At 29.4% G+C, this 576716-nt stretch overlaps 4 protein-coding genes, 3 long non-coding RNA genes and 1 pseudogene across 15 annotated transcripts; 3 read left to right on the forward strand and 5 right to left on the reverse strand.

The window, feature by feature from the left end:
• The first annotated feature begins 87923 nt into the window (after positions 1 to 87923).
• On the forward strand, positions 87924 to 346741 carry LOC121129225 (octopamine receptor beta-2R). 8 transcript variants are annotated; one of them, XM_071893259.1, is made up of 9 exons: positions 87934 to 88105; positions 269980 to 270124; positions 292232 to 293060; positions 302534 to 302710; positions 304389 to 304752; positions 311440 to 311577; positions 329931 to 330045; positions 335286 to 335495; positions 346527 to 346741. In XM_071893259.1, exons 3-9 carry the CDS (start codon positions 292335 to 292337, stop codon positions 346603 to 346605), a joined length of 1809 nt encoding a protein of 602 aa, XP_071749360.1. In that variant the 5' UTR covers positions 87934 to 88105; positions 269980 to 270124; positions 292232 to 292334; the 3' UTR covers positions 346606 to 346741. The 8 variants fall into 8 exon arrangements, 7 of the variants coding, with proteins under 7 accessions (XP_040580863.1, XP_040580865.1, XP_071749360.1 ...); XM_040724929.2 differs by lacking the exon at positions 269980 to 270124 and having other exon boundaries at positions 87924 to 88105; positions 335286 to 335500; XR_011783470.1 differs by lacking the exon at positions 269980 to 270124 and having other exon boundaries at positions 335286 to 335633.
• A 9346-nt stretch (positions 346742 to 356087) lies between these two features.
• LOC121129490 (transient receptor potential cation channel subfamily A member 1 homolog) lies at positions 356088 to 397272 on the reverse strand. The gene is made up of 20 exons (XM_071893422.1): positions 397082 to 397272; positions 396150 to 396373; positions 382931 to 383076; positions 380770 to 380942; positions 375458 to 375676; positions 374091 to 374279; positions 373710 to 373994; positions 372387 to 372583; positions 369868 to 370090; positions 369639 to 369811; positions 368321 to 368560; positions 368048 to 368261; positions 366376 to 366575; positions 366126 to 366318; positions 363658 to 363687; positions 363456 to 363584; positions 363209 to 363394; positions 362883 to 363155; positions 356890 to 357048; positions 356088 to 356760 (listed from the first exon to the last, which is right to left on the reverse strand). The coding sequence occupies exons 1-20, from the start codon at positions 397172 to 397174 to the stop codon at positions 356575 to 356577; spliced, it is 3732 nt and encodes a 1243-aa protein (XP_071749523.1). The 5' UTR covers positions 397175 to 397272; the 3' UTR covers positions 356088 to 356574.
• Positions 397273 to 404883: 7611 nt separating this feature from the next.
• Positions 404884 to 407042, reverse strand: LOC121129567 (uncharacterized). The gene is made up of 4 exons (XM_040725288.2): positions 406233 to 407042; positions 405903 to 405974; positions 405418 to 405836; positions 404884 to 405309 (listed from the first exon to the last, which is right to left on the reverse strand). The coding sequence occupies exons 3-4, from the start codon at positions 405668 to 405670 to the stop codon at positions 405110 to 405112; spliced, it is 453 nt and encodes a 150-aa protein (XP_040581222.1). The 5' UTR covers positions 405671 to 405836; positions 405903 to 405974; positions 406233 to 407042; the 3' UTR covers positions 404884 to 405109.
• Positions 407043 to 471048: 64006 nt separating this feature from the next.
• Positions 471049 to 473089, reverse strand: LOC121129238 (uncharacterized). The gene is made up of 2 exons (XM_040724947.2): positions 472113 to 473089; positions 471049 to 472050 (listed from the first exon to the last, which is right to left on the reverse strand). The coding sequence occupies exons 1-2, from the start codon at positions 472987 to 472989 to the stop codon at positions 471449 to 471451; spliced, it is 1479 nt and encodes a 492-aa protein (XP_040580881.1). The 5' UTR covers positions 472990 to 473089; the 3' UTR covers positions 471049 to 471448.
• A 63160-nt stretch (positions 473090 to 536249) lies between these two features.
• LOC139907236 (histone-lysine N-methyltransferase SETMAR-like) lies at positions 536250 to 537202 on the forward strand (annotated as a pseudogene).
• Positions 537203 to 543250: 6048 nt separating this feature from the next.
• Positions 543251 to 551688, reverse strand: LOC121129710 (uncharacterized). The gene is made up of 3 exons (XR_005868492.2): positions 551497 to 551688; positions 544194 to 544361; positions 543251 to 544132 (listed from the first exon to the last, which is right to left on the reverse strand). It is a non-coding gene; the product is annotated as an uncharacterized lncRNA (long non-coding RNA).
• A 1622-nt stretch (positions 551689 to 553310) lies between these two features.
• On the forward strand, positions 553311 to 558952 carry LOC139907135 (uncharacterized). Of its 2 annotated transcripts, XR_011783483.1 has the most exons (3): positions 553311 to 555553; positions 555617 to 555952; positions 556818 to 558952. It is a non-coding gene; the product is annotated as an uncharacterized lncRNA (long non-coding RNA). The 2 variants fall into 2 exon arrangements; XR_011783482.1 differs by lacking the exon at positions 556818 to 558952 and having other exon boundaries at positions 555617 to 556244.
• Positions 558953 to 561491: 2539 nt separating this feature from the next.
• On the reverse strand, positions 561492 to 562750 carry LOC139907136 (uncharacterized). The gene is made up of 2 exons (XR_011783484.1): positions 562714 to 562750; positions 561492 to 562658 (listed from the first exon to the last, which is right to left on the reverse strand). It is a non-coding gene; the product is annotated as an uncharacterized lncRNA (long non-coding RNA).
• Between the last annotated feature and the right edge of the window lie 13966 nt (positions 562751 to 576716).

Here is a 576716-nt window from a genome sequence, read left to right on the forward strand (position 1 = left end):
CTGCAGGCCTTCACCTAGACATACGTCTAAAACATGTCTTCGAACGATTTGCATCAGGGCTGGGGGGGAAGTGTCACAAAAAAGAGTGGAAAAAAATAATTGAAAATAGTCTTGCAACGGAGGAGATGGCTTTATTTCTTTCTTGGTGTCAAAAGTGGACAGTATGTTGTAAAACCTCGAGATCTTTTGCATGACCTCTCATGGAGTTGAAGTGATTATTATCTTTATATCCTCTGGATCCAGTTTGACATTTTTGACAGAGCTCTTCTTCCTCTCCAACGTTTCGGACTTGCTGACGGCGTAGATGATGGTCATAGAGACAGGCAACTACTTGGATAGTGGGAATGGAATTTCGTTGATCATGTTCAAGTGTCATTTTCCCAACTTGTACGTAAGATAGAGAGGTCAGATTTATTTTATTTTTTAATTATTTTTTTATGATTTAAGGCATATTAATTTTTACTTTCATTAATTATTTTATTTAGGAAGTGTTCAGATTTCATGACTACCCAGTAGGTTCATCTATTAAAATCACAAATGTTATAATAGCAATTTATAACATCCAAATAGTCTATGAAAAAATTCAGTAACGATTAAAAAACTTCATCTACTTAACATTCCATTAGTGAAAATTATTTTTTAACAGTGAACTGGTGAACTTGGGAAAAGTTTACACACAAAAGTAAATACATTTTTTACAATATATACAGTCGATATACAAGGTGCAGAAGCAAATTTTTCTGTTCAGCAAAAAGCAAAATATTATAACCATATTAAAAATATTGATATTAACATAAGTTGTTGACGAATGTATTCGATTTGGCCTCTTTTCGAAGCTATGACAGCCTTAATATTGTGCCTGAAGCTAATAGATGCATCAGTCCTTGGAGTTTGTGGAGGCCGTCCACACATTTGTGATACCCTAGATGCTACTATCCCAAAAGAAAACAATAGGTTTTAAGTTTGTAGATGACAGAGGCCACATGTCCTCCGGCCAGAAATCTGTAAATTTTTGGGCCCATAAATTCACTTCCTTGAGGTTTGGACGTCCCATTGCTATCGTTTTTGGCTGGTTAGAGTATATTATGTCTTTTTGGACGTCGAGCAATTTGAATACACAATGCTTTTTTCCCTCATGTTCACTCATTTGGTGGCCAATTTTAAGCAAAAACTACATCAAAGCAAAGCTTGTTTATGATGCAATCATATGATTAAAAATAATCATGCAATATCTTTCTTCAAAAAATTCATCAAAATGTTATAAAATAAACGGAAAATTTTTGCAACTGAACTCTGTAGAGTCCACATAAAATTTTTATAACTTTTTCATCAATTTGGTACTTGTAAAGTCAATGAATATGCTATAAATACTTCTATGAGCTTAAGGCATTGCTAAAAATTATATAGTCTTTTCATCTTAGTAGTGGTAGCTTGCAAGATATAACAAAATACCATCATAGTAAAATATATCAAAATTTCATATTTCATAATGTATTTCTATATTTAACAAATTTTGAAGACAAAACAAGTATGTTTTTTTTTTGATGAGATTGGGTGTGATACACATAGTAACAAGTTACATTAAATTCAAAGCCATTACTTCTAATAAGTGATGTACGTTGTTTAATATTATTTGTAAGAATTAGAGATTGCTTGATATAATTCAAGAAATTGAGAAAATCCCAGTGCACTAACAAAGGCGTCTAGAAAGAGTTAAATTTATTCTTTATTCAGTCGAGTTAACAAAATTCCCCTTGTCATACTTTCCAGGGAAAAAATGAATGAAAGTCTCCGTTGGTACTTTTTTAATATCTACATATTTAATCAAATAAACATGCATACCAAAAAAAAATGCGCATATTAAAATTGACAGACCTTGAAAAAGAGACCTTTTAGTAATAAAAGTTTATTATACATAAAAATAGTTCTGTAGTCCTATGGGAAAACCTTACTGCTACTTAAAGCAAAAATGATTTTGCAATCGATTTTACCACTCTAAGAATACTTTATACAGAGAAAGGGCAGCCTTCTTTTCCTTATTTTTTTTTTTTTACTTTTCTTTATTTTCCTTATATTACAATATGCATGAAATTGATTAAAAAAATGAAACAAAAGCATTGCATAATAAATGTCTCAAGGAATAAAATAATTTTTTCATTCATAATTGTTCCAATGAAATGAAATAATTATTATTTTATTTCATTTAAATGCTACTGATACTAGGAATAGATTTATTAATTAAGCGACTCCTATTGGGATTGAAAGGATCTTTTAAGATTTTGTTACAATTATAATTATCTTATTGGAGTAAATATAATTATATAAACTTTATACCAAAATTGTTTCTAGCTATCCTAACAAATTATAGCCTGTAATACGTTAATCCAATATTTCTTGCCCTAGAAACTTAAAATAAGTTCTATTTTTAACAGGAAGTTTGTGTTTTTCTGGCTAACCAAGTGCTTCTTTGTAAGTTATTTTTTAACAACATCTACTTATACATAATTTAGTGTATTTTCCCCCTTGAAAGATATAGATAAAAGAATAAAATATTGTTTGAAAACTACATGTCTTTTGAATATATTCATTTTTCTGAATTGGAGAATATGTCTAGTACCTTTCAAAAATTGACAACAAAAAGACCTTTTCTGTAAAAGTCTAATAAATTATTCCTTTCTATTCACATTGATAAAAATCATGGGTTGTCCTAAAGCAAGGGATATAACTTCTTGTGTTTTTTATAAGTAGCTTAAAAACTATTATTATAAAAGTTATTAGTGGGTACGAATCTTTGAAAATCAAAATAAACTGAGACTCATATTCTGATTTTTTTTTAGGTTTAAATTCTTCAGACTTTTTAAGTTTAGTAGATATATAATTATTTATTTGACAATTATGGTGATCATCGGATTTTTATTAAATGAGATAAAAGTGTTTAACTAACCCGTTAATGGAAAAAATAAACTGTCTTGTAGTATTGAAGTACAAGATACATCATTTTTTTAAACATTAAAATTATATTATCACTCGTTTTACTAATTTTCCAGTTCATTAAGGAGAGGTTGAGCGTTGACTTTTGCTGCATATCCTCTTGACTTATGCTATGACAAACTCTATCTTGAAAGCCTCTCTCTTATTTTCTGACAGTCAGACAAACTGATGGAAGGGGCTCAGCCTCTTCTTATAACGCCTCCTTATCTCAGCCTCAAATAATTTCAACAGGGCTGATACGATAGCAAAAGTAGAAGAGATCGATGAAAGTCTCGATGTTAGTACAAAAAAATGGACACATCTTCTTTTTCAGGAGTATTTTAGTTCTTGTTGGTAAATGATAAAAGTACGTCGGTTCGTTAGAGGGAAAATAATTGAATATATTATTGCGAATCTTTAAATGCCCTTTGAAAATGACGAGAGGGCTACTATTGTAGCACTTGATTTTAAGAAGGCATTTGACACTACTTCACATCGCCATTTAATATAAACTTTGAAAGCTAAACGTTTTGGAGTTATAATGGACGGGCATTAGTGACAATGCTTGTCAAATCTGAAACCAGGTAGGGTAATTGTACGAATGATAGGTTTTTTAACGTTGGCAGAGGATATAATTTGGGAGGCCCTGTTGCAGGGACTCTGTTTATTATTTTGATAGATCCTGTTTTTAGGGCTATAGTGAATAACAGAATTATGCAAAAGACCAGGGTACGTGAAGGAGAATCAATATATGCCTATGCTGATGATACTATAGCCATGATCAATGCTGCAAGAGTCCTCCCCATTGCTTCAATAATAAAAATCTTTCAGACCTTGTCTTGGTTTGAAAAACTCTCGGGTCTGGAAATCAATAAAGATAGGACAGAAATCGTCTCAAAAAACAATACTATTTTTGAAACTTTTTGTCATTTGGTGAAAACTGACATCAGCGTTTTAGGAGTAACAATTGGTAACAAAGCTTCTTCAATCAAAAAGCAACTATTTGAAAAAAGATTGACTTCTTCACCAAAAGTATAAAACATCTAGGCTTTCACCGATGGGAGCATAAAGACGTTTGGAATACATATATAACGTCTAAAGTTATTCATATTATTAAAGTAACAGGTTTTGACGAAAGGGTATGCCAAAAAGTCGAGGGTTACATAAAATCCTTATTACATCTCGAGAAGAAGATAAATATTTCTTGCAAACGAATATATATCCCAAAGGCACTTGGAGGATTGGTGATTTTTGAGTTTTTAGTGGTTGTAGGAAGGCACATCAGCCAGAGTGAATTTTGAAGTATATAAAAAATTCATGAGTGGAACTTAACACCCCTCTCGAGGTCTTGGGACAAGATCATGCTAATGATAGTCTACAACCAATCATGCAGCATCTTATGAGTTGCAAAATTTTTGAGTTCTCTTCTTTGTGATGATCAATGGACTCCACATAAACTTGAGTTATCTCTCGGTCAAAATGTACCTCTGAGAGGCTCAAAATTACAGATTCCTGAGTCTTTGCATGACATTCAAAATGTTAACAACGATGGGGACATTGGAAAATGTAACGAACTTTTGGCTAAGATGCAGTATAAGAAAATCTTTCTTGTTATGAAGATGAATCCCAAAAAAATTACAACTGAACAAAGAATGTAACTTTAGATATGGTCTTTCCTTTTTGAAAGTAGATGTCAGTCATTGTGGAGAAGATCTAAAATCCAATTAATTGAGAGTATTGAGAGACGAAAAGGTCAAAATGAGGCTGGAAAGCAAATTAGTCGAGGCTTTACGAACCGCATTTTGTCTCCAGTTTTACTTACAGAGTCTGTACAGGTAGACTTGAAGTGTCTTCTATTAAGACACTTCAGGATTGGTATTTTTTCTCTAAGGTGGATAAGGAGACTATATCTCACATTTTAGATGATTGCATAGCTCTCTGGTCAGCTTTTAACGTCGTTGCAAAGGAGGTGTAATAATCTTTTGGAGGGAAAATTCTGTGTGACAACTTTTTCGCTCTGACTTCTTCAAAAAAAAGATCCTACATCATGCCGCTATAACGAAAGTATAATATTACCTTTATTCACTTAAAGCAATTAATGATGCCACAAATGTTCCGTTGGAAAACATTGTTAAAGACTATATTAGATTACTACTTCTTGTTAAAAAAAATTTTTCTTTTTTTGCCACGCGTTTATTAAGGATTATTGACTGTTTTTTATATTATTAATGTTTTTATTTTGTTTGTTTGTTAAAGTTGTACCGAAATAAATGGTTAATAAAAATAAAAGATCAATAAAGTACCTAAATCAATTCTCATTATATCATAAAAATGCTCTTGTGTGGACGTTTAAAACAGCCAAGAGCGTTCTTATCATCTTTTCCCCGGATTCTGAGCTCATTAAGATGCTTCTTTTTAACTAATATCCTTTCTATTTATGAATCTCCTCTTCTTTACGTCTCTATTCTTCTATTTTGATTATAGAATAGCATCTTAAATTTGCATCCGTCAAGATGGCGTCACTGAATTCCTCACCATACCCCGGAACAAGTTATGGATAATATGTATTTAAATTTTAGGTATATTAGGAACTACAATTGTCCAATGCCTCATATATTATCCCTTTGTTCCATGAATTATGATTTTAAGCCTTTTTAGCTGGACTTTACTATTTTATTTCATTATCCCAAAGAGAAATGGGTTTATATATGTATGTACGAGGTGTGGTCAGAAAGTAAAGTGACTATTCAATTTTTGCAGAGAAGGTACATTTTGTATCCTCGATATTTTCATTTTTTATGTTAATACACTTGTCACAAACATATATTTACTGTTTCAGATATAAAATATATTTAGTTTGTTTGTAAGAGTTATAACGATGGAAATAATTTTAGTAGAAATTATGTACATCTACACACTTAAAATCAAGACAGTATCATACGTTGAAACTGTTCTGAGTAAAAAAAAATGTGTACATGTTTTACAAACTCTTCCAAGATGAACGAGAAGATGGTGATGACGAGCCTCGCTCTGGACGCCCAAACTCGTAAACAGCATATGAAAACGTTGAAAATTGTTTTTTCAGAATCGCCGAATCTTAATTAGGGAAGTTGCTGAGAATATTGACATATCGGTTGTCTTGTGGCATATTTTTTTTCCATTTTTTTTGGGAATGTTACCGAAGTTTTTTTCTGGAACTGCTTAATTTTGAACAAAAGCATCGCTCATGAGCTGTTGACAGACGTCAATGATGATTTTGATTTGCTCAAAGGGATCATAACGGAGGAGGAGTCATGTTAATATGATTATGATATCAAAAACAAAGCCAACTGTTCCAATTGAAGAGCCCAGGTGAGCCAAGACCAAAATTAACGAAAAACAAAATACTTCTAACCGTTATATCTCCCACAAACAAACTAAATATATTATATAGGTGAAAAATTCAATATACATTCTTGGCTAGTGTACTAAGATAAAAAGGCGAGCATTTAAAACGTACCTTGTCAAAAATATTTCCAAAGTAACCTTACTTTTTGAACTCACCTCCTATATATTAAGCTAAATTACAAAATAAATATTTTTTAATTAATATAATACGCCTTGAGCTTCATACCAATATACAAGTGACTTTATTAAGAGACCAAAATTCAGGAGAATGGCATACAATCTCCAACAATTGGCCGATGACAAAGTATCTTATGATGACGGTAGGAAAATGGATTTATCTGATATCACTAACATCATCAAGGCTCCCAAAGAATTTGTTGCAAAGGGTTTTCTTACCAAATAAGTTAAATGATATTTTGTGCCTCTTTTATCGTTCTATTTTAGCTCCCAAAAAAATTTATCTCAATATACAAAACCATCAGCTTATGCTAATTGTACTCAGATAATTAAAGACTTATCAGTATATTGGGATTGTCATGTGAAAAGATGATACAGTTTGTTATCCCATTAAGTGTCTGAATTTGCTCAGAACAACTGATAATCCATGTCACCTACTACATCTTAAGAATGGAGTAATAGTTATATTTGTAAAAAAATGCTATAAATCAAGGGCAAGTGTCAATCAACTTTTCAGGTATAGCATTCAAGCTACCAGTTTCGCAGAATCTGCTAAGTGAGAGAAAGTTTTATTCTCAGAATTCAAATAATTCCCTCCAATACTCATTTACCTTTTAAAATATTACAATTATTTGTGAAAACCTGATTCGTTATAGCCTAAACCAATGCTCTAGGTATAGAATTTCAGGTAGTCTACCAAAATTACGAGGTGTTTTATATAATGAGGCCTACAAAAATTTCTTTAAATACATTTTTATTCTAAATAAACCAATGTTTCATTGAGCCCTTCAACGCGGGCACCCTTTGCAAGTCATTAAAAAATATAAATATATTATCAAATTAGGGAACACTGAATCCATGGATCAATTTTACTAGTTATTAGTATAACATGAAAATAATGCTGGTTGATGTAAAGGCGTATGTTGAAAAAAAGAAGGATATTACTTAGTACTGGAAGAAACAATTGGTGGCAATGGATTCTTCCACTCCCGAGATTAATGGTTGCCATAAAAACATTATATTGGATAATTATATCAACATCAAATGTATTTATTTTATTGTAATATTGATATCAAACAATTTTTGTTGGCTGTATGAAATCCATTTGCGGGCCGGACTTGGTTCATGGATTGCCTATTGAGAGTCCTTTGTCTTTATATAAAATTTGGGCATTAAAAAGTACAACAGTGTTCTAAGAGTGCCACTGTGCTAAGTAGTTGGGAGTACATTATTAATGAAATCGTCCTCAATATTGATAAGGAATCTACTTTACAAAAGATTCTTTTTGGGATATAAATACATGAAAACCAATTATTATATATTTTTTAATCAAGATTTAGTAAATATTTTTGCATATTCACAACTTTATAGCCAATGACGTCATTAAATATCTGCTCAGTTATAGACTACTATCATATTCTCTACTGTTCAAACCTTATTATATAATTTTTTTTACACCATCAGGGTTGCAAAAGGAATTTTTTTCTAAGGTCAGAAATCTAAACGTTTTATCTTAACCATTTTACCAAATAGTATTTTTTTTATTTACATTAATCTGTAAAAGAATAGATATGAGAAATATAAATCAACCAATAAAATAGATAATAATTATATTGAAATATAATTTTTTTATTTAGTTCCCTAATATATGTAAATATAAATATTTAAAATCATACATTATACGTAAAATAATAAATTCCCTGGAATTACATTTTGATACAATAAAAATCATTGTGGTTAATTTTAGTTCCCCTGAGTACGATTACTTCGAATATATCTTGTTATTTCATTAGAATATGACTCTTCATTTTTTTACTATGCTATACCTCCCGCTTATTAAACCCCGATCTGTCTTCCTTTAAAGATTTTGTCAATGATTTATAATACTATCTTGGGGAGCAGAAGAATCATGCATTCTGTTATGGTGAAAAACATTATTTTGGCTAAAAAATTTCATTGGTAAACTCATGTGAACTTTGTACAGTCATAATGCTATAATATTTGCAAATTTGTAATTTTATATCTACACCACGTGGTATTAAAAGTAATTCTTCCAGTTTGGAATAATATTTGAAATCCCAAAAAGTTATTTTTGAGCAAAATATACTATATAAATATAATTCAAAATCAAATTAGATATAAGTTTAAAAGTTTTTTTACAGTTAACTTAAAGAAAATTATTTAATTTATCATTAAAACTTATGCATTTGCCCTTTAATAATAAATTATTAACTTTAGTTCGTGTTTGTAGAAGATCGTGATGTAAGTTTCTTTAAAATAATTAATTAATATGAAATATTATTCCTCGAATGACCTTTCAATACTAATGTGAATAATTAATAAAGTTGTTAGAGTCCAGTATATTTACACACGCCGTCAAATTGATTTGGAATCGCATAATTCAAATAGTTGCATTCAGAGTCAAGATCGCAAAATATTATTTCAAACTATATATTACAATTAATTGACTCTTACATGTTTGTAGATTTAATTAAATTTTTCATGTTGATTTATTTAAAATTTAATTTCTAGAGTATGATTCGTATAGTTTCTTGAGGTTGAAATTGTAATATTTAAGATCCCGGCATCGAATCTGAAGTTATTTTTATATTCTCAACTCCAAAAATTAAATATATATATATTCTAAAACTCTTCAAATTTGTTTTTTCTTTTTAAACATATGAAAAATGATATTATTCCCAGTCTCCAAGGTACAAACTAACTAACTATATAAATAATTTTGATTTTGGACATTGGATATTCCTGTTACAAGAGCCATTTAGCTTAGTTACTATTGGGTTACCGTAAGATCAATTAAAGAATGTAAATTTTAATCTTATGATTTATAATTTTATTCTTTTCAATTTCTCATACCTGTTTTCTATGTCACATAATACAATATACTAGTAATACTGAGCGATCCTCTCTGACGTCAAAGTGTGGTAAGATTGGGGATGAACCATTGCTCACGATCCGAGCTCGTAACGTCTATCCTGACAATTACTGAGGGGTTTTTCTACAAAGTTTATAATATGATGATATTGTTTTCATTGTAGCTAACCAATGTTTGGTTCTATTTCATTGAAAGTGATGCCAAATGAAAGCTTGTCAAATTTTCTCGAGTATGAAAGTGAAAAAATTAATATTTGTAAAATTTTAACTATTTTTAATGCACTAACATAGAAACAATATTATTTAAAAAATCGACTCATAAGTTATGATGTCGCTTTACGTATATTCTCACTTGTTCAATGTGGTTGTCTTGAAACTGTCAAATTTGTTCCTTTGGTACTCTACAACTTTAGTCAGCAACTCATTTATTATGGCTCAGTTTTGATTCGAGTCTCAAAGTCATTCATCAGTTTCATTTCACTACAGCCACATCATTGGTCAATTTTACTTACCTAATAAACTTCTGTGCATTCTTGTAGCTGTCATTATCCTCCCAGGTGGCTGCAGGAGTAAAAAGTCAGTCTCACTTCCCTCCAAAAGCATGAAACGAAACTAAGCCTCTAGTACAACAATGTCTGAGAGAACTGTAGTTGCATTGATAACAGGAAACACTCTCTTGCCTTTTCTTTAACTCTCATGTATCTTTATTTCTAATATCTTAACTTTGAGCTTAATTGTTCATGTTGCTATGTAAACTGAACAAGATGAATGGAACTAGTTTTTCAGTCAAATAAGAGCGAGGGTTGTTTATTTTCTTGAGAAAATTAGTTTCTCAGCTCAAAGTCATGCAGCTTTATTATACAATGTTTTTCTTAAGCTGGAGCAAAATTACTTGTAGTTTATCATAAAGTTGTCTTTGTATACTATGGCAAGCAACTTGTTAATCATCTTCACTTTAAAAAATAATGTCATTGCTGTGTTGTAGTTCCTTGAATGAGATATGAATCTTAAAACAGTAAATGTTCCTGGCCATCCAATGATATTATTGAATGGTACCTGGCGTGGCCCAATAAATACTACAAAAATTGTCCTCAGGATCATACAAACCTCTGCACTTCTCTATATTATACTCTAAAATGCTTACATTGCGATTGTGCTGTCATCTTCTTAACTTTGCCAAAGCAGAAACAATTGATAAAAACACCTTTATTTCTAGTTTTCCTTCAAATATATTATATTAGTATTATATTTGTTGACTCTGTTTCTTGCATTGGTATTAAAATATATAGCTCCGATGTTGTCTGTGAGATCATATGGTTTTATAATCTCCAACGTACTATTGGAGTCAAGTGGAATTTTCTATGAAGGGTACAACAAGAAGTTACCCTTCCTCCCAAGACTTTCCACTGTGTTAGTTTCACAAAGATCATCCTTGATAAGTTTTCCACCCAAGTAAAGTATGAAATAATAACGTATTTTCCTTGAAGTCATTCATATAACTTTGGCAATTGTTATAGCGAATATTAATTCTATTTATTCTAGTATTGGAGGCTGATATAATAAAGTAATCAATATCTGCGATTGATGTCTTTAAAACAGTAGACATCATGGCTGTAGTCTGTTTGTCAAATAGTAACAACTGATTTGCAGTGCTACAAAATTATTACTCGGTAAAAACTGAATATGGAATGGGTAAGCGCATTGTAATTGGTTGTGATGAACATTCCAGTGTTTTCTTTATGTATTCTAAGTCTTCACTATTACAAAAGCTTTGACTGTTGTCTTACTCTTCATCACTTTAAATTTATCTATCTTCTGTTACATCATAGTTCATTTATGATAACATTCTAATTTATCTTTGTTTCCGAAAGCTTATTTCAGACTAAGCTTCTTCTTAAACATTTAGTCATGACCTGACCTATATACCATGCAAGTAGTCATCGACTTTAATAGGGAGTTTGCATTGTCATTTAAATATTTATTTATGTCATATCATTATACAGTTGTACTAAGAGCAACATTTTTGAGATAAAATTACATATCATGTGATGTTATTCATTACTAGTAAAAAAATGTACGGTTGTCAATTAAAAATTGTTAAATTTATCAGTAATATTGATTTGTTTACTTCTATATAAAGAAATTTTATTGCCTTTCATTTGATGCCACTTACACTTCAAAGACACCTACCTTTGGCTAGCTATAATGAAAACAAAAACATTATATCTCAAATTTTACAACCTTTAAAAAAAGTCAACAATGAAGCTCTTGAGGTAGCCATATCCAATGTCCAAAATCAAAGTATTTTTTTATTTAGTTAGTTTAGACCTTAAAGAATAGAAATAATATCCGTTTTCATACATTTAAAAAAAAAGTCAAATTTTAATGAGATGGATTTCGAAGAAATGTTTAAAATCCATCCGAATCCTTGAGTAAATACATGTGACTATGGTGACTCCTGGCTCACTTGTCAAAATAATTATTACTTTAAAAGAATTAAGTTTATCAAATTACTCAAAATTATATTATTTTGATCCTGGAAAGTGGATATTAAATTTATGAGAATTGTGATCTAAGTTATGGTTCATGAAGGAAGTCAAACAGTGTTAGGCTTGTTTACTGAAACTTTATGTTGTTAAGACATATTCAACTTTCTCAAACTGTAATTTAATACATACCATATAATAACAAAATGTACATAAGGGGCTGCAATGGACGTCCTGAGGAAGTGGGCAAAAAGGGATGTAGACCCTCATGTCCCTCACAAATGTAAGCCTGAAGACGTACCAGGGTCTACAGGGGAAAATAGAGTATAGAAGCAGAAGTCAAATTTAATTTAGAGAGTATTGGGGAGAGGCAAACTTCTAGGGACATGTACACTACAGGCGGGGGGGGGGGGTATGTTAATCGATGAGAAAAAAAAAAAATTTGGAAACCAAATGACCTTAATTCATATTTTAAGGGAGGTACCAGCAGTCAAAATCAAATTTTCTGAAATAATAATCCACCTCCCCTATAATACGATCCATATAATAATAGAAATCTGTGAATGAAGGCTCTAGTTGGCCCGCTACACATGGTGTAGAAGAACTAATAACTTATTACAATGGCATAAGAGAAGTTAATAAATGCATTTGTCATATTTTTATGGGAAAAAAGTATTAATTCGATTTTAATAGTTAAAAAAATAAATACCAACACGAAAAATTCAGGCCTGTTAAATTCATGAATCACAGTTTTTATGAAATTACACCATTTCATAATCAAAGTAATCACAGGCCTCTTTTTTACGCATTGGTATAGATTCGATTAATTAAATCTAACTAACACTCTTTTCTCCCTAAAAATAGGACGTATCTATTTGACAAATGGTATTTTGAACTTATCTTATGTTATTGTAATAGATCTATTGTAATTTTAAGGAAAAGTAGGAGGGTTCACTCATTTACTCTCTCATTTTGTTTTTTGAAAAAAATATTATATTGATAAGTTATCATTTATTTTGATAATGAAGTTTTATTGTTTAATAGATCTTGTTAATATAAACAATAGAAGCAAAATATTTAATTTTTGAAAACACAATCAATAATACTGTTTGGAAATAAACTCACGATTTCTAATACATCTTTGATATATATTTGAATTCTAGAAGGCTAAAAAAACATATCAAAATTTATTTTGTTTTCAAATATTATTTTGCATAGACTATAAAATAAATATATTTATGTAATTATAAGTTAAGGATTTAAAGATCAGGCTTAGAACCATTTATAGGTGTCTTCTAATAATTAAATTTGTTTAGAATTCCAAAATGTCGTAACCAAATGATATATATCTTCAATCATCATAAATCATATGAAAATATAGTTAACAAAACATAAATGCTGTGCATTTCAAAAGTCTTTTAAAACCTGTTCAATTGTATTTTTGAAAGGCTAAAAGGTCCTAAATGGCTTTATTACATAAATATAAAACAGTATTGAAATCAGAAAACACTGAATTTTATACTTAAACAAGAGATAATTAATTAATTAATAATAAAATTTCAACAAAATTAATACTAAAAATAGATGTGTGTCTGTACTCTCTTAATAATAAGTATAGAAATTCTTAGTGTCAATGATGGCTTCTAGGTGGATGAGTTTCTTACATTCTTGGTGTCAAAAGTGGCCTCTCCAGCCTCACAAGGTTCTTTCCACCCACTTTTTTTATAGCTCACTGGATATGCTGGTGTGAAACCCCAGATTTCTTGTAGGTACCCTTTTAGACTTGTGGGGATTGGCATGGGCTGTTATGTTTAGCCCCTCTGGGTCCTGGAGAAGCACATGCTTCGAGTACGTAAATGGAAATTCGTACATAGCGTTAAAGTGTCATTTTATTGACTTATACGTAAGATCGAGAGCTCAGTTTTTTTTTGTTACTAATTATTTATGCTTATTATTTCGAAGTATAAATTAATTTTCATTACTCAACCTTCATTTATTATTGAATTAGTAAGTTTTCAGATTCGAATAGACGACCCAGTAGATCACATAGAAAAAAATATGGAGATAAAATATTAAAACAGCTACTTTGATATACGCTGGCAAGGTCACTACCCAAATTATCAAACAGCTGGATAGCAGTCCCTTTACAGTTTAAAATACAGTAATGGGTTAGAAACGAAGGAGTAACAATTTGAATAATCTTAGCACAAAATGGCCGGTAAAATTTGATCCTGAGACCACAAAAATGCGTTTGTAGAAAATCTAGAAATTTCCATGCCCAGAAGAAGTCAGAGTGTCGCACCACCGTGCTCAATTATATCAAAGCCGCCATTTTTAAGTTGTTGATATTTTTAGAAAAGTACTTCCCATCTAAAAGCTCTCATATTGTGTGGTATTTATTTAACTTTATTCAAATGCAAGATTTCTTTGACGTCCATTTAGATCAAAATTACATTGATACGGTTAGATTTCCAGTCTGTTCGTGGCATAAAAACTGTCAGAAATTCTGATTTAGAAACCAAAAGGGGTTAAATCATTGAGGGGTGGAAAAAACTACATTGATACGTTAAGACTTCCAGTCCGTTCGAGGTAGTTAAATGTTAAATTTAACATTTACCTAAGGGCAAGATAAATAATGATCCCACAGTCAGTAAGATAGATGATATCAAGATCAAAATAAAAAAAGTAGTCCATAAGTGCCTTTCTCTGAAATATGTATGCATAAATTTTTATTGATATATTTCACTTTTATTTTAGGAAATATTTTTTTTCAAATAAAAGAATATTGCCCATAAAGCAACGTTAGATTATTCAATATCTCATGCTTTATTTAAATAATCCATTGTGGTAAAATAAACGTTGTATGTACAGTTGAAAGAAATGTTTTGATAGCGCGAAAGAAAATCTAATCTAATAAGAAATATTTATTGGATCGTCTCACATTATTTAGAGTCAGTTCAATGACAAATCATAAAATATAATACTACGTTGAACAATATATACTATAGTACATTTTATTGAAATGTGACTTGATTGATCTTTTGATTGATTTCAATGTGTTTGTGAAAACTTACAATTTTTTTTTTATTAGTTTCTATATTTTACTTCATATGCTACATTTAGTAAGTTTACTGATCAATCCAAAGTTATTAAGTATTCAAAAAATATATATTTGTAAATGCCTATGTAAGTATCTTATTTACTAGTCAAAGCTGATGATATTTTCCAAAAACAAAACACTATCAAGGCCTTTTTTTACATAATGAATCAACAGAAAAATGTTAATTTTTTTGGATGAAAATGAATAGTCAAAATACATTCACCTCCGTCTCAAATGTAAAACTTTTTTAAACGTCTTGCATTTTTCCTATTTGATATAATATCGATATTCAACCATATAATGTATAGTAAAAAATAAGCGCCTGATAACCAAAAACATGAACCAACACAGAGCTATCTATGTGTGGAAAATCACCATCATAAATCTCAAAAGTACTGGGCAGTAACCCCTCTACTTTGTACCAGGTGACTGCAAAAGGGACATTAAAATCTTCCACATGGTACAAATGTAAGGCAAAATAATTGATTGAGACTCTATTGAAAGCCGAAGAGACAAGGTGACCGTAAATGACCTTGCTCGTGAATTTGAAAACAGCCAGACTACCATGTACCGCTGGCTGAATCAATACTTAATCATTAACGCCCACAAAAGAACTCCTTGTAGGGGTGTGAAGCCTCTGGATCGAGCAGACTCTTGGAATTCTGAACTTTGTTATTTTTGGACATCTCAAAAGGAAGCTTTGAGGAATTCTATTCACAACAAAGGACTTACTGAAAGCCGCCATTATCACTGTATGACCCACCGTAGCTCCGAACTTTTTAAATTACTGTTCCGTAAAGGTTTACGCCAGGCTGGAACAAGTCATTCCGGCAAAATGTGTCTATTTTTATTGAGAATGTAAAGATGAATTAAACTTCGCAATTTATGATATTTTTTAAATATTTTGTAACCTTCAAGAAGAGTTGCATTTCAAACGGAGTATCCCAATATTAAATTTTTCAGTAAATCTTATCTGGTATAAAATAAAAATCACTGCAACTATAAATCTTGGTTCATTTGGCAAGAATATTTTTTTATTGAGCCGCTTATTTCGGTGAATACATTTATTTAAGTTTAATATATGTAGATTTCTTATTGGATCAGTCCCGTTTATATATGTCTATACATCATATTTTTATTAAGTGAATCGTGTATAATAAAGAGTCCTTTGTAAGTCTCTTTTTTTAATTTTCCGTTAATTCACTTCTTTGTCTAACAGTATTTTTCCCCTTTAATGTTTAGACAGACCCACATTATATATTTTAGAAAAATGAAACTTTATTTTCCGATAAAATTTGTAATATATGATATTATCTATAATTATAATAGTAATTTTTTTTTCCTTGGGTTGAGATGGTACAACCAAAAAATTGAAATAAACTCTCTGATCCGCAAATCCCCCAGTTGTTTCTGTTTTATTAGATTTCCAGTATATGGTATTGTAATTTTATTTATTAAGAAGATATGCATACTCATCATACAAAATTTTGTTTCCCGCCTTTTTGTGTCTTTATATTTTCTATTATATTTTAAAGTTACAATATATTAATCATAAAAACTTTAGTTCTAACTGCAATTGAATCTATAAAACAAATAAAAATCTTGCTAAAATTCCCGACAAATCTATAGTTAAACGAATAGAGATTTTTCTTTAATGTTCCTTCAATTGGCTAAATGGAGTTGCACTGATTAGTTATAAGTAAACTTTGTACTTTTACACTTACTAAACTAGGAATCTTTCGGTGAAATCACTATACATAAAGTGATTTCTTTCTCGGGAATCAACTTGGCACAAACATACACACAATGAAATTCAATTTCATTGAACTACAATGATTTTTTTTGAATTATTAATATATATTAATTGGCTGTACCTTTCTTTAGAAGAAAAAAAGTCGCCTATTATTTATTAAAGTTATAAGTATTAATGTATAAACTGGGAAAAGTTCATAAAATCTAAATTTAAAAAATTAATATTTTCTATACATTTGGTATAAAAATATATATTGCTATTGTTAAAAAAAATATTATTAAGGATTCAAGGGTTTAACATCCTCAATATGTTTTTAAATTCACATATATGTATTTCTTAATAATTCATTAACATATTTGCTTGAATGATAGACTTTATATTCAAATTTATGGAATGCATTAGGATTCATACTTTTTAACTATCGAATGGAACGTAAATTTAATTTAAGATACTTATATTGTCAATTTCAAACATAAAATCTATCAATTTTTTAATCTTTTATTGTGACAATGAATTTTTAAGTTCAATTTGTGCTAAACTTAAAAGGTTAATAAGATATTTATTTAATCATTGTTGATATTCAATATTGTTATGGATACAACTGTAAGGCATAAGTTGAACTTTCATGTTATCAAACATAAGAATTATCTCTTTTTTGATCCAATATGCAAGTATTAAGTTCCCATGTTGAATCATTAAAAAAAGTAATAACTCATATTATACTTGTACTTTTTTTTGTATACTGGTTTATTTTATTGCAGACCGAGTGATAATAAATTTATACAGTTTCCGTTTTAAACTTGAAAGAATATTAAGTAAATTAGTAAAAATATATAACATTTTTTTGTGATTTAACAAAGCAAGCGGGTGTGAGTAAAGTAAATAATATATAATGAGTCAGGCACTAAAATAAGAAAGGCATGGGACTTCTACTGATCTGATTATGTTGATAAATTAATGGTAGGAAATCTTTTATTATCTATGCATTCCAACTTTATATTTCCATCAACTGCCGGGTCTCTCATCAACTTCTTGCATTGTTTTTTTCGATACACCTCAACACATATTTTGTTATACTACAAGAACGAAGACTTAGTTTAAAGATTGCAGCATAGAGGATCCCCTGTACTTGGGATATGAGGCTCTTAATCTTACATTCTCGAGTAGATAACACTTGAGTACTGAATAATTAAGTGTGCTCATTGTGAGTGGAAAATTAATATTTGTTAAGACACTATTTTCTTTATTAATAAAGCAAAGTTCTTCTGTTTATTGACGCCTAACAACTCCGAAAAAATGATAAAAACAACCCCTAACGCATTAATTAAAAAAAATGATAAACACAAGGACAGTTGCACCACTAAATAGTTTAATTAACATTTCAAATTTTTAAGTTATAAAAAAATTTATCAACCACATTATTTATAAGATTTTGATGAAAATTTTGTGTCTGTATAATTTTTGCAAGTATCTCCCCGTCTTGTTATACCTTAAAATTTCTTACAATTTACTACACGCATGACACAGTGTGATCTATATCACTTATTTTCTCTATGGCATATTTTTATTCCTTCATCATTTACTTTCATTACTGACCAAAATCAGTTTTTACTTATTTAATCTTGACATCTTAATAAAACAATAACAATGGTATGGCGGTGGGAGCTTTTGTGTTTTAGACATAAAATTAAGCATCAATCAGGAAAATATAAAGTTGTCAAAAATGGTTTCCAACGTATTTGTGACTTCATACATTCCCTGTAGAATTTTTTTCAACTTCACTAAGATTTCTGTCATCCAGGGAATACTTAACTGTTATTTTTATCCATCTAAAACTTTGTTCTTTAAATCTACGTATACCAGTCTAATAAAAGTTACAAAACACAATGAACAACTACGTTTGTATTTTAAAGGTCCTTTGCCATCCACTAGAAATAATAAATACATACTCAATATGGTAAATGAATATTTCCGTTTTCTATTTGTATATATTTTTGTCAAAGTATCCTCTCATACCTAGTATCATATAAACCCATACTGAAGTGTTTGAAATAACTTATCATATTTACACTAATCGAGATAAGGTGGTCATGCCTAAAAATACAATTGAATTAACATCTGTAAAAGCAGTAGCGATGAATCATTCTTCTCTTTATAACCAAACTGGTAAATGACAAGCGAAAAAGTACAATCCAGTAATATGAAAATAGATTCAACTTGCTCAAATGACAAATGGATTGTCAATTAGTCAATGGAAATTATTATTTTACGATGTTTTCCATTTTGTTCACTCCTTTGTACCTCTTGCCAATTAAACATCTCACGTACGGATGTTTTATAGCCAGCAGAAATTCTTAACCTGGTCCTGTACAGATGAAAAGAGATGTCAGATTTAGCAAAAAACAACCCACTGGTAGATGAGGTCAAGCTTAATAAGAATAATTCTAAATATGCCGATATGAAACTCCCCAGTGAACATAATTCGTCGTTTCCCTGAAATATGCAGTTCTTACGGAACTTAAGGTTGAAAGAAGTAATAATTAAAAAATTTATGAGTTCCGATCAATTTTTTTCTCGGTGCCTTATATTTATACAAGTATTTTTAACATTTTAATTGATATTTACGTTTGAAAAATAGATGGAATAGTGTTAAAAATTATACAACCTTTAATTGACGTAATGTTTCATTGTTTATAATTTTAATAAATGTGCGTTATTTTTGGGGTATATATTTTATACCCACTTCACACATCATTTTATAAAAAGGATAATCACCAAAGGAAACTTAAAGATTTTAAGATTTTGGGTCTAAGTATAATATAATATACCATGATCACTGATCACGGATGACTCTCCTTTTCTCTATTTAATATACCAAGCGTTCTCCTTCTTCTCTTCAGATGACAACAGGGATACCTCAAATTAAGAGCATCTTATTCTTTCAACAGGGATATCTTAATTAAATAACATTCAAATTCCTTAAATAAATTTATATTTAAATGGAGTACATCATTAATACAATATATAAAAAGTGTATCTTCGCAGTAATATCCCAAACTGAGGTTAAGGCTGAATATACATGGATAAAGTTTACCCTCTTATGACAGCCAAAAGTAACTAAATGAAAAACTGTGTAAATCTAGGTTAGTGCTTCTAGTGAGATTTAAAAATACTATAAATATTACTTTTATGGATTGTTTTAATTGTATTTGGTATTTAGTATAAAATTAATAAATAGTTGGTCGATTAACAAATGCCAGTTCAACGATCGTATAGCTTTTGATATATAAGTAGGATAACGTAGTATTGGTTAGAGATAAAGTACTTCTTTTAAATATTATTTTTAGTATTTCTGTCTTGTATTAATATATATAAACATTTTTTACTATTAACCAAGCATCTAACATTTAACTGATAATTTTTTTTCCATGATTACCTAATTTTGATTATTCATTCATTATAATTTTTTTGATATGTTGCACTAAGCGTCACAAACACATTCACTGCTAAATTGTAGTTGTTTAGATACAGAATTCTGCAGTTCAAAAGTATAAAGGCACGCTCAAAAATGAGTCTTCCACAGATAAATAAAAATTTTGTGCTTTATTAATATAATTTATTTTCACTATTTGAAGTCCATTTATGCAGTTTGGTGGCTCCTTGTGTTTTAGCTTTCATCAGAAAAATGAATATGAATTATATGTCAAGTAGTATAAATATTAATTATTTTATTACTTCAAAAGCACTTGCTCATTTTTATTGTAATTATGATCTTAAATATATTTTAATAATATAATTACTCAAAAATTGTAAACATGTTAAAACCCTCACAAATATTTTTTAATTCACTCATAATTTTACAAAACATAAGTAATCTTTTTTGTATTCTATATAGGAAGGGAAGATACTATCGTACTAATACACTGTGTGGTTATTGATATGGATTAAAATAATATTTAATGGACGATAACCATGCAGAGAAAACAAATACATTATTATTATGTAGACCAATAGAACCACCGAAGATGTGTTGCACAGTTATAAGTCTATGTTCTTGTTGGACTAAGAGTAGAATTAAGGATCACCATCCGAGTAATTACAGCAAATATCATTGCTTGATATGGAGTGGAGTGTAAGTTTACTTCCTTCATTTCATCTAATTTCATGAAACGTCATAACAGCTTATCTGCTCTCCACCGAAACAATCTTCAAACTTTGAGGGTGACCATGGTAATTTTCCAAATATTTTTCTTAAGGGTAGGACGAATAATATTATTCTCATCTATTGGTTGCTAAGGAATTTTAAAAGGGGTTTTTCCATTTACTAGGCGTATAACTGTTTACTTGACAGTGTTATGTAGTTTACTCAAATTTAATTATGCATTAGTTGAACTGTTGACTTCATATATATTTAAAAAAAAAAACACTCACCAGTATTTATTCTTATTTTTAAATTTTAGTACTTTTGTTTGGTTGCCTTTTTGGTACATTTATATAAAATGGTTATATTATTTTGAATCAGTATAATGCTCAATTTATTTTTTAAATATATTTCCTTTGAAACAGAAAAAAATTTTGTTTGATAATTTGAAAAATTCTTATCAAAAAATGAATTCAAATGAATTTGACATTTGAATGACTATTGATGATTTTCATAGGTTACCAATTTATGAAAAAAATTTTTTTTTACAATTAAAAATTGCATTTAGCCAAAGGGAAAAAGTTGTGGCCAAAATATTATATTTTTTGTAAAATGAAAATAGTGATATTTATTGTCATTATTTGAGTAACCTAAATTATAGTCATTCATTATACAAAAACATAATAGATAAATAGTAACTTTGGTATTTAATTATTAATGTTCTTCTCACTGGTAAGATAGACTAGTACACATTAAATAACAGTAAATTACATTTACTTCACCTGACCTAAGAATCTTCTTTAAAATCTACATACATGAAGTATATTTCCTTCCCTAGGAACGATCCGGGTACAAACCTAAGCACAATGAGTTTATAAGAATAATTTTTCCAGATTGTGCTGTCCATTGAGTTATGTCGTTTATTAGGGGTTTTACAATATTACTTGTGAGTTTACCATTCTACTATGAGGAAAACTATTTTAACCTCATCTGTAAATTTCACTTAAATAATCTCAAGTCGTAAAATATTATTTTTGAATACAAATTTGCACTTTCTACCATGAAAATTGTTTTCGAACTAGTTTTAGATCTTTTGTTGTACGTACGAGTAAATGACAAAAAAAATGCGTGCTATCCGATACAGAGTGTTATTTTGTTAATTATTTCTACATTAATGAATTAATTTAGGAGAAAACGGATCGAACCATTTTTGAAGATGGGTTATTCATTTATTTTTCTATTGATACTTAAGTGCTCTATTTGCGTTTATATTGACAATTTTTTGCACATTATTGTTTAAAATAACTTAAATTTTATACAAAATGTAGTAAAAAAAAAAATTCCAATATATGGCTTGATTAATGTGTCTATAGTGTTGTATGAGGGCAAATGCTTTACACCGGATGTATTAATTTTTTTTTTTTTTTTGGTTTGAAACAGTAAGTTTAATGTCAAAGATGCATCACGCTTGAAAAGTAAATTGTCAAAATGTGGATAAAATAATGGAAATCATGTGTCCAACTGTTATGTAAGACCTGATTTGATTAAAAAGGAGATATACAAATTTTGGAAAAAGAACAAGGATATCCATAAAAAATAATGAATTCTTTTTCTGCTCCTGTTTCTAATTTTTTTTATTATAAGGACCATTTTTAGACAAAGTCCAATCAAAATTTCCTAGATACAATGTTTAAGAGCCAGTTAAACGTGCATATGTACAAACAGATATATGTTATAACCCCTATTTCCTTTAAATGAATATACTTGAATGGATACATGGGTCTAAGAGGGCTTTCAAATTACTTTCATACTTTCTTATCAATATATATTAATTTACATACTTTATGTATCGCAAAAATATTAAATCTTTTTATGAGATAACTATTAACACTAATGTCCTCTTCTCTTTTTTTTGAGTTTTTTATTTTCAATTTTTTTTTAAATGGGTAAAAATACTCTGCATTTGTGCTATGAAAATCGTTTTAGTTTTGATGGATTCTATTTTATCTTACTTTTAAAAAGCATATTAATGCATTTTTACACTAAAATTACTAGTATAGCACTTTTTTTAAGCTGTATTAAACGGAGTTGGTTAACATAGACAAAAAAAACTGTCTTCTATTGTATATTTAAACATAAAATCAATTAGTTGTTTTCGCCACAAATTGCATAAACATATGGCTCAGGACATGTAATAATTATCTCTATAGATGGAGAATAATAAAAATTAAAACATGCTATAAAATTGCCACACTTTTGATAGCTAATACCTTTGTACTGAGTATTGCAATATCACAAATTTCTTGGCAAAGATTGAGTTTTGAATTATAAAAATATCATATTAATTGATATAATATATGTTACAGTAAAAATAAGTCGTTCTTAAAAAAAAAGGTCTTTAACTCTAAATATTAGTTATGGTCCAATATTATTATTTTTTGAAAAAAAAAAATATATATATATATCATACTACGACTAAAAATGGGTTCAGTACATGTTGGCTATATCCTTTTTGTTCAAAATAAACTCGAGGCCAATACTGAAATGGAGTTGCATTGATTAAGTATAAGTCAACATTATATTATTACATTTACTCCATCTGATCTTGAAATCTTCTTTGAAGTTCAGATATATGGAATATATTTTTTTTCTATGAACGACCGGGGCCAACCTAATCACATTGAGTTCAAAAAGAAGAATCATCTCCCGAATGCGTTTTCCAGTAAGCTACGTCGTGGCATCGTTAAACTTAGTCCTGTTTGGTTTGTTCTATAAAAGTTCGTTTAGAGTTATATCGAAACATATCACTTAGTTACTTTAAGAGCATGTTTCCAAACGTCATAAAAAGTTAGTATAAAACAAAACAAACCTGAGCTCTCTAGCTTATGTACACGTAGAGAATGTTCACAACAAATTTCACTAGGTGTACTTAAAGCAATTGGGCATCTCCCTCTCCGATGTCAGCAAGTACGAAACGATGGAGATGAAGAAATGCTATTTCAAAAAAGCCATACTGGACCTGAAGGTGTTAATAAAACAGCCTAGGCCATTCTGCTCAAGTGCATGAGGGCCCGTGCAAGAGATATCGGAAATTAACACCAGACTATTAAGAGAGCTATCAAAAAAAGTGAGGAGAAAGAGACATTTGAGGGTGAGAGGCCACTTTTGATACCAGCAATGAAAGAAAACCATCTTTATAGTCAAAAGAATCTTTTGAGTTCTTTTACATTTTTTTTTTTACACTTTGGTTCCCTTACAGACTTACAACTTGTCGACTACATCCTTTCAGTATATGTCAAGGGGAAGGCCTAGAGTGTCCGTCACCCACGTACTGAGGCCTTAAAATCCATTTTTTGCCAGCACTAGGACGCCATGACAAAGGAATATATCCACAGTGACTGACATGCCTTCCTAGGAAATCTGGAAGCCATCATCGTCTCTAAAGCCGGCTACATTAATGATTAAGAGAGCTCAGACATACATATTTATTTATTTTATTCATTTTGCTGAAATTCAATTCTTTATTTATAAATTACATCCTGCTAAATTTTAAAATTCTATGTGGTCATATTTTAATGGACCACTCGGTATTTTTTTACTTAAATGAATATTTTTTTTTTGCATTTTATAAAAAACTCCTTTAATTGTATAAAAATTGTCCATTTACGATTATCTCAGGTGTCAGTTCTTGTCACAAAATGATTAGTTCTTCGTTTAGACTTTGGCAATGTGAGATACATATCAAAAGCTATGCATATTATTGGCATCAATCAAGAGAAGAAAAAAGTTTGAGCACTTAAAGAATAAACGATTAATTTTTATTTGTATTAGTCTTCAATCTCTAAAGATCAAGAAGAACTATGAACTACAATCTTATTTCATTTTTTTGTTCATTTATCATAAAGTAAACGTTCAATAATTATTTTCTTGACTTAATAAATTAATTTTTATAAGACTACTTGATTATTAATCTTAAAGAACAAAATTAATGACGATTGTCTGCGGATATACATTATTATAATTATAATTGTATTATATATATAGATTATCTATCAGAACTTTTTAGTGGCAGCTAATAAACGCATTGACATAGACAAGAAGTACTCCGATATTGATCCTCAATTCTACTATGACTCCAACAAAGACTTACACTTATAATTCCACCACAAATCATCATTCTTTTATGACCATACATATTTTATACGTAAATTTTCTCTCTCAAAAATTAAAGTATAATGCTAACTACTAACGATAGGAAAATAAAAACACTATTTCTAATCCAACTATACAAATTATCGCAAGCTAATGAATGCTCATAATTTTTCAATTCTATGAATAATATAGTCAACCATTTGATATTGAAAAGATCCATACTCGTAGGGAAAGGCCTTTTTCACATATCTAATCATAAAATAAAACTGCATTATATAGTGTAAAATTTCAATATCTCTCAATGTATATAAATTTTGTAAATAGATAATTGAAATATATTAATACTTGATGCAGAGATGCATAAAGTTATTCTCAACCAAAAGAATCAAAAGATATATTTGAAAAGTTTGTTTTAAAGATGGGAAGTGGGATTCTCAATTTTGAATATCTTTCCTCCTATAATTGTCTTATGTATGTATGGTCTAAACATTTGAATAAAATGGACATGCTTATCGTTTGATTTATTTGATACACATTATAATATACAATAAACATGCCTCGAATGAAATGATTAAATTATGCAAAGGAGTGTAACATTATTTACATAAAATGTATGCATAAAGGTAGAAAATTGCAATGAAGTCCTTATTTTTCTTATTTCTTACTCATTCTTTTTTTTTTATGCAGTGGAAACAAAATGATCGACGAAACCTTCAAATTTATCAATTAACTACATGTGAGTGTGCCATGAAAAAGGGGGAGTAACTCGGACAATTTGTTGGAGAGGGATCTTATATATTAATAAAGGTAATTTATACTGTTAAAGCAAAATTTGTCCAGATGTCGATCCAAAATAAATCCAAGAAACGCAAGAATAAGCCACTAGTACAATATTGAGTGAAATTTACAATTATAAGGACTGTTGTAAAATTAGTTGCAATTAAATAGTTCGTATTTCCTAGTTATGGAAAAGTTTGAAAACAACCATAATACAATCATATAGTTTAGAATTGGGCAGTGAATTATGTTTCGTTAAATATTTTGACACTTGAAAAAGCGCATACTGTATTTCTTCCGTTTTCCAACTATTCCTGTCTAGCCTTTTTATTAACCAACAAATATCAAACAATTAACTGAGTGTATAATACCGCTTGGATCTATTTGACCTATATGTACTTTTTTTTGTATTCATCTTAAAAAATGGGTTACATTCCTTAGCAAAGCAAAGTCAAAGTTGATTACATAAATCTTGATTAATCGATCGAAACGCAAAAGAACAAAGAAATTTGCTTGATAATAGAAGTAGTTGAGTAAAAGCTAGGCCAATGGGGAATGTCCTAGTACTTGGGTTCACTAATCTAAATTTGAAATGTAATTTAAAGTATTGAAATAGTCAGCTCCAACAAAAACCATAAATATTTGAGACTGTTATAGCATTTATAGACTGTAAACCAACACTAAGAGCTGGGCCCACTAGGTTGGTACTGCGTGGCCAAGTTTAAGGAAACCCAATATTATATAATAAAATTCATTTAAAAAACAATTAATTTAGTATATATAGTTTCTCTTTCTATCTCAATATCTTCTTCATCTTATGTTTTTTTTTAAAGTCATTATTGACCTATTATTTCTTCTCATTATATGTAAATATATTTTGCCATAACTTTTTGAATAAAAATCATTAAACAAATTTTTACCTCAAAAATATAAAAAAAACGTACTGCATTGCTAAATATTTTAATTATACATTTTTAATAGGCATAAAGCTACGGGGGGAAAAAAAAAAGGTTAAAAACATTTTTTTATAAAATTGTGTTTTGATGATTAAAAGATAAAAGCAAAAACCATTCATAAATTTGTTTCTTTTGATAATACAGCCTTTTTGAAGACATCAAACAAAAGGTTATGAAAAGTTCCAGTTTAATTTATAAATCTATAGTTAAATTTTGTTTGAAAAACACGAAAGAAACTTGAAAATTAAATTTTATTAAAATTGAGAGGAAGGTAATTTTTGATAAAAAAATGATTGTTGCCATAAATTGAGTTATGAAATAATAAATGTTCTCTGTAAAATTAAAAGATGCCAATTGACAATTGTTTTTGCAAAAATCATAATAATAAGAAAGGTGATGGGGAGAAAGTATATTTTGTTGAAGTTTACAACATATATTTCCATGTGTATTAAACAAACTTTTTCCCTTTTTCCGTTTGTACAAAAATTCTTGTTTTAGATTTTATTATATTTTAGTGAATTTCTGAAGAGACAACCATACCTTAATATTTTTTTAAACATGGGGAATCGAGCTTGTTTTAAGAAAAAAATCAACTTATTTTTGGAGAAAAAAAACTTCACCTTCAGAGCCCAGGAATATCGTGTGATCAGAATTAAACATAGTCTTCGTTAAGTAACAAAGTATTCTATACCTCAATTTTTATTATTATATAAATCATAAAAATTACGTTCCTTTATTTCTTGTTAGTAAATTATTGTAGTTTTTTTTATGAGTTAACAATTAACACGTAGCTATTACATTAATATATTGAGCGTATTTATATATTCAGTAATACATAGAGGTGTGAATATAAATATTCCCGTTGAGCGTAGTATCCACGCGAAGAAGGATGAGATAAAAAAATAGAAACCTTGAGAGCAGTGTTCACTTTGTCAAGCCTGATGAGACTAAATCATTTGGTCAGCATAACTTTTTTTTTGTGACAAAGACGTGACGAAAATATAACAAAAATCTTGAAGAAGATAAAACTCTGACAAAGGCGAAATCTGACGAAACTCTGACAAAGATGTAACTCTGACGAAAACGAGACGAGACAAGTAAAAGGCCAGACGAAATTGAAAATAGCTGACAAAGTTATCACTGCTACGAATACAACGGAAAAGGAACACCATCGCCAAATAATGAGAATTTCAGTAAAAAAAAAAAAAAAATTTCACAGATTTATAAATGGTTTACTAAAGCCTAAAATTGAACGGATTTTGAATATTTTACTTTTTAACTTCAACAAATGCTATTTTATAATTATGCCTCTTGAGCCTGAGCCCCCTATTCTGGATGCTAACTGCCTTTGTTAGCCCAGTTGTAAGTCAAGTGTATCATATCTAGAATAGTTTTCTTATAGTATAACGTTCATAAGAAAAAAAAACACAGTGAATTGACGCTGTGCTCTGAGCCAACTACGTACCCCGCTAGTATATTGCACAACCTGTGGGGAGAAAAATATGTGGAGTCTCGAATAAAGGCTTCATTTGGTAATTATAATGATTGGCAGTAAGTTATGAACCTACTCCGGGCCATAGTTACATAATTTTTTTGTACTTTAAGCCCTATTTTTCAAGCATAATGAATTACTATGAAAATATAAATTGAAATTGAAAAATCGTTTCCCAAGCAGAAAAGACTCCAAATAAGACGAAAATCCGACAGAAATCTTTACGAAGACAAGACGAAATAAAAGATAACTATTACGAAACAATGACGATGCCTGAAAAAGTCAATATTATGACGTAGAGGAAACTCTGACAATGACAAAGGATGACGAAGACTAATGACTGACGAATACTTTTGGCCAACGAAGACGAGACGAGAAAAGACTACGAAGATAGAAAGGCGAGACGAGACTAAATAGCTGACGAAGTAACACGGCTTCAGATACATCATATATGTTGGCATGCAAGAATTAATGAAGGGAAGGAAATAAAAAGTAACTGCCCAGAGTTATTAGAAGTTGATAACAAACAAGCATTGCTATATTAATATAAAGTATATGTACTCTGTTTTCCTTTATTAAATATACTTCCGCATCCAGTAAAAGCTGACCATGTTTCTTTGAAAAAAATTCTTAATATATTTGCTAATTAATTTTCCAATTATCTATTTTCTAAAGATTATGTTAATGTAGTAAATAAAAAAATAGAACATATTAATTTGATACACGGTAAGGCTGTTTATAAATTTTATCGACTAAAACTTTTGTACATAGACCTATAAACTCACAAAATGTACAAATTTAAATTTAGCAGACCCATAAAATTTGAATAGGGAATTTAGATTCTCAGTTGAAACAAACAATATGGAAACATCAAATTTATATGAACTTTATAGTATAAAGTTACGAAAAAGTCCCAATGAAAGACTAAAATATCAATAAGAATATTGTAAAATATTTGGTTGAACAAATGATGAAGTAATTCAGTTAAAAGCATAAATTTGGAGACAAGAAAGTGTGTTTTACACGATAAATATATGAAAGTGGTCCGAAGCGTTTCCAACCTCAACGTGAAGATAGCAGAACTCATAAATAAAAGCTAATCACATCTACTAAGCATTTGTTTATAGTTACTCACCAATGCTTTAGCCATTTTGAAAGTGTGTTTTTATGTAATTGTCGTTTAAGGAAGTTGATGTGATTGTTTTTGTGAAAATGGAAAAAATCGAGTAACAAGCTAAGATTAAATAAATAGAAGACAATAAAGGCTTGTTGGGAATAAAACGGGTTACAGAGATGGAAACATCCCTGGGAGAAGTCTGTAGAGTTACAAGGAAATTAAGCTGAAATATTAAGTGAAAAAATCAGAAAAAATGTCTTGTATCTTTTTTAGGTCGGAAACTTTTTAGATCCCCTAGTATGATCCAAATATTTTTTCTTTATTAAATGAGTTTATATTATAATGGAAAAATAAGACTTTAGAGTAATTTAAAATAAAAGTTTTTGTAATTTATTTATTCAACTAAGAAAAATTTTAATATAAAAAAAACAAAACATTTCTTTATTTTCTTGGATGACAATGAAAGTAGCAAAATAGAATTAACTCACAATATTTATTTTTTAACACTTTGAAGGCATGGAAATATCTTTATATGTTATTTTTTAAAGTTTTAATATTGTTAATAGAAAAAACTACTGTTAAAATAAATCAAAAAAAATGAGGAATTGAGAATCTCTTCATAAACTTATCATATAAATCTGATTAATTTATAGAAATATATATTAAATATATATTTTAATTATATTTTTAGTATCAAATTACTTGGGAAAGTAATTCCAGAACCTCATTGATACAAACAATTCAAAAATTAAAATAAATGTGCTGTGTCACGATAAAAACTTTTATGAATAAAAATTAAGAAAATGGAAAAATCTTAATTTTATTTGTACTTCATATTTACTAACAACCCAGTATTTCATGAATATATTTGAGTCATTTAAAGGCCTTGTATTCAAATTTATGGAATGAATAATTATTCCCACATAATTTGAACTATTTTTATTATCATTATTTGATGGAACAAAGACAGATATTTAGCAAATATGGCCTTTCCAATAATATCTGTACATTTCTCATTCTTTAATTATGAAACTCAACCTTGGATACATTAAGTGCAGTTTATGGCGCCTTAAAAGAGCTCATTATAATAAATTGTCGTAATAAATTAACGACAATTAGTCGGAGAAAAAAAAAATCAATATTGATAAAAATAATCTTGCATTTGTGTTGATAGGCTATACACATATATTGAAATATCTACGTGTTATTTTTTTCATAGATATAAAGTTCTACGAACGAAAAATAAGGTGTGGATTGTGAGGTAAATAATGTTGATAATAAATTCCATTTTTGGCATGTTACTCAGCTTGTAGAAGTAATATTGACAAGTAGTTGGTTTTTACAAAGTTCAAAGCACTATGCAAATTTTGTCATTATTTTCATACTTTATCAATTATAATTTTTTACTCCTTAACACAAAGAATCAATTGCTAATAATATCAATAGTGTATATTAATGCTAGGTAGTCCAATGAAATCTAAATAATTAATGAAGGTTAAGTGTTTGAAATTAGTCCATATTTCGATATATTAAAGCACAAACAATTAGTGAAAAAATAAAATCAACATGAGCTCTTTACCTTATGTACAAGTGGAAAAAATGCCACCTGAATGTGTTTGATGAATTTCTATTCGCACAGTCCAAGCAGTTGGGCATCTCTGAAACCACCGTCTACGCCGTTAGCAAGTCCAAAATGTTTTTAAGAGGAAGTAGGACCCTGTCAAAAAAGTGTAACTGGACCTTGAGGAGTTAAAAACAGCCCAGGCCAATCCTCACAAGTCCATGAGGGTCCATACAAGAGACATCGGTGTTTCACACCAGACTATCCAGAGATCTGAAAAAAATTGGGTGGATAGAGCTTGTTGAGGAAGCCACATTTGACACAATCAATGAAAGAAACCCAGCTTTTCCGTTTCAAAGCTCTTTTGAGTTATTTTGAACTCTTTTTTCATACTTGTAGCCCACCTACAGCCCTAAGGCTACCCCTGTTGACTGCAATGTTTTACTCTATGGAAGGCCTGCAGTTTCTGCCATTAAAACACAGAGCCTTTCAAAGATACTGCCAGACAGCACATGATAACAGGGGACTACATTTGCAGTAGAGGCCAGGCCCTCTGCCGCCTTATGTTAACTATAATTGCCGCCAAGGGCGGAATCATATTAATGATTAAGAGAGCTTAGATACATTTCTATTTTTCATATACGAATTGTAAATTTCAAAGTACTCAGATTTTAATGGACCGCTAAGCTAAATTAATAAAAAATTTATTTAGTAAAATGAAATATTATTCGTGATTCTCTTTTAATTTATAATAATTTCACTATTTAATATTCATGTGATTTTCTCTTTCGACAACAAACTATGTGAAAAAATATCACTTGTATTCGTTTTTATAAATGTTTTAAAATTACACCAATTAGCGGGAGTCTACTTTTTAACTGCTACTCTTTGAACTCAATCCTTAATATGTCACAAATTACTCAACCAATCAAATCCATTGAACTCTTAAGTTAACCAAAAATAGTTATACTTTTACAAAATTTAAGGCTTGTAGACTTTTAACTAGAATTTATAAAGAAAACTAACAACTATTAAAAAAATACTTACAGGCTGAAAATTCATAGCATGAGTCACTGCTTAGGATTGTGTTTACTCAACATCCATAAAGAAAAGTAGCCTTACCACAACTAAAATGTGGATATTCCTATAAAGCTCTAAAGTACAAGCTAACATTCAACAAAAATTATGCTATTGTACAAAATTCTACATCTAGTCTTTTTCTAAAAGTTATGGGATGTTATTGGCCTGTGTTCTGGTTAGCAGACTTAAGTTTTAGTAAAACTATAAAAAATTTGGAGAAGATTAGCTAATATCTACGTTGGCACATTTAGATTGAAGATATTAGAATGTTTTCAATTCATTGCATAACATCAACAATACATTAAAATGGATAACAAATCTAAATAATTGATATTTTCTTTCAATATAGGTTTTAATCTGATAGAGTTAGATACCATCTTTTATAATCTACTTTTATTGACTACTTGTACGATCTTTTTGTCATTTTTGATTTTTGAATCATTGCAATCCTTCATTTCCCTCTTTGTAGAATCATTTACAAAAGATAGGTTTTCAATGATTGATTTTATATCAATATGACCCCTGTATAATTTCCATTTCGATACGAGTTGCTTAAAAAAATCTGAGCTAATGCTGATATTGGAAATAATGCCTAACTATCTGCCCCACTAAAATCTGACAAATTTGTTGTATTTTCATTTGGTAGCACATCGGTCAATAAGTCACAACTCTAGATAGGAAAACTACATTTTTTTGCCAAAATTCATTTAATTCATCAATTTTTTCATTCTTTTAGAACGATACAATCATTCTAAAGTTTCTTTAGCTCTTCAGAAATCACGGGAGTAGAACGATTTATCGAGGCCTTCAAAATATGCTTCAGTTTCGACAATCACTTCCTCATCTGAGCCAAATCTCTTTCCACAGAGCATCTTTTTGAGTTTTGCGAAGAGCCAGTAGTCCCTGGGGGGCCAGATCTGGAGAATACGGTGGGTGCAGTAGTAATTCAAAAAACAATTCGACCAATTTGGCTGTTTTTTTTATTGATTTGTGACACGGAGCATTGTTTTAGTGATAGAACACCAATTTTTCATCAAATAAGGTATTTTCTGGTTAATTTCGGCCTTCAAACTACCCAACAAACCGATAGAATAGTTGTTGTTTTTTTTTTCATGCTCCAGGTAGTCAATGTATAAAATTCCATCGAAATCCCAAAATACAGAGGCCTTCCCAGCCGATGTTTTAGTCTTTTGATGCCTTGGAAGGCATTCTCCGTCTACACACATTCCAGCAGACTGCTGTTTTCATTTGGGAATGAAGCGGTGAATCTATGTTTCATTCATTGTAATGTACCGACACAATAACTCCTTCTTATTTCGCGTTAATATCTCCCAACAGCTCTTTGAATCATCTAATACCTGTTGATTTTGCTTTGGTGTGAGCAAACACGGCACCTATTTGGAAAACAGCTTTTTTATACCCAAATTTTAGTGTATGATGGTGTAAACACTACCTCTTGATAACTTCAGAGTGTCAGTTATTTCTTACAAATTCACTTTGCGATTGCCCATGATGATTTGTAGGATTTGTTCAATGTTTTCTCGAATAACCGCCTTATTATCGGTGTCCGTATAACCAACGTTCGAAATCGGCAAACCATCGTCTGACGGTTGTTATCTATGGGGCAGAGTCCGGATAACATTTTTCAAGCCAAGCTTGGACTTGAACGGTATTTTTTCATATCAAAAAGCAATGATAAATCAGCACACGAAATTGCTTTAAATCTATCGTTTTTAAGAATCACAAAATTAGCGTCATTTAAACCACTCTAACTTGATGAATAATAAACCAATCGTCATGAAATTTTGGCAGTAACCTTTTGAACGTTTTTACTTCCAAATAATTATTTGTTAGTAGCGCCATCTAGTAGTTAGGTCTGTGACTTATGGAATCTATTTGTTATGGTTTGATATTTCAATTTTTTTCTAAAAGTTAAGCCACTGTTACACTCTCTTCAACAAATGTTGAATAGATATGCAAGCCACTGATAGTTTCCCAGTGTTTAATGCTGCTATGTGATATCCTTGACCAAACATTTTTGAATAATTAAATAAGTTACATGTAGTCTTTGAAATTATTTGTCTCAGTAAGTCAATGTTTTTTGTTCCTATAGTGCAGGAAGATCAAACATTTTTATTTCTCTAATTCATGAAACAAGTATGCGTAATTTTTCTTCTAATCCATTTAGACCCTTTATTTAAATCCTAAATTCTCATTCACTTTTCTGAATTTTTGTTACTACTTTCACAAATATATTCTTTGATCTAAAAAGTAAATGTAATTTTTTTTCTTCCACTCTTTAACAAAATTATTTTGTTTTTCAGATTTTCCCTGTTCAGCATAATTTCCTAGCAATTACTGGTGAATAATTTATGGTTTCTTTTAGTTTAAAAAAAAACGCAAACCTCTTTTGTAAACTGATCTTCCATCAACGGAATTTTAAAATAATTTTTATAGTTATTGAGGGATATACCTTTTTTTGTAATCTATTTTTAGTGATTGTTGGTATTCTTGCTTTAGCCTAGAAACTTGGAATTAAATTAGGCTACTTTACATTCACCTTTTTCGTTAACTGGAGAGAAGTTATCAACTTTAAGGCATTTATTGCTAGCTAAATAACATCAGAAAACTACTTCAAAGATTAATGATTTTGATCCCCTTTAGATAAACATGATATTCAATAGGACACTCTAACAAAATTTATTATGGCTTAGCACATCAATTTCATTTTTAAACTATTGGTCAGATCACCAATGCTAAAAATCCTTTTTTATTGAAAAAATATTACACATAACTGCGAAAAATGATTTTTTTGCGTTTAAACACGAATTATAAGCGTGCCAAGTCAATATATTTGTCCATTTCATAAAATTCCATATTTAGGCTCAGTATATCAAACATTATGACTATGCAAATGGCCAGAAATATATAAAAAGTTTTTAGTGGAGGGCTTACCATTGCACTCCGTGAGGCATTAAAAAACAACAACATTTGTTGACATCAAATATCTACTTTGGATTATGTAAATTTGGCTGCCTTGTTGAGCAAACTTAAATCTGATTTTTTCTTTACCTAAGGATACCTTGTATCCTAGGTTGATTAATCCAGCTATTATGATGCCACTTTAACATAGGCTATTCTACGGGAATTGAAAAAAATTTCCGTTAAATGTATTGGTAAATCCTGCAACATTGTGGTGGCTGCAATTCAAAAGCAAGGTGGATATATTTAATAAGTTAAACTATTTCTTATATACATATATTCGATAATGATATATAAATAAACCTATATTATAAAGAAGAAGAAAAAAATAACATAATAATAATTTTTGTACAAATTTTTAATTAGGGCTTTATATACAATAATATGTGTGCACGTGTATTGTACAAATACATGTGTCCTTTAGTGATAAACTTCCATAAAGAAACTGGAATGACCTCTAGTTTTTTAATCTTTAATTTGTTTTTAAAGTTAAGTTTTATATTTTTTTTTAAACAACAACACCTCAATAGTGGAAAATTAATAGATTTAGGACGGAATGGTGTATTTTATTAATATCATAACCTTATTCATATACAGGGTAGGGTAGCAAAACGTGGTCTGTTAATTAATGTTTATTTCTCATTACTAAAAATAAGTTGAGTGATTAATTTTTAAATTATGTTTCCACATACTTTTTTACATACACAAACTATACTAATCATTTAGTCATTTCATCATCATGAGCAAGCAACAAGAAAAAATGTAGTGCACCTGAGATCTCATAGAAGCTGGAATTGAGTTGATGAAGATTACAAACATTGATAAGTGTTCTAGGAACCTGGTTTTTAAGTTGTCCAAGATGTAAAAAAAACGAAGAAGACCTTTCCAAGATGTTGGGAAGTGGAGGGTATAATTTAAAGAAGGATACGAAGTTTTTGTGAAGTTTGGAGAAGAAATAAAGGAAGATCTCACTAAGTCGATGAATTGCCTCATCAACAACTTCTCTGTGGCTCCTAAGACTATCAGGAGGCCTATAAAGCACAACTTGGGATTAATTTCTTTCAAAAGGACCCCATGCCATTTTCTGACAGAGTGCATTAAATCCAGGAGGCTCGAGAGGTGCAATTGAATCTTCACAGCGTTCAAGGTAAATGGGTCAGTTGAGGAAAGTTTCTTGGAAAAAGAGATTTCACAGTGGATCAATTCCACTGCCGCTCGAACGACTGTTGGCTTGCAGAAACCAAAGAAGACGTCCAAGGAGTTTACAACACCAAATATCCGCCCCAAAAAATGGTCTTCGGTGCTGTGGCCTCTAATAGAAAGACGATTCCTTTTTTTCTTCTTCAAGGCTGGACAGAAAATCGGCCAGGAGGCATATAATGACATGGCTCGATACTAGTCCAAAGAGATATAAAACCTCTTCCTCACCATATATGTATTTCTATATGGGGAACTTTGCAGGGGGAAACCAACAGGACCTCACATCCAAATGTGGACTCACTGAAGTCCTCCATTTTGGTTGCATGGTACAACTTGTCAATGTAGTTTGTCATCAACTCCTGCATGGCCTTCAGATGACGTGTAAAGGCTGTGATTGATAATAAAAGTGGCTATATTGAGTAATAAAAGCTTAGCAAAGCCTTTTCTACCATTTTTTGTAAACATAATTGCTTGCTGTTATTCAAAACACCAAATTAATTATGCATTTCTAAATCCATTGAGTTTACTAAGACTTTGCCATAGATTTGGTTTGATATTTTTTTCTTTTTGATGGGTAAAACATTATCATAAACTTTACATCATATGGGATAGATTCTGGAAAAGTAAAGAAGGTTTTGAGAATCTTCTTTTGGGTCTATTTATTATTATTATGAATGTTCCTTAAATCTAGTTTTTTAGTTTTGGCCAAGTTCCGTATTTTACTCGGTTCTATGTTTATTTTTGATTTTAGAAATGATTATCATCCTTAAGTTCTTGTTTGAGCCTTTTCAATGTTTATATATTTCTATGAATTTTTAGTTTTTTCTGTGTTTTATGTTTTAAAGACATAAAACTAGGATGGTGGACTTTTCTCAGGAGAAAATTTTAAACCATAATGTTTATTTATAATTTATATTAGCAATCCCTTTTATTTTTTCATACTTTATGTTTGTTCAATATATTTTTTTGTCCCATAATTAAAAAAATTTAATGATATATAATCCTTATATAGTTGAAATATCGATTAAATTAAAAGAAACTGTTAGTGAATTTTTTCATAATAAAAATGAGATAACCATTATGAAATTTTTTTGTAACTTTTTTTATAATGTATTTTACTTTTGTTTTAAATATATCAAAAATCAAAGATTCATAAAATATCTCATTAATTCATCTTTAAATATAGATTTCAATTAACTTAATGGTAAATCTTGCACAAAAACATATACTTAGAGTTGGTTTACTAATGGGTGCCCATCTCAAAAAGACACATATAGGGTACGTATCTAAAAGTCAATCCAATATTTTTTGACAAAACCTTTCAACCTTTGAAGTAAGTAAATTACTAGAAGTTGAAGAGTCACCCTTCTGATGACATAAGACACAGAACAGAAAAACACTTAAATAGAATAAGATAAGGCAGACCAAAATGCTTCTTTCAGTGCTCAAATTAAATTAATTTCAGCCATTGTCCATGAAATAAACTATTTTGGACGAGGGATCTTAATAATAACAATCATTGATGATAGGATTTAAGTGCAGGATTGGATTTCGTGGATATGGAGGATTCCTGCATTGGTAAATATTCTTTAGCTAATGACTCTATTCAATATTTATTTTTATCTTATTCTCATTTTTCTGGAGTAGGATGGCCAATTGAGTTGTCTTTTGAAAACTTTGATGGTTTCACATTACACAGTTTATTTTCTAACATTTTTTTATAGAAATATTAAGCTCTCATAGACTTGAACTATACATTTGCGTAAAAAACGATATCAACCTTAAATAAAGAATCAATGTTCTTCTCTTAATACTGTGTATTTTTGCTTGAAGATTTCGATTTATGATAAAAAAAGATATATAATGCGCACTATAAATTATAGGTTAAAATATTCCATTATTCATACTCCGTATAAACTAATTTAAGAACAAATCATGTTTATTATTTTTGAAGATTAAAGTTATATAATACATTTTATCACATCTGCTTCTGGATGGAAAATAAGAAAAGAAGAAGAGAATCTATATTGAAAATACAATTTTCACAGCTTTAAGAGTGTTGGTGAACTCTTAAACTTTTTCAAAATTGTTGAATATTTTCAGTCATCGTTTTTTACCAAAATGCATATTTTTAGCCTATGAGAGCTTTACATTTCCTAAAAAGAAGTTAAATAAGGGGACTATTTTACTTCCATTCATAGCCTCAATGGAAGACCCTTTATCAACGTTATTCGAACGAATTACGTGCCTAACTCAAAGTTAGAAAGGCGAGTCAGACTTATTTAATCGAAAGAAGGATGAAGAACTCTTACCAAAATTTAAATATTACGAATGTATTATTAAGTTGTGACTACTTAATATGATTATTATATTATGTATTATGATAATATTTACAAATACTCAAATTTACTCCTTTCACATAATGTTTAACAATTAGTATTAGTCAGGCTATGATGAATTCATAATCATATGCTCATATTTGACGTGTAGTAAACAAATTATCAATCATGTTTATCTCTAAAAGGAATACTTTGTAACCGTCGTAGAGCGATACTCAAAATTCAATGGATTCCTCCAATATCTTATTAAACAGTTTGTTCTTTTTTCTGTATTCTAAATGTAGACAAGGATGCTATGGAGTCTTTTTGGTCTGAGTCTCTCTAACTCATCATCATGGGAGGTCGGGATAATCAACTTTATGTCGTTTACTCTAGTCACTTTTTTTTAATATGAAATTGTATGCTCTTGGAGCAAGAATTTTTATACGGAAAGTTCAATTTGCTCTACGAAAAACATATTCATTTATTTTTCTTGGGAATCTTAAAAATAACTTTCAATTTTTAAATTAATGTTTCTATCTTTAGTGATTAAGTGTAATTAAAATGCTATTTAATGTACGTATCTTTGATTTTCAAAGTGTTCAGATTTTAATGGACTGTTCTACTAGTTTTCTTATGTTCTATTCGTTGTTTGTTTATGCTCCATTCTGTTCATTGTAAATACATCACAGGTCTTAAATCCACAACTTTTTTTCAATAATTTTCTATATTTTACATATCATTCTATATCTACAGGGTTTCAGAAGCAAAACGTGGATTGAATAACTGATTCTAGAAAAATGTCAATAATTTTATTTTTTGATATTTAATTTTGAAATTTTTTTATCAAAACATTGAGACACGATCCTTGTGAACATGATCATCCCATATGGCCGCCCTCAGCACAAATCACAACCTCCACACAAAGGGGGAAAGCCTTTGAAGAGTTGATGATGAACTTCTCGGACTAGTTGTTCCACTACTTTACAATGTCGGCCTTCAGGGAGTCCACGTTCGGGGGAGATGTCATTTAAGTCACCTTCTCCAATGTGCCCTTAGAGCAAAATCCAACTGGTTCAAATCCGGCAAAGATGATGGCCTTATATCCTTGGCCCAAAAATCAGCCATGTTGTCGGCGCAGAACTTCTGGCATTTGGACGATGTGTGTGAGGGTGCACCATCTTGGGTCCACACATAGTTGTCCTCTTGGTAGGTGGCCTTGAACCATGGCAGTAACGTGAATCTCAGCACCTTGTAGTAGGCTTCATGGCCAATTTTCTCCCAATCCTGAAAAAAGAAGGGAGGCATCTACTTGCCGTCGGACGCCACGACCCTAAAGACCATTGTTTGGGCCAGATTTTTTGTATGAAAAAACTTTTTCTCCTCTTCTGGTGATCCTTCAAGCCAACGGTTGTTCCGACGGCTGTAGACTTGGTCCACGTTCAAAATCTTCGCGTCAGAGAAATTGTTTACTGTGGATCCATTGGCCTTGATCTACGCACAAACTTTCTTGCACCTCTGCAGTCTCCTTTTCTTCAGAGTGAACATGTGGCGTGGGGCCCTTGTTTAAGAGGACAACCCCAAGTCCTCCTTCACAACCTCCTGATTGTCCCCTTGTCTAAGTCAAACTCTTTAGAGAGGTGATTCAGGGATTTTGTGGGGTCCTCCTTGATCTTCTTCTTCAGGTCCCCCAGAAACTCAAAATCCCTTTTCAAGTTGTGTCCCCGGCTTCCTTCTTTCCTTGAAAGGTCTTTTCCATCCTTTTTCATCTTGGCCACCTTGAAAATGAGGCTCCTGGAGCACTTCACAATGTCCATAATCTCTGCCACCTCAATTTTGTCATACATCCAGAAGGTCTGCATTTTGCTTCTTGCTCACTCATGATGAAAGATTTGAGAAATTTTTAATATTTTTTACATATGCAGAAAGGGCAGGAGATTCGGAATATGCTGAAAAAAATCACACAAATTTTCAATTTTAATTGCATAATTAGCATTTATTAACAGTCAGTCCACGTTATGCTTCCAAACCCTGTATAGTAAGTATTGTTTCATACTTATTTGTCAAGTTTACATAGGCCTTACCCATTGTCAAATTTAAATTCTTCTGAGTTAAACTGACTTAATATTTGTTTTGTGCTGTTATCTGTATATATATATAAAATCATTTTTTTGTTTGTTTCCTTTACTGTAAGACCTCAGAGAATAAAATTTGGCATGGGCGCTTCATTTGAACTTAGTAAAGGTTAGGACGGGGATTCTAAATTTAGGGACTTATACAATAATCAAAATAAAAAAGTTGATCTTTGGAGCTCAAGGAGACTAGATAAAAAGTGAAGTAAAAATGACTAGCACCTAACAAAAAAAATATACCATCAAGAATTTTCTTTAAATTTGTTCAAAATCAAAGAAGTTCTGGTCAAAAAAAGAAATCAGTTAAAATTGCCTTTTTTTAGGTAAAAAAATATCGATTTCCAATTGAATTTGTAGATAAAATAAAGTTTGCTGAAATTTTCCTGGAAAATCATTTGTATATAATTTTGACAAACATGTTATAATTTCATTTTAAACTAATTTTAATTTGCAATTTTTTTCTCTTTGTCACATCAAACGCCAAATATCAGTTTTTATAAAGAAATGCAACGAAACGATAAATTTTGATATAAAATTTTAGACTTCAACAATACAACGAAAGTATTTTCAATTTCCGGAACATTTTATAACAAAATTTTTGCAATATTTAAAAAAAAAACCCGACTTATTGAAGTTTTTTTTCTCAACATTATTATCCATTACTTTTTATTTTTGCAAGAATGCAAAATATTTTTGAAGAGATGTGTTCTTCTTTAATATTGCAAAAAAAATTGTTTTCTACTTTTTTTTGCAAAATTAGTGCCAAAAAGTGCTTTGTATTTTTATTTGCAATTTTTGATTTTGCAATTTTTGACAGAATTAAAAGATGGTCTTCTCATCTGTACAAATATTGTCATGGATATTTGCTAGTATGTTAGTAAAAGTTTTTGCAACATTTTTCAAATTCATAATAATACATTATTATACAGCGTGCCCGCACTGAACATTAAGAAAGAATAATGTTGCCCATTGTCAATCTAACTTCCTGTGCACTCCTTGGTCCGAAAACCCCATAACTAGTATTTATATTAGTTTCATTCATGTTCCTTCATATTGTCATTGTATTTAACCAACACATCATTATTATATATTTTACGTCTATAGGTTTTTTTGTCAAAATCTGTATTTGAATTTGTTATTTTAATACATTGAAATATTAAACAAATAATATTTTAAAAATGTTGCCTGTTACAAATAACCCTTTCCCCCAGGGAAAAAAATATATACCACTTAAAATATAAAAAAAAACATAATATCCATTGAGACACATTTTTTTTTTTAATATAAAACATGGAATAGTTTTCTAAACTATAAAGTATGACATTCACTTTTTCTATGAATTACAGTATGTCAAGAAATTGATGTTCACTTTAAAAATAAGTTCAAAAATGAAAAGGGGAAAAAATAAAAGCACGTGAGCTTAGAGACTTTAAAAAATCTGTATTGACCCCAAATTTAAGATAAGGAAGCAAACTTTATGCATTTTTTAAAATTGAAATTTACACATGACTATTAAAAAATATGATGTCACAGAATGGTGAAAAAGTACTCCTTAAGCACCCAAAGCAGGTCCGAAACATTTGAAAGTTTGCAAAACCCTGAATCTCCAGGGAAAGCCTCAAGAACATGGGTAGACGTAGAAGGTAGAAAAAACTTTCGACAGTTACAATAATAACCATTGCAAAAAGTCTTACGAAAAAAGGAGAATCTTTGAGAAAATTAGCAATCAGACTGACGTCAGACGGGCATTCAGTGTCACATCAGAATATCTACAAGCTCATAAATGAATTATTGAACGTATTGCCGTACATACTTCAAATGTAGCCGAAACTCATGGAGATTCAGAAGAAAAACCCAACTTTTTATTTGTGGTGTATTGAAAAAGTGGTCAAAAAAATGACTGGAGAAGAGTTATTTTCTCTGATAAGTGCACCTTTGAACTGTTTCGCCATCCCAATCATCAAATTGATCATGTTTGGGCTCGCAAGAAGGAAGATGTTGTGCCAACTCCGAATGTGAAGTTTCCCTTGAAAATTCACGTTTCGGTTCTTATGAACTACCGGCCTCTTACTGAACTTCATATAATACCTCGAACACAAACTATGACGTCTTTACACTATGTGTAAACCATATACGAAAAGTGTTTCACCACTGCAATGAAAGGATCTGAAAAATCCAAACGGTTCTGATACGAAAAATGTCAAGAGATATTTCCCGGCAAGACAAAGCTCCAGCTCATAACTCTCGCGTGGCTCAATTATGACTTCAGGCAAACTTGAACTCATTTTGGGCAAAGGTTACATGGCCTAGTAACAGTCTGAAATGTCTCCGATAGAAAATCATTGTTCAAAATAAGATCAATAAATTACTGCCTGCAACCACTGAATAAACTCTCGTCTAAAATTCATAATTTTCTTATCTAGCAAATTTCAGATAAGCGTTTGGTTTGAGATGAGATTGCATAAAGGCCGAACACATTAAAAAAATTGTAAAACTTAAGAGGGTTATATTGGGATATAAAATTATGCCGCAATGATAAATTTATTTTCATAAATGTGTGTTTGAAAAAAAAACAAGACATTTATTTCCTGACATCTTGTTTGAATAGCGTATAAGAGTCAAAATTAAAGTGTTGTTTAACCATTTATCACCCTAAAAAAGAAATATCTCAAGTTTTGAACAAAATACAGACGCTGTACATAATTTTTTAAAAACAAAAAGTCCTTTCCACATTAGTTTGTTCTTTTAATTTGGTAATACTGTTTGAGATAAAAAATGACATTAAACATTTCTGATGAAATACTCCCTAGACTAGGTCTTTGAGAAAAATAAAGAGAAAATCCGTCTTAGATTCTTCTCTTAGAGATAAATAGTATTCCTTCAACAAAATTTAAATATCAAAATGTGTTCCTCAGTGTCAGAATTAAATATATTAACTTTTAAGTCAATTTTTATATACTCTTTGGGTGGTATGGGATTTAATACCTAAGAAGCTTATTCTTTGTCTTTTCATTCCTTGTAATTTCATTCCCAGTAAATTCATTACTGTAAAATTCATCCCCGGACATTTCATTCCAACTTTGAAGAGGGTTATGTTTTGACATCGTACAGTTTATGTTTCTAAGCCACTTAGTAATTTTTGTGTAGGGCTATAGAGGGAGGGATTGGCAGTTGGCACTGCAAATGAGAGATGATTCATCAATGACAAGTGTTGGATAAGAATGATTTATGGTGTTTAATCTTTGGATAAAAAGAAGAAGTGTAATGCCGATATTTACTTATTTTTTTAAAGGTATAAAAAGTATTCACGGATCGGAATTCCGTTCTACCTCAATATTAAGATTTATGCCCTACACAAAAACAACCACGTAGTTTAGAAACATAAATCGTATGACGTCACTATATATCCCTCCAGTCATTCTATATCAAATCAGGCAAGGCCTTACACCAAATATCTCAGATTTTCTTCATTTTTAGATATGCTTTACAACTTATTGTTTAAACTCCCCTGCCAAAATCTTAAGTGTTTACGACAAAGCTTTCCCGAGTAATTGACTCTATAGTTTAAGCATATTCCCCAAATATGGAGGATCACATAAAGATCCGAAAACTATTCAAGTAATATTTAGAGAAGTAGTGATAGAAAAAAAAAAATTCCACTTTTTATCAGTTTTTGATGTAGAATTTAAAAAAAAAACAAAAAACATTATAACACCCATAAATGAAGACATTACCTTCAAAATTTAGCATTTCTGTTTCAGTGACCGCACCCTCCTCTGCGGTCCAAAACCCGCTTTTTTTTCTTTTTTTTTTGAAAAATTTACTTTCTATATTCTCTATACTAACTATATGGAAAGTTTAGTTCTTGTGAAATACAAATTTGATAGAGAATTAAAAATTTTAGACCAGGGTGTAATCTACTAAAAAAATTATTTTTATGAGACAAAAGCAAATAAATTTTGCAAGGTTTCAGAGAAACATAATTTTTTTGTTGAATAATATGTAGGAATAAATTACTCGTAAAGTGTATCACTTTATTGTATACTTAGTATATATTTTACATTCAGAATTAGTCAGATATTTATAAGCATATCAGTTAATATTGTCTATTACTGTATAATAATATATAAATTTACTGTAAAATCAAGTTCTAGTAGTTAGTCTCTTAGTCTCCATTAGTCAGTATAAATCAAGATTCATAAATTAATGGTGTTTGAATGAGTTACAGGGATATCAGTTATAATACCTTAATACATTTTACAGTATGCCTTTCCTTCATCTCACAGGAATCAGTGTCTAATCTGCTGTCAAAAAAGAGAACACAACAACAATGAAAAAAATCAATTGGCTTAAATTTGGTAAAATATTCCGTAAAACTGATAAAAAATGTTCACGAACAAAAATGAATGTTTCTATGTAATATGATAGATTTTTTTCAAATTTTTAGTAAGAAACATTCTGAGATTGAGATTGGATATTCAAAATTTTGCACTTTGGCTGATTTGGCTTGAAATCATCCCCTCTTCAAAGCGCGAATAAAATTTCCGGGGATGAATTTCGGAATGAAATTGTAAGAAATGAATAGACACTTAATGAATTTACTGGGAATGTAATTAACGGTCACTATTTTTTGATCGTGTTCAAATTCCACATACGTCAAACTTTCTCCTTGTATCTCAAATTGGACAGTAGGAATTTTTCCTAGCTCAAGTGGAGGATCGTCCAGCGACAAATTTGTTGATCTTAATTCCCGATAATGTTTACCCGGAACAACAGTAATTTCTGATGATTAGGCAACCTATAATAACCTTCAGAACGAGTCAGATATGCCACACTCTACTCTTAAACATAAAACCAGCTTTGTGGATCTCATCCACAGATCATTTATTTTCTTCGACTATCGTCGATAATGAAAGCCAATAAAGGTTCACCTATATTTAATGTTTATAAAATATAAAAATGATCATTCTAAGTAAAATTAATTATTTTTATTTAAAAGGATTAAAATTATAAAAACAACTGAATAGTACAAAGAAAACAAAATCAACTTAATGGAATAAATAAATATGGTGTTGATTCTGTCAGGTCTTTTACAGATATTTACAATCAAGATAGCAAATTCTTCACTAGAAACTAAACACTAGAAACGAGCCTCAGAAATTGTATCAATATGGTCCTCATGTCCTCGATTCCATTTGGATTGATAGACCGATGCAAAATACGTGTTAAGACAAATAAGTTATGTCAATATCATCTAAGATGAGTAGACTTTCATTATTTGGTATCGACCCAGTTCCATTGCTACTAAAATTTACTCTCTTTTTTTGATATATGAGAAAAAACGTTTCATATTACAGTGAGAAAGCTTTGATAGTAGCTAAATCAAATTTTTAAGCTTATTTTGTCAGTCAGTTGCACTACATTCATTTCATATTTTTTTTGTAGGTAAGTAGATTATCTTGACATGTAGACCGTATGTATCCCAATTTTAAAGAGAAAAGTGGTGGAAATTAAAATATTTAGATATTGTTAAATTATTTACTACCTACTTGTTCGTTTACAGTAGAGTTGGAGAAAGAGAGAACCAGATCCACAAATATTGCCCAGGGAGTGAGTTGTTCATTGAATTTTTGTTCGAGGAAAATAATAAGTCTAGAAGTTCTCGAAAAAGTTAAGATCCCTCTCCTCCTAAACCCTTAATATATTCTTCCCGTCGTTACGTTTAGCAAATTTATTTCCTTTTTTTTATTATGATTTACATTCACTCCCCAAATTAAAGAATCTAATGAATATTTGATTATTTTTATTCCACTGTTATTACTATGATTAGCTCAATAAATCAATCCATTCTTAAGAGGAACAATATCAGTATATAATACATGTATGTTTGTGTACAATCAAGCATTTGTTAAAAGTGATTAACGTTCTTTTCATATACCTATATGTTATTTTTTGTTGATGTAAGGTATATATTTAGTCATTGATTACTGAGATGAGAAACATTGAGGAATATTTTTTATTTCTTTACTTTATATGTCTTTAGTCAGAGACTTATTGCTTTCTCCCATTTACTCGAATTGCAAATTCATTTACTTACCTAATACCTGGTCTGAAAAGTTCAAGGCTTCACACATAGATGGCCCGGTTTTTTTTTAATTTTCCTCATTTTCAGCTATTATTAACCTTTAAAAGACAGGACTAAATGTTTTATGACAATTTTATACTTATTGTGAGAGTTAGTGCGCTAAGTGTGACCCTTCTTTTGTTAATTGAAAAAGCTTGAAAGCTTGAAAAGTATTATAAGGACTCCGCTCTATAAAGTGAAAAATTAATGGAAAATAATGATGATTTAAAAAAAGCTAATTTTGAACGAAAACAAAAACTTGTTTTCTTTTTTTGTCAGCGCTGGATTTTTTAGCCCAGCGCTGTTAAATAAAATTAATATGTTTAGTAAAATAAAAACATTCATTTTATTAGATTTTCTTTTTTTAATGTTTATCTACGTGACAATCAAAACAGTTCTTTCATGACAGTCGGATTCAACTATTTCCATTATTTTATCTGCATTTCAACAATTGACCTTGCAGAGCGAGTTGCGTCTTTGTAATCAAAATCACCCAAAAGGAAACGATGAAACCATGATTGGTTGTAATAGTATAAGAACCATATACACTACTTACACTTTCAGCCGCTTGGCTTTCATATTCGCCTTGTTCGAAGGTAAATGCATAATATGGCATGTTTTCTCGTTCCTGATGTAAATCTTTGACGCGCGCTCAAAGGATATACAAAAATCATGACAAAACTATATAATTTTTTTTAATAGTAAAACATCTTATATTTTGAACTCCACCGAGCATTTACGGATCGCCTGTATAAAAAACTAGAAACACATTACTAAATCCATTTATTGTAAATATAATAAAGGTTTTTTTTTCTGCATCTATTATATAATTCCCCTTTACGACTTTGAAAATTTATAAAATGATGCAACATTACAATTATGTAATTATTAGAATATTTCACCTCTTTAGCTTCTAAATAAATAAATGTTTTGTTTTTTTAGTTTCTTTTTACCCAGTTATACTAACAACCTATAAAAACGGTGCTTAATATTGGAGGGCTAACTTATTAAATACTACCTGGGTCCAATTGATCCATTAATTAAAATTGAGTGTTTGTCTTTCTCATCTATTGCACCCTCCTATCTTGAACTAAAAAGTTACTCCTTCTTATATATAATCATTTAATCAAATCTAACTGCAGTTTTATTTTTGATTGTATTTATCACTATCGATGACAAATCTTATATATCCGTTAAATTAAAATCTAATTTGTAAAAGTTTTAATGACTTCGATTAAAAATGGTTTAATGTACGAATAAATCATTAACATGGCATGATCAAAAATTACATATAATCAGAGACATTGTTTCAAAAGGATATCGAAAAGTATTGGTGATAAAATCCAATCACTGTTGCGGGCCACCCTACTAGTGGAGCCATGGGAGGTATGAATCCTCACTTCTTTTTAATGTATTTAGTAACGACGATATTTTTCAAAATAGCTATTATTGATACAAAATTCTTTTTTTTGTCTAAGACAAGTTTAAAAATATAAGAACTAATATGTATTGCATTACTGACAACTACCATGAACCAACACAAAAGCAGACAATAACAAATTTTAATAGTGTTTTATTAATATTTTAGTTCTGATTTGAACTATAAATCATTGCATAAAATTTTCATGATGGTTTACTTTTGTGCCGTAATTATTTATCGTTATATATTTACTCAAAAAATAGATGTGTCGCAAAAAATGACATGGTTTATTGGACGTCTATTTAATATAATTTTTTCTGCGATTAAGAACGTTCATTAATGTTTAATACAATAAATTAGTACTTAAAATGAAAGAACTCTTTATTATTTTGAAATCCTTGATATATCACTGATATTTCCCCGCCAGGGGTCCGTCAATTAATTCTAACGGAATATTAAAAGTAATTGTTCTTTTAAAACAAATTGAAAATCAGAAGATTGATCATATCTAACCAAAAGAAGTACAGAAATGTATAAAATGTATTCTTTGATAAAATAATATAAGCATCATTAAATACAATTCTGGAGGTCCTTGATACTGATGATCATACGAAGTTGAAAACTTTCTTTTTTTTGATATAAATTATCTTTTTTTTAGAAATTGAAAGTTGATTATAAATAAACTGGAATCAATAAATTATTCTAAATCATGCCTGAAGTGTTATATTTTATGATTTTGTTAATATTGACCAATTTACTTCTAACGATAAATATACTTTCGTTCTAAAGAAAAGTATAGTCTAAATAAGTCAGAATTAATTTCATTATATTATGGAAGGGGATTCTGACCGCATAGAGATGTACACTGTACACTTTTAGTGATAATTAATCTAGATGCCATCAGAGAAAATAATTTATATATAGCTTCATCAATCTAAAATATACATTACTAATATGGAAAATACTCGTTGTGGTATTTTAATGGAAATTTGATACCCTTCGGCAATTTTGATTTATTTTTGTAAAAATATATTTTTGCCTCTTATTATCCACTTTCTAACTCTGTTTACATTTGATTTGGACCCTCCAAATTATTATAATTTATATTACTTTAACCACTCGCAATAACATTAAATACTAAGTTTGGATACTTATTTGATTTAATTTGGAGGAAAGTACAGGGTTTCTGATCGTTTGAATATCTAAATAATAGTTTAGGCTATAATTTGGTTTTATTCAAAATGAAAAATAAGATTTTATTCTTATTTATTACTGTAGCAATTAAACATTATTTAAAATTTTAAAATTCACCAACATACCTTTAAAATTGAAATTTCTTAATGGCTTTACAAATAGAGAATCTTTTTAAAAAATATCATTTTCAATTAGCTATACATAGAGTTTCTAAAAACCTCTTTCAAAACTAAAACTGTAGAAGCATAACTTTATATCAATATATATAGCTGAATATTAATTTAACAGATAACCCAAAAAAACGAGCACCCTACAAATACACTGAAATAAAAATTATGAAGAATTGACCTTTAGTTGATCTTTGATTTTTTTAAATGCCTTTAAACCTTTACTTTATAAACTTAAAATATTATATAACTATTGATTAAAGAATAAAAGATCTGTAATGATTACAGCATTCTGGAGTTTTTTTTTATTACTTTGACAGTTGATTAAAATCAAGTATTCAAGCCGGAAAAATTAATTTTAAGGAAGGGGGGGGGGCGTAAGTGGCCAATTTTTTCACCAACAATAATACTACTAAGATATGCAATCATTAGAAAAGTCGGATTAAAATTAAATTTGCACATCTTCATAACAATAAAACATTAATAACACTGACAACAGTAAAAATGTCACATTATACAGATAATTTGGTTTTTCTGTGTTAATCTCAGAAATTTTAGAAAAAGGCCATAATCTTTTTCGTTATTTTCTGCTATTTTTAAACCTCTTTTACAAAATTGGAGCATCGTAAGATTTATAAAAATGCATCTTATTTCTTTGAATATAAATTTATAGTCAATACATTTCAGTATGCTCAAAACACATTAAATCTTATTATATTGTAATCTTTAATTATTTTGATAAAGCCTTGCTAAGGATTTATTTGTATAATTTCGATTTTTAATTGAGATTTAATTAATTTGATTAACTTTTTGACCCAAAAAATGGTTGCTTTGTTTTTTTTCTTTTTAAGACATAAAAACAATGCTTATACGTACGAAATTCTGAATTGACGAAATGGTAAATTTATCTATCATTTCATGAATTAAAGTAAACTATGGACACCCAAAACTAAAATAAAAAGAAATAAATCCATGAATAATTACCTGTATACATAGTATATATTCAGCCTGAGAACCTCAATAAAGATCCTGTATTCTCTAACTTCCATACATCAATACTTTAATCCTCAGTAGTCACATTGTATATACCGACTTAGATACCCAAAATCTTTATCTACGATAGTCCTCAGTATTTTTTCACCGTCTATCTAAAAACTCTGTTCGTTTATACTAATCTATTATAAATTGAAAGCACTTTCTATTGTAGTGATTCCATTAAATAGAAAAGTTCCAAACAGATCCATAAATTGAATAAGTCTGTTTTATGCGAATTCAAGTTCTGTAGACTAGGAGAAAGGGAAAATACTCAATAAAGGGAAAGTTGAGCTGCCTATAATTTCCAAAAAAATTAATGTTTTTAGTAAACAGTACCAGGACACCTTACTGAATTATGTATCACCTGTTTGCATTGTTGAAGGAGTTTGTGTGCTACTTCTCCAACTCAAAGGACTACCAATAGTACAAAGAAGGATAAATGAGCCATTTATCAACAAATCAGATGAATCCAGCAATTTCATACATGAAGAAGACGAAATGCTGGAGATTTGCAATTGACAGCAGTTTTATTAGAATGTTCGAAACCTCAACTCTGCTGTTATTTTAGATAAAGTCATGGCAGAATACCAAAATAGTACAGGTACAGCGTTCAAATCCCACTTGTCATTTCCTACATCCTATCTTTGTGCAGAAGTTGTTTTTATGCTGTGACAGCCACCAAATGAAGGCTAACCAGAAAACTGGAATTATAAACACACTTTTTGAGTATTTGTCTGCCATTATCCTCCGATGGAACTATTTGAAACAAGTAAACAAGCTCATGGTTCCCCTTATTGATTTAGAATTACAGTAGTCTTTGAGGTCATAATACCGTTATTTTGTTGAAGCAATGTCCTTATAGAGTTATTGTTGCTTTATATAATAATTATATTGTAATTTTGGAACAATTTGCTAATAAAGTTCAATGTGAATGCTTTCACATTTATTATTATTATCATTTCAAACGCCGACCCCCAAGGTCTGCAGTAAAACTGTCAAGCGTTGTTAGAAAAATGTTGGGTATCACTCACTAAAGTGATAATGTTTTTTGTAAAAATTGCAACAATTGTTAATAAAGATTCTTGGTTTACGCCCTTGAGGTGATTCGGTATAGGATTTATCATTCCTTCAAAAAATTAAGCAACGTTGAAGAAGATTGTCCGACGGTATTAATATTTTTTGAAGAGGTAAACACTTTAAATTGAGGAATTTTACATCAGTTTTGATCTAATTTATTAGTTTGTCTCAGGGGCGTTGCTTGTTTTTATTTGTGGGTAGAGGGCAATGGATTACATCCGATACACCTGGAAACGCGTATGTTCAAGAAATTGTTATTAACTTCTCAAAATGTCTAAATAGCTAAAAAGAAGCAGCTATTGTTATATATTTTTGTTCAGGATTTGTAAGTCAGTTTTTGACTCTAACTTCCTGAAAAGAGCTTCAAATTGCTTTATTTCTATGCTCAAACGCCTTAATACGTCCTCAAAGTGCTATATTTGATGATTAAAAGATGAATTTCTAATTGAATACACAAAATTTGGATTTTTTGGGGAAAATATGGTCATTTTAAGCCATTTTTGACTCTAACTTCCTTAAAAAAAGCTTCAAATTGTGTTATTTATTTGCTCAAACGCATAATTTACATATTGTGAACCATTCTGAAGAACATAAATATGTAATAGCTCCAGAATATTTTTTTTTACTTCCTCTAAATCCTTTATTGAAAAGGATGAACTGAAGAAGATGAACTATCCTCGGAAATATATTTGTATTAGATCCAAAGCCAGGATTATTTATCTTTGTGATTAAGAAGTAGTTTGTCAAAAATAGTATTGGTACTGTTGAGTCTTGGTTGGATATTCTAATTTTACCCTATAATGTTTATTTGTGTTTTTTTAGTAACAAAATTCTTCCTTAAATTTTTTATTGTTTTAATTTTGTATGTACATTATGAACAATAACAATAAAGACCTTATTAAAAAAACTATCATCGAATTTGTATGCACGGACGCAGACCAGTGTAAATCAAAAAAATTCTGGGATATCCAAAGAGTACATTCTACGACGTTTTCAACCACTGAAAGGAGGAGGGGTATATAATAGAAAAGCCTACAGGAACCAGAGTTATAAAAACGTGCTTCCATATTCCTCGTCGCTCTCAAATGGTCTTTGAAGTCAGCTCCTTGTACTCAAATTAATGTTCTTGTCAAAAAGCTCAAAATAAGCCGTGAAACAGTATCCAGGACCTTAAACACTGACCTGAGGATGAAATCATACCGCCTCTACAAAAGACAAATCCTTACGGACAAAATGAAAGCCAACTTGAACAATTTGAAGTACCATGGTAACTGAATTAATTGGAAGAGACACAAAAGACTGTCGACAGATCCCACAACATCCAGAAGGACAGATGGTTGGCCAGAGAGAGAATTAATGTCCCTCACGTCACTAAAACCAAGTTTTCATCACCAATTTAAGGATAAACAGGGACTAGTAGTCATTAAAGGAAAGGACTCAAATTGAAATGCCAAAGAAATACTCGTGAATGCATCTCAAACATTATAATCGGGTGATGATATATATATAAAAAAAGAAGAGAATAAAAACATTATTTCAATAATATCCCATAATAAAAATTCCATTGACACACCTTCTAAAGCAAAGAAGATTTTCCAATACTTAAACTTGTTGTCCATCCCAGACATGCTAGTCCCGTGCACACTTGCATAGACAAAGTATCAACCATCTATTTCCGAAATCACATATACCCTTTGTTTCCATTGCGAAATTCAAAACAACACATCCGTCAAGGGGAGTTATAGTCCTCATCATAGGCACCCTAAATCTAAGCCTGGTGTACTCTGATCCTATGGGAAACGTTGTCACTGTAGACGTGAACTTCCTTGATAAAATATCCAGAATATTTGATCAATTAAACAACAATTGGTGTTCCTTTCTTGAATCTATAAAGGCAAAAATATACCTCACACCCAGAATATAGGATCATCTTGCTTGGTGATTAAAATATCACAAGAAGTCTTGCACGAGACGCAAAAATTACGGGAGATCTTCCAATAGAAAAAATGTAGCTGACCTTGAGACTGTGATTTCCAAACATCTTCTGGACGACTTGGCCCTTAAAGGTCGACCTCAAAACCTTTTGGTCCTCTATTCGGAAAGCCTAAAACAAGATAGACTTTACTATATTTTCACTTCACAAACTACAGCAAACAGCTAAAGTATTTCAAAGCGCTCTCTTCATATTTGTCAAATCCCTTTCCTATTATGAGAAGGTTCTTAAGAGTAAAACAAAGCACCAAAACGTTCGGGAAACTTATCGACACCCATCTGGAAAAGTTTTCTAACCTCTTCATGGGTCACTGAGAGTTATCGCAGATACGGGGCTTATTCAAGGAAAGGGTTAAGGAAGGCTACGGAGTAACATCAAAAGAGAGGGACTGGCTTTTTTTGATGTCTCCAGAAACTGATGAAGAAATGAAAATAAACACACTCTTTTCTGGGTTTCTTTTTTAATATTTGCAGAAATAAATACCACGGAGTCCAGTTAAACAGATCAATAATACCAGAATATATCGAAGAAAAAATGCATGCATTCGGTCTGCTACGTTAGTCATGTCACAATTATTGACAATTCTATTTTTTTATTCTTTAGTGTTCTTCTTCCCCTGTGTTTTTTTTTAATCATAATTAAATGATCTATTTTATGCTGGGGAGGGGGGATGATGGGGAAGAAAGGAAAAGAAATATATTAATTCTATCATTACTCCTCAATCATAAATAATGCAGGGAACACTTTAGTACTAGACTGTGTATTATATTTGATACTTGCCAAAAAATTCAAGAAGATGCTCCAATTTTTTTCAATGATAAATTGTATGATGTATTTAAATTTCACTCTATCAGGTTCTATGTAGCCATCAGTAATAGTTTTTATCTACTTTCGTACCAATTTTTGTGTAAAGTAAAATATAGTTTGGTAATGAAGATTTTTTATTTTATTTTTTAAATTTTTCTGAGAAAAATGAGTTATTCAGCATGGTGAGAGGAAAAGTTTAATAAATATAAAGCACCCCTTCACATTCAATAGAAACCACTTCTTATACTTGTGGTAAGTTTTTGTAAATTTTACTTTGTTGGACTTTAACTATTCGTATCTTCAGGAAACTTAGCTAAAATTATAAACTGTTGCAACCTTTCCAAGTCTTCTCACTTTCAAAAACACTTTTAAATGGATTTAAAAAATAGCTAAAAATCAAACGAGCTAAATTATTTATAAAATAAAATTATTTTTTTAAAATAGGTTAACAATTTAGAAAGGAAAAAATGAAAGCAAATTGGGAGCATCACAATATTTAAGAGACATTGCAGTATTTTTTCTACACTTTTTTGTCATTCTAGTCTTTAATATTGTGCAAATATATGCAAATATTTAGTACTTATGTAACAAAAAGTTTTATTATTTTTTTGTATCTAAAATGTGAGAAAGATCAACCCAATTGGAAAGCTGTACCTGAACGAGTTTAAGTATTTGCTTATACCAATTGATATTTATATCAGTTTAAAAATAGTATAACGGCGCAGAATGTTTCAGTTACATCATACAGTCTAAATACACGACAATTGCCAGAATTATTAAGCGTCTACAATCTTTACTTTAATAATATAAGGTTAGAAAAAAAAACAATTTTTCATTTTCTGCCCTTTTTTAAGTTAAGTTTATCTTATTTATAATTGGTCACATTAGATGATACGATAAAGTGTTGTAAAGGTGTTAGTGTATACAACACCTGCCTATAGCCAACACGTATTGCGATACATATATTGCCACAATAGAGTTTGCAACAAGTTATCGAAATGAACGGGGTATACTTGTCTAAGATTGGATTGTTGTAAAACTTCTTATAAAGTATTGAAATAAAGCGAAAATACAAAATTAATTTTTCCCTTACGAATTGTTTATTAGCTTATTTAATATAGAAGATTGCTCCAAAATCTATCATCAGAGTAAAAACTCCATTTTAATGCGAACACTCATACGTGGTTACTCTATACTAATATAATATATCCTCAAGAATTCATTTCTAAGGGTAACAGATTCAGAAAATATAAATTGCCAACCACAAAAAGCACTTAAATTAAGGAATTCTAAGAATATACAACCTTAACATACATCACCTATTGCTACACACCATCGTTGCTACACTGTTATGTCTTGGAACAAGTAGACATGTAGTTTTAAGATATTAAGCATACACTCAAATATGGCTTATGGCAAATATCTCAATATCCAGACAATTTTTTTTTCATAAATGTACATCCTCAGAAATAAAAAATAATATTTATAATTAATTCCATTATTTATAAAATATTTAGATCATTACGATACTAATATAATAAATAAAAACAAATAACACCCATTAATTAATATTCATTAATACCATTCCGTCCCAATTTTGGTACATATTGGTTTAGGATGGATACAGACTACTTAATTAATTATATCATTCTGAAAATCAATTTTAATAAAAGTCACAGTATTAAAAATTGATGTATTGAATTTTTACGGACTAAGTAAATGTTTGGCAACACAAAATATTAAAATTTGAGAGTACATAATATATATAATATATGCAAGTAATTTCAACCAAATATAGAGTGCTTTTACTTTTTTTTTATGTATCATGATAAAAAAATAAATTCAGTAGAAATTCCGTAGGTTATAACACCAAATGGGATAACAACCGTCCAAATGAAAATGTCCCGCAATCTGGTAAGATTTATAAACATAATGAACTGATCAATGAATATGTCACCAAGAATGATTACAGAAATTATTCCATAAGATTTTAGAATGAAAATATATAGGCTTATACTCTGTTACGTAATAACTTAAACTCCCATAAAAAGAAACGCTGATCCTTTAATTTTGTTTTCGATAAGGGGGAAAATAATTACCAATCGTATATCAAACTTATTCCGGCAAGATTCTGCGCGAAGCTACGGTAGAAATGAAACTCAAATATGATTTCTATCATATTTATATGTTGAAATTTTTTACAAAAAAAATATTTTTTTTGTAATATGGCCCAAAAAAATATGACCCCTTCTACTCCAGATATGAAATCAATGTATTATTCTTGAGGAGAAGCTAAATTAACTTACCACTGAAATCAATGTATTATTCTTATCAAATTAACTTACCTCTGAAATCAATGTATTATTCTTGAGGAGAAGCTAAATTAACTTACCTCTGAAATCAATGTATTATTCTTGAGGAGAAGCTAAATTAACTTACCTCTGAAATTAATGATATTCTAAAGGTACTAATTATTAGAGAATGGAAACAAATTTCTAAAATAATTATTAATGATTCCTGTAAATCGTTAAATTTTCGATTAGAGTCTTTAAATCAAAATAAAGGAGGATACGTTGAACAATCCATCAATATTATATATAAATTAGATAAAATGTTTTCCGTTCCTAATTGGCTCCATCTTGAAATTAAATAAGTAAAATCCAATAGAAAGCTGTTTTATTATTTAACTTAAGTTTTGTATCAAAATTTGTTGAAATAAGTAGGCAAAAAATTAAAATCACTTTTTGGTGACATAAAATGGCTAAGTTTCTATAAATAAAAATATACTTTCATACGTTTAATACTGTTTTAATTGAAAAATATTGAATAAAAAGAATAGATTTACAATTTTGAATTAAATCTATTTTACACATGTACCAGGTTATAAAAAAGGTTTCGATATTGATAATCAATTCCTTTGCTAACCATCATTAAAAGTATTTAATATGACAGCTTGATTCTGTGAACGGATAATCAGACTGGATAATGGTTACTGTTCATGAATGAACGCATATAATCAGAAAAATTTAGTTAATAAAACCTAATCAATTTTATTTCCAATATATAATTAAGATTATTGACTAATCAACGAAAAAAATGAATGCAATAGAACGAATGGATTTAATAACTACAATTAAAGAAAACCAAAAATAATTCAATAATACAATACGAAAAATGAAATATAATTAAATATAAAACTTGAATATTAAAAATGAATAAAAAGATAGAAGTGAATAAATGGATTCAATTAACTCATCAGAAGTGTTAACGTTTATATAAAGCACTGCTTCTCTATGTTAGTATAAATATTACTCAATAGTAATGTTGTATTGGGCCTTATTTAGGAAATAAGACAGCGCTCCTGTCCACTCACTCACAATTGATAACTCGTGAAGTAATAATGGATGTTTTTCCGATTTTTAGTTATTCACCTTATAATACAATATATTATTTTATACCAAGGGGCCCATTAGCGGCAATTATGGGTTCCAGGTGGCGGAAAAAGACCTAGAACCCAATGCAGATGCACTCCTCTGTCATGGGGTTACAGTAATGTCGGACAGTGGCATTGAGAGCTTCGTTGTTTGGATGAAGGAAACTGTAAGTTGGCATCAGAGCTGTAAGAGGGGGGATAAAAAAGAGTTCAAAAGATCTCAAAAGACTAATTGAAAAGATGGAATGGAGGGGATGGGCTTCTTTCATTGCTGGTGTCAAAAGTGGCCACTTTTTGATAGCACAATGGACAGTCTGGTAGGAAACCCCGATATCTCTTGCATGTCAATCATTCAGGGGATTGGCCTGTGTTTTTTTTTAACTCCTCCGGGTCAAGTTTGGCCTTTTCGACAGCGCCTACCTTCCTGTCCAGTTTTTCATACTTGCTGACAGCATAAACGGTGGTCCTTGAAACGACCAATTGATTTTTGTGTATTAATGGAATTTCGTTGATCACGTTCATGTGTCATTTTTTCGACTTGTAAGTAACCTAAGGAGTTTGAGTTTGTTGATTTTGTAGCTTAATTATTATGGTTTAATATGAACGAAATTCAAACACTCAAACTTCATAAGTAATATAATTAGTAAGTGATCAGATTTCAATGGACCACCCGGTAATGAAGAAACTGCTTTTAAAACATTTATGATATTTCGTATTTAACTTAATGAACTTTAACATTTTAAAGGAAAAATTGAAAGACCAACATTTGAGAGAAGCGATCCTAAGACTGGATCCAACGCAATAAATAATTTCAATTATAAAAATACTCAATAACTACTACCGATTACGTGATATTTTTCCCCATTTTTTTTTTCGAAAGTTATGTCACTGAGTGTTTATAAGCACAGTTAACTTCATCAAATAACAATATAATAAATTAGTATTTAATACAAACATTTATAATGGGACTATATCGACTCCGTTGTGCAAAACTAAATAAAATTTTTGATGTAATCTGGGGTTAAGTTTATTTCATATTCCTTAATCTAAGTATATCATTATGAGACATAGTTTTGACATAAATCAAATTTTTTTACATTCTTTTTGCAGATGGTACAAAAAAGAACGTTTTAAATTATATTTAATGATCCACATCTTAAGACATTTTATTTTTTTGTTACGATTTTTTTATCTTTAAATACAATAAAACTTTTTTATTTCATACTAGTTAATCGCCTTATTAATACATTGAATATGTTTTAAAAATTTCTTAAATACATTCCATATACCCGATATATACTATTCGATTCAGGTTTACTCTCAAATTTGATCATAAATTTAATCAATTGATCAAATATAGTCACGTAAAAAACAAGATATGTTCCTTCACATTTATTTATAATTTATAAAAATACTATACTACTCAAGTAATATTTAACATTTCTATAGAAAAATTATGAAATTCATGATTCACATTTAATCATGTTTGTTCCTATAGGAATACCTTGTAAAACATTTAGACTTTTTTTTTGATGAAATTCTTAAAACATAAAATACTGAAGAAAGGAAAATTATAAAAATTAAAAGGTTATTCATAAATTTAGAATGAATTTAATTAAATATTTTCTGGCTGTAGAAATATTTTATTAATTACATATATTAAATAGATTTTGAAAGGATATTTTAAAAAAGACAGTGTTAATCATTTATTTAATAATGTTTTGATATTTCATTTTTTTATCTTGAACGAAAATGTTGAAATAAACTTTCATTCTTAAGTTTGATTATATTTAATAGGTCTTGGATGAAAATAATACTATAGTGAAAAAGACCCAGGCTTTTTGTAGTTGCTGCCTGAATATTATTATTTATCTGTGCACTGATTAAGTAAAAATAAAAATTATAATATTGCATTTACTCCATCTGACTTTAACACATTCTTTGAAGTCAATAATTTATATTTCCTTCTCCCAGAATAATCGGGCTTTAATAGCACTTTGAGTTCAAGAGATCAATTTCTCTCAAGTGCGTTGTTTTTTGAGCTGTATCGTTTCATCTACATAAATATATGTTATTTTATTTTCTCTATCATTGTTAAGGAATTAAAATTTACGTACTATAAAGTCTTACAATGATTATATTTGCTCATAAATGACGGATTTTAATGCTGAGGAGCATGTTGTACTCGAAGTATCATTGAAGATTGACATAGGAGAAATTCCTACATATATCATTGCCAAATACAAAGTTGGGCTTATATTTATTTGCTTCATCCTAAAGCTACCCGTAGCTCTTCCAACCATTCATCAAATTATCAGGGTGACCAAATGAATTTTGCTTTGTCTTGAAATAATTGTGAATAGTATTATTCTCATCGATAATAATGCACCTTCGAATTTATGTAAGTTATTTTTTGGTGATGAGCTGAAGCAGCACGGACTTTGAAAGACTTCATTCGAAATTGGATGAGAGTTATAATCTGGAGAGAGATTAAGCTGCGAATCATATTCTGTCTTGGAAGAATCCATAGAACCAAGAACATAACCTTACAGCTATAGGTTTATTATTTTCTTTCCCGAGACGGAGTTGGCAATATGCATAAGAAATTTGGAAGTTGGGTTCCCTTAGTTATTATAATAATACAAAGTTTTCCGATTTATCTTTTTTTTAATTTATATATTTCAATGCGAGTTCACTTTATCTTGGCCGCAATGTATTTTTTTAATGTCGTCTACATATCGGGGTTTAGTTGGAAAAAACTTTTTATTTTTATGAAAAATACAAAATTATAAATTCAAAGGTCTAATAATTTATATTTATAAAATGACAATATTCAATATTTCAAAGAGATATTACAGTCAATTATAGGCTTTGAATTCAAATTTCTGGGATATATATAGATATCCAAGAGTATTAATTATAGTTTAAATCCTCTGTTTTATCTATTTGACTTAATTTGGCCACAATATTGTCTTATAAATATAATTCATTAATTTTGTAATTCTATAAATGCCATGGTGAGTTTTGGTTACTTTAAATATAATTTGCATTGCCTCCAAAGAATTCATCAGAATCATTTGTTCATTGAAATAAACTATAATTGGATGGAAAATGAATTCCATGTTCATTTTTAAGAAAAAATATTCTAGCTTCTTTTGTGGTAGACATGCTACAAATATGCTTTTATTACAATGCCTCAGTACTATTAATTATGACTTAATTCATCTATATTTATAGGTATATGCGACTAAGAGGAGATTGATATGAATCACAATGGACGTAACTACTGTTCTTCTGTGCAAATAAAATATTATTAATTTTAGCCGGCAATTAGTGTTTTAAACATTAGTTTGATTCATTTTTTAATAATTCCAATAGACATTTTACACACAAAAAAAGCTTTGACGCCCCAAACATATATGAAAGCGTTTTCGTTTTTTTATGTTCAATCTTATTTAGCAATCTCGTTTGAAGTATCCGACTTTTGTATGCCTGAAAAGCTATACAGCCTCATTTAGTGACCTCACTAGTTTATGTATGTATACTGTATAATCCTGGTACTACCTTATGATTGAAACGCTGAACGGAATGTGGAACGAGAATGAAAATAATGGCTGAACCTTGAACGCAAACAAAAAACCAAAAACAATTGTACAGAGCGCAAAAATAGTGGAACGCTTACAAGCCAATTATCTTAGTACACTTATTTATATATACAAAAAAAAATGATGTGAAAGGTGAAAAAACAAAAAAGATTCAAGCTTGGACTGTTGAACTATCGTTCGCTCAACTTTTTATATTATTGTCCAAAAAAAAAAATTAACGATTTTTTTTCTCTGTCTCTCAACCTTACAAAGCCATGTCGGGGGTACCAAGTATTAAGGGAACCAGCAATTTACTAAACCCTCCGATTAATAAATATGAAAATAATTCCGACCATCATTGCTCTCTGTCTTAACAATATAATGTTATAACTCAACCGATCATCATAATAAATACCAATAAGGAGGGAGAATATTTCAAATAATCTTACTTTCTTTACTTCTTTTGCTTTATATGAAGTATTCATTTGTTAGTACGAAAATTAATTTTAATAAAAAATATTTTTAGGCCACCATGGGCATAAAAACCAATATATTTTTGCCAGAAACATTTTTTGTGCTTTAAAAACCTACATGAAAACTAACAACAAAATCCATTCATTACTTTTTGCATAAATCCCAATCACACACACACAGATGATAATAACAAGGGTCTTAATTTAGTAGTACCATATAGTTCACTCCTGTTGTCTCTTTGCAACCTCGTACAAAATTGTCCACTCTATTTATTGCACACCCATTTCTTCTTTTTTATTGTTATTATCAGCCTTCCTTTCATAAGAAAAAATAAACAAAACGAAGGTAAGTATGCATGTGCTAGTATATCTGTAAACACGTCCTTAGAATTTTCTGCCAACTTAATTTAGGAACACTTTACTTTGACTTAATCTAAGAAATAATAATTGAACAGCTGTCGTGTTTAGTTAAAACTCAGCAAATAGCTTAGCTTGTATTTTATTTATTTACACTTTTGAAAGAATGGAGTGAAAAAATGACGTTGGTCCTCCCCCCCCCCATTTTTTTTAATGAACCCCTCTTTTACAATAATCACATGTGGAAATAAAATTTTTGCATGATTATTCCAGGTACCTAAAATTCCATAAATGTATGTACATATATGAAATAATGAATTGACTTAAGATGAGATATTATTTGCGCCTTAATAAATCTTTATAAAGTGTTGTACATGCTGTAGCCTAAAATATTTTGAATTCTTGTGCCATAAGATATTTAGACCCAGGACTTATTGACCCATGTGTTATATATAAATACTTTCATATACACACATAATATCAACAAGATCATAACAGCAATCACTACAAACGATAGACGCAATAACACTACAGTACATAAAAATGGTTTTTTTTAGATATGATTAATACAAAAATTATTTGAATGATGAAGCTTCTTTTTGTTGGTTAACCATAGTTGAAATTGTTAACCATATTGTATTTAAATTTGTATATAAAGTCAAGTAGGAAAATAAACGCATAAAGTTCTATGTGCTCTTCATTAATTTAGTTATCAATTTAAAATTTAGATATAAATTATAAAATAAATATAATGAGTTAAAAATAAATACACTCCTTAAAGATATAAACTAATTTATAATATAAAATATATCCATTCTTTTTTTTATTAAAGTAATAAAATATATATCTGAAATTAATTATTCAAAATTAAATCTTAAATCTGAAAAAACTTTTTGTGATGGCCATATCACTGAAACATTCCAATGGTCAATAACCATCCATTGACAAAAGTAAGAAAGATTTAGTCTATTTGACAAGATTAATACTAAAAAAACAAAACACTTAATGCAATTTATTGAAAAATGTCCTATTGAACAAAAGAGTACAAACGATATCCTTACGCCTTAGAATTATAGTGATAAGCATTTTAACCAAATAATAAATGCTTTGCTCTTATCATTTTTTGGTCCAATGTCTGACATTACAAGTTGATGGTCTGGAGTTGTCAAATAAATGCTTTAGTCACGGTCAGTTATTGTTCGAATGATCAAAATTGTTTGTGGGAATGATTTATATATCCTAACAAAAGATAAAATAACTAAAAATATTGTTACTAGATAAATTTGGTAGCATCTGCGTTTTTTAACTATGGAATTTTTTTTAGAATTATATATTAAAAAATTTCTGGATTTTGTAGGAATAATTATAACTTTTAAATATATACTTAAATTCAAATTTGGAAAAAATATTCATTGTTGAAAAATTTAAATTGGGTAAAAAGCTTTCGGACTATGAACAAATGTATTGCTTTGGGATAACTTACGACCTCGAGTGAGTGGCCTCAAAATTTAATAGCATAATACTATCTATGTTAGAGCACACTATTAAAATGTTATTAGATGAAAATATATTTATCAGCCGGTATGTAAAAAGAAATAGAAAATATAAGTGGTTACCATGATAATTTGAAGAACCTTCAGGAGAAGAGCTACAAAGGTGTAATGACTTGTCATTAAATTAGCTTTGAACAGTAATGAGACGATAGACATATGCAAAAAAAAATCACAAGGTATCTATCAATGATATAGGCAAGAGGAAATACTCTTATGTCGATCTTTCATTCTACTCAAAGTCTAGCAAGGATGTATGAATATAACTCCACAACAAATGTTCATAATACTTTTCGTCTTTAACTAACTAATGGTTATTTTATAATCATCTCTTGTTTTCTCTGTATCAATAAAAAATAATATTTATGTTAAAAAGAAAAAAAGAGACTCTGGAATAATCTAAAATGCAAAATAAAGACGATAATGATCAAGAAACAATATGTAAGGTCATTATTTGATCTGTATCTCACTCATAAGTAGTCGTACCTGAGATACCGGGTCGCCTTTGGAGTGTATGATATAAAAAAAAGAGTCCCCCCTGCAAGGGCCTACAACAAAAAGAAAACGCTCACTCAAGTCTCTCGTGTCTACAAGCAACTTCAATTGATTTGGTCTATAATATCTAATAGATTTATTCACTATCTAGGGCAAGGCCGACCCAAGAAGAAAACATTTATGGTTATAACGACGTGGCTCTTCAGTTCAGTGTTGGATCCAAATCTATTACAAAATTGTAAAACATGATTACCAGGTCTAATTTTGAGTATGTTTAACTCCACACAAATATAGCCTACGCTTTGTTTAAGTAATTTAGTTTTTTTAAATCCGTTTTTTGATTCTTCAATTGTATTATTTGTTGATTAGATGATTGTTTCAATAATTTGTCAAATTCTGTTTTTTAAGTGAGGATTTTTAATCCTTTTCTCGCTTCCATTTTTTCTTTTTATAAACTGTAGTGTCAACTTTTTTCTTTTACGTTTCTAATACTCTTACTATATAATAATAATGGATCATTCCAAAAACAAATATGTTTAAAGAAACAAGACAATTTGAAACGGGATTCAGAGGAGAGTAGCTTTGATGTCACGACACTTTATTACAACAGCTGCAATCACCTATTTATGAAAGAAAATAAAGGCACACCCCATTATGTATCTAACACTGATATAGACAGTACGATTTCAATCCTCAATTCAACTCTGGGTCCAACAAGGACATAAACTTGTAACTCCGCAACCAACCCTATTAGTTACTTTTCATCCTTCCCCACTAGTGATTATTTTAAACTAATTGCTCTCCCTTCAAAAATAAAAGAATAACGATGACAATAGATGAAAACAATAATGTAATTGAAAATGGGACAGCTTTTTGTAGCTGCTACCTGAATATAATTTTATTACAAATTTCTACCCAGGTCATCTCATTATTACTTTTCTTCTAGGGCAATAAAATTTTCTAGCTCAATACTACAATGTGTAAAAACAAACATATTCGGTCATAATCGATGAAGAGTAAGGCTAAGAACTTCTGTATTGAGAACCAACATAGCAGTAATTTATACCATATTATAGTAGATTGTACTTTTTTTATCTATGGTTATATTAAAAAATCTTTCCAGGTTTTTTAAGACTGAGAGTGTTATCTTCAAATTTCGAACTTTTATAACCCTTATCTATCCATCGTAATGTTTTCCTAGTGCACAAAGTTGGTCTAGAAGAGAGATGAAAAGTGGTTGAGAGGTAAATATAGAAATAAACGAGAGTTACCTGTGTTACTGAATAATGACTACAGGTCTACTATTATATAACAATATCTTATCATTTATCCTGTTTCTTTTTTTTTCTAATGTTTAATACAAACTGTAAATAGTGATAAATTAACCCTCTTCGCCTGTATGTGACTAATTCGTCATACGATAAAAAAAAATATATATCAAGAATTAATAAAGAAATAGAGTTTAGAAACAGAACTTGTACGTTTTAAATTAGTGTTGCATACCACTTTTCAGTCAAAACAAAACTTTGGTTGTGCAATTACGTGAATTTTCGTTCACCTTGACATCTGTTTGATTTAACTGTAAAGTAACCCCTAGTTCGTAATAGAAGTTAAGATTTAGAACCAACTCCATAAATATACCTTGAAAGCTATGTAAAATGACAAAAAAAAAAACTCCATTTAAAAATTACAGGTTTAACACACAATTAACATTTCAATTGAGCCTGTCAAGACAAAAACAAGCTTGATTGATATTTTTCAAAAAATTGTATTGTTTAATTTGTATTTTGACAAATAATAGTTATTTCTATTAAAAAACTATCCACATTAACACTACTTATGTTCTGCAAATTGCAATCAAACATGCAAGAATTCATTGTGAGAATAAAATTGTTATTAATTGATTAATTTAATTTGAAAAGCCATATATAGGCCATATTCAATATGATCAATAAATAAAGATTTTAAACTATATAAACGGAAAATAATGACAATTAGTACACTGTTTCATATAAAATGTATTCTGTGGAAAATAGAATAAAAATATTTTACAATAGATTTGGTTGCATTATTTTACCGTAAGTTCCCCAAGATATATCTTGTACCCTCCCCTATCCGTTTTGCTATTTTTTCTCCAAAGCTAGGAGAGAATGTCGATATTGACGTTGCCACCTACGTCATTGTAAAAGAAACTTCCAAAAACAAAGCAGATAACAATTAAGAAAGATCATTGAAGTAAAGCTGAAGGGCATTGTATTGCCTTTTAACATCCCAAAAATTCATGTTGAATATCAGGGGACATTAAAATGCAGTGGAAACGGGTTGCAGCAAGACTTTTCGTTAAAAGGGTCTAAGCTATGTAAGTAAAGTTTCAATACCAGCTTTAGAGTGTGCGTTAGGCCTTTTTATTCAAACACAATACAAGTCGGTTTTTTGCATTCTGAAACAGATAAAGAGAAACTTTATGAGTATCCGTGTCTCAAGGGCCTCTGTAAAGTCAGCGGAGTTCGAAATGGAGGATGAACCCCGAAATGGCTTACCCTCCTTCCAATCAAGGGTCAAGTTTTAATGCTTTGCTTCAATAAGGTGTAAAAACAACGCTTGTATTGTTTTATATTTAACCATAATCTCTCTAACTATTTTAGAGAGACAGTTAAGCTCATTAATTATCACACGTCTATTTTTAATGGGTTAAAAAGTTAGTGGGAAAAATTGATAGTTAAATATAAAATTCAAGCAAACAAGACAGTTGCTCCTTATTGAAATCTATAACGAGGAAAAAAATCCTTTTCCCGTAAGGGACATCACCAGAACCAATCAGGTTTATTTATTACAAGATATCCAGGACTCAATATTAAACCTAGTTCTTCTCCTACTAGGAAATGATGAACCTTTGAACTTCAATCCCAGGAATAATAATAAGGACAAGTTCCTCAAAGAACATAGCAAAACATTTTTAGTCAACTTCATATTTTTTATATTATGTTTTAGAGCCACAAAGACAGTTCTTTTAAAGAAATGAGATGTTACACAACAAGAACTCTCTGTTCATATGTACATCGCTTTAGAGAGCCTATGAAGTAAGGTAATCCGTGGAGCATTAACAGGGGTCAGTATCACAAGGATCTGACACAAATTGTCAAGAAAAGACTGAATAGACTCAGACTCAATATGAAGTTGACACAGCTGGACGTATTATTAGTTATGAGGAATCCGTTCACTGACTCACACCAAAAATGGTTGTATCGTGGAGATCTTGTATGAATGATGCAAATTGGAGGTGGTTTTGTCTTTCAATCTTTTTACTCCCCAAATATAATTGGAATGGTTGAACGTATCATTCTTAAGCCTCTCTGAGTGCCTGATTGTAACATCACATAAGCACCACAAGGCTTTTAAAATGGAGTTCTTATTTGCAAAAATCCAAACAATGAAAGTTGGTTAAATACAAATATCACAGCCCTACAGGCTTTATTATCCTAGTAAATGAAAACCCTAAAATATTTCAAAGATTTTATGTTCCCCCTCGAAAAGCTAGATTTCCCCAGTACTTGTAAGTTAATAATTCTTGATGGTTATCTCAAGTCGGACTTTAAAACTTGTCTACGACTGTCTAGCTCCCCTTTATTTTCGTCTTCTCGTTTACATTATATTTAATAACGTCAGTGTATATGAGAGTGTAAGGTGATGATAATTGTCTCTAAAGTATGTAAACTCATATTTATATTTTGAATTTACAAGGAAATGTAGGAGAAGATTAGAAATTAGAAATCCATGTAATATTAGAAACCAAAAAGAAAAGCAGGTGACATAATTAATTCCAATTATGCATATTCAATTTTGTTTACTCATATAACCAAGATGTTCTTCTCCTGCAATATTTTACTGCATATAGTTAATCATCCAAATTTTGTCATGTTTATGAACATTTACAATTAAAAAGTAATTCCATCGGGCATTTCCATCACTTTGTCATTGGAGTCTCAAAGTAAAGAAATCACTTGAGGGGATGAATATATTTTTTGTACAAAACTACAGACACTCGACAGCAATCAATGACTTCAGTGTTGATGGTCCTTTAGATGGTCTTTTTTGGGTCGTCCTTATCTCAATAGTTTGAGAGATGTTACGAAAACGGACAATAAAACGATTACAAGTGTTGGTGTAAAAAGGACTACCAACTTTCTTGGCTCTGACTGAAGGTTTTCATTACCGATGGAAAATCATATTACAAGCCGCTGATATCCTTAAACAACATTTTTCAATTATGTGCATGTCACTTGTATCATCATCATCTGAACAGATAGTAAGAGTAATAATATTCTTTTTTACTAATATCGATGTATCCAATTGAGAGCTTTGGCATCTGAAACCATAATTCACAATAGCGATTTCTTAAAATAAAAAAAATCCTATCGTTAACTGTGATTCTGAAAGAGTTTTCAGTGAGACGTCGGACATAAATCTCTCAGAAAGGTGCCGTTGGACAGAGATTCCAGTCCAATTTATTTTGATAATTAAATGAAACATTTAATGATTAAGCGTTGGAGATTTACCATGAGGATAGTTAACTGATTTAATAAGTCATACAAGTACTATTATTATTCACTTAATTATTATTTATCGTATTTTTCACATTTTTAGGTACTTAAATTTGGTTATCGGAACCATTGTCTATGATGATAAATTAAGATATGATCACTTAAGAAGTTGACCGCTGTAATAGGTTTCATATACTTAAAATTAAAGTAATTATTTACTAATATTACTAGATTTAGAAGGTATGGGGTTAATCTGCTATCTTCAGGATAAATCCCAATGTTTCATTTGATTATTGGAGGTTACCTGGATTGAATTCTAATTTTCTTGAATAAACATTATGACAAAAGTGGATAATTCTTCACAACATTTTTTTTCCTTTTACATTGCATCTTTTTTTTTATCCGTATGATGAATTTAGTATATGACGGAGTTAATGTTTTTGGTGCATTAGTCAATTGTTTAGATTACCTGAATTGTAAAAAAAATTATGCAATTCATGATCATGTGTTTGTATTTTAGAAGTAATCAGGACAGAGCATTGCTATTTTAAATACGGCATACCTTCCCAATTAATGATATAAGCACGATCCAAAAAATTACTATTTAAATGACCAACCACAACTAGAATCATCGTCGAGTCTTTAGTTTCCTTTAATTTAATAAAAATATCCTAATCCCTCATATGATTAATAGATCTTTCATTACACTTCTTTACATTGAGACTCCATTGACTGGATAATGGAAAAGTGAGACTAAATTACTTTTCAAATGTTATGCAATGTAATGTAATGGAGTCCAATGTTGCAGAAGACAAGCATCTTTACTATATAAGTAGTGAAATTGGAAATATGTATCATAACTTGAATTAATTACGCTACTTATATACTGTTATAAATTATTCTCGTGAATTCGATTTTTAATGTGTAGTTATACTTTAACCCCATAATCAGAAATACAGGATGTCAAAAACCTACAAAAATCTTCTAAACTCATTATATTTTACCTAATCAGCGGTTAAAGAATATTAATCAATTTACTTATCCTTCAAAGTTATTATAAAAATATAATGTATTAATAAATTTTGAATGAAAATAATATTGAATATTTTTCAATTTATTTTATTTCAACCCAATTTTTTATTATAAAGTGCATAAAATTAGTGAGTATAAACTATCAAATTAATTTTGAATCTATTTTTACTGGTTTAGTAGACAATTTTATTTATGCTTATATTTAACACTCGTAAATATGTGACATAAATATTAATTTAAGTAACGTGTTAAGAATTGTGTTATTTTGATCATATTTGATAGACATTTCTTGGATTGAAAATTTGCATGTGCTTTTGAAAGAACCAAAGTAACCCTGATTTTTTGTTTCGGGAGTTTAACTTGTTAGTCCTTGTCGGACTCAAATTTGAATTGAAGATATAAATTTGAATAATTTTTGACTATGGTCTTCCTATATACAGAGTGGAAATTATGTTTCCTTACTTTCCAACATTCTCAGGACTGCTCACAGATAATCTAACAAAACGTTATGACAACTAAGACTATGACAACTCTCTTCCTAAAAAGTTCTTCAAATTCTTCAAAATTTCTTCAAATTTTTTGCATTACCAAGTTAATTTTCAATTATTTTTTTAACATACAGGCGGCGCATATAATATTCATCACTACATATACTATATTACATTAACTATAAATGAATGTAAATTAGACGTTTTAATGACTTTATTGAATTGTAATTTGAAATTATATTTATGAAATTACACAAAAATAGAAGTAGATTTGTTTCATTTATATGAAATATACCAGATGATGATTCAAAAATTAGAATACTATTCGAGCATGTCTAGCTTATTACATCAAATTAGACAATTTTGTACTCGACGTCATTTAAAAGAGCTGACATAAGCTAAAATTTGATGTTTGTTTTGTTTTTATACGTTAAAAAATGTCCGAGCAACAAGCAAATCGGTAAAGGAAGTGTCATCTACTCTGCACAAAAGTGGATGCTGTTTTGAACAGGATAAATTATCGCTTCTTCGCTGAATCAAAAACTCAGGCCGAGGGAACCTCACATAACATCCAGCTAAAGGTCTGGTTTTTGGTGTCGTGGCGTCCGACGACAGCAAGATGCCTCCATACTTCTTCAAGGCGAACGAAAAGCCAATACGAACGTCTAATACAAATTATCATGTATTGCCATGGTTGAAGATCAAGTTCCTCAGGGAAAATTAACTATTCGTTTATCCAAGACCACCCCTGGCACACACGTCCAAGAAGGTACATCTTTTTTGGCTTGCAGACTTCTAGTCTTTGTCCTCATCTGACGTGAAACCCCTGGACTTCGTTGTATGGTGTATATTGGAGGGCAAGACTAAAAAGTCTTCTCACACTAAGGACGATACCCTGAAGCCCTTGATCACAGAGGAGTGGAATAACTTGTCCTTGGACTTCATCAAGGCTAGTTGTGCTTCTGTTCGTCCCCATATTGAAGCGATAATTCAGAATGGAGGGAGATATATTGCATAAAAAGTTTAGGAAACTGTTGAGTCAGAAACTATTGCTTTGAAAATTTTACCGAAAAAATTGCACAAAATAACAATATGGAGAAATAAACAACTTTTATTTTTTGAGTCCTCACCGTGTATATATATATATATACATTATGTAAATAAATTCATGGGTTGTTGTTGTTGTAACTTGATATTTATTTAGTTTTTTATTGTGTTCGCCCATCAGATATTCGTTTAACTATCTGCAATATTTTTAATTTTTTTTCTTTTACTCGAAAAATGTATCAAACCCTACAAAAGTGTAAAAATAATCAAAAAATTATCAAAAAGTTTAAAAAACCTGTATGGATTCAAAAAATGAATTGTCTATTCGTTATGAACACATCAAGTATAAATACAACCGCATTTTGAAATAAAAAGATTATATATTTTACGAACATAATTACTCTTGCCTCAAGTAAAATGTTAAAAATACCCAAAACTTGTCAAAATTATTGGTTTTAATGAAATATGATAGTAGTTCAATGGGGAAGGGTACCTAAATGCCCTTAAATTTATAATGAGATTGAGACAAAAATGGTAAAAGATTAAGTAGTTTTAAAATGGGTAATGCAACTCTTTATTTTATTGAAATAATGGGCTTCAGCGTGAAAAGAAATACAAGAAAAAATAAATTAATACGTTACCCTTCTCCAAAACTTTTTTGTTGAATGTCGTTACACGAAGAAAAGATGATCCACTGGAGAAATAATGTAAGTATTTTTAGTTGTTTTTTTTCAAACTTTGAAGTTTAAAGATGAGAAGAACAGACAAACTTTAATATTTCTTTTTAGAATTTCCTCCAGGTGTTCTTGAACACAGTTATCTCCAATTGAAAGTCCATTATTTTTAAACTCTTAGATATTTTAAACACTGTCCATGTTTTTCTGATGATACCACTATATTGGATTTTTTTTTTTTTTTTTCAGGGTTGATTTCTAGACTTGAATTACACCAAAATTATTTTAAAAAAACCAATCATTGTTTGATTAAGAGATTTGAATGTTTCTAGTCGAATTTTCTTGAAGATCATCTTCAAATGGTCTGCCTAGCAAAAAGTCAAATCTTTCCGGTCTTGATAAAAATTGTTAGTCCTAGGACCGGTTTTTATCAGTAATGATGATTACTAACTCTGTAATGATGGAGTTACTAACTATGTCCTTTCAGTAGTTCAAAATAACTAATGAGACAAAATATCTCCTTGTTAAAGTAGGAGTTCTGTGGCTAGATTTTATTAAAATATGTTCTAGATATCATTTATTATATTTCTTCGTTTTTATATTATTAAATCCTACCCATGACTGAAGAATACATCTTATTTTCTAACAGGATCACTATAAAAACTTAAGTGTTTCTTCGCTTGTTAATACGCTTGAATAATCAAAATAGGAAGATAAAATTCTTAAGGGCACTAATAACTTGCTGGTTACCAATTTATGCTTCTAAAAAAATGTATGATAACGACTATTTTAACAACTCAATATCAATTGATTATGATTTCTTTCTAATAAATGAGTAATTTACTTAATAATTAATATCACTTTCGAAGGGAAAATGAGAGCACTTTGTTATGTTATTTAGGTGAGTACAAAGACTAGAGAAATCAACTTTGCCAACATTCATATGAATTGGTCGGATCAAGTGGTCAATACACAAAATAAAAATAAAACGGAGCATACATCTTCTTATTAAATACCAGGTCTATTATTTAAAGTTGTACTTTGATATCCATATTTCAGTACTGTCTGAGATCTACCTTGAGTAGCACCAACCATCCCAATGATCAACTTGCTCGAATCCTTTTTTATACTTATTGGCTAGTGCAAACATTGAAATGCTACAAATTTTTGTAAATCTTCTTCATATAATAATCTCCTTGTACCAAACAAATCTCAATTACTGTCTTTTGGTACGGTCTTAGATTACGATCCAGGGCTTCAAATAAAAGTCCTTACATCGTCATATATAACCTTATACACGTGTTTCTTTAATCAATGACGTAAGTTAAATTGTCTAAAATATTTCAAAAAGCTTGCAACTATAATTTCTAATAAGATTTAAATTTTCATTGAAGTAAGTAAGAAGATTCAAAGTTTTTTGATTTATTCTCCGCACGATCTATGTGAAGAAAATGTTTATTCATCATTAACAATTGATGTAATCCAAAGTCATTTTACTTAATCAACGAATCACTCCATTTCACTACATTCCTTCCCAAAGGATTAGTACTCCAGAAAATACTGGTTGAGAGTTATTTTGCACCTTCTGCGTATACAAAAATTTTTAACTCCACTTTCAGCATCAAGACTACTTCATTACTGAAAGCAAGGAATAGAGGGGAATAAATTGTAAATGACATTTTTGTATTTTGGATACAATCAAACATTGAAAAATAAATTTATTATGGATTAAGATATAAAACGTGTATGTAATGCTAGAAAATTATATATATATATATATACAAGTATAAATTATCATTATAAGGGTACATTGATTGTTAAAACTAATACTAATAAAGCAATGATGAAAAATAACCCCTTCCCCCCCCCAAAAAAAAAAAAAAATCAAGTTTTCAAATAGTCCAACGCAGATTACCAATGTTTTCTTTTGTTCTACTAGCAATCAGCTGGCGCAGCTCGTACAATATACATCACACACCCATTTTGTGCGTGAACTTTTATATGCGAGGTGAGTAGGGAAGAAGAAAAGAAAGAAAGAAAATACTCATCACCTGTGTGCAAATGTAGCGTCCAAACAATAACTCCGACGGAGTTATACCACAGGCAAGAGGTGGAACTCTATAAGCAAAAAGGTTATCTTCAAATTACGCTTTTGGGTTTTTCTTTGCAAAGTTCTTAATAATTCACAATTTTCTTTCTAGCTGCCATTGAAATGTATATGATATGAAGGAGAAAAGCAATAGACTACCTCTATTTAAATGTCTTGGACATGAAAATGTTATTTGCAAACTCTGGGCCATAGTCTTTGGAAATCCATAATGTGAAAAGCAAAATAAGGAAAATAATACATATCAAATACAAGAGAATAACTCCCGAGCGTACTGTCCAAGAGCTAGGGCAATTCCATGGCTGGAGTTACTGTGTCCCCAACATTGTTTTATGTTTACTATTTTTCTAAAAAAATGTCTCCATTTGGATCATAGACGGAAAAATACTTTCTTTAGTTTTACTATCTATTATAATTTTTATTTATTCATTAGAATAGAGATGACTGTTAATATCGAGGAGGAAATATTTTTCGTCCTGTTTGATAAGAACAAAATAAGCCTTAAGCTTATCCGACATATAACAATATAAAACAACAGGTACAAGTATCTGATAATATTATTCAACGGTTCTTGGCTGATGTTTGGGCTATAAAGTTGTACCTTCGTAAACATAATTTATAGATGCAGATGGTCCTGAAACGTAAGATGCACTTACTGAAATTTCCATATCATGTATAATAAGATCTAGTCTGTTAGATTAAGGGATTGGACTGGGCACTGAATCATCATGCTATGATGGTGTACGTGTTGACTCCATGTTTGGATATTCAATCAAGTTCTTCTTCTTGTTAAAAACGTCATCAAATTAGCTCTACAAAAATAGATGTCATCCCAATTGTTGATTGGCTCCCTCCATATCATGGTTACTGCAAAATGCATTGAAAATTTCTTTTTCTTAAGCCAATCCCATGATCCATTCGAACAACTTAAATATTTTTGCTATGGAACCAATGGCTTACCTTGATTCCCTAAATCACAACCAAAGTATAGCTTATGTATTTTCATTAAATCGGACGTAATACTTTGTCCCTCTGTTTTAGTTAAAAAATCAATGTCAAAAACGCTGTTAGATACACTCAAAATTATTTCAGATGAAAGTTCTATATTGACCTGTGTTATTAGCTCTATTGTTCAATGGAGTGTATTTTGAATAAAAAACTCCAATTTTACAATAGTAATTTTCTTTTTTAACCTTAGAACTCGGTTATAAAACTCTAATACTTATGGACTAATCATGAAAATGCAGTGATCACTTTAATAAATACAAACAATAGTTACAATGTCTATCAATTTAGTGAAGAACAGCAATGTGGCTCTTTTAGAGTGTTTTATTTTTTTGATAATATAAGAGACACACAAATCGAATTAATAGCTATAAGAAAATTGGAAATGAGGATTTAAATTTAGTGGATGTATAATTGTCCTTTAAGACTGTCTAACACAAACCTAACGAAACAAAACAAAAATGGAGCTGATACTATTTATAAGTTTCATATAGATGAGAAGTTTGTTTTTTAAGTCATTTATAATTAAGGTCACGAAAGAATTCAATTAAAATTAATATATTTGTTAAGGTAGAATTTAAAGTGGAGTTAAATGTTGGATAATTAGTACAGTTTCAATAAGTAGCTGTGAATAGTTGATTTGAACTTTGTATGTCTTAGTGGGTCTTTTATTTGATTATTCATGCTCTATTCAATGAAATCACTGCTTAGTTCTCATAGGAGTATACTACGATTCTATAAAATAATTGGAGTGACTGATGTATACTTCAACAATGATGTAGGAGTCACTATCCCAGGCCTTTATCTTATAATTTATCTCTAAAATGAGTTATCCTTTTTTTAAATGAGCCAAAAGCAAAGGATTGAGACATTGATTTTCTAGAATAAGGAGGATAACCCTGAACATTAAGAAAATATTTTCTCCTTGGATATTCAAATGGAGAGATATATACTTCATTGGAACAGTAGTAGATTCAAATCCATATATTCCAACATCTATGAAAATCCCCGAGAATCCAGAATTACTGAGCCACTTAATTCAAAATCTTCCTTTTCATAGTATAAATTATTTTTACTCCACGAGATATTGTGTCAATTCAAAACTTTCTAGTTGCTTTTTTCTTACAAAAAAGTAAAGATAAAAAATCTATACCTAAAAATATTTTCTGTAGTCTTCTCTGTACAATAAAGATAGTAATTTTTTTGTCTTTTTCATTGAGATTGCTATCGAACAATATTTCAATTTTCTATATTATTAGAATGGAGTTGAGAAAAAAATATGTATTAAAATTTATTGTTTTCTTGTTTGAATTTAAATTTAAAAGTAGTTTTTAATATCACATAAAAACTAAAGAATGAATATTTTAATAGTTTGATCTTTTTTTTTTTTTTTTTTGATAAGTGTGGGGTAAATGCAGTATAAAACATATTTTCGAATGTGGGTATGAAGATAAATACTTTGGAATTAAGAAAACTACCCATAATATAAAAACTGTACTATTGATAAAAATAGTTTAGAGGACCTGAAAAATATGTACTACTACACCTTTTAATTTTTTTAAAGCCTATATATGTTTTAACCTTATTTAATTTGATAATTGCAGAGAAGCAATTATTATGTTGTAATATTTAATTTAACTCTTTACTATGAATGGGGAAAAGTTATGACAAAATCAAAAAATACACAAATTAAATTATTGGCATTTCTTTGATTACTGAGTATAAATAAACAATCATTTGATCATAACATTTGTCCAATAGTATCATTATGATCCAATCAAAAGACTATCACAATCATTACGTCACATACATTGATATACTTTATAACAACATTTCGTAATAACTCATAATCCCATTAAACAAAAGCAACTTTATTTTAAATTGCGTTGTTCAATGCTTATAATTACAAAATAGCAGATTTTTGTAGTAATTTTGTAACATGATTTGATTACTTAATTTTTATGATTACTGGATACCGAATCAATCAGACTAAAATCTATTGAATGTTTATGAAAAAAATGACATTTAATAATTTTAAAAATCAGCAAGTATACTTCCCCCCCCCCCTTGCTGTTAAGTTAGGCCTAGTCGCTAAGTAAATATTTCTTATTTTTTTAGTTTCTTTAAACTATTCTTTAGCCTAAGTCATTATTTTGTTGTGATATCTAGGACCTTCATTATTCATCCCTGGACGATAGACTAAAAGAGAAAAAGAAGATATCCTCCAGCTTTGCAAAACGTTAGACACTAAAACTTTTGTTAGAGGCGATTGTAAAGAACTGGTAATTCTTTTCATAAGTGAAGAAAAGGATAAAGATTTCGACAGTTCCTCTGACCTGGTGCCTTACACAAAGCAAGGGTTGATGTCTAAGCTTTTTTATGCTATTAAGATAAATCTGCTCATCAAAAAAATTAATCAAGAATGACCTAAGGTATTAGTGACTTGACATCAGCAGAAACACAATCGCTTTGGACATTTTTTTGTTTTTGGTTACCTGTCCTGCTGGTGTACATCTCCACTTCCTTCAGCAGCCCGTTTGAATGATTTCAAACCAGTCAATAACTTGATCAGTTATATGAAGATCAATAAAACTTTTGTAGATACATAAATCAAGGTATTATTGGCACATTTGTGGTATTAAACTGAAGAAGTCATACCATTATAATTATTTTTTGATCAAGTTAGAAGTTACATCTAAAGATACATATATGGTATCGAAATTACTGACTTTAAGATAAATACTCTGCAACAAGATATTATCTTCCAAATCAAAGAAACAGAAACCAAAAAAAGTAGTTGGTGTTTAAAAATTGACGAATGATCTATGTATTTATGCGTGTAAAGTAGTTCCTAATTTGATTATGATTTTAAGTTTATGTTATTATATAAAGATGATAATTATTAAAAAAGAAAATAAATAAAAAAGAAAAACTATTACTATTTTTCTTCTTCTTTTCTGAACTGAAGTGTTATTTATTTAATAAACGGTCTAGGTGCGATCAACTATTGCTTGATTTAATCAAGGAGAGTGAAGTGAAAAAAAAAAAAGAAGTATAAAACAAGATAATCTTTATTTGATCAAAGAAATAAGTTACTCTTCAACATGTTTTTCGTAAACCCCATTATGAAATAGTTTCGCCCCATACATGTTTAGAAATTACGGTTGTGCTTGAGGTAAACAAAAACCAAATTTGCTAAAATTTTGTATTCGTCTTCTACTTACCTAGCTGCAGTACTAAAATTAGCAAGCTGATTCTAATAATGTCTGGTTAACTGCATCCTCCCAGTGTTTATTTTCCTTAGAGACTGAAAAAACATCTTAATATCTTCTGTGAATAAACTTTTCAGTTTAATCTTTTAAGTTAATTTTTAATTTATTATTAATTTTCATTTTTTAAGGATAATACTTCATTGGATTCTAAGTGAATAACAAATTTTTCTAAATAGTTACACAATTCAACATAATTACACTTTTATTGTCACAAGATCGATTTATAATAAATTAATAAAGTTTAAAACTATGATTTTAAATATGACCTTATTTTTTCTCTATTAACCTAGTGGCCTTCAGAAAAAGCCAATATATTTTCGGATATTTTAAAATTCAAAGCTTTTTTTAACCCTTGTCTAATATTTTTTACACGCCTAGATTATAAAAAAGCTTCCTATTCCTTTAACTCTACATTTTATTTCCAATACTTTTAAATATGCTCTTTAAACACTCAATCAGATTAGTCTTAATTATTTTTTTCTCTTGATCCTGCCTAGAGTAGAATTTGCTCGTATATTGTGCAATTTTAATGATGGTTTTGTGAATTTGATTAATTGTTTTGCTATAAAGTCGTTCTTTTTAAAATATTTGAAGTAAACAATATTAATGGTTTTTGAAAAGGCAAGACTTTTGTTTAGTTATTTGTTATGAATTATATCTCAATTCAAATGGTGAATGTACCAATAGAAAAATGAAATAGTGGCTATGAACTGTATTGGTGATAGGCTCCAAAGAATATCCATTTTTACTGCATTATCACTCCAGGTGGGGCCCTAATCTATTAATTTCGACCGCTTAAGGTTTCATGAAACTTCTCCCTCCCTAAACATATTTTATCTCTTCTATTAAGAACAACTCTTTCATCGATTCGATTCCCACACAATTTCAAAAACCTATATATTTACAGAATACCTGCATACTTAGTTTTAAGAATTCATATTAAGTCGGAGAACGTGAACGAGGAACATGTATGCCTATATACTCAAGGAACACCATGTTTGAATACTCCTAAGCCTTTCTTCACTATTTCAAGGGGACAACCCTTGATATTTGTTATAATCTCTTATAAATTGAAACACCTTTTGTTATAGTGATCTCACCAATGAGAAAAGTGCCAAACAGTTTTTATAAAAAGGATAAGTATATTACGAGGAACTCTAGTATTTAAATTTTAGTGAGTTTAATACTATATATGTGCCCTCATTAATTCTATAAATCTTATGTGACTCTTTTCTAAATGAAAATAATTTTCAAATCAATATCTAATGGATTTAAGTGTCTCACACTGTCTTTACACTCTAAATTTAATCCATCTACTTGACTCAGTTTTAACATTATAATTGTTTAACTTCATTAAAATTAATCTAAGACGCCTTATTTCCTAAATATACTAAATATCTATCGGGTTTCCTTCATTTAAGCCAAAAATAATGGAATTTCAAATGTCTCTTAAAAATTATCTAACTAAAGCTTATACCGATCAATTTCTTGTATAATTTTTTCTAACAGCATGATGAAAATGAATTTACGTACAATCATTCATATAATTTGTGATTATGTATGGTTGGTGTTCATTCAGATTAAGAAAATCGTATTGTAATTGAACTGAATAAAATTATTAATTAAATTATGGTAATTTTGTACAGAATCAATGGTAATTGTGCCTTAACCAATTTTTTTTTGTAACTTTTTGCTTTAAAATCATTTTTCATAAGGTATAGTTTGCATTAATATTTAAATCAATGAGATTTATACGTCATTTTGTTATATTTGGTTAATATTGATGTTCCTTTGGAATTTTTAATCAAAATATGTAATGTGTATCACAATAAAATGTATTAAAGTGTTTTTTTTTCTAAATAAGATAGAATATTCTCCTAAATCTCAATATATAGAATCAACGTAGCTCATGGAAGACACACTTGGGAGAAGTCTCTTGAACTTATTGTGCGTAGGTTAGCAACCAGGTGATTCCAAGAAAAAGAAATATACTTGATGTATATGAACTTCTCACAAGATTTCTAGGTTATATGAAGTTATCGTAACACTATAATTTTTACTACTACTTAATTTGTGCACCTCCATCTAACCAATTAAAGGAACATAGAAAAGAAACTCAATTCAAACAAGAGACAAATCAGTAAGAAAATAAGTATAAAACAATACAAAAATTAAAACACGACAACGATTCGAATCGAATAATTGATCATCACTTCTCTGTTAGTAATTTTCATTTGACATGATGCATTATTCATACTAGAAAAGACTCAGGGATTGACAAACATGCATAGTATGAGGTAGTTAATAATTCTATCATTATTTCAACAGAAAACAAACATTTAATGTATTTTATAATAATAAATATTACATATTCTATTATTTTAACAAGAACTAAGCTATAAAGACATATAAACTTCATTTATTTATATGTAAAGGTGAAATATACTAGAGCATAAATTATTATGGCAAAATGTCCTGAGTCAAAATTAGGGGGCACTGAATAAATTAACAAATTTGGCGAGAAACGGTATCTCTTTTATATAATTAGATGCTTACATTTTCTTTATCAATTCTTATTTGTTTTATCTAATAGAATGGCAGTTTTATGGTTAAGCTTTAAAATTATTTAAATTGAAATATACTATATTTTTTGGGGTATTTAGAAAATAACCTTTGCCTAATGGTGAAAGAACCGAATATGATTTAATAATTTTTTTATATTATTCATATTAACTTCAAATCAATGGACTAAGCACTATTTTAATATTATTATATTTCTTGGTAGTTAACATAGTTTATATATTTAAAACAATAAGCCGAACAAAATCACATTTTATAACCAGACCAAAGAAGCAATCAATGTTGTGGATCCAATTGCAAGTTCTTACAACGTAACAGGAAACAGTTGACAATTCACTGTAACAATTTTCTTTGCACAATTAAATATTACTTGCATCGATTCTTGGTTTGTATAAATCCAAAAACCACAAAACCAAAAGAAGCGTACAAAAGTTTAGAAATGATGTGTTTTGTAATTTTTTGAAATGCCATCTTGGAGGAAGAGAATAAAATATAAATAATCATTTTAATATTCAAGATGGTTCTTCATTATTATTCAATGAAAAGTCAAGGGATTTATATTCCTTGGTAAAATAAAAGAAAATATATGTTTTGTCTCCCCAAGAGTTATAGACAGGCAGACAAAATTACTTTTTATATTTTTAAGAAACAAGGTATAAGTATTTTTAAGTGTTTAAAGTGTAGCAAAGATTCTATCTAATCTAAAAATTTGAAAGAAAAATATATAATGATCTTCTTTTTTTTAAGATGTTTTCCATTTAATAACTATTTCACAGCACTACAATTAAACGTCAATTAATAACAAATTAAATAGTTAAAGGAATTACGTTATAAAAAAATAGATAAACATTTTAGTTTAAAATGAGACCAGTTCTTTCGCTCCTTTTTGTATAAAGTATACATTTAACAATATTGAAAAATAATTCAAAATATACATAAGAAAAAGAAAACTGACAAAAATATTTGAAAAAAATGGACACGAAAACTTAAAAAGCTTTGAAAAATAATCATAAAAAAAATTTCAAAATTTCCACACCTATAACCTAATTGAAGAATGATGATGCTTTCTAAAAATACTAACTATACGTTTTAAATTTTTCATAAGATGTTTTGATTCACAGGGTATGAACCTCACTTTGTCAAAGTCAAATTCCTTTAACTTACCATAGTCTCTCGGTATTTTGATACTAATAGCCACAAATCTTACTGTGACATCTATTAAAATGGCTCTAAAAAATTTCTAACAGATCGGCTCTCTAAAAGTAAATTTTTTTAAATAAGCCTCATAATTTAAAACTCTAAAGTAAAGTCCGTTGGTTTTGGTATGCAAATTCATTCTCACAGTTTATCCTGTAAGAATAATGGCAGATGGGTAACTTAACTTTGTATATATGAGACCTTTCATATTTTAAAATAATGACACTTTTGATAGTGTCTCCAACTGGCCATCTTCAATGGCCATTCAGACCTATCATATTTCTTATAGTTCTTTAAATTTACTTCATCACGTCTTGTAATAAATCCTATTTTACACATGGGCTAATACTGCTCCAATATTGTTAGCGGTATTTAGCTCTACAAGGATCATATTCTTATACCCAAAAAATATCCGACTACCCCGAATAGTTCCTTGATCAATCTTAAAATTTAAAAATATAGTCTTTTCTTCATCCTTATCAGTATGAATATTATGAAATTGGAAATTGTCTAGAGATAAATTATTCGTACCCCATTGTATATAGTGATCATTTTTATATCTCGAATTATCTTTATTCAGAACTCTGGACCTTCAAGAATGTTTTTAAGTGGTCTTATTATTTATCAACTTGAACATGAGTTTGAAATATGGCCGTAGAGGCAGAAACAGATCTTTTTTCATAATAAAGTTGATCATAAATAGTCTATAATTTACAGTCTACAAAATATAACATTTTTTTCCCAACTACTAGTTAAGTTATAAATTCACAGCTATAAATATCATAGTCAACAAGTGTTAAATTTATCCATTTAAGTATGTAACACACACTAAGGGCAAATTAAGTTTTATATTGCTAAAATATCCAACTAATATTGGGGTCTCTCAACACAAAGGACTCAAACAAACTTTGTTATTCTTTTAGAACAGTTACTTATATCATATAACACTTTTAAAAATCTGTGTTTGTATTGACAACACTTTAAGATTCAATTTGATATACATTTTTTTTTTAAATAACTCGTTAATTAAAGAGTTTTTGAGTTATAATTAAAAAAAATATAAAATGTTTCTCAAAAAAAAACAACTTTAATTTAAAAAATAAATATTTAAGGGCTATCTGTTAATCTGATAAAGTACGAAGCCAAAAATAGAATAAAATTGACACTTAGACGTGAAGAATAAGATTTTTATCGCAGGGATATTTTTTTTATGTCTAAAAAAAAATAGTTTAAAACTTAAAGAAAGACCGATCTTGTTTTGAACAAGACTACTATTTTGTAGAAAAAGTGTACAAATTCGAGACAAATTCAAAATTCAGACAATACAGAAAATCATAAATTTAAGGGGTTATACACAAATGTCATAGGCAGGAGAAAATTTATCTAATAAACGGTTTATAAATTCTTGTTGTGATAAAAGTAAAATGAAAAAAACCTGTCGTTTTTATTTTGTTTTAGCTGAAAATATTTGTATGTTGGAATGGATTAACCATATGGAGCTGTCAAATAGAAGGACTTTTTTTATAGATTAATATTTTGGAAGGAATTATACTAATTTTCACACCTTTATCAAAAACCCAGTTTTTGAAATATTTTATCGTAAATCAGTAAGTCAGCCAGGTTGAGCGATTCGAGAAAAAAAAGTTTGAAACACGAACATTGAACCTTTGGCAGCCCATTCTCTCAACTTTTTTACTGTTTTGGATGTTTTCCTAGTGTATAATAGTTGGTTTTCATACACAAAAAGGCTGGTGTCTTCTGGCGTTAGCTTATAAACGTTGAAGGTAATCACAAATGATTTCATTTATTTTGCTTATAAAATCCCCCGGGTAGGAAAACTTCGTTTTTTTCTTTCTACTGTGCATACAACTGATCTGCGACATGTGCCATTTTGTATAATTTTTTAAAATGGGCTGGCTCTAATTGGAGTTGGATTTTGAAAACAGTGCCTTCCGGATGAAACCTTTGGCTAAAAAAAAAAATACAATTTTTTTCTAGAAATCAATCATTTCATCTTTCAATACTGACTGTGTATATGCACCTCATTTCCGAATAATTAGAAAAACCCAGAAACTTCCCGCTATTTGAAGGAAAACATAAGTAAAGAATACAACTTTTAATGGTAGAATGTGGGTCTTTGAGATGATTTTCTATCAGAGGTGTCATGCACGATGCTTTTATTTCGTCAAGTGCCAAGCTGAAGTAGTCATAGTATGTCTTATTTTGGGTTTTACTTTAGACTCGAATTTGGCGTTTAGCCTTGGAAAACCATACCAAAGGTTGTAAAATATAAAATTTATGAAGTTTAACTAGCAATACACTGATGGTTGATGTTGATTTTCTCCTTCTCTATATTTTACCGTTCGGGGTCACTAATTTAGAGATATATATTTCTACTCAAAAAATATATTATAATGTAAATTAGTATTGACCTATTTATCTTAAAGAAATACATGATTCTTTATCGATAAAGAGCTCAACCGTGAAACAATAAAAGCCGATACACATGAATGATAACTTCGGTTCTACCAAAAAAATCGATTTTGTAAAAGAATATGTATACGTATTCTATGGCCAATAACATTGACAAAACATGTGACTAAACCGATTTTAACCTCATATTAAAGACCAATAAAACATCTTATTTTATAGTTCTTGAAAAGTTCATTTTAAATACTTTATAATCTAACAAAAAGAAAGTATTTATCTGAATATAGCCTTCTCTTGAAGACGACGAAAATTGCATTTTAAGTCATAAAAAAATCAATAACAATTTAAAGGAGCAAATATTAGAAATTATAATTTTAAATACCAAAATAACCTGATAAATTAAATAAATGGTTTAAAAATTAATTATTATCCTTGGTTTTCTTAACTTCTTCCATAAACTTGCCTTTATTAAATATTAGATCGTTTAAAGTAATTTTGTAAACAATTATATGAGGAATTTCTATATTTTTTAATAATAGATTGTTTTTTTGAGGATATACATATATGCATGCAACTATATTTTGAATAACCATTTATTTAAAAAAATTAATGTTATTTGCTGACAGTGAGAACATAATTATTTTTTTTTTAAATAATTAAATTAAATATAATTCCTCTCCATATTCTAGCTTCTATTGCACGTCTTCTCAATACAATAGATACGTGTCTTGAAAGGATAGAAAATGTAGAAAAAAATGTGACAAATGTTTTATTTGCAGATGATAGATATGTAATCCAGGGGGCAAAAATAATCCCACTTATGTCCCAAAGCTTTGCAAAATTCTTGAGGATTTTTGAAAAGAACCGGACTGAAAGTATATAATTGTTCATCACAAATTATTACTAATTTGTCGATAATAAAACAGACAATAAAGGTCTTCAATAAATATGAAAAATCGTTTTTTGGAAGTTTGATCTCCATCGACGATACTAATACTGAGAATATAAAAAGGTTCGTGGCAAGATCGATATTGCATTTTATACTTCCATCAAAGCAAAAAAAGGGCAATACTCCGTGAATTTCGGTGGATATCAATTTTGTGTGCTGCCAATGAAAATGAAGGAAAAAAGAAATGAAATATTCGTCGTCTTATACTGACGTAAAGACATGGCATATAAAAAAACACTTCTAAACTTTTGTTTCAGCTGTCGTTTAGTCGCGTAATGAAATCTTGTTATTAAAACTAACAGGTATAAAATAAAAAATAAATGAGTTTTTTTTTCCCCCATTCTTTATAGTTTCTCATTTATAGGAAAATTACATTTCAGATCCCCGGAAATCAATTTTTATTCTTTGAAATGCAGGAAAAATTCAGGATAACATACAACAGAATGACTACTTTTCAATTTAAGTAATTTTTTTGGCGGAGACAAAACAATTAAATTAGTATTAGTCGTACTTTTGTGAAATATTCAAAAAGTTTTTCATGTTCCTACGTAGGAAGGTGATATTATAATCAAATACATACTTTTAATGCATATGTTTGTTTGTTATATATGTTTCGTTGAGCACGTAGTATATCAATTGCAATACAGGAATCTACAAAAAAAAAAGTATATCTCGAGTAAATCTTTATTAATATAATTCACTTTTTATTAATTGAATTATGTACATGAAGGGAACTAATATTTTTTTAAATACAATTTATTTTACAAACAACTCTATTCTAGACTCTATATTATAAATCATCGAAAATGATTACTTCTTAAAAGATTTGAAGAACGGAGCTCGACCTAGAGGGAAATCAATAGTTTATTGATTTACAAACATTTTCGTTTCATTTAATATTTATAAATTAAATTTATAAGTTTCTTTTTGTCAAAAAAAAAAAAATTTAAAATATCATAATAATTTAAAATAAAAACACACAATATTAACAAAATTTGGAATTACGTAAGGAACACTGAAAGATGGTTAACCTATTAGAAGAACTTGTATTTATTGAATGACTTTAACTAACTGAAAACATTGGATTAAGAAAAGGCCACTAAGTATTGAGATTTTAAAAACTTAAATATGTCGCCTGTTAACACAGAAGCAAATTAAGATGATTGAGAAACACAAAAAATTTCACTTAAAGTAGCAAAACTATTCCTTGAAGGATATAAATAGTTTTTAATTGAATTTTTATCCTAGTAACACTATATGTGAATTTTTTTCAGATAATTCCAACTTCTGACCCAAAGTGACGTCGTTGTACAGTAACACAGCTGTTAATAAATGCTCTATATTCTAATATCAAATATATTTATTAGTCATGGGATGATTTTATAAAATATCTTGATGTCGATTCCGATGAATCAAGACAAAATTCCATATACCAATTCGAATTAATTAATATTTTAAATAATAATTAAAAAATACTATTTTTCAATTGAGGGCATCTACTGGATCATATAATATAGAAGGGGATTGTTTTTTCAATGACAGTATAATTGCATAGTTAATAATTAGAATGACCAATCTAGTAATTACATAATGCATTTACAGCTTGTATAATTTTCTTATACACTTTGTAACTAGTACAAACATCAAAATTTGTACACAATATAAAATAAATATAAAATTTCTCGAGTTTTTGATTTTTTATTTCAATACTGTTTTTGTGTAAGCTCACTGCACACATTCTAATTTCAAGGAATGAAATTTACTCTAGACATGATGAATATTTATTGAAGACATAATTTGTATATTGTATCATTTATCTGTAATTATACAACAACCAATCAAATTATAAGAACAACTATCTCAATATATTAAAAATTAAACCCGTTATAGCAAGATCTAGTATTGACTTTTTTGGTTACATGTTTTAGTACATACACAAACGCACACATATTTGTTAAAAGCCATGGCAATCATAAAAAAAAAATTCTTTCAACTTATTGATTTTTTATAACGATATAATAATTATAATGTACTCAAAACCAAAAATACGTAGATAAAAAAGTAAGTCTACAAAATACTGAACTAATATTGAACACAAAGTAAAAATATATTTATTTGAAATACACTCACTTACAGAGTAATACTCAAAGAGGAGCGCGAGAAACTCGCCCGGACTCGACTTTCGCAAATTGTATAGTAATAGAAAAAATATATATTGCAGTTTTTTTTAGTAAACATTTGTCATTGCCTCAGGGAGGAGCGCTTTTGATTGCTTCAATTACAATTGTCAAAAAACTCTTAATTTTACAGACATAATAGTGAAACGTGTGTCGTTTATTTTATAGATCGTTATGAATTAGTTTTTGAGAAAGAGTAGTGATGGAAAATAAATGAGAATAAGGTAGGTATTTTCATAAATATTTAATATAATCTAATATTATATGTACATATATTATAATGCAAAATTATTTGGCTCAATTATTGAAACGATATATATTAAAAAAAATATTTAAGACACATTTTTATATTTAAATAGACTGTCCATCTCAAAATACTGCAAATAAATGCCTTTTGCAAGATTCAATGAGATGCGTATGGGATCAAAGCCCCTTTATATCCATATTTTGCCTACATGATTACGTTTTAAGTGACTCAAAGCCCTGCCAATAAAAATATATTCCCTACGTACACCATTTATTAAGATAGGACGAAAATTGTAACGAGTTGTGCTATTTTTAAAAAAATCAAATTATACTCCTAAGGTCTCTGCAAAAACAATTATTATTGAGTGATTATTATGTTTGTAAATGATTTTATTGAGTGTTGATAGTTAACATTTAGTTACATATACTAATAATTCTTCATTACGTGGTTAGAAAACGGCATAAAAAATCAATATCAATTACTATGGTAGAATTTTTTTTTTTTTAAATTAATCTTAAGAAACAAGATGAAATTTGTGACTAAAAAAGTATTTTTTTCGATAAAAACTTTAACGAAACATGGATCATTTAAAAAAAATTCTGCGTAACAAAAATGTGCTCATTAATGTTGAAGAAGTGCACTGGGATATATGTATAGAACAACAGCTGATATTACATTATTATCAATGCGTATATCTTAAATTGAAAAAAAGATTATTGGAAAAGCAAAATAACGACTTTAACTTTAGTAATTAATAAAATTCACCAAACCTTTATTAAAAATTGCAAAATTTAAAAAACTATTTCCAGGAAATACATTTTTATAATCTCAAGTACTATATTTGTAGCAATTTCATAAAATATGGGTTACAGAAAATCCCAGTACACAAACAAAGGTTAAAAATGTTCGATAGTGATATTTAAAAGTAATTTTTATTTGTGATGTTGAATATGGAAATGTAAGTGTTAGTATACATTGTCCTTGAGTATTAGTTGGAGTTGTACGTAGTTGAAGAATAGTCAAATATAGTCATATTTTCGGTTTGCATTCATGATGTAACTTTGTAGAACATTTACAAAATATTATCTAACTAAATATGTTAAAACACTATGATAAATCTTATAATTTGCTTTGAAACTTCCAAAGAGATACCCAAATGCTATGATGCTCAACAAACTGCACAAAAACAAGTAATTGTGTTGTTAATCATTCATAAAATATAAGTATACTTGTTATATATATGAATTTGTTTTTTATATAACTTGGTTCGAAAATTGATATGTTTCATATCAATTGAGTAGAGAAACTTATTTTTTGGGTAGTTTTATTGTTAAAAATAAGTTTACACCGTGTGTACAAACATATTTAATGAAATATATTATTTGAAATAATTTATGATTGATTGTTCATACACTTTATACGCCATTCTTCATATCAGTATATGAAGAATTTATATACTTAAACTGTCAGGTATTCTAAGGAGTCTTTATAATTACCAAGTCAAAAAAATCTTAATAACTACAAGACTATAATTAAACAAATATGTAGAAGATTGTATCTTATATTTTAAATTATGAAACACATTCAAAAAATGTAGGTAACAGTTAGGGGTGGTACGATACGGAGTTTATTATAATCAAATATGAAATATTTTGATTCTATAAAATTTGGGTTATTTTTATAAAATAATAGATTTAGATAGTTATAAAAGATTTTAATCCATAAACTTCCTATAATATAAGGAATTATTTATTTAAGCAAAAAGAGATAATGACTAACAAATTTATAAAATACATCACCGTTAACAAAAAAATCCAGTAGTTTGGTGAAAGGATAATTTTATTAAATTTGCCAATGTTTCCAAGTTAGTTTCACGATATCTCGCTACTATATGTGCATCAGTATCAAGCAAAATACGTTTTTCGAAGGCTTGCGATATTGTGACTGCTAATTGGCTTTGTTTATTAACAGAAAATTTAAAAAAAGCTCATTTTTTTACAAAAAAAAAAAAAAAAAAAAATTGTTAAATAATAGTGTTAAATAACCTATGTATATTTGAAATCAGCTCTTTTTTTTTAAAGAAAAGTTAAGTTTATTTGTTCAAAAAATAAACGATCTAAATAACACTTGAAAAACTACATTTATCTTATTAAAAAAACAATTTTACAAAATACTGTACCGAATGGTGTATCGTTCTATCCCTAGTAATTGTATATTAGGACTCTGTTCCATTTCAATTTTTACAGGTTCAGTCTTAATAAATTTTGTCTTCACCGTTTGGGTTCATTATTAATGTAGAATTTTTTATCCCGCTATATCAATCAAACTTTTTGATTTGACTGTATGAATCATATTTTTCCTAGGTCTCAGTAAATAAACCAATTTTTTTCTCATCTTAGTTTTGCAAACTGCATTAAAGAGAATGAATAGTACACTGATTCATAATATTTTATATCATGAATCCTTTTTAAAATAGGTAGGTAAAAGGTAATGTAATATTTGGACTTGGTTTAGTATCGACTTTTACTGGTTCAGTCTTGGTGAATTTATGTTGACCGTTGGGGTCCATTATTTCTTTAGAAAATTTAATCTCAGACCGTGGTTTAAAATTATTTTTTTTCAAAAAAGGGACAAACTTTTTGATTTCATTTTATAGATCACACTTTTTCCCAAGTCTCACCCTATTAACCAACTTTCTTCTCTTCCCAGTTTTACGAGTTGCTTTAAATGTTGAACAATTTAACCTTCATAACCATGCCCTACTCAATTAAACGAGTTATTTTACGAAAAAAAGATTTATAAATTGAAGGTAATATTCCATTACCTATATTTACAATTTTCAAACACACATGACGTCATTTATAATACTAATGGTCTAGTCCAAATCTTAAATGAGATTGATCAAAATTGATTTCTCTTGTGGCATCGATCTAAGCCAAAGTTTTCTCTAAGACCAATCTAAAAATATTTTTTCTATAAAACCGATCCACGTCAAATTTATGTTAAGTACCTAAATATATCTACCCACCAAAAATTAAAACGGTCAGAGACCTGTGTCCAGGACGTACAAACTAAAACTTATCACAAAGAAACATATAAGCAATTTGATTTTTTTATTTATTTGTGTATTGATAAATGATGACTTTTGACTAAGTTTTTGCAAAAATATAACTGTACCTTTGCAAACCATTCTTTAGAATTGTATAGTATAAATGAAAATTTTATATATCAATGGATATGTACTATGAATAAGATTCAAATATAGAATGATCACTCAATTTGAGTTGTATTTTGTTTAGATAAAATATTAATGTCCAAAAAGGTATTTTCTATAGACTAATGTAACATATATATAACATTATATATTATATAAAATTAAATATATAGATGATACAGGCTATTGAAAATATTTATCAATTTTCTAAATTGATTCTCAATATTGAGTAAAAATATACAGACTTAATATTCAATATTATTTCGTTTAAATTTTAATATTTTAACATATTTTTGTATATCAACAAATGAAAAAAAGGCTTATTCTATCTATATGTACATAAATAATTATACATTTTTACTAGAAATAAGTAATTGAATGCTTGTTAGTAGATATATAATCCATATCAGATAAATATGTTTCGGGTCTTCTTGGCTCAAAAACCATCTTTTTTAAAAATACAAAGAAATGATCCTGAACACTTCATTACAGTTTATATGGTTATAAAAGATGTTTACAAATAACGGGACGTCAAAATAGCGTCCTCATACTTGTTGGTAGTGGTATCTCTATTATCCTACCATGTTAATCAGTTGTATCTTTTTGCTCCCCTATTTTTTTCAGTTGTCAACCTGTAGTGTTCATAAAATGCTGTTATTATTATAATTCCTGTGGACTGAAATTCCATTTCTACTATATAAAATCTATCATGAGTCTATATAAAACCTGATAGAATATTATGCGTGTATGCACATAACAGAAAAAAAGTAGCCCTAGGGTTTTGTTGCAGAGTTTCAATTGTAAGTGGTGATTGGACTCAGCGTAGAATTGAGGACTGACATTGGAAGAATGATTGACTTTGTCGCAATTTATTTCCTACTCCAATTATCCCTCGCAAGAGCTGCTTAGAGCTGATATTATGAAACTTCATGACATCTAAACATCCTTTCTCTAAAACATTAATCAAATTGTCAGGGTTACCATGTTTTTTTTAACATTTTAAAAATGTTTCCAATTAGCATCTGTTGTCATCTCTCTCTAAATAATTGTTTACCAGTTTTGTCTTAAACTTACTTTTCGGACGGCATTGTTGTTAGCTGTTTTTTATATAACTTATTTTCTCTAAATCTGTGTTTTACATGTTGATTTATTGAATTAGAATTACTTCTTCTTGTTAAGCTTTGAACAATTAGCAACAATTACTACATAGAACTTCTGTAGTTGGTAAATTGACTAAGTTTACATCTTTTTTTTCTGTTTTTTTTTTTGGTTGAAAGGTTGCAAAAATCAATTAAAATAACGATGCAATCAATATTTACTAATATAACAATAAAATTACTAAGCATTCAGCTACCAGTAACTTATAGTTTTTATACTAAATTAAATTAAAAACAGAAACCAGCATCATTTTGACGTCCTAAATTATTGTAAAATAAAACTAAGACATCAAAGCCATAAATCTTAACGATTATCCTAATTAAAGTAAAAAAAATATAACTTTATGAGTGGACAAACACAAAATCATACTAGATATTGCATAATATTTTGTTACCAGTTTGTAGTTTTATACTCTACGAGCATACATAACCTAAGTTTATATAAAAGAGTCTTATACCTACATACAACTACACAGATTTAAAAAAAAGATGTAAACATTAGTTTGAAATCGAAGACTTGAAAATGTTATAACACATGTTTAGTAGTTATAAAGAATGATTTCTTCATTTTTAAATGTTAATTTTTTTTTAAACTTCAAAAGTGGAAGAAAAATACTTCCCTGGGTATTGAAAAATTCTTGAAAATATTCTTAATATTAATGTGGAATTCAAGTCCAAAATTTTGCAGTTCTTCGTTGAATTAGTTTTTTTTTTTAGGACAAGAAACAAATTTTTGAGTTTGATTGATTTCGAGTTGTTTTATATACCATCTATAATAATACGTAATTATCCAACCCAAAGAGTTCTTAAAAACCTCCTATAAAATAATGTCATTTTTTTTTTTTTTCAAAAAAGGGAAATAATTTACGAACAAATCTGACAAGCCAGTCAGCCCTTTTTTTGGGGGATTCATTATATTGTCTATTTGAAATAGTTATTATCATATTATAATGAATAAAAGAATAATATCAAATGTCAGAGATCTCTTAATTGTTTTATTTTAACTGTTCTTCTTTTTTACTGTAGATTAAATTTTTCAATTACAATTTATACAAATAATCTTAAACATATTTACAATTTATACAAATAATCTTAAAAATATATTTACAATTTATACAAATTATCTTAAAAATATTTACACTTTATACAGATAATCTTAAAAATATTTACAATTTTCAAAAACAGGAATACATATATATCATAACAAAAATTTTAACTCCTTAGATTCTTAAGTAAAATATGAAGAAAAAAAAACAGGTACAACTTTGATTTTACAAAGCAAGCGCGTGTGTGTAAAATATATAACATATAATTAATCAGACAATCAAAGAAGACAAACGAAGTGTATTAAAGAAGGGTCATCATATTAATGTAATTTACCAATGGTTTTACAATTAAAGGAGTGGAATTACTGCTGCTCTGTTTATGTTGATAAATTGATAGTAGGATATCTGTTATTAATTATACAATCCAACTTCATATTTTCATCCACTGCCGGATCCATCATCAACTTATTGCATTGGATGTCACGAGTTGAATCTCGAAACATACTTCCGTGGACCACACGGAATGGGACTAAGTTTAAACCTTGCACCATAGAAGATACCCTGTACTTTTGATATGAGGCCCTTACTATTCTCTGAGTCCACGTATTTAGGGATGTAGCGATGAGCCAATTATACTTTCAAGGAATATTACACAAGATATCTCGTTTTTTATCTATATTCTTCTTATAAGAGTATTTTGTTTTTTTTGGGGGGATGTACTATGATGAGATCGATAAAATGTGACAAGTAAATGTACTATAAAATATAGTCAATTTCCAGCGGTATTAAATTAGAATTACTCGGATCTTTCTTGACAACAAAGAAACATTCATACTATAGTTTTTAGTATAATAGAAAAATTTCCTAGTAGAACCCATATAATACCAGAAAATTTATATACGTATTATACAACCGGGGTTTTTTAGGATCAAAACTAGTATTTGTAGCTTTTTTATAGCAATTTTGAATGAATTAACCTTAATTTTTTGAGAATATAGGAACTTGTCATAATCTTCTTATTATAACACTAGTTTTTATGTTGTATAAATATGTATATAAGTTTTTTTTATGGTCTAATTGACCCATTGGTATTATAGGCTATTTTTGATCATTAAAATAATTTTAAATACAATTTAACAATAAGGAAATGGAAAATCTGTGTTAAATATAATATCAAGAAGCAAAAAAAAAAAAAAATCTCTCAGTCATAGTTGCCTGGGTTGAATATCGAAATTAGACAAACAATGAAATTTAAAAATGAGTCAAATAGACCTAGATTATATTTTATTAATTAAACTTTAGTATCCAAAAGTATAGTAATTACCCCCAACCGAGGCACTTTGGAAACCACTAAATTTCTCCTGGTTCAGACGTATACTTAAGAAGATTTTTGGGTGTCACAATATAAGTGAGACTCACGCAACAAAAGAGTGCCAAATTAAGTGAAAGGGCCTTCATAGGGCCAACTGAAATTGTTCAAGTCGTCAAAAAAAAAATAGAGACCACATGGTCAAACATGGGTTGAGCTTGCTATTCTAGCATGCTTTCAGTCCTCCCTCTTTTGGGTACAAACGAACCGATAAATTATTATACACGTTCCGACTAAATCTATAAATCGACCGGATTGACCTCATTGCGATAGTTATAGAGCAGGTTTTCGCCCCTAGAGTTTCTAACTCTCAGAATTAAAAAAATAAAAACAAATTCTCAAAAATTATTATATTTTTTTTTTTTTTTTAAATCACCTCCAGCCTCAATTTTAGTATTTATACTTGTCAACAACGCAAGCTGGCTTTCTCCACTTGATCCCTTGTCAATTACTTGAATTCCTTCTCGATTCCAATTATACATTCGTCTTTGGGGTTACAGGTAGTTTGATTTGTTTGTTGTTCGATTGTGCTCCACACACAAAAAAACTATAAGTTTCAATCTGGCAAATTTGGAGGCTAAAAGTATGCCAAGATGAAGTAATCGAAATTGTCTTGGAGCCATTTGATACTTTTTTTGGGTTTGGCAAGTACCTGAGACCCGTTGCCACATTTAATTCCTTCCCTTGGTAATCATCTCGATTCAGAGCTTCCATTTGATCCAGGTTGGCATAAGCTGCATGTTGAGCCTGAGGTGTAGGGGGAACACATGAGGAGGAAAGACGTAGGAATTTCATAGCTAACCCGCCTAAACACCACAATTTGGGCTTGGAACTTCCCCTGAATGACGACGGGCAAATATTTACCACTAAAAGCCAACCAATTGTTGTTTTGTTTGTTCACCTTTTGGTAATAGCAATAGTTTTTCTTGTCTTTGAAACCCCCAAGCATGCCTGAATGAAGTGGGTGATTGAAGAAGTTTTCGGAGTGCTTTAAACACGTTTTCTTGGTATTTTTTTTTTTTTAATCTGGCCCTTTCTCATCTTGTATAAGTAGTAACAAAGGTTTTCGTGAATTCAGAGGCGGATCAGCGACTCTGACTGGTTACCTTCCTCGCATCTTCATTAAATATTTGCTGGATTCTTGTGACTAATTTAGGGGTCGAACACTTTAACTTTGACATTTCATCTCATCCCATATTATTGTTGCCTCAAAATCATCTATAGAGCCCCCCAAATTCCCTCCTAACCTTACAAAAAAACGTATCACTAAGTCTCAGAGTTCATGTTGTCACTCCCGACGAAAATTACAAGAAGGCTCCGTCCCATTTCCAAATATTTAGGAAAACAAGTTTGTCATTGATTCTATTTTTTCCCAACTATATATTTATGCCATGAATAATCATATATAATGAGGATCTGAATTGACACATAAAACAAAAAAAAAAAAGTAAATCAAATTCTTAAAAAAAATATTTAAATATATTTTTTTATAATTCGGTAAATTAGTATCAATATGTATCAAAAAAAATAAATGCATCCTTAATAATTTGGAAATAATTATAATTCATTGGCGTTCTAGGAGATCCGAATTTGGCATAAATGCTTCTTACTTTTTTGTTAATAAAATTAATTTCAAAAAAAGGAAAAAATATACCAATGATAGATACTCCGTTTGTTTATTCTTCTTCTAATAGGCACATGAGTTGGTCTTCCTAAGGTGTTTAAAGCAGTAATCTGAAATACTTTCAATAGCTTTAATTAAATTGAGTAAGATTTTTCTAAAATTAGTATAAATATTAATATCAAATATGCATCCCTTGCAACATAGGCAAATTTTGCTACGCCATTACTTTCTGAGTTTTTTACAATTTATGAGGTTTGAAATAATTTTTTAATGCGTTCATAGATCCAACCCAACGATAAATAAGAACAATGGACATAAAAGGGGGAGTTGCAGATCTCTTTATGTATCCAACATGTCACTATTTGAGACAAAGTTTTGCCTTGGATTGAGATTGTTTGTTTCTGATTACTTTCACTTTGAAAATTATGAAATTATATTTGCAACACAAACTTTCTACCTTTGTAGCCTACAAAGATTAACATTTCATATACTGTCAATAAATCTTGATATTTATTTTAATCAAATCCTCCATTTTTTTTGTGTCTATACTCTACGCCAAATTGTCATTTTGATCATCACTCTCAAAAATAACAAATTTATTGGACTTGTCAAAAGCAGATCTATGTATTAAAATTTATTTTGTACTTACAAGGCATTTTCTCTGATTCAGAAAAAAATTCAGTGAATCTTTAACCAATATTTCACACTTTTGTATTATAATTACATATTTCAATGCAAAAATAACACCGAATCATGTATATTTTAAAAAAAAATCACTTGGAAAGGGACATCAGTCTTTTTATTTTCTTCTACTATTGACATTGCGCGTTAGAAAACTATAAAAGTATTGGTTTTTTTTATGAACCTTTCAGATCCTAAAATTGGAAATGAGCAGCGTTATCTAGAAATATAATCTCTATTTATGATCTGGACTATTATTTTTTATTCAATAGTGGAATTATTTTTCCCAATGAAAAGAGCGGCAAACGTAGAGTTCTTTCCAACTCTGTGGGACTTATGAATGAATTTATTGTCCAACTCTGAAGAACATACGGATACAATCTTTGATGAATATTTAAATTAGTTGATTGACCTAAAACATGATAAGTTTTATATCTAAAATATAGGATGAAAAAAGATTTACTGCCTAATTTGAAATATTTTCGTGTTGTTTATTTGTTAATTATCCCAATAAGGACTTTAGCAAATTGTACATTATAGTTATTCATGCTTTTACGAGTTGCCCAGCACTCCAGATTTTCAAACATTTTATAACACTGATCATAGCAGGAATTACATAAGAAAATCAAACACCATTCATTTTATTTAGTGTCTCATTAAAAATTCAAAGTCCTGCTACAAAAACAGTAGCTATGGATTTTGTCGTATCAAGCTGTAAAAGATTGATTGCAGAGAAGTTGGTAGTTGTGGAGACTATCAAAGTAAAAGTAATCAGAGTTTTTGTGATTACACCCAAAGCCCAATATTCAGCCTTCCCTGTTTATATTCCAAGGGGGTATACGTCTTCATGGAACTCTGCGGGGATATAATACATATTTACCCCTCATTTTCGGATAAAAACTTAAATTTTTTGCACTGAATAATACATCATTTTAAAAAAATTATAACAATTCCAGATTTATAGAATAATTATTGTAGTTAATTTATCCTTTTATTTAAAATGTTATGGAACGACTATTTATTCTTTTGCTATGTGTTTGGCTTTTTTTTTTGTATGTATATAAAGTTATTGTCAATTTTTTTTAGAGGGAACCTTTTGCTCAGAATGAATTAATAAATAAAATCCTATACTGAAAGCTATTTCAAGACGTGTGTCTTTGGTTCAGATAATTAATTTTAAAATAAAATTTATATGGATATATCAATTTTTTTGTATGTTCCTTCTCTAAATACATAAAGTCAGTGTAAAATAAATCAAAATTACACCCGGTAGGCTACAAAAATTGAAATTTAGCTGACTGGTGTTATGAATTCATTGGTGTAAAATAGTTGACGTTAGGGTGACTATATGTACCAAGGAAGTACAGGTATAAGGATTTGTATGGAACTAAGGAGGGTTGAAGATATAATAAGTAGATTCTCTTTCTATATATTTTTAGCTTATTTCTAAAAGACGCAAATAAGAAATATATTCTTAATTAAATTACTATCTGTTTTCCTTTCTGAAGCTCCACGTCGGTTCCCTACATGAACAATACATGTAAACGAGTGATCCCTTTGATAATTTATTATCTGGAGTTATATGTTCGTTTTTTTGTGAAAAAAAAAAATCTTTTAATTATATAACTAGAATCACTCTCATTTATTCCAAGTATTTTTTTACAAATGAGCAATTTACAAACTTGAAAAAGTAAATCTGGACTACCTTTAACTGCATCCGGATCTAGTAGAGGTTTGAAATGTTATTTGCAAGTTCTTATAATACAAAGAACAAATTCATCAAATGTGGTTGACTGTTTCGCCCATAGTTTGCTCAATACCAGGACTATAGGATTTGCAACCCTTAACCACGTCTACGGGGAAGACTTTTTTCCAGTTTTTGATGATAGAATTATTCTCGAAGAAGCAATACATGGGGTAGTTAGATGACCAGATGTTTGAGTGTCACAATAATATTTTCTCTTCCTGAAATTAGTTTTGGTCTTACGGTACTTGTTGAAACAGGAACTAAAAACCATTGGTCTCAGCTCTCTTACAAGGTATTACCTGGAAACACAAGGAATTCATAGTAACTCTTGGCACACACCCCTCTCCTTTGGGTCAAAGAAGATGTGGGAATGACACTACCATTTATCCTAACGAACCTAAGGGTCAAGATACAACCCCAAAACATGATTTTAAAGAGGTGGGGGATATTAGTTATCTATATGGCCAACCATTTTTCGTTTTAGAGGATATGGGATCTGTCCACTGTCAATTGTTTCTCATCCAAATATAAGATAATTCAGTTACTATGAGATTTCGAATTATTCAGCAATTTTCTTCTTTGGGCAGCTGGATGGCAACACATTCAATATTTTCTAGCACATAATAGAGGTTAGATGACCACTAAAAAAGTATGTATGTTGTTATGTTTAGAGGATTGTCATGATGGAGAAACACGATCATTCATCAATTGGTTATAGAAATCCAAATTGTTGCATTTAATTCAGATATGGTATTTTGTACCAACTTTTTTACCGGTTATGGAAGATTAAAAATTTTACGATCGTTTTAAATCATAAATTTATATGGTAATTAAGAATATTGACATGTAAGAGTTGAAATCAGATACAGTTTATGTAATAACAACGGATTCAAATGGTACTCCATAGCATAATACAGTATTGAGAGTATAAACATTTCTCATATTCTTTGAAAAAATGTATCACAGAAAAAAAAAAAAGTATGCCAGATAGGGTACATCCTTTTTTTTAACTGCATATATACATAAAAGGTCTACTAATGATAAATCAAAAATTGACTATTAAATTAATATATTTCCAATGGAAACGCCGTAGCTTATGGACTATACAGTCGGGGAAAATTCTTCTCCTGACTTCCATCTGCGTAGATTTGCGCCAAGGTGAGTCCTAGTGGAATATATATACTTTATATATATGGACTTCATACAAGATTCCTAGGTTAATTTGAGTAATTGTAATGCTACAATGTTTACTTATACTTCATTAGTGCAACTCCATCTAACCAATTAAAGGAACATACAAAAAAAAAATAATATTTCCAACTTTGAAACCGATTTATATTTTGGTTATTTAGTAAAATAGTTAACACGTGATATTTATATATATGAAGGCGATATTTAAGTAATATCATAAAAAAGTTATCCTACAAAATGACCATGTTTTAAAAATTTATTTGGTTTTGAACGAATGTGAAAGAAAAAAAGTACGATTGTTCTTGAAACTTACACTTTTTTTCGACCAATTAAGGGCAGTTTTTTTTATGTTTCTATAAATTGAATAGTCATTCAATGTTGAATATTAGCAATTGTGTATTGAATGTCTTAAAGAATTAAAAAAATATTTTATTAATTAATATTCTGATGAGATAAAATAAATAGACCAAGTAAAAACAAATTATTTGTCATTCCCATTTTGACATTTTAATACACTGCATCATTTTTCTTGTATGATAATCTGGAAAAATCTATTTTAAAATGTGATTAGTTAGGGTTCTAAAATAGCCTACACCGATAATACAAATGTCATATGAAAAAACTATATTGTTCCCATAATGGCAGCAAAAGAATAAAATACCAAAAGAAAGGTTCAGTTTAACAAATATAAAAAATCAAAAAAAATCGTATCCCTTTACAATTTTCTAACAAAAGTATAAAAAAAATTCTAAAAAAATAACAAATTAATTTTTTTCTAATTCCTTAATTCGATTTTTAAACAAAAGTTTCACATATATATGTTTTTTTAAATGAAACTCCTTTTTAAGTACAATTTTTTTAGGAAAAGTTAATTTTTGTCTATAACATACTTATTTCTTAGATTAATAGTGATTTTAATTGTTTTATAACTGTAAATGTTAAATAGATTGTAATATAAAAATAATAAAGTAATGTTCTTATTTTATATTGTTGTGTATTTATAAATAATTTATCGGCCCTAAAAACTTGACGTCTCAATGAGCCCCTTCCAAAAGCTTAAGGACTTAAAAGGCATAAATCAAATAATCCTTGCCTAATGACGTTATTATCCATTTGTCTCAGATATTTGAAGTTATTAACATCCAAAGCTAATTATAAATAATTTAGCTACGTCTTAAAAAAAAAATATCAAACCGTTGCCGTAGATGAATGATACTTCAAGTTTTACTAAACAAATCCAATTGTTAAACTGGCCTAATTTGGCACGTTTATTTAATATTTGTGATTGAAACAAATATATATTAAACCGAACCCGTATATCAAATGTATTATTTAAGGAGAATGTGTCAAACTGCAAGTTGTTTAACATTTACAATATCCCTATCAGTATGTGTGTGTATTAATTACTATGATATTGTATCAGTACAACCTTTAAATAGGTATTTAGAATATTCAATAGCACAAACGAGTAATGGTGTATTGCATTTTATTCTTTTGAAACTATATTTTATCACCAGTATTTTTCAGCATATTTCTATAAAATTATATAATTTTTTTTAATTCATAATTTATCCTGACAATGCCAATGACAATTATTTGTTTATTTAGTCATTTTCAATCGACCCTTAGTTAATTTAATGTACTGTTTTTCTTAAAATTTGTTCTTTTGAATACTTCAATTCTTCTTCTTTTCAAATTGAAGACAGATACAAAAAATTAATGTTGTAACTATTATTTAACATGCAAACTCATCAAAACTTATGAGTGCTAATTGGATTTCTTAAATTTGCAATAAATTATGAATATTTCATTGTCATTTTTATCAGATATATACATTTAATATTGTTACTATTAAAATAACAAATTATATCTTTTTGAAATACTAAACTCCAGTTGCTAAGATTATATTCAAATTAAAGTATATTTTTCAACACGTTATATATTAGTAAAATTATTTTAATCATTTTGATTGATGTTTACGGCTACAAAAGAGATGGAATAGTTTCCAAAAAAATTCAAAATTTAGTTGATTTTATTTGATGTAATCTTTTAAATGCTTTTTTTTTTTTTTAATGTTCCTTTAATTAGTTTGATGAAGTTGCACTGATTAAGTATATATACACATTATAGAAATACATTTACGCCATCTAACCTAGGAATTTTTGTTTGAAATCCGTATACAAGAAATATAGGAGAAAGTGACAATCCTTGTTACGAAGGAGACATGTTTACTGCCAATAACTTTAAAATGTAAAGTTATCTAACCACCCTGTTCTTATGAAATTGAATGACTTCCGTTATTTATCAAAGCAACATAAAATCCAGCTTGCCTAATGCCTACAGTTATAAATTTTTTTTTATAAGACTGAAATTTTTGACACAAAAAAGTAACATTTCATGTATGTATTTGTTGATATATATTTCTATTGTCATAGTCTGGCATGTTGTTCAATTAGTCAACATGTTTGTCATATAATATATCATTAGTTTCAATATTCAGTTCACATCATTTATTCTAATTCCAACATTATGGAGGAGTCTTGTTACACCCAATTTTTTTTATAAATACTATATATACATATATATATTTTTTTTTTAGCAATTTCATGTTACACATTAATTATTTATCACATTAAATAGTAAAGAAAATGTTTGTTTAATTTTATTATTAACTATGCTTTGTTTCTGTAAATATTATATTTGTTTATCTTATATATGTAATTATAAGTATATACTTTATGCTGACAAACTATAATAAAAAGTAAAATAGATGCTTGAATATAAAATATGGCAGTTTTTACATGTTTCCTTTTGTTGTGTCATGTTTATTCCCACCCTGTATCATGTCTCCTCCTACCCTGCATTATGTCTTCTCCTATCCTGTATCCTGTCTCTTCCTGGTGTATCAAGTATCGTAATTTTGGTCAGTTTGGAAAACACCAATAAATGCCTATAAATTATTGCACTATATCAAAAATGCTTTGGAATGATTTGTCTTTGATAACTACCAATATCATGTTGCCCGGGCGAAGAATTATCTTTTAAATTGTGAAACTTATGACAGTTTTTTTTTTTTTTATGAGTTCAAGGGAACAATTTCTTGTGAGCGTATTGTCTATGGGCTTTAGCGATTCCATTGTTTATTTTTGTAAATAAATACATTATTTTTTGGTATTTTTTTAATCCCAAATCACTGCGTTATAAAAATAATGCTCTGTAACGGATGATTAAAATTGCAATTTTTATATTTATTCAGAATTGATTTATTTGTAAATAATACCTTATGCATTTTGTCCTTTATTCCAAGGGGGTATTAGACGTACCTAGTAATTTACATTTTCCATTTTTATTAAAGATACGTTTTTGTTCAACAATAATCACGTATCTTAAATAAACAGGGCTAATACAATTCAAGAGGCTTAAAAAGATTGAAATGACTGTAAGACAATAGAATGGCATGATAAGTATCAAGCCAACTCAATATATGTTTTTTTTATTATTTTAACTGGAAAAATTTTATGTGCAAAAAAAAAGATACACCTGAAAACAGGAAAGTTTAATATCAAAATAAACTGCACAATACTTAACGCTATGTTTGTCATCAATCGTCTACTCCTATATCTCAAATCATTTAGCGAATTAAAAAAATATAAATCCAGTTTCATAAAAATAATTATTCATCTGTAAATGTATTTAATTGAAATGATTTGGTATAGAAATAGACGTATTATACCCTTAAATCAAACAAAGTATTATGTCATTAAAATTGCAATACAGAAAATTGTAATGAATGAATTAAAGTAAATAAAATAAAGTTTAATCAAATAATTTTTCAAAAAATATAAGTCTGATAATATGAAATAATAAGATGTTCAGGATAGTCTATTTAAGTTTGAACAGATATTTTGTAGGTCATGTTTTTCTTGGACTTAAGTACCACTTGAGTGAAAAACTAAATTAATTTAGTCCATCAATTGATGTTTGGCATTCCAACAGCTAATGATTCAAGTATCAACAGTTTAATCATGGCAATCGCCTATAATATTCTTCAAAATATGATTTCTGTTTACAGTTAAGGGCAGGAAGAGATCTAAATGTCTTTAAAAACTCATGGATACTTCAAAATCAAGTGTGTACAGCATTAAATATCACTTTAACCCTCGGTTGCATGCTTAAAGTCCTTATCCATCCCCACTTAAGATTGAAGTCTCCAAATATCTTTTCTTTTTTAAATTTTTGCTCCATTTTCTATATCAATAGAGTAGTTTACAAATAATTTGTAATATCGAAATTAATTATAATTTTATTTTGTTAATATTATTTATATACTAAAACTATAACTATGATAAAAGTGATTGAAAAGAAATTAGCTACATCTTATTTTATAATAAACTTGTCTTTTTCCTAATAAACTATTTATTTAAAAATAATATATCCCTTAAGGTCTACAAATTTTTATATTCCTTTCTCAAACTGCTATTTTAGATTATGAATTTACATGTATAAATATAATAATATATGTAAAAAAACAGGTTATTTTAGAAAAGTAGCAATATGTTTGTCTCACAAATTGACAAAAATAACTCTATCAAAAGACTAAAAGCAAATATATTTAGTAAATTAACCAAATCTTGATTAAAAATTGCAAATTATAAAACTAACTTTATAATAATTATTATAACAAAAAAACTGGGTATAATATCACTGGGTAGTTCAGAAACATACTTTTAATTTATGTGACTGAAATATAATTTAAACGTAAATACAGGCAGTATATTAGATGTAGGGTAAAGAAACCCTTAGTTAATTAACAAAGGGTTAATTAATGCTCTCAGTAATAACTGCAAAGAATAACTTAAGATTAAAAAAAAAAAAACTGACATTAGGGAATGAAGCATTAGGGCAACTAAGGGCTAACATGACATAAATATGTAATTTGAAGTCAATAAAGCGCCGGCTAAGAAGGGTAGGCGATTATGAAATCTTTGAAGACACAGTGTGTCACATTTGCAAGTAAACTTTCAGACACTTCAAGAAGATCGTCAAGACCAAAGGCAGCTATTCTATGGACTAAATCTTTCCACAATTTGCATTGTAATAAAAGTTTTTTCCTGTAGGGTTTCATTTTTGCCAAAATTATTTAGACTTCCCTTTGATATAACTGCTTCTAATTGGAAGAAACTGGTGATTTAATTTGTAAATCAAATACATGCGAGCTCTAATATATCTACATATTGTTACATAATTCAAGTCGTTAATTTTTTTTCTATGGAGTAATTTAAACTATTTCAATGCGTGTTTATCAATTTGATGATGTCCATTAAATTTTTTTATTGGACGTTTAATGTGTACGTATATATGTATTGAAGTCAATTGGTCTATACTAAAGTTTTATAGACTTTGAGTTCTCATGTTTTATATTTGAAAATTGCTTATAATCAAATTTGTACATCTAATTAGTCCATTTAAGTTTTTATGTACATAAAACAACTATCAAATCAAATATTACTTTTTAAAACATGATATCCATAATTACGACATTCAATTATTTACTTACAATTTTAAAAAAATCAATTGGGTAGGATATGTATGTTTAAAAATGAATTACCAGAGAACTACGTCATAAAATACAAATATAATAAAAAACCTGTTTTCTATGTTTGAAAAAATGCCCTTTTACGAAACTTATTCGTATATAATACATATAAAATTGAAGAAAACAATACTTTATGGATATATGAATTACTTATATTTCACTCTCCTCTAATATTTAGTCAGTATAAATTACAACATAGTTTCAATTACCGTAAAAAACATGAAAATTAATATTTTTTGAGCTTTATATTTGACTTTATGGATCATATGCAAGTTTGGCTCGTCAGCAAAAAAATCATTTTGAATAACTATATTATAATTCAAGTTTTGGTTACATTTGTATTCTTAAAAAATGAATTATTACAGTCAATTTTTAACAACAAACAATTCTGATAATTAATATGTTGTACACTTATCATTTATTTGAAAATTGTTCGACATAGATCTGTGTTTTTACTCACCACATATACAAAATAATCAACATAAAATAATCGTTGAGTACAAAATCCAAATTTCCCTTTCAAGCCCATTTAATTTCGTGTTTCCATGCGTGAATTCAATACTTTTTCCTCACAGGAACAGATAGACCAAGAGCTCAATACAACATAGAGTAGTTAAGCATGAATAAAAAAACAGGTATGTAAAAAGTATGGGAAATTCTTTTACCTTTATGTACGTATAAATGATTTTTCTCCTAAATCTTTTCTTTGAAGCCCAAGGGGATTTTTTCCCTTCTCTATTTTATAAAATCTAGTGTACGTTTTTGAATAAAAGGAAGGATATTTGTTTGGCTCAATTTTCCTCAAGCACAGTTATTGTTGCTATTTGCTGACAAGTCTTATTATATATATATATATTTATCAAATAAAACATACCCAATGTACTTTATAAATAAATTTATTAAAAAATCCAATTCAATAATTGAAATCCTTACGAAATGTATTACATGTAGTGGTATTTCTATATTGTAAGAATCCGTTTTTTTTCACTTTTACATGAATTTTTAATACAAACATTTACTTTAAACTGGACACGAATATATAAATTATTGTAATCAATATAAAGTTTTGTAATAAAACAAAGAACAAAACAAATAGTTTAATGCAGTCTAGATTGTAAAAGCTATGATTTAAAATATTATTATAAAGTATACAAGTTTAGAGTATTCTACCTGTATTTAATTCAACGTTTTTTATATTAAGAGCATATTATCGAGTGGTAAAATGGTCGTATTTTTTTTCATATCTGAAAAAGCTAAGGTGTCAGAAATGAGAACAAGCTTAAAAGTATCAATAAACTTTGATAATTTTTACATTGTGTGATATATATTTCTAAGATATTAATTTATGAAATTACAGTCATACAAATTTCAAATTATTTATATACCATATATGACATTGGGAAGCCTCCAAGCTACATAAAGAAGGTAATTCAGGTCCTCTTCTATCAATATTGGTGTGACTCACATAAAAAAGATCAAAGTATGAAACATACACATACTATGCTGAATAAGCCGAAGTCGAAATGTATCAAGATTGGAAGAGAAAAATTGAGACTCATTGTACAAACCTACCATGGACATGGACCTTTTCTAAAACAACAAAGCAAGGGGAAGGACATAAGCTCAACGTGCAATGTCTCTATGGAGGAATTACAAAGTGCAGATCATCTCATTAATAGATGCCCTGCTCTATCTTACGAGAGACATTAATTCATGAATGAGGAAAACAGAGACATTCATTTATTAAAAGTTCGTAAATAAATAAAAAATATTTAACAAAATTTTAGTGTAAGCTAGGTTTAAAATCTGCTGCAGTAGCACAAATACTCCTTTCTGTTATCATGTTAGTTACCTTACATTTGAAAAAATTTATTTTTTGTATAAATGGCAAGCAGTAATAAATATTTAACTAACTAATGACATGCATATTTTTAAAAAAATCAAAAAGTTTATAATTTAAATATTCTATCTTGAAATATTGTTTGAACAAAATGCATTAATGTCAATCAAGATACCTTGAACATTTATTGTTAAGATATGTATTTTTTTTTATAATTAATGATCATTTAACTGGGGAGGAAGAGTTGCACTGATTAAGTACTAGTAAACATTATAGTATAAAAGTTACTTTATATGACTTTATTTGACTTATTTTATCCTTAAATAAGACTTAGAATGATTTTTATTTTGTTAATAGTTGTCTACTCATATATCAACATTTGATGTTGTAAAAAACAACAACTAAAAAACTATATTCGATACAACTATTGCAAGAATGACAGGGCTTATAATCAGTAATTACAAATTCGTGACTAATTTTTCGGCTAAAATATTCAAATCAAATCAATATTCACTCTTTATGAAAGTACTAGGCAAGTAATTTACGTTGAGGTCCCTTGTTTTTGTTTTTAAAGTTTTGTAATGAAACAATATATATAATTTAGTGTCATTATTTAAAATATTATTCTAAAAACCCCTTTAAAATATGCAAAGGAATCATAACCAACGCTCAAATTATTTTTCTAAACTGATTTTAAGTACCATTTTAAATTTTCAAAACCTAAAGGTCCATGTGCGCTTGCACTTCTACTAAACCTGACTCTTGATTCAATTTTTTTTTTTAATTTAAAAAAGAAAAAAAACTAAAACTATATAGAAAACAACAATAGGATTTCATTTTTTCTGAAAAAAACCTTACAGTATCAACCCTTTATTTTATAAATATACACTCCAATTAGTTTGATTTATGTTGTAGCATAATTCATTAATAGCCATTTGTGAAACTTTTACAAAAAATAAATTAAATATCTATATACAGTCAAATCAATCAAACTTACTTTTCAGGGCATTAAAATACATTTTCATGAAGTAGTAAATAATATTTAACAAATATAGGTTGGCATGTTGGTATATAAAGTTATTTTTATGAATGGAAACACACTTAAAAGATGTATATCTTAATGTATGTAGGATTAAATATGTATCTTCAGAGTTTAGGGGATTTCAATATTTGAATATAGCATAAATATGTAGATAAGATTAGAAGAGACAGTGTCTTCCAACCTGCTATTTCATGGATTATGAACCATTTTTTACAAACTTGGTATAGATACATATATACACGTTCAAAAAAACAAACAATATATATATAAATGATGTTGTACATAATTTTTTTTTTAAATCCTTTAAGATTGACATGGATCTAAATATTTTTTTTGCAAAAAATATGTACATATTATGATTGAAATTAAAATATCTTTATATGGCAAATACATTAAACAACACACATTTTATTCATATTTTAAAACTAGAATGATCCTAACTTATTCATACTCTAAATGACCAAAGTGTTAAAAATGACTCCTAACCATTAAATAATTTTCCGTACTTAATTGTATAGATTTTTTTATACTTATATTTTTATATCATAAAATGATCAGTTACACATACAATTCAGAACTAATATTTACTTAAACAGCGTCTTAACCAGCCTCTTTATTCCCCCTACTTCACAATCCATTTCTCATTAGGGAATTCATAAATTTTAATTACAAACATATAAATTTAAGCAAAATTATGGCTGAAAGGTCTCTGTTATTTATTTTTTTATGTCTAATGATAGTGTACTACAGTAACTTGGAGTGTGACTTTCTTTAATTCTTGTTTATCTTTTGGAACTAGAGGCATGTGGAATTTTAGCTCTTTTAATATTTTATCTTTAAATAGTATAATATTATTTTTTTATTCAATTAATCTTAATAATATAAATTTATAGTGTCGTCAAAAAAAAATTATAATGTAGTTAAAAAGTTATAACTTTTTATGTTTTACAATAAAGTCTATAAAACATTCATTATTCCAAGCCAATTTCAGTTACAAAGTAGGTACTCATCAATTTTGATAAGATTACATGTGCTATATAAAATAACTACTTACACTTACAGCAGAAGCAACTTTCTTTTAAAATAAAAAAGAGGAAAAATAAAATAACGACTTAAAAGTGAATAAGTTAATCAAATTCATTTAATATTTATTATAAATTATACAAAGGTATGACTAATTCCTATAAAAGAAATTATCTTAACAAAAGCAAAAAGTTGTATTTATAAAAACAGAGATGGGCGTTTTGAGAACGAACTAAATCGATAATATGTGTTTAACTAGAATTGTTAACATTTTTATGAAAGGAATCTCAAATAACTAAAGAAGGGGTTTCCCTTAAAAGATACTAAAAATGTTCGTTTGAGCCACTTTAAAATATATTTGTTAATCCTACTTCTCTAATTAGTACCAGGTCACCATTTTTTTACAGCTTTATTTGTACTTCCAGATATTATATAAAACTCTTTCTTTTTTACCTTCCCAATTACTATCATGGTCTACACATGTAACATATAAGTAAAAAAAACCAAACAAATACCGTGTGGTCCATTAAAGTCTAAAGACTTTTACTTTTAGACTTCAATATGATATAATTAATTAATTAAGAATAAAATTGCAACAAAATTAATACTGTAAGTAGATGCATGTCTGAGCTCTTTTAATAATGAATGTAGCTGCTGTTAAGGAGAACCATGGCTTCCAGGCACGAGAAGAAAGCCTAGCAGCCGCTGTGGATGTAGTTTTCCGTGCAGGTCTTCTCCTCGACCTGTATATTCAAAAGATGTAGTCCAGGAGATTGGTATCTGGTATCAGGGCTGACAAAGGGAAAAAATTGTTAAAAAAGACTTCAAAAGAACTCCAAAAATTCATTCAAGACTAATCCAAAAAAGTCTTGAAATTGAAGAGATAGATATCTTTTATTACTGGTTTTTAAAAGTGCCTTTTCTACCCTTAAAAGGCTTTTTCCACCCACTTCTTTGATAGCTCGCTGAACAGTCTGGCGTACAACTCCGAGATCTCTTTCATTGGTCCTGATGAATTTGAAAGGACTGCCTCGGCTATTTTCTGTAACTCTTTCGGGTCTATTAAAAAAAAAAGAAAAAAGATATTTAAATAAGTTATTACATTTGTGTGTTTATAATATTTTGGGCTAAGCTCTCCCTTCCCATTCCCCATCAAAATCAAATGGTGGAACAATGCTACATGCAATGGAATATTTTAATTGAATTAAAAATGACACTATATCCATTGAAAAAAATGTTTTCGGCCGTTATTATGTTCCCTTTTAAATAAGCCCCTAAATTTAATTACACTAAATCGGACAATTCCTCCCGCCACAGAGAATATGTATGCTAGATTAATTTACCATAATGCCTGGACGCATTGATAAAGTTATAGTTTTAAAATAGTTTATACTAATTTTAAAGTATTTTTGATTTGCGAGTACCTCTAATATACTTATTAAGTTCGTAGTTCAAGGTAGAACTGTGTTAAAAGGATTTATGCGTGTATTTAAGAGTGCATTAATTTTATCATTAAGTTCCAAACATGTTTTGATAAATATTCATTGTTTTATTAATCCTATATAACTACATACTGTATTTGATACCTAGTATGAAAGAGGTAGGCAGGCCGAGAACACTTGCAGCTCTTTATGTCCTTGTCTCAATTACTCATAGCTGGATTTGACTGAAGGACGTCACAAATTTAATAAGACATGCATACATGTATAAAATTTCTGCTTTTTATTTATATAAGGTCAAACGTTTTATAAATCAAATTTTAAGATCATTTGCAGTATTTGACAGGTTGTCAAATATTGCAATTTTTTTCATTTTCAGAAGCAATGGCAGCTGTTGAAAAAAATGAATTAATTATAATTTAGAAAATTAGACATACTATACAATTGAGTATATAAACATCTACAGACCTCGTTTAAATATCACTGACTGGTATTTATTATAATTTAATTCTTATGACCTGTGAAGAGTAAACATATAAATTAATAGAAAGAAACAATACAAAATTTAATTGCAACACTTGTCAGTCTTTGTGTTTAGTGTTGAAATACCTCAAGTTTCTTCTCGATAAGTCAGTTCCAAATTTTGATGAGGACAGCAAAATAACCCACATTTTATATGAGAAGGAAATGAAAAGTTGAAGAAGGAAACCTCTTTTCAATTATTTACGAATGTAAGAAAGTATGTCACGTGGTAAATTGGACTTTAGAGCTCGTGGAGACTTCGTTTCAAACATTGATCTCCAAGACTGATTGGGTAGTTATGTGCCTTCCCATAAATATAAATAATGTTTAACAAATTGCAACGTTTCTATTACTCTGCACATTCATATAAGTATAGGATCTGTTCAGTCTTTGACAAAATGGTTAAGAAAAAACTTAATATTTTGGAAAAAGCTTAGGGAAAAGGGAAACTTTGCGTTGTATATAGATATACTCAATGGTAAATCCGCTGTATAGTCCCCTCTACAGCTTTGCGTGAGAAATTTAGGTCAGTTTTATATTTTACTGAGTGGTCCATTAAAATCTGAACACTTTGAATTTTAAAGATCAACAAGATGTAGTTTATGTATTAAATATATAATTTCAACAAAATTAATACAAAAATGGATTGGTGTCTTAGTTCTCTTAATCAATATACAACCGCCCTTGCCGACAATGAGTGCTCCAGGCGGCGGCGGCGATGAAAGGCCTGGCACCTGCTGCAAATGTAGGTATCTATTATGGCGTCCCAGTTCTAGCTGACAGTGGTTTTGAGGGCCTCAGTTTTCGGATGAAGGACACTGCACGCCTTCCCCTCGATATGTAATCAAAAGTAGTCAAGGGGCTTTGTATCAAGACTGAAGGGGGCCAAAAGTGTCAAAAAGAGTTCAAAAACTCAAACAGACTAATTCAAAAGAGTCTTGCAAAGGAGAAAATGTTGTCTTTCATTGGGGGTGTCGAAAGTGGACTCTACACCCTTACATGGCACTTTTCACCTACTTTTTTATCGCTCTCTGGACAATCTGGTGTGAAGCCACGATATTTCTTGCATGAACCCTCATGGACTTGAAGGGATTAGCCTTGGGTTTTTTATTTAACTTTTCCAGATCCAATTTAACCTTTTTTAAAAAAGCTTTCTTCCTCTCCAATGCTTCGTACTTGTGAAGGTGTAAAGTGTGGTCCTGCATTATGATCAACTGATTAGAGTACTAGAATTCAAATTCGTTGATCATGTTCAAGTATCATTTTCTTAATTTGTAATTAAGCTAGACAGCTCCAGTTTTTTTTTTGTAACTAATTAGTTATGCTTTAAACATGATTTAATTTCAATCACCCAACCTTCATAAACCATTGATTTTGTAAGTGTACATATTTCATAGAACCACTTGGTATATACAACTAATCAGTTTTCAATTATATTAAATTCATTTAAATTATATATACATACCTATATATATTCAAAAGTGTGTTTTAAGCACCTGTTGAAAAGTATGCAACTTTATAATTGTTAAAGTAAATAATTACTGATTAAAAATAAAGAAAATATAATAATAATAATTTTTATTATTCAATGTACAGAAAACATTTTTTAAAACTAACAAAATTATTATAAAAATATTGCTTTTCAAAAAATTTACTTGCACTTTTAAAAACCAATTTAGTCAATATTTTTATACACAAAATCTTCATTTTTTTATAAAATGTAATGGAAATTTTGTAGATCATTAAATAATTGAGAAAAAACGAATATTACAAATTTTCCCAGTCTTTTTTATTATTAAAAATCTCCAGAAAGTTTATTTTATATCTTATTATATCTATAAGTTTTTTCAAAGATTAAGAAAATAATATATTTAAAAAAATAAAAAAAGTATACATGGTAATATATCATTTTAATTTACAAATGGTATTTACATTTAGCATTTATACAATAATTAATAATTCATAGACCCTACATGTATATTATAAACAATTATATTTACAAAATAAATAAATAGATTGATATTGACTGCAATATAACTTTATTTGTTAAATTAAAGTTTTTGTATTACTTTTTCATATTAAATGAATGCTAAATGGATTATAACAAATATTTAGCACAGGAACGTTCAATACAAAAATGTTCAAATACTTTTTTAACATAACCTTTTTTGTTTGAAACTGTATTTCTAATAACTATTTTGGCTATGTCAAATTAAAATTTTGAAGCAATTATAAAAAGAAATAGAACGGCGATCATACAAGAATAAACACATCAATTTCTTATTCCTTTGATTTGCTTATTTAGGCCATTGCCCCTATAAAATTTTAAATAACGTGTTATACATAAAATAAAAAAAATACTTGTTCTATAGGTATAATAATTAAAAGTGTAGAAGAAGAAGTTCCAATGTGACATTTTGACGAAAATGAATTTTTTGAAGTTTTTTGTATGTATTCATTAAGCTCCAAATAGTTTTATTTCAAAATTGAAATAACAAAAGGTTGAAGTGGACAGATTTACATATACACACCTAGCATTTTTGTTGTGAAAAATGTTCCTATGGTACTTCATAGTCATTTATCTCAAAACTGGTACTATATAACATTGGTAGAAAAAATTTTTACGAAACTTTTCGATAAAAAAATCATTATTTTAACGGAAAACAGTAAAATCAGCTTTCAAAGATTGAGAATTCATTTAAAATAGTATTCTTATTATAAATTTGTGTTCTTTTACTTTTTTCAGGTAAGACAGCTGTATTTGTTTATAAAATTAATAACTTCAAAAGCCTCTACAGCTTCTAAACATTTATCAATATGTATTCGACTCATAATGTCTCAACTCATGTTGTCCCTCTCCACAGTTCGATAATAGTAAGTTAAATAATCAGTCTACATACATATTTTATGGCCAGGTAAAGTATTGATTTGTTTATCATTTCCTAAATAATTCGCTATATGAAAAGGCACAACTTTAAAAAGTACATGACCGTTGTAGAGTATGGCAAAAATATATATATAGTTTTTCCAAGTTTTTCTTTTTTTTCAACATGTTCATTACAATTAAATCAACAATTAAATGGCAAATGAATAAAATTTAATGTGATATAAATTTCACACATAAAAGGCAAAGTAATTTATTTAACAACCGGTTATGTTGAAAATATAATTAGGGATTACAAAAAAAAAAAATATTTTAACTATGAATAAATGTGGCATGTTTAATTTTCATAAGCAATGGTTTTTATTAAATATTCATAGAAAAAAATATTACTTTGACTGTGTGTCATCTTTAAACAACCTTTGACCGTCTTCATTAAATCTTTGCAACATTCCAAGAAGAACATTTACATGATTATCAAAGCCCTGGGATTTTTTTTTTGTCTAACAACTCAACATGTTTTCATAGTAGTCGACAGCTAATTATTTGTTCATCAACTTTGTTCAAAGAAAAATTGTACAAAATAACTCTTAACCTCTCAAACTTTGCATAATAAAGATTGATAAATAATAACGGTTAATATTAAGGAATAAATGTTGATATTAAGAGTCTTTGACTCTGAACGTAATATTAATGTATTTGTATCGGTTGCGAAATTAACATTAGCAAATGAAATGTTGAAGATCAAAAGAGTCTTTAATCTAAGAATATATCTAAATAGAATTTTTAGTTTAAAATAATAAGACTTGTCCACACCGTTTAAAACAATAAATGATCTTTTTTACAAAGAATCTCATAGCTAACTTCCAATAATGAAAATCACATGAGAATGACTCATAAAAGGCGGGGACAATGAGACAGAACAATAAATAAATATATTTTTTAGACTACTGAGTTTTCCATTTAAATTCAAATACTTCTAAAACATAATCCAAATACTTGTACTTCAAACTTAAATAAAGTACTTTTACTGGACTGATGTACATTTAAATGATAGTCTATGCCCTTGCCTCCATTGGATTATTTTTTTAAATCAGGTTTATTTTATACATTTGTTAAATCCAACTATTAATTGAATTAATATATTTGTATTTAACTCTACTTTTGGAAATAAAGCTTCTTTCTTAGATTAAGCATTTCGATCACCATTTTTTAACAGGGGGACCACATGCAATTTCTTGCAAGCGAGTGCATTTCATACTACCTACAAAAATTAGTTAATAACAATAATACAACAAAAATGTACAACTTAATGTATGTATCATTAGCCTAAATTGTGTTGTATGGCAAGTCTGGCACGTAGTATCTTAAGAATGTGATAATACATTAACACTGTTTGTTTTTAACGGGGATTGGTAGTGACCTTCTTTTTTCATGCTTCGCCTTAACATCAACCAGCATTACCTCCAAGCTGAGTTATTCAATGGTAAAATTGATCAAACAATAAATTTTAGCCTTCCTGGTTTGATTGTCAATTTATATTTATTATAGATAAAAGTATGTCTCCTCTGAGATGAAGGTTGTGAAAAATAAATATCCTACTTAACCCACGTATGAGCACTTTAATTATATAATAATGATTGCAACAACTAGCCTGGATGCCAAATAGATCATAATTCACGAGAAGTTACAGTCATTAGAGTTGTAATATGTATATTTTTTAACTGTCAAACGTCAATCATTTTGATGATTTACTGTCCAATTAAAATTATGCCTTATGTTATGTATGGCCCGAGAGATGATATCTTTTTATTTTATTTTGTTCTACAATTTATTTATTAGAATCCCTGATCTACAGAGTCATAAAATACAATTGAAAATCACTTGAAGCTGAAACTTCATCAATGATAATGCTTCAGGTATAATGAATCATCTACTTCAATCATTTTGTAATTAAAAAATGGTCATTTATTGATCTACAGCTGGAAGATATTTAAAACATTTGTGACCTCTCAACAAAAGAGTATAGGGGAATGATTTCACCCCAATTGAGTTTTGTTCACATTGTATATTTTGACAAATAATTGTCAATTTCTAGAACAAAATAAACTCTTTCAAACCACCAGCTATGGCACTTGGAGTAATCAAAAAATTGATTGTGATAATAAAAGAGTAACCAATTAGTAGTGTTTATTTGAAAAGCCATATCAGGTTTAATATAAGTCTCCGAAATCCAATAAAGGCATAAACAATAGTTGAAATTCTTAAGTATCGTAATTCATCTATAAGGATCGGGATCTTTCAAGGAAAAAGAGTGCAAAAAACATATGGTTAAATAAATATAGCACTTTGTTTATTTTTGGAGAATAAAATGAATTACTATTATTAAAAGGAAAACCTTTTATATTTAAAACTACATTAAAGCAGAGAATTAATTACAATTCTTTTTAAATGTATATATATTTATTTATAATGCATTTTTAAAATATGCTTATTCTTATTTCAAGGATAAAAGTTAACACCACGACGACAAAGAAAAAAAAATGCAGGAACACACACAGCAACCGTGATTTACGTTCCTAATGACACAAATCCCTTCTTTACTTTTTTCTTTTTTTGGTATTATTTTATATTGACAAACTAAAGATAAAATTACGGAATAATTTTTGTACGTACAGTATATATGCAATATTTTTATTTTGCATTCTATATTCTTAAATATTCATTTATGTGCACATTTGAGCAGAAGTCAATAATATATGATATGTTGATAGGTTTTTCTAAGTAATAAATCAATTATTTGTCGATTTTTTATTTATGTATATTCAATTTATTCCTGCAAAACAATCGTTGAGCATATGGTGATTAAAATAATCGACTAGTTATTCAGTGAGATATCATTGTTTGGAGTCAACCAGTTACTGGGGAACAAGTTAACATACTGTAGACTTGAGACACAGGCAAATAAAAATATGGATATAAACATTTTTTTTATGTAATCTATTGTGAGTAGAAAGAAAGGATAATCCATTTTAAAGGTTAAAATTGTTTGGTATGAGCATCATGAATCAAATAATTCATGTACATTTTCGTTTTTGATTAAATTTATTTTAATACCGAGTGGTTCCTTGAAATCTGAACATTTACTAATTCACTAATTATTGAAGGTTAATAGATTTTGGGGGTATGGGTGGGGAATTAATTCATATTAAGCATAACCGATTAGTTACAAAATAAACAATTCTGAGCTCTCTAACTTACATGCAAGTCAAGAAAATGCCACTTGAACTTGATCGTCGAGTTCCTATTTGCGGAATCCAAGAAAGTTGGGAGTCTCCAGAACCACCGTCTACGCTTTCGTGTTTTCACATCAGATTGTTCAGAGATCTATCAAAAAAGTGTGTCAAATGAGCGTTATGACAGTGGAGAAGCCACTTTTGACACCATTGATAAAATAAAACCATCTCTTCTGACTGAGTCTTTTGAGTCTTGTTAACATATTGGCCCATACAGCCATGATGCCAACTCCTTCGACACAACCTTTGGGTGCATGATGGAGGGGGGGGGGGTCTCAAGTCTCTATCATTCAAATACTGTGACCCAAAAAGATACTGTCCGTCAGTTCTTGAACCCGACGATATAGGACTATTTCTGCAGCAGGTGCCAGTCCTTCTGCACCGACTGGAAGCCATCATTACTGCTACAGGCGGCTACAATAATAATTCAGAGAGCTCAGACACACATATATTTGTGGTATTAGTTTTGTTAAAATTATATTTATAAATTATTTCTTCTTGAAATTTAAAGCTCAAATTGTTCAGATTTTAATGACCACTCGGTAATATTAATAGACTTTTTTCTATTATTAATTAGGTATAGTCGCTAACACTCCGCCAGTGAAGAAATATCAACATTAAAATTGTTTTTTATATGTGGCTTAAGTACTATCGACAAAAGTATTAATTTAACTAGTTCCTATAACCCCGTCTTCTCTTACATATCTGATGTTATATCGTAATTAGGACCTCTTTCAATAATAAATTCAATAAAAAATAGGTAGACCAACAGCTTTTTTTCCAATCTTCTTCACACACTCCTTATATCAGTAGCTTCTCAATCGGATCGTCTCTGGCGGGGATGATGGTTATCAGATTGGGTCACTATGTTGCTCACCCAATCGGTATAGTTTCTTCAGTTATGCCCTCTTTAGTATTCATCGATGGAGCCGTCGGTGCGACTATGTTTGTGTGGAGGATGATACTGGCCATTGACTTCTTTCGGAGTCATATTGTATTGTCTAGTGGGTTCAAATTAGGGCTGTAGTGTGCCCCATCGACTTGGATCAGAGGTCCAACTTTTTGCTGTTTTCACAAAGAAACTTCTGTTTGGTGCTTTTCGTATGGCTAGGAGTCCCATCTTGCTTGATGCCATAAACTTTGTCTAGACCAAACTATGATATAGTTCTTGAACAGAGAGACTCTTTTTGAGCTGAGTTTTACCCTGAGAGTGACTTGCAATGTAGAAAAACAAACACAGACTCAACAGTTTATGAAGCCATTCCAATCTTTGAAATAAGTTCAAATAATTTTGAGTTAAAACAGTTAACAGGAGCGTCGTAATTTCCATGCAACACCCTGAATCTTACTTATGTTTGCATGAATATACTAAATGACCTATTGAGTAACTTTGTATCGAACTTCTTTTTTCTTCAAAAATTAAATTTGTTAAGATGAAAGAACATACTTCCATTTATAAAATACGTTTAAATGTCCTTAAAAAATGAAATGTATTCATCATCCATGAAAAAAACTTCTCAGGTAATCTTATTTCAGTATCAAAGAACAACAAATGTACATTGATATGGTGTTTATATCAGCAAAGTTAAAAAAGCTTTCAGAAATGATTTATTTTCAATAATAATTCCTTTATATTTAAATAGAAAAAACAACTGTTTTATTTCCTATTGTTTGCAAAGCTGAATGAATGTTTCATCATATAGTTTATAAATAAATAAATTAAGGTCATATACTCTATATTATGCATATTTATACTTTTTGCAGCTATCCTTGACATATTCCTATTTAAAGAAATACCTTGAAAAAGATATCCCTAAAGAAAGCAACCTACCCAGGACAAAAAATATCTATGTATTATAAGTGGTGTATTTATTTCAGATAGGACAATTCTCTAAATAATAATATGTAATGGAAATTGTATAAATAAGATATTTAATTTTTTTTTAAATGGACAAAAAATGGTATTTAATATATAACTTAAAATCTATCATGTCCCCGTTATCATCCTTGAAGAACATAGTACATTCTAAAACGCCCTCTATATTCTATAGTTATAACAAATATTTAATATAATTACATATATTAGTTTGCCAATTGATTACGTTCACTAAAATCTCTTGTATTATTATGTACAATAGTTGCTGTTTGACATTATTTTTTGATTTAAGCTTAATTAAAGTAATTATCGTGCTGTAAGTAAGCATTGGATGTATATAGCTACAACATAGTAAATATAGTTTAATGATGACATCGCATATGTTGACGTCATTATGCAATTGTGATTTAGCATGTTATTTCGTACGTGTCAGAGGCGTCCTTAATTTTTAGACAAAACCAGACAGGATGACAAAATCAAGGAATTGATAACCCTAATGAAAAAATAAAAAAATAGCATACTTTTTGTAAATGGATCTATTATGTAAAATAAAACTATTTGAATGAGATAAGCAATTATTAGTTTACATATTTGTAGAGGTACTATAGTTTTTACGTCCCGTCCAGTTGTGTCTCTAAACGATTAACAAAAAAAACTGTTAATGAAACAAATTTACACAAATAAAGTCATTCATTAAAAATATTAACATATGATGTCAACAAAAATTGATTTCATTCAGCTTAAAATAGGAGAGGATTAATTGGAAATTGGCACTAATTTTTTTTCTTAAAGTGCTTAAAAGATGCTCTTGTATCCGAAAAATATGGCTACAATTGATTTTGATTTTAATATGCCCCCCTCCCTCCAAATTAAATGTATAAAAATGGAATGTTTATTAGAAAAGTAAATATTTTAATGGAGCCTAGATTAAGAGTAACGAAAAACTATTCTTCTTCATGAAAGATACATTCTAGGATCTGTCAACACGACTGAAATTGGGGACTGATGGTTTTGTTATATCTAAGCTGATTTAAATTAAGTAACGTAGATGAATTTGGCCTAAAGTTTCATTGTACGAATTCAAGTACTATATTGAAGTAGAACCTTTCGATATAAATAGAGGACAATGTATTATTGAAACGTTGTTCAATGACTAAAAAGTGGGGTCTTAATACTATCAGTAGCATTTAACAGCGATTTCTTACCCGCTAGTTTTAATTATTAGGTTTTATTACGCAGCCAATGAACATTTGATTTTTTTTTAAAGTTTAGTTATTATTCCATGTCTTCTTTCGTAAAAATGGCGTATCAACAATAAAAAGGGGATTATATTTACAATCTCCTTTGGGCCGGTGTTAGTGCTTAGAAAGCTGTGGAGGCAAATAAGAAGAATCAAAACTTTTGCTGCAACAATATGGCTGATTTATAGCTTCATTCCATGTTGTCCTCCTAAAGCTATTACATCAACACCCACTATTTCTGATTCAAATTTGATGCCATGCTGACAGCATGGCATGCCCTCTACTTGGCATTCAACGTCAAGAGCTGTCAATCAGTTCATTGGCATGACGAGGCTGTTATTGCTTGTAAAAGAGGAGATATTGAATAAAAAATAAGGATAAAAAGAGTATTTAAATCATAACAAATATGTATTGGTTTTGAGTTGTATTTTTATGATTCTATCAATCTCTCATCCAAATTGGAATACCCCAAGCTCCCTTCATGACAGTGTAGTGAACCATGGACACAAGCTTCGTTGTCAAAAGCTGTCAATCTGTTCAATGAGGTTCTGAGGCTGTTGTTGCTTGAAAGGAGAACAAATGAAATAAAAATATCGCTAAATGTACTATTTAAATATATCACATATTCGTTTTAAGTTGTGATCAATTGATTCCATAAAGAAACATATTTTTGTAATTTACTCACGCTAATGCAAGTTTAAGTGGCCACTCTCTATTAAATTATCCAGGGATGTTGCATTTTTTATCTTAAAGTAAAGATTAATATATTTTTTTTTTTCATTACTTGTTTATCCTTTTATTATAATAATCGATTTAGCTAAAATGTTCTACACAAATATGAGTGGACACGTTGTTTTAAAAAAAATTGAACCTTTTTTTTGGTGATTAAAATATTTAAATAGGATCTATAATTTGTAAATTTGGTTTTAAAATCCATTTACACTAAAGGGATTATTTGTTAAAAAATAATTTTGATATAAATGCTTAAAGTAACCATGGAATTAAAATGGATGAATCAATTAAATTCGTATCCTTGACTTATTTTGAAAAGTAGTAGAATTAGAGGGACAAAGTCAATTTTTGCAAATCCTTAGAAATAAGTATCAATCTTATTCATATATTTTAGGAATATTTTGTATTACTTTAAAAAAATAATGACAAATATTTTTTAAGTCGTCAATGCTGTTACAAAATATTAATGAGGCAATATATATTCAAACCCATAACAAAATCAGAGTTTGCTATCAAGTTTGATGTAGTTATGTATACAAATATATCTAAAAATATTGAATGCTATAGGTACTTGATTTTTTTTCCTAATATTTATACAGCAAATAATTTATAAAAATTAGAATTAACTAAAATTCTATGTTGAAGATGTATTTAAAAAAATTAAATCAAATCTTCTGAATTATTCATTTTCTAATGCCAAGGAACGAGCACATTGTGTAGCTTGGCTTGTCTAATACGAGGAAAAGTACATTTCCCCGTAAAAAAAACCAAAAAAAAACCAGAGTGAACACCAATATCATGTATTGTTAGCTGATTTTTTATGAGTCTTTCCCATTCCAAAGATACCAGGTCCCTTAAATTCTTGAAAAAGGTTTTTTCCATGATTTTTATGAATAATATCCACGGTTGTTCCACATTCGCAAGTGTGTGTCGCTTTCCAAAGAACGCGTTGTGTTGAAGCAAGTGAAGGGGAAAAGTAGTCGATTTATCCCCTTATAAGATAAGATCCAAGTATAATATATTCATAGAATGTACTTTATGTTATCACAAATCCCCATTCCATGTTGGGATACTTCGTTATATTAACCAAAACTTTTTATAATAAATTTTTGTGATTATGTCCACAAAAGATTTAAGCCCACAATCTCGTCTATTTCTTGGTCCCTTTAATGCTAAAATGTAATTGTGATGAAAAAGATAAAAGGAGGGAATAGGAACAAGCGTTTTGTAGGTATTATTCTGATATATTTTTCAAGAGCATTCTATTCCCTTTGTCATACTCATATTTCAAGATAGGCATAAAAACTAATAGTAGCTGTTCCTACTAATGTTAAAAAATGGCTTAGTATTAGTTTTTACCTATTGAAAACCTATCGCAATAACAGCTACAAAACGCTTGTTCCTATTTACTACTTCAATTGCTGTCTGAATATTCCAGAAAACGTTAAAAAAATACTTTTTGCTCTGGGCCTGTCTTTTTATTTAGAATAGGTCCAATTGTCAAGGTTAAACTATCACCCTTTTTGGAGACTAGAATAATTCGTCTAGCAGCTTCTGGCTCATGCCCCTTCTTTTCCTTAATATTTCCCATTTTATGTAAATATAAGACAATTTGCATGTCATCTATATCTTTCCCCAATCTCATCTGGACCAGAAGCTTTATTGTCTTTAAATTTTTTCCTAATGTATTCAGATAATATCCCGTTAGAGAATATAAAGGTTAATTTCCTTTTAGTGAAATTACTTCTGATCCCACCAATAAGTTCTGGAAGGTTTACAAAATGGCACAGCACTGTCCTATTGCTTTTTAAAGTTTTAGCTCCCTACTCTATTCTCTTTATTAATAAGACTGTGTTATTATTTTGTAGGTAAGGTTTTCAATCTTTTTAAGGGGATTATTTTCTATTTTAGCCCTTGCTTCTAAGTCGGAGATTTCTATACCACGAAAAAAGTGAAAACTCAGAAGTTATATTTCGTTGAATAAGTGAATCCATGTTCAAAGTACGTTCCAAAATATCGTTAAAATTATTCACCACTTTTCTTTTTTCACTAATGTAGCTTCTTGCAGTAATATGTATTGTGTGTTCAAGGGGAAAACATTTTTTTTTTCATAGAAAATGAAGAATTAAAATTATTTGCTATACTAGTTTTCATTTCTTAACGCATTTTTCATCATCGACCCACCACAAATGGAGTTTCTGGGGATTTGAAGAAGTTTCAAATACAAAACTAACACCTATTATCTTGTGATTGGTCAATGGTTCAGAACGGTAAAAGGCATACTTTATATTTTTATAGATGTATTTTGACGCAAGTGTTAAATCAATTTGTAACATTAATCGGCCTCCTTTTGATGAAAAATTATCACTGAGGCTAAAATTGGCTGTTAAGTCAATCAAATTTAATTCTTATATAAGTTTCTCTAGATTTTTTTATTTTGATATGAACAGCTGACAAAATGTAGGTCAACATTAAGTCTCCTACGAGTAAGTGTAGTAAATTATTATCTTTACAATTTTTAATGATGGCCTTGAAGAATGTTTGTCTATTTATATTAGGACCATCAGCATTAATTGATTCAAATTTAACCTGTTCAGTGAATATTAAAATTTTATTCCAGTCACTTGCACTTGAGTAAGAATTGGTACATGTGGGATCACCGAGAGATTTAGAAACCAAGGACAGAACTTTTCTATTTAAACCCGAACTAGTAATAAAATAGTTAAACTGTCTTAGAAGACAGAAGGCGTAATTATCCTTACATGACGAGGATGCTTTAGCTTTCATGTCCTCAAGACATATATCACCTAGATAAACTGATGATAATCTTTTCACTAAAGCATGGCGTTTAATTGATTATTTCCCCCTCTAGTATTTAGCAACAGGATCTTTGCAATACTCATGTTCTTTTTAGTATTGCAATTATTACATGTACTATTTTGTTCGTTTCTTTCATTTGATAATCAGTCATTTTATGAGTTAAATAGTTCCTCTTCTTCTTCTTTTCGTTTGAAGTATGAAGGTTTGAAATTGGATTGCTGCTTGAATCAAGTCTGTTCCTTTTTGTTTAATGATTGAGATCTGGTTCGAGCCAAGGAAACCACATGCTCCTTTAGAGAAGGTTTTTTCTAGCTTAATAAGGTCTTGAATAATCGTCGATAATTTAAGGCTATCAACATGCAAGCTAACCTTCGCATCAACACATTCTGATTCCTCCTTATCCTGTCCATTTGAAATATATTCTGAGATCTCGTTTATAAGCGAATTTTCATAGCTTGTTTTTGTTAAAGATTATTCAATATTATCATCAACAGTGTCACTTTTCTTGATTCTCATTATCAACTAACTGTAACGCCGAAGTAAGACTATCAGTTTTTGCTCAGTCTTTGGTGAACAAGATTTTATCTGCTTGTCCGGATCTTCTGAGTCTTGATATAATCCAAGACTTATAGTTGCCAACAATTTTTGTTTTTTCCTTGGAAGCAGACCTTCCATGTCCAAACATATAACAATTTCCACATTGCTGTATCTGCCCAGTGAATTTTCATGGTTCAAAGATGGTTTCCGTTACATTGACTATGAAATTCAAACTTTTAGAATTCCAATGCTGAAATTTTGACTCATTAAAAATTGATATTTTTTCAAATATGACTTTTCAATATTGAACGAATTTATAATGCGAAAAGAGTTGCCCTTACAAAAAGGTTCAAGCAAAGATCATAACACCGCCTCACACATTTTTCCATTGCTGTAGATTAGTTTTTTGTCGAAGATGTCCATCTCTAGTAAGGATGAGTTTCCGGCAATCCAACGCAACTTTGAACTGATTGTTATTTTTGCCTCTAAGATCAATCTCAACCGGTAATATAATATCCTTCGTAATTCTCTCTGTTATGTGTTTAATATGTCCTTTCTGGTTTTTATCTTCCTGTATATTCGTCTATGTATTATAAGTACTGAGTTTTACGTATTATAAATAGTGTCGTCTTTTGTAAATATATTAGAGTATAATTAGAAGACACAGTGTTACATTATTCCTCCACGTGAATTCTTCTCCTCATGTCTCTTGGTCATCCTGGATCTCTCCTATTATAAATAAGCTTGCGTCTCTCCCTCGTCAAGACGCAACACTCTCCATACGATTTTTTTTCTCGACTTATAATGTGAGGACAATTATCTCTGTCCCAATTAATTCTGTGCACTTTACTTGAGTTGATTTTCAAAACCTCTGTTGCAATTAACGCCCGAAGGCCTGGATGCATTTGGTTTTTACTTCACATACATGTTTTATCCATTCCCTGAGTAAATAGACAGGAGTTTTCCCCTTTTTTATAGTTATTAACTCTACCATCTGATATATATTCAAAAGACAATCGTAAGTCCTTATTTAAATTTGAGTTGACAGCTCCACTGTATGTCATTAAATGTTGATTAGTTTCATTATTTATATTATTTTCCTTTAGGTTTGTGTTTAATTGTCTTCAATTTATTTGCCGTAACATTATTGCCAAAAGGGTTATAAAGTCATCAAAGGATAATTCTGTCAGGATTCTCGCTTTATAATTACTAAATATACTAACATATACATATAACATCGACAACGATGAAGATGGAGATAAAAAAAAAAAAAGGTGACAATATATAAATATTATCTGTTCACCTATAAAGAGTAGTAATGCAGAGAATTAATACTCGAGGTGATAAAAGGGAATCAAATAGAATAGGATGATCAAAGCAAAAAAAATCCCTTTCCATGATCCTTATTGATTTTAAAACGGACTTTCGAAGCGAAGACGATGATCCGTCCAAATACTGTAGCTTTATTAAATAGGATGGGTCTTTGTATATGGGATGTACTGTTAGACAAGAAGTTAGTTCCACTTTCAAAAAATAATCACGAAGGAGCAGCAAAAAACACGTTTGCAGTAATCAAATTCAGAAACACTTTTTTCTTAATTTTGTAATTTAACCTGGAAACATAGTTCAATATTACTCAATTTTATTAAATTATTCTTTTAATATTCATGTTGATGTAAAATTAAAAAAAGAAATAATTTTATCCGTACAACACCTTTAAAATTAAATAATTATTCTATAAAAAAACCCGCCACAAATACAACACTGTTTGTCATAAATAGTGTAATTCTATGATCATCTTATGGAATTATAAATGAATACTTGTATTTCCATCTATCAAGTTTTAGCACTGAAATATTATTATTATGCTCCAATCAAGGTCACAAAGATGGGAACATAGAATTATAATGTCTTGAGAATTTAAGGGCTGTTGGCACGGTGATGTTTTATGTTATAAATTTGCACATTCTACAAAAAATATACATTTTGGAAACGGCTTCTTGAGGTGTGCAATCTGACGTCATTTATGGGCTATAACAGTATAGACGGAAATTTTTCAAGATGATGATAACTCGTAGTAAATATTTTCTAAAAGTTTATAATATGATTTGTTTTTGGAATAAAATATGTTTGGAAAAAAAATCTATTATATTTCCAATAGATAGCTTTAGAAATTGTATTTTGCGATGTATAAGTGCTATCAGTTCTTTGATTGTTAGACTCAGTAAATTTGAGCCGTCGTCAAACATAAACAACATCAAAAAGAGAAAATAAGTCATATTTAACAGTTTTTCTTCGAAAAAGGTAAAAACCGCAAGCTAGGCGGCTTAAAATGTGAATTATGGTTTTGATACTTAAACAGCCGATTCCAAGCAATATTTGTTCTATTGATTCTGTTCCAGTAATTTTTATGTTAAAGAATTGTCGAAAGTGTGGATAAAATAATTGAAATTGTCCAGTCTGACCATTATGTAAACACTATTTCGATTGACAAGGAGATAATATTATTGGACAAAAATCTATTAAATATAAGGAATTCATTTTTACTACATTCAATATGAATATTTTGAATAAGCAAATAAATTGTTATTATATTTGTTATATTATATTTAATGATATCTATATATAATATAACAAAACAGCTCAAGATACATATATGTTGATAATAGTTAATATTGATACCAGAAATATTCGTATATATATTTAAATCCCTTTTTTGATCAAAGATTATTTTTTCTAAACTAAAGGAATACATATATATTTTTAAACTCCTATGAAACTCTACGTAGTAAGATTCTTTCGCTATGAGTATAAATAACATTTTATTTCCAGTCGCCATTTTTCTTTTTCAGTTATTATATAAGGTTCTAAATAAATACAACAACATTTTTTTACCCACTTGGATGAAGCAGTTTTCTTCCACGTGTGGACGCGATACTTTTTAAATGTCACATGAAAACATTCCTTGTCTTGTTAAAAATGCTGCCAAGTGGACCATACCTTAAAGGACAAAGATACGAAGGAAAATTTGGTCTCCTAATGTAGATGTACTATTTTTATCGTCAAAGTTTGCTTTATCCAAAATGATGTACAAACAAGCATTTTTGAAGTTAATTAAAGCAAGTAACATTGAGTTCTTTTCAAAATAGACTGAAATAATCTTTCATTTTAAGCACTAATTAAAAAATTGAATACTTTTTGTAATAACACCAAGATTAAAAGAACAAAAACATTATTGATTTATTATAGTTTTACTCATTGTGAGACTGAAAACATAATATCAAATCTGTACACCATTAATTTACATCAGTTTATTAAACGGCAAGTTGATAACATGGGCACTATATAACTCTCTTAATATTATTTTTCTTAAAACCAGTTTGCTTTAGGATATTTGTTTTTCAAATCATTTTGACTCTAGAATAAATCTCAATATATAAATAAATGAGATTTATAGGTCGTTTATGTTATTTTTTTGCTTAAAATTTATGTTTTTTTGGCATTTTTAATAAATATATGTAATGTGAAATAGTAGAAAACACATTAAAATATTATTTTCTCTAAGAAAAATAATGGAATCATGGCCAAAAATATCATTTTATGCACCAACATAATCTCCACCTGTAATGAATTAGAACCAATACAAAATAGGTAATATAATTAGTTGATAAGTAAAATAAAAATAAATAAACACCGCACAGTTTCGAATAAAAGAATTGCTAATCACTTCTTCGTAGCTAATTATCATTACACATGATGAATTATTCATAAAAGAAATAATATGCAGCAAAATGCTAATTTAATACTTATTATAACAAAAAACCAAACATTAAATGGATTTTATAGTAATATTCATTACATATTTTGGTTACAAAAACTTAAAAGAAACATCAATTTCGACCAAAAATAAAAAATAACGACGTATAAATCTGATTTATTTAATATCAAGGCAAATTGCTTTAAGGTAAAATTACCAGGACCCGATTAAAAGACACTAATGATAAATCATTTTCCTTTCATTTGTGTTTGATTATGAAATGTTCAAGTTTATGGGCGCTCAAGTCATAATGTAAGTTTAAATTACCATTTTTCTAGATAAATTATATTTTTATCACATTGTTACATTATCTCAAAAAAAAAACCAGGAGGGAACAACATACTCATAATCAGTTGTAAGCTGTTTCTCAATTATTCTGTCACCCATCACCATGAGATAGCCTTCTGTGTCCATATGGTCACTCAAAATTTTTGAAACCACTTATAAACCATTCTAATCGACAGTGTAGAGCCACCATAATGTTTATTAAGCTTTTTGTCAAACAACCTTTGTATAGATCAATTAATAGTGTTTCATCTAATTTTCTAAAGCAGTTATCATTATTTTTTCGTTGATGTGGATACTTTATAGACAGATTAACTATCTCCACATCAACGAAAGAATAATGATAACTGCTTCAGAAAAAAATTAGATAAAACACATGACAGGTTGCCAAGAAAAGAAAACACACAACCTAAGAATGCTTTGGATTTACATGTTTAAAAATAGCAAGGAGTTAATAGTCTCAAAACGAAACAATATTTTTATATACCAAGTAAAATGTGAAAAAATATCTATATACATATTTTTGATCATAACATTATATGCATATGTTCTACATACATAGATATGCAAAAAGTTTTTATATCTACAAGTCTGTAATTCATCTTACATTTGCACAAATGACTCAATCAATCCTTTACATAGTTACATATATATACATACAATGTGGGGAGGGGGAGAAGCAAGATATTGATTGTTTTTTCGTAATGCACTTATTATGTATTGTATATTTATTACCATATAAATTCAATGCCTGGAGTTTGTTTGACATAGATATGTTAAAATTTAACACACTATACCTACACATACAAGTATATTTGCTATTGTTTGAATTTATTTAAAGATTATGTTTGTAATGGATTTATTGTATTTACAAACAACTCTTCTGTTCTGTTTTTTAAATTGAATTTTAGTTAGTTTAATAGAAAATTAGGATAAATTAAAATTTTAAAGAATTAATAATTAGTGTAAGGAGTGGGAACATAAGCTTTACAATAGTATTGAATTACTATTTTATCGCAGTTATTGTTAATTACAATGTTTTTATTTCTCAACCAAACGATAGCCGAAACAAAAGTAAACATGTTTTTTTACATTCCATATCTCAAAGTATAATAATGTCGGAGGAACAACAAAAAAATCAATGCGTCTGAAATCTCGTTTGGACCAGAGTAAGTGCCGAGAAGGCTGCAAAGACAATTTGCATCTCCATCGAGACTACCTGCAGCATCAGGAAGTCAATTACTGCCAAGAATAATCAAAAATTCTGGAGCAAAAAAACACTGCCTTTTGGCCTGTTTCCATATGTCTCTTCTATTGCCCTTCCCTCAACTCCCTGAAATTTGCAGTTTGGGGTGTCTTTCAAAAGAATATCTGCCGTTCTCCTCATCCAAATTTTGATGCCATCATAAAAATGTTGTACGCTATGTGTACGGCCTTCATCCTCCAGAGATCTGTTCACCGGCGTGGCGATGCTATTATTAGTTATGAAAAAAGGCATACTGAATAAAAACTAAATATGTTATTTAAAAATATCATATATGCAATGGTTTGGTTTGATTTTTCTATTATGTTTTTCTGAATTAACTCATACTATTGGCAATTTTGGGTCCCCACTCTGACAATAATAATTTTTGATAAATAAATAATTATACTTTTGATCATATTTGATATTTTAATTTCCAATTCTAGAAACCCAGTTAAAACACTTGCTTTGGATAAAAAAATATGCTTGATTTGAAATGTATCTATATATATTTATAAAGAATGCAATAATAAATCCAGCATTTTTTGCAACTATCTTCTTTGTACTGATTGTAACAATGTCGTAAATTTATTCTCATTGAGTAAGATTTTAGTTATTTTTTAATTTTTTCAAATGATAGCAAAGTAATTAATAGTTTAAATGAAGTCAGTTATATGAAAACAATAGAAAACTGAATGTATTATTACATAATTAATCATCGTCAAACTTTTATCCCACAAAAATAGTTTTTTTTAAAACATATCTCATAGAAAAATTGTTTCAAAATATATTTTGACAATAAATTCCATTATAATATACAGTTTTATGTCTATGTGATATTTTGTGTAGTACCTCTTCCCAGTTTTCCCGCATATTTTGGTATATTTTTTTGAATTATGTAATTTGTAAGATGGAAAATGGTATACAATAAATGTCAATTTATTTATTCGTATAGAGTTGTATATCAAATTTGAGGTATTATTATTTGAACAGCTTTTAATGTTGAATGTTAGGGAAATGAGAATAATTTGATTGCTGAAAAGACATTAAACAGTCATTTGTAAGTTTTATATTAGTATACGATGCTTTTTAACCATTTTCATGCAATAAGTACTCAGTAAAGTTAGAAACAATTCCTAGATAAAGTTTATATAAATATATATTACTCAAATATGAGGATTACATTTAAAAATGAATATTTGTAAAAATCCCTGGGGCACCAATAGGAGCCGGCTAATTAATTCACCTATCGCCATTATCAGTAGCATTTAGATTTAAGTAAAATATTTTATTTGTATACATATTTGTTAATAAATTATTTGATTCAATCTTTAAAAATATTAAATTCAAATACGTTCATATGTATTTACGTAAACAAAACTTCAGGAAAAAATATCATAAATACTTAAATAATTTCTATTATTTATAAAAAATTATAGAAGCAATATGGATATTGCCCAATATTCCATCTGAAACAATCAAATTTTGCCTTTCTCTTACACATTTGATCTTTGCAACGTCTTAAATGAGGGTTATAACCATAAAAAAAGACCATTGTCTCCATTCAAGCATTTGCTATATGCTTCTCTAAATAATAAATAGAAACCAAATAAATATGATTGATGAATTATGAACAAAATAGATATACATTTGTTCTAGGTTTCATGGATTCAATAGTCTTTGTTTAATCACTTGGTTTATAGTTTTGGTCTAAACTAACAACATTTTGTCTCTTATTTTTTAGTTAAATGTTGTAAATATATTTTTTTGAGGTTGAGTGTCATATTGTTGTAACTCAAAAATTACAAATATAGGGGGTTATTGTAGTGAAAATGATAAAAAAAATAATATATACTAATATAATACCAATACTCTCAAGTAATTTATCCCATTTCATAAAAATCTTCAATGAAATTAGTAAAATAATCTAGTAGAAAACAAATGAATAAAAAATATCAAAATTATACGACTAAAACAAGTAGAATGGAGACAAAAAACGCAACATTTTTGCATGGATAGGGTCGCCGTCTGTCAGCGCTCTCTACTATCCTACTTTTACAGCTCGAGAGAGCTAAATCAATCCCGTGATTTTTTGTAGGAACACTCGAATTTGAAGTGAGCCGAATAAAAGAATACCAGTCACGAATTTATCATTTATTCCTGCTATGTTCAGTAATATAAATTTTTTCAATTTATGTAATAAAGGGCAGGTCACAAAAGCATGAATAACTGTGTTAAACAATTTTCCAGTCCTTGAAGGAGCATTGAAGACTATACATCCTGAAGATATTTGAAAATGCAAAGTAAATCATTTTCCATCCTTAACTTTAGAAATTGAAACAACGATTCTGTTCTTCCATGATATGGGCAGGTCCAATACTTTTAAGAACTTGTCGTAGATTTTTTTTGCTTCCTCCTTCTAATTTAATGCAAAATATCCTCTCAAATGCCAGGGATTGGTGGGCATCATGTGATTTTTTGCGGCTCTTTTTTGTGGATTAAACAAATTCCCACAGTTGAGCATGTATTCATTGCTCAAATCGTGAAAGAAGATAATAAATACCCTTCGATAAGCCTTACTATTCCAACTATTTTGGTTCTATGAGGTTTTTAAAATGAAACTTCTTTTTACAGTTCTGTTGCCCCACATCAATGGTTGAGGTGGATGAAAATGACGGTGCTCCTTTCCAAATAATCCTTGGAAATAATCTTGGACTAAAGATGGAGATAATTCTACCAAGTCATCATTTATCATTTATAAAATCAGTTCCCAGCATAACTCATGTGTGTACCGGGTGTGAGGAAAAAGTAGCACGCCACTCAGTCTTTGGATGTCTTGAAAGGTCAATTAGCAGCTTTTGATAGACTTTGGGCAGTATTTTTGTGAGCATAGATAATTTTTAGTTTGAGGGAAATAGATCCTATGAAATAACTTATTCAGGCATCAATGATAAGCCAAATAAAATTGTATAGTTTATACACGAATATTTTACCTAAAATATTTGCAAGAATCATCTATTTGATTTTATTGTCCTGTGTTGATTAAATTTACCAAACCTTTATTAAGTATAATGTGTTATCACTTGAAATAAAACATTAAAATCAATAACCTTCAATTCATTTTGAGACACAAGATCCTAAAAAGTGCCAGTTTAAATGGCTGTTAGAAACTTTTAAATATTGTGATCTCAAATTTAAACAGATTTTTCTAGTTTTTTTAAATACCTTGATCCTAATTCAGGATGGATATTGAACACAGCATAAGTAGTGATTAAGTGTTCCTTTTCACTCGAAATTAGTAAACTTTCATGAAATTTTGTTCCCATATTTTCATATGAATAAATAGAATAATTATTTATGTACAATGTGTAGAAACGTAACTTTAGTTTTCAAAAAAGCAATAAAATAACAAAGTTTTTTTTTTGGTTTTAAACTTTAAACATTTATTCTTAAAGTTTTTTAAATCATATTAGATATGTGACTTCTCCCATTATTCATTCACTAAGAAAGCTGAACTAAAAAAAAGTTGTTTATTTTCTCTCGGTAAGTAACTTTTAATAAACCTTTTACAGCCTCATCTAAGAACATAAGTGGTTATATTTTTTTTCAACTTTGTTCATGTATACACAAGGGTGTTCACAGGAGATACCCAAAAAAATGACTTTTTGCAATTAGCTAAAAACGTAAAATTTGAATTTTTTTCCAAAAACTTAATATTGGAAATGTTTTAAAACCAATCAATTTTAATTTTTTTTCTAAAAATTAAATATTTGAAGTATAATTGGTCAAATTTTTTTCAAAAACATTTTTAATGTTTATTCTATTTTTTGTGAAAAGCTATAAATATTTGAAATTTTTTGTCTAAGATATGAATTTGAAAAAGATAATTTTATTTAGAATTCCACAAACCAAGCCCCCAAAAAAAAATTTATATAAAAGGTTTTTCAATAGAGACGCTCCTTTTACCTTTATAAGTTTCGAAAACGATGTCATATCTGTTATTGTTTGTTTGACTGCTGTGCTCAAAAATAAATGTAGTTTCATCATGGAGCAGTACAAACTCGAGCAACGCTTGCAAATTATTAAAATTTATTACAAAAGGGGTTGAGTCTTTGATCCAAACTTAAAGAGCGTTAACGCCAATTTATGGTCAACGTAATCGACCTGCAAAATCAACAATTGAACGTTGGTGAAAAAAATTGAATCCATATACACACTACATAATGTTCCTGTGCCAGTGAGACAAAGAAATGCACAAAGTGTAAAAAATTTTGCTGCAGCAAGTACATCAATTCAAGATGTCCCAAATTTGTCTCTTACGCGCCGTTCTCAATCGTTGGGCATCTCTGTGACATCGTTGTGGCGAATTTTGCGGAAAGATCTTGGCCTACACCCGTATAAGATCAGTTGACACAAGAACTGAAGCCGCTTGACCACTTCAAACATCGGGAATTCGTAAAATGGGCTGAAGGAAAATTCGAAAATGATCCTGATTTTCAAGATAAAATCACATTTTCAGCGATGAGACACATTTTTGACTCAATGAGTTTGTGAACAAGCAAAATATGCGCTATTGGGCCGGAAAAAACCCACATATGATTCATGAGGCGCCATTACATCCACAAAAATTATTGTTTGGTGTGGATTGCATGCTGGCGGTGTAATTGGGCCGTACTTTTTCGTCAACGATGACAATCGCCACGTTACTGTGAATGGAAATCGTTACCGCGCCATGATAACCGATTTTTTGGCCTGAATTGGAAGATATTGACGTGGACGATATGTGGTTTCAATACACAATTCACTTTACACACAGCAAATGTTACAATCGATTTATTGAAGATAAGATTTATTTATTTGGTGAGCGTCTTTTCTCCAGAAAAGGACCAGTCAATTGGCTGCCTCGCTCGTGCGATTTAACGCCTCTAAACTATTTTATTTGGAGTCACGTGAAAGCTTTGGTCTACACCAATAATCCATCTACGTTAGAAAAGCTCAGAACAAATATTCAACGTGAAATTGCTACAGTTTAAGGCAACTTATGCGGAAAAGTAGTCGAAAATTGGGTTTAACTATTGGACTTCGTAAAACGTAAACGTAGTGGACATTCAAACGAAATCGAATTTGATTCATAAATTAACTTAAATTTATTTTAACGGCAAATAAATAAATCGTCGATATCTCTCAAACCGTTTTCATTTTATTTAATATAAAATGTGAGCGCTGTTAATGAAAAACCCTCTATATATTTAATTCTACGGATGCCCTTGATCCATCTTGAATATTACAAGTATTTTTAACTTTATATTAGGTAAATATGATGTATTGAAGACTACGTATCAAACTTTAAATGTTGAATTATTATTACTTTTATATATATATATATCTTAAATTAAATAATTTAAGTACGATTTTTATAAATAATAAATCAAAACCTCTTAAATAGAGAAAACAATACTTATCTTCACCTAATTGACCATTAAAAAAAAGCAACGTCTAATAAAATGCAATTATCATTATTTTAAATGACCACTTTGTTCGCAAATATTGTATTTTTGCTAAAAACATATATATGTAGGTATGCATTAAATCCGTTGCTCATCTTTTTCAACTTTTTGTGCATTTTTTCTCTCAATAATCAGCGTGAAAAAATTGATCTATGTATTATGTTACGCTATTATTTTAATAGATAAATTGTACCATATATTAATTGATGAACCAATGAGCAATTTAGCCAATGATCAATTAATTGGCCAAATTTACAAATTTTATATTAAATACTAAATAGCTTTTAACAAGCCCAGTAAACATCAAAAATAATTATAACAAATAATTAAGAGTGGAGTTACAAATCGTGGGTCGGTGCATCAATGAAGGAATCACAAATATTAAAGTAGTACTATGATAAATTGAATTCCTCTCTCAACCTCCTTTATTTTCCGGGATTGGAGAAGTGAAGGATACGCTTTCAAGATTCCATGTGAATGGGATTCAAGTATATCCTCGTACTTTTACAAAATGTTATATTTGAAACTGAAACAATGGCATTCTTTATAAGTGCATTTGGATCGAAAAATGAGTGGCATGGAGATAAAGATAATTTAAACTAACTTTCAATGATATACAATTAATCCTGAGGATTATAGACTCAAAAAGAAGATTTGTGGAATTCTTTGGACCCAAACTATTTTAGCTCCATAAAATCAATAAAATAGATATTTGAAATGATTAGACAGCTGAAAAATTGAATAATTCTAGGAGAGACAAATTTGATACTTAGATGTACTTTTAATTTGATACATGCTAAGGTTATGATTCAGCCATTAATGTTGTCTCCAAATTACAACCAAAATGAAGATAGGAGGAGTCGAAGGAAAATACTTTGAACTTGATCATCCATCTTGCAAGATTTTCAAATTCAGATTACGAGTTCCAAGAAAGACGACGGGATAAAAATTCATTCGAGAAATACTTCCAGACCTCATGAGGGAAAAAGCAGACTCCCTACTTGGGAGTAAGATACCAGGATTGGAACAATGAAGAGATCAGTTTAAGATGATAAGAGAATTTTAATGTTTCCAATAATACATAATAATATATTTGCATTTGTAGAAAAAACTCAAATGCGCACTATTATCTTATTTTTATAACTTATTTGTTATTATTTATAAAGGCATGACGATATGAAATTGATATTGAATGTAAACAATATTATGATAATGTTGCCTCCTGCAAATACACCCCCTATAAAAAGTGATATCATTAAAAAAAGAAAATGAACAAAAATCCTTGGAGATGCAATTTTTTTATCTTTTTTAAACTATACATGAAATAACTTTCTGTGATATGAGCTAAAATATTATTTGTTACTATGTAATAAGAATAATTTATAAAAGTCTAAAGAAAAGTGTTGTTTTTTGTCATTTTCATCCTCAAATTGAAAATACATTGAGTTTAGAAGAAGATACAGAATTATAAAACCCCTTTTTAATCATAAAAAACACTTTAACATAAGTTTTATAAATCTTGCTTTTAATTTGGGGAGTGTTTCAATGGTAAAAAATGACTGAAGCATAACAGTCACGAATTAATTTATAATTTGAAAAATATTTCAGAATTCAAATTTCTGAGAGAAAAACAAAAAACGGTATGAGATTCTGCGGTTAAATATAAATTATTTTTTTTGTGTTGAATTCATTTGTACAGAATGAGTATTCCTCTTTATTATTTGATCTATCGTTATGAAAAATAAATACAAATGATTATTAAATAAATCTGCTTCTTTATTTACATCTTTTCAATTTATATAAATATATTGCTTTAAATTACTAGAAATCCACATGAGAGACTTTGTTTTCATCCCTTTTCAGCTTATTAGACCTACAACTTGACTTCTAAGAATAATTAAAGCAATTTAAAAAAATAGTTTTGTGATTTCTGAACATTCCAAACTATAATTATTTAAAAAAAGTATTAATTTTGACTTTAAAATGTATTTTGTATTCCAATAACCATGACACACTGTATCGGTATGATAGGGAATTATTCTATCATAAAATTACTCAAACCATGTTCCATTTTTTTAAAATTTATTTAGATAGGTTGTACTTTTAGAAATATATGAATAACGTATTTCAAATTTATCGATTATAAATCCCGATATTTTCCTTTGAATCTGCATTTTATCCTCTATATTTTTAAGTATTCATTAACACTAAGCCTGATTATCATAATTTTCATTATTTGTTTTGATATTGCCTTGTTTAATACTTATTCGTAGATTTAGCAACTTTTAATTCAGTTTTTCTAATCGTTCCGAGAAGTAGTCAATCTATAACAAATAATATTATTAAAACAAAAACACATTTAATTTATTTAGATTTCTATTATTCATAAAAGTTTTTTAACTGCTATTTACGAGAGTACAAAATGGTCCGAAAAGAAAAAAAATTATAAATATTTTATATGACGTAACAATTTAAATCGTTCAACTTTTTATGATGTAATTAAATACGTTTAAATTAGGTGTTTCTTTTTTCACCAGTTCCAATAACTGCGTTACAAAAGAGATGTTCACTACGAAAGTGTTAAGTGTCCTATTGCTGTCCATAATAACTCAATAGATAATTTAGCAGAATGAAACTTGATTAACTTTAGTTAGTGTTTAGATATACATATTCACTTTACAATTACATATTTACACAAAACAAGTTTCATATGCTATATTTTGTTCTCCATCTTTATGAAAAACAGGTGAAGTTTTTTAATGAGCATATACGGGAAAACATAGCTTCAATATTTTAAATCTCTGTATTTCTTTAACTTTTTTGTTCATCCTAAAATAAATTTTTATTAAAATATATTAAAGGGATTGTTTCTTTTGTTTTTTGTTTTACAAAAGGGTGCATAATTTAGTAAACATCATGCCTTATAAGTTGTGTATGATTAGTTAATAACGTACTTAGTTAATTGACAACTACGCAAAGGTCTTAAAAGTGTTAGTTTTTCATAAATAAATCCAGTTCCATATACCTGATAAAAAAGTGTACAAGGGTACATACTAACATACAGAAAAAATAATTTTCAGAATTCTATTGTCTTTTTTACGTTTTTGATGAAGTAGTCATTTGGGACACAAAAAATTCTTTTTAAAAAAATATGCAATTTTAAGGCTGCCGTGGTGTTGAAAGGCAAAAAATTGTTACCAAAACCATATCTAGGACCTAAGAACCTTGAGAGTGCAACATGGAAATTTTCTGTCTCATTAAAATTAATTTTTTGCGCTAATTAAGGTTTCAGGTGACATTTCAAGCCATGTTCCAATACATGTGTTTTTTTTCTTGGCATTGTTTTGATTTGATCACAATGGGACGAAAAGTAAGTGAACAGGAATAAAAAAGGGAAATGATTTTGGATCCTCTCAACGTGGATGCTAAACCAAAAACAATTTCAGACATTGTTGGTGTGACCGTGAAGATAGTCCAGAATATCAGGATGGCCCAAGAGAATGGGAAATAAATCAAAAGGGAAGCAGAAATTGAAAAAAATGGTTTGAAGCGATATGAAATATTACTCAAGTCCCTTGAGGTCAAGATCAAGGAAGATTCAAAAGCATCAATGTGCACTTGGCTGACGAGTTCAACGTTGACAAGATCACTATCAGGAGTGCAATTAATGATGATTTGGACCTTAACAGCTTCCTCAGGATTCAAAAAGATCTCATCACCAAAAAAAATGAAGGCATTATGGGATGAGAGAAGGAAAAAAGTCCTTAATTACTCATCCGTCGACTGTGAAGATCTCACCAACAAGAAGATCTTCTCAGTTGACCAAGTTTTGAAACGCAGAAACGACATATTCATTGCAGCATCACCTGAGGGTGTACAGGGTACCTTCAGGACAAAACATCCGGACCAAATAATGTGCTTGGGAGTCGTGGCATCGGATGGGAAGAAAATGAATACCTTCTTCTTCTCTTCTAGTTATGACCTCTCAATTCCCTCGACTTCCGTGTGTAAAGCATCTGAGAAAGTAAGGTTGAGAAGACATCCCACAAATTAAGCCGGCATGAAGAAGCAATGGGCCTACATGTCTGTCAATTACATTGCGGCAACCTCTGCAAAGTTTTCAACCTAGTGTGGAGTTTGGGAAGGAGGATGGAGGCGGCTATATTGAATAATACTTGCTAAGATTGATTGCTAAAAGTTTTTTCAGTCACATTTTTCATTATACTTTTTTAATAAAAAGTTAAAAAGGTTTTTGTTTTGCTTCTGGAAAATTTCCCTGTTGCACTCTGTACATGAAAAATTTCAGCAAAATCCATTCCTCGGTTTGGCTGTGAAACCTGAACACACACACACAGACATTTACATTTAATATACGGATTAATGTATGTAAATTAGTGTTTCGAAAAAGATCCTATTATTACTTATTAATGATTCAAAATAATATTTATAAGTTAATAAACATTATATGTTGTTGATATGTTTAACATATATTATATGAAATATACATTTAAAAAAGGAGTCGGAAAATTGGAAGAAGAAATGTGCATACACTGAATATTTATGTATATTTTTTTCAAATTGGCAGTGGCTATGTATGGCTGTTTGATCTTTTTGTTGTTGTTTTTTTTCTATTTTATTGAGTCAAGTCAATCTTTAACGACTCATGTTGACACAACACTAAATATATCATAATAGACAACATTAATAAATGATAAACCTTGTATTTACTGTCAAATATGATGAACAGTTATACAAAAAGTATAGCTAGATATAACACACACATCACTATATTATGTATTTTGTTATAAAGGTGCTATATGATATTCATTATCATCCTTTCGTTAGTAAACTAATTCCATAAAAATATTTTAAACTACATTTCATCACGATAACTTGATATATATGCTTCAAAAATGTCCAGTCTAGGTAAATATAACGATTTTATTTTTGTAATAATGTCCTTTTTAGGAATTATTTTTACTGTATTATAATTAAGATTTTTTGAATTCAAAATTTTTCTTCGCTTCGTAGATCCTTCTATTGTTTTTCAATTTTCATCCAATTGAGGAGTATGCGTTGCTACTTGAGTAATATATGCTGCAATTCTATGTATTATACACAAATTCATCACTATTATTTAGTATCTAATTATTTCACTAGAATATAAATCAAAAAATAAATAATAATATTTTTATTATTTCTTATTGATACCCAAGAATAACAATCTTATTAAGATTCATTAAAAAAGATATTGGATTTTTCATTCATTTCTTGAACTCAAATACATACATATATAAGCATATATTGCGTATTTTAATTGACATTCACAAGTGTGAATGAGATGATATAGCTAAGAAAAAAAAATATTTTTTTTTTTTAGCTTATATAGCCTGTGTATTAAGTAATAGTACTTATTTATTTTTGGGTTTATTTTGTATTTTAAGAGCTCTTATGTACTTATATAGACAAAGCCACAACATTTTTTTTTATTCACAATAAGTTCTTTCAAGATGTCTTATTTTTTTATATCATTATTTCTAATCTGTAAGTTACCTACATTTATAGTCTCCATTATTTTGTTATTTAATTAAAATCTTGTTAAAAATATTTTTTACTGCTATGTGCCAAAAGTATATTACTTGAAAATGTATTAGAAATAAGTATGATACTATTAAAAAATATGCTTATGCATTTTGACCAAGTGCATCAAAAATCCTTATTATCACATGAATTATATTAATAAAGTAAAAAATATATAACTGTATTTTATGCATCGGAAAAAATGTGCAAATTAAATATTTTGAAGAAATACATTTTCTTCTGTGTACCCAAAATTCAATGCTTGACAATTCTGTGGCACCTATTTTAAAATTTTTGGGTCGAAATTATACATTTTTTGGTCTATTATACCGTTTTAAATATTATAGTATGATTCAGAAACAGTACTTTTTTTATTTTTTAAGTACTCAGTACTTTAAGTATGAAAATATTTTGCACTTTATTTTAATTACTCTTTATTTTGGTCTTAAATTGACATAATGATTTACTTTTTCCTAGATTTATCTTCTTTTTTTTTCATCAACTATCACTTCACTGATATTTTCTATTTGATGTTTGATACAAAGGAAGGAACAAAGAAAGGTCAAAAATTTAAACCCCAAAATGCAGTTTTTTCAAATTAAAAAGTACTTTATTTAACAAACAATAAGATTTTTTCTTAAATAGTTTTTCTCCTTAACTACTCATCCAATTTTAATTAAAACCAATACCAAATGAAAGCTGAATAATAAAAAAAATGACTCTCTATAATTGTCTTTGGCATCAATAAAGGCCTTAACTCAGTTTTGGAAGCAGGACTTGATTGTGGTCACCTTATGTAGATTCCGGAATTCCTCCCAGATTTTTGAGATCAGCTAAGATTTTGTATTGTAGTAGGGTCTCTTGGTTTGTTCTTTAACTGTGCCCTACATAAATAAATCCATGGGGTTAAAGTCCGGTGAGCTTTGAGGCCAACCACTGTGTTGAAAAAATTTAAAAAAATGACTACAAAGTCAATATTTTCTTTGCATTGTAGGATACAATATCTTGCTGTAACCGCTACTTGTTGTATAAGAGGCAGCTTGTCGAATGAAAACTTTGCACAAAATTCCCAAGTATATACTATATTAATCAAATTTCGTTTTGAGGGTTTGCCAACTTTGTAAAATAAGAAAACGATTAATAGATAAAAAATCCCTATTAAAATTAATAAAAACTAATATTGACTTTTGAAAGTTTTTACATAGGTTGTAATTTATATTTATGTTTTATTAATGATAAAACAAATAGTTAATAGCAATATTGGCTCGATTGATTCTAAAAAAAATTTCCTTGAAGATCAATACATTTTTGCATATGCTGAAACCAGTTTTGAAAGCATTTTGTTTTCATATTGATTAAGGAAGGTCCAAAACATGGGCTTTTATTGCAACAGTGGCTTCTTCTGCTTTTGAAAAACGCTGACCACAAAATTTAGCTTAAATATATAAAAATAGAAAAAAAGTCTTAGGAGGCTACAACAGGGCTATACAGCGGATGGCCCAAAAAGCTCTTTCATCAAGACGAAGTGCGAACACATTTATTTTCATGCTGAAGGATGATTTGCCTATTTTTCCTTTTTTCGGAATTAACTTGCAGGTACTATTTTCATGACCTATTCTGAATAATCTTGTCTACGTTGCTTTCAAACCACTGAAGCTACGTGATCTGACAAAGTGAATAAACAGAAAACCATTTTTTTAAATATGCTTCTCATACGCAAAAGTTTTGTAGGATTAGGCTCAGCTTGAAAGACCCATTTAGTTGATTGCTGTTTTAATTAAGGCTCTGTAAGTATTATAAACAATTTTGTATTCATCCCTAATAGTTTTTTTCAGCATTTCTTGACACTAATAGCACTGAGCCTCATTTCATAATTTGTCATATAATGTGAGAACCAACCTGAACAAATCTTCTTCATAGCTAAATTTTAATGCAAAATCCTGTAAATTTGGTCATATTCATCTCCAAAGATGCCTCGATCTCGTGTAAAGTCACATGACGATTTTGGTTTAAAATCACATGCAATAGCATTGATGTATTCTTGCAAAAAACAATTTGGGCGACCTTTACGAAAATCGTGGTAGAGCAAACTCCTGCCTCGCTTGTATTTTTAACCCATTTTTGTATTGGACTATAGGATGGTACATGACCCTTATATTAGGTCTTAAGTTTATTTATGCACTATTGCCTTGATAAACAATGTTGAAAATCATGAAAAATGATTGCACAAAATGTTCACAAGTAAATTTCATTTTTTTACTTAGAAATTTTTTAAATCATTAAAAAATATTTAAATAACAAATTGTTATTATAAAGATGATACTTGTAAATACCTAGTATCAACAAGATACAACAGATGGAGCTTACAAGGCAATGTTTTTTTGAAGCCAGAAATATAAGTAGCGACCTATTTCTTTGACAAAATTAATTAAATAAGCAATTGAGCTGTATTTTAAGCTACACCCACATACCCTCAGGCAATTGTGTTGATAAAAAAAGTTATATATTTTTTTAAGCCATAAATAATTAAATAGACTAAGGCTCTTATAATTAAATAAAAGTTTATGAGGGAAGCATTTGAACTCAAATTGATATACATTGAGTTAATAATAATAATATTAGAATATAACATGAACCAAGGCCTCAATATTACTCTTTATCGTAGATTTTTATTATTTTGGATATTCACAATATTTACACTCATTTTACACTGTGTGTTTGTTCTAAAATAACTTTTATAATTTTTTAGAGAATAAATATGATTTAAATACTATGAACGATTGTTTTAATTAATAGTTTCAGTTTCTAATTAAATCTAATGAAAAATAAATAATCTTATACAAAACCTTGACTTCTATTAAATGACATTAGATGAATCTTTGTCAAAAGACGTGACAACAATGGACTGTGCAATAGAAGTTGAAAGGGCATTTACAAAATTTTAGGTGAATCAGAATTAGAGATAAGGAAAAACATTTTTGATTGATATACATGACTCCTCTTTCCCTTATACTAACATAATAACCTGCTTATTAGATCTCCAACAAGGTCTACCGGTTTTCATTTTCCCCTTTCCTTATTTGTCGATTTTGATATTAACGTATATCTTCATTTTATACGTGGATAAAATGTATTAAAAGTCATTCATTAATTAATGTATATTATTTATATTCAAAAAAAGGGAAAGGAAGGATTGTAATAGTAAATAAACTCAAATTCTCATTTGTTTGACATAAAAAAAACTATTAATTATTTTTATGTCATACCTTCTGCTTAAGTGTGTTTAAACCCATTACGAAAATATTATAAAATATTTTATTTCAAATGTTAATTTGAGAAGAATAAAATGTAATTAAAGTAAATATTGCAAGCTTGTAGCATCAAATATATTGCACTGTCTCAGTTGGTTTTGTTTTTGCTCTCATACATATCTTAATTAATAATGTTACCATTTAAATCAAGTATAAATACCGCAATGTAAAATGAAAAAACTTTTGCTCCTGTTTTATGTATAATACTGGGAACACTTTTTTTTGTGTAAGTGTTCTAGAGACTAAAGTACCCATCAAACTTTCCATTATATTATTTTTTTTTTTCCAATAAAGATGTTGTATTTTTTCATTCATAAGGAGAAAATATATATGAATTAATATAAGTGTGGAGTAGTTATATATGAGTGTATTCATGGAAAAAGGGAGATTAACAATGAGGATTTGTCGAAGAGATATATTTTCTATGATAAAGCCAAATTTGTATCTAAGACGACGCTTAGTTACTCTGGGCAAGGCCGAGTACTACCAGTAGAAAATATATAAACAATCAGTCGAAATTAAATTAAATTCAAAGTGAATCCGCTGTTATAGAACTCATCGAAGGTAGTGTTAAAATTATAGATGTCCTCGACGAAGATATGAATGAACACACTTATAAATTATAAGGACAGTCTTATGATAATTGAACTGCCGTTGATTTTTCATATACTAAGGAATACTGACTCTATTCAATAAACATATTGCCGATATTGTCAAGGGTGAATGTAATATTCTGGACTTGAGTCGTTTTTAACTTTCTCAAAGTAGATGCAACAACGTATAATTAAAATTTTGTGACTCTTGACAATATATCAACCAATTTTTAGAAACTTGAAAAAAAAGGGATTCAAAAATATATATTGAACTACAAATTTATTAACTTTAATTAAAGGTACAGGCAAAATTGCAATGGATTTTGATTCAACGTCGTAAGATGCCCAAAATATCAAGTTATAAAAATAATCATCTTTAGTTATGGATTGGTGTAAAACTATAATACATTTTTTTTTTAAAGTTAAAAAAAGTATTATAAATAATTTCTAAAATGATTCATTATTATAATCAATAAAGTAATTGTATACTCTACAAATAATTTATTGACTTTTGGTTGTTATCTTTGAAAAAGTAACACACCCACAAATATATTTTATTCTAAAAATAGAGAAATAAATTTCAATATTCTTATCGCATTTATCTAGTAAATTTATCAATCTCAATAAAAATGCAATTCAATCAACTGAGTATCTTTTAAAGAATTTGTTATATATCAATAATTTGGGACAAATTCTATTCATTCAAATCCATCTATGTGCAAAAATAAACCTTATGTTTTTATTAGAAAGGATCAGACTCTTGAAAAGAACACAAAATTGAACGTCGTTCTATGCAATGTGTATTCAATGAACGGAACAGATTTTTCTATTTTTACATTCAACGCTCAACGTTAAAAATGAGATTTTAGCGTTCTGTTACAATAGGACTTACAAAAAATTCAATAAATTATTTTTCTTAAATTATTATCTGATGGATCTGATTAAGCAAAGAAGAACACTTCGGTGACTTATTTTTGTGGCAGTGGTACAGGGAACTGAAGGGCAACTTTTCAAAGGATTATATAGAAATCTATAAACTGGAAAAATTATCCTCGATTCAGTTGAGTTGTCCTGCCCCTTTGAGTAGTTGGACTTCGCCCAGGGTAATACTTTATCCTTGAGGGCGTCCTGTTACTTTTAGGCCCCTATTTTCTGCCCTTTCGGGAACCAATATAGAGTCATCCTCTTCCCGTCTGATGTCAAGATTCCCAGCATGATATTCGAACCTCATCAACCGCGCAAGTGAGATAGCAGTAGTTCCTGGTGTTTCTTGACTAGTAGACGGTCCAGTTTTTCTTGTCTTGTTGCTGTGCTGGGTGGAATAAATCAGCTATTCTTTGACTTTTGCCCTCTATCTCGACAATGAATGAACCGACTTTAGTATGTTCTAGTTCATTTGAACACTAATATTCACCAATTTTTTTTTTTTAAACTATTGAAACCTAGTTCTCAAATGAGGTCTCCCTAAAATTGGATCTAGCGATTTGGTGTCGCACAGCGTATATGGTACTACCTTATGATTTGAACTAGGAACGGAACGCAAGTAATTGTTCAACATTGTCCTGAACGAAAAAAAAATGAATGGAACGTCAAAATTGCGGAAGGCTTTCAAGCCTGGAAAGGATAAATGTTTATAACCCATATTCACCCACTAACGTCCAATTGAATTGAACTATATTTTTAATTAGTTTGTTTCGATTATTGTAGGCGTGTATCCTATCACACAACTTTCCTTCCGCGGTTCATTTTGAAATTAATTCCTTCAGACGAACATTCGTGAATTACTTTACGTTCATCCTTAGATTTTTTTAAACAAAACAACGACCACCCTATCAACTTTCGTCAACATAGAATGGGCTTATAAAAAGATCTTAATTTTAAGGTACAAGAAATGTCGTTACTTGATCATGTTTCCTTATTACAGAGTTATACAGTAATTAATGGTACCCTCAGCCCTCTAGAGGGACAAAATATTCACGTTGCCAATTAAAATTTGACAACATAGCTCAAACTCGAGGAATAAATTATTCTCTTGAAGTGAGTGTGTGTATGTTCCTACACCGGTCGCTCCTAGAGAAGGAAATATGCATTATGTATGTGGTTTTTTAAGACAATTCCTATGTGAGATGGAGTAATTGTAATTCTATAATGTTTACTTAAACTTAATCTGTACAACTCCATTTGCCCAATTAGATGAACATTAAAAGAAGAACAAAAAAGGGCATAGTTTTATTCCTTGCTTTTAGCTTTGATCCTTCAATAAAATATATTTTTGAGACGAACAACTAAGTTGCGAAGAAAATTGAGACAAAAATGAAAGCCGTTTAAAATATTTTTTCTCTTCAGATGCACGTAGAGCAAAAACATTTTCTTTTACTTTTCAATATATATGCCTAATTCATAATTTTGTTATAGTTTTTGGAATAATCCTGAAAAATATTTGAAAAATGAAGTTTTAGGGAGAAATATTTAAAAAAGTTATTATTTTTCTTTTTTTAAATTACAAATATTATTTTTTCTTGTAAATTAGTAAATGCAAAAACTCTTAAATTTAGGGAGGGCTAAGTGTCATGCAAGCCACTCATGCAGATGCACTTGCAACTTTATGCACAAAAAAAAAAGATTTTAGCTTGCTTTTTTATTGACTGATTCCAAAGAAATCATAACAAGGATTATTTTTTAATATTTAGATTCTACATTCTACATCTTATGAATAATAATATACTTCTGTCTTTCCATTAAATGAAGACAAAACAATATTTTTTGATATTTATGCCCCTTAAGACACTGTTCTGAGCATAGTTTACTTTTTCCCCGAAGTGATTATTACTAATTTCCTGAATATGAAACTTTTAGAAAAAATATATACCTTACAGCATTATGAAATAAAAAATAATTTGCCTATCCTAATAAGTAATTTTACTTGATCTCAATTAGTGTAAAAGTAATTACTTTTATACAGGCATTTACATCTTAATATTATAATATAAAACTTATACTTTATAATAAATAATATCTTGTCTAATTATAGTTTAACACAGATTACAAAATATTTTTTTCTTCCCATGCATCAGATCATAAGTAAAACCATTATTTTTGCCAAGTAGATTTTTTGTATAGGTTGTAAACCTTAAAATTATCATAAAACTTGAATAATAATGGAATTGAAAAACATTCCAAAGACGCTCTGCTACATACAGCATAAAAAAGGTAGCCTATGTTTAATACACCAGTACGACTTGTAAAAGCAATCAAACAAAATTATTATATTATTTATTAAAATAAATTTCCTATAAATTATATTAAGTTCATAATCAGTTATTTGATAAGAAACCATATTACGATCAAGGTCGGCAGATTTCATCTAGTATAATATAAAAACGATTAATGTATTTTAAAATTATTGATGCATATGTACGTTTTTATTACTCACACTTTACCAGACTTTAAAGTTTCACTGATGGATATAACTTTTTAGCTATTTTTGAAAAGATAAAAAGTACTGAAGTAAATATTCAAATAAAGGAAAAGTTGTTTCAAATCCTCAAAATTTTATTTTTATTTTATAAACACGATGCTAGATAATATTCTGTATATTACATTAAATTTATATTCATGAATAAAGGAAGAGTGGTATAACCTTTAAATAATCATTCAAATTTCAAACTTTGAGAAGTTCATTATTTATTTTTGTCACAAAATTCCAAAAATCTAAATTTGCGAAGAAAATTGAAAAAAAAACACAACCTTATACTACTAATTTTGAAAAGAAAAGTAGAAAAAAGCATTTACGTTATTGCAAAAAGAAACACAAACCTTGAAAAACCTTTTTGTATTTGCAAAACCAAAAAAAGTTATGCAGAATAATAATGTCTTAAAAGTAAACCTCAGCTTCAAGTGTGTTTTTCCATATATCGCAAAAATTAGGGAATGAAATCTTTAGTAAACTGAAAATAATATAAGGACTAAAAAAAGTATATGATATACCTTTATGCCTAAAAAGTATCGTTTTATGGCATTTTTGCTTAAAAATGGACGTTTGAATAGATAAATTAAACAGAAAATGACATATATTTCAATTAAACATGAGTTTTTACGTGTCAAATTCAGATGCAAATGAATCTTTAAACATTTGTTTTACAAAATTTATTTTATCTGCGAATGCAATATTCCATTGGTAATCCATTTTTTTGGACCTGAAAAAAAAAATCAATGTTTCACAAATTTGCTTTTTTTAACCATAACTTTTTCATTTGGAACAAATTAAGGATATTAATTTTATAAAGTTGTCTTTTGAGATGCCGGTCATTTTTTGTTTGATAATTAAACACCCTATCAAGTCTCCTTGAGCTCCAGAAAATATTTTTTTGTTTTTGGGTTAAAATAAGTCCCCCTTTTTTTATTCCTCCAAGAAAATTGGGACTCTCGCCTTATCCTCACCAGGTTCAAAGGAGGCACCCTAACTAAGTTTCAGCTTCGTAGGTCTTACAGTGGTTGATCCCTACAAACACCCCAAACTCTTTTTTATATATACAGATAATTAAGATGTATGAAATTATATAAGCATATCTTTTTATTTTATATATACGACTATATATATATATATAATAAGTAATGATGAGGTAAGTTAATTCAAAGTTGTGCCAAATGCATCATAAAAGGTAAAGTGAGAATTGATGTCGGTCCGAAATATATATATATGTATTTGAAGTATTGGGTCAAAGGAGTTGGTAAATTATAAGAGATAATAATAAAAAAAGATAAAAAATAAAAAACCTCACTGCACATTAATGAATTATAGATAATTTTACACTAAATATTGCCTTTTAAGTGTATTTTTAGCTTTTGATTGATTAAGAACAATTTCATGTCAAGGCTAAACATAGAAAGTTACAACAAATAATGATATATTGATTTTGTCTTGTAGATATTATTCTTTCTAGATATTTATTAATATAGGTTTGATAAGGACCTATATGGTGAAAAAGTTGCAGAATCTCTCTCAAATTCTTTATGACGAGTACAAACCATATTGGCCGATAATTTTATCAATATCTCATAATAGTAGAAACAATTGATAGTAGGAATCCTTACTTTTTTTATTATCTGGTAGTTCCTTCAAAAACATCAATAAAATCTCATTTGCTCTAAAAAATAAGTTTGGGTTTGATTATTACAAAATCAAATGTGTCACAAAAACGTTTCTCAATTAATGAGGTTAGTGATAAAAATCAAGCCGACTAGCTACAAATATGAAGACTACCTATTTAAAATATGAAGTCGACTCAGTAATTTTGGAATTTGAAAAACGCCATAATCATTTAAGTCGATTAAAAAAATCATTAACTCAAGTAGAATCGAACCCAGTGGAGAAAACGTGGCAAAAACAAATATCTTTTGAATTTAATTTTTAATTCCAGTAGTACTTGTATAAATTATCTTTTATCGATAAAACCCTAATTATTCATGATACAAGTAAATTCTTTCCGTTTAAAACCGATTAAAAACCAAGGGCTAATCACTTTTCAGACAATCACCTACAAATATGGTGGTTGAAATTGTACTTTATCAAGACTGAATAATCATATTTAAATGTAAACACTTATTGAAAATATAATTAAAGTTTTCCAAAGACTAAACAAATTTTTATGTAAACTTTTTCTCATTTCATTCTCAAAAGATGGCTCAAAACTATAAAAATGGTAATAGCGGACAAAAAATACTTTTAAAAAAATTTGTGGACTAGTATGATTGTTCAAGTCGACAGATCTCTTTTTTTTATATATATTTCTCACTTTGTTGAGAAAAGTAAAATTATAATGAAAGGATTTATGTTACACAACATGTTTGTCATAACATTATTTAAAATTGTATTTGCAGTTATTTGTATACCCCTAATTATAAATAATCTTTCTGCTGATTAACTTGATCATAAAATACACACATAAATACTATTATATTCATGATATCTGTCTAGACAAATATTTTTGCTCATTCTATTTAGATAGAAAAAATGACACATTTTCTCTGATTTAAAAAATTATATTGTTTCTGCTAATGTAAAAACACTTAAGATTATAGTGAACAAGTATTAATCAATGGTAAACTTTTTTGACTGTAGAAAAATACACTTTTTTTCTTTAATTACTGTCAAAACATATAAATGATTAATTATGAATTAAGATTTGCAAAGAGACGATTCCAAAAAAAATCTCAATGCCGATTCTCAAAGGATTTTGTTAAAAATTTCCTATGCTGATTCTTAAATATTTGTAATATTAGTTAAGAATTAACATTTTGATACAGATTTGTAATAATTACAATTAAAAATCGCCTTCCTTTTTTTTAATAAAATAAAATAATTTAAAATAAATAAAGGAAGTGAAATTTCTGCCAGCGAGCTTTTTCTGAGACAAATGTTCTAGGGCGAGCATCCCCACAACAAAATTCCAATTTTTGTTTTTGTCAAATATTGTTATTTTGGGGGAATAAGTTTTGTAAAAGGATCTAGTTTGAGAGCGTTCTTTACCGAACTTATTTTAAGATTTGAATTAGTTTGGTCTATTAAAACTCATAACAACCCCTTTACAAAACATTTTCTCTTAAATTATCAATATTTGCATCACTGCATGTGTTTAAAACACTGTTGTTCACGTTTTACTGGTGTTCAATTTGTTTCTTCTCATTTTTTATCATAAATTAATTTATTACAATATTTATAAAATAATAAGGCTCAAGTAATAAATTCACATGGTCTTTTTTTATGTCTTGACGGATGTATTCACTATATTTATTTTCATAACTTAGAAAAGTAATAAATAGTTCAATACTAGTTAAATAAGAATCATAATCCCAAATTTAATATTATTTCCCAAATGACAATTCTGATTCAAGAAAAAACACCCTTTTCTCCGATTCCAATTAATTGTCCCGTCACTAATAGAGGTTTTAAAATTAATATCTTTGCTTATATAATTTGATTATATATGCTGCAATAACACTCTCTATTTGTAAGAAGATAGACATAATCAATTCTGCTCTTAGTCCGTCATTAACTTACACTTACAATTCCTGTAAAAGTTATCACTGTTAGGGTTATGTTGGTCCTTATTTAGGACCAAGGACTGCAATCCAGTCCAGTCCCTCTTGTCAGCCCTTAAAGGTGGTAAAATCGATCCCGCGTCACGTCAATGAGGGTGTTTTTGTCCTTTAAATTATTCACTTATTTAATAATAAATTATAACCTAACTAATAATATAATATGTTCGTATTATATTGAGATATGTGCCATAATCTGAATACATATTTTATATATTATATTTGGATTAATAAACCATCGATATTTGTATCAAAAATTCCTTAGACCCATTATTAAATTCCGAGTTTGAGAACTGATGGTCTTTAAGACCGATAAGACAGAATGAATAAGGACTGAAACAACACTTATCAGTGATAACTTTTTTTTTTAAAGAATATGTTGGTTAAGAAGGAAATCTTGTATTTCATATTATCAAAAATAGCAAAAAATACTATAATTTTATCTATTGGTTAGTTTATTTTGCTTTTAGATGAATAATCTAAAAAATTTTGAGAACTTATACAAAGGTTTCGAACATTTGGTGAGTCATAAATTACTAATTCATGACCTAAATATATTTTTTTAAATATATTTTAACATTTCCACAATTTTAAAATGTTTCCCTGCTGTTCAAATCTCTTCCCGTTTGGTATTTACCATTAGCATTTGATCATTTCTCCACATACATGTAAGTCGTAAATAATTTCGTCATAGGAAATTTAACTGCAAAATAAATATATTTGACAAAAATATCCCATAATTTACTATTGAGACGGAAAAAAAACCTGATACGGATGGAATATATTAAATATAATTTATTTTTAAATTGTATCTATGAAAATATTCCAATTTTACCAAAAAAAATATTATGCTTATTATTAGAACTGTGTTATTTGTATATTCATAAGTATGTAAAGAATGAGGACTCTCTTACAAAACAATTATTTCTCAAATGAAATACTTTAAAAAAAATTATTATTTTATTCTAACTTAAAATAAACATAAAAAAACATTCGTGTATTTGTCAATAGAAAAAAGTATTTTAATGGATAGATTTTCTCTAAATGAGTTTACTGTACATTGTACACAAGAAAGAAAATCCTTTGTTAAAGTTTAAAATACACTAAATCTTACTTTTTGTTTGTCTCAAATATTAAATCTAGATTACTGCATCTGTTATGCGTATACACTAGTGTGATTCTTTTTTTATTATCTTACAAATAAAACCCCTTTATATTACAGAATATTTTAATTTAAATGTCATAAATGAGGTCATTTTTTAAAATATGTGAAAAAAATCCCCCTCTTTGTAGATTTTAAAATTCATTTTTATTAGAACTCCTTGATCTATGAAATGAATTTGTATTGTAACATAACAACTCTTTCTGATGATGAGAATGATTCATATTAATGAATGCAATCATGATGTTATTTGTTGTATGAGTGTCTCTATACTTACAAAAAAAGTATTTTCGTAATCAAATCAAATAATAAGTGTAATCATCAACACTATTTATATACATTAATTAAAATGTTCTGATTTATTTACATAAATGTACACATAACCTTATTAATTTTTTTTTTAAATCCTAAGGCTATGACAAACTACTAATTATATATTATGTATATTTAATGAAAAAAAAACTTTGAAAAAGGTGAAAAACTTATAATTGTATAGCGGGTGGTGCATTGAAATCTGAATACTTACTAATTCAATAAATAATAAAGGGTGATATATGAAATTAATTCATATTTTGGTATATTAAAACATAAACAATTAATTACAACAAAATAAAACAAACCTGAACCCTCTAGCTTACTTGTAAGTATAGAAATTGACACATGTAATTCGACAAACTTCCGTTCACCCAATCCAATCAGTTGGGAGTATCCAGGACCACCATCTACGCCATCAGCAAGTACAAAACGTTGGAGAAGATGAAAGCCTCTGTCAAAAAGGACAAACTGGACCTGAAGAGTGTATTAAAAAAGACCAAAGAAATCATCTCAAGTCAATGAAGCCCCATGCGAGAGATCTTGGGGTATCACATCAGGCTGTCCAGAGTGTTATCAAAAAAGTGGGCGGAAGGAGCCTTGTTAAGGTTGATAGGTCCCTTTTGGCTGCACCCATGAAAGAAACTCATCTTCTCTGTTCTTAACTTATTTTAATCATTTAATAAATATTAAGTGAGGGTTAGACTTATGTATGGGGGGTCGCCCCCCCATTTCGCAGATATATTAGATAATGAATTGACTATCAGTCTTCAAAACTGACAACGCAAAACTCCTTTGAATTAGTGTTTTAGTTATTTTCAACTCCTTTTTGTCACTTTTGCCTCCCTACAACCCTGATACTCCACCTACATGGTACATCTTTGACAAATTATGAGTCAATGATTAAAGGGGTAAATAAAAATGAATATTTAACGTAGTATAAAATACCACTGGAAAATTTATGAAATAATTATCAAAATAAAAATAAACATCCAAGCTCTTTTAACCGCTCTGGTAATCGATCAATAAGTTCCAAAAGAACTGAGCCACTTTTTCCAAATTTTTCTTGGTGTTCTTCAGATTGATTTGCAGACTTGCACTGATATGTATCAAATGAAAGTAAATAACATAATGGAGAATGGAGGCACCAGACTTTTATGGGCGTATTCCTAATCCATTGCTTACATCCATATTTGCCAAAATATTCTATCATACTCTCATTGAGATCAAGGATTTTGTCTTATTTTGTGCATTTTATCAGATTTTTTTTAGTTGATTGTTGTATGTAAAGTGAAGACAACGAAGTATTGTATCAAATCTGTCTCCGGAAAGAGCTATGTATATAAATGCATTCCTTACATCACTTTCCTAATGCCAATACATTCTTCTATGTGGTAGATAATTGTATCAGAAGTTCTGATGGTGCAAATATACCCTTTCAACTTATTCTTCATCTTCTTCAAAAGGGCCAAAACTTTTTCAACAGTCAAGCTGCGTCTAAAAAAAATATATTTGTTATTTGAACAATAATAATGGCATCCCTTCAATCAGTTAAATAAAATAACTATGTGCAAGAATATGCTAAGTCTAAGTCATGTATGTAATTATTTAAAATCAAATTGTACTTCATAGCTTTCGAACCTACCCTATATAGTAGGCAGTACTTTAAACCTCAGAATTTATGTTCTATTATACCCAAAGCAAACTGACCAAATTGACATTATGTACGTTCAACTAAAACTTTAAGAGTCTGGAGAATTTTGTAGCCCTATGTTAATTTAAATACCAGTTATTACTCACTTAAAAATTATATGTCCTTTTGTGTGCTGTTAACGGTCGTGTATTACCTATGGCTCCCACTGATTCTTTAAAGCAATGATGTATTGTCCTCTGGTTTAAAACGAGCTAAGAACTTGTTGGTATTGCATCATGTGTAATTTCATCAAAATTAATCTAAAATTATAGTTGCAGGAGTTTGCTCCTTCAACATAGCATATATAGTAGTTCAGGCGTTAATGGGACTAATAACTCCGTATCCAATCTTCTGTTTTACATTTTACCATTCATTTTTCAGGTTGCCTCTACAAAAAGTATTGTGTTTGTCCATTTTCATATGCATATATAATAATTAACAATTACTGAGGTCAAGGCATGAATACGGTTTTGTGACGTCAACATTTGTGAATTTTGACCATCTTTGAGGTTTAAACAATTCTTTCAGAATAAAACCTCTTTTTTCCTTTAGTTTAAGAAAAATTATTTCTGTTTGGGTGTTAAGGTGGTGTTGACAAATATTATGATTTAAATAATTACGCTTGATCTTACATCTTTCTATTTAGGGTTTATATATCAGACCCTAATTATGTGCTAAAATATAATATTACTTCATTTTATATTTTTATATACATGGCTTTGCCTGCAAGGCGATAGTTGCAAGAATCAAATATGTGTATTGAAAATTTCTTACATTTCTTGTTCCAAATCGATCTAAAACCAAAAAATAATCTAAAGTTCAATGTGATTTTCAATATCTTTATATTTAATTTAATTTAAATATGGCTGATTTTCTGTGGCATAAATTAATATTTAATATAGATATTTAGTCCTATTTTATTGTTAAATACATTTGATAAAGTTTTATTAAGATTTTTAGGGAAATTTACATTTAATTAAATACTTATATTAAATCTATGTCTCTAAACTAACAAAAGTTGAGTTATTTTGATAACGGCAATCACAAATGTCTTTATTTTATCGTAATTTAGAGTTTTACAAGTTTTTAAAACATAACTTGTTTTTTTTTCTCCATCAATTAAAAACGTTGATGTAGGCCTTTTATAAATAGTTGATATATTTTCGTCATAAAACAATAGATTTTTGATTATTCATAATAAACTTTATTGTTATCAAAGTGGTAAATCTTGGAGTATTGATCAAACAATAAAATAAGGATGTGAAATATTTACATTAATTTCTTTTAATGTATTTTTTGTACAAATATTGTAACTTTTATAAGCAACTTTATACAAGTTATATTAATGTATTAAGCAATATAATTAATGATGTAATTTATGACTTCTAAATAAAAGTGACTAATTATAAGTAAATAATTTTTTGTAACTATTGGTTTCGAGTGGGGAAAAAATTACAATCATTAGCGTTTATAAAAATGAGAATTACATATTAATTTGTTTAACTTTAATAGATTTGCTAAAATTTATAGGCATTACACCCCTTAAAACAAGTAAATATTTATAACTTCATCATTTTTTTAGTCATATGGAGTTGTACTGATTAAGTATAAGTATACAGTTTTGTATTACAACTACTCCATCTAACCTAGGAATCTTCTTTGATGTGCATATACATAAAGTATATTTCCTTCTATAGGAACGAATTGAGTTCAAGAGAACAATTTATCTCAAGCACGTTTTCCATTGAGCTACGTCGTCCCACTAATTGTTTGCACTTATACAAATTTAATCTCTTATATCACACATGTCCTTAAATCTACCACTCTAATCTTTTTTTTCCTTAAGTTAAATATTGATTTTGTTATGTTTTGGAAATAGTTTTATGAAAATGAGGCTATATTTTATTTCAAATATTCAAGTTTGAAAAATAGGGTAAAGGTCAACCATTGTTTTTGTTAGGGAATAAAAAAAATGTTACAAAGAGATTTTATTTATAACTCAAAAGATTAATTATATGCAACTATCATCCGTGTTTTGACAAACTACAGTCTAAAAAAAAGGGATTTTAAGACAATTTTTGGTCAAATTCATTATGAAATGTATCTAAGGACTTAAAAATAAATTGAGTTGGAGATCTCAAATAATTTTTTTAGTTTCTCCAATAGTTTAATGGAAATTTTTTTTATTCAAATGAAAAAAAAAAAAAAAAAAAAAAAATACAACAAATTATTTTTTTTTATATTACACCTTAATATTTCATGTACATAAATTGGTGAATTTTAAGTTTTCTATTCAAATTTCTTGGATAATTGAGTTATTTAAGAAAGGTATCTAAATATTTACACCTTTATTTCATTTGTAGTACTTGATTTGGTATAATAATGATGATATAATTTGAAGATAAATTTTCACTGCTTTATGTGTAATTTGTAGAATTTTCTACGAATTAATTTCTGAATAGAAATTAAATATAACTAATTCGTCGAAAAATAAAAAAATATAATTATTTCGTCGAAGAATAAAAATACAATCTTTACTTAATTTTAAGAAATATCATTTTAACTTGCTTTCCAGTTGACAGGCCATTAAAACATGATACTTTCAGTAAGTGTATGTTATGTAAAGAACATTTTTATTGACGTCATAAATTGCATCCTAATTGAAGAATACGTCAGTTTGGGTGCTCAAAGTTAATATATTTATACAACAAAAATGTACAAATTTCTATAAACCTTTCTAAAACTTTACCATATGTAAATTATGTTTAAATATAATTTGTATGTACTAAAATTGGCTAGACTTATATTATTGTTTTTTCATAAATTAAAGATGTATAAATTTGAATAACAAATATTTTATTCTTTCCATTCTAAGCGTAATTGTATGTTCATTATGTAAGATACAACAATGATATAATAATATATTTTGAATACATTATAGGTTCAGATTAAAAAAATAAAACTAAGCAATAGATAAATAAAAAATCAATTGGGATTTTATTTGTGGGTCCTATTTTGATATCGAATAAATCTTTATTTCCCTTCAAATTTATAAAAAAGGGATTTTATTAATACTGACGAGCTAATCAGATACTGAATTGTATTATTCTTTAAGTTTAATTTATGTATAAGTATATTATTTTGTGTTGCCTACTTTTAAACGTAGAATTATATCAGTCCATCAAATGAGAGATCATAAATAAATATAATCAATACTTATCATACAAAAATAAGAATATTGTTGAATATGACTGAAGATTTGTATGAAAAAAATTGTAATAAAGATAATTTGGAAAGACGTAAAAATTACAAGAATCTGTAAGACATCATAAATTAGCTTCTTTAGAGATGAATTAGTTCAGTATTAGAAACCTGAATCCAAATTGTATCATTCTATTTATGTACATATATCTTAAACAGGTTTTTTTTCAAGTAATTCAAAACAGATTGTAAAGGAACCTAAATAGATTTATTGATTTGATAAAGTATTTGTCGTCAATACAATACAAAGTTTAATTTAGCTAAAACTTTATACAAAATTTACTTTTTCTGACGATTTAATTATCTATATTAAGTATACTATATTTTAAGGTGAGGTAATTTTCTTCTATATATATAAATTATTTATTTAGTTATTAAAGCAATAAACGTAGATGAATGTGGGGAGGGTCAATTATCCCTCAATTATGAAAAAACTATAAATAGATATTTTACAAAAAAAATCAAATATAATATCTGACACAACTTTTTTAAACATCAAGAAAATTGAATAAAATTATCAGGAATTGCAAAGTACACTATTGAGCAAAACATATTGCATTAAAATACCTGCTATTGAAAAAAATAAGGCAAATTACTATCAAATTGCGTGGTTATAAAGATTGAAAGTTCCAGTATCGGATTGAAATGTATGTACTTCACATCGACGAATTGGTTTAAAACTTTTGAATATACTAGATAAATAAATGCATTAACGTCCATTATACCTTTTTTATGATACAGATTTCCCCATTTGCAATTTATTTTCTAACGAATTGTGTGATTAAACGAAGCAAGGTATTAAAAGAATTTAGACTGGGGGAAAAATTTTAGAATTTATCTACGTCATTTGCTTTGACTTCAAAATAATTCCCCCCCCCCCATTTAACTCATGAAAATATAGAATTTCTATGGAGATCCTTCAACACTTTTAGATTTCTGTGCACACTTGCAGAAAGTTGTTTTTTTCACAATGTGATAATTTATTTTCATTTCGTTCTTTAAAAAAAACTCTTTAAGAAAAAAGTATGCTTGTTTTTATAAATCTCACCTAGGAACGTTTCTTCTTTAGAAAAAATTATCAAAAAAAGTTAATTAAAAAAATTAAAGCAGGTCACAAATATTTGGCCAAAACTTAAGTGTCACCCTCATCCCCCCAAAAAAAAAAAAAAACTCATCTACACATATGGTAACAATCCTCATTTAAACAGGTGCAAATATCAAAAATTGCTAGCAAATTCGACTTTCTAACAAAATTACACTTTTTTGTCTGTTCTCGAACTAAAAAGGCTTTTTTGAAAAGAGATCTTTATTTTAAATCAAGGTTCAGACTTTTTCATTTCAAATAAGATATTTTGAAACTTTGTAGAGTTATTATTTTTTGATATTATGAGCTTATGATTAAAAAAACTATAAATTTCCTTAATAAAACAATAAAGATTATTAGAGTTTGTAATAGGATAAAGGCGTTAAAAATGAATTTTAGAGTCTTTAAACCTTAGGTTTTGGAATAAATTCATATAATTGAATCTACCATACCAAAACACTTCAATTAGTGTAAACTACCATGTACTTTTGGAGCTTTTCTTAAATAATTTGAAACAAATATATGTATAATGTTTAAGACTATTATATTTAAATGTTTAAATTACCTTTACTCAGTTAAGCCCATTCTGATTTTGAAATATTTTTGATATTGATTATTATAATTTATTAAATATGAATCATCTGTATAACAGACTTCTGAGTATTTATTAAACTAATTTATTACTCTATTAAATCACCAAAAAAATGGAACCATAAGGTGAGTTAAAAATAAAGCAATCCAGAACAAAAATCAAGAAAGGAAGAAATTTTATTTAATATATTATTAAACAGATCTAATTGTAATATTTTACAATTTTATAAAAGTACAACTTTCACTCATTAATTTAAGCCATAAAAATATCTTTTTTCAAAGCAGTAATATAAGTATATTTTTGTGAAATATACGTAAAGGAGGCAGACGGAAAAAAAGGGAGTGGAGGCCAGTCTATTGTAAAATAAAAGGGAGAGAAGGCGCTTAACCAGGAGTCTTTATGGCAAATATTTCACCTATTCTTCTTCTTCTCGTCACTCACATAGACTCTTTGTCCTCACTCCTTACCTTATATAGTAGATAAACATACATTTATAATGACAATATTACTGCAAGCGAGGCAGTCGTCAACATAGCTAAAGATAAAAAACTATTTGTTAGTTGACCAGTCCTAGCAAAGTCTGGTTCTTAGACAAGAACCCCCTCAAAAATTTTCAGTACGTCTATCTGCTGGAATACGAGAGCCTCTAGGCAAGTTGGAATTCTTCTTTCACAAAACTTCACTGCATACATAATTATGTTTTCAATTTTGCAATTTTCAAAGCCTCATGGTGACTGAGAGATGTTGGAATAACCCATTCAGAGTCGTAACTTTAGCTATACCTACCAACTTTTCTCAAACATATTAATCTTAAATTGACTAAAGTATGATCATTTCAAATTTTGTTTAATTGACTATCAATTCATACTACTTCAAACGCATTTGCTACGCCTCTAAATTATTTATAAGAATAATTTGTTAATAGAAATTGAAGATAATTCTGGGAAATATAACCATGTATAAAATCTTGACTCAGTTTTTAGACAAAAAACTTTATAGCCTGTTTTAAAAACATATCAATGCCCTTGTCAAAATATTTATAAGATTTTTTAGATTTTTTTGTCAGCAAATAGATTAAGAGTAATAATAGTTTGAAATATACCCAGATGTTAAAGTTTACATCAACAATTGCATTAACTTTATTTATAAGAATATTTACTAACTTGTATTTCAAGCCCCTTGTGTAATGATTTATTCCTGTTATAAATTTAATTCTATACTTTAATACTCAAGACCTTTCGACAAATGAATAAATATGGGTTAAATAATGATAAAGTTGGAGGATCATGCGTTTTTGTGTAACTGCAACCGTAATTCAGATTTTTTTAATGTCTAAAGCTGTTATCATTATTAATTTATTCTTAAAGAGAGTGGAATAAATAAAAAGTATTCACAAGTAACAAAGAATATTACTTGAAATATTTGCAGAGTTCTAAATCAAAGTTATGATTGGATTCTGAGTAGAATTGAAGATCGTTATTAATGTAGCTCCAGCTAAATTTGCTAAATTTGGAGTGAGATTTGTGTTTTTCTCTCTCTTATCATAGCTGCTGGAGGGTAATCTAATGAAATACTAAAGAAGCAAGGCTGCTCTTTTCCGAAACATTTTTCAAATTGACAGGGAGACCACATTAATTCTTTGTTCATTTTTTTAGCATACATGCAACTTATATTCTTTTAATTTGTGTAAATGAAAAACATTTCCTTTATATCTATGATTGTTAGAGATGTGCAAACTGTCGAAATTCACACAATAATAATTTCCTAATTTGCATGATATAATTATTTTTATTAATTATTCCTCATTACAACTATAAATCAACTAGCTCAACGACCGCGTATGCTTGAATGGGTTCATGGTCTAAGTTAAAATCCTTCTCACCACAAAAGATGTCATTTTTTGTCATTTATAATATGTACGAGTATAAGTATGTATAACATATTACAAAGTTATACATTTGTAAGTTTACACACCATAAAAATACTGAAACTACGAAGGGAAATTGCATTGGAGACATTTAAAAAATAATTAGTTTTGAATATATCTCTATTTTATTTTTTACCACTTTTTTAATTTATCTAAATTCATAACATGAAATCTAAGACATAACATCTGCGACCTCAATTAAATATGAATCCTAAGTGATATAATTAGTCATTTTCAACATTTTACAAATTAATGTACTTAGAGAATAGTTGTAGTTATATTAAGTAAACATTTATTATCTAATAAATAATATGATGTATGTATATTTATTATGTGAGTTACTGGGTGGTTCATTGAATTAAAACAATTACTAATTCAATAATCAATGAAGATTGAGGGATTGGAATTAATTCATATTTCAGTATTTTAAAGCATAAAGGATTAGTTAGAAAAAAAAAATATATATAGCTCTCCAGCTTACGTACAATTATAGAAAATGCCAATGAATGTGATCGATGATTTTCCATTCACGTACTCCAAGTAGCTAAGCGTCTCCGGGACCACGATCAACCCCATCAGCAAGTCTGTAACGTTTGAGAGGAAGAATTGTAAAAAGGCCAAACTGAACCCAGAAAAATTAAAGAAAAACTGCCCAGGTCAATCTCCTCAGTCCAGGACGGTCTATGCAGGAGATCTTGGGGTTTCAAACCAGACTATCAAGAGAGTTATCAAAAGAGTTTATGGAAGGAACCTTGTGAGGTTGAAGAGGCCACTTTTGACACCAGTAATAAAATAAAGCCACTTTCTCCGTTGCAGGAATTTTTTAAACAAGTTTTTTCAGTTCTTTTGAACTCTTTTTTGACAATTTTGGCCCTTTATACTCTGGATTCCAGCTCTTTACAACATTTTGTGGATTAATGTCAGAGGCCTACATCTGAAGAAGGTGCCAGGCCTTCCACCGTCCTGTGGAAGCCATCATTGCCACTAATGAGGGCTACATTATTGATTAAGAGAGCTCACACTCACATCAGTTTTTAGTATTAATTTTGTTGAAATTAAATTGATAATTAATATATTATTATCTTGTTAAAGTTTAAAATTCAAAGTGTGTAGATTTTAATGGACCACTCGGTAATATAGTGTTTTTTATTTATTATGCTAGTAAATAGGACAAAACAGAGTTTGAAATATGCTCTTGGAATTGATAGTTTTTGTAAATATAAGGTATGCTTCTGATACATTTAATCGAGATATCTTGGGTAGTTTTACCCTTTGCTTAGGGTGACCTTAGAAATAAATGTTTTACTTTTACTGGTCTCATCCATGGAACTTTAGACATCTGGTATTAAAAATTCCTCAGATATCAGAGTAAAATAGAGCCCAAATATAATGTTTATAACATTTTCAATATGTATCCCTCATATGTTTTCAATCCACATTTTAATTATAATAATTTTTTTAAATAAAATCTTTAATTTTATAGTGTTCAAGAAAAAACTCATTACTAACATAACATACTGTATAATTAGATTATTTACAAAGAATTACCAAAAAATTATATCTCAATACAAATTATACATTAAGAACTTTAAGTGCAATTAAGTACTTCCCATAAAGAAGGATTTTACTCAAGTGGGGGACAAAATGAAAACTATAGACGTCGATAGATGTCAATATATCTACATGGTTGATCTTATTTAGTGCTACAAACTGTATTATTTTCAAACTTCAAAAACATTTGTGCAAAATCACAAAGGAGGACAACAATACACCATTGATTCTACTATGAATAAACAAAACATTCAGACAATGCCTCAACTTCAGTGAGATTTGTCTTCAGAAGAAAACATCCAGTAGGAATCATGGGCGTTTTGGCCAGTATAGACGAAGTCTGCCCTCTCTTTTGGCGTAGTTTCAGGAGCGGTTCAATGCAGATGCTTAGATCGAACTTTTGGATAAGAAAGTAGTACTTTGGGCTATAAAAAGTCGGAGAAAAGATTTTTTACTGAATACTGAGCTCTGTGGCATTGCACCGCCAAGACACTGTCTTCCCTAAACGACAACGTTCCAGACTTTTGGGATCTCAATATGTGGTTGCCCTACTCTTGGTACACAAACCACTTTGACTGTACAGTCTAGGCACGTCTGGAGAAGATTGTTTGTGCTACTTCTCACCGGAGTGTCTAGTCACTCCTAAGCTTCCATCAAAAAGGATTGGACAAAGCTCGAGTCTGACTACATAGTCAAAGTATACAAGGGATTTAGGCCTCGTATTGATGCATTTTTTAAAGCTGAGGAATGACATATTAAATCATAGTTGTGCTGAGTACTACTTTAAGAAGATCTTGTAAAATAAATTTCCTCACAAAACCTTTTGTTTAAATTTTACTCTAGAAAATAAAATAAAAAATGTACTATAAGATAAAATCAACGTTGTAGACTTCAATGTTGTTAAATTTATTTTGGACTTTAATTAGTATTAAAAGGTGGCACCGTTTTATATATTTTTGCTCTTTATTGAAATATTGGTGGAGAAAAAATTCGTAATTTTCCCTAAAATTTTTATACAAATAAAATTACAATGTAGGTATATATAGCTTTTGATATTCAATCAATTAGAATATATGTAACATAATTGTTATATTACCAAATAATTTATCTACCAAATTTTTTTTCTTTAGTTGATTTTTTTCCCCAGCAGTACTAAAAATTATTTGTGCCCTTCATTTAAATTATGTTTAGAATATAAACCTTAGCAAATGATGGTTTATATCCAATTTTAGTCAAAAGCTTGCTCAAAAGGCTCTGAATGTCATTTAAATATTATAATTTTTAGAATAGGAATATACTTGACCCTATTTATATGCTTTTGGAAAGAAAAGAGCGAATGTTTTTTTTTAAATACGAAATAAGAACCACCTTAACCTGGAGATAGGTTTGTTTTTATGGTAAACACGATCAAAATCTTAAGTATTTGTACTTATGCTATTATGTAATGTAGTGAATACAAAAGAAGTCATGTTTTTTTCCTACCTATTAAAGTTTTATGAAAATTTTTGGAACCGTTAGTCCTACAAGTTCAAATTTAATTGGTTACTGCAATACGATGGTTACTTGGTTATATGATTTTTACTTGATATTATCTCAGTTGATTATCCCTTTTTTTCGACAAATCTATTTAGTGGCGTACTGGAAGTGAGGTAAGAGTTTATGAATCCTCCTTTGACATATTGTAGGGGACGCAAAATAGAAAAAAAGTATAAAACTTTACAAACACACTAATTGTAGTAGATACTATTAATGTCTTTGAAGTCCATAAACATAGTGTATATATATTTTTTTTGGTAGAAGCGACAAAGCATCCACTCTAACATATTGAGCTTATAAAATAATGTCCTTCTGTCGCGTTGTCTATGCAGCTAGATCCCTTCATTGAATTATCATAAAGTTAAACGAATAAAAATGAACTTAAACTAACTTTATTATTATTTATTTCAGGTAAGCAAGATTTGCAGCCCCAGATTCATCTTACATTCTTCATTTCCATTCAGGGGATTTTGGGAATTGACTGTTATTTGATTGATTAGTGTAAACAGATTCTGGCAGGGACAGCTACGAAGAAGTTCTTATTTTTTGTGCACGATCTAAACGAGAAATGATATAAATATTTCTAAAAATTTTATGGTTACAATATAAGTATTTCTTTCAATATCATTCATCTTATAAAAGATAAATTATATTCTATCATAACCATGGTACAATATTTTCTTCTCATATTTTATTTTTCAATATAAAAGTTTTAAAAACATTTGGATTCAATAAACGGAGAGTATTTAAATTTAATTTCTATTAAGGTACTAATCCATAGATCCAATCCAACAGCAGATTTTTTTGTGTTATTACCCAATTTTGTTAAAAAGATAGAATATTATTAGATGCACTTTTGGCTTTGCAGCTAAAATTATACACAACATTTCTGCTGTAGTAATAGTGTTAATTCTAGGAATTATTAGTAAATTTTGTAATTTTAATAAAAGTTTGGCAAATTTAATTTTAGTTTATTTCAAGTTTCTTTTTTGGAATTGGTGAGGTGTACAAATTGTCACTTCGTAAAATAAGCTGTTATTTCATTCATTTATAATTCGTTGAAGGTAATCAATAGTGTATTTAAATTTGTATCCACAATGTGACTTTTGAAGGATTTTTTTTTAGTTCAGAGTAATTCAAAAACTTTAAATTCAAAAAAAAAAAAAAAAAAAGACAATTTTAAAATTTTTTAGTTTCATGGACGTAAGAGCCTTTTCACCTTATTAAAAGAAAAACTGTAAAACATATCATATTTTCTGTTTGACACTGTCCATATTGTACACACACTCATATAATACTTAGTAAAAACAATCACAAAACTCTCTCTATTGTAGCTAGGCCATTTAGTGTCTATTATAATGGTAAAAGTATATTTCACAAAAGACGTCACACTACAAAATTGCATATGTAAAGTAGAAAATAGACAGATGACAATTGCAAAATTGTCTAAATTGCACAGAATTGGTTTGAATTACACCTACAAAAATTTAACACAGACTGGTATGCAATTTTTAAGGCTCCTTTTTTGGTCAGATAAATTTCTATAGAGTATGTAAAAGTAAACATTTTATTCATTCATTACCCCGCCTGACCTAGGAATAATATATGAAGTCAATTTAATTAACGTTTATTTCTAACCTAAGAACAACCAAGTGTCAAATTTATAAAAGTAGTGTTTGAAAGAATAATTTATCCTGAACCATTAAACTACAAACCTCCATCCAAAAAGTGTTATCAAGTCCGACAAGATCACAATCTGCACGGACAAAAGATCGTTTTGTATGTTTTTTAATAAAAGAATACATTATTAATATCGTTAATTTTTTTAACTTAAAAGCTGTTGAAAGATCTATTAAAATTGAAATTTTATTTTTACTCTTGTTTCCTCAAAATAAATATGATTTTTTCTCGCGAGAGGGGTAGGAGGAGTAAGTTCATCAAATTAATCTAAATTGAACATTTACTACATCTTCATAAGAACCTTATTACCTACGAGTTAATGGTCCTATAAACAAACAATAACATTTGATGGGGATTTCCAAAATATTTAAAATTATTTAAGGAATTTACCATTATATATATTAAATAATATAAGCTTAAAAATGATCAGCAATAAAGAATTTGAAAGATGAGATCAACCGTCCAATCTCCGCTCCTATCCCCATAAATTAAAATAATAAGGAGATGATCTTATTATGGGAATATTTATTTTTATTGGAATATTAAACGGGATTTTGAAAATATAATTGACCTTATGAAGGAATGTAAATAATTCATTAATTGGCTTTATTATTTATAATTTAGTTATCTCTTTAGATGTTGCATGTGATTTTTGTGATGTTAAAAATTTGTTTTATTATAGAGTCGACCTGTTAAGACTTTTTTTTTAAGAAAACAAAATTAGCTACTTTTATATCAAATACCAATCATTTAAGTGAAGGCTCATCTTGAAATGTTAAACTAAAAATTCAAAATGAAATAGTAGACTCTAAAAAATCTAAGTACTTAGTTTCTAAGTAATGAAAATCATCTTAACTAGGGTTTGGAAGTCACTCTAATGATAATTGTTAGTACTTAACAGACATTGGAAAGTTCAAAATTATTAGTAAATTATCCAAATATAAGATGTTGCGTGTAATAGAAAAATCTCTCTGACACAACTTTGGAGTGAAGTGTTATACTCATTTAAATAATGTACAATTTAAAAAGTCCAACTGATACAAACTGTTGTATATGTCTTAATCTCAAATTATAATGTGTTTTAGTGGCATAAACTGATACTTTTATGAACGTACATGATTGTTTACATCTTTTAAGCGTACCAATAATTTTTTTCCATTCAGTAAATTGAAACGGATGTCAAGAAGAACTGAAATGCGCACACATGAACCCCCAAGTTTTTGTACAGACTAAAAAGTTGTGGCCTTTTTTGATGCAACACTTACTAAAAAATAAAAGAAACCTTTTCTCTACCACTTTCGTTTTGTTTCTAAGCTCTTCTTTATATATTCGTGATATATATATTTCTTTATTGTATGACGAATTAGTCACATATGGGTGTAAAGGGTTATACGCAAAAAAATAAAAAAAAGTGTATTTCAAGTATGACATCAATCATTTACTAAAGAAATAAAAACATAAAGTTTTTACATATGTTTTCTGTAATAAAAATAACAAAGTTAGAATAAATATCAGCTGAGCTTTTTACTTAAATAATAAATTACATTATATTTTTTTCGGAAAAAAATAGATACATATTTTTGTAGGAGGAGCTTAAATTAGGAAAGATTCAATTTTCATTTTATTTGGTGATGGGGAGTGGTGGGAATTGTGACTCTGGACTAAGGGTTGACATAAATTTATTGTCATTTAATTTAAAGGCTTATTTATAAAAATGTTTTAAATGTAATTATTACCACTTGCTTTTATTATTTAAATGATATATTATATGTTCCAATTCGACCAATAATGTTTATGTAAAAACATTATTGACGAATAATATTAATCGTAGCGCAATGGTAAAATGAAAAGATTGCTGACATCGTAAAATTATAATGGAATCACGTAGCTAATGGTCAACATACTCTGGAGAAATTATTCTCTTGAACTCAATGTGCGTAGGTTTGCAAACTTGCTATTAATTTGTTTGTTGTCCTTAAATTGAATTGACGTATAAATTACTCTTTATTCGTATCTTTTTTTTTTACTAAATAGTGTTGGGATTCAATTAAAATTTTCGAGTTTGGTCATGTTTTTGTGTTCAAGTTTGATTCCATTTTTGACAATTTTTTCATTCTATACAATGAGTTTTTTTTTTTTTTTTAATATGTGTACTCTATTTTTAATAAGAACGACCCATCTAAATGTAATTTTTACTTTGAAAAAGGATACTTAAAATTAAAAAAAGTAATCATTTTACCAATAACAGATATTACAACATTATTTATATTCTGTTGAAATTTGAGTCTTAAATAATAAATAATAAAGAATCTCCTTTATGTCAAAGAACTTTTTTTTATTCTATTTAAGCACTTCACACATAAAAAAATGAAAAAGTCATTTTTGATAATAAGTGCATTTCGTTATATTTTCTCAATGCAAAGGATATAATTTCGACATTCATTTATTATTTAAAAAACATGTGAATATATTAACTAGATGTGTCCTCTACTAAAATTAATAAAAACTATTTATTTTTTTTAATCAAAAGGGTAATTCAGTTCAGCTTTAAAGAGTACATAACATATAACGAGAAAGGGTTATTTCTTTACATGTGTTTGCTTATGTATAAACTATTAACTTTTTTTGTATATATTTAAAAAAAAATATTAGTTTTCATAACAATTTGAAAGAGAGGAGATCAGCTTTGTTGTCACAAGACCATTTACAAACAGCGTATGAGAGAGGGGAAAATTGAACTCAAATCCCATACTGTATTTAGTAAGGACATTATCAGGAATTACTTTAATGTCGATCCTCAATCTTACATACTTTTAGTCCAACTAGGACTTCCACTTTTAACTTCCTGATAAATTATCTGCGTTAAGGCCGAGTACCACCTTAAAGTTTTCTGTTATAATCTTGTATTTCTATTCACTTTGATAATATACATTTGTAATTCATCATTGAAGAGCTATCAATTATCTTAAAAAGACTTAAGTTATATTTTTTTAAATATTTGTAATAAAAAAAGAATTTCTTAACTTTTAAAACTTTCAACTCTGAAGTTTTTAATAAAAAGGTTCAAAATACCTTTTTATAATTAACATTGAAAAAAAAAATAAAGTACTTAACCCTTCGCTTGTGAACTGGGATTTTATAAATTTGATTCAAATCTGTCAAAAATAACTAATATTGGCAGTGGATTAATTTCCTTTTAAAACATTTTTAAAAATGCAACTTAATGGTCTTGTAAAAATACAATAACTTCGAATATTTCGTAAATTTTGCAATTTTTAATCAAGGTTTGGTGAATTTGATTAATTTGTTGGGCAATTGTTCTTTTGTCCTTTCTTTATCCTAAGCTAATTTTTACTCTGCCTTATCATTCGGTTGGCATACAAAATGAAAGAATGGATAGAAAATTAAATATGAAGATATATCTTAGAAAAAATCAAAGAGTTGATAGAAAATTAAATAAATATCAAAATAAAAAGTAACAAAAATTGAACTATTTTATATTTTCCTAGATATTTAAATCCGAACTGGTGGAATCCTCATTATCACTTTCCTAATGGACTTCATCTTCCTAAATTATAAAATTGTATGCATAGTGGGGAAATCAAAAATAATGACAACATCAATCTTTGCTAAGATTATAATACCGAAAAAAGTGATCGAATAAACTCCCCCACCCATGAATTCGAAAATAAATAATTAAGTTCTAACTTAATGAAAAAAAAATATAGGTAAAATAAATAAATTTAATTGAATTTCAATTTACAAAATTAATTTAAATGGACCATCTGGATATCACCATATATGTACTAAATATTCCCATTCTATAAAAAGAAATATGATTGTAAAATTGATTAGAAGTATGAGTCAAGAGTAAGAGATTGAAAATTGTTTAGAAATATAAAGTAAATTATTAAAAAACATCGATAGTTGATTCCATTGCACAAGAGTTTGGAGGTATTTGATAAACATAGGATCTATATTTCTATAAATTGTATGAAGATACATTCTTAATAGTTGTTGGTGTCTGTTGTGGTTGCCTTTATTTAGCTATAAAGTAATCATTCCTCAATAAAATTATCTTCACTCTCGTAGGAAGAAATTTTTAGAAACTTTCTTTAAACCTTTTTGAAATTACTGTTATGCAAAGAACACTATTTAAGTTGATAATTCGTCACTACGTATATAAGAGTAATTCATGAATGAAATATATTCATATTCTCTAGAAAGATCTTGATCCAAAACATATCACCTCTTCCCTTTTATCCGTAATTCAGTCCTTGGCCAGTAAAGAGACAGATTCCGAGGGTTGAACTTCTTTGACATTACTATCTAAATGAGGATAATAGCCTGACAAAACTCTTTCCAAAGAAACAGGAAAATTGAGGCAAAGAGACAAATAAGTGAATTCCTCTTTGTAAACGAACGTTTCTCATAAGTACATGGGAGGGATTCCCAAATATAAAGTCGTTTGATAGAATAATTAATTAAATCACTACTCATTATCTGATGAAACCAAGGAGTTTTTTTAGCCACGTAGGAATCACGTGTCAAGGATCATAGAACAGTTGACATTTTCCTAACGGATACTATGATGAGTTGAAGTGGAGCACCGCTAGATACTTACCATTATCCCTTGAGTTAGATTAAAAATCTAGAAAGAGGAACAAACAGTTCATTAATGATCAGATATTGAAAAAATCCATTGTATTGATATCTCACTCTATTTCTTCCACAGACAGAGTCAGTCAGAGGCACAGATATGAATCCCTTAACCCCGTCTTCTCCTTTAAGTGAAGGATCATCTGCGAATCAAGCGATCTTTCCATTATAAGAGATGAGATTTACCGCATGAGTTCTGAAGAGGCGATATCCCTTGAATATGAAGTTGAAGAGATGATCTTAAGGGGGTGTGGATTGGATATCCGAATGGGAAAAGATTATTTCCTAAGAAACGGGAACAATAGATCGATGCGGATGTCTACATCGGAATGCTTCGTATGAAAGATCCATCCAAATCACTGTGACTGAATTTGTCTTTTCACGTAGTTCCAACATTTTTCTTCTCTTCTCTCACCTCGCTTTCTCTCCTGAGTAATTCGTATTTTGTACAAAATGATGAAGAAGGTTTCATGAATGAATTAAATGCCAGATATTGATAGCATCCTAGTCTAACTAGGCGAGTGACGTACAAAAGTTTTGCAATCAGGTAAAAGGCAGAGTTTATCCAACAAAAATTGAAAAAGGGAAATAGGGCAATAGAAATTAGGCAAAGTAAACCTATGGTGTCATAGTTCTACTTTGCTCGATGCTCCACCAAATATTGACCTAAAATTTCATAGAATGTTTCGTAAGTAAAATAATTTTAATCTGTTTTATTAGGATAAAAGAAATAAATGGATGTTTATTAACACAGGATTCAACTAGATTTATCTTATCAATTTAAAATTTAACTATTTCATTTACTTTACTGTTTTTACCTTTTCACAAAGTTTTTCTAGCGATCAGAAAACTCTATAAGTAAGTAAAGTGATTGACACTGGCCCAGTAAGACAAGAAATTACATGCAAAAGTTTAAAAAAGTACTCAATTATGTCACATAGTCTCCTCCGGCTCAGATAACTCTTCACTCGCTCAGGAAAAAAGGGAAAGCTAGGGAAAGCTCTAATGAGATCTCTCAAACGCTGAATTGGGTTTTTTTCTGCTCCAGGTCCTTGACTTGATGCTGATTTGTGTCCTTGTCTCCCGTGGAGGTCCTGATGACACATATTTATCGAGCTTAAAAGATTCATCCCGGATCTCACAATCCCACTGAAAGATGGTTGCACGACTAGGTAAGGAATTAGGGTAGACAATTATGGGGTTGGTGTGGATCTCCATCTTATGCAACGAATGGAAAGACATTTGCAAATGAATTATAAATCCATTGTGTATTTAATCACTGAATAGCAATTGAATGTTTTATCACCATAAATTTAATGATAAACTCGATTCTAGTGAAATTTTGTAGAAATTATACTCGTATTTGACACTAAATGTCATAGCATGTAAGAGTCACTCCTTTGACGCCTGGGCGTAAAAATTCAACGCCCGACCCATAAATAAATAAAACCTTCAAATAAACCTGTCTCAATCATTTCGGGGCTGGCAAATATAAAAATAAGCAAATATAATTTTCATATTATTTTAAAAGTATTTTATAGTTTTATACAGAACTAGATCATGACCAATTTGTGCATTATGAATTTGCAAAACAATTAATCATTATTTAAAATATTCATTAAATAATGTATAGAAAATATATTTATACTGTCTATACACAATTTACATAAATACAAATCTCATTGTTATGTAAAGCCAATTGCAAATAATTTAATTTCACTAGTGTTTAATCCAGCATTAAGCTGTTTAATTTATTCAATACTAAATATAAAGTGAATGGTGCTGAATAAAATCGATCACTCAATAAAATTATCTTATGCAAGAGTTATTACTTGGGTTGTATGGATCCTTAATATGGGGACTTAAAGTTGTTTTGTCTCTGTTGTCGTTTTTAGAAAAGCCCCATGAATTTAAATGCAACTTCCATAAGGTATATGGCAAAATTACCTAAACCATTGAATTGAAAAAGATTTTGTGTATGAATTTTCCCGAACGAAACATTATCTGAATTCTCAAGCAGTACAAGTAGAAAGATAATCAGACTTTTATATATTTTTGTGATTTTATTCTTGGAATAAAATCTGACAATCGCCATTTCTGGCTTCCATCATGGCCTCAGTCCTAAACATGAAGTCATTACAGATCTTTTCCACGTATTCTTCCTACATGTCAGCACACTCATCTTAATTGTTCTGCTTTAGTAGGCCACAAAAAATTTAAGTTTAATATTTCCATTTTAAATCTGTTTTATCCTATTGGTAAAAGTAAAAGAAATATTTTGATATCTATCTCATGCCTCTAACTTCAATGTTTAGGAAGTTCTGGGTAATTTATCTTTGGAATATTATTAAGTTTTTTTACTGTTTATGTAATAGCCGACAGCAAAAATTTGTGATCTAATATGATACTGTAATAAAAAAACAAAATTTTCATCAAGAAAAATGAATGAAAATTTTAAGAATTAAGGAATATAGCATTTTGAAAAAAATGTTACTTTTAAAAACCTGCTATGGAATTGTATAATTAGTTAATTAGCTACAGCTGATAAATGATAATAATTGAAAAAAAAAAAGTTAAACAATTACGACAAAGTACTTTTGTGTTGTCCAATAACAAAGATTTAAGGTAGTAATCTTTGGTTTAAATTTATGTAATTTGAGGAGACAGATTAATTGAAAAATTATACCGTTAACTAGATGAATGAAAAAATTAACGTCTTTTTTACCTTTTATTTCATCCATAACACCCCATTTATAATTTTGAAGGCTATCTTGATGTGACTTATTTTCCAGCGAATGGTGCGATTAAAAGAAGGAACGTAGTGATTTTTTTATTGGGTGAAAGATTTTAGAAGTTATCAAGGCCATAAGATTTGAAATCAAGTTTGTTTCCCTCCATTTAACCAATACATTGATATGGGGGATCCTCCAAAGACTTCTGGACTTCAGTGCACGCCTACTGCAAGTATTTTTCGCACCGTACGTTCGCATTATTTATCAAAATTACCCTTCCCATGTGAGATGACATAGGTATTCATGTCGATGGTGCCCGGATACCATAATCAGGAGGGTTGCAATCTGATGAGAACGGAGGTCACATTGACCATAACCTGTAACCTTGTCTAAACACCACTTTTCAGTTGTTGTTGTTTTTTTTGCCTTGTGACTGATAAGGTTCTTCCCAAGGGGCTTGTTGTTTTTCTTAAGCCTTTTAATCTTGGTGTTTAAGAACCTAGCAGTAGGGGACTAAGCGGGAAATCTCATCACAGTTCATTCTTGTGTCAAGAAGCACTGCCACATCAATTTTTTTGGCCTCCATCTCAGTTGTACTGATCTTAATAAAGAAAGTTGTTTCACAAGATTTTTTTGTCTTTATTACTCTCCAAGTGAATGGTAGAAAAAAATGTTAAAATTGTTTTTGTAAGTCAATTGAATTTAAAAAAAAGTTTCATTCACGATTTGCTTGGACACGCTATACATAGCAAAGTTTACTATTTAAGTTCATTCTGACTAAATAAAATTTAGGAAGAAGGGGTTCAAAATTTTTAACATCGTCTTCTATCAATATAAACTAATAACTTTTCTAAGTAATAAATACTTTAATTAGACATAAATCAAGAATAATGAAAAACGTTTCTCTTGCATTAGAGGTACTTTAATTTTCATTTAGCTAATTGGTATATAAAAGTAAATATGATAATATTTGTGAAATTTTCTTGTCTCTGGTCATTTTCTCAAAAGGGCCCTTCAAGGATGAGCGGGCAATCTGCAAAGAATTTGATGAAAACAACAAACAATATCCCATAATTTCAGTACCTGCAGCTCCCTGAAGTATATGCCTCAAGAAATTAGCCAGGATGTTGAGTCCATAATGGCTAGGAAATCATTGTACGACGAGCTTTATATGGTCTTAGGGGAGCTACTGATCTCGAGTGAGTGACCTCAAAGGTTTTTATTAACTTGCATTGATATTATTATTTAGAGCATAATATAAAAATGTAAATCCCACGAGGAGTTTTGCTCTGACTGTTCTAAACGAGTTTGTGTGGACAAAGTTGTCCGAGAGGAGAGAAGAAGACTATCTTTAAAGGTTTGAGGGATAGGCTTCTAGGATTTATTCACCAAGCGTCGGATTAATAAACAGATCATCTCATCTCCCTTTTTTCATTCTTTTCATAAGAAAAAATTTATTGAGCCAAAATGTTGTATCAAAATTAAGTCTTTTTTTTTAAAATAATTAATACTATTCATTTCTTTACATTATTAATCATTCAATATTCTATAAGTTATTTTGTGATATTTTATCTTTTTAAATTGACTGTGATTGTGGATGGTTTCATATTAAAAAATAATTTTGATAATGATTACATGTAGAGGGTGATTTAAAATTTGAAATATTTTTAAAAACCAATATCATATACGGGGCATACGCCATTACCAATTATAAAAGTAATTATCAATATACTTACTTTTAAATTTAGTATTTTTTATCATTCCTATATTAATTGCGGCTTAATAACTCTAAGATGCCTGAGGTATAATGATGATGACGTAATTATTCCATGACAATTTTTTTGTGTAAAATTAGGATGTATTCCTCAGTTTTTGGGATGGCATCATATGGGATTGCAAAATTTTAAGACCGACGCATTTCTATTTATTAGACTATATTAATTTCTTTAAGATTTGTACTTAGTTCAGTTAGCTCTGTTTTGGTCTTGGTATTTTTGAATACTCATTAAATCATTTACTTATTTTAGACAGTTGTATATGTTTATTACGTAATAAAATATTTAAATTTCTTAACATTTTTGAGGATTGCTTATACTAAAAATGCAAATATGCAAAATGAAAGAGAAATTATTTTTCATTTTGAAAGGAACCTATTATGGGAAAGCTTTCTATTATGTTTTTTGTTCTTTCTCTTTCAATGAGTGTGGTTTTTTTTTATAATGTTTGACATAAAAATAGAAAATGTGACCATCTTGAAAAGAATGGAAACTATCATTTATTTATGAAAAAGAAACATTTACATTATAATATTTACAAACATAAATATATATCTTCAAAATACTCTAAAAATAAAAATATCAAGGATGTTCCTATTACTTTCATAAGTGACTCTTCATTTATAGACAATACACATTATTTGCACACAACAACAGTACAAAAATAACCTTGAATAAAGCTATTCTTAAAATTTGAGTGCTTTGCATTAGAAACAAAAACAATGGCTTTGTGCCAATTTTTCTTAATATGTAATAAAGGAATATATTTAATTTTAACCTTACGTAACTTCACTCCAATTCTTTTTGATAGTATTTCTTCCGGGGGGTTTAACAACCCCGATATTAGAATTAATATGTATCATTATTTACACATTGTAGTTGTTACTTTTGATACAATTAGATTTAGTGTGGAAATAAATATTATTTAAAATACATTATACCTGTGAATTCATAATAAAACGGACCAGACAATAGTTCTGAACTGAAAGGTACGAACTATACGATGAATAATTTATATATTTATTATCCAAAAGTATTATATCAATACATATAATTATGTATAATAATATGAAGGATAAATAATCTTAAATAGAATCACTGTAAGCAGGAATAACGACTTCTTGGTAGGGGCAGAATTTGCTACAGGTTATTTTGATCTAGGCCTGTGACATGTCAGGCAACTTTGGATTGATAAAACCCTATCCATCTTTTACATTTGGGTATCGGATTTTGCACACACTTGGGACTTTACTTGCAACCAGATCCTATAGTATAGGGGATTCCGATTTCGTGATTTTGAGGGGGGGGGGGGAGTGTTCCCGATACAACTGAGCTGAAGGTTCACATTTTCACCATTTTTGCTGTTTTTTGGTCTCATAAAGAGACACAACCAGTGCTTTGACATGTTCAACCTTAAGAAATTGACGTCAATGGTCATCTTTGTCATGGAGAGATCTGATGATTGATAATGTCAAGAGTTCTTGTTCAAAATTTGACAGTTTCAGTAGTTTATTTTCTAATTTTCATTTTCACCCTTATCCTGGCTCTCTTTGATTCGGTATACAATTACTTTTGAACCATATTTGGTATTATTTACTACTTTTGGGGGCATTCCAGTGGCAAGCAAGGGAGGAATCTTTCCCTTATGTCGTTCCTATAGTATGTTAATAATCTCTAATATTTTGAATTTAACGTTAACAAAAAGAGGAGACGCAAACCTCTCTTTTGAAGGAAAAAATTATTAAATTGTTCTTTTGCATGCGCTGAGATATAAGTTTTTTATATAAATGTCTTATAGTATTTGCATGACTTTGTATTATAGAAGTTGGATAAAAGAAAAATCTATATTGTAGACTGTAGAAAATTGATTATTTCTAAATTATAATCACAAATATTTATTTTATAGAGCTCTTATTGTCCTTCTTCCTCTTTTTTTACATTCATTGTTTGGGTAAATAAACGATAATAGTTCATACAAACCTTCATTATAACTTATATAACTAGTTCAAAAAATTTGTTAATAGTTTTGAAATAATAATAATGTACCTATGCAAAAAAATAGTACAATGGAAGGGATGATGAATTAAGAGCTGACATCAAAGATAAAATAGAATATGATGCACACATGATAAGAGAAGGATTTTTTAGTCTCCGGAGTTAATTCGGAATTATTGGAGGTTTAAACAAAGATTTGGGAAAAATGTGGTGATTTGATGTAAAAAAATATGATATTTATTAATCATCACACAAGCAATAAAAGTTTTGACTTTATCAAAAATGATTTGTATTCTATAAATCAGATGTATTTGACACAATTTTTACAAATCTGTCAATTTTCAAATATATTCATATTGTCTATTTTGAGTAATTAATTAAGTTTGATCAAACATTTGTCTTAAAAATACAATATAATACAAATAATTAAATTCAACAGAGATTTCTCTTTAAAGAACATTAATAACAATAGAAGGTCTAGTTCAGTCATTCATTTCTACTTTATGATCCAGAGATTGCTCGAGGAGGATATATGAAATAACATTTCCAACTCCATTGTTTATCTTTTTACTTTTTAATTTCATTTTGAAAACGAAATAGTTTATTAAAAAGGAATTTGCCTTGAGCAATTTTTGTATTAAAAAAATTAAATTAAATCTTTTTTGTAGCTAAATTAAACATTTCAAAAGCAAATACTCTTTTGTGTATAAAAGGTCAATTATTTAGGCTTCTAATTAAATCCTTTCAATTAAAAAAATCGTTTGTAAAAAAAACATAGTATTTCTTTTACATTAGAAGCCTTAGGGGTTTTTACATTTATTTTGTACTTTTTCATGATTGGATGATTTCACAAGAAATTTATAAAAATAATAAAAAAAATCTTAATAATTTTTTATTTTCTTGTAGAAATCTGGGTTGTTTTTTTAACTCAAAATTATAGAGTGGGTCAAAAAGATTCTTAGAACCAATTAGATACGAAAAAAAAATTACAGATTTCTAATTAACGCGTCAAGTACTGTTATAAGTAGATATGAAAAATAAAAGATTTTATGTTATATTGTCTTATGTTATGTGTATGTAATTTTGTGATCCTTTCAAATATTATTTTTTTAAAGTATCTAATCAATGTCTTTAAAAAAAACAATACTTACAGATACAACCTTTGCAGAAGAAAAGGAAAAGATCGGACTATGTCTTATGGTACTATTTATTTAAAAACCTATAACCTAAACTTGTAAGAGGTAAGGAGGTATTGATGCCTCCACATTTATTCTCAAAGGATGAAGTTGATTCTAAAGAGGAATACCATATTTGAATCCTTTGGATTATTTTTTTAGAGCAAAATGGAGCCTAAAGGACCCACCAGAATAATTTCATTAATTTAAAAACTTCAATTATCAGAATATTGACTTTTGTTGATTCTGCAGAAATTGTCGGAACATGAAGAAGCTTCCAACCTTGTCCTAAAGTATGTGTGGCCATAGATGTTGAACAATTTGAGATATAAGTTTTAAAAATTGTAGTTGTTGATAACTTGAATAAAAATTTGTGACATAATTTCTAATTTTTCCTTAATCTCGCTCAGAAAATATTTAGCACAAACTGAACTTTTTTGTTCTTAAAAAATTTACTTAACTTTAAAAAATTATGTTTTTATTTGGCTACTACTATTAACACTTTTTTTGATGAACTCATCCCAAGAAACCAATTTTGTATACGGAATTTTTTTTAATGTTCCTTTATTAGGTTAAATGGAGTTGTACTGATTGAGCATAATTAACATTATTGTATTACTATCACTCCATCTAATATAAAAATTTTATCTTTGTAGTATATATACATTATGTTTTAAAGTTTTACATAAGAGTTGCTTAGCTGTCATGACATTGTAATAGATCCGCTGCAAGCAGCCGTCAGAGGAAACACATCAATACATAGTCTCTACTCTCTACATGGCAAGGGCATATTTAATTATTGATTTTCAACAAGCTGCGATAGTCAAAGCCTATAATGGTTCACTCCTAGTTAATATTTGTAAAATATAAAATATCATTGATTTTAAAATTCACGTTTACAAACAGGTTATACGTTTTAATACATATTAGGTAAGAATATTAAAATTAAAAAAAATAATGTAATTTAACACTTTAATTAACTTGCAGATATGAAATTTCCTGTGTATTAATGGAGCTTATCATAGTATTATCTTTAAAAAATATATGTATAGATATTAAATTTATTTTATGCCTTTAGAAAATTTATCAGGTTATATTTTTATGCCTTTCTAATGCCTTTTCCCTAAGAATAATGATAGCATAAAAGTAGATATTTTTGTTATATAAATATTTATAAAATCATTTAAAAATTTAGTTCCTGATCAAATGTTCCGGTATTCTGAAAGTACAAATGATTAATTCAATGAATGCTTATATCAAACATAATCACCTTCATTTGAAATAAAAGTTTTAAGTACCGAATTATAAAAAAATGTGTTTATTTAAGTAAATTTTAGAATTTTACACGTAATTTTCAATTTATTTGGGTCTTTTACTTTACTTTCTTCTTTATCAATCAAAGATCTTAGTGCTAAAATTTGGAAGACAATTGAAAATTTATGCAAATTTATTCTAAAGTTATTTTTTAGCGCTTTTACCTTTGAAATTTAGGTTTCATTTTATTTTGCAATGTTTAAAACATTAAGTAACTTTAGTCACTGATTTCATAAAAAGTTAATGATATCTTGGTATTAATATCTATTTTTTTGTAGAGTTTACAGGAATTTCTAAATTTTTAATACTTATGAATTATTATCCCAAAAAATTTTGTATGTATATATTGGAAAGGAGGAAATTGGGAAACATTACAACTTTTTTTTGCAATTGGCTAAATTGTACAGAGCTAATTTTACTTAGTCCTACAAAGTTTAACACAAGAAAGGTTCATATTTATGCAATTCTTAATGTTTCTTTAATTGGCATTATAATTATTCTATCTGAACTACGAATTGTCTTCAAGTTCCATAAACATAAAATATATTTCCTTTTTTGAGGAACAACCATGAATCAAACCCACGCACATTTAGTTAAAAAACCAATTTGTCTTGAGTTTGTGTTCGTTACTGATCTATGTCACTCTTTTACATTATTGAATACATTTAGAGTGTTTACCTCTCATTAATTTTTCCTGAAATTGCATTTAAATACAACTCCTGAAATGCTATAACTGTTTCTGTCATCAGATACGGCTGCAACAGTCTCAGGAGAGATTAATAATAGCTAAATAATAGAGTTTTGTTAAAAATTAAGAAAGTTAGACTAAATAATATTTTTAATGGAATCAATGAATGGTTTAACATCAATGAACCATACAACATTAAATTGTAAAGTATTATAGATCTGAAATATATTTTATATTCACTTCAATTCACTGTGCATTTGGTCCCTATCTCAAAAAACCCTTTTCAAGATTTTACTATGCATACATATGAGATACATTCTATATCCAAAAGTGTGCGTAATCAAGTGCTATTGGGCCAATTAAAGCTTCATAGAGCCTTTATTTCAATTTGTATTTTCCATTGCAATGGATCTTAGATTATAGAACAATCTTTCTTCAAAATGTATCAAATTTCATACGCTTTATTATAATTTGAGAACGTCAATAAAAAAGAATAAAAAAGCAACGGGTCGCAGACATTGTGAACTGGTCAGATAACCTTATCCTTAAAGTCATGATGCTTATTAACAAACGCCAGAGTCTCCCCAGAACGACAAGAAGTGGAGAACACGACAGAAGACTTCGTGAATGGGGGGCTCAGGGTGGAGACCAATCAGTACCAGGAGGTGATGAAAGAGTTCTTGAAGCCCTGGTTGGATACCAACTACCTCAAAATAATTACTGTTGGTAACAAGACTCAGAACCTTGTCATAGGGTTATAACAGCTCCAGTTATCTGCAAAGAAAAGCTCACTGAGTGGCTCCCATATTTACTGGACTGTTTCTTACTAGACCATGGGATATGGGGTGTACTGGAAAGCAAGGCCTGCAATATCCCCCACACAGTTTTGATTAATTGAAGGTCTTGCTTGTGATTTGCTGGGATGATAAGTCAAATAACTAGGTCATCAAGGTGTGTAAGACCTTTGGGTCTATACTGGAGACCAAAATGGCAGTAGACAGAGGACATTTAAAGAAAAATTGATTATATTGTAAGGTATCATCATTTTAAGTACTAATCTTGTTTATATGTTGTTCTTGAGAAAGCTTCTTATATTTTAATATCAAAAAAAGGTAAAATTTCCTTACTTATACTGTATACGTAAATATATACAGGTAATGAATAATATAGGGTGTTTGTATGACTTTTTGTATTTTTATATTTTGTATAGAGTGTTACAATATCTCACATTTATCTGTAGTGAATGGGTTCTAATTGATAAAATCAAAACATAACAAGCAACAATATTTTATATTAATTAATAATAGCAGTTTATTATTTTATTAAAATATAATTATGTGGATAAAGCTGTATTGGTGCTCAGAAAAAAAGGAACGTAAAAATTTAGTAATTTATATATGAGATGTAGCAAATGTATAATATAATAAACTATTCCAAGGATATTTTTTGAATCTTTGGGTTTGACAGATACTCTGAAGAAGTGTGGATGGGTTTGAATTTTGACACAATATTTTCTTTGTTGTAATATATAAAAAAATATTATTATCTTTATTACATGTGTTGATGATTTATTTAATGTCTCCCAGACTTTAGAAAAGTACATATTACGACATTAAACAAAATCATACATTTAAAAAATAAAATATCTGCAACATTATAACTTAAAAAAGCTATTCTATTGTTTGCCTGAGTTTTCATAGACTCAATATATAAGACATGGGCTGATACGTCCCGGGCTTCACATAGATATGACATTAGTTTTTTTTTTAAATTCACCTTAACACAGCAATCAAAATTTTATGACAATCTGTTCTTAAGTTTGCAAAGTTATTGGGCTAGTACTAAATGTAAAGCTACTTTTTTATTTAAAAACAAAATGGCGCAAAATAACAACCTGTTTTAATTTGATAATTTTCTTTGATATGGAAAAATTACAGTTAAAGATATGCAGGGGCTTGAAAAGTTATATGGGGACTTTGCTTTATAAGGGAATAAAAAAAAATAATATTGATAATTTAAAAAAATCCAATTTTAAAGGAAAAAAATGTGCTTTCTTTGTTATATCTAGAATTAAACAGACCCTGTGTGTTACTAATACTAAAATATCTCTTGTACACATGTTAGGAAAAAACCTAGATTTATATGTCATATTCAATTTATGTAGTCCTTGAAAATATTCCTGAAATATTGCATTTCAGTAGTCTTAAATTTTGTTCAATTTTCAATAGGCAACAAATAATTTCATATATTTTATTATTTTAATCGTGAGAAAAATGGATTTATAGATCATGGGATTTTCAAATGTATAGATATGCTGGTATGCTTATATTGGATTAAATACTTAGCTTAATCAACATAGTTTCAAAATGAAAGAATTGTGAAACTGTCATTCATTTGTAACATAAACTATATGTATTATCCATTAAAATTTTAGGGGGGCTTCAAAAAACTGTCAGGGTTTAAAAAAAGAAAAAAAGGTGGCTTTCGAATGCTTACGAGGCATTTTCTCCAAATTGGAAAACAATACGAAAATATTCTTTTAAAAATTGAATCTATAAATAACTAGAAATTATTTATATATTTATTTGAATCTTTCAAGACAGAATAACAAATCACTTCAATTTTGAAACAAAGAATTTCGTAAAAGATAATATTTTGTCCCATATATTTACTATAAGATCGATTTATAAATATATAAAAAAATTTAAAAGAAAGAGGAAGTCAAATAAGAGGCGGTAAAATTTAAAAAAACATTAAGTTTCCAAGAATGTTCTTGTTGAGAGTTATTTATTTCGAAAATAATATTAATTTTTCTTCAAAAATAATAAAAACCACTTCCAAAATGTATATTTCAAGGTTATATTAATATTATTTTTCTTTGATTGTTACTCAATTGATAAGAGACAAAGTAATAAATTCTGCTTAGGCCTTTAATTCCTTCTCTCTTTAATCATAAGTGATGCATAAAATATGTTGTACTAGTTTGTAAAAATAAAAGAAACCGAAAAATAAACATGGTAATCGTGATAAATCAAAGTATGTTTGGAAAAGAGGAGCTATGTTATTTTTATGAGATCAGCTGGAAATAGCCACGAGAGGAAGAAAATAACTATAAATGCCTCCCCGTATACAGTAAGGACATATACGTTATAATGACTCTGATATCAATATTGAATTTTACTGTGAATTCAGTCAGTTTGTAAACATATAAATTCCCAAAAAGTTATCAATTTTCTCTCCGTCACAAGCAATGATAATAACTTTATTCTTAGATGTTCCCTCTTTATAATTAAAATCTATGATTACAGCTTTAAAAAAAAATAAAAATCATTACTCAGATTGTCATTTTTTTCTGTTGGTCTTTATTTGGGATTAATATACTTTCAAATTTAAAAACATAAAGGACAAAGACACAAACAAAATGAAACATGCAAAAATGAATATTAAACAGATTCATAATCTCCCCTGTAAAAATGACAACTATACTTGATATTTTAAAAATTTGAAAACTCATCCTGTGTCCTTTTCTTTTTCCTTGACCATTGAATGTACAAAATTTTATGTAATTTTGTAAGCTTGTACTCAAAAAAGTAATCTAAAACTGAAAGAAAGTCTTTATATATTATATTTAAATTTTCCCCCTAGAAATGATTGGTAATCTCCATTAAACAGATAAAAGGGCATTTTCCACGTTTGTCCTTATAAAATTTAGTTCCAACTTCCAAGATAAATTATAGTAAATAATATGTACTATTGTTTCATGAAAAATAGTTTAAAGTAACTTGTTCAATATTTGAGATAGCTAGAAAAAATTAATACAAAATAATGAATGTAACTCAAGAAATTTATGTTGAAAATGGGGGGGAAATGTGTGGGAACAAGGAATAACATGTTGTTTTTATTTAACAACTGGTGTCTTAAAAAGTCTTTGGAAAGTACAGACCTACATTATTAAAACTTTAACAATAGGACGACTCACCTTTAAGGTACAAAAAATATAATAATTTCTTACATTACATATTTAACAAATAATGTTAACATTTAAATCACTTACAAATGTTAAAGGCACGGTAAATTTAATTCTCAAGCTCATAGTTGTTACTAAAATCAGACAAACTATTATCTTAATACCTACAATTTGGATATCTCGCAACAATATAAATGATTTTTTTTTTGCAGGCTATAAAGAATAAATATTTGCAAAAAAAAATCCAACTTTTTACATTATTTCTTTACTTATAAGCTTATATAATAATTCTTATTTTTTTCTTCGAAATGATAATTCTCAAATAATAAAAAAATTACAAATCGCTATACAAAGTAACGTTTTATATACATGCAATAAAAGACGTAAAATACAGTGAGCCACATTTTAAAGAAAAAAATTAAAATCAAATAAGAATATCTATAAAATGCTTGCATATTTATGTATATAATAGAGAAACGGTTGATGAACAGCAAACAAGGAGTTAAAATGTAGGTATGAGACCCGTAAATAATAAAACAATCTAGAATGATTTTTGTTTAAATTTATTCCATGTTACATTTTTTTTTTAAATATCCTAAATTTCATTCAAAAAATTCATCTGATAATACCTTGGAGGTACTGAAAGTATTACTTAACGTAGAAAATAATTGATTGTCACTGTGGAATGATAAGAAAATTATAGTATGTGTTTCAACAGCCATATACGGGCCGAAAAATGCTTCAGATATCAAATAAACACATAAAACTATATTTTAAATCATTATTTATCTCCACTTATCCCTCAAATTTGAATACAAAATAAATAATTGGCCGAAATATGTCCATGAAATCTAGGACTTAATGTATAAATGATAAAAAACAAATTTCAAACAATTTTGATTTTTTTTTTTTAAATTTTTGTGCTCCCCACATAAATTTAATACATCTAATATTTAAAAAAAATACACATACAATCATTTTTAATAGTTGAGCCATTACAAATAATGTTTTTTGAAATTATATATGTATATGTTAATAGAAGAAAGTTTATATGTCTGTATGGTTGTAAAGAAATTTTTGGATGTGCATTTAATATCTTATAACTGGCATACTGGATTGGTATTGTGTACTCACATCTCCTTAACTAAATTGCATTATTTTTTTTTCATGTTATAATAATTTCTTTTAATTATTTTAATTCCAAATCACACAGTCATTTGAAAACGTTTAAGATCATTTATGATATGTTGTTATTTTTAGCAGAATATAAATAAATTTCAGAAATAAAACAAAATATGACTAATTTTGCCAAATGACGTGAATTAGTGCAGATACATATTTTGCAACCTTTCGAATAAAATTAAACTGTGTTTTTTTTTTGTTTTTTTTTGGCACAAACTATTGGAATGTCTTGAAACAATCAACTTCAACTTTGAACATCAGAAAAGGTAGCTTTTTACAATTATTTGAAGAATATCAATTAGACCTAATACATGTGTGCACGTCTAAAACTGAAAACTATGAAATTTTTTAAAAATAGTCAAATAATTTTGTAATTTTTAAAGTGGTCCACCATAATATATTTAACATGAAAGATGAGAGTCTGAGACACAATTATATTCAATGTCTACAAGCTTGAGAGCTTGTCGAGGGATTCTCTTGTAGACCGTAAGGCCAAGATCTTTCTTAACTATCCGGTCCATGGTCCTTCTGCTAACGTTGAACTCCCTGGAGAGGCCACTGACGGTGACCTTGCCTCTCTTGTCCTCGACATACTTTTTCACAGCAGCAACCATTTTGTCCGGCCTTCGAGGCCTTGACTTAGATCTTGAAGTCGCCTCAGGAGTCCCTTTGGCTACTACGCTGTAAAAGGTGGTGCTGCTGCAGCTCAGAACCTTGGCAATTTCAGTAGGAGTTTTTCCCCGCGCGGAAAGTTCCAAAATTGCGACTCGACATCTCTTATTGGCTGTTGTTTCACTGTTGCTATTTAGATTTTACTGGAGTTTTGATTATAACTAGTCAAGACCCTTGCCTCGAAGTATAAATCGGTTTCAACTCAATAAAATCACGAATATGTGCATGGCGTAAAATTTAAAGGAGTGTTCTGTTTTAGACCTGCAAATCTGTATGCAATCACAAACTTCTCATGCAAGCGTCTTGAGGCAGATGTTTATAAACACACTTGCTCGACCAAGTATAACATGATACGTACTATACTTGTATAATATGAGTTTATAAACGTCAAGAAAACGATTATTATGGAATAAGGTGAAATGTTAGAGGTTGCCTTATACTTTTGCATATAACTGTAGTCGGACTTTTCAGTATTAACAGGCCCCAGCCCCTTCTTCTGTCTCTTTACATTTTTGTGTATAAGAAATCATAATTATATATTTAGTATGTAAATAAAAGTAATTTGCCTCTCCCATGCATTGTAAATTTTAAACTCTGACTTTGGTTGAGGACACCGTCCACACAGAAACGTTTTTCTGCAAAAAAAAGCATAACATTTATTCGTTTTGGTATTGCATTTACTTGAGAACGTTATTTTATTTTCCCTACTTTTACAAGTTCCTACTTACAAATTATATAAATTAAGAATAGGAGTAAATTTTTACACGCCAAATCTACTCATTTTCCCATTAGATTCAACAATTTTAACGGGCTCAGATTATTCAGATTTCTTAATGATGAAACTGCAAACATTTTGAGTCCTAATTAAAGAACTACAGCATTGCTTTAAAACGTGTTGGTTGTGGTAGGGCCAAAGTTTAGTATAAGGAGAGAGCAGAGGTCGTTGGTGCAGGGGTCAACATGACGTTATTCAATTTGTAGTATCATTCTACGAGCTGTAATTTGTATTTTTCGTTTCATTATCACTTATTAATGTTGCGTAGGATATGGTTCTTTCAAGGTGGTGAGTGTAAACCCTATCCTAAGCTGTGGTAAATTTTTTGAATTTACAGCCTCGGAGTACTTTTTAATGTTCGACTAATAACTTTTTTTATTTTTATTTTATGATAATAAATTCATTTGCTTTTATTTTAATAGTTAAATATTAGTTATTCATTATATATCATATTTTGTTTTGTTTTGAAAAATATGTTATTAGCTGGAAAGCCAATTGATGCACTCACTCATATTGAGAGATATGCATAATTTATGTCCCAAGGGACTGTAAAAGTAAAAAAGATAGAAAATGTACGTGGTTACACTAACAATTTAAAAAAAGTTTGGGAGGTTGCAGTTCTGCTGTCATGCCGTTGTATTAGATTAGCTGTAAGCAGTCGGGAAAGAAGGAAATAAACACAAATTTTTCTCCATATATAGCAAGGACATATAGGCTAGAATAGTTCCAATGTCGATCCTCAATTTTATATTTACATTTGTTTGGTTTCTACTATTGTCAAAAAAAAAAGCTCAATATTGTCGACTCATGATAAAATATTATAAAGCACTATGATAAAAATAATATATGATATAATGTAGAAGAATTGAATGAGATAATATGAATTGAATTAGTTGAAATATTAAGGAGGGAATTGTGATTTAAAATATTGATTTCCGTCTTATTGGTATAAATTTATCGACTCCATCTCTGACCGTAGACCGTAAATGTCTCGTGTTCTTCTATTGTTTTCTCTCTCCCGTCCTTTATAGTCATTCTATTGTTTGAAACTGTCCAGCTCCTGTTCCACATTATCAATTCTCTTGTTGGTTTATTCTATTTTCTGAGTGAGTGCTTCTAATTTGTTATTCAGAGACTCAAACTTCTTGTCAATAGACGTTAATTTTTCCATTTGTTCATCGATAGTGTACATAGACTGAAGAGAATCAGAGGTATCCCTGTTTCTTTTTTTCTTACCAATGACCCTGATGATAACAAGATGATTTTATTGATAACCGAAATAGATAAAAAAGAATATAGAAGATTGACAGTTCTTAGAGTTAATTGCAGGTAGATTTGAAGAATTGCGCGTCACATGAGTGCAAGGAGGAGTTCTTACGTTTGACACAGTTTGGCTCTCCGTTGCAGGTGACTCAATATATTTTTTTACTTAGAATGATTTTTTTTTCACTTCAGTCTTAACCCTTTATAGTTTTTTGAATTAACAGAAATATTTGTTGAAATAAAATGATATAGTGATTTTTATTTAATACGAATTACTAATAAATAATTACCTATTCAGTTTGTTTTGTGATCAAAATCGTACTAAATATAAAAAATACTTAATGACATGGTTGTTTTAGATGTAAAACAAAATTGGCAATTGTCACAAATCAATATTTTCCCTTATGCAAGCAAATATAACTTTTTATATTAATTGCTACTTTTTATGCGTAAATATTACAACAAATATAAGTGTATATCTAATTATTTTCCTAATTTGTATAATTATTTTATGAACATTATTATTTTTGTTAAGCTTTTACTTTTAGAAATTAATTAATGAAAATTAATTTTAAATTATAAAACAATGTCATAAAAATAGAAGATAGTCAAAAATGCTAATGAATGTAATAACATTCTGTAAAATAAAGAGAACAGCTCATGATTTGTTTTCTTTTCAAAGGCTTGCAAATATAAATTATTGGGATTTGATGCTATTGTAGGATTTTCTTGTTGATCAATTGAAAAGTATTGGCGTAAAGTTTTCTTTTGTAGATACATCGTAGCCTTATTTTCAAAAAAAAAAAAAATACCTATGGAATAGTGGACAATAGAAACGTTGGAGTATGAGTAATTCAAAGTGGTTTAGAAGATTGAATGGGAGTAAAAGTACATGGGAAAGAATAATAAAGGTGGATATGAAACTCTCGTTCGAAACTAAAAAGTATTAAGGATCTTTGGAAAGCACGGTATGAGGTAACTGATCCAATGAAGATGGAGAGTGGCGGGCAATATACAATTGGAATAGTTACAAAATGATGGTCCTATTTTGATAAACATAAACGCATTTTTAAAAAAAAATGGGTTGTTAGTTTGTACCAAAAGATCAGTGAATGTATTTTCCATTCACTAAAAAGTTTTTTCAATGAAAAGGATCAACAACCCCAAAACTCCAACTACCTCATCTAATTTGAGGCTTATCCTAAAATTCAGGAAGAGATTGGGGATCAACAAATGTGCCAAATTGATTTTTTTTAATATTGAAAGCTTTCTGATTTTTCATTAAATATATTGCGTAAATTATAGGCTCATCAAAATTTGCTGCCTACAAATAAACGTATGAACAAGAACAGTAGACGTATTATTAGGTTATGTGAAGTGATGGAAGAGGATGATGTTCATTTTTTCTCGAAGTTTCGATATTCCAAAAGTGGAAGAATGATAAATGATAACATTTGGTAATCGATTATGAGGGAGATATCTACTTAATGAGATATAATGTTAGTACAGTGAAATTAGGGTCTATAATGATCGACTATTATCGATCGACAAGAACCCCAAAGCTTTGAAGGAGAGTTTTATTGACTATGAATTGTCTATTTTAAGTGATAAACTAGTTTTAGATATGTAAATACTTTGCCATTTTAAAGCTTATGTTATTTAAAATATCTGTACGTTGGTTACTTTAATACTTGTTGGGTTGTTAGTTAGAGAAGGTGGTTGTACTCCTGTTACTTATATGGGTTTACTTTGAGTATAATAAACCGGCCAAACTCCGGCTAAGAAAAAAAAACAAGGACCCCACTTTATCAAGGATTATTCAAAATCATTCATTAGATCATCAATGTTATCCACAGCATCAATATAAGCCATATTTTATATTGAAACAACTTCTTTAGAACTCAATTACTCAGAAAAATGTTATTTTTGAGTGTATTATGATAATATATTAATCAAATGTTCATAAGTGAAAACAAAACTATATTATTATTTTTTTATTTCAAAATGGGGCATCTTTCTCATGCTCTTCATTAGGCTCCTGTCTATTTTCTCCTTCACTAAGTCCAAAAAGGATAGAGTCCTAATTTTGTGAAGAAAATCGCTCACAAGACTCCTTGCAAAGCTTGGCCATCCTTTTTAAGCTTCTTCATAAATCAGACGACGATCCTGAGAATTTCTGCTACCTTGATATGGGCGTCGAGCAAGTCAGGTTTATTTTTTCGGTGAACCTCCATCACGCTCTCGATAGTAATACAAATGTTGCAGTAATATAAAAAGTTAAAAAAATTGAATTATAGAATAAGCTCATGTAACATAAAATAATTTAAAATAAGTGATACTAGTTCTAAACTAGTTTAAATCCTACTACATGATTCGTTGACACACTTTGTACACAGTGTGACATCAGCATATAGATCGATAAAATGTTTAGAATCATAAAAATAATTCATAATCAACAATATTTACAAATCAGGGTTTTTTTTCTATTTATGTGGACTTTATATTTCAAAACCTAAATACAAATTCAAAACTATAATATATAGATTAAATAGTTGATAAAATATGACAAGAATTCATTAAGTTTGATGAAGGTGTTATTACATAATTACGACACAAAAACACAAGGCATATAATTTATTAATTATCCATTAAATATTCTTAATTTTATCAAATGACCAGATAATATCTGATAGTTCTTACGGTTTCTTCTGGATGAAAGGCCAGTCAAAATTATAAAGAAAGAGATTGTTCATGTGAAAGGTACTGCACAATTTCTTGATCATTAGTATAGATCTACACTTGTACAATGACAGAAATCACGACTATGTACAATATGTTCATGACCATTAGGACATTCCTTCAATCTCAAAACCCATTGTAAAAAGGGATTCGATTATATGCGTCGTTTTGTATTCACAATACGCATTCCAATCTTATCGAATCTCTTTAGCACTTCGTGGGATCTTAAGAGGAGTTTGTTTAGACTAATATGTATGCAAAAGTTGTTGTTTCTTCCTACAAAAGGATAAATAAGACTTTAGTGACTAAGTTATCTTTTTTAAGGTCAAATTTGTGTGTAAGCAGCGACATTACAAGCCCATTCCACATCGTTTTTGCTGATTTGCAATATTCCCTCAAAGACTCAGCGGTCATATGTACGAAGTGAACCACTTTTGGGGGATCCCAAAACAGAGGTATTAAAGTCTTACAGAAAGAGCAAGAATGAAATCGAACGGTTTCTTAAAATCCCCAACCTCTAGAGTCCCGAGTGTTTCCTTCTATTCATTTAGTCAATTGCGTATTGTATATTTTTTGAAACATCAGTTGTAAGTTTTTATGTAGAAAAAAACCTATTGATGGGCAGCTATTTTATATTCGGTATTGTTTACATTTGTTTAGCAACAATAACTGAAAGAATTTTACATGATATATTTGGAATTGTTACTACTCGGCATGGACTAATATCAGTTCTATCTCCCTTGATAGGAATTTAAACAAGTTTTCCCTTTGTAACTGATTTCACTTTTTTACTACGTGTTTTAGATTTTTTAAATTCTTACATACCGCAATTATAAAATCTATAACAATGTACTTCTTTATATTTTCTTTTTTTAGTATGACGAGTACACTTGATTGTATTGTTATTTTTTTTTTTTTTTAGATCAAGTGTAAGACAGTCCTAACATACACTGATGAATGACTGTATGTTGTATATTCACAAATGACTTATTTTATTTAATTAAGTAATGTATATAAGGATGGGTTGCTTGTTTTTAGGGAACCGGGTATATTCGATTATTTTAATAGCTGCAAGTAATTTGTAATTACATACATTGGAGGAAAGGTATGTTTATTTTCTCAACACTATGAAAAGTTCAGTGATTATTTTTTTATATTTTGTTTTGGCTATCCTTTTTACATAAACAGACTATAGTAATCATTTAGGTATTTCATTATCATGAGCAAGCAAAAGCTAAAAGGCAGAGCATCTCAGATCTCCTAGATGCCGGAGTTGATGTGATAAAGATTAAGGACATTGTAAAGTGTTATAAGGGCATGGTGTTTAACTTGACCCAGATGAAAAATTAAAAAAAAATGAAGAAGACCTTTCCAGATTTCCAGGAATTGGATGGCACAATCAATTTAAGGAGGGATAGAAGTTTTTTTAAGTTTGGAGAAGAATATAAAGGAGGATCCCAATAATTCCATGAATCGTCTCGCCAACAAATTCTCAGTGGTTCATAGGACCGTCAGGAGGGGTCAAGAGGATCAAGAAAATCCTAACATAGATTAAGGGAAATTGGTCAATTGTAAAAAAAAATTGGTCAACAAAATTTTCACAGTTGACCAATTATACAACCACCGGAACGACCGTTGGCTTGCAGAAACAACAATAGAGGTCCAAGGGTTTATACACCAAATATATGGTGCAAACAATGGTGTTCGGTTTTATGGCCTCTGATGAAAAGAAGATGCCTTTTTCCCGAAGCCGGACAGATGTTCGCCGATGAGGCCTATTATAAGGTGCCTAGGTACACCATCTTGCCATGGCTGAAAACCAACTCTCTGGAGGGTAACTACGTGTGAACTCAGGACTTCACCCCCACTCACACGTACAACAAGTCCCAAAACTTCTGTGTAGATAACATGGCTCAATTCTGGCCCAAAGATATGTAGCCCCTTCCTCACCATATTTGAACCCACAGGACTTTTCTATATGTGGCACTTTTGAGAGGGAAACCAACTGGACCTCACATTCAAATATGGACTTACTAAGTCCCCCTATAGCGGCTGCATGCGACACCCTGTCAGATGATTTTGTCATCAACTCTTGTAGGGCCTTCAGGTGACGTGTAAAGACTGTGCTTGATAAATAAGGTGGCCAATTGAGTCAAAATTGTATTGCAAAAAACTTTGTCTGCATTTTTTGATAACAATATGTTTTTGCCTATTATTGAAAGTATAAAATTATTGATTAATTTCAAAATCCATTTTTTGAGTCCACGTTTTGCTGCTCTAACCTGTATACATATAACATTAGTTAAACTTAATATTTTGGTTGTTCAGAGTAATGTATTAATTCAACTTAGTAATGCACTTTAGACAATTGTTAGTAAAAAGACTCCCTTACAGGGAGCCATTGTCTAATCCAGTTTTTGAAAAATTACAACAATGAAAAGTTGCGTAATAATAAAACATTAATATATGACGTACAGCTCCTCAATTTTGATTTGGTTTCCAGTGCATCTAGTGATAAAGGAGAGCGCAGGAAAGAAAAGATTGGGCGTTCCATGTATGATGTCAACGATGACTCATCTTTTGTGTACATAAGTACTGCTATCAACAAGAAGAGACTAAAAAATTCCTCATAAATATATAAAAAAATATATGGGTATAAATTAGTGCTTCCAAATAAATAGAAATCCAAATGCCGTTTTTGCAATTTATATTTTTTACATTGATTTTCCGCGTACGAGTCCAAAATCACAAGTGGACAAATCTGGACCTATCCTGATTTGTCATACATTTTGAGAAATATTATATTATTTCTCAATTTAAGAATCTATGGCTTCACAATTCAAAATATTAAATTCATTGTTTCAAAAAATAGTTATATATTTTGCTTTATAAATGAGTTGACTATTTATGGGAAACAATTATTTAACTATTTTTTTTTTTTTTAAATTAACATATTTATTGTACATTATGTTAATTTAATTTTATTGAACATTGTGTCCTTCAATATGAACATTTGACATGTAAAAAATTATTATAATATTGGACAAGTGCGATTTTTATTTTCTTTTCTTTTCAGAAATACATTTATTCATAAATAACGTATTTTGACATGAAACTATTACTAACATGCAAAAACAAGCTGTGATATATATATAATTAGGATAAAAGTCCTGAAAAATGTATAATGAAAAAATAGACAAACACTCTCCCCGAAATAAAAAATAAAATTTTTCATGAAATATGATATTTTCCTAACAAATGTTTCGATTTTTACATATATTTATTTCTACACAAATGTTTGTCTAGTTACACTAAAAAAATGAATCATTTTCTATTGTCGACATAGAAAATATTACCCGGTGAATAAATATTGGTGAGGAATTAGGTTCATACCTTTATTCGATGCAGCTAAATATGTATACATTTATTTGTTAGTCATTTGTGTTATTTACCTTGTGTATTTTTTCAAAGAATCCTAATATCCTATTATCAAAGCATTAGTGAGCAGCACTTGAAAGAGTATGGGAATCATGTTTACAATTTGGACTATAACACCACGAGATTGATAAAATGGTTCATATTCCTTTAAATATACATTTTATCTTATATTAAAAAAAATAGCTTAGATTCTATGCCTTAGATTGATAGATTGATGTTCATGTTGTTAACAAAACTTATGTATATGTCACGGTGGAGCCAAAAAAAGCCATCATAGGCAATTTAATGAACTCCAGGAGGACCATATCGGGCATCATTAAGTCCTTAAACGTCAGCAAGACCACAGTATGTCAGTTCAGAAATTGTTTGGATGATGGAAACAACCTTAAGGACACCCCCAAGAGTGGAAGATCCACCAAAGTTAAGCCTGAAGACATCATGGAGACCTTTTAGGTCAACCCAACGATGAATATGTCAGAGTACACCAAAACGAAAAAGGTGCATCGGTCTACTGTGGACAAGGACATCCGAAAGGCTGGAAGAAAGTCTCTTAGAAAAATCGAGAGGCTAATCCTGTCCCAATGTAAAACGAATTCCGTCTTCAGCGATATCAACAACTCTTGAATGATCCGAAGCACACCTGCAACTTGGTAATTTTGATTATGATCAGGTGGTATGCTTTGGAAAGGCTGACAAAAACAATGGCACAGTCGCCTAGACAAAACATCCGGCCTCTGTGATAATGTGTGGGATGGAGGCATCAATTAGAGAAAAAATACATCCCATTTGATTTTTTTGTTGGATACTGGTTACCCGCGGCCGACAACGAGATGGTGTTGAACAAATGTGTGGTTTTACAATTACTTACTACGGTGCAAAATGAGACCTGTATACAACACGATCTGAACTCTCTTATAAAATTAAAATTAATTATTTCATTATTTATATAATATAAATTCATAAGGGGGATGGAGATGTGTGGTCATCAGTGCCTTATATTGAGTTATATATAATGCAAAATAGTCCTTTTTGTGAACTAGATAACTATGATTATCAGAACTATATAAAATGAACATGCGTATAGTTTGTTAGAAATACAAAGTCGTCTAAAAAACAACACAATAACAAAAAAAAACAAAAAAAATGAGCGCCCAATTGTTCAAAGCGGGAGTGTGCACAAAACGGCAAAAGTTTTTTTGTTATAAATCGACACGCTAGCTTTAGTATCCTGCATGGCTTGAGTTATTAAATGTCGACAAACATACTAAAATATATACAATCTTTACTTTATTAAAATAGAAAATAACTTAAAAACAAATCATCAGTGTTTCGCTCCTTTTTACATCAACACACTTAGGTACTCAATATATAAATGTTATTTCCTCACAAATGAAATAATAAGGACTAGGGATTGAAGAAATAAATATAAATAGTTTAGGTTCTACACAACGCCAATTACAAAATTTGCAAATTCAAATGTTAAGAATATATAGCCCCAAAAAATTTAAATTATCTTTTCTTTTTAATATGTAAGACTAACCCTACACCCACTCTTTGTTAAAGCTCATCATAAAATCACTTACATTGGTTTTTATACATAATTTCAGTATTTGACGCGCTGAGCCTACATATGCTTCTTGATAACCTGATCTAAAGTCTATTCATTATTTTTTTTATATGTACTCTGTTTTTTGGATATGACTAAGTTACACTCGCTCGTTGTTAAAAATGAAACCAGTTTTAAATATTTTGTAACAATTCACACATTTGTAAACTAGAGATGACTGCTCGGAGTAGTGACACACATACAATATGCAGTCATTAGAGCAGGTTTGACATGTAATGCTTATCTCCATTTACAAAAAAGGAACATTTATTTTCCATATTTACAAAATGAGAATTTATATTTGCATTAATGCACTTTTTGTAAAATAAAACTATCCTAATTATCCTAATGATAAGTTTTAAGTACTTTGATTACAGGTTTAAGTCTATTTTTGAAAGTAACAGAAATAAAGTTGGACGAGAATATAAGCCAAATAATAAAACAATATAGCTCAATTAGCGTATGTGCAAAATTCATAAGTAATTTTGCACATATTAAAGACTATTTTTCTTGGAAAAAATATTAAGTAATTACACTTAATGTAATAAATTTTGTTTGCATTTTTATGGTACAATATATAGGCATTGTTCATAAATATAAATTATACTTACCCAATAATTGTGTTTTGCAAAATAAAATAAATTATACATTATTTTCCTAAAATCTAATAATTATATATTCATAGTTGAATAGGCTCTACTCATAGATAACATATGAGTGCATTATAGATGTTGTGGTGCAGATAATTTTCCTTACATTTGACTAATTTTGTCATGAGAACAAATTTTTTGTACTGCTCTGAGTATCTACCTATATTAGAAATTGTATGTTCATACTTTCAGAACTAAATATACATGAAAAATGCTAATATATAATTTTGCATACAGATTTTATTAATCTAGAGGATTCGAATTAAATTTGATTATGTTATTATTGTAATTAAAATTTTTGTAACTTTAACTCAATCAATTCTCGTATATATATCTTAAATATGAGGAAATTAGCATTTTGAAAAATATTTGATTAGTGATATATCGTAAATCAAAGTAATGGGAAGTTTAATACATCATCATATAGCTAAATTTATATAAATTTTTTATAAGAAAAAAAAGTAATTTTTCAAGGTTTATTGCCTTTGATTTTTTTTTTTTTTTTTGAAATTTTAATCATTTTTAGATAAAACGCACAAAAATCTTTGAAAAAGTGTAATAAGGAAAATTTATTAAATTAGGGGACATGGCGTGATTAATAGAAATCATACCTTCATTTATTGTGTAAAATACAAACATAACGTTTCATTAAATAAAAAACGTATAGAATATACTTTACAAATAAATTAATTATTTTCATAATTATAGTAGCAGCCATGAAAAATTTGTTGTATTATTAGCATTATAATTACTATAATGAATTCATAATCTCAATTAGTAATTGGCAAAAAGAATATTTCAATTTGTAGAATATAAAATTATAAATTAATATCAAACACGACATTTTCTGTGTGGAGTAAGACATTTTCCAGATTAATAGTGTTTATTGCTGTACTAGATAAATAACAATAATATTTCAAAAACTTTTTTATAAAACCTGCATCATTATTATCTGAATTAAATAATTATTCAGAAACTATTGACATATCACTAAAAAATTGGATACAGAATAAATATACACTACAGTATCTGGATTCATCAGGACACCAGGAAAGTTACAAAGGGTTTATTATTTGGTTATAAATATTTAATATAATAATTTTTTATTGTATCTCTTGGACTTGCACTACTTTATCTAGGTGTGTCTGAAGGAGGTAGTTTGTTCTACTTCTTACAAGAGTGTTCAGTCTTAAGATGCTTAAATCAAGAAAGAGTCGACCAATCTCAAGTCTGATAACATAGTCAATGTCTGCAAGGGATTAGGCCCTGTATTGAGGAATCATTTTCTGAAGGGCGGCATATTGAATGAAAGACGCGTCAAACCCTATTTTTAGATGATTTTTTAAAATTAATATCGTCACAAAAACTTTCGTTTAAATTTACTCTTGAAAAATTGAAAAAAATATATATGTTACAATAGATACGATCACTTGCATAGGGAAAGTAATTAGGCGGAGAAAAAAATATAAGCCCAATTTCGTACGTTTATTTAAAAAAAGTACATTAGGTATGTATTAACTTTGGGGTGTCAAAACTTATTTATTGCTGTCATTATAAAATAAACTATTACTAAGTATTTTCTTCATTTAAAAAATATTGAGACTCTTTCAATATAAAATATTTAAGGACCGATGTACCTCCAAAAGAAAAATAAGTTACTTTCTTTTCAGAAGGGCCGCATTTGTATTTCTTTTATGCCTAATTGGAGTCACAGGATATTTCAATTGATGGCAAAACTTACTCAAAATATAAAATATTAATAGCATATACGAGTTGATAAATAGTCGAAAAAATGAGTATTTGATTCATTCCCTATTTTGTAAATTTGACAACTGAAAAAGGTTTTCTTTATGATTTAGATCTGGAGACTAATTAGGCATTTTTTGATCTTAATGTAATAATTCTTTAGATACTTCAATGTTTCTGTATCTTTTGGGCGATTAATGTACAAAAAGGCCTATTTACGACTCATTTTCGGTATTTTCAACAGAGGGAATTAATAATTTATATTCTCACCATTAATTTTAATCTACAAATAAAATTATAAGGCGTTTTTTTCTTTGTTAGTGAACAAACTTACTATTTTGACTAAAATTCAAATTTTATAATTTAATTTTGCATTAATTATATTATCTCTTTTTATCTTATGTGATTAACTATAATAACTAAAGATAATGAAAAACACAGAAAAATATATTTTTTTACTTAACACAAGTGCTTTAAGTATTGACAAATTTCCAATAAGGATAAAAGAACCCGATGTTTAATGAAAATATTGAGAATGAATTATCCTCATCAGCAAAAAATAAAAACGAGAGTAGGAATTATACTCATAATATCTAAACAGTGACTCCTAGGGACACAACCAACATACACCTTAGACCATTCAAAAAACATCTCTTTAATATTTTTCTTTTTCATTACTCCAAATATTGAACAAATCACATTGAAAATAATTAGTTTAAATTTTTTTTCAAGATATGAGGAGAATTGAGTATCCCTTGATTAAGACTGACTTGCAAACTTAGATAGGACTATTGACATTGGCAGGTGTCTATTGATTATGTGGTCCGGCTACTCCTAGTTTTTGGGACACCGAGAGTAGTAGAACAATGTTTATGCCTACAATAACCTTTAAAGACTTCCAGACAATGATATTAATTTTGCATCTTCCTAAACGACTATAAAACAAGCTTTTTATGTACAAATATGTAAAAAATTAAATGTATAAAGCCAAAACTAAGATTGATATGTAGTGTTCAACATTTGATAGTTTATTTATATATTTTCAAATCTTGAATTTAAAATAAATACGGTGTTTATAAGTAAATATTTAAGAACGGCCCATTATGAACCGTGAGACATATGTGTGACCACACACGGAGTAAATTAAGTTTCACTTTTTTGTTTACTGCGTGTCTATTTTCTTTAAAAAATTGAGGCTTTTTTGCTTCACATATTGAATATTATTTGAATAATATTTATATTTAAAAATATTTACAGTTCTTTCAAATTCTTAAAGTTATGAATGTTTTTCTTCAAACATTGATCAAACAAAAGAAAATTTATATTTCTATAATTGCATCGTTATTTGTTTTTAAGAATATATAGTATGATATAAAAACTATTTTTATAATGTAGATTTATGCATTTGTTATACACCAAATACAATATTTTTGCAACTTTTTTTAAAGAAATAACTTTGGGAATAAAGTTGTACCAAAATTTTGTGATACTGTTTGTATTCCTTTTATTCTAAGGTTCGAAAAAAAAAAAAACTCAATGAAAGTATTTTTATTTTTGTCACTATGATATATGCACAGATATGTAAATTATTTTTTGTATACTCTGGAGTGATTTTCCATCCCTCTAGATCATTCGGTGATCTTAATTGTTTGAAGAATGTTTAGAAGGAGAGGGGATTAGCTGCCACGACGTTTATTGGATCAGCAGCAAGCAGTCCTGAGAGGTAGGAAATAATTGCAAATCCTACTTTTAATAAAGCAAGGAATATAGGCAACAATAGTTCAGTTGTCGATCGTCAAATCTACTCCAAGACTAACAAGGACTTGCACTCACTACTCCCAAGCCATCCCCCATTTGTCTTAATCAAACACACATTATTTTATACTTATATGTTATGTATTCAAGAATGGAATATTAATGATAACAAATTTGAAATATAAAATATCTTGTTCAGATTGCCAACTAAAAAAGGATGTTCCCCCCTTTGAGTACATATTTCATACACTTTTGTAAATATATGTGTAAATTTAATATAATAAATTAATGTTAATTATTTAATATCCCGTCAGGATATTTATAAACTTTTAACAACATACTGTATTCGTATATATATTGCAAAACATTTTATTTCACTTCTAGATAAAAAAAAGTTGAACCTTTGGAAAAGCAAAATCGTATTATCTTTATTATATATTTTGTACACTTACTTCACATCTAATTATCTTCTTTTAAAGTTTTACTTCGTTTATATAATAATATTGAAGGCAATAGAAGATGTTTATAACAACTAGTTTAAATTTATTATTTGTATTGAATGTTTATGTTACTGGGGAACTTGATGGCGGCAAAGTTTTATCATAACCATCGTACCGCTTTTTTTAAATTGTGAAACTGATAGTTCTTCTTTATTGACTTTCTTTACATTAAAATGTACATTAGTTTAATTTTAAGTCATAATATTGTAATTTTATAAAATTACAATATTGAATCATTATTAAAAACCAAATTTTGGCTTCATTTTTGTATGAGCGATATTTTTTGAACTTCCTTAAAATAAAGATTTTAAATATATTGGAATGAATATAATTTTTTATTAAAAGTAACTTACAGATAGTTTACAGCTCATGTTAATACAAAATTGAATTATTTTCTACATGAAACACCTCTAAAATTAGAGGTGTACCCTCTCGAAAAAACACGTGTTTTAGTACTTTTTGATGTGACAAAATATTTGCAAGCTTGGTCATACATTAGAAATTTAAATTTTTAAGTTCAGTTATCTGTTATTTACATATTTTCAATACTTTCAATAATTATATATAGCATAAAAATAGTCAATTTTCTCTTGTTTAAGATTCTAAAACTCATGTAATAAATATTATAATTATGTATTTGTGGGATTTAAAGTAACTGATGCATTTGTTTGATCTCTCTCATTGAGACAAACAAAAATTTACACTGAATTAATATGTTTTTGAATAATACCATATAGGGTACAGAGTGGAGACCTAAACTTGTAATTTTAAATTAGCATCATTACCTAACCAAAGGTCCGATGAAACCAAAATAAACAAGTTATTACTTTTGGCCTACCTTCGTGTGTCTTTTTTCTAGCCCTGATCTCAAATTCCTGTAATTTGTAGTTTTGGGCGTTCTGGAGAAAAATATCCGCCCTTCTCTTCTCCAAATTTGTATTCACACCATACCCCCATTACGGGCATAGCCCTCATCGTCAAAAGCTGCCAATCAGTTCGCCGGCCAGTCAAGATTGCTATTAATTGTGAAGAAGGGAATATAGCTAAGCAAAGTATTGAAACATATCAAAAATTGATTTTGAGTCGTCTTTTCTTGATTCTAAAAAAATTATGTTCTTGTAATTTATTCAAGCAACTGTGACACTTTGTAAATTACAAATCAGTCTTATTAATATTCCTATGATATTAGAGTGGTAACTTTCTACAAGGATCCATAGCAGTGATAATACCGATTTATGTTCGTTAGGAAGTACCCATTCCACCCAAGATAATATGATTTAGTCATGCCTGATATTTCAATTTATAAGATGTCTTTAATAAAAAAAATAATTTAAAGTATTATTAAGCAAAATGGTTTTCTTTATGGTCGCTTCAAAAGGCTACCATCACTCATTTTTTTGCAAAATAGAAAATACAATGCACTTGAACGTTGACCTCATAGTAATTAATGCGCTTTAATGATTTAATTTTTTAGGAAAGCAAATATTTTCAGAATAATACATATATATATATACAAGTACACATATATAAAAAAAGACATTAACCATCTTTCATTATATATATTAAATAATTTTTTTTAAATGAGCATCATGAAAAAAAAGTCTTATGGGTAAACACTAGATTGGTCCTTTAAATATATTTTGTTTTTTTATGGGTAAGAGAAAATTTGCAGTTTAAGTTATGTTTATCAATGTTTAAAAATTGCGCATTAATGTAGAAGTTTCTCCTTTTTACTTTGACCTTTTAGAAAAAAGTAATATATTAACTTTTAAAAATTCAATATATAGCAATAATTTTAAAAAAAATAATAATTTATAAAAATCTTTATTAGGTTTTACTTGATTACCTCCAGAGTATTTTTTATCAAAAATAGGAAAAATATATTATTGTTGTACCGTTTATAACACGCGCTTGTCATTTTTTTGTTCTTTATGTATTACCTAAGATTTCTACGTTTTTAAAAATAGTCTTTGAAAGTGAGAAATAGGATTTTTTAATCCTATTATAAATTTGAAGTCAACATTTTTTCATTTGATAATATTTTTTTAAGGAACCACAAAAGTAAGCGCCCACATAAATACAGTAAAATTGGACTATAATTCTGAATGGGATTATTTGCAGTTAAACGAATTCATCCTGGGTTATTTCTTAAGTATACCAAGTTTTTTGTCATGGCAATATCATTGTGGACATTGATGTGTATCAGCTATATTTCTCAAATAAAGTAATTATTGTCGGTGTATGATACAACATGACAACAAACAATACTGGTTTTATATTTTATAAATCGTTTTGAAATGCCAATATGTTTTAATACTATACTTATTCTTATAAAATCTAATTATGTATTTTTATCTTCGTTTTAGGTAAGAAATTTTATATGGACTATTTCATTGAAAGCTTACTTAATTTTAAAATACTCATATGGTATTTCAAAAAACTACTAAATATTTGAATATATATGAGTTGAATATATGTTAAGTTCGAATCTTTATTTAAGGTAAACATTTTTGATTTCCAAAGGACACTTGGCCTACCAAGAGTCGTTTTTTATTGGGGGGTTGGGGGTGGGGACGTATTTTTATGAATTTATAAAAAATACTTTGACAGAATGTAGTAAAAATACATGTTTCTGCAAGATCTAACTTTATGAATATGTACTTTTGAGGAGAAGAGTTGAAGTCAAGAGGTCAAATAATGTAACGACTTAACTCCATGGACAATGCGATAAGAAGAAATTATTATTCTCTTGAACTCAATGTGGATAGATTATTGGTTCAGTCGTTCCTAGATAGGAAATATACTAGATTTATTTGGACTTCAAAATAGATTTCTTATACAGATTGAGTAAATATAACACTATAATGTTTATTTATACTTTATCAATGTAACTCCATCTGACCAATTAAAGAAACATTAAAAAAGTTGTCACGTAACGAGGGAATACTATAATAAAATTTTATTATCTTTCTGTTGGTTTGTTTTTAGGACTGACGGGTAAATAGTATCTACAAAATGCTAATATTCTAGCTTTTATTTTTAATAAAAAAATATTTCTTTGATTATCATAAAAAAGAAACAAATGGTTTTACTATACGAATACCAAATGTTATCTTGTTGAGACTCCAAAGTCGTGTTGTTAAGATTTTTTTAAAATATGGTTTTGTTTTTTATCGATACTATATATTTATAAAAATATTGCTTATAAGGGGATAACAAAATTCCAGAGAATGGTGGCGAAGAATTCGTATATGTAATATAAGGGGGACTTAATGCAATACCAGAGTTCAATATCAGGGAAGTTCTTCTCTGGCAAAAAGGTTAAGCAATGATGATGTTTTATCTGTTTTATGATGGTAAGAATATCTAACACCCACTATCAAAAAAATATTTTCATGCAAAGTTAGTCATGTAGATGTCAGTCATGTTGGGAGTTGACAAGAATCAAATTGTATAAGAAGAAAAACTCTTCTTTCATTAAGTTAAAATAAAATTGTCAACTATTGCCGTGTAGTTGAATGCTAAAGGGGAGTGGAAAAATATCAGGACATAAAAAAAATTACCGTCAAAATAAAAGTATATTTATCTAACGTCACGTTTTATTATACCTATAAATTATACCCTAATTTGTATTAAAATATGTTATTACTGCATTATAAATTCTTTTGTATACATAATACTTTAAGCATAACATTTGCAAGGATCAGATATTTTTTCTTCATCTATCGTACATATATCGTCCTTATACATTTAATAAGGATATTCAGACTATATTAATGTTATTTGATTCAAATATTATACTATACAAATCAAATTTTGGGACGCCTGCTGGCGTAAACTTACCTTTAGTTATCAATAATTAAGCCATATACCGAGTGGTCCTTAAAAAATCTTAACATTTTTAATTTAAATTTCAACAAGATATAATTTTTGAATTAACAATAGAATTTCAACAGCAATAATATTATAAATATATGTGTGTATGAGCTCTATTAATCATAAATGTAGCAGCCCTTCACAAAAATGAAGGCTTCCAGGTGGTGGAAGGCCTGGCACCTGCTACAGATATAGTCCTCTGTCCTGGCGTACTAATACTTGCTGATAGTGGTTTTTTAGGGCCTTGACATTGGCATGGCGGCCACTTCTGGCCTTCCTCTCGACATTTATCCAAATTGTAAAGTCTTGGGGTTTGGCATCAGTGCTATTAGGGGGGCAAAAGGGATCAATAAGATTTCAACAGAACTACAGAGACTCATTCAAAATAGTTTTGTAACGGAGAAGATGAGTTTATATCACTGCTGGTGCCAAAAGGGGCCTCTACACCCTCAAAAGTATATTTCCACCCACTTTTTGTAAATATCTCTGGACAATTTGAAATGCAACCCCGGACTTGGAAGGATTGGCTTGGCCTATTTTAAATAACTCATGCGTGTTTAGTTTGGTCTTTTTAATGGATCCCTTCTTTCTCACCAACGTTTTGGACTTGTTTACGTTATAAACGGTAGTTCTAGAGACTCCCATCCGATTAAAGGGCTCAAATGGAAATTGGTTGCCTACGTGCAAGTGTTATTTTCTCAACATGTTCATAGGCTACTTCTTTTTTTGTGTTTTGTATCTAATTGTATATGATTTTCTATATCGAAATATGAACTAATTTAAATACTCAACCTTCATTTACTATTGGTATGTGTTGCAATTTCAATTAACCACCAGATCACACAAAAATGAGATTTAAAATTTTTAATTTCATAAAGTTTGCAAGTTTTTAGGGTTTAATTTCGATTCAATGCCACATTTCATAATGAAATAACTAAAAAGATGGAAATTAAGGTAATTATAATGATGAAAAACATTTTACGATGTTAAATATAAATATTTTGAAGTTATATCATATGCATTCCCAATCAAAAAGTGTCTCATCACATAAAAATCAAATCTTTGTTACTCTTATTTTGAAGGTGATATTTTGTTAAATTGTAAAAAAAGGTGTCTGTGGAAAAAAGTTTGATTATTTTAAGTTTAACTTTTTGTTTTCTACAGAATATGTTATGAAAATGCAATGCGAGGTAGTGTAAACATGTTTCGAAGTTAAATATAATTAAGAAGTAATAAATATTTTAGAGGCAGCAAAAGTTAATATGAATAAGTTTATTTTGATTATTTACATCTAATCGTTAAATACTATTTATATACATGAGATATGAAACAATTATAAATTTAAATTATCCTCACTCTAAATATTAGTTTTTTATTACAATTATTCAAAAATAACGATTTAATCATATATAATTTCGAAACATTTTCTTAAATGTAGCTTTTTATAACAATGCCTTGAGATACAAGTTATTCAACTTACCAATTTTTTAGCATTGAAAAATTTAAGAATAGTTATGGAACGTTTAACACATATAAATAACCTTGTATAAATCACTATGGTTCGATGAGCCGGTACTACATTACTCCTTCTCTTAAATGCATGTTATCTCTGGGGAAAAATCTACTCATAGCTATACAACTTTTTTTTTTTTTTTGGGGGAAGGGCGGCCGGGGGAAGGATAAATTTGTCCTTTATCAAATATAGCAAGAATATAAACTTCTTACTATGTAATTACGTAGTTCCTATGTACAGGGGGGGGGGGCAAAAATGTGTATATTAATATAATGAAGTTTTCAAAAAGAAAAATTTATTTTCCAATCTTAAAGAAAAACGATGTAACTTGCAAATAAATAAACAGGTAAAGTTAATAGCTGAAAATTTTCCATTCTCTAAGAGAAAATAGCAGCCCAAAGTTATACTGGAGTTAAGGAGTGCCCTCTTTTAAACGTATGAAAAACATCAACAGAGATCTTTATGTTCTTGAGTGTATCTAGGGGTGTTGTTTCTAAAGAGGTGTGTAGACGCTAACTAACAAAAGAGAATCTAGAATGACATAGGGTATGAGAAAGAAGTTGTGAATGAATAAGATATTTAATATAATATATACACAAACGATTATTTTACTACTCTGACATTCACAATCATGTCAGGATATTTATAGTAAGGAAAATATAAGTATTAAATGTCATAAATAAAAAATACATATAAATAATAATAATATTTAAAAGAAGAAGGAGGAAGGAGATACATATCATCAAGAAGAGTAAGTACATTAAACCATATCCGTGCAGTTGATTCACAAGGTACTGCCTAAGGAAAAGTTTGTAGATAAGCTCCAACCACATGCAAGTGTGGACAAACCATCTAAAACCATTTATGTTCAAAAGCACGCCCAGAGAATACCTTCGACCATTTACACTATCTCTACACACATACCATTCTCCCAATATGTGTACTTGAGAAAGGAGAAATATAGTTGTAAACCACATTTACCCTTAAATAAAAAGATGAACAGGAGAGTAGGTCATGTAGGAATGAAAAAAATCCAGTGTATTCAAGCATACTGTGATCTCTCAATCGGATACGCAACTAATATCTTTCAAGGGCAAGAGTTTAATATCATCCTCAACATGTAACAAACAGTTCTGCTCTACATTTTGGAGAAGTTTAATATTCTTCCTTTAAAAAAAAGGATACTTCAATATCGTGTCTGACGATTTTACTAGATACAAACTACCTAAAGAGGACACAGAATTACCTAGACAATAGTAGAGAAGTCATGGAGGGATAGGATATATTAATAAATTCTATATATGTCAAACAATTTTCATATTACTTTGGCATTAACAATCATAACATATATATAGTAATAAATTTAGAAGCATTCAATGTCATAACTGTTACTCGCGTATTAAGTAATGATAACAACAATTATTTAAAAGAAGGAAAAAGAGATCCATAGGAGCAAGAAGCGTAAATATATGAAAACCACACTTTCTTACATTTGTAAGACAGATATGGAGTTAAAAAGAAGCCTGGAAGTCACAAGTCAAGATAATTGATGTTGAGACAGCAAAAGAGATTGTAGAGGCCAATGCTTTTAAGTCTTTGCACTTTTATCCAAAAAGATATGTTCTTTGCTAATTCCACCTTATAGGATACAGGAGAAGCCTTTGCTGACTGACAAAATTAATTAATACCATGTTTAACTGTTGCAACTATTTAAGGCAAAAAAGAAAATATCTGGCCTTCAATTGTGGCTGCCATACTCCCAGGACCAAATATTTTCCGATTATGCCATTTTGGAGCATTTTCCAAACAATAGGGAGGCCTAAACGCTTACTATACAGCTCCCAGAGCCCATAAACAGATGCATCAAAGCTTAGGGGGACGATTTTAAAGTCCCATGTCAAGGCATTAAAAAATATATTGAATATTAACCAGTAGAAATGTTATTATACCATTGTGTAGCTGAGTTGAAATCATGAACTGTGAAAATATTTAGTCTAATTTTATGTTCTTCGAAGTCAAAGAGTTCTTTAAATTTATAAAAAAAATTATTTATATTTTGTCGAATTATATCAATTGTTGAGTCATTTTTAAATGACGGGGTAAGCATCCAAATTATTCTTTGATCTGAGGCTTAAATTTGTGAAGTTAAATATGTAATTTTGTTGGGTAGATTGGTTCTCATTATAAGCCAAATTTACAGTCTTGGTTCATAATAGTTTTTATCAATTCTACAAATGGATTTAATGAAATATCCACAAAAATTTTGGAGCAAACAATATGAGATAGTTGTGCTAGTCCAATATCTTTATGGGATTTAGGTCTTATCATGGCCTCACTATAATAATTATAAAATAAAACATTATTTCATTTATCCTCTTCTAAAATAGGATGGACTTTATATGATATTCCAAAATCTTTTCCAAAAATAAATATTTTTGTTGAGAAAGACCCGAATTGTATTTATACCCATGATTTCCACCATTTTTCTAAATGTACAGCTTCCATCTTTAAAATCATCTTCAGGCTTCTAGAACCCTAAAGATAAAATACAAGTCTTATTTCTATTCACAGTTTATCCTTTTTCTTGAAATCTTCCGAAAATTATTCAGTAGGGCTTGTATTCTTTTAATTATCCAAGACTCAGAATTTGATTCTACAGTTAAAGATACATCATCGGCATCAAAATCAATAACATGTTGAGATCCCTCAAAGCTAGCAAACAAGCTTATTTACCTCTTTTTAACCCTTCAAAAAAGTTCTCGGATTGTATCAATGAAAATTAGTGGAGCTGAGGGGTATCCTTGACAAAAACTCTTTTGTAAATTGATTGGCTTCCTCTCTTGTTCATCTAATGAAATTGTTGAAGTGCTGTTACAAAAAAAAACCTATTTACAACGAAAAAAACCAGTAAAAATATATTTTTTGAAAAATATAAGAATTTGCTTATGTGTAATAGAATCAAAAACTTTACAAAAAATGTATCGCTATAATCACTCTAAACTTTTTCCTCCTTTCCTCTCTATCAATTGTAGTTTGAATATTTTGAAAGACATTGCAAATCTCCCTATACTTCAAAAATCAGGTTTGTTCAATCCATTTTTTTATGGAGAATTGGTTCTATTGGTTCGGCCAATACTCCAGAGAGAATATTATAAGATAAATAATTGGTCTCTAATGAGTATAATATGTCCCATCTCCCTTCTTCTAAATAAATTCAATTCTTCCTTTGTCTTTGATTTGCGTAATCGTCCAATTTTTCCATAGAACCTCAACTTTTTAAAAGATACAGAATGACTTCATCGCTAAAATTTGAAAATACTTTTCCCAAGACTTCATCTGTACCAAAGGCATTATCATCTTTATACTACTTTTCTATAAAGTTAGAAATAATATATTTAGAGAAGATATAATACCCTCCAACAGTAGAAATTACCTCTATTTATGAGACCTTTTTTTGTACCTAACCTTGCAGATTGGGGAAAAATAAAAATCCAACAGCCTGTCAATTTTTGAGGCTTATAAAAATTATTAAATTTTAAACAATTAGTTTATAAACCAAATGTATTCATCACTTTAGACAAGTTATCAAATGCTTCTCCTGCATCAAAAAGTCAAAAAAAAGGTAGGTACACTCCTTGATTTGGGCTGCCACTATAATGCTTACTCATGGAAACTGTAAACAGATAGACTCTGGCGCTATTTCTTTAAAAATACAGTTTAATATTTCTCTAATTATAGAAGAACATAATTATTCTGAGATTCCACCTCTTACAGTTTTTTCATTGTTATGGAAGCTGTAATCAGCTATTAAACTGGATTTGTTATCTTCAAATTGCAAAGACAACTATGCTGCATCTCTTGCAAATAAGTATTTACAGATTTATCCAAATTTTATTGCAAAAATTTATCATTGATGGTAAGAAAAGATTTAGGATGCCTCATATAACCTTCAAAAGTTGCAATTTGTGTGGTTCAAGAAACTGAAAGAGTTATCGTTCAAACTATTTTAATAGATAAAACCTCTAATTTTTATTTCAATTTAATTCATCTTTCAATTGCAAGCAAAGAATTAAAAAAGATTAGTAAAAACCATAATTAGGTTGGTAATACTCTTGATGAATACATGTTTAATGGAAATCAAAACGGATAATCACATGTTTATATAGATCTACAGTTGGCATCAACGTATTCCAGGATCAATCTTTTTCATCAATGGATAGTCAATGAGCTAAAATTACAATCGGAATCAGTGAGGAAGACAAATGAAAAGGCAGTTTTATTCAGAGGACAATACACATAATAATTTTATTAAGTACATTAAAACTAAACTTTCATTTGCGTTAAATATAGTTTATAAATTATAAGCAGTACTTATTATATAATCGTTAATCATAATATTTTAAAGATTAATTTGTTTATGGAGGAACCATTTAGAAAAATATTACGTTATGTATAAAAAGTTTAATACCTTAATTTCAACATATTACTTTTCCAGTACAGTTTACATTTACTTCTTCTTTTTTATAAATCATTTAATTCTTTTGGCAGACTTTTTTCCCTTCTTGTTCTTTATAAATAGTTATGTAAATTGTGTGTATTTTTTAGCTGGACCGCTTGTTTGAAATTGATCATCTGAAAAATGAATTTTCTTTTCTAACACTTGCCATTATTATTAATTCCTGAGTAGTATCTTTCCTAAATAGATTCAATTATATTCAAAATCTGATGGAACATTCGTGCGTGCTCATAAAAGACGGAGTGTAACCCTTAAGATTTGTAGTGGAGTTATAATTGTAAGTCTTTGTTAGACTCACACTAGAATTGGGGATCGACATCGATGTAATTCTTGTTAATTTCCCTGTTGATTTCCTTCTGATATTCCTTATTTTATTGTACAACCTTTTCTTCAAAATCAGTGGTTAGTCCTCAAATTCTTTCAAATATGATATCAATATTCAACTGTTGTTGGGAATTGGGAATTGGTTAAAGCTTATAAAGACATAGTTTGAATTTAATTGATCAAAATTCATTAGATTAATTATGAGACTCTTACGATCTCTAGAAGACAAAAAAGTAACATCGTGGACAACATAATTTAGAGGGGGGTAACTTGTTATTTCTATTTCATATGCTCAAGCCTCTTTCATTTATTATTTTGAATAAATTATGAAGCAATAAAAAATAGTTTTGCCCCTTCAAATGTTTTGCAATTCAAGTTCTCTGCACGACTTTACACATTAATTATATTACATCAATTTTTAAATGCATTTCTAAAACGTGAAATAATTTGGTTATAAATAAAACTAAATTGGGGTTTTCATTCTACTAGTTTATAAAGTTTATTTTATGCATTAATAAAAGTTATATATATTTTTTGTAACTAACAACATAAAAACATTATTTTGTTGGATTATTCTAGGAATTAACTCTTTTTGCCTCTATTAATTTTTTTGACCAACTTAGGGTTAATTTATTTAGAGCAGAATAGTAATTAAATGAAAAAAGGAAGTTTAATTAAAATAATCGTATAATGAATGACTGTAAGCTTTAAAATATTTATATTCTTTATCTGTTTTTATTTTTTTAATTAATGAGAAAAATACAATTATTAAAAAGTTAACACAATACCTTAAGATATTCAATCAAGGATTGGTTAAATTCAATTACTTTATTCATTCAATAACGATAATAATAAGTCTGTATTTGTAAACTGGGATATTTTACAGCCGATATTGATAAAAAATGATTTTTCTTCTATTAGTTTATATTTTTAGGTATAATACTTTTCAATATGCACTTAAAAATAAAGTTATATATTATATTCAATTCTTTTTTTAATCAAAGATTTTTATTCAAAATTTGTTCTTCCTTTTGATTCTTCGGATTATTAGAAAAACATAATCTTGCAAATAATTATTATATATAACATACAAGTTACCTTATACTTACACCTTACATTACTATATGACTAACAAATTACATTTCTTTTAAATAAGGATTTTTTTTGGATGTCTTATATTCATACAGATTTTTTTTACCATATTGTTTGAGATTCACTAGTAAAAAAATAATGATGTAATTTAAAAAATCTTATTAAATTTAAATAGCTCAATTTTTTTAAATGTTTAACATGCATATGATGACGTTTTATTTTTGGGGCTTTCTTTTTTCCAAAGTTAACTAACTGTTTTATAAAAAGGATCCTCAATGACAAAGGGGTAATATAAATATTGAAAAGATAGCCTTTAGTTAAACAAAAATAGAAAATGGAAATATAAAATAAATCATATTCAATCAAAACTAGCTGTCACCTTGCGTAAAAAGTACCAAAGCTTACCGCAGTCATACAATGACTGAATATCTCTGTTTTAAAATCTTTTTTGGATTATCAAACAAATTAGTTTTTTTTTGTAACAAAAAAGTAACATATATAGAATGGAATAAGAACAGCTTTTTGAATAGCATTATACACATTTTTTTTTAAAATTATATGAAGAAATAAAAAGATGAGGGAATTGAACATTGTGTATAAGATTATATGTTTTACTATACAAATATGTTTTATTCAAACAAAATAAGATTCCATATAGTATCACAAATAAACTACTTATCAGAAACTATACAAATGTTGTTTTTTTACTCTATTGACGCATTACATACTTGAATTTTATTTATGTATGTATAGAACAAAACGATATTCCTCATAAGAATGTTTCAATGTAAATTGTTCAAAAGAAGATATTTATTATTTTTACTTAATCAAATACGAAACCATTTCTCGTGGATTAATATTTATTCGAATATTTTTGATAAGCGATAGGTTTTTTTTGTTCGCCCATGTTCGAATCGAATATACTTCAATATTACTATATTATTAACCATACAACCTCCATAAATTCACCTTTGAGTTCCGTAAATGTAAAAAAAAAGCTGTATGCATCATAAGAAATAAGTGAAAATGAGCGCATTGGGTTTGAAATTTAACTCTTTCTCATGACTTGTACATGTACACTCTTTGTACATGTTGTAACTTAACGATACGGGATCGGTCATTTTTTATTCCGAGATTTAGGAATGTTGTCTGGTCTTTCTGTCTCTTCTATCTCTTCTGTTTAGTGAAAGTATTTTGAATGTTTCAATGGATGCACATATTAATTCCTCTGTACTTTCTGAGATTTACTGTTTCTTTGGAGAACAATCAGTATCTCAAGATGATCTTTTTGTAACTGATCTTGACCTTGTATATAAGGTCATAGTTTCTACTATACTACGAAGGGGTTTCTTTTTCTTATTCTTATTCATTCGACTCTAATGAGATATCTTCCAATGATTATGTCGAATGATAGTGAAAACAATTTTCCTGGACTTATTTTTGCAATAGATATCTTGTTCAACGAATGAAATTAGTCCAAATTCACTATTTACCTCCTGTTTTCCGGATATCCAACATAGTTTGTTGTTATTCTGTTGCAAACAATACCTATTCTGTTTCAATTAGTTCCAATAAGTGATAGTCGATCATTCCTTCATTAACGAAAAATACAAAAAAAACAAAAAAACATTATTATTTTATGAGCTACGAGACGTATAATATGCAGAAATAGTTAATATTTTGTTATTTTTGAAGTCTTTCCATAGTTGTTAATTTTGAAGTCTTTCCATTGTTGTTTATCCTTGATGTAGAATGCACAATATCGAACTTATGCTGCATTATCATTAGTAAAACTGTATGAGTGCACTTTTTCTGAAATCATAATACAATATCTTATAAAAAACTTATTTTCTACCCAAAAATATATCTACAAGCCAACAAATGTGTTTTCTCACATACTTAACTGACAGTGAAGAAGTGTAATTTTAGTTTTGTACGCTTAATTTGTAAGCACTCAAGAAATTGGAAATGCAAAGATTCACAGCTAGTAGGGATCATTTTTTGAAACATTTGTCAGGTCTTTATAAGTATTTATGAAGATTCAACAATACGCTGTTGTTTTAAATATAAATACATATGTTTTAAATTAATTAAACCTTTGTACACAATAGGTTTTTAATAAAATTTAGTTTACACTCCTATCCCCCCCCCCCAATTCAATTTAAGTCATACTTAAAATAATTACCATTAGTGTTTTGATACACCAAGATCCAAATGGATATTTTAGCAATATATAACTGTATGTATTTGCTCTTAGTGGTCGTTACATATGATACAAACTATAATCATCAGTTAACAAATTAAAGCCTGTTTTTTCTAATGGGACGATTAAAATCGAACGCAAGAAACACTTTGGATTCTTGTGTATTACTAGCTTTAGAATGTGTATTACTTTTATAAGTAAAAAAATATATATATATCTATCTCAAGATACAGAAAACAAATATTTGAAAATATGACTTAAGCCTTAAAGATTTTTTTACACATTGTAGTAAAATAATTTATGATCAAATATAATCAAAAAATGAGAAGAAACAAATTGAACATAAAGAAACATGTTTCAAACTCATGCATTTGGAGAATCAATTGTTATTATAATGAACTATTGCACTAATGCTTTTTTAAATATAAAGGATTCTCCTCCTTATAGCATTAGCTCATTTTCTCCCTCCAAAATCACATACAAAGCTACCAATATTAAAATGTGTCTTAATTTAATAATACGATATGTCTAGCCCCTGCCTTCTTTTTGCCCTCTTACAAAAATCCCATGTATATTTAGTATGCTCCAACACGCGTTAATTTAATTTAAAAAATGTGATCTGATGTTAGTAAGATGTGGGAATCAGATATATAAGTGAAATATTCTGATCACTACCTTTTACATTATATAAGTTGTAGATCACTTCTAAATTATTATCAAGCCCAGCCTAACTTATACTAAATAAGACATCTCCTAATCCCATTTTACCAATTTCCTGTTATCATATTTATCATTGATGTAAATAAATTATAAAAATGTTTGAAGGGCAGGCCTTCATAGTGGAAGTATATAATAAATAAATAATTTACATAGAAGGTGAAGCAAAAACACATTTTATATAAAAGATATTAGAAGGATATTTCAGTCTCTAGTGTGGATTAACGCCTGAAGGAAGTAAAATATATGTTGCAGATAAATTTAACAGTACAAAGACTATACGTGTTTTAATATATGATGTATTTGGTTTTATGAAGCCAATGTATTTAATATGAAAATAGTTCACTGGACTTTAATCCTATCAGAAATGATTTATTGTAAGAAAATAAAAAGTTATGTGTTTTTTTAAGTATTCTACGTCACTCTTCCTAAATTAAATTTGTTTTTAATTTTGAACATGCGACGTTAAATTCTCATCAAATAAATGATGGGTTTGCTATTAACATCAATTATATTGTATGATAATTAAATTTACTATCGTAAAACTAAAGGCCATATTTATCATCTTAAGTATATATGTGCAATATAAATTGTTACTTCACTTTAAGATGGTTGAAAAAAAAAAAGCCTCATTCTATCTTTTAAATGTGAAATACAAAATTGTACGCAATAAAATTAACACAGGGTGAGGATTATACCTCTATATCTTAGCGACCCTGACTCTATGTTTAGAAAAGCGCGCTCATCAGATTCAGCTGACAAACTGTATAAGAAGAAATACAGACCTACTCTGACCAAGAAAATTATTGAGTTTTCAAAGATTCCCACTGTCTACGATTTTTCCAAGCCTTTCAAGGAGTCTGATGGGTCGAAATCACATACGAGGTAGACTCATGATCATTCAGAGAACAAAATAAACAAAAAACAGCACTTTATACTTCCTGGAGCCAAAGGGGTTAAGGAAATTAGACATCCTAGCTCCTCATATCGGGATCCCTTAGTTTACTATGTGCGGGGAGTTTTGAAAAGAGAGTATAATAAATATGCACATAGCAGTTTGGTATCCTTACGGGCTTTCATTTTCGAGGCAGTGACTAAAATGGACAACGACTTCAACACCAAGGCCATTGGGAGTGTGGGTAAATTTTTTTGAAGCCGTAGCTTAATGGATTGAGTGATTTACTTCCGTATGGTCCTCTATAAATAAGAGATAAATATATATGCCTCCTTAATTAACTTTGTGATAAACATTCTCCTAAAATTTTACAGATATTAAATCCTTACCCTGTAAATACAAAAATATTTGTTTGACACATGTCTTTTTTATAAATTTTAATAAGTTCTGCATTTGAAACAGTGCAAAAAATGTCTTATAGATTGTTTTTATGAAAATATCAGTATACCGGGTGGGCAATTGAAATCGGAAAACTTATTAATTCAATTATTACGGAAAGTTGAGTGATTGAAACTAATTCATTTTTTATATATGAAAGCATAAATAATTAGTTATAAAACATACAAAATCAAGCTCTCCAGTGAATGTCCAAATGACAATTCAACGTGATATTCCATTCGCACACTCCAAGCAGTTGGGCGTCTCCAACACCTCCGTCTTGGCTGTCCAAAAAACCGAAACGATGGATAAGAAGAAGGGCTTTGTCAAAAAAGACTATACTGGACGTGGAGGAGTAAAAAAAACAGTTCATACTAATCCCCTCATTTTTCATGAGGACTGATGCAAGCGATCCCGGTGTTTCTCACCAGACTTTCCCGAGAGCTTACAAAATAGCCTTGATTAACTCTTTTTTACACTTTTGGTCACCCCTTTAGCCCTGAAGTAAATATCCTCAACTACAATTTTTATGTATATGTCGAGAAAAAGGCTTGCAGTGTCAGTAATCCAAACATCGAGTACCTCAAAGACATTGTCAGTCAACACAGGGACGCCATGAAAGAGGACTAAATCTGCATCGGGTACCAGTCTTCTACCATCCTCTGGAAACTATCGTTGCTGCTAAGAGGGGCTACATAATGGGTTAAGTGAGCTGAGTCACAAAGCTTTTTATGGTTTTGAAATCATATTATTAATTAATAAATGATATCTTGTTAAAACTTAAAATTCAAAGTGTTCAGATATTAATAGAACACTCGGTATGAGTATATCCATGGATATTTTTTTTTTTGCATGCATATGTTTTGCATGCAATTTGAATAAAATATAGACGGGCAAATAACTTATAATTTGGAAACTTAAAATAGAGCCATAATATATTAATGCTTAACTTCCTTATAGAACCTCATAGAACTTAATCCTGTTTGATATCATACAAAAGTTCTTGCTATTTTTCGGTTTATTTGAATACTCCTTTAGTTGGTCGGATATTTTTGTTTCATATTTGTTTATATGGCCTAGTGTCACATTTGAGGGAATGAGTAAGAAATCCAAGAACGTCAAATGCATAATTATGCACTGTTATATGATATTTATATGATATTAAATAAATGAATATTAAAAAAAAATCATACTTTTTTCCAATTAATATGATAACTCCATGGCAATGAAAACAGTGCTTATATAACGGTCGAACTCGAGGATCTACATTATTCTATCTATAGGTCATTCAGAGCGTGTTAAAGACATAAAAATTACTTGAACAAAATCAGCCAATACCAAAATTGTGCCTAATTGGATGTTACAGCATTAGGACCATATACAGCTGCCTTGCGAGCGTTTTCCCCTTGTTTGAAGAGAAGCTGTAAAATATAGTGTATTTTCTTTTTGCTGATGTACATCTTGTTTGTGCACTCTAAAAACACGGATTAAAATAATTACAAAACTGTCTGTGAAGATTTTTATAGTATAAAATTTTATCTTTTTTTACGTCATTCATAGAAAAAAAGATCGCCTTGACACCACGCGATATACAAATTACAAAAGTCATCTATTGGAAAAATAATTGATTTCATTTTACAACTCCTATTATTAAAAAAATTAAATTAAAGTGTTATTTTTTTTATTGAATACTTTTATTCGTTCTTCAAATGACTTTTTTTTCTATTAAAAAGTTTTATTGAAAAAGTTTTGGGAAATTCAGTGACGATAGTTAATTTCAAACAGATTTATCGATCTTTCCCTTTTGTTATATATATATATATTGTGGGTTAGGTATATGTATATACCGACTTTCTTGCAGGTGTATGGATATAATATGTATATAGTAGTTATATACTAACCCTATTTGGCTGTGTATATTATTTCCATTTTTTATAAATCACTTTATATATAATAGATATACATACAAGGGGGTCCAGATACATTGGGCCACTTATTTTAAGGCATATAAAGAACAAACTACATGGGGCAGGACCACCTTGTATATATGGGAATGCCCCTTTATAAATTGATATTACCCCCCCCTCTGCGCTAAAAAGCCTTTGCTGCCAGAGGCAATCTTGAGACCAACTTCGACAAAGTTTTATGTTCTCATCCATGTATGGCGTGGTAAATGACATTTATGTATGAAATTTTTAAAATAGACAAAGAAATTTTTTAATCAAGGTTTAGTTAATTTAATTAATTAATTAATTATTCGCTTCAAAGTTGTTCTTTTGTCTGTATCGAAGATTCTACTATTTTTTCATTGTCAATACTGATACATTATATCAGTATTTAAAAATGGTCATATTGTATTAATTATTTTATCTTAAGGGATATCTGAAGGAGTGTTGTCTGTAGGGAGTGTGTGAGAATGAAAAAAAATTGACTGGACAAAAGAAATGAATAAAGTAGAAGAAAATTTTTGAAAAAGCAATTTTTTTATACAGAAAATTTATTTTTAAAGGATCTCAATTCGAAACAAAAAAACATTCTATACCTATGTGTAATATGTCCATTATTTTAATCCTTTATGATCGTATATGACTAATTCGGCATACTATAAAAAAAAATATAAATAAAGAACAAAACAAGAAAAACTTCGACATAGAATGAGGCTGATAGAGAAAAGGTTTTGTTTACGTTTTATGTTAGTGTTACATCAAAAAACGCAGGACTTTTCAGTCAAAACAAAAACTTTGCTGATACATTTACCTGCATTTCAGTTCTCTTTGACATGCGTTTCAGTTTACTGAATAGACAAAATTCCTGGTAAGCTAAATATTTTAAAACAACAAGGTACGTTTATAAAAGTATTCGTTTATACCACTAAAACACAATATAAGTTGAGATTAAGACAAATGGAATAGTTTTTTGGTGGGACTTTTTAGTAAATCTGCAGTACCAACTACCAATTTTTACTTTTATCAATGTACATTTTTCCAGACATAGGAAAAAAAATACAAATATTAACTATATATACCCTAATATTCAGATTTTAATAATTAAAAAAATATACTTTTTTTTAAATTTAATTCATGTGGTAAAGGGTTAATTGAGTCATTGATATAAATTTTATTTTTGTAGATTGTCATTACAGTTTAATAATGATATTTTGATCGAGGGTACGTGAATGAATGAACATAATTAGGCAAACATTTCTTCTAGAAATCGCGCGGAGTAAAAAAATTAAATTTTGAATTTTTTCCATAAAATTAGAGGAAAACATGCACCTTCCTAAATAGGACGTTACGGACCCCCCCTGATATAAGACCTTCCTCCTCATCAAAATTATTGGGTACTAATTTGATTCCCAAAATTTGTATAAGCTATAGAATATTTTTTTTTCTTTAAATAACAAAAATTTATTGTTCAAAAATGTTATGATTTATGTCATCTCGATATCTTTTTTCATAGTAGTATATTTAGAATTTTATCTGATATTTCTAGTGTAAAATGGATTAATTAGTTAAAAAAATGATTCAAAATTAAAATGACGTAATTATTATGTTCGTTCAACTGTTTATCATGAAACTTATTATGTTTTGTTATTTACCCAGTTTACTTAATGCATTATAAAAAGGATGTTCACTAGCTGATTGAAAAAAAGATTAAAAATGGCTTAAGAGGCGTTTGATTTTGTTTTTTGTTGTTCCCTGCAGGAAATATATTAGCTTATGGTTAACGCAAAAAAGGGACATTCTAATAAATGTATAACATTTCCTTAGGAGTATGTAGAACAATTTTTCCTTAAAGTTTATGAGAAATACGTTACCTGCTTTCTAATGTCCCGATCTTTCTTCTTCAATAGAAGAAGTATGTAAAATTATATACTTTGAGAGTAATTCATACCCACTACAACTTTTTACACATTATGTTCACATAAATAATGTAGATATAAGTTCCTATTCTTGAAAAACGAGAGAGAGAGAAACGGAACTGTAGGTATATTTAGTAGTGTTTTATGTTACAACATAAAATAAAACTAACGCGCATTAAAGATTTTTTGGTTAATACATATATTAATGTAGTCATATGACGCATGTAAATTTTTTTTTACATGAACTATTTCTCTTTTAAATATTTGATATATAAGCTTAGAAATCTGAAATGGCACAGACTGGTTTATTTCTTACTCGTATATTAAAAAATATTTGGTCTTACATTAAATACTGTTCGTTAGTCCTGCGTTAGTCCTTATTGAGAACCATGACTGCAGTCCAGTATAGTTTCGGTCTAATCCAGTTTACTACTGCATATCAGTCCTAAAACATTCAGTCCATGATGATGTCACTCAACTTTATTTCTTCTTTTTTTAATAAGTTCTAGTACTGACAAATCCAGTTCACTAGCGAAAAAATTAACATAGAATATAACTCTCACAAACAGCTTAGTATTACCATGTTCTCTTTAAAGCACATTCATGTTGAATTACTCATTTTTAAGATTATATCTTCAAACAAAAAAAAAAATTATAGCAATTTGAAAAAAAAAAGCTCTTATGTTAAAATAATTACGTGTGTTGATTAAACATTTCTTTAAGAAATGGCTTATGAGACTACTGTATAAAGAAGTTTGATAAACATAATAAGGACTCTGCACCTTCAATTTTAACAGTTTATAAGTGATTTCAAGATTTTCGGAGTGGCTATAGGGGCACAAGGGGCGCTAAATATTATCTACGCCCTGTTCAGATTACAACTCCAGAAACTGTTGATGAATTCCATGATATGGTGATGGATGGTAAAAGAGTGAAGGTGCGTGATATTACTAGTGGTGTGGGCATTTCAAGTTGAATCCCTATTTCCATTAATTTTGTGGTCAAAATTGCTGAGGTGTGAGGTGGTGAATTGTATTAATGGAAATGAACTGTTTTGTGGGAAAATCGTTGGTGTTTTTATTACACCTCGATTTTCCAACGGTTCAATAACGATAAATAATATGCCCCCTATAAGTTTTACCCTTTTCAAGATCATCGATGAGGATTATTCCTTGTGAATTCAAAACACAGTCGCCATAATCCTACCGGACGATTCATCGATTCAAACGAATGCCGATCAGAAAGAAATAGACAGATCTGGCTGAATGTTGGTGTGTGTTCTTCCAAGTGATGCAACTAACTAAAAATAAACTCGATTCAAACCAATAATGCCATCTCACAGACTTTGCACTGAATTCTTCAAACTACCTACATATATACTTCCTTTGATTTTATATTATTAAAGGACGCTCTGGCTCAATTGCGTTGTTTTGTCTGTGACCAAGTTTCCACGCTGTACAAGGGTACACTCAAAAATAACTCAGTATCAAAACAAATAAGCTTTGCTTGATAAATATTGATTTGTGTAAAAAAAGTTGAATTTATTCATTGATTCTGAAACGTTGATTTAATAATATTGGAAAGGATATTTTTTTGTTGTTTAGTATTATTTCGAGTGAAATCAATAGCATTATTTATTCATATTGTTATTGAAACAACAAGTACTTTTTTGTTCACACAGAATGTGAATAAGTACTAATTATATGGTCTCAGAGGAACTTTTATTATTCAAAAAAACTATAATATAAAAACATGCAATATTCACTCATATTTGTTTTTTTATATTTTCAAGGAGCCAATAAAAAAATTTGGTAAATATACAAAAAGATTTACTACTTTAATCATGAATATAACTAATCAGTTAGGGATCTATTCATTCCTAAAACTAATATTCATCGGGAAAGCTCAACTGAATCTGTATGAAAAATAAATTTAATGTACTTACATAAACGATGGTTCATTTAAACATTCGCAATCAGAGAAAACAAAAGTTAAAGGCTGATTGGACAACATGTTGATAGCGTCCCCAAAAACATCCCACTTCCTATTTTACCGTCTCACTAGGTAAAGCCCAGAATGCCCTCGTTATCTTAAATTTCAGGGATCTTGTTGTGCTGTTGGGATCTTCATCAGAAACCCGTTTAAAATTGACCAAGGCAAAATAATATACAAGGTTTAATTCCGGTCAGTTAGGAAGCCAATAACTTTGTGGGACGTACATTACATTCTCATACTCAAGTAAATCAAGTAATTTTTTGCTTGTGTGATAGGGTGCTCCGTTTTCCTGCCAGACCTAAGGTCGATCTTTCATGATACGGCTGATCAAAAGAAATACTTTGCCCTCAGAACCCTGATGCGGATCTTGGCTTTGACTTAGGCCTTGCTTAAAGATAAAGGTCGGCATAACGTGACCCGTGACTGCTAAAAACGGCAAGATCATAACAAGCAGTGGGTACTTTACTTTCATGATGCTAAAGACGTTATAAAGACTTTTTGCAACCCATCTATTGTTTCTTGTGTTATGCTTTTGGGTTTGACAGAAATTTTTCTCCTTTTAAGCAGAACTTCAGAAGATTAAGGCCGCTTCTAGGTCATAAAGCTTTTTGAAAATCCTCGTCAGTAGGTCCACACTATCTGATTCGATATGTTTTTCTGAAGTTTTGGACGAATCGAGTTGTACGACGGACCGTTTCAACCGAAAATGCGTTGTCTCTTTTACAATATAAAATTGCACAAAATCATAAATGTACGTAACATTTATGTTCCTGATTAAAAGAAGCCAGGAATTCATAATGATAAGAAAGCATAATGAGCAACCCCAAACTTACTCTCTATTAGTGTGTGCGTATATTAAAAATGGTTTTTAGGGGGGCAGGATGAAGCCAAAGTAAATTGAAAACATTTAATTGAAATACCCTTTAAAAAAGTCAACCATAGACTCAGAAAATATCAATCATTAATACAAATATCGATTTTTCTTCAAAAAAAGTGGTGGACTATTTGTTATTTAACTCAATTGCAAGCGTTAGCCAAAAATATCCAAAAACATGGTTTACAATAACCATTAGAATAATCGATTTTGTTTAGTACCAAAGGAAATTCCTATTTATATACAAATCCTTTCTGCTTTCTCAAAAATGACCTTGTTTGCTTTAAAAGACTTTATGCAATATCCATTCCTAACAGTATTTAAATTAAAATGCGTACCTATTCTGAGGGTACATTATATGAATTCAATGAACTATATGTTATTTAGCCCTTACTTTTCTTTTAAATATTTCTTAAAAAATAACAATTCGAGCATGACTCAGAATGATTTATTGGTTCCAGTTGATTAAATATCAAACTTTTAATGTCCTAGATAAAAATAATATTATCAAACAAAAGTTGTCATTGCATTATACACACCCTTTTGTTTTATATGCAACTCTTTTTTTAGATAGCACGCTTTTTTCTAATCGTTATATTTGATGTTTATCCCATATAACTTATTGTAAACAATTATATGTAGGAACTGTAAAGAAAATAAATAAATTCAACTAAAAAAATAGAGTGTCACAAACAAAAAACATGCAGCAACGCAGAGCTGCAATTCCAGAGCTATTCACGTGTAGAAAATAATTATCACATGTATTTTATGTGCTGAGTTGTAACCACTCTACTGTGAATGGGATGACCGGGATAGGCAGCACAAAAGCTTGCATAAGTTTATGGTCAAGCTCATGGCCAAAAGAATTGGTTGCTGTAGTTAATGGCAAGAGAGACAAGTTGACCGTCAATCGCGTGCATTTGACAGCACCCACATCACTATGCGCCACTAGGCGAAGGAAGGCCTATCCTGTAATGCATACAAGTGAACTTATCATCATAGTTTCAAAACTTTGGATGGAGTAAAGTGTGCAACCCGGTGTTAAATCATCCTCAACAATCTTAAAAAGTATGTCTCCTGGCCTCCTTACAGTTCTGACTGTCCTTCCTAGACTTTAGTTATGCACCTGGCTGAAATAGGGCATCAAGGCGAGAGATGGCTATATCGATTGCAAATGTAAAATAAGGGGTTCTTTGATTGAATTTACAAATTAAATTTTTTGATGATATTTTTTGAAAAATAACAAAATTTTGTCATTTTCAAAGTGTATCCTTTTAACTTTAACTTAATATGACGATAACCATCAATGACCTTTGAAATTGTGTTTCATGATTATCTAATTAATTTGTCTAAAAATCTTTTAATATATTTATGAATTTTTGATTATATCAAAATCTTCCAATCTAAATACATTTATTCTCTGTCGATAAAATCCTTCGGTTTGTTTAAGAAAAGCAATTAATTTTACAATTCTATCTGAATTAATTGCATATGTATAATATCTTAATGATCTATTGTTTTCAAAAAAGATAAAGTTCCGTACTAATTTAATGTATCCAACAACTATGGATGTTGCTAAAATTATATTAAACAGATAGCTAATAATGCGTGATACTAAAAAAAAATTAATAAATTTCATCTTCAAGTTAAGGCTTAAACTTAATTATAATAAACTTTTTAAGGTCCATGAATAATATTTTTCAATTTTTGGCCGTACTAAATGAATGATTTCATCAACAGAAGACACATGTTTTTTGATATGATCAGAAAATTGATTGTATCTAACCAAACAAAGTTCAAAAAATTATTATATCATTTTTTATACAAAGTAATAAATTCAATTTAAATGGGCCATGATGGAGATTGCAATATAAAGTTGGAACAATAATGAAATGGCAACTTCTGTCTGTATCATTATTTTTCTCCTGGAGATTAAAGGACGAATAAAAATCAACTGGAACCAATCAATCATTTTGAGTCACACCCGAGGTTTTATGTTTTATAGAATTGTCAATATAGAGCAATTTACTACCAATCGTATAAATGGCTTCTTTTAACAGAAAAGTATAAACTTAATAAGTAAGAATTCATTGTATTGTACTATAGAATTGGGTTTCTGACAGCAAATATATATATATGTATATTGTACATCTTTACTCATAATTATTCTAGATGCAATCCGGAAAAATAATTTATATATAGATACATCAATTCAAAAATATACATTACGAATATTAAAAATACTTGTTATGGTATTTGCATAGAAGTTTGATACCCTTCAGTAATATGTATAATTTTTCTGCAATATTTTTTTTTATTTGTTTATTCTCTTTCTTCATAAACAGTTTCCCTTTTTATCCTTAACTTAACTATGTCTACATATGATTTTGCCTCTCCAAATCACAGTAATTTATATTACCTTTTATATCATTGCTTTGATTGTGCTCCGAAAAGAGTACACTAATTTTTTATCGTTGGCACATGACTAAAGATACTGCCTTGTAGATATCACTGATATTTCAGAACAATGAGTTGTGAGTTCGGAAGTTAAGGATCTTAAAAAGAGTTGGACACACTTATTGCAAAAACGAAATTGTAAACTTAACTTGGTGTTATGAAATAAATAATAAACACCTGGTCCCTTGGAGCTTCCTTTAAAATTTGAGTAGGAATTTGTCTCATAACTATCAAAATACATATATTTAAATGTATGAATTTACTTCATTGAAGCAAGTATTTTATGTTTAAACCTTCTTTTTTGAATAAGCTTATTTTGTATTTCTACGACATAAATATATCCTACAAAAACACATACATTAGTTATCAACGAAAAGGATAAAATAATAGACGTTATTGATTGTGACACAGCATACGTAATGTGCAACACTAAAGAACAAAATAATCAATTTATTCAAATATATAAATATAATTTCTAGATATGTTAAAATTGAACCATTTAGTGTTCACTAATTAATTTAAATCAGGCATATGCAATAATTTAATAATACTATCATTGTGTGTGGCTCCCACTGATGTGATAAGAAAAAGTTTTCACCCATCCAATTTTATCTCGACTTCTCCTCCAAATCCCATTTAACTTATTGTCTCTTTTACTTAAAAAAAACTGCATATCCTCTTTCCGAAATCCAACAATTCTATATTTCCTGTATTTTGTAAAAACTTTTTTTCGGAAAAGTAAAAAAAAATCTAGAAACTTCTGGAGGTTTACAGTCAACATGTATTTTGATTTCTTTGTTCTGTTATCTTTTTCAGTCACTGATGACTAGAATATCCTCTACAACCTTCTAATTATCAATTTTAAATAATGGAAATCTGTTTTCAAAATGATAAATTTATATATTCTTGGGTCAAATCTTACTAATATTATCGTTTAAATCCTTTTACACTCAGCAGGCATCAATGTTAGCAAAATTTAGTATTTTCTTTTACTAGAAATTAAGATTTTAGAATATATTTAATATCATCAATTTGATATCAATGTGACTGTCTATTTATATATGGGTATATCCGGAAATCACGGCCAACCTGAAGGATGGATTTAAAAAAAAAAGTTATTCAAGTTTTTAAGCCTAAATGGATGGTTTTGGCCGCAAGGCCGTAGTGCCATTAAAAGAACATTTGTTTAAACGATAATTTTCATGATCAAACGACTACTTTATATAAAACATAAAATAATACCGTAAAATTCTAAGAATTATTTTTAGTTCTACTAAAAAAATGTTGAAGAACGATTAAAAAAAAAAGATTTTTGATCATAATATGGAAGTTGAAGTACAAACAGTTCAAGAGACTCTTTTTTTCTCTTTTTAAACTTATAATTTCTGCTAAAAAAAGTACAAGGATACACTTTAAAGATGAAGAGAGTATAACTATTTCTGTTTTTGTTTGGTTTTATATGAACAAGAACAGTTTATAATTAAATTTTAATTTGGTAATGTTCGATCAAGCATACTCTAGTAAGTATTAAAAGAGAGTTATGAATATTTTGTCATCTACTGAACATAATCATAAGAGAACTTTATACCTCTCTAACTTAAAAAAAAAAAAAAAGAAGAGTGCTGAATGAATTAAAGGTATATTTTATTTTATTTTTTGAGATATCTATGTTTAAGAATTTTGTTGGTTTAATGTATACAAATCAAATTATTCATAGTTTAATTCTTGGGACATTAATGTCCCTTATGTATCAAAGAAGTTTTTATGTCGTTGTATCAACTGAAATATTTTACAGTTGAATTATATAGAGATAATGGAGATTAAAAAATATATATTTCCAATTCAATGGTGGTTTTACTAGTCAACAAATCAGTACTTTTTTGATAAAGTGGATAGTCGAGGTGAAAAATATATAGATAATAAGGTAAATGCTTTAAATACGGAATTTATTATTGATATAGAGATTTCAAAATAAGAACTATGCAATGTAATTAGTTTAGAGCCCCTCTGGCAACAGTCACATTATTTTGAAAATTAAAGAAAAAAAAGCAAATAAGGGATTACCAATAAAAATACAACATTATTTAAGATTTTGAAATAAATACTGGATCAAATGAATTTATTTACATAATTCTTGATCACTTAGCTTTAAAAAATAGCAAAAACTTGCAAAAAATGTGTACATTTTGCTAGAAAAGATTAAGAAATAGAAGTTTAGTAATATGTACCTGTGTGTTTACAAAATCATAGTAATTGATTCCAATATATATTTTATAACTTTTTTTAATATTTTATTAAAGAAAATAGTAAAAAAACCATGATAGTTTATTCAAATTTATTACTCTGTTGTATACAAGGATATCCTTTAAAATTGTTTTGTCAAGTAGAATATGAAGTAAAAGTATTAAAATACATTATCAAAATGAATAATTAAACCTAGATTTTGATAAGATAAAAAAATACCACCAAAAGGACACCAATATCCCATAATATTCGTTAATCAACGGTAGAACCTACAACTTCTTAGTTAATGTAAATAATGTTAGTATGATCGCATAAACTTTAAAAAAAGAATCAACATTCAAAAGAAAACACATTTTTATATCATATGAATTTAATTGATTTATGAACATTTGCTACAGCATTTATTAGAGTAACGTTTACTCTTGTTGATAATTCCATCAATTTTAAAAGCTTCATCTGCTACGCTCAAGATGAAAACATTATCTTAGTTATTTTTTTTCTATTTTTTAAATCAATTGAATGTAAATGATGTATCTATCAATCAAATATTTCACAGTACATAAAATAAGTAGCACTTAGATATGAAATAAATAAAATGATTTAAAATATAGTTCTTATAAGAATTACTCAGATTAATGTAAATAATCTATAAACTGACAAAATATTTTACGTAATATAATTTAACATTATATAAAGGCATTAATATTTTGATTTATATAGTTATAAAATTAAAGAAATTACCTTTATATTTTTATTTAAACTTTAAATGTAACTTTTCTATGTATATAGATAGATAGACGATGACTTTTAACTATTTATACTGTCATAAACTAATATAAAAATAAGTATTACTTTATTTGATGACTACTAATTGCCTAATTACATTTTATATCAAACAATAGAAATTCAGTGTATGTTAATACTTTTTCATTTTCTAACATTCAGTTAATTTCATTTTTTTACGAATATATATGTACTATCATATTTAATAGTAATAGCTATAAAAAATTGTGCTTTCCTTTAGTAAATTTAACAGGAAATACTACATATAATCAGTATTACTAAAAAAATGAATAATTTTTCTACCATTTATATAAATGTGGTAATAAAAACCATTATTTTCATATAAATGGATTAGTAATGTATTTTTCGTGTTGTATATGTGCAATCAATTTATGACATTAGAATGATAAGATGTTGCATTAAAAAAGTTTTTCAGACAATTTTTGATTTTTTTGTCTTATGATTGTTAGAGTGCATGTCAAATATGGACACTAGTAAAGAAAAAATAGACAATATATTGCATATTTTTCTCGATAAAGAAAAAAATGCAATTCAGGGGGGTAAAAATTTGAATAGTGGTAATGGTCGTGATACTGTAACAGCCAATTACGCGTTATTTTAGTTTAGTCGATTTATTGCATTAGGCCAATTGTTAGAAATGTGGAAAAAATAATGAAAATTGTTGAGTTTGGCCGTCATTTAAGCACTGTTTTGATCAAAAAGGAGAAAACCATTTATAGAAAACAAACTTTTAAATTTACAAATATCCATTTAAAATAATAAATTTATTTTTAGAACACCTAACAAATTTTATTTGTAAGTTAATAGTTTAATATAGAAGTTTTAAAATAAAATTTAATTCTTTTGAAGATAAATTGTTATCAAAGAATTTATAATGTTCCCTAAAGAATAAAACATTTCCCAAACTCATTCTATATTCCTTATTTAACTTCATTGTCAAGATAGATAAATAAAAAGAAGGCAAGAATACAAATTTTTCATTCTTGGAAACCTCCCCAATTAATTCATTAACTTATTAAAATCTGGGAACCTAGCAAAATACCATTGAAAAAAGTTAGTTAAATGAAATTAGTTTGGGACAAAAGGGATTTTGTATTTCATTCCTTCTTATTTAACTAAGTATAGTTTATACATTATTGATTACATGGAACATACGACAATAAGGCATTGTAAAGGTGTGAGTATATAGTGCAAACAATTTTTTGGATAGTATTGCGCTTGACCTGTTCCATTGTGAATTATTGTGTGTTCATTATAGGGGTCTCAAAGGAAAAAATGGGTCATATATAAAAGTATCAGGGACCCAAACCAAATTGATTCATTTCTGAATTGGATTGTGACGGACGATCAAAATTGGATCACCTACCTCAATTTTAGCGAACAAAGATCGTGGTCGAAAGCCTACAAAGCGGACCAGACTTTGGCCAAGATAGAATGAACGGCCAGGAATGTCATGTTGTGTGTCCGGTAGGATTAGATGGGAATAATCCACTATGAGCTGCTTCCCTATGACCAAATGCTCAATTTCCCCCTCTACTGTGAAACACTCGACCGTTTGAAGCTGGCAATCGAACAAAAGCGGTCAGCCATGTTGAATAGAATAGTAATTTTGTTTCATCAAGACAATGCCGAGCCGAACATATCTTGGATGCAGCACCAGCAGCTGTGGGACCTCGGATGGGAAGTTCTTATCTATTCACCAAATTGGTCCAGGCCTGGCACCAAGTAACTATTAGCTGTTCTTGTATATGAACAAAACGCTTGGGGATACAAATTTGGCCTCAATAGAGGCCTGTGAAAATTGGTTGTCCGAGTTTATTACCAAAAGGAACAAGGGCTTCAAGTAATAGGGTAGCATGAAGTTGAATTCTGGTTGGTAACAAGTAATCAAACAGAACAGAGCATTTTTGGCTTAAATTGGATGAATGTAAAACTTCTTATAAATCATTGAAATAAAGAAAAACACAGATATGAATTGTTCACCAACCTTAATTTATATATTATGATAAGTTTAGAGTTTCCATAGAAGATGTAGCAAAAATATGAAACAAGAATGATATTTTTAGGATATTTTGGTCTCTAAAATAAAATTAAAATTGGTTTTAACTTGTGAAGCCTTTTGATTAAAAATGGTTAATATATAAAAAATATTTATACATACACCGCTTAGTTCTGATACTTTTATTTTGGTATTTCAATGAATTGATTTTGAGTTGTAACTATTTTGGTAAGATATAAATATTAATGAAAGAATAAAAATAATTAATTTATTTAATTTCCTTTTCAAAAATCATTTCCTCGTATACATGAGCGAATACACGATGGCGTAAAAAGGTTATACTACACTTTGTTTTGATATGATACCTACACTAAAAACAAAGAAAATTTCAGTAAAATAATTCTCGTGGCTTCTTTTTTTTTTTTTTTAAATTCACTTTTTTTACAAACATTTAGATTAAGCAAAAGGAAAGTGATTAAATAAAAAGAAAGGACGTACATAATTTTTTTAATATATTAAGAAAATAATTGTTAGATGCTTGTCAAATTAAGGAGTTATCCTATTAACTATTGCCCTTTTAAGAGTATTTATAAAACTACATCACCTTAATTATTTATCCATATACTAGAATGTATAAAGAAATGATACTAACGAATAATTGCATGATTACATATAACATCATTTATATTAAACAATTAACACTGTCAAAGAGTTCTTATAATCAAGTTTCAAGTCGTTGCTAAAATTTCCAAGTCCTTAAAAAAAACTAAAAAGGTAATATCATATTGAGTCAAAGTCCAGTTCGATTCCTTGAATTTTGTATCGAGCCTAGATTAAGTCCCAAGTAAATAAAAAAATATATATTTTAAAGAGTACTTTATTGTTGAAAAATTGAAATGACTTTAGTGTCCAAATATAGTTGCAAATCTTAGCTTCCAAGCTCAAGAGAAGTCTCACATTGTAGATACTATGAGCAAGTTGAACTGCAAGTTTTGAGTCAAACTTAAACTTTTTAAATCATTAAAAGTTGAGTATTTATTCACTCCAGAGACTAAAATGTTCTTATAATATCTTTTTTTTTTCTTCCACAAAATACAGTCTTAATTCTTTGTTTTTTTATTATATAATCATGGAACAGAGATAGAATTGTTGCTTCAGGGAATACTTTTCCATAAGATGTAGAAATAACTATGATACTAACTGGAATCATAAGAATTTCATTTTTTTTTCGCACTGTCCAAAAACCTAACAAATATTAGTGTTTTCAAATCATTTTGCTATAAATTTTGTTGATTAGCTTTAAAGTTACTTTAATCATTTTGTAGATACAAAATATACCTAGAATATACAATTAACCTATTATTACAAGAAAAATATTTTTTCCCTGTATTGAATACTATTTTAAATGTTCTAGAAATTTGATATTATCTTATATATAATTGTATTTCGTTTAAAAGGTATTAATTTCTTGAATACTTGAGTACTCAGAAATTCAAATAGTTACATATGGGTTAATATGTTATTTATATCATGTAATCAGTACATTTATCAGTTCTAATCATGATAATTGCATTTCATTTGAAGGTGATTAATTATAAGTTTGTTCATGGGTAAATATTTAATCTATTTTTATTTTGAAGTATTTAGAGAGAAAGAACAACATTATAAAAGCAAAAAAGAAAGAAAGCAAGAATATTGCTCATATAAATGTATGAAGGGAAAAAAAATCTTTTACAGTTTCAGACTTTCTCTTTTATTATTGCAACTTACTTTTTAAATGTCAATGTAAAGAGGCGAAAAAATAAAGTTATAGGAAGGCTTTGACCCTAAATAATTTTGATGCCTTGATAATTTCAATTTATTGACCCATCCCTTCTTCAGAAAAATTTATGCATTAGTTTGAGTAATAAATAAACAATCTTATTACATAGTCGACCTGAAATATTATTACGTCACGTCAAGGTCTCGTAACTATTAAGTTGGTCCAAGTGCACCTACTCTATCACCTTCTTACTTGTTTGCTACACGCCAGACAGTACTTCTTTAGAGGCGTAAAAATCGTCCATTTGGAGTAGATGTATGATCTTCTTGAACAAAAACCGATTTAATACTCCAGACGTATAAATTAGCCAGTTTCTTATTGATATTTTTTGTTCTCTATATCGTCTGTCAGTATCCGATGAACGGTTTTTGTGATAGACAAACGTTGGTTGCAACTTTTAAAGTGCTGAGATGAAGATTGGAGTTGATTAGAAGACGAGCATGAACTATGCTGTCGAGGCTCTGGGTCTCCCTTCCTGGTATATACTAGACGACCCTCTTCTTTTGGTTCAAAATATGCTTTAAAAGATATTAACTCAAAATCTCACCCAATTATGGGGTTCTTAAGAAAAAAAGGTATTATTTTTTTAAATAGGACTTTTTAATAGATTAAATTATTAAGTTAGAATGACTTTTTCCCTATCTAAATTAGATTAAACAATAAACCGCCAATTTCAACATAGAGGTCAAACAGGGCTTGTCCAAGAGCTGGAAAATATGTAACTGTCCAGCAATTGCAACTATTGCTCCCTCCAAAGTGAAACTGGGTGATTCAAATCAGGTCAATCGTGAGGGGAGTTAGACAATCTCACGACGGCCTATATTTATAAAGACAAAGACATCATTAGTAATATAAAAAAAACTTTGATCAGGCCTGAAAAGGAGCATCTGCTGTATTAAAACCGATAACTCGGTGATTGGTCTGGTAAATTATTAATTCTGGGTTGATTGTGGATGTAAAACATAAGAGTCATAAGGCAAGGCAGTAGCCATTTTAAGATGTCAGCTTCCCATACAAGTTACGATAAATTGATGAGTCGGTTGTTAGGAGGCTTTGATCCATGAAGGCTAGGTGAACGGTTAAGACGGGGATGATGGTGGTCCATTGCCTGTTATTTCTTATAATGTTTATATGTACCTCTTGGACATTTAATGTAACCGTGATTTGACAGGAAACTGTGGAAGCTGAGTCTTGCACACGGTTCAGTCAAGCCAATGATGAAATCCACAGCTGTTAAATAAAATTTATATAATTCTATGTCAAGAATATATGTGGTGTTCCTAGAAACTCACTTGTTCCAACACCGGATGTACTTGTTTATATAGATTAAGATATTGTTTTTTTCCTCAACAATAAAATAAAACAGGGGAAATTTACGAATAAAAAATATTGACAATAATTTCTTTCAATTAACTTCTACACATAATGTTTAACTTGAACATGATTTCCTCTTGCAAAAAAAAAACACTAAATTATATTCCTAACATAGAACTACGCAATATTTCCATATTTTTGAGGATATTTTGCAATTATAAATTAATGATGCAATAATATAAAGTGCTTACATAGAAACATGAATCATTTGAAAGTATACCCCAATTATTAAGATAAGCCTCTAAACGCATACATACATTCATTACACCACAGTTTCCAATAATGGAAAAATTATACATTGCAGAAAACATTTAGGAATACATTTTTAAGGTTCTTTATTAAACTTAAAAAAATTAATTAAAAAGTATTTCTCAAGCTACCTATATGAATGATAATAAAGGAAGAATAATTAATTTTTAATCATTAATTTTCATAACTGTAAAGATGATGAACGACCTCCAAACGTTAAAAATTCTTTTATTTTATTATTGATATGCTGATCTAAACGTCAAAAGAAATAAATTTTTGGGGTTAAACCAAACATCATTTAATAAAATGTTTCATTTTATTGGATTGCATCCCTAATATATACTATACATATGTGAGACAATATACGTAATTAAAAAGTTTTAATAATAAAAACAGTTTGGGTCGTTTACCTCTTTAAATATATCTTTTCAGCTTATTAGCAACAAAATGAATAATCTTAAGCAAGGCTTGTAAAAAAATAATTTTTGTAAAAATTGTTCCAAAAACATTATTATTATGATGTAATTCAAAAATCTAAACAAAAATATATCGGGCTTTTTTCAGAAAATGGGTATCTTATCTTAAAATTTCTCTCACAATTCAATCTTAGAAAGTTGTAGTTTTTTTCATTAGAAGTGTCGTATAATATCATTTCTAACAGACTGTATAAAAATATGCAAAACTGTAAATTTAATCAAAGTTTTTGTATGTATTTTGTAGGTGAAATTACTAGCCTTTGTGGAACATAACTTTTTGTAAAAAAATACAAGGAAGTTCAATGAACTAAAAAAAAATTAGTTTTGTAGAACTACACATAATTTGTCATTAGTATTTTTTTTTATGTTATCTCTCAAAAATGACTCTTTTTTATTAAAAAAAGTTTAATAATTATTTAGATGCTGTATGGATACTGCTATACGCAGTATAAATAAGTATTTTAAAAAATACAATCAATTATTAATTTGTTTCATGAAATAAAATAACACCCAAATGCCTTTTTTTCTCTTCTCCTTTATTGGAAATCCAAAAAGATAGATGAAATATTATCTGGCAGTTTTTTGTCAGTACAATCATGATATCCCTTTGAAAAAAAAAAAATCACATTTTACACACCTCTTTCTTTTTATATAATTGCATTTAGATTTGTTAAATATGGTATGGAATTACTCACTTCCTTTGGAATTAAATACTGCTAAATTTGAAAAAAAAAAAGATTTTGTTTAACAAAATATTATAATCATAAGAATATATAATTTTTAAAACAGTTCGAAACGGAACTGTGCCAGGAAAGAAATTTAAGATCGATCGGCCCATTGCCAAGAATGGAAGGGAAAAGTAAGGATAAGTTCAAAATTAATAAAAAATTATGGTAAAAAAATAATATTTGTAATCAAATGAGTTTATATTTGAATATTAGAACATAAATAATAATTATTATTTTTCCAATTTAAAAATTCTGTCTTAATATAATTTCTGTACTAAGAAAATAAAAGATAGATAACAACACCTTAATGAAGAAATATTACATATTAATGGAATTAGGCTTGACTTCAACTTGCGCTTAAAAGATTTGAAATTTGTACATAGAAAGCAAATTATTGACTAAGTCACCAATTTTTCATTTTTAACTAGTATAGGTTTGCCTGATGTTGCCAAGACATTCAGAAATTAAAATTGATTTCTAAATTCCTCTGCTTTATATTAAGAAAACATTATGAGTTATTTTTGTTGCATACTTCTATGTTTGCCAAAAAAAAAAAAAAAAATCCAGAACCGTTTCTGTAGCTTTAAAAAACTAAATAAAGTTAAATCAGTAAATTTGTTTTTTCACTTAGATGTGATTTCCGAACAAATACACCCACATACAGATAGATATTCACTTTTAAGATTTTAATTACATTCTGCAACTTTACATCCCTTTCATCCTTAGAAGCAATTTTTTTTGGTTTAAAATATTCGTACTTATAAGTTCCATGGATTAGGACCTTTATGTAACATTAATAAACATCCTTTTTTTAACATAATTAGTATGCTGAAGTAGAATTTTACATAAAAATTTTAATGAATTATATGACATGAGATAAAATGTATATAGACTAAAATTTACATAATTTAAATTACTAAAATGTTTAATTATTTCACTTTTTTTGCACTTGTAAACATAATTAAAATACAAAAAATACTTTTAAGAAGAAAAAACAATCGTAACGGCATTTGTTTTCAAGGCTCATTATATATATTTTTTTAATTTGATACACTCAAAATTATGATTTCATTCAAGAAAATAAATTATTGTAATATATTCACTACTTTAAACGATTTTTGGCTAATGTTGTTTCCTTTTTTCACTTTTTTTTCTATTTAGTAACAAATTGTACGGCTGTAATTTACTTAATAACTTATAAAATATCAAGATTATATAATTTAGTCAACTTTTGTTGAAAAAGATCAATTATACAAATTATTCCAAAAAAAGAAACTATTACAAAAATTTAAAAAAAACTACATTTAGTCTGATTGTACGTTACATGAGCATGCTTAACAGTTTCAAGAATGAAATATTGATAGTTTTTTTAAAAATGGAGAACATAAAATCCCATTTGACTAATGAAGGATCAACCTGAATACATCTTTGAAGTTTTACAGGAAATGAGTTCATAAAGGAAGTGAAATTTTTGGTGATGTTTCACTTTGGAGCAATCTCTATTACAACATTTAATTAAGTACATTCACTATTCATTTACTATATTTCAACAAAGTACTTACAACATTTAATAGTTTTAAGTTCGCATTAATTAACATCACTACGTCTTTAAAACTCTAACACTTTTGAAAACTTTTTTTTGTCAAATTCAATACTAAAATTTTTGAAAGCTGCTGAATAAATTTTTACATATTTCTCAAATTTGAAAAAAAAGGAAAAAATATTGAGCTTTTTGAGAAAATGGATATCTTACAATTATTATTGAATCAAGAGAAATAACTTTGAGCCTTAATAAGTCCTCGACAACTCAAAGTTAAAGAGTTGCTTTTAAAACTAAATAGGTAGTACACCATCATTACTAATAGATTGTAAAGTTTTCATAAAAAATATATGAAATATCAATTTAATTAGGCCTGTATGAAATAACTTACTTTTGTTGAACATTAATTTTTTTATAGAGTACAAGGAAGTTAAAAGAACTTTTTTATCTGCTACTACTCGTAAGTTACTGACTACATATGTTTGTAATTGGTATAAAATATTTACAAAACTTATAAGAAACTGTGTAATCCGTTATAACATTGAAATATTTTTTGGTTGTGTAGTAATAACAATTTTTTTGCTATGGGTACATATGTTTCCAGTCGGTATTAATTGGTTAAAAGCATGTTCAATCATTTGTGCGTTTTTTATGCACATATTTTCATCAGTGTTTTTTTTTTCGTGCAATATAATTTGGACGACATTTAAGTATATTTGCATCATAAATGCATTTAATTCTAGTCATATCTAAATATCATAACAGAACTATAGAAAACAATTCCGCTCCACTTAATATTCTTTTAATTAAATGATTACATACTTTAATTTATACAAATTGAGAAATGAATATAAAAATTTGTTATATTTCATCCTAATTAAAATTACCTTCAGTCAAAAGAAATTATATAATGAAGGAACACATCATCACTAATTAATTCCATTACCTCAATGTTCGTCAATAACCAAGAGTAACAATAAATGTTAAACTACATAGAATGGACACTTGAGAACGGAATCTTCCTATAATTAGTTATCTATTTACTCTCTTTGTTGTGTATGTTTGCTTTGAGTCTTAAAATAGAAGCCTGCAGAGAAGAACCTGTGCTGAAAAAACTTCTCCCGAAAAAAGCCCTACTGAAAAGAATAATGTTTTACGTAGAAATGAAAATTGACAAAGAAAATTATATAGGGTTTTCTCTGAGTTACAGCAAGCGACGGAAAGAAGACCACATGATCAAAATATTAATAGGTCAACTAATTGACAAATTTTTTGTCAGTTAGAGGTGCTGACCATACTTTTTTTTCAGTTATTACAACATGAACTAATATATATCAATATAAACATGATACACACAATTTATATTTCTCCCCCCTTCCTCTGACGTAAGAAAAACGCAGGAGATAAAAAAACAGAAATAGAGGGAGAGTTGATGAGCAAGCACTCATCCTTTCCTTTCATAAATTCCGTTTGATCGTAGATAAGCTATGTAAGCATAAGAATAAAAAACTATCATTTCGAAAACCAACAGTTGGTGTAAAGTATAAAAAAGTATATAGACAAAACAATTTTATAAAATATATTTTTTCCCACCATCCATCCTTTCCTATACCCAATCGTCCGTCCATCCTTCCGATCCAAACCGGATTCCCTTATCTGTGAAATATCCGGAGATACGGAGGATTACTCCATATATTTCTCTAAACTGCTTGGGATCTCCATCCCTCTGCACCGGATCAATTAGAGTATTGAGAAGACGCTTACAACCAAATTTTCAATTTTTCTGCAGTTTGTATGCCGGCTCAAGGCATTAAGTATACTTTAATACTACCCAATAACTTACGATACATGAGGTCACCCTTTTAATTGAAATTCCATTGGAATTAACAAGGATAATTCTGCAAAGAGAAGAAAACCTTGCCCACGTTATAAGTAGAGAACACAAAATGGACAAGCTGGAACCAAATGACATAAAATGATAAAGTGACGTCATCTGAGTTAGTCTAAAAAGTGACAGCAGTGAGTGAGAAAATCAAAGTGATATGACAAAGAATCTACACAAGCGAACTGAAAATTTTCGCCACTTTATTTTATAGCTTAAAGTTTTAAGATGCGCTCTTCCTACAATGTTCTTAATCAACATTATGCATATTTTTAATTTTTTTTGGAAATTATAATAGGTCACTCGACGGTCTAGAAGTTCTAACATTTTTTTCTTTCAAAAAACTATTATTTACCTTTTAAATCATTGAGTGCACTGCCAATGAATCAAAAATGAGCAGCGCCCATTTTTTCGCACGTGCAGATGTATTTGAATTTGACAACTCCTAATTATTGCAATTAAATTCAACATATTGCAAGTTCAAGTGTGCCGTTTGATTTGTGACAACTATAGTAATCCAAATGATTGGTTTCATTTAAATACGTGTGTCAATAAATTTTTATTTATCTATTGGTGTGCTCTAGAAAAAAAAGTTCCATTTACGAGATTTCGTGCTATATCATCCAATTAAGCTTAGCTTCAGGTTGTTTAAAGGTTTCTCAAGTAGTTGAACTTAGGCTTGATAGAGATTTTGAAATTTTTGATAATTTATTACATAAAAATATTAGAAAAACCTATTTCAGTTGGGAAAAATAATTTACAAATAATAAAAATTTATCTTCCAACATTATTTTTACACAAAAAGAAGCTTGCGGTGTCTCTGTGTGAACCCATATCAGAGTCTTTTTAAAGTGGCCATCTACATGAGAGACAAGCTTGTCAATCGAAAGCAGAAGAGAGTCACATATACAGCATGGGGGAAAAAAATTCTAGGATTTGTTGCAACAAATCTTCTACTGTCTATTTGTACACACTTTAAAATTATTATTTTTCTCTCAAATTTTTTGATATTATTTGAGTGCACTACCACTCTCGCTCAAGAATTTTGAAATGTGCTCAATTGAGCACTGTTTGGGAAGAAATTACTTAGAAATGTGCTGGACCTCAAGGCTAGTATCAACAAGCTATGGACCAACATGTCTGCCGATTTTGTTGTGGCAACCTGCACCAATTTCCAATCTTGTGTGGAGACTCTGATGAAGACTGGAGGGGGCCATATTGAATCATTTTTGCCAAGATTGATTGCTAAATGTTATTTTTATAAAATTTGTCATTATATTTTTTTTATAAAAAGTTATTAAGGTTATGGTTTTGCTTTTTGATCGTGGAAAATTTCCCTACCACACTCTGTAGTTCTGTATATTCGAACAAAATTAAAGTTGTTCCTTCTAAAAAGTATCATTTTTCACGCCCAAGGTTCCATCAAAAGTTGTACATTGTAAAATTACAGTGATTGTATTATTCAATTTTTATTTTACCGAATATTATTATTATTGAATACATAGATAAAACATTTTTTTTTTTTTAATGAATTGAAGTAAATTTTTCTAATATTTCACCTAAATAAAACAAATATATATATACATATATTTGAGGAAATAAAGTATAGACTAAATGTTACGAATACCTGAGGAAATGAAATGAAACAAAACGAAATTACTTTGGAAGGTGATCTAAGTTAAAAAAAACTAGGTTAATTAGTCCAAGTCACCCACGACAAGAAGTAAACAGAGAACTATGTTGAGTCAAGGTCGAGTCCAATTCCAAGTGGTTCCAAATTTAAAATAAGTTCATGAAGAATTATTCTAGTACTACAGCTTTGGTAACAGATATGAGCAAAAATGATGGAATAAGTAAAACTGTTATTTAAATTTGTAGTTTAAGGACTTCTTTTCAACAAATATATTATTACCAAATAAGTACATACCGGGCCGTGCAGAATTATTTACCGATTTTTGTTCAGAACATATTGCGGACAATAATGACATTTGAATGACTCGAGAGATAATTTATTCATACATTTTTAGAATAATAAAATAGTTTGTGATCAAATTTAATCAATGTAGCCACCATTTGACTCAATGACACTGGTCAGGCGACGTCTGAAGCTGACACAGACTTGCTGGATGTAATCGGCGTCCATGGAGACCCAGGCCTTGTTGACAGCAGCCTTTAAGGCATTTATGTTCTTGTGTCGTTTTTTGCAGGCCTTGGTCTCCACGTGCGACTAGATAGGGAAGTATAGTGGGTTCAGATCTGGGCTGTGAGGGGGCCAGTAGTCCTTTGCCAAATGTTCATGTTGCCCTTGAGCCACTCCTGAGCTTTCTTGGAAGCGTGGGCGGGTGCTCCATCTTGTTGAAAACCCCAAGGAGAGTTGCCGACTATGGATTTGATCCACGGAAGGACCTTGGACGCCAGAATCTTGACATAATCCTCCGCTGTTAATCTGAGCCAGTGGGGAACCATACCGGCTTCACGGCCTTCCCGTTGGATCTCCAAACAACTCCAAAGCTCACAACACGGTCATTTTGCCTGTTGAAAACAGGATCGCCCGTAAAAGTTTCTCATCTGAAAAAATGATGATGCGTTCAGATGAGCTCTTGATATCATTCAAGATTTTCTTGGCACGCTCAAGTCTAACTTCTCGCTGACGTTCAGTTAGCAGAGGGAATTCAGTACGCCTCAGGGACTTTCCTCCAGCCCTTTTCAATGCCCTTGAAACAGTTGATGTCGACGTTTCCATCTTTCAGGCCATGTCGGCAATGGACCTGTTGGGATTCCTCTTGAACACTGTCTTTACTTGCCTTGTTGAGACAGTGGGCTTCCTGCCAGCCCCAGGGGAATGCTTGAGATCACTCCCAGCCTCCAAGCGCTTGGAAACGTTGTAAATTGTCTTCAACGACGGCCCAACCTGTTCCTTAATGTTGTTATGAGGCACTCCCGCTCGGAGGAGGGCTGCAATTTCGATCTTCCTTGTTTCCTCATTGGACATGGACTCACCTGTGGAAGTTGTTACACTCTCACAAGAAGGATTTTTGTTTATTTTAACAGTAAAAATACGAAACAATCAGATTGGTTGCCACAAAACCTCTTAAAAAGTATATTTACATCATCGGTAAATAATTTTGTACGGCCCGGTATTATATTTATTTCTATATACGCAGATGGGGTCAGCTTAAACATATAGTGTGTTAGGAGAAGGATGATTGAAAAGTTGATAATAATTAATATTTTCCTTAATTTAACAAATTTCATATTAAGAATGTTGCACAAAATTAATTTATTTGTAATATAAATAAAAAATAAAAAATTCTTATCAACAAATGGAGTTCATCACTTGAATTGATGAATTGATTAGTTTTTGTATTTGTATTTATTCATCAAATTTAATTACAACACATTTGTTTTTAATTAACTACATAGGTAAAGTTTTATTTCTTTAATAAGAATGTTACTCGTTGTTAATTTGATTTTTTGATTAATTAAACTGTGTTTTAATAAATTTTACTCATTGAAGTTGAAAAATGTTACAAAAGTTTAATTATCGGCAAAAAAATATTCTAAGCCTAAGGCATATCTTGCATACTTTTAAAACCATTATACTTGCTTACATTTTATTTTTAAATTTGGTTTTATTTTAGTCATAGTTTGTATAGTTCCATGACAACAGACATATTATGAACGTATATTATTCTTAAAATTGAAACTTTTACTATTTACACACACCGGTTGCTCCATTGAAATTTAAACAGAGAAATCTTGCAAGTAATTTGAAGAAGAAAAATATTAATATTATCTGATAGCCTATCCGATATAGATAGTTTAATTATTGGGCATATTAAGAGAAGAAATTTTTGGTTGTAAAAATGCCCTCGAATTCCATGCGTTGTATCACAGTTGGATGGATCAAGGGTCATAATAATAGCACAGGGAACAAGTTTGCTGATGCTTTGGCTAAGGACGGTGTTGAAGGAGGTACACCCGTCTTTGTCCCCAATTCCGTGTGTCAGGCTAAGAAAGCTAATAGAAAAGATACTTTGAATGATTGGCGAAAGTGGTTGCCACCACTTTCAGCAGTTTATCGTCAAGCCATACATCGAAACAAAAGTTTATAAATACAAGAGACATCAAATCTCAAGTATAGTCGGTATGGTTAGTGGCCAGATACAACCTAATATACATATTTTTGAAATTGGTAAAACCCTGAGCCCAATTTGTCAACTCCGTGACGAAGATAAGGAAACACCATTTAATCTTATGTATGACTGTTGCCGTACAATGCAGGAAATAACTGAACTTGCTATGGAGTCTGTGGAAAAGAAAGGATCAATCGAGGAGTTACTTTGAAGGTTTTAAGGATTTTTAATTTATTGTATAATTATGATTTATTTTATTATAATAAAGTTAGAAACTCATAGATGTACCTTTACCAATTAATACCGGATTGAGTTCTGATGTGGTGGGGGGTTTCTCAGAGCTAAACAAACAACTTTTTAACTCATTTTTAATACCTGAATTTTATTTTCTAAAAATTTGATGATTGCATATAAAATGGAAAAAATATAAAAAGCAATATTTATTTTTTCAAAAAAAAATATAAATATATGTGAGTTACTTATTTTTCTCCATTCAAAAGTTGTCTCAGCCCTTTGTATAAGTGTAAAATTACTCAAAATTTCGAATCGAAAATTATCATTTACCTGATTTGATACGGAAAAAAAAGAGACAGATTTAAAAAATGATGGAAAAAAAAATTATTGAATAAATAAAATCATCAAAAAATGTAATTTCTTCTACAAAATAATATTCTCTATTTATTAATATCAATTTGTTACATCCGATAGATACATCATATATATCATTTAAAAAAACAATCCGTAGACCCATTTAAAACATTCCTCCAAAAAAAGTAGGAAAAATGACAATGAAATTTTTCTCATCTACAGTAGAACAATTTTTCATTTTTTACACAGAAAACACTCTATAGCTACACGATACCTAGTAAGAGTTTGTAAAAACTGGTAAGGAGTATGAAAAGTAAGAAATCAACAGCAGATAAAAAAACAAAGAACTATTTGTTGATTCATCAATACCTAAATAATAATACTCGATATATGAGGAAAAAAAAACTGACCACCACGTTGTTTTTTTTTTCCTTATACTTCTACCATTCCGCCTTTTAATCTATTAATTATTTTATATATTATCAAATTTGCAAATGAGTTTTTCTGAATGTAATTCCATACAAATTGAAATTATATTATATGCACCCACCAGACTTAAAAACTGCTGTTACTTTATTGTAAGTTTTGAACATGATACAATTTGTATTACTTTTTTTAAGCCTATTCGTCATAAAAAAATATTTTATTTAACTTCTTCTTACTATTGCAAAGCTACAGTAAACTTTGGAAACTTGAATTTCTCAAAGTTATGAGTTGTTTTTTTTTTTGCTCGACTTTATTTATTATAATCAATCAATTTTGTGAAAATCTAGAGTCTTTTGACTTAGTAGTTAAATTTTTAGATTGCAATTGAAATTGGTATACTAAAAATAGATCTATCAAGTATTAAATTTAATTCAAGTCATAAACGTGTACTGTGAAGGTCCATTCTCATTTTTTATGGGAAATATTGTGTTTGTAACTGGTTCCATGTCTAAAGTTGTAAACTATTTATCTTAGAGATTATTGGATAATTATATTGAGAAAACGGAAAAAGGTGCTTTAGAAGCCTACCCTAAGTTTTAAACCCCAAAATAAGGAGAGTCCAAAAAAGAAATCTAGTCCTGTAAAAAAGTTGGAAGAGAAGTGATCAAAGAAAATTAGTGCTTCTGAATATTTTAAAGACATTGGAGATATGAATAAAAGAATGAAATGTGATAAGGTCTTATACGTATATATCATTAATATTGTATCCCTTAATGAAAATTAAATTGCCAGTTATGGGAGGAGAAGAAAAATATTGAAATATAGGACATCTTAAGTTGATGCTGACATGGTGGCTCTAGTAAACATTAGATTTAAGGAAAACATTAACTTGCTTCCCATTAATAATAATTACAATTAAGTGTACCCCTATGCTACGCAGAGAGAAAAACATTCATCGAAAGGTGTACTTCTACTGAAATGAAAAGCTATTGAATAAAAGAGTGTGGAGCTGGACAAGGGTGCAAATTTTGTTATTTGTGATGTAAAAAATGAAGGAGATATGATAAGAACCGCAGTGCTTTATTGTCCAAATGTTGATCACCCGAGTATTTATTTTTTTTCAACAATATTGCCAATAAATATATATATGATCTCTCTAAACGAACGTCTGCAATTATAAAGTTTGATTTTAATCCTGTGAATGACATTATAAAGAACACAATGAATTATAAAAATGAAAATAATCGCAGTGCTGTTATCAAAATGAATGAATTGATTACTACTTTAAGAATGTGGGACGTTGCATATCACTTGGAGCCATTACCGCAGAACACATTTGAAATTAAATCTATAAAATAAGTTATAAAATAGGGAAGACATGACTGATTTTTGATGGTTTGAGATGCAATGTTAAACAATACTCGTTACTGCCGAGATTTTACTCTGACCTGTCTCTGAGTTGGAAATTATAATCAAACGATCTGGACATTTGTTTGAATCAGAAATAAGTGTTGCTCAGTACAATGAGTCTGAAAAAATACTTCAAAGATACATATCTTTTCTAAGAAATCATAGCTCCTTGATCCGAGAGAAGAAGACAAAACGCTATGCACATTTGGAAATCCTCATATGGCAAAAGGCCGGTTGTAAAAATATAAAAAAGTGTAGGATTTAAGTGCAGAAGACACTAGAGTGGTGATAATCTGATGCAAGTAAAATACTGGAACTGAATACTTTAAGGGGAAGAAAATTCTTCAGGGAATGGAGAATGTAAAGCAAAACAAGGAATTTTTGAACATTTTGTTCAGTTAATAAGGTAGGATCACTGAAGACCCAAAAGAAATTGATGCAACTCTGAAAGATTACTACAAAAACCTTTATAAGTTTTACATATTGTAATGACGTTACTCTGAGCCTAAAATGTAAGTACAAAACAGCAGATTTTTTTGAATATATAACTTATGTAAAGAGTATTGATCTAATACTGAATGAAAAAGACAAAATAATTATGGATACCAAAATTGGTACGGAGGAGATTTTGATTTATTTGATAAATTATAAAAAGAAGAATAAGTTCCTTGGAAATTCAGGATTTCCTATTCAGTTGTACATGACATTTAGGTAACTGCTGGCTCTGATACTGTGCAGGATATACATATGAGTAATGTTTTGAGAAATAACATCTTTCAAATTTTATGGAAGGTTTAATTATTTAATACCAAAAGGGAAAACAAATCCAGATATGTACAAAATCTTAAACCGATTATTCTTTTAAATAGTGGTAATAAAATAATGACAGGAATTGTCCCTGAAACATTAAAAATGGTTATAAGAAAAATTATACATGGAAATCAGTAAGGGTTTGGCCCTTGTAGGACGCAGTTAGGAGTGAGCAAGACTTTTTGGAGGAAAAATAAGCTATTGTGATAGAAATTGCAATTGAAAAAGCATTTGACTCCTTTTCACACATTATCAATTCATTGAAACGCAAGAATTTTGGATACGTTTTTATTTGGAATGTGGGGACATTGATTTTGAGAGCAAAACCTTGCATACATGGAAGTGGCAACTAAAACATTTCAAGATCTAACTTTTCTTGTAGACAAAGAGACCCTTTGTCTGCTAATATATCTTTATAATTACACAAGAAGAGTAACTTAATACAGTATATAATAATGAACGAATATGTGGGATATTTGTCGGAGACATAAATGTGAAGTGTTTGAAAGTTTAGGAAGAAAAAGTTGATTAAAAATGAATGCAAAAAAGACTGCGTTGATCGCTATAGGAAAGGAAAACAAAGAAAACAAATACCAAGTAAAAAAAAACTACTCAAACTATACTATTAAGTATTGAGTTTGGGAGAACAAGTAGCTTAAACTTTAAAGAAAGGGAAAGTAAAATAAAAAAACATATTTTCACTTTTAAAATTACCATTTGGATCGGCCTGGAAGAATATTTATATGGAATCAAATGATTGTGTCAAAGATAGGGCATTTAATTTTTTTGTTCTATACACTGAAGAAAAAGAAACAATCAAATGAAAAGGAATTTCATCTTCGATTGAAAAATTTAAAGCATAATAAAGGTTGATATGAAAAAAATATATATTTATGACCTTCATTACCAACATCAATCCAGTTATGTCGACATAATAAAACTATTTAAAATTAAGGGACGATTTAGGAATGTTATAGGTGCTGCCTATTTGAAGTTAGTCAACAAAGTTTTATGGGTTTGAAAGGAGCTGAACTTTTATTTCGAAATCCAAGAGTAATAAAATATCTTTGGAGAGCAAGGTCAGAGGAAACTAATCCAAACAGGATGGAGAGTGGAAGGTGATTTAATGTTGTAGGAGTTACAAAATGATTGTCTCATTTTGATAAAGTATACGCATTTACAAAAAATGAGTCGTTGGTTTATCCTGAAAGACCTGTGAATGTATTTTGATAGAGAGATTCAAGAACCACATAACTTCACATAGCTCATTGAGAAATTCAAGAACAGGTTGAGAATCAACCAAAAGTGTGCCAATATGATTTTAAAAAGTATTCAAAGCCTTTTGATTTCGCATTACATATGGTGTGAAAATTATAGGCTCTTAACAAATTTGCTGCTTTCAAAACAATGGTAGAAAAATAACGTTACAAGTTTTTTAGGGTGTTTATGGAAAAATAAGATGATGATATTCATTTATTCCTGAATTGTTCTTATTTACATAATGGAAGAATAAGACTAAGACAATATTTGGGAATTGTTGATAAGAAACTACTTTTTTTGTAGGAAATAATAAGATCTCATATTATTAAAAGGAAATTTGTGTCAACAATCTATAGAATATTATTGATTGACAAGAAAGCAATAGCTCTGGATCGAAATTTTATAGACTTTAAAGACTTTATTTTAAATTAAAAAACTATTTTGAAATATGTAATTACTTTTTTTTAACAATTATGTTACATTAATTATTTGTTTTGTTAGTTATTTTTAGTGCTTGTTTTGTTATTTGTTTTAGAAGTTAATTATGATCTTGTTACTTTTATGTGTTACTTTCAGGAAAATAAACTTCCCGAACTCCGGGCCCTGAAAAAAAATCTACCTACATATTTTGTAGTTATATATAGGCATAAGCAAATTAATTTTGGCAAAATCAATGATACATTTAAATATAAGTAATGATACAAACATCATTTTACGTATAAATGAATTTTGACTGTTTCATTGTTTATAATAGGTAAGAGTTATAAAAGTTAGGATAGCCTTTTTTTTAAAATTACAATTGCATTAATCAAGTGAAATATAATTTTTGTTTGCGGATGACTTTCGTATTTTAATATCACTTATAAATAAATCAAAACATAGTAATAATCATTGTTTTGTTTTGTAATTTACTCTATTGACCACTCTTATGCACATCTTCCTATCAACGTACTTAATCAATTGGTTAAAAATGTACGCCGTAAATATAACATTTTAATTAGATGATGAAAACAAGAACGAGTATTAATAATAAATAACTAGTTGTAAATTTAACATCATTTTTAAAATTATTCAAATTTTTATGGCAAACTTTTGACGCACAAAGTTTTTAAAATAACAATTTCCAACGCGTTTTATTCAATATGTACCCTCAATTCGGAATGATGGGGCAACAATACAGGGATAACAAAAAGCATAGCTGGCTTTGATGAAGTCCAAGGATATGTTGCCCACTCCTCTATGATCACGGCCTTCAGAGCATCAACATTTAGCTCAAATCGAGAGATTTGATCAATGGAAAATTATGGCTTCCTCGAAAAGTTAAATATATCATGAAGAATAAGGTGTATATATTAAGTTTTAATTGGATTTTTTTGTAATCCTTGATGTTACTCCGAATCAATTTTTAATCATTTCCATAATTTTTTTTACAGTTTTATTTCATTTTGAAATTAACATCCCGCTAGTCGGATAAGCCTAATTATTCATGTCTATATATTGTTTTCTTAGGAAAAATCTAACTGTTAACTAAAATCTATAGACAGTTTCAAATTTATACATTTGTTCAGGCAAGAGAGTAAAATATAGTTGAAAAAAGTAGAAGAACCTGACGTTTCCTGATAGTATTTCTTAATATAACAAGAGTATATTCAGAGTTGCTCTCTAGGATGTAATAAAAACTGTCTATCTTGGAGAATTAGATGAAGAAAGGAGTAGAAATTTATATTTACTAAGTAATTAGTAATTTTATTGTTAAAGCTTGGCGCTTCATGAAACTAAAACAAAAGTGTATCTATCTAGTTTATAATATTTCAATTATATTTAGTTGGTTTCTTTCTCTTTTTTTAGAGAAGTAGCAAGCAAAAGCTTAAAAGGCAATAATGGTCTTCTCCTTAATATATTTACCCTCTGTTAAGATGTAGCAAAGGTCCCATGTACAAGGAGAGGTGAAATTTGGGTGCTTCAGATATAATATTAGCCAACCTCCACATTATTTTCCATAATTATCACAATTAATAAAAATAATACAAGTATTTTTGATTGAAATTTGTAAAAGTAAATTTAAAATGAACATATCCAAATATATTTTTTTTATTTAAAAAAAAAAATTAATCTAATAATTAAATAATAAATATGTATCTTTATCAAATATTTCTTCTTACATCTAAATGATACTGATACTGGTGATAAGTTTAACTAACTAATTATCGAGGTCTCAGGGTTTTTTTACAACTTTTGTATGAATATCATCATCATACTTGATATATACATATATGTATATATAAACTTTATCAAAGAATGGTTTCTAATTGTTAAGTGAGTCATATTCTGAAAGTAGTAGCAGAAATCGTTAAAGGGTTTTTCTGTTATAATATTCTTATCGATACAGAGGCTTTATTTTGATATGTGTTTTGTAATAGTGTTTTCTAAAAGCTGACTACTAGCTATTTCCTTGCCTTTTACTCCGTTTTTGGATAAAATAGAGTAAGATATATTCAATCCTATATATATATATATACATATAAATACCCAATATGGCAATATTCGATCCTTCGTTTGTTCATCTCTTTATATTTTTAATCCTAACCAAGGGATAGTTCAAAGTCTCTTCGGAGTGTCCTGCTTCAACTTATCATATAAGATGTTAGTGAAATATGAACTGTTGTATGCTCCTAGACTCGACCTTTTCAAATGTTTAATGATACACATCTTCAATAATTACCATTCTATAATACTCAAGACTCTGTCTCTTCCATTTTATAATTGATATTACTGTGATAATAAAATGCTTTATAATTATGGAACCTGGGATCAGAAGAACTCTTGACAATTCAAATTATTCTCTAAGGATATAAACAAATCAGTGTTTTCTGATCTTATAGGAAATTAAATCCGACATTTCCTTTCTTAATATCCCATCATCACCTGTAGACGTCTTTATCGGGAGTCATTCATGGTCTAATAACTAATTTCATCATCATTCCATTAATATACATGTTAAAAGTTATGTTCGGTTTTTATAAACGGGATCATTAGATTGGGAGCCTTATGTTATATATATCTTCAAACGCAAAAAAGTGATTCAAATTCCAAGAGATCCGTTGGTATAAATATCTTTGACGTAGAAATGTTCAGCTTCTCCATTAATTAGGGTCAACAATTTAGATTCAGCGTTTTCTTGAACATGATTTACTTGTCATATATTTTATTTAACATGCAATATCACTTATAAATTCATTGTGGTGTGTTTATGTTTAATCTATTTTTAGTTTATTTGTGTTTATTAATGAGTAACTTAATTTGAACAGAAATATCATTTAACTATAAAACCTTTTTTTTTTGGAGAAATTAAATTAAAAAGATGTCTTCATATCTGTTTCAAAACTTTTTGAAACTAAAGTTTCTTAAAAATAAGTTAAATACTTTCAAATCTGTACAACATTCAACAACTTCTCAATGTATAACACTTGTTTCAAAAAGTTATATTTGATTGTATTTTTATGGCCTTTATTTCACAAAAATATATAGAAACATACATAACATCATAAAATATAAAATTAAGGGGGAATACGAAAATCATATATAAACAATCTAGGTTAAAATTTTCCTCCTCAATTAAAGCCCACCATCCTATTTGTATTCATTGGAAACATAAAATACCAAAATATAATTTCCATAAAAAATACATTGACAAACATTGATATAGCTTAAACAAATACGTATTGATTAAAATTACTTTCTAAAATCTAAAATTTCTAAGGGACATATACAACTTTTAAAAAAAGAACCAAAGCACGATTTTCCTCTCATTTTTTACTTTTCCAGAGTCTGTCTATTATAGTTTTTATTTTATGATGATATCTAACAGACCAAGAAGGAAAATATCGAGCCAAATATGAGGCGAAGTCCCAAATCCAAGGAATTTCCTCTAGGAATGCTTAAGGAAAAAGTGGCATATCTTGCTGCAGATGCAATAATTATCTTCCTAATTTCCCCTAACCGTAGTTCATTGCTGGATGTAATTCGATTTGTTATAAGAGCTTTAGAACTTATTAATGCATAATTTACCGCACAAATTTCGAGACTGGAATTTTTTTTTATAGGAATCCCAATCAAAATATGGGCGTTCATATGGTTTGAAGGGAAACCTTCCAAGCCCAACAACATAGCATTATACCTTAATAAATACAGCAGCTCCTACATTCCTAGACACCCCAGGAAAGCACATAGGACTGAATTGTAGATATTCCCGCAATCCTTTTGTTTTTCTTTATGCTATTATAGAAAGTACAACTACATAAAGTACTTACACCCAATAATGGCTTTCACTATCTGCCATAAGTCCACTTATTTAGCCAGAAGTGCAGTTATTGTAATTCAAAGAGGGAACCATACTTACTTTCTCAGTATAAGACTTTTATAATTAACAATATTTATCTAATATGATACAAGTTAATACTTATATTAGAAAAGGGTTGTGCCTATTTTGTTTTTTTGAAATGGGGTAGACACTCGTAATTGAGCTTCCGACTAGGGTATAACCGGAAATATAGCCTTGTATACATGCAAGTAAATTGCAATAACATATAACTATATCATAATTTACAAAAAACCTGATCGAAGTATATAGTAATGAATTAATGGAAAGAAGTATTGAACCTAATATACTGATGAGTGATGAGGCCCCAGGATGTGATTATTTGGATAAAGAGAATTGAGCATAAATACTATAAAAAAATTGTTAGTATGAGCAAGATATGAATGCTCTTATTAATTAGTCCTCTCTATTTTGAACATTTATAACGTATCAGGGAGTGAGTAGCATAGTATTGTATAGTCATCTCTGTCAGTAAGTATGTCGTCGATCATACCTATCTTATTTTTTGTGACATTCCCTCAGTTGTGGGTAATATGCTATCTGTAGAACATCAATTTTCAATCACACTCTCCTGTGTAACTGCGTGAAATGAACTTCCAGTGCTTGTTAACATCAGCTTTGATGCTGTCCATATTTGAATAATAATGGTAGCATTGAACTTTACTTGCTACCAAATAGAATAATCCAATGTATTGAGATCAGTGACTTGGAGAAGCTCAATTCCTAAAGCCAAAAGATTATTTTTTCTGTAACGCAATTATGCACAATTCTTGCTTTTTTCTCATTTAGATTTTGTGAAACAAAATGTAAGCTTTATATTATAACAGGTTTTAAATAATTAAATCAAAGAAACAAGGAGGAACAAAGGAAATAAGAAGAACATATAAAAAAACTTTAATTACCACCAAACCTTTAATTACATTACAAGTTTTGTATTTCTCAAATCGTTCATAAGTTTTCAATGTTTTAAGGGAGAGAAAATTGAGATTTAGTTTCTAAATGTCTTTTAGAAAATTACATTATAATATATCATAAAAATGATAAATTGTCGTTGAATTGTATTAAAAAGTCATTAATTTTTTCCAAATTAAAAAAGTTAATCTAAGATGGCAAGAGATAATGGTTCTATTATGATTCTAGAATTGAATAATGCATATTAAAAAAGTTAAAAAAGACAGTTCTTAATATTAGTTATCATAATATAGACTGTGCCTGGACCAAGGGCTATGACTAGAAATTTGCCAATTTTTAATAGAATGCTAAAAAATATGGGATTTATTTTTTTAATTACTAGGTGTGTCATTGGAAACTAGACATTTTGAATGTGGAATTTTAATTAGTTGTATTAGAGCAGCTACTTTTTGTATACTTTGTTCAGATGTTTGCATATGTGATGCCATTTCTAATCTTCAATGGAACTTCCATCGACTTTGACCATGACCTTGATTAACTGCTCGAAGCCTTGGCAGGTAGTAAAACTTTAATTTGGGCTCATGGAGTTGAAATGCTCATCAACAGAAGCTTTGTGAGTTTTTAATTTTGGTGTACTTGTCCGGCAAGACCAATGCCCTCGACGTGCGATTAGAAAGTAAAGTCAAGCAGCATGACATCTAAGGAGTATGGGCAAAACATTGTTTTTCGCCTTAATGAAATGTTGCTTTCCAGAAAGGATCGTTTTACCCTTTGTATGCCGGTGAGCTAGTTTCCATGTCAATACCCTTTAAGCCTTTATGACTTTGTAAATAGTATGTCTGCTTCTCTAACTCAAGTAGTTTTGATCTTTGTTCATCGCGAAATAGATCATTAATATCGATTCCTTTGTATTTATGTAAGGCCATTTTTTGATAGATTGTATTATAAATTGGGGGAGTGTCAATAAATACAGATTGGCAGCTGATGAGAGAAATTATAATTTTCTTATTCCTCTATTTTTATAAATATAATTTATTCAATTTCGAACCGGTTATAAAAAAAATAATTGATCAATAAACTTCTCATATTAAAATCATACTGTTTTTTTTTTGTACAAAATATCCAGAATTACATGGATGTCATTTTTAGTGGATCACCAAAACACAAAAAATAGAAAAATACTTTATTGTTTATAGCTTCATTTTTATGTCTATTAGACCTGTTCAAATTTTAAATTTTTTTTCAACCCCTTTAATATTTGACTTTTTCCCGTTCTTCAAGGTATATAGAAACTAAACTTATGAGTCATTTGGATTTTGGAGCGCGGCTAAGCCTTCCGCATGGGCCTTGAATTATTTTTTTTTGTATTTCCACTGACTCATCCTAATTACGTATCTCGCCTACCGCTCCGAACTTCCTGTCCCGATGATATATCTCAGTTGTTCACTAACATTCATATAAAGTAGAGCAACCAAAATAATACTGTTTATTAATTTGCTTGATGCGTGGCATTTATAAAGAAAATTACTGACAGAGTACCCAATAAATTAATTTGTCAAGTCTAAAACAAAGAAAAAATTCAGTGTTCAGATTGCACTCAAGGTTTCTTCGATGTATTTATTTGGATAGTATATAGATAAGTACGCGGATCATAAAACAAAGAAAAGTACTTTGAAGATATCATTTATGTGTATGTAACAAACAATTTATTCATGGGCACAAATAAAGGGGTAATAACATATTTATATAAATTGAAGCACAGTTTTTTGGCTTTGATTTGTGTTTTATTCTATTTTTGTATACATATACGCCAAGATAATAATAACGTAGAAGAACACCTAAATAGACAGGATAAAAAAATAAAAAACAAGCATTCCTAAATATCTGGGGTAAAATTTACTCATGGAAAGAGATAAAAGAAATTGAAGCACAGTTTATTGGATTTGATTTGATACCTATATCAATGCTATACGATAAGCCATTACAAAGCTAAAGTAAAAAGAATACAAAAAGTCCATTTTCTTCCGCCCTTTCTTAGAGCCACCGACAATAAATTTTCAAGGCCCATGCGGCAGGCTTAGCCGCGCTCCAAAATCAAAATGACTGGTAAATTTAGTTACCATATACCTTGGAGAACGGGAAAAAGTCAAATATTAAAGGGTTTGACAAAAAAAATAAAAGTTGAACAGGTCTAATGTACATTCAACTCAATACTTCATAGGCATATTTGAGTCAAGTAAAGGCGTTGAATGTGTTAATATACTCTAAGAATTTTAGGAGCAGCTTAACACCTTTATTTGATGTAAGAGACTTATAGTGGCCCCCTTATGGCTCATTAAAATTTAAAAGAAATATCAATTTTAATTATTTTATAGAAACAATCAATTTTGATTCTTTCGATTGCAATATGCAGTGCTTCAAAAGTATTAATAAGAAGAACTTGATAAAACAAATTGACGATAATTCGTCAGAAATACAAATATAGTCCCCATTCAACTTGGAAAATAAAAATCAGTCTATCTTGTTTAAATGCTCAACCCTCATGCTCATTTTTCTAATGTGATTTTTTAATATTGACACACTCTTTATTTCTTTTATTAAATAATTTTCAGTCTTTTAACAAATATCCTTCTTTTCAGAAAAAGTAATAATTTTTTGAAGCTATTTTTTCATTGTAATCCCTCTTTAGTCACGTTTCTAATTTTACTTGCAATTGAACTAAAACATGAAGATACCATATTTTACCAACTCGAAAATTAGTAAGACATTTTTTTTCAAATCTGATAACAACGCTTCTATTACATATATTATATTCCTTACAAACCAACATTTGAATGCAATGATTTTGAAAATAGAAATATAATATAGATAGATACAATATATTATATCAATGTCTTCAATACTGTAATCAATGTGTAGGAGCGGTACGCTCATATATAAAAAAGAATCAGCTGCATGCATAACTACTTTCCCTTTTCTTTTGTGTTTGGGATAAGAAATACGGTGCTGGGGGTTTCAATACATACAGTCTACATGGGACAAATGGAAATCATTTTTCTCTTTGGTTTCCTTTTCTATTTCTCTCTCTTTCTTAGTATGTCGATTTTCCTTTCTTTTCCCACTCCAACTAAGATGAGGGACAAAGAAAGAAAGGATGTCTTTCTTTTTATCAAAAAATAAAAATAAAATATGCAAAACCATCATGTGCTATGGGAAGAGAAAAGCTAATATATTTAGAAGATTAACGATTCCAGTCTATAGTAGTTTCAAGTTCTTAAAAGCATACAATTGTAAATTATTATTCAGCTTCAATAAATATGTTTTATAAGATGGGGTTTTTTTCTATTTTTTTCGAATTTCGATTACGGCTGGTTTGTAAAAGTTGTCATGTGACCAAATTTCATTGTCCTAAGATGTTATCTTTAGGTAGCAAATCTAGTTTAAATTTTGAAAGGATACAAATATAATTTATTTTTACTATGAAGGACATTGATCCATCCTATAAAAAACAATAAATATTTTTTTTTGTAAACTACAGTATGGTACAAAAAAAAAGAATAACATAAGAATTTTTTGATTTTTGCTTTCCGAAAATTTAAAAATAAAAATGCGTGCTATATGCGGATAATGAAATTTTTACAGTTTTCTTTTTTAACTCTTTTATAGGAAAAAAAAATTATGTAAAATTTATTTAATGCAAAATAACTCTAAGTGCCTTCTTAGTATCTATAAGTAAAAAGTTTTTGCCTTTTTACAAAGTTTTGATCCAAATGTGTTACCTAAAGATGACCTTTTTGCCAAATGCAATAATGCATAAGTATTTTTCATACCAAATGAAAACTTTCCATCACTACCCGTAATCGAAATTCGAAAAAAATGAAATCAAACCTCTCTAATATTAAAGCCTCCGCCAATAAACCGGGATATCATACAATCTGAAAATTGAGTTTACATTTCAGCCGCAAAACTTTTCAGTATTCTGCTATAACATAAAATCTTATCATATGCAATTTAAAATTTATCTTTATAGTCTTAAGGATTTATTCACATAATTAGCAATTTTGATAAAGATCTAGTGTCTTTAATGGACTGATTTGCTAAATAGTCGTTAATTTGGTTTTTCTTTCTAATTTATTGAATTTTACTTCTTCTTTTAATGCGACAACTGACGGGTACAATCGTCGTTAGAATAATGTAATATTGCAGATATTTTTTATGTAGTACATGCAACCTGATCAAGAAATGCAGAGAACTCATTAGGTAATGAATATTTCATAGAAATGTTTAACAAAAATAAATGTGGACTGAAGCCACCAATTAGTGTATTTATAAACAACAAATTTCTTCAGTTTTCCTTATTTGATACTATGTTTGAACAGTTCCTTGAGTTGGTAATAAAATTTGATGATCAAGAAAGCGAATTTTAATCGAGGATAGAATTTTCGACATCTATCTGGTTTTATTTCTTTTCTTTTAGTCATACCTTCGGTACAAATGTAGCATATGGTATTAATTGTTCAGGACGAGAGAAAATTATTTGCATTTTCATTATACACATATATGTTAAATTTTAGGATATTATTTTCCTTTCAATTAAATATACGTTCCTTTTTATTTTTAAATCTTATGAAAAGAGACACTTCTTGATATTTTGATTGTTCATTTTTTAAAGCTGTAAATATATATATCAAAAGTATCTCAACAACAATTATTTTCAAGAAGACGTATTCAAATAATAAAAGTGCAATTAATATCTTGGACAAAATTGTGAAACAAACAACTCTAATATCCCCAAGTATTTGTTGCTGTAATGTTGAAATACATGTTCACAATAGACTCCTAGCATTTCCATTTATTTAAAAATAAAGTGTGTTCTTTGCAATGATTTCACTTGTTCGGCTACCCATTCTGGATAATCACTATCAGGAGAGCTGGAAAAATCTTGAACATCAACAGAAAAAAATATTTTATTACGTTTTATTCTTTTAGTCTCTTCCTCAATGGGTTATTTTTTTTCTAGTGTACAACTATACCAAACAATGCTAATCTGCCATACTTCAAAAATAGTAAAAAGGCTTTATTTTCAACTTTGATGTTCACCTACAATGCATTTTGTGTCCGTATCTTGAAAGTCTTGTCGAGTAGCTTATGATTTAATATCAATTTTTTCAATACATATGAAGTTGCTTGATAAAACATTTGTGTTTGAAGTCAACTTTTTCAATGGGCATTAAGAAAGTTAAGTATTTCTTTGCAGATTTCACAATGCCTTGTTGCATTTGTTTTCATATGTCAATCTCTTCCTGAATGTGCTACAAAATCAATTTCAGAGCCTGAGGGCAGGCTGGAAGGCTTACCTTGTCATCTACGATCTTCTATAGTGACATGATTTCATAACTCAAAGGTTACCCTGCAGATCTAGCCTTTGACGTTTACATTGCAATAACTGAAAATACCACTAAACTCATATAACAGATTTGATGGTGTATTGTGTATTACTTTGTAGTAAATTAAAATAAAATTAAATAGTCAAATAATTATTTGTTTAGTGTATCAAATTTCATGCATAGTTATTATTACCATTTTAAGTTTCCTCAGGTCTTTACACACTACTTTAAAATATAAATGTTTCGTTATTGTTGTTGTGATTTTTCAAAATTTTGCAGATTTTTTTCCAATATGATGTATATTTTTAGAGTGTTCCTTCAAGAGTTCTAATTTTATATCAAACATGTTTAGTTTTGAATATATTAAATGGATCATTGAAATATACAATATGTGCTGGAAAGCTAGAATAGACCACCTCCGATTTTGCTATTATTTACACAAAGACTAGGATAAATGAGTCTCACATTTGAAATAATGGTAACGAAAGACAAGGAAATTTATAATGTATGCATGTGTTTTTTGTCCCCAAAATGGTAGGAAATTGTAATTACTTGTTTACACCAAAAAGTTTTTTGAACGTTGAGATGTTAATGTTCACACAATAATTCATAAATCAGACCTCTCAAGCCCATTCTAATGATACCATTTTGAGTAAGGTGGGTAGTATTTTTCATTTTTTTGAAAATCAAAAACAGTACTGTTTTTTTACTGTGTTTTTTCACGTAAATTTCAAAAAAGTAATTATCAAAAAGATGGAATAACTCTAAGATACATTCATTTCACTTTAAAATTTATTCCTTTCTTTCGATATTTTCCAGTGCTGGCTTTTATGACATCCTTTAAAGATATTCATAGTAAGGGAATGTATATTTATTGTCCTTGATGTGAAGAGCTCAAATATGAACAATTTTTATTCATTAAAACATTTTAACTAAGTTATTTCTGCACTTTAAAATATATCAATAAACAGTAATTTCAAGATTGTTTTGTTTGGAGAATACTTGGGAACATATACTTTTATTTATTAACCTCAAGATGCATATTTTTTGATGCCATAATTTATTAAAAAGACTATGTTACATTTGAATAAATTTAAAATTTTTATCTCTTTCTTTCAGAAATAATGACTCCAAGCAAGGCCTCTATAACATTCTATAATGTATTTAATTTTAGAAGGTTATAGAGGTCTTGCTTGGAGTCATTATTTAAAATCTCTTTCCTGCTGGTCTCTTGATTTCTAATTCTTCCATTTCTCTTCTTTTTTTTTGTAAGAAATACTGTTAAGAAGCTGCTGAAATCATTTTAAAAAACTCCGGACAACTTTTTGTGTAGGAGGGCCTTTTCAACTCCTTCATTGGTGTTGGGATATAATTCTTCAACTCGGAAGTTGTTAAGGATCCAACTGTTCTTCACCTTCTTATTGAACCAAGATGGATAATATACACGAATTATAAACTCAACTATGCATCGCAGATTTCAGTGCATACTTTGATACCCGAATTCTTAAAAATATGTTAACAGTGGTGATCCAGTGGTCGTGGTAAACAGGTTTGATCTTTAATAAAGTCATCCCTCCCTGATAGCACACACTATCATATAACTGTAATGTTAATCTAAAGACAAATATTGAATGACCTTATCACAAGGTTTGACTAGTGGTGGGTCAATAGAGATTCGTTAAAAATTTGAACTAATATCCAAGTCTTTAACCGAGTCTAGCAGATTTTGTGTTCGTGTAACCTCTCCCAAACAAATAATATTTTAAATCGCAGAACCTTTTCATTCCGAAAAGGATAACTGTTTAAAGTTTTGAAACTTATAACATGAAAAGTTCTTCAAAATAAATTACTTGCACACGCATAATAGATGTGGTAAGCCACTTAAACTCTTTTACAATGACCGAAAAATAACTTATTCTTTATTCAATTATAAAAATGAAGATATTAACATATCCACAAAGGATTTTTGTTTTTTCGAATATCTAACAAAATATAGTATCGTTAGTTGTAGTTATAAATTGCAGACAAATTAAATAATTGAGCAATATTTAATAAATTATCTTTAAAGAATTGTAACTATGAATGTTTGTAAGTTTGATTATTGAAAGTTTTTGACATTACTTCAATCTAATTGCATACATATTTTTATAATTATGCACTGTACTCAAAATGAAATGTGGCCTAGTAAAAATATAGCTTGCTCCATCACGAATATTTTTCGTCAAATAATATGAACAATTTATTCAAATTAATTCTTTGAAAGGGCTGCAAATTGCACTTAAGGTAACTCAAGGTCAACTTTAAACTTTTGAATTGTACATTCATGGATGTTAATTGAGATTGGTCATTTTGGGCTGAACGAAGTCTCATATAAAAAGCTCTGATCTGGGTGACCAATAAGTCTTAAGACAGCGACTTATATCTGTTAGACTTGTGTATATTTTTTTAATTATGTTGTTCCTTATAATTTATGGAACCTCTATCTTTGTTTTTTGTAAAAACAAATGTAGCTCTAAAATGTGTTTTTGAGCCTCTAACGACGATATTATAAACCGATGCTTACAATTATTTCGGTTCATTTGGAAGAAGAGACCTGCAGAGTCATTACCATGGACCTAAATGACAGCAATGTGTCTAAGTAATCGGTCAACTACACAATCAAAAGATAAAGTGGGACAAGGAGACCGAGAGTCTCGATAACAGGCACAAAAATGGTCGCCAAGATCCATGAACAACCTCAGGTTGATCGAGGCAATGAGGTCGAAGATCAAGCGCTAAAAGAGGTGCTCAATGAGAATGTATGAAGCTGGTTTGTCTCGATAAACCAAGTGTACTGTTGTAAAGAGGTTCTGAGGATGAAGTAGTATCGTCAACAAAAGGTGCAGCTTTTTAGCGAGGCCGCAATGGGCAAGAGACTGACCCTGGCGAAGCTGCTTCTGAAATTCCTTAAATGGTATACACACGTTTCAATCATTTGAAATGACGAGAAGATCTTCACCGTCCAGCTGGCTCACAATAGTCACAACAGCCGGGTGCTGGTAAGAGAATCGGTGACATTCCCATTTTCAAGTGCAGCATGATCAGAGGCCAAACTCCAAGCTTGGGGGATAAAAACATCCTTGATCTTAATTTCCAAGGGTGTGAAGGACAATCAACAAGTAAATTTATATTTTATAACATCACTGATCCAGGAACAGAACTGAGACGGGTCTTACTGCTTTCAGGAGGACGAAGCACCTTCACATACTGCGAAGTCTGTAGAAAAGTGGGCCAAACCACTTTTTAGTACTTTTGAAGTAAAGGGATATGGCCCCCTTGTTCCCCAGATCTCAACGTTATGGATTTTTCTATATATTACATTCTCAAGAGGGAAGTAAGTGTAACTTCTCCCCGCAGCATCGACGACTTGTAGGACACCATAGTGACTGCATGGGACAATTTGTTTGATGAGCCCACTAGAAAAAGCGTATAAAGCAGTTCCTTAGCTTTCGAGAGCTAAAGTTACATCGAGTAGTGACCATGTGGAATGAAATGCCACTCATTTGAAGGAAAATACAAGTTGATTGCAATGCTGTAAAAACATATATTGAGAGATATATATTTCTTCTCTATCTTTACTATTGATGTTGTCCTAAGACTTATGGGTCGCTTTGTATATTTGAAATCTTTAGTCAAAGCATTTGTGCCACTCAAATAATGCAGGATAAACTCATTTTGAAAATCCCATTGCTCATTTGGGCTTTCATTTTATTAATTTGTTCCTTAAAATTATTTTATTCCCTTTTTGGTGAAAACTAATCTTCCGTAAGATATTAGTGAGCGAAAGAACGATATTTTTTGCTTTCCTAAAATTTCATCATTTTGAAAATCAATACGTGTATTCCTGCTCATAAATCTTGAGCCTTTCTCCAAGTTCCACTAAATTGAGGTAAGCAAATGATTTGTCCTTGCGTTTCTCAATTCATATCAGAAATTTGAATTGATACAAAGCTATAGCTGAGTATGAAGTATGTCTATCACATTACTCCTTTTCTTGGTTTTGTTTAAGATTGTGTTGATGTTAACTCACTCCATGTCTACATAGGTGCAAAATAACAAAATATTTGAACTACATAAATGTTATAAACATCATCACAAAATATAATATCATGCTTATTTTTGATCTATGTACAAAGCATGATCCTTCATTAAAAACCTAATAATGTTTTTTTTTATTTTATGTTTTTTTCTTTTAAAATAGAGTTCACCTTTGAATAAAGAAAATAAATAAAAAAAGTATATCCTCATTTTATCAACTTTTTCAAGATTCCATGTACACAATATTTAACGGATATACTTTAACATTCTACAAAGTGCATGAAAATAATTATGAACAAGGTTTTTTTTTTCTGGAAACTAAAATAGTAAACTATCTAGAGTTGTATAAAAGATAACTAACCGGTATAAATTTAAAAAAAAACGATAAATGACAGGTTAACCCTGGCAAATGGAATACAATTTTCCAGGAAATCAGCTTAGAAGTCATTATGTTTGATTAAATTAACTGCAAGCTGTCGTGATTGGAAGAAATAACCACATATTCCACTCCATATCTAGCATTAAAAAAATAGACCCCAACGTAGATCGTCCATTCTCCTATAATTTTGTCCGTCATTTAAAAGGACTTGAATTTACTTTATATATCTTTAAATGCCTTTTTTGTGCAAATGGAGTTACACTTATTGCCAAACTTTATTTTATTACAATTACTCCATCTGACCAATGAATGATTTTTGAAGTCTATAAACCTACGTACATAATTTAAATCTATTTCTTTAGGAGCAACTATGAATTGTACTTATGTACATATCTCCTGAATGTGTTGTCCATTGACCTACGTCGCCTTTATTCTTATACATTATCTCTTCATAAATTTAAAAAATAGTATGATAAGAGCTCTAGAAAAGACTATTTTTGCCAACAAAAAAGGATATGTTGCACGCATTTTATTTCATATAACTCTGAAAAATTAAAATCAAAAATTATGCTTATTATAGTACTAAACGGTACAATAATATTCTTCCATGGATTATAAGAAAATGAAAGACAGTATGTATGGTAGTAAAATGGTGTTTTCTTGCACACTGAAGTAAAAACTCAAAAATTATATTAGCCTTATTTGGACCAGTGTCCTTTTAGAAGTACGCCAAAAAATCATTCACATAATTCATATTTATAGTCTAACTTTTATTAATCTTTGCATACTTTCTCAAAAGATAATATAGCACAATTAAGAATATAATTTGGTATATTAATATAGCATCAAGTTCAAATTAGAAGAAAAACTCAAAAGTCTATTCCCGTTTCTAAATTCAACTCCAGTGAAAAATGAAAAAACAACACTGGTCAATATAGGGTTAGGGCAATTTAGCTAATTTCCTATCACCTTCATCACCATATCTCAACTACTTGAACTATTGGGATGGAGCATATCACATAATAATGTATACCACGCACTTTTTAACAGCACAATCAAACTTTCAGATGTTTTTGACCTTATAAAAATATGGAATTCATCAATACTGACATTGCCAAGCAATAAATAATTTTTTTTGTAGATGCAATCATTAAATTATAATAACACAAAGTTGAAACTTTGATGAGGTCTAGTGAAAAACATAATCATGGTGCAACAGGGAAATTTTCTGCATTAAAGAAGCAAACCCAAAACCTTACTAACTTTTTATTAGAAAAAATTATAAAGAATGTTAATGAAAATACTTTTAGCAATCAGTATTGACAAGAATTATTCAATATAGCCGTTTCTAGCATCTATCACAGCCTCCACACAAGATTGAAACTTGGCGCAGGTTGCCACAATACAATCGGCCGACATGTTGGCACATTGCCTTTTGATGCTGTACTTAAGATCTTGCACAGTTATGAGCGATGTCTTCCCAACTTTGCGCTCTAAGACGCAGCACATACCGAAGTCGAAAGATTATGGCTGAGGTCATCATGAACTGCCCTCCTTATGGTGATCTCGTCTACTTGAACTCGTTAGCCAAGCGGGTTATTGATACTGGGTCCTGTGATAACATTAATTATGTAAATTTGTTGTTATTAATTTTCCCATTTGATAGCTGGTTCATAAAACACGTACAATTTTAAATTAAAATTTTTGGAAATAAAGATTGTCGAACTAATTACTGCCAAATTAATAAGATTATCTATTTTAAAATTTAAGACCTAATTTATGCAAGTCCACAAAATTTTACATTTTTTAAGAATTATGTAATCAAATATTTGTAGCACTTGATGCACTGATCGCGAATCTGTATCTAATTTTTTCCCCATCATATCTGGTTTTCAGGAATGTTGTTTTTGTTATTTTTTAATAATGTAAGCCTTTTTATAGGTTTGAGATAACTTTTTATGGTATTTTATAACATTTGGTCCAAAAAGAGAGAGAAATATTAACTGAAATTGTATTTTAGTTGACAAATTATTTCCAAATATGGTATTATTCTTTATTTCGTATATATTAGGAAATTTTCCATATTTTAAAAATGCCTACATTGAGTTTTGATCCTTAATACGGACATGAACTGTAGAAAATTGATAGCTGATGAAAAAAACATAGAGATAAGGAGTCTAAAACTTGCAGAAGTATGACTAAATTACGAAAAACGTGATTTTTATGGATCAAGAAATGACAACTCAAAATCAATTTGTGATATTTTAAATTCATTGTGTATTGCTTAACAAGAAATAACAGCTGCAACACGCCCGTCCAACAGATTGACTGCTCTTTACAATGAAGGCTGTACCGTCATTATGCCAGGCAAAACGAATCCAAATTTGGAGTTGATATGTGACCTAAACTGTTCAACAAGTCATCAAAAACTGCAAAGTCCATGATGTTGAGTTCAGGAGGACTATATGAGGGTCATTTGGAGTGAGGAAAAAAGTCCGCAATATTGCTGCTGTCGAAGTTTTGGTACTTTTTGGTCTGTATGGGCTGCAATATACTTGTTGATGTTATAGGCAATATGGCAGGAGATACCAACGGTCTATGCAGCTTTCTGATCATCAACACTAGCGCAAAGAGGATTGCACAATCCTTGAAATTTTTAATGTCACTCTTATATTTTTAGACATGGGATAAAAATAAAACTTTTTTCATTTTAACCTGTCGTTTGGTTCGGTTAATTTGACCTTGTGATTAAAAATAATGGGTAAAGGATCGTAATTGAAATCTCCAAACTATGTAGAGGGTATGAAATTAACAATGTACAAACATGCAGGCTAGAGCTTTAAATCCTGATTTTATTGTTTAAGTCATCTCGAAACATTTGACCAAAATAGAAAATGTACTTTTTTTAAAGAAAATTCATGTTAGTAGTGACATCTGATTTCAATGTTTAGCTGTAGTTTAGGGACAAACTTTTCTCACTATTTGAAGTAAAGCTTCAAAAATATCGAGTATGAAGGTAGTGGAGTTCAGAGATTCTACTTTATTTGATTCCAGTTGTTTTATAAATCTGATGTGTCAAAATGAAATCAGGGTGGTGTAAAAAATAATAAATTCAGAAAAAATGATTTTTCTGTTTCTAAATACTTAACTTTATAAAAAAGGATTTAATGATTTTTAAAAGACATAATGGACCCTTATATCCAAAAAATATTATCAATTGGTATTTTTTGATTATAAATAAGGCTTTGAGGTTTTTAAGATACTTATCATTTAAAAAAAAAAAAATACCTTTGAAGTTGCACTTTTTTAATTAAAACAATCTGTGTACTTTTGTCTTTTAAAAGTTAAAACTGCGGGTTTCATCCAACAAATCGCAAATAATTGTTAATACTATTTTAAAAGCAGAACTAAATACATAATTTTAATTTATTGATTGCTTTGTACAAAATTTATTTTGTGCATTCTTTTATGTTGATACGTAACATAACATATATTTTTATAAATAAACCGAAATAATTATTTTTGGGAATGCAGCTTTTTAAAAATCAAAACTTATTTAAGATGGCCCTTTAACCTAAAATTTTAACCACCCTTGCTCTAATTATTATTTATAAAAATACTTGCAATTTTATTTACTTTCTTAACCTTATCTTAAATTCAGAAACTTGCATTCCATTTCACCTCACATATTTCATTACATTTCAAATTTAAATTTAGTGACACATTTAATGCAAATAATGCTGCTTCACGTGTATGTTTTGTAAGCAGTAAATAATAATACGCATAGTATTTCCTTGAATTGGTATAAGGGATAGCTGGTGGTGAATTATATGCAGTAAAAGGATGTGCATGTATTAAAAATTCGGTCTATTGTATTCAAACACTTTCTAAATTAAATGCTCAAGAAATTGAGATAATATAGTTATTGTCAAAGAAAGAGAGAGAAATTAGTTCTATATACTTAAATATATGTTTCCAACAAATGTTGAATTACAATTTCCCCATATATTTTAACATTATACATAATATGGTATTTGATAAAAAAAAATATTCTCTAACAATCCTTATAGCAAATATATTATGTTTTTACGACCTATATTTTATTTCTAATGGAGGTGTTTTTAAAACATATGTTGGTGTTAATTAGTTTTTTTTACTTTAATTACCAAAATGTTTTTTTTTTTTTAAATAAGCATTATACGTGAAAAGCAGTACTTATTACAAAATTATCCAACAAAAATGTCATAGATAATTAAACAAAAATTACATTTCAACTCATACAAATGTTTAAAATAGAACAATTTAAAAAATTATATCAAAATACATAAAGTTTTTTTTATACAAATTAAAAAAAAATCCCGAATCTTGTTTTAGAGTCCCTGTTAAAAACTAAGATATCCAGTCTACTGCAATGTCTTTTAACGATTGATGCAATACTGTCCAATATCTGAACTTTTGCAATCTTTTTGGCGACCTATTTATCGTTGAGGTCATTGGTCCAAGTAGAAAACATAACAGAGTCGGTAGGTAGATGAATGCCTAGCTATCCTTCCATTTGTTCCATACTATAGACTAAAATCGAGAATAAAATTTTGATGTGACGATTATTAAACCCGAATTATGTTTTTCCATTTTTGTCCACCGCGGGGTTAACTACTTCAAAAATATTCATTTTGATGTTAAATGAAGAAAAAAAAACTTTTATTATATTATATTGATCAATATCTGGACCAATCTTTGTTTGCCAACCGAGATATTTTACCAAATGGTCAATTAAAATCTAAACACTTTCAATTTTAAACTTTGAGAAGTAATAATGAATTAATTAAAAATTTAACTGTTACCAAATTAAAAACACTTAATCATTAATTTAGCCGCCCTAAGCGGTAATTAGGGCTTCCCGGCGGTGGCAAAAGATCTGGTACCCACAGCGGATGTAGTCCTGTCTTCGCAGTGCTGGCTGACAGTGATATTGAAGTCATCGGTGTTTGGATGACGAACACTTCAGGCATTCCCTTCAACGTGCATCCAAAAGGTGTAGTCAAAGTAGTTGGCTCAAGGGTTGTAGGAGGGGGAGGGGAAAAAGTGTCAAAAAAGAGTTCAAATGAACAACTCATACAACAAATTCAAAAAGGTATTGGAACTGAAGAGATGGTTTCTTTCGTTGCTGGTGTTAAAAGTGGCCTTTCCCCCTTCACTAGACTCATTCCAGCCACTTTTTGAAAGCTCACTGGACAGTTTGGTGTGAAATCACGGGTTATCTTTCATAATCACTTATGCACTTGAGGGGATAGGCCTGGGTTGTTGTCCTTAACTCCTCTGGGTCTAGTTTGACCTTATTGGCACGCTAACAATGTAGACGTTGGTCTTGGAGACACTCAACTTCTTGGAGTATAGGAATGGAAATTCGTCAATCACAATTAAGTGTATTTTTTTCAACTTCTATTTAAGCAAGAGAGCTCTGGTTTGTTTGGTTTTCTAACTAATTGTTTATTTTTAATATTTCGAAATATGAATTAATTTCTAGTAATCAACCTTTATTAATTATTGAATTAGTAAGTATTTAGATTTCAACGAGCCAACCGGTACAGCCCGAGATTTATAATAATGATTCTTATTCCTTTGAATCTATATTTTTCAATATACTTTTAAATCATAAAATATAATAAACTCAATTCTTTATTGATCTTTATATTGACTTTTTCAAGATTCATTTTGGGATTTAGCAACTTTTAAATAAGATTTAGTCAATTTAATTTACTACATTGTTGTAAAATCATTTTTCTGTTTTGTCTGTAAATTTTTTGACTCTTTTTTTTTTATGTGAGGACTTGGAGGGGAACAATAGCTTTATAATTAAATTATTGAAGATATTTTTTTTTTGTATCTGACATGCAACCTTATCAAAAAGCTGATTTGTAATAATTTTTTATTCAAAATTCGGATAAATTAATAGATATTTCATTGAAATGTATATCAAAAATAATAATTTAATGTTAAAACCCCAAACTCATCTTCTTAAGATCATAATAAAATAATATTCTTTTTTTTGTGTGTCTTTTATTCCTAAGTACTTTAGCATTTTAACCAATAGAAAATGTATGGTATAATTTAAAAATGATAGAAAATTTATTTGATGTAGCTGTTATTACCTTTCTACTGTTACTTATGTACTTAAACTCTCTTTAATTTACAATTCTCTTTTTTTACTCAAGTCACTTACTGGCTAATGAAAAAGTTATTGATTAACAGAAAATTAAAGTTTTAAATTTCAAGTTTAAGAAAATGTATAAATTTTAATTTATTGATATATTTTTCGTAAACATAAATGATTATGTCCAAAACTAAAACAAAAATTTTCATTCTGAAATCAATAAATTAATAACAACATAGTAAATCAAATGTTTACTAAAAATGTATAATTTAAAAACACTCTGCATTTTTTCACTTCAAAAAAAGTTTCGATTTTAGATTATACAAACAGGGCACAAAAGTGGGTAGAAGAGGAGAAAGATTTGAAAAGTTTGAGGGATTATTTACTCTACAAAAATTGAAAAAAATATTAAATATTTGACTTCAATAGAGATATAATAATCTACTCCTTTTGTTTGGCAAGGTGAGTAAATGATAAATAATATTGTTTAAATAGTTTACAACCAGTGTACTTATAATTAATGGCAGGGCAAATCTTTTGCCTATAGTAATTGCAAATATGACCTATTCTCCTCCTATTTTGTATAGTTGTATGGTAATGCTGAAAACAATGTTGTCATAAGTTTATTTTTTGGATACAGGGGACTAAGCCTCCCAAATGTTTGAAAATGTTTTTTTTCATTTGAAACATTAATAATAGGTTGGACAAAAATTAATTTTTTATAATCATCTCGACTAGACCAAGTATGCTTATCTCTGTTCGATAACTTGTGCCATCTTTATAATGGACTTGGCCCTAATTGCAAAAAACTTGGACCAATTTGCAAAACAATTTTTGCAGGCGTCTTTACGGGCCAAATTCGTATCCCTATAGGCGTTGGCTATATATAATAACAGGTAGTAGTCACTTTGTGCTATTTTTGACTGTAGGGTTGATGCATAAACAATTTTGATCCGAGCTCCTGGAGCTTATGGCACATCATCAAAGATGTGTGCAGCCTGGCATTATGTCGATGACATCTTGTTGTCTCCTATTCACCAATGCTGGCCACTTCTAACGGTTGGTATATCCAATGTAGAGGTCAGAGTTGGGAGGGAAAAAATAACTGCTGGAACCACTGTTGTGCAGCACGAACCTAAGCCCCCGTATACATTGCAAATTTTCTTGGTCGCTTTTAACTCGTTTTCCCTTTCAGGTAGTGAAAATATAAAATATAGATAATTTATTTATTTGATACCTCCATACTTGAAGCACAATCATTCACGACTGAACCGGCTAAGCGCAATACTATACAACAAGCGTTTGTAGAATACCCTCACACCTTTTCAGTATTTCATCATATGATCCGATTTGGCAAATAATGAAAAAGATGTTTGTTGTTAAAAAAAACGCAGGGATAACAAAATAACTTTTTCACCAACCTGAAATATAGATATTATAAATACTAAATGTGTGAGATAAGTATTGGATGGTATTCTTTCAAAAACACATGGGTTTGTGGTCACAGATGCATAGATGAATAAGAACTCTGATACGAAAACAAATCAAGATATATATTTATTTCTACGTTCATATACAATTTGTGAATGAATGTAATTACACTTAATTGGCAAAAGAAATGATTTTTTGTACGATACATACATAGAGATACTCATTGTTCATTATATAAATGTAACATCATAAGGTACATCCCACACATTGTCTTCCTGGGAAGACAATTCCGTCAAAACTACTGGAGTATTAAATTAAATATGGGCTTTCTATTAGGAAAATAAAGGTAACATATATATATTATAGGGTAATGACTTTTTGAAATATCATTTTACAAAGTTATTTTCTGTATTTGTAATAGTAGAGTCATTTTCGAAAATGTAAAATATTCTACATATATTTTTTAGTAAAATTAAAACCAAACAAAAAAAACTTACGGATAAATCTCTTTTAAAGTCATTGATGAAATGTTAGTCTAACATTTTATTAATTTTAGATCCCTGACAAAAAAAAAATTTTATAATAGATTAAGTAATTTTATTCATAATTTTTTTTGTACAAATATCAGAAATATTTACTTGTGATTTCTATACAATTATTTTTTTATATAGATGTAAGTATAATATTATGAATATGTTTAGGAGTCTGTTCCAAAAGTAGGTTACGAATAGCTGTTCAAAAATAAAATGTAATATATCGTCGTCCCTTATGTACTAAATATTAGGTTGGAGAAAAAGTAATTTCGGATTTCTGCCCTTTTTAAAAAATAAGTATAGCTTGGTCACACCTAATAAAGCTTTTTAAAATTTATGAATCTATAATACAAACGTTTCTTTTTACAGTATTGAGCTTGCTTGGTTCAGTTGTGAATTATAGTGCTCGAGTTTGAAGGTATCAAGGGAAGAAATTAATTATATTTTACATTTTTACTATCTTAAATGAAAAATTGCGTCAAAAGCAATCAAAAAAAAAAGGATGGTTATGTTGCCGAACTTTTTTCGGTTCGTGTTGCACAACTGTGATTGGAGAAAAAAAATCCAACTCAACTTTGGCCTTTCCTGTGAATAACTCGACTGTTTGAAGCTTGCAATTGAACAAAAGTGGTCAGCGTTGGTGAATAGGAGACAACTCGATCTCATTAAGATCACACCTGATTACACTCTGGAAGCTTGGATGGGAAGTAATTCGTACTTGGCACCATGTACTACTACCTGTTTCTGTCTATGGCCAACGAGCTCTGAGATATAAATTTTGCCTCAATAGAGGGCTTTAAAAATTGGTTGTCCGAGTTTTTGACAATATGAACAAAGTATTCTAGGACAAGTCAACATTGAAGTTACATTTTCGTTGGCAACAAGTTATCGAACAGAATAAGACATACTTGACTTCAATCGAATGGCTGTAATACTTCTTATAAAGCATTAAAATAAGGCCAAAAATACAAAATTACTTTTTCCTAATCTAATATCTCAAAATGTTAAATTAATACTGTTCCTCTTGTAGCAAAGATAGCTCATCCATGAGATTCATTATACTTCATGGTTGTTTTGCAACAACTAATTTGAATTATTACAGGGTCTAATGATTTTGATTTTATTTACATTTATGTGATCATTAACTTTATTTTTTTATTCAAAACTATATTTTATAAAAGCTAACATCATAAACCCCCACCAAAAATAATTTAAGAATATAAGATTGTAAAAAAGTAATTACTCTAATTTGGATATCTATACGTATACAAAACTATTCCTATGAAATTAGTACAAGGTGTGAGTTTTTTTATATGTACATTAAGGAGCATTAACTAAGTAGATCATTCATTTATTAACTTTCCAGATATACCTTCATCAAGTACATTTACATTTCTTTCAAAATACACTCTATGTTTTCAATAAGAGGAAGCTTTATAACTTGGGAATTTGTAATTTTTTTTATTTATTTACAAGGGCAAGTTGATTGATGAAAGTATCTTTTAATAGATATATATTTATCTAAATAAATCTATTTAAGACATTCATCTTATTTTCTGTTGTAAATTTATGTACTTAATTAACGATAAATAATGAATGTGTATACGCACATTTGAATATAGGTACTGAAATATATATATTACTTCTACTTAAACTGGACATGAATAGAAATACCGCAAAATAAGACCTTAATGGGAACGCTACGTTTTCATCAAGTTGGTATTCATAGATAGATATTGCTCGTTTGAGTGTGAATTTCAGAAAATATATCCGACAAAAAAAGCTAAATTTCATAATGACATCCATCCTCTGAAACATTTCTTCAAATAGAAAAAAAAATTACATACGCGTGACTCTAAAATTGGTTTCAATGTGTTGATTGATAATTAGAAGCCTACTTGACATTTATATTTTGTGTGTACATGTATAGTTTAACCAACCTTTACTTTCCCTTTAAATACTAATGATAATGCTTTCCTGGGTTTTGTCAACACCCCAACACAAAAAATCAGACTATAAGTATGCTTGAACTTTGTAGCTCTTTAATTAAATGACAAATTTTTTTTTTCAGATATGAATACCGGGCAAATATGAATATAATATTTATTATGACCGTGGATTTTTTTTTTTTTTTTGGTATATCTAATGAAATAAATAAATATTGCTTAAACTCGATCATATTACTTTTTAGGGGGAAAAATCATTTTTGATGAGATCATGAGGAATTAAGAAGTAAAACATTATATTTGTAATATATTTAAGTTTTACTTGTGAATATTTACATTAGATCAATTTTTACTCTGGACTCAGTCGTTCCTTTTTTTAAATTGTAACACCCACTTTGTTGTATAAAAATTCCATCAATTAGAGCAAAAATGATGAGTTATAATGAAAAACTCATAGATAATATGAGAAACTAAAGATAAATCATAAATTTACGTTGAACGATGACCATTAAAGTTTTTGAAATAGTTCAAAACAAAATGATATATATGAAATATAAGTCGGGTTCAAATACCCCATAAAAATGATAGAGTTTTTAAGAAAACATTATTTACATATATATATATTTAAAATTATCTCGTTGTAGCTTTATAAGATACATAGGTCGTTTTATACTGTGAAAAAAAGCATTTCATTTTTTCTAAATTCATGCTGTTGATAGCTCATATTTATTTGATATGATATTACTGTTTTAATAGTAATCTATTTTTTTATGTCTATGCATAATGTACATAAATGAAGTTAGTTATCAGCACAGGAAATATAAGAATTAATTTCACAAATATTCAATGAGAGTGTATTATAATTATTTTTTTATTTGAAAAAAATATATAAATATCCTTATTACTTTGTCGTATCTTTTATTATTCAATGGGCCTGGGGTTCATTTTTAAGTATTTGGAGGCTTCTTAAATACTTTGTAACGTGTAAGTAGTGGTTTTAAACTTCATGGTGTAACTGCTTTTGTAATTTCACTACTTATGGTAGGGGATAGTTAAAATCCAACTCGCCTCCTTTCTTAACCCAGAAGTTAGTTTTTCTTATAAATGCTCATTTAATCAAATTTTAGTCCAGTTTTTGTTTTTATTTTGTCGATATAATTTAACAAGTATTTATACTTCTGATAATAAATTTTATATATTCGATGAATCTAGATGTAGTTTATACTATAGTGTCCAACACACTTCCGGCCCATGTGGTTTGACCTTCATGTCTTTCCAATTTATATAAAGTTACAACAATATTTCTGGAAATAACTTATAGTAAAACACAAATTACAGTTAGCGTACTTCATTCTGGAAAAAAGTTGTTCACAAACATATGTGCTTCCAAACAATAACATCATTAGTTTTTCGGGGTTACCGACCTCTTGATTATAAGGATGAGTCAAAATTGATGGTGGTAGGATTAGGTTATAACGGACTTTTGAGCACGGACACGTCACATTTCCTTACGTGGGATATTAACGACGCATATTTAATTGAAAGATATCTCAAATTGGTTGTTCCTGTTCTCAAAGAACATTGGATACATTAGGAAAAATGAGTTTGATTATGATTGTGTTTTTGTTTTTTATTTTGTGAGATCAATGCAAAGAAATTTCTTTTATTTCTGTATTAAGTCATGAAGCCTTTGAGCTTGAACGTTTTGGTCTCCTGGATATGGAAGATCAAAAGATAAACTTCTACATTAGTGGCCGGAGATTTTTTCTCACAACTATTTATTTCCTCGTGGCTAGAGGGGTGTCCATAGTGGAGGAACTTAACACTTCTTATTAGAAAAAAGGGTTCCCATATAAACAACATCAGTTCACTCTAAATCAAAATAATAACCTGTATAATCGAAATTTTAATGAGAAATGATAATGTTTAACATTTTTTGGAGAACCAACTGAGGGATTTTTGTACAATGAAGATATTATGATTACTATGATCCTTAATTTATATGTTTCCCCATTTATTGGAATAAGAAAGTTGTATATAATAAGTATAAAGAATCATATTTGATGAAGGGTACGATGAACATTGCAGTGTATCCACTTTTATTTGTCTTTGAAATACTTTTATGGGACAGCAAAGCAATGTTTCCCATTTATTTAATGATCACTTGCAAGAATTGCCTCCATTATACAGATAATCTATACAAAAAAGATTCCTTAGTTGACTGAATATTCAATAATAATGACAGTATTAAGAAGAACATTCATCATGCCTAAAATGAAGGGGGGGGGAAACAACAAAAAGATTGAATACGCCAAAAATCATCAAGAATTTGTTTTTTTATTGACTGGTGATTTTTCTGAAGCTAAATGAACTTTGTAAACTCAAAAAAGAAAGACGCATTCCATTTATCTTTATTAAGTTAACCTTTTGCTACTGAGAATGAGGATTTAGAACTCAACAATATATTTATATATATGAAGGTTTAGCAAGTACATTAATATCTAATGTTTTGAGTCTTTGTAACCTTGTTCAAAAATATTTTTAATAAAACTATTATGAAAGGCCAAAATTGTGTGGCATTAGACCAGTTCAAAAATATACTTTTTTTAATTTTGATATGTTTCCGTATTTTTTCTCATACTTTAAGATGTGAAAAGCTTGAAAATAATTGTTTATGGTTTTAAGTATGTCTTTTGCCCTGCCTCATCGGCCTTTATGTTTTTGCAAACTACCATATTCTATGATTTTGCGTATTTTTGGACAAAAAATATAAATAAAACATACCACTGAATGCCAAAAAAGACATTTAACTAAAATATAATAATTTTTAAGTAATAGTTTTTTTATGCATTTTATTATATGTATAAGTATCAAAATTGCCGAGTACAATGACGTTGAAGAGAAGCATCTAGGTACACTGACCCCAGTACTAGAATTCTCAATCAATGTTATTTTCTCTTATTTGTAGCCATTTTTTGCTGAAAAGATATTAAAAATATCAAAAGATATGAGGTATAATTACCTCAATTTCTTATTTTAAAATAACTTTTTTTATACCAACTTGAAAATCAGAGTGATATATACCTTTTTTATTATTTCACAAATGTTTCTTAGACATTGAAACATATCAAAATTCAAAAAAGTATATTTTTAAATAGGTCTTGTATGAAATCCCTTTTATATCATGAATGAGTATGTGTGGTATTCTGCGAAAGTTATAATAAGAAGGGATGTTTTTCTTCTTTTCAAAATTAATTTTCTTTACAGAGATCAAAATAAATTTTTTATCATTATGGCATTTTTTTTTGGTGCATTTGATGAAATTATTATATACTTACTTGCTGAAAATCATTCAAAATTTTAACAATATTATTTTTTGGGCGTAATTTCCAAATATTATGATAATCAACAATTAATTGAATATGCGTATTATTTAATAAAAGTTTTCATCAAAATATTTACTAAATTCAGTGTTATATCCTCCAAAAAAAAAAACTGAAGAAAGAACAATAAAAAATATTCTTGCACACACCAACAAATATCTTTTTTCGATATTTTGTAAATTGTTTTGGATACTACATCCCAGATATTTAAAAATGTACTCTACATTTTATCTTAGAAAGAAATAAAGAAAATGACTTTCATTTTTCCATGAAAAAACTTAATTTAATTGGTTTTTATATATATTTCTTCGTATGTATAGTTGTAGAATAAACACCCGAGTAACTATTAACGTTTTACTAGTGTACTTCTGTTGTATTGCTACGTTGTATCATATTTAAATATTCAAGATTATTTTTTATATCCTGTAGGATATAAATTTAAATACAAAATGAAAAACTATGTAAATGCTGAGCTTAACTGATTTTTTATACAAATTGAATACGTTACCATATTAAAAAGTTTTAACTTTTTTTCATACTTTTATTTATTTTGGAGGAATAAAATATTGCTTTTTTTTTGTATACCTTTAATATAGTAAAGCCATCAACGGAATTCTTAACAGAATTTATTAGATTATTGCAATATTGTGCTTTTTAATTTCTTGTAAAATAACATATAATTAAATCGTGAAAATGTTCTTAAAATGACGTTTAATAAAAATATATATGACTAATTTACATATATAATATTAAAATAAAATGTTATATATTTAAAAAAAAAAAACAATTATTAATACGTAAGTTATTATTCATATTTCTGCCTTGAAAGAAACAATTGGTTGCTAGCTCCATCCTATGTATCCTGTTGATAGCTTATTATTTAAAAATATCCAGTTTTAAATAACACTTAATTATTTACAAATGATTTGAATATAATTTCCATTAAAAAATAGTGAATATTGTGAATATTTTCGAGCCATCATTTTTAAAAAACTTTCAACGTAGGTTATTGGTGTCAGCAAATCCTGAATTTTTTTGAAAGAGGTGCATCACAAGTTTTATTGAATATTTAAACAGGTCACAAAACATGATTCTATTTATATGAGCCTAAAAAAAAATCAATCTTCTGTATGTGTCTTTCAATATTAGTCAAATTTAACTAAAGTTGATCGTGGGAGAAGCACATCAAAGCCAATGGTGGTTATTTTTTCAGTTTGATAAGTCACGTTGCTTTAATGATAGTAAACTAACATAAAACAGTTAATTTTGAATGATACACGCCTATTTGTCTGTCAAATACTTCCAATAAATCCGGAAAAAAAACCCCAGAAAAGGGGGAAATCATTCTTCATCATAACATTGCAAGTGCTCAAACGAAAAGTTCCTTAGCTCTTCAGTACATCAATACAATACATTTTTTAATTTTAATACGTTTCCACCTTTTTTTCATTGCTTGAACATATGAGAAGCTCGAAAATCTTTCTTTTTAGATACCCTCACCCCTTGGCCTTAAAATATTTCCAAAATGCTATTTTTGATTAATTTGAGTAGTTTTTGACAAAAAGTGTAGTTAAGACACACGATTAAATGCCAAACAGACATTAACAAAAATAATATTAAATTTGAATAATACCTTATATAAATTTTATTATTTAAGAATTAAGATTGCTCAGTACAATGAAAATAGAGAGATACATACATCTATTTGCACGGACTGCATTACTAAAAATGTGAACTTGTAACTATCCATATTTTTTAATCTGATTGGATATCCAAATTTTTGGGAAAAAGATAATAAAAAATTCCATAGATTATACACTTACCTCAATTTATTATTTTATAAGTAAAATTTATACTACCAATATAAAATAAGAATAATATAATCGTATCTTTTATAACTATTTCATATATTTTCTTAGACTTCTAAAACAGCGTAAAAATCACAAAAAAGGTATTATTTATATTATGCATTTATTTATTGAAGACATATTTTATCAAATTTTCAAATCGTTGCCTATTATATTTTACGCCTTGAAGTAAATACTCTCTCTGCTTCGGATTTTTAGTTATTTAGTTCCCATAGTCAATCATCATTTTTATTCATCTCTTTGTAATACCTGAATATTATGTATAATTTTTCTTTTGTTTCACGTAGTCTTAATCTCTTGACCATGATTCAATAGGTTCTTAACTCCTATTTGATCCTATATTTAGTATAGCTAAAGAAAAAGATGTAATTCTGGACCAATAAGATTATTTTTTTGTTAGTTTTTTCACTTATAATCTGAACTATAGGTTTGCCTAATCTAAAATTATCAGGCTTTTGAGTAGAATATAATATTAGGACTATATTCCTACTTTGATCATCATCTAAAGTATTGCTGAATAGAGGGACCATTACCAACTCCTGTGCCATACACAACATGTGGTTATGAAGCTTTTTCATGACTATCTCTGCTAGATGACTTTCTTTCTTCTTCTTTTTTTTGTACAAAAACATGTCTTGGTAAAATTTCAAGTCATTGACAGGAGCATCCGCTGCAAATCCTTAAGTAGTTTATATTAGTTTGTAAAACAAACTAAGGAATTTCTTCTTCCTATCCAGCTTTTTCATTGAATCTTTATCATATTTCATTTCCTCAATTAATAAAACTATCGTTTGGGAATATATATTCCTGGGCATCCATCTTGTTTGATGAATTGATCCTGGTTTCTTCCAGTGGTTACATAAAGGAGAAGTGAAATCACAGTGATTTCTACCATATTTTGATAATTAACTCATAGAGATGTGTATGATTTCAAAATTTTATCGATTTTCTTTAAGTAATTTGTCTTTTTTTTGCCATTATCCTTTAATAGTGAGGCTTTTTGGTTGTTCTTTATTCAGTTACCCCATTTGGGATTGAAGTGTTTGAACCATAGATTTTCTGCAGACATAACTTTACTTATCAACTTTTCCCCAAACTTTGTCTACAACTTAATTTAGTATATGCATACATGCAAGATATAATAGCTTTTGTCTAATATGTTTTTATATAACCTAAGCGGCTACAATATGAATTCCGCTATTACTGGAGGTGGTGTCAAAACACCAGATCATTTATCATATCCGTAATTTCCACATCTCGAAGAGATCTATTGATTCACCGGCATAGCATTCTCCTGTTGAGCTGCAAATCACTAGAGCTCAAAACAGTTTTCTTTCAGAATATCCGTGTTGGATTACCATTTTGGTATGTTAGTGTAGTGCAGCATATGGAGGAGGATCTCAAAAGAATCCCCACATGTATGTTTCATTAAATTCATGTCTAGAAATCATCATGTTTTGACGAGTAGTTGATGTAGTTACAAAGAAATTATATAAGTCTGCCCAGCCAGATTTTGTACAAGTACAAACAACACATGTTAATGTTCTGTCAGCTAGTCCTAAACGATCAATGGTATTGCATTATATATCACATTCTATAATTTTTTGAGAGAAAGTCATATGCAGTCTCAACCAAGAACCCTATTTACCAAGTCATTTCAAGAGTCTTAATTCTTAAATAATAACAAACAAGTATGTAGCTAAACTAGGTTATTATTAACTTAGTCCAATAACTATCTGTCTAAATTTTACGTTTTGAATAATAGAAGTCTAAGAAAATATAAAAGTTAAATCATTCTGATTTTCATATTAGTGAAATATAATAAGTGTAGGGGGCTCTGGGGGACCATTATTATTATCAAAATGGTGTTCGAAATAACTCAAAAGACTCATTCAAAAGATTCATGCAAGGAAGAAATGGGCTTCGTTCATATATGGCGTCGAAAGTGGCCTCTTCACGCACAGAAAGCTATTTTCACCTATTTTTTTAATCGCTCTCTGGACAATCTACCATGAAATCCAGACATCTCTTGCATGGGACATCATGGACTTAAGAAGATTATCCTGAGCTGTTTTCTTTAACTCATCCCAGTCCAAATCTTTTTTCCTCAGCAACGTTTTGGACTTGCTGACGGTGTAGACGGTGATCTAAACTCCTTGAAGTACGTGATTGGAAATATTTTTATAAAGTTCAAGTCTCACTTTCTTGACTATTACGTATGCAAAAGAACTCAGATTTGTTTTGTTTTTCCAACTAATTCTTGTTCCTTTAATATATTGAAATAGGACTTAATTTCAATCTCTCAACCATCATTATTTATGAAGTGTTCAGGCTGCAATGGACCACTTGGTATGTACTATACACTAATGATTAAATCAAATAAAAGATAATTAGATTTTTAATTTTTCAAAATACAGAAAGAAAAAAAATGGAAATTTTTTAAGTGTTCTATACATCATTATCTAAATGCCATAAAAGTTCCACTAAATATGTCTAAACGTATATGTTTTAAGATATGATACGTTTTTCAAGGTTTGTTAGGAGAGACGAGGTAGATTTAATCAGGACAGAGACAATCCCCAACTTTTCCCTCTCACTAAAGATAATTTATCAATGCAAAAATTTTAATGAATTAACATATGTTATTTCATACAAATTACACAATGGATGAATAAATTATTACTTTTTCCTTACTATAGAAAAAAATTGGCTAGGTTTAGTATTTTAAGATTTATTGTTTGATTAATTAATGATTTTCGATATTTTCTATAATCTTTTCCTTTCTTTGTTTTCTCATAAATAATATGAAGTCGTTCAAAATGCCTCTCAATGGAAAGATTGATATTATTAAAATAACAACATGACAATTTATGTATTTCCCATTAAATAATAGTACAGGGGGACTCGCTCATTACAGCTTTTGGGAAGAAGAAAAATCTGCGTTGTACGTTGACTTTTTTTGTATTGAAACTCTTAAAATGAGAAATATTTCTTTTTTTTGGAAAATAAATTTCGTTCCTAACATTGAGACCCTCAATGCCATTGTCAGCCAGCACTAGAACACATGACAGAGGACTTCATCTGTTGGGGGTGCCAGATTTTCCGTCGCCACCTGGAAGCCATCACTTTGAAACATAGTAACAAATGGATTCCAATGATATTCGCCCTATGGACTTTTTTTTAATAGATTTTTATTTTTTACCATTATTTTTCTCTGTAATAAATCAATTCAAAGAATCATGTATTATTGATGAATATATATTCTATGAAGTCATTTAATGTTAAAATAATTTTCGAATGTGTTTCTAATGACACTGCTGTTCCTTCATATTTGGGGTTCAAAGGTGCTTAATCTATAGCAGAGCTGTAGTACATGAGTCTGAACTTGTCTCAAGTCCTGATTCAAACAATATTTTTATGGACTTTTGTGGGACTCAGAAGAATTTGTATTCGAAAATAGGAAGACTAGGAAAGGTGAACATCGTTACCCTTGTCATCTTGTATCATTGTGAGGTTTATCATATGCATGAAAAAACTTCATATAATACTCACTTCTGATAGGTACATCTTTCTCTTCGCTATCCTTCACTATTGATTACAGTTTGACTGATAATTAAGATCTTATATTAATTATACAGTCTTAAAAATAAAATGAAACTTCTGATATTATATTCATCAACCGAAAAGCTGCTTACACATGATTTTAAAATATTTAAGTTTTTATAGGCTTATGGAGTTATAAGTAATAAGAGAAATAAACACTCACATCTAGATAAAAAAAAAAATATTTAATTTACATAGAGAAAAAGTGTTAGACATAATTCGTGCTTAGTAAAATGTACCATTTGTAATTAAGTAATAAAAACAAAAATAAACTACAAATTTGGTGACATTATCTGCACTGCCACACTTAATGGTCATTAGTTCCAAGTTAAATTCAGAAGTTTGGCAAAAATCTTTGTTATTTATTTTTCTTTAATTTACAAAGATAAAATTTTTTTTTTTAGTATTGATAGTTTGTTATTTCTCATATTCATTATATAGACATTATTTTTTGGTTTAAATATTTATATGGATGATTTTAATTTTTATATTCTTAGTCTTTAAACAAAGTTTATAAATTTCAATTTGTTAGAAACTTATCCGATTGTGAATGAGTTGTGAATAAAATTATTGTTTATGTCGGGATAATAATTAAAAATTTGCTTAATATTCATCCTGTTGTGACGTGACTGAGAGAAAGAGAGAGAAAGGCGTGTAGGAGAGTATATGTAACACTTTATATACAAGACCATACACCTAACAGGGACTCTCCTATCAGGATATTTATAGTTAACAAGTATAAACACATTTTAATACAAACGGTTTATGATAATACAAGAATTTAAGAGGTGGGAACGGAATTAGTTACAATAATAAAGAACACTGCCCCTTCAATCACCAAGCAACACCAAGCTGGTTATTAGAACAATAAATATATAAAAAAGAACATCTCTATCTGGAGCAACGACTCGTTGGGAGGTGATAATACAAATCCGCATTCTTGGAATCTTTTCATCCATACACGGGTCAGAACCTATGCCATTGCTACCCTGAGTATACAGCTCATCAACGGGAGATATCTTTTTTCCCCAACTACAGGATCGAAAGGAGGAAGCAGACACAGGTCGATCCAAAAATGGATAGTTGTCCCTAGTAGGGCACCAAACAGGTATGTAGCTTCATCTTCCAAGACACAAAACTCTAGTCACAACCATTTAAACTTCAAATACGAACGCCATCTATAAAAATTCCACCCAGGAACCTACAACAGAGAAGTAACACATGTGCATTTTTCAAAATCTCGAATTTAAATTTTAAGTTTGTTTCGTGGATTATAATCTCTACTTTGCTTAAACTATTTTTGTATATTTGATTTTTAATCCTAAACAACTCTCATAATTAATTTTTATTTTATTTCAAACATAATGTTTAAATCTGTGAAGACGTACATTTTTTCAAGACTTTGAAAAATGGTAGAGCCCTCCAAATGATGCAAAAAAAAATTGCTATTTTAATCATTTGTGCAAAATTACCCAAATTTTGATGCACCTTGTGTTTGTATAGCTTTAAAAAAAATACATCAACAGGACACCCAATGTGCAATACACATTGGATTTGATTCCATCCTTGTCGCCAGATATTGTGACGTTACCGAGAGAAAGAAAATAAAGGCATGCAGGAGACTTCAAGTATGTCTAACACTTTATTTACATAGTTATACTACCTGACTGTGACTCGCCTGTCAGGATATTTATGGGTAAAGAACATATAAGTACACTATAATACAAGAGACTGAGAGGGGGAAAGGACTTAGTGATAATAATACACAACCATCCTTTCAAGATTTTTAATGTCAATAAAAAGTCTTTTCGATATTAACGGGTCATAAAATTAAAAATACAATGACTATATATTATTCTAAAAAGCTAGCGAAATTTTTATAAAGATCTACCAGTATTCAATTTTCAATGAGCAAATAGATGAAATATAAAGTATGATTGTATTAAAAATATCCGTTTTATAGTTATAAAAAAAATTGGTCGGAATAAAATGAAATTTGGCTGATACAATCATTAGGTAATATTGAATTTTTGTGATGCAATAATTTTCGATGATTGCATCATACATTAGTATAAAAGGGCTCAGAAAACACTACAAGATGTTATTTGAAATTCAATATGGTGAGAGATCACTCTTTGGAGACCAGGGCCAAGGTTGTTGGCATGATAAAGGGCGAATCAAGCCAGAGAGACGTTATTGAAAGGTTACAGATTCCTCTCAGGACCATTGAGAATTGGTGTAAGAAAAGAAAGAATGGACAACCCTTGTAAATCAGAAGGGTCGAGGAAGGAAGAAAAAAATTAGCAAAGTTCCCAAACAGGTGATTTCAAAATCTTTGACCAAATAGAGGCAATCCACAAGGAAACTTGCAGCAAGATTGACTTCAAAGGGCTATCCAATATCCAAGTATATTTCCACATCTACCTGAGGTACTTTTTGAACTCTTCGCAATACTAACCTCGTCTGCACCCCAAACTTTCAGAAAACCAAAGGTAGGCCAAGTTTCAATTCTGTCGTGAGAGAAAACACTGAAACGCAGATGACTGGAAATGCGTCCTCTTCGGTGATGAAAGTCTGTTTGACCTATTTCATGCTCCAAATCACCAAACAGATCGGGTTTGGGTAAGATATAAGGGAGATGTGGAACCCAACCCACTAAAACTGTGAAATTTCCTCTGAAAATTCAGGTTTGGGCCGTTATCCGCTACCAGGTAGTGTCAGATCTTCATCTGATTTAACGAAACCAAACTGTAACATCCGAATACTACTTAACGGAGATCCTCAGCAAGTCTCTGTTGTCAGATTTGTCTCCTACTGAAGAATCTGGATCTCCTTTGAAGAGGAAAATTTTGTCTGACACATCAAAGAACCATTTTCCAGCAGGATGGTGCCCCTGCTCACCACTCCAAAAAGGCACAAAAGTGGTGTTCAGACAAATTAGATTCCTCCCAACAGTCCTGATTTGCCTCCCATTGAAAAGTTGTGAGCCTTGGTTCAGAGGGAACTCAATGAAAATACACCAACAACTTCAGAGGATTAATTTTAAAAAAACTGACAGAAGCTTGGGAAAAAATGTATCCAGATACTTTGAATAATCTGTAAGAAGGGATGCTAAAACACATGAAAACATGTATTAAGATTAAAGGTTGTCATATTGGGAAGTAAATAAAGTTTGTGCCAAAAAAAATTACTTGTTTAGGTTATTTCATGATTTTTTTTTTTTTTAAACATCAATTTTTGGACATACGGTATCACTATTAACTAAATATATATATATATTGTTACTAAAAGAGACCTTATATACCTTATATATATATTTTATCTTGTATGCTTACAGGGATTTAAACTTTAACTAGAAATTAATGAAACAACATCATTTCCTAAAAGATATTTTATCAAGTTTGTCCCTTCGAAAAGTTTTCATATACATTTAAAGGATATTTATGACTTTTTTTTTTTTTTGTTTGTTGCAAGAACATTTTTTAAACATATTAATGAATAGTTTGTCGTCATATGAAAAAAGTTATGAACTTAAAATAAAAAGATCACCATCAGCAATATGAAACGTAAGAACTTCAATTCAGTCAATGAGTGAATTAAAAATTTGTTGTAATCATCACTATGAATTTTAACCAAAAAATAATACCAGATTTTACAACATGATTTTCATTGCTCATTGAAAATAAATGCAAAAATAAATGTATTATTCTATAAATATTTTAACTTTGAAGAAAGTAGGAGAATAGGAAATGAAAAGGTAGAATAAGAATAGCGACTGACAAAAATGGAAGGTTGTGTGAGTATTTATTGAGGCTGATCATTCGATTGTTTTTGATAAATCCATACTGTAGAACTGACTGTAAATTAAACGTACGCTTATTGAGTTCAAGAGAATATTTTCCCCCAATTGCGTAGTCCAATGAGCTCCGTCGCTCAATATTTTTTTATTGGTCAGTTTTTGAAACTAAAGTATTAGCTTACGTTCTTAAATTCTTCTTTTTCTATAAATGTATAACTATTGGTGGTTAATCAAATAATTAAACATAACTAATTCTTTAACTATTCTGTAAAATACTTCAATTCAAAGTATAATTGAGGAGGTGTAAGTTGATACAAATATGTGACAATATATTTATTTTCTAAATTAATATTATTATAAGTATAGGTTTATTTGAAATATATATTTTTAGCTAAATTAAATTTTGTTTCAATTATACCAATAAATACTATTAATAATCACTACTGTGTCAAATTTCCCCATGGATGGTTTTAGTTGGTTTAAAAAATATCAACATTTAAATTTATAAATTGATATTTTTTTGGATAAAAAACTAAAAACTATATTAAACTATAACTAAATTTTGTTCCAACAGTTGTATAATGTTTTCAAATTTTTCAAACACAAAACTAAGATCTAAATACTATTTTTTCAATTGTATAGTGCATAAACTACCCCTTTTTTTACGCATACCAATGAAATATAGAATTATATTCAAAATTATTTTTCATCTACCATGACTTATAGAAAACATTTATTTACACAAATGAAATTAAAAAAATAGTTGTTAAGACTAAAATTGACCGAAAACAATGTAACTAATATATTATCATATGTGATACAAATGATATTATATTCAAATTTTATCTTTTGAAAAAATGTGTTATATCTGTGGAAAAGAATATGAACACAGTCAGTGAGCTAATTTATATCTGAAGAACACAAATGATAGATATAAAAAAATATATTTTACATTAACTTTATAAGGTTTTTACAAAACTGATATTTGTTCTGACTACTTATGTCAAAGTTATATTCACATTGTAAGTCAATAAATACTAACAAAAATCTATTATATGGTTTTAGTAACCTTTTTTTTATGAAAGAGTTAAGTGGAAATACAGTCAAATTTGAGTAAAGTAAACAATTATTTTGTAGATGAAAAATTGACCATATTTGAAGCTTTATGTTATCCGACATATATAGAAAAACAACAATTTTGTCAATACTTATGTAAATTATAAAGCAACCAGTGTTTGATTAAAATCTAGTTTTAAGTCCTGTTTTTGAAAGATCATAAAGGATTTTTAGCTAATCTGTCAACAAAAGTGTTTTTGGATGGTACCCATGGTATGTATCTGTATTGATTCAGATATAATTATATAATGAATTTAAAAAGGAACAAATAATTAAAAAGATTTACCTATAAAAAATGGAAAAATATCGTGAAAATTTGTTATTATCATGAATTAGAATGAAGTTGATGCCAAAAAAGGAAAAAAAAAAGATATCTTCCAGGTTTTTAAATTCATATTTTTTCTTATATGTACATTTATTATATTAAAGTTTGTTTGTATTTGTAAAAACATAATTGAAAGATGAAATGATATTTCTCAAATTGGAGTCCCAATTTATATATCTATTCTATGACAAAATATAATTGTAAATTCCTATGGCCAACTTATTCTGATTAACCTTTTCATAACGCCAAAAATAGGCCACATCAAAGTAGCAAACAATCATTGTAACATTGAAGTAGTTTAATAAATTGTATTTTTTAAAAAGACCATATCTGTTTTTAATATTGTTTTATAAATCAAATATATGTTTTAAACTACAATTAACATTCAACCTAGAAATTGAACTAAAAAACACAAAAATTTACTCATGTATGTTTATAAAATATTTTACCATATGTTTTTGAATTGTTCCATTCAATATGTAGATTAGATTTTATTTTTTTCAACCTTTTTGAAGTCAAAATCAAAATATTTAAATTTCTTATATCTTCAATTTTGATTTCAAAAAATATCTGAAATACACTAGTACTTGATCAACAGTAAAAAAAATCCCAACTCAAATGAATATGAAAATTTAGCAGACAAATTGTGTTGGCTTTTTTACCAGGGTGGGATTTCTAAGTTAAGTTACTTTTATTTCGAAATTTGGTCAATTTTATATACGTTTTTACATCATAAACTTATATTATGATATATATAGACTGAAAAAGAAAACTAAATTCGAGCTTGTGTGCCAATTTTTTTTTCAAATATTAGAGTGTCGGGTGACATGCCCTCGTTGATTTGACATGGAATGCTCCGATAGCTATTAAGCTATGCAATTTTCATACGAGTTATTTTATAAAAATGGTTTACCTCGAACTTATTTTTTCCCCTTTAAATATTATGTTATGGTGTAACTAAATCAATAATTTCATTAAGAAAAGAAAAAAATATAAAATAAATTAAGCATCTATTAGCTAACCAATTTATTTGAAGTTTAAGAGTAATATAGAAAATATATGAGATATTTAATTTGTTCAGATAAATAAAATTTAATATTTTATGGTTTCTGACAAGTAATGCTTATAATGATCTTATTATCAATCTTAAAATTATTCTTCATTAATTATTTTTTTATTTAAATTGTAGCTTAATCTAAATATTTATTGGGATTTAAGTGAATAAAAATTATCCTTTTGAAAATAAATTAAAAAACTTTGTGTAATAGTTGAGATTCATAAAATTAAGATTTCTTGTTATTGATATATTCGAAACTTTCTATCCTCCTATGTTAATAGAAAGATAAAAATTCTTATACCATCCAATATAAATCAACTACTGGAGTCTAATGCTTACTTTAGAGGCCCACAAAATGTTTTACGTCTTCCCTAAAAACTATTTACGAATCTGTGTTAAACAAAACTCTTTCCAATCTTTCCCTGTCCTATTCCAGAGGCATTTTATTATTGCATTATACGTCATTAGTTTTGTTGTATTCTGCACAAAGAAAAACAATCATCTTTAAAATGTTTCCTATAAAGTAAGCTCTCCACGATATTCTATAAATTGATGGACCTTAAATACTGTAGAATTAATACATAAATGTAACTTTATTATTTTTTTATTTTATTACTATCCTACAAATAAGTGACAAAAAAATATTTAAAAGGGTCTCCTCTTTCAAAAAATACAGCCTTTTGTCTGTTGAGGAAGGTCTCATAGCAGGCACTACCATCTCTTTGGCAATTTCGAATTAGGGAGGTGTTAAGTCCATCTTAATTTAGATCATGTTTCTTTCAGGCCCTTTCCTCCAAAATGGACCATATTCCCAAAGCCCTTCAAGTTTAAAATCCTTCCAAAGCTTTAAAAATTTATAGGTTGCTCTTATCACGTTTGATTTCGATATTATTATTCTGCTTTCTTTTGAAGAAAAGTTTATCTATTGATTTATTCCTAGCAAAACATGAATAAATGATATGCTATAAATTAAACGATATTAGCATACTTATTTATTTATAGAAATGCATAATTCAACGTTTCGCTGATATTTAAAGATATATAAATCTTTTATTCATACATTGAGAAAGGCAACATCAAATGCTTTAAATCGACTCTTGCTACAAAAGCTAATAATAATCTAATATACAGTAAGTAATAAAATATTTTATTGCGTAAATGTTTCATATTTACGTTTTACTTGAAGTTCTTTAAAAACTGTTGGATGTCATTTGAAAAAGGTGAAAGAAGTAGTATCAAATATGTAGATATAGTATACATGAGTCACTTTCTCACATTTATCTATATTTGTTTGTTTTATAGGGGATACCCATGAGAGTTGTAACACTTTTTACTATTTGATAAATATCTCAGTGTTATTTTGACTCTTAAAATGTTGAACTGCCCCTTTAGTCAGAACAGTTGCTACACATATTGCAAACGTACCTATTGTATTTAGCGTTACAATATAAAACATTTCTTCTCAATCAATAATTTTTTTTGTGATAATAAAATTTGCTAAATAATAAGATATTATTTTTAAAAAAACCATGAAAAACTGACTACATTAGTATTAAAAAATCGCCCTTAATCAGAAATAGTTTAAACTCATTATCTGGAATAAAGTAACACAAATATCATTTTTATGTATTTTTTATTCAATTGTACTGTAAATTATGATTATAATAAAAACTGTATCAATTCTCGAAAAGCCTCGACCTTTTGCAACTGTTTTGATTTATCTTTTATTAGAAAAATTCTCACTTTTTGTTATTTTTCTGGTGGTTTGATAAAAAAAATATATTTTTTCGTATTTCTCAAAAACATATAATATATTATTTATTTTTTCCAAGATATTTATCGAATATAATAAATTGTATTATTTACTTTTCACTATTTTGTTTTTTTAACAATATTTTGTAAAAAAAAACCTTAAAATATTCCATTATTAATTATTCTTATTTTATTATTCACCGTTTTTGGATAGATTTATTCAATTCTAATTTTTTTTTCTCAAAGGTTTTGGAATTAATAAATATTAATTTAATGTAAATAACTGATAAATTATAAACCTTAGTATTTGTTTGGTATTAAAATTTGAAAAAAATAGATTGTTGTAAAAAAAATTGATGTGATACAAATTTGAAAAATACTTGTATTGTTTATCAAAATACAATTATGGATTTAAAATATCTCGAAAGATTCATTTTTCTTGGAATTGAAACAATATAAAGTTTTTATTTGGCTGTTTAAAATCCCTTGTAACATATACACCTTAGTACATTAAGGGCAAGTAACGGATAGTTAAAAATAATTTTGAAAAGTCCATCATTAACTAACTTTTTTAATAAAAATAACTTTAATCATGTACCTTACTTATTTTTTAAGTAGAACCAATATGAGTCAGTTTTGTGACGAATTTTGTTTTTGAAAATATAATGTGTTATTAATATGTTTCATTTCTTGCTATGTTTAATTTCAATTTCCTAATTCTTCAACTGGGTTCATTCCTCGAACCATTTTCCTCCTCTAGTATACTGAAAAAACTATCGGATATGAATGTAATGCAAAATTTTGTTCCATATTTTGCACTTTTCTAATTTATCTTCTGTTGAATGTCAGTATCTGCATTGTTATAATTTCAAACAAATCTCTTTCAAGAATCAAGGATACACTTCTTCAGAGTATAAATTGCCCTCCCTGCTACAATAAATAAATCCAATGTTCCCTTCAACCTTCCCTACTGTAGTTGCTTATATTTATCCTGCATTAAAATGTAATTAATAAATATAAAATAATAAGTAACAAATCTAATATAATTTTGATCAATGAGGCAAATATTTATATATAGGGTTTCTCATTTCCTTCAGAGTGATATTGTTATCAAACAATAACAACCATAAAATATATATTTAACCATTTCTATAAAAATATGAGACTGTATATATCACCATTCTCAAAAAAACAGATATTACTTTTCAAATAAGGAACGTTTATGCTAAAATAGAACAATTTATAAATTATTTATCGGACACACAAATTATGTGAAAGTTTTTGGTTGATTCTTGGTCCATAATTTTATTTTGTTTTCCATATAGGAAACGTTCATTATGTGAGTTATTTGTTACTAATGTATTAGTGGTATTTCATGTATAGGCTATAAAAAGTAAAAAAGGAAAAAAAAATGTATAAGACTGTTGTTGTATTAAATAGCAAACCTTTGATTCTTTGTTCGGTATCATTTATTATCGTATCATTTGAAAAGCATAAATTGCACAAACTTTAAGTCAAGTGATTCTTCAATATTTATTCTGGTTTTATTTGATAATAATATAATTAAATTAAGTTCATATTATGAAATAATTAAATATAATATATTTTGGATGTTCAAAACGCTTTAAAATATTCCAAGAAAACAGGATCCCTGGCGATAAATCCTAATATCTATTCAATATTAATTTATTTATTTTCTCATGTTATGTTTTAACTACAAAATATGCCTTCAACTATAATTGTATTTTTCTTTCAGGCAAGTGAGTCTTTGATGATATGTCAAAGCTAATACTCGAATATATCTAGGATACCAACCAAATATCGAGCTAATATTAAATAAGATATTAGTGTGTGAAGACATGTACGGACTAATAGTTATACTAACCTTTATTGCTAGTATTAAACTGACTATAAGTGATTCTGTGACTCAATCAATTAATATTATAAGCTCAATAAAACCTCTAACAGAGCTCAATGACTCCATCAGAGACCCCAACTCAGTTATTAGGAACAACTCATCATTGGCATATAACACAGTCTATGAATCTGACACAGAAGGCAGCCCTGACGATGAAAGCCTTGATACTCTCTTCCTTGTACTCAAATCCGGGATTCTCATTCTCATCATTATTCTTGCTATATTCAACAATCTCTTAGTGGTTATTTCAGTATTTCGATATCATCGTCTTAGACATATCAACAACTATTTTCTAGTCAGTCTAGCAGTGGCAGATCTCCTCGTTGCATGCTTTGCAATGACTTTTAATGCCCTTGTTGAAATTACTGGGGAATGGAACTTTGGTTATATAATTTGTGATTTGTGGAACTCTTTGGATGTTCACTTCTCCACAGTCTCCACCCTTCATTTATGTTGTATCTCAGTGGATAGATACTTTGCCATTGTCAAACCTTTAAAATATACTTCATACATGACTGTTAAAGTTGCTGCAGTTATGATTGGAGTAGCCTGGACGGCGCCCACCTTAATATCATTTCTTCCAATATTTTTGGGATGGTACACAACTAAAGAACATCTTGAATGGAGGAAACAAAACCCAGATGAATGCATATTCAAAGTTAATCAGGTATAAAAATATTCATATATTATAAATATAAAATTATAATAAAAGAAAATGGTCTTTTATAAATATAAATAATTACATTTCTGAGCCATCACATTTTCTGTACCAGAGTTAGAACAAAAATAGTAGTATCTTAACAACATTAGTTAGCCTACATAGTATTAAAATAGTTTATGTGTGTGTCTAATGTTAGCCCTTCTTAAAAAAATATTGATAAAAAATTGCAAAAGGGGCCAGATACAGACTTTAGGCATTAAATAAAAGTTGTTTAGTATTCTGAGTTACTTACGTAAAGCCATGTTTAATTCTGATCAAACAAGATTCTTGGACTCTAAAGGACAAGTTTTTTTTTCACTTATCAGTTGTTGTTTTTTTTTTCATAAAACAAGATTGATTTCCTGTGTCTCAATTTTTTATTTATTTTGGATGTCGATTCTAAAATAGATTACAAAATTAAAAATCCAAAAAGCAAATTATTGTACAAACTAAAAAAGAGAAAACGTATAATACATACGAACTAAAATAGGGAATTAGGTAAATGAAGGAAGAAAAGGATCAGTTAGTTAGTCTTAGAATGTACCTTCATTATGGTAGAAAAAGAAACATGGCAAGCTATCAATAGCAATGACAATAAATAAATTACATGGTCAAACATTTTTTTTTTTAAACTGTATATTTACCAAAATAAGTATTTAGTTATGGTTAATTATATCTTGCATTTTCAAGAGTGTCAAAAGGGTTGCAGTTGGTACTATATTTACTTTAAAATGTAAAGAAAATAACAACAAAAATTTGTAAAAGGAGGTTTTACATTAAAAATAAACCTTTCATGTATTTATAATAAATCATTTTACTATAGAATTTTAACATAAAGAAACAAAATATAAATACAAATCTTTTTTGATTATTCATTTTGTATCTTTAAGATAGAGCGTTTGCACTTGTAATATGTTTAAATTAATTTTACTATTAGTATGAGCTGAGAATCTGTGTTAAAAAATATATAATTTTAAGATTACGCTCCTTTTGTCATCACTTTGTAGAAAACCAATGAGGTAAACCCAGTGTGGGATAAAATAGTTTTGGATTGGAAAAATGGGAAAAATAAAAGCTGAAAGGGATTTGTTCTTAAAATCCCAAATTACCTAAAAAATTTCTAGGTCTTTGGTCTTTTTGGATAAAGGATTAAAAGTTTCCAGATATTCTCGCCTTAGAGATCCCGGTAGAATTGTTCGGATTTTCCTGTTGACTGTTAACTTTTTTTGATGATTAACTTTTATTAATTTAAAAAAATACACCAAATTATTAGTTATCATTTGTTGTAAATAAAATTTAAATTTAAAAAAGTTAATTTTTCTGCATGCTCAAAAATCAATGAATTTCTTGTTGGCTCATAAGGGAGATTGAAAGCCATAACTTTTTATGTTATTTAAAGTCAACTTCCTCACCTCTCGATCTCTAATCTAATTTCAACTACTTCACTCATTAAAAAAAAATACTTGGAGCACTAAAAAAAAGGCTATTTTCAATTATTTTACTAGTCTGGTCCATATGAGATCAATCGGTCTTGAACTGTCTACAGTTCCTAACTGAGATTTGTATTCTTGCCATATGAATTGAAATATTTATTAACCAGTGCTTGAGTCAAGACTTGTGTCTTATAACGGACCCCGGACGATACAAATGATTTGAAACTGACTCAGAAAATATGTACTCGGTAGCAATCTCGATTAACATATTCAAGTTAAAGAATTTTTCAAGTATAATGGTAAAGAATCAATTGTACTAATTTTCTTTGTACAACAATACAACTATGTTTCCACATAATTACAAAATATAATTAATATAAACTTCAATCATAGTTAATACACGCGTTAACAAGGAGGGAGACAAGGAGGGGGGACTCTCGTACTTTTTAATTTATATTAATTCTATTTTTTGTTCATAAATTTAAAATAATCATTTTTTCCGAATCCTTGGTTTTATTACAATCAACAACATATTTATGTAAATTAAAAAAGGGAAGAAATTTTTTTTTTAATGTGGGGATATATTAGGTCGTTTAGTTGTCATTACATTTTATTTTAAATTTGAACTCTTGTATCCAATTGTATGGTAATTAAATCGAATAATCATTTATATCTAAACCTCATTTAAAATATTTGCAGACGGGCAGAAAAGTACCAGGCTTAACAATGAAAACACGTTTATCTGTTTTGTTTAAAGTTGCCTTTTTTTACTTGGTTTATGGAGTGGATTCCCATAATACTTTTCAAACCATTGCTAACTTAAACTGTATTTTTTTCAAAACAGGGAGCAGTGTAAAATTATAACACAAATTTTTTTATGGAAATAACAAAATATGTTCATGGAATTTTTACAACTGTCTTTCGAAGGTTGGTACTAACTGAAAATGAGGTGAAAAAAAATTTCCACCGCCTATTTGTGAAGCCCTCGACTTTTCAGCCCATGTGTTATACATAGAAAATATGGATATTGTTATCTTTACTTTTTTGCAGATATTTTGATTTGAATTATATATGAATTACAGTTAATTATGCAGGTGTATACACAATCAAACCCTTAATGAAGAACATTTATTTTACATTTATATAATAGACTGTATTTTATGCAGTAATTCACATAAGAATATCTTTAAACCACGGATGTAGAATGACCCCAATTCTAAAAATAACTAAGTTGCATAGAAATAAAATATTAAACTAACACTTTCAGTATTTGTAAGAGCACGACTAACATCATAAATACTAACTATTTTCTTAGAAATGAAATATGTAATCCCCACTAACTGAAAAATCACGAGTAATATCAAATAAACGTAGTGTCGTATATTTTCTAACATATGGTATAATTTATTAGAATGTGTTTGACAACTTTGAATTGAGTGACACTTTGTAATAAAAATGTATATTAAATTTTTGACCTTCAACAACTATTTGTAACAGTCTACGTTTGTATGTATCTGAAATTGCGCACAAAAAATTGTCGACGTTCCAATTAATTGAAACTTTTGAGCCATTCTCATTTGAGTAAAAAATAAATAAACAAAATAAAAATAATACAAAAACAAAAATATTTATATATTGTTTGATTCGTGATACTCTTATAATTTTCCAAAAAAAAATTAACATTAAAAGTTTATTGACTTCTTAATGGAAAAAAATTAAGCAATTATGTATACCGTGAAAGTAGGTGAAATAAAAATTCCATTAGGCCTGGTGGATCTTGTGTATCAGCAAATAGATGTCTAAAAATAGTTTAAAGATTCGGCGTTTCCCTTGAACATTTATATTTCAGCAGCAGGACCTGTAAATTAATAATACAGATGAACTATTAGTGGGGGGTTGGGGGAATTTAACAAATGAATTGAAAACAATAATCGAATTTATATCCAAAACTCATCTCAATTTTTCTCTCAATGAGAAATATCCTTGCTATTATTAATGAACAATAATCAATGTATAATTTTAAAAAAAGATATAAATTTAAAAAAATGCATCTTCACGGATTTTGGTTCCATATTGTATTTTTTTAAGTGATCCCATTATGAAATATTAAAACTATGTACATTGATTGTTTTATTCTTTCGATCCTGGAATATCATTACCAAGAAAGGAGTCAACTTTACTCCTTTATGAGGTCTGACAATTTTCCTCCCGAATAATATTTCTCCCTCACTATCTATTAGGATTAATTTATAAGGATCTAACGAAGAGTCTCGTTATTATAATTTTTCTCCGTAAAAATGGAAATGAATCTATTTCAGAACAAGATACAGAATCAGTAAAAACATTTGTACATAAGTTTTTATTAAATTTACTTCTGATTTGGGGACTGTTTTCAATGTAAAATATGACTCTGCAAAAATAATAGTTCCAAGTTACAATAATTCCAGATATTTCAGAATTCAGATGACAAAGATAAAAATTGAAATCAGTTTTGGATTCTGTGCTCAAATATAAATTACTTTTTCGGCTTGAATTCATTTGTACAAAATGAGTGTTCCCTTCTATAATTAGTGATGTTTATCTAAATTTGGACTATAAATCTTGTATACGAGCGGCAGGCTTCCTCTTCTTTTTCGTCTTTTTTTTACAATGTGTATTTATTATATGTATTGAGCACTCCCTGGCTCTGAGAGAATCGTATAAAAATTGTATTCTTCAATATTTTTACCATTTTCTAATTTTTTCTAATTGCATCATTTAAAATATTGTCCAAATTTCTAAGAATTTTCTCGAATATCGATACAATGCTGCTCATATTGAATATTTTTTCAAATATATCGGGTTTTCTATTTTGATACGATATGTCAGCTATCGTTTAGTCCCAACAAGTCCTTTTCTTCTTTCTACTTCGTGAATATGATTAGCCATTTCTGCATTGAAGTATTTCCTTATTATATTTCTAATTCTACTTTTTTTCAATGTTTTGACTGGGCATAGAGAAATAAATACATAAAGGGAAGAAGGTGAGCTACAGAGTGAGCAATTTACTCTACCGGAATAATTGAATATTCTCAAAAGAAATGACGTCATATGTGCTTTTGAAAAATATATTATACAATATTATTTGAATTTTATATAATGTATATTTCAAGTGGAGCAAAATGACCTTTGAATGAAGTTATGAATGCAATTTATTTAAATTATTGACATAATAAATACCTGGGTTTTTTTCATCATATTTCTTAAAGACTGGATAAAATTTGTAGTCTTAATCATCTTTCTAGATTCTGATTGATAAATCATTAGGAGCAGTTTAAAAATTAATCCAAATGTTAATTTATCTATTGATTTATTAAAAAAAATATCTTGAAATTAATTTAATAATTACACATAATAAATTTCTCGTATGTATGAAGTGCTTGTCCATATGTCTCATTTTAAGCCTAATTTCCTGGTCTTCGACAACTAAAAATGATGTCACGGATCTTTATTTTTTTTTACAAAAATATTTACCAAAGTAAAGTTTTGTATAAATATCCTTGATTCTAAAACTCGATCTACTGGACAAGGTTGTTATTTTGAATCAAAAGGATTGTATATTATGAAGAATAGAAAAACAATTTCAAGGATTGATATGGCTTTTCATATCCTACGTATAGGAACATATTTTACGTTAAAAAAGCATATATTGCCCTGACCTATCTTTAAACCATAAACTATTTGAACTTGAGTTAATGATTGTTTTTTCATCACGTATATTCAAAATATCAGAGTGGATTTTAATGTAGGATAAATATAAACAACTACTGTGGGATAGATCGAAAGGAAAATTGGATCTAACTTTTATTGCACCCAGGGCAGCTTATACTCTATTGCATTCTATCCTTGATTCTTCCAAAAGATTTGTGAATAATCAAAAACAAAGCAGGTGATTGTTTACAAGAGAAGATAGATGAAATTTTCAAAAATAGATCTTTTATTTGGCGAAAATTCACATCAGACAATCTTAATTGTTTGAGAAATTCTGATATAATGGAGGAGGACATTCAAAGGAAAATTGCAGCGGATAATAACCCCAGTCGAAGAACTAGGAAACTAAAGTTAAATAAAAAATAATCTCTTAAAAGTTAAAGTATAATTTATAATGACAAGGTTTAGACTAAAACCGAAGATATATTGTAATGTTTCAAAAAGATTTGCAGGGCAGGATGTGTGAGAAGAGTAATCGTTTCTAAATATAGTAAAAAGTCAACGGCTACTCTTTATTCTTATGAATAAATATTCAACTGCATTTAAATTAATTTTAATAATAACAAAACTCCTGTTCCTGATGAAATGGAAGTAAAATTTTATTCTAGATTTAAATATCATGAGAATTTCCTTATTTACTAAGTGGTGGTAAATCTATGAAAAGTTTTCTTAATCAATCAGTGAAGAAGGAATAATATTAATTCGAAAAAGGGAGAAAGGACTGAGAATGGTCATTGGGGGCCAATAACATTGCTAAACGAGACATATCAAATTATATTTGGTTTATTTTCTGATCTGATTCACCCAAATATTAAATAAGAAAAATGTTACTTTCAGAAAGATTTCCAAAAAGGAAGAAAAGTGTCAGTTGTGTTTCGAAATACACAAAGTGCGATTCATTCTGTATAAAGTAGGAAAAGATATGGTGCCCCTATCGCTGTTGATTTTTGTAAGCCATTGGATACGGTAAATTACCACTATATTCTACATATTACGAAGAAATTTCTTCGAAAGCGTTTTTACAACCGAAGAAAAAAAAGGATCTTAATGCTAATTAAAAGCTGTCTTCCTGGATGTTCTTTTGTTTGTTATGTCCATATAATAATTAGCTATAAAAATAAATCACAAGTTTGGTGGATTTGGTATTTAATTTGACACACCTATTTAATTTATCTTTACGCCGACGATTTGACATTTTTTTATAGAAGTCAACTCATCAACCCAATTTATTAGAAGGATTGAGTTAATTTTTTCATCTTTTTTAAATTAAGAAAAGTCTTGTACGGAAATTAATCAGAGAAAAACTAGTATTCTTCTATTAGGTAATATATTCCAGTTAAAGGATCAAAGTTTGTAGGTTGCACTATCAAATGAAAAACTAATGTATTGTATTTGAATATGAAAGTCTAGGAGAATTTTGTTCAAACTGGGTTACACTATCAACTACAATATATAAAATAATCTCTTTTCGACAAGGTTTGAATCTTATCCAATCATTATGTGTAGATTTGGTAATCAAAGAAGAAATCAAATAGCTTTTGTGTCTCTTTTAACACATATATTCACCCTTTTTAAATACTTCCAAAACATATTGATGATGAAGTAGTACTCATGTGGGAGATTTACTCAAAATATACATTAAAATATTTTTTGATACATCTAATAAACCAGAGTTTGAATGGAGATCAAAATGTGTGTCATTTTAGTATTTAGTCTTAAATTAGCTTGTTCTTAGTTGTAGATCTTGGCTAGGAAGTCTAATTTTAAGCTAGAACGTTGATATAACGCAATTTCTCATATAGTATTAATAATATATTATTTTAGGTTCCGTATTTATCTTTATACAAATTAACATGTATGATATGAGCGCATAAAGATGCATAAAAAAACGTTGAATATTACTTTCCTTATGATAATCACTCTGTTATTTTGGCTGTTTAAATAGTTTCTCAGCAAAAAGTGATCAGAGCATAATACTAAATGAGACACCGGCGTGAAGTCTCTCCAACGCACAGCTTGTTATATAATTATCCCGAATCTCCATTAAAATAAACAAAATGAAACTAGAAATTGAATTTGAACATATAATTTTCAATCTAATATTTACCTGGATCTGTAGGTAGCCTATGGAAACTAAGTCTTGAGGAAAACCTTGTTTCAAATTGGAGCAACCATTAGTATTAATTAACTACTAAAAATTTGGTATATAAGTATATTTTGTGAGCAATTAAAAAAGTGAATAGGAAATTTTAATTTAATAAATGAATTATCCATTCAAGTATATTTAAAATATGATAAAGAAAATATAATACTTCTTATATTAAGGGATAAAATACTTTATTGATTGACAATCTCCAATAATTTCAACATGCTGAAATAATATTCAAATCTGATCTAGTATTTTAAAGTTGGGTAATCAATTACTCTCCTTTATCTGAAAATAACATACCCTTTCATTAAGCTACTGTTGATAACAGTATACTAAAAATTATAATGCTGTACTACGTTATGTAGTATGCCAAACTATAAATAAAATTTCTATAGGGTAGTAGTGATAAAAGGCTTATTACTCATATTAATGTTAGAATTAGAGGTGAGAGTAATCCAATGTGATATATCTATAATATGAAGATCTTTCTATGTTTCTAAGACTTTATATTAATAAAGTAGTAAAAAACATAAATTGTTAATTTGAAATGGTATTTCTCTTGCTTTTTTATCATTTTGACCTAGATGTGTGCTGAAAGACAGCAAAAAACAAAGGTATCTTGAAAAAATTGTTATCAAAATAGTAAGAAGAAATAAGTAAGTGAAAGATTCCCGACGCAATTGTTGCACAACGGTAAACAGAAAAATTTCATATTTCGTCTATTATTTTAAATTATAGCTTAAATATTCATAAAATATTTTTTTCCTTTTTTTAATTGACATTTAAAAATACAATATGTATGAAATATAAAAAAAAATGATTCGAAATTTAAAAGAGTTTAATAACCACGAATTAAAATTCAACAAAGGAAGATTAATTATCAATCAAGTACTTTATACTATTTTGGATTAATGTAGAATGAAGATATTTTCACAACAAATATTTATCTTTTGGTCTTATGAATGTTGGTTCACAGATCCAACTGGATCCAGTCCTAGAAATTTTGAGGCAACAAATACATCCGGAGAGTGCTTCCAAGCAGTTATTGGTCGATCTTAGTATATATAGATCCTTTCTTCATTTTGGACAGTGCTGATTTGTTGAATAAATCAAGTCCCTCAAGTATGATCCTTATCCTAGTCCCACGAAAACCAATGTTCTTAATTGCTAGTTTATTCATTAGGTCCAAGGAAGTAACTGAATTAGAATACTATAGTGATTTTCTTAGTAAGACTTCCCACACGTACTTTAAGGAACGTAAAAGATGTTATATACCTTTTCAGAGCGAAAAATAGTTCGTATTGACAATGATATTAGTTAGCAAACTATAAATAAGTTATTGTATATAATATTTAATTTTTTTTATATTACCCATTTTACTAATAGAGATTTATAGACCGACAATGATCTAGCAATAGGATTGACATAATGAGCAATAACAAACTTAATATAGTCACTGTTCAAAAACTATGGAAATAAAGTGCACAAAAAGATGTCTGAAATCCAAGTTAAACATATTATCAACCAGTTAAGAAAATCATAACATTGTAAATGAATTGGGAGAAAAACAGTAGCCACTTGAAAAAGGTATTTTTTACGTTCCTCAAAGTACGACGTAGTAATGAGATAATAGATACTAAAATATTTATGTAATGGGTAATTTTTTGCAATTAATTTTGTTTTATATCGATAAGGAATAAGAAGGATAATTGCAAAAATATATATCATCCTTTCTAATGTATTAGTTAATTTATTGGATGCACTAAATTAATAATAAAGCTTAATGATATGAAAACACATTTTTAATATTTATAAAGGGTCTGATATAAAATAAAGCAGGATGTTGGAAATATATAGCCTATAAAAGATTGTAAAGGTCTTCCTTATTTTATTTGTTAGAAACATTTCGATGTTGAAATGTTTCATTCTTATAAATTTAATTGTTTAAACTCCAAAAATGGCCGATATTTACGATGCTAACAAGGTATCAATAATTAATTTTTTTAGAATTGAATTGAGGAAAAAATATTTGAAATAAATTACAGATCTTAAGCAAAAATTGATGCATTTTCAAAATAATACTAATATTTATTTCAATTTTTTGGCAGCCATATGCTTTCATTTCATCCGCACTAACGTTTTGGGCCCCTGTGGCAATCATGTTGTGTATGTATCATCGAATATATAAGGAGGCTCTTCGTCAAAAGGAATCAATAAGAAGATCCTCAGTTCCCTCGCAACAACATTTAATCATTGATTCGGACCGAGTTAGAACAAGATTTAATGTAAGTGTACAACAAAAATATTTGTTAACCTTCTTTTACTTTTCTGGGATATTTGTTGTCAAATTTTTTTTTTTTTTTATTACGTATATAATTTCTTATTCACACGCTTTTTTGGCTTTTTCTTCAACGGAAATTCTTAATAAATCTGCAATATTCTATTTTTAGTTTTCGTTTATATTTCTTGAATATTATGAGGGATTACACCATGCAACATCATTTCGGCATTTAGGCTGAAACACACATTTAATATTGTTATTTAAGCCGTAGAACACGCAAATGAAAAGTTGCTGGTTAGGTTGTGTAAATATATATTTGCAAAAATTTCTGCGTGGGAAAATTGAATCGTTTATCAGTTTATAACTATCAATTAATCAATTATTTTGAATATAAAGCATCCATAAACTTTTTTAATACCCTTACATCGAAATTATTGCTTATTTTATTTTTTAATTATTAGTTATAATCTTATAAACGATCTAATTCCCCCCCCCTCCCGGAATATTTCAGTAATCTATATTAATAACGCAATCTAATCAACTAATTATATTTAAATATTAAAAACTAAATTGACCAAAAATTTACCAAAATCAACCTTTTATAAAGGCAAATATTTTAATTTGAAATATAATATATATTCTATTACTTCAACTGGGATATTAAGCACTTGAAGAAAAAATAAAAAAAGTATTAGCTTCTAAGTAATATCTTTCATTTTACTCCATTTTTTGGTGGTTATATACATTTTTTATTATTAATTTTAATCGTGATAAAGTAATGAATAATTCACTTTTCAAATGCTGAAATGTTTGTATCAATTTATTATTTACTTTGACTATCATATATATAATTCTTTCATGTCAACATGTGGCACTTAATCGTAATTATGCCATAAAAACTTGATTCTTTAAAATAGGCTTTTAAGGCCAAGCCTTTGAAAGTTAAAAGTTTTAATGTTCATTTTCGTAATCTATGGCTTAAAAGCAATATTGAATGTTTTCTATTTCATAAATCCTTTTTAGTTTGATCAAATATTGCCTTTTTATCTAAATTAAAATTATATAAACTTGAACAAAAATTTTATCTTCAGTAATCAACGCTTCATCACAACGTCGAAAAGTTTATCGACAATTTTAGAAATATAGGTAAAGTATCAGTTACCTGATTTGCATTTGATTTGACTCACTTCTGGATTAACTCTAAGAAAGTGTTCACGTTGTGATTTATAAAAAAATTAACAAATGATGTTAATAATTTATTATGTCGTATTTTTACTGGAATCCAACGTTTTCTCTACTCATTGTTTTTATACAAAACTCCACCAAACAATACTTATAATTTCAATTATACCTTTACTCATGGTTTAATATACATACGTGATCCTTCACTAAGAAAAGCTAAAAAATGTGTTGAAAACATAACAAAGAAATATTTTATTTAAAAAAAAGAAACATACATTTAAAAATATGTAAAACTCTCATTTTATATTCATACACAAAGTATAAAAAAACAAAGTTAATTCTAGTGACACATCAAATTACGTTGATGTTGGTTTTTTTATGTATAATAAAGGTAATTATTAATTCATAAAATAACATCAAAAAATATCAAAAGTTAAAATCCCTTTCATAATTTATGTCAACATTATTAGCAACTATTAAATTTTTTCCCCGATATATAGGAGTTGCAGGCAAATGGTTTTAAATCCGGAACTGACTCTTCTGGTAACATTACTCTACATGAAATTCATTCAAATAACAACTATAATCGGTATCCTCCTAACCGTCTTGGTGTTCCTGCCTCTACATCATCCTATCGAATCAGCCCCTCAACAGAGGATGAGAGCCTTCCCTTGAACGTATCTAGCTCGACCAAGAAGGAAACCAAGTTTGTTGAAGGAAACTTTTCTATGACTCTAAGCAGATGTGCATCACCAACTCCATCTAGGAATTGTTCCTTAACTCCACCTGCTTCTAATAACCTTCTTTCAGTTATAAATGCAAAAGCAAGGAGAGTTTCCATGGCTCATAGTATCAACTCTGATGGTAAGTTAGATTCCTCCATCCTTTTAATTCCCCTTTGTTGCACAAATTTGTCAAATTTTTAGCAACGGCACAGTACAAACAACTTATTTAACTACATCGTATCTCAAATTAAATTAAGTTGGTTTGCATGGTGTTACATGTCATTTTTATAAATCCTTTACTAATTACTCTGATAATTATTGCTCAGATATCTGTAACTATATGTAAAAAGAATCAAATAGGGCCTTACTTAGCAAGTTTGAATCGAGACTCAAGATCAAATATGTATGAAGTAAGCGTAGATAGGTGTAAAAGAGATCAAAAACAGTTATAAGCCTAATATTATTGCAAAAAAATATTATAATGTATTTGGTGGTGATCCGTTCAATTTTGCATTTATCCTATATGTTACAAATTAAGAAAATACAGCTAAATAATATTTTTTAGGAATGTGTGGAAATAATCTACACCATTGATTGATGAGTATTATACATAGATTGAATAAATTCATTCCCATTGCCCCCATCAAGGTACTGACCTGACTAACAAACATGGTTACTGTAAATCATAAATATATAAAATAATTAAGAGATAAAGGCAATATATATCAAATTTCATAACTTGTTGGAATTGACTTCTTTGTACTGAGTGTTATAAAACCTTGAATTATTGACAAAGATTATACTTTGTAAAAAAAATATTTCTACATTTATTAATGTTTTCAAGGAACAATTTTTTTTTGGTCAAAAGCACAGAATAGGTACCCATACGAGACCGGCATTCAGTTTCACAAAAATGATATATTTTTGGAAGACAGGTTACACGTAAAATAACTTGTACAATATGTTTGTACAAGTTATATATTGTATGAGAAAAGTGTATTTATTAAGATGAGTAATAAACCCAAATGCACACATTTTACCTTGTTTAATAATTAAATACTTTTAACTAATTTATCTTATTATTGGGACGTCCACAAAAATTCTTAAAAACTCTGAGTGGCAGTTATTTATTTTTTTCTTTTGGGTATGATATCCACATAATAATTATCATCATATGACATGTATTAAAACGTAAGCAATGAATAAAAGTCTCAATAGACATGAATTAGTATGTATACTATGTATTAATTAACATGTATGGAAAAAACAATATTCATATCAAATCTAAACTCTGTTAATACAAAATAATGAAGTCTAGCAACACTATGATAGAGAAAACAAAGCTTTTAGATGACATTTTCAACATTTGTTTTTACGTTTATTGCTTGGCTACACATTCGGTGTCATACAGTGATGATGTCCGGAAAAAAGTACTATTATAGCCTCTCCCCTCCCCCTGTCTGTGATGGTCCAAAACTGGATACCCCTTTAGATTGTACGTCCTAAATTTTTACCCCCACCCCTTTTAATATTTGATATGACCCTCACTGAAATTGGTTGCAGTATTTTTATAATTAATAACCCACCAATTTAATTAAACGGGTTTCTTCTTCAAGTCTTGCCCTGCAATGATTCAAGAATAATCTGTTACTCATTGGGAGAGCCTTTCACTAGGTTGCACGCCTTATAAGCTTTTTTGTGACCTTCTTGCTTCTTTAAATAAGAATAAGCTCGATAATACACTTCCATCGATCATTAATACTGTTCCTCCTTATTCTTTGGATTCTTTTTTAAAATGGAATCTTTTTGGCATAAGTAAGAGTATAATAGCTGATAAGGTAACAAAATAACCTGTGAATCCTTTATTCTTTGGTTTTCATAGATTTTAAGCACCAGTGTTTCCAACTTAGAAAAGGTTTTGATATTGATCTAAGTAGTATGCATTTGTAAATAAAATATATTGATTATCTTGGAGACCGTTGATATACTTCATATTAAAAATTGAGCACCCCTCCCCCCCCTGCATCCTAAAAAAACTCTTTGAATCAGTAGCATTTCCTCTCCCGTCAACTAAACGTCATAAATGTATAATTCCTTGGCTAAAATAATAAATAAACTTGTTCATAAAATGTCAATTTTTATATGTGTTCCTAATTATCCCGAAAAATATAAAAATCCCTTATATATTCCAAAAGTTCTGGATTTGTGACTTACTAAGTATTTTTTATATTGTATTTAAACATCTAAATGAGTTAGCTTTTTTATAAAGTCTGTAATATATTTTTCCAGATTCTTTGTTTTGGTTATTTGTCGTAATCAGAGACAATGCCTATTCAATATAAAATTGTCGTAAAGTAATGACAAACAACTTCATAATAAGAATGTCTGAGAAAAAAAAATATTCAAGATTAGTGCATCTTTATAATATTTATGTGCAGTAATTAAGCTATCAATGCTAATTGAATGTGAATAAAATTTTGCTCTCCTTGGACTACAAAAGTAGAAAATTTACACTATAAATTTTATTTTAATGCTTTAATAACCAATATAGATCTCACCATATCAATCCAAGTGAAAAGTTTATCCACAGTAATCCCTTGAAAAGAAAATATATATTATATCAATTAATTCGAAGTCCATTCTTTGGCTATATAGAATTAGTATAATACTATAATGTTCCCTTATATTAAATTGGTACAATTCTATTGACTTATGAATTTTTTTTTATATATGTCTTCTTTCTGTTTAATGAACCATCGACTATAAACTTATACATGCATCTATGAAGTTTTTGAGATAAGAAACTTTTTATTCTTACTCAAATCGATCATTAGAAAACTATTGAACAAAGACTAATCACAATATAATCAAATATCTTAAATATTGTAAATAGTTTTTTGAAACCTTTTTACTGTAGGTATAATATTCATCAATTTAATTTGAATGAATATCATTCATGACTTTATCTCATCTTTACTTTACATTATGGTTGTCATTTTTCTAATGTTAATGATGCAAATGAAATTACTTAAAATGGTGATGTTTTAATGTTTTCTACTTTCTTTTGTAACGCGTCATTAATTGAGTAGAACTTACCTAAATGAATAACTTAACTTTAATGCACTAAAACGTTTTATATTAAGTAGAAATGTGCAAAAATATATATTAATATACCTTTCAAAAAAGATTACTCCAAAAACAGATAATAAACTATTTCATAAATAATTACGCATGAATAATTTTATCCACTGGGTTCCTGTTTACAGCGGTTTTTTCAAGATTTTAGACCGACGGTACAACTCCTTGGAATTCATTTACTTAATTATTTGATTATATAAATATCATTTATCTATATTATTATAAAACGTTATCTAACTCTACATTGAAGAATCAATTAAAGTTTTTACGATTCTAGTGATATGCGATTAATAAATATTTGCCTTATCTGCACAGAAGTTATGTATTTAAAATATAATTTCTGTTTTTGAAGAAAAGTATGAGTTGTTAAAATTAAAATGGCCCATATTTTTATACAAAAAAGTTAAATGAGTTCTAGAGATGTGGAGGAGTAGACGTTTTTCCTAAGGGTCGCACTGTGTATTTCACAATTATACAACCTCTAGCTCCATCAGAAATTAGTTCTTTCATGAATTACTATTTAATTTGTTTTATGTTATGTTGTTGGTAAGACAAGCTTATAATATTCCGATATTATCTGGGAAATAAGAAGCCTTAGTATGGACCTCTTTTGAGGAGAAAGAAACTTGTAAATTGTTTTTATTTGATAAGTTATCATTGTGATCATTGAACAGTTTTGTAAAACAATTGAAATAAAATTAACTGCAGAAGATTCACTAGTTTAACTTCATAGTCCCATATTTCCTAAAATCATAACTTTTTATATAAGTTACAGTACCCTTGATAAATTTGACTATACGCCATGCTTGATCTTTTTTCTCTTTTAATTTGAAACTGTATTAACAAAAAGTCGAAATTTAATCAACACAAACTTTTCACAATTACGGAATAACTTCAAAAAGCAAAGTGAAGCAAATGATCAATAATAAGAGTTGGACGAGAAGGGGTTTTGACATTTCTCAGATATTGGGACAATTATGAATATTAAGGCAGGTAAACGTACTCGGAGTCGATTTGTGAACTGAGCGATGAGGTGAATACACAAGGAAAAGCCGTAGTGTATTTCATTATAAGTTGTACTTCTTGCGGCATCATCCCTCAGTCCACATATTGACTTCAAGTCCACAACTCCAAACACCAAATACTCCATAATAGACAAACTTGCACCTTCTACCACTCAATCATACACATTTCGTTTATTTGTATGGGCCTCTGATGTGCTAATGGTTCGAATGTTTCAAAAAAGTTGAGATCCCTCTTATTTAACTCCAAAAATATATTGCTCACTTTGATAATTGGTATATTAAAGGTGTAATTTTTAATTATTTTATAAAAATTACTAAAATATAATTGTACAGACATCGCAACTTTTAACTGCATAAATCTTCTATATATTTAATACGAATGTCTGTGTATAAGTTTTTGTGTGAATTTGTCCAGGAATCACACCCAAACAAAGGAATGGATTTTGTATTTTTTCAAGGCTCAAAAGATGGTTCTGGTAACGATTTTTTTGGCTTTCAAGGCCATAGCGGCCTTTACATAGTATTTTTCTAAAAACAATTATTTTGACTAATATGGAGCTTTTTAATATAAATCAAAAATCAAGAACGTATAATTTGAAGATTTATTCTCTTTGCATATCAGTATGAATCTTTGTACACTTTTATAAATAGATATTCTAATAATTTGAGGCACAACAATTGATGCTGACAGAAATAAACTAAATAAAATATAAGGAATAAGTTCATTTTGAGGTATAAAAGTATTTTTTTGTACACAAAATATTTTTTTTTAAATGCATTCATTTTTTCATGGTTTTTGCTGTAACTGGTAAAATTTAATTTTTTTTTTTTTTATTAGTTGATATAAGTTCTTCTAAATTTAAAACTTAAGGGGTAATGTTTAAAATATCATCTTTTAGTATCATAAATAACAAAATCTTGCGAGGAAAAATTATTTGTAGACCTAAGAATCTACTTCAGCTAATTATCACTTTTCACCACTTGCTTTATTGCATATTTCGAGTTAAAAAAACTTTTGTTTTCAATGATCCAGAGATGGTTTGACTCAGAAATCCCAATATTTAACCAAACAAAACTTCATAGGGTTACAATTGTTTAATTATGTCAAATATTAACCAGTCTGTAATTTTTCCTATAATTGCATTTGAATGAAAAATTTACAACATTACTTTACAAAAATGTGGTTTCACAAATCTATTTCTACTGCTCAAAATTAGTTTTTATCCAAAATCTTGAAGAGAAGTTGACAAAAGGTATTTACATTTTTTTACAAAAACCTAAATCACATAAAACAGTTATATTGTAATTTTTGTGGCCGTAACTTTTTTTAATTTTTGCATGTTTCAACTGTCCCCTTCCTTCTGTACAATCAAAAGAACCACATTTAATAATTATATAGTGTTTTGAAGTCAAATTAATCTATTAAAAAATTGATATGGTGTTTTTTTTTTTTAATAATTCCATTTATTTCGTGACATACACGACAAAAAAAAATAGTAAAAACTCATTTGTACGTTAATTATTCATATAGGAAGTTAAATTATTTAAATAATTTACGATCATTTTCAGAGTAGTTTAAATACATTTTTACATTTATCAGAGATATACGCAAAATGAGCTCACTTTTTACCACACGAAATATTAAATGAAACTTAAAGAAATAGTTAGTAAGTCAATTATTTTTTGTTTATGCAAATGGTAAGGCAAGATTAATAAACAATATGTTTTTGGTTTATTCAAGAAATTATCGGAAATACTTAACAGACAATATCTTCAACTTGATATTTATGTAAGTATTGACAAAGACTTAAGAGTATTCTCCAGTTTGGTTCTAATTCTATATTTGGCACAGTACTGAAAGGTGAATAATGAGATATTTTTCGTCATTTTTTACCATTCAGATTTCAATGTAAGATATTTAATATTGTAATTTTATTACTACATAGGTAAAAAAAATACAGTGTAAGGTGTCTGAGAAGCATCCCAAACTTATTTTGCATCAAATGACGTTAAATAATATTTCTTTGTTATTATTAAATTTCACCAAATTAGATGGTATTTTTTCTTAATATTAATAATGGAGGAAACTGTTTTGAATTAATTCATCTTCAATTTCGAGAATCTGGATAATTGTGCAGTCTAGTGTTGTAACAATACAAGTATTTTGTACTAGTTTCATAGACAAAATTGTTATTACTATTTCAATTATTTTACAACAAAAAAACTAAAGAAGGATGTCGTTAATGGTATTCCACATCCACTTACATGGGCATTCGTAAAAACAACACAGTAAAAAAATAAACGAGTGAAAAACGAAGAAATATTTTTTGCATTTTTAACTAGTATTGAATAAATAGTAAATCTAATTTCATAACATAATTTACAAAGATACATAGATCATCAATAGTGTACATATTGTATCAACGGTATTTGGTCCATCAATATTATACGTATCTAATATTGTAGTAACCCGAAAAAGACATTAGAGAAAATATCATACCATTACCATGACCTACTTTATTCAGCACGATTGAGTCACGGAATGTAGTTGTACATATATGTGTATGTATTTAATCCAACTTGCACACTCCTATGTATCAATCAATTGAAATTATCTGTTAAATTATATGACATCCATTTCAGCCAATTGCATCTTTTTCCAGATTCTACAACATCGTCGAAAGTTCTTTGCAATAGAAAAAATCGAATAGAGTTATCAGAAAAAATGACATCCATCTTTGAAGGTGAAATAGCTTCACCCCTAGGTGTTTGGACCATTGGCCAAGGAGTTCTTGAGAGGCGTGAGTGTTGAATGTCATTTAGATAGCTTCTATTATTTTCAAATTCGTATTGAAAATAGTTTCTTAATGCTCGTAAATGTCCCATTAAATATTTTCTATTAGTTCTATAACATGTACATATTAACAACCATATCAATTTAATTCGGGAAAAAAATTTCAATTAAAAAAATATTTGTGTATATACTAATAAGAAAAAGGTGCCTTGGTGCATGTATTAAAAATAATAATGACCTACAGAGTGCGCGGGAAAAAATTACTTCTCAAATTGTTTTTTTTTATCTGGCAGCAAAAATGTAACGATGTGTCTTTATTTACAAAAAAAATATATTGGTGTCTGAAAGTTTTATTAAAATCTCACAAAAGATGAGTGATTAGTAAATAATCATTGAAACCATGAACGTCTTGACGTACAAAGAAATCAGAAGGCATTCCAAAGATTTTTGGTGGAATAAACTTCCGCTTCGTTTGGCAAATATTACATACCGAAAATACTGTATTATAAATAGAAAGTGAGATGATCAAGGAAAGGGCCGGTGGCATTAGTTCAGACTTGATCGATAGAATTCAGCCAAAAAGACTTTTAAGATGGTTGCTAACTATATTTCTGGCATAGTAATACAAAAACAAATTGCACTGATCGAGGTCGTTTTATTAGAGTAAACATTGATTTATTCAGACCAAGATCGTAAATACTACATTTTTGAAAATTCATCGATCTTTGGATGTCAAAAATCTTGGTGCACTTAACCCATTTTCTTATATGGGCTCCCACAAATAAGGTATAGGAGCCAAATCAAACCTTTACAGTGAATTTCCCATACATTTGTGGACATGGTAGGGAAACAAGTCCTTCGTTTGAGCAGAAGTGTGAGGAAATATTCAAGTTTTCAGTAATCTTTTTACCAGAAGCAAGTAGTTTATGTTACTGTAAAAAGTACAAATTAGTAATATTTCGTTCGAGAACATAACGGCTCTATGAGCTGGTTCTTCAAAGTGAACTACAGGATCTGCCTAAAAAGAGACAGATCAGAGCGTCTTCAGGGGGGGGGGGTGGAGGAGTAGGCTTGAGGGGATGAAGCACCCTTATAAAGGATTTGTTGCTCCACAGGATTATATATATATATATATTTTTAGGAGGGGGGAGGGCTTAATTTTTGAAATTTAAAAAAAAAAACACTCTAAAAATAATTATTTTTTGGAAAAAAAAATTCAAACATTAAATATTTAAAAAAAATTTTTTTTTCGCAATTTTCTAAAAAAAAATCAATTGTTAATAACAAAAAATCAACTTTTAGGAAAATAATTTCAAAAATGAAATTGTAAAATGAGATATTAAAAAATCTTTTTTTTTCAAATCACAGTTATACACAAAATATAATCCTTTTTAAAAAAATTTCAGGTAAAAAGTTTTCTGAAAAAAAAATTCAAGAATAAATAGGTGAAATAATATTTCAAAAATAAAATTTCAAATATTTAATTTTTTGGAAAAAAAATCACAAATCAAAAAATTCAATATTTGAAAATTTGTTTTCTAAACATTTCTTCAGTTATTCAAAGAAAATTTAATTTTTTAGAAAAAATGAATCAAAAATACAAAATAAAATAAGTTTTTGCAGAAATAATTGAAATATTAAATTTGTTGCTTAAATAATTGAAATATTAAATATTTTGCATAAATAATTCAAAAATACACAATGAAATTAATTATAAATAATGTAAGTATTAAATTTATTCGAAAAAAATATCAACACCAATATTTATTGTCAGAATAGTTACAATCCATTCCCTGTAGACACCCCTTTATGGACGCCTATGTAATTGTAATATATCTATTTAAGTAACAAAACAAGCCTAAAGAGATGTATGGAAGGCGAAAGAGGGCTCTCTAAAACAGGCCAAAATTTTTGTCAGTTGTACAAATCACGTCCAATTAAAAGAATAATCTGATTAAGATTATGTTCACAAGTATTAACCTTTCAAAAACAGAATAAGTAAAGAAAAAGGTAGTTTGTTCAAAGCCAGAAATAAAAAAATCACCCCTAGTACCAGGCTTAGGGAAAGAGGTTAGCTTAGGATAACTAACGCTTTCTTTAAAGTATATCACTTTTATTCTCATTCAAATTTAAATATGATAGTCGTATTAAATAAAAAGTTGTGTTATTAAACTAGATATTTTTAAGAGCGCACGCTGTATATGAACTAAAATATCTTCTTATACTAATCAATCATTAACTCACAGCTAACGAATTGTTTTTTTTTTCTGTTTTACATGTACATGTTTCATATATATTTTAAATAATTCACAAGAGTTTGAATTAAAACGTGATAAACTGTAATTTTATTTTTTTACCTTTAACAAAACATATTAAGTATTTGATTTGCATATTAATTATTCGTGAAACTGTACATATATATAGGATTTGTATGTATTTAAGAGAAGGATAAACATTGAGTTGTAAAAAATATGTTCAGCCGATATGTAAAAATAGAAAAATGGAAATTTGTCATGGTAACCTCTGACAATTTAAAGGTTGTTTTTTGAGGAGAGAATCTTCGTTGTGATGAAATTTTACTTGATTAGCTACAAACACCTAGGAGAGAAGTGGCGGTTCTTTACGGATGATTAGTTTGGCTTGTTCATTTATTTATGGCCATCCTCTTCAAGAAAAATAAAACAATGATGTATTTTCATATTATAGTAAAAATTAATATAATTCTACATGGAACATGTTATTTTTATCGTGTCCCAGAACATGTTTACAAAAAGAAACCGAAAAAAGGTCAGCCATCATTTCGTAGTTAGCTTAAAAAATCAAACATATCAAATACTATTTATCTCTTATATACTGCCATACAATCATTGTCACATTATTTATCTACAATTTCAAAAATAAATTACATACATATCACACACATATATATATATATATTAATCCAGCATTGTATTTTACTTTATTGTAACATTGGTTCGTAATACTATATTAAAATTGTAGTCGTATTTATATTTATATACAGGAATAACAAAATGGTCAATATAGACGACTAGGGAAAAATAAAAAATGTATTCCTATGTTTTTGAAAATGGTGCATAAGTATAGTATAACTTATTACATCCTTTATTTTTCAAATATAATAAATTATGAAATGCCCATGATGTATCAAGTGAGACGCAGGAAATGATAAATGACAACAAAACACACTGATTATTTTTGTATGGGTGAGGTAACGCCGTGGGAAATCACAACTATTAAATTCCTGAAGGGCTTTAAAAAAATATGAAAAATCAGAATAAATGGCCCACAGAGGTATTTATTCTTCTTGAAATAAAAATATAAGTATAATTTCACTGTATATATTATTTAATTTTGGAATTGGCTCAATGACCACTCCCCGGAATGTAAAAAATTAAAAGAAACCTTAAATGATCAAAAACAAAAGGATAATGATTTCAGGTTTCCAAAATGATAAAAACGCACTTTCTTATGTGGCCAAAATACAAAAAGTGTATCACCCGCGTATATGCTTATAATCTTCAACTCTATTTATTAATTGATACATAGAGTTGAAAGCTTTAGATATTCTAAATTCGGTAAGAAATATTGTTTTCATTTGTTTATCTTTTCATAACGATATTGTTATTGTAGTATGATTTATAATGAATAGGATGTAATGCAGGTGTCAAATGCAAATTTATGTTAGTAATTATTCACAAGGCTATAAAATTCAATTACCATGGATACAATCAACCCTCCGATCGTGAGTATGCTCCATGATTACCTCCTAAGGTTCTTCAAGCCAACCAAAAAAAACCTTCATCTAAGAGTAACACTAAATATTAATAATAAAGCAATTAAAGAGGGAGTTAGAAAAAGGCAGCCTTCATACGATCTCTGCAACACTTTAAAATGCAAAATAAAGTATAGAAGGATCCAGAAACAATATATAAGGTAATTATTCGATCAATACCTCACGCCTAAGCAGTCCTACTTGAGATACAGGGTAGCCTTAGGACTGTAATATTACAATGACTGCAACAAAAATAAAACGCTCACCCATGTTTTTCGTGACTGTGAATATCTAAATTTAATTTGGCAAAAGCCCATATTTTAATCCAACCATTTTTGAGTATTTTGTATTCGTAAGTCAAAGAGCTCCACCTTGTTGGAAATAGAGTTTTTGTTTTTCTAAAATTGTTATTCCAGTACCATTGGAAGGGGATTGTTTTGGGTTCTTAGCAATTTGTCACGAAACTTTTGAACTTTATCATTTGTCCAAATGTAATGAAGCGGTTCTGAAGGTTTTTACATCTCCATGTATCATATTACCATCTAGACCGCTATTTTAGATCACAGACTGCTGTTGACCGATTTTTTTATGCCTCAATATTGAAACTAATATATTTGGGTCTCAACCTATGGATCGATTCTCTCATCTGTCCTGATTTATGAGATATAAGAATGTGATGTAGTCAATAGATTTATTTATATCTTAAGTTAATGTGGCAAATTTCACAATTTTATAACACACATTAAGGCATCAACAATTAATACTTGGAATTATTCTGGACCGAATTTTTAATTCATCGATACAGACTCATTTTGTAAAGGAGAGAAGTATAGTTTTTAATAAGATACGAGTGAGACACAAGTAGAGTTTTTGATGTCATTTTAGTTTATTTCATAAAACTCAAGTATCAATTTACGGGTTTTAGTAGTGACACATCAATAACCTTAATAAATTGCACTTCCATGCAATAAGAAAGTAAAATGAAACTTTCTGATTTTAATAAATTGAAATTTCCTATGAATGAGCATTATTACAATGCAAATGAACATTTGAAGTATCAAACTTGTTTAAAGTTTTTTAAAAGTTATTACTTGATTGTTGTTATGTATTGATATTGTACTAATAAGATATAGAATCTCATAGGAGAAATGTTCCAACCTCAATTTCCAATAATGTAGGTTGGATTAAGGGCGGGAAACACCTTCTTGCCCATGATATTTTATATTCATTAGCCTTCAAGGTTTCTTTTATCCACTTTGGTGGAAACGCCGTACCGCCTGAACCAATGACACTGAGCATCATGGCATTGGTTGGGTGTTTCAAAACCCCGCGAATTTTACGTTTGGAGGGGCGGAGTGTCTTTGGAGTTTTTGGCAATGTACCAAAAGCTGTGTGAGTGGCTGACTTGGTCGACTGTGAAAATTTTCCTATTGGGTTTTCTTCAATTTATTATAGAGGATCTGCGATCGTTCCAGCCTCTTTTGTAAGTGTAAAGCCGTCAAACCCTAACCCCAAAAAAGATGCACCAGATAGCCGTTTCGTCAACCCTTAAGTCCTCGACCTTTTGGCAGATGTTGTCACAAAGGTTCGTGTCCTTGTTTGCCTTCACACTCCATATGAGACTTTATGTGGGGACCAATTTTTATCTTCCGGACCTGTGATAATCGACAAAGGATTCAGTTTCGTTGCTTCTTGCCGTTGTTTACAGTGGTCCTACCGCTCCCAAAGTTATGTGCAATCACGTAGGGATTGTCACCAGCTTTGAACACAGGGAAAGGAGTGTAGAAATTGTCGGCATAATAATTACGGTAGATTTCACGAAGGTGAATACATTTGTTAGAAGGCCAATACATGCAATGGCGAGTTTAAAAGGTTGTCAATTTGATTGATCGCAACCAGAGATGTTTTCTATTATATGTATGATGGACTTTGCCTACAATGGTCTTAACAAAATGAAGAAACTGATACAGGATATCTTGATAAATGACAAAAACGTCAAGGATCATGTAACGAGAGTAGAAACAATGTAAAGTCTTTGTATACAATTTGGAAATTCATGGGTGAGGGAAAAGTTTGAAATTGTCAAAAGAGGAGTCGAATATATTGGATATATTGTTAAGCTTTAGATTAGTTCCCCAAATCTACTGTGAATCCAACAAGGACTTATAATTATAACTCTGCAAAAAATCCTTAGGGTTACTCTCCGTCTTTTATGAGCACATACAATGTTCAATCAGGTTTTCAATTTAGTTGATTCTATATAGGAAAGGCAGTTCACTACTCAAAAGTTAAATAATAATGACAACTGCTAAGGAAAAGAAAATTCTTTTTTTTTTGCATAAAACAATTTTTTTTTAAACGAGCACGCAAAAAAATTCAGACAAAAAAACATCAGCATAACTCTACGCTATTTCTGAGTGGACAACTTTGTAGTTATACTTAATACTTTATTGTAAACACCATAGAAATAAAAAAAATAACGTTTATAGACAATAAAAAAGACTGTTCAGGTTGCCAATAACAAAAAAAACTCCAATATTTAAAAATGCTTATGTTTGACTAACTTTTAAAAATCCCAACATTGCCTTATTAATAAAGAAAAGTTTATAATTTAATATATGGAATATAAATGAAAATGATACCTTATAAAATGATATTCATGTCCAATTTTTTCCTTTGAGTCCATGAGGCAAATCGAATGGACTAAAAATTAATTAGCGACACATAAACTTTAATGGTTTTACTGAATAAACTCCTATTAATTGATTTGAGAATAAACTAACATCTGAAATGATATTTAGTTATTTAGTTTATTTTTTGACTAAAAGTTATAAATAGAAAGTTTAGTGTATTTAACTTGTTGTTGTGGAGTTCAAACAATTTTTCACTATCATAACACGGTAATTTAAGTGAGTAATGAGTTTTATACAAGATTATCTTTTAGCTTTCTATAACTTAAATCCATATATGTATGTATTTATTAAACTAATTAATGTATCACTTTATTTCAACGAAGTAAAATAACTTATGTCTATACATAAATTATTCCATTTTTAAGACCTGCAGAAAAAAAAATTATTTATATAATTCAAGTGTCAATTTGAAATAATTTACGAAAGCCAATTACATTTAACAAGGAAACTTTTAACAGGTGTCATTTTTTTGACATCAACTTGTACCGAGTGGTCCAATAAAAAAGCACTTTAAATTTTAAACTTCAACAAAATATAATTTAGTTATTAAAAATAAAATGCCATCAAAATTTATACTATAAATAAATAAATGTCTGAGCTCTCTTCATCATTAATGTAGCCTTTGGAGTTAAGGGTTGGCTTTTAGGCTGAAGAGGGGGCCAAGAGGATCAAAAAAGAGGTCAAAATAACTCTAAAACTTATTTTAAACTCCTAAAAAGGAGTCTTGCAACGGAGGAGATGGGTTTATGTCATTGCTATTGTCAAAAGTGGCCTCTTCTCCAAACATGTTTCTTTTCATCCACATTTTTGATAGCTCTTTAAACAGTCTTGTGTGGAATCCCGAGATATCTTGCATTAGACCTCATTTTCAACTCATGCGGGTCCAGTTTGGGCTTTTTCACATTGCCCTTCTTCCTCTCTATTGTTTCGGACTTGTTGATGGCGTAGACGGCAGTCCTGGAGACGCCCAACTGCTGGAAGGGTGCGAATCAAAATTTGTCGATCATGTTCAAGTGTCCTTTTCTTGACTTGTACGTAAGTTAAAGAGCACAGATTTGTTTTGTATTGTCACTAATTGTTCTCATGAAATAGGGAAACCCCCTTAAAATCGAGCCCAGTAGTGAAAAGGCGGCCAAAATGACCCCAGAAGTTGCCAAGAAGGCGATTGTGGACAATCCCACCATGTCCATGGTCTAATTTGCAAAAAACAAAATAAGTGGATCCCTCTACCGTATCCAAGGCGAACAAAGCCACCGGGGAAATTCCTAGAACTACGTGGAAAGACCATTAATTACTTGACAGCAGCATGAGCGTTGTTTATTTGTTTACAAAAAGGATGGAGGGAGGCAAAAGAACAAAACTCTCTGAATTCATGAGCCCATTGATCTCAATTCTTCAGAAATATCATACTTTCTTAAAAAAACTTTAAGCTGATTTTGAGATAAAACATAATTCCATATATGAAATATATACAGAGTGCGACAGGGAAATTTTCCACGATTATGTAGCAAAATCTTTTTATTAGAAAAGTATAATGAAAAATTTTATTAAAAAACTTTTAGCAATAAATCTTGTTAATAATTATTCAATCAGGCGCCTCCAGCCTTTATCAAAGCCTCCACATGGGGTAATAACTTAGCACAGGTTTCTACATTATAATCGTTGGACATGTTAGCACATTGCTTCTTGATGCTATCCTTGAGCTACTGCCATTTCTCTGCGATGTCTTACCAACCTTCCTCTTTAAGACACTCCATACACTGAAGTCGAGGGAATTTAGATTAGAAATGAAGGAGGGAAATAATTTCTTGTACCAGAAGTTAGCTAAGTATTTTATTATTCGGCTTGAAGAAGAAGCAATCCATTTTCTTTATATCAGAGGCCATGACTCCCAAACACATTTTTTGGACCGGATATTTTGTCCTTAAGGTGCATTGGACTACTTAAGGTGATGCTGCTATAAATCTTTCTTTTCTGCCTTTCAAAACCTGGTCGACTGTGAAGATATTCTTGTATGAGAAGATCTTCACAGTCGTAATCAGGTAATCATGAACTGTTCTCCAGATGGTGATTTCATCCATGTTGGCCTTGTCAGCCTAGCGATACATTGATGTTTATGGATCTTCCTTGATCTTGGCCTCTAGGGAATTCATAAATGTTTCATTTTACTTCAAACCATTTCCTCCAATTTCTGGCTTCCTTTTGACTCTTTTCCCATTCTTCTTCGCCACACTGATGTTCCGGACTGTCGTCACCATCATGCCCACAATATCTGAAATTATTTTTGGATCAACATCCATGTCAAAAAATTTCAAAACTCTTTGCCTTTTTGATTCTAGTTCACTCATATATTGCCGATTTTGATCAAATTAAAACAATTCACAAGAGAAGCAACAAATTTATCGGAACATTAAGATATCACCTGAACCCTTAATTTGTGCATAAAAAAAAATTATCACACGGAAAATTTCTTTTTGCACTCTGTAAAAAAACCATACCAAAAATGTTATTAAAGATAAAATATGTGATTTCACTATCCTTATAATCTAATTTCCTCTCATTGAATCTTAAATACCCCTAATTAAAAAAAACTAAACCAATGTAATAAATATCTACTATATACATTCTCTTTCATAGAATGAGTAGATTAGAGATAAATCAAAACCCTTGCCAACTAATTACAATCCAGAAATTCCCTCTTACAAAATATAAATTTTTCCCAAAAAGAATTTACAGTCAAAATGAGAAGGATATTAGATAAATAATGAATTTTTTTTTGAGAAATGTTGAAATTATTTATATAGGTACTTTTTAGAAAGAATCAATGTTTTGAAGCTATGCAGTGTCCATGGAATGGTAAATTACGCAATTTTATTTATTAAAAAAATAGATTTTTTTTATGAAAAATACTTTTCTGGGCCGGTACTTTAGCTTAAGGAGTAAATTCAGCCATGCCTATCTAATACACAATGTTAGATGGATATCATAAGGAAGATGTGAGATAAAAATATGTACTTATTTACTATAAATAACGTTCTAAATTTTTTTGTTGATCTTTAATAATAGATGAAGGACAAAAAAGTGGTGCGAAAATACTTTATTTGTCTTTTTGTACAAAAAATAAAAAATTTGGAGGAAAACTTTGTACATTATCATTTCTGAGAAATTGTTAATAGTATAATTAAAAAAGGGATTTATTATAAATGCTTTATTTTGACAAATATTATCCATATTTTAGATAAGAAGTTTATATTTCTATAAAACTTTGAAATTTACAACTTTGTACCCTCTATGTAATCCATTCACATTAGTTATTAAGGCTTTAACTTTTTATCCTTTCTTTCTTTTGACAGAGTAAACATTTTTAAGCCATAACATCTCAACATTTAGAAATGAAAAAGACTCTAATATACCAATACAAAATGTGTAGTATAAAAAGAAAAAACTTATTTTTTTCCATTGTAATGTGTATCATAGATTGTCAAAGTGCAATCAATTCATGCTTGATGGCGTTAGTAAGATTAGATTTTGTACTAACAAATCTTATGATACAGTTTCTTTATTAATTTAACTCAGTATTGTTTGAGTGAGCATTAAAGATATATAGCAATAAGGACAAAATACGCCATATTTTACAGTTTTTCCTCGATAAAGAGTCAAACAGAAGCTAGATGGCTGTAAATGTGAATAGTGTTGTTGGTTCTGATATTGTAACAGATAACTTCAGGTAACTTTAGTTTCGTCAATTCTGTTCTGGTAATTTTGATTTCAAAGATCCGTGACGCTGTTGAAGGCCAATAGCTGCAAATGTGAAAATAAGAACGAAAAAATCTAGTCTGACCCTCATGTAAGCAGTGCTTTAATTGCCAAAAAGATAAACATTAATTGTAAAAAATAAATTAAAGATGATTTATTTTTACTACACCTATAAGCAGAAATAATAAAGATTTATTTATTTTTCATCACATAGAACAAAGTGAAATATTTTTTTCTCTATTTAAGAAAAACCCTACAGGCTTTTTACTTTTTAATTAGCAAGCAATTTATGTTGGAAAAAATATCGTTTAATGAATCACTACTACATGAATAGAAACTTTTATTATTTACATACGTGTACCTATTTTGTTTTTATAGGAAGTAAATGTAGGTATTCTAAATAGTTTTTAACCTAAAAAACATATTATCAATTAAAATTTGTGTTTATATCGAATTTAAAAATTTATGTTTCTTTGAAAGAAACAAAAAAGTGTTTACACATTTTCTTCTGTACAAAAACCTTTATTCATTAGGTAACGAAAAATTAGTTTTTTTAATTTATTCGTAAAAGTATTAATCGTGGTGGCGTTTTTGTTAACTTAAGCCGAGTAAATAATGGTTGTCAAAAAAAAAAAAGAAGGAAATATGAAGCAACCAAACATACTTCGTAATTATGTTCCTTAAAAAACCACAAAAACCCGGAACTCGACAGTAATTAGTTCCAAAAATAATGCAATCAAATACATTTTTCCCATAAAAATGACTAAAACGAATTAATCCATTCGTAAAGATTTATTTTTTAACCTAACGTTGACAAATTTATACAAAGATTTCAAAAAAATATGTTGAGATGTAAATAATATAAAAAAACACATAATTAAAACAGTAAATGTAACCTCTACAGTACACCAACATTTATTAATTTTGTTTAGGCTGTAGAATACATTGAATCCTTTAACCAAAATAGATTTGGTTTTCAGAGGTGACTTTTATTTAAAAATCATTTTTTTAGAGTACAATTACGATTCAGAACCCTATTTTGACGTGATATAACAATATAAATGATAACACAGGTCAACATAGAATTATCATCAGAAATCCTTTTGTGGGTATCTTACAACAATTTTGACGTTGATTCCAAAACTGTTCTTTTTTATTTCTTCTAGTGCTTACAGTTTTTAAGATTAATATAATTTTGTCTTTTATAAATTTGCTAATTTATTCTTAGTACATCAATAATTTTGATAAAACCTACTTATATTTAAATGATATATTTCTAAATAACAATGGATCTGCGAGTCTTAAAATTTTCTCACATATGCCCTTGGTATTATTTTAACGTTTATTTTATTATAAAATATATTGTAGTACTTCTTAAACGTCTGTGGACTTCTCAAAGTTAAAGGAATACTTATGGGTATACAATCAGGATTAACAAAATTTCCTTCCCACTATGGATCATTACACAAAAATTAGTTGCATCTTAGATCTATATATTTACCAGAGACAAGCAGAGTCAAGTCTATCCCTTTAGTGGCTCTCAAAAGAATATTTCTACCACTTCTCCACATTAAACTTTGTTTAACGAAGAAATTTGTAAAAACAATGGGTAAAGTCAATTAATTTAAGATTTTTTTTTGGTAAGTCACTGTTTTTAGGAACTGCATTCAAGATAAGTTAAGAAATAAAGGTTAACAGCGCTCAAATTTTTTTTTTTTTTTAAATAAAACAAAAATGGTTTGAGTATCGACAATTTCTTTATTTGCCGTTAAAATACGTTCAAGTTAATTTATGAATAAAATTCGATGTTGTTTGAATGATCACCACGTGCACGTTTTACGAAGTCCAATCGTTGAATCCAATTTTTGACTACTTTTCCGCATAAATTGGCTGAAACTGCAGCAATTTCGCGTTGAATATTTGTTCTGAGCTCTTTTAACGTCGACGGATTATTGGTGTAGACCAGGGCTTTCACATGACCCCAAAGAAAATAGTCTAGAGGCGTTAAATCGCACGAGTGAGTCTGCCAAATAAAACGGGTCCATTTTTGGATAAGATGCTCACCAAACTTATTCTTCAATAAATCGATTGTAACATTTGCTGTGTGTGAAGTGTTGCTGGGTTGAAACCACATATCGTCCAAGTCCATATCTACCAATTCAGGCCAAAAAAAAATCGGTTTTCATGGTGCCGTAACAATTTCCATTCCCAGTAACGTGGCGATTGGCATCGTCAACGAAAAAGTACGGCCCAATGACACTGCCAGCATGCAATCCACGCCAAACAGTAATTGTTTGGGGATGTAATGGCATCTCATGAGTCACGTGTGGGGGGTTTCCGGCCCAATAGCGCATATTTTGCTTGTTAACAAAGCCATTGAGACAAAAATGTGCCTTATTGCTGAAGATGATTTTACGTTGAAAATCAGGATAATTTTCGAATTTTTGTTCACCCCATTTTACAAATTTCCTACATTTGAAGTGGTCAAGCGGCTTTAGTTCTTGTGTCAACTTGATCTTATACGGGTGTAGGCCAAAATCTTTTCGCAAAATTCGCCACAACGATGTCACAGATATGTCCAACGATTGAGAACGGCGCGTAAGAGACAAATTTGGGTCATCTTGAATTGATGCGCTTGCGGTAGCAATATTTTTTACACTTCGTGCATTTCTTTGTCTCACTGGCACAGGAACATTATGTAGCGTGTATGTGGATTCAAATTTTTTCACCAAATGTTGAATTGTTGATTTTGTAGGTCGATTACGTTGACCATAAATTGGCGTTAACGCTCTTAATGTTTGGATCAAAAACTCACCACTATAAATTTTAATAGTTTGCAAGCGTTGCTCGAGTGTGTACTACTCCATGATGAAACTACAGTTATTTTTGAGCACAGCTGTCAATGAAACAATAACAAATATCACTTTGTTATCGAAACCTATGAACGTAAAATGTGAGCGTCCCTATTAAAACCCCCTTTATATAAACTTATTAATAGTAGAATGTTTATTTTTTATTGATTAATATTACCTTTAATTTTTAACTATTTAGTCATTTAGTTCAAATTATGGCTCTGAATTGAAATTATACTCTTATACATGATTTAAAAATAGCTTTTTTGGCCAAATCAACTTAAATTTAATATTTTTATGCTCATTTTTATATTTTATGGATTAAACAACAATGAAACAAAATTCTGCTAAGTCACTTGAATTGGGTCCATTTCTAAAAATTTATTCGTCCTTTTCTGTCGAACTCCGAGTATGTCTAGATGCTCTCTGCCATTTGGAAAAATAATATGTGTAAATATTTAGTGTCCATACTTTAATTCCAAATATGAATTATGTTTGGTTTCAACTAAGTATTCGAGTATCAAATTATTAATAATATGCATGCTTCTAAATCTTAGGATCATAAAATGATTATCTGGTCAGTAGATGAACTAGTACCTAGTTTTGTTACATTTATATCGCATTGAATGCCCAAGAATACTTTTTTAAGTTCCTATAATATTGCCAATACATTCACATTAAGGGAAACATATATTTGCATTGATGTTAATATTAAAATATTCTGAAGTATCAAAAATAAAATGGTGATAGGATGTTGAAGTATTAATGTTAAATCTGAGACATGTAAATTTAATTTTGCTCTATTAATAATCAAACTGACTCAAAAAAAAATTTATACAATCATAAACTTTTTTAGAGGTTCAAATTAAGTAATATCATATTTTTCTTCTTTCTTTCTACATTTAAGTTTTAATACAATATTCTACCATTTTGTAATGATTAATCTGAACTGACTCAAAAACAGTGAATTGACTCCTATTTTTTGTCAAATTATTTTTTTATGCCGTTATTTATTGCACAAAAATATCAAAAATAAAAGTTAATGAATACATTAATAATGAACAAAAACAATAAATTTATTAAAGTTTGTTACAATAAATAAAAAACTATACCTGGATTTAAAAAAAAAGTAGTACTACTCGTGTGAGCCGTTCACATAATACAATGCATATACTCGAGGTTGTGTCAATTTATAAAAATATTCCGAGAAATTAATTATTAAAATTATATCAGAATAATAGTTTAAATAAAGAATAGCAAACGGACAAAACAAATAGGAATCTTAAAACATGTTCCGGAAAAGTACTTTTTAAAATTAATATCCCTCATTCTGACTTGGGCCACTTTCCTTGAGAAATGTAATCCTAATGATGTTTTCTTCACCATCATTGTCTGGAACTTTGCCACTGCCTTGGAGGCTATCCTCAAATCATTTTTTGCCTTTCAAGCAAGAAGCCGTGCAATAGTTGTTGTGTTGGTGCCATCTTAATATTTTGTATAAAGCACTAATTAATCTACAAAAAATTATAATATTTTTAGAAATTTAATTCAAAAGAACTCTGGCAGTAAAATTTTATCTTTAAAGAAAAAAAACATATTATTTGATATAGATGAGAAAGGATTATTATCAAAACTTTTCAATACTATAATAACTATCACAATAACCAATATACAATTACGTAATTTTTTTTTTACATGTATAGAAAAAAAAAGATAAAGGAATATTTATTTTCTTGTAAATTTCATAAGATTATCATTTCATTATAAATGCAAATTGTTATTGCATTTAAAATATAGAAAAAAGTATTATTTTGATTTTTTTTTAAAAACTATAATTTCATTTTCCTAATAAAATATTAATATTGAAAACTTGTTTTATAAATAATACTATTTTTTTTTAATTTTACAAATAACAGTTTATAAATATTTAGATGATAGTGAGGTTGGTCCTGAAAAAATTCCCAAATTTTTAATTTTTTTTTATACAAACTTTGGGCATTACTTTAATAAATATATTAATATTTAGCGTGAGCCAATAAAGTTTTTGTAAAAAGTAGAGGAAACTATAAGAAACACATTTTTGAATTTTGAATTTTTCTCTTTTATGATATACTTATATTTTGAATTAATTGTTAAATATATAATGATGAAAAATATTTATAAATATATATTTTTTAAATATGCCTACAGATTAAATAAATATTAACGTTCTTTTTAAATATCAGTCACTTTTCTTATAATAAGTGGTCGTTTTTATATTCTAACAGATTTATTTTACAATACCATAGAAAAATGTAAGATTTTTCAACTTATTTGGGTCATAAGTTTTGCCCTAATATAGGTAATATATAGAAGGTTTTTCTTCAAACTGTACACCACTATTACCCCAGAGAATAGCAATTTGAGCAATGCTTTATTTTTGTCTTTGTTCAATAAAGATTTATTTCTTTTGTAATTTCCCGAGTATCTTTTGAATTTCAATATGACAAAAATTAAAAATTTATCTAAATACTGTAGTTAATTAATTTTCATTTTACATTTAATCGAGACTAAACTAAAGGGTAACACAGCTGAGTACTTGAAGATCCTGCAAGACGTCCTGTTACCCTAGATGGATGAAAATTTTGCACTGAATATTGAGGTAATTGTGCAGGTCTGTCGAAAATAAATACTGGCAAAAAATAATTATAACAAATTAAACTAATTGTAATGTAGCTACTATTCTTGTTTTTTGTTTTTTTGTACAATTTATGAAAGTCAAATGATAATGTTACTCTATAATTTTTCCTTGTGACTGATATATTATTTTCTTAGTTTCGTAGAATTTACCTTGATAACTCAATCAAAAGGTTGAATTCATAAAGGGTTCGTAAGACGTCATAGAGTAATATTTGTGCTTAGACTGACGCCCTTGGCTGGCAATAGAGTTGTGGGTACGTCTTTAGACATGGAACACTTTGGACTTTGTTGAGAAAATACATTTTTTGAAAAATAATTAATGTTACTCTTCCCTTAGGCTCAATGCCAGCCTCTCCTCGATGGCAGGACACCTTGTAGGATTTTTCAATCGTGGACTCATTCATTCTCATGAATGCCTTCTGGAAATATCTTTTAGGCTTGAAATATTGCTTTGCCTGCTCCTACTAGTCTCCTGTTCTATTTGAATCCATTCGTTTTAGTCGAGTTGGTTGAGGTTAAGAGATGTCAGTGGTCATATTTCCTTATTCTAAAATATACTAGACTTTGAATTGTTGATAATGTACGTTTAATTGGGGTCGCACTGTTATAGGGAGCATGTCTTGAGTTATTATGTATTTGGCTTTACTTTCATGTGCCCACACTCATTATACATCTTCTTGATATTATAAATGATAGACTTAGAGATACAAAAGTAGCTGACAATACCAAAAAAAGTTACTCTCTACTTCAAATACGTGAAACAATCTTTCTCATTGTTCAATCAATTCAAAATTGCGTATTTATTGTATATTTTTGGGAAACCCTTTATTTAAAAAAAATACAATCAAAATAATTATATAATGTTGGAATAGTTAATATCAATTAAACATAACATACTTTCAACATTTCGTGTATAACTTTGGCCGAGCTTTCGAAAAGTAGTTTACTAATGTGTACTTTTTTGTCTTAATACACTGAGCAAAAAAACTACCATATGGTTTCCAACAATTGAATGTCAATATAAAATTAAATAGTATCATAATGCTAGCTTATACCAGTAAAAACGCTCTACAAAACAGCCAGATATATCAACTCTGTACTTTCATATGTCTATCTATACACCAACGAAATGTAAGTATTTACAAATTAAATTTTTATTTAATGGTGAAACTTTCTTCATGAATTAATTAGGCCATTGATAAAAAAATTATAGGTGGGTCATTCTACGTCAAGGGTACACACTTTTTTGTAATTTACGGGATGATCATCCCCGATTTTAATGATTTTGGGTGAGCTGGCTTTTCTAGATAAAATAAGAGACTGTATGAAATATTAGGGGTCTATGACTCACTTGGGCCATTCTTGACCCGTTGTACCGATTTGTTGGACCAGTGTTGTTCAGACGGCCATAATTAAGCTTCTGATTTGCTCGATTTAATAAAAAATACGTCAAAAGATGTACAAGAACGAAACTTTAGCTTATATTCAATCATAATTATTTTATTATTACAAGTAAAAGTTTGGGACTCTGGGGTGGCCTTCAATATGGTTCCCCTGCCAAGCAGCAAATCTGATTTTATTTTAATTGTAAAAGAACTTATCTTCTTATTTGTTTTCAAATATATCCCAAATTCAACGTGAGATCTTAACGGGATCACTTCCAACGAGAGCATTAAAGAGTATTAATGTAAAGCCACTTTTATATTATTAATATTATTGTTCTATATTTAAACTCATAATTTATATAATATACATATTTGCTGATGATTAATAACATAAATTAGGATTCCTATTTAAACGTTAATTAATTAAATATTTATGTATTTTATAAGATAACAATAAAAATATGACTTAATGGTTATGCTGTGAGGGAATGTACACTTGACGTGGACCAGCTACTGAACTAGACTAAAAAAAATTGTTTTCTTAATTTTGTCTACAAATAATATTATAAAAAGTAATAGTAAGTTTAATAGTTTTGTTTGCTTTAACATATTGTACCATGGAAATAGAAAACCAATTAATCGATATAAAAACTATAAATATCCAACAGAAAACATAATTGGAGGAAAAATCATTATTACCTAAGTATTTTCTAATGTCTTTCAAGACGTAAGTAATAACATGGATTAGATATAAAAATAATTGTACTCTTGTGTATAACTAACTACCCATTATTATAATATATGTATACCTAACAAGGAATAAAAATTGTTAACGTCTCTTGTGAAGGTCCGAATATTAATTTTAATTACATTTGTCACATTTTAACGATATATCAACTTTATTTTTCAACTGTCCTAAAAAATATTTAAATATTCTAGTCCTGCTTTGTAAAAACGCAACTTTTGTACAGCTTAATAAAAAAATAATGTTATTAACTTTATCATTTGTTATACAAATATATTAATACTTTGGGAATATAACAGTAAATTAATGGGTCTTTTTACGATGAATCATTCAATACTTTATTTATTAGTGTACTTGTACATAGATTTGATACCCAAAAATAAAAAATGTACATTGTACACCTTTAATGTACATTATGAACATATCATAACTAAAACTGTAAATCAATTTCTTACAGGTCTGAAGGAGAGAAATCGAAATTATTCATCCTGGAGAAAAGAACATAAAGCTTTTGTGACATTGGGGATTGTAATGGGTGCTTTCCTTCTATGCTGGGTCCCATTTTTTACATGGTAAGTATGAAAAATAAATATAAAGATTTAAATTATGTCTAGAATTGTATTGGTACTTGATATAACCCTTAACATTGGTCTCTGAAAAACGTTCCAAATTTTAAAACAAATGGTTTCGCCTTTCATATATTACAGTATATTATTTCAGTTCACCATTTAAATTAGTTAAAGAAACCCTTATTAATTTTTCATGAATGAGAATAGTTTGTTAATTTTTTTTTCATTGAGGCCAAATTAAAGAACTTGTTGTTCTTATAAAAGTTTATATGAAAATTGATAGTTTGATGTTGACATCACTGATTGATATTGTTGTATGTGAGGGCTTGTGCGTCTTATATAACACGTCCATAAAATTTAACAACAAATTTGAACCGATTTCAAAATTTTGGGACCTATCCATCCATAATGAGATCTATTATTTTAATTTGTCAAATATTTTGATGTTATTTCAAAATCATAACAACGATAAATGAGTATTTTTAATATCATTGATTTTTGAACAAGTTTTTTAAATATATACGTATATAAAAGTAAAACAACAATGCATTATTAAAAAGATATGTAGAATAATAACTTTTTGCAAAATAAAACAATTCAACTTTTGCTCTTGAATAACCCAAAAAAATATTTAAAGTACATATTATATTGATTAGTTATTTTATTGCATCAAAGTCTTATATTAAGTTGTTCAAACTAACAAATACAGTAATAATTTGTTTTGTTATACCTTATTCTTAATAATATAGTTTATTCTTTCATATTTTAAAACCAAGAATTACGAAATGAAAACTTTTCTATAAATGATAAAATACACATTTTTAATGCAATTTAGTTAGTTTGATAGCAATACATAGTGTCGTGATTGTAAAACCCCAGCTTTAGTCTTGGTATGATCAAGTTCAGTCCTAAAACTTATAAAATTCAGTTATAGACTACGTCACTAATCTTTATTTCTTGTTTTAAATATCAGTTATATTACTGACACTCCGTAGGACTGATGGTCTTAAAGACAGGTCCCAAGGACTGACAGAATCGGCTCTAATACTGAATTAGAACAACAAGAACTGGCACAATACTAATCACAATAGATTCAATTTATATGAAATGCATGCATGTGAAAAAAATAAAAAATAAAAAATTGGTAACCCTGACAAATTTTTCACAGCTGTCTTTTATTGGTTAGTACTAACTAAAAAACAAGTGAATTAAAAAAAATGTACTCAGCTCTCTTCTCTATGAATTCTTGTAATAAACAGCTTAATTCCTCATAATTATATTCTATTATGATTGATATCTTGCATCAATTCTATTATATTTTTTGTCAGTGTGAATTTTCCAAATATTTATCTAGATACAATGAACAAATGTGCATATAAGTACATATTTTAAATATATTCTAATTGTATATAAGTATAGTAATTCAAATGTAATACATGGGTGTGTTCATAATAAGTGTTTTGTTTTTTTTCACATATGCAACATTTCAGAAAAACACCTTTTTTTATATCATTCAACAAAAATGTGTCTACTTTCAAGCTAATTTTTTTTACATCAGGAACAACTCTGTTAGTAAGTGTGATAAGATATTAATATGCATTTGCATCAGCAAACACGCTAAGTAGGTACCGTTTTTCACAAGATAAAATCATTTTCAAACCAAAGACAAAAGCATTCATGGGTTAAATGGAGCATTATTTTATCTATATATATTTTATAAATAAGTTTATGGGCTGGAAATTAAAATGGTCCCTACATTACCCACATGCAAACATTTTCAATCGTGGAATTTTTGTTGATGAACATATAGGGTAAACTTTTTCAACGATGAGCAGGATGAAATCATTATTAAATTTATCACTAAATTCTCTATAGATTTATCGTTCTATTTTTCAAATAATTCCCTTTGGCTGCTACCATGACCTCAAACTGGTACCTAAACGCACTGCAGTACATGTAGTAGAATATCCCAGACACTGCGCCTCTTGCTGCTCGACGGAGGTCTTGAAGCCTTCCATATTTTGGCAAAGGGTAGCACAGGCTCTATTCTCAACTACAGTTTAAATGGCAGGGTCGAGGAGGGAACAGTAAGGGAGAAGGGTGCCACAACGGAAGATTTTGGTCTTTCTTTACCAGGTTGGCCTTGACTTCTGTTGAAAAAAGTTGCCCAGTTCGTCGGATAAGCCTGCACCAAACCCTGCACATATTTCAACACTGTCCAATGACTTACATTGAGAGCATTGGAATGTTGGTTCATCGACTTAGCCGGACTTATGGTGACCACGGTGCCTATGTTCAACATGATCCCGATTTTACGGCATTTACTACCAGGGGACATCTCAAGACTTTGATATGAATTAACCATGATTTTAATCTTGTACACAAGAATCTTGGTGTATCCTATGACATTCATAATCTACTTGGCACTCACCTGGGTGTAGTGAAAGTCAGAAACCATTCTCTTTTTGGCCTCCATTCTGACAAATGTAGATTTTTAAAAGTTTTTTTTAACCTAATAAAACTAACTTATGAGCACTAAGATTAAATAATGAGGATTTCTACATGCAGTCTGGAGGCAAACTTTGAAAAGAAAGCTAAGAATTCAGGAGCAAATTTAGGTCATTAAAGTATGTAAAAAAAATTATGTTGAAAATTCATTCACTTTTATCATGTTTGTATCTTCTTCTATAGAATTAAAATTTTACCCAATTTTAAATTTGTGTTGTCAACGAGATTATCTCCTTATCTCAACTAGGCTCACATCCAAAACCTGTTGATAACCCCTTTTTTAGACTGTTGATGATATATTAATTATAAATTACAATTAATCAAGACTTAGTCCATTTGTTCATACATAGTACCATCGCTAATCTCTTTTTTTATATATTATTCCTTGTTTGGAGTAGATATATAAATCATTAAAAACATTCCTTTAAATCTCAATGATTAATTAAGACTATATATTCATTAATATCTTAGGAACTAATTAAGTTTCTCAAAAGAAAAATTAGTTACAGAAAGTATATAATAATTTATATATTTACATAGAAGGTAGAGCAAAAAATAGGATACACACATGATAATACAGGAATATTTCGGGATGGGATTTGTGTAAGAAGGTGGGGGCTAGAAATATAGTAATACTGAATTGAGACCATTGTTAATATCAGCTGCCTTTTAGGGGAGAAAATGAATTATGGTTTCAAACAGGAGAACCTTCTACATTTAAAATATTCTTAGTGCAAGGAAAATATTATAATCATGTATAAATTTATTTGAATATATGTATATATTATTCATTATTTAATCAATTTACACTAAAGAAAGGCAAAAATTATTTTTTTAGTGGTAGATGTGAATACCCAACGACTCATTACATAATGAACAAAACAAAAAGAAAGAGGATATGCATCAACTTTTTTTCGTTTTATCATCGCTATATTTAGCATTTATTTACACATATTCCTTCTTTAGTAATATTTTTGTCTCTCTGATTCATAAATACCCCCAGGGAAGTAATGGAGTTTTCAAAAAAGCTATTTTTAATTACTAGCAAGAATTTTCTTCTTCTTGTAATTTTTCACCAATAATTTCTCAACTTCCCCCTTGTTTTAAAATATACCAATCTCTGATACATGTAAAAATACGACTCTTTCTTCAATTCCTACCAAGCCCTCACTGATGCAAAAATCAATACTGAGGGCTCAGATATCAATCAAATATATTTTTCTCTTTCAGTTACTTTTATTTTTATATGATGAAAGTTTTTTTCTTATTTTTTACATAAATACAAATATATTTTCGCCATTAATAAAAGCCTTAAAATAATCTTATATTTGTAATGTATATCTATATTTCCCATATATACATATTCTCATTTATAATATCATTTTCTTTTTGTGAATGAATGGAAATTTTAATTATAACCCATAATTTAAAATATTTTTACAAGAAGTGTTTTCTGCTTCTTTTTTTTTTTTTTAAATAAATGGCTACATAACATTGTTTAAAAAATATCTCTTAAGTAATTAAACTAGGAACCACTAGCCACAATTAGTGCATAGAGTAATTTTAAATTGGTTAACTAATTTGTGAGATATTAGAATTGATAAAAATAAAATTTTGATTGAATAGGGCCATTAATTTTCTTTCCCAAATTGTAAAATATATTTTTTAACAAAAAAAACTCTGATCTTTTGAACGGAAAATCAATTGTTATAATGTTTTAAAAATATCTTCATTTAGAAGGCAGCTTCCTTACCGTGAAATTTGAATCAAATAGAGCGAAAAAAATCAAAAGTGTTATCATTTTACCTACGACTAAAATATTATAGACCGCTGAATTTTAAAAAATAATATCAAAGTGTTCCAATGTTTTTTTTTTTTTCAATTGATTTTAACTTTTAATTTTTATCTAAATAGTTCCTTTATGTCGATGCATGGGTCTGAATTGAAACTACACTCTCAAATCCTGATTCTTTTTTAAATACTCTAGAGTTTTAAAATCAAATTCAATTTAACACTACTTGTATTTTAAGCACTTAAGAAAAAAATATAACTTAATGGGAAAATTTGTCAATAAAGAAGTCGTAATTATACAATGGATAATACAAAAGAATTTGATTAATTGAGCTTTTTTTTTTTTTGTACGTATTAACATTTTTCAAATTTTATAGTTTTTGTTGTATTCAACATATTTATCAAATATTTATTAAAAAATATTTTTTTTTGCATTCCTGACCTTGAGCCAACACTATAGCAGATAATAACAGTTTAAATATTGTGTCACCAATATTTTAGTCCTGATTTGAATTATAATCATGGAATCAATTTATATAAATTTGAACAGATGAGATGCAGCTAAATATCACATGTTTGCACAGCCTTCCGTTCCCGTTTCGAGGCTGTCATTACTGCTAATACTGGCTAAGCTCTTAAAATAAATTGATATAAACATTTAATATTTATCTCTGTTTATGTCTAACACGTCCGAGTACATTTGACTTCATTCAGATTTCACCAGTTCCCCTTATTTTTCGCAATTTTAAGCACTAAAATTGCTTGGATTTCCTGATTAAAAACCAACACAAATAGTTTTTTACCATAATTATATATATTATCAAAAATTGATCCGATTCGTCTAACATTATAATAAATTATTTATATTACACACATACTTCATTATTAATAACTTTATTCCTAAAATTTAAAAGATAATGAAGAACTTTTATTGTATTTTTCAGGTACCTAACAGTAGCTATTTGTGGAGATGAGCAGTGCCCGTGTCCTCGAATAGTTGTGAGTATCCTATTTTGGATTGGATATTTTAATTCGACTCTTAATCCAGTGATCTACGTGATGACAAACCGAGATTTCAAAGACGCTTTTTCGGACATATTACGCAAAACCTTTTGCTGGTTTCGATCGAGGAATGAACATTCTCAAAAGGAATGGTCCGGTATTAATACCCATTCTAATGTTGAATATGTTTGATAATAAGCACTCGCCCTCATACTTAAAGGAAATTACTTTTAGGATGGGATGCGAGTGGTTAAAGTAGTCTTTTTATTCGTATTCATATAGTCTAATGGGTATTAATGTAACTCTAATTATGTATTTTAACAAACTTTTAATATGTCATCCTCATAGAATTATGTTCATGGTGTAAAATATGAATTGATAGCAGTTCATTAAAAACTTAATTCTTTGTGTATTAAGCTCAAACTAAGTTGATAATTTTGTTTGTTTTTTCTTCTTTAAAAGTACTCATGTTTGATGGGATTTGTTCCTTGGATCTTCTAACATTGTAATTCGTAATTAATTGAAAAAGGAGCAGATGCAAAAATCTATGACAAAAATAGAGACTTACGTGCATTCATTAATATATTTAAAGCACATTGTTTGACACACTGATATAATTAACGATTTGCTACACCTTTGTGTCCTTTTTTTTTTTTTTTTTTTTGATTGGCACAAGGGATTCCTATATAGAATTCAATGCATTTCATTTCCTTGCTTAACTACATTTTTACATAGTAAGTTTTATTTGAGATGTGATTTATATAGAATAATTTTATATGATGTACTTTTTTTTTTGTAGCATAAAATTTACTTTTTGAAAGCCTCAAATTTGTTTTTAAACTACGATATTTAAGTTATTATTTAGTAGGAGTAGTAAAAATATTTTTATATAGCAATAATTACATAGTATACATTATATTATATATTTTTGACGATAAATAATCACTAATTATAGTATGATAATGATCTGAATTTAAGTAGCAGTTAGATTAAACGTAATGGTTTTTATACAGAACGGGTGCCAATAAAAAAATTGCACATGACGCATGAAATTTTCACTATATAATATTCTATATTACATACAAGTATATACTAATTTTTATATGATTTTCAAAAAAATAATAACTATTATAGGACATACCACATTCATTATTTTCTCAAGGTGCTTCTTGAATGGGGAAAACGTTTTTATTATTTAGCCAGAAATAACTTATCCCATCATTCCTTGACAGAGCCCTTGAAAGTATTGAAATTAAGGTTATCGTACACAACAGGTCTTCTTGGTCTTTCAATACAACCACGGGGTTAAGACAAAAATATTTTTGCAGGATCCTTTTTTTTTAATCAATCGTAGGGACAGTACAAATACCCCCAATACTACCCTGCAAAATTATCCTTGTATGTAGCTTTTGGCATATTCCAATGGTGCAGCATCATGGGTGTATTGTAGCTACATTTCCTGTAAAAAATGTACCATCTTACAAGAAAAGTATATTACTATCATGTAAATTCTTCGATTCACTGGATTAAAATTGATCAGACAAACATTCATATAGTTATTATATAATTGAGTCAATAGTCAGTGCGTTATCAGATCATAAAATCTGATCAAATAGATCAGCAGCCTTTCTACAGCTTCTATGATTCATTTTAATTTCGGCATTCTTCTTCACATTTTAGATTACGTCTATAAGCCCCACCCCCAATTGCCTATAGATATGTGTCTGCCCTTTGTTCCTGAACATTCTTTTTATAAGAAGTTTTGTTAACTGAGTAAGAAAGACACTCCAAAAATAAAACGTATATATTCAAATACGTTTTATGCTTACATTGTAAGCATTTAAAGGGTCATATTTAATACAATATTTAAATTTTGTATCACTTTTTAAACCATGCTGTCCCTTTTGTAGCCGTAAATATCAATTAAAATATTTATTTTGATTATAAGATATCCTTATTTTAATTTAATCCACAACTTGTGTGTAGGGTTTTCACAAGATGTAACTTGTTAATTTTAAAGTAAAAACATTGAAATTATATTTTCTATTTAAAAACTCTATTAAATATTTAAATCTTTATGCAAATTTAGGAAATCAAATTAGGACCCTTGATTTTTGATCAGGTTGCGTATAACATATATACAATGTTTCATTTTTGTGACTAATATTGTATGCCCCAGTCCTCACATTATAAAAAGAAGAATCTCAGAAAAAAAAGAACTAACTTAAAGCAAAGTTAAATTCAAAATTGTATAAACAGGAGTAGGCAAAAATATCCGGAAAATATTTTCAAGTAAGTTGAAATAATATTAGATGACATTTTAATATCATTCAACGTGATCACCTTCAACATTGATCAACAAATATAACGAGGCATACAGACAGAGTAGGCCTTTATTATATCTTTCTTGTTGAAGCAGGACATTTTTTCTTCACAGAGAGCTTCAGGGAATTCAAGTACCTATATCTTATTTCCCAGCTCTGACCAATACTAAAAATAATGCAGGACTGTTGGAAAGCCACTCATCAGATTTGATGACCACGTGGAAACTGGTTTTCGAGATAATGTTTGACAGTTTTGGCCATATGACAAGGCGCTAAATCTTGAATCCACATGAACATTGTACCTGGAGGGTACATATGTGGCTTACAGTAATGGCATCCCAACATTCTTAAGTAGGTCTGAGTACACTGAAGAGGTCAACTTGAGAGCATTTTTTAAAATATTAGCCAGCATTACATTCATGTTACTGGTGATCAAGCCAAACACCATTATCTTGGACGGGAACTTGGTCTTCATCACAGGAGGAAAATTACCTCTGTTTTCTTCTAGCCAGCGGTAATTCTTTGGGTTGTAATCAGCGTCAAAACGGGTGTTTGACTCATCACTGAATAGGTTTATGATGCTTGGATTTAATTTAGAAAAAATGACAGAGTATTTTGCCTCTCTGCTACCTGATGTCTTTCATCTTTGTGGTAAGAAAGTGACGCCTTTAGCTGATGTAGGACTTCAATTCAAGGTAGTTTTAATGACCCTAGTCACCGTCTCCTTACTAATAGACCTCCTCCGGCTATGAGTAGCCATTAAGATTTCAGGATTTGTTATGATGGACCTTTTGAGCCCAACAAGGAAGTGACCAGTAATTTTTTTGGATTTGTGTGAAACACACGAGGAATAATAAAGGCCCTTACCCGCTTTCAGACGTCATTGAACGTGCTTCAGGCATATTTTGTGTCTTTTATGATTGTCAATCTTGTAATTCCTCTACGTTTGTCCATTTGCTACTTCATGGTGAAACTGAACAGAATAAGTATAAAAACAAAAGTTGTTGTCTATGAACAGTACTTTCAGGTGAAGTTAGAGCATAGTAAGATTAATACACTAGATTAAAAAAAAGCAATTTGAAAAACGTTCAGATTCTGCCCATCCCTATAATGTAACAAACTATTTCAGGAGTAAAATAAGAAGTATTGGAGATAGAATGTAAATTCAAAGGAATAAGAAACATTTTTATAAATCCTGGGTGTATAATATCCCCATTCACTAACAAAGGTTTAATACCTTTCATACTTTCAAAAGTGCTTACAAGAATGAAGTTTTTTGTTTCTTTTTTGTTAAACTTTTTCTATTTATATACATATGTTTTTAATGGAAAAATTATATGGCATCTTATAGCCTTTTAGCCTAATTCATGCTTGTATATGTGTACAAAAATCACTGCACCCGTTTTGTCAATTTATATATATTTGTGAAAAAAGGAAGATAATTTTCCTTTCTAAAGAAATTAGTTACTTAACGGTCTAATTGTTACAAAGAGATTGAGGATCAAGTAAAGATATAAATAGTATTTATTTGTTTTAAACAACAATGTAAAAAGATATATTATTTTATTTTATCTGTCCTTGTGTTGTAATACCTACATATATTTTATGTAATATAAAAATACAATAAGGCTTAAGAAATAGTCATTTCTGATGTAATAAAAGATCTCAAAATTATTTTTATTTTAAAATGAAATCTGTTGTTTTTTTTTGTTACTATTATTTTATATTATTCAAAGATGCCATTTAAAGGCATGAATGAAGCACGAATTGTTCGTAATAAGCACTGTTTTTAGCATTTAAGTTAAATCAAATGAAATACTGTTTGAATTTGAATCCTAAATTTTTGTTAGATATATATAGGTACTTGGCCGGCCGTTATTTTTTACTCTTCTCTATTATGCAAACTTAAGAGGTCAAGAGTCCTTTTTTTTAATAATTACTGTTGAGAAATGAGGTAGAACAGATAATTTGCTAAGAAAAATATTATTCTGTTCGCCATCATGAGCACAAAGTATGAAAAGAAGATTGAGATAATAGCGCTCTTCCGATAAGGACCATCCCCAAAGGCCATCTGGGAGCAGGCTGGGACCTCAACGATGACTATTTTCAATGTCTCCGTGCGGTTGAAGGCCAGGGAGGACTTAAAACACTCTCAATGTGTAGGCAGGAAGCAGTTCATGTTAGTCAACCCCCAAAAGTCAGCCTTTAAGAAAAAGCTACATTCTTCAATTGCTGACATGGGCAAGCAGATAAACAACTCCCCATCAGCTGTTCTCAGGGCTTCAAACAAGGCAGGAGAAAAGACTTTGCGACGTAATATATGGTCTCTGTTGATATAAAAGCAGAGAAAAGTCTTTTTCTGAAGAGAAACCCTTTACCGTTCACCCTGTCTTCATCAGGCAGAATGATCGAGTACTGGCATTTGGGGATGTAGGACAGGAGTACACATAAGGATCCCCCACAAAATACCCTACTTCAGTTATGATATTAGGCCTGGTTGCAACTGGAAGGCCATAAATCCCGTTTGGTTACTTTTAGGATACAGGCTAAAAGCTGATGAGTATATCAAAACTATGGTCACCAAGGATCTTCCATGGATCAAATCCATCTTTGGCAATTCTCCATGAGTGTTCCAACAACACAAGCACCTCCCAGACAGCCCAGAAAATCCTAGAGTTTATCCAGCTCAACTTGCACTTCTGGTCAAAATACTTCTGGCTGCGACAGAGCCCACGCCTCAAGCCCCTAGACTATTCCATCTAGACGAACGTGTAGTCCAAGTCCTACAGGAGACACCAAAACAGCAACTGCCCCTAATAATTTATGTTAATGAGGCTTGGCTTCCATGAGTAGCAACTACATCCAGAGGGTCTACAGTAGCTTTTGGAGCTCACCTTCATTTCTGAGGCGGATACATTAATGAACCATGTTCTTTGGGGTTGAATGAAATATTTAATAGCTTTTAAACTTGTTTTCTAGTTCACCCAGGATCCTGCCATGGACTTCAACACTTTTAGTGTTCAAATTGGTTATTAATAACGGTTGGCCCGGTATGTTACAATGCCCTTAAAGTTATATTTTGGTGTCTTTTGATGCAATAAATATATAGGCCGTCAATACAACACAAATTGGGATAATTTTTCTAAAAAATGAGCCCAAAATTATATTTGTGTTTTGAATCGAATTAGCTATTATTTTTTTCATGAATCATTTGGAGACATCGAAGAATGTTCATAGAGATCGTAAAAATTATCAATATGTTCTAAAAAAAAGAATTCTACTTTAAAGGGCATATTGGAACTATAGAAAGTTTAATTTATTTAACGAAGGCTCCAAACTATAATTAATATTCCTAGAAGTAAATAAACCATGCTACAAATTATAATATGAAGCACATTATGTACCTAAAAATGGCAATTAAATAATGAGCCGTTTATACTTAAGGAGTAAAGTTTCTTTCTTTTATTCATATGTGTAGAAAAATGATTTTGGGTTGACACACCACATAACGTTGTTATAAAAAAATTAACCAAGAATCTGAAACTTTTATATTTATATCGGTAATAACATACTGGTCCATTTTTTACTTATTTGGAAAATGTTCAGCTCTCATAGACTAAAAATATGCACTTAGGTAAAACGGATCCTTGACAAAATTTGAACCATCAGGAAGAAATTTGGGAAATCACCCAACGCTGTTAAAGTTTCGAAAATTGACGGGTTTTTTAATAATTTGTCTTCTTCATTTATTATTTATTATATCAATTTGGTACATATAAATTTGATATAACATGTAATATATTTTCATGATCAAAAAAGGAAATAATTATTTTGTGTTTTTGAATAAACTTATGTCACTTCATGTTTGTATTTGTTTTTGAATAAGAGGTGGGTCTGAAAAGTTTCCGATCTCAAAGTGAAAGCACTGGTTAATAAAAATTAGTAACATCTATTTAGCATCTTTCGACAGTTACATAACAAAATTTCAGCTATCTTGGACGCGCAGTTGTAATGTTATTTGTAGTTTGAGTGAGTTGATGTGAGTCTTTTTGTGAAAATTGACAAAAATCCAGTATTGAGATGTCATTTATTTTTTTTTTTTGAAAGTGTGACCTTTAAATACATTCAAACCGTAGGAGACACATGAAGGCTTATTATGTTAAAGTTCATAAAGAAGTCAATCCAACTAGGAGTGATTGAGCCAAAAACATGTAGAATTTTATGAACTATTATTTTGTAGAGAAAAACGCCAAAAACTATTTAGACAGACTACAAAGTTGGTAACTTCACGAGTAGAAGTTTGTAGTGAAAAAGAAAAAAAAAATCAAGAAAAAAGGTAGGTTATCTTTATTAGGGCTGAAACTTTTCAGACACCCCTCGTAAACAAACATAAAATATTCTTTTGGAAAACATATCTGCCTAGCTTCAATATGTATACAAATAGGAAAAGATCAATTGAAATTCCAAATTGGGGTCGGAAATAAAATTTTCATACAAACGTAGAAGCTTAGGAAATAGTAATATTGTGGCAGACCTTATTTATTCTGTCCAATCCGGTCGAAAGGATAAGTCCTTACGACAGCTGTTACTTAGTAGGAATGTCAGTACTAGAACTGATTAAAAAAAAAAGTTGTTTGACGTCATCCAGGAACGAACTTTTTAAGTTTGAGGACTGAATTGGATGGGACTGAAGTATTCAGTCTTAAATAAAGATCAGCACAATATTAGTAAATTGGTAGTATCACAGAATACATAGATTTGAAGCAATGCATATAAATAGATTTTTTTATCAATTGACTTAAAAAAAATTGTTAGTAAAGTCAAACTTTCTCAAACATAGAAAAGGCTGCCGATACAGAATTTACATAACAATTGTAATACGTGTATTAAAAAGACATCCATTATTTTTTACAATAAATGATTTAATAATTATATTATTATAATTATAATAATTGTTTGAGCTTACGTCAAGGCTGGACATCAACATATATAAAATACGTTTATGGTCTTGACACTGTAACAGCCAATTACGCACAATTTTGATTTGGATATCATAGATTTACCACTCTCAGGAAGGTCAATTGTCGAAAATGTGGAAAAAATAATTGAAATCGTAGAGTTCGATCTTCATGTATGTACTGTTTTGATTGCCAAGAAGATAAACATTAATTGAGTTTTTTTTAATCGAGTAAAAATAATGGTTTTTTTTTTACTTAACGTATTTTAATATAACGGAAATTATTCATTTGAAAAATCAATCAGACTAAGTAAATTTATCCGATCTATAATATTGATCAATAACGTATAACGTAAATGTTTTAATAAAATTAATAATACATAACCTTGAAAGGACTTGTTAAAAAAATACCTCATTTTTAACTCAAATTCTTTATATCTCTGGCAACCATCCATGACTTTGGGTACAATGGCAACATTTGCCAGTTCAAATTCAAATGATTTTTTTTATATTACTTACTAATATAATCTATAACAAGCATATTTTGCGTCAATTTTTGGCAAGTCTGTCTTAAACAAGTTTAAGTAATTGAACCAAAATGCAATGATAACTCTGACAAATCCTTTTAAAAAGCTTTCTAATAAGATGTTAACCAGGTGCAAATAAATTATCCAATTACATTGAATGTAATAGCTCTTGGAATATAATCACTAAAATCCATTTTTAGTATTTATATGAGGTTGTTGAACGGATATTGCGAATATAATATTATTTTTGCCATGTTCAAAACAATATGCAACTTTTGACAGCCATTTCATGCAATAATGAATGGGACTTTAGCTCTGATAATAATTTAATATTGACAATATTTTGAATGAACCATCGATCGGTCAAGTTGACTCAGCTCTGAGATACGTTGAAACAGTATTTATGACTCATAACATAAAATAATAGGGTGCTACAAATCTCAGTGGAAAATGCATTGGGAAAATTACTTTCTTGAACTAAATAGATGTAGGTTAAACTCACGGTCTGAAAGGACCAAATAAATAACTGTTATATTATATAAATTGGCTTCAAAGACCATTCTTAGATCAGATGGAGTAAATGTATTACAATAATGTTTGTTTATACGTAATTGCTGCAACTACATATAACCAAAAAAACTAATTAAATAATAATCTCTATTGAATTAAGATATATATTATTGGCCTTGTTATCTTCTGTTAACTTGTAACTATCTCGATATTTATAATTAAAATAATATTCTCTACACACAAAAAAAAATTAGAAAAATAAACATTATTGCTGTTATTCCATTGAATATATTTTTCAAGATGCCCAAAAAGTGTGCAAAATTTATAATTATATTTTTATATTAAAGAAATATTTTATAATGTATTGAAGTTTTGAATTTCAGAAGAAAATTAATGAACATCAATACTGTTACTTCAAGGTTGAAAATTCAGGAAGTGTATCATAGCTCAGGATTAGGTGATTGTCTTAAGTGATGATTTGTTTCTTAGACCAAAATGGTTTAGAATACGGTCTACGACTTGGAAACAAAATTTAATAGTTATGGAATAATGGACCAATTTTTTTAGTCCCACGGTATGGACCAATAGTTTGTCTTACAGAATTATTCAAGTAAAACACATATGATACACTTTTTTTAAGCATGTCCATATATCCTTTTAATGCTCAAAAGTAATTTTAAATAATAGTCTATTTTTTAAAAAAAACATAGTTATACTAAAATTACACATTAAATTACATATGATATCATTTTGCAGATGTTTTTAGTCAAAAATATGTATGACATCTCAACAATTAATAAATAATGTCAATTGAAAGAGAATTTTCAATGAAACTAATCAAGATTGACTTTTGTATGATTTATCTATTGCTAATTTTTCATATTTTGTAATTTTTATAAATCAAATCATGTCTAATTCAAATTATTATAAGAGAAAAAAAAACATGTTACATATATTTGGCCGCTAGTAGTCTCTTTCGAGTTTCCCAAAAAAAACAAAAAAGAAGTTTACCTATTTTGTAGAATATTAGGAGTTCTTAGTCCCCAAATACCTCTAGACAACACAAACCTTTTCTCCAGATTCACTAACTCTCGATATAAAAGTAAATTAAATATTTATGTTTTACTTGATTTGTCTCATTTTTAATCAAAAGTCCTAAATCAAATTCCTTAGAAATCCAATTTTCCAAAAAAAAGTTTATGCTCATGGATCATAATTAGTTTATCTACAATATTAATTCTGTAAAAAATCCCACGCAAGTTTGAGAGTTAAAATAATAAAAGTATATTTTTCATTAGATATAAACAAAAAAAAACACAATTTTATCAATACTTTGGTTCTTAATTAGATATTAACATAGAAGTTCAAACTTTATTATCTGAAGTCAGCCATTTACATCCGAATTTTTTTTTTTTTTCAGCCAGCTTGTAAAAGGGTTTTTCGCTCATTATTTAATAATATAAACATAATTTAGACGACCAACTTTCTTTTTTATGTATATGTATTTTATGAAATTATCAAGATCTATAAATTGGTCATCTGAAGGTGGCCTTTACCTCCAATCTTCTTCAAAGTAGAAATTGATAGTTTTGGCTAGATAGTAAGTAACCATTTTAAGTTTCATCACGAGTATTTAAGGAGGGATACATATTTTGATTAGAGTTATAAATTGAAATAGAATTAACATATACTTTGTCATAGTATAAAAATGGTCAATTTGAAACTTAATATTGAATGTAATAAACTGAATTTTATTTTTGAAGTGGAAACTTTTGATAGATTGGATGTATTATAACCCAATAATATAAGACAAAATTAGTAATCACCAATGCCTAAAAGTAAATATTGGAGCTTATAATGGTGCAATTAGATAGTTTCTGAATATAACTTCTTTTATTTGTAATTTTGTTTGTCTCCTGATTTTATAACATAATAAATAGGGTACTAATCCTATTTTCAAAAAAATAAATCTAAAACAGTTCTCATAGGCTTTTCGTCATGTTAATATTTTTTCTTTTGAAGTTTTATAATAATCATATATTTAAAATAAAATATTTTCTACATAGTTTGGGATATTTACAAAACATATCATATATGAAAATTTGAGATATATTCGTGTAAATCCATTTTTTTTAACATCTATTTTTTTTTTCTCTTTTTCATCAAACGTGAATTTTCAATTTTTAAGACTTAATGCCACAAAAAAATAGATTTTGAACTTAAAATTTTAAACTCTAACAATACATTATAGTCTTTTCAATTTTCCAAATGTATTATTCCATAAATTTTGTAATATTTACAAAAATGAACTTTTTATCGTTTGTTATTTTTTCAAAGATATCATTTTCATATTTTTTGTTTGTTTTGCAAGTACGAAAAAATATTAGAAGCTGTATATTTTTCTCAACAATGCTAATAAATGCTATTTACTTTTTTTTGAAAAAACTTGTCAAAAAATATTTCCTGTAATGTTCTTCGCAATTTCAATTTGTCTATTTTTTGACAAAAATAAAAGATGGACATCTCATTCAGAAATTTTTTTCATTAATATATGTTGGTATGCTATTTGAAGTTTACGATAGATATTTTTTTTAAATTCAAAACAATACAATTCATATAAATATATAAAATACATACTTTTTATTATAATGCTTACCCGTACTGAAGGGATGTAAGCATAAAGAAGAACTAACAAAATTTAGTCAATGATTGATTGACCCATTGTAAATAACTTTGTAAATAAATTTATTAATGATGATATATAAAATATTTATGTATAATCAAGTGATAATTATTTTTTTCATTTTTTTAAATAATACAATTAAAAACAAACAACATTTTAAAATGTATTGTATTATATTACAGGCGTATACGGATATTTCAAAGCGATAATACACCCAAAAAAGTCAAGGTTAATTGGAGTTTCAATTTGAAGAAAAAATAACCATTCAAAATCAATGATTTCAAAATTTTGAAAATGATACAAAACTTTTGTAATGTTGTATTATGATGATATGTAATACAAATTATAATGATCTCTCATATTACACTTAATTAATGCATATATTTACGATATAATATTTCTTATTTGTTTTATTAAACACCCTAATCATATTAACTCTTTCCAAAACAATGAAAGGTGGAAAATTTCTCATCTTAATCCTGATGACTTTTTACATTTATTTTTAAAGTATTGTTGATCATTTATACTGAGAGCTCTAAACTAAAAACTTATGATAATTCAGATCAGAAGTATATACAATCCTAAAGTAGAGGAGGGGTGTTCATTTATTAAAATTTGCAAATTCAACTTTCTTAATAAATATATTTTTGTAAAAAAAAAAAAAAATATTGGATGCCTAAAAATAAAACTTCCATACCTCGAAAATTACTTTTTCAATCCTGAATACATATTTTGATTACCCCATTTTCACAAATAATAAGAAAAAACTCTCTACCTGCGTTTTGTTGCTGAACTCCAAAAGTTTCATTTTGTCCCTTTTTTTCCAGTCATAAAAAATTTTCATTTTGAACCCAACTAAATTGTAACCTGACAAACTATGTACTTTGGATACTCAAACGATCAGAAATACTGTACTGATATCCAAATTCAGACTAAGTTTTTATTGCCAATGACTAAAGTGGATAAATTACTGTTATGTTGAGTATTAAAATCAAATTCTATATTTGGACAACCGATTATGAAGGAAACTGTTTATTAGGTAAGAGAAGAGAAGAAAATCAGGAAATCAATATATGTGCATGCGTCTAAAACTGAACACTCTCAAATTTTTAAATTAGTTAAATAATTCTGCAATTTTTAAAGTGGTCGACGAATTAATTTATTTTTGCATGGAACATGAGAGTCTTAGACACATGTCTATTCAATATGGCCGCCCATGTTCTCCACTACCAACTCCAGCCTGCACCGGAAATTGCTATATAACTTGGCCAAGAAACCTTGGTCAAGGTTGGCTCAAGCATTACCTAGGGCAGACTTCAGCTGGTCCTTGGACTTGTATTGGACTCCTGCCAGCATCGCCTTTAAACGCCCGAAAACTGCGAAGTCAAGCGGCGAACAATCAGGCGAGTGAGGCCTTTTTCTTAAGCTTGTTGAGAAGAATCCTCGACCATGCGAGGTGTTTTTCCTTGACTACAGGCTCGAAGGATTGACAAGGGGTTCTCTTGTAGACCTTAAGACCAAGATCTTTCTTAACTAGCCGGTCAATGGTCCTTTTGCTGACGTTGAACTCCCTGGAGAGGCCACTGACGGTGAACTTGCCTCTCTTGTCCTCGACAGACTTTTCCATGGCAGCAACCATTTCGTCCAACCTTCGAGACCTTGACTTAGATATTGTGGTCGCCTTAGGAGTCCCTTTGGCTACCATGCTGTAAGCGGTGGTGCGGCTGCAGTTCAGAACCTTGACAATTTCAGTGGGAGTTTTTCCCTGCATGGAAAGTTCCAAAATTGCGACTCGACGTCTCTCCATAATATCGGCTGTTGTTTCACTGTTGCTATTTAGATTTTGCTGGAGTTTTGTTTATAACTAGTCAAGACCCTTGCCTCGAAGTATAAACCGGTTTCAACTCAATGAAATCACGAAAATGTTTTTGGAGGATATTAATATTGAAAATGTGACATTTTTTAACTCATTTATTCTCTCTGTATCCACACTGCAGCCAACTAATTCACTAAGACCATCATGTGTCTTAAGATAGTCGTCACAGTCCGATAAGATCCTAGTCTTCTCGATGTTGATGGAGAGACCCAATTTTTTTTTAAATCTTGAATGACTCCAAGGGGTTGGGAGAACTTTTTATTTATTGTATAAATATTTTTGGATGTTGCTATTCACAGAAAAGATTCTAAAATAGACATCTAACAATACATGTAAATATTAAATAAATTTAGAAAAAATTGACTTCCTCCAACGACAATGTGTTTTTGTGTTACACCCATATTTTGAGTAAACACATTAAACCCCTACAATTAATAATATTCAAACTCATATTAATTGATTCAATGATTTATAGTTCAAACCAGAAGTAAAATATTGGTGACAAAATAGAAAAATTGTTTTGTAATGTTTTAGTGTTGGCTCTTGGTAGTCATCAGGACAGGGTTTTTTTAGGTTTTGACCGAAATTTCAAAAAAAAACTTTTCTAGAGTGCTCTTGCATCCAAAAATTATGGCTAAAATTAAATTTGATCGTTAAACTATTTCCCCCTCCCCTCTTAAAGAATAAAAAACATTTTAGGTGGAGAAAAGATCGATTCTTTGAAGTTGGTATAATGAATATATGTCGTGCTTGAGAACCACAAATAGATCATCAGCGGCACAGAAATGGGCTGATCCACCTCTTTGTTAGATAATATATAGTAAGGGATATCATGGAAAATAAAAACAAATTAAGATAAATCTGAGCATACAAAAATTATCAATTTACCAAGTAAGATACGGTATATAAATAATTTTGTCCAGGACGCCTCAGGTCTTTTTGAACAGAAATGTTTATATATGACATAAAACTTATTTTCTTATGCAGAACATTACATAATTTTTTTTTACCATATCTATCCTGCGTGTACACGTTTATGTGTATATATATAAATGATATTGGGAGAAGATTTGCTCTCACAAAAATATAATTTATATATATATGTATATTGTAACATATATATACATTTAGACGTGTCCATGCACAATCGATGTAGTAACCTGCTTTTAGTTATTCAAAAAAACAAAAAATTCAAAATATTTGTTCGCAAAAGTTCCCTTTCTTTTACAACAAGAAAAGAATTTGCCTGAATCTTAGATTAATTCAAGATTAACAAAAATAAAAGGTTAGACCATCATGTAATCGGGTTTGCTAGAATTTTCAATTTGATGTAAAGTACCGACTGCTGGGCAAGACACACAGATTTTGACAAAACAGCCAACCAAACATATTCCGCAAAGTCACTTTTGCTACAATTTTCAATTTGATTTATTTTACTCACTGTTGGGTAAGACAGATAGATTTTGACAAACCACGCAACCAATCATACTCTATGACATTACTATTAAAAAGTGTGATGGAAGTCAAACATCAGTCGTACACGCGTTATGGTATAACTGTGTATCCATTGACCTTGGATTAATTAAAAGAATGAAGTTTATTATAGAGAGAGAGTGTCGCCGTGTCCTGTAATGCCTTCAACAAAAAGAAAACGTGGCTCTTTTGATTAAAATTGGATCAATATCTATTGCAAAACATGGTTGTAAGATCCAATTTCTAAAATATTAAACTCCACACAAATATTGCTTACTCTGCTCTTAACAAATTTAGTTTTTTTAAATCCATTTTGTGATTGTTTTTTTTTTTTTTTTCTTGATTAGATGATTATTTGACTAATTTGTGAAATTCTCTTGCTTTGATCATATTTTATTTATAATATGGAGTATTTATTCCTTTTACTAAGATACTACGGGGTATCGAGTTGTGAACACAACGCTTACGTAGGATAATTTGTATATATATTAGTAAAGTTTGTGTGTGTCTCCTTTTAGGTGCCAACATTATTGGACCTGGGAGGTTGAAACTATGCATGGGTGCATTTTTTGAAAAAAGGGAGGCTAAAACGGAGAACCCATTTATAAGAGGCCATCATTCTTTTCCCAAAATATAAACATTTCTTTTTGGAGCTCAAGGAGACAAGATAGGGAGTTGAGCTTTCACTTAAATGTGAATAGATATAATTTCTTAATTTGGGCAAAATCAAAACAGTTATGGACAAAAAAAAAATCGGTGAAAATTGCAGTTTTTTTTTTTTCAGGTGCTAAAAATTGAACTTTCAATGGAATATTGGATTCGTAAACCAAATAAAGTTTCAAGAAATGTGTCACAAGATTTGTTTGCATATAGATATGACACATAAAAATTGATACTTAACTGAGATATGAGTCATTTTCTGAATATTTTTTCAATTGTTGTCTGTTTTAATATTTCATGTTCAATTTTTAAGAAGAAATGCCGCAAAATGAGGTATTTTGGACATAAATAATAAATTGTAAATGTACAAAATAGTATTTTCAATTTTAGGATCACTTTATTTAATTTTTTTTGTAATATTTTTAAGAATAAACCAGTAATCAATGGTTATTTGTTTCATTTATAAATGTTGCTTTGTTATTTGAAGTTTATACCATAATTTCTTTTGTGTTTTTCGGTTATTATAATGCTCTCCCGCATGGAAGGTGTCTAATCATTAAGAAGAAATAACACTGACCATTGTTAATGTTATTTCCCCTTCCCTCCTTGCCCTGAGGAACACCCGCTAAGCCATTGCCAGTAGACTATAAAAAATTATTATGGATCCATTATTAAAAAGGTGTCTCACTCTCCAGATCAAAATCTCCGAATGAATGACCATTTAATCCACAAGGGAACAAGAAAATTAATTTTTCTAGATGCGATTCATTTATAGGGAGTCAGTCTTACAAGATAGGCTCAGCGTGGAATATAATGTGCATATGATCTGAATAAATAAATAGTATTTAGTATAAACTTAGATAAAGAACATCACGTCTCCCTTGGTGACCACGACGTTATTCAAAGACGAAAATACGTAATAGTTCCGGGATATTGCCGTAGACACTTTCAAACTCAGCGGCAATTAATTATCACCCCTTGCCATTCATAACATCCCATCCTGAACGTTGGTTTTGTTGACTTACAATCGAAGTGGTGCTCAGCAAAATAAAGTCTACGAGGACAAGGTTTGCACTTTTGACACAGCAATTCCTCCTGAAGCATTCGATCTTTTTGTAGATCTTGAGACCAAGAACAATTACGCTGTAACAAAAAGTTTACTCCTCAAAAAGTACTGATTGTCAGAAGAAGAAATAGTTCAAAGGCTCAGTGATTTGTTTTCAGGAGAAGCTCACAACTTCTCTGTCATACAAGCAACGTCATTGGCGAAATTATGGTCTGTACTGTTCATTCTTCTAAAAGGGCTCTATCTAGGATGAGTCATATTGAAGATGATGATGAGTTTGCAAAATTTTGTAACTGCCTCTCTTTATCTTCCCCCAAATCATCCTGTCTCATCAGTGGAGGACAGTTGCGAAGAGCCCAAAGTCAAAGGAGTGGCCAAAACGTCTAATGATCCACGTCCAAAAAAAAAAAAAAAAACTTATTTTTGTTCAAATAATTTTACATATTGCAAACATTTTTATCTCCACCTGCATTTTCTTTAACATGATCCCAAAAAAAACTCGTAATTCTGCAGTAATCTCTTTAAAACATATAAATATAAACAGATATCAGATTTACTTGGACTAGTTCCTGTGCTTTATGTCTTCCTGCTAATTATTCGTATTCCTATACTGCCCCTTTAGAGGGAAATCACATTTGTGGCTAAGTTAATTGGAAATTCGGTATGTTGAAAGCATTATTCCAATAAAAGCGATTGGCACAGGATTAAAATATATTCTAATGTCCCAGATTTTATCATTATCAACACTAATGGACCTAATAGGAAATCAACCTCCTTCTTTCAGGCTATTATTAATAGCCAAAAAAAGAGTACCTTTCTTTAATCTTAATTAGTGACCTTGATGTTGATATTGATAAGAAACCTTTCACACATCTGAATACCTAAGTATTAATGAAATTAATTCATCAGCTAAAACTGTCTGATGTGATGAGGATATCGAATGAGGAAAGGAATCCCTTTGGAGATGTGGTAAGCTGTCCTCGAGGATCGATCTTGTTCAGGTGTATTGTCGTTTTCTCTCTTTGACCAAAAAAGCTTAATATGCTTTTGAGCCTTATTCCCATCATAAAATGATAAATTTAGAATTCTTCACAATTAGGATCCCTAAGGGAATCATTGATCTAGAAGAATATAAACTACAACTAAGAAATAGACTCAGAATATAAACTACAACTAAGAAATAGACTCGGAATATAAACTACAACTTAGCAATAGACTCGGAATATAAACTACAACTTAGAAATAGACTCGGAATATAAACTACAACTTCAAAATAGGCTCAAAATATAAACTAGAACTAAGAAATAAACTCAGAATATCATACGACCCAGCTCTGTCATGCTAATGACATTATAATACTTTAATAAAACTAGTTCAGGACACAACTTTATTGTTCATAAATTTGTGAAAAAAAGAAGGAAGATAAATTACAGGCTAATGCTGAAGGAATAATGAATACTGGATCATTATTTATTCGAAACTTTTTGTATTTTAGTAATCACCGAAGAGGAAATGCTGAGGAAAATTGATACTGAAAATAACTATTATAAAAGATTTAAGGCTCTTTCATCAAGGAAAGGTCTTTCTGCCAGAAGAATCAATAAAATTGTTATTATGAATAACGCTTGCGCTACAAGTAGTTTCCCTAGACCCAAAAAAGTGTGGAATTGCACTGTGTTTTCTTATAAAAGTATTTCTGATTATATGAGGATATATTATAAAGATAACAAAGCAACTGGTCCAGATTATTATTCCGTATCTTCTTAGTACTCAAATGGAAAACAAAGGAAGACTTCCTGATGGACTGACTTGTTGTAGGATATGTCTCATTCCCAAAAAGAGAGATGGAACTAAGATTAGTCATTGGATACCTTTAAGGATTCTAAATTAATCTTATAAGATTGGAGCAGGAGTGGTGGCAAAACAAATTGAACAGATTTTAAATTAAATGTTGGGATCAGAGCAGAAAGGGTTCTTTAAAAAAAGACACATTTATGATATTTCAAGAAATATTTAGTCGGGTATTGAGTCAACAAAAAGAGGGAGGAAATGGAGCATTAACTGCATTAGATTTTAGCAATGCGTTTGATACAGTGTGTCATAATTTTATCCTTTCTTCAGTGAAGAAATACCTCCCAAAAATATTTTTCAATTCAATCCGAGCCCTTCTTTATAATGGGACTTCAAATATTATGTTAGATGGAGAATAGAGTGACCCAATAATGCTAGGTAAAAGCTGCAAACAAGGATGTCCGGTCTCTCCTTTACTTTTCATTACTGCAATGGAGTACTTAAATTACTCCATGGAACGCAAGTATGGAGCTTTCAAAATCTATTTAGGTGAAAAAACACACTTAATGGATTTATAAGCGGATGATGTTAGAAGAGAATTCTGAAAAACAACTGTCGAGGAGAATTGAAATACTTCGGTCCTATTTTGAAAAATTCTTAAGTAATTCAGGACTTAAAATTAATGTGGAAAAAACTTCTATTCTCCCCATAGGTCATTGGTTTCCTTTACCTACTGATAAAGTTGGTGGGTGCAAGGCTTTAAATAAAGTAAAGATCTTGCAATTTGAATTCCATATCTGAGAGCCATCCTTAGAGATGAGCGCCAGATCACCAATCGCACATGTGATGTGGGATATGCTCAGCTTATTAAAATATCTCATGTTCTTAAACATGTGGAGGTTAAAATGACAATTTATGTTGTATATGCTCTTTCCCGAGTTTATCAATCCCATCATGCGATTCAATAGCTCTACTTGCTCTGAAGAGCTGGGATGTGGTTCGGGTATCTGGTGTGTTCTTTGGGAGACGGGGAGATTCTTACAAACATTGTGGCATAATAACATTCAGAATGGAGGAATGGTAATACTGGATCTCCTGATTACAAATTTTTATTATGCGGTTCAGATCTATCAAATGATGTAATTATGAATTTCTCTAGTGAATGGGCAGCTGTTCATAGAATAATATGGACTAAAATACCTTTGTTTGACTCTAATAGCACTGTAGACATTATTTGCCAGCACTCTAGCACGAAACCTTTTTTTAAGAATTTAGATGATCGATTGGAATTACGCTTCGGATCTTATAAAATATTACCCGTCTTCCTCAATAAGTTATTAAAAAGCTTTTTAAGAAACAACATCAATATCTACAACAGACACTGTAAGAACATCGTAGACTGACCACTTGGGATTTTTTGTTGTAATATTTTGTAACATTATGAGGCCTTTTGACTATCATTTTATGATTACTTATGTTGTATAGTATATTTTCTGACTTTTGTTGAAATGTTTTTGTATAATTGTTGTATCTGTAAGATTTTAGATGTCTAAAGAGAAAATTAATTTTAAACTATAATGTTTATTTATAGTTTATTCTAAATACAAATTTTTCTTATATTAATTTTACAAATGTGTACAAATTTTTTTAGTGTGTGTGTGCATGTGTGAATAAACAAATATCTAGTTGAAGAAAAAAAAAATGGACAACCACCTTCATTTTTTTGGGAAACGACACAACCTACGTTTCATACATTCAAATGAAATTGCTAAGTGTTTTCATCTGAAAAAATGCCTTTAAGCCATTTTAATGAGGCAAAACATAAAGTCTTACACTCTATTGTTATCAAAGGAACGCCATGCTTTGCAAGGGCAAGACGAATTAATTACAAATAGTAATTATTTCTAAAGGATGAAGTAATAAAATTTCAAAGTTTTGAAATAATTTGGCCTTCAAACTCAACATTTTCCTCAACCATCCACATAGTTCAAAAATACAATGGAGGGTTTAGACTATGCAGAGACTATTGTTTTCTGTACAACATGTCAGACCTAGATCGTTATCCTCTTTCTAACTTGAGGGATTTTCCCTCCAATTTGTCTGGTGCCAAAAATCTTTCTAACCTAGATGTTTCTAGAGCATATAACCAAATCCCCATGGAAAAAGATTCCATTCACAAAACTGCAATAATTACAACAGTGGCCTGTAAGAATGTCTTTCGGTCTTAAAAACTCTGTCCAGACAGTTTAACGATTCTGGGGCAATGTCTTAGGCAATATTGCAGTAGTATTTTTCTATTTTTACTATATCCTTGTAGCTTCAGAAGGTATTGAAACACATCACGAACGCTTAAATATCATATTCCGTACGGGTCCTCTCTACAGAGAAGTCTGAGTTTATTATGAAGGAAATTCAATTTTTAGGCTACGTTATTTCAGAAAAGGCCTTCGACGTAATCCATATCATATTAAGACTCCCCAAAATACTCTGGTCCCTACATCTGTCATATCTTTACAAAAGTTACAAAAGCAATATTACTCTAGATTTACTATAAATCTAGCAACGTATATTCGGCCGTTAAATGATATACTAAAAAAAGACGTCCATTTCACATGGACTGAAGTTCATACAGAAGCTTTCAATAAGGTAAAATCATCACTCTCCGTAAAATCTCTCATAATTTTTAGAGTACTTTTGCTCTCACTACAGACATTATTTAATATCGGCATCGGTTGAAAATTATATTTTTTTGAAAATCTTAAATAGTTTTTTATAGATTTGCTTGTGCAAAATTTATAAGTTTTAACCCGACATTGGGAACATCTTTCTTTATTACTGCACAATACGAAAGTACTTTATCTCAATTTTTTATCCCACTTTTTTTCTCAAAAATTATCATTTATTGTCAGTAAAGTGTGGGAATATATTCATACACTACAGTTTCATATTATACAACTCAATTGCAGGTATTTAAAAGTATCATCTTTTGCACAATACTATATTCTGTAATTCATGAAAATTTCATTCAATTATCTTTATGTTTAAGAAATTTGGATTGTTTTATTGAAATATAATATTTTATTGGATTACAGATTTTGATGTAGGTTATAACATAAATAGTACGAAAAAAATGTTTGAAATTTTGATGATAAATTGCTCATAACTTCTTTATTTGTAAGGAAATCAGATTTCCTTATGACATAAAAACGAATTTGCTTCAATCTATTAGAAATGAAATTGTCTCTTTTTAGAAAATAAATGACCTTACACAAATCAAAATTTTTAAATGCATATACAAAAATAAATTACTCAAAAATATTCATAATTATATTCAAAAAGGGCAATTTGTAAAATTTTGCAACTCCTAACTTCTATCAATTTCAATAATAACATCTTTTTTATCCTTTTGAGTTTTCTCCCTCTCGTACAATGTACTGAAACTTAAGCGAAGGTGCGCCAATTCCTCATATACTTTTTTGAATTGTTCTTTCATTATTTTAAATTTCCCCATCAGCTCCTCTTGCTTCTTTGTGAGTTGCTCCAAGTCAGACTAAAAAAAATAATGACAGCATTATAAATAGATTTTTGCAGTCTTACCTTACAATAGTACATATATATAGATGTATATATCATTGATTTCTTCAAGTATATAAAAGTAAAATTATGTTTTATTTCTTACCATTCTGCGACCTGCCAATATAATTTGAGTAATGCGAGTAAGCGTTGGGTCTCCCCAGCCTTGTGATTGTTTGTTGGGATAAATTTTTTCCTTCCTTATTAAAAATTTACGCCTCAAACAGTCCGGTAATAATTTTTCCACATCCAAATTAAGAGTAACCTGTTTAATAATGATATATGCAATATAAACAAAGATGTTTGTTTTGTAAATTATATATATATATATATATATTGTATACAATAGTAAATACAATATTCATTAGATTAATTGGTTTTTTAAAATAAATTGGTAAAGAAAAATTTTAATGAATATATTCTCAACTTCATAAGATTATTTTAACATTATTGAACGTTTTCAATGACGTCACACATATTCGCCTAACTGAAGGAAATGTACAAATCGAATAATATCTTAGCAAGATTGAATAAGAAACTCCACAAAACCTCCTACAATCAAAGTACATCATGGGGTAAAAGAGTAATATAATGGTTCAAACGCACACTGTATTATACTATTATAAGAAATAAGGATACCTTTAATAAAGATGAGTTATACGGCAATAAAATGAACTGTGAGGAACAAAGATAATTGATGATATGTCTTTTGTCCAAGGGCACTTCATCTGCAGCTCTTAAATTGAAACGCATTCCAATCTCTACTTCTATTTCGTCTCCTAATATCTTAGAAAACTCTTTCATTGATTGGAGTCCTTAATTGTCATTGATATACATAACATGGAAAAAACTCAAATACATGATACTAAATACATTTATATGACTGAATTTTTCATGTAATTCTACACACTTCATCCTCACTACCAATTATATTATTACTTAAGAATCTCTCCTGTCATTGCAATCAAAGTAAAAAAACAAAAACATTATTGAATTATGAAATTTAAAGTGTTACTCTTTTCTAGATATCTTTATTAGCAAACTTAAACAACCTATTCAACTTTTGTATAACCTATAATCTACATATATGGGCAAATAATTCTTAGAAATTTTAACATGATAAACATGTTAATAACTTATTCGTGATCTTATAACTTTAGTAGACTTATATTAAAAAATGTAAATTTTGTATAACATATTTTAAAAGTTAGTGAGTCAAGACTCATTTTCTCAATTACTAAATGACTGTTGATCATATTTAAATATAACTCTCGCGAAGATTTAAGATCTCCACATCAATATTGAATAAATTAATTATCTATTACACTAAACGTGTATGATGTGACAAAACTAGATACATTTTTTTTTTCAGTATTTATAGACATTAAAGGATCGATCAAGTGTCTTATAAATTATAAAACATATTAATATGACATTAAAATTTAAAATTATTTTCTTATATTTAATTTTAAATGATGGTTTAATACACCCACATAAAAATGTATTTAATTATGTACTCCATTGATTTAAGTTTATATATAAATTTCGTCTTAATTATTTAGCCTAATTTATTCATTGGTTAATTTACTACACTTATTACAATGGCATACTTCTAAATATTTAGATACGTTGTAAAAACGTAAGATTTTGTTGACCAATTTTTATGGGTGTAAAATTTCTTCATAAGTGCCTTGCAATGAAGTCCATCGACATGGTGGATATTTATTTGTTCCAGAATACCGTAAAAGTTACAAGGCATGGAAGTCTAAAAAAAGTCACTGGTGTGCTTACTTTTCTTAGTGTGTACGTTTTGTTAATGAATATTTTCAGAAATTAAAAACAACAGGTATATAGTCTCAAAAGAGATATCTTTTACAAAAAGGACCTAAAGAATATTTTCCCTAATATTTTATAACTAATTGCAAAATACTTATACGTTCTGGAAATTCTTTACATTGAATATGATAACGAAGATCATTTTGATTGTTTTAAATTTGGGGCAAATTTTGAAATGTATGGGAAAAAATTAGTTTCGAAGGAAATGATGATATTTAAAAAGAAAAAAATATATTAAATCAAAACTAAAGAGTAAATTAAGATTTGAAATTCAAATGGGTTAGATTAAAAGGATTTTTTATTTCAATAGAAGTATTTATAATATTATTCAGCCTTAACAAAACTTTCACTTATCTAAATTTTATTGAACAATGTTATTATTAATATTCTTACTTACAATGATTTACTTATCAAATATTAAAGGCATAAGAATACCCTTTATCGTCTTCTCTTCCCTTTAATTTATGTATTCATCAACAAATCTTGTTAGTAGTTATTAACAAAATAATTACAAAGATAAGTAAATTTACTGTTCATCGTGACATAGTACAAAAAAATCACTGGTCAATTAGGTCATTCTTCCTAATTTAGCAATTATCATTAAAAAACTTCAAAATAATTGTTTACAGCATAACAAGAGCTAATTATAACTCGACCAATCAACGTTACGAATAGTGATAAGGGAAAATGAAAAAGAAATAGCGACAGCTGACAACAAAATCGAAAGTAAATTTTTCTGTTCGTAAAGTAACGCTGTAACTTATTTAAAATAGGTTGTTCCATATCATTTCAGGGAAACCCTCTGCCTTGTTTAAAACATACTAAAAATAAATTATCTAAGGGTAATTAATACATTATGACCTGTGATGAAAAACGTGTAAATACTTTGTATGTTAAAAATAAAGAAAGTGAAAATCAAATTGGTAACCCAGACAATTTGAAGAATATTTTGGAGAGAAAGAATAACGCTCATGACGTTTCATTAGATCAGCTTCAATCAGCTGTGACAAGGGATGAGGGGAGAAGGAAATAAGCAAAAATTATCAAGAATGACTCCACTGTCGATATTAAATTCTACTCCGATTCCAACAATGATTTACAAATATAACTCCTTAACAAATCCCCAAGTTTACTCTCTGTTTTCTATGAGCACACACCAATGTTCAATCAGGTTTTGAATAAAACTCAGTTAAAAAAAGAAGTTCACTGCTTAGAAGTTGAAAAACAATGACAACTTCAAATGAAAAGAATATTCATTCTTCAGATTACCAATTACAAAAAAAACGGGCCAGATAAAAGCTCACACGATTTACATCCCTAAGTATGACGATACTGGGCTTTCAAAAAGTCATGGAACATGACTTTAATGGCGCTGTGAGAGGTTTTGGTTAATTTTATGCAAAAGTTATGTTAACAAAAAAGAACAGCTCATTGTTTACTTTTTTTATGATTTATTTACTAAGTCTCTAGCATAAATATTTGCAAAAATGGAGTAAAAAATGTTTGCTTGTTTAGTCCGTGCCGGATTTAGCAATTCTGATATTGTAAAGACTTTTAATGTCGGCAGAACTACCGCTTGGAGGGTTAGTATTAAGGTACACAATGGTGAATACATCAAAGATCGTCATAGAAATGGAAGCTGACCAAATTAAAACCTGATACGCCAAGAAAAGATTTTTTGAAAAAATCGAAAGATTACTATGATGAACATGAAGAAGAAGCAGGCAGTGAGACGTTCCACAGTAGCCTATGCCATAAAAAGCTGATGGCTGATGAATATCTGATATATTAAACGGGCTATGTTCACTCAACAGCAATAGGAATTTTCGATATAATGGATTCAAAAAGCTTTAAAATGACCTCAGGTATCATGGCAACCTAAATTTTGTTCTTCTAGGATAAGAAAACATTTTTAGTGGATCCCGTGTACAATAGGCAAAATGATCGTGTCATATTTTTTGGAAAAATGAACTGATACCTCCATGAAGTGTTTACTGAAAAAATTCTACCCACGGCAGAGCCCCCACCTTAATCTCCTTGATTACAGTATCTAGTGGTAATTGAAAGCAATGCCTGTAGACAACGTCTCAGCAATATTGAGTCCCTTCAACAATCGGTTTACAAAGAGTAGCCATCAATGTCGAAACATTTCGTTTTCAACGTGTGCAAAGCGCTCTTGGATCGAGTGGAGCGTATGATTGAGGCCAAAGGTGCTCAAATACATGAATAATGTTATCTAATGAGTAATAAACAAGTTTCAATATATAAAAAAATATTTACTTTTATCTAAAGCCGCTATGTGTAATTAAATGTTCAAAGTTCATTATGTTTCCTATACTTTTTGACGGCTTGGTACTTTCAATACAAAATAACAACATTATTTAAGGTATAACCCAGCACTCGAAAAAAATGATCCATATAAAAATTGAGGATCACTATCATAAAATATTATACAGGATTCAAAAAAGTTCTTTTTTTTTATTACAATGCGTAGCAATCATGCTTTATAATTAGTATGAGGATGGGAGTGGTTTCATTCTAAAAATAAATTCTAAAATTGTCTTGAAAATAAAGTCAGTTACTAACATGTGTAAGTAGTGAAAAACATTTGTTTGTCGTCGAAAATAAATACTGCCAACAAAAAAAATGGTTTGGCAGAATATTTTAACAGATTAAATACATGTATATGACAATTAAATTCCTTTAATTACAGCAATTTTGGAGAATCAATCAATTACTTCAGTTTCTAATTTATAAAAAAAAGTATTTTTTCCAACTCGTTTTTATAATTTCAAATTAGCAAAATTCTTTGAATGCAAAATAACTTCACGAATAATGATGATATAGAGATAAAACTGGTACTATCACATTTTGTGTTAGTAACAGATTATAAATTAATCCAAATTAGTTAATTAAAATCGGATGTATTCCAGAAAACTCAAAATTATTAAGATCTATGGAAAATAGCAAAATTGAATTGCTTAATCTACTATTTATCCACAATCTAAAGAAAAAAAAATGTTTCTGTTTTAATTTTGCATCTTTCTTATTTTAAAATTATTCTTCTGAAATATTTGTTATAAAAAAACTATTCAAAGAGTTTTAAAATATCAAAGTTCGTTTAACTTTAAATGTGTACGACCATTATGAAAAAATTTAAACTTTTCTGATTAATAAAAATTTGTACTATTTATCTTTTAAAAATAAAAGAAGTTATTTTTTGGAATTTTAAAGGTTTTTTCCACTTAGTCAAGATCTTTATATGATTTTTATTGAATTTCTTACTCATTACTTCGAAAAAAAATACACCAAAATATTTAACTTCATGACAAATGACCAATAAATAAATAAGAAAAATTTTTATGCATGATATATCTCTTTGACATTTGTTTTTAGAATCACAAAAGCCAAAAAGACATATATTTAGTACATTTATAGCAACTGTTTTTTAAAGTCATAAATTACCAATATCAACGTTAAAAAAAATATTTCTAAGCTACTTATGAAAAGGTGAAATTATTATAACAATTACTGCTTATAATATTTTCTCACACGCTTTTATTCTTATCATATTATTGGATAAATAAAAGATGAATTTGTGTGTGGTAATAGTTTTTTCTTTTCCATTGTCTCCCATAGCATTGATATAAATTTTGTACCAATAGGGAATAAGTAAACTAAAATAAATAAGGCAAAGGCTGATATAAATGATATATTTTGAAATATATAATTTTATATTCAATAATATTATCAATATTTTGCTGCACTTTGTTTGTAAACAAATAAAAGTAAACCACCCAGATGCCTCATAAGCATTGTATAATCTATATAAGAAGTTTTATGAAATTTATTTTGAATTTTTAATAATATTTGTATTTTATAGGGTAGAAAAACGTGGACTATTAACTAATGTTTATTATATCATTACTATGAAAAGGTTTTGGTATTAGTTTTTGATACTCATTTTTCCCCGTCCTCTTTACATAAACAAACTAAACTAACAATTCATCATCGAAAGTGAGAAACAAGGAAAAAGGCAGGGGATCCCAGTTCTCCTAGATGCTGCAGTTGATTGTTCAGTTTTCTACGATCCTGGTTTTTAAGTTGGCCAATATGAAAAAAATAGAGAAGACCTCCTCAGGATGTCAAGGAGTGGAGGGCATAATTTAAAGAGGGAAGATTAAAATAAGTATTTTCTGCATACTTTTGTAGAAATTTAACATAGGTTATCATATTTATGAATCTTATTTGAATGTTGCATACCTGCATTGCAAGTCTTTGGAGAACTGCATTGTCTTGAACAGCCTTGATATCATCGACTGCTAATCCAACCAATAGATTCATAATAATGATTGGCATGATTATTAAAAACACTAGAAAGAATCCCTGAGTAAGATAACTATAGGGAAGTGAAGAACGTTTGAGAGTTTCTCCTGCATTGCGAACGTTATCATAAAATATGTCATCATATTCAAATTCTCCAATCATCATTACAATTGTTTTCATCATTGATTTGTCAATAGTGTTAAAGTTTTCCTAAATAATGAAATAATAATAAAAATAACAAGAGAGCAATTAAAATACTATACTTGTCCTCCAAGTAAAGTTTGAAATCCAAGGGAGAAGGCTACTATAAACAAACCACAAATTATGGAAAACTTAAGAAAAGTTTTTAGAACATCTGAGAACATAACAACATAAATTCCGAGTAGAGGAACTTTGCGTACATTTGAAAGCAAGTTTAGCCATGATAGAGTAACGATTACTGCTCCAATCTATAATAAAATTACAACCTATTTGTAGACTTGAAAATTAAAGGAAGTTAGATCCACTAACTTGCCATTGCCATCCTGAGCGAAGTCCTGTAATTTGCTGACATTCATCAAAGTCATACACCAATATAGAAGCTAAAATGTAACAAGTCCACTCAACTAAATTTTCAAAAGAGAAATAGGATAACCGTGCCTTAAGGAATAAGTACAGAGTAAATTAAACTTGGATGTAAATAAATTTGATATAAATCTATTATTATATTTACCCAAGACAAAATAGGACCGGCCAACTGATCCTACAGAAATAACAAGTATGTAATGTTAATGAACTACATGAGAGCTAGAATAGTAAATTCTAAGCACATGTAATATGTAAAAAAAAACCAGAAAAATGAGATGATAACTGTGACAATTTAAGAAATACTTATAAATATATAGGAGATTAATCTTCAGGACGTTTCATTAAACTAGCTACATGTAATTCTGAGAGGAAAAATAAAGTTATATACACAAATTAAACTCCATATCTAACAAGGAAATATACGGGTGTTACTCAGATGTCGATACAATCAGAGTCCAAGAAGGAATTACACTAATAACTCTCCAATAAATCTTATAGTTTTCGTCTCCACCTTTCAGGCAATCATACGTATTTATCTTATGTTTAGATGTTATCAGTAATATTAAGATTCGGTTCAGCTCCAATTATTTCTGTCTTAAGTAATTATTTCTAGACCGATTTTTCCGTTCAGATCGGGATCTGAAACAGAGGACTGATATTTTTTCGTCTCACTGTATGGACCGTTTTTTTGGTCTCATTCTACGGAACATTTTTTCAGTTTCATATATTATAAGAAACCGATTTTTTCTTTTTTCTAGATCCACCGTCATTGATGTTTTTATTACAGTGAACAAAGATCTTTCTTAGATTATAAACATCTTGACAACTTTGAAAATTAAAAGAGTATTTTATATGTTATACAAACAAATACTATATATATTTCAGAATAATTCCGAATCTATTCATCCATATAGGTATTACAATAAGAAAGTATAACCACAAAACTATAATATATATATATGAATAAAATTTCGATATATACAATTTTTTTAGATTTTTACAATTGCTGGGGCTGATGATCATTTTAATTCACTAAGACCGGATTAACGGAACTTCCATGTTCTCCTAGATTTAGAAACAAAGGAAAATACAGTGACATCGTAGGAATACACTTTTTAACTTGATCATCCATCTGAAGATATGCTTAAATTTGGATTTTTGTATTCTAGGAGAGACAACAAAATGAAAATTCAACCTAGTCATCTCTGTTTCAACTTCACGTGACTTCTTTGTACAATGTACAGTTTTCTTAATTTTAAAATACATAAGACGTTTTAAACAATTTATATGTAAAATTTAGTCCAAACCACATTTTAATTATACATTTTTTGGGGGACCGAACATTACCAAATATTTTCAATTTAGACTGTTTAAGATTGAATCTATCGATATTTTCCGGTCTAGACAGAACTTTTTTTACAGATTCTCATAACGCTTTCAAACATATACAAATTTAAAAGAATCACTCTTCTAATTGGCCTCGAGGAGATGATTCTGTGCTACATAAACACTATGTACCAATAAATTATATTTTTATACCATTTTTCTTATATCTTTTAACAAGACAGGAAAATCAAAATTTGTCTAATTTTAAATTCAACTGAATAGTTATTATAGGAAATATGTGTCTGTTTTTGTAACTTGATATCGTCTAGTTCGTTCGCCGAAAAATTCCCTGGAGAAAATTGACATACAGGAAAATTACCCGTTAATTGACTGCAAAAAATTGCCGTACTTTGTTCAAACTTCAAGATAAATATTAATAAGACACCATAAATTTGTATAGTATGATTTATGGCACATATCCAAACATATTAGTTTGTTTCATCCCCCCCAGGAAATACCTTTAAGTGTTATTATTATTATTGTAATTTAGGAGAGAGGGAATTTATAGCTGAGGCCCTCTTAAAATATGGTTGAATACTCTCTGCCCTTGGATTGGCCAGTGTGGTTTTTAAGGATCCAGAGTACCTCAAAGTACCCGTACAACCCGAGGGCTTGCAACAATGATTTGGTATTAAAGGGGTTCCTTGGATGTATTGGATGAATTGACAGTGGTTTTTACCAATACCACACTACCCCCGGGCCAAACCGAAGGGTATTCAAGCATATTTTAAACAGACATACCCTATTTATTCTTCCTCTCTCCTTATCAATCCTCTCGATCCATTTCTTAGAAGATTGGATTGAATTTTAAAAATTTCAAGGAAATTGTATTGCACTAATATTACTTACACTCGAAGGTACTTACTTGGGGGATGGAACAAAAAAATTTGTTTATATATTTGTGAAAATAATATTTAGCCAATTTACAATGTGTTATTATTCATCCATAAGTTTGAACAAAATACGGACAATCTTACACTGGCAATTTTCCCCAGGGCAGTTTTTTTAGTACCCTTCTAGTTATTTATCTAATCCTAAATTTTACATAGTCTTATAAAAATTCTTTTTTTTATATACTATGTAGTCAGATGGTCAAAATATTTAATAATAAAAAGTATTAATATCAGTTTGGAAAATAAAAAACTGTTTTGTTTGCCAACTACAAAATAATTATTACGTGGGAAAATGCTTAGAATTTACAACTCTGGTGATAGTTTTAGTGCGTACCTGGGTGAACAAAAATATTTCTTTGAGTATATGAACAGTACATAATAACATTATAACATATTGAGTTAAACTTGACAGGTAAACACGTTTCAATTTGCCTTCTGAAATGTCCTCTTTTGTAAGAAGACTACAAATATCAATGAGTGTTTCCGAACTGCTATTAGAAATTCCATTTGTTATTTTTTTCTTCAACCTTAATAATTGAATAAGAAAACCATTATTTATGCAAAATAATAAGACTTCTACTCACCCCTCATCTAGAGACGACTTCATTTTACCCAAATTGAAGATTTGAGCGATTGAATATGGAGCTGGGGTCTCCAGTATATAAAAAGTCAAGAAAAGTACAAACATTAAATATACTGAAAGGTTTAAGTAGTAAACATATCGACCAAATTTGTTCCACTTGAGTCTAACTAGAGCCATGCACAAGGGATGTCCCAGAAGGTCCTTAAAGTAAAATTATTGTTTTCATTTATATGTACACGGTACAAAGTTAAGAGGGCTGTCCCAGAAGTAACGGAGCCAAGAAAGAAAAGGCAAAAAACTTTTGTACAAAAATATTTATTTCTGAACAGGAACTTCCTTAAGTATATAAACTTAAAAAAAAATTAATTACAATTATGGAATTTTTGAAATTGTTTTGAAAAAAATTCCTAAAGTTATATTTTTTCTTGATTTTGAAAATTCACTAATCAATCAATTGAAGCCCCTTAACTGAACTGTTTTTGCACGTGCGTGAGAAAATGCGGTACCATTCTTGCACACAATTTTCTTATGTTCAAATTTTGAAATAATAAGTGATGTACTGCACTTTTTGAAGTGCCTATAATGTCTGCTAGCTCCCATACTTCCGTCGACGATCCATCAGCACTGCTTTACTGGATTTTTTTCACAAGTTCTGGAGTCATCATTTCATTTAGTCAATTACTTCGATGCCCTACCTCGTTTAAACACAGCTAGCCAAAGTATTACTTTTGTAACGAAGGTACAGACTCACTCAGAGTAGAATCCTATTCAGCTATTACATTGGTTGGGAGGAGGCATTTCAAATATAAGCCTCCCCAAATTTAACGATGACCAATTTTCTCCATTTTCACAAATTCACCAACAACTTTTATTATGGATGGCTGGCAAACAAATAATAAAAAGTGTGGCTCCTTCAAACTTGAAAAAATATGATTTATCAATTGTTTACTTTCTAATACCGCTCTTAGTCAGCCCGGGTCCTTTTGGGCCACCCTCGTTTCAATGTAAGATGTTGAGTTCCCTCCTTGGCATTTATCTGAATTTCAAACTTACGAAAAAAATCGGGAAAAATATTTCAAAGTAAATCATACATTTAATCGTTTCATAAAATAACAGGTTCCTTTATGCAATTAATTCAGTTCCAAGTTTAATAAGTACGTATTTTAAATACAAATTGAAAGACTTATGATACAGTGCAAATAATATTCGTCAAGAGCCAGTTTGAGGGAGGGATTAGAATTATTTTCTCATTCAATAAGTAGATTTGTCATAAATTTTAAATAATTTCTTAATAAAAAAAGGTCATTATTTTTATGTAAAAATAATTATGAATAAAGCAAATTTGAAATTTAATATTTACTCTAGATCCCACGCACGGTAAAACTGGCAAAAACAAAAAATTATGCCCTAGCAAAAAGGACCTACTAAAAACAACCAATGAATATTTAATTGTAACATCCCCTCTAAATAGAACAGACATTGATTCTATTTTGATATTTTACAGCTAGCTTAATGTATTATTTTTCTAAATATCAAGCACATTACTTAAACTACACATTATTTGTTATTTTTATTACCAGATTGCTAAACTTAAGAATTTATTACCGGGTATTTAACAGAAGACCAATTTCTCAAAAATGTATATGAAAGTAAAATAACTAATATCTGCTTACAACTCTTTTTTCTTTGACCATTAGCATAAGTGGATGATTATTTTTGATAATGTTTTTAGAGAAGCAATAAGGTACAGTGGTCGAAAGAAGGCGGCCATTGTCATCCCAAACCTCATCTAAGCCTTCCTTTGTTGATGTATCCATGTCATACATCTCATTATGTAAATGAATGTAGGTGTCGTCCAAAAGTTCATAATTAAACGTAATAGCAAATCTGATAAATAAAAATGTATCCTTATTGTAATTTCAAAATGCATCACAGAATGACTTTACCTCTCATCATCTGAGGATGAGGCTGAAAAGGTGTGCCGATTATTTTTGCTTTCTTCGATGATATTGTGAGATTGAAGATTCGTTGTGAGGCATCTATCAAAAACCAATTTTGCTAAATCAGGGAATTGTTTTATCAATAGTCGAAGAGGTGTTTCTCGCAATCCGGTCTGAAGAGATTGAAAGCTACTGTTCAATGCACCCATCCAATTATCGCTCTCAATGATAACCCTTGCAACTTCTCTTAAGATAGAAACATATATATATATATATTTTTAATACATTCGTAGGGGGAATGGGAGAGGGGTTAGTTGAGGCAAGGTGACACTCTTCAACTTATAGCAAGATTTTAGTGAATTGTGCTATAACACTTTTGTGAAATAATTCATTATTAGTGTTGCATTCGTTACACCTCTTTCAAGGTGGTTGGTCAACACACTCAGTACCGACCTGTGACACATTTTTTTTCTCAATTTTCACCCTCAGAATATTTTTTTTTTCATATTTATTGATTTTTTTAGAAACTCAAGTATTTGCTTTAGCTCTTAATCTTTTTGATTTATGAAATCAAATTATTTGAGGTTAGTTTAAGAGTAAAATTTATTTAGTTTGTTAATTATTATGTGTGCTAGCTGCTGCAACAAAAAAATGAAAAAATCATCAAAAAAATCGACTCCCAAGAAAAATTTTAAATTCTGGATTGATTCGATATAGCTCATAGACAACGTGTTCAAGAGAAATTATACTCTTGAAATCAGTGTGCGTAGGTTTGCGCCCGGTCATTCATAGAGAAAGAATTCTACTTTATGTATATGGACTTCACACAAGATTTCTTGATTATACGGAGTAATTGTAATACTATAAAGTTTACTTATACTTAATCAATGCAACTTCATTTCACTAATTAAAGGATCATTTTTTAAAAAATCTAGTAATTTAAAGTTCCAATTTCGATTACCATTTTAATCCGCTATTACTGAACAGTAATATATTTATGTTTTTAAGTTTTTTAATTATAGCTCTGGAATACTTTTACATTCGATTTAAATGGATAAACATAAGTTATAAATAAGATTCTTTCTTTGAATGTTTAAACTATTTGACAGACAAAAACATGGACTATACACCAACAGCATTTTATGTCCTTTGCGTCCTTTAATGGACACGCTCATACTAGTATATATACAGTTATTTTTTTCTTTTGGTACTAGTAGAAAGATACATTTTTAGAACAACAACGTGTCAATGGAAATATAAAAATATCTTTTCTTGGTAAGCATTGCTTCAAAGAGAAGAGAATGTATTGATTCTAAACGTATACCTTTTTCCGTGTGTAATAGCTAAAGTGAGAGCATTATGTCCGGCGCTGTTGGATTGCCATAATGATGCCCCATTTTTAATTAATAGCTTCGCAACATTTTCATGACCATAACGAGCACTTAAATGAAGAGGTGTCGTTTTATTTTTATCCCTTGCATCAATTGGGGCATTTGCCTAAGTGGATTTATAATATGACACTAAAATGCACTTAATATTCCTTTGAAGCTTACATTCAATAATAGATTGGCACACTTTGTTTGTCCATATGCTGCTGCACAGTCCAATGGAGTCCAAAGACAGTAATTTCTTGCCTCAATGTCAGCACCTGCTGCAATCAATGTTGATACAACTTTGGAGTGTCCAAAGATACAAGCTAAGTGAAGTGAAGTATGGGATTCGAAATCTGAGTCATTCACAGAAAATCGATCTCGTTTTAGAATATCCATAACAATTCTGCGGAAGAGACATGCGTTGTATTTACATTGAACACAAAGCCAATGCAATCATGTATTATCAAATAAAAGTATATTTTAAAGTTGACTTATTATAAATTTAAGAAATACCATATAATCAAAATATTGAAAGAAATAAGAAGTAAAAAAATGGTTCAATAACAGGTAAGATGCTTAATCTCATATCCATTTGCATTGTATAATTTGAAAGTTACAAACATAATTAAAATAACAGATTTTTTTTTTTAAATATCTGTTTGACATTTCCTCAATATCTAATTCTCACAATAGGACCTAAAAATTAGATTAATGATGCGCAGGTTGACTTTTAATCTATGTAACACTATACAATTTACTACATCTGATCTATTATGACTACGTTAATGCTGTGTTAGTCAACTATGATATTTTACTCCCTAAATTTAATAAAATCCTTTTTAATCCTATCAAATTACATTTTATCGCCATTACTTTTTGTTATACTGTTGAAGCATTAAATCAGATTATATGCATTTTTTTATTCATCTTGAGAATTCCCTTGTTTTGGATTGATTCTTAAATTAAAACATTTTTTATCCAGGTTTTATTGATTAATTAACTGTTTACCGAAAACCTCATTCATTTGTTTTTTTATTTCTTGGATTCTTCTTTTTTCGTTATTTCTTCTATTTCGTTCCTTAAACTCTCGTAAAGTAATGAAGAATTACTTTAAATATTTATTAAAAAAGAAGTTTAATGTTTTTATTATAAAAATAACAATTTAGATTTTGTTGAAACCCCAAACTCTTGTTGTTAAGATTATCTTAAATAATAATCTATTTTTTCTTTATCTATAATATTAAAAACACGTAATTTTTGTTTTTCATCACCCGTACCCCCTAATTAATGTCTGCGAATGTAAAATGGATGGAATAGAAAAAAAAATATAAGGATGAAGACTCCAAAATTAGAGTCTTAGAGTCTTCTTCAGGGTTTTCTATCCTCAGTTCTTAAAGATTGATAATTTTGTATATGGCACTAACCCAAAAGAACTGACAAAAAGCTACAATTTAATGTTTGTTCTGTTTTTGTTCGATCAAAAATGTCCAAGCAAAACGGCAAAGAGTGTGCAATCCCTTCTGTACAAAATTCGATCTCTCACAAGTAGATCTTCACAGTGGACACTGTTCTGCACAGGAGAAATAATTGCTTATTAGCTAAATCACGATCTCAGATCGAGGGAACTTTTAGCAGCAAACATTCAGCTCAGATCATGGTCCTCGGTGTAAGGCGTCCGACAGCAGCAAGATACCTTCTTACTTCTTCGAGGCCAACGAGCAAGTCAACACGAATGTCTACTACAAGATCCCCAAATACCATGTCTTACCATGGTTTCAGAGCACGTTCTCCAAGGACAACTATGTATTTACCCAAGATGGCGTCCTGGTACAAGTTCCAAGAAGGTGCAGCATTTCTGTAGGGAAAACATGACTGTCTTCTGGCCGGCAGACTTATTCTTTTCATCCTCACCCAACGTGAATCTCCGCAACTTCTCACCCAAATGTAGATGAACTGAAGCCCGTGATCACAGAGGAGTGAAAAAAGTTGTCTCCAGACTTCATCAAGGCCAGCTGTGCTTCTGTTTATCCCTGTAGTGAAACCATTATTCAGAAACGAGGTTAACATATTAAATATACAGCTTAGAAAATTGTTGAATTACCAACTTTTAGTTAAAAAGTTTGCCACAAAATTGCAAAAAATAGCAAGATGTAAAAGTGACAATGGCTTTTTTAAATTTTCTAATTTTTGAGTCCTTACCCCGTAATTTAAATGACATAATTATTAATAAAGTTCTACTGTTTATTACGGTATGTAATAGGTTTTATTTCTTTTTTTAACCAGTTCACTAATCCCGTTACGTTATAAAGAAGATGCTTATAAAGGAGCGTAAAAACTTTATAAAGAAACTTCATTATTTCTTGTCCTAAATCCATTTACAATACACTTTGATGAATTGATATTATACAATTGTTGAAGTATTTTTTACAAAATTATATTATATTTTTAGTTCTACATACGCTTTTAAGTAGAACTGAACTGTTTGTAAAAGACCTTATCACAGATTTGGACCCCCCACTCTTTACTGTTACATTATTTGTCTGATATTCTAGTTTATTACAATTAAAGCGTTCAAAAAGAACTCAGTGATGAACGAGATGATTTTCGTTAAAACTGCAAATTCAAAATAAACAACTTTAGTGTAAATGTCTTGACTAAAACTAAATCTACGCATCACTAATAAACATATAGATTTATACTTTTTTTGTCCTTCCTTGGCAGCTAAATGTAGTGGTGTTTGTTCATCATCATTCTTTTTGGCAATATCTGCTCCAAACTCAAGAAGAACATCAACAATTTCTTCATAACCTTTTAATGCAGCCACATGTAATGGAGAGTTATCAAAATGGTCTCCAAAGTTAACCAAATCGAATGATCGGCAATCTTGTAGTAAAGCCTTATTGAATTGAAAGAAATTATGATCATACACAAATTAATATATTGTCCAAAAAAGTTAAAATTGTACTTAGTAAGAAGTTTTTTACTCAAAATTTTAATTAATCTTTATCATTATATTTGGAGGAAGTTTATTCACCACTAGGACAGATTTAGCCTTCTATATTTGATCAATCATTTTTATAAAGTCATAATTTATCAGATTACTTTCTGTATTCATTTTTTGGGTAACGCTACTACATCACTTTATAAATAATTAATAAATTATGGAATTAATTATCGAGGTTTCATAGAATATTTTTATATTTTCTTATTATTAATATAAAAAATATTGAAGGAAAAGAAGTGGGAAATGTTTTATTTTGTGTAAATAGAACATTTTTCGTTTGTGAATAATTTATTAATCTAACCTTCAAATATTATACCTTTTACAGTCGACATAAGTTTCTGCAACATTAATTTTTTCCCCTGAACTGTGAAATAAAGTTGCACCACCTATGTTTAAGAAAAACATTTTAGTACAACAAGTGATTCATCTGACCTACAAAATTGAAGTGAATATATATACATTATCAAGGGTTTTATACTCTAAATTTGACAGAATTATCTTTTTATTTTAGAAAAGTAAGCTGATTATTTTTCCATAAATTTGTTATTTATAACTTTTCTATGAAAAAATACATTTATATAGTGATGTTGAAGATAAACAAACTTATTTGGGGCGTCAACAGACCCCTACATCCCAACTTCCCCTTCATATGACACTGTTTATCTAAATACATATTCTTCTCCAGTAACGACCATGAGTCGAACTTTTTGAAGCAGATTTCAGGAGCGTAACTTCTCCCTGCCACGTAGTTCAGTAATCTTTTAATATTATTTCATATTATAAATATACATTTACAACATAAAATGTTAAAAAAAGTGATCCATTTGTACATCCGTGCTTCTAGCGTCAAATGTAAGGGTAGACAAATTTTTACATAGCTTAAATATGATATATAATGTTAGAGTGGCTAAACATCCCAGGAAAGTACTTGCGTTAGGATTTGAAGGGACGTAACAAAGGGTTAATTAATCAAAAAACTTCTGACTATGTTTTTTATGAATTATTTATACATAGATACCATTAAAGTATTTGGATTGTTACTTTCAGCGGCCAAAAATATCGCTGACTTATCTGTTCTGTCAAGAGCGAATATATCTGCACCTCTTTCCAGTAACATACGTACAGCTTCTATATTCCCATCCATGGATGCCAACAGCAAAGGAGTATGATTATGTTTGTCTTTACGCTCAATAGACGCACCACACGTTAAAAGGTAATCTGTAATATCCACATTATTAAACTTACAGGACATCATTAAAGGAGTCTGATATTGCCCATTAAGACTATCAATATGAGCTCTTTCCTGAAAAATTCATTTGAAATATAATTGGCAAAATATACTCCCTTTTTTTTTTTTTTGGTTTGTGATCTCCCATACGCTCCATTCAAATGGCCTTACTTGTATCAGTACTTTGACAATATCGATATTTCCAATTTTGCATGCAATATGTAAAGCAGTTGATTTAGATGCGTTCGAATAGTTGACGTCAGATCCTTTTTTAATGAGATACTCCACTGTTTTGGTACAGCCACCTTCTACAGCCAGAAGTAACGGACTATTTCCATCACTATCATCCTCCAAAAGTAGCTATATAAATGAATTCGATTTATTTCATAACAAATCCCAAGAAAATTACCCCATTTGATTTTTCTCATATATTTTGATTTCAATTATTAATTATATAATCCTATTACACAGGGGAACAATTAAGAGAAGGAGGAATTAGTTACAAATGATTGAAATGAAGACAATAATGTAATGTATCTATGAGTGTAGAACCCATAACTGATCCGAGTATCTTTTTTCATCATTTTTATCCTAAAAATGTAAATATATTAACCTCGGAACAAGATACAGAATCTCAAAATATCACTTTTTAATCATAAACACTTTTACGTAAGTTTTATTAATCCTAATTTTAATTTGGGGATGGTGAAAAATGACTCAGAACAATAATAGAGTCGAATTATTATAATCCCAAATATTTCATAATTTAGATGACTGAGAGAAAAACTTAGATCAGTTTCGGATTTTGGCCTTAAAGATCTTTTTTTTTTTTTTCTGGGTTGAATTTATTTGTACAAAATGAGCGTTTCCCTGTATTATATAAATATCAAATTTCAAATCATTGTCTTTTTTTTAAAACATGATAAAATAAATGTTTTTATACGGGTATATTTGTAAAAGGAACTGTATTTCCTTCCTAGCTCAAATCTAAATTTCTTTAAAATTAAATATTCATAATGTTTATACTTGTAGGGGAGATTCAGAACTATATAATTGTTTCAATTTTATGAAATCGACAATGTTCAAAGGACAGATTATTAGGTCATAATCCCAAAACAAGCTAATATTAAAATATTTTCGTACAAAAAAATTACACTTTTTAACTTTACAGAAATAATTTCTTCCCTGAATTGGAACCCTTTTACGGTTAGAAATGCATACCCTCCACAGTTTGGAAATTTTAAAAATACTTTCATATTTATATCTCATAAAACAATGTCCAAATTGTAAAAAATAAAAAAAAATGATTTAGAATTTTTATTTAAAATTATACATGTTCAAGTTGATAGGGATTATTGATGACCCTCGATAAAAAGAATATGAACAATAAAGTATATATGCATAATAAATTCCTTCAAATTGGAAGTTTATTAAAGAAATCTAACAGGCAATGTGTTGTGGAATAACCCACCCACAAACATTTAGTAAATTATACATATTTTTTAACGTAGAAAGGTATAGGTTAACTTATATCTTACCATTTGAAGCTCTTCTTCCCCAAATTTATCAATTATGTCATTCACAATTAACTCCAAGATTTCAATTTTACCAACAGAAGATGCCTTATGAAGAACATTTTGATTATGCTCTCCGGAGCTTTGTATCCTCGCTCCTTTAGATAACAAAAGTCTCACAACATCGATATGTCCATATACACAAGCCAAATGGAGAGGAGTCAAGTTTTGCTGATCACGAATCTAAGAATATGAAAAATAATATTACACATTGCAATCATAGAAAATGAGTGGAATGAACTGAAGCTATCGAGAGGCTAATAGAAATTAATTGTTCATGACACGGTAAAAGTGATTTATTTTCATTTTGCATAATAGTTGGTCGTTTAGAAGAGCAATAAAGTTTTTTATTAAATATTTTAGGACTTTGATGTATAATTAATGTATGCAATTTCAATTTATCTAAATATAGGTTAGTATAATTGCAGAAAAAGGAATGTAGGCATGTTACTCACACAGAGGGTGTAGGGAAAACTATTCTGATCGACGTTATTTTTAAGTTTTCCTCAACTTCAATGTTTATATTGGGTATTATATAGTTAGTTATAAATTCTTTACACTACTCAGTATTATACAGATTTTGTCATCTTTAAAATTTTGAAATTAATTTGATTTAATCTATTAGTGTCGACGGATGTTTGAACACCTCAGTATTCAAACTAGTTCAAACATCAAATATATTTGTAGATGTATTTGCTTAAGATAACTTCCCAACAAATCATCAGTCTAACACTCTGTTTTCCATCAAAACACTCATACGTATCTACTCGAAACTTAGTTATTCTCTCCTCAGGAATGAAAGGATAATGATAATAATTTGAGAAAATAAAAAAAAATATACAGACATACAAACTTTGATTTATCATTATAAATCCTCTATATATAAAGTACTTTTAAAATTAACACTTGTAGCTTTATTCATAGGATTAAATAAAACAAGAAGCCAAGAAGGCTGCAGATACCATTGACAATATCCATCTGAACTGCCGAAATAAATTATTCAATTATAGCCCCATACATTCAAGAAGAACCCAAAGTAATGTTATAACATTATAGCTGACTTCTGGCCTGACTTAATGAGTCATTAAATAAGATATAAAAAATAGCTCTCAGTTGTTCAAAAGGAAAGGGGAAAAGATTGCATATTCCATGCAGGGGGAATTCCTTGTATCATGTAAATAAGAATTTATACTGACGTCACAGCATATTCATCATACATATATGTATATATATATTTAGGTTTGTCGTTAAAGTGATATATTTTAATGGACAGTTATGGCTAAACAGTTAAGTCTTTTAAATAGTTTTTACTATTTTGACATCAAGATATACGACATTAGTTCACCATTTTCCGTCATTTTAATGAAAGAAGGTGTTTTTTTTTCTTGTAAAATTTGATTGTTTCTCAAAATGGTGGAGATCCAAAATACTCACGTCACAAAACAACGCTCTATAAATCGAAAATGTTTCAGATATAAATATTATCCATATTTTATATTTATACTTGTTTTGTAAAATATGTTAGTATCTATTGAATGTGTAAGCACAAAATGCCCTACATAATATGTTTATTATTATATAGGCCTGATTATAATTAGTAATTACTGAATCAAACAATATCCATAAAATATAGCTCCTAATATATCCCAAATTCATATATTTATAAGGCTTTCCTTAAATAATTCATGTTTTTTTTTTGGCCAAGCTATATGGACATTGTACGTAGAAAATGCCTACGAAACGAAACATATAAATTATGTGTCAAAGATCATAAATTAATGCTTGACTTCGTTCCTGTTGTTCCCACATTGGATTAACCTAGCTTTGACTCAACTACATAACTTCTCCTGTAATCTACTATGTGAAGAAACAATAATTAGGAAATAATACGACAAATATTGGATGAATAATTTATTTCAGAGGCAGTCATTGAGGGATAATTGTATGCTAATATGACGTATAAAAAAAGTCGCGATGTTTTGAATATTTGTTATATATATTAATATTTAATGTCTGGTCATTTATCATCATTTTCTTAGCTTCCGTTTGAATGAAGAATGTGATTTTGTTATTTTATGAAATATTATTATTTCCCGTGACAGGGGGATTTGCCTCAAACACGTTCACTTCACATTTTTTTACCTCGAGTGCACTCGACCGTCAAGCATATTTGCCACCACCATAAATGCTTACCTTCAACATCTTTACCCTGCTACATACTTGTCACCCAGCAATTTCGGTTATAAAATAGATGGATGCATAGGACAACTTGTCAGAGGAGTATTTCATCAACTCCTGAATGGCCATTAGGCGACGTCTGTACTTGATTATGAAGGTGGTCATATTGAGTGAAAAAAGTCTTGAAAAAATTTTGTCTACGTGTTTTGTTAACATTATTTTTTTTATTTCTGTTATTGAAAATATATAATTATTGATGTATTTCTAATTCCATCTCTTGAGACCAAGTTTTGCTGCCTTTCCTGAATATTTATTTACTAACAACATTTTTTTAAACGACGAAGGAAATATGTTACTGAAATATATTTCAAAGGAGGTAAATCAATGAAAAATGTTTAAAAACCACCAGTTTTTTCTGTAGAAATTAATCTAAGCAAGCTGTAAATTAAAAGTATAATAACTTATTCAAAGTCAAACTTGAACTTTTTTGTATTAGCATGTAAAACAGGTTGAAGGTATACTCTTACAACTTAATTATAAAACCACTTATAATTCAGGATTTAGGAAGGTCCTTGACTTTTTGACTTTTACTTAATTACTCGAAACTGATTTTACCTACTCAACTAGAGATAAGTATCTTTTTTTTCATTATTTACTTTTGATTTTTTTAAATATTGTAGTTTTATGATATTAATTTCCAAACAAACGAAACAAAAACAAAGCTTCTAATTATTTATTTTACATTCAACCATCTGTAAAATATTTGATTGGAAAATATTTTAATATTAGCACATTTTTACAGTAAATCCACCTTAATTTTTGAATTTTAAGAATAAAATATCAAAAGGTTTTAATTAATATTTCAAATGTGTGTGTTTTTTTTTTTGTTGTTAGTTTTTTTTAAAGATAATAATTTTATCGATGAAAAACGCTTCATAGAAGCAATAAATGCAAAAAAATTTATGATCTATTTAAAGCATTTGCGGATACCAAATCATACTAATATATATTCACACACTCACTAATAGAGTTTCAGATGTTATTTTTTTTTTTTTTTCAATTTTACACATTTTCGTTTAATATGATAAAAAAGATGTTCTTGGTATGTTGTTAAGGGATTAATTACTTTATAGTTTTTCTAATAATAACTTTCAACTCTAATTGTGAATTAGTTTTTTTTCTAGTATCTCAAATATAAGTTTACAGAAATGATTGATTTTTTCCACTATAACTGGAATCACAATAAACTAAAAAATAAAACATCTGTCGGGGAGTTTAGAGACAAAAAAAATAATTGTTGAGTTATTTCTTGAATATTTGATTTCTTTACTTAGTTAAGTAATAGTTGAAACTTAACTACAATGTTTTTTTGTTTTTATTATATCATTAAAAATCATTCATATTTTTAATGATAATTAATTTTACATATTACAACACAATTATTACTATACTGTGAATGATTTCAGCTAATCTACAATAATTATAATTTAAAAAAAATCATATTTTAGCATTTAAATAATTAATTACAATTGAATAAGATCAACTATCTAATTCCAGAATCCGATATTCACAATGAGAGATGGAGAAGAAGACGAAAAAACTTGGATAGACGATATTTGACAACAGTGTGATTAAAAAAATATTATATGGGTAGTGGTTTGCCTCCACCTGAGAAGGAGTCCATGATATTAATGAAGATGGACACGCACCTTCGTACTCCGAGTGGAATATGTCCATTCGTATGCTTTACCAGTGGAACACTTCCTGGACCTTATAAACATTTTTTTCTATATTTTGAGATACTCCTCATATTATAAAAACGTGACAACAAACCAATTTAGCTGGGTCTACAATATTAACTGACCAATTTGTATAACTTTAGCTATTTACATGTCTATTGTAAGTTTTTTTATTTTGAAGAAGAAAAAAAAATTAATATAGTGTACGATAGAAACTTTTTTGCAAAAAAAACGTTTCTATGAAATTTTAAAAAGAACAAACCAAAAATGTAAATATATCAGCACAAGTCACAAACAATTATTAATCATTTGGGATGTAAGCGTACCAAAATCTTAACGTCTCGTCCAGTTTTGTATAAAAATTTAACCCTCCGTTAGTGAATTGGGATTTTATACGCCCCGAGATTTATGAAAAAGCTTCTTATTCCTTTGAATATATAAAGTATCGCCAATACGTTTCAGCATGCTCCTAAAACATTCAATTTGACGTTATGCAGTTCTGTATTTATCTTGTGATTTCTTGAATCCTTCATTTTTTTAATGTGAAGACAAAGACAAATTTACAATAGTAGCTACATAATTATAATATTGTAGATATTTTTTGATACACACAACCTCATCAAAAACTGATAAGTTATATAATGATTCCCCAAATTGGAATAAAGTACTGAATATTTTATGAACATTTTTATCATATATTTTCTATGTAAACATTATCAAATTATATCAAGTTAAAACTTCAAACTCATGTTATTAAGAATATTTATAAATAAAGATTTATTTTCTCGGGAATTGGGTCCTTCAGAAACTTTTTAAATATTACGTTTTTAGATTATATTTTCAATTGAGAGCCATATTTTGAAGTGAAAAAACTTTATATATGAAAAAAATATAAATCAATGGATAAAAGCCCTGAAGCATATGAAAGATTAATAAATTGTTATATTAACTTGATTACTTGTCCTAAAAATTGTGTCTACTCAAAACAAAAACAATTAATGGAATCATTTTATTTGTAAACTAATTTTTTTTTTTTCATTTTATTATACCTTTTATTAAAGTTTTACTTAACTGGAGTAGCTCAATACATATTCTTTATTGTAGTTGTAATCAAAGATATACCTTTTAAAGGATGTTCTAAAAATTGGAGAGCTTTTTATGAACCAATCAAAAGAACAAAACGGATTTTAAGTCCTGCCTTAGTAATCTATATATTTTTAAGCAAAAAAGTTAGTTACCAAGATTGACATTATACAAAAGAAAAAATTATAGTTCATTCTTTCAGTATCTCTCCTACTGTAAAATTTATTTGTTTATTACCTAATAATAATAATAAATAATTATTTGATGTATACACACCTCTATTTGAATATCTATACATTGAAGAAGTTCTCTAGTGGCTTGATAATTCCCTCTCATTGCCGCATAATGTAAAGGACTCAATCCATAACTATCCTTTTCATTGACTTTTGCTCCACTTAAAATAAGGTAAGATATGACGGACGGAGGCATAGGTAACTTGTCTATTTCATCTATGGAAGATAAGAAGTCCGTTTTATTGATTACAGTAGGGATAATACAATATTTATTATTTAATTATGTTAGAGAATATTGTAATGATTGAGAATCTGAGCAGCGCAAGTATTAATATACCATTACTATACCATCGATTTTCAAGTATTATGCATACTTCCGTATACTTTACTCAAAGCTGAGGTACGGTAATTCATGGTACTTATGCTATTAGACCATGAAAAATTGATACATAATTTAGGTTGGCCTCTAAATATGAGTCTTCTTGAGCTTTTCTTGGCATTAAGGGATCTAAAATATTTATATTGAGCATAAGGAATAATTTCATATGTACGTATATACATGCACATACATATACAAGCCTTTTCATTGAGAATAGATATTTTTACAAAAGAAAAAACACTGAGCTATACCAAAGTAATTTTGGGTTATGAAAAGGATCTCAATGAATAGAGACCGACAATAAATTGCGCAATGAATAGTGGCAAAATGCTATAAGAAGATAATGTGATTTGTAAATGTATAATAATGTGATTTGTAATGTAGTTCGTAAATGAATAATAATGTAATTAAAAACTTATTTGAGAAAGTATATACATATATGTATTCTACAATGGGTTGTCTCCATAACAAAGGTTTTTACTTCAACAACTTTTGAATATTTGTATTAGACTTTTATCAGTAAATTGCAATTGTATTTTAAGGCGGGATTTTAAATCCGTAAAATTTAAGGATAATGTATATTATAATTTATTTACCAGATTAATTCGGCAATTCACAAATCTTTTACTATTACATTTAGGGTTTTTTTTGTGAAATAAATCATTGAAACCAAGCAACTGCAGCTTGAACCACAACCTTTAAGCTGGCAAAGGCCTTGATGATGAACTCCTTTAGAATGGAAGCCCAAAGGGGTAACAGTCATATGTACTTGTTTATTAGACTCTCACCCAACGATGCCCCATAAAGTGTAGTCCAAGAGGCTCAGATTTTGTGAGCTAGTAGGCCACATTTTCTTTACCCAAGTCATTTCCCAAATGACTTAAGAGCAATTTTTCCCCCTTGGTAAAGGAGTTCGGGTTCACAACATCTTCCTCCTTGGAAACAAGGAGGAAAACGTGGACATAGGCTGGAAACTTGGTCCATCCTATGATTGGAACATCCTAAGGGCGATGTGCGATATAAAGTAGATTTGAGCATGTTCATAAAATCAATTATCTTCTTGGGCATTCGCCGCGCGCGGAGGGGCATAATAATATAGTAATACTTGTACGGCGTTGATGAGGACATCTCAAAGTTTTTAAACTGTTTCTTATACAGTTTTATCAGTTGAATCTGATGAGCAAAAGCATAGATCTCAGGGATGCCAAGACATTTAGGTATAAACTTCTTCCGGATTTAAAATCACCACCCATTTATATTTTTTACAATCAAATAATAATTTTCTAGGTATGGAGTGATTTATTTTCCCAGTTTTAGAAAAGGAAACGTGTTTTACACCAAATTTCAAATTGTCATATTTTCTAAGCCTGTGGTTCAATTTCAAAAACTAAAGTAATTCTTGGTATTAAGAAAAGTTTTATTTATAGCTTGTTTAAATAATAGCTCTTTTTGAGGTCATGACCTAATATTACGGCATTGAATATTAAATTCGACATCATAGATCCAATTTTATTTTCGTCGAATGGAATTTATTTTTTAAGCTTTAAGTGTAATTTACAAAATATGGAATAATAGCATGAAATCAAATAACCAGTTCTCAAGATCTGGAACAGCGCCTTAATCAAAATTTGTGTTGTTTTGAATGTCATCTACAGGATATTAACAAAAGGGTTTATTTGTTATGGGGCCTTTTTTTTCTTTTTTTTTTTTTTGAGATATTATGATCTGAAAAAGAATTGATGATGATACATACATATGCTTACATATCCAAAGGATAGGTTTTAACATTCATAATTGAATACTCAAAGACAATATAATAATTTACCTAATACATTGTTTAAAAGACAGTAGGCTTCTTCTTTATCATTAGTCTTTTTCACGCCAGCTTTGTTTAAGAACAGACTCGATCCTCTATAGGAAGAACTTCTTCTTGAACTGGTATAACTTTCTATTCCATTTAGTTTTTTAAATCTACATAGAAAAAATATACTACATCAATTATTATCAGTTCTAATACAGTTATTAAATTTAAGAACTTATTTATAATCGTAGAATCCTAGATCGATCAAAAAAAAGTACACCCTTTTTTGAAATACATTTGTCCACCATCTTATATTTTTCGATCCACAGTTTCAAACTGTGGTGTGGATCGAAATATCGGTATAAAAAAGTCATTAAAGACTATACTGAAAAATTAAATAATATCGGGCAGAGTCTCAACCGTAGTAACTATCATTTGACTAAGTTGTTTTTAAACTTTTTATTGTGTGTTTCACATGATAAAATATAAATATATCCAAGTAACACAATTATAATCAAACAGATTATAAATGGGGAAGGCATAACCTAAATATGACGTTCCTCCACTAAGGACTGTGACTATGATTGTTATATATCTATTTTATGTGTTATGTTGTATTAAATTAATTTATAATAAGAGTGTAGCAACAGAATTTCCAATGTTATATAATACTAGTTATGAAATAAATGGCTTTGAAGTTTTTAAAAATCCCCACAAATCGTATATGAGCTCATATAAAGTTCAGTTTTTGAATGTTCACTCCATTTCCACAATATAAATATATATGGACAAATTTCTGAATAAATTACTTATTGATTTTCACTAATCAATAATTAGAACAAAGGAACTTTTAGCGCCACAGCAGTGAACATAGGAACTTCTATTATTATAAATACATCAAGATCATGAAAAAAATATATTTATTGCATTTTGAAAAGCAAGCTGTCTTTAATCCTGTTTTTATTCATCATTTCCTATATTTTACCACTGAGACAAAAATAATATATTATCAGTTAAAAATATCAACAAAAATAGCAAGGTAATTTTCTTCATGTCAATCAAAAACAAAACATTTGGCAAACAAAGAAAAAAACATTGAGACACAGGAATGCAGAACCAAACGAGGGTTCAAGTGTTAATTTTATAAATGTTTTTTATGAAAGTTGACAGGTTTACTCATATTCCTTCACTTCTTTGATGTCTTTTCTTATTCCTGTCAAGTTGTCATAAAAAGTTAACAAAGTCAGGGAAAGTAAAAAAAAACAGGTGTTGAAGGGTTCATTCTCATAATGTTTGTTTTCAATGTTGACAGGTTTACTCATGACTAGTAACCATGGATCAGGAAGGCTTTATCATCTCCGAGCGTTGTATCCCTTATGGGGAGGAAGTCAAGATGGGAGTCTTTCAGCTTAATTTGGTAAAGTGTATCCTGATGATGAGAAGTGTAATGCCCGCTTCAGGAATTGCATTATCTTACGAACATTTGACAAGTTTTCCTGAGAATTACTGGGTGCGAAAATACCTTCTGCCACGTCCATTTCTTATGATTAAATCATCAAAAACGTCTTTAATGCTATAAAGTATATGTGGGCAGTAAACGAGTCATATGAAGCGCTACACAATCACTGATTGGCTTTCTATGAGACATAAGAACTTCTAGTTCTACATTGATGCTCATAGGAAAATATTTCATAACAAAGTTACTAGGTATGAGTCCGGAGGCGTGTCCACTTGATCATTTTTTAATTAAATTTTGAAATAAAACCACTTGGAAATTAAATAGAACATACCAACAACTTACAAAATGCAATAAACTCATTTTCGCCAAAATTTAATATAGGAACATGTTATAATATGCTCTTTATTAAAGGGATATACGAGTATCTATATATATATTTCTCTCTAAATTTCTAAATATAATTACATGTGTCAACATATAACTTTCATCAAATTTTTTTGAGTGTATCTTATAGCATTTTTGACGCTGATTTTCAAATCTGTTTTTATGTTTCTTCTAGTTCGTAAAGCTCTTAAGATAAATCTGATTTTTTTTTGCATTTTTTCCTTATTTACTAGTGGTAAATCAAATATTTGATAAAGACTCCTTATGTTGAAATGATATATTCTAAATTAAAAATTTATATACGAGTCCAAAAATTTGTACAGATATCTCCATGTTATTCTTTTAAAATACATGACATATAAAAAAATAAAAAATGTCGTGATGTCTTCTGTAGTGTAAAATAAATGTGGTTTTTGTGCCAAGAACAAGCACCTGATTCAATATCCAAACATAGAGTCAGCACGTACACTAAATATAATGATTCATTGCCACTTCCAACCGCTCCAGATGAATGGCTAGATTATATAAAAAGTCCTGAGAGAGCAATTTAAGTTTCTGGACCATTTGCAGATACAGATTACACTTACAAAAGTACAACTTTAGAATCCTAAGCTCCTCAGCCAAAAACAGTTGAATGATCATATTTGATACTTGTGACTGTGTAATGAAAAATCAAAACTTCTTTCTTCAAGACTAATGGAGAACATTTTACTGAAACAGAATGTTCAAGTTAGTCATCACAGATTTTTTGTTGGAGCAATCTGAATTTTTTTGGAATCAACAAGTCGTCTGCGTATAAAGTTAGAGTCAAGAATTTGTTTTATGTTTACAAAGGAATTGAATGTTAAATGTCGTTGAAAATCCACTTCCTGCATTCCCACATAGATTTCTTATTCAAAAACCTTTGTGAAGTGAGAGACGAACAAGGAATGTGATTTTACCAAGATAATTGCATAATGAAGAATCGCTACCATGGATTTTGGACTGAAAGTATGATGGCTTACCATTATTAGATGCTTTTTATCGTGACAATCCAGGCAAAATATACAAGAGGAAGATACATTCACAACATTTCTATTAAATAATATATAGTTGTTTTGTGCTCCGAAAATAAGTACATTTGCATAAAGTTTAATCTATGTCATACATAAATCTCAAAAGATTGATGAAATTTCAAGCCACTGAATTTCGACAAACTCAACGTGCTACAAAAAGAGGAAGTTAGAATTGAAATCAGCGCTAAAAATGTGTATAGGGAATTACTATGAAATTCTTCAAGATAAAAAAAAAGTTGACCTGTGCTATTATAAAATGTAGTTAATTTATATTTATACTATTTACTGAAATGTATTAATCCATGTTGCATGTAGATTGAAAAATGCATACATATGCATATATAGTGTTAAATAAATAACCTATTGTCTCTAATGGCTCATTGAAACAAGTGAATACAAGTTTTGACTAAGGATAACAATGAAAACATGCATTATTTAAGGGCGTGTCGAATTCTACTTTTCTACTTTTTCTAAACGGAAAAATGGCAAATTTCTTACTTATGACTTTTAGTTCTGCAAACGAAAAAGTTGCAAACCAAATGTTTTTTGAAAAGTTATAAATGTTACTTTAGAAGATTTGCTTTATGGAGAAGTTCCTTCATTTTGATATTAACGTCAGTAATAATCTTTCATCAGTTACACTGAACAATAAATAAACTTACAATTCTCGATTTAACACATAATTACATGGTTAAAATTTTCTGGACGCAAAAAAAAATCATAATTACAAATAAACACTATGGTTCTCCACAGTGGGTAATTCAGGATTTTTACTTTTTACTACAAAATTGAATTTTTGAATTTTTTTGTGAAAAGCTATGGATTTTGAAATATTTTTACAAAGAATTGAAATTCTTGTGAAGAACTGTAGATTTCTAAATTTTTTTTCAACCAATTTAATTTTTAGTAAATAGAATTGAATTTTTGAAAATCAAATTGTCAGAAACTTTAATTTTTGGATTTATTTTGTCAAAAATTTCCTCTTTCACATACTGATTCAAATGTTTTGGACGATAACTTAGCAGAATATCTAAATATACATAGGGTAACTATTATGAATAATGAGTGTGACTTTCTTTATTTATCATGATAGATAGTACCGAGGAAGAAGAAGTACCAGGACTTGTACATAAGCAAAAGGGAAAAAATAAACCCCAATTAACTGTAGCAAAGATATTTCTATATATGAAATAATATAAAATCTACACCTCTTCATTTTATTGTTAATGAAATATATTTTACGAATTCTGACTACTATATATTCAGAATCTTCATGGTTGACGATTTCATGAAAAATGTAAGGTTATGTTTGAACAGAAAAACAGACTGTCCAACAATTTTTGAATATGCAATAACACACACTTTTGAAAAAATTTCAAGGGTGGAGGTAAGAGAATAAAAGTTTGACTAGATGAAAGGGGAGTGGCAAAATTTTGTAAGGACATTTATTTTACAAGCTTATACTGAAAATAGTCCTTCGTACAACTCATTATGTGAGCCTCAGCTCTAATTATTGTCTGAATAAGAGGCATACACCCTAGCAGACCTTGACTATGTAGTCAAACTTGAGTTTGGCCAGGATTCTTCTGGATGGAAGCCTGGAGAGACTGGACAATGCTGTGATGTGTAGCATACACCCTCTCCTTCAGACGCGCCTTGACATAGTAATCGAAGGAGTTCTCATTTGGAGATGAGTTTGCCACAAGTTGAGGTCCCAAAAGTCCATAAAGATGTCTGACAGGAAGGCCCGAGTCTTAGCGGCACGATGTCGTAAAGCTCCGTCTTAAGGGTAAAAAAACTTATCCAGAATTTTGATGTAAGCATCTGTATTAAGCCGCTGCTTCTCTCCTACAAAATATAATGGTAGAGTACACCTGTACTGGCGAATTGATTTTTTTTCTGAATACATGTCTCACTGAAGTTGTTGATACATTGTCTGGATGTTTTGGTCTGATGTAGCGGATGTTTTGCTTATTCACTGTGACATCAACGGTGAAAGTTTTTCCATAAGAAAAACCAAAACTTTGTCTGAATATTTGTTGGCTTTGAGAAAATTTAGAATTTTGTTTCCTCATTCAAATCATTCTTAATGTTTAGATCTCTTCAGTGCTCGTGAAGGTAAATGTATACGATAATGCATTATAAAATCTCTATATTTTATATAGTTTAAGTTTTGAAAATGATATGGAGAGGAAGGGTAAGCATCTCCTATCCCTCACCAGCCTGGAATAGCCCCAATCCCAAAAAATGGCAATGTAAAAAAACTCAGCCATTGGATACCCTCGACGATTTTTTTATAAAAACAGAAGCATTTCTGATGTCTCAAGAAATATTTTATCTTCCTTGGATTCGTTTAGGTATACAAAAAAGTATGATGCACTCATTGCTATTGATTTTAGCAACATCTTCCACATTATTTTCCGTTTATTCATCCTCAAAGCTGTGAAGACATACTTACCAAGATGTTTTTTTACCCTATACGTGCTCTTCTTTATATTGGAACATCATCCATCTCCATCAATGGAATACAGAGTGAACCGACAGAGTAGGGAAAAAGTTGTAACAGGGCTGCCCAGTTTCTCCTCTCATGCTTGTTACAGCTATAGAATTAATGACTTCTACTGTATTAAATAAGTACAGGGTTTTAGTATCTTCCTCAGTGAGAAACTCCATTTAGTGGATTCGTATGCGGATGATATTAACTTCATGGTGGAGGGGAATTCAGAAGTTCAACTGGCGCAGAGAATACATCTCCTCCTTGCTTTCTTTAGTAAGTTCTCAGTGAAATCAGGATTTCAAATCAATGTGGAAAAGACCTCAATTATCCTTTTTGGCCAATTAAAATCGTTATCACTTATGGTTATCAACTCATGTGATTATTTTGGGGATAGTATAGAACTTTAAAGGACCCTGACCCTCCAATGGGGCACACTTACGTTGTTTTGCATAAAGATTTTGCTATGAATTGGGTAAATTTAACTTTTAACAAGGAGTCCATGGATATAATAACAAGCATGTTCAAATATAATTTATATTTTATCAGCTATTCCCTCAGTAGCTGAGAAAGTCATGAAAGAGGAAAAAGTTTGTCTGAAAATATTTTTCCATTACATTTATATTTCAGCCTTAAAAAAATCGTGCAAACAATATGGGGGGGGGGGGTGTCCTTATTGTCAAATATTCTGACAAATATAACTGCAAACATATTTGTTCATATTACAAAAAGGCCTCCATAAAAATGGAGAAGTTTTACCACGAAATCGTCAATCTACGACATTCTTAAGTTTGCTTCTGTTATCTCAAATTATTCCATCAGTGCGTTTTCTATTGAATGAGCAGTTGCCCAAAAAATCGTTTGTTCTAGAAATCCGAAATTTGACAATAGTAATATGATTGATATTATCCAGCAAAACTGACATTCAAGACACTCCTTCAAAAACCTTTCAGCACCTGAGGAGCTTAAGAGCATTGCTCCGGTTAAAAAAAACCTTTACAGTTCACGATCTGATACTTGATTCCTATTTTAATATTAGAAAATTATTTTTTGATCTTCAGAGAGGATCGAAAATACACTTACTTCTGATGTCATGGTAAATGATATTTCATTATGGTGTTGTGAAGTCTATGGAACCGGGAAGCATTTGTAAAAAAAAAAATGCATGTATCATGCCTAGAACTACGAGTGTCTTGGGAGAAAAAAATACTCTGTTCAATGAAAGGAATAATTAACAGGAGGAAAATATCTTCTCAGTTACAGATATCGAATGATATCATAAGTTATTATCATTTTTGACTGTCCCTCTCTGTAGATAGTCAATAAGTTTCTAGGGTTGAGTTTGAAGAAAAGCAGTCCAATGTTTTGAAAGCTACAATATTATTCGGCATCACTTCTAGTCAGTTAAATAATACTGAAGAAGAAAAGGCATTGACTGTCGTTATCATTATCATTTTATCATGAGACAGTTTGTAAAAGAAAAATTAAAGTCTGATTCTATGTTACTTATTGTAGAAGGATTGTGTTTTTGTTTTGCTTTCTTATTGTTGTTATCATTTTGTTTTTTCATATTCTTATACCTTTCAGAAAAGGTTTTTGTATACATTTCGTAGTCGGTTTTTATATTATCATAACGTATGTGCGAATATGGTTGGTTTTTTGATTTTTAGGTATTTAAAAGGAAATTAATTTTTAACTAATGTATTATTAATGTATATTAATGTTTAATTTAATGATGAATTATATCTTTACCAACGAAATTTTCACTTTCTGTATTATTTTTTGTTTTTATATTTATATAAATAATTATGAATAAATACATCTTGAGAAAAAAAAAGTGTTTATTATACCAATATATTTAAATGAAAATATTTGTGTAAAGGAGAAATCTATCTTTATTTTTATTAAAAAATTGCCAAATCGAAATTTGCAAAAAAAATGCCAAAAACTATTTTGCACTGACTATGCAAAAAAAATAACAGCACATTGGCATTGCAAAGAGTAACAAAAACCAACGAAGATTGTTGTCGTTCTTACAAAACAAAAACAGTTATGGAGATGATTTCCGTATAAAAAATAACCCTTGTTTACTTGTTCATTTTTGCAAATTTAATGTTCAAGAAATGAAAAATAATTTATAATTATTTTGTTGAGGTTTTAATATTATTTCTAAAATAGGAGGTTTTCTTCTTAAACATTGAAAGTTGAAGTTTGATAAAAAATATGAAAAAAATTGACATATAATAGCTAAACATATAAATTTGTTTGTCAAATTTATATGCAAAGAAATTTCCAGACAAATTTGTTCAATCTTTATTTCATCTACGAATTCAATATTCCCCTGGAAATCCATTTTATGTACCTGAAAATAAAAACGAAACTGCAATTTTGACTGATTTCTTATTTTACCCATAATTTTTTTGAATTTGATTTAATTTAGAAAACCTTCGTATTTGTATTGTTTTTTTGAACACCAGTAACTTTTTTATTTATAACTCAACCCGCCCATCAACACCCTTGTTCTTATAAAAGAGGCACCCCCGTTTTAACAAGCTCAAAAGAGGCATCCAAACAGTTCAACTGGATCCCAGGTTGTCAGTACCCAAAAATACACAACCACACATTGAATTTTATATATTTATAAAATATTAAGGAGAAGATAAAAAATATATCCTTGATAATGAATTCTTCAAAAATGAACCATATAAATACATTTATCTCGGAAATCAAATCAAAAAGACTATTTTTAACACTTATAATCACTTAGAAGGGGAGTTTTAATAAATGATTTAAACACAAATAAAGGACAAACAAACTCTATTATATACACACAGATTACAAATCTTGAGTATGAGGAGGCCTGTTTCTCCTTTTCCCCTCCTTGGCAACTCCCTCATGGCTAAGGTGTAATATACCTTAGACATTTATATTAAATTCACTTCTTTGCTAATGTTAAATAATAAAATTCTCGGATGATACTTACTTTACCCTCAATTATTTAGCAACAGTTTTTGTAAATGTCTCTATAGTGCGTCCAGAAAACTACAGACCTCCATTTTCAACGTTAATTAATATTACAAGATAAACAAATACAAAACTTTTCTATTACGTAGGCCCACTTCTTAGCTTTATCCATAAGTGGATTGAAATAAATCAAATATTTTAGATTTTGACTTCATTACAAAAATATTTTTAGAAATGGACAATGGACATTTATAAGGTAATTGTCATGAAGAAATTATCCCTTCGAGAAAAATTATTTGTCATTTTCAAAAAAAAATTAGATTAGATAATACCTAACTTCAACCTTCTTTTCTTGACATCTTTAAAATTATTCTTCAGCTCTCAAAATTTTTGATATTATCTCATAGGATGCAGAAACGTAAAAAAACACTAAATATTTAAACAAATGAGTGAAAATTTAAGCAATTTTATCGCTCTTCCAAAATGGCAAGCGTGCTCCCGCTCGTTTTTTAAAACAATGAGCGGGTTGCTCCTGCTTAAGAAAGTTCGCCTCACTAATACTTTTTTTTTACAGAGTCCTTTAATCTCTCAACATTTGCGTGTTGTATTTTAGAGGCCTGAGATTATACTTGCAACTATATACTAAAATCCAGGGAATTCCTATCTGGTTATTTGTGAGGCCAGGAGCTCTTGTCCCATATTTTGACTACAGCTTCAGTATTCAATTTTCTTGGACAACTACTCATTAGGGTTCTTCCAGTATCATCAACCTTATCCAGGCTCTCCCTTATAGGGTACACGGCTTTCTGTGTGCTATATTTTTCTCCAATAACTATTTTTGCAGAAATTCCAGTGGTAAGCAGTTCCAATCTTTCACCTTTGTTGTTCTTGGGAGTCTGATGTTTTTAACTTAATGAGAATAAAACGAAAAGACTCCGGCTTCTTTGTAGAAAGAAAAAGAAATCAAAATGTTGTATTCCATGCTAAGTTAATAAGATTAAAATATTGGTTCAACACTTTTACCAAAGCCGTTAAAAAAACGTGGTTTTTCCAAATTCACTATAAAAGCAAATGATATGAACAAATCCATTGTAATGCGTGGGTACAAAGAAATATTATTGAGCCTGAAAATGCTTATAAACGACAAGCAATTTTAATTGCACGAATTTTGTCCATTAGAAAATGAAAAAAAGCTGTATATGAGTTTTTTTCTATGTAATAATGCTTATTCTTTGTTAGACCGTTGCGATGGTAACATCTCCGCTTTATGTAAATTTATAAATCTAATTCTATTTTGTTGTACATTCTATTAAAAGTGTATAATTATATTGTTATATATGCTATTTTAGATGTATGAGTATGTATAGGGTAAGCACTATTTATCACATTGACATTGAGTTGACTTCAATACAAAATATCTTCATTGTTATTTAAGAATTTATTGATGTTTACCATAGTGCATACATACACTATAAAATAGTAGAGATATGCAAATATTTCAAAACTATACGTACATACGGCAAGGTACACAAGCACACAAAGGGGTATGTGTGCAACTACATCAGAAAATGATTTTATGTCTTACTTAATTTTATAGTTATTATTAAAAAAAATCATTTTTGTACATTTCATAGATTTAATAATACGAAAATCTTCCTCCTCTCCATGCATGGCTTGGTATATCTCAGATGAGAGGGATGGGTATCTGTTAATAAGGTGGTTTGCGCTTTATGCAAATATTGTACATTTATTTTTCCAATTACTCAGATGGGCCAAATATGGCCCATGATATCTCTAGGCTTAAACAAGTAAATTCATGTTTTGACACAAAAATTTGACACTTTTTTTTTTGGTTTCTTGAATATATGATGTGTATGTTTCATTCTTTGATCTTCCCCTTATCTTTTGGATCAAACATCGAAAAAAAGTCCCCCACCACCTTTTTTATGTTGCTTTGAGACACATCAACGCACAAACAATTTTGTCTTACAGTAACACTCTTTGAGTCTGCAAATTTATTTTCCTGAAATATCTGAATGGCCTTTGCACCAATCGAGATATATGTTTATTTTATATATTCCTATGTTTAATATTTCTTTAAACTTTTTTTATTGTATCACTTTTTGGTAACTGATTTAGAATAGGAGCAATTAACTTCAATACAAAATATATAGATACAAAAATACAATTGACATTACAGGTGCCCAAGGGTATTAATATTTCTCCAAAAAAATTTATTCAATATGGGCCCCTTGGGCAGTCTTTAAATGCAAAGTACTACTTCACAGCTGGCTTGCATCTTGTCGTCCAGATTATTGCAATTACCTTGACAATGGGTGCCTTCAGGTGATCCTTATTCAGCTTGAGAGTTTCTCCGCCGTACCCTACATTGCAAGAATGGAGATTGAGACCATGCAAAGAAGAAACCACTTTTCCTTTACAAAAAGTAGTGAAAATTATTCTTACTCCAAGGTTGAACCTCACTGACACTGTGAGTTGGGGCTCCATCCTACTGGAGTCATATTTAAGCTCCTTGGAGTTCAGACTCTATACTATTGAATTTAGAAACTCAAGATAAATTTGGCTGTTTATCTTGGCCCCACCAGAAATTTAAAAAAATGAATATTTTACCCATTTGAAGCAACAGCAGCCCTTATAATAGTTGAAACTGACTTCTGGGACCTTGTCACTCAGATTAATCTAAGAAGGACTCTTGCAGAGTATCCTGTATCTTTGGGAGTTAAATTTCCATTTGACATCAAAAAGTTTCTTTTTAGAGTAAATAACAATGACATCCGGGTAATTCGCTGACTAGTTAAGCAGTATCCTCATTTTTTTAGTATATCTTCTTTTCTTTTCTTTTTTGTCCTCAGACAAGAGCTGTTTTTGCTTTTTTCTGTAACTTATTAGCTTTGAGTCATAGTTCCAAACCTACAATCTTCCTACCAATATTGTACTACGTGGCTATCTTCATTATGGAGCGAAAAGATTATCACCAGATCTTGTTAGACACGGGCTTGATGAGAAAACGGTATTCACACTGTTCTTAGCCTTCCCTGGACTGGCTACCTTGCAACAGTTCGTGGCCCTTTCCTTATTTTTTATTTTTTTTGGTCTGCATATTGTGATTCTGCTAATATGGATGGCGTCCAAGGATAAAAACCAGAATTTAGTATGTTGATATTGGGTTATCCTTAAAAGTAATAGTACTTTTTAATCTCTCCGAAATAATCAAAGACAGGTGCTAACAGAAGTGTATGTATAATTAATTATTACATAAGTGTTGATCCTACTTTATCTTCACTTTCTACAAAAGTTACATCCCTAAACCTGTGAATCAGCAGATGTGTAAAAAACTTGTTCCTTAAAGTTATAAGTGTAAGTCCTCGTTGGACTAGGAGTCAAATTGAGGATCTACATCGGAGTAACTACAGCTTTTGTTTTTACTTGATACGGTAGGGTATTTTTGTATATGATTTTCTACTCATGGCCACTTGTACCTGATCTGATAAAACATCATGACAGATAAACGGCTCTCCAACCAAATACTTTTCAAATTGTCGGCATTACCACGTTCATTATCGGTTCTTGTATTTGTACATACCGGTAGGTCATGTTTTATACATGACTGTCAATATCTGAGTTTTCACATAATATGTTGAACGTTTACAATAAAATGTTCGAAGGCATATAAAGCAAAATAAAAAAATATTTATAAACTAACATTTGCAATCTCTATTTATTTATTTTTTCTTTAAATATTTGATATCAACTACGAAAATATGAAATTTTGTTTTATCTTCATAGAAAAAGGATTAGAAATACCCACTTCAGCTTTAACAATGACTTGAGTGTAGAGGTTGGGAATATTACATACATTTATGCAAATTAAAGAAAAAATATTATTATTGTGTTATTATAAATATATACATTATTATATATTAATTGTGATGATATTCTCACAAGTCTTCAATTTAAGAAATTGCTCCAGTTCAAAGAAGAACAACAATCGTGAGGTGATTGGAAAACAATCTTACAACGTAAATCCGAAAAAAATGTGCAAGTATAACAACTTTAAAATTTGGATTGAATTAATGGAACGGTTACTTATTTTTAAATTTTTTCGCTAAGCTGTGTTACAATTTCATTAATACAATTTATGTTTGAAATTATAGTACTTCTAGAATATGTTACTTAAACATATACAAGTTATAATTTTGGAACCTGAAAAATTCAATTTTTTTAAAATGAAGAAATTTATTAGTTAAAAAGAGTATGTTATAGAGAAATTTCCTGAAAAAATAAATTTTAAAATACGTTTGAAACTTTCGTGCTTCGAAATTTAATTTATCTTGGCATTTTCTAACTTACAAACACGAAACATAAAATAAATCGATGTACACAAAATCAAAATATTTTTGGATGATGAATTTATGATAACTAACTCTCCAATACTTAAGTTTAAAAAGATACCTTTCCAGTATTTTAAAACACCTCATTACATAAAATCATATTGCTACCATAAAATAGAAGAAACATTTATAATAAAATCCAAATCCATTTATATGTATTTGTAAAAAATTTGAGTATTGTAATATCCACCAAAAATAGATATGATTTTTAAAATGACTTTGAATTTTATAATGAAGTATCTTTTTGATACAATAAATAAATTTGTAGGCAAAGCCATTTCAATGATTAATTAATTATAGTTTCTAGAATATTCGAGAAGAACCTAGAGAAACTAAATATAGAATAATCAGGATAAACCAGGAACTTCTTTTTAAAAGTAGAAAAATGCAAAAAATTTACAGTCTAATTTGTTAAATTATTTTACTTTTTAATCGAAAAAAACCACATAATTATTCATAAAAATATCATTAGAACCTAGCTGCAAAGTGTAGGGGTGTAAGACCTCCATCACCGAGAATATTTACATTGGCTCCATGCCCAATTAGATATTCAAGAATCGGTAAATGTGCGTAGCGTGTAGCATAATGGAGACATGATATTTTGTTTTCATCCAAAATGTTAATTCTTTTAGCAATTTGATCTGTAGGAAAACCAGAAATTATTCCTTTGAGTCCAAATAGGTCACCTTCTCTAACAAGCTGAAATGTTAAAATAATTAAGTTTTAGAAATTAAAGAGTGATCCAGCCATGAGGCAGTCAACAGAAAAGCAAGCTAGAAAGATTGCTTTCTCAAAATGGAGTCAGAATAACATTTGTAGTCTTTGACGAATAAGTATCATCTATAAGCAAATAATACTGATTAATAGTTCAAAGCCTCCTCTAATTGCATATAAACTATCAAAATTTTATCTTCACAGTGAAATAATTAGAATTTAATTAATCTTATTTGAAAGACCATATCGGAACCAAATGAAGTTGCAGAAATCAAATGAATACTTTAAACTATAAACAACTTTTTTGAGTATCTCAACTGATCCCAGAAGTTAAAATAAAAACCCAGTTATTTAGAAAACTATCTCTATAAACTATTGGGCTATATGTAATTATGTTTGAATGAAAAAAATGCATTTATCAATTCTGTTTTCTTTATTTTGGTTCAAACTAGTTTTAATTTACCAAGTAAATAATTTTTACTTTATTAACTATTAACTTTAAAACAACAAAAAGTTGTTTTTTTTAAACCTCATTTAAAAATAATACATAAACTTTGGAAATAGACTGCAAAGCCCATCAAAAACAAAATTGATGAATAAATAAGTAATTTAAGTTAGCCTGAATATTTTCTTCTAAATTAGTTGACATAAGCATAGTGAAAATGCAGTAAATTAGTAATGGAATAAACTTACTTGAAATAAGGACCTTGTTTTTGGCTCTTCATCATAATCAATTTTACATACTAACAAATTTGGGTCATTTTTGATTGGAGACTCAGATAACATTTTCGGTCTTTGAATACAATTTAATGCCTTTTTTATTGAGTCAAACTTATAATTTTTTGGTAGAGAAAATAGTCTCTTTCCTAAGGGGATAATTGATTGTAACTGAAATAGCTTATATACATAATTATTATAACTTCTAGCGGGTCCTCGAAAAAAAAAGGGAGAGTAAACACATTTGTGTTATTATTTTTGGTTATAATAATTAATAAATAATGGACCCAACTCTTTATTCGACCTTTGTCATATGCTGAATAAAAAAGTACATTAATATTTAAGCTTATTGATATACAGATTATGACAGATGATCAAAAAAAGATTTTTGAGAATCTACAGAAATACTAATACTGGGTGGTCCATTCAAAACTTAACAGTTACTAATTCAATAATTAATTAAGTTGAGGGGTTAAAATCAATTTTTATTTCAATATATCAAAGCATAAGCAATTAATTATAAAACAAAACAAACCAGAGCTCTCTAGCTTACGTATAAGTCGAGAAAATGACACTTGAACGTGATCGACGAATTTTCATTCCCGCACTCCAAGCAGTTGGGCATCTCCAAGGCCACCTTCTACGCCGTCAACAATTCAGAAATGTTGGAGAGGAAGAAGGGCTCTCTCAAAAAGGCAAAACTGGATCTGTAGGAGTTTAAGAAAAAACCGAGGCCAATCCCCTCTTGCATGGTGACCATGCAAGATATTTTTGGGTCTCAAACCAGACTGTCCAGAGAATTATCAAATTAAATGGGTGGAATGTGAGGGGGGAGACCTCACTTTTGACACCAGCAATGAAACAAACCAAGGACCCCAAAGCCACTATCAGCCAGCACTGGAACACCATAATAGAGGACCACATCCGTAGCGAGATCCAGGCCTTCTCTTACCTACTGGAAGCCATCATTGCCGCTTAGGATAATTACTTCATGACTAAGTTTGCTCAGACTCACAGCTATTTACATTATTAATTTTTTTTTAAATTCTATTGTTAATTAATAAATTCTGTATTTTTGAAGTTTAAAATTCAAAATGCTCATATTTTAATGGACCACTCGTCATTTTCTTAAATATAACAGCAGTGGTGTATGAACATTTTTTACGTATTTGTAGTTTGCTTAGAGTTATATCGCACACCTAACTTGTAATATTATTTATGCGTAGTTTGTATACTTATTTGTTCAACATCGGCGCCATCTTGCAGATATTTATATTATTTTTACCTTGTCCAATAGGGACTGTTTAACGTCCTGCAAAGTTGTGTTAGCATACCCGATAACCTAATATCTCCAAAAAAAACTTAATAGGATTTGAAAAGATAATTTTGACTGGAACAATTATGAAATGTGAAAATTTCAAGCTCAAAGCAAAGTGTTTATCACAAGAAAATGATATCACAAAGTTATTTGAATCTTCCGAATTAAATTCAATTTCCTCTTGTTGTTTAAAATTTAAGATCCTTTGATATTTTTATAGGCTATACGATACCTAAAATAGTACTTATAACCCTAAGCTAATGGAAGATATCGTATGCTAGTGATCAAGCGGGGTTCTGCAGAGTTAAAAAAGTTATAATAAAAAATTCTCAATAAATACCGTTTCTTCAAAAAATTAGATGGAACGAATATTTTTAGATTCGGCTATATTCCCAAAAAAATAATTATGAAATGGGTTTAAAATCACTCTCTGAAGCCATAAAATCTGCTAAAGTTTTATATTTTTAAAACTACTACAATTGAAAAGTCTGACAAAACATTATAACATATTTAATTTCAAACATTGCTCTGTTTAATTACAAAACTAACAGTTGCTTTGTCCATAGCTATTTTTTTATAAATGTATGTATTTAAGTCCATTGCAAATCTATAACTTTCAGCAACAGATAAAAAGGCCCAAAATCAGTCTGTAGTAAGCTTATTGTTGAATTATTCTTCAACAGTAAGTATAACTTTTGATTTCTGTTCTAAAATCTCATTACCATTTTTTCCAAATATTTCTAGTGGTAGTAGGCCAACAAAAACTTCCTTGTATTATAATGATGAAAATAATGATGGGTACATTTTTGATTTATTTACTTTATATGTAAATAAGCTACATATTGAAGAATGACTAAATATTAAGTTTTTTAAAAGATTGATGTTGTCCAAAAGATGTCCATTGACAAAAAATGATACACTATTAACTACCTAAAACTAACTTACAAATCAATACTAAACTAAAACTTCAACTTTTTTCTGTTGGATACAAAGTCAAATTTAAATTTAGCAAGATATTTTATTTCCTGTCTCATACGAAAAACATACTATAGCCTAATAGAGGGGGTCAGAATCCGGGCGAGGGCAGTTGCAACATTTTTTTATTTTTGTCTCAATTAATATAAGCAAGTTTGACTCGCCAAAATGTAACGCAGCATATCATTAGTTGTAAGTTATGGTTTTATCTATTTATATAGTATTACAGCTGTTAGGTCTCCCTAAGATTTCTCTGAAATACAATTTATCAAATGTTGCTACTCTTCCCAAAGTCAAGGGGGGTTGCAACAATTTAAAAAAATCCAGTTGAGTTTTCAAATTAAAAACTTAAACAAATTATTATTTATTATGAATGAAAAACTATATTTTTCAAGGTGTTGAACTATTAATTTTCAAAGTATCATAGCTGATAAAGATATAATAAGATTTGCAGGCTAACCCATAAGTCTTAGGACAGTAACTACAACTTGATATTTCTCCTAGATGGGTGATTTTTTTTATTCATTATTTGCATATGATTCATGCAACCTCCATCTTTGTTTATTGTTAATCAAAATTATTTCTAAAACATGTTCTTGAGCCTCTAACTTTTTTGACACCCAGGTTGATCAAGGCAAAGTGGTCGATTATCATCTGGAAAAAAGACGCTCTCCATAGAAAAGATGGCTTTTGAGACTAGTGTGTCTCAATAATCAATGCATAGGGTGGTCAAACAGGACCTGAGGATGAAGCAGTATCATCTTCAAAAGCAGCAGTTTCAAAATGAGGCCACCATTACCAAGAGGCTGACGCAGGCATTAGTGTATCTGAAATTCCTCAATTATTGTACGTACGTTTGAATCATTTGGACTGACGAGAAGATCTTCACCGTGGAGCTGCCGTACAACAACCACAACGACGGGGTGCTACGCTCGTTCAGGGGCCAAAGGCAATCCTCGGTGATGGTCTGGACGGGCATTACCTCCTGCGGGATTAAGACACCCTTGATCTTCCTTCCTGAGGCTTTGAAAGTCAATCAATGTGTCTATCTGGACATGCTACAATCCCAAGTACTTCCTTGTATCCTGAAACAGGACTGGGAAGGGTTTTTTATTGCTTCCAGCAGGATGGAGCACCTTTACTTTCTGCAATATGTGTGTAAAAGTGGATGCCAGACCCCTTTCTAGCACTTTAGGAGCAAGAACATACCCCCCCCTTCTTCCTGAGAAGTCTAGATAACGGACTTTTCCATATAGTCCATTCTAGATAGGAAGATCAGTGTGACTTTCTACCACAGCATCGACGAATTGAAAGCCGCCGTAGTATTTGTATGTGACAACTTGTCGAAGGAAATCATTCATACAATTTGTAAAACAGTTTTGAAGTGTCTGAGAGCTGTAGCTGCCGCAAATGGTTGCCAGAATACCCAGGCACTACTTTCAAAGGTAATTTTACGCAAATTGCAATGATATAAAAAGATGTTTGAAGAAATAAATATTTTAGTACCTTCTTGGTTGTTAAAGTTGTACTCAGACTTAAGGGACACTCTGTATATTATGATGAATTAATTATGAGCATTGTAGATAAGAGAAACTTATTTTTTCAATCTTTCTCAGAGTCCTGCCCTGTCTAAAAAACATTCTTGTTATCAAGTTTATATATATGTACATATATTATATTAAAGAAGAAAAAAGTCTGCAAGGGAAATTACAACACTTGTTGCAACTGACTGCTATGTACAGAGCATTAAAATAACTTACCTTTTGTATCAATTTATAGCAAAATAATCCATAATTCGAATGGTATAATTTACAATAAGATTAATGAAAAATTGACTGCATCCTTATACAAATATTGTCCAAATGGAACAACGTAGTTCAATACAAAAAAATAATTTTTTTGAAATTAATGTCCTGATTTGCTTCGCGTTCTTCCAAGAGAAGAAATTATACTTATTTTATATTAAGGTGGGTTGTACTTTTTATTTTTTGAATATCAAAAACTGGTTGTGTTTTTCACATGGATTTCAAAAATATAGTTTCCAAAAAGATAAATAAAAATTTGAAAAATAGAGAAAAAGCGTTTTTTTTATATATTTTCAAGTGCTGGCTTTCTTTGTGTTCTTTATAGAAGTTCATATTAAGGGAATGTATCAGTATTGAAATTGATGTGAGAGTTCAAATATAAAGAAATTTTAATCAGTAAATAATTCTAACTTAGTTATTTTTGCACTTTAAAACAGATAAATAAGCAGTAATTTCAATACTGTTTTGTTTGGAGAATACTTGGGAAGATATACTTTTATTTATTAACCTCAAGATACATATATATTGATGCTATATTTTATTTGTTTGTTTATTTTGATTCTAAATATATATAATAAGAGAAAATAATATATCACAATCCAGAACAAATTATTAACAAATATTTAATTTCATTATATGATGAAAATATTTGAATCAATTAAATTTTTTAAACTTTTAACCGTATATTTAATCCGTAGACCAATATTGAATAACATCATCACAAAGTTTGATTATTAATGGGCCAATAGAGATTAGAGGAAAGTTTGAATTGATATCCAAGCCTGTAATCGAGTCTAGAAGATTTCCAAATGGTCGAGATGATTGATTTTCTGAGATAATTGGGCCATCAAGCTCAAGAATTTGTCACCGTAATAGAGATTTATTAGAATGCAGACTGCACACCAAACAGACCAGTTTTCTCCCAAAGTTCATTTCAGGTTTTCGCATAACTCCAGTTTATTTACACCAGTGTTTCATTTATTTATTCCCTTCCGATGGGATGACTGTTTTAGCAAACCCCCTCCCCTTTATCCATTTAAATATAAACTTTGTAATTTTGTGTTGCTTCCTTCACCAAATTAGTCAAGTCGATTCTTCCATCAAAAAGAATACAGAAGATTGGCTTTTTCTTCTCAAACTCATATTTCATCTCTTTCATCTACTTCTCTTGTATTCTTTTAAAAATTAAGACCCATTTAAGAACTTCAAAGACAATTCCTAGGTCAGATGTAGGAATTTTAATACTACAAGGTTTACTTACAATTACTCAGTTAAACTCCATCTGACCAATTAAAGGAACATTAAAAAATATATAAAATATAGTTCGTCTTTGCAACCCTTTCAGGTCTCCCCTACTATAAAAAATATAAGTTATTGTTCAAATTGCAGGAACACTCTTATTGCATAATATAAACTGGGTGCGGCTCATAAAGTGTTGGTAAAATGAAGTAAAGTTTCAACATACAGTAATTGATAATTTTTTAATAGTTACTGAAAATAGTATTAATATACATTTTACATTTTTACAAAATAATTATTTCTTATATTTTGGGCCTTCTCCTAAAACACATTTTTTCAAACGAGACCGGAGGTTATGAGAGTCACGAATTACTTTTCTGTATCAATTAAAGACCATTCATGCTAAATGGAGGCCCTCAGAGCTTCAACTTTGGATGACAAGTCAAAAAAGGCATTTTCTCCACAACACTTCAAAAATATTAATCCAGAGGATTCAATTCTCTTAATATTGAAGCCTATTTATCTTTATTCCATTATATGTTTTTTCTAATAACCTCCAAACAGTATCTTTGAGTGACTTTGGAGGTGTGACAGGGGGCTCCATTTTTTTTCCAAACATAATTTCCGTTAGGGTAAATCTTCTGGATCTTAGGAACATCCCGGAGTACAGCGACATACATCTCCGTATTGCACTTTGGATTGTTTATCGGAAAGAAATTTCTTTCTCATCATCCCTGGCATAGGCACTATTTTTTTTCAGGAGTACATTTAACAATCCACCCTTTTTCCAACCTCTTGGACCCAAAAATATATACTTTGAGCAACGCCAACGACCTCCTTGATCGTCTGAAAATGGACATGTGAGTGGAGGAAGTCAAGAACTGTTTTTGATTCGACATCTTTACAGATACTAATGAAGGTCAGAACCTGTATAGAAAGATCTAGAAGAGCTCTTTTATCGGCGCCCATTTCTTAATGTTTGATAAATAGATAATCCATTATAAAGACTACTAATGAATTATCGCTTTTTGAGCCCCACCCTGTATATGAAACATTGACACGAAATGTCTTATGAAATGTAGTTCCAAGCGATCGATTACAATACTCATTTAAAAAAAACACTTTGTTATGTAAATATAAGATACCAATCTATAATAAAAAAGTAGAAGCTTCCTTTTAAGTAGCAGCACACAAAGGGAAAACAAATAAAAGAAAAAGATACATTCACACAACTGTACATTTTTAATTAAGCATACAAAATGTTACTTACTCACTCTGTTTATTAGTGTTTAAGTGGTGAGTAGTACTTCAAACTAAGATAACGAAAGTTTAATGTTTTAAAGGATATAAATAGGCTATCATATTTGCATAGAAAAAATACAACTTTACGATTAAAAAAAGGAAAACGGTCGGTACAGTTGTTGTTATTTTTTAATATTATGATCATTCTTTGTTAGATCGTCGCGGAGGAAATATATTGATCAAAAATAATAATGAAATAATTGTCATCTTTGTTGCCAATAATGTTAAAAACCAGAGGTGCAAAAAGTCCTTATAAGGAAAGTCTAAAGTCTTTGCACACAATTCCAAGTCTTTGAATATTTTCATCTAGTCAAGTTCGAGTCCTTGAATATTATTATGGAATACAGTTTTTTTCTATTTTATGGAAAACTGATTTAAGTATTTTGTTGCAAAACTCAATAGCTATCAAATAATGTACCAGGCGCATCCATCAGATGAGAAGTTTAGGAACTACAATACCAAAAGGCAATAATTATGAACAAGATTTTTGATTAAATTCATTAGTAAAAGGAGCTCAAGGCTGGATTAAGTCAACCCTCTATAAGTGAATATCCTTTCTATTTTGGAAAAAAAATTCCAAAATTAAACTTCTAAAATATAAAAATTTTGGAAAAAAATTTCAATTATACAATTTGATAATAATAATTTCTCCAAAATCAAAATCTGTTCACAAAATTATTTTCCAAATCCACAGCTATTTAAAAAAAAAAACTTATACAGGAAAATTTTCATAATACACAGCTATTTACGAAAAATTAAAAATTTTTGTAAAATAATTTGAAAAATTAAATTTTTCCAAAAAATTTTAATTTAAAATTTTTCATAAATACGTAGATATTCACGGAAAATTATTTTTTTTAGAAAAAAAAATTTAAAAATCAAATCAAAAATTCCTTAATTTGGGGGGGGGGACTATTTTTTATAACATTTTAAATGTAATAAATAGTTAAATATCAGTAAAAAATAAATAAGAATGGAAATCGTAAGTTAAGTATTATTTTCTGATGCAGATTCCAATTCAAGAAAAAACACCCGATTCCCTAATAATCGTCCCATCACTACTGAAAAGCATTGTTGAAAAACGAGTTATTAAGAATATCAATCGTCCATGCTGTATAGATTAACTAAACAAACAAAAATTATTGTGGGGTGTTTTTTATTTCAAGCTGAATAGTAAAGATTTATATTAGGTATAGATAGTCAATATGAATGTGTAATCAATTGTATAAAATTAACCATTCCATTTTTTAGCTTAATTTTCGATAAAATTTCCAATCAATATTAGATTGATTCTTAGGAGATAAAAAAACATGTTCTACACAAAGAATAATATGATTTGACTCCATCATTTGACACATTTAAAAACTATTGACCACAAAAACGACCACAGCCCTCTACACACTTAGAGTAAACATCTTGAGAGTGCCCTGGGCAAAAGTTGATACATTCATCCAGTGATCCACCTCTACAGTAATTGAAATTAGTAGCAGCATCAGATAGTTCTTCAAGGGAGCTTTTTTGATTATTATTTGCATTATTGATTAGTAGGGGTTGTGCTGATTGACCTTTAATAAATTAAAAAAGAAGAATAAGGAATTGGCAATTTTACATTTTGAAGGTTATTGAAAGCGTTAAGAGAGAAGAAAAATAATGAAAAGTCTATTAGTCAGCACCTTCATTGGATCCCCCAGCATTAGGGGATTTTGATTTTGGGAGATTTGATGGTAAGTTTTGGGGGCGTGGAGGAAGTTTATTTTTGGGGTAATTCTTTGGAATTAAAAAGGAGGGCGCATGTTGAATTCCTTTATATTTTGTGGGATTCTTCTTGAGGAGTGATGCAGGAGAGTTGACAGGGTAGTCCTTTTGAGCAATACCAGGGATAGATCCAGAGGATATTTCTGATTCGTAATTATTATTGCCATTCATTTTGGAGTTATTGGGGGATTTTCTTCCTCCACGTTTTTCTGGATTTTCTTTTCCATTGGTGTTTTTTTTTCTAGGTGCTAATCCAAATTGAGCTGGATTTATTTTCTTCAAAATATCGATTGAATAAATGGGATAGTCAGCTTTTGGTTCTCCGGGAATGACTTTTCTAATTATAATATGTTACAATATATATTCATATTTAATACTCAGGCATAAATAATATATGTATTACCTTAGAGCATCCAGTTCATCTCTTCTGATTCGTAAACCTTGACTTATTCCCACGAAAAAAAAGAACAAATATCTACAAACATAAAAAAAATCAGATTATTAACAGTAAAAAGTTCAGGTGTATTGAGGATAAAAATATAATATCAATCAACAATTTTGTAAAAAAAAAAATAATTATAATATAGATCAACAAAAAAATCCCCTTCAAAAATATGAATGACTTAAAAAGGTGAGTTTTTTATTTCCTCAAGTAATCAAAATTAAAGTTATGAAAATCTAATACAATAAGATCAAATGTAATACGTATTATACTGAAGGATTTTGATATTACCGTCAAACACATATTCTTCTTTATAGAACCCATCGTATAAATTTTTAAAGGAATAGATCCAGCAACTTCAATATTTGAAGATCTCTTGAATACTAATCATTTATGCTAACAATAATACAAATGAGTATTATTTCATTGTAAATAAAAACGCTGTGTAACACCCAAAAAACAAAAATTACTTTTTTTGGGCATGCACCTTATTTTTCTCATTTACTTTTTTTTTTGGGTGTATACTATTCCAATATAAAAAATAACTTTCAGAAAAATAAACTTTGTAATACAGTTTTTAAGATGTAAAGTTGAATCCATGATTAAATCTTAAGAATACTGACTTAGGATGTGTTTCATGTATTTTTTTTCATGGAACAGAGTAGGAACGAGTAATTTGAAACTATTTAAAGGATGGAGATTATCTGGAACAAGTATATTCTTCAATAACTTGGCAATCCTGAGATCTATGTTAATAAAAGTGTGCTCATACGATTCAGCTGAAAAAACTATATAAAAATAAATAAAAAATCTTTAAGATGTTCTCTTAGAACGAAAGCTGTGGGGTCGTTATTGTGTGCTTTGGTGCTGGGCACAAGCTTAAGAAAATTATTGAGCTTAAAAAGCTGCCCAAATCAACTGTTTACGATGTTGCAAAGGCTCTCCAGGAGTCTAATGGTTTGGGAAGACCTCTATGGACGACTCATGATCGATTTAAGAGCAAAAAAAACGCGCTTCAGACTTCTTGAAGGTTTTTTGATTAAATAAAATATGCCCTACTATCTCGCATGATCTGAACCCCTTGTACTAACATGTGTGAGTGTTTAAGAGAGAGAGAACAATAAACGTGCATGTAATACTCTTGACTCCTTGCGGGCATCCAATGTCGAGGCAGTTACCAAAAAGTATAAGGAGTTTCTCGTCAAGGCTTGTGCTAGGATCAGAGGCAAGTTTGAGGCTGTAATTGAAGCTGGAGGTGAAGGGATTGAATGATTTACTTTACTATGGATCCTGTCATATAAGAGAAAAAGATTTGTTAATTACTGAATTAATTTTTGGAAATAAGTTTTAATATACATTATCCTTAAATTTTCCGAAATTAAAACCACCACTCTACATATACCTATAGCCAAAATTATTTGATTGTGTTATTAAGTCGAGTTGCTAGTTTTGAATCCAAGTCTTCACCTCTGATGATGAGCATAGATAATGGAACTCTAGGGCCAATGGACTATTGCCCCCACCCTCCCTCCACTTTTTGAAAAAACAATAATAATGAAATAGTTCATGTTGTGAGCAATATATGGAGTCCTTTTTATGAAACTATGTCAATCGAATTAGTAAATAAAAAATAAACGGATTAATTCTAATATTGTGTCGGTCCTTATTTCACCGGTCCAGTATTGTCTTAAGACAGGTCCTTAATACAATCGGTCCTTGGAACTTTTCTTAAAAAAGTTGATGGTGTATCAACCCAAATAAAATGAATCATAAATATATTAAGAGCATATATTTTTCAAAAATTATTCAATTTATCACAAAAGAATTTAAAGAAAGAAAAAAACTCCCCCATCATTTCATGAGGGATCAATTTTACTTTATTTAAGGTCTAAAAAGGCAGACTGTACTGAGCTGCAGTCCTCAGTAATGTTGCGTACCGAATTATATTGTATCATAAAGAGAAAGATAATTTGTTTAGCAATAAATGTGCAATTATTTTAATACATGGGTACATATATCTCATTTTACTAAATGAAACAACGATATTTTTATTTAAAATTACAAGAACCGATAGTTTAGGACCCGTTCTAAGGACAGGTCCTAAGATTATAACCTACACAACATTAATTAAAGCAGTTATCAGCCGATCTGAATATTTATCGTAAGTATTACACACCAACGAGTAATTTCTTGTCTTTGCGGATAATATGTGGTTTTATTTTTTACATTCATGTTCTGAGTATGAGTATAACCACGACCCACACTTAGAACTTATCTATCTACATTTTAAGACTTAAACTATGACTGATATGCTAATAAGTTGAATTGGAATAACAATATAATTATATCTGTGTAGGACCTGGATGTTTAAATCAAAGGTATGTTACTTAGTATTACTAGTTACTATGATTTTTAGCTAAGTAAATGTATACACGTTCGTGAAGGGCAACTCAATTTAAATTACTCTAATTAATTTTTATGTCTAGTAATTTTTTGAGCATCTACAAATTATTGCAAAGAAGTAAAGGTATAAAAATAAGCAAATCATGTATATTATTAAGCCACTTTATTCAAGTCATTGCATCTTTAACAAAGACCAAAGTCATCTGCCCATGTGGGCGTATGCTGTAAAATGTTATCATGGGATTAACATAACAATGGAATATATTTATTTTCTTGGCTGAATTGGTGTATTCTTATAATGAAATAGAGTATCAACGAGAAAAAACTTGGCAGATAATCTAATTTTTTCCCTCTTAGGTTATATTATAGAAGATATAGACTCTTGAACTTTAGGACTAAGTTATGCATGGAGCATCCAATTTGGAATAAGTTAACTAAGAATCAATGGAAAATAGCAAGAGTTTAATTTGAACACTATATGATCAAATTGAAATAAGTATGTACCTTCTACAAGATGACGTAATTTAATACAAAAGGATTTTTTGTATCTACGTATTAGATAAACATAAAAAAAAGGGCCTCTCATACTTAACAAAACATCATTTATTTTCTTCTTTTTGTTCTCCCTCTTAAATAATATCATTATGATTATGTTTTATTTGTTATGAGATAAAACTGTATCAGATATATATATTAGAAATTTGAAATCAATGGAATATTTTATTTTTTTTCTATTAATGCATCCTTCCCGTATCATATATAAATAAAATAAAAGTAAGAACAATTACATGAAAATTTTAACCTCATCATCAATGACGCACGTTAAATATAATTTTTTTTTTGTACAATACGAGGATATAGGGATGAAATTTTATAAAGTATAAAGCCGAATGGCTTTATACTTTATAAAAAGGAATTTTAAGGGTGCAAGATTATTTGTAGATTGGAATCTGACTATTGTTTTTTTTCCCTAAAACATTTATCATTATTATTTCATGGGACGATTCCAAAAATAAAATCTGGTGCCGATTCCGTTGTGATTCTAGTAAAAATTCCCGATGGCGATTCCAATTTTTTGATATTTTAAATAATAGTTAGAGAATACCATCTTGCTACATATAGATTTCTAAGAATTACAATTGATACAATAAATCACCTTCCTTTATTTAATGATAATATTATTTCCAATAAATAAAGGAAGTCAATTCTTCTGCCCGACGAGCTTTTCCCAGGGCGATTAATCCCTCGGCAAACTTTCTAAAGATACATTTTGCAAAGGTGAGATTTCCTAGATCAGTTAACAAAACTTATTCCCCCAAAATAGCAATAGATGCACCAACCCCATATGTTTAGAACACATTTTTTTTCTTCTCAGTGACTGAATATAGCTGAGAAAAGATGATATCTTGAGCCAGTTCTGATACATAATTATGTTTAAACATTATAAGGATTGCTTGAGAGACATTATAATGAAATCACGAAGGGAGTTTTTGGTTTTGTGTATCGCAGCAAATATAATAATTTGTACTTTGGAGATAAGTCTTTCAATTTTTCAACTTTTTCTATAATGTACGGACGTTACAATAAACCAATCTGAGGGACACAGTCTTATATGAATGTTTTTTCAGATTTTTTTTTCTACCATCCCCAGACCTGAAGTGATTTTGGGACATTCGTAGAATAAATGAAACACGATTTACAACTCTTCATGGCAATAATAACAAATACAAACCTGGGATTTGTATGTAAAAATACATTATATTCCTAATTTATACTTTAACCTTTTTTGACGTGTATCGGTAAACACATTTTTCAAAATGAACCTTCACACAGAATTAAGACTGGATTTAATATTTTGTTAGGAATGATTCCAATGGCATTGAAAGCGGGGATTGAAAACAGTTATTTTTACTTTTTAAATTGCGGTTTCAGACCATAAGTCATTTTTAATACGACAGAAATAAGTTATTCAACAGGGGCTTCCGTCAGATACATAGTAAAGGTAATCCCTCAATTTCTGACAAACTCACCCCTACTCTTCAACCGAGGGTTATATTTCAGTGGTTCGTTTGAACCTAATAAGTGAAGGGCATTCTCAATGATAGAGCTTCATATAAAGCACATATTTTCTTGTCTTCTTAAAGTGAAAAAAGGATGTTGTGCACAATTGAATTGGCATTGATATTGTGCATCTGTAAGTGTTTACTCCAGGAGTTGTTTTGGGAATTTGATGCTCTGTCAAATCTTACCTGTAGAGATAAATGATATACTCACGAGGGTTCTTTTTTATTCCCATGACTAGACTGTTTACGTTCAAACCCTTAGAGGTTGGAATAGTATAAACAATTGATGGACCACACTGTGAAGTGTAAACTTTGGGAGGAAATTGAACAAGTCATACCAGAAACCTTATAAATGTATGCCTTAAATTATATGAATTGCCCTGTTTATTTAACAAGTGTATATAGTCTCTATAAATAGTAAATGCATCAAAAAAGTAGGTACAGTGTTTGATATAAATTAATAGTTAAATCCATATGGAGCACTCCTCACAAGATTTCCTACTTATAAAATGATCATAAAAAAGTGTCATGGTAGAATAAATATTTTATGCTTTATTTATATTTTTAAAAGACAAAAGCTTTTTTTCTCGCTTTTTTGAAATATATATTTAGACGATATAAGTAAATATATTATTTTAATGAGGGTAAAGTTATACATTCTACTTTAGAACGTTAAATAAATTCGAAAGCCACGCAAATAAAACATTGAAAAATGTTCCTTTTTTCAAAAATATTTATCTAACTACTGTTGGACCTATTGGGGTTATAGGTAAACCAAGAAATGAGCTATGACGGGAATAGGTACTTCAAATTTACTAAATGTAAATAAATATCCCTGCATGAAACGGAATTATCCTCAGACCCCTACCTGACCCCCTCCCTTTTTTTTTTTTGTCTGGAAAGGTATCTGTAATAAATAAAAAAAGTCCTTATAAAGTGAATTTTTATTAGCATTAATTTCAATTTCTAGTTTGAAATCATGCACGCTACAATTCCTAATCCTGTATAGTAAGTTTAAGTGAAAAGAATTAAAACAATTGCATATGGGGGTGCAAGCTATCTATGCTATCACTTTAGCGCTCCCTCTTGAGCAAACGCGTGCACTTAAGCAGTTGATTTACTTGTGTTGGATAGCTTCTAAAACCTACAACTGTTAAAATTTTTGCTCATATGAGAGGGCTTATTCTTTAGTCAAAAAACAATCATTGTTTTATGGAGATCAGAGGGTAAGTTATAAATTACAAAGTGATTGGGGTCTAAAAAAAACAACTATTAGAATAACGACATGTTCTAAATTTAATCAAAAAGTGGGAAAAGTGTGTAGTGTTACAAGGAGACTATGTTGAAAAATCAAATCAAAATTCATACATTATGAACTTTTCAGACCACCCTCGTATGTGCTTAAGTACCTTCTTGCATGCCAAGAAAGCTTAATAATAAATTCATGTACATATAATTAAAAGAATCATGTTTTTGCGTTAGTAATAGTTGTTACATAGTTAATAGATTTTTTTCTTCAAATTAATGAATGAAATGCTATAAGAGGTTGAGTTTATAAAAAATTAAAATATTGTTCTGGAATTTTAATATAGGTCTATTAGAATATTAAAGAAGGACTTAATTTTGCTTCATGTTTGGTTTGTGTACAAAAGAAATAACGGATAGTTAAAGTTGTAACATTAAAAAATGCTGAAACAAGGGCGGACCATTTTTATTTTTAATTTGAGAAATGTTGAGCTCTAAGGGTCTCAATAATTTCCTTTCAGGGTAAAAACATCGTAAATTAATTTTGAACTGTTTTGAAAAATATTTAAAGGTATGTTTTCAAAGATTTGAAATTTACCAATTTAAAAAAAAAAAGTTTTGACATAAATATCAATTAAGTCGATGGTGTGTTAGAATAAATCTTTTAAAAACAATAAATTTAACTACACAAATTGGCAATAGAAAATAATTTAATAGTTTTTTTTATTAACGTTAGGTGGTAATTGGTCAAAAAGAGCAAAGACTGTATGAAAGCTTTGGTACATCCAGTAATTTCGAAATTGCTCTCCCTGAAACTAGTATGGCCTGTCGGTCAACCTTCTCCTTTCCTATTAGATCGAGAAGCATTGAATAATGAGAGAGAAGTTACTTTGGAAATCCTTCGAGATTGATTCTTGTTTGGTCTTCTGGAACTGGGCTCGTTTTCGTTGTATTGTTCAGTTCATTAATTTTTGCCCTATCACTTTAGTTGTTTTAGCTAATATGGCTTGGATCAAGAGTTTGCAAAAGTTCAGGAGTTTTTATGGTTTTTCTTCATCTCTGTATTTATTTGTGTTCATCTCCATAACCATTATCTCCATAATGAACATATTGAGAGTTGTTCATGAGGGTACTTGATGAAGGATCTTGCAAAAAAAAAAAAAATAGTTTGCCCACAAGTTTTGTCATTTCTGCTAGATGCCATTTGTTCCTTAACATAATATTCTATCATACAAGCAATAATTCCCTTCCTTCCTTTCTCTTACAGGAATAACAATAAATTTTCATCCTCTTTTACAAAGGATTTTCTATTAAGAGAATCAGCATGATATCTATCAAAGAGATCTTCAAGGGAGGAAACAAAGGCAGTATCTTTATCGAGTTCAGTTTTTGAAGTGCGTGTTCTTTTTCAGGAGTCTATTAATTTATATCAAACAGTGTACCTACTATTTTTATGCATTTGTTATTTATAGAGACTCTATACATTTGTCAAATAAACAGGGCAATTCATATAATTTAGGGCATACATTTATAAGGTGTATGTTATTACTTGTTCAATTTCCTATCAAAGTTTACACTTCACAGTGTCCATCAGTTGATTATACTATTCCAACCTCTAAGGATTTGAACGTAAACAGTCTAATCATAGGAATCAAAAAGAAACCTCGTGAGCATATTATTTATCTCTACAGGAAAGATTTGACAGAGCATCAAATTGCCAAAACAACTCATAGAGTAAACAGTTACAGACCTCCTAAATCACATTTTCACATTAAAGTAGATGTGATACATGTTTGGGAAACTTTAGTAAAATTGGATATTCTTCATAGGAAACTTCAAGTCCAAATTCATTCAAAAGTTTCGAGTACCAAGTTTACAAATTCGAAGAAAACTACATCTTAATTTCCACATGATTGGGAAACTCCATTAAAATTGGATATTGTTCATAAGAAACTTCAACTGTCAATTCACTTAAAGAGTACGATAGCAGATTTACATATTCCAAGAAAACTCCATAACAACTCATTTATTAGAATTGTTTGAAAACAATGAAGGGTCCTCCACTGAAAATACAAGTTAAGGATGGACCAGTCATACCCTTCAAGTGTTTAACTGGCAACAATATTTTGATACGCTACGAGGACATTCGAAACAAACTATAAATAAATAGAGAAGGAATCGGGACTCTTAAGCCACTTCAGTGAACGCACCTTTATAAGAAATGATAAATTTAATAAATTAACGACTTATGCAAAACCCAAGACATGAATTATCCTATTTTTAAAATTATTTTGGTTGATATATGTATATATGTCAAAATATATATTGAGGGGCGTGTTACCATATTTACTTGTATGTAACTAGTGTATATATTTCCTTCCTATGTACGCTCTCATATTATGATATATTCAGTTATACGTAGTCCTTGTAACAGGATAAATGTATTATTGTATTTTGTTTGTCTTTTAGAATTTTTACATATGAAAACATGATATGGGTAATTTTAATCATCTCCAAGTTATTCAACTAACTTTTCATGTTCTCTCCTACAAATGTATAAAGACATTTTTGTGTATACGTTATTAATTTTGATAGTATTCTTGGCATTCGCCGTTTTTAAACACTATCTGTAGATTTTAATTCCAAATAATCAGACTAGTAAGCGTTCTGCTATTTTGGCGTTCCGTTCAATTTTTCGTTCAGCGTTTACCCATTATTTTCGTTCCGTTCCGCATTCCATTTATTAAGTGGTATCAGGCTTGTGCAGTATACATACGTATACTAGCACACTTGCTAAATGAAGTTGTACAGTTTTTGAGGCATAAAAAGTCGGATACTCCAAATTAAGTTGAATGTAGAAAAACGAGAACGCTTTTATCTATGTCTGGAGTGCCAAAGTTTTTTTGTTTTTTTTTGTCAGAAATGTCAATGGGAATCATAAAAAAAAAAAAAAACTAAAGTTCAAAAGACTAATAGCCGACTAAAATAACAATCTTTTATTTTCACAAAAGTAGAATAACTATGCCCGTTGTTATTCATATCGATCTCCTCTTTATCCCATATCTAAATATAGATCCATTAAGTCATAATTAATTATTAAAATCTAGTATATATAAGTTATGAGCAACTCTTAATAGTACTGAGTCATTGTAATAAAATTGCATATTTGTAGCAAGTCCGCCCAAAAGGAAGTTAGAATAATTTTTCTCAAAATTGAACTTGAAATAAATTTTCAAACAAATTATAGTTTATTTCAACGAACGAATGATTTTGATCCTTGTAAGGCACCGCTAATTGTACTTAAAGCAGCCAAAATTCACCGCCACATTTATAAAATTAATAAATTATAATGCTAAGAAAATATGGGCCGAATTGAATCAAGTAGAGAAAACGGAGTTTTTAACCTACAGATCACAATCATGGGTATATCAATTTATCTCAGAAATTAGAATTCAATGCCTATAATTGACCGTACTATTTCTTTGAAATATTGCTTGTCATTAAACAAAAATAAATGATTGAACCTTTGTATATATGATTTGTGTATTTTTGATAAAAATAATATAGTTTTTTAAACTAAACCCTGACATGTAGGCGACATTGAAAAATTACATTGCAGCCAAGATTAATGGAAATACTATTACCCTTGTTTGGAGCCAGTAACGTTAAACATATTGTCTCACTCAAATATCCACTCACTGTGAAGTACTTTAAAGCCCTACGAAAAATTATAACAAAAAATAAAAACTAAGAGCGTGAGAATTCGTTTGATTGAGTAGAAGAGAAATTAAATTATTACTGCATAAAAGGGATATAAATAATAATCTTGTACTTTTAAGAGTGGTTAATTCACATTTACACGAATATTAATATCAGGGACGTCTGCAGGGGTGTAAGTTTTAGATACCTCCCCAATTTCAAAAATTGCCCCTGAGTTTGCATAGTTTCTAGGATACTTATCCCATAGACACCTACAACCCTTCCGAAATTACTATTATCTATTCGAACGGAACGCAAAAATATCATTTTTAGCGTTCAGCCTTCATCGTTCAAAAAACAAAAACGTTCTGTTCAGCGTTCCGTTCATTGAACGTACGTTTAATTGAACACCGTTCAATTTTGTGTTCCCTTCAAAAGCCTTCAAATAATTGTATTTGTGTCAGGTTCTTTGGAATATTTTTCAATCAACATAAAACAAGAACTAAAGATCACACAATCTAAAAAATATTTAAAAGCGAGTGTAAATAAGTTGTATGCTGTTGACTTGAAGATAAAAGTAAGAATGCCGTCGTAATTCATAGTTTATATCTGCAAGGAACGTTTTCTTTCATGATTTCTATTGCATTTCTGGATAATTTCTTTTATTTCGTTTTTAATACAAAATAATATACTTCTAAAAGAGTACAATCTTTGGTTTTTAACACACCTTGATGACAGGAGTGGAGTTTTTTAAGGATGTCTCTCTTACAAGCTAGAAGAATGATAAGTATCGAGCCATATAAGACTAAATCATTATCCAGCGTCAAAAAGTTAAGAATATTTTTTAACTGTTGTAAAAATAGTACCGCGGGTTTGATATTTAAGAAACCAACTTCAATCTTCTTCACTAATGTTTGATAATTTTCATCAGTCTCATCTTCCTTTGAAAGTTTTTTCAATGATTGGCTCAAAAAAACTCGATGTTTTGAATGTGTTAATTAAAATGTAACAAATCGGTATTCATATAATTTGCATATACGAAATGAATAAATGAAGAAAGACAAAAAAATTCTTGTTTTTCAAATTCAATTAGCTTATATAATATAATTTAACATATATCTACTAATTTTGAACTCGTCTGGAATAGGTTTATTATATTAATTGAAATAATATTAGTAAGATCCTAGAGACATCAAAATAATCAACAAATAATACTTTAATTTATTCTTAGGATTTGAAAGGGATAATCGATCAATAGAGTTCACACAATAATAAACATATTCTTGTACATTGTATTATATCTTGTCCTATCTGAGTCAAATCAACTCTGAGAAAAAAAGCCATGAGTAAAAAGTTAATCAAAAAGTTCCCCGTCTCGCATAATGTTCTTGGACTATGTAAAATACAATAAAAAAACTTTAAAATTTTTTTGTTAAATGTGTAAGTCTAGACAAAATATATATTTATTACTAAAGAAAATAAAGATTTAAATGCATACTTATTTAAAGATATTTTGTAGGAAAATGCAGCATGATTTATGGGAGTGAAGCTTTTAAATTTTTATTTTTTGTTAATTTCAAAAGAATACATATTCATATAATTATTACCATTTATATATTGTCTAAATATTTATAGTTAGTGACAAGAAAGTGGAGATAGTATCTAATGAATATTTAAGAAAGTATAATATGATAGAAGTTTCTATCAATCCTTTGTTACTTTACCTTGACCAGGTGGTTCATAGAAATCTGAACACTTAATAATTCAATAAGTAATGTAGTTTAAGTTATGAAAATTAATTCATATTTCCTTTTATTAAAGCATAAACAATTAGTTACAAGACAAAACAGACATGAGCTCTCTAGCTTACGTACAATTCGAGAAACTGACACTTAAACGTGATCGACGAACTTCCATTCGCGCACTCCAAACAAACTCCAGAGCCACCTTTTACGGCATCATCAAGTCTGAAACAATAGAAACGAAGATATCAAAAGACTGAACTAGATCTGGAGGTGTAAAAGAAAATATCCAAGGCCAATTCCATCAAGTCCGTGAGAGCCCATGCAAGAAATATCGGGGTTTCACACTAAACTGGCCAGAGAGCTATCAAAAAAGTGGGAGGAAAGATACTTTTGAGGGCGGAGGGGCTACTTTTGATACTAGAAATGAAAGAAAGAAATTTCCTCTTTTGCAAGACTCCATTGAATGAGTCTTTAGAATTCTTTTGAAATCTTTTTTTACACTTTTCAATTATATTATCAATGCTAAAGAAAAAAATTGCATATGATAGTTTTATTACTTATGCACTTTTTATCGATTCTACCCAATAACTTTTGACATTTGAAATAATGTTTCTACCTAGTTAAGGGATGATTTTGATAATGTTTCATATTTTATGTATACTTCATTTTATCATTCGCTAATATATTTTATAATAAATGAAATATACTGTTTTCAATATCTCATTTTTTTTTAAATTTATTTCTAGAACTAAATACATTTTTATAAACGATATACAAAACATAGAGTTTAACAGACTTGTATTATTTTAGTCATGATGATTGTATGAACTTGAATACAGTTCTATGTTTCTGCTGTTTATTTGTGAAAGATACCATGGAGTAGCTTGATATTACATTTTGTATTTCAGAGATTATTAATTATAGGTGAATGTTTTGAAATCTCACATGATATAAATCAACTAACTAATTTTATGCCTTCGTTTAGGCATCAGGAATTTAATACAGATGCCCTATCGATTGAACATAACATGAAGATAAAATTATAAAATGAAAATCTTGGATTGAATTTGTTTTTATTAAAACAATAAATTTTTTAGACGAAATATTATTATAATTATTGAAGATATCACGTGTATATTTTGAAAAATATAAGCGGAATGATTGTAATTTTTCGATTACAAATACTCCGTAGGAACCAAGTTAAGTAAATATTAATCTATCAATAGAATTTACTTGGTATACTATTTGTAATCCAAATAATTTTTTTATTAAAAAATAAAAATAATAGCAACGAATAAAAGCAAGAAAATGAACTTTTACAATTTTTCTCTTTTTTTCTCATGGATTTCAAATTACACTCTGAGCTGAAGTACGAGTCCTGTAATATTATCACAATAAGATAAATAATGGCATAGAAGAGTCCCACTTAAATATATAAATTTAAAAAATAATAATCAATAAACCATTATTTAATTATTGAAAATTATGATCGAACATTCAAAAATCACTGGTCTGGAGTACAGAAGATAGGAGTAGACCTGAGAAGATAATTATAGTCCGTCTTTGAAAAGATAATTAGTTTGAGTCCCTTGGACTCGGAGAGACTCCATAAATCCTTGACTGGACTTAGAATCCATAACGGGGAATAAATTGTGGAAGAGATATTGAAAGAATCATAGGGATGGGTATACAAGCATGACATAAGATGCAATCTATTCCTTCAGAAGATGGAGTTAGTAGCATGGATACCAGATAAGAATCTCTAGATTTGTGTTCCCAGCTGATGAGGGAGGCTTATCTTTCTAATTTCCTTGTCTATTTTATATTGGTGAATATCAAGCAGGAGGAGGGTGATTCCCTTGAATACTGTAACGGCACCTTACGAATTAAATATATTTTTAGCTTGCTCATGTCCTATTAATTCGCATCAATTTTAATCAAGTTGCGTGTGTTATATAATTTAATAGTTAAACATTCTAATTTTGATTAACAAGATATTTCAAATCAATTTATGTATATTAATTAACAATTGGAGCCTTTGTCAGCTTTGTATATCTCACCATTTCTGAAAAAAAGTTGTTATTTTTAGATAATTATACTGAACCAATATGAACATTTTATTTACAATGGTCTTGTATTAAATATTGTTGTGTCTTGCGGATAAAATAAATATGTATATATGTGCTGTTTTATCCAGAGGCTTTAAATGTAATTTTCCATAAATATAATCAGCAATTTTTGATACATGAAGAATGTGTGATGTAAAATTATATTTGTAATTTGTTAAAAGGTTTTCTAGTCTCTTGAATAAATCTGATTTTTTCCCTTTTTCGCTCCTTTTGAATTTGATTTTATCATTCAATGTCAGGTATATTTTGGTTTCCCAAAACCACGATCAAAAAGAAGCAAAATATTGAATATTTGATCATAACTCCTAGAATATTGATAAAAGTAAGACGAAAACTATAATATTAGAATAGTTGCAATATTAAAGTACACACTCATTTAGCAAATGGGAATTTTCCAAAGTACCAGTAAAGAAGCAGAGGTTAAAAGAATAATTACATTTTTGATAACTAAATATCTTTTATTTTTTTATTTGATTAAATCATAATCATACACAAATTTTTATTGTATGTCTAATGTAATGAGTTATAACATAAATCAATATTTAATTATTATTTTTTTAAAGCTCTTAATCAATTATTTCAATCATTATGAAGACATGATTAAGCTTGTTTCTTAATTATGCACATAATTATATTTATAAATATTTGAAGAGTCCAATACTATTTTTCTGCTATATTCAACTCCCAATTTATTTGAATATAGTTATTTTTTAATTATTAAATCAAAATAATGAAATTTGTTTATGAATCTTTTGTGAAATTTGATTTTTATACTTTTTTAGTAGTGAAACTATCATAAATGTACGCTTCGGTTACTTAATGTTAAAATGACAATATTTGAATGGATATTTTAGAAGTATACATAAGACCAATATATTTGTACTTTAAGACCAAAAGTTGTTGTGTTTTTTTTTCAAATTTGAACACATCCTTATTTTGACATGATATTTTTCGAAGAGCAAAATGAATCTAAAATTCTCAAAATTAACACTTATATTTTGCGACTATTACTTAATCATTAATTATTAACTTATTTAATATGATATGCCTTATAAAAACATACAGAAGGGACTCTTTAAAAAAATTGATAATGCCTCCCTAATATCGAAAAGATATTTTTTAAATAAAAATTAATTTGCGAGTCTCAAAATATGTGCAATTATTTCCCATTATTATTTTTCTTATTTTATATAAAATAAATATTAATAAAAGTTTAAAAAAAAAATTAAAAATGTCGTGACACTACGTTCAAAATGTCAGATTCACCATTCTTGAACTTGTTCTCGTGAATATAACTGTACAAACATTTATAATAGAATTAACTTTATATCAAAAAAATATAAGAACATGATATTATCGAAATCATTATAAGCATCATAGCTAGAAATAATTTCAAATAAATTAAATATTCACGGATAAATTGAATATTTAAATTGGTTTTTTTAAAGATGTTGAAAAATAGACACTTTTTATCAAAAGTTTTTTTAAGCAAAATTTATCAGTATATATGTTTGAATGTATGAAAAACAGTCAAAGGGTGCACTGTATAAATGTTAGTGGCGCCTAATATCATGTTATATGTCATACAGTAACACTTTCTAAAGAAATAAAGTTAGTATAATATACAAGGAGCATCAAATATAATTAATCAAATCTTACAGGCGTTAAGTTTAACACATATTTAAAAAGAAAAAAAGTACTTGATATAAAATTTTTGAAAAAATGAATCTGACTTAAAACGAGGTTAAGCAAACATCTAAAGTACTCCCTGGCTCATCAAATCATATTATTTATATTTTTAAGTTATTATTATTGAGGAGAGAACGTGTAAGTATTCAATGAGTAGCTACATGTTAATGTGCTTACGAAAATTTTCGAAGACATATCTTTATTTAATAATTTGATACAAACTTGAAAAATTATGTAAACATAATTAGATAGGTTCCTTTTGAACTTTTTATGAACAAAATTTCAAGACAAAATAAAATAATTACTTGTATAATTGTTATTATTTAAGATAATCATAGAAGAAATGTGGATATAGCAAAATTTTGCATCTGGAACACTCAAATTTCGCCTTTTCCTGACAGATTGGACCTTTGCAACATCTTAAGTCAGAGTTAAAAAGGATAAAACAGGGAACTTTGTAACCTCCGAAGCTTTCACTAGCTGATCCTCTTAAAAAACAGACGGAGAATGACTCATTATCCATGCTCCCCTATGTTTGAATAGGGTATATTGCACAATATGACAGAGGTTATTATAATAAGGCAGATATACAATTGTTCTAGCTCTCATAAATCACAAGGCTTCAACATCAGAAGCACTACTGACCGGTAAATAAGAAAATAATATTATTTAAAATAGTCCGAACGAAAGATAAACACAAATTAATTGCATGTAGATTAAAAAATTATACTTATCTGTAGTGGTATATTTTATGAACATAATAACAGAAATGGGAAATGGGAGCCATATTCCAGACTGTACATGATGTTATTTTAAAGAATATGTGATTCTCTAAGGAAAACATAAGTTTCAAGTCAGGAATGGGTGGGACATTAAAAATCTGATAAGTATCAGGAGGAGGATTGGTTTTATGAGACGATGACTGGGTAAAATGCAGAACCTGATGCTCATTATGGAATATATTTTTTAGGCTGATCTTTATCATCAATATCGTCATCGCCATAGTTGTCTTCATCTTTAAGTGGTTTTGGAGGGCATTTATCAGGAGTCAGAATCAAATCCTAAGAATAATTCGTCGTTTCTTCTTCTTTCGCTATGGTTACATTTAGTATAGGCCTAAGTTTTTTTAAATACAACTTGCATTTCCTTAATTCGAGTATAACCCTTTTGTTGTGTTTTTATCTGATTTCCAATCAATTCTTTCAGTTGTTAACCTTTAAGTTATGTTTTGGAACGTCATTCCTTTTGTTTTTTAATTGCGTAAATTTCAGGAATCTTTTTTCTCTCACTTTTCATCTTTTATCGATCTCGAATGTCATCTTTGATAAATTTAGTCTTCATTTCTGGTGCTCTTTAGTCTGTACTTGAATGCTGCTGTCATTGCAATATATTGTTTGTTTTCCATTACTTTCTATAATCTACCTTGTCGAAGTGATTATTATTTTTTTAATACTATAACTTCACAAAAATGAGGACTGCCATTCAAAAAAAATTACTGGACTAATTTCATCTAATGGTACACATTTTATTACTTTTAATCCGGAATGATATTTGTCCACGGAAACGGAGGAGAACAACAAGACATCTGATCTCCGAACAGAACAAGTTGAGATGGTTGGAAGAAGCAAAGGATATTCTAAATTTTCTCAAGGCCAACCAAATATTCAGGCAAAGTTTTGGTCTTTACTGATGAAAAAAACAACTACTAGATCACAACCAAACATCCAGACAATGTCTCAGCTTCAATGAGACATGTCTTCAGAACAATAATACAGTGGCCAAAAACATTGAAGTCTGACCACTAATTTCTGTGGGGAGGAAGAAGCGACTCAATACATATGCTTACTTCGAACTTTGTTTTCTCTCATGATGGAGTGCTACTAAGACCCAGGTATTCCTGAGAGACAATTATCTACTCTATTGGGCTTCTAAATTCGGCTGCTCTCCTTTCCCTGAGGGAAGTCCCTTCGACCACTCTATTTAAGCCCGTCTGGAGGAGAGGTGTGTGCTACGTATTACAGGAGTGTCCAGTCTCTAGAGGTTTCTATCAAGGAGTGGACCAAGCTCGAGTTTGAATATAAGGTCAAGGTCTGCAAGGGATATAGACCTCTTATTGAGGCAATTATTAGAGCTCGGAACTCACCAATGGAATTAGAGTTATGTTGAGCACTATTTTCAGAGGATTTTACTGAATAAATGTCCTCAGAAAACCTCTCGTTGAAATTTTATTCTTGAAAAATTGAAAAAAATACAATATGTATCATTAGATAAGATCAACTTTCTATATTATTATGTTGTTGATTAGGATAAGAAATGAAATTCCAGATCAATCCCACACTCCCTCCATCCCCATACACATGTCTGTCGATTCTAGTAAGTAATGATGTGTTGCTGATTATGCTTAACAAATAACAAAATTGATCCCCTCTCCAGTTTTTCTGAAACCTATATTAGGCCCACCTTGATTTTAAGTATTATATTAATGTAATTGACATACTATGCACTAATATAATCTAAACATTGATTCATTACAATTATGATTAATTAATGATTTAGGGTCATTTACTTAATTTGAACTCATCCTTGTGCAACTAAGCCTATAAAGTAGGCATGTTAAACACTTACAAAAACTGAATTTAAAAGTAATAATGAACGTTATGTGATGATGCCCTTTCTCCTGATTTCAGGGATGCCAATATTTCCTTTTCTACGTTTATTTAATTCGATAGTATTTTATTTTGGGATACAATATCGAATAGATGGTTAATTTGTCAGCTACATTAATGGGTGTTAAATGATACTTTAAACATTTCAGTATCTGGGCAAATTTCAAAAAATAATTTGCTTGAAAAAATAATAGAAATATATATCTATTATAATGTACATAATTCTTGAAATTTACAAAAAAATATATCTCGTTTTCAAGAGGAAAAAAATATTGAAAGCGCCCTCTATGTTGTTAACCTGTAAAGAGGTTTTGTGGAACATATAATATTTCCTCCGTTAAATATAAACTTCTTTTTCAATATTTCATAAATAATAACAGTACAATGTAACGCTAACAGACTATTTAATTTATTGAATAAAGTTTTTAAAAATTAACCTTACACTTTATAAATAAATAAATCATAAAATATTTATATTTCAGTTGTTTCATAGTAAATTACAAATAAAAAAGCGTATGAGTCTTCAAGTATTCCATTTATTACTATGAATGTCACTTTGATTATAAGAAAATTAAGATATTGTTTAGTCGATGAATACTTAAAATTCAATTTTAATAATTTTTTTCTTAAAATTTTCGATTATCAGTTCATAATTTTGTTTACTAATTTCTAATTTCGGAGAATTGTCCCCTCCATTTAGAAAGTCCAAATACGGAATGACCTAACCAATATAGCAATTTACTGTTTATTTGGCTGTCGACTGTCAATTTATATATTATTTTAATTTTTCCTTATCAGTATTTTGAATGTTTATTGGTTGAATTGGAATTTAGTTTTTGTAAAGCTATAAAAAATTTCCAACAATAAAAAAATAATTGTTTTTTAGAGGTGAATACCTGGCTAACTACTGGGTGTGACACTAAAATCTAAAGATTAGGTTATTGGCAAATTGAGAATTTATGGTGATTCTTCAAAGGAACAACATAAATAAAGTCAGGTACGCTGAACATTTCATAGTACTATGTAAAAATTTTAAGTGATTATCTTTTTTTAAGTTATGAAGAAAATAGTGTTTGAAAATGACACTCGCAGGAAATAAAATCTTGAGGCTCACTTCCTCCTATGGGTTAGGGCTAACTTAGGGGATGATAATGGGGTTCTGCAACAAGATGGTCCCCCTGCTCACACTTCTCAAAGGTGGTTGAACATTAACATCAATATTTGGCCAAAATAAGTATAGCCCCGTATTCAAAGGGCCTGTACCATAGGCATGAAAATATCCTGGCCTAATCGGTCCGTATATTTTTCTGCAATCCTCCTTACAGACAGACAAACTTAGGCAAGAACATGGCTCTATCTTTATTATATTTTCTTCATATCTTCTGCAAAGGGTTCAAAAGCTATAATTAACTTTGTAGCTCATGGATTACCTCTTCAATAATATTTTTTATTGCAGGTATTGTGTACTATTTTTCTAATACTCTGGACATTTTTATAAGCAAGGGCATAATTACTATTGTCTCTATTATCATAGTAATTTGATTTTTTGTATGCTTACTAAACGGTGGAGGGCCTCCCATTATAAACCTGTTAATAGAAATAATATACATAATTTATTATATTAATATCTCCACGATTATTATTATTCCGTTAATCATAGCCTTAATCTCATTGGCAAAGGTAATAAAATTCCATGTAAAGAGTGGCTTCAAATAGGAGGCAATAATCGATTATAGGGACGAAACTGGTTTTCAGTCCCGTATTAAAGACCAATATAAACCAACTACCCAATATAACCCAAATAATAATTAAAATGTCTCAAAAAGGTTAATATTAATTCTCTCATGAAGTGTGACCCCCTTCTATCATGGATATTTGTTTTCATTATTTTGTAGTAATTAATGGTTTATTGGAAAAATAATTTATATCGGTAGTAAAAAGGTAAAAGTAAAATAAACTAAGTAGTCGTGCAATTCAGAATCGAAGATTATTTAGTTAAAAATTAAACGTGGGGTTGCGTGTCTTTTCATTTTAATTTCTTCCGAGTTTATCTCAAATAAAAAATACATTTTCTGTGTATAGCTGTCTACTCAATCTACATGGCGTGTTTTTCTGTTTCTTCCATAAGAGAAATAAATATATAAACCATACAGTAAAATTAATAAATAATTTAATGTGTATATGCATATTTTAGTATTCTAAAAAAGATGTATATTTATTATACTGTGCGTGGAGAATTGCTTACAGAAAAATTATATTACGGAATATTGCTTGCAATTATACTATATTCATTATGATTTATCTACCAATTTGTTCCATCTCAAGATGTGTCTGACCTAATAAAATCAATTATCAATAGATGGATGACAGTTAAATATATTTTTCTATATCCTTGATCGCACTCCAGTCATGTAGGTTAACCAAGAAAAAAGAAAAAAGTTCAAGGGAAGAAAATTTCTGCATTTACAAATTGGAACAAAAAAACGCATCGCCATATAGTTGAAGTCCTGCACAACCCGTTGGCCTGGTGTGTAATTTGGAAACTTAGAAGAGTTATTTTCTTTTAGCTTATCTGCAGATAACTATCTACATATCTTTATTTGGGTCAGGCACCTTTTTAGATGGAGAAGGCTCGTAGAGTAATATCACAAGTATATCATTTCATCCATTATATTTTCATAGTTGACCTAAAATGTTATATTTGTACATTATCTTGCTCATGATGATATTCCATCTTGATTAAATAATACATATAATGATGGTGAAAAAAATTATGGAGACAAAATCCTTGTTGTTGTTTTTGTGGGACATAGAATTATTAGGCCTGATCAGTGCTGGGTTTAGTATTTAGTTGGGTTTAATACCTTGATATATATAAATATCTTTCGTTCTTTTCATTTAACTTCTAATATAAATCAATTTTCAATAGTTGCAATTTGTCCCTCATAAAACTGGACAATTCAAGACTTTCTAAAAATTTCTTCGTACAAGATTATTACAAAAACATGTTACTGGAAGAACTGAGATTGGTCAGTTTTATTGAAGTGAGTTTATGTTTTTGCCTCTGTTTGTTTGTTAGTCACTAGGATTTAAAGAGGTCCAGATCATAGTAATACAAAATGCATAATTGACCATAGCTTTGGAACAATTTTAGACTAATAACTCAATTTAATTTTAGGGGGAGGTGTCCCTCAACCAAGTCCCCTTTTTCCAACTCTAATATCAAATGACTTTTTTAGAAGGTAAAGTCAGGAACCCAAAAAAAATGCCCTGCTTAATTTTTTTTAGTCATACATGGTCGACACATTATTTTTAACACTTGATATTTTGCACATAATGACCGTTAGGTGGCAGTAAATTACTGTAGCATTTTTTCCCAAAAATTGAGTCAGTAGTTGAGAACAAGTGTGTATAATGGAATCTAACGACTTTAACCGATCCAACTAGTGGAAAAAAATAACAGCGGTTATGATGGTTCTTGCCGGTTTTAAGGACTGTGGTATCATGAAGGATGACTGCATAGTGAGTAACACAGTGAAAACCATCAGCCCATTTGTCATTTGTCCGAGATGTGGATGTCCAAGAACTTTGAGGACAATACCAGCCCACACACCTGGCCTCCCAGCAGCTCCGAATGCAATCCCTGTTACTTTTACGCAGTTGAACGGGACATAACCCGAACTTCGTGCAACACGGTTGCCGAGTTAAAGTAGCACATCATCGTGATTTTCAACAAGTTGCCCAGGTACCAGGTTGAGTGCGCCTGCAACAGGCTCAGGTCCAGGCTGGAGAAGGTCATCACAACTGAGAGTGCCTACTTTGCGTAGAATTCGAAGCCAGAAGTCACACCGTTCAAATAGTTTTTGAATTTTTTGATTTAATAAATTATTAAAAAATTTCAGGACTGTTTTGTAAACTTTTTCTAATGTGTCAAAAATATCGTATTAACCTTTTATAAGAGAATTACCTGTTGTTATTTTTTTATTATTATTATGTTTTATTTCATTCTTAGACTAAGCTCCTTTATTTAAAATAATATTATGTAAATCTATTTTTAAAATAAAATTTAAAAAAAAAAGGTAATTTAATTTTTTCCAACCATATATGAAATTATTTATATTTTTCAGAGATATTTCACAATTGACATCCCGTTTTTTCCTACATAAATAATCGAGGGGGGGTGTTATCCACCCTCCCCCCTTGAAACATTTTTACATGTATAACAAACATTGTATATTTTATGAGTAAGGATGAAAATTGTAGGTACATATGTTGGGCATGTTAAAAAAAACCAAAGATCAAAATGGTAACCCTGACAATTTCAAGAATATTTTGGAGGAGAACAGCTTAACTATGATTATGTTCAACTTCAAGCAGCTGTAACGAAGGGGAAGGGAGGACATAAACAAGGATATAGGCAAGAATTGGTACGATTTTGATGTTTCATTCTACTCTGAGTCCAATAAGGACATCATACAATTATAAATCTACATAAATTTCCAAGGAATTTTCAATCAGGTTTTGAATATAATTGAATGTAGTGGACAATGAAGTTAACTGATGAGGAGTTAATTAATAATGATAAGACCTCAAGAAAAGAGAATTTACAGATTACCAACTCAAAAAAAAAAAGTGAACTAAAATATACAGTGTGAATGCATCTGTGTGTTTAAAAAAAAAAAGAAGATATTAAATTTTATAAACGTTCACACCTATAAATATTGCTTCATATTTATCGGGCCTCTCTTTTATTAATTTATTGATAATGAGAAATAACAATTCGTTTATTTACAAAAAAAAACTTTCTTATAGACAGCAATTTAAAAGATTTTATTTATATTTAGTTTGTTTATATCACAATGTTAAACTAAAATGATCTATTATAAAAATATTTCTATTGTAAAACCTTCTTGTATACAACTTTATTTGTTGTTTACTGTCCATTTGTTGTAAATAAAATGCAACAAATTATTGGCCATGTGCAAATACGGATTTTAGTAAATACAAAATATTTGTATTTTCAAATGTTTGATCATATAATTTATTTATTGTCATTACCATTGCTAACTTGTCACGTTCGTTCTTCAGCCATAATGAAGATACATACTAAAACTAACTCGCTAATCCTCTTGTTTCTTTATCTACCTCATTCCCTTTTTTATTTTTTATACGTTCCCCCTTTTTTGTTTGTGCTCCAATTCGTTTTTTTGGATTGTTTTGGTGCATATTCGAATCGAACCCCCATACTTTAAAAAATAATAATACAAGGGGGAACAATCTTGTTTTATCATAAAAATTAACTTATAAGCCAAAAAAAACTTACCCTCCAGAACCCAGGAATCTTGTCAGATCTGAATAAAAAAACATGGCCCAACGTACGTAACTCAGAACTTTAAACAACTTTTATATTATGTCTAAGGTATGTATTTGTCTCTGTTTTTGAAATAAATGACATTGTTGTTCCAAGGGGGCCGAACATACATTAGCCACACAAAAAAATTATTTTAATTATACAGGGTAATTATTAATCTTATAATTAGTTAATTAATTTATATGCTACTTATGCAATACGGAACAAAGATTAAAATAGTATGTCCAATATGTTAATATGTAGAAGATATCGCATGTTTGTACTTGTACTTATAAAGTAACATATGAAGGTGTTACCTGACTTATATCCAAAATTTACTATGTATTTTGTCGTTAACCGTCGTTTTTTCTACTTATTTCCCAGTATCAGTCGTCTAAACGGTGATTGGTTGAATTAGATTGTTATGTTATGAACAATTCCTATCTGTAATTAAATAATGATTTTATATTTGAAAATAATTTACAAACAACTGATTTTGGTAGTTATTTTCTGTTTTCAAAAGACAATAAAGATGGTTATTTGTCACAGGGTTCTCTCACTAATATATAGTGTTTGTTGTCAGTTGTAATTTATTGTATTTCATTCTTCCTTATCAGTATTCCATACATAGATCAGTTGAATTTGTGCATAAAAATAAAAATTATTAAGTTATAATTTAATATTGGAGAATAATTGACTTACAATTTTTAACTAATTCTGACCCTTTTCATCTGTGTTTCACATAGAATGAAAGGTTACGATATACAACGAAGGATGTATGAAGATAAATTTTCTATACTGATTTCCATTTATTAATAAATATATTTTAAAATATCTACTTTTTTATTTGTTTTGAGTAAATATTTTTAATAGCAACCAAATCCTGAATGTGTGGATTACGTGTAGTATTTTAATGCAACTAGTTATCGTATATGCTATTATTGATTTTTAACGCATAAGACCTCCACATATGGAGCTGAGATCCATCTAAATCCCTCATTAGTGGTTTAAAAATGAAAAACGTTTATCCACTTTGATAATGATTATAAAAGCCCTTATTTCGATGACTAAGAGGATATAAATAAATATATTAACCGAATTGTGATGCAAGTTTTTATGTTCAAAACAGGTTGTCAATGTGTAATGAAGTATATGAAACAACTTCGTTTACTTCCATACCTGTTGAGGAATCAGGTAGGTTTGCCCACACTTTCTTTTATTTTATTTTGCTTTATGCCTATACATTATATAAAAATGCAATTTTTTTGTACAAGTTGTAACTTGTACAACCAAATTGTAAAAGTTACAAATATACGACTCTTAAAACAAATTATTTCAATATAGCATTAGTCATTTCAGTTATTATCCATTAACAGATGCAGTTATCTTATTTTTATCTTCAAAAATTAATTGTTTATTTGAACTTTATAATGTGCTACAAAACACCAATTAACAATTTGTAGTTTTTTTATCAAAACATTAAGGGTTTAAAGCGAATTTGCTGCAAACATTTTTGTCACTGGTAATTTCACTCTTGGATATTTTGTTACATGACATATTCGCTGCCTTTTTTGTTTTTATTATAGGTTCGAACTTTACAATTAGTCTTCACTGTTGAGCATTTTTATCTATCTATCGATGTTGTTTCTTACATTTCTTCAAGCCTCAACTAAGATCATGACTATGAATAAGGTACCACTTGTCAGCGAATCCTTTTAAAACACATTCGTGATCCTGGATCTGTGACTCCTTATCTGATATATAAGTAAGATACAACAGTAATTATGCTATATCCAATATGTCATGTGGCAAATATACAAAAGGCAAAAATGTTATAAAACAAAATTACCAGACGGAGATGAGGCTTATAAGCTCTTTGAAAGGCATCAATGATGATCAAAAGTTAACATTTCATTTTCAGATATCAACTAGCTTCATCGGTTTTCACTATATTACAAAAACTGTGGGCGAATATACAATGCTATCAAAAAGGCTTATGTTCATCGTCCAGTTCTGAAAATTATTAAGGATTTCATGTTACTAAACATATTGTAGATTTTGAGGCTAAATATTGGTAAGTGTTTGTACTATTCGGTATTCCAACTAACATGGAGCAAGGTTTAGATTAGAAAAAGTAATTAATACAACTATCAGTAACTGTAAAGCGTATATTGTTCAACAACTCACAGGAGATAGGGTGAGTTTGGTATGAAATGACTTTAAGGCTAATTATGCATCCATATAAGAAGTACAAGCAAGAAACAAGAGACAGAGTTGTCTTCTATTATTATAAGTAAGGACTTGGTGTTTATTTTTTGTTTTTTTAAATTACATTAAATTAAAAAAGTATTATATTTAAATGTACAAATATATATATATATTTTGAAATAAGTTTATATTTATGGAATATTTTAGTGTTTGTAACATGGATAAAGAAGTCATAAAAAGGGAAAATAATTTTTAACTATCTTTTAAGTTTAACTTTTAGTTTTCTTATTGGATATAGAATATTTAATAAATATGCAATGTAAGGTTCCGTAAAAAAGTAACAAAATTAAATATAATAAAGTCAATAATTTGAAAAATTGTACTACGTTACTAATGTTCAAAAGGCAGGAAAAGTTCTGAATTTAGTATTAATATGTCAAATACCGAGTGGCCTATAATAATCTGAACACTTTTATTTTTAAACTTCAACAAGAATAGAAATAATATATAAATAGATATGTGTCTGAGCTCTTTTAATCATCAATGTAGCCGTCCTTATTGAGAATGATGGCTTCCAGGCGTTGGTAAAAGCCCTGGTACCCGCTGTGAATGTTGTCCTCTGTCATGGCGTCCCTGTGTTGGCTGAAAATGGCTTTGAGGGCATCAAAGTATGGATGAAAGACTCTTCAGGCTTTCCCCTTGACATGCACTCAAAAGGTGTAGTATACGGGATACCTTTTGGTACCAAAAGTACCAAAAACGAGTTCATAAGAACTCGTCCAAAAGAGTCTTTCAACGGAGGAGATGAGTTTCTTTCATTTCTAGTGTCAAAAGTGACCTCCCTACCCTCGCAAGGCTCTTTCCACCCCCTTTTTTGATGGCTCTCTCAACAGTCTGGTGTGAAGCCCGGAAATCTCATGTATGGACCCTCATGGACCTGAGGAGATTGGCCTGGCTGTATTCTTCAACTCATCTTCATCCAGTTTTGCCTTTTTGATAGAGCTATTCTTCCTTTCCAATGTTTCGGACTTGCTGGTGGTGTAGATGGTGGTCCAGAAGACGTCCAACTGCATTGAGTGCGGGAATGGAAATTCATAGATCACGTTCGTATGTCATTGTACATAAGTAAGAGAGCTCAGGGATGTTTTGTTTTATAACAAATTGGTTATGTGTTAGTATATCAAAATTTGAATTAATTTTAATCACTCAACCTTCATTAATTATGACACTAGTAAGTGGTATAATATAAAGCAATTGAAAAAAATATTAACTTCCAAATAAGAATGCTGGAATGTTGTTAATCAATTTTTATTACCATTTTTTAATTGTTTTTTTTTTAGGATTTAGTACAACAATATAAATATTAAAATAATAACAGGATACATCAAGAGGGATTGCAATAAAAATTAATAATAAGCAAATGTTATATTTTAAAATTAACCCCCTCCTAGATCAAAGCCCAGCCCTTCAATACTAACAACTTATGTTTTTTACAGACTATATAATAATATATACTAATGTCCACCACTACAAAATATGACTACATAAATTATGAAAAGGATGAAATTAAAACATACAAACAAACAATAACTATATCTTCAATGTTCTTGTCCTCATCATCTAACTAAACATTTAAGGGTCGATTAGTACTTACATGACCATTGTGGGAAAAATCGAAGAATGTATGCTTCGTATTTCCATTCTCTATCCTCGTAACGCAGGATCATTCAGCAAAAGGTTGCGTATCTTGCTGCAGACACAATGCAAATTTTCCTCAGAGAGTGAAAGCTTATTGGACTCCCAGAAGTGAGACAGCTAGCTATGTATGCTTCAGCACTAACTAGAGCAAAGCAGGCACCCGAGTTTCTGGGTTGGCCTTTTCCTGCCCCTAAGGCATTGCAAAAAGAATGTAGGAAAATGAGAATTTGGGAAAGGTAGTCACTCAAATTAAAAATTCAAAATAGAAGAAATATCGAAGACCAAATAATGTTGGGCATCTTGGAAATGCATTGATAACTCACTTAAAATTATTTCCACAGTCCTTTTACGGAGAGGTGAACTAAATACAGCGAGTCGAAATTAGGAATAGAGCCGTAAATTTCCAGAGACACTATATTATTACCTTTTCCCATTTTTGCTACAGGTCAAGAAGATCAAAATTTGTTTCGCAAATTTTCTTTGCATTGTGTTCTAAGGGAGTCTTAAATGCCAAGGTATAGGTGAATTATGAAACTTAGCTGCTTTTAGCAGAGGGTAATAGAATTTTCTAGACTTAACTCTTGACTCTTGTATTGTAAATATATAATTAAAATTTATTTGGAAAGAGCCTCAATCTCGAGACTAATTGAGCTATGAAAAGGTCAAAAGAACGCCTTCTTTTTTTAAAACTGACGAATAATGTCCACAGTAAAAGCCGAGTCATGCGTCGTAGAAACTTTTCACAAAACTCTTTGGGAGGCAGGTCAGGAAGGAGATATGTCAAACAGAAGAGAATTAGATACATCTGTTCCCATTATAATGTATTTTATTATTTTACTATTTGAAATGACAGAAAACCATTCTTTTTCTGGATTACAGAATATATCAATTATAATCTACATGTATATTTTAGATTGAACATCCCCTAACAACTAGCCCTCCCCCAAGTTGTATCATCATCCTTTTTAGAGCATGAATATAACTTCGTTGAAATCACTTCTGTGGCCAATCATGTTCAGCTTCGATCGCCTAATTGTCCAATCTTGGTAACGCTGTAGCTAAATAAAGCACAGAAGGAATTAACTTTACGTTGTACATGTCGATACGCGTCTGCAAGTTCGATCTCCTCCATTCAGCTATCCTAAGGTTTACAAACCTTTCTATATAGCTTTTATTTGAAACAGACTCTCCATGTCTTTCCCAATCCATTCCAAGAAACTTAATGTTATCCTTAACTGAGCATCCCTGAATTTCATAATCCTACTCAGGAGTACACTCCCTCAATGGAAGGATTATTGTTTTCTTTTCATTTAATTTCAAACCTGATAATTTCTTGTACTTTGCAAAGAAAGAAAGTAAAATTTCAATCCTTTTCTTTAACTACGATTCCGATTTCCATTCGACACGAAGAGTTCCATCATCAGCATATACATATGTCTAAAAGATGTTTTTCTTTCCGAAATTAACTAAAAAACCAGAGTATTTGTGCCGAATATCCTGAGCAAATTCCTTAATTGCAATAATAAAAAGAAGAGGGAGCCACCGGACATCCCTGTTTATAGTTTCTTTATGAAGAATTGAAGCACTTTAAAGACCATCCAAGGTAATTGTATAGCTCCCATTTAATAATAGTACCCTCACTGGGTTAAAAAAACGCGTGGACAGTAATTGTTTGATAGAATAAAGGGGGTGACGATTAATAATAGAATCAAACACTTTACTGAAATCAATTGCAATAACAGCACTGAACATATTATTCGACCCAATGAAATTTTTTTCCATTTTCCATCTGCCCACTTTCAATAAAAAGAAATTTATATATACGTGATTTAAAAATAAGGCATAAGTCAAACCACCGGCAGCTTAAACTTTTAATGGTCAAGTCCGTATTTTATGGCTTAAATAACAATAATAAATACTGTTTTTAGGTAGCAAGTGAAAATGCCCTTACTTAGTGCTATCTATATCTCACTTTAAATAATTAGTTATTTTTATTTATTCTTCAGAAGTGCCGCAAATTTTGATTGAAAGTGAAAAATAATACTAGTCACTTCTAAATAAATATAATATAAAAGATTATATTCGAAAGGTTCTATCCTAGTAAAATAAAATATTATTAAACAAAAAAAAAAAACATTTTAACCAATGCCTAAAATTTCTGTATTTGCCCCATAATTTATTTTAATATGTCAATATATATATTGAAGCGTTTATATTTACACACTGTACAGTTAAAAATTAATAAAATAATTTCTTATAATATTTATCTTTATTCTAGATTGCTTTTGTTTTGACGTATCACAATCGATCTTGTGTTAAAAGTAAACTAAAATTATTATTATTATTTCTTCTTTTTTTTTTTTTTTGGTTCCTGCATTCTTTTTTTTTATTTTTTGTACAAATTTAAGCTTCAGTATCTTCCTTCCACATGGATCAAACAATCAAATGAAAACCAAGCCTACTAATGTAATTTATTGTTTATAGACAAAAGTCTCAAAATTAAAATAAATAATTTCAAGATTTACTACCACTAAAGGTAGCAAATGAAAAATTGTTTTTTTTTAAATTTATATTATGATTTTATGTTAAAGTTGTAACCTAAAACGATCTGTTATAAATATATAATAGGTAAATTTCTATTGTAAAACTTCCTTGTATAGAACATTTTTTTTTTCTGTCCATTTGACATAACATAATCAAATCTGCACCCGTTTGGACACTCTTGAAAATGTAACATATAATTAACTGATCTTGGTAAATATACAGCAAGTTTTCGAATGTTTGACTTGGTAATCTATATATTGTCATGTGTATAAGTAAAAATGGAAACTCATCGCCACCAGAAATAAGGATGATTCTTGGAATAAATACGATTATTAGATAATATGTTCCTTTTTCAACCATTATGAAGATGCATTCTAAGACTAACTCGCTAATACTCTTCTTCCTTTCTTCCCTTTTTTGATTCGTATAGAATATACATTCTCCCTTTTTCCGCTTTTACAATAGTTCGTTTTCTGGATTTTTAATACTTTTGGTGCATTTTGGAATTGACAACCCAATTACCCCAAAAGTGAAAAAATAAACTTGCCCTCCAGAGCCCATGAATCTGGTCATATCAGAATGAAACATCGCCCTAAGTACGTAACTTAAAATTATGAACAACTTTTATTCATCTCTAAAGTATGTATCTATCTCAATTTTTGAAATAAACAGATTTTTATCATTGTTTTTCTTAGCGAGGCAGTCATCAGGAACACGCATAAATTGTTTTAATACTATATAGGATGTTAAGTTCTGAACTTGAAAAGCCATTCACAGAAAACGAATATACATTAATGTTTATTTTTGAGTTTACTTATCAATTTATCGTTGCGTACATATGATTCAATTTTGGATTAACGAAAAACACAACTTAACTGGTGGGCTGAAAAGTTCGTACGGTAACATAGAAAAACCAATTTATTGAGCAAGTTCAATTTATTTATACAATGTAGTTACATTCGAGGGCAATATAACTAATATAAAGGTCCTATAATTTTTGAATATCATTTTTATAGTACTTTTTCTCTTTAGTTGTTTTTTTTTAGTCCACGCTGCTGACTGTCAATTGAATTGTGGAATAGTGAGATGGACAACATTTCATCATAGGCACATTTTGTTCGGAAAATATGAACATGTTGTTGCTTGTTTTTGATAGATTGTGAGATCACACGACACACACATTGAACACAGCTTTTGCATGTCCGCATATTCATGCACAATATGTCCAAGACATTCATTTTATATCTTGGAGTATGTCAATCAACTTCACTTTGCGATCATTCAAATTTATTTTGTTGTCTATTTTTAATATTTTCACCGTTAACTGCCTCTTTCGGACACCCACTGCTTGCTTCTTCAGTGACGCTCGTTTGGGGTCGTTTAAATATAGCAAACAATTTTTTAACAATTGATTTCACTAGAGCAGAGTCCAAAAAAAAATTATCAAGCCAAGCCTTAGCTTAAAAAGTAGTTTGTTTGTTTTTAAGCAAAAAGGTAATAGCTTCATTAACTCACGATTATTTTTATCCATTTATATAACAATCACAAAAGCTGCATCACTCACAATGTCATATCTCACGAATCAATTGTCTGACAGAAAACAAGGATGTTCATGTATTGTTTGAAGATTGATACTAATTAAAAATCATGTGGTTCAATTATAATGGTGTCGTCTATGTGTTAGTCTACGAACTTTTTAACCGATCTAATACATGAAAAAAAGGAATAGTAATTAAGAAGCCTTCAGGGGAGGCGGGTTGTTACACAATACAGAGATAAAATGCATAATATAATAATATAGCTTCATCAGGCATCATTAGACTCACTTACGTGAGCAAAAATTATGCTTACATCTACTTGACATCCTTTGATTAAATAGAAGGGCGTATACTCTTCCATATAAAATAATATACTCAGGGCTATTAGTATTGAAGCAATTATTAGAGCTGAGGGCTCACATATTGAATGGAAGTTGTGCAAAGCCCTATTTTAAATGATTTTGTAAAATAAATGTTCTCGCAAAACCTCCTTTTGATATTTTACTCTCGATACATTGAAAATAATATAATGTGTACCACTAGATACGATCAATCGTGTATTTTTACTGATACCTAAGAAATGTGATGGCATTTTTTTAATAAAAAAAAACAATTTATATTATTTCATCCTTTAAAACAAAAATACCAAAAGCCAAACTTAAACTTTGTATCCATAAAAATATACTGTAAGTCAACATGTATTGAAATATTTGGAATCTATTATAAATCATAATCTATTTGCAAATATTAAAGCTTGACCATCTAGCAATTTCTTGAACTGAGGCTAATAAGCATATTACACGGTATTGTTTGAGTTTTTGGGGTTTGGCTCGACTAGTTAAAGAAGTGAATCCTCTAGAGCCGCCACGATCCAATATAAGTACAACTTTGACATTACATGTAGAAGCTTAGAACCTGACCTGGCCTTACCTCGTATTGTAAGTCCCCCTTCACATTGAAAGTTATTGAAAATTAATTTTTTTTTAAAGGGTAATTATTGTTAGGGATCACGTGGTTCAATATATATATGGTTGATCGTCTCTCCCTTTAGCTCAAGGTACTTGATAGAAGAGTCATTTTTAGTGTGGGGTTGACAATTATTTAACGCAAATAATCTATTGCTTATAAGTCAATTATTTAATACCTAATAATAGGGTATATAAAGATAATAATTAGTTATCATCATTTACTGGATCTTTCTAAATATGACTTGGTGAAGACAGGATGTTAACAAAAATATTCAAGAAACCCAACGAAGGATGAAGAAAGTCGAGTTTTGAATGAGAATGTTAGAAGGAAATCCATCACAGTCGATAAAAATATGAAAGATTTTCCGACAATGACAATGACCTTGATGGAAAAGCAATGCCAAAAGAACAACATCCCTAATGTCATGCGTGGTAGGGGAAACATTATGTTTAGGGAGGGTTTCTCAGCTAGGGGGAAATAACGACTTCACCCCATCGAAGGGAGGATGGATTCCATCCTCCAGGAAGTTTAGAGCGACAAACTCCTTCTTTCTAGTCTGCTAGTACGGTAATGATACAAAACCTACGGTTATGGCAACAAAGGAATGCATCAAGAAGAAGCAAATTAAAGTACTGGAGTGGCCTAGTCAATCTCAGGACCTCAGAAACATACAAAAACGACAAGGATTTTTTTCCTCCATTGTATTTATAATATTTTATAATGGTTTCGATCCATAGTGATTCATTTTAATTTCTTCCATACACCCCCCCCAATTTCTCACTTTTCTTTTTCTTTTGTCATGTTATTTTATAAACGCCAATTATTATTATTATAGTTCAACTTCATCAAGTCAAAAAAAAAAAAAATATATATTATTACTCATTTTTATTGTACGTAGAATTTGAAGACGGAACTTATGAATATTCTAATAATTGATCCTATCTTTGTAACTTAGATGTCAATAATAAGTATTTCAAAGTGAATGCAAATGCAAAGATACTTCTTTATTGCATTCATAATTCAAATATATATCATTGATTCAGTCTTTCATACAACCATATATGTAAATTAATTAGCTTCTGAAGTCGTTATGTATGCTATATGTAATTAATCTATGATTGGACATACAAAAATCTTTTCGATATATCCTATCATCAATGATACACATGGATACATATAATCTATAATAGAATCTATATAAATACAAATGTTCATCAGTATTATATATCTATAATCAAATACATTCTTATTACAAAATAATTTTGGGCCCAAATGTAGTTTTTATGGGTAAAAATTCATATCTCTTTGTCACACTCCTCAAAAATATTTTTTTAAATGACTGAATTTTATCAAATAATAATAAAAATACTTTGTTGGAAAAATAATATATTTTCTTAATAACGAAGAAAAAAATAATTAAGATTTAGTTGTGGAGGGGCGTCTTCAGGAGGAGAGGGTTAGAGTGGCTGCAAAAATTAGTTATTGACATCATTATATAAAAAGATAATATAATCTTGAAGAATATAAATGTCAAAAAAAATTATATAAAAATTAATAATGAAAACTGTTGAGGAAGAGAAAATTCCCTTTTTCTGGTTGCCAATTCCAAAAAAAAAAAATCGCCAACTAAAAAACTCACCAGATTTGCATCACTGCACATAACACTGTTGACTCTTTGTGGGCTTCCATTCTCGGTGTAGTGGCCAACATGGACAATGAGTTTATCAAAGCTTGTGCCAGGTTCAGGGCTAGGTTGGACGCTGTGGTTGATGTTGAAGTTGGTTGGTTTGAGGCATTGACTTCACTACACATAAGAGCAAAAGATTTGTGAATTGCTGATTGAATTTTTGGAAATAAATTGTAAGTAATGTATATTATCTTTAAATTTACCGGATTTAAACTCTCAATCATATATATATATATATATACGCGGTTTGATAAAAAAGAACCCGTTATTTTCTCATTTCAAAATAAATTATCATTTTGACAGATACTAAGGTAATTGGTAATTGACAAACACCAACATCTATCAAGAATTTACCATCATACAATTTATAGAAATCTAAATGCCATGTTTATCAGAGATCTCTGATCTTTTGTGCAATGGAAGCAACTATCGAGTTTTTAATGATTTATCGTAAATTTCTAAGCAATTTTGAATTTCTTACTCTTGATTCCTACTTCCCAATTTTATGATGACATTTTTCTACGTAGAGTGTGAATAGATAGTATGATGATATCCAGATGATCCTTTTAAATTAGTTTTTGTAAATTGAAATTAATTTTAATCTATTGTTGTATACTGAAATTCATTTAAATTTATTTATATAACCTATATATATTTTTTCCATTAAGTAAAAATTATAATTATTTATTTTAGAATCCATGGGTTGTGGTTTATTACAAATTATTATATTTAAGTTTATTCAATCACTTGTTTTGATATTATAATATAAGTAAAGATTAACATTATCCTTATTTTTGATTCCCACACTATGTATACAATTTCCTAATTTAGCAATATGAAGTGCATCAGGAAAATGATAATGAGGATTTCAACAGTTCTTCAAATATTTAATTAGCAATTGATAAGACTATTTTTGAACCTATGATTAAGAGTGACAGTGAAGAATAATAAACATCTTTTTGAAAAAAAAAAATAGTTACTAGGTATATTTAACTTTTACTGGGTTTATTTATTTTATCATCCAAAAATTACATATTCAACTTTATATTTTTGTTATGATTTAAATATCTTGGAAATCACAAAATAGTTTTATTTTTGTGCATAATACAATAGAAGTTATTTAACGAATCAATATTCTATATTCATAAATAAATGTAGTTTCAAAATAAGTCTATTGATTTATTTCGATATTTAATTTAAAATATATACAGGCAAATAAAAACCTCCGAAACATCCAAATAAAATCTCAAACTACTCCAAGGCATCTCTCCATCCTTTTCAACTAAATGAGAAACCAGAAAATTCAAAATGACATGTTCCGATATCAAATTTAATTTGATTTTTAGGATCCAGTATTGCTCATTTTTGAAACTGTTAAGGATTTTTTTAGTACTGTACAAGTCAGACAAGAGGTGGAGACTTTTACTCGATTCTCTATTTTCTAGACTTGCAACATGACTTGATTACACAATAAAAAACTAAAATCTCGACTTGGACCCAAAAGTTAAGAGACACGACTCGACTTGGGCACGAAAGTAATTTCAATTATTTTACTGTATATAACTTCAGGTACTCTTAAAAAATATGTTTTTTATTTTCTCAAGACTTGAACTGGACTCGATAAAAATATTCATTTACTTGGATTCGTGAGCAAAGACTTGAGACTTGACTCGGATTTGTAGTATAAGGACTTTTGCCTACCATTAACTCAAATAGCTCTTTATTTAATTTTCTATACAGTCTTTGATTTTGTAAGCTAATCAAATGATAAGGCAGAGTAAAAATTAGCCGATCAGATGATAAAACAAAGAAATCATCTTTTCCCCATTGCAACTCGACCTCTTCCTTAAAAACTCCACGAAAAACGATACGGGCAAGAGGGAAGAGTCCATATGGCAATGAGACATAGTTTTACTTTGCCTGTTGCTCCAACAAAAGTTGACTTATTAACTTCAAAGTTTTAGTGCGCTTCGCAATTTTCTATTGTTTTTAAAATGGAAAGAAAATATTCAGTTGAAGGGAAAATTGTTAAAAACACGTTTGACATGTTTATACTTCAAAATTTAGCATTTTGTGGTGAATATATATTTAAAAAAAATAAACAATCTTTCCAAAGTTTTCAAACATTTTCCTCATTTTTTTCATCAGTATCAAATCGTGGAACCCACTTAAAAGACGTCTACAATTTTATCTGTCAAAAAAAAAACAGACAACTAAGCATGCAAAATAGTTGATATTTTCAAGATTATTGTAACACCATAATCAAACGTGAAATGAAATTATTTATTTGAAATCAAAGAGAAATACGTTTAAATAACGAACAGTTGTCATAAATATTTATGATTTATTCTAAAACAGTTATAACTATTTAAAAACAGATCAAGTTTCACTTTTCTGAGAGAAAATATTTTAAAGCCTTTTTTTTTTATTAAATATATATGTACATTATAGATTCAATATCAAAATATCAAATAGTTTCAGAAACATTTATTGATAAAATTCGAAACTCTATCATTTAACTCTTATATTTAAAAAAATATATTTAGAGTTGAAACATGTGAAAAAAATAAGCGGTGCCTGTTGAGAAAACTCACTACACTTAATTGATTTTGTTGATTGCAATGTTATAAATAACATAATTTTTAATAATAATTCATATCTACATATTTGTGGGGAATTTATATTTCGACTAGATCCTATACCATTCTCAATTAAATTATATCTTATATTAAGGCTGTGTATTTTTTTTTTTTTTTTGGGGGGAGGGGCTTCTCAAATGCAAGAGGTATGATTAATTTTTCGTAATTTTGCACATATTACGAAAGTAGTAAAAACTAAAAAATTTAATCATTTGGCAAGCTTTATTTCTCTTTGACGTTGAGTACAGATGTGAAACGTATGTTTAAAATAATATATTAATGAATTTTGAAAGGTATTAAAATCAATAATACAGAACATAAAAAAATACCACAATTAAAGTAGGTCTTATAATCCACGATAAAAGCTTGGAGCTTAAACCCATTTTTGTGTCTACTCAAGATTACAATCGGGTTTTAATACAGCTATTTCTAGAACCATTGTTAGTTAAACATGCTTTTTTGGCATCTGTTACCAGTTTCACAAATATTTTCACTGTGTGTGTGTGACAAAAAAGTCAATAATAACTATTTTCTTATTTTCTGACATGATTTAAGCATTATCATTAAAATATTTCAAAGAACCTGTAGTGTTGTAACTTGACATTCTTACCACACAATAATTTTAGTGTAATCTCTTGTAGAAAAGTTATCTTTTGATGTTTTAAATATTCTGGTTTTTGTGCTCCTTTCAATTCCTCTAATAATATATTATTCTTTGCAATACCAACTCCTTAATGTAGTTCCAATAATCAAATAACATACTGACAAGTAAGTTTTGTGGGTGGAAATGTACTTTGATTCGCTAAAAGTTGGACTTTTTTTTGTGTAGACAACACATATTTTAAGATATATGTACTTATAATTGTAAATCAATTCAAATATTTCATATTGAAATTTTTCGGAAACAAGATTTGAAATGTTAAACTAATTTTAGATTAACTATCAGCACGTCAAGTATCTAGATATTGGGGCATTTCCGACAAATTTTATTTTTAACTCAATTACTTGGAGCTGTTTTGATTTTGACTCCCCAAAATTCATCAGAACATAATTTGTCAGTTTTCATTATTTATAATTTAATTACTATATTGCAACTGTTCTTGGTCTTACCTACTACTCATATTAGACGTTAAACTTAAAAAATATTTCTGTTTAGAGACTTGTCTTAAAAATAATTACTGTCGTTGTAAATATGAATATTTTGTCTCAAGCCTTTTAAGCATTACATGATGTAAAACAAGGTAGTATTCAAGTACATACGAAATGAAAGTAAGTTTTAAAACACGTTCCTAGTCATGCACCCAAGCATATATAACTTAATGATACATAAAAGTCAATATCAACAAATGGTTTTTTTTTTTCAAAACTTAAAGGGAAAATAATCAGAAAGTTGTTAAATGATTTGTAAAACATTATCAAAACTTATTTTTTCTAATTTAAGGATTTATCAATTTGATATAGCAGTTTAAGTATTTTAAAATATTTTTATGCAAATACAAATACATTAACATAGGGACAAACATTTGATAGTTTTTTTTTTAAGTTTTTTAGAAAATAAAAATTTAAGACAAATATTTTATTTTTTAATTAAGTGCGAGATCTTTCGAAAGTGCTGCCCCCAGTACAGCCGCACTTATTGTAGTGCCCCAACTCGGTCATTTGCATTAATTGTGAATAATTAAGTTTGCAATTACTATACATCATAAATAGAGGTAAGTTATTATCTCAATATCGTTTGAACAAAATACGAGCAATTTTCCTCCATAGCAATTTTCTCCAGGGCAACTTTCCACTGCCATTTTCTCCAGGGCAGTTTTCCTAGTACCATATATAACATATATAAATTGAAAATCTTACATAGTGTATATCATAAATTCACCCTATAACAGTTATGTAACAGCAGCACCCTCAAGTAAATATTTGTTACTCTATATATTCCGAATGTTTTCATTTCACTGAATATAAAAACACACGATGATTTTCTCAATGAAAATTCAATGAGCAACTTCTGTATCATCTATTATGAGTTAAGAATTTTGGAAAGTCATTTATTAGTTAGTTTCTCTTTAATCAAAGAATTTAACATAAATATTATAGTAGAAAGGATATCCATATTTTTAGTTATTTCCCTCTCACCTTCATTTCCATAAAAAATATCAACCTGATTCAAAATAAATATATAAGAAATTAATATCATAGTTTTATAATTTAATTAACTTTATTTGATCATTTATATTACACCGACTAAAAATTGTAGAGTAAATTCCAAGCCCGTTGAATATTTTGATTATAAAAAGAATACATCACCTATGTGTTCATTTAAATTTAACTGTAGAAAATAAGACTTAAAACAAATGCAAGATTTTTATTAGTTCCAATTTGAGCTACGTTTTTTTAATAACTCTTACCATTATTCATAATTATTAAGTAGATAACATCGAAGCAAAAGGTAATCATAAAGGGATATGTTCATGATTTGTTAGGCAGCAGTCAGTAAATGTTAATAGAAATTATATATATATACAAAACGAATTACTAATTGAAGTCAAAAATCAAGCAAAACGAAGGATAAGATAATTTGTTGTTCTCATGGGTAAGAATTATATTTAATATATCGTATCCCTTCAATTTCTCTAGTTTCTGGGGTACTTTTGCTTCATATGGGGTGTTCCATTAAAATCTGAACATACTAATTCAAAAATTATTAAATTTTTGAAGCATAAATAACTATTTACAAAACAAAACAAACCTAAACTCTTTAGCATACGTATAATTTGAGAAAATGACACTTGAACGTGATTGACGAATTTTCATTCACGTACTCCAAACAGTTATCAAATATCCTTGTTGAAATCTGAATATAAAAAATTGAGGATCGGGATTATAGTAATTTTAGTCCATGTGCATACGAAATACATAGGTGGATTTGTGTTTATTTTCTTCCTCCAATAGCTACTTGTAGTTAATCTAAAAAAAATCATGGCAGGTAAACTACAATTCTCCTAAACATTCTTCAAATTTTCAGAGTTACCATGTAACTTCTCGGTTTCTTTTTTTTAGCATATGGGTTGGTCATATTTTGTACAAATCTACTCGTCCACTTTTACAATTATGAATCCACAGGCCCAAAAAGGGTCGGGAATTTTTTTTTGGGATTGTCTACAATTTTTGGTGCCTTTATTATTATATTGACGAAGAAAATTGAGAAATGGTCCAAATTTTCATTTTCTAATAATTGTGTGTGTAATTACTATTATCACTGGATTTTAAAAGGGCTAAATTATCTAAATCGGTGATTAGTTTTATCTTTAAAAAATATTAGCATAGGTCCCAAGCAATATGTATAGGTGGACTCAAAATGAGATTGCACTTTTTCAATTTTGAGAAATGGTGATATCTTGGATTGGAAATAAGTTTTCTTGCTTCAGTCATTCTAAAAAAGCCAAACATATTTATCATCGAATGGTAGTAATTAGTTTTGCATTACAAAACTCTTTTCTTTTTTGTTGTTGTTGACTACTAGCACCTAACCATCCCAAATATTGTTATTAATCTGAAGCATCAGTGTTTATATATTTAATTATAAAAACCGACATTCTTATATACAAATTATAAAATGTTCACATTTCAAAGAAAATATATAATTAATTTTACGAAATATTGCAATAATGATTACTTTTCGTGATTAAATTATACTTGTGAAAGAAGATTTTGGAATTTAATAAATAATTAGCAGTTGATTTATGGCTATAGAAGTTTTTATAGAAAAGGAGAGGCCATTGACAATTACATTACTTAGTGCTTTATCCTAATTACTGGGAGTTGGTTTGACTCAATCAGGCACACTAAAATATAAAGGAATATACCTGCATTTTTTTATATGTATTTACAAATTATTTCGGTAAGAAGTTTTTTTTCTAAAATTGAACTTCAGTGGGTAACTGTATATTTAGCCGGAGATGGGTGTAAGGGATTAAAAAAATTCAATTTGAATGAGCCATGAGTAAACAAAATAAAATGATCCGCAAGGTTATGTGAAAGTATGTAGCTTCGAAGAACAAAATTTTTTTTAACGTTGCCCTCAATGTGAGTAACACACCCATATTTTATATTAAATAATATTATAATTTAGGGAGTTGCATTATTTTACCGCAAGGGGCGCCACTATCTGCTGCTTTGTTAAAAAACTAATATAAGGAAACAACAAGCACGCCCCCTTAAAAGTAAGTAACTTTTAATATAAATAATAAGACCTTTGAACTATTTATTTTCACATAGAAGATTAAGGTATAACAAGATTTATATTATAGATCAATGATCAGTATTATAGATCGGATAAATGCATTTTCAAAAGCCTCTTCAAGACCTTACGCTAAACATCAAGCTTAAGATACATGAAAATCAATCGACGTCATTTTGTTTTCCTTTTTTTCCTTCTTAATCCTTCTTCTTATATGCAACACTTCATATACTTACAGTTTTCAGTACATCATTTGTAAATGGATTCATTTTTTGTTGGTATTTCATTATAAACAAAAAATATTAAACATTACCTGTGGTAAATAATGACATTTGATATTTGAAAATGTTAATTTTTGTCAAAAATAACTGTTAAGACAAGAAGAAGCTCCATTTTTTCCCGAATTTTTAGTTGTGCATTTTAAAAATGTTTTTTTTTTATGTTCCCTTAATTGGTTAGATGGAGTTGCACTGATTAAGTATAAGTAAACATTAGAGTTTTAAATTTATTCTATCTAATCTAGGAATCTTTTGGTAAAACCCATATACCCTAAGTATGTTTCTTTCTCTAGAAATCACCTGGGCGAGAACCTACACACAATAAGTTCACGAAAATAACTTCTCCCGAGTACGTTGTCCTTGAGCTGCGACGATTCCATATTGTTGCAAATAATAAAATAAAAAATGATTTATTTGTAAGGTTGTATCGTTATCGGTCTAGCGGTTCCGGTTCTTGAATCGCTAGAACCAAAACCAAAAAAGTCGATCCGATACCGCAATATATTGGTTATCAGTCTTGGTTTGTGGACTTTTTTGTAGAATATATAAAGAAAATACAATATATTTTATAAAAATAAATTATTTTTAATCAGTAAGTCAAATTTCCAAGTTTTATTTTGTGCAATTGCAGCGTTTTCAAATGATTTTTTCTAGAAGCCAGGGGGATACAGTTGTATTTGAGTTCCAAATAGCTTAAGTCTTCTTATGGCTATAGAGAAATGGTTTTAGCATCAGATGGTGTAAATAAAAGAGGGAAGGGTAGATTACGGTTCTAGGTTCGTTACTAAGCTTAACGGGAACTAATATTTCTTAAGCCAGTATTTCCCAAACTATGCCAAGGCCCTCCCTACACGAATACAATTTTAGATGAGTACTTCTTTGTACGAAACATGTGTACTCTGTATGTGTAGACTGATAGCAATCCTCAATAATCCATCTACCTACGCCGCCCCCTCCCCTAGCCTCCTTTCACGGGCTCCACATTGAAAACTATTGGCTTAAGCAACTTCAGTTCTCAGGGCCCCTGCATGAACTTGGGGCACTACGTACTATGTGTATAAGGTAGCTACGGCCCTGTTTGTATCTAGTATCATTTTTTGGCACCGAATTTTCTAGCGATGCCCCTTTTTTTATGTGGATGTACATGTGGAGTGCTTAAGGTCCATTGTGCTTCTGTGGCCAAGAATTCACCCGGACCAACTTTCGCTACATCTATCCCCCCAACTCTCCCGATTGCAATCGGTTGGATTACTTCATCTATGGAAAGTTGGAGAAGGAGGTTGTTCGAAACACCGCAATAATTTGGACAGCCTGAAGGCAACCATGAAGAAGGAGTGGGGAGGATCTCGGCTGCAGATGTGGAGAATGCCTGCAAAAGCTTCAGAATCAGTATCGAGAAAGTGATTACCACTGAGATAAATCCGGAAAAATTTCAAAAAATAATTGTTTTTTTATTGCTAACATCTCTATCTCTCTACAATTTTAGAAATACACTTTTGAAATTTTTCCGGATTTATCTCGGTGGATAACTCCCTAACAAATACTCAGTGTTAATCTTTGTTTTTTATGAGCACATCCATACGTAACTTCTCAATACTTACAGAGTGTGGAGTCAAAAATGAGTGGTTTATTTTTTTAATCTTATATACTCATCTGGTTATAACTAAATTTTTATTCTATCATAAAACTTTTATTTTGTATATTAAACATTTCACTAACACAAAAAAAAAAAAACGAGCAACAGGCCAAATGCCAAATGTTACTGATCTCCTAGTTGTCCAAGTAAACCAAAGTGACATAGCTAAACAGCATGATGAGGCTCCCCAAAGACCTAAGCGTTTACCTAAAGTCCATCAGCTTGTTATCTATGATGATTTGGACCTCAATTTCTATATTCGAAGACTAAGGCACCTAGTCAGGAAAAAAAAAAAAAAAAAGACTCGAGAAGTGCAAGAAAATCTGCCCAATTCGCAAAACCTCAGCCTCCTCGACTATTTCTGGTGGGGCGTCATCGAGAAGAAGGCCAATGCAACTCCTTGCCTAAATGTGGTCAACTTAATTTTGTCATCGACAAGGAGTGGCAGACTACCCTGAACAGAATATCAAGCAAGTGTGGTTCAGCTTTAGGGCCAGAATCGTGGCCATCATTAAAGACACTGGATGCCATATTGAATTATAAGGCTTCTGTACGGTACTTTTCAGTCTCCAAAATAAGTTCCAGAGTGACAGAAGAAAAATAAGAATTTGACACAAAAAATGTAATATAATCTGCTGAGGTAGGAAGTACTTATGTCTCTAGAGCGCTCACTGGCTGTGTTTTACCTACACACGCTCGTTGTTAAGGATCATTACATTTCTCATTCAGTACTTTTTATTTTAAATAACAAAAACATTTCTCCCTTTTTATTCATGCAAGTAAAACACCTGATGACTACATTTTTATCTCTTAGATTAAAAAAATAGGTACATCCAAAATGATTTTTAGATGTCATCAACATAACTGCATTATTATTTCTTAGACCAAAAATGCCTTATTTGCATTACAACATACAGACAATAAGCTTTGCTCTATGTATAAAGATTATAATATAATTTTTAAAACATAAGGTTTTTGATGTTAGAGAAAAAGGACCTAGGCTTAAGTAACTTTCCCCAGTTTGCCCTACATATTTACTCACAAAATAAATAAAAAACTTGCACAAGTTTGAAAAAGGTACATATTGATTTTTCTTTGTTCCTCAATTTAATAAAAGTGTATAGTGAGTATTTCTAATTTTGTTAGACTTGTAAAATATAAATAGCCTCTTTTCACTTAAATTTACATAATTTTTTTCGGAAACGATGAGGCTAAATATATCTCTATTGGAATTTAGGTTCTTGTTATTTTATATTGTGGTACTACACATTATGGAGTCAACAATTTGTTTGCAATTCATCAAGTCATTTCACAAAATTATCAGAGAATATTTTTCGTATAAAGCCATATATTATTTATTTATGATTTCTACAAAAAAATCATTATAATACAAACTTTATTTTCATTAGTTATTCTGCAGACCTTCAACACATTTTTTCTCTTAACTGAAAGGTTAATTATACTTTACTTCTCCTATGAAATCTTGATAAGAACCTTCCAGAAGATTATTACAGCTGAATCGACTCTAGTAAGTAATTAAAAGTTATAAAGGAACTCATGGAAGGAAAAACAAATCTTATAAGTACACTGTTGACATATGGTCTTATTATTTTATATACCATCCTGTGTTTTTTATAGTCAAATGTCAATTTTTCTATTTATTTTCCCCTTATCGGTATTTTCTACGTTGGTTCGTTGAATTCGATTTGCTTTTGTTTACTTGTGATCAATTTGCAAACATTTTTGAATAATAATTAGTACGTATTTCAGAATTATTGTCAATTTATCATTTACTTTGAACCTTTTCTCTGTTTCTTTTTATTAAAAAAAAGATTACAAAATACAATATAGGTAAAGAATAAAATGTATCAATTCTCAGGGTATTTTTGTGGAGTATCTTGGTAAATAATTAATAACTTAAGAGCGCTCCACAATTTGTCTATAATTACATTTCAGTTTTATTAATGGCTTTAAGTTGAGCAATGATTTGGCTTGATTAGAAAGTACAAAGAATAGAGTTAATAAAGATAAAGTTTATCCTAGGCAAAGTTCAGGAGATAATATATTCAGCAAAAGTAAACGATCAACCCGTGCCAGTAAGGATTGGAAAATTAGTCAAAAGATTATTAATGGAGCCTGACTCTTTTAAAAACAATGAATCCAATGTTATTAAGCAATAGGACTCGTTAACCAGTTCATCTAGGAAAGAAGGAGGGAAGATATTTGATTTGATCAATATTAATCTCTTTTGTGAGTATTTTTTTATTATTATTATAATTTTACAAAGTTCTGCTCGTCTCTTACGGCTGTGTGGGAGGGTGAGAAATCCCATCAATCATCGCACGAGGCGTTGCATGTCCGGTGTTTATCAAGCATTTATAGGCATATACTATCTGTGCATTTAGGAGCCGCAAATAAATAAATTAAAAAAAGTACAAAGAAGTAAATAATAACTGAGGATGCCATTTTTGTAATAAAAAAACTATGCTTAGAAATAAAAAAAGAAGAATGGTTGTTGTGTGTGTCCTTTCTTCTTTTTTGGTTCATTATTTAATCAATCGTCCTGGTGTTAACTTCTTACTCTGAAGTAAGTGTGATTGCCTATTTTTGGTGCAAATTGTTTCAAAGTGCATAAGAAAATAAATGTATATGAATTTAATTATGATTATATTATTTTCCCTACATTAATGATAGTATAAATGTAGAAGATTCCCCCCTTTAATCCAGTAATTAATGTTCTCCTCCCCCCTCCCCCCCAAAAAAAAGAGTCATATAGCAGGCAGCTGATAGACAAAAAGGTTTTAATACAATAAATCATGAGTCTTGCTCCTACCTTCTCCTAATTCTCTTTTTCTTTTGTTTTTTTTTACAAATATAACAACCATGATAATAACATTCCACAATAATAAGCAGGGTGCCAGCAAATAAAACGATTATTATTTTACAAGCACCGGGATGCAGTTTTTGTTTACATCTCTCAGTATTACTTGGTGCCTGTCGTTGAGTGAGCGTTTTAGCGAATAACAGTGAAATATAACATAACTTTTTTTAACCTTTTTCTTTACTTATAATAAAATGGTTCATTGATTATAATTATTATTACCAATTTAATCGTAAAATATCCATATTTAACGACGTGAAAGTGTTATACTACGAAATATTGTGGTCATCAGAGAGATTTGAACTGTTGCTCTCTAAGTACATACAAAACGATACCACAAATTACAAATGAGGAGGAGGCGAGGGGGGGGGGGAGAGAAACAGTTTAACATTCAGGATATTTCTTCGAGATTTAAATGTAATTCCGTCCTAAATGTTGACAAACTCGTCCAAATTGGAAGCAAAACTCATCCATATTTTATGTTAATTTTTTTTCTTCAAATAACTAAATATGTTTTAACTATGGAATATAAAATTATATAATTTTATTTCTGAGACTTTAGGTTTCTTTCTTTCTATTCTTTATTAGAAAGTTCATTAATAGAATTAAAAAATAATTATTTTTTACTTAGACAAAATAATATTAAAGATTTTTATAGTCGTCATTATAACCACGTTTATAAATATATAATTATCATATTTACATGCATTTTGACGGCTGAAAAAAGAAATATAGAAATTTTGTATTTCACCTTGAGTGTGTCATAGCAATAATATTCCAAGAAAATGAGTCATTCGTTAATATAAAATAAATGATGTATTTCATGGATGATGAATTTGAAATACTTCTTATATTTCCGGATTAATCTACCATGATTGATGATGAAATTACATTGATGATTAGATACATATAAAGCGAGATCATTGATGTCAAAAACTACATTAAATAATCGAAGAAACACCATGTTAAGGGTCTATTACCAATAAATGTATTAAATAACATGGACAAATTTCTAAGAAATCGTAACGAAACATCAACAAATGGCTTTGAAAATTTAAAAAAACAACGCATTGAATGATTACTAATGTTTACCATTAAAAACAGTGATATTTGAATTAAAATCAAATCAATGTGTACTGAAAATCCCCATGAAATGTCTAGATTTTTTAAAATAAAGTTTGTTTTGGATCGATTGGGACGAGAAAAGAAGGATACCCTGTTCGTATTTTTGTTTCGGGCGCATAATGGTGTATCCGAGTCTTATCTACAGTAATTAATCAGCATCAAAACTCGAGAACTATAAAGAATTGGGTGGAAAGATCCCTGTGAGGGTGGAGAGACCACTTTTGACAACAGCAATGAGAGAAATTCATCTCCTTCATTGCAAGCCTCTTTTGAAAGAGTATTGAATGAGGCTTTTGAACTTTCTTTTGAAACTTTTCGGCCCCTACAGCCCTTATGCCAAATCTCTAGTCTGCAACTTTTGGGTGCATGACAAGGGAAGGCCTGTAGTGTCCTTCATCCAAACGCTGGGGCACTAAAAGCCACTGTCAGCCAGCACTGAGATGCCGTGTCAGTGGACTACATCCAAAGCAGGTCCAAGGCTTTCCAGCTCCACCTGGAAGCAATCATTGCCACTAAGGGGGAGGGGGAGATAAATTAGTGATTAAGAAATCTCAGAAACACACTCATTTATAGCATTAATTTTGTTAAAATTATATAATTAACTAATAAATTATAGCTTGTTGAAGTTTAAAATTCAAAGTGTTTAGATTTTAGTGGACCATACGGTAATGCATATGTTAAAAATTGTATAAAATATAGGTTCTTGGAAAACTGCCCTGGGGAAAATTGCCAGTGGAAGATTGTCCTGGGAAAAATTGCCTGTATTTTGTTAAAATTTCATGATGAATGATAAAACATTATAAATTCGCTTAATATTATTTATCTAATATCTAAGCATATTTGTTTTTTCCATACCCCAAGGGAGTACCTTCAAATATGAGTAATAGTATTGCATTACAATTTCCTTGCAATTTTTTAAATTCAATCCAATATTCTAAGAAATGGATCGATAATCCCGGAAGGAGGGAGGGAGGATTAAATAACTTAAGGCCTCTTAAAATATGGTTGAAGACCCTCCGCCCTCGGATTGTCTCGAGGGTAGAGTGGGATCGTTAAAAACCAACACTAATTCAACCAGTACATACAAGAAGCCCCTCTAATACCAAAAAATAGTTCCAATGCCTCGGATTGTGCAAGGTACTTCAGGGACCCCTGGATCCTTGCAAACAACTGCCAAAGCATCACATACATCCAAATAACTCCCTAACACTAAAGAGCAGAGAGTATTACTCACACTTGAAGTGACTCCATTGGAGGATGGAACAAACAAATATGTTAGATATTTGTTACAAATAATATTAAGTGAATTTATAATGTGTTATTATTCATCATGAATCAAAAGCAATTTTTCTCCATGGTAATCTTCCTCTGGCAATTTTCCCCAGTGCAGTTTTCCGTACATGAAAATATGAACTGCAGGGTTGAAATAATGATTAAATCTTGGAGGCATTTGCGTCAACTCTTATTTTGTACAACTCCTTACTGCATAAAGTTGTATAAAAATTAGTTGAGTAATTAGCTAATTCAGCTGTTATCGATATTATTTCATTCTTAAGGAGAGAACCTCAAAGTATTGAGTAAGTAGTCAATCGATTGTGCTTATGAAAATGTAGAACAACAATAATAATTTATTGGGCAGTTAGCTTCTATGTATATTAATAAAGCAAAGTAATGTATGTTTGCCAACGCATTATAACTCAGGACAAGGCGGGATACTGCCGCTAGTACATATAATTAAGATAATGTAGCTTTAAGACCTTCTTTTTGTCAATCTCATTTTAACATCCAAATACACAGCATTAGTTCATCATTCATTTGATACGGAGGACGAATTTATTCGTCAAGCTTACAATTACAAAAAAACGGACGACGAATGTATTCGAGTAAATTCATCTGCTGTATTGAAATAATTTTACATAGCAAAAGACGCATATATTCGTCTAGCATAAAGCACAAATTATACTATCTGTATATACATAATAGAGTTTTTGTGTCTGTATCCTTTATTGGTCCCCATACCATTGTACTAAGGAGGCTGAAGTTTTGCATGGGTGCTTCTTTTGTATCTGGTAAGGCTAAGACGGAAGTGCCGATTTTTGTTGGGCATATTCTTTATCCAAAACGCCAAAATTAATTTTTGGAGATCAAGGAGACTAGAAAGAGGGTTGAGTTAAAAATCAAAAAGTGATTGCCCTCTCAAAAACAACTATACGAATTATGACGTTTTCTAAATTTATTAATAATCAAAAAAAGTTATGGGCAAAATATAAAATCGTTGGAAATTGCACTTTCATTTTTTTTTTTTCAGGTTAAGGATTAAAAGTTTTTCCAATGGTATTTTGGATTCGTAGATAAAAATAAAGTATGTAGACATTTGTCCGAAAATACCTTGGTAAATAAATTTGACTGAAATATCTGTCATTTTCTGACTAATTTTTTTCTTTTATCGCTACAAGGAGATGTATTTTGGAAATAAAATTTTAAGCTCAAACTATTGAATAGAGTATTCTCAATTTCCGGAACAATTCATTACATAATTTTTGCAATATTTACAGAAATGAACCAGTCAACTGTAATATTTTGTACGATATTATTCTCTACAATTTTTTTGTTTTTGCAAGTACGAAAAAAAAATATTAGTAGGGTTGTGCTCCTCTTTACAATTATAATTTATGATTTTTTTTTCTACTTTTCTCCAAAATTAATACAAAATAGTTTTTGCAATTTTTTACAATAATTTCAATTTGGTCAATTTATTGAAAGAAATAAAAAATGGACTTTTGATATAGAAATATTTTTGCTTGTGTATAAGTTGGTAGGTTATTTGAAGTGTATTAAACATTATTTTTTTTAATTCATAATAATACATATATGTATATATTTTTATTAAGGCGCCATATTATAATGCTCACCTGCACCGAAGGGGTATAAACATTACGAAGAAATGACATTGGTCAATGTTACGAAAAAATAACATTGACAATGTTATTGCTTCGTAATGTTTAGACCACATGGATCAAAAACAGTAAAAACTAGACACTGAACCCTGGAATACATTTTTTTTTCTTTGCTATGAAAAAATTTTTATCTTATGGAAGTATAAAATAGGAGTAATATCCAGTAGAAAAAAATGAATTTTGGAAAAAAAGAAGAAAATAATTGAACAAAAATGAATGATGTTGCAAATGTACAACAATTGGCATATTTGGTACAACATATATCTATTTATACAGAATATAAAACAAAAAGATTTTGATTGACTAAGCCCTTAATATCAAAATATAAACTAAAAAAATACATTTTACTAACCATCCATGAAAAGAAAATAACTTATTGCTGATATAATATCAGAATATATTTTTAAATATATCGTATGAAATATAAGAAAACATTTGTAATCTTTATGAAAACAATGTACACTTTATATCCACATTTCTTGGAATCTTTCAGCTCAACCGCACCACAATATTAGAGGATGGTTCTAAATCTGGTTCATCGTCTTTTCTTCCTGAAGGATTATTTTATCTCCCAGTACACACACAGCAATTATACTAATATCCTGAGGCACCACGTAAAAGGAAAAGTTTTATGCAAAAGAAACATTTTACTTTTGTTGAGCACATCTGCTTATCAATAGTAAAGGCTCTCTTCAAAATGAACCTGAGACTAAGTTTCTCTGAAATGTTAAATGACAGGGCGGATTTTATATAATCTGTAATGATTTGCATCAAAGGGATAGGTAATATTTTGGTTTCTGGCGAAGTGAAGATAACGAATTATTTTTTTAAAAATAAATGCATCATAAATGCGGTTAACAACAGTGTATAGGTTTGAGCTGCCTTAAATGCATTTGTTTAATATTTGAAGCAAAAAAAGAGAAATGTTGTACATGTGCAACCAATTTTTAGTTTACCAAAAATTCCTCTAATTGATTTTGTTGCACATTTTACTAAAATATTTGCATTTAAATAATTATAATAGAATAGAGAACTTAAAATATTTTTATCACCATTATTATCAATAGACTTTAAAGTTGAAGCCTGACCTTTTTACCCGGTCTTTGGATAATAATAATACCAACTCACGCTTTTGAACAGATTCGTTGTAAATCAGAAAAAAGTTTCCAATTAACACATTTCTATTGAATATTATATTTAAGGAACTTTTTTTTTTGGTGTGTTAGATATGTGCAACAAAAATCATTTAAGGCTTAAGTTGGACTCAACAGTCAATTAAATGTTTGATTGGATATGGAGGAGTGTTAACTGGGGTAATATGGGCCCTTGGTAATACAAGACACCCTAACACATATACATTTTGCTATTAATTCTAGAGTAACTTTGTTTTGAAAAGTAAATTAATCGTTCAGCCATATTTCATGCAAGCTAATTGTGCCACCCATGTAAAAAAGGTACATATTTATTTTTTTTACCTTTGTTTACACAGATTTTTAAAGTACACTTTAGTAGTGGATTAGACTTGTTGCGCAAATATAGATAAAATATAGAAAGCGACAAAAAATTTAACAAGGGTTCACAAAAGTTGATGTGATCTTACGCGACACTAGAGCCCTCAAGCAGCCTATACATACTTATCTATGATAAAATAGTCAACATAAAATACAATATGTAAAAGTATGTGCTAATAATCATTCATTTCTAATTAACATAATAAAAAATATATAATTGGTCTGTGGGTAATATGAAGCAGACTCATGGGGGTAATATTGGGAATGGCTTAGGGGATTTTTCGGACATTTTTATGAGGATTAAAAATCCTAAATTTGTAGGATGTGTGTATAAAGCTGGGACAACTTGTTTTGAATATGAAGCTATACAAATACTTAGCTCCACTTGTGCCAATAATGTAAAGTAAATCGATTGTACGGAAGTAAAATCGACTTGTATCATAACTTTTTACTGACTCTTACTGCCAATTTTGCGTCTGAGAGTTTCTTTTTCATTCTTGCTGCTGGCATTCCTCTACTTGAGAAGATAGACTATGTTCTTTGACACCTTGAGCCTGTCAAAGATATCTGTGGGATTTATTCCCGCCTCGAGAAATGCAGAGATCTTGATCTGAGGGTATCGTACTGATTTGACTTTAACTTGAGAGTGATGAATAGAAAATATATAGAGGAACAAAGTTTTTATTTAGATGGTTGTTATCGACTCTAGATGACGTCAGTGGTTGTTGGGGTATTGATATTATAAGGATCTATATTTTTTCATATTTTTCTTAATTTTCAAAGAATATTTAAGAATAAATGTATTATTTAGTGGTGGCATCCTGTGCCTGGTAATTTTGTTTTAGAGCAATTTTTCTTAACGCCATTATGCTTCAAGGATATTTCACCTCAATATATAAAGAAACGAGGTTAATATCTCGAAATTGTTTATTTTTGTTGAAATTGATATTCCCTTAAAATTTACTTAATCAAAATATGTAAGTTTTATTACTATAAAATGCATTAAATTTTTTGTTGGAATAACAATGGAATAATGTTTTCACTTCAGTTTATCCATGTTTGTCATTCCATGAGTATTTTCTAGTATGAATAATTCATCATGTTTAATGATATTTACTCACAGAAATATGAATAGAAATTATTTTATTAGAATCGTTGCCCTGGTTATTTATTTTTTCTTTTCTTATTATATTAATTTTATTAGCTACTTTGTCTCCGGTTTGAATTAATTACATCCTGAGATTTTGTTGGTATATGCATTTAAATTTTGGGCCAAGATTCCATCATTTTTGCAACTGAATACAGCCATTTATTGCGCTTTATAGTAATACATATTAAATATTTTGATTACAAAATTTCAAAGGGACCTTCAATTTTAACCAAAAATGACATATAAATCTCATTTATTTATATATTAAGGCGAAATATCCTTGAGGCAAATTGGCTTTAGCGCAAAATGGTTGAAGGAAAAAAATATTAAGGCGAAATTACTTAGCCCGAGGCATGGAATCCTACTGAATACTAGCGCCTTCAACATTCTATAATTATCTATTTGACCTAATTCCGATGCAACACCTGGTACAAGATCAATTAGTTGTTGGTTCAGTGTTATACATAATGTAGATTGAACATTAAGAACCTTAACTAATTCTAGACTATTGAAAGCAAAGTAAAATATATTGCACCTCACATACAATGTATATAATCAACTATACATACAATAGAAATTTTGAAACCTACATGATTAAATATGAAACGAAGGATTTAACATCTGCTCACGTTACATTGTTTATTTTGTATATTGTTAAAAAGTCATTTGAACAACAAACATCAGAGCTACTTTGACTCCTCAGCTTCTCACCTGTTCTTCTTCCGCGTGTTTTCTATAAACTATGGTAATTGACAATCAATTTCTCTATTGGTGTTGATATCACAGAAAAATTATCTTGAGCCAGAATCCAAAAAAAGGAGAATTGTGCCCGTCAACACAAAAGTAAGGAAGAATGATTTATTTCAAAATTGAATGTTGTTTACATTTGTATTCTACCAAAGTATTATCATAAATTTCTATAAACAAATTATATGAAATAACCTTTTGGAGCCACTGGAAATTGTACTTGAACTAGCCAAAATTGATTGTGCCAATAAAAGAATGAGAAATGGATGGATGTTTACTTGAGAGGACATATATGGGCAAATATAGGTTAATTAAATCAAATAAAGGTTTTAAACTACATCATATAGGCAAGCATGTGAACGGAATAAAAAATTGAGCCACGTTCCATGGAACGTGCATTCATCGAACGGAATTCATTTTTTAACACTCAACGTTGAACACTAATAACAAGATTTCAGCGTTCCGTTCCAATCATACTTTAAAAAAATTCAAGAAATCAAAGTTTATATTTTTTTACTTCTTAACACACCTAAACGACGTGGCCCTTGGACAGGGGTTCCAAATTTCTCTCTGTAGTGGTTTTTACCTGGGATGGGAGACGGCACAGGCCCTGGTTTCGACATAGCCAGATAACATTGTCGATAGTATTAATGTCGGAGGAGGACGGAGGCCACAAATCGTGTTTCCAGAAAGAGGAAAAATTCTCCTAAAGCCATTTCTTCGTGGTCCTGGTGTAATGCACGGGCATTACACCAACTGAAAGACATAGTTTCCCACTGAATAGTTGGACGTCACTTGGGACAAAAACCTCCTCCTTGAGGACGTCCTGGAAATCCTTGGCTCCGACTTTCATACCTTTCGGCCACCAATACAGGGTGGCATCATCTTCCTGTCTGATACCACGATTCCCAGCATCATTGCAGAGGCTGGGAACTTAGTCTGGTTAACCGGTAGAACCTCATCGACCGCGAAGACGAGTTAGAGGTCGTATTTGAAGTTTTTCGACTAGTACAAGGTCCAGTTTTTCTTGTCTTGTTGCTATGCTATGAGCAAATCAAATCGTCCAAAACTTTCTTTTTGTCCTCCATCTCAACAATGAATGGATTATTGCTGTTGATGGGTCACATATATAAACTGAAAAGTAGGTCAAACTAATTAAAACAATTAAATTCTACAAAATAAAAGATATAACCTTTTTTAATCCCACAAACTGAAGAAGCACACTAAATACTACTTTAATGCATTGTAGGTACGAATATGTTATTTTTAAATAAGATATCATTTTTCACGAATAATATATTATTAAATATTTAAAAGATCTCAACTCATGATTGCTTCTTTTATCTGATTTGTAATATTATACGTTATTAAACATACTTTTAAATTGCTAATATGCTTAAAACTTTTCGGCATAAACACGCGGCACACGCAGTTCGATCTCTCGTCGTACATTGCAATTTATTGTATTAATTATTATTTTTTTTTATTAAGCAACGTACTCATATTCAAGATTATTTCAGACCTGTGTTTCATGAATATTTCATGGAGTTTGTATAACGATTAGATAAAGAAAATCAGTTGGTACATATGCCAAGAACGTCCGCAGGATTATATTTGGGGGGAAGAGGAGGCTAAATTTGGAAAATTTGAAATATTACATTTTTTTTTCAAAAAAATTAAAAATTCACAGCTATTCACAAAAAATTTTTGAAAAAAAAATTTCAACATTTAATTTTAGGGGGAAAAAATTAAACATATAAAATGATACTTATTTGATAAAGTTTCGAAAATGTAAAACTATTTACAAATTTTTTATTTGCCAAAAATATTTTAAAAAGTAAATTTTTTTGGAAAAAATGTCGAAAATCCACAATTGTTTATCCAAAATCAAATTTTTCGAAAAAATATATTTTTTTTGCGACAAAATTTGAAAAATAATATTTTAAATTTTCTAGTTTTAAAACAAAAGTTCCTTAATTTGGGGGGCTCTATCCCACCCTTTATGGACGCCCCTGTCTACTCTTTTTTTTTTTTTTTTTTTTTTTTTTTTTTGTTCATTCCTTAATACAGCGTTTCTCAAAGTGAGGCTGGCAAAAAAATATGTACATTGACATCTTATTTTTTAAAAATCAATTAAAAAATATTGTATTTCGTATATAAAAATGTTATTACATGTACACAATATATACACAAGTACTATAAGTCAACAATATGTCTTATTAATAGTCCATAGGACCAGTCTCACTGTGGTTTGTGTCATATTGCATCTATCATTTAATGGCGAAAATATATTTGAATTCACAAAAAAAAAAAAAAAAAAAAAAAAAAAGGGAAGAAGCATGACAAGAATGGATCGTTTTTCTAAAATATAAAGCCCAGAAAAATTGGATATAATTGACTGAAATACGGAGTCTACTTCAACTTCATTTATACTATAATGCTCTTATTATTGGGTACTTGTGCTTTTTAGTCACCAAATTTTTTAAGTCATTACCAAGAAAATTTAACTGTAAAATTATTCAAAAAGTTTTTTAATTATAAAAACATTACTTTTTGGAAAAAAAGTTCCAAAAATTAAAAGTTTGTGGAAAAAAAATTAAATTTTCTGGTAAAAATTTCAAAAATCTATAACTATTCACAGAAAATTAAATTTTGTAGGAAAATAATCAAAAATCAACAGCTGTTCACAAAAAATTATACATATAAAATTGATTGGAAAAACATTGAAAAATTAAATTTTTAGAGGAAAAAAATTTGAAAATTTAAATATTAAATTTTCTATTAAAGAAGAAAAATCCTTAACTTGAGGGACGATACGGGCCCTCCAGCCCACCCCATGTCAACACCCCTGACCTTTAACCCCCAAAGAAAACCCATGTTTCTGATGACGTTATATAATTTATCCCACTTCCACTTGCAAATACATTTCAGTGGACTGTTACACCCCTAATTTTAAGGATGAGGATGCAAAATTTAACTGTTTGCTGAGCCTTCAACATCACGATGTGTAGATATGATATTAAGAAATAATATTTGTGAACATTGTGAAAAACACAATCACTTTGCATGAGTATAGCAATTGTATCTTCGAGGTCATGACTCCATATATCTTTATTATTATTATGAGTTAAATTAAATTAACTGTTTTGAACTCTTAGTCTTAATTATTATTTTGTACATAAAGAAATCGTTTTGTTTTTATTTCTTAAATTGTTAAACATATGGAAAGACTAAATATACATTTATATAATTATTTGCAAGGTAATATAGAATTAAAATCAGAGATTTTATGTACATGTGAGATGAAACTACCTAATGGGAGGTAGACAAAGATCAACAAAGGTCAAAAAATATGTTAAATACTTACTTATTTTGCATTCTGCAAACTTATATTTCATAGGAGATATATCTGTTTAAGTTGTGATTTGGATTCTTAAACACTTAATTTCCATAAACTATCTTAGACTATCATAATACCGTTACCTAAATATATAACATTTAATGTTTATAGATGGAAGTGTGATAAGTTTAAATCTTTAGCAAAGGATAGGGATTCTTACTTTTAGACTATACCTACAAATATTTTAGAAGTATTATATTTTTAGTTGAAGGTATTATGATAATTTATAATAGTTGTATATTTGTAGACCATTAACACAAAAGTAAGCTGGAATTATTTTTCTCAAAATTGAGTCTGGATTCCACTTGTACAATTCAATGAATTATTGTCAACTTATATGAACCAATAATTCAGATTTAACTTTTGCAGGCACCTCTAACGGCACTTAATGTAGTAAAAAGTTATAAGCTCAATCAAAATATTATAAATATTTTGATATATTTATATTGAATGGACCTATCGAAGCCAAATTATATCACATGAATCCAATAAAGCTTCAAAATTATAACTAATATTCTTAGGTATCTTAGTTCATCAAGAAAATTAGAGTACAAACCCTATAATTGACTAAAAATTGTATATAAAATATTGAGCTGGCTGTTTATATGATATTAAAGAATAAATTGTACTTGTCTCATTTTCTTTATTTCTGTTCAAGACTGTTTTTGTGTTAACTCTAAAGCTATGAGATCATTGAAATTTCAGGCCGAGTCCACTCACCGAGTCCAACTTTAACTTTAAGAGCAATTCCAACGCCCGAGTCCGACTTGAAATTCAAAAACAAGTACCTGGTTTAATGGGAATTTCAAGCCAGAGTCTCAAATATTGTTAATTAAACACTTAGATAGGATATATGTATACTAGAACTATTGAAAATACGATTTCTTGAGATTTGTAAGGGTTATGTATTTTTTCCAATGCTTTGACATGTGAGAAGAAAGAAAATCATTTTTGGGGGGTTCTAAATACACACTAGATCTCGCACTTTTTGCTAAAAGTTTTGAAAATAGTCGTTTTTTCGAAAAATAGTACTTCTTCATAAATTATTAGAAAAATGGTTGGCAGCACAGGTTTTTATGATTTAAACTTTTTAAAGACGAGATAATTTAAATTTTAATCTGTTAATATTTTGTTGCGAAAAAATTATGGTAAGGGCTATTTTTTTTGGCAAGATATTAGGTACTTTGTTGAAAGCTCAAAATATCATCCATTTTGATTGCAGGCTCTTAAATCTACAAGAAAAGAATAAATCACAGGTTTTAAGTTTTCAAACACTGTACTATTAAAGTGTATATTAAGGTCTCATTTTGATACCCCCACACCTGGCCTTTTAACTCTTCCAATATGAATCCCATCGATTACTTATTTTCGAGGGAGTTAGAGAGGAAGTTCTCTACCAATTAACACAGCAGCATCAACTCTTTGAGGGCCTCCATCATCAAATACTAGAACAAAGTTTCCCCCCAGAGACGTGGTCAGGGCTTGTAAATCCTTTAGGCCTCGTATCGAGTGAATAATTGGCAAAAATGCAAACAAATACGTTGATTTTTTGTATTATTAAAACGTGTAAATAAAATTTTAAACCTCTACTTGTTTCCCTTATTGATCAGGATGCATTTAAAGATAGACCAGATGAACGACCCTGTATTTTTTAGTTTGCTCATTCCCTATTAAATTAATTATTGATAGAAAATATCAAATGGATTTATTTAAACAATTTGGAAACTTGTATACACACACAAAAGTTTCATATATCTAATATGACCTTGACTTATTCCAAATGAATCATCTTCAAAGGGTTAAAGAAGTTAACCTTCGACTATTTGTATTGTATATCTTTAGTGTATAGCGTTAAAAGGCATTCAAGTTGGAATATCAAGTTGCTTCTCCGGCTAATGTTTCATTTTCTTTATAACATTATATATTGCAAAAAATCCAATTGAAGGTATTTTAAAATATCAAAATTAACATTCTAATGATTGTCACTAGTAATGTATAAAAAAAAAAAAACATCAATAATTATCTCAAAAAATAATAGAGTTCAAGGATAAATTAATTATGCAAGTCCAAGCCGAGTGTCAAATCTTTGCAGAATAGTCCAATTCTTTGAATATTCTTATCAAGTCCTTAAATGCTTATATCCCAGACGAGTTCGAGTCCCAAGACTTTTTTTGAAGTCATTTTTAGTCAATTAGTCCCACCTTTCGAGAACAAAATTTTTTCCTCTGAGGAGAAATATCCTGATTCGGAAACTGTTCACATTTTTCTGTTCATTCATTATTTTCTTTAAAAATCCGAAATTATTTTTAAACGAAACAAAAACCATGTCAAAAGTTTTTGTCCAAATTTATTAACATTTATCTATGAGATGTTACTTTAGAGTTGATTTGAATTCGGTCTATGCCCGAGTCCGAAAGCCCATTGTTCGAACCTATTTTGGCCAATTTGGCTTATTACTGGGGAATTTGTACTATAAGCCCCCCTCGGTCTTGTAAGTAATTTTGAAGAATAGATGTTTACCAAAAGGTTCGATTGGCAGTAATTGACATGAAATAATACGATGAAACGCTCTCAAGCAATTTATATTTAACTAGGAGGGAGTTTATGATGCTCTCAGTAACAAAAAAAGGAACAAAGTAATGAATAGCTAAATTTTTCCCATTTAGGCCCTCAAAAATTAGCAAACGGCATGAATAAACCTCATTTTCTGGTGTATCTAAAATCCTGGAACTATCTAATCATTTAATTCCATGTCACGTATAAATAGTCCAGCAATTTTAAGGTAGTGAAAAGGAGTACTAAAAATGAAAAAAAAGATACTATATAGCAATAAATATAGGTAAAAAAATATGACCATTAAAGATCGCACTCATTTTGTTTTTATTCTTGATACGAGAAGAATAAATCTAAATGTATTCCTAGTGCTTGAAAGATGAAGAGTAAAACTGTAAGGATTTGTTGCGGAGTTATAAGTTCACGTCCTTGTTGAACACGGAGTAGTATTGGGGATTGACATCCGAGTAATTCCTGCCTATATCATTGCCATATGCAGAGTTGGGTTTGTGTTTACTTCCTTTATCTCATAACTCTTCACAGCTATTATGCTTTTCTGAACATTCTTCAAATTGTCAGGGGGACCTCATCTCAAAGCTGTTTGTTATGACATAACAGTTAAGCTTCTCCCTTCTTAGTTAAGAAGTCCTTGGTTTGTGTGATCACGTTCATTTTCGTTTTCTTTTTAATACCAACATTTTATATTATTTTAATCTATGCCTATAAATGGTACTCTGTAGAAATACCCTTACATTATCTTCTTGTATTATGTTTATGACATGTTGTGTCTATATACGAGTATATGTAATTGTACGTAGATTTATCATGTACATTGTACTTATATGACTATTTTAGAATATTGCCAAATGTTTTTGCAATAAAAAAGGCAAAATAATTTTTATACAAAGCTTAAACATATAATAGTGAGTAAGGTTTTTTAACTTATATAAGTTTTTAAAAAAAGCCACAGAAAGTGGCGCCTTTTGCGTACAAAAAACCAACTTTGCTCAATGATTATTAATATAAAATAAAGACATGTTACTCACATAGAGGGTGCATATGTTACGTCTCAGAGCTAGAGACTGCCACACCACCTTGCGGATAGTATATAAAGGGTCTTTCCGGTAAATTTGGGCCATATATAACTGCACCTTGAACAATAATGGACCCTTTTTATTCGATTATTTCAATTTTAAGAGAATGGAAAAGCATTTAGCTTTTAGTTAGTTGCGTAACTTGAATAAAAAATATGTATTTACGACGTAAGAGAACCAGAGTATAATAATATTTAATATAGTTGGATGTTACTTCCATACTGCCAGGACATGTTTTAGGCATCAGTGTTAATAGATCATCGTGTTGTTGATATTTCCATAGTTGAAAATAATATAATTTCCCAATATGCTAAAAAAACTAAAAATTCATGAGGTCAGGCTGACAATTTCAAGAATATTTAAAAGAAGATCAGCATAGCTACCATGATGTTTCATCAATTAGCTGCTTGCAGCTAATTGATGCAGGAAATTAACACAAACTCCACAACATAGCTAGTAGTGTTGAGACTCGGTCCAGCACCGATTTTTTTTCGGTTCGGTCTTAAGTGATTTTTTCTAGACCGATTTGACCACGCGTTCTCAGACTGTGGACCGATTTTTCTTTGGTCTCATATATTATGAAAGACTTTATTTTTTTTTCTAGAATAACTGTCATTCATTTGTTCAACAAATCTTAAAAGTACAAGATAAGTTTTAAAACAAATACTGTACACATATAAGAGACGACTGGATCAAAATTAATCCGAGCTATCTCTGTTTAAAATTCGTATAACGTCCTTGTACTTGAAAAAACATATGATGTCATGTTACAAACAATATATCTATAAAATTGGTCTTATCCGATTTTTTTTTTTTTTTTTTTTGGGGGAGGGACTGAACTAGACCGAATTTTCCCTTTGGACCTATCCAGGCCAAACTTTTTCTTTGGACTGATGTAGAGCGAATTTTTATGTGAGACCGGTCTCAGACCGTTATATTTTTTGTGGGACCGAACTAATTCTGTCCAACATAAAATATAACAGTCTCAACCCGATCTAGGATTTCCAGCCCGAATCCCAACACTAGTTTCTAGCAATGGAATAGGCAGGAATAACTCCGATGTCGATTCTTAATTTTACTGCGAGCCCAACAAGGGCTTAAATATATAGCTCTGCTAAAAATATCACTATTATTTCTTAACTTTTCACGCACTACTTTCTACTTTTATGTTCTCTCTTCAATAATAAAAAATAGTGATAATAGCTTTGGAAATTAGAAAAAACAACAACATATGTTTAATTAGCAACTAGAAAAGTCGAGCCCTCTTCTTTGCAAATATTTTTCTCATCTTTGAGTGCAATAAATACACATAATATCTGCTTTGTTATTCTTTTTACATAAGTACAAGGGTTTAAAATCAAGTTAAAGAGTTGTTTTGGTATTATTTAGAATTTGAAAGGAATGCATTTAATTTTTGAATAGAACATTCTATTACGTCATTTCATTATATCTATTCTAAGAACAAATGACAAATATTATAATAAGTAGGTGCGGTAAATATGGCTTGTAGATTGCACGAGATGATATTATATCCTCAAATATAGGATATAATATCGATTTTGTTATCCCTGTTATTGGTCCTTCATAAATATTCAAAATTTTAAAACACTCTCTGCCTAGAAGGCATTATTTTTTACTAATATTATCGTAAGATACTACAGTTTATTTGATGAATTTGCTGATTAAAACTTTAAATATACTTTATACAAGAGATTAGTTTGTCACTATTCTTCATGATATAAAATTAATTTATTAATAATACATAAAAATATTAAAGGTGTACATTAGGAATGTTTAAGTTGTCCAAATTGAGGTGAGCTTAAAAACCAAACCAGAGATAAAATTTAATAGCCTTGAGAGACAGATATAACTTTTGACAAAGATCATTGATTACTGATCAGTGATCAATAATGATGTAAATCCGGCGTGGTTTTTTTTTTTAGCTGGGCCGTTTTTTTTTGTTTTTTCTTTTGGAAATGGTAGTCTGAAGAAATAAATTATTTTCCTTAGCAGCTGTCATTATTATTTAATACCTGAGTAGTGAACATCCTTTCGTAAATAGGTTCAATTATATTCAAAACATCATTGAGTATTCGTGTGTGCTGATAAAAGACGGAGCGTAACCCTGAGCATTTGTTGTGGAGTTATAATTCTAAGTCCTTTTTGGACTCAGAGTAGAATTTGAGATCGACAAGAGAGTAATTCTAGCAAATGTTCTTATTTATATCCTTTTCTCCCTTGTCACAGCTGATTGTAGCTAATTTAATTAAACGTCATGAGCATTATTCTTTCTCTCTTTCAAAACATTCTTTAAATTATCAGAGTTATCACGTTAATTTTTGATTTCTTTTACTTTTAACCCATTCTACACTGAATTTTAATCATTATTGATCACCATATATTATGTGTTCTTTGCTCGTTGAACAAAAAAAAAAAAAATCGAGTGGAATGATTAATAAGAATATTACTATCTTCTTCTTATCCACATGTATTTTTTCTAATTTTATGCTCACCGAAATTTTAAGAATGTCCCATCTCTTATCATTATTGAATACATCTTACAAATTGGAAGAGATTAATGTTTTGGCTATTTTATCTCTCGTTGACCCAAGGTTTAAAAACAAATTACTAGGGAGAAAGTGAGCAAACGAAGAAATGTAGAGTAATTAAGCTCAGAATTCATCAAACTATATCAAAATGAAGATACAAGATTTCAAATTACAGATATCATCTCTGTATCCAATAAGTCATGTGAATCTTCGAGTTGGTGGGCTTATTTTGACGGAGAAATTAATTCCCAGGAGAGAGAACAAATTTCAAAATCCTCTTATCCCGAATATGATAACATAAATTACTTCAAAATTCCACTATAACCGAGAACTTTAAATCATCTGTAGTGGTGGTCCTCCAAGGGACAAACAAGATTTTCTTTTATTTTTCAACGGGATAGGAAATATTAGTTTAATACTAGAAATGTTTTTCCCCTCTGAAGGGGGCATGTCCGCTGTATTTCTGTGATTGATTTTGTACCAACATAGATTCAACAACTAAAATGTCTAATCAACTAAGCTCCAACTTAGAAAGTGAAAAAATAGACGTGTTTGTAAAATTGAAAGTCTTGAAATAATTTAATAAATATATAAATTTTCAAAATTAATGTTTTTAATTAAATTGATTTTGTGGAATTTGACTTTGTGAATGAGTCATTACATTCTGATATTTTAAATATATTTAGTTCTCTAGAGTATAAATTGGAATACCATTATTGTTTAGATTCACATATTTTGGCCGGAAAGCCTACAGGTTGGGCTGAAACCAGAAACCTAGTTGTCCGACTTATCCGAAGCCCGATATTGTCTATCCTCATCAATCTCTAGCCTTGAGTATAGTTTTTTTTGACATACATACGAATAGAGTTGTATATCTTAAGCATATGTTCTCTTAAGAGTTTTTTGGTTTTTTTTTGGCTAACTGAAGAGTGCTTCATATTTTCCAAAGCTGTTATCATTTCATTTTTTTTACTTCAGAGTTAATATATATAGTGTAATCAATTGCAAGTGGGTATGCTCATTAAAGACAATTTGAAGATGACACTGAAGATTTTTTAGTGATTTTAGGTATGTGTCCTTCTCAGAATGAGTAAAATTGAGGATCGATATCGAAATAATGTCCTTCCTTACATACTTCACGTCACAAATGCTTGTATCAGATGTTATAAGATCATGACAGTTAAGATGCTCTCCTTTAAAACATTCTTAAAATTGTCAGGATTATTATGTTGATTTTTGTTTTCTTTTATATATACATATATACTGAAAATGCTTTCAATTTACATATTTATCTTAAGGGAGTTTAAATTTACTAAATTACAGTGAAAGTTATTTTTCTATAAAAATGTATGTTGGTAAAAGCAAAATATGAATTCCCATATTAATTTTTCCTCTTTTTGAATATTTTAACTTATCAACGAGCAAGGAACCCTTTAGTTTATAGTGATATTTGTCAGCAGATATGTTGTCTTTCAAAGTTACGAAAAATGTTTTTCGCTCGCCTCAATTTAGCAAATATTCACATCCCTACGCCTATCTGTACGTGTGAAGTATATACTACAAGTAATTTGTTTTTCCGAGATGAACGGTATCAACTAATAAAAAACATTGATTATTTTAACTATGCTGCAATCAAAATTAAATATATATACTTGTACTTAATATTAAAAGTTTACTCGTAGTCGAAGTAATCGAGTCTAGACTCGGACAAAGAAAAGTGTACTCGAATACAGCTTATGCAGTTAATTTTGTGTTTTATTAAGATTAAATCACAAAAGATTCCAATACAATTATATTTAAAATAATATGATAGTGTAATACTTTTGTAACTTGATACATCATAAGTAATATATATAAAAACAGTCATAATCATAGATGATAATAATATCGTCCACTAGTATTTAAAAAAGAAAAAAAAACGAAAATTAAAGAATTCACTCTGACAATTAGAAGAATGTCGTAACGTTTCATTGAATTAGCAGGAAGTAGCAATAAGATGAAGAAAATAAACACAACACCTACAGTAGTTTTCAGGGCCTCAGTGTTTGGATGACGGATACTACATGTGTACTCGAGGGCGTTGGCATCAGGGCTGTAGGGGGTCAAAAGTGTCAAAAAAGAGTACACAAAAATGTCCAAGGACTCTTTCAAAATAGTCTTAAAACGAAGAAGAAAGGTTTCTTTCATTGTTGATGTTAAACGTGGCCTCACTACCTTCACAGGGCCCTTTCTGCCCACTTTTTTATAGCTCTATGGACAGTCCAGAGTGAAATCCAAAGATATATTGCATGGGCCCTCATGGACTTGAGAGGATTGGCCTAGGCTGTTTTCTTTAAATTCTCCGGATCCAGTTTTGTCTTTATTACAGAGCCCTTATGCCTCTCCAACGTTTCAGACTTGCTGACAGCGTAGATGGTGGTCCTGGTGACGCCTAACTTGTAGGAGTGCACAAATGGAACTGAGCTTCGTCGATCACGTTCAAGTGTCATATCCTTGATTTGTACGTTTGTAAGCTAGAGAGCTTAAGTTTGTTTTCTTTTGTAACGAATTTCTTATACTTTAATGTATCGAAATACTTATTAATTTCAATCACTTAACCTTTATTGATAATTGAATCAGTAAGTGTCCAGTTTTCAATGGATCAGCTAGTATTCAGGTACTACTACCTACGAAAAGCCGGTTACTCTTCCACTATAATATTATTTCATCTATGGTCATAATTAATAGTATGTATTTGCAAAAAAAATCATTTCAAATATCAAAACAAACTAAACAGCATTTACTTGAAATATAAGTAAGCATTATTACTGATGTTCATTTGATAAACATCTAATATGATAAATATAAAACAATTGATAAATATTTTGTTAAAATAATAGAATTAATAAATATGATCTATCACAAATAGGTATTGACAAAAAAATAATAATGGAATGACGATGATCAAAATACAAGCCAAAAGTATAATAAATAATCACTCTGTTTGTAACTCTATTAAAATAATACTTGAACTGTAAAAGAAATTCCTATTAATTAAAATTAAAATGAGGTCACCAGACTCTTCAAATGAGAAATAAATGATGATATGAAGAGCACAATAAACAAAACGTTGTGTTATGAATACGCAGTTGTCTTTGGAATAACATACAGGGAGTCAGGGTAATTCTCTGCAAGATCACAGATATACTTTCCGTGATCTAATTTGCTTGGCACACAAATACAAACAGTCTTTGAATCAATTTTTAATTTCAAATGAAGGCCAAACTCAGTTTCTTCTCTGGTTTGAGGTATTGTTAAATAGTCTGGAAAGTTTTCAAAGTTTTCCCACATCAAATGCGAGTATGGCAGTAAAATCCCGGGTTCTAAGTAAATATCAATTTTGGATACATTTCGTGCCCACCGGGAGACTTCATTTCGATGTAAATAGCTCTCACGTACAACAATAACCTTTGTAACAACTCCATCTTGCATTTTGATTATATCTCGGATTCTATCATCTCCAGATTTAACTGCAAGGATTCCAGATTGAAGACTAAGACTATCGGGAGATTCAAATCCATCACGTGAATATGCTGACTCTAAGTTGGTTTTGTCCTGGATTGCTATAGAGGCTGAACGATGAAACCTCATTAAGCTCTCATACACATGACACTTGTCAGCTTCAATGCCATCATCAAGACATTGTGCGCGTCTTTCTAAATTTTGTTCATCATCACCTAATCAAAACAAAAAATGTAAGGACATATGTTTTAAATTATAAACAGGAATAAATACTCACCTAATGCAAAGTATGATATGGTATGTAGACCAACTTTTTCAGCTAAATTCTCGAGTCCAGGCCATGGTGTTAATGAAGTTCGTAGAACCCAAGGATGTTCTGCTATTTCAGGATGTGTCTCAACTATTTCCGACAAATAGGGAATGACATTACTAGGATCTGACAGAAAAAAAATGTATGGGCGCTTTGCCCATGCTAATTTTGAGCCTATATCTGAGATAATTTGCCAAGCATCACTTGATGGAAAAGAAGAGTTCTGTGTAAATGCAACAGGGAGGCTTATTTCAAGATTATGAGTTTTTAATGCTTTAAGGTGCCCATAGAATTCTATAGCCAATTGGTCTTCAGGAGATAATACACACACTATAACAGTTTTGGTTCCTCTTCGATATGCTTCAAAATAAGCTCTATAGACTTTTGCTAACAGACCTGCATCCAAATTGTTACGAATAAGGTGAAGCGGGTGATGAGGAAAATGAGCGAATGGGGATATAAAAACAGAGTATTTGCTAGCCACTCTTTCAAGAGTTGATAGCTCTTCGTCCTGATATCCAAAAAAGAATTTAACTTCATCACTGGCTTTATTATAGTCTTGAGATAAGGAGTCAACAGACACATTGATTGGCTTAATATTTGGAGTAAAACTCCAAGAAAAGTCTTTTAATCCTCTTTTAATTCGCTGAATAGACGAGATAGCTGCCTGTGTATCTTCTTCATCTGAGAAAGCAATGCCTAATGAGATGTCTTTGGCATAGTAAACTGCATTCTCAGGAAAAGGAGATGATAGAATCGCTGTGTAGTAAAATGCACCAGCCAAAAGAAGTAAAATGATAAAGATTCCACTTGAACAAAGAATGGTAGATGTCTTTGAAGACATAGTATTTTCAAATAGTACGAATTAACTTATTACATATTTCTTATAAAGAATCACACATAACGTGACCACATTGTCTCACCTATGCATTTGCAGAACTAAATAATAAAATCTTCTTCCACTTTTAGTATTAAAAAATCTCAAAAAATGGCGTGCACGCGCGCAGGCCGAACACCATGTACTGTACCTAACGCAGACATTCCCTGTTATTCTGTGCATGTATTAATATTAAATATTATTTGCTACTTGTCACAGTCTGATCAATTAATAGAGAAGGCCAGGAAGCTTTGCGTATATGAGCATAGCATATTTTATAAATATATTACTTTGAAGTATCCCAAAAAGTTAGTTATTTGATATAATGATCTTACATTTTCACATGTTACTTATTTTATTAGTGTGGCTCGTCAACCCAAAATCAAGCAATAGTATTTTTTTCTCAAAATTGAATCAGGATAATTATAATATATTCCACTGGTATATTAAAAATGAAACCAAAAATTAATAAACTTGCCCAGATAATTTGAAGAATGTTTTGGAGATGAGTAGCTTATGGTCTGTAAGGAAGTTTTTACCTCATAAGGCTTGACCACCTGAAATTAATTATGTCACCTAGAACATTGATTTACATCAATGTATAGTACCATATCAGGAGATCATAAAAAACAAAGTCAGACCAAAAATTTATGTCAGAAAAGTGAAGTCAAACCATCCACAAAATACCCACCAAAAAATATTAAATTTGCAGTTTGTTTCCCCCATAATTTACATGGGCAATTAAGTCCGACTCCCTAAATAGTCACACTAAAATTAAAACAATCCCAATCTCACCATATTTTCAGTTACACGATACACATTGTATTATAAACTTTATAGATACATATTTTAATGAAAATTACAAAGACATTTGCCATGGATAGTGTGGATATTAAACTTGAGGATAAGATGTCCGTATTGTTTTCCATACAGCTTGGTCATCCTTTTTGGGCAACAGGCTACATATAAAATGCATAACAGGTTTCATTTAGCAGAAATAGTACTGTGGATTGGATGGAAGTTTTATACAATCAATCACACGAGAGTGAGACAAATTTGTACTTTTCATAGTAAGTTTACATATTTTATTGATCAATAATACTTAAATATCACTCACTCACTGTACTATACATTGGAATTATATTTATGCGAGGGAGACTGACTAATGCTTAAAGTATAGATTTTGGGTAGGTCAAGGTTATTTCTCTTTACATCAGATGGATGATAATTCCACTAATAGGGCTATACCAAATAATGAAAAAACAGCCAAGACAGATAGCAGGAGATTAACACATTTATGCTAATTCTTCAATTATTCTGGCAGGGTGATGATTGTAGAATTTAGGATGTAGTGAATGATTAAATAACTCCCCAGCCGGGTTAAATCCTAAATCTGTAGTGGACACTGTGTGTTATATTTATCAAAATCCACCGAATACATCATCGTGGTGGATGTAATTTATTTGTTCTATTTTTCTATAAAAGCGCTCAGGACCTCATATTATTTATAATGTATCATTCTGCAAGATCAATATTGCAATATTTTTACACTTTTTGAATTATAGTCCAAAAAACTGTTTATATTTTGGATAGAAAGGCTGAATTCACCTTAAAAACTGAAAATTATGATGCCTACATTTTGTCCAACTAAATTCCCCTACTAATGCCACATACATCAAAATGATATTTTATCTCAATTTTAAAAATGACATTCCTTAGAAAATGATCTTAATGAAATACTACTTCTTTTTTGTTTTTTTCTTTTAGTGCAAGTTGAAGAAGATAACAACGGCGAAGAAGACGAAAGTGAAGATAGTGACGAGGAAATATGAAAGCGGTGTGTGTAACAAAGGGAATCCCCAAAATCACATGACAATTTAATACACTGAACTGTAGCATTAACAATATTTCTTGTTTAGAATGCTTACAAAAACAAATCAGCCTAAATTCATTTACGAGAGTCATGGAATATTACAGAGATAATTAAATGCAATATTTTTGGATAGTGCTGTAAATTTGTACAAATGAAATTGATCGAATTGTGATGCTTTTTGTACACTATTTAGGAGTATATCATTGAATAACATTTTAATAAGTTTTTTTTTTTTTTTTTTTTTTTTTTCAATAGAACACATACTGCATATTTTTTTGAATTGTTTACCATATTTTCAAAAACAAATTTACCGGAGTAATGGAATTTTCAATAGAACACATACTGCATATTTTTTTTGAATTGTTTGCCATGTTTTCAAACACAAATTTACCGGAGTCATGGAATATAACAGTCCATTTAATTGATGTAAAACTGTTTAAAGTGAAGCAAGCTTTCAAAGATGGAATTGATGAAATTGCATGCTATTTGTGTACTATGTTCAAGAGACTGCTGTAATTACAGTTAGTAGTACCACAACTCATCTTGCAACCTCAGTTGTAAGATAATCACTTTTTATGTCTGTAACACGATAAACAAGTGGTTACTTGTGAGACCTTTGTTTGTACCATTTTGGTTACTGTATGTCTCATTACAGCTCTTGTAATCTTCATTTATGCTATAGAGCTCGGGAGTACGTTTGAGGTCTTGGAGGTACTTTGTAAGAGCTCACTTTTTTGTCAATTTTGTTTTTTTATGATGTCCTAACATAGAACTATAGAAGGATGTAAGTTTTGTATATGTACTTTATGGGGTTAAATTCACCGTAAATCAACATATTTTGTGGTGACTTTTAGGAGGGATATGACCTCACTTCTCCGACGGAATTTTTGTCAATTTTGGTTTTTTATGATGTCCTGACGTAGAACAATACAATGATGCAAGTTTTATCCTTATACCTGATGTTGTAGTGAAACAGACGTCAATTTTACGGGTTTTTGTGGTACTTTGTGTGTGTGGGGGGTCTAACCTCCACCAGTTGTTGTTGTTTTTTTTTGTGGGGGGAGGGTCCGGCCGAAAAATAAAATCAATATTGAAGGGACTTAAATAATCTCAGAGGAGCAAACCTTTTGTACCATATGGGGGGTAAAATCTTACGTGGTAGGCTCCCAGACTATTAGCTGTCATGACGTTTCATTGGATTACCTGGGAGCAGCTACAAGATGAAATAAATAAACACAGACTCCACTTTGTATCTAGAAATCATATAGACAGGAATTACAGCGATGATGACGATATACAATACTACTCCGAATTCAACAATGAATTACACTTGTAGTTCTATAATAAATCCTCAGTGTTACTCACCTTCTTTACCACACTTGTGATTATTTTATATCTTATTCCCTTTCTTCCAAGAAGTAAAGAATAATGACAACAGCATTGGGAAAAAAAAAGAAGATATATTGAGGTAGAAACTATAAAATTATAATACTATTTACTATTTTCATGTATGAGGATAATATTTGTATTCTTTGTCGAATAGTTATCGTCAATTTAAACCGATAAATTATTCTGATAATCCTTGAGAGGCAGATAGGGCATAAGACGACGTTTTTTGCAAAGACAATTATTGACAAATTTGTCTTAGCAAAAAAGTGTATCTATAATATTTGTCTATTCCACTCAAAATACAATCCTGGGGACACTTGGCAATTTGTTCTAGACATTTGAATACAAAGCCTTTAAATGATTTACATATTTGTCAATATGGGTATATACATGGAATGTAAAAATTGTTAATGGGGACATTTTTCTTTACTTGATTTTTGTTTAAAATTGTTTTTGTGTTAACTCACCGCAAGTAAGACTTTCTTTACTAAAGTACTAATTACATACATACATATACTTATAATTATATTATGTAGAAATTTTCCCCCCGAATAATGAGTTTGATAAATTAGATTTTAATCACTGTGTATAGTACATAATATGTGATATAGAATTACAAAAGAGCTATTACGTCAAATGATTATCACCAGATATTCTAATAATATGAAACACAGGTATTTTTAAAAAAAAGGAACAGAAAATGAAGGTGGTACCCCTGACAATTTGAGGAATAATTGGGAGGAGATAATGAGATGAAGGGAATAAGCTTCGCCCACACTCTATATCTAGTAGTTATATAGGCAAGAATTACAACAAAGTCCATCAATAATTCTACTCAGAGTCCAGAAAAGAACTTATAATTATAACTCCACAACATATCCACCGTGTTACTTTTTCTCTTTCACGCACTAGTGATTATTTTAAACTTATATGTTCTCTCTTCAGGAATAAAACAATAATAATGTAAGCTTTGGTAAATATAATATAATTTCAGGTAACAATAACAAAAAGAGCGCGATCTCCAAATTTCTAACTTTTTTAAGTTACTAGGGAAAATTCCCTTGGGAAAATATCCCGTGGGAGATTGTCATGGAGGAAAATTGCCCGTATTTCGTTCAAATTTCATGATGAATAATAATACATTATAAATTCGCTTAATATTATTTATGAAAAATATTAAAACATATTTGTTTGTTTTATCTCCCAAGGGAAACCCTTCAAGTGAGTAATATTATTGAAAAATTGGAGGGGAAATAAATAGCTTAGGGCCTCTTAAAATATGGTTGAATACTCTCCACCCTCAGATTGGACAATGTCCCGGGGTTAGTGTGGGATTATTAAAACAACCACAAATTCATCGAATACCCCAAGAAATCCCTCTAATACAAAAAATAGTTACAGAGGTTGTAAAAGACAGGCATTGATTTAATGCCAGAGCCATCTTATGGATGTTACAAAATATAAAATATTGACCTTAAGTGCTCTACTAAAGGGCCTCACGCTTTTAATCTTTAAAAAATTGAATAAAATATATATTACATATGACATGAAGGATGGTTAAAAAAATTTCAACAATAGCTTATTAGCGAATGAGATACATGCACCTAGTTGATTTAGCCCATGACACTTGGTTTTTAACAATAACAAGACTTCCAAACCCAACCCTAGTGCTTGAAAACCTATTTTTATTTATTAGAAGGGTTCCTTGGATGTATATGATGGTTTGGTGGTGGTGGGAGGAGGGGGGTTAAGGATACAGTTTTACCCTCAAGTACCCCGCGCAAGCCAAGGGCTTAAAAATATTTTTTGGTATTTGAGGGGTTCCTTGGATGTATTTGGTGCTTGGCAGTAGTTTTTAACTATTGCACACCTACGCCCGTAACCCCGACAAATCCGAGGGTTTTGAACTAGTATGTGGTGTTAGAAGGGTTCCTTTGATGTATTGGATGAACTGGTGGTGGTTTTTAACAATTCCACACTACCCCCAGGGCACTGACAATCAAAAGGTGTAGAGTATTTAAACATATTTTAAGAGGCCCTAAGCTATTTATCCCCCCCCCCCTCCTCCTCCCATATTGCAATAATATTATATTACTCACACTTGAAGGTATTACATTGGCGGATCTAACTAACATATATGTTTAGATATTTGTCATGTATAATATTAAAGGAATTTATAATGTGTTTGTTATTATAAAGATGTTTTAAAAAAACGGGAAATTTTCCTAAGTGGCAATTTTCTCCAGGTCAACTTTCCTTGGATTTTCCCAAAGGATGTTTTCTATGCACGCTTTCTACATTTAACTATCACATATTTAGTTTGATATAACTTTCTGTCAATTTTGTTAGTCCACAATGAACTTTTATTTGCAAATTAATATCTGCCTATTAATTTCACTCCAGATCGCAAAGGCAACATTTTATTTGATAATGTCTCTATTAGAAGAAATGACAGCCTTAATACAGTACATAAAACTAGCACAGGCATTGCCAATTTCTTTCGCAGTGTAGTTGGCGCAGATGGTAGACTTCAGATAATCCCCATTTCGTTGTGGGGTTGCATTTGTGATACCCTCGAGAGTGCCTCACCAAAAGTAATTAATTGGGTTTCAAGTCGGGGGATAACAGATGCCACATGTCTTGGGGTCAGAAATCAGCAAGTTTTTGGGCGTGGTAATCCAGTTCCTGTAGCTTCGAACGTCCCTCTGTCAATGTTATTAGCATTGTAGATGGTTTTCACATTGATCCTGTTAATGGCAACGATGGCATTTTGGGGTATATGTGTGTTAATCTAGTCAGATGCACGACGGCTTTTGGTATCCTGTTCACAGAAGCCGATTCAAAACAAAAACTTCATCATACAAAGATTATTTATGAAGCATTCACATAATCAAAAAAATAAGGGAGCATCTTACTCAAAAAAATTATGAAAATACGATTAAATCGACCAAGAGATTTTACTTCTAAACTTTGTACAATTTGAAGGACCACCCTCCCCTTAAAACAAATGTCAAAATCCACCTATAGTCCAAGTCAGGTCCTACTTTATATTATTTCAAGTCCAAGTCCTATGCTTTACCCTCATTGTACGAAGTCTAGTGTGAGTCAAGACTCTAGAACTAAAGTTTTAAGTAGTTAATACAGTAAAATCTAGATAAGGGCAAATCCTCGGATACAACAAAAATATTTACTTTTTACGGAGGGAAGAAAATAAATCACATTGTTTAATAATTGAACTATATTGGGGATCTTTACAATGAAATATGACAACTTACAAATAATTTCTTGCAATTTTGTCTACAAATTCAGTTATTTTTCTGTTATTGTTGTTTAATTTGCTGCAGATTGATTAATCATTATTATTTGTAATTTCCTCAATTGTAATTTTGTCAAGTACATTGTATTGAACAAATCTTCTTCCAACATTTATTAGAATAGAATAGAAAATAAGCTTGTGATAATTTCAACAAAAAAAATTAATGTATGTATTTGCAAGACATTTCTATGTAAACTTATCTTCAAAAGTTGCACTTATCCGTTTTTTTAGTATCATGTTGCTTTTATGCGAACTAGTTTATTGGTTAAAAGACTTTTTCTCTTAGTGTACATTCATAATTATTCCCATTGAATAGCTAAGCCAGAACTTGTCCATATGCATATGTACCTATATGAAAAAATACTAGAATCTAAAACTAGAGTGAGTGTAAATGTATGACAAGACAATTATGTTAAAATAAGAGCAATTCAAAAATTACTCTGAACATGCTATTCAAATGAACTCATATTTTGGGTTCATATTCAATGACGTAACCAGTGGTGTGGCTGAAACAGCCAAAAATTTGCATCTTAAATGCATACTATATTTACTAGTAACCAAAGGCATTCTGTGGCCATTTCCTTAGATAAAAGAATATATTAAGCGATTATAAAGGTTGCCTGTGATATTTTATAAACTCCCTCCCCTGGCTATAGCCGATGCTTGTAGTTTATCTGGTGATTATTCCTTCAAGTTGATTAGATAGAAAGGTTATTTTTGGTAGGTGTATTAAATACAGTATATGGATACTCTGTTCAGAACTGCTTCGACCTTCTCCTTGTGCAAGTGGTGTTGCAACCATTAAGGCCAAAGAGCCATTGCCATCACCATCCACTTTTCCAGCAAAAAAAAGAGTATATCTGGTAAAGTCATAATTTTTCGGAAAAAAATAATTAATTTCCCTTTTGTTTTTTGAATTATTATCACGGTGGGACCTCTCTAGCACACACAAAAAAACCTATGTATTTTGTTGTCAGCTGTCGATTCCCTCGTCTCACTTGATACGTCATGGGTATTTTATAATTTATTAGTTTTGATAAATATATACGATGTAACAAGTTATACAGCTATACTTATGCTACGTTTCCAACAGAATAGGAATACAATTTCTAGTTGATCCTTATGTACTTATACTTATTAGTGATGGGACGATTAATCGGAATGGGGAATGGGAGAATCAATTGTTTTTTCTGGAATTAGTAACAGGGAAATAATGTTTAGTTTTCGATTCCAATTCTTTAGTAACATTATTTATTACTGGTACTTAACTATTCATTACTGGATCTAGGAAAGCTCGCCTTTGTAAAATTTCCTTATGAAAGTTTGTCGTGGGACTACTCGCTCTCCGAAAATTCACCTTAGAAACAGCTCACCGGACTGAGAAATTGCCTTCCTTTAATTATTGTAAATATAATTTACAATTAAATGAAGGAAGCTATTTAAGTGTGTTTTTTAACTACAACTTCAAATATGAAGGAATCAGCATTGCTTTCGATTTTTTTTTAGAATCGTCTCATTACTAATATTTATATATATAAATAGCCAATTTATCTATTTCTTTGAAGAACTTTTGGCAATGATATCCACATAGCAATGTAAAGCTACGCTTATAATAAAATATTACAAACCAATACAATAATACAGTATGGAATACGATGCTATATACGATTTTAATATTATAAATATATAAGTGTGTAATTCATTTTAAAAATTGTGGAGAAGTCAAATGAAAATTGTTGTAATTAAGAAATAAATAGCAGTGGGTATGATTGACTTATTTGGCTAACTGACAGATGATTTCGAGCCATTTTCCCCAGTTTCTTTTCGGAAGAAAGGTTGCGTGATACAATAAAGGTAACAACGCGTATTTTTTTTCAAATTTAGTCACTTCTTAAAACTTAAGTGTCAAACTTGGAAAAAACAAAAACAAGTGCCCCAGCCCCTACTCTGCACAAAAAAGCTCACCTTTATATAATTTGTCTCTCCCTCCCTCACTGTGCAATACAATCTGGCGCCGGCGCCTCACGCGCTACAAAATATCAATCCCTAACGCTATTGATAATTAATGTTTTAGGATTTTTGAAGTACTATATTTACATCATTTATGTAGTGGGAAATGAATATTTTATTTGCCTTAAAATTCCAATAATACAGCTTTTCAAACAACTAAATTCATATATTTGATATATACTATAACTGTATACAAAAAAAAATTGAGTTTAGATCGTTTAATTATCAAACAAAAAAAAACAAAAATTATAACTAAGATGTTTTTTATGGTAAAGCATTTTTGAAGGCATCAAAGAATCGATTATGAAAAATTCATATTTACTTTATAGAATAAAAGTTATTGTTTTTTTATAAAAACACAAATAAAACTCTAATTGAATTATAAAAAAAATCTTATGCCTTCCCTTTTGTATATTTTCGAAGAAAAAATTTTTTCCACAAACAGAGTTATAAAAAACATTTACAATTAAAGGATGTCAAGTGAATAATTTTTTCGAAATATTTTCAAAAATAACAAAGCAGGAGTAAAAACAGTGTATTTTGCTTTAATTTACTAAAGAGAGTTTATTATTCTTTCTCAATATCTTCATTTTCTTCTTCCTTTGTTGTTGTTGTTTTAGTCATTGACCTACTTCCTTTTTTAATTAGCCCCTGCTGAAGACATTTATTACCAAAATGTTTTTTTAAATCTCTCATTTACTCCAAAACTATTCTTTGAATAGGAAAATTGAAAAAAAAATCCTACAGTTTGTCAAAAAAATAGGGGGAAAAGGTTACATTTTTAATGTATACAACTATGTTATATAAATATTTATGTACGCATAGAAATTATGGCATGTGTCATTAGCAAAAATTGTTCATTAGCACTTGAGTTTTTATAAAGTAAACAAAAAAATGAGTGTATTTGCTCGTCACTCGTCAAAACTTGGGGTTCCCCCTTTTTCCTTTTCGAGCACATTATAGCATGCAAATTTTTTCTAAATCGACTTCATTTCTCTGTGAATTGATAACCTATATTTTCTTATTTTTGTGTCTACAAGTAGAAAAAATATGCTTAATCCGAACCTGTTAAGAATATTAATGAGGGTCTTTATTACTTATTCAAGAAGGGGAAAAACAATTTTTAAATGACAATTTTTCAATAATTATTTTATAATTATGTCGTTTTTTTTGTTTGGTTTTTTTTGGGCATGTTAATTTGATAGCAAGCAAGAAGTTTTAAGGTGAGTAATGGATATTTAAGAAAGCAACGAGTATTCAGACAATTAACGAGTAGAACTCTTAATTCATGTGTTTTTGTTTTAAGAATTATGAAAATTCTCGAGCAGCAAAATTCGGCTGGAGGCACATCACTATCAAATTAGTATTGTATATTACTAGTGATGAAAGTTGTATGTATTTTGGGCATGTTAAAAAAAAAAGAAAACCAAAAATCAACATGTTAACCCTGACAATTTGAAGAATGTTTTAGAGGCAAGCAGCTTAGCTGTCATGACGTTTCATTGGATCAGCTACGAAAAGTTGTGACGAGGAAGGAGACAGGAAATATTTAATCCGATGTCGATCTTCAATTCCATTCCAAGTCCGACAAGGACTTGGAATTATAACTTCCCAACAAATACCCAACGTTACTCTCCGGCTTTTATGAGCATTTGAGTATTCATTCAGGTATTGAATATAATTGAATGTAGTTGGAAAAGAAGTTCACTACTCAGGAGTTGAATAATAATGACAACTGGTTAGGAAAAGAAAATGTATTCTTCAGATCACCAATTCCAAAAATAAAAACGGATCAGCTAAATTATACACACGAATTACATCACTATTTATATATATAGATATATTTAGCAACAAATATATAACTTTTAAAAAGTTATACTCCTTTAAAAAAATATAAATGATAACTAAAATATATCGTAATAAACAGATGATTATATAATTTATAGTGTGATAAGTGTCAAACTTAAATAAAAACAAAGTAATTTTATTACCAAAAAAAGAGTATCCTACTTACAAGAGTTTTTTATTTTCCAATAGAATGAATTTCCAATAGATGTATTTTATTCAAATATTATATAAAAGACATAATTTCAACTATATTTGATTCTTAATCTCAATTTTACATAAATATATTAATTGGTCAATTTACAGCAATGACAAAACCTTTCATTTGACTTGGTCCATCAATAATTAATTACTACAAAGGGTTCATTGTATTGAAAAACGTAGGTAAAAATATAATGAGCATGTTAATATGTTTAAAAGATCTAATGCTTTGGTTTGGCCGAAGGACCAAACTCCCATCTCATGACTCCTAGAAAAGTAGCAGGGGCTATAATGAAAAATATATATCAAAAATAGATTCTCCTTTTTGAGCAGTTCCTTAATAATCATGTACCTTTCGTATTTTTTCTCCAGCAAGATTCGCATTTTCACTTTTTGTTATAACTATATCCTCGATGGAGTTGACGCGACTTTTTGTTCATTTGTCCTGAGTTACAAATCCGTAAATACCCGGCTTTTTTTTCTCTATCTCATGTTGTAGTTGTATTTCCTTTCTTTGTCATCCTCAAATTGCTGACGAACTCTCACTCCTCCCATTGATCCACTTCTTCACTCTCCTCAACACCTCCTTTACGTTCTTCGATAGACAAGCGATCCAAGAGCGGATCATTATACACAAACTATCTCTTTCCTTGAGAATAGCCGTTTCTTGGGTACTCTTAAAGTTCTTAAAACTCGTCCAATTGAAGTCACTGAAGGATTTGATTTGAAGTGTTTTTTTCTTAATGACTTCCTACATTTGACGAAAGAGTTTGTTATAAAATTTTCCATTAATGGGTGTCAATTCCATGATTTTCTGAAGATATGAGACATTTTGAATTCATTTGTATATTGTGAATCCAAGTTCTCCAGAAATGTCTCTATATTTAGTTGTAAAATTGCTAATATTCATTAAAAATTGCATCAGGAAAGGCAGAATATTATAGTTATATTCAAATATTTATATATTATTGGGTACATTCAAAAAATGGCATCAAAGATATGACATGATCACTTCACCAATTTAGCAAAGAATAAAGATAAGATCAAAAAAGAAAAAAGTAACAACCATTCCTCCTTTTTAATCTTAAAACTGTTATTTTTCTCTACATTTTGCCTAATTTTATTAATGATTTAACCAACACTATGAATCCTTGAATTAAACACATTTAGCAGCAAATATATAATTATCCAGCGAGCACAATTTGAGGAACACTGGTGTGTTCAATAGGTGTCACAAATTTGTGGATTTAAAACGTTTACATCTTAATTGTCCTCCTTTGCCGACTTTTTGGTTACATCAACTACGTTAGTTGGTCATTTATTCATGACCAGTTTAACCTTGAGCAGGGCAGTAAAACCCCGTAATAGAAAAGAATATATAAACATTTGAAACTAAAACTCGCGATATCTATTAATTAATTATTATTGGGGATGACGTTTTATTTCTAACATGATATGTCGATGATAGAACTTTTTTTTTCCTCATATAATTAGCACTTACTATAATATGTAAAAATGATCTCGTGCTTAAAAAAAAGAGAAACTAAGTTTTCTTTGAATCCATCCGTAGGCTGAGAGAGTGAATTACCTATATAATTTCATTTCACTCAACTGATAAAATATTATATTATTATACTCTTTGTTCTATTTGACGTATTTCTCGACATAAACCTTTAAACTGAGGATTATAAGTAGGATTTTCTCTATTTCAAAAACAACTTTTTTTTTTTAACTTTATGCATTATAATGTTACCCTTACTTATATTTTACCTCAATGATAAAATTATATGCACGCATTAGTCTTATTTTACACTCAATAAGCAAATTCTACATTGAAAAAGAAAGCGAATCAACAACTAGGTATACAAATAATCCTTAATCTAAAATGAATATAAGTAACACACGGACTGAAAAGTCCTAGGCCTCACAAATAAATGGCGCTATTTTTTTTCATAAATTCACCTCATTTTTTTTTTAAGAGAAGACATATTCAAAAAACAGTTGTGAAAATTTCATTAACCTCTATTTTTTAGTATGTGAGTTATTGCGCCAAGTATCAAGGTTCTTTCTTTAGCTTTTTCCAAACCAATGGAACTAAAACAGTTTTGTGGTTTAATTTTATACTGCTTTTTAATGGGAAAAACTAATTTTCAAGTCAACCAATGGCTTGAAAAGTGTTTTGGGACTCCGTTCCATAAGATAAATAAAATGATAATAATTTAAAAACCAATATTAAACAAAAAAAGCTTGTTATCTTTAATAAGCCCGGTACTTTTCAAAGCATGTGCTGGTTATAAGAAAAGATTTCAACAAATTTTATTTTATTTAAGAATATACTATTTCAAAGGAGAAGTTTTTTTTTCTTTTTGTTTTTTTTGTGAACCTGAAAAATAACAAAATTGCAATTTTTACAAATTATCTTTGCCCATAATTTTTTTTATTTTGAATAAATTGAATCACAATTTCTTCAACTCGACACAACACTAAGTTTCACAGGTATATTATTTTACTATTATAAGTTATAAGGTCGTAGTTTGTTCTGAGTAAATAATTTTATGTTTCCTGTATTGTTGACGTACAAAATATGTAGAAATATATGTAAGTTGAGGTACAAAATATGTAGAAATATATGTAAGTTGATGAACAAGCGAATCTCATATCATCCTATCCTTGATTTATTCTACATACCAAGAGATTAAAAGCTATATTCCAAATATATACATTAGTGTAAAGGCATTTTCACAATTGAAAATACTTGATTCATTTTTTAATGATTTTTATTCATGATTTTAAGAAAAATTTACATTAAAAGTGAATTGAGCCAAACTCTATTTTTTCACTTAGAAGGGAGACTCCTTTTACTTGTAAGCTTGACTATTGTTGAACGTGTACGCATCGTTATCAAGCTAGATCCATTCAAAACAAAATTGAATACATTTTTAGTAGAAAGTTCTGAGGAAACAATTTACAGGAACACACCTATTGTAAACTGTAACTTAGAGAGGATTTTGACCATGTTGAGACCCCTTCCTAACAAAATAAGGTCATGTTGATCAATAAGTAGTGTAAAGGACATGCTAATTATAAAATGGAATGTTGATATAACGGATTTGTAGGAGTAAGTATTTATCAAATAACTTTATTCCAAAAAATTATATTTACTCATAAATACAGTAATATGGGCTAGAACAACTGCCTTAATGGTCTCAAAAGGTTTCTTAGCTTCAAATGTTGTGCAAATAATTTGTCTAAAATCACTTCTTCAGATGATTTATTTTGATATATTCATAAATCAACTATTCCTCCAATTTAGGATTAGCATATTGCTAAATGTTCATAATTTTTTAGATAATAATTAAGAAAACTACAGTGATACTGGTAAGAACAACTACCTGAATGGTCTTACAGTGGTTCTTAGCTTCAAATGGTCTGCAAGTAGTTTTGTTATCATCAGGTTCTTCAGGTATTTACATAAGTATACTTCATGGATTCGAACATGTTGATGTGCAATTTATTTCAGATAAGTATAAGTCGATTTAAATACTAATGACATTCATTTACTTTTCTTTTTTTATCTTTACAAATGACTTACAAGACAAAGGCTGAGGATTCTACGTGGAATTTTAAGTAAGATAGAAAAACGACAGATTTTATTTTTACTCATAATTAGTATATTTATTTCTCTATAAAAGTGTATTATTATATTTTGTATAAGGGTATAGGTTACGGGCAATGTGTAAAATGCCGGGCAAACTAATATTTCCAATAGAATAGTCATTTTACGTTCATTAACGCCGTCCGACAAAATGATAGTGGGTAATTTGATTATTAAACAATTAATTGCAAGCAATTTGATCATTCAAGATTTGATAATAATACAATTTCATTGCAAGCAATTTGATCATTAAGGATTTGATTATGATACAATTTCAATGCAAGCAATTGATAATTGAGTGCATTTTTATTAAAATTTATATTGCATTCAGACAATCAAAACTATTATCCCCTTTAGGGACCAGCTGTCCACCTGCACAACCTGAATGCAAATGTATATTTTGGAAAATAAAATGGAGTCTCTCTTGGCGATTTCTTATCATACAATAGTTTGATTATCTGAATACAATATAAATACATTTAAGTGTGGTTATGAAAAACGGTGTATATATCTCATATTTTTTAAACAAAGTTAATCTGTTCGACTACGTCCAATAACTCCAGGTAATGCCGGGTACTACTGTTAGTAATATAATAAATTATATAGTTAAGTTATGTTATGTTAGTATTATATTACATGAACATTTTTTGCAAGATATGTATAATGCTTTTAATACGAGGGTAGTCTGAAAATTTTCCAAAATAACATAGATACAAGACATGTTTTCTTTAATTTATTTTTCAACAAAGTCTCCTTGCAACTCTAAACTATTCTCCCAGCAATTTTCAATCTCTGTAACCTGCCCAAATAGTACGAGTCAATTCCATTTTTTTTACTGGAAAGAATAACTCAAATAACAATAAAATACTAAAATTACGAGTTTATAACAAAATGTTGCAATAAAGTTAATACTTGTAACTGTCAACAGATGCTAGATGGATGTGATTGGCTTTGATTTACGAGTGCAGCCATCTTCACCTTCAGGTTGTAAACTTTTCAGACCACCCTCGTATATATCTCAATGATCCTATTTAGCTTAATTTACATACTTAAGAAATTCCCAAAACGGTAAGTACTTAGGTCTAATCAGACAGGTTCTAATTTAGATTGGACCGACTAAATTATTAGTGACTGAATTACTAGACTGATTTTTTCCTTTGGACCGATCTAGACTGAACTTTTTCTTTGGACCGATCTAGACCGAATTTATATATGAGACCGCTCCAGACAGAGCTTTTTTGTCTGACCGAGCTAATTCGGGTAACAAAAAATATAAGGGTCTCAGATCGGTCAAGGATTTCCAGACTGAAATCCAACACTATAAAATAGTACCCACACAACACTACTCCAGTTGGCTTTCAACGACTTGATTCGACTAAAGTCGACACAACACTAAAGAAATCTCACACATATTAAGCATATACATAATGTGCGTATATCAAAAGTGGGTTCATAAAAATGTTAATATTTTGATATGTCATGGAAATTACACCTTTAAACATAGGTTTGGACTATGTATGTAGGTAAGAAGGAGTCATTTGTTTATTATTAGGCAGCTCATATTTCTAATTCTATACAGCTGCATAAAAACGTTACATAAAAAATATCGCGGATGTTTAGGCATACTTTAGTCTCTAGATTAAAATCCAGCCTCACTTGCTCTAGCTGTTGTTCTTCTTCTTTTTTTTTATCTTGAGGAGAGAAAATCTAAGTATTGAGTAACTACCTGTGAGTGTGCTAATGAAAAACAAAAAGTGACAATGAATATTTGTAGGAAGTTATCTTCTTAGTAAAACAAGTTTGTCTGTTTGTCGACGCTTAATAACTCTGGACAATGCCATGTTCTCGCACTAGTAAAGTAATATGGAATATGTTAGAAAATAGTACCTCTTGTAATAACTGACCTTTTTGTAATAGGCATAGCAGTATCTCAAACTTATTCTCTATGAGTGAGATCTGAATTTTGTGATAAAATTATATCAATTGAAAGCAAAAGAATCCTTAATTTAAATAACATCAGTTTCAACAAAACAAACAATGAAAAACTTTCTACATTATACATCAATTTTCCTCCTCCAATAAATTACTTTTACCGCTCAAAATATTTTTTTTTTCCAATATCTTTATAAAAAAGTAAACACAAATTGTTTATTTTTTTGCATCACTGATTTGCATTATATGTATTTGTTAGTTATAGTGTAAATTTTGTTGTAATACATTCTTTGATGTTCGAGAAAAAGGGATTGTCACAACTGTACTGGTGTCTCCTAGATACAAAGCAAACTGCCTTGCCATCAAATAATACAGAAGTTTCATTGTAATTTAATTAATTCAAACAACGATGTCTTATCAAAATAGGTCAACTAATAAGAAGCTTATTTTGAAGGAAGTCTTTGAATTTTATTTATTGTGTAAGTACATATAAAAAAGAGTAATCCACGAACTTTTTGAAATTTTAGTCACTAGACATAATTTATTCAACCTATAAGTTGTATTAAAGTCACACTGCAACCCTTGAAAGAAATCCCCTTTCATGTTTTCTAATAAAACAAAAAGGAAATCAAAACTCCGGGAATAAATATTAAATATCATGGAGGGTCTTACTTATTCATTTTATCAAGTACGAAACCGAAAAACAAAACAAAAAACTCCCATGTTCTAGAAATAATTACATTTTTTCAGATGATTGGAAAATGGATGAAACATATTATATTACATAGGGAATGTTGAACGATTCATTTAGAAATTAGATTAAGGGAGAGAAGTGTGACTCCTCTTTTTCAGTGCGGATGTTTACCGTACTGAACTCTTTTACATACATATTATATAAATGGACATACATATTAGGATGGTGTCCATTAAAAGGATTTGGTAAGAAGGTTGGGGACAAAAAGGTTGGGGTAATATCGTTGTGTTCATTATCATCTTGGGAGAAAAACGTTGTGGGTAATATCATCGTGTTGCAATATCATTGTACGTAATATGATTGTGAGTAATTTCTTAACAATTTACATTATATTCGGATGATAAAACTATTAAATGATAGAGAAACATGCCTGAAAGCCTTCTCATTTGCTATAATACACTCTGGCCACCGGGTTATGTAGGTGAGGTAAGTTAAAAATATCTGCAGCTGCTTCCTTGATCATCCAGGAACCCTTCTAATATCCCCAAATACACCTCGGTCATCATGTTGTCCTGGTAAAGTGCTCGGCTCCAATACAATTTAAACTCCACCAACACCTTCGTTTCTAAGCACCAAAGTAACCTTCTAATATGCTATAATACACCCTGGCCCACAAGTTGTATAGGTGAATTACTGGGATCCGATGCAAGTTAAATTACTCCGCCAACGCGTCCCTTGTAATATCCTCAAATACACCCCGGCCCCCTAATGTAATCATATTTAGTTTATTTTTTTAAATCTAAAGTATTTCAATTTAAGAGTCTGAGCTCATTCCCATATTTAAAAATTGTTTTTCTTATTTCATTTATTAATGTTTTTATATAGGACTACCCAAGGTTAATAGAAATACAAGGTTAGACCGTCATGTTATCGGTCTTGCTAGTATTTTCAATTTGATGTATCGTAGCGACTGCTGGGCAAGAGATGGAGATTTTGACGTTATATAGAATAGAAAGGGTACCAAATACAAATTCACGAAAGGCCAAAATTAAGAACTGGGACAAGGTTGTGGGCTAAGAGAGAGAAGTTTGGTATCCGTGGAATATGATATTATATCTTATTTACATTTTACAGTATATATAAATATAGATTATTACTAATTGAATATTATTATTACGATAATAATATCTATTGCCATTCCTAAAAAGTATAATGTATTCGCGCAATGAAACTGTCAGTTGTGCATTTGCCATTTTTAATTCTCCTAACAACATAATTTATCATCATTTTCCAAAGGATCCCTCAAGGAGGAAAACATTGTAAAGTACTTGTCATCGAAAGGATCCCTTGGGAAAATACCCTAGAATTTGTGAGAATCATTTTGAGGAAAATGCTCATAAAAGGGATTTCAAAGGTGAATTGCTGGGACTACTTATTAAAAAAAAATTGAAAAAAGTCACTAAGGAAACAAAATGTAGATTTAAACCAAAAAGTGAAAATCCTGCAATCGGAATATAGATTATTAAAATCCAAATCTAATTTTAAGGAAGCGATGAAAGGAGAACCGGAAAACTGGTAAACTCATTATCAGTGGGAAAATGGGGAGGATTTTGTTAAAGGACTGATACTGAAGTCTCTTTCCTCAAAAGCCTACCGTTACATTCAATCCAGTGGTCTAACTCCGGTTCCTAGTGTAACAACCCTCAGACGGTGGATCCGAAATTTTAAAACAGCTCCTGCAATACAATCAAATATTATTAAAATTATTGCTCAACAAATCAAATCCAACGAAACTCCAAACAGAAACTTATCAATTTTGTGCTCTGAGGATGAAGCTCCCGACTAATATCAAAAAAGGAGTTTGGAAGTGCCTATGGATTAAATTTGGATGTACAAAAGGATATTCTCCAAAGCATGATAAATGTGATTGGAGCAATGAAGCAAATTAAGATAAATAAAAATGGTGAAGTGGTGTTGCCATGTTGCTTTGAAGCCCTACTAAAAGGGCATTATTATTCCTTCAAACTCTTTGATATCATGATATCAATATATAAATAATGAAATTGGCCTTCCATATATATTTATATCTCGTTTAAATCAAGATTATCTTGAGATTTTTTTTTCAAGAATAAGATATATTGGACGAACCCACTCTCATCCTAATGCATTAGAAGCCATGGATTGATTTCGGATACTCGTACTTAGTGGCTCAGAAAAAATTGTTGTTGAGAATGATCCCGTCAGATTTGATGGAGACCAATGTCTTGTTTCTATGTTTCAACAAATTACAGGTTGTAGTATCCCCAATGCACTAATGAATATATATATCCTGCATCTCCTTTTCGGTCCTATTTTGAGCGAAACCGATTCAGAAGATAGCGTACAATCTTATCAAGACTTAGATGATACAATTTATTTTGAAATCATTAAAGTTGAGATTGAAGAAGATATAAATAATGATAAAAATATAATAGAACACCCATTTAATGGTTTACATCTTCACAAAATCTGTGAAGATGAAGGATTTCTTCCTATAGCTGGATATGTGGCCAAATCGTTACACTCTGGGGTGTAATACTTCCAGTACCCAAGTTCCTCCAAATCCATGGCTTAAAACATTGTCAAGAAAGGGACTGCTTCAACCATCGGAATCTTTTTTGGAACTTTGCAAAAAAAATAGAGAAGCATTTATTTAAGTTTCATGGGAATTTTTTGATACCGAACTATATGTGGTGGATCGACTCATCAGCATAATTGTGGAAAATTATCCTAAGGAACAATATGAAGTTATAAAAAAATGTATTCTCACTCGTACATTCTTTAGACTATGTAAAGTATATGAATATTGTAAATAAAAGTAGCATAAAAAGAAATGTACTAATTCATGTACAAAAACTGCTCATTTCATTAGTTAAAAAATTAAGACGGAAATTATATACATATATACTTTATTGAGGCCCATTATTCAATTTCATTACAATAACCTTTTCGAATGTGAGTGTTTGTATTCTAGCTAAGTTTAAAAATCTTGTCAAGCAATTCCTTGCAAATTAAATGGTCAACATTTTTTTCAAAGTAAAAGAGTTCTTCTATAACAACAACTGTAATGCTATTGGGAGTGAAGTTTTCTTCTTGTGTTAAATTCACAAAGAGTCAATATGGGAACTATTTGCCTGTGGACTAATCAGTTCTATTTCAATAAAGTATTCATTTTAAGATACTTACGTTTAATTAAATCATTATATAACAATGAATATTATGATTTTTTAAGTAAATTCATGATCCTTAGTATATGTAATTATGTTGCACTTTATTACAATGACCTATTCTTTAATGCCGGGAGTGAGAAAGTAATTCGATCTTTTGTTAGATTGAACTTCACACATTCTCCAAGGAGTCTTCATCTAGTATCTTCTATTTGATGAAGAATGCTTATAGTTTAGTTTTTTTAAATTTATAGGCATCCTTATAAATGACAGAAAATACAAATAATTTATAAATAATTACAAAATATCTGGATTGAATTTATTGCTCTTGGATTGAATTTATTGTTCTTGGATTGAATTTTTTGTTCTTGGATTGAATTTTTTATTGTTCTTGGATTGAATTTATTGTTCTTGGATTGAATGATAGAATTGATGGTGACAAGGGTCAAGAGCACAGAATAACTAATAAGCATTCGATTTAATTTTCCTAATGGATTTGAGTGAAATATGAAAATCTTCTTCGTTCCTTACTGTAGTCCACTATGGCAAAGTGATCCTTTGTAGAAACAGAGACTTAGCTTCATATGCTTCATTACGACGTGGAGTATCATCAATGGGTTGGAATATATTTTAATAAAATAAAGACCTTGTAAAATTGTAGAATCAAGAATGTAGATTGTTTCTTTTTTTATACAATGGAAAATTTAAACAAAACACGCAACTACTTATATATTATGACGTCACTATTAAAAACGTGGTGGAAGTCACCATAAACACGTTATGGTATAACCTTGTATTTCTATTAACCTTGTGACTACCAAAGAGTTCACAAAGTTTTCCTTTGTTTTTATTAAAATATTAAGCATGAAGATATCAAACGAATTTGGCGTTGGACAAGCCGTGGGCCGGTGTATATTGTAGCATATGTGAAGGGTTCCTTGGTGCATAGAAATCACAGGCATTGGAGTTTAAACTGCCTTGAGGCACCTGTACAACATGAGGGACAGGGGTATATTTTGGAATATTAGAAGAGTTTCTTGGCGCTCAGGAAAGCGGCGGGGGATAGATTTAAATTGCCTCGGGGCTAGCAGTTCACCTACACGACCCATGGGCAAGGGTGTATTATAGCAAATGAGAAGGCGTCTTTCCTGCCAAGTTTCTCCATCATTCAATAGTTTTATCGTCCGAATATAATATAAATTGCAATGAAATTGCACGTGATAATATTGTCTAGCAATGAATTATTCAGGTGTGGCAATAATATTACTTACAATGATATGACCTAAAACGTTTTTGTCCTACAATGATAATATACACAACGATATTACTACGTAACGTTTTTGTCTGCAACCTTTTTACCACAATCATTTTACAGTGAAACTATTTGTATCTACTTATTTTATTAACACTAGGATGTTTATCCCTTCACATCACTAAAATATCCTTTAATATTTTGTTTATATCATATTTTTTCCTCCATCTTCAATTTCAAATATTCATTTGCTATATACTCTCAGCATCTAATTTTCTTGGGATGTTACTTCACTGGTTTTTTAGTTATTAACAATTTCTACAAAAATAAACTATCGAGATTTCAAGGAATGTTTTTTATATGTTCGCATAATTTATCTATCCCAACGATGAATAGTAAAAAAGAAGATTGAATGGAAGATGTCTTATATTTTATCTTTATGAACAAGCCTTTTATGATAATAATTTATTTAAAATATTTTATCCCCTACAGCCTACAAATTTTTTTTTATTTTTTTCTGACTAATATTTTACATCTAATATGGATTCACAGGTATAACATATAAAGGTAAAAAAGAATTCAATTATTCACATTCAACCGAACTTTTTAAAAACTGTCCTTTCCCTCACTGGTTAATTGATTTTGCCGCCACTTGATACATCTATTGTTTAAATGAAAAACTTTAACTACTTACAAATACTACACACCTGGTGGGAAATGACATAAAAGACTATATGAGTTTCTTTACAAAAAAACAACAGCAGAGGTTGAAATATTAAAAACACACATAAGCAGCCAAGCTACATAGTAGAAATATTTTCGATGTATCCATTTTTGAAATATATTGGTATCAATAATGATCCAATTCAATCTAATAAGTATTTAAGGAACAAATCATTTTGTGTGTTTTTTATGTAAAAATTTGCCTTATTTTAAGTTCGTATAGGATAGGGTGATCAGTTATGAGTTTGTAAAAAAGAGGATACTTCGTTGGGGGGGGGAGGTAAGTATATCGCAATCGCATGCCTGCACCATGACCATGTATATTCTTTAAGAGGCCACATATTAAAATTTTCAAATTAAAAAAAAACTTTTCAGTCCTCCTCATGTGGTTGGCCTTACTCATCTGAAGACTGAATCTTACTCAGGAGTTGGCAGCAATGCCCTATGAAATAGCTAAAAAAGTCCTTCCAGGTCAAGTTTTTTAAACTGTAGTGGCTGCACAGAACACCCTTCAGTAATTCAACAGACAACCTATTCCTCTCCTTGGTCCATTGTACTTGCATCAATGAAAAAATTCGCTCGAGTTTTTAATTGTGAGCAGGTATTGTAAAAAAAAAGTGTGCAATCTTGAGAAGCTCTTTATAAAAACCAAGATGTTTGGATTTGACAAAGAATTTGGTCCACTTCTTTTTGATTGAAATCCATTGAATTATTCATTGTTGTTACTTCTCTCAATGAATCTCTTAAGATTGGTAACTTAATTAAAGTACTTTACATCATCAATTGCCACCCCCTTTTTAGCTAGGTGCCTGATACAGCCCTCAACATCCATGCGGTAAGGTATCTTACTCTGATCTATCCACATATAAGTGGAGAACTCCTCCATGGGCGCCATCCATCTCTCTCAGTCACCAAGACACGCACTGTAAGACCCTGTACTTCAGCACTGAAATGGTCCCACCTATTACTAAATCAATTCTTTTGGTTTTGTACCGGCATGTCCTTAACTTTAAGAGGCATTAAGTTGTTCTTCCACCATTGGACCTTATCAAGATTTTTTTTTAACTTCCACAACTTAATAGTTATCCCTGTCCGCCTCCTGAATGTGCGTCGGAAATATACATATTTGTCATAGGTAAATCTCGCTGAACTCATTTTTAAGAAACTTTTTGAGCAGCATGGGTAGTTTCTACTGCGACAAAAAGAAGTGTGCTGGACAACCCCACCAATTAAAAATTTATCCAGCAAGGGTTTTTTTTTAAGTTAGCAAAAACATCCCTCCCTTCTTCAGGACGCCAGATTCTCCCCAAAGTTGGTATTGTAGTTGTCTCCTGTAAATACAATACATTCCAAAAAAATATTCGAATATATTTTCTTCCTGTGCTTTCAGAGCAACTTCGACAGAATGTATTGCTATCACAGCATTATCAATGGCTTCTGTCTTTGTGGGATGTGCAGTCTATTGATTTGTAGCTATTGTGATGTTTCGTTATTTGAAATGCGAGGGTAACTGCTCCTGCCGTAATATAAGTGTCCGCTTTAGTATCAAAAAAGAATATCAATTCACTCGAGGAGCTTTCTCCTCTTACTGAAGGTTTTTGTTTTGCAGAGTGTACGTGAACTTCCCCATCGCTGCCAACTCTATTTGCCGCTGGCAATTCCTGCTCTGTTTTCATACACCAAGCTTCTGAAGCATGACGGCCGAAACAAAAACATAAGGGTGTTTTACTACGTCCGTGAACTTACACTTACTTTTAAGCACGGCCACAGATGTAATGTTCTGTTGTAAACAGCACACAGAATAAAAACGGCTTTGTGCTCAATGTTGCCAGATTAAAAATGTCAAAGTAACATTCCAAAGGCTCAAAATAGAAGCTTTTAGTGGATAATTATCGAGGTTTTGGCAACACTGAGATTGGTCGCCCAATGACAACATCTCTCTACAGTCAGCTTGCAAAAAAAGGTAGTACAAAATGTAGAAAGACAATTTTTATAAGTATATTTCGAAAAAACAAAAATTATGGAGCAAAATAAGTAAAAAATTCCTTTAACTAAATGTTTTTAGTAAAACTAAGCGAATAAAGGACTTTTTTAGCATATAAATATACATTAATTATATGGTAATTCATGACTTAAATCTCTTTGTGTTTGCATTTCTTTTTGTCTCATGAAAAATTGTCTATTGTACGTTTTGTCCGTCCGCAGCATTATATATAAATATCTTTTTTTTTGGGGGGTGGCTTGTTTTTAAAAAAAAAAATTTATTTAAAAAATTAAAAGATTTAAATTTAAAAAAAAAATCAAAAATCCACAGCTATTTCAAAAAACAATTCTTGAAAAATTCATAGTTATTCACATAGTTATTATTTTTTTGAGAAAAAAATTAAAAGATCAAAGTTTTTGGAAAAAACAATTCATTATCTTATAGTTATTTACCAAATAACAAATTTTAAACAAATAAATTTCAAAAATGAGAATTTTAAATAATAAGTTTTTTGGAAAAAATTTCAAAAATCCACAGTTATTCATAAAAAAATAATTTTTTCGGTAAAAAATATCAAAAATTCCGTTTAAATTATTCAATTTCGTTAGAATAATATTGAAAATTAAATTTAAATATTAATTTTTTTTTAAATACCAAAAATCTATGGCTATTGACAAAAATTTGGGGAAAAATTACTAGTAGAAGCATCAATTCTTTGATTTTTGGGGGAGGGCTTTAGCCCCTCCAGCAAAACTTTTCTAGTATCAAATTAATCTGTTAAAAGCTATGAATTTTCATCATTTATTTCAATAGTAAGATTTGATTTTATCAACCAGATTTGAGATTTGATAACTGATTGTAGTAGTATTTGATAAATTATTTATGACTAATGTGGAAAATTTATTTTTTCACAAAACTTTAATAGATTTAGAGAAGATAAAAAATATTGAAGTCAAAACTGATTTAGGTTTCGTGACAATTTCTCAATTATTCCGTGGGAATGAATTTCAAAACAAACAAAAAACTACTGAATAAAAACATTAAAGAGCAAATATTTTTTCCCTTAAATTTCACATTTCCCATAATTTCTTTTATTTTCACTAGATCTTATAATAAATAGTTATAATCTATATTTGTATATGTTTTGTTTGTGGTCAAATATATTCACTTTTGTAATGTAGATATATTGAAAATAATTCAGTACTTTACCGATAGATAAAATTATTTAATAAAAGGTTTTTTATCTGAAACAGATCTTGAAATAACTTGCATGATTCTTATTTTTAAAAAAACCATACTATAATTAGCAAAGTAATAATCCTAATAAATTTCATTATATTTTCATAACATATAATCATAGTTTAAAAACAATACTTGCAGCAAAATTTAGAAAAAAATACCAAATCAAAATAGAATATTTTCCCCCAATATTGATTGTGGATTTCTTTTGTATTTCTCGGCCAATTAACACCAATTTATTTTAACAAAATATTGTTAATAACGTAATGGAGCCGCCACTAATTTACTTAGGGTATCTAAAATTGATTGTCATAATTGATTGAATGAGAGAGTGATAGATTTTATTTGAATGGCCATATCGGGCCAATATCTGTCTCTTAAGTCAAATAAAGGTTCTAAACTAGTTCAAATTCTTCAGTATCATAATGTATCCCACAAATTGTAATAATAATCCTATAATTTACTTAAATATGTCTATTAAATATTGGGTTGTTTTATATAAATGAAGTAAAAAATATATTTGGATTTTCTCTTTTTCTCCATTTTTGTATAAGACTGTTTTTATGTTGAAACGCAAAATAACTAACTACGTTATTTACGCTGTTATAATTTTACCACAACATTTCCCAAAGAGACAATATACCTGATGATTAAAATAGATTGTGTGTGGCTAGAACGTATAATACTCCAATCACAAACACACCTCGCTAACACAAAAATACCCAATGTAATTTGTTGTCTGCTGCGACGTCGTTATTTTTATTGGATCAAGCAACCTTTCTTGCGAAAATAAACAGACAAAAAGGCCCAAAGTCATCTTGTGGCTTGCCAAAAAGTCAATCATACAAACCGCTATTTATAACTTATACACTTGCAATATATTGCAATGAATAAGTATTGGTTAATTTTGATAAATAATTAAATTAGGCCCACAAAGTAGTTTTAATCTTCAGGTGTCTTGTCTCTTTGGGATATGTTGTGATAAAATTATAACAGCTAGCATTGTAGTATTTTTTGGTTTACGAGGTAACACTGTGTGGCCTATTCACTCATCTTGCTTGATACGTCATGGCTATTTCATAATGTATTCTTTTGATAAATAGTAACAAGTTATTCTATTCTTATGCTCCGTTTCCAATAGAGCAGGTATACAATATCTTGTTGACCCCTTGTCGTTTATATAATATACTTATATTGGCCATTTTATTATCCATAAGAAGAAATTTTGGCTATTGTAAAGAAATACAAATTTATAAATGGATTTTAATAGTATATTACTAAGCAATATTATAATACAGTATTGCATAAAATACTATTTAGAATTTAAATATTATGTATTTATATTTATGTAGTTCATTTTAAAAATTGCGAAGAAATAATGACAACGATAGTCTCGAATTACTTAAGAGATATATAGTAGTTTGTATGATTGAATTATTTGGCTAACTACCAGATGATTTTGGGACTTTTTCTGCTTCTTTTCGGATGAAAGGTTATGTGATACAATAAAAGTAACGACGTGAAGTATTATTACTATGGGGTTCTAGCTAATGGACTCAAGGGAAAAAGTGGACACTCAGTAGAAGAGGAGTATGTTTTTTCCTTGTCTTTGCTGATTAGTTTGAAATTGTCAGCTGCCATTGGGTATATTTTAAAGTTCTTTAATGAAATTTATGTACTACTTTGTGGGCTTAATTTAATTATTTACCATAATTAGCCAATACTTATTCATTGCAATATATTTACTATAATTAGCCAATACTTATTCATTGCAATATATTACCTATAATTAGCCAATAATTATTAATTGCAATATATTTATCATATTTAGCCAATAATTGCAATATATTTGTCATAATTAGCCAATACTTATTAGTTGCAATATATTCTTCATAATAGTAACGTTAATTGTACGGGGTGTAGAAAAAGTACTGAGACCTGCCTCTAAATAGTCATTGAAATACTAATAATTGATCAGGATGATGTACATTATAAATTTTATTTTATAATATTTTTTTATTAAAATAATGCCCATTAATTATGAATCTGGCCACCATCAGCCTCAATGAAAGCCTCCAAACGTCTCCAGAACCCCTTGCACAGATGGGCATCTCAGTCCTTTTTGATGATCCTCCACTGCTGATTAACGGAGGTCTTCAGGGCATCAATATTCGGGTGGCAGATATTGCAGGCCTTCTTCTCAATTTGCCGCCAATTGGAGTAATCCAGTGGATTCATGCCTGGGCTCTGAGGGGGGCAAAGTTTCTTGGACCAGAAGTTCATATTGCTTTTTGGAGGAATCTTTTCTCCAGTTGATGGCACAACTCCCAACATCATCACAGAGGCTCGATGTTTGGTCATGGTGACTGTCCTGATGCTGCTGTCAGCCTTGCCAAAGTATACTACCCGATCATTTTGCTTGTTATAGACGGGGTTAACAGTAAAGATACTTTCATCAGAAAAAAATATTACACAGTTGCTGTTGTGCTTCAGATTATTCAAGATTTGTTGACATCGCTGAAGACATAGTTTTTTTTTTACGTTAGGACAGGAGAGGACAGAAAAAAGACCACAAGCCTTTTCGGATGGCCTTGCCAAAAGTAGACCGATGCACGTTCTTCTTCTTAGTGTACTCACACATCTTCATCGTTGAGTTGACCTTAAAGGCCTCCATGACGTATTCAGGCTTCACTTTGGTGGGTCTTCCACTCTTGAGTTTATCCTCAATGTTTTCCTCATAAGCCAAACAATTTGTTACCCGACAGACTGTGTCCTTGCTGACGTTTAAGGTCTTCATTATGTCTGAGGTGGTCTCCCGGCGCAAAATAAATAACTTATGTTGGCTCTTCTTGCCTCGATCGTGACATATTCATAATTTTTGTTTACAACATGTACATCAATAAAACGATTAGAATCTAAGCTATTCAAAAATAATCGGAACTTTAAAAATTTATTCAACAATACTTATTCCAATTTATGTAGTAATACCTGTATTTTTTTTGGCGAGCAGAGTTTTAGTTCTTTTCTAACAAAAATTACTACTGCAAGTGCTGGTTTTAAGGACCACATACCCTAGGCCTCACGATTTTACCTCAAATATAGGAGTCCTGCATTTTATCTTTATTTAAGATCCCACTCAATGTAAGACCAGGTCTAACGACAGCTCTTTTCATGAGAATCAATCAAAGTGAACTCATTATTCGTACATTTTCCCCAATATTAAGAATAACAATAACTTATCAATGTTACACTAATATTTTCTATATTCTTTAATTCCAATTTCACATAAATATATCCGATTATATAGTATATAACAATATTTAAATAAACGATTATATACAACAAAAAATTCAATTACGATAGACATAAATTATTGAGAAGCATAGTCTTTTCTAGACTCAAACGAAGATATATGCTCCCTTTATGAAAGTTTTGCAAAGATATAACCATTTGTTGTCACGTTGTTGCAATATTTTGATGATACTTCTGTCGCATTTTAACTGTTCATTCGACAGCTTAAGTATGCATTTGATATTTTTCTGGAATGAACAGCCCTTCATTATTGATATTGTTATCAATTTACACATCGGATAATATTTTTTAATTTGAGGTTCAGTCACCTTTACTTTGGTCCAGTCAATAATTTCATAATATTGACTGCAATTAAAACTTAACTCAGGTATTTTTAAACACTCCAGGCCAAGATTTTGATAGACTAGGTCGTGAAAATCGATTTTTTTTTTCAATTCAGTTTTTCGAATCTCAGGTCAATCATCACAAATCATAATAAGAAGAACACATTCTGGATGAGAAAAATAAATATTTCCTTGTATAACATGTAAAATTTTTTTTGAATTCTTTCTTCTTGATTTTTAATCAATATTATTGCTTGAAATATATGCCATAAATACAAATAAATTCTTCTTTATGGTGAACCACATAGGAGTATAGACAAGCCATCTTGTATTATTTTATATTTCCTGGATTTTTAAAAGCAATAACATTCGAAACATATTGCATGATGAATTTGATATAAATATTTTTGATCTGTACTCAATTCTTTATAATTTCTTACGGCTAGATAAACTGAAATTGGAACAAAGGTTACAATTGGCAAAGTTTTACATTTTTCAGGATTTTTTTTCCTTTGGTCTAGATAATCAACTAGGGCCAGCTGGGTTTCCATCTATCTCTGTAAATAAATGGCGCAGTGGAAGTTTGTTTGCATGGAGCATACAAACAAATAAGTTAAGAGCTTTTTGAAGATGTTCTTCAAAAAACTCTATAACTCAGCCTTTATAACTGAAAACATATTTTGAAGGAGATAAGTCAATGAAAAAAGTTTGAAAATTGCTGGTCTATACTTTTGAAAAACTTTTAAGCAAGATATTATTTTAAAATATGATAATTCATTCACTATTAAATTAAATTATTTCGAATTATCATGCAGTGTATGCTAAAAAATGAAGTATATTAAAATAATATGAGACATTGATATTTCAATCCCGTTTCGTCAGCTAAAAACGTTGTACATGAGTCCAACAAGGAATTACAATTATAACTCTACAACAAATTCTTAGGGTTAGGCTCCATCTGTTAATCAGTTTTCAATATAATTTAATCTATTTAGGAAAGGATGTTCACTACTCAGGAATTAAATAATAATGACAACTACTAAGAAAAAGAAAATTCATTCTTCAGATAGCAATTTAAAAAAAATGGGCAAGCTAATAAATACACCGGATTTTCATCATTACTTATAACTCTGAAAACAAATCCTCAGTTTTAATTTCTTTCTTTGATACAAAAGTGATTACTTTATACGTTTATGTTTTGTCTTCATAATAAAATAACAATGGTAACAATTTAAGAAAAAAATCATATATTCTGGTTGCTACTAGAAGAAACTAGGCCCTATTTCATCATCATATTATTTTCGTCTATGAATATTATGATTTCTTAAAAGACTATGAATCATATTTTCGGTACATAGTATAAATAAAAACCACTCAACCTCATGCAATTTTTCCCACTTAACATTTAAAAATTAAAATAAAAGAGAAGAAGTAACTTTCAATGACATCTTTTAGAGCAACTGTAAGTATGAGTTTGAACCTTTCTGGGCTTCTAAAAAGGCATATTTTAAAAGATTTCAAAATTACTTGAAGTTTGCTAGAGAGCATATCAAAATCTGGGTTTGCCTTCTTTCAAAAGTATTAGTAATTTAGTTCAAAAATAGGGCATCATGAGAGTAGCAGTTCATATCAAGTTATTGGAACCTAACATTCAGCCAAAAATTGACAAAAAAGGACTCAAATTTAAAGAACAAAGTCATGTCAAGGTCGATTTTTGATGCAGCAAGAGGCAAAGTCAAACTATGTCTCATCCCCCTAAGGACTCTTCCCTATTTCTCGTACCGTTTTTCGTGGAGTCTTAAATGAAGAAGCCTAGTTCTTTAATGTAAAAGGGCAGAAAGTCAATGGGGAAGGAAAATTTTCTTTAAACTATCACCTTATTGGCTAATTTTTACTCTGTTCTATCATATGATTGATTAACAAAATTAAGTAGTTGATTGAAAATTAAATCAAGATGATACGATTTAAATCTGTGAAAACGTAAATTTTTACAAAACTTTGAAGAGCAGTAGAGCCTTCCAAATGATGCACTATTTTATATATTTTACTATATTCATAATCTGTGTAAATTTACGCAAATTTTGATGCCTCTTTTGTTAACATAGCTTAAAAAGTACATTAACGGGACACCCTAGCTTAAAGTATTGAAGAAAGTAAAAAACATCGGGCAAAGGAGCAAAGTGGAGCTCTGACACTTGGCGGATCTCATGTCCTTTAATGGAAGGGATGTGCAGGTTTTCCTTTACTTCAATGAGAAGACGGTGTTAAGTGAGTCATATCCGTACCTCTGACTGACTCCGTCTTGGAAAGAAATAGAGTGAGATATTATTAATCCATTTGATTTCTCCAATAGTTGATCCTTACTTCACTGTTTGTTATTCTCTTATGATTTTAATCTAAGAGTTAAGTCTCTCCCGAGTGCTCCACGTCAACTCATCATGTTGCCCTATGGGGAAATATCGACTGTTATATGCTCCTAGACTTGGAGTTTTCAAATACTCAATCCTCATATCTAATACAATCTCATATACTTAATTATAATTATATGATATTTGGGACTTGGTCTCTTCCATTTCATAATTTATGTCACTGTGATAATTAAATATGATCTATAATTATGAAGCCATTGATCAGGAGAACTCTCCAACAACTCTAAATTATTCAATAAGAAGATAAACTAATTAATTTTATTTCGATATTAAAGCCATTTATGTTCCATGGTTTCCTTTATTAATATCCAAAACATTCGAATTCTAAAGTGAGAGCGGAAGCGCACTCATATTTTGAATAACGATTGGGAGCCTGCTTTAGTATACCAAATTGTAACAGTGGATATAAAAATTTTATCAAAGGATCCTACTGTGTCTTTCACGATGAATGCTTAAAAAGTTACTGACTTGGGGCGATTCATAGGCAAACTGGCGGAGTTTATTTAACTTCTAAGGAATTCATGAGCTTGCTCTCTTCATTTTCAAGATGATGTTTTTGTTACAGAAAGTCGACATAAGCTTTGAAAGAGTTTAAAAAAAAAACAGTTAAAATCGGTGAATATCAATCTCAAAAATCAAATAAACCCTACCAATAGCAATATAAATTTATGTTTTTGACCTTTACATCTGTTTTTGCTAATTCATTTTTAAAAATATTAAATTATGAATGAAAAAGTGGATAATTATAAATTTAATGAACATCCTTTTTAAGATCCTAATATTACGAAGGTGGCCGTTTGTAAGGCAAAATATATTATACAGAAAAAAAAAACACTTTTCTTTACTGCTAATATTTGATTTGGGGCTAATTATACCCAAAAAATCATATGAATTATTTACAAAAAAAGGAACTATAGAAATTGTTTTTTTTTGTTTTTTTGATCTATTCTAATATAAAACAATGTATTCCATGATTCTAAAAAGTTTCATTGTTTTACTATTGTGTGGTCCTTTATTTTAATATCCTTTTAACATAATACACTATTTATATATATTAAGAAATAATAAAATGTTGGTTCGTAGTATTAATAGCCTCAAACAGTCTATTATACTTTTCTGAAATAATTATACAGAGTGTTTGAGGTAGCGGTTCTGAATGACAGAATTTATAGCAGTCCAAATGAGAATGAAATAAATCATATTCTTCAAAAACATCAATTGATACAGTTGAAATTTTGCTAATAATAAAATAACATCTTTAATCAATTAAGAACTCAAATTGATTCATTCATAAATTTTATATTACGATATTAAATTAATTGATTAATAAAACTATAAATTAGACAATATATGTATATGAAATCGTTATTCATTGAATCAATGAGAAATGAGGATTTAGCAATAACGGAGAAGTAAATTGTAAGTTGTTTTTTGCTTAATCTTGAAGGACATAAGCCTTTTTATATTCATAAAAAATGATGAGCCATCGAGGCACAATCCACTTATTCCAAAGAAATCTATGCTATATACTTCCTTGTTGATTAATACATCGAACCAAATCGAACATGAATCATCCAAGTTATTGCATGAAGCCTTTCTTAACAAAGAAGATAATTTGGATTTTGTAGAACCGTAATGCAAAGATGTCTAGACAAGACAGTGGTTTATTAATTAATAACTATTATTGATAAATGAAACCAAGGAATTTAAAAGGCTAGAAAATCAACATCATCTGTCAGAATACAAATGGTAACTCTTGATGTATGAACCAAACGAAGGATTTAGAGTTGGAGACAATTCCTCTTCATAATTGATTCAACATATTATCAGGATAATATAAATTTTGACATGGAAAAGTCTCAATTAAATATAGGCTCGTATTAGAAAAGAGGATTTATCTTTCTTTTGTTTGATAGGACCAAACAAGAGCAGATAATTATAGCACATGTTTGAAAAGTTAATAATTTCCCAAGGTTCCATGTGTTTAAGTGAAGCGACTCGGACTTGGAGAGACTCCATACGATCCTTATCTAGTGTTAGAATCCAAGTAGATATTTAACAGCATATCGAATATTGGATGTATCCATGGAATAGATGACATCATACAGCATAACTGTGTCCATTCCCGAGATGGAGTGGACCCACAACTTTGATGCTTTAATAAATTATATTAATACGACTAAAGAAGGATGATTCTTATTTTTTAAGTAATTTATGTACTGTGTGTCTGTTCTTATCTCTATTCATTCTCACAAAATAATATGAGATCCTTCATCTCAAGGATTGTACAAATAATCAGGGATTCCCCTGCATACAAAAGTAGCTCCGTTATATTTCGAATTTCATCCATCCTAGAGGTAAATATTCAAAGCAGCATTTTCACTTGTATTTATATTTTTCTCGTATATTTTGCTATTTCATCGTGTCTGAAATTAAGAAACATTATTCAAATAGCGCCCGAAATTAAAAATTCTAATTTAAAACCTGTCCGAATGAATGAATTTTGGGAATTTTTGATTGAGTTTTTAAATCACCAATAATTTCTTTTAATTTGATGTTTAAATGAAAATATTATGATAAAAACTTCTTACTGATTTATTTATTAATGTGTTGATTTAAAAAAAATCTCAAATATAACGCACGATATATATATAATGTTTATGAACGTAAACCCCTCTTTTATGTGTCTTAAGATGTGTAACTTACTCTTTTTATTATTATTATTATTTTTTGCATTTTTAAAGCAATTGTTATCAAAGAGGAGCAAGAATGCTTACTTCAGAGGAATAAGAACACACCCCCACGACCTAAAATATGTTGAACAAAAAAGAAGAAAGAACAGGCGCAACAACCGTTTTTCCTTTCCTATTATTTCCTTACAAAAATGTCAACTCTATCAATTAATAATTGGACATGATCATTGTTTACTTATTTAGTTTGTTTACAAAAATATCGATGGTGTCGCTGATATGAACGAAATATTACAACTCCCTGAAGATAAAATGATTTAATATATTTATTAAATATTGATATTTCAAAATTGTTTTCTGGGCGAAAGAAAAATAAATTAAAAAAAGTACTCTTAAATTTATTTATGTAGTGCCCCCAAACAATATACTGCCTCATAACCTTGTGGGTAATAAATAATTTTTTTATTTTTTTCATGCTCTAATGATTAATATAAATACATTATTTTAACACTTATTAAATATTTTTCAATACCTACATACAATGAGCTAATGAAAATGATGAGTTAAACGTCTTAGATACATGATTAACGAACTGATTTAGTTTAAAGGAAGGGGAAAGTCACCCCAAAATGTTTAAAAAAAATTATCATATGAAAAAAAGAAATGACTGAGTGAATGTTATTAGAATATATCAGATCTTTTATCAAAGAGTCAACCTACCTGTACTCCTTTAGATTGAATGCCTAATTCTACAATTATAAAATACCAAATATTCCATTAAAAAACTAAAGACTTTAAATTATAAACTTCAACAACATAAAATGTATTAATTAATAATTTAATTTAAACTAAATTAATACTATAAATAGATGTGTGGCTGAGCTCTCTTAATCATTAATGTAGCCTTCCTTAGTAGCAAGGATGGCTTCCACACAGCGAGGAAGGCCTAACATGCACTGGGGATGTAGTCCTCTGTCATGGCGTCCCAATGCAGGCTGATAGTGGCCTCAGTGTTTGGATGAAGGACACTGCAGGCCTTCCTGTCGAGATGCACCCAAAAGGTGTAGTCAAGGGGGTTGGTGTTAGGGCTCTAACAGGCCAAAAAGTGTCAAAACAGATTTCCAAATAAAAGAAAAAATTTGCATCGGAGGGTATGGATTTCTTTCATTCTTGGTGTCAAACGTGGCCTCTCCACCCTCACAAGGCTCTTTCCACCCACTTTTTTTACAGCTCTCTTGACAGTTTAGGGCGAAACCCCGATATTTCTTGCTCTCGGCTGTTTTCTTTAACTCCTCGGGGTCCAGTTTGGCCTTTTTGACAGAATCACTTATTCCTCTCCAACGTTTCGGACTTGCAGAAGACATAAACGGTGTTCCTGGAGAAACCCAACGGCTTGGAGTGTGCGAATGCAAATTCGTCAATCCCAATCAAGTTTCATTAGCTCAGAATTTTATTGTTTTGTAACTCATTGTTTAGGATTTAATATATCAAACTAAAAATTAATTTCAATCACACAACATTCGTTAATTATTGAATTAGTTAGTGGTTAGATTGAAATGGTGACATAAAATATTGTATATATTTCATGAGAATAGTTCTTTTTTGTAGCAATCCTAGTAGACAGTTGATTTGTGGATCTCATCAAGAAAAAAAATGCAGATTCTCAGCTCTCAAGATAAAAACAGAAAATTATCTTGCCAGAGGAGATCAGTCAGAATCAGAGGCAAATGATGCAAATAAAAGGCCTTAAAAATTGAGAAAAATGTAAGTAAAAAGATGTACAAGCATTTAATGTGCAAAATCAGATTTTTTTTTATTGCAATAGGTAAGGGTGCTCCAAAAGAAAATACAACATGTTGATAACGATTTGGACACAACAGTCGAGAAGCTCTGTAAAACGAATGTAAAGTTAGACGAAAAAGAAAAATATTTTCAATCTACCGAAAGGAAAATTCAGGCTCTCAATGGTAAATTGGTGTTATTAGAATATGAATTTGAAAGAAGAGAGTCTAAGTTAGCTACCCTGACCAGTCATTTGAGTTCATCGTCCTATAGTTAAATATAATTTCACTCATAGGTTAATCAAAGCTCGTTAATTTTGAAAAATAAGCCAAGCAAAGTGAAGAATAATACAAGAAAACGATAAAAACACTTACAGATATGAGATAGGCTAAGGAAAACTGAATCACGGTGTTTATATCTGTATATCTACAGAATATATGAACAATATTAACAACTAATACTTTTATAAACGAATATGGTAAAAGACAGTCAAATAAAATTGATTATCATAATCAACAAGATCATATTTAATTTTGCAACAAAAAAAAAATGAAAACACAGAACATCAATGATGAACTTGATCAAACGTTTGAGCTCTTTGTTACCCATTAAATAATATAACTTTTATTTCTTTTGAAAAAAAAAAAAATTGTAATTCTTATATTAACGATTTTTTTGTAGATAACTTATTACGATCATTTCAAAAGTTTCAATAAGCGGATGAAATGACACTTTATCTAAGCATAAACTTTCTATAATTTATATCGTTATTTTATTAACTATTGAATTTTGTAATAAGTTCATGGGACGTAAGCGTTGTTTATCACAGTTAGGTTTTAAACAAAGCGGTATAGAGTGGCGCCGCCTTCTGGGAAAAATACAACTGCCAGAATGAAAATATTATTTAATTAAAAGTATAGGTATGTTATTCACATAAATGTGAATAATGTGTATATTAATACAGTAGTTAATAATACTATTAGCAGAAAAAAATATATTATTTTTCAAATAAATGCATTAAGCAATGTGTATCCCCAATTAATTTGTACATGGTAAGGAATCGATATCGTTCATAAATATGGTATCAGAACCGGAATCGGCTGAAAATTTCGTATTAGTACATATTTTATAAATTTCTTTTATTTTATGTTAAAATCAAAATTCTATTTTAGCATGTTTTTTTTTTTAAATTTCCGGGCAACCCCCTACCCCAAAAATTACTTTTTCATCCATGAATGCTTATTTCTTTTATCAATTTTCAAAGTAATAGAAAGAAACACGCAAATATTGTGATCATTAAAGGCTTTTTATGCTTCAATCCAATAGTTTTTTAACATTTAAAGCTTGTAAAGTACAGTTTTAAGGTCATAAAAAAGGTCTAACGTCATAAAAAGGTCAATTTCAACCAAATTTTTATTTTAGCGTACTTCTTGCAGGTCAAATTTTGAGGGTGACCTGTTGATTTGATCTTCTGTTGTATTTTAATAAAAAGTAAAGTTTCAGTCTTCAAAGGGCGTTCTTTGAACTCTTTAGCCATTTAAAAATGACTTTTTTAACGACATTCTCATTTTGTAAAGATATTAAAAAGCTTCAATTTAAAAGTTATGTTGCTCAACTTCAAAAGTTTGAATTTTAAAGTGATGTTGTCGAATTTTAAATGTTTTATTAAAGTTCCTTTTCTCAAGTGATACATGAGAATGAAATCTTTTTTTTAATTTTGAAGAAAAACAATTGGTGCCCAACGAAAAATTTGGGATACTCAAACGATCAGAACCTTTAAAAAGTTCTTCCGGTTTGCAACATCAACAAATATTTGACAAAATAAATTAGTACTTAAAATGAAGGAACTTTATGTTGACTTGAACACATTAAATCCTTGAGATATTCAAAATATTCTCTAGCCTAACTTTTAATTAATTCAAACTTAATTGTATAAGTAATTGCTCATCTCAAACTAACCGAATTACTCCATCGACGGAGGACATATGTCTATGGACATTTTGATATTATCATATCTAACCAAAAAAAGTTCAAAAATGTATTAAATGATTTCTTAGAAAAAGTAATGCCAGATAGCAAGACACATTTGTAATTTCCAAGGTTAAGAAAAAAAATAACACATTTTTTGAGGAAAATAACTTTATATATATTTTTTATTCATTTAAAAAAATATTAGATTTTTTTTTTCATAGCAAAATAAATATAGATGATAACTTGCAACTCTGGGCAATTTAATCGGCTCATCGACTTATTATTCGAACTTTTTTATCAAACAAAAAGCTTAAAAGTTTATGAAATGAACTTATGATTGCATCTTACTAAATAAATATTTTTTAGTATAAAAAAGAGTTTAAAAAAAAGTTGAGATGTTCTAAAGGTGTGTTCACTGAAGTAAATACTCACAATTTAGTCCGAATTTGTTCTTCCTTTATTTTCCTTCTGTCCATTTTTACTGCAATTACTCTTATTTTTTGTAGAGCCCATTTACAAAACCTCTCCTTTTCAAAAAATTTAAGTATATTCTTATGATTTTTTATCGCAAATCCACATATTTCCTCATGATTTCTTCTTCTTCAAGAAAAACGTATGTAAATTAGATAAAAGAGAAGATACAGATGAAATTGGAAAGTTTTCATTGGCTTAATGTTCGAATCAGCGTGATTTACTCACAAGTTCAGACCATATCGTTATAAGGCTTTTTCCAGCGTTACGTCATAGAAAAACAAGTACATTATTGATTGCTCCGATCTATGGAAATTTAATTATGATATGGTTACATCCATCCAGCGGCCACTATATACATGGATAATTCACGCATTTTCTGAAAACACAATTCCAATTTCATCCGTATTTTCTCTTTTATCTAATTTCCTTACGTTTTTCTTCTTTTTTTTTTTCTTTTTTTTTAAGAAGAAAACATATAAAATTATTTAAAAAAGGGAGGTTTTGTCAAAAGGCCCTTAAAATATAGACAGAGCTATTGCAGTAAAGATGGAATAAAGGTTAATAATAAGGGAATGGGAGAAATTATGCGTTCTTATGTGTGCGTAAACACTATAGTGAATCTACCTTAAGATTGTTATAAATTTATAACTTGAATGTATTAAATCTATTTTAAATATTCGAACTATAAAATCCTTTGTCACCTTTATTATCATTTCAACTTTTTTCTAAAATCGGTTTTTCTTCTTTCAGAAAATATTTTTCAAATTGATTTTTTTTGGATATTCATACTTATTCTCACAGTTCATTGGTTATTTAAATTTGTGGCAAGAATCATATTATAGAAGGTATTTAGTCGTTTTATGGTATTAAGTTTGAGTGAAATTTAACTATACTGATTGAAACCCATGCTTATTATGAATATGTGAATAGCAAAAATATCAAAAAAATTCTTCGAATATTGATAAATGACACTGTGAGGCGTTAAACATCAAAATATTACTTTATAAAGAAGAATCAAGTTAAGGATTCGAAGTTTTCATTTGTTTATATTTGAAAATATATGATATCTAGCTTTAAGTACGGGGTGAAAACTAAATATTGACGCTATCATACAATTCAAAATTCCAAGGTTTTAAGGTACTAATCTTAAAAAGTTGGCTATAATATAGTATCTAATAAAGAATAACATCCGAGACTCAAGATCACAACTTTAATTCGTGTTTAACTGTTTACAGTGTAAAAGAAGGTGGAAAAGGATAGGAACTTTAATAGGAAGGATGGCATTGGCAGAAACCCCATTATCAATTCGGATAACCACAAAAAGTTCATTTATATAACTCAAAGTTCTACTTAACAAAAATGGCCCTCTTGGTACTCATATTCGAAAAAAGTAGGCTTCACTTAAGCAAATCTCACTTCTCACCCATTTAAAGTTTGCGAATAAGTTGAGGACGTTTCGTCTCCAATAACTCAGATGCTAATCCCTAAGTCCTGCCTCTCTTTCTTTAAGATTATTACTCCCATAGTAACAACTGATAGGAACATCCTTGAAAAAAGAAAAAGCTGACAGTATTCTAGATAATTTTGTACAAAATAATATTTGGTAACATGTAGTATAAGAAATATATAAGACATTCAAAAATAATTTGCAAACTGTCTTAATTTTTTATTTCCACCCGGTATGTAAGCATATAGAGAAGATGAGAAAGCATTTACAACTTTCATTTTTGTGACGTCAAACCCAAATTTAACAGAGTAAAATTTTATAAATTAATATTTAAGGCCTTATACAAACAACGATATAAAAAATCATTTTGTCGGATGCCGAAATGAGGGAACCACAACAAAATACACTAGATTAATTTCCAATAACGATTTATTAACGATTTAATAATATTCATTTTTTCTTTTCTGTGTCAAGTATGGCTGAAGGACTCAACCACAGCACCATTCATTCTACGTTACTATTATGAGAACAAAACCTTTCTCACAGTCATGTGTTTTATCAATGAAATTTTGTATGGTTCACTTTATTTGTCACATTTTACGCCTGGAAGGTTCTATATGTTTTATATCCTTTCTTTCCCTTTTCTATATTTAAAAGTGTATTGGCTTTAATTCAAGGTTATGTTGCTGCAACGAACGTGGTGGGTATGGACATCAAAGAGAGGCACTCTGACTGAAGTAAGCCAGGCGATTAACATGATTAATTAATAATTATAATACGTGTAGTTATAAGAAGTCCAAAATGTTACCAACAGATGGCTTTAGTAATGTGTGTATGGCGTTTTATAAGTGCGATCGGTTTACATTAAACGGGGTTAGAAAGAAAACTTTCGTACTAAAATAACTTCTTAGACAGTTTTCTTATTTTTTACTCAGGTTTGTTTGACCAGTCGTCAAAGATGGACAAAAGCTTAAAAGAATATATGATATATTTAACAGTTTTTCTTCCATAATGACGAAAATACAATACAGGGTGCTTAAAATGTAAATAGTATATATCGTCTTGATATTGTAACACCCAATCACACGGTTTTGTTGATTCTGTTCTGGTAATTTTGATGGCAAAATGAACCAGGCTCCAGAAGGTTAATTGTCGAAAACTTGGGTAAAATAATGGAAATTATCAAGTCAACCATAATATAAAGGACTATTTTGATTACCAAGGAGATATAAATTAATAGGGAAGGACACAATTAAAAAATCTGTAAACACTAATAGATTTTTACTAATTCTTATACATACTCGAATTTATTCATGTAGTTACTTTTAACAATTAATCCTTATTGTTGATTAATGTGATTAATCTTTACGATAGTGAGGTTATAAATTCATAGATTATTTTTTCAGAATAAAAAGCTTTTTAAAATAAAAAAAATCGTATTTGCTATAATGTACTCGTACGAACGTATAAAATTGACTTTTGACTTTTATGACTTTTTGAATTTATGATCCGTGTTCATTTCAAAGAGCAAAAAATATTAGTGTTTTTTTTAACCCCATCAAACGGATGATTTTTTAGTATTTGGGTGAAACACCTCTAAAAATTGATTGATTTTATTTTTTTTAAACATAGGTGTGTCATTTTTTCCAATAGACAATACGTTTTTTAATAATGAAGGATAATAAATTTGAAATTTGTTTTGTTTTAGTTTAATAGTCCCTCCATGATATATCTATAAATGCATTTATTAAGTTTTTAAGGCCGAAAACGTCAAATGGTTCAAATTGGGGATTCAAAAACTTATGTATTAAATATGATACTTTTGGAGTTTAATGTACCGTGTGGTCCTTTGAAATCTGAACACTTACTAATTCAATAATTAATTAAGGTTGAGTGAAATAAATTAATTCACATTCTGATATATTAAAATATAAGCAATTACTTACAAATACAAAACAAACCTGAGCTCTCTAGGTTATGTATAAGTCGAGAAAATGACACTTGAACGTTATTGACGAATTTCCTTTAGTACATTCTAAGCAGTTGGGCGTCTCCAGGACCACCATCTATGCCGTTTGGCAATTCTAAAACGTTGGAGAGGAAGAAAGGCTCTGTAACTCGGCCAAACTAGATCTGGAAGAGTTACAGAAAACAGCACAGTCCAATCTCCCGAATCTATGAGGGTCCATCCAAGAGATTATAGAGTTTCACACCAGACTATCCAGTGAGCTATCAAAAAAGTTGGTGAAAAGAGCTTAATGAGGGTGTAGAGGCCCCTTTTGAGATCAGAAATAAAAGAAACCTATATCCTTAGTTGCTAGACTCTTTGAACTCTTATTTGACACTTTTGGCCCCCTACTACACAGATGCCAACACCTTAGGCCCACCCTTTTGCGCATGTCAGGAGGAAGGCCTGAGCGTCGCTCATCCAAACACTAAGGTCCTCAAAGCCACTGTCAGCCAGGACTGGAATGCCATGACAGATGACCACATTCGCAGTGGGTGTCAGGTCTTCTGTCGCCAACATCATTGCCGCTATAGACGGTTACATTAATCAGTAAGAAAGCTCAAGCACACATCTATTTATAGTCAAATTTTTGTTGAGATTCTATTGATTATTAATAAATGATATATTTTCATAGTTTAAAATTCAAATTTTTCAGATTATAATGGACTACTGGGTAAATGAATACCCATGAGGGTACCCTCTATCTAATAAAAATCTAACAGGGTGTATTATTACTATTTTCAACCAAAATACGTCTAATTTTGTCTATCCCTATTTATAAGAATATAAATCATTTTCAAATTTAACATAAATGTTTTTATATTTTTTAAAGCTTTTCTTATTATTTTTGAGGAAATAGCATATACGTACTAAAAAAATATAAAGTGTAACCATGAATGTATTTGCTCATGAAGGACAGTTGTTAACGCTGAAAAGTTATAAGCAGTCATGAAAATCCATTGTAAATTGGGCATGCTAAAAAAAAACAAAAAACGAAAATCAACATTGTAACTCTGACAATTAAGGAATGTTTGGAAGGAGAGAAAGAATAATGCTCATGACGTTAAATTAGATAAGCTGTGACAAGGGAGGAAGGAGAAAAGGATATAAACAAGGACATTCTAAAAATACTCCGATATCGATCCAAAATTCTACTCTGAGTCCAACAAGGACTTACAATTATAACTCTGTAACAAAACCTCAAGTTTACACACACACATGAATGTTCAATCAGGTTTGAACAAAATTGAATCTATTTAAGAATGGATGTTGACTACTCAGGAATGAAATAATAATAACAACTGCTAAGGAAAAGATAATTCATTGTTTATATAGCCATTCCTACAAAACGGGCAGCTAAAAAGTACACTGGATTTTCATCCTTGTTGGACTTATAGTAAAATTCAGGCTCGACATCGAAATAATGCCTACCTTTATCATACCAGATGCGGAGTGTTATTTTTTCATATTTATTTCATTTCATAATAATGTAAAGAACCCCCATTATAGATAAGCAGCTCTCCTCCAAACCATTCTTCAAATTGTCAGGATGACAACGTTAATTTCGGGTTAAAAAAAAGAAGTACATTCCAGTGGAATTTATTATTTTTATCTATAATCGTTATCTTTCATATATGACCATATTCAATAAATTAGGAATAATTATATCTAACTAAAAAGTCCAAAAGTGAAGTTAAACATATTTGAACATATATTCGAGACGTTAATATACCGTAAAACGAATTGCCTGTTTCGTTTCACAACATAGAAAATGTGATACATCTCCATAGTCAGTCATTAATTAAGGACTTATTGTTAAAAAATGTATAAGAACTGAATATCAATAGAAATATAGGATGCAATGAGATAAAACGACAAATTGGAATTAAAAAACACCAAATAACTCGAAAAAGTCAAAATCATTCTCCTTCTTGCTGCGTCAATATATTCTTTGTTTCGCTTCGCGTACCTACGCTTGACCTACCAACGATATATCTTTATTGGCGTAAGGATGCAAGGATTGAATTTCAATTATCCTCTGTCGTTGGCTCCAATTTCGAGATCGAAAGAGAAAGTATTAAGTGGTGGCAAACTTATACAGGATACCCAAAAAAAAATCTCTTAAAGTTTAAAGTCACTAAAACTCATTTATAACAAAATTGAAGAATTTTTGCATTTGCACATTTCATATTATATAAGTATTTTATGCATAGTATTTACAAGGCAAGTTTAATTTATACTTGGCATTTTGATTAATGTTATATGTCCTAAGTTTTTAAATTAATTACAAAACTCCATTTAAATAATAAATGTAATATTACAAAAAACGTCAACAATAATAAATGTAAAGATAAAATATGTGGAATAAACGATGGTGTACCTTGTAGTCTGCATATAACTTGTTTTTCATTTGAGAGAAAGTAATTTGAAGAACAAGAAAATAAATTAATTAATAATCAATAATATTTTATTCGAAATGTTATATTTATGATAATTAACTTGATTTTCGACGGATATGTATACGATGAGGTCTAGTGGAAGGCTCTGAATTATACGAAATTGTATCAAAATTGAAGGAAATGCAATTTCGGGGCTCAATTTTGATATTTTAACTGCATAAAATGGACAAATTTCCAATGAACCTTCAAAAAGCTCGATCAAATGGCTTTATGAGTAAAAAAAAACTGAACATCTGCATGGAATACTACTTTATGTCTATGATAAACACTGATATTTGAATTAAATCAAAGTAATTCAGGGTCATTCAGATAAATTTGGACCATATTTAAATTACATCTTGAACAATAAGGACAGCATTAAACTCGGTTATTTTAATTTTAAAGTGAGAGGTTGAGCTTTGACTTTAAGTTGGTTGCGCTACTTTTAACTCAAAACAAGTATTTACGATGAAGAAGACCCAGCCATCATCAAATTGTTTTGCGTGGGTCATATCCCAGCGTACATTAAGAAGATGGTTGGGTATCCAAGAGCACAGTTTACGATGTTTACAACCACTGGAAGGAGAAGGGGCATTTAAGAGAAACTTGGGACTTCGAATAATGTTCTTTCCAAAAACCACCAAGTAAACCGTGCAACAATCTTAAGGTCATAAACACTGACCTGAAGATGAAATCATATGGCTTTTACAAAAGACATATCCTTACAAACAAAATGATGACCACCTGGGCTGGGCAGAAACAAAAAGTTAAACGATTTGAAGCCTCATGGTAACCGTATCATCTTTTATTCGGATAAAAAAAAACAATGGACTGTCGACATTTCCCACAACAACCACAAAAACAAATAGTTACCCACTGAGAGAGTTAATGTTTCCAATGTCTTTAAAACCAAGCTTTCGGTCAGCATCATGACTCTTGGAGGTAGTAACAGTAGTGTCATGCCCACACTCTTCTTTGAGCCAAAAGAGTGGGTGAGTTCCGACAGGTACTGTGACCTCCTATATAACCAAGTAATACCTTGAATGAATGCTGAGGCCAATGGTGTTGTGTTTTTCTTTCAAAAAGACTCAGTTCTCTCTCACAAGGCCCACAAGACCCAAAACTTGTTGAAAGAAGAGGAAGTACCCTTTTGGGACCCCCAGGCCAGGCCTTATTATTCCCCAGATATGAATCCTATGGATTATTTTTTCTAGGGGGGAGTTAGAGAAGAAGGTTTCTGCCAATTCACACAATAGCATCGACTCCTTGAAGTCCTCCATCATCAAATACTTGGACAAAGTATCCCCACGGTTTTTGATTAAGGTCTACAAATCCTTTAGGCTTCGTATGGAGCAAATGATTGGCAATGATGGTGGATACATTGGTTGATTTTTTTCTTTTTTATTATTAGAAATTGTAAATAAAATTTCAAAACTCTACTTACTTCCTTTATTTATGCAGTTAAAGGTTGTCCAAATTTATCTAAACGACCCTGTATGCACTGAAAATCCATAAATGGTTACCTTTATAGAATTATTTATTTTCTTTTTTTGATCGATTACGGACATATTAGATATTTTTTATCTACATACAACCTGGAAATGAAATTGTATATGAAGGTAATATCTTATTTCAATACATTTTATGTTAATATTATAATAAAACTAGGCAATAGAGGGATATTTTTTTAATAGCTTGAAAGATTTAAGTCTGTTTTTTTGATGGTCCCATTTTGACATTCCACTATTTTCCTTAATATTAATGAAAAAGAGTTTTCATTACTATAAAACTTGGTTGCATGTGCCCCCCAAATGGAAGGCCATCAAAACTGTGACGTCACGTAAAAAAACTTTTTTTTATTGGATCACATGAATAACAACAAAAAAATCCAATGTTAGAGGGCCAGCTCAAGCCATATTTACTATACAACATATTTTTATGCCTTCGTTGTAAAACATAGGATCTTATAATGCTATACAACACGGAAATGAGATTGTATAACAATGTAATCACATATTTTAATTAGGGATGTACAGATACCAAATTTTCTGCCAATTCCGGTTCCAATTCTGATACAATCTTTATGGACGACTCCAATACCGATTCCTTACTATGTATAAATGAATTTCATAAAGAAATTTAAGAAAATGTTCACTTTTTAATGTTTTTATAAATTACCGAAGGGGAAAAAATTCGTAAATTTTTTTTTCATAATCAGTTGTTCATAAATTTATATTTAAAAAAATTAATTCTTCTGCACAGGAGTCAATTTGTTTCTTTTTGGCTCATATTAGGGAGTTTAACACTCCTCATTTGTAAGATATTTAAAATCAGCCTGCGTGCACTCGGCCATTTATCTAATTTGAACTGTATTACTACTGAAAAAATAATTACGACACTGACGATAAGTCATTTTCTATTATTTTACTGGTTTGGCCCACATGAGATCAAATGGTTTTGAGCTGTCTTCAGTTCCTAACTGAGTTTTATATACTTGCCCTAGGAATTGAAATATGTAAAAACCAGTTCTCGAGTCAATACTCTTGTCTTTTTTTTATGGAGCTGGGACAGATACTGATTACTCGACTTCTGTTCTGTTATAAACAGTAGTATTTGATAAACAAACAAGAAAGAAATATTTAGTGAAAAAGTTACTAAACGGTTTCAGAGTAAACCGCTCAACCCAACTCTTACGGTTACGGACTTTTTGAACGACTTATTATACAATTCAAATATATTGGGCATTTAAAATGTGGTTATCTCTAAATTGTTACGTTCAAGTAAATTTCCTGAACAAACCTGCGAATATGTTTAATCTCTCTATTTAATTTATTCTCTTATTATCTCTTTTTTATTTTATTTGTCTGAACAATGTCGTCTAGTCTAGCTATTTTATTCATTTGTAACCGTAATTTTGTCTCTATAAATGAGCTAAAATAAGTCATATTATCCATAAAAATACTTATGCATAGGTATTGGTGAAATTGGGAGCATTGCGACGATTCCAATAACTGATTCTGCTACTTTAAAAATAGCCGATTCTTGCCGATTTTAATGCATCAATATAACCCTAATTTTAATATATTTAATAGTAATATATATAGTAAACTTAGGCAATAGATGGATAAAAAAATAAGGTTTCATTCCTATTAATAAAAATCACTGTTACTTATAAAATAAATGAAAATGTTAGAATTTTTGAAATGTCCTTTTTACAACTTTTATTTTCTAAAAAAAATAAACAATTCGGTTAAATTGAGTAGTTTCAAATAATTGTAAAATTTTGTATAAAACAGCCCCCTTCAAAATAAAATCTTCCTGACTCCCCTGGTAAACACAAAGCTGCACTTCTTTAAAACATTTTTCAAATCCTCAGAGTTTAATTGAATAAATTCAAAATAATGTGTACTAAAAATCCATAAATGATTAGCTAGATAGATTTTTTTTTCTTTGATCGATGAAGAACATAATAGTTAATTTTTTTTACAGCACGGAAAGAAGATTTATAATTGCTTTATTAGATTAGCTGCAAGCAGCGATTTGAAGAAGGCAATAAACATTAATCTTACTAACTATGCCGATCTAAATGACTCAAGGGAAAGAGTGGACAATTAGTAGAAGTTAAATTGTCAGCTGCCATCAGGTTTATTTTAAAGGTTTTGAAGGTAATTTATACACTACTTTGTGAGCTTAATTTATGATAATTAAGAAATACATATTAATTTCAATATATTTTTCATAATAGTAACGTGTATTGTATTATTAATAATAGATCAACTTCGACTAAAAAGTCTCCTTGCTTATCACCCAAGAAAATGTTTAATATTCCAAACGACATAAATTCAAGGAAGTTGTGGATCAATGCCATCAAACGTGCAAATTGGACTCCCAAAAAAGACTCAAGAATTTGCCCAGTAATATAATCAACGATTTTTTACTATGTGAGGTATGTGACAATTAAATGAATGGGTTATTTTATAAGGAGGTATCTGGGCTCCATATTTTAATTATTCATACTTAAACGATTTGCTTTAGGTTCACTGAAGAATCAATGTTTCTGCAGAAGTCTCCAAAAGGACAGTGGCATTTGGTACATAATGCAATTTATTCTTTATTTGAACATTCTAAGATAAAACACAACAAAAGCTCCCAATTAGCCGAAACAAAAAAAAAGTGGAAGTGTGCATGAAATTGTGCAACACATGTCCTGATTATTGATCACATTTAATTATAATTAAGTATTTAAATGTATTATTTCCTAAAAATATAAATTAAGTTTATTTTGTAAAATTTATTCAAGTATTAAATATTTAAAAATTTCTTTTTTAACTTTATATTTATTTTTCAAAAATAATTTGTTAATTGAATTCTTTAATACAGATCAATAAAACAAAGTATTAAGAAGTATTGTACAAAAAAAAATAACCCCTTTTAATCATGAATCAGGAGAGAATAAAAACTATTTACCTGTCGGTGCAATAGCTGTAGATTAAGACCATAATTTATTTCCCTGATATTTTTGTTGTTGTTGTAGATTTTTTGTCTGTCCCCCTCTTTCCTTTGAGTCCTTTATGTAGATCCTCTATTCTACTTCTACTATGGTAAGTTTTAAGTTTTTTATAAACTTATGCTAGTACGTTTTTTGAGTTTTTTTATAAATATAAAATATAATATTAGACGGATTATACTCAGCAAAATAAGGTTTCAGGGCGCTGGGCTTTCGTGCACGTGCCTAGACCAAATCTACCTCTACCCTGAGGTATTTTAAAAGTTAATCAATGTCTCACAAAAATTTATTTTAAACTCTATCCACAAATACAAATTATAAATCCCACCTATAATACAAGATAATTTTATTTCTAATTCCTTAAAAAACTTACACAAGCCGTTCAAAGTTCATGTTGTGCAATGTTTGATCTAAAGTTGTATAAAACATGATCTACCAATATGTAAAAATAAAATAAATCGTGACACTAACATGGAGGAGAGCACCCTTGAGCTAATCAAGGGTGCTAGCAGGATTTTATTTTCGAGAGGGCGTTTTTTTTTTTTTTTTTTTTTTTAATTTACAATTTTTCAGAACAACTCAATTTGATTGAATGGCATTTTTTTTTAGAAAAAAGAAGTCGAAAAGAAGAAATTTATAATTTTTTGACATTTTTTTTTATAATAACGGTTATTTTATAAGGTGGTGACGAATTAAAAAACGGGGATGGAGCAACAGGTCCTCCAGCCTACCTCCTGTGGACGCCCCTGTTTATTAGATTAGCTGCGAGCAGCTATGAGAAGAAGGTGATAAACATATTACACCTATGTCGTACCTCCACACTACTCTGAGTCCAACAAGGACTTACACGTATAATTCTTCAAATAATCTATAGTTTTACTCTCCGTCATTTAGGAGTACAAACACGATATGGTTAATAATATAAATATTTAGATGGCCTCTCTTCAAGAATTAAAAAATAAATATTACACCTTTGGAAAATAAAAATAAACTGCTCAGATGGACAACTTGAAAAAAATATCCCACGTGTTAAGGTCATATTTTATACAACTGTGTAAATCTCTGCAAAAGATCCTTTTTACAATATGCCATCATTATTTTGTAGATTGGCAATCACGAAGACATCAATAAGATTAAAAACCATTTATCTAATTTCGAAATTTAGTTTTTATTCTTATTAAAAGCCATTTGATGAGCTTATTTTCATATTTTTGTCAATTTTTTTTTTTTTTTTTTTACTATGCCTCCAACCTCTTTTGATTTAATAAACATTCCGTGACGTCAGTGCAAACTTATATATATGGTCATGTCTACACTGTGCATAATAAAATACGTTTAATTTATATTTAATATACCGCTGAATACTAACAAATTCAATAATTAATTAATGTTGAACAATTTAAATTAATTCATATTTTGATATTATGACAGCATAAACAAACGATTACAAAACAAGATGAACCTGAGCTCTCTAGCTTACGTACAAGTCGAAAAAATGACATGTAATTGACAAATTTTCATTTGTACACTCCAAGCAGTTGGGTGTATCTAGGACCATGGTATAGACCGTCAACAAGTCCGAAACTTTGGAGAGGAAGAAGAGATCTGTCAAAAAGCCCAAACTAAAACCGGAGGAGTTAAAGAAAACTTACACCGGATGTTAAACCCTGTCCAGTTTTACCCCTTATACATATATTATATCATAAATGTATCTTCTACATATAATTTAAGGTCTTCCTTTACTTCAACTTGAAGTCCTTTGTACTTAATTATGGCATTTGAGTAATTAATATGAAATAATTGTTGTTTCATATTATAATGAATTCGAGCTGTTTGATATATTTTATTTTAAAATATATTAAAATTGAATTAAATGCACTCATTTTACACTACTCAATACAAAAATGCATTCCAAATGACTTCAATTGGGAGGCAGACAAATTTTAAATCTTAAATTATATGTGGAATATACATTTATGCTATATATCGCGTAAAGTCCATGAGGGCCCATGCAAGAGATCTCGGGATTTAACATCAAATTGTCCAGAGAGCTATCAAATAAGTGTGTGTGGAATGATCCCCTTGTGAGGGGGAGAGGCCACTTTTTTTCAACTGCAATGACAGAAACCCATCTTTTCCGTGCAAGACTCTTTTTGGCACTCTATAATGTGATGCTAACCCATTGGACTAGATCTTTTAGGTGCATGTCGAGGAAAAGGCCTGCAGTGTTCGTCATCCATAGACAGAGCCCCTCATAGCCACTGCCATCCATAACTGGTACGTCATGACAAAAGACTACATCTTCAGAGAATGCCAGGACTGGAAGCCATTTTTTTATTATTTTATTTACTTATCTCTGTTATACAAATTTTGAGAGGTTAAGGGCCATTTTTTAATGGTGTGTTAAAATGGGTAAATAATAACGGTTGGCCCGGTAGTATTAATTTTTTGAAATTCTATTGTTAATTAATAAATTATATCTGGTTGAAGTTAAAATTCAAAGTGTTCAGATTTTAATGGATACCTCGGTACCTACGTATTATAATTAATAATTAAATAAAGAACAGGTAACATATTCAACTATTTACAATGCCCATGTGGGGTGGAATAATGTATTGATTCCTTTTATAGATGGGATGAAACAAGGGTGCAGATATAATTATGAAAATGAGAACATTCATGTTGTGCCACAGCATAAATGTTCATAATCGGTTGGAGAGTGTCAAGGATAGTCCCTCCTCTAACTACACCCATGGAATAGACAAATACTTATGCAGTTTGACAGAAAATGCATTACAATAAGCTTTCTTAGTATTTGTATTATTCAAAAAATTTACAAATACGGAGGATTATCATTTAACATACGTGATCTCTAGACACTAAATGCCGAAAGTTGGTAACTTGTTATCGCTGGATATTTTTTATTTTATTCCACTAGATAAGAAAATAACCATCAAACGTTCAATAAAATAGTTTTTCATGGACGCTTTTTGATTTCAAAATATGTAAAGTGTCGAAAAACAAGAAATTTTGATGTTTATTCTTTATATCGATTTCAACCACGTAACAGGATTTTTATCTTTTTAAGTATTATAGATGAAACATATATTTGTCAACAGTATAATTACAACCTTTATGTAATTTTCCTCATGGTATGAATATTCGAGTTCGAATAAATTTTCTCTTTTTGTCCGCGTATTACGCACATTTATTTTGACATTTGTTCTCATTTTGACTACTTAAATCTCATTTTTTTATGCCTAATGGGAAATAAATTATGACTAAATATACTTTTTATGTTCATATTTAACGAATAAGACACTCTATTATACCAATTTATAATTTTGGACGACAAAAACTGTCAATAAACTCTTAAAAATACGACCATTTATTTATTATTGCTTAATTTATATTGTTTATTTGTTTTTATTCAAGAATATTTATTTAAGTTTGATATTTTTGATTTTTTACGAATATTTGGTACTTTTTTTTTTTTTGATAATCTTTCATAAAAGAAACTTTGAATCAATAATTGTTTCTAATTATTTTTTTGTTTCATTAAAGGGAAAATTAAATTGCAATTTTAATTTAAATCTACTTTAATTTCGAACAACATATAGAAGTAAAAATTCATAATTAACTCGACTGTAACACGCAACTTTTTTGTTTTATCTCCATCCAATCCATGCTTTGAGATGTAGAGTCCTACAAAATAACTTGCTGATATGAGCCACATTGAGCCTGAAACAATGACAATTTTCAGTTTAAGAAGTTATTCATTTGCAATTCCTAGGATAATCTTTTTTGTAATGAGATAAGTATAAAATTGATCGTGAGACAATTGATCTACGACCCTTTCAGACAGTTCACGCAATTGGAAACTTGTGATTATCTTTCTGAATTTATAACTAAATTCAAAGTCGTGAACGTCACCACAAATAAATTTCTCCAAGTTTCCCTATTTCTAAAAAATATACGCATAATAAAGTTGATATATATTATTCATCTATTCTAGGACACCTAAAAACGAGTAAGCTCAATTTTTGGGACTATCAATCTAAGTTATTATGTTACAGAGGCGTAATTTATTGGTATGAAGCTTACACACTATACGAACAAGTTTATGGGCCAAAAGTTTCTCTATTAGTTATACTCTGAGCATGTTCAACTATCTTTACGATCAATCTTTAAGCAAGAAGATAGATAATTCATTATATCAAAAACAAGAGATATAAGCGATGGAAGTGATTTGGGATGTATCAGTGTACGGCCATACTGCTCATTTAATTTCAATTGGGATGCTACTTCAATTATTAATATTCAGGACTGGAACAACACCCTGAGACCTTTATTATAATTTTCAATTTTTTTTTATTATCCCTTACAAAAATAAAGAGGTTTTGCGATTGAAAAAAAAGAATCTTTTTTAGGAGACATATTGTAATAATTGTAACTTTTATGTTTCCAAAATTTATTTTATCATGGTATTTTTACTTTGACAGCAAAGACATATTTTAAATTACAGAATATCTTTATTTTGAAAGGGATAATTTATGATATTTGAAGATTATAATATGCAAAGGTTTTGGAGATAAATTGTTTATTGAACAAATTCACGTATGTACATGAACAAGCATTAAACCCTTTTTGTATATCCATATTAAACTTAAATACATATAAGAACCTAATCCTTGTCTGGTAATTTATATAGAATTTTTAAAGTGTTTTTTTGTTGTTTTTTTTTCAAAACTTGGGAGACTAAGAACTTTGTTCAAAAAAGGAAAATGTAAAAAGCAAGACAAAAACAAAACAATCAAGGAAGGATTTTATTTAATCACACCATGGACACAATTCGGGGAAGCCCGAGGGGGGAGTGGGTGTAGCCCCTCCCCCCATATTAAGGAATTTTTACTTTATACAAGATGATTTAATATTTGAAATTTAATTTAATTTTTGAAATTTTTTTTTCAAGAATTTAATTTTTCAATTTTTTTTTCAAGAATTTAATTTTTCAAATTTTTTTTTCAAGAATTTAATTTTCTGTGAATAAGAATAGACTTTTGAAATTTTTTTCTAAAAAAAATCATATTTGGAATATAATTTTTGTAAATAGCTTAGGATTTTTGAAATTTTAGTTTTCTCATCTACGAACAGAATTAACGAGTTATAGTCAACTTATGTTCTTGGATCGCCATAATTTCGCATAATGATATTTTTTTCTACACTTTCGGCATTGAATTTCTTTAGCAGGACATGGTTTCGATCTGGATGCGCTTCGAAGCCACATTTTTCTACATATATATACTCTCTTTCTAACGTCTTTTTTTTCAAATCCACTTTTATCATTATCGGCCTTTAAAGTTATTTTAATACCCTCTAATGACAAAATCATTTAAAATTTCTTTATTACTTTTTACAGTTTTTGTAGTTCTACACAAGCTAATCGTCTTTACAAGTTAAGTTGTTAAGTGTTACATAAAAGTTTTTTGAGAAAATCATCGTCCTTGACTCCACATATTACAAGAGTGGCAAACCAATCCTCAGATTGTACCTCATAAATATTTGCCTCCTCTCCCAAAATCTTTAATTCTCAATAGAATTTATCAAAATCTTCACGACTAGCTTACTTCCATCATACGAATTTATATCTTGCTACCGTAATTTCAATTTTATCTTTCAAATATTTGTTCACAATCTATATTACTTCCTCCAATGTTTTGGTAGTATTCGCTAGAATTTCAAACAAGTGGCTTACTTTGATGAGAAATTCAGGTGAGCAACGCCTTCATAGTATAGCAATCTGTTCTTCTATGGTCTTGTCATTTAAATGAGTCAGTTTCACGTAATTACCCCAAGTCTCAATCCATTTCAAGAAGTCTGCATGTTTAATATTCTACTCAATTTAGTTGGGTAATTTTGTTTAAACACTCTTGACTAAATTATTAGTTCATTCCAACGTTTTTCTAATCAAGATTCAATTTCGACAAGCTCTTCTCCCATTTTTGTCATATTATCTTCCTCTTTCATATTCTTTTCCGAGAATTCTTCCAAAAGACTAACCAAATTTTGCTATTTTTTCATCATATTTAACAGTTACATTTCTTACAGCTATCAACCACCAATAGATTCTATGTGGGAACGAATTTTCTTCTTTAATTTTTTTTTTTTAATTTTCAGATTGTGCCTCAAATAATCTTTTTTTAGGATCCTCAAGATCTTTTCACAATGGATAACATGGCAGCTTTCTCTTCATGCGACATTATGTTACGTTATTATGAATCCACGCATAAGTTTTAATGTTCTTCTTAAAGGGTAGACTGCGACATGAAATAATCTTGAAGAGTAAGACTCACGAACCTTATGTAAGTACACATTATAATATTGTATATTTACACTTATGAAATATATCACTATAGAAGAATAATCTATTAAATAGAATTTACAGATTCACGATTTATAGTTTTACAAAAATATATAAATAACATTGTATTTATATCAGCCATACAAATGAAATGATATCATTATTATTTAAAAAATGACACCCATTAAAATGCCATAATGTTCAACTTTCTGTTTGAGGAGAAGTAAGTCAATTTTTACTCATTAATGGTGCTAAAAATATGTAAAAGTCGACTTATATTTTTGTTCTTCTAAAATAATCATCGCACATTACTGATCTAGATACTGATTCAAAATTATCACTTATTGTTATTGGTTTTTCATAGCAACTAAATTCATCTTTCATTGTAGTTAATTTTTACAATCAGGGGTCAATTATTTTTTGCAAATTTTATTTAGATTGACATCTCTTACGATTAAGGTAATTTCCATGGCGTACCACGCTGTCGTGATGAGTGCTAAAAACAAATCAAAATTTGGATATGAGATGTGGCAGACATATGTAGTTCTCCAAGATGACCTAAACTGCAAAGTCTAGGAGGTTGAGGTCAGGGGGGAGGAGAGCAAAATAGATGCACCCATATTGTTCCTGCTCAATTTTGGGTTCTTCTTGGGTATTGAGGATGTTGTAGGCAGTCCCTATGGAGATGTTAACGGTTTATGGAGCCTTTTTGTTACCAACACCGGCGTGGAGGAGATCACACACATATTGTGTTTTTTGTTGTTGATCTAAAATTGTACACTTCGAGAAGTGGAATAAAAAACTTGTACATTTTTGTTTCAGCTATCGTTTGGTTGTATAAAGAAACCTCATAATTAAAAAAAAAAAAAATAGGGCTAAAATGCGTAAATAAATGCTATTGCAAGTTTTGGGTATAAAATCAAAGTAATATCGTTTTTTTTAATCCAAATTTTTCCTTGCACCATGATAGATAACTTTACGTAAAAATTGTACGTATTTCTAAGTATGACACAACTAAACCAATTTCAACAGAAGTGGTTTTGTTAAACAAGATGAATGTACGAAAATATTGAAAAAATCTTTTCACCTTAATAATACTCAAACATTTTTTTCTCTTTTACAATTCCATCTATGTATATATGTTCTTAGGATTCACGATAGTCCATTCAGAATAGACAAAGAGCATCACCATTTCTTTTCAACATTATTTTTTTTGTTCCATTCAAAAATGAAATATTTCAAATATTTTATGTTTCCATCATACGCATTTTATTACTCTTTTCATAGCTCTATTTTTATTGACAACTGTATACATAAATATGTACATGACGTTTGGTGGGATTTTATATTTTGAAAAAAATCTTACAAGGGGGTTTATCACTCTTTAAAAACTGTTATTATTCCATATTATTCATCTTGAGGTAAATTCAATATATGTTTAAGTTTTAGTTTTATATTTTCTTTATCAGCATGTATTTTGTAAGTAAAAAGAGTACTTACATGATAATTTTTTAGATACCTATTTTGCTTTTGTTACACGACAAAGTTTTTCGTATTTTTAATAATGAATTGAAAGTTGTGACCAATGACCAGGATTAGAGAGAACAAGGAACCCCTTCTTAATAGTCAACAACAATCCGGCCCGTGACATGAGATTCAATTAGTTATTGGGGAGATTTTTATTTTATTTTAATGCAAATGGTGAAACAAAGTGATACTAAAGCTGTATAAAATATGTCCCAGAAAGTGGTTTTATCTAATTGGCAATATGGACAGGCTTTTTTACTTTCCAAAGCTAATATCATTATTATTTAATTCTTGAGAAGTATACAAAAATAACTAGTGAGTGTGCTCATGAAAGACAGAGAGTAAAAATGAGAGCTTGGTTCAAAAGTTATTAGTGTAAGGTTTTGTTAGACTCGGAGTAGAACAGATGATAAAGGTGATTGACATCAAGGGGCATCTGCAGGATTATATTTGGCAGGTGAAAAGGCTTGATTTATGGAATTTTTTGAAAAAAAATAAATATATATTTTGAAAAAAATTTCAAATATAAAATTTTTAAGAGAAAAATTTCAAAAATCTATTAATATTCTGGAATAATTTCAAAAATTTATTAATACTCTCGAATAATTTTAAAAATCTATTAACATTCTCGAATAATTTCATAAATTTAAAGCTGTTCACAAAATTAATTTTTTCTTGAAAAAATTTCCAATATTTTAATTTTTTCATGTTTTTCTTCAAAAAATTATATATTTTCATAAAAAACTTTTTTTTTTATTTTCTTTTTCCAAAATCTATTGCTATTCTTGAAAAATTTAAAAATCCACAGATGTATACAAAAATTTCAAATTTTAATTTTTTTGGAGAAAAAATTCAAATATTAAATTGAAAAAAATATCTATAGCTATACAAATAAAATTTATTTTTTTTGGTAAAAAATTCGAAAAATTAAATTAAATTACAAATATTACATATTTTTTATAAAATAAATTTTAAATTTGATAAAAAAAAATTGTATATTAAATTTTCTAGTAAAAAGCTACAACCCTCCATCCCACACTCTGCGGACGCCCCTGACATCGGAGTATTTCAAGTCGATATCTTTCATTGTTATTTTCTTACAAACAGTACGACAACGAAGTCCCCTTATCCTCTATCTGTTCCGGAGGCAATGGCTGTGACGACAGGAAGTCAATGGTGAAATTACTCGAAACTTATTTTTGACAAGTTACATCTCTGAAAAATAAATTATTGTCCCCGCCGCAAAATTGCAGTTTAATGTAAAAAATTGTTTTTATAGGTCGGTTTAATATGGAATGACCCTTATAAATTCACATGTCAACCAAAGAAATACATACATAGGTGCATGACTCCCTCTGAATAAAAGGGTTTTTGTCAAAAAATAAATGTATTTTGGTGTAATACAATCTTTTTTGTCACAATTAAAAATTAATAATATTTGTTCTAGTGAATTTTATTTTATATTGCCTGCCTTAAAAAAGGGTCTTTATTAAAATAAGTATAATCTAACATAAGATATTTTCTTTAAATTTACCTTAAAAGGTAATTTTAAAAGTATTTCCAAATAAAATGTCATACAAAAATATGGCTTACTATACCATTTTGTCAACATTGTCAAATCTTTGATAAAAATACCCCCTCCCCCCCTCAAAAAAAAAAATCTAAGCAAAGACACTGGGTTCGTTTTATATTTGTCCTGTTATATTAATTGGTCAGATGGAGCTGCACGGATCAAGTATCAATAAATACTCTTATTAATAGCATTGCATTTACTCAATCTGAACTAGTAATTGTCTTTGAAGTCCAGATACATTCAGTATACCGGGTGGCACATTGAAATCTGAACACTTAATAATCCAATAATTAATTAAGGTCAACTGATTGAAATTCAGTCATATTCCGATATATTACAGCATAAAGAATAAGTTTAAAAAACCCCTGTGCTCCTTAGCTTACGTACTAGTGGGGAAAATTACATTTAAACCTGATCGACGGTAATGCTTGAGGACCCTACCCCGCTCATCATGTACTTGATCTTGTCACCATTGGACTAGAGTGGCCTGATACCCTACTGACTGATCTTTACGTGGTACCTGATGGACTTGGCCATCTGGCAGTCACTTTTTCAAGCCTGACCCATGGTCTTGACGATTGCATGGTTGGTCCAGACTTTGGTGTTATTGCTCAGATGGGGGTCACAGGTGCCATTCAATAATAACTGAAATTAATTTAATTGCTTGCCACAGCGTAATTTTAACTCTTTAAACTATAGATATTTATATTTACATAAGATGGGCCTTTTTCCACCGGATAACGGCCGCAGAGGACTTTTGATCCAATTTAATCTAGCCTAGTTCAGTAATGTTGTGTTCTAATAGAGCAATTTTTTTTTTTTTGTAAAGTATTTTGGGTCCATTGTTTATATTCAAGGTTTTGTGATTTATATTGAATACCTCCAACGCAAATATATATTGTTGCAGAATAGGAATTATGATGGGCCTTTCAATTACAATAGAAAGAATAAAATATTTTTTTCTATTAATACTTCTTTCTCGTTCTTTATCCATAAAAAAATTGTACAAATCTTTTCAATACTCATTATTTAAATTTAATTCAAATATAATTGTTTATCATTGACATTTAGTTATGTTCAGTCCAAGTTTTTTTTCTTAACGCCATATGATGAAGTCTCACCAAGATTTATGAGACATTAATCTATTTCATGCAGTAAAAAATAACTTTGAGGCCCAAGATGGAGTCGACTTCAATTATGATAGAATATATTACGCTAGTGAAAACTCTCTTTGTACAAGATATACCTATGTATTTCACCATAGATTTAAAATCCCTTAAAGTTTTTCTCTTCTAATAAATATAAGGTGATTGTTAGATGAAGGTAAAACATATCTCCAATTGTTTATTTTTCAATGGAGTTATTATTTCAATCTGTTTGCTCAATTTTTTGAATGTCATTATCACAAATATTTTTTTAAAAAATCAACTATTTACCGTGTTTAAGAAAAAAATGTTTTTATTTTAATCAACAACAAATTTTCCAATTGTCTATGAGTATTTTTTTATGTTAGGCGAAAATGATCGAAGGATAGGGTGAATCAATTGTCACTAATTGTGTCTACGAGTGCTAGATATTATTCAGTGAAGAAAATTGTGTGTATTTTGGGTATGTTAAAAAAGCCTAAAAATTAATATTGTACCCCTGACAGTTTAAAGAATGCCTTTGATGTATTTATTTTATATTATTAACATGAGAGCAGCTTAGCTGTCAGTATGTTTCATTAGATCAGCTACAATCAGCTTTAAAGAGGGATGAGAAGGAAAAAACTAGGACCTTTTAGCTGAGATCAAAGTGTAGTATGTGTTCTAATCGGCTAAATATCGGATACCAGGACCGTGCAGTACACGTGGGTTCTATTGATATAATTCCTGGGGCCCTTTCCTCTCTTAATTTTTCTTTTCTCCTATAGGAGTTCAAAATGCAATTGTTAATATTCGCTGCTCTTTCTTCAATGGCCTGACAGAATTAACTTATTCTTCTTGCAAAGAGTTGTTAATAGTGTTGCATTCCCTTTGTCAATGTTCGTTAATCTTTCTTTTCAAAGTGGATAGGTGCCAAATGACTGGAAAATAGCCAATGTAGTTCCCATCTTTAAAAAGAATGATCCTTTTGCTCCTTTTGATTACAGGCCCATATCCTTACAATCCATGTTGGTAAAATAATGGAACAGATCGTTATCCAGAAGCTACAATCATTCCTTGAGAGTAATAAACTTATTTTTAGTAGGCAACACGGATTCCGTCCTAATATGTCGTGTGTCTCGAATTAAATTTCTTTCGGGGATGCTATTGTCAGTCGTCGTAACTATAACCTTGACTGTGTTGTTATATACTTTGATTTCAGCAAGGATTTCGACAAAGTCCCTCATGGGGAACTTCCCCTTTAAATTGTCTAACATTTGTATAAAGGGTCGATTGTTACAGTGCCTTAGTTCCTGCGTAACAAATAGGATACGGAGTGTAGTGATCAATTCCTCTGTTTCTGAGCCCAGTGACGTTTCTTCATCTGTTACACAAAGTAGTGTACTTGGACCCTCGCTCTTTGAAATTTGCATTAACGATTTAGTAGATAATTTCTTAGGACATACATTCTTATAAGCGGATGATACGAAAGTCATACGTTCTGAATTAAACTTTGTCGACGATGTCTATAGCAAATTTATTAACTGGAGTGTAACTTGGGGAATGCCTGTAAATAATAATAAATATGACCTGCTTCCTTTCTCCAAAAAAGAGTTCATCCACCCAAGTCTTAAGGTGGTATATTATTACTTGCACTTAGGAGTCTAACTTCCCTGGTGATTTGAAATTTAAGAGGCATATACATTACATTATAAAGAAGGCCAAATGAAACCTAGGAATTATTAAAAGAAGCTTAAAAACTTGTGACTATAAAACTATATACACTTTATGTCCTCCCGATTTTGATGTACGGATCTGAGATCTGGAATCCTTCAAGAAACTACTTGACTGATTACTCAGAAAGGGTGCAAGCCCGGCTTGTGTCGTTTTTTTGGCCTCATCCCTTTGTCTCATAGACGTGTAATTCAAGATATGATTACACTACACCGAATTTTAAGCAAAAAGATTAACCTATCTCCTTCTACCTTGATACTAAATATGGGCTATCTGTTCCGTAAAACGAGACTCTCCATTCAAAACACCATCAACCTACCAAAAACAAAGAATGACATTTTTAAGAATAGTTTCTATTACAGATCTATTATTCTTTGGAACACAATACCTTTTTGCTTTCGCAAAGAGAAGTGACCTCAAGCAATTTTTAGGAAATTATTAATTTTTTTTTCCTCTCCAATGTCACGTTTTTTATGTTCCCGTCTTTTATATTTTAATATTTTTATTATAAATGCATCACTATTATTAAGAACGATAATTTTTTTATTTGATAAAATAAGTCGACCTTTAAACGGTTGGTTTATCGCCGCTGGTGGAAATAAATGAATTTGCCTGAATTACTACGATGTCAATCCTCAATTCTACTCTGAGTGTAATAAAGAATAATAAATCTGCAACAAATCCTTAAGATTACTCGTTATCTTTTATGACCACACACGAATGTTTAATAGGGTTTTGAATGTCGTTGAAAACAAAAATCCCTAGTCAATAGTTAAATTGTTATGACAACAGCTGAGGAAAAGAAAATTTATTCTTAATAATACCAATTCCAAAAAAAGGGTGATCGAAAATAAGACCCGGTTTTCATCACTAATAATATAACAACCAAAATTACCTCACTTTAGTTATTCATTAGTAAAATTGATACAACAACCGATTTTAGTGTTCCCTGTTTTCATCCTATATTCATAGATATAGTTGTTAACGATGAGAGTAATATATAAATGAAAATATTCAAACGTCAATTACTTTTATTTTTATCTTGCTTAAATCATTTACTGTCCAATTAAAATTATACGTAAAGTTGTAATTTATGTGACCCAAGAGATCTCATTTTGACTAAGACTCAAAAACTGTTGAGAACCCCTCTGTAACCTCATTCTTTCCGTATATTCACAATCATGTAACCTTACAATTTTATTAAAGCTATATTATACTTAGTACTTCTAAGGTCCCGGCGCCACTGTCCAAATAAAGGCTTATTTATACATATATTGTATTAAATCGGACATTCCTTTCTTTAAATAAGGAAGTTGTTTGATAACAGCATTTAATTGTCGATTTAAGAAAAATATCAGGACCACAGTGACACACAGTTATCTTTATTGCATCTTCCAACATGTCCTTCAAAAACATCTGAAAATTAGCTGGTAGACAGCAAATGACGTCATTATTTCCTATTTTGTTCGACTAATCTTTATTTAACGTAGGGATATTAACGTCTTAGCAAGAAGTTATTTGAGTCCAGCAGATAGCAGTTGAGGGTACTAATTATGGACATGTGCAAATATGTAAGCAGGTGACAAAATACATGGGAATTGTTCATATTTTGGGGCTGCAATTATGGTGATTAAAGAATTACCTTCCTTGTATTAATATTGTTTATTAAATAAAAAAACAGATTGTTGGATCTGACTTGATTTTTTAACCCCTGAGAGTTTTTTCTAGAACTTCTCAAATGGATAGATAATGTTTGGCCACAATTCAATTCCATGAATTCCATTAATTTTTTAACTACTCATTTTTGAGATTTGGAATGATTACCTTCAAGTTTGTTCAGGCATAAAATTCTATAAACATAAAAGTACCATGAATTCTATTGAAATTTGAACACTTACAAGATATTTCAGGGTTTCACGCCAGATTATCCAGAGAGCTACCGAAAAAGTGGTTGGAAAGGCCTTGTGAAGTTGGAAAGGGCACTTTTGACACTGACAATGAAAGAAACTCATCTCCTCCGTTGCTAAGCTCTTTTGAATGTGTCTTTTGAGTTCTTTTTAACTCTTTTTTGATACCTTGGCAACCCCCCTCCCTACAGCCCTAGTCCAACTCCCTTGACAACAACTTTTAGGTGCATGGCAAGGGCAAGGCCTACCGTGTCTCTACACCGAGCCCCTCAAAGACAGTGTCAGTCAGCACTTCGACGCCATGACTGCGGACTACATCCACAAAGGATGCCAGGACTTTGCCAACCGCCTGGAAGCAATCATTGCCGCTATGGCAATGATTGAGAGAGCTCAGACACGTATATGTTGGCTGCTATATATATTTCTGGACTAGGCTACACTAAGTGTTGCCATGTGAAATTTGACATTTCCTGTGGTAAGTTTGATATTTTTGTAGCATAATCGTATTCAGAATGTTTTTACGTAAGACCATCATTTGTGTTGTTTGCTGTGACTTGAAAAAACAAATTTGGCAAAGATATTGAATTAAGTTGTCACCTTTTTTTGCACTCATTTTTCACAACTTTCGATGTGGATTATCACGACAAGATAACATTGATGAACTTAAATCTTTGTATGACGATAAAGCACCCTCCTATAACACTGTGAAATACTGGTTTAATAAATTCAATCGTGGCCGACGATCGCTCAAAGACGAATTCCGTGAAGGTCGTCCAAAAACGGCCGTTGTACCAGAGAACATTGATGCCGTACGTGAAGTGATATTGGAAGATCGCCATGTGACATACCGTGAGATAGAGGCATTTTTGGGCATTTCTTCCACCAGTATACATTTGATATTGCATGTACACTTGCCCGTAAAAAAAGGTTTAATTTCGTTGGATCCTGCACAATTTGACAATCGCTCAAAAGAAGGCTCGTGTCGATTGTTACAAAGAAATGTTGAAAAAATACGCTCGCGGTGCTTCAAAAGACGTTTATAAGATCGTCACAGCTGACGAATCATGGATCTATGCTTCTGAGCCCGACACAAAAGAGCAGTCGACAATGTGGGTCTTCGAAGACCAGCCAAATCCAACAATAATTGTTCGTGGAAGAAGCACTTTGAAGCAAATTGTCTCCTGTTTCTTTGGCAAAACTGATCATGTGGCGACTGTTCCACTTCACCATCGTAGAACGGTCAATTCTGTGTGATACATCATAATTTTTGTGCCTGAAGTCTTTGGAGAAATTCGAAAAACGAACAAGAGAAGACGAATTATTGTTCACAATGACAATGCAAGCTCTCACACATCGGCTCAAATCAACCCCTTTTTGAATTGATGGGGTCATCCGCCGTACAGCCCCAACTTGGCGCCCAATGACTTCTTTTTATTCCTGCACATCAAGAAAAAAATGCGTAGTCAACGATTTTCGTCGCCAGAAGATGTTGTTGAAGCGTTTAAAAACCAAGTTTTTGAGCTGTCTCTATCGGAATGGAAAAAGAGATTCGACAATTGGTTTGAGCGCATGCAAAAGTGTATAAATCATGCTGGAGAATACTTTGAAAAACAATAAAACCATTTTTTATGATAAATATTCGCATTTTCATTATTTGGTCAGTAATGTATATAGCAGCCCACGTATTTATAGTATGAATTTTGTTGAAATTCTATTTTAATTAATCTATTATATCTTGTTGTAGTTTAAAATTCTAAGTATTTAGATTTTAATGGACTTCTCGGTATATCAAAAACGTATTAAACAATATCCATGGTGAGTTATGACCTTTTTTTTTTAAATTTTTGTCAAAAATAACTGTATGAAAAAAAATGTGAGGACGGCCCATTTTTACTTAAATTTGTAGTTAAACATTTTAAAAATGTTAAACACAATATATTCGGCCCTTTAAAATTTTATAAATTATCTTTTAAAAAAGTCACTTAACTAAGTTCGGCAAAATGTGTAATGAAGGGAAGTTGCCATAATTTAGAAATGCCTAATCGAAAGAAACATGAATTATATCTTCTAAAAAATATACAAGATCTAAATTTTCCCTTATTTTTTTTTTTTTTAATAGAAGTATTTTAATTTGTAGCGTATGGCAGTATAATTTATGCATGACGACCCTTGTAAAAGTTGTGCCACTCCGCTTCTGACAATAATCAATAAACATACATAATATAAGAAAATCCCTAAACTTCCGGGAGGCATCGGATATCTGCTCATTTGCAAAAAATATTCAACTCTAATTAGTAGTTAGACATGCGCCTCATCAATGAAAATAAATTTGTGTAAGATAAATTAATGAAATACTTTAAATATTTCATTAAAAAAAAATCCAAAGCTATAAGCATGTAGATAAAAACAACATTCCATCGATGTTGAGAATGTTATTTTTTTCTTTAAACATGTAATATTCTTATCTTTGGTCCTTAATATCTTTAATGCGAGTTCATCAATAAACTTCAATAGTTTTTGATAGGATACTGATAGACTATGTATATTTTCATATCAATAAAGGAATATTTTTTCCATTTAAATATTGTGGATTAGTAATTTATACTCTATGTTGTAACTTATATGATAAGAATTAAAATGTAGTTAAGTAATCAAAATAATAAAAGTCTAATTTGATTTATTACATATTTAAGTTTCAAAATTATTATTTTATTCTGTAGGTGCATAGTAGTTTTTAATTCACTAACTTTAAATTTAAAATTATATGTATTCTTACTTAAATTAAAAATTTGAATCTCGGTTCTCCAATAGGAAAATTTTGAGAAGGCATTTGTGATCCCATCTAACATTGGATCCTATGTGGTTCCAGGATGATGGTATTTTTGGATGTAAATATATACATGCTTGTGAAAAGAATGCAAAATTGAACGTGCGTTCAATAAACGGAACGCTGAATGAAATGGACTTTTTTTTTCAACAATCAGCACCAAAAATGAAATTATAGCGTTCTGTTCCAATAGGTCTTAGAAAATATTCAAGAAATCAAAGTTCATATGTCTTTTTGACTTTTTAAATATGATTTACAGGGGTGATAAAGCAAAGATGAACTTTGGGGAAGCAAATTCTGAAGGGGGCTCTTTTTGAAGCCTCTTATTAAACATGAATGTTTCTAGTACTTCAACTTAACTCAGGCATATGAACATGACTACCTCAAAAATTCTGAATCATTTGGCTGAGGCTCATTATATGGCCGTGAATGTAAGAAAATGGGCTACTAAAAGGAATTTGCTCTCGTGAGTGCAACAGCATTATGCGACCTTTTAGCGTAGAATACGAAAAATCTACTTGATCAAGAACATTATAGTGTTGAACGAGGGGGCCATATATTATTCAAAAGAACAATAATTACAAAGTTATCTGTCGAAATTGCCGCCCTCTACTACCACCATGGCATCGAGTCTGGGCCTGAAAGCTGTACAGACCTAGACGACATGGCTGCCTGCTGCTTCTCGGTGAAGGTGTATAGCGCCTCGATGCTGGGAACCTACTTTCGGCGTATCTCCAGATACCATAGTCGAGAGGATTCATGTCGGGCGAGGAGGGAGGTCACAAATCGTGTTTGTAGAAATCGGATAGATTATCCTCGAGCCATTGCAGAGTGGTCCTGTCCTTGTGCTCCAGGGAAGAGTCCTGCTGGAACATATAGTTTTCCTCGGGGCAATTGGACTTCAACTAGGGCAAGGCCAACACCTTGAGGACGTCCTAGTACTTATTGTTTCGATTTTGAGGCCTTTTGGGAACCAAAACGTGGGCATCCTCTTCCCGTCTAATGCACGATTCCCAGCATCATCGAAGAGGTTAGTAAATTAGTCTGATTGACCAGAAGAACCTCATCAACCGCGTAGGCAAAGTAGCGGTCGTTTGTGGAGTTTCTCAACTTATCCACATTCAATTTTTTCTTGTCTTGATGCTAGCTTACAAGCTTCAAAATATATTATATTACATTTATTGATAGATTTGTCTTTGCTATTATCCCACATGGAATCCAAAGCGGTCAAATTTAGTGAGTAGACGTATTATATAAACAAATATGTTCCGTGATATTTTTTTTGCCACTCCAAAGTCATTAAGAGGCTATTTTTTACCCCAAGAAAACTGCATTTCCCTTCTCCCTACATCTATCTATCTCCTTCTCCCTATATCTATCTATCTTTTTCTCTCTGTCTCTATCCTGGTCTCTTCTCCCTTTTGTCTCTTTCATCCTTTTCTTTGTTTCCTTTCCCCTACCTTCATTTTTTGTTTCTATTCCCCTCTATTCAGTCCTGCAATACGGGCAGCCTCTGCTAGTTATTTATATTAATAAAGCAAAGTTTGTATATATGTCTGTGGAGGGTTCTTTTTTTTTAGTGTGCCCTTAATATCTTAGAACTACCTCACTACTTGATCTAGAAAATAACTATATACCAACGAGCCTGCATGACGCCCACTGCATCTTGTAAAAAAAAAAATAATAGTCAACAATTATAAATGTAAAAAAAAAAAATCATGGCCACTTATACGTTAGATACTTATATGATATTAAAAAGGGTTTATATATCTAAATATGTATATTTATGTAATATGGTTGAATTTTAAAGCATTATATATTGAGTTCATCTTCTTTTTAAAAAGACAGAGATCCAGATTATCCAACAAAATCAAATATTATCCCCAAAACGAAGCCCTTAAAATAAGATTTTTTTTTCTTGTTTTTTTGTATTTTTATTCTTTTTTCTTTGATTTGGATCGTCTCTCAAAAAATATATATATGTATAACTACAATTACAAAATGGATATAAAATTTTAAAGAGAAACAATAATATTGTTATACGGATTTCTAAGCTTTTTTCAAACTTAAAAATGGGTCCAAATCTATAAAATGAACAAAAATATTTTACAAAATTAATACTGAAAACCTTTTCTAAAATGAAAAAACAAATTATTTTTTCGAGTTCAAATATTGTTATTGATAAGGAATCTAAAATATTTATTTGTAGACTTGTGTTACAAGTTGGATAACTTTTTTTGTCTATGAGGAAGTGATAATCAAGAATGCGTAATGTTAGGAATTTAATCGTTTTAAGAGAGGCGCCTTTAAAGGGTGCTATGGGTTGTACATGTCCCCCATAGGTTGCACATGTTCCCATAGGTATTCAGAAACCCGAGTAGTCTCATATGGATTTCAAATATTTTTTATTTAACAAAATAAGGTCATTTTTTAAATATATCTAATTTATTTTCTTAAAAAAAGGTAATCCTTAATTTTTTTTGATTAATAAAATACAAATGCCCCCACCCACAGTTTAAAACCCTTATCTGTGCCGCAGATTTTTAATTATTGATTTTGTACCGTAAGGTATACGAATTAGAGACAATTTTTTTGAGAAGACAGTAATACCTTAAGATACAAGTGCCCCGACATACGCAAAAAATTGCATTTACATACAAGTTTGTTTTGTTTTTTGTAGACACGAGCTTGTCGAGAGTTTGCGACAGGACGTAAGAGCCGCTTCAAGCTTCTTCTTTATTTAAAGTTATTTTTCTTGTGTGATAAATTGCTTTAACTTACGAGTTTTTTTTTTTTTTTTTTTTTTTTACTGAAGAGCTCAATCGAAAAACGAATTAAACTCATATGTCAAGATATTACTTTATATGCATTTTTGAAACTGCCCAATGTTCCATTAAAATCTGAACACTGAATTTTAAACTTCAACAAGGTATAATTTATTAATTAACAATAGAATTTCAACAAAATTAATCATGTAAATAGATGTGTGTCTGATCTCTCTTAATCATTAATGTAACCATCCTTAGCGGCAATGATGGCTTCCAGACGGTGGCGGAAGGCCTGGCACCTGCTGCAGATGTAGGTATCTGTCATGGCGTCCAGTGCTAGCTGACAGTGACTGTTTGGGTGACAGACACTACGGGCCTTCCCCTTGACATTCTCCCAATGGGTGTAGTCAAGAGGGTTGACATCAGGGCTTTAGGGGTGTTAAAAGTGTTAAAAAAGAGTTCAAAAGATTTTTGTTAAGGAGAAGATGGATTTATTTCATTGCTGGTGTAAAAAGTGGCCTGTCCACCCTCACAAGGGTCTTTTCACCAACTTTTTCATACCTCTCTGGGCAGTCTAGTGTGAACCCCCGTAATCTCTTGCATGAGGCCTCATAGACTTGAGGGGACTGGTCTGGGCTGTTTTTTTTTTAACTCCTCCGTATCCAGTATTCTATTTTTGAAAGAGTCCTTATTCTTCTCCAAAGTTTACTACTCGTTGACGCGTAGATGCCCAACTGTTTGGAGTACGTGAATGAAAATTTCATTTTAACTCCATTTTTACACTTTTGACCCCCTACAACCCCCTTGACTACACCTTTTAGGAGTATGCAAGGGGAAGTCCTGCAGTGTCCGTCACCCAAACAGCCACTGCCATGCAGCACTGGACGCCATGACAGAATACTACATCTACAGGGTGTTCAAGCCCTTCCACCACCGCCTGGAAGCCATCATTACCTCTAAAGGTGGATATTTAAATGATTAAGAGAGCTTAGATACACAGCAATTTTGTGTATTAATTTTGTTGAAATTCTATTCTTAATTAATAAATTATATCTTGTTGAAGTTTAAAATTCAAGTTTTCAGATTTTGATGGACCACTTGCTATGTTATGTTAGCTTATCGAAAACTAATATTAACAGTGTCAAGTGTATTTTGATATCAACCCCATTTGCAAATGTTAAATTAATGTACATATTTATTTCTTTATTTTTAGTTTCTACACCTTTTTGATATTTCTTTGCTTACAGATAGTGTTAGTCTGGTCCGTATTTATTCGCTCGAGTCCGCATTACTCTTGGGACCGGTCCTTTTAGCCTTTACAACTGTCAGTCATAATATTTTTCTTAAAATGTCGATAGCACAGAAGAGATATACGATACTTATTAAGAACAATGTACATATCTTGCAAAAAAAAATTCCTGTTTTCATTTTAATGAAAACAAGAATATTTTTTGCAAGATATGTGCAATGCTCTTGATGTATGTCTGATACTGTTTTAATACGCTATCAAAATTTATAGCAAAAATTGAAGGACTGACAATTGGACTGGATCGAAGAAATTGAAACCGAAAATGTGCTCCTGACAGCAGTTTTTTACCATAAAACCACTTGATGGAATGTTGTTTTGATTGACATAAATTAGAGAAGAAATATAAGGAAAAGTGAAGACTATATAATTTCTATTCATATAAAATAAGATATAAAAAGGCTTAATTTGATAGCAAAACATTTTAACAAATTAGAAATTCCAAAATATTAACATAATTGTTTTAGTAAACATAATTATATCCAATATTTTTAATTGTCTTAAAAATCAACTTTTATGGAGATATAAATCATTAATCATTCCCTTAGTATGTTTTTTTGTTTTCTCTGTTCAACATCCAAAAACTATTCCAACTTATCATTGAATAAACTATTTCGTTTGATTTTTTTTTTTATAAAAATTGAAAAAAGTTATCTAATTCGCCTATTGGAAAAAATTAAACTTTAAAAACATACAATTGTATTTATAATATTTAAGTATAGCCATTGGATAATAATGGCACAAAGTTGTTTAAAATAAGAGACATAATTATATCGGGGAAAAAACAGTTTATTTGTTTGTATAAAGGTTTTTGGCTATTTTAATATGTTCCCCTCTACAATACAAATGTTCAGGCGTAGTTCATTCTTTGTTTATCATAATCGTATCCCCACAACAACAACCATTTACTTTTTGTCAGCTGTTGATCTCTATACTCTGCTAATTGTCTCTTATTACTGTTTTTAACATTGGTCTATTGAACTCGAAATATATATGTATATCGCTGGTTTTGAGAGATTGCAAACATATCTCTTCTAGTATTTAAAAATGTAGTCTAAAAAAGTGTAGGTTATTGAGGAGAATAGCGTCATAAATTTGATTCCTTTCATCGTAACTTTTTCCAATTTTCAAATGAAGTCTACCGGGCTGGATAATACTTAAAGAACCCCGATTTTTATATAGTATTTTGTGTTTTTTCTTAAATATCATAATGCAATTCCTACTTGATCTACTTAAACTACTTCCAGACCTAAAATACCACGTACATCTTTCATTAATGGGCCCTGCAAAGCATACAAACAGTATTAAAGGGGATAATTTAGTTATGAAACTATTGCCTCATACTTCATGGTGTCATCCGGAATTTTCAAGTAAAACTGCTGTAGTTAGTCTTGTCAAGTCTTAGAGTAGGTCTTTTCAATTGTTGGTCATTGATTTATTCCAAGAAATGTTGAAAGTGTATTAAGGCACAGAAGGTAAACATCAGATATGTAATAAGGACCTTGCCCATATCTTGAAAAAAAATATTTCATTTTTCATTACAATGCATTATAATATGGACACATTTTATTTTTATTTCATAATACTAATTAATTATTGATTATACTTAATATAAATGTTTAAACGTCAATGACGTTACAAGGGATCTATTTTACCTTAGCTAAGGAATCTTATATTCAGACATGGTACAAAGTCTTAGGGTTGACACTAAACTTGACTCTTGAATCGAAACCAATGATAAAGTTATTGAACAAATTAAAGGAATACATTGAATTTAAATTAAATTGTGCTCATTTTTTGTATAAATCTCCCAATTTATAAAATTAATCAAGGAAAGTAGTGCAATAAGAAACATAAAAAACATTAATCAAAGTATTAACTTAATATTCCAATATTTACGATATTCCATTTTATTAGTTTGAGTTCATAGAAAAATTTAATAATGACTCAAGTACAGACCAGAGTCTGGTATTAAGTGTTCAACAAAAATAATCAGTTGGTAGTTTGCCATTTCTTTCCAACTATGGAATGATTATTATTCAATAATTGTTGGTAATATTTCACGAATTAACAAGAGCTAATTCAATTCGGATTCAACCAATCAATGTTCAGGATTAGAATAAAAGAAGCAGAGCCCTCTCCCCTCCCCCAGGAGGGATAGCAACAGCAATGATAGAGAGACCATTATTTTGATTTCTAAAAAAATAACCAGGATAAGAGGAAATATACATCACTGCATTGTCATTACAATTCAACAGGGGTCTCCGTAGGACTATGTACATATAGATATATATTTTTTGTGTGCCCCCCGGCTTGGGTCTTGAAATTTTTTTGAAAATAAAATACAAAACAAAATTTCAAATATTAAACTTTTCTAATAAAAAAAATTAAAAATCTAGAGCTATTTACAAAAAATAAAATATTTATGAAAAAAATTTCATAAAGCCACATCTTTTTTTTTTTAAATCACAGCTGTTCACAAAAAAAAAAAATTTTTTGGAAAAAAAAGTCTAAAATTAAATTTCAAGAATTAAATTCTTTGGAAAAAAAAAACAAAATTCCATATTTATTCTCAGAAAGAAAAAAATTGAAAAAATTTCAAAAATCCAGAGTTAACCAAAAATTAAATTTTCGTGATAGGGAGGTTACTATAAGGAATACTATTTCGAAAATTTTTGATTATTGTTTTCAATTTCTTAAATAATTATTTTCTATTTAAGTCGATTTTAACATTTTTTTTTCATAAAACTGGAAAATTTATAAATTAATGAAAAGTTCCGAGGCAGGGTGCAAAAAAAAAAAAAAAAAAAAAAAAAAAAAGAAGGCTTAATGTCTGAAGAAAAGTGGACGATTGGTTCCCCTAAGTTTTACAATACAATTGCTTGAGATGATATGTTATCGTTTCTTTTGAGATTTTTGAATTTCGCAAAATCTTTTTATGTCAAATCAGTCACTTAATATCTTACACCTACACAAGTATCAAAGCAGTAGTTGCCATAAAAAGAAACTAATTTGTCAATTAAAAATAATATGATAATTGCATTAGAAACTGGTTTGATACATAAATAATTATTAATTAGATTTCTACTCTTAAAATTTTACTCTGGTGCACAATTTATGATTAAGTAACAAACATTCAAGTAAAATGTTGATTTTCTGAAATTATCAAAAATAACTCTCAATACTCGAATCATATTTGATATTTTTTATAAACATATTTAAATATTTTGCCTTCATATATGTACATTGTACATATGCAAGGTACATTATAGTGCTGAGTCGGTCCTAATTTAGGACTGAAGACTCTAGTCCCATTAGTTAAGTCCTGTCTAGATGTCTTAAAACGTATAATGTTCGATTCTTGAGGACGTGATTAAACTTTAATTCTTATTTTAAAGATTTTGAAGACTGATATAGGGGCGTCCGTAGGATTATAAATTGGCGCCTTGGTTTTGGAATTTTATTTAAAAAAATCACAAAAATATTTTTTTTTTAAATTTTAAATATTTTTTTTTTTCCAAAATACACAAATAATTTCCAAAATCCACTGCTGTTTACAAAAAAAAAACTTTTTCGAAAAAAGTTTTAAAAATTCATAGGTATTCACTATACAAACTCAATATTTTCAAAAATTAAATTCCAAATATTAAATTTTTGGAAAAAATTTCAAAAATCCATAGGTATTCACAAAAAGAAATAATTTTTTTGAAAAAAAATCCAAATATTAAAATGCTCTGCTGCATAATTTTCCTGAATTACCTTTTTTTTAAGGAAATAAATTTTTTCAAAAAAAAGATTTTTCCCTATTTGCATGTCTTAGTAACAACCTTCAAATTCTTCAATTTTGGAGGGCTACAGCCCCTCCAGCCACCCCTTGTAGACGCCCTTGTAGTAGGACAGGTCCTAAGACTACTGGGGAGAATATATTAGGAGTGACACAACCTTTTACATGTTGTAAGTTTTATAAGCAAATTGTACAAATTACATCCCAAAAAATAAGATGCTCAATTTAAAGTACCTATAATAAGGATAATGCAATAATTCTATATGGAGGTTCCATATTTAATAATGGAGTTTTTGACTATTTTGATAAAGATCACTAATTGATAAGGATTCTATGACACGCTATAAAGTTCAAATTCCAACAGTTATGTTATATATGAGTGATTTTTTTTTCTTAAAAGAAAGTTGTAAACTTCAAAATGTTGGAGTATCGATAAAAAAAATTAACTTCGACTTCAAATAGTAATTTTAAAGGAATGCCAGTGGCAGTGGAACCATAGGGATCATTGTCCCTCTCATACTTTTGTAGAGCTTTGATAGTAATATCAATGAAAAAATTCATCTTCCCCAAATAATTTTAAATGTGATTAGAACGAAAAATCATTCATTTTTTATTATTTGTCTTTTATGAAAAAAGGATATTTGCTCAAATTACGCTAGAAAAAATTTAAAAACTTTTTGTCTCAAAATTGGTATACGAATAATTTAGTCTAAAGATAATATCAGTATAAAAGCAGCTGTCAAAAAACACAATTTTTTAGTTAAGAAATATAACAATCAAGACATTTAATATATTCAAATGAAATGATTGCATCAATTTATAGTTGTTAATGAAAATGATTGATGTTGTCATAATATAAAGTGTAATGAAGCACAAGGTTAACCGATAACGCTTTTCCGACTGATGATTGACTTCCAAACCGTTTTTAATAGTGACGTCTAAGAGTATGTCGTTTACTGTTAATCAAATAATTTTTAGTATTATTTGCTGTTAATATACCGTTGTTATACTCTATGACGTCAAAATCTGTCTGTCTTGCACAACAGTTGGTAAGGTACATCAAATTGAAAATTGTGGCAAGCCCAATTACATGAATGTATAACCCAAGGTGAATGTAAATACAAGGTTATAACCATCCATAACGCTTTTCCAAATTATGTTTAATTTCCACCACACTTCTTAATAGTGAGGTCAAAGTGTATAACTGTTACCAAGAGTAGCTATATATCACCTTCCCTGACTGTTATTGTTAGAGTAATGTTGTTATACTCTATGACGTCAAAATCTGTCTGTCTTGCCCAGTAGTCGCTACGGTACATCGATTGAAAATTATGATAAGTCCGATTACATGATGGCATAACCTTGTATTTATATTAATCTTGATATAACCTTGAATTTCTATTAACCTTGATGATACGTATAAATTGTAAATTGTACAATCTTCTTATACAAATAAAAACTTGTACATAAATCGCAACTTGTACACGATACATATATTCATTTTTTATGCAATCAAATGAATTGTCCTAATTATCTCATCAATATAACTATAAAAATAACATATTATAAATGATAAACTGTTGTAGTTTATGATATCATGGATACTCATAATTTAGTAATTAAGCTCTAAAAATATGTTGTTAAAAAAATCTTAATATTATATCACTTATAAGATATTTTGCTTAAATATCATTTATGAAAAAGTAAATTCAATAGGCAATGGTTTAAGTAAAAATTAAGGTCATTTAGGCAATAGTTTTTTGGGATTAAACAAAAATTTTGAGCAGAGTTAATTCCGAGATTCTTATAAAAATCAAGTATTCTCGAGTTTTACTCGTGACTTTATAGAGAAAATCAATACTTATGTCGTTTTTTATAAACTTTGGAGATAACACTTTGCAAAACTGTCCGCAGGGAGGGGGGGCTAAAGGGATTTTAAGAAAGACAGTGCTCCCCCACCCCTCTTCCAAAAAAAAAAAAAAAAAAAAGAAATCCTGCATTAAATTATGTTTAAATATTAAATTGAATTTTGAAGGATTCCTAACTATTTAATATTCTGAATCATTGCCTAATTTTTACATAACTCCCAAACATTCGTCAATAAAATAATTCTGAGTCAAATTTCCGTTTCTTTAGTTAAATTATTTAAAAAAATTAATTTTTTTTAGGACTTTTTGAACTATTTCAATAAAAGTTAAGTGCTTATTGGTGAGTTTTACTCCTTACAAATCATTATTTGTACCAAGAATGACAAGGAACACCCTAGAAAAAAAGAAAATTAAATGCATTAAATGCTTAATAGTTCGGGCATTGAACCCTTTGCTGACACTCCCCTATGTCCTTGTCAGTATCCAATAGGTATTCAAATATATAACATTAAATATAATCTTAATAAAGTTATGTTTAATTATATGTATCAATTTTTCAAACCATAGCGACCTTCACATACACTTTTTTATTTGTCATGATCCGTACACAAACCTAACCTCTTATATCCAGAAAGTAGTTCTTAGTTAGATAAAAAATGATATTCAACATATATAACGTGTAGATGAATAAGTTTCAAGGTATAAAAATAAGGGAAAACCTGGCTGAATAGGCAATCTAAACCATTCAAGAAGTCAGTATACGTTGGTATATACCTCTGTTTTCCTCATGATAATAGTTTGATGGACCTTCCGGCCTTCCTTCCTGTCTATTTTATTTCAGCAATTGTATTTGAAGAAAACAATTAAACCATATAGTACACTAGGACTGAGCTTATAAATTATTCATTTTTACATAGCCAAGTAAAATATTGAGTTCAAGTCGAATCACGAGTATTTTCCCATACAGTACGAGTCTATTCTGAGGTCACTCTTTAATTAGAATAAAGTATGACTTGAGTTCAAGTGCATCACTTTGCCAAGTACACAAGTAAAAAAAGTGAGTTAAAATTGTATAGTTTACAAGACTCATCTCAAATTTGTGTAAGTGCCTTAAGTCCAATATATTTTGATCCATTTTTTAAATAGAACTCTAAGGAACATACTTATGATCCAAATACGGATATTTTTACAATAAAAATATTATATGTCCTATCGATGATAAAATATTTTTTTATCAGGGTGTTTAATAACTAAATTTTCATCAACATTATCGATATGTTATGGAGTGATTTAACACAAATACAATCTTAAACCAAAATCAAGAAATATAGATTTAATGTCTAATCATTTTTAAATTTCATTCTGAAGGCGAAATTCTAAAGTTTTATTGGAAATACTGTTAGCTGCTATCATTAGGGTGAGGAGTAAAAAAACAGTAAAAAAGGTTTTGACAAAATATTTACAGAATTAAACTTATTTTAATTTAGCTCCTGAGTTTTTACTGGTACTATATATGAAAATCAGTTGATCGCTTCAATTTTCAATAGACAAAAAATCAATTTTTATAACTTGAAATTTGCAAAATTCTTTGCTAGCAAATATTTTCACAAATAATTATGCTGGTGAACTAAAATTGGTTCTATCAGATTTGGTGTCGTAAAAAAATTATGCCTGATTTATTTAAAAAAAAAAAACCTTTTTAAGATCTTTGCAGAATCTTCGATAACTGTGAAAATAAGACATGTGTTAATTAAATTTTCTATCTTTTTAGAGGAAATAACTATCCCTCCAAAAAACTTTAAATGAAAATTAATTTAAAGATAAACAAAAAAATGAAAAAAATCATATTAAAATACCGAAATTATGTGTATGGACAATGGGGGATGTCATCTATCTTATTTGTATTTCCAACACAAATTAAAACAATTGTCTTTTGGAGAAAGGAAGTTATGTTGCCGTGTATCCATAGGATCAACCAAAATAATTTGTTGACAATAATGGATGATAATTAGTTGAAAAATTCCAATTTAAACCCGATTCACATTTGAGAAAAATGATTCTAGCTTACTTTTGTATTTACCTATGTTACTTTTATTTTTCAATAGTTGTTTTGAAGGGATGACATATAATTTGTATCTATACTATTCAAAAATTGAAATTCTAATAATAAATCTTCTAAAGGAGCTACAAATAAATACGGTTCATGTTTAAATTAAACAAGTAATTTATATACCGTTTAATCGTTAAAATAAATTAGACTGTATGCATTTTTATCTAAATTAAGGCTTAATGAATTATATATATGTACATATTTTCATTTCTTTTAGTTTTTAAATCAATAATTAACTGAAGATTTAAATATGTTTTCTGTAGGAATAGACATAATGTAAATGTCGGATTAGTATGTATTATTTTCATATTGATGTGAGATTTTGTAGCTTCGTATGCTAAGAATGTGATAACTTTAATGATTTAGATAAATAACTCAAATGTGTACCTACATAATTAAATATTTATTCCATAAATAAAACGGAATATATTTTAGCGTCCAATTATAATAATTATTAAAGTTTGTTAATATTAAAATAAATGCAATCTTGGACTACACTTTAAATGGGTATATGCATAAGTAAGTTAATATGCAAAAAATACTCATAAGGTTTAATAAATGTATACTTTAGAGACGATATGAAGAAAAATAAACGCTTGTCATTAACTTACTATAAACATTTGAGTCTTTATACCTATACCTTAAATAAGTTGTGTACACGTTGAATCTTTAGCAAAATAATACATATTTATAATAATAATACATAATAAACATCTGTATTTGTACAAATGTGCTGAGAAATGGTAACTATAAAGTTGTTTCGGATTATAAAAATTTGAATGCCCATACAGTTCAATCGTTCGTTAATTCATAATAAGTTTCGCCAAAATAAAATAATGCCAAATATCAATTTGTAGTTATATATGAAAACTTCCAAAACTTCACGTTAATTTGTTCCGGAATGGACGTCGTAAAGTTAATGGTCTTCTGAATCATTTTTCCAACTAAAGTCAATTACTCGCAGGATGTGCCACGCAATCCACTAACTGTTTATTGCTTATAAAACCAATTGATTCGAGCTCCAAGACAAAATTGTCTCACTATTTTGCGTCGAACTCTGAATATATAGGGAACTGAAGTTCACCTACTGTATACTTAAACAGCTGATGTTATCATTGTTACTTCTTGTACAAAAATTCAACAATTATACTATTTTTAATATAATTTTGCTATTGTTTTTTTTTACATTTTTACAAGGAGTTTTTTGAAATTTTCTTATATTAAATGTGTAATATCTGGGCTCTACATACTCAGAGCGGCTAACTTCAATAACTGTACTCACAGTGTGATAGTTTAAGACTCTTCTTCTGTTTTATGGTCCTTAATACTTTTACTACATATTCACAAAATAAAAGTTAAAACCGGCGTTTTATTTTTGGCCTGTACACAGTGGGGAGGAAAAGATGGTACAAAATCCCCAAAGTCATAAGATTAACAACTCTTTTCATTCGAGGAGATGTAACCTAAGATCATCACATTCACATTTTTGAGCACTTTTGTTGAATTTGTATTTCCCTACATGAAGGATTACCGTCAAAAGAGAGAAACTCATGGGAGTTAAACATGTGATCTATATTGAATATAGATCATATTTTTATCAATATGGATTTTTCTTTATTCATTTATGATTTATATATAAATAAAAGAAAACAATAAGATATTATACATATCTTTAAGAATGTTTAATCCTTCTTAATCCCGCATTCACACGCTCCGATTTGAATAGATTTAAAAATTACCTCCATCCGGATTGATAGAAAAAATAACATGGAAAGATATGACACATATATCTTTATTTTAATTGAATAGAAGTATCAAATATTACGTAGATATACTATTTAGTTCATGTTACAATTTTTTAAGTGCAAAGAGGGTAGCATGACTATTATTTAATTCCAAAAATATATGTCATAGGAAATAATACTAAGACGTTTCCTTTACAAATTAATAGGACTATTTTCACTGATGAAAATATATTTTTTTAGCAGTTGCATATAATTTGAAATGAATACATCATATTTGGAATGTATACAATATCTATTTATAAGGAAGAATCTTTGTTCGTTGCGCACCCTGATATTTTATTATTATTTAAATACATCAAATGTCATCGCATCTATTTAAACATTTGGTCAAACCATATCATTAAAAAAATTATAAACAATAGAAAAAGTGTTACAAAATGGAGCTGCTCAATTATCTCAAGACGAAAACCACACACATAATACCTACACAACGAACCTCCTGTACAACATTCACCACCAACCCTACCCCTCATTTTCCTGAAATTTTTCAGCACCTGTCAATTTCAAAACAAAAGGTGCGTATGGTATATTTATTTTACTATTTTGGCGCTGTTTTATAATTCATCATCACAGGATGTAAGTGATGATAATAACAATATGATCCCCTAGAGGTAGTAGAAACCCTTGGCAAAAAAGCATAATGAACATTTTATTGCTCATAACTCAAGTTATCAATTGTGCTATGTCACGTTCTCCTCTCGTAAATACCCAAAATAGGGTCATCACGCTGTATGTAGAATTTGATGAAATCTAAATGCACATTTTGACGACATATATACTTACATATATGATATTAGATTTCTTATAACAATTTATGATTTATCCCTTATATCAATGACTACCAAAGGAATAATTATACAAATTAAGACATTAACTAAAGAAAAAAAGTAATTGAGACAAAATCAGTTAGTGAGTCGATATTTTATATATTCATAATGGTAATATTATGTACATCAGACAATATTTTGAGTTTACAACAATGATAAAACTTTTTACAATCCCGTCAATTTTACATAGCATAAGTGCACTTTACTTGATTAACTTAAATACATTGAAATTCAGCTTTTTGTCCAATATATTGAAAAAAAAAGAAAAAAAAAAAAAAAGGATAAACACCGAACACCTGCCAAAATGTTATGTTTGTGCTACAGGTGCAAAATTATATTTATTTTCCTTTGAAATAGCATACAAAAATTAAGAAGCTGCTACTAATACAAATGCTTTGAACATTTGTTATTCTGTAATATGTGTTGTTGAAGGATACTAATTAAGGATTTTTGTTAGTAAATTAACGTATTTATGTTCTGTATTTTAAAAAAAGAAAAAAAAAAAAACATTTGTCGAAGTTACAGAGTCGTATTGAATTATAAGCAAAATTCATAGGATAAAAGTTTCCACAAAACTCGGATAGTTGGTTGGATTAGGTACATAAAAGATATAATCAAGAATAACTATCTATATATAAAAAGAAATACAGTGAAGAGCCTATTTTATTTAAAAAATGGCACTCAGAAAGAAGGCAATTCAAACAGGCATATAAAATAAATAATATGCAATAGAGAAGAAGTGTTACCATTTTAGTAACACCATGTAAATAAGAGATTAATTTAAAATAGCTAAAAAAAACATGATCTAACATAATACTTTAAAAAATAAATAAATATAAATTCGTATTAAATTATAAAAGGGAATAAGACTGATGCTGCATCATCGATGGACACACACATTTGTATGACTAACTAAAAACAAATTTCATAGAGAAAAGCAAAAATCAACATTTGACAATCGAACTATTAAATAAAAAATGACAACTTGAGGAGCGAGCAATTTCATCATAATAAGAGGGCTTTGGACCTGCCTCTAATCGATCTCTGGATGAAATATCAAATGATATAGACTGTCTTTGAATATTTGTTGAACACTTGGAACTGATGGAGATCACTTCAACTTCTTTTCGTAATTGGGTCAATTTGCTTTTCGTTCGATGTTTCGTGTAGAGAGCACCCAAAATCGCAGCTAGAATGACTAATCCAAAGGCTGTTAAGAATATCAAACCAAAACCTGGTGACTTCAAAAGATAAAGTTTTTTGCGAGCGGGTAAATAGGAGCCGTCAGGGTCCTTGAACTCGCATCTTTGGCCCATGTATCCATCTGCACATTCGCAGTTGTACAGAATGGATTCCGCGATTTTGACAGCGAAGCACGTGGCTCCATTCAAGCAGTACCAGGCCGCGTAGGCGGGGGGACAAGCGTAGGTCTGGAAGGTGATGTCGGGACGAATGGCTGAGTGAATAGGCGAGCGGGGTTTGGGCGTAGACCGAGAGGAACAAGCCTCGGAGCCACGGAGCAACACTCCCACCAAGAAAAGGAAAACGGATCTCCAATTCAGTCCCAGCCCCGGAAACATGCAACGACTCTGTGACACCATTTCATTCACATCTCACGGCAGAGATTTCCAAACTGAAATCCATTCCACACACTCTTACATAGATTCCAATTACTTCTTCACTGCTTTTACTCTTTCAAACACGGATTCCGCAGTTAGTGCGTTGCGGATAGAAAGGATGGATCGGATGTGGGGGGATTGTCTACGGAGAACACTAGTTGGAAACTCTCTTCAACTCTCCTCTCTTCACTTCACTTCTCTTTTCTTCTTCTTTTTTTCTCTCCTCTCCTCTCAGCAGGCAGCAGTCAGCGAAGCAGCAGCAGCAGCAGCTTCTCCGCTCTTCATTCTCACCACTCTCTCTCAGTAATAAGTCTATGCTAAAGGAAAGAAGAACAAGATACAAAGATAGATCAAACGGGTTGATAGCGAAAGGAAAAAAAGAAAAGGAAGAACAAAAAAAAAAAAAAAAAACGCAGGTGGAAGAAACTTAACATTACATAGAAGAAGAAGAAGGGGGAGGGGAGGAGAGGAGAGGGGGAACAACCACCAATAACAATGAGAGTTAAGAACAAGCAACGCCACACTTAGGACCTTCAGATGGGATTTTTTCAAACAATATGGCAGGTCCCATAGGCTTTTTTACAATATTTACTATGCAATTGTGCATAGCAAAGCCAACTTCTACATTATACATACAAAATAAACATGTGATTCAAACTTGGCGAATTTCCAAAAATATCTCACTTCGCGGGTAATTATTTTTATTTTTAGATATTTCTTAGATTATTATAATCTTTCAAGCTTATTCATTTAGGTTATATCTACTTTTAAAAAATTGAGGAATTGGAGGCTCTCATTCAGCCAAAAATGATAAGGGTTAGGGGTACTATTATTTAAGGGAATTCCCTAAGGGAGGTATAATTTGTCTCTTGGACTTCATACCTTTCATTTTTTTTTCTTTATTTATATCCCGGAATAACAATCATATCATATAATTTTGCTCGATTTGACCTTGCTTTTCCTAAGTAATACACCATCGGCTATGTGTATCAAACAGCTTTTTCCAGCACCGTTGGATGGGGCAGGTAATATTGTAGTGGTATGGACTTCACGCTAGAAAGATTCCAATGGGTGCAAATCTGCCTTCCTTGTAAGTGGTAATAGTTATTTGGGTAATTTTAGAGGGGTTTTATATAAAAATATTTCATTTCATGTCATAATTCGTCAACGAGATTTGAGGGTTTTATGAGAATTACGGGGTGAAGTTTTATAATGTGGAAAAATATATTCCACGCCACAGCTGTAATAGATTGAATCCTTCATGTCAATACATTTTCCAAATGGAGTTTTCTTACTCTTCACATGTATATATTATTAATATTTTACAAACAATATACAATATGCAGAAACAATAAAAAAATCAATGATTGATGAATATTAAATATGTCCGACAAATGTACAACACATGAGTATCAAATGTCAATATGTTAAATACATAAATGAACCCGATGATGTGTGCCGGCGTAAGGTGTTAGTGTTACTTACTACATATATGTATATATTAATAGTAGGGTAGATAAGAAATTTTACACCAATGAACTGTATGGTCATTCATTCGGGTTCGATAAAAGTAAAATATTTAAAAAATGTTGATATTTCTCACGAATGAAATATGTAACTTTCCAGATCCTATTGGGCGACATAAATTATCTTAAATATATTTTTCTTTAGAATTAAGGAATGAGTCATGAAAATTTGCTTTGAATTGCGTGTATCATTCTTATTAAAAGTCAGAAAATGATATAATTATTTTTACCCATAAGACATTTTTTAGACAGAGCGTTTTAATATATTTTTACATTTATGGATAAGTAATTAAGTTATCGAGCCTTATGTCGTCATGACATGATTTGTATTGAATATTTCATTTTTGTTGAGAAAGGGAGGTAATAATTTATTAATTATGTATAATTATAGAATGCCATTATATTAAATGTAATTTTTATGTTTCTCAGGTCTCAAAAGTACACTACTTCGATAAAAAAGAAACTGTTATTTTTTTATATTGGTACAAATGTGTACATCGTTTGTTGACCATATCAGACATTGTGCATTAGTTGTTCGTGTTTGACATATACGAAGTTCTTTTGGTGTTCTTTCTGATTTTTTATTAATTAAAAAAATAGAAAGAAAAAATAAATTTAGGAGAAAATTCTTTAAAAACTATTGAAAGATTCATATAAAATAGTTATTTTTTTACATTGCTAAGTTTGGAAGATTAATAAACAATCTTCTAAAATTTTAATGAATTTTCCCCAAAGTCATAGACATACCAACCTTTTTATTTGTCAAAAACAAAACGTACATTGCAAAGTTGTGTTTCAACATAATTAACAAATACAGTTTTGAAATCAAATTCAGAATATGAGAGTAACTGTTTCTTTTTGATCAAACCTCGTATGTTAACTTACCAAAGATGATGGGTTTAGTACAATTGTTGTGCTGAGTGAGATGAGTACCAAATTCTGAAGGAAAAACAGTATCATTGAGGATCAGTTGGAATGACTCCAAAGATAAGATGTAGTTAAGGGATTCAAAATAATTGGAAGAAAGAAAATTAGCTAACTTTGTGCTTTTCGAAGAATTACATATCTAATTTTAGAGGTGTTAAATGGAGGAAATCACTTTTTTTTTTTTTTAATGAACAGTTGATCAGTTATTTTAAATCTCTAATTTTTACAAAAAAATCAAATATCTCTTATTTAAAAAAAAAAACCATTTTTTTTCTTAAAAATGACCAAGGATTCTAATTTGTAAAAAAATTGACCAGGCGTTCACTTATGGGTGTTACAGGGTTAAATTAATGAATAATTTAGCATAGTGAAATAACATTCTTCTCCAGATTTGTTATTGCCAATTTTGTCTTGTAACTCAATGACATTACCGAATACGATTTATTTATTTCATGATATAAACATTAAACTGATCAATTTTCTAAGTTGTTGTTTTTTTAAATATTGAGCTCTCGTAGGCTTAAAATATGCCTTTGGGTAAAAAACAATTAACTTAGAACAATTTTGAAAAAGTTTTATGCGTTACCTAACGCCCTTAAAGTTTTTAAAATTTACATTTTTTTGAAAATTTCGTCTTCTTTGTATATCTTCCAACCACGAGAGAATGTATGATTAATTTTTTTTTATTTAAGTGAATTATCTTTACAAAGTATCAATATTACATTATTCTCTCATTAGTTTTAAACGGAATAGGAGTGAAGGATATTTTTTTTAGCCTTTTACTCCGAGTGTGCATTATTTATTTTTATTTTTTAATCAAGCAACAATATTGCTTAATCTTTATGGTAAAAAATACACAATATTATTAAAGGGACTTCGATCTTTTATTCAAGGTTTTTTAATGGCTCCTTTTGTTAAAATAAATCATCGAATTTCTTTAAAAAATTGTTTTCTTAAATAATCTATTATTATGTTTTTGAAAAATGAAACAAAAGTTGACATAATTAAATATTATTAAAATAAAAGAAGTGTTGTTAATATTGAAACAATTTCTAACTGTCTTTTTCTAGTTAATGTACCTTTTTTTATGTCGGGAAATCTCTTTCGATGTTCTTTGATTACTTCTAATAAATACTGTTTCTGTTATTCATCATTAGTTGATTACCGTTATATGAGCAGCTCCCTTTTCAACCGAATCATTAATGCATGTTAAGTTATTGATGATTGAACATACCGCCTTATAGTAATCTCTTGAACTCCCAGTTTCATTGTCAGCTTGAAGGAAATATAAAAACGTAAAAAAGTTCAGGGTGTATTTGACACAAATTTGACTAATGATAGTGTCACAATATTTTTAAGTCTACTTTTATTCTTTTTGGAATATTTAACGGATTATGGACTGTTCCAAATTTATAATTGCTTCGGTCATAGTTCGATTTTTTTGGGATGATACTTTTGGGTCAAAAAATGTTAAGGCTATATTTTGTTTGTTTAAATACCAAAGGTGCCGAGTTTAAGTTTATCTCGAAACATGTAAATCTTGAGAGCTTTTTACTCATCCATCGAGTATGATACATAGCTGCTGATGCAATGAGGTGTTCACCTAGAAGAGTATTACCTCCAAGAAAAATGAAAAAGTTATCTATAAAAATTTCTTACTTTAACACATTGAAATTCAGTCATAACAAAGTCTATTATTATGTTATCCTAAATATCAGAAATTTCTTTTAAATCATTGGTTATGACCGACTTAAAGTCTATTTTGTCGATTTTTCCCCACTCCTTCTGAAACTTTTTAAAACCTCGATGATTGGGCCAGATGAAGGCCCCATACAAATGAATAAAACACTTGCAAAAAAAAAAAAAAAAAAAAAAAAAACACAATTTAAATACATGATGTCGACAGGGTAAGTTAAAAGATCTCTTTCTTTCTTATTTTGACTCAAACTATACACATACACCATTGATCTGACCAGTGTAGTTTTGTGTTTTATCAAAACATAGTACTAGATAGCAAACATTTGGTGATTCACCAAATGTTTGACATCCCAAACCAGAAATCTTTGGTAATATTCCTTGTCGATTCCACCATTACTTAAGTGTTTTTTGTTAAAATGTAATTGTTATAAATAATTTAAGTCGTAATAAATGAAATATACAAAAACAAAAATAGTTGTATGATTATCAGGATAATATGCAAAATAACTATAATGTCATATTTATTTTTTAATAATCCAATACCAACTTTAATAAAGGATCAATGTATTTCTTCTTAATATTGTGTTGTTTTACTTTAAAGATTTGGTTGTTAGTTTTAAAAAAAAAGAGTTGAAAATCAAAGAAAGTAATAGTAATATTTTTTTAAAGACAATTTACTTTTGTAAAACAAATAATATAAAAATACATTTAATCATATTTTCTTGTGGTTGAAAGATATTAAAAATAGATTCCGAAAAAAAGTCAACTCTAAAACTTATTCAAAATTTGGCAGTCATCGTTTTTTAACCAAATGCATATTTTTACCCATAAGAGCTCAACATTTCCAAAAAAAGATTAAAATGGACTTTTCTAATATACGTACAGCCTAATATTTCATATACATATTTGAGTCAATTCAACGAGTAAGTTCTTGGTTAATTATAGGCTTTCTATTCAAATTTTTGGTATGACTTGATATACCTAAGAATATTAACTATAATTGAAAGCCGTCATTTGATGATTTATATTATAATTATTTCATTGTGAAGATGCACTTTAGCGACTTAAAGTTCAATTAGAAGCGCCTTCAATAGAGTAATCATAATAATTTGTTGATTATAATTCGTTGAATAATTCCGCTGTAATCCACACTCAGTTTCTAGAAAAATCATTATTATTTACTATAATATTAACGGCTCACATTATTTTAGAAAATTGAAAAATATACTTTGGACATTTAACAAAGGCAAAGCGATATGATCAAGCGAATAAAATATAATTTCCTCTTGAGCCCATATCCATATGAAACATGAACATACATATATTTTGCGATAAGAAGCAAAAAAATAATAATAAGATATTATCTTGAAGCTAACCTAACTGTAATTAGGTATCAAAGGACTGCATTGTTTTACATTACAAAACTTCTTATTGCTTCAATTCTTCGAGTTAACTTATATAATATTGACATACTTCTTCAACACACTCCTACCAAACTTAAATTACATAACAGTTGATGTAAAATAGGTAGTATTTGACTTCTACTTGGATAACTTCATTCCGTCAAATACGTTCTAAGGTAAAACAATCATGATACTTATATTACATTCCGGTCATTGGGAAGACTCCAAGCTTTGTAGATATTCGAATGGATAGAGTATACATTTGTAACTCCATTACTTTGTTGAAAATATTTTATTGCACATTTATTAGTGGAATATTTCATCATCTGTTAAAAATTACTTAAAATAATCTGAAGCTATTATGAGAGAAATATTCACTGTTTATATCATGACGTTTTACATCGAAAATGAATGATTATCGTTATTATATTTATAAATGCTATTATTATATATACGATAATGACACATTGCTACAATCAAGGATTTACATACATATTTGGATTATTTTAAGGATAATATATTCTTAACTATTAGTCTCTAATCAAAATTTACGATTAGTGAAGGATTTTTACATAATTATACGGGTTGACTTACTTTGTTAGCATCTTAGACTGGATTCTATGTAAAATTTTGAGTAAATATCTTGATGAACAACAAAAGGTATTTTAAATAGGGCTGTAAATCTTAAGCATTTTCGGGTTGTTATAAAAAAAGGAAGCCGAAAATCGGCATGTTAACCGGTACAAGTTGAAAGAAGTTTTAGGTGGTGAGTAACTTGGTTATCATGACGCTTTATTATACAAGGAATAACCCTTCAGCGTTACTCTCCGTCATTCATTATCCCACACACTCGTAAAACTACTGGAAATGAAACAATAATATCACGCTCACACAAGAAGGCTGACTCTCTTTTCCTGTAACTACAAAAAGGAGAAATTACTAGTATGATTTATGAACATTGATAAATTTATCCGACTCGTAACAATTTATCACAATCTTAAATTAATCTATTTCTTAACTTATGCTAAATTATATTTATCCTTTACTTAATAATTTCATTTTATACCCAGACAAATTAAAACTTAATTTTTATTACTTTCGACGTTCATTTAGCATATATTTTTTTTTACATAAGTATAAAAACAGTTTTTATTTCCTATGTAATAATAAAAATATAATATTGGAAGTAGAATCATCTGTTAGTTCGAATGCAGTTTGGCAATCTTTTTGTTGTTGTATTGATGATGGAAAATATTTTATCTTCAGCAAGCAACGCAGAATTCTACACCACAACGTTGAAAAGTTTTTCAATATTTTAGGAATATAGGTAGAAAAACAGTGACCAGATTTGCGAGTTGTTGATAGTTTTTCATTGGATATTGGATAAAATACAAAGTTAATACGAAATTACTATTACCTATTAGAAACTTCAATAATACCATCGATTAAAAGTAAAGTGATTCTAGAATAAGACTACACATAGTGTAAACAAAACTTATAAAGTAGGGAGATTTCCCCATAATGTTCTCAATTTGCATATCATATTGATCTACTTTCAGGGATAAGATTTTAGTAATTATTCTTTCTTTGGCTTTGTATGGATCGACTTGAACAAGTTGAATTGTGTTAAATAAGGAAACTATTTACGTTTCAGTTGTTTCCTATGGATATTTGTTAAATAAACAATTTTTCACTGAAGTACAACTAAGTATATTAACTAATTTATTCTTGTTGATATAGGCATCACAGATTGATAAAACGAGAAGAATTAACTTTTTTGAACTAGCTAGAATCATTTTTTTATTTTAGAGGCAGATATCGTAAATTGATTTCCGTACCATGCTAACCATTTCTTCAACAGGTCATTCCTGTTGTAAATCATAAAACCGTTATATAAGTTTAGGAACTCCGCTGTTAAGTTTAACACTGGGATGAGGGCAACAATGTCCATGGATTTACCCGAGGCTGACTTGATCAGGAAGGGGAGGACAGTTCTAGAAGTCTGATTATTTGTAGTTCCCACAAATGTTCCTCTACTCTTTGGGCCGAATAAATCTCGTCGATCATCATTATTACAATTTTTTCTCCGCTCTTCAAGCCTCTAATTCGTACTTTTAAGTAATTTGTTCTGGATGAAGGTAATTCTGTTTCTACCGTAATCACACTGGATACGGTCCTAAGATATCTGGTTGACGGGTGTGACAGAACATTGGACGTATATATTTGCTCGTAGATGCTAGAACTGACATTGTGCCATATCAAAGCAACGGAAATTAGTCTAGAAGAATATCTTTTACCTTTAGGCTGTTTGAAGGAATGAGACATTAGCTCCATTATGAGAGGAAGCTTGGAAGATTGAATTTGGTCCATTTCTGCCGTGTTAGAAATATTAAGCAGTTGTTCACAAATGTCTCTTTCTCCGTCTGACTGTCCGTGGGATCCAGAAAAGCTGCAATGTTGATGCCTTCAGTGACAAAGTTAATTTTATTTTCTGAATTTGTGCTATGTGATAATAAGATCATATTTAGCTCGATGTTGTTACAGAAAATTCTTAAGGAGCGGTCTTCTTCCACCTCCAGGCAAGCAGTAATGTCTAGCCCTTTCATATCTGAATGTATGATTTTGAGGAGTGCAACTTTTGGGGTTTTAAGCAACAAGAACCCCGAAGGAAATGATTCCAAAGAAAGTTTTTCATAGAGATCTTATGCCGAAAGAACGGTCTCTTCCATCAGCATGGCATACTCCAGAGCTTCTTGTCTTTCATTCTCCAAATGCACTCTATTGGTTCTAGTTGACGTATATGTTGGTCTTGGAGGTGGTGATGGTGATGAGAGGTAGCTTGCCAGATTCGGCCACTTTGATGGGATGGCTTCCTCTTTCAACCACCTGTGAATATATTATTGATTACTAAAATTACAAGGGAAGAAATTGCAATATTATATTATGTGCATAATTTAGAATTTGAAGGGAATACTTCTGAATTATTCTATAATTTTGTTGTCCCAGACATTTGACAAGCATTGGACAGTGCTTCTAAAAATATTTGAATGGAAATTTAGCAATATTCATAGTATTGGGGAGCATTGCTTAACCTTCGTTGGAGTGATTTTCCTTTATCACGGGATTGATCTAAAGATTCAGTAATAAAATCAGTCACTTTAAAATGCAGACTGCAAAGTCTTTAATTCGCTGTTGGTGTCTAGTAAATCGTATCTCTTGGGATGGTCCTAAGCTGTTTGGTTAGAATTTTGAAGTACTTCATGAGGAATTTGTGAAAGCTCACATTGGGATCCTTAGTAATGCTGTCATAGCCCTGCTTACATCCAGGAGCAGAAGACTTGTACACTATTATTAATTAAGTAATAACTTAATAATTAATTAATTTTGGTGAACAACGTTTTCCTTTATTATAATCTATAAAACAAAGGAAGAATGTGTCAGCCTCTTCGTGTAGAAAAAGTAAGAGCGATTTTAAGACGCACTTCCAGTTGTTTTTAGTATTCCTTGATTTATGTTACTAAAAAAAATACCCCGCACTCTCAAAAATATTTAAAATTTACAACTCTTAATTATAGAGAGGTTTAAAGATTGGGAAATTTGTGTCGTCACAATAATGGCCGAAATTGTTATCCAGATTCAATTATAAGATTTTTATAGTTTTTTTGAGATTTTTTAGTTATTGATTTTTTTAGATTGAAAAACAAGGATTTTAATGGGATTTGAAATGAGCAGGCTTGTAAGCGTTCTGTTTTTTTTTGGTTTTTTTTGACGTTCTGTTCAATTCATGTAGTACAAAAACAAAATTGGGATTACCAGCTATTTATACGGCATAATGGTAGGTTGAGGTATATTCTCCTAGAAAAGCTTAGTGAAATAAAACTAAATAGCTAAGAATAACTTTATTTTTATTTTAGGAATAGTCATAGATTGAAACAAATTTGAAACTATCCAAACCAATCCTAGTTCTATAATTTGGTCAATTGAACTAATGAGTTAGCTTTCATTCATTTCGTTCAAATGGGGTGTTAAGAATTAGGAATCGTGCTTCTAGTTTAATAGATAACTTTTAGGTTGATGGATAATAAAGATTTTAGCATAAGCTAATTTGATATGTTACGATTTATATACATTTGGTTTTAGCCAAACTCCATAAAATAAAAGTTTCAATGTCCCTTTGAAGCATTTTCTCGAATTTAGTGATCAAGTACTTCATTGAAATAGCAGTATAAACAGACCAGATATATAGGCCTACTTTCAAATATGTGAAGTTGGAGAATATTTTAACGACTTAAAATCTTATTCTTAAAAGTTTAATAACTTGATTTGAATCACTTCAAATTATTTTATGCCTACTCCATATCTGTTCAATTTAATTCCATCAAATGATACAAGTGATATATGTGTGATGCAGAAGTTAGTATTTTTGCCAACCTCCTATAACAAAAAGGGAAAATACCCACTGTCAAATATTTTATTTTTGGATTAATTCAGTAAATCTACTTCTAACAAAATTTTTGTATTAAAAAATAATGATTTTATCTATGAGTCCTCACAAATCCGGTGTCTTCCCAATAGCACACAAAACATGTTGAAAAATGCTTGAAATGTAAAAATTTGCATTTTGTAGGAATTGGCTACATAAATGGAGTCAATTTTGCGACATATTAATCAATTAATTATTTATACTCTAGATGATAAATTATATATAAATATTACATGAATCAATTTATCTACATCCACAAATGTTTTATATTAGCAGTAGTTCAAAAACTATATGTCTGATACATCTGGCCGCACTTTGGCCATAGTGCCACTATAGTGTGAAAATGTTTCATTGAATGTTTAAACGTGTGAAAAATGTATTAAACCATACACTTTTGAAAAAATTTCAAACGTGAATATAAGACTACATTCACTATATACGCTTGAATTAAATAACTAAATGTAATACATTTTATAATAAAATAAAATACTAATAATTGTTCTTTATTATTTTATACCATAATATAAAAGAGCCCAAGATGATACAAAAATTTAAAAAAACTCAACAATTTATTTTCAAATAAAAGACCATTTCATAAAATTCAAATGCAAAGAAAAACTAAGCCTCTTACTCCCTTAGATTCACAAAACTCACTGGCTTTATTCTCGTAAAATCTAAATGCATTATTCTTAAAACCCTAAAGTCATGAAAGGGAGAACCGGTCATATATACCGGTGTAGCTAATCACTTTCTTACTTAGAGTAGAAATTATGAAATTAAATACAAACATTAAATTTAATAAGAACTATTGAGACACATAGGCAATTTTCAATCTGTTGATGGATTGATTTGTTGGAGTTCCTCTCACGCTTTTGTACAGAAACAAACTCCTCCCAATCCCCCCCGTCAGTCATAATATTATTAACAAAAAAATTATAGACAAGAAATCTGTTGGGATATTGTTCTTCCTGCTTATATGACACAGACTGGCTCCGTACTCGGACCCTTCTGCAAAATAACAGTGAACTTTATAAGACCATGTAGGATTTTTGGACTTAATAACATCGATCAGAGGCTTGTGATCCGTATATACAACAGTAGGACGTCCCTCAATGAAATATTTGAAGTAACGTAGAGACTCCATGAGACCAAAAATCTCTCTCTTGAAGATAGAGTAGCCCATTCGAGTTAAATTTAGAGCTCGACTAAACAACCTCAAGGGAATGAAATTGCCATTGTCACCTAGCTGCTCCAACACACCATCAATGACCTCGTCTGAGGGATATACGGTGAGGAAAATTTCTCCGCCGGGGGAAGAAATGTTTCCCTCCTCAGTCTTCCGTAGTCTTGTACAATGGGTAAATATTATTCCCAAAATGGGAATAAACCTTCTATAGTAATTCACCATTCCGATGAGGCTATATAAGTCTTAGCCTTTTTCAGGTCCATTCAGAATTTGAAATTGCTTTAATTTTTATCTGACTGGGCGGATTCCCTTTTTGCTGATAATATGCCCCAAGAATTTGATACTTGATTTACAAAATTCACACTTTTAAAAACCATAATCCAAGTAATTATCTTTCAGCACTTCAAGGACTTGCTTTAGATGATCATGGTGTTCCTTCTCTGTGGGTGAAACTATCATAATATCATGGAAGTCTCCTCACGATAATAGGTTTGATTATAGTTTCCAGCAGATTGGTGATGCTCTAGAGAAAATTTTTCGCATGACTTAGAATCTCAGTCACAGAGTGAGCACTAGTACTCTTAATCAGTTTAAAAAGTGTTTCCATCTTGTCCTGAGTTGATATTTAACACTCTTTCAGAATTTTGAACTTTAGGTAGTAGTAAGGAGTATCATCCAAACTCTCCCCCTCGTCGAACACATCCAGATCTTTGTCGTCCACATCCGACAGCAAATGGTGATATTTTTCAGTCTTTTCAGATACCTTATCCATTGCAAATTGAGCCTCAAGTCGGCGACACAAGGACATCGGGGTTCCCGGCCAAAACGGAATAATTTTAACTTACTCTACCACTTGAGGGACTTCTACAACTCGCCAACTTCTAGCCATCACGTCAGTATCCCCAGTTAGGTTATATCAATAAGAACTCTTACTCCCTTATATTGGCGAAACTGCCTGGCATAATTCTAGTAAAATCTACAAACATCATTATTACAACATTAAAGTCCTTAAGGGGAGCCGCTCTTGTGATACTCCAAATCCCAATTTATGGGGAGGGAGGAAAATCCAAGCACTGACAGTCCTGGGTACACGACCAATAGACGTGGTATCCTGTTTTAGACAAATTTTAAATGAATCGAATTTCCAGGCAGAGAAGAATGTGTTAACTTATATTCCCTTGTCTCAAAATTTCAATATTTCATAAGTCCAACGGATTACAATTGGGAGAGTTGGAGGGCTAGGTCTTGGGGACCCAGAAATCGTAAAAGTTGATCCTGATGAACTCTTGGCTGATTTTGTACGTGTGGTAGGTAGCAGAGGCCCGTTGCCGCACGTAGGGACCAGGGACGTTTGCTTGCACCCACAGAAGCACAGTGGACCTCCAGCACTCCACATACACAGTAAAATTAATCTTTTCTCCCTTCTTGAAGAATAATGGAGATATCATCTTCCCTGGGCTGGTGATGACTTGCACACATAGGGAACATTATCCTTGGACATGGAGAGCCATCTGTCATTTTGAGAGTCCTATTGATTTCAAAATGATTGCGTCAAGAGAGCAGAGTCTTGCAGTGGTCCAACCGTCCTCTTTCTTTTTCTCAGTCAATAGATGATGCACAGAACACTTGTAGGAGATCATACTAAGCTCCCCCATTGCCTTTTAGATGGTCCTGCGAGCCAAACCCTTCCTCTTGGCCAGTGGTATACGATTGAAGGATGGATCAGTGGTCAGAGTCCTCTTTAGGCCTGCCAGAAGCCTAGGAGGGACTTTAAGATCACTTCTTGCAGTATTTTGGGATATTTCCTACTTTTTTCTCATTTTTAACCTGGTGTAGATGTCGTAGACAGTGCTCCTGGCGTATCCCGTGAGCTTGATGATAGCCACTGTTCCATGGCCTGCACGAGCGAGTTCGATGACTGTAGATCTTTTAGTTTGTTGCATGACTCTACGTGTTTATTGTTACAAAAAAATCGGAAGAATATTATGCAGAAGAATGCAACCTCTTAATTGAGAAACTCGGATGTTAACTCAGTGCAAGGATACCAATGCTATTATCAGTTGAAATTTGTCCAAATTTATCTAGGCCACCCTGTATTTGATGGTGATTCATCCTACAGTATTATTATTTTGCAATTATTCAGTATAGATTAATTACTAATTGATTTGTTTCATTATGAGGATGCTTCAACAGTTGTCTTGAACCTCTATTAGAACCGTTGTAGCAAAAATCATGACGATCGCCAAATAAATAAATAATTTAGAAAGAAAAAAAGTCTTTCAATAAGAGAAGGAGACAATCAATCAATGATTAAGATTCAATGGACAATGTGAATGAATCAATGAATAATTGTTCGTTCCGATCGAATGTGTGGGAACTCATATGTACCTCGCCAAGTCACGATTGAGACTCCTCTATCCCGAATTCGTCTCTGACTGGATAATTTTCAAGATGTATTTGTCATTGGAGTTGTCTAATAGATGTGATTATTATTATTTATCAATATGAATAAAATCTGTTGGAATGACAATGAGAGTCTAGACGTTGTATATAGTGAGTCAAGATTAATAGAAATAAAAGGTTAGACCATCATATAATCGGACTTGCTAGAATTTTTAAACTGATATATTGTACTGACTGCTGTGCAACACAGACAGATTTTTGACAAATCATGCAACCACTCATAGTCTATGACGTCACTATTGCTAGTATTGTCTATTTAAGGTATCGTACCGACAGCTGAACAAGACAAACAGATTTTCACAAACACGCAACCACTTATCTACTTTGACGTCAATATTAAAAGCGTGGGGAAGTCAAATATCAGTCCTACGCGCGTTATGGATAACCTTGTATTTATATTAACCTTGCAGTGAGTAACATTCGTCTGATGAATGGAAATTATTATTCTTTTTCTATTATAAATAACTGAAATTCGAAAAATTCAGGGAGCAAGATGAGGCGAGTCCTACTTATGCAGAAGATTTCAACACTGCACTGCACCTCAACACTACTCATAGTTCTTTTTTTTTTTTTTTTTTTTGAGATCAATGAACCCATATACAGAAATTGTTGTGTCTTGACGAGGTTGAAGAGACACGAACTATTAAATAAACGAATCCAGGACGACCGAGAGAAATGAGGAAAGAAAGAGACGTGGAGAAATAATGGAACGATATAATTTAATAGGACACGTATATATTCTTATTAATACATAATCATTTCTACTCTCACAAAAAAAAAAAATAATAATAATGAGGATAGTACTTGATACATATATTAAATATTAATAATAACTGAAAGATGAAAAGATAGGAAAGGAGTCACGAGTACATAACATAATATTATATTTTCTTAAAATAAGTTCATCATTCTTTACTTTATTGCAAGGTAAATAATCTCTTAGAAATAGTGTTTTTCATAAATATAGGATTTATGAATTGAACCAGAGGATAAATTTTGACGGAAGGTCTCCAAGTGAAATGATATATAGATTGAAAACCAAATTACATAATTACAAGGAATGTAATTCGAAAATAATTAGAATAATTGAATGTTTTAATTGATATAACAGTTGTTTAGAAAGTTTTTTGCGTTTAATATTTTTCTTTGGAAATATTTAGTAATAAAAATCTTGTATATTATACTGATTAAGGTTACTCAATCAGGTAATTTCAAGTATTCGATGTGGAAATCAAATAACCTTTAAAAAACATTTTTGGTAATTCAGGTTACTCAAGAGGTTTTCGTAGTAAAAGTTTAATCAGGTGCAATCAGAGCCGTCTGCAGGATTATATATATATAGATTGTCAGGGGCCTTTGTTCTTGGATTAAAAAAAATTTTTTTTTTTTTGCATAAATTTCAAATATGTTTAACTATTCACAAAAAAATTAGTTTATCAAAAAAATTTAAAATATAAAACTTTTGGGGGAAAAATTAAGTTTCACTTACAAAATTATTTAGGAAAAAAATTCAAAAATAAAATTTTAAATTTTTTGAAAAAAAATTTAAAATTTTTTTTTTAAACATTTCATATTCTTCAAATATTGAATTTTTCTTTGGAGAAAATTTCATAAATGCATGGCTATCTATAGAAAATTAAATTTTTTGAAAACTAAACTAAAAAAATAAATTTGAAATATAGAATTTTTTGAAACTTCTTTATCAAAAGTCTATAGTTATTCATAAAAAGTTAATTTTTTTGGAAAAAAACTCCTCCATCCCACTTCCTGTGGACCCCTTTGACAATACAATAACTTCTATTCAATATTCCTATATAAAATTCAAAATATTGGAATCTTTACAGCTTTATTTATCCAAATCATAACAAATGTCTTTTTAGCAGAGTATATTTCCCCTGGATAACAAATACATTTAATGACTTATTTGAAGTAGGCATTGAATGAATAATTGCAACCTTCGGTAAATTTAATATGCCTTGTTATTTTAATTTCTGTTTAATCTGTTCCCAATTATTATTCCCTTTTTTCCTTGCAATAAAAAGTCCTTTTTTTATTGTTTGTAATTTCATTAAATAAACGTTTATTTATGTGATATGAAGTACTCAGAACTTAACACATAAAAAATTAATTACAAGGGCCATAATAACTTGAAGTTGATGTTTCAATCAAACATTTGTTAGTTGTGTTGTATATACAATGTTGGTATTTATAATTTTTTTTAAAGGTTTATGCATAATGTAGTATTTTTCTGACAATTGTTAGGCAATAAAAATTAAAAAAGTTCTAGCTGTAGATCAAAATAATTATTTTGTGAAGAAATAGCATATAATAATTCACTTACAGGATTAGACTGATATAATTCAATTAAAAATTAATTTTGTATTCAAATTTGACTTTCCGTGGATTTTTATTTTTTTAGGTTTATAAAGTTTTTATGTGAAGTTAGCATATGTGATTTTGAGCCTCCTTGGTGGTCTACGAATTGAAGCCATTTTTTAATTAAGTTTAAGGAAAATGGTGTACTATTGTCTTACATTCTTTGGATGTCAAACGGCACCAACAAATAAATTGACTTAAACCATTCATTACTGTCTATCAAAAACATATATTGTTAACGTCCGGCTGTATTATATATCAATCCTAATATGTATTAAAATATTTTATTACGTTGTTCTTATTTCCATATTGTAGAACAAATAATTTATTTGTAAAAATTGTAAGGATAACATAGTTTTCTTTCATTATCCTACTGTTCTAATTCTTGATGGATTGAAATAAAACTAATTGTCACGTTCCGGCCATTTCATAAGGATTTTCAGTACTTATAAGGATAATAATAGTATTTCCTTGTTACAACAAGACTTTTGGAAATTTGTCAATGTTATTTAGTAAAATATCTACCACTAGGGGAAGTATCCTGGCATTGTCGGAGTAATTAGATGTCTGCTAAAAGAAAAAATTTACAATATACAAGATAATTCCCCAAGAAACCCCTAGTGTTAATCTCTGTTTTCCATGCGCAGACTCATAGAAAACTACTCAATACTTCTACTAATCCATGTGTTGTGTCCTCAAGAATGAAAAACTAAAAATAATAACAGTCTATGGAGAAAAATAAACATAATGGGATGACTGATGAGTACTTTAGTCTTTAGAGCCTACACTAATAAAAACTAACAAAATTCCCATGAACATCCCAAAGTTTATATTTAATTCAAATATTTGGCATATACTGAAAATGCACGGGAATAGTATTAATATGAATAAGATATCAAAAACAAACCGAAACAGTGTCCTTGTTATACATGCACACGCCTGCGATATTTCATTACTATTTCTCATATCCAAATTATTTAAATCCGAAGCACTATATAGTACACCTGCATATACGTTTGATCCTAAAGTACCACACCTGCAATATTTCATTAATATGACTACGTTGTTCATTCTTAGATCAAAATATGCTTATGGCATACATCATGGAGCATTATATACCAGCTGTTTTAATCTCATATATTCATACATTAGGATATATAGAAAGACAAACTTTGTTTTATCATTATAGATATGATATACATAATGGAGCACTATTTACCGTGCATTTATTTTTATATATTCATACAGACAGAAACACAAAATCCGCTCTATAAATATAAATAAGCGCTCAAGATGGCATAGCCTTCACAGATACAGTTACTTAGTACAGATGTGATGCGTCAACATAAATACAATCTTGTGCTGAAAAACAAAAATATAAATAATGACCACAATATTTTTAAGGTTCATTCATATATGTTGTTCATCAACATAAAAAATCTTAAAGAAAAATTAAAAAAATGAGATAATATCAATTTTTTTTACTTCATATATACCATGTTGTTATCTTTATTTTATCACGCAACCTTTTCTCCAAAAAGAAAAAGGTCCCAAATTCATTTGGTAGTTAGTCAAACAAGTTAATCATACCAACCGCTAGTTATATCTTACATACTCGCAAACTATCACTGTCATATGATTTCTTAATCATTTTTCAAATAAATGACATATTATTAAATCTACATAGTATTTTTTCCGATGCTATATTATAATATTGCTTAGTAATATTTTATTAAAAGAGGAGTTATGATAAGTTTTTTATTTAAAGAAATACCCAAAATTTCTTTATAGAAATAATAAAATGGTCAATTGTATATATTAAATAAATAACGAGGGATCAACCAAAAATTGTTTTCCAGTTTTTTGGAAACGGAGCATATGTATAGAATAACTTATTACTTAGTCTATTTATGAAAAAGAATAAATTATGAAGTAGCCATGACGTATCAAAGGAGAAGAGGGAATTACCAACGGACAACAAAATACATAGGGTATTTGTGTGTCAGCGAGATAACGCCGTGATACATACATGCCAATATTTCATAGCCATATTGGAGTCAATTATAGGCTTTGTATTGAAATTTGCAGAATTAGTTATGATACCCAAGAATTATATCTATAGTTTAAAGCCTTAATTCGCTGTAGTTGACTGATATTGGTTCCAATATGCCCCCTTTCAAATTCAATCCATCAATTTGATTATTTCATTGTGACGCATATGTAAATATTTGTTTGAAGGGGTACGGAAACGAACTTCAAATACATCGTTACCTTTATTCAGTCACGCAACCTTTCATCTGAAAAACCAGAAAAAGGCCCAAAATGTATTAGTAGTAAGCCAATTCTTCTCCGTGATTGTTGGTAATTGTTTTCAAAGTAACAATTACTAATTCTAATTCAATCAACCAACGTTTAGAACACTGATTAGGAGAACAGAATCAGACACTTCGACACTAGTGCCTTAGAATAGGAGAGTCTGGACATTCTACAGCTGAAATGTCAGCTGATTCAGTAAACATATTTATAAACCCCTATTTTAAGAGAATATAAGTCATTGCTTATTAATAAGAATAATTTTTCTGTGTGAAAATGCCTACTTGTGCTGCTTTTGGATCCCGGAATAAGCATTTTCCTGGCACGGATATATCGGGGTTTTTTCCTCAAAATATTTACACCAAAATAACGCTTGTTTACTTGTTCTGAGGAAAAATATGAACTAATACCATAAAACCCTCAGCTTATATAAATGAATAAAGAAGAACTGAATCAAATACTTAATTATTTACAAAATTAAATATATTCATAGAAAATGATATACAAATAAACAGAGGATTTACAAATTAAGAAACAATTTGCCTCATTTTTAAGCTTTTGCTCACATTACTTGCCACTAAGACACCTTCAAATTTTATATTTTCATCTCTTCCATCCATTATAGTCATTAATGTTTAAGTTCTCAAAAAGGTCTCGGAAGGAATTAGGGAAATCCATTGTATCTTTATATTTTGACATTAAACGCATACTGAGAGCAAAAAAAAAAAGCGTGGTGATGGTTATAAAGAAAAAAGGTGTGCATTAGGAAGGAAATTATGAACTTTCACCTTAAAATATAAAAAGACTGTCAACTAAATATATTATATATTAGATTTATAACTACCTTCAACAAAGTAATTATGTCATCTAAAGTACCAGGATTAAAGTCCAAAACTTATAACCGTCTTCTCAATGTCAATAGACTTGGTAGAGGAAAAACTTGTCGAAGTAGTATCCTGTGGTACCACAAACAATATGTAGCTACAATGCTTTTTCTATGGTGCAAGGAGACTAGGCGGAGATATTTTTTTTATTATTGCACAGACAATGTAGACGATCATCATTAAATATACGATGAATTGCTTCATTCATGTCTGTAATATGTACATATGTATGTATAACTATGACGAAATAAAAACAATTTGTGTCCATTCTACCTAAAGAATGAATAGTCGATGTGACAAACTCCCCTGAATTAGGCTGGAATTCGCTAGCCGTCATTTTGGAAACTGGTTCAACTACTACAAATAAAATTCAGTGTTTGTAATACATACATCAAATTAAATTTATATAAACACTTCATACATTAAATAAGATCATATGATGTCAATACAGTACTTATTGAATTGGCATAGGAGTGTTGAAGGAGTATACATCGTCACAGTTCTGTGTCATTTTCATATGAAATATCTCAAACTTCCCCGACTTTTAAAATTGTAGCTGGATACAAAATATAAATAACAATTGATCATGTATCTTCATGGAATTAAGTGTTTTTCTTGGGTTTGCTTCTTTAGAATAGGAAAATTAGCAGGGGATTGCAATAAGTATTAAATGCCTCTGTTTTGAATTTATTGAATGAGAAATATCTTCCTTCAATAAGTGAGTAGAACATAAAATATGCGGGCCTTTCGGTTCGTAATTTTTCCACCTCAGAACAAGTAAACAAGCGTTATTTTGGTGTAAATATTTTGAGGAAAAAACCCCGATATATCCGTGCCAGGAAAATGCTTATTCCGGGATCCAAAAGCAGCACAAGTAGGCATTTTCACACAGAAAAATTATTCTTATTAATAAGCAATGACTTATATTCTCTTAAAATAGGGGTTTATAAATATGTTTACTGAATCAGCTGACGTTTCAGCTGTAGAATGTCCAGACTCTCCTATTCTAAGGCACTAGTGTCGAAGTGTCTGATTCTGTTCTCCTAATCAGTGTTCTAAACGTTGGTTGATTGAATTAGAATTAGTAATTGTTACTTTGAAAACAATTACCAACAATCACGGAGAAGAAAAAATATGGTGTATTTTTTTAGCTCGCTTGTTTTTTTTTTGGAATCTATAGATTCCAAAAAAACAAGCGAGCTAAAAAATACACCATATTTTTATCCCTAAGATTTATCTAATAGAGGGTGTGATTTTTTTATTCATACTTTTTGAATGAAATCTCATTTTTTTCCGACTATGATACGGAACGATTTAAAAAAAAAAATGGAGTCTTGTAAATATATTCTTCGAATCACTTGAAATAAATAAAGGTTAAATTAATTTTTTCAATAGACCACCGTCATTTTTTCCAGCTCAAATTATAAATAACATTTTTTGGGAGTAACATTAAATTATTCTCCAAATTACTACATAAATAATCCAATTTTTTTGACTGACATTCAATTTTTCCCGAGTCTAATAGTCAATTGGATTGGGGTTCACACACCGTGTTCTCTGGGCTCTATAGATAAGAAAGCTTGTATTGAAGGCAATTGAAGTATATACCATTATAAATGAGTAAATACTCCTGACTTCCCTATTATAATTTTAAAAGCCTCACAAAATACTTTCGACAGAGCACAATTGTACTAAGAGCTAAATAATTATATTTAGTAGTTCCTTATCTTTGGAATAGTCTACTTTATAGACTTTATATTTTATATACTTTTTATTTATTTTCATAACTGAAAATGAAAATATTTGAAATTCTTTCAAAAATATTTCAAAAATCCACAGTTCTTTTGTAACAAATTAAATTTTTTGACGAAAAAATTCGAAAATAGTCAATAGTAGGGGAAGAACACTGACAGGACTTACTTCTATCTCCCTAAGTATGGATAATATCGACGGATCTGAATGCAAAGTCTACTCTCAATAGAAGATGTAAGATCTATTTAATCCATGCAGACCATGGAAAATATCCGTCTCCTATTCATCAACATTTCTTCTCTAAAGGACTCTAGGGAAAGAGTGAACACTCATGGATAGGAAAGTAAGGTTTAGTAGCTCTCAATTCTGATTTCTTAAAATTAGAAGCTGCTATATGTTCCTCCAGCTAGGCATGCAACCAGTAGGGGGAAGTGAAGGAGTGAGTCTCACCCTAGGGAAAAGAGAAGAATAAGGGCGACTACATTAGGAACATATTCTTCCCTGTGTTTTAGATTTAATAGTTTATTTTGTATTTCCCTTGACTGCTCTTTCCCTAGAGTCCTTCAGTCATCTCCAGTGCCGAATCCAACTCAGCCTTCCCTCTATAGCATAACACAAAACCTACTATCTTGTTGTGTTCGTCCTTTCTCTTAGGGCTGAAGACTGCAGTCCCCTCCAGTTCGATCTCGGTCCGGTTCAGTTCAGTACTGCATATCAGTTCTAAAAACGTATACATTTCGGTCCTTGATGACGTCCATCAACTTTATTTCTTCTTTGTTTTATCATTTCTAGTACTGATCGTCCTAAGGACTCACAGTCTTAAGAGCGGTTCTAAGATAGGAC

Source organism: Lepeophtheirus salmonis, chromosome 14 (genome assembly GCF_016086655.4).
Source record: "Lepeophtheirus salmonis chromosome 14, UVic_Lsal_1.4, whole genome shotgun sequence".
Lineage (NCBI taxonomy): Eukaryota > Metazoa > Arthropoda > Copepoda > Siphonostomatoida > Caligidae > Lepeophtheirus > Lepeophtheirus salmonis.

Excerpts from the sequence above, each read along its gene's own strand:
- LOC121129225 (XM_071893259.1), top strand. The coding sequence starts at position 292,335 with ATGTACGGACTAATAGTTATACTAACCTTTATTGCTAGTATTAAACTG. Across the intron at positions 293,061-302,533 it reads GCATATTCAAAGTTAATCAG|CCATATGCTTTCATTTCATC; the intron begins GTATAAAAATAT and ends ATTTTTTGGCAG. Across the intron at positions 304,753-311,439 it reads TCATAGTATCAACTCTGATG|ATTCTACAACATCGTCGAAA; the intron begins GTAAGTTAGATT and ends ATCTTTTTCCAG.
- LOC121129490 (XM_071893422.1), bottom strand. The coding sequence starts at position 397,174 with ATGTTATCTGAGTCTCCAATCAAAAATGACCCAAATTTGTTAGTATGT. Across the intron at positions 375,677-380,769 it reads GTATAGATATTCAAATAGAG|ATTCGTGATCAGCAAAACTT; the intron begins GTGTGTATACAT and ends TCATATTCTTAG. Across the intron at positions 363,585-363,657 it reads CCGGTCCTATTTTGTCTTGG|GCACGGTTATCCTATTTCTC; the intron begins GTAAATATAATA and ends TTATTCCTTAAG.
- LOC121129567 (XM_040725288.2), bottom strand. The coding sequence starts at position 405,670 with ATGAATGGCAATAATAATTACGAATCAGAAATATCCTCTGGATCTATC. Across the intron at positions 405,310-405,417 it reads TGCTGGGGGATCCAATGAAG|GTCAATCAGCACAACCCCTA; the intron begins GTGCTGACTAAT and ends AATTTATTAAAG.
- LOC121129238 (XM_040724947.2), bottom strand. The coding sequence starts at position 472,989 with ATGTCTTCAAAGACATCTACCATTCTTTGTTCAAGTGGAATCTTTATC. Across the intron at positions 472,051-472,112 it reads CATATCATACTTTGCATTAG|GTGATGATGAACAAAATTTA; the intron begins GTGAGTATTTAT and ends TGTTTTGATTAG.